General features: G+C 39.3%; 3 protein-coding genes and 2 non-coding genes across 28 annotated transcripts; 1 reads left to right on the forward strand and 4 right to left on the reverse strand.

Moving 5' to 3' along the window:
• The first annotated feature begins 3,612 nt into the window (after positions 1-3,612).
• Positions 3,613-363,862, forward strand: PCCA (propionyl-CoA carboxylase subunit alpha). Of its 11 annotated transcripts, XM_069467605.1 has the most exons (24): positions 3,613-3,745; positions 16,757-16,834; positions 23,782-23,829; positions 23,942-24,010; positions 54,579-54,692; positions 56,504-56,557; positions 102,287-102,418; positions 114,370-114,406; positions 130,480-130,558; positions 134,334-134,436; positions 141,570-141,664; positions 145,670-145,820; positions 169,594-169,737; positions 171,082-171,156; positions 175,401-175,469; positions 177,429-177,504; positions 194,307-194,417; positions 202,438-202,540; positions 235,858-235,960; positions 276,497-276,595; positions 291,646-291,699; positions 349,228-349,368; positions 360,902-360,979; positions 363,502-363,856. In XM_069467605.1, the coding sequence occupies exons 1-24, from the start codon at positions 3,641-3,643 to the stop codon at positions 363,568-363,570; spliced, it is 2,187 nt and encodes a 728-aa protein (XP_069323706.1). In that variant the 5' UTR covers positions 3,613-3,640; the 3' UTR covers positions 363,571-363,856. The 11 variants fall into 11 exon arrangements, with proteins under 11 accessions (XP_069323706.1, XP_069323709.1, XP_069323707.1 ...); XM_069467608.1 differs by lacking the exon at positions 349,228-349,368 and having other exon boundaries at positions 363,502-363,862; XM_069467606.1 differs by lacking the exon at positions 291,646-291,699 and having other exon boundaries at positions 363,502-363,858.
• On the reverse strand, positions 48,139-48,202 carry LOC138383087 (U7 small nuclear RNA). The gene has a single exon (XR_011233535.1). It is a non-coding gene; the product is annotated as a U7 small nuclear RNA (small nuclear RNA).
• On the reverse strand, positions 309,670-309,776 carry LOC138383053 (U6 spliceosomal RNA). The gene has a single exon (XR_011233509.1). It is a non-coding gene; the product is annotated as a U6 spliceosomal RNA (small nuclear RNA).
• A 1,167-nt stretch (positions 363,863-365,029) lies between the features above and the next one.
• On the reverse strand, positions 365,030-408,750 carry GGACT (gamma-glutamylamine cyclotransferase). Of its 10 annotated transcripts, none has more exons than XM_069467616.1 (5): positions 408,690-408,750; positions 405,041-405,199; positions 400,486-400,579; positions 373,477-373,531; positions 365,030-366,070 (listed from the first exon to the last, which is right to left on the reverse strand). In XM_069467616.1, the coding sequence occupies exons 3-5, from the start codon at positions 400,544-400,546 to the stop codon at positions 365,590-365,592; spliced, it is 597 nt and encodes a 198-aa protein (XP_069323717.1). In that variant the 5' UTR covers positions 400,547-400,579; positions 405,041-405,199; positions 408,690-408,750; the 3' UTR covers positions 365,030-365,589. The 10 variants fall into 10 exon arrangements, 9 of the variants coding, with proteins under 9 accessions (XP_069323717.1, XP_069323718.1, XP_069323722.1 ...); XM_069467617.1 differs by having other exon boundaries at positions 405,041-405,196; positions 408,690-408,714; XM_069467621.1 differs by lacking the exon at positions 400,486-400,579.
• Positions 408,751-419,504: 10,754 nt separating this feature from the next.
• TMTC4 (transmembrane O-mannosyltransferase targeting cadherins 4) lies at positions 419,505-478,847 on the reverse strand. Of its 5 annotated transcripts, none has more exons than XM_069467628.1 (19): positions 478,725-478,775; positions 475,172-475,394; positions 472,902-473,117; positions 469,169-469,284; positions 467,552-467,768; positions 462,426-462,513; positions 450,085-450,185; positions 446,401-446,493; positions 446,014-446,172; positions 445,013-445,215; positions 443,518-443,689; positions 443,297-443,428; positions 435,018-435,097; positions 434,729-434,836; positions 434,480-434,621; positions 428,752-428,866; positions 427,344-427,456; positions 422,224-422,293; positions 419,505-421,041 (listed from the first exon to the last, which is right to left on the reverse strand). In XM_069467628.1, the coding sequence occupies exons 2-19, from the start codon at positions 475,277-475,279 to the stop codon at positions 420,893-420,895; spliced, it is 2,382 nt and encodes a 793-aa protein (XP_069323729.1). In that variant the 5' UTR covers positions 475,280-475,394; positions 478,725-478,775; the 3' UTR covers positions 419,505-420,892. The 5 variants fall into 5 exon arrangements, with proteins under 5 accessions (XP_069323729.1, XP_069323728.1, XP_069323733.1 ...); XM_069467627.1 differs by having other exon boundaries at positions 446,008-446,172; XM_069467632.1 differs by lacking the exon at positions 475,172-475,394 and having other exon boundaries at positions 446,008-446,172; positions 478,725-478,847.
• Between the last annotated feature and the right edge of the window lie 97,869 nt (positions 478,848-576,716).

Here is a 576,716-nt window from a genome sequence, read left to right on the forward strand (position 1 = left end):
TTTTTATTTTTTAAGAGGTTAAAATATTAAAAGCTACAGCTGCAGCCACCTAAGTAGAGACGTGATTAGTACAGTGGAGTGTTTGTGCTCTGGGCTCACATTGCCTCGGTCATTGTCCCTGGTCTGTCACTTACTAGCTGTTCACCCTCTGCAAATTGTTTAACTGGTTCATCTGTAAAAAAGATGTGATAAAGCTTCTATTTTATAGAGTTGTGAGGATTAAGAATACATTCAGATTGCTTAGAACAGCCAGTCTCTGGCATAGAGTGAACATTCAATAAATATTAACTATTAGTATTTTATCTACTCCTTCCCTTTCATCTGAGCCAGAAAGTGGCTGTTTGTAGCACTTCTAATCTCTTAGGATATAAACAATCAAGTTTATCATTTTGCTACACCTATTAGAAAGAGTAAACAAGCAAGTTTCCTAAACAACGGTGTTTACAAATATTATTTGTACTCTCAGTGCAGATATGAGTTAGGGAATCTTGGCCTACTTTAAGGACAACAGTCATAAACTCTTTCTGATTTGTTTCTGTGAGGATAAATATTACATACAAGTGCCAGGGGTCTCAAGGATATTCAAGAATTTTCTGAAGATCTTCCATAATAGTTGGGTTCGAATGCTTGGGCCAATAAATTGACACAAAGCACGGCTACTTAAAACTTAAGGAATATCTCCTCTGGTTGCGATGCTGAGAAAAAATTGTAGGGATTGCAGTCATTTCGTGGGCTGTTTAGAAGCAGGCTTACATAGAGTGGTGCACAATTTGATGCTTATTACTTGTTTTCAGGGTGGAACTTTGGATCCAGATAAATTTTAAAATCTTTGAGAAGAGAGATTATACTTTTGTATTTCTGTTACATTAACTGGAAAAAAAAGAATTCAACAAATTCTTATTCATTGAAGACAGCTCTCTGCTATTAGTAATAGTACACATATACTATTTAATTTGAGGTGGTGAATTAATATCATTTGTAGGCATCTGTATCAGCAAACAAAAGAAGAATATAGCTAGTTTAGATAGAAATGGAATCTATTAAAAAATATTAACTCACAAGATTGCCAGGGGCCTACGAACCAACTTGGAGGCTGGGGGAAAAATGTCCAGCCAGTAAAACATGTATCACTCACATTCCACTCAGAAGAGTGAACAGTTTTGGAGAGCCTATCTCTGCCAATACCTTGTTAGGTATTTTCCTTGCAATTTATAACTTTAAATGGAAAAGGCAAAGATAAATATTAGTACTCTGTTAGGATACAGATTTGGCTGCTGTAACAAAGGCAAAACAAAACACAACACAATAAGTTAACAAGCTAGTGTTTTTCTCTCTTATATAAAAATCTGAGCAAAACGTTCCAGGGCTGATATGGTAGCTAAACAGTGTCAAGGACCTAAAGGCACCTTGGATATTGTTTTGCCTCCCTGATCACCCATCTGACTTCCTTCCTATCAAAGCTGTGATGACAACTTTGCCTCCACCATCATATCCACATTTTGGCAAGCTGGAAACAGGAGAAGGGAAAGTGGAAGCCATGCCCCTTCCCTAAGGGCATAACCCCAAAGTTGCCTATGCAATTTCTGCCTATGTACCATTAAAACTTAGTAACGGGCCGGGCGCGGTGGCTCACACCTGTAATCCTAGCACTCTGGGAGGCTGAGGCGGGTGGATCGCTAGAGGTCAGGAGTTCGAGACCAGCCTGAGCAAGAGCGAGACCCCATCTCTACTAAAAATAGAAAGAAATTATATGGACAACTAAAATATATATATACAAAAAATTAGCCGGGCATGGTGGCGCATGCCTGTAGTCCCAGCTACTCGGGAGGCTGAGGCGGTAGGATCACTTAAGCCCAGGAGTTTGAGGTTGCTGTGAGCTAGGCTGACGCCACGGCACTCACTCTAGCCCGGGCAACAGAGTGAGACTCTGTCTCAAAAAAAAAAAACAAAAAAACAAAAAAACAAAACAAAACTTAGTAACGAAACTTAGCCACTTGTGTTGCAATGCAAATTGGGAAATATACATCTTCATTTAGGAAGGAGAGAAGAGGATATGCAGGGCACAGTCCTTACATTCCATAAGCCAGACGGTAGTCATACGGCTACACCTATTGCAGCCCTTCACTGGGCGGCCATGTACCCAGCTGTAGTAAAACTCAGGAGCTCTTTTAAAGGAATGAGTGGGGAATGGATATTAAGAGACAAGTAGTTTTCACTACAAATGTCTTTCATGAAAAGAACTCCTATAAGAAAAACAGATACAACCTAAGGAGAACTAACACAAAGGGTAAAAATAGGGAAAAGAAAAAGAAAGAAAAGGAAAAGCAGAAAAGCAGGTTTGTTGGGTAGGAAATGAGTCCAGCCTCAAGTACATAAGAAATCCTGTGAAACTGATAATCCTTTTCATTTTTTCATAAAAGTTCCTACTTCCATTAAAAAGCCAATGAATGTCACCTTTTTGATATCCCCAAACATTTTGTTTATCTCTTTTGGCATTTATCATACTGTAACGTACTTGAGGTCATTCCTACCTTTGTAACTCTCTGAAGGTGACTCTGCAGGAGAGGCAAATAGTTAAGTGCAGAACCTGATACCGATGTGTTTATAGGTGAGATGACCTGATGTCTGAGATTTGCTTTAAAATACTCCAGCAAAAAATAAAAAGGGGAATAGATGAAAATAGATTGACAAAATGTTGATTTGTTGATGTTGTGTGATGGGTACCTGGGTGATCATAATACTGTTTTATCTCATTCATGTTTAAAAATGTCCATAATAAAACAAAATGAAAGCCCAGTCCCTCAACCCAGCCAACTGGGTTCAAACCGTAGTTTCAGCATTTACTCACTGAGTGACTTTACCTCTTCATAACTTCAGTTTCTCAAAATGGGAATGATATATAAGCCATTAGGGTTCTTGTAAAATTTAAAATAAGACGAAATTTGAGTCATGTGCATAAGATCTGGCCGTTAAGCAGTTAAGGGTTCCTGCTTGCAAGCAACAGAAACTAAACTGACACTGGTTATGGCTAATTCCTCTGACATGCAGATATTAAATGGACTTGATCTCGGATTTCTGATTTCTAGACCTAGAACTTTTTCTGTGTTACCGCGCTCGTCCAAAACTTTCCAAAACTTTTCCTCGGTTTGGCATTTACACTTTCAGACATACAGGCATATGGTTTGAGCATATATCTGGAACTTTGGGCCCTCGAGACCCCAGGTGGCCAAGGGGCGGAGGAGAGTCAGTGACATTAACTGGCATGGCTGCGTGTTGGTTGCTAGGTGGACTCTGGGACGGTACGGGGTTTACCCCGGCAGGCCGACAGACCTCACGCGTGTCTCCCAGCCTCTCTCACTTCCAGGGTCCGTTCCGGCCGGTGGCCTCTCGCTCCGCTTGCGATGGCGTGCTCCGCCCTCCAGCTTCCTCCGGGTCTTAGCGCGCCTTCCCTTCAGTCCATCTCCCGGCTCCGTGCTCCCGCAGCTAGGGCAGACTTCCCCTGCCAACCGCCCCTCCCCGCGCGACAGGGGGCGTGGCTTCTTATCCTTGGCTCGTAATTGGCTGAAGCCCAGTCGCTCCCCTTCCGCGCCCCCTTCGACGGGGTGAGAGGTCAGCGGAGAAGCAGTCTGCAGGGACGACAATGGCGGGGCTCTGGGTAGGGGTAGTATCGCTGGTAGCTGCCGGACGGCGTGGGCGGCGGCCGCCGCAGCAGCTGATACGGAGCGCGGCGCTGTGGACCCTGAAGGTGAGGAGCGACGGGGCTCCTTCGGGCCTGGACTTCGCTGGGCTTCCAGCCTTTACTGCCCCTGGGTGGCCGATACCCGGAGAGTGCTGGCTCGATTCCGTTGCCCCGGCGGTTCCCGGGCTACACCCCCGTGCCTTCTCTCCAGTCACCGCGGCCCGAGGCGCTCTCGTCCTCCCTCCTGGCGTTCGCGCTAGAGCAGGCGAAGGAGGCTCGTTGCAGCCGTTCTTCCCGGGGATCTTGGAAGGCAGAGGGGCCTAAGGAGGCAGGCAGTCGTGTGTTCTCACTCTCTCCGGCCACAGAGCAGTAATGTACCTGCATTGCCCTTGGTCCGATTCCAGTGCCTTGCGGTACTTGCTTCTTTATCTTTCCAGGTTGTGTTTTTAAGAGTCCCTATAGTTTCCTTTTTGAAGGGACACTGAATTGCTGTTCAAGTAGAGTTAGGGTTGTGAGTTTATCTTAACTTTTAAAGTATTAAACGGTACCAGGATTGGTAATAGATTTTACGTTTGACTTGAAACCGTATTTTAATTGTATGACTCTATAGTATACTGTGTATGAAATGCATCCTGTGAATTTATTTTTCTGTTCTATGTAGTGGTTAACCGGATTTTTGTGCTGTTATAAACACATTTCATCACTGTTATGTATTCCCTAGGGTGTCATGGTGGCAGCTTGACTTACAGGTTGGAGTGTTTGTGTGTGCCTCTTAACTCTTTTTCCCTTCAACATTGAGTGTCTTGTTATTTGGGCATGGACTACCTCATTCAATTTAATAATAGGGTTTAACCCACTTGAACGATTCTTTAAAATGAAGGTCCCCTGAAAACCAGCTGGTTCAGTGTGCTTGTTGAACTTTCTTTTTTAAAACAAAAAAAATTTTTAATTGCCACATAGTAACTTGATTTATTGTCATTGAAATTTAGAAATGGAAGACACTTGAGAGATAATCTGCCTCATCCTATTCCTTGTAAAGAGTTGGGAACTGAGGCCCGGGTGGGCAGTGTGAGAGCGAGAGCTGATCATGGGAATGGAAGTAAGCTGGCACCTTTATTTGCTTTGTGTCAACTTCAGAATGCTCACTCTCACTGTTCTTTGTGCTGCCATACAGTTTATTGTTTAATACTTATTGTTCTGTAATCTTTTCATCTGTTGGCCCTGTGCATTGCATTTGTTAAGACTTGTGTATTTACATAGAAAGCAGTATGGTATGGTGGAAAGGTGTGGGCTTTGGAATCATACACATGAGGTTTTATATATTGGATAGGTCACTTTGTTGGGTCTCATTTTCTTCCTTTTAGCTATTTTTTTTTCCCCAACAAATCTTTACTGAATACCTTCTGTGTTCTCGCTCCAGGGGATGAATATGGTTTCTGCTTTCTTAGAAACTTTACTAGGAAGAGATAGGTAAGTGTAAAATGCTGTTAGGGTCCTAGTACTACAAGAAAATTAAATAGAGGGATTTAACCAAGTCAAAAGGATTTTGGGCTCTATGTCCTAGATACTGTTCTGGTGCTTTACTTAAGTTAATTTATTCTATCCTCACAACAGTCATATAATCCCTATTTACAGAAGAGGAAAGCAAGTCACAAAGATTTATGTGACTTGCTTAAAGCTGTAGGAGCTAGTAAATGGCAGACCTAGGAATTAGAACTCCAGAACCTGTGCGCTTAATCATACTATGCTACCAACAGTAAGGAAGTATTTATCTTTGGAAGTGAAAATTGAGACAAGTTTTGAAGGATAAGGTGAACTTTTCTAGCAAAGAGAGAAGACTGAGTGTTCTGTGTGAGAGAGCAGTGTGTGCAAAGGTCCTGTGGCTGGAGGGAATAACAAGTTAGAAGAACTGATAAGAGCCTACTGAGGCTCTGGTGCAGAGACTGAATGGTACTGGAAAGGTAGGCAGCAGTCAGATGATGCTGGGCCTTAAAGATCATGTTATGAGGTTTGGTGTTTGTCTTAGAGCAGTGGGCAGTGGGAAGTCATTGATGTTGGAGGTGGGAGGGATGACATTGACATTGGTTTCTTCCTTTTAATGTATCAGCAGAGACTGCATCTTGTCTGTGTTCTTAGCAGAACGTTTGACACAATAGGTGCTACATTTGTAACAATAGAGTTGCCTTATGTTTGTGCCTGCAAAGAATTCCTCCTTGAGGTGGAATTAGGAGCATCTCTGAAGTTCACTGTCACTCTATGGGAACTTGAGCTGCTGCTTGGCTTCTTTCCGTGCTTCCCTTCTATGAACTTGAAATGTGCTCCACTGAGTCTGTTTGAAGCTGAACCTTTTGAAGATTTTAACCCCTCCCATCCCTCTCTCCAACTCTGCAAACCTTTTGGTTGGAAAGCAGGTAGCTAACTCTAGACTCTAGTCTAGAGAATTCTGACCAGTCTTTTAGCTAATTAACAGAGTTTGTTTATTTTTAGGGTATCTGTAGAGTTCACTTTTAAGTCTTTATTTGTTTTGTATATCAGCTTTTTAAACACATTCTGTTTCAATACCTGTTTTTTTCTTCTGCCTGCATGTTTTCAGTGGCTCTAGGATGTTGGTTTTATGGTAATTGCTGCAGTTTTTATTGAACTTTATATACCTTATATGGTTTTCATATATTATCTTTTATCCATGTTGCAACTAGGTCAAAAATCCCAATTTTGCATGAGAGGAAACAAAGCTCAAAGCAGTTAAGTAACTGCTTAAGGACACAATTGACTAAGGTAGAATTTGAACCTTAAATAAAATGATTCCAAAGCTTTGCTTTTCTAATTACAAATTGTCTCTCATTTGGTCTCATTGTATGGTGCATTCATGAAGTTTGAATGCTTACATTCTATGTTCCTTAAAATCTGTGATTTTCTTTTTAAATCAGTAAGCATGGGAAAGAATATTTAAGCTTATCTGAATCCTTTAGAATTGCCTGGAGGTTAATCTTTTCAACATGCTGATACATTTTTGACAAATCATTTGTGAAAAAAATCTTCTCAGTTTATTATAGAAACCAGTTGATGGTATAATAAAATGTTTACAGACTTTTAGTATTTATACATCTACCTTTTGGATTTCATTCTGTTCTTATGAGGTTCAGAACAGAGGTAATAACTGCTACAGCTCTTTTCTAAATAAGGGGGAAAGATGGTGACATTTTTTGATCAAGAGAGTGAAAAAAAAGGAGTTGTTTAAATTATTCCAAAATTTTCAAAATGTAAGTGGGAGAATCGGGATGAAAAAGGAAATTTGGGAAGGAAATTTTTTTTTTTTTTGGATAGAAATATAGTGTTTCATGTTAAATATCTGGAGTTAGAGGCCTATAAGAGTCATGTTGGGGTTCTGGGAAGACAGAGGAGAATCAACGGCCAGTTTTTGAGTCAGGAACCTGAGGCAAAAATCAGAGTATGTGAACACTGAAGGTTACAGTGAGTTAATATTTAATTGAATAAATACTCCATCTTATATCCCTAAATTAGGACTTAGAAGAAGAAGAGACTATAGGATTTAGAGAAACGGTTTGAGAGGAGCCAATATAGTGTAGTGTGTTACCCAAACCTGGAGAAGAACTTTCAAGAAGTAGTTAACATTGATTGGTTCATTTGTCTAGAGATCTAGCTATCTCTCAATAAGTGTTGGGAGCATCTTCTAAGTTCTAGGCACTATGGCGTGTACAGAAGGAGCCCAAAGAAATTAAAACATTTTCCATCCTCATGTCCCAGGTGCAGAGAGGTTCAGGAATAAAAATAAAGATTGATGAAAGAATTTAAGACCTTTGGTCTTTAATGAGAATAATTTCAATAGCATGGTGAAATGTCATATTTAGAAATATTGTGTTTGTTTTGAAGATACTCTCCAATAGTTGAAGCAAAAATATACTTTTTTGAAAGAAAAGTATTGCATGATTTAAAAAAATTGGATTCTTTATTTTGAGTGCCTGTTGACATTTTAATTTTAAAAAGGACCATAAACTATGATGAAATCAGCATAATCAGATCAAAATAAAAGTTAATTTCAAAAATGTTGGAAGATACAGACGTTTAATTTCATTCAGGAAAATTAATACAGCATCCATGTAACATATTCTCTTTGGTATTCATTACTCAGGGAACCATTGGTTTCCTAGGGCTGTTGTATGAATGACCATAAACCTGGTGGCTTAAAACAAGAGGAATTCATTTTCTCACAGTTCTGGGGTCTAGGAGTCTGATATCAAGGTGTGGCAGGGTCACGTTCCCTCTGAAACCTCTAGGGGAGGATCCTTCCTTGCCTCTTTGAGCTTCTGGTGGCTCCAGGTGTTTTTGGCTTATGGCCACATCACTCCAGGCTCAGCCTCTGTCTTCACATGGCTGGTCTTCTCCTCCTCTCTGTGTGTCTTCCTCTCTTCTTCTTTTATAAGGACACTTGTCATTGGACTTAGGACCATGACAGGATCCAGGATGATCTCACCTCGAGATCCTTAACTTTGTCATATTTGCAAAGACCCTTTTTCATAGGTTCCAGAACATGGACACATTATTTTGGTGGCCACTGGTCAATCCACCTATACCTACTATGTGCCAGAGAGTATTTAGAGCTGGAGATATAATATTGAATGTTTCTGTCCCCATCATGGTTATATTTGAATATAGAGGAGACTGAAGCTGGGCGCAGTGGCTCACGCCTGTAATCCTAGCACTCTGGGAGGCCGAGGCGGGCAGATTGTTTGAGCTCAGGAGTTCGAGACCAGCCTGAGCAAGAGCAAGACCCCGTCTCTACTAAAAATAGAAAGAAATTATATAGACAGCTAAAATATATATAGAAAAATTAGCCTGTAGTCTACATTCCTGTAGACTACATGCCTATAGTCCCAGCTACTCGGGAGGCTGAGGCAGGAGGATTGCTTGAGCCCAGGAGTTTGAGGTTGCTGTGAGCTAGGCTGACGCCATGGCACTCTAGCCCAGGCAACAGAGTGAGACTCTGTCTAAAAAAAAAAAAAAAAAAAAAAAAAAAATAGAGGAGACTGAGAGTGTTCACATAAATAGAGAAGTTCAGAGTGGTAAGTGCTCTGTAAGGAAAAAATTAGGATAATGGGATAGAGAGTGGTAGTGGTGCTGCGGGTAGGGGATGTTACCTACGGATAACAGGGGAGACATTTCTGAGCATATGTCATTTGAACAGAAAACCAAGAGAGCCCACTATGTGCTGATTTAGAGGACTGGCACTCCAGACCAAGGACTGCCAAGGCAAAAGCTCTGAGGTGGGATTGCATTTGACATAATCAAGGGATGTGCCTGTCTGGTTGGAATGAACTGACTGAGGGGGGTGCTAGGAGATGAGATGGGGGAGGTGGGCAGAACAGAGTCATCTAGGGGCTTGTATTTGGAATTTATCTAAGAACAGGAGTCCATTTGGGCAGGATTTTAAGCAAATTGGATTTACAGTTTGGACGACGATTATGGCTACTGTGTGGAGAATCTTAGTAGGGGTGGGAGTGGGCTGTGTCAGGCAGCAGGAGTGGAAGCAGAGAGCCCAGCAGGAGGCTATCGTGGAAGACTGAGCCAGAGCTGATGGTAACTTGTGCTAGGTGGCAGTGCTGGAGTTGGTGAGAACTGGTCAGTTGGGGTATACTTTGGAGCTAAAGCCAGTAGTACTTGCTGTTGGGTTAGAAGGGAGATATAGGCACACCTCATTTAGTGCTTTGCACTTTATTGTGCCTCACAGATATGGCATTTTTTCACAAATTGAAGTTTCATGGCAACCTTCAAACAAGTCTGTCAGTGACATTTTTCCAACAACATGTGCTCATTTTGTGTCTGTCACATTTTGGTAATTCTTGCAGTATTTCAAACTTTTTTTTTTTTTTTTTGTTTTGTTTTGTTTTTGTTTTTGAGACAGAGTCTCACTCTGTTGCCCAGGCTAGAGTGAGTGCCGTGGCGTCAGCCTAGCTCACAGCAACCTCAAACTCCTGAGCTCAAGCGATCCTCCTGTCTCAGCCTCCCGAGTAGCTGGGACTACAGGCATGCGCCACTATGCCCGGCTAATTTTTTCTATATATATTTTTAGCTGTCCATATAATTTCTTTCTATTTTTAGTAGAGGTGGGGTCTCACTCTTGCTCAGGCTGATCTCGAACTCCTGAGCTCAAAGGATCCGCCCACCTCGGCCTCCCAGAGTGCTAGGATTACAGGCGTGAGCCACCGCGCCCGGCCAGTATTTCAAACTTTTTCCTTTATTGTATCCATTAGGTTGATCTGTGATCTCTGATATTAATTGAATAATTGCTTTTGAATAATCAAATTAACAATTCAAATTGTTAATTTGCATATTGTAATTGTTTTGGGGCACCATGAACCTTGCTCTTAATGGATAAATGTTGTGTGTGTTCTGACTGCTTCACCTACTAGCCATTCCTCCATCTCTCTCCCACTCCTCAGGCATCCCTATTCCCTGAGACACAACAGTATGGAAATTAGGCTAATTAACAACCCTACAGTCCAAGTGAAGGGAAGATTCTCACATCTCTTACTTTAAATCAAAAGCTGGAAATGATGAAGCTTACTGAGGAAGGCATGTTGAAAGGTGAGAAAGGCTGAAAGCTGGGCCTCTTGTGCCAAACAGTTAGCCAAGTTGTGAATGCAAAGGAAAAGTCCTTGAAGGAAATTAAAAGTGCTATTCCAGTGAACACATGAATGATAAGAAAGTCAAACAGCCTCATTGCTGGTATGGAGAAAGTTTGAGTGGTCTGGATAGAAGATCAAACCAGCCACAGCCAAATCCAGAGCAAGGCCCTAACTCTCTTCAATTCTGTGAAGGCTAAGAGAGGTGAGTAGGCTGCAGAAAAAAAGTTTGACGCTAGCAGAGGTTGGTTCATGAGGTTTAAGAAGCCATCTCTACAACATCAAAGGGCAAGGGAAGTAGCAAGTGCTAATGTAGAAGCTGCAGCAAGTTATCCAGAAGATTTGAAGGTGGCTACACTAAACAAGCAGATTTTGAATGGAGATAAAACAGCTTTCTGTTGGAAGAAGATGCCATTTAAGCCTTTTATAACTAGAGAGAAGTCAATGCCCGGCATTAAAGCTTCAAAGGACAGCTAGGCATGCTGGTGTCCTCCTGTAATCCCAGCTACTTGGGAGGCTGAGTTGGGAGGATCTCTTGAGCCCAGGAGTTCAAATTTAGCCTGGACAGCATAGCAAGACCCTCATGCCTAATGAAAAAAAAATTTCAGAAGACAGGCTGATCAAAATGCTGTCAAACAGCATCACGTGCCTGAAAGGAAGTTGATGCAGCAAACTTCATTATTGTCTTGTTTTTTAGAAATTGTCACAGCCACCCCAACCTTTAGCAACCACCACCCTGATCAGTCAGCAGCCATCAGTATGGATGTCAGTGACCCTCCACCAGCAAGATTATGACTTGCTGAAGGCTCGTTAGCATTTTTTTTAGCAATAATGAATTATTTAATTAAGGTATATACTTTTTATTTTTATTTTTTTATTTTTTTTGATACAGAGTCTCACTCTGTTGCCCAGGCTAAAGTGCTGTGGCGTCAGCCTAGCTCACAGCAACCTCAAACTCCTGGGCTCAAGCAATCCTCCTGCCTCAGCCTCCCGAGTAGCTGGGACCATAGGCATGCGCCACCATGCCTGGCTAATTTTTTCTGTATATATTTTTAGTTGTTCATATAATTTCTTTCTATTTTTAGTACAGACGGGGTCTCACTCTTGCTCAGGCTGGTCTGGAACTCCTGAGCTCAAAAGATCCGCCCGCCTCGGCCTCCCAGAGTGCTAGGATTACAGGCGTGAGCCACCAGGCCCGGCCTATACTTTTTTTTAGACATAATACCAGTGCGTACTTAATAGACTACAGGATAGTGTAAACATAACTTTTATATGCACTAGGAAAACAAAAAATTCCTGTGATTTTTTTTTTTTTTTGGTGATATTTGCTTTCTTGCAGTGGTCTGGAACTGAGCCTGAAATATCTCCAAGGTAGCCATGTATAAGGAAGGGAGGAATCCAGAATGACTCTTGAAAGGTAGACAGAAAAGGTCACATATTATATGATTCCATTTATATGAAATCTCCAGAATAGGCTGAGCCATAGAGATGGAAAGTAGATCAGTGTTTGCCCAGGGGCTGGGAGGAGAGGAGATGGGAGTGACTGAACAGTTAAGGGGTTTCTTTTTGGAGTGATGAAAAATGTTCTAGAATCCGTAGTGGTAATGGTTCCATGCCTTGTGAACATACTAAAAACCACTGAGTTGTACACTTTAAAAGGTTAAATTTTATTGTATGTGAATTACATCTCCTATCCAAGTACTAAGTAGCAGGCCTGACCCCGCTTAGCTTCTGAGATCAGTGGGGATTGGATGCATTCAATGGCTACAATGGCTGTAGATGATTGTATGTGAGTTACATCTCAAGTTGACTACCTAGCTCCTAGGTATGGTAGTGCTGTGGTCCCCAACCCCTGGGCTGCTGACCGGTAGTGGTCCATGGCCTGTTCAGAATGGGGCCACAGACAGGAGGTGAGCTGTGGGTGAGCAAGCAAAGCTTCATCTGTATTTTTACAGCCTCTCCCCATCACTCACATCACCTCATAACCTCCGTCTCCTATCAGATCATCGGGGCATGAGATTCTCATAGGAGCATGAACCCTACTGTAAACTGTGTGTGTGAGGGATCTAGGCTGTGGGCTCCTTGTGAGAATCTAATGCCCCGATGATCTGAGGTGGAGCTGAGGCGGTGATGCTAGCACTGGGGGGGTGGCTGCAAATACAGATTATCGTTAGCAGAGTGGTTTGACTGCACCATAAATGTGGAAAAATTGTCTTCCATGAAACTGGTCTCTAGTGCCAAAAAGGTTGGGGACAGCTGTGGTACTGTGGTAGAGCTGGGTAAGGCTGAGGCTGGGAGAAAGAGCAAGACAGTAGTTACCTTGAAACACATTATGGTTTTTACAGCTGGAGATTGGCTTTAGTCTTATCCCACCGGGAGGCTCTAGAGCAGTGGTTCTCAAAGTGTGGTGTTTAGCCAGTGGCAACAGAATCACCTGGGAACATGTTAGGAATGCAAATTCTCCAGACCTGCCCAGTCAGAAAATCTGGGGGTGGACCCAACAGCCTGTTTTAACAAGGCTTCCATGTGATTTTGATACACTGTAAAGTTTGAGAACTGCTGCTCTAGATCAGCACTGCCCCAAACAAATATAAGGTGAGCTGCAAATACAATTAAAATATTAAAATATTTAAAGGTGGCTAGTGGCTGCCATATTGGACAGTGCAGCTCTAGGGTACAGATTAAGTGACTGAACTGGTCCCACCCTTAAGTGAGGGGACTGGCCCTTTGGAAGCTGTGTCAGTCAGTCCTTGGCTATATGCTGGTAGGAGGTAGCCCTTAGGCTTGATGGAGAACACCTGGATAGCGGAGGCCCATGGTTGAGACAAGGGAGCAAGTGTGGACCATAAGTCATCAACACAGCAGCTGGGGAGGATCTGGGTGGGCACCAATAAATCTGCTACTGGTGGGCTGGGAAGAATGGCTTGGTTTCGGAGTCGTGGTGGGCTGCTGAAGAGGTAGAGTTAACATAGTTTCCCAGGGCTTGAGCTTAGTATGGAGGCAGGGCCCAGAGAATCTTGAGAGTTGGCCACCTCCCTCAGATATTAGATGTTCAGTTTAGCTTTTGGCAGACTGTGGAGATTGGGATGGTCTCTGAGGTTCTGAAGACCGAATAGTCAATGTCTGTTTGAAACAAAAGCTGCGCTTCCACGAAAAAGCTGGATTTAGCTAAGTGTCTTCGGAGAGGGCATGCCCGCAGAAGGTCACTGTGGGCCTGTTAAAATGCTGAAAAAATATTCAGCCGATGCCTCCAAGCTCTGTGTTATGAAACATGGAAGAGAGAACCTTCACCTGGAAATTTTAGAGATGAAGCAATAACTAATGTTTACTTTCACCTCAGTGAGATCATTTTATGGCTCCATTAACACAGTTTTGAACATAATTTCTTTAAAGCAGAATTCATTCTGATAATGAATTCACCTGCTACCAGAATTGTTTTATTCGCCTGAATGCCACTGTGGATATGTTAGAAACAATAGTAGTTTTGGTTTGGCTGTTTAAATTGTTCTTTAAGGTCATTGCTAGTGGATGTAGCAGTTTTGACTGCCATATAAGGCTGCATCTCGATAATAAAAGTAAATGCTATCTTATAAAACGATATTTGTTTCCCTGTTTGCAGTGGCTGGAAGGCATGCATCCAGTTTGTCTAAAAGCTGTACCATTTACCTTCCTTTTTTGGCTAACAGTTATTGTATGCTGACTGTAATATATATGTAAGACTGTGCTAGGGATTTTATACATTCTCATTTAATCTTTATAGCACCATTATGGCCTAGATAAATACTATTATTATGCCCAGTTTACAAAGGAGGAAATTTCCTATATACCTAACATTCGAAGCTGGTTCTCAATCAGCCTAGACCAGAACTCTTAATGACTACATTCTTCCTTAATGGTAACTCCCTAATGGTTCTGGTATAATTTTAAGAAAGAAGGGGACAGCTGAATACCTGAACATAGTTTTTCTGTAATATTTACATTTTTTTGGCACTTTACTGTTTATAAAGACTCATTTATCCTCTCTAGGAAAGCAGGGAGGTGTTGTCACCTACATTTTATAGATGGAAACTGGGGCCCAGAGAATTGATTTGCTCAATGCCTCTTAGCTACAAATCAGTGGAAGTAGGAGTTGACACAGGTATTGAGGTTCTGAAGGCCATGCCGCTGCCCATGTGCCTCACTGTTAGCTGGTGTTTCTTTCCTAAGTGTGGAAAATATAGGAAATTTGTTCCTGAGGAAGAGAACCAATGACTATATGTTACTGGGAAGTTATTTTGCACACCTTGACCCTTCTCCCTTTGGCTGTGATGGGCTAAGTAGTTTTTATAAATGGCGCTGATTAAAGTTTTTCCTCAAAACCTTTGTTGCTAGGAAGTATTTTAAAAGAATTTTGGACTAGTCATGTGTCCACTTGGTCATGTGCTTAACAAAAGCAACAAACCTTAAAATTCTGTGTAGGGGTTCAAATTAGCAACTTTGTACTTTCTTGTTTCCTGTATTTAGAAAAGAAACTTTATGTTGTAGCTTCACAAAAATTGTCAGAGTTTTGACCTGGATTCTTCATTTTTAGGTCTGCGAGGAGTGAATAGGAACAGAGCCTTTGTGGATCTGACTGTGGTTATAGAGTTCTGTTAGCTTGTACGATTCTAATTCTAGTTATTGGTTAACCAGGGGCATCAATTTTTTTTTTTTTTAAACTTTGGGCCACATTTACAAATTCACATGTGTACAAGCTGTACGGAACAGCAGATCATATCTTTTAGTAGACAATACGGGGTGTCCTGAAAGTTGCTATACATAGGGAAAATGGGAAATAATGAATATTTTGTAAATGAAGTTACATTTAGCTAGAATTTCCCATTTTCTCTATGTATGGCGACTTTTGGGACACTCTGTAGTGTTGGTGTGGGAGGTGCCACTGTTTTTATTAGCTCAAAGTAAGAAAGAAGTTAACAGATCTATGCTTAAATCTTATACCATTACAGCCTTGCCCTGTGACCTTTGAAAAATTTCCCATTCTCAGTTAATTGTTCTTTTGCCTTTTACTTGGTAAAGGCTTTATTTTATAAACTGTATCTTTAATATCTATTACCTTCACTTTTATAGGAGATTACATTTTATAATTGGGGGTTTGCTACTTTAAAAATATAATTATATAAATCTGTGGTCCACTTCACAACCTGTTGGGGACTAGGCTACAGAGCAGAGCTCTGCCGCTGGGCTCCCTGCCCGTCCGTTCGTGGAAAAACTGTCTTCTACGGTCCCTGGTTGCTGGTGCCAAAAAGGTTGAGGACTGCTGGTATAAATCTTTGAGTTCATTTTAAAACGTTGCTGTAAAAACATTTTGTTTCTTATTTGCATTGTTATCCTCTTAGAAAGTTTGAAGAGAATGAATTGCCTTTCACTGATTTTTTTTTTTCCCCCCTTCTCCATTTTTTTCATGTAGTTTTATCGGTGGCTACTGGGTAAATTGTTTGCTTAAACCTTGGCTGTAATTTTTATTAGTCCTTTTTCTTAATGTATTAAAGCATTAAGATATATTTTCTCCACAAACATTTTAATGAATTAGAAGTCAACTTGATTATTAGTATTATTACTTTTTCATATCAGCCAAACCACTGTTGTACCAGAAAATGTAAAATAAGAAATCATGCTCAACACATTAAGAAATAAACAATAACATTTTATTATTTTCTGATCACTGTTAAAATTAAAGGTCCTTGAGGCCAAGGCTCTTTCTTTTTTTTTTTTTTTGGAGACAGAGTCTCACTCTGTTGCTCGGGCTAGAGTGCTGTGGCATCATCAGCCTAGCTCACAGCAACCTCCGACTCCTGGGCTTAAGCAATCCTTCTGTCTCAGCCTCCCGAGTAGCTGGGACTACAGGCATGCGCCACCATTCCTGGCTACTTTTTCTATATATATTTTTAGCTGTCCATATAATTTCTTTCTATTTTTAGTAGAGACGGGGGTCTCGCTCTTGCTCAGGCTGTTCTCGAACTCCTGAGCTCAAACAATCCTCCCGCCTCTGCCTCCCAGAGTGCTAGGATTACAGGCGTGAGCCACCGCGCCTGGCTGAAGGCTCTTTCTTGTTTTGTGTTTTACAAAGTTCTGTGTGGTCTGTGACATTTCTGACCCAGCTCTATCATTCTGCGTGATCAGAAAGACCCTTCTTCAGATTTGTTTGGCCTATTGACGATTCCTGTTATACTTTTCTGGAGATTGCTTTCATGCCTTTGGTTTTTCTTGTGTGCCAAGGGAATGTGTCTGTAGTTATGATTTCCCTTTCATAATTATGGTGTATTGCTTATAATTATATATGGTGATTGGTAAAACATTTTAGCTAGAAATGAACCGGAATAAGTACCCTGAAAAAATATTTTTAAGCCCATTGAAGTATCTGTAGTTTATTTCACTTTTCTTTTGTTTTGTTTTGTAGCATGTTCCACACTATTCAAGACAGCACTTAATGGTGTCCCGTAGTCTTGGTTCAGTGGGATATGATCCTAATGAAAAAGTAAGTATTTAAAAAAATATTCTCAACCAGGTTATAATGGTTTTAGTTTTTTATCTTCACACTATGTTCAGTGGACAGATGAAGTTTTGTTCATGCTGGGCAATTATTGCTCCAGCATCATAGGTTTTATAGGTGTTCAATCTTTGTTCCTTTTTTTCATTGTGAACCACTACCTGAGTCTTTTTAAGTTTGTATTTGTATCTATACCAAAAATGGAATACATTTGCAACATGTTTCCCTTGTTTTCAGCAGAATACTAATACAACATTCTTTCTTAAAGACTGGGCAATTGAGAGATTTTGATTATTGAGTTTTTTTGTTTTTTTACTTAATATTTATGTGATTCATTTGAATTGAAGGCAATTATGCATATTGTAAATTTTGGTACAAGGGAATTCCAACTAAAATTTTGATATGATAATGTTTAAACCTTGTGATAGGAAAGATAAACGGACTACAAGAGGTGATTAGAAATAAAACATGGTTTAGTGGCAGTGAAGGCATCAAAGAGGGCAGGATAAGAGTTTTGGTTAAGAAAAGATTGTTCAAGGTGAATGTCATGAAAGTAGAAATGATATGAATGATATTTGGGAATGACATAACAGAGATATCTTCTGAATCATCTGCTGAAGTGCACAGAACTACTTTCCAGATTTCTTTTGAATCCGGAGGCTTGGAGGATCCGTCCAGTCCAATAGAAATACAGTGTGAAACACAACTGCAGGGCAAATGTAACTTTAAATTTTCTGATAGCCACATTAAAAAGTAAAAAGAGTCAGGTGAAGTTAATTTTAATAATATAATCTCAATATCTAAAATGTTATTTCCATATATATTCAGTATAAAAAATATTAATGGGACACTTTATAGTCCTTTTTTTTTTTGTACTAAGTTTTCTAAATTGGGGACATCTCAGTTTGCTTAGCCACATTTGTAGCCTCATATGGCTGGTGGCTATTGTATCGGACGGTGCAGAGCTGGATCAATTAGCTATGATACACTCCCTGTTATGAAAGCTGTAATTTTAAAATTTCATCATAGATGATATGCTTTGGGGTTCACGTGTATATGTTTGTGCACACGTGTTGCATTCCAATCTAGAGGTAATCAGCTATCCTAATTGGGAACACTCTAGGAGTGGCAAGCTAGCATTTATTGAAGAGGCTACATTTAAGTGGTTTAGCCATCTTTCTCCCTATAGACATTGGTAGCCTTCCTCATTAGTAAAATGGGCGTTAGAAATGAGCTATCACTGAGGAAATTAGAAGTATTCAAGATATGTGTTCTTGCCTATTTTAGAGAAATTCTCTGCCTTTTTATTAACAAAATATAACAATCTAGTTGGCCTTTTATTCTTTACCTTTAAAGATAATACCCAGGCTTGATCTCTAAATGAAATAGTCCTGTGTTCAGCCACTGTTCTAGTGGATTTTGGATGGCTTGAGTCAGACCATATGGTTAGCCAAATCAGATTATTGTTCCTTTGTCTCAGGTGAACCTTTCCAGTAGGCTATTGGAGGAAAGTACAGGAAGTTGGAACTTTACAGAACTTACAGGGCAGGTTTTCAGATTCTTTCAATGTCTGTTAATGTTTGTATGTGTGGCAGGGTTTGGTCAGGGACTTGCTTTTACTGTAACCTCATAGCGGAGTTACAGGAATAGCTAACTCACCTCCCACGTTGGTAACTACTGATAATAACTAAAAATAAATGAATAAATTTGCATAACTATCTTGGTTTAGGACATGAAAGAGATAAGAAAGATAAAGGGACTGGAAGTGGAATCCTCTTGGAATTCATTAAGCATTACGAAATATCTTGTCATAAATATCTGAAATCAAATCTGCTCTCTGCTATTTTTGCCATCTCCTTAATTGTGGAGAAACTGTGGTGCCTTAGTCAGTGATGGATGTTTTTTTTGGCACCCATTGGTAGTACAGGAGCATGTTTAGACCAAGTTGCTGGCCTCACTCCTTACTTGAGGGCTGCATTTAATTGGACCTTTCTCTCTCCAGGGATATTGACCTGGTTTGTTCTTTTTTTTTTTTTTTTTTTTTTTTTGAGACAGAGTCTCTGTTGCCCAGGCTAGAGTGAGTGCCGTGGCGTCAGCCTAGCTCACAGCAACCTCAAACTCCTGAGCTCAAGTGATCCTCCCGTCTCAGCCTCCCGAGTAGCTAGGACTACAGGCATGTGCCACCATGCCCAGCTCATTTTTTCTATATTTTTAGCTGTCCATATAATTTCTTTCTATTTTTAGTAGAGATGGGGTCTCGCTCTTGCTCAGGCTGGTCTCAAACTCCTGAGCTCAAACGATCCGCCCACCTCGGCCTCCCAGAGTGCTAGGATTACAGGCGTGAGCCACCGCGCCCGGCCTTTTTTTTGTTTTTAGAGACAGGGACTTTCACCTGAGCAGGAGTGAAGTGGTGTGATCACAATGTCGGGATTATAGCTCACTGCAACCTTGAACTCCTAGGCTCAAGGGATCCTCCCACCCGAGCCTCCCAAGTAGCTGGGACTACAGGTGCACACCACCATGCCTGGCTAATTTTTAAAAAATTTTTGTAGAGACAGGGTCTCACTATGTTTCCCAGGCTGGTCTTGAACTCCAGTGATCCTCCTGCCTCAGCCTCCCAAAGTGCTAAGATTATAGGCATGAGTCACTGTGCCTGGCTTGACCTGGTTTGTTTATTGTTACCGTCCTAAGTGCAAGTAGGCTTGGTCTTTGGTAGTATATATTTGTTAAATAAATTGATTCTCATGTGAATCTGTTATTGACCCTTTCTTACTCCACATTTTGTCAGTGACTCAGATTAAGTCAAAATTAAACCAGGTGAAATTTAATCACTACTAAAAGTGTCATTTTTTTAACTTGAGTTTTAAAGTAAACTTGTGTCAAGTATGTTTATGAGAGTAAGCAAGATTTAACTTAATTTGCCTGGAAGAAGATCAGGGAGTTTCAGTGGGCCTTAAGTCAATGTGAAGCAGTGCAGTACTCTGGTGTTCCTTCCATAGCAAATGTGATCTTAGCTGGCATTCATAGCGTAGTGTTTAGAGCTTGCATTACATTATACTCTGATCAAGTTAGGCCATGGTGTGACTCTTACATGAATACCTGAATGTGAACTCTGGCTTTAACACTAGTTAACTTTGTAAGTGATTTAGACAAGTGATTTGGCTTCACCAAGCCTCAGTTTTCTCATTTGTAAAATGGAGATGTTATCAGAACTGACTTCATGGGACTATTATGATGACAAATATCCTCATAGCTATTACCTGATAGATAATGCACAGAAAGGATTTGTCACAGTGCCTGGTGCATCGAAAGCATGTTTCCTAAATGTCAGTTACTTAATATTATCCTTAACAACTCAATTTTGCACATTTGGAAATGGAGGGTTAAAACCAGGTAGTAAGTTTAAGCTGGGTGTAAACTCAAGCCTGTCCTCCTCCAGAGCTGGTGGACTTACCCATTGTGCTGTACTCTTTCTCAGATGTGTTGAGCGACTGACTCATTGTCTGGAGTCCTAACATCTTCATTCCAAGGAGTACCCAGTGCAAGGGGCCAGCTCAGCCCTAGTCTTGGTCTCTGAATGGAGCGAAGTGCCATCTGTGGCTGTATAGCCCAGCAGTGAAGATCTAAACCTAGGGAAAGGAAAGGGGGAAGGAGGGGTAGAGAGAGAATGCATTGAAAGAAAAATAACTTTAAAAACAATTCTTAGGAAACTTTTTACTTCAGATGACATCATTAGCACAGTTATATTAGTAGAATAGCTATTGCAAAAGTTATCTCTTCTGGTACCTGAACCACCCCCACTCCCCACCCCCGGGTCTTCAAGGATTCACGTTCCTGATTTATAATCATGTTTGTGGGCTTATTTTTCCCCCCTGAGAGTGTCTTCAGGGTGCCTTATGAGTGGCTGTCCACATGCAGGATAAAGCCCCAGTTCCTTAAATGGTATAAGTCATTTCATCATCGGGCCTTTCTTACCCTAGCTTTATTTGCTACATCTCCCCCAAACATTGTGTGCTTGAGTCATACTAAAAATTCCCTGAAGTTTTTTAGTGCTACCCTCTTCTTCCAGTGTCGCTACCTTTACACTTGCCTTTGTATATGCTGTTCGAGCTGTCCCTTCTCTGTACATAGCATCCTGGACATAGCCTTATTAGAGCACTTAACACACTGTGTTGTGATTGTGCCATATCGTACATCAAAGGTATGAAATGCACTTGATATTTATCTGTAATTGTTGATGAAGAGGGGAAGTTTTAGACTTGGTTTAAATTGATTTGTATTTATATTCTATTATATGCATAACCTATCTGGAAGAATATAAAGGGAGACTGGTAACAGTAGTTGCCTTTGTGGGCAAGGGACCTAGGTGTCTCTTCAGTGTATCCTCTCTTGTACTTTTAGAATTCTGAATCTTATGCATCTATAATTAATTCAAAAGAAAATTTTATGCACGGAAGATTAATTGATTTGGTTAGCCCTATTGAGTTTGTGCACTAATTCGTAATACATTAACAGTACTGAATAGAGAAAATGTGTCAGGCACAAGTAATTCATTTTGTTATAGATTTTCCCAAGTTAGATGGGGGCACACTCCTAGATTCATAACTCTCTCTGGTAAGTGGCCCAAAGGGGTGAAGAACGATAGCTATAGCTTATATGTAGTGAATATATATTACATGCTAGGCACTATTCTAAACACTGGGGGTGTTAATTCATATCATTCTCACAACCTCTTGTGGCAGGTACAGTTTTTACCCTCATTTTGTAAATCAGGAAACGGGAGTCAAGAAGAATGACTTGTCATGGAAGAACACACGGAAGAACATGTGACAGTGTTGGGAGTCCAGCCTGGGCAGTGTGTCCAGACTGACTCTTAATTACTAGTCTGCTGCCTTTACTTTGATTTTTTTTTTTAATTAAGAGGGTCTTGCTCTGTCATCCAGACTCCCAGAATGGAGTTCAGTGGCCTGATCATAGGTCACTAAAACCTTGAATTCCTGGCTTCAGATGATCCTACCTCAGCCTCCCAAAGTGCTGAGATTATAGGCTTAAGCCACTGTGCCCAGCCTATTCTACTTGTTGAACAGAAATTACAATGGGGATTCATACTTAATCATTATACTTTTTTTTTTTTTTTTTGGTGGAGACAGGGTCTTGCGCTGTTGCCTGGGATAGAGTACAGTGGTATCATCATAGCTCACTGCAACCTCAAACCCCTTGGCTCCACCAATCCTCTTGCCTTAGACTCCCAAGTAGTTCGTACTTCAGGCGCACCACCATGCCTGGCTAATTTTTCTACTTTTTGTAGAGAGGGGGGTCTCACTCTTGCTCAGGTTGGTCTCAAACTCCTGACCTCAAGCGATCCTCCCGCCTTCTAAAGTGCTAGGGTTACAGGTATGAGCTACCACGCCCAGCAAATCCTTATAATGTTATCATAATTTGTTATATTTACTGTAACAATTGTTTATTGTGAAACTTACAGCAGTGGTGTTTGTGGTTCCTTTATCAGATGCCTGTTTAACACTTAATATAACTTCACATTTTTGAATGCAGTTCAAGAAAGAATAAACATTGTTTTCTTGGGATATACTTACAGTTTAACAGGGATTTGCCATGACCGTTAGGCTACAGAAAAGTAGATGATTTTACATTCTCAGGCCTGAGGTGAGAGTAGGGTATTTTAAGGGCCCATGTAAGCAAGGGTTTCAATGGCTCAGGGTTTTATCAAATTAGAAGTTTACCAAATTTTAAGGCAGAGCCTTGTCTCAGGTTGGTGGATTAAGGCATGTGTGATATAAAGGTTAAACCAAGACTTTGAAAGCCTTTTCCAATTCTGAGATTCTGGGCTTTTTCCTGTAGGTTAAAATACTGCTCTTTACCTTTTGGGTACAATGTACACTGTTCAGGTGATAGGTACACTAAAAGGCCAGACTTTACCACTATACAGTTCATCCATGTAACCAAAAACCACTTGTACCCTAAATCTACTGAGATTAAAAAAAAAATAATAAACCTTGCTCTAAGTTATATAAGAGTATTTTTGAAAAGATCATATATAACTCTAACTTTTCTTGTAGAACTATAACTAAAACTTTTTTTATAGTTCCATTTAACTTATAACAATTCATTAACCCAGAAATAACTTTATGCTAATATACATTGCATCTAAATTATTTATAATTGTGTTTTTTAAAAAGATTAGCCTATATAATTTTAGAGTAGGAAGAAAACCTTATTGAATCACTTTTCATTGGAGTGCTATCACTTTATATATGTGGAAATCAGCACCTACAGAGATTGATTTGCTTAAAGTCAAATAGGTCAGTAGTGGCAAAGTTGGGCTTGGGATTTAGGTCATGAGATACACACAGGATGGACGTTTTCTTTCTATTATTTGGCCTCAGCTGCTTCAAAATTTTATGGTTATTCAAATAGTATAACCTGCTTAATCTGAAAATTTTTGGATATAAGCACAATTGTTCTGAGTTATTGAAAATATGCCCCAACCCAACAGAGATGGCATATAAATTATACAGTATTGGACTTTCCTTTGAAAAACAATTTATGGCACTTAGAATTTTCCAGAATTTAGAAAATAAATTGTCAAGCAATTTTGACAAAAGTTTTTTAGTGTTCTGAAATATAATTTGAAGATTTTCTCCTGGTAAGAAAATTTATAGACACCCCTTTAGTCTGCTTATGAATAAATTAACCTAGTTGATTGATGCTTTAGCAAAGTAATTATAGGTCCTGAGCCTACCAGAAGAGTTTAGTAGCTCCCTGGTTGTAAATCAACATATTATTTATAGTATCTAATATTACTGTAGGAAATAATGTTTATTAGGATTGTATTCATTATTAATTGTAGAAAAACTTGGTGTTTCCTGGTCCCAAAGTAAGAGTAACAATTTCTAATGTGTTTTTTCTTTCTTCAGACTTTTGATAAAATTCTTGTTGCCAATCGAGGAGAAATTGCATGTAGGGTAAGTAGAAATTTAATTTTATTTTCTATTTTACTCTATGAAATTGATTATTATTAAATCCTTTTAAATATGAAACGCTGTTAATAGATAACATTGATGTATTTTAAAATAGGTTATTAGGACTTGCAAGAAGATGGGCATTAAGACGGTTGCCATCCACAGTGATGTTGATGCTAATTCTGTAAGTATATTTTTGCTTCATTTAAATCAGGACTTAATTTTAGGTCAGGCAGAAAAAAAGTGAAAAATTTTTTTCTTGGCCTTCAAAGAGTATATTCAATTTTTAAAACTATTTAATTGTTCACTGTTGTATTAAGGAAAATGGAAGTGTCACAGTGTCTTCCATATGTGTCTTAACTACTTTTTTCCCCAAAGCTTTAAAAACCTATAATAGACCAAAAAATTGCCATGCTGATTGCTGGTTACCAGCTAGATTTAAGCAAAACATGAGAAAGTGAGATTCAAAGATGAAGGAAATGTTTACAAGAGTGCTGCCTTAGGAGAGCACGCTTCTTCCTGGCGTAACTCCAGTATCACTAAGGGAATGCTGTAATTGTTGAACCTTTCCTAAATGTGTCAGTGTATTCAGCTGAAAATTTGATAAATGGGAGATAGGCTAATGGTAATTGGGCATGAAGAAAAGAAGGTATAGCATAAAGTAGTGAATGATACATAATTTTATTTGGCATTTTTAACATAGCAGGCCTTTTTAGCAGTAATGAATTACGAATGGGTAGAAAGAAAATTCCATGGAAAAAGAATATAAATTATTGGATCTTTGTGGAATGAAATATTAAGTAGTTGTACTGTAATGTAAATTACTATTTTTCATTTTTTCACACTTTCAATAATGAAACACTTTGTATTATCAGCTTTTCTGATACAGTCATGTACTGCTTAACAGTGGGGATGGATACATTCTGAGAAATGTATCAAGTGATTTTGTTGTGTGAACATCACAGAGTATACTTAAACAAAGCTGGATGGTATAGCCTGCTACATACCTAGGTTATATGGAGTGGCCTTTTGTTCCTAGGGTACAAACCTGTATAGCATGTTACTGTACTGCATGCTGTTGGCTGTTGTAACACGATGATAAATATTTGTGTATTTAAACTTTTCTAAAAAAAAGATAGGTTTTTCTATCATAGAAAAAGTATAGTAAAAATACAGTCTAAAAGATAAAAAATGGTAGACTTGCATAGGGTACTTACCACTAGTGGAGCTTGCAGGACCGGAAGTTGCTCTGAGTGACTGGTGAGTGAATGTGAAGGCCTAGGACATTATTGTACACTACTGTAGACTTTATAAACGCTACACACTTTGGCTACATTAAATTTATAGAAAAATATTTTTCTTTCTTCAATAATAAATTAACCTTAGCTTACTCTAACTTTTTTACTCTGTAAACCTTAATTTTTTAAACATTTTTACTCTTGTAATAAAATTTAGCTTAAAATGCAAACACATTGTACATCTGTACAAAAATGTTTTCTTTCTTTGTATCCCTATCCTATAAGCTTTTCCTATTTTTAGAATTTTTGATTTTTTAAAACTTTTTAAGCTTTTCTGTTAAAAACTAAAACCCAAACACACACATTAGCCTAGGCCTACACAGGATCAGGATCATCAAGGCATCGGTAGGCAATAGGAATTTTTCAGCTCCATTATAATCTCACGGGACTACCGTTGTATATGCGATCTGTTGTTGACTGAAACGTTGTCATGGGACACCTGACTGTATTCTGATCTAGATTTAGAACGTCACTTTCCAGCCTTTTTACAAAACTAGTTTCAAAAGAGTTGTTCTAAGTTTTATGTCTTTCTCATTCTTACTTTTCCCAAAGCAGATGTAGTTTTACATTTTGGAGACTTTCAGCTATTTCAGGCTGAAAGTAGTAGCGAGTATACCAGAGATGATAATACACAAGTGAGAATGAAATTTGCCAGGCCCCACAATGGGAGTACTGCATGATCAGTCAAAATGTTCTCTTAATATGACCTACGTTGAGTTAATTTCTGGAAAGAGATGATAATGATGGTTGGAATGTTAAAAGTTTAATTTAAAACTCAACAGTAGGGTCAAATTTGCTATGTGGTCTCTGCTTCAGCCTCAAGGAGGCTGAAAAGGTGAATTCTTCTGACAGTATATTTTGCTTCCTCAACACATGATAGCTAATTGGCTTTATAATATCAGTCATCTGAACAATCCATGCTATTCAGATGTATTAATATTTTCAAGAGGCGAGCATTTTAAAGGTAATTTGGGGGAAAAAAATCTTAATGCTTCGTGTGTTAATTTCATAAGTTGAAATGTAAATATTACTGCAGTAGGAAAATACTGTAACAATTAGTTGTGTAAACTATTAATTTTATGTTACAACTAATTTTTAAGTAGTTAAGCAGGGAAAAAGATTAATACATACTACATATATTAAGTGGGAATAAGTCACACAAAGAAGGAAAGCCAACAAACTTATTAGCAAACAATTGATGTTTAATGGAAAAAAGTTGGCTTTTAGAGATGATAATGCAGTTTACTTCTATTGGTCCCCTGCCTGCAATGTGTTCTTCAAAATTATCTTTGGTATTCTTGGCTCTTTGCTCTTCCATGTGAATTTTAGGATGAGCTTGTCAAATTACCCTCCCCCCCCCAATTTTTAGCTACTATGAACAAAGCTTCTGTAAACATACTTGTACAAGTCTTTTTGTGAACATGTACTTTCATTTCTCGTGAGTAAATACTTAGGAATGGAATCGCTGGATCATAGAGTAGATCAGGGTGGCAACCTTTTTATGTTTGGATAGTGAATATATTTCTGTCTGGATAATAAATATATTTTAGACTTTATAGGCACCTATGGTCTCCATTGCATATTCTTTTTTTTTTTTTTCTTACAACTGTTTAAAAATGTAAAAATTATTCTTAGTTTGAGGGCTATGCAAAAACAGTCCTTGGATTGGATTTGGCCTGTGGGTAGACCGTATTTTGCTGACCTCTAGAACAAATAAATAGATGTTTAACTTTATGATAAACTGCCAAACTGTTCTCTGATGTGCTTGTACCATATTATACTCCCACCAGAAAGTGTCCTTGCCAACGCTTGGTGTAATCAGTCCTTTTCATTTTTGCTATTCTAGTGGTCGTGAAGTTACACTATCTTATTGTGCTTTTCATTTTAGATTTCTCTGATGAATATTCATGTTGAGTACCTTTTCATGTTATTGGCCATTCATTTATATTTTTTCCTGAAGTGTTCAAACATAATGAAAAATTAAAAAAATAGAACAATGAATACCAGTATAACCTTCCTCTAGATTCACCAATTGTTAACATTTTGGCAATGTTCGCCTTATATCTCTATGCATATGCATATTGTGTATGAGTCATTTTTTTTCTTCTTTTTTGTCTAAACAGTCTGAAAGTAAGTTATAGACATTGTGGCATTTCACCACTAAATACTTCAGCATTCATCTTTTAGGAATAAGGATGGCTTTCTACATATCTATGATACCTTATGAAACCTAAGAAAAATTACCAGTTATTCTGTAATATCATCTAACATGCTACTATATTCAGGTTTCTCCAGTTGTCCCTGATTGTCTTTTGTAATATTTTTCTTTGATCCACAGTCCAATCAAGGTCATGAATTACATATTATTATACCTCTTTACTCTCTTAATCTCAAATGGTGTTCTGACCCTCCCTCCTTTTTTTCCATCATGTTGGCTTATAGATGTTCTGGATTTGTCTGATTATTTCCTCATGAAAAGATTCAGGGTCAGTATTTTTAATAAGACTACTTTGTAAGTGATGATATTTCTTATTGTATCATATCAAGAGGTTCATAATGTTGGGTTATTCTTTTGGTTACACTGTTTGATCATTTGATCTTACCAGGTTTATATAGTTTGGATGTTTGTCCCCTCCAAATCTCACATTGAAATTTGATCCCCAATGTTGGAGGTTGGGCCTGCTGGGAGGTGTTCAGATCGTGGGGGTGAATCCTTCATGCATGATACGGTGCCCTCCCACAGTAATAAGTGAATTCTTGCTCTATTAGTTCACGCAAATAGCTGGTGGTTTAAAAGAGCATGCACCTATCTTCCCACCCCCCCCCCCGCCCCTCCTGCCCCTCCTGCCCCTCCTGCCCTTGCTCCTTCTCTCACCATGTGGCACATCTGCTCCTCCTTCACCTTCTGCCTTGATTGGAAGCTCCCTGAAACCCTCATCAGAAGCAGGTGCTGGCACCATCCTGGTATAGCTTGCAGAAGTGTGAACCGAATAAACCTCTTTTCTTTATAAATTACCCAGCCTCAGGTATTTCTTTATAGTAAAACAAAGTGGACTAACACACAGGCCTTTCCATTATAATGGTGCATTTTTTCTTTTTTAATTAAGTACTTTTGGGGATAAATCTTTGAATCCATGTGAATATTTTGTCCCCCAACGACTTCTCATCTAATATTTTGTACCAATAATGAAAATTACCTTACTCAGTTATTTTAATTGCATTTGTCTTCTTTGCTGTCTGTTGAGAAATCTGTTGGTTTGCTGCTCCTTTTTGAATCTACCTGTTTTTTTGTATTTTTTTTTTCTTATATATTGAGTCCTCCTTTCATCTCTTTATTCATTTTTAGTGTATTTATTTTAAAGGCTTTATTATATTGTATTATTTAATGTTTGTTGGGTGTTTTTATTCCTGATTCTTCCTCATGATGTACTGTTTTCTCACATGTTTACATTTTGGCTTCTGACCTCATATTTGGTATCTTTATTGTTGAATTCCAAGATGGTTTGGGTTACAGATATGGCCTGGTAGGCTGGGTGTTACGTTTGTTTCTACCAGCCCCCCCAGAATATCACTGATCTGAAGGTTGCTGAATTATGAAAGCAGTGGGAAGAACAAAATGGATTACATACACATACATCTGTTGAATAGGCCCATGGTTTCTAATTTTTAAAGGAGATGTTTTCCTTAACTTTGACCACACAGATACTGGTAAGGTAATTTTTTCCTTCCTATTCAGTAGGTTGAAATTGCCACCGCCTGTTACTGAGCATGTAATCTTCAAGTGTCCTGGCCTCATGCAGGAGGTTTTCCTTCAAATCTCCAACTCATAAAGAGTCTGATTCCTTTGACAGTTAAAACCCAATCTTCTAGATTGTTGAGAGCCCTACCTTTACTCTCCTAGATTGGCTCTTGTGGATACAGTCTGAGTTTTAGCTTCCTCTTTTTTTTTTTGAGACAGTGTCTTGCTATGTTGCGCAGGCTGGAGTGCAGTTGTGTGATCATAGTGTGCTACAGCCTTGAACTCTTGGGCTCAAGTGATCCTCCTCCCTCAGCCTCCCTAGTAGCTGGGACTGCAGGCATGCACCACCACGCCCTGCTCGCTTCCTCTTTGTTTTTCATCCCTTGTAGTTTCTTGTAAACCAAGCTCTTCATTTAAAGGATGTTTGTTATATTTAATCTAGGATTTTAGGTGTTTCTAGGGGAGGATTTGCAGGTTATCTAGTTGGCTTATTGTTGGCTTGTCTTAAAACAGTATGACATACTATTCTCTGCTGAGGAAATTCTCTTATTTTCTTTGAGAAATAAAGACTGATCTGGAGCAGTCTTAAAGTCAGAATTTCCTCAGGAAAATAGTTAATTTATAATGATGAGATTAGTGCAATTGCATCCAGGGGATGAGGGCAGAGGGAAGCTGTGTAAAGTACTCCAGTGGGAAGTGATCAGGGCAGGAAAAAGCAAAATGGAAGTTAAGCCTCTTTTTAAGTCATGACTTTTATGTTTCATTTTCCAGGCCCTAGGAAAACACACTTATTATTCTTTGGGAAGATTTGTGGATTAATGGTTTATGAAGAGAAGACAGTCCAAATGCAAGAATGTATCCAGCTAGGATTTTGATTGAGATTGTGTTGTGTCTGTAGATCATTTTGGGGAGTATAGCAATTTCAGCATTTTTAAGTCTTTCTATCCATGAACATGTAGTGTCCTTCCATTTATTTAGGTTGCATTGATTTCTTTCAACAATGTTTTATAATTTTTGAGTACAAATTTTGTACTTGCTTTGTTATATTAATTCCTATGTATTTTATTTTTGATGCTATTTAAGTGGAATTATTTTCTTCATTTCAATTTTTCATTGTTTATTGCAAGTGTATAGAAGTACAATTGATTTTCATATAATGATTTTATATCCTGCAACCTTGATGAACTCGTTAATAATAGTTTTTTAGTGGATTCCTTAGGATTCTCTATGTAAGATCATGTCATGTGAATAGAGAGTTTTACTTCTTTCCATCTGAATGCTTTTTATTTCATATTCTTGCCTAATTTCTCTGGTTTTAATAATATTGAATAGATGTGGTGAGAGCAGGCATCCTTGTTTTGTTCTTCATCTTAGAAGGAAAGCATTCAGTATTTCACCCTTAAGTTTGATTTAGGCTCTGGGATTTTCATAGATTTGCATATCAGATGTTGGAAGTTCACTGCTATTCCTAGTTTGTTGAAGAGTTTTATCAGGAATGGGTAATGCAGTTTTTCAAATGCTTTCGCTGTGTCTACTGAGATGATCTTGTGGTTTTTGCCCTTTATTTTATTGATATATTAATTGATTTTTGGATATTTAGCCAACCTTGCATTCCTGGGATGAATCCCAGTTGGTCATGTACACTCCTTTGCGTATGTTGCTGGATTCAGTTTGTTAGTATTTTGTTGGGAATTTTTGTGTCCATATTTATAAGGGATATTGGTCTGTCGTTTTCTTATGATGTCTTTGCTTGGTTTTGGTGTTAGAGTGAATCTGGCCTCATGAGTTGGAAAGTTTCCTCTTCTATTTTTTTTGAAGCATTTGAGAAGACTTGATATTAATTTTTCTTTAAATGTTTGGTACAGTTCTTCAGCAAAGCCATTTGGGTCTGGGTTTCTCTGTGGGTAGTTTTTGGTTACTAAATCTGTCTTTTGTTATAGGCTTATTCAGATATTCTGTTTCTTCTTTAGTTAATGTTTGTAGTTTGTGGTCTTCTAGGAATTTGTCCTTTTCATCTATGTTATCTAGTCTATTGGTATATAGTTGTTTACAGCATTTCCTTGTTATTTTTATTTTTATAAGGTCAGGAGTAATGTCTTTTCTTTCATTCCTGATTTTAGAAATCTGAGTCTTATCTTTTTTTTTAGAGTCTCGCTCTGTTGCCTGGGCTAGGGTGTTGTGGCATCAGCCTAATTCACAGCAACCTCAAATTGCTGGGCTCAAGCGATCTTTCTGCCTCAGCCTCCTGAGTAGCTGGGAATACAGGCATGCACCACCATTCTGGGGTAATTTTTTATCTGTTTTTATTTGCCCAGCTAATTTTTTTTTTTCTATTTTTAGCAGACAGGGGGACATGCTGTAGCTCAGGCTGGTCTTGAACTCCTGACCTCAAACAATCCTCTTGCCTCGGCCTCCCGGAGTGCTAGGATTACAGGCATGAGTCACCATACCTTATCCTTTTTTTTTTTTTTTTTGTCACCATCTTAGTTTATTCAGGCTGCTATAATAGAATACCATAGATTGGGTGGCTTATAAGCCACAGGAATTTATTTCTTACAGTTCTTTAGGCTGGGAAGTTAAGATCAAGGCACTGGCAGATTTGGTCCCTGGTGAGGGTCCCTTCCTGGTTTTTTGACGGAGCCCTCTCGCTGTATCCTCACATAGTGGCAGGAGAAAGATCTTTTTGGGGTCTCTTGTATAAGGGCACTAATCTCATTCATGACGTCTCTGTCATTACTAGTATTTAACAGCATTCTAGAAGTGCTAGGTAACAGAGTTAGGCAAGAGCTATAAAATGGACAGGAAAGGCAAAAATAAGATTTTATTGAGTTTCTAGTTATACAGTGAACTGAATAACTCTTTAGTAACAGGAAGAAAAATCTCTGGTTGGTTAAAAAATAAATATAAAGAAATCTATAAAGTTCATACATATATCAACAATATAGAAAATATAACTTTTAAAAACACAACTGTGGAAGCAATGGAAGTGATAAAGCACTACATGATGTGAATTTTAAATGAAATTTTTAGGACTTATATGAGGACTTCCTGTTTTTGTATACAGAAACTGAATATTTTAAATGCTAGTTATTCCTAAATTACTCTGTTCATTTTTCTATTAAATCTTAATAAATATAACAACATAATTTTTGGGGGGGGGAATTGACAAAAGAATAAATATGGAAGAATGGCCTAGAAAATTCTGAGGAAAATTGACAGTGGGAGTAGCCTAACATATTAAAATACATTATAAAACAGTAAGAAGAGAGAGGTCTATGGAACAAATTTTTTAGATTTTAGGCAGAGGGATGATGTGAGGGTATTTTTGACTTAAAGAGGGCCTTATTAATATTTTGACTTACAAGACTGGAGAGATGCATTCTGGGGTTGTCTGTCTGTCATTTACTGTGATGTTAGGTAGTCCCAGAGAAGATGAGAAATGTAAGGAATGAGAAATGTTTTTCTCCGGCCTCCCCCCCCCCCCATTCCCCCTCTGGCATGTGCCTCTAGGTATAGAAAAATGTTTAATGGCTTTAGGAGTAGGATTTTGTACATGGGGAGGTGCGTCCCACCTGCTTAGTTTGGTGAGTAGTGGGAGCAAAGAATTGGAAGCTTTAGAGATTGTTGGTACTTATATTCCTCAAAATGCTTGTTAGATAACGTTCATTCATTCATTTCTGTTTTAAGTGTAAAGACTAGTATGCTTTCCCACAAAAAATAGTAAAATATATTATTACATTTATATCAAACCATTAAAATTAGGGTTTTGACTTTTTTTTTTTTTTTTAATGAGATCTCATTAGGTAAAATGTGAAAAGGATTGAGAATCTTCCTTTCCAATGAGGAAAATGATTCTGTACTTCAACCTTGGACTATATTTCCTACCTACACTCCTACATTGAACTTACCAATGTGTATTTTGTTGCTTGGTCTGTGTACAGTCACATTGGATTTAAATGAGAAATATCTGATATTTACTGTGTTGAAACAAGCACCTGAAATCAGGAAAGGATTCATTGTGACTCACATCTTACCCAGGCAGCCTGCTGTTTAAAGTATGATTCCTGGTGCGTACTGTAGTCTCAACCTCAGGATTCCATAATGAGATTGAGTGGGGCTTCCTGTGAGCTCTGGGGTGATTGACAGTAAGGTGAGGGCAATCATCACTTTTCATGCCTACCCTTGATAATATTTCCCTGCTGTCTGGGGAAGGACCGAGGACAAATAGGACTTCGTGATGTCTAAGTAATTAGTGTATGTTGGTTCCAGCTGAACAAACTGGAGGGTAATGATCAGGTAAATGGAGATGGAATACATTAATGTAGGCTAAGGTATAAAAGACCTTAGGGAAAAACTTATCAAAATTTTATGGGGTTATTAGAATATATTTTATTGCTTTTTATATTTTTATATATACCTTTGTATATATGTATTTATCTATTTGTATCTTTGTTAGAGTATCTTAAGTTTTGCCCTAGATGTATATAGAGAGGAAAGCAATTTAAATGTGAAAGCCTCAAACATTTATTTATTTTTCTCATTTACATGATTTCAGGATATTTTCAAACTTTTTCTATTTGGAAAGTTGTTCTTAATTAAATTAAAAAAAATTTTACAAAATTTGTTCATGGACTTGTTCACAGCTGCTGGTGTCACTGATCCTCAAATAGGAATAAATGACCATGGTCAGGCTTATAAAACTTTTTTGGGGGGTGTTAACTGAAAAATATCAGGTAAGCTTTTGTGTCTAAGTATGTGGGTGTAGTTGAGATTGTTATTTAAGAAACATTTTCTTGAACTGCATTTACCAGTAAAGGATATTTTAAGATAATGGCTGTCATGGTCCATGTTTCCAAGTTGGTCTTAATTAGGTGAGGAACATTTCCAGACATTTAGATTGCAAGAGAAATCTATAAAATTCTTAATTTATTCTTGCAAAAAATATTTATAGTTGTCATCCTTCAGTATGAAGTTTCCTTATCAACAACATAAAGCCCCATGGCAAAGCCTCTGAATAGTGACTATAAACTCCATTTAATTGGAAGGAAAGAATTGGTTTCAATAATGTGGTTTTGAATCTCAGAGTCTGGTAATTAGGTAATCAAAGGATTTTTAAGTGACATACTTGCTTAAAACTTGCTATTGCTCACTTTTCTCAGAGAGCTTAGACTTCAGTAACCTTTTCAGATTAAGAATACAATGTATTTACCTATGCAAATTTAAAACACTACTTTTCAGTGAAGAACTAATCAGGAGAAGCAAGCATTTAAGATGTTTAGACATTTTCTTTTCTTTGCTTTTATTGTCATTGGAAGAACTTATTTTGCAGAAACAGTATACTATATCAATTTTAAATGTTTTGATTGTCTTTGGCTTGGCTGAATTACTTTCTCTGCATTTTTGGGTAAAATGGAATAGGATAGAATTCCTGGTAGGAATTTGTTCACATTAATATGGCTCATCAGGGACATTATATTTAATTGGAGATCCTGCAGTATAGTAGCAGGAGGCTGAAGAGAATTATTTAGCATTAGCAATGGCTCGTCTGGGAGTTGTGCACTAATCAAGGCGCTGGAGTGTTAGCAGTGGGGATGATGGGAATTATGACGATTATGACATGTAAGCATGTCTGTGTGCGAACTGGACAGGCAATGAGTTAATCAAGAAGTATATTAAATGGCTCCCATGTTGATTCATTATTATCTATCGTAGTGCCTGTCAGGTTGTGTATTTAAAAAATACAATTATTGCTGAATTCAGTATGTGTATGAGATGAATTTAGCCATCATTCTTTGCTTTTGAATAAAGTAACAAGTTACCTCATACATATAAAAATAGAAAATTGTGTCATCTGTGCCAACCATGTGATTTGTGTTTTAAAGAACAATATCTCATTTTTAAAAACACATTAGAGTAAATCTTTGATTTCAGATTCATTTAAAAATTTGTTTGCTTTGCCCTTTCATATACTCATTGTAAATATTCTTTGGCTTATTTTATACTGCATAAAGGATTTGGCTTCAAAAATAAAATTTATGCGACTTTATTTTTTGAGATGAGAAAATAATTCCAGTGTTTCAGAGAGAAATTAATATTTAACATGTGAAGCTACAGACCAATCAAAGCATGAATCTTTCCACCATCAAAATGCTCCAAAATCTGAGGGTGAGGTGGAAATCTCCTTTGCTATAGCAGGTGGTCTTTTTGTGTCAGGTGGAACCATTTTGTGTCCAGAATGGTTAGAGCCATATGTCAGGAAACTCTCAGTTAAAAATTCTAGAAATGTACATATTTTGGGGAAATGTAACTAATAAATTGAATTCCTTCTAGAAAATAACTTGAAATGCAGCATAAATCCATGAGCAAACTAGATTAAATCTGTAGGCAAATTTACAGTTACCATATAGATGAACACAGTTTTTTAAAATTATTGTAAGTACTACCACATTTAATCAAACTTTCTACCAAACTGTGACCTTCATGTATTAACTTAATTAAAACAGTATTATGGGTAATAAAGTGTTAACCTGTGGGTGGTGGTTATTGAAACCCATTATCTGTGGAGTCAGTATTAGTGGTCAGCAGCATCAGAAGTTAACTTGCAACCAAGGACCCTCCCATGGGTGCTGTGAGCTCAGCAGGTTAAATTGTCAAAAACCAGCAAAGCTGCTTAAAAGACTGATAGTTTGAGCCCCCTGGAGTTAAAGGTGATCTAGTCATTCCAGTTAGGAAGGTGTATTACTGACTTTATCAGTCAGGCAAAAGTTATATTTGGACAGGAAAAAAAGGATTTATTATCAGTATCTTCATGCATGAGTTATCTTGTATGTGTTCATGGGTCTTTCTATTTAACTTGAATAAAAACCTTCCAACTTTTTTTAATCTATGGAAAGTGATTTGTGAATGTTTTCCTTTATAAAATAGAAGGGGATGTCCCAAGACCTTCTGAAGTTTTTGTTAGTAAGAACTTTGTCCTTTTACTTACGCTAAAATTTTAAATTAAGAACAAATAGTGGCTGGGCGTCGTGGCTCATGCCTGTAATCCTAGCACTCTGGGAGGCCGAGGTGGGTGGATCATTTGAGCTCAGGAGTTCGAGACCAGCCTGAGCAAGAGCGAGACCCGGTCTCTACTAAAAGTAGAAAGAAATGATTTGGACAACTAAAAATATACATAGAAGGGAGGCTGAGGCAGGAGGATGCTTGAGCCCAGGAGTTTGAGGTTGCCGTGAGCTAGGCTGATGCCACGGCACCCTAGCCTGGGCAACAGAGTGAGACTCTGTCTCAAAAAAAAAAAAAAAAAGGAACAAAGTGAAATATTTTGAACATATATTTGGTTTTGTTTATTTTAAAATTTCTGGTGAATTTAAACAACATATTTTAAAGGGAACTTATGTATTTCAATGTAATTAGTGCCTGGTGGTATAAAGTACCTAATCATGGATTTATTTTTCTCTAAGCATCTATTTAAGAAGGATTGGAAATACTGTCTTACTGAAAAGGCATACATTTAATAAAAGATGTGAAAATACACCTTAACTTTATTCTGATGTTCCAGTGTTTATGAGGCCATGACTTATATCTTTACAGCCACACTCATTTCAACTTCTTTGGAAGGAAAGGACATGATCATTCTAAGTAATATCTATCACTTATTTAGTATCTATGATGTACTAGAAAAGCACATAATTATGTAAGGGGAGTAGTAGCATCACCATTTTAAATTGAGAAAATTGGGGCTCTAAGATATAAAATGGGTTGTCAAAGATCATTTAGTTGGTAAGTAGTGAGCTAAGATTTGAATTATGCGAGACTCCTAAGTTGTATTCTTTCCATTGTGTATAGTACTTTCCATACTAAGTATAAGAAAAAGTTTCCTTCCTCCCCAAAAGAAAGTGAAGTTTGTTACTTTGAAGGCTGTTTTTGTGTCTGTTGTGGGACAGTTACTATGGTAGGTGCTGGAATTAGAAGAGTGACCCGAAGCAATATGATTTCTGCTCTCATGGCACTTAGAGTTCAGTGGTAGAGACAGATAAAAAGTAATAAAACATATAAATCAATAATTACAAATTGTGTTAAGTGTTACAAGGGAAACAAGTTGTTGAGAGATAATCCTGGGAGACTCTTCATTAATAGGGTGGTCAGGGAATTTCTCTCTAAGGGGGTAAAATGTAAGCTGAGATTGATGGATGCGAGGAAGTCAGCTACCAGCTAGGCAGTCAGCTAGGTACACAGGATGACATGTGCAAAGGCCCTGAGCCATTTGTCATCTTCTGTTATCAACAATCTACTAAGAGTTCTTGCTAAGGTTACCAGGAACTTTCTCATGTTAAATCTAATGGACATTTTCCAGTCCTCTTCTATTTGACTTTTTAGCAGTGTTTGACACTGGCTGTTACCCTTCCTCCAATACTCTCATCCTCTGGCTTTGGTGACGTATTAATCTTCTGGTTTTCTTTGTACTTCTGTGGCTTTCTTCTGTGTTCTTGAGGCTTCATTGGTAGGCTGTTTAAAAAAAAATTTTTTTTTTCACTTTCTATCCCCTTTCCCTGAAGGATCTCATTTTCTTTCACTTCTATTTCTGTGGTTGTAATGAACTCTAGACTCCTAAATCTGTTTTCTCTCTCTGACATTTCTACTTGGATGTTTTAAAACTACCTCAAACCCCACATGACACACACTGAATGTTGATCCTCCTGGTTTCCTTATGTCTGAATCCTGTTGCAGAGGAACAGGAATTTATCTTCATCAGTATTCTCTCTCATTTCTCATTTCTAATCCATGAGCAGGACCTTTTCATAACTAACTTTGGGAATCTAGTCACATCTCTTCATGTAGTTATTACTTACGAAGATCTTTTTAAATCCTTTTTCTAGAGAATCTTCTAATCTTTCAGACTGTTTGATAAAATTAATTTCATCTGGAGCAACTTATCTGGCGTGAACTATTATTTCAGTTATTTGTTTTTTGGTTGTTTTCTTAGCATTAGATTTCATAATGTGTTTGGAATCTTGGTCTGTGGGCTCTTTTTTTGGTGAAAGTTTAAAATGTTTGTTCTTGTTTCTGTTCCTCCTTCGTCTTCTCCCTACCTCTGGATTCTCATCCTTTCCCATATGCTTTCTTTCGTGGTTTCTCTTGTATCTCTGCCAACGCACCCCCCCCCCCCCACACACTCTCACTTCTCCCTGACCAGTTTTGTGGTTTCCCACACTTGGCATTTGGATTCCTAACCTATATCCAGGCCTTATGATGATGGTTTGGACACATGAGAGATTAGTCCCAGCAGCTGGTTCAGATTTTGACCCTGAAGCCATGTTTCTGCCTAAGTCCACAGTCCCCAGGAGCTGTAGTCCAGACAATGCTTGGTGGCCTCCTTTTCAGTCCTGAAGCAGCTCCTCCTCAGCTTGGTTTTAACCTGTGACCCTGGCTCTCTTCCCAATCTCCTACAAAACATTCTGTACTTTGCCTTTGGCACTTCCTGCTTTTGGAGGAACCAGGTTGTGGTTAGTATTGTTATGGATCTTTCTTCTGTTTTGAGTTTGTGAAATGTTTACCATTTATTTTTGATTATCTGTCTTTCTGGTTTTCTTTTTTGGATTTTATTGTAATTTCTATGCATTCAAAAGCAGAAAGAGCTTTTGAGGTATGAACTCACTATGCCATCCTTTTTTTGTACTAAATTTATTTAAGTCTACAAAGACCAGAGAAAAATGCCAAATCTCAAAATTATGTTTTTGCTCAATTTCAAGCATCAGTTACCCACTTGATGTCTGACTTGTTTGTTCTGTGGAGATTGGGTCTTGCTCTTTGCCTGAGCTAGAGTGCAGTGGCGTCATCATAGCTCACTACAACCTCAAACTCCTGGGCTCAACTGATCCTCCCACTTTGGCCTCCCAAAGTGCTAGGATTACAGGCATTGAGCCACCTTGCCCAGCTGGAAATACCTTATTTTGTAGATAACTGAGTGTTTAGTTGCTTCCAAGTCTTCCTGTGAATCAGTGACATATTAGTTTAGTTTCCAAGTTTGTACTGTATTCCCCAGATGGATATTAGATATTTTAGTAAAGGGGCCTTTATAATTAAATACAGGAAAGTATCTTCAACGAACTATTCTAATTAAGTGTTTTGGGTCCCTAGACTGCACTGAGGAAACTCAGCTGGGATGTTCTACATGCGGTAGGGGAGTTTAGTTACAAAACTACACAACCTATTTGTGAAAATTTCATGTAATTTTTCTTTTCATTAAATGTTTCTACATGCCAATTTTTTTTTTTTTTTTTTTTTTTTGTTGAGACAGAGTCTCACTTTGTTGCCCAGGCTAGAGTGAGTGCCGTGGCGTCAGCTTAGCTCACAGCAACCTCAAACTCCTGGGCTCAAGCGATCCTACTGCCTCAGCCTCCCGAGTAGCTGGGACTACAGGCATGCGCCACTATGCCCGGCTAATTTTTTCTATATAGATTTTTAGGTGTCCATATAATGTCTTTCTATTTTTAGTAGAGACGGGGTCTCGCTCAGGCTGGTCTCGAACTCCTGACCTTGAGCAATCCACCCGCCTCGGCCTCCCAGAGTGCTAGGATTACAGGCGTGAGCCACCGCGCCCGGCCTACATGCCAATTTTTTTACACTTAAAAAATTTATTTTCAGTTGTGGTAAAATATACATAACATAAAATTTATGATTTTAAACCATTTATTAACGAAAGATCATGAGCTCTGCGGAGGAAAAGGGAGAGCTTTATTTTCTATAAAAACAACAATCTGCAGATTGGGGAGGCACAGCCTTCATTTTGAGTGAAAGGGTACAAAAAAAGGGTTTGGCTCAAGTAGGGAAAATTCACACTTTGGTTCTCAATCATGTCTGTTTATGCAAACAAAGGAGTCAAGCTTGTTCAGTTCTTATTGGTTGATACAGTCGAGCCCTGATTGGGCGGCTTCCCAAGTCCCAAACCAGAAGTACCTCTGTCAGATGTAGAGGGAGAGAGAGAGAGAGAGAGAGAGAGAGAGAGAGAGAGAATATATGTGTGTGTTTGGCTGCAGTTTTTCTTGGCTCAAGGACCTAAAGCAGGATATTTGTGAAGAACTGCCTTTTCTAAGAACAAAGGGCGCGTGACCGCTCTTCTCTGATCCCACCATGGCTCCTTGGATCTGTTATCTAAATTTGGGCATCTCTATTAGCCATGGGAGTCCATCTCCTCTGGAGACCTTGCGGTCTTATTTGCCGTATCATTTCACACATTCTTAAGTGTGCAGTTCAGTGGCATTAAGTACATTCACATTGTTTTGCAAGATGAAAAGTTCTGGAGATGGATGGTGGTGATGGTTCCACATATAAATTTTAAAATGATATGCTTTTTTTTTTTTTTTTGCAGTATTTTAAAGTGTTGGAAAAGACGTATCTGTATTTTATTAGCTTGAGTTGTATGGGGTTGTAGGGAATGACAGATACTCAACTTTAACGAATACAAATAGAGTACTTACTATGTGAAGATGCCCCATGACTTTTGACCTAGGCAAATGTGATTCCTTTACTAGTGTGGCTTCCAGTACAGTGGTAGAAGCAGACATTTTGTAACTATATACAGTTGTGATATGTAGTGCAATGGAAAATTATAGGGGTTTTGTAAGTGTGGAACAGGAGGATCTGAGTCAGTCTGAGGGGATCAGGGAAAGTGTTTTTTTTTTTTTTTTTTTTTGAAATTTCAGAATATTACGGAGGTACAAACGTTTTGGTTACATAAATTGCTTTTGTACCATTTGAGCCAAAGTTATAAGTATGCCCATCACCCAGATAGTGTGCACTGTACCCATTAGGTGTGAATTTACTGATCCCCCCTCCCCCCACCTGCTTTATTTCTGATGAATTTCCATATGTGCACGTAAGTGTTGATCCATTAGGGAAAGCTTTTTTGAGGAAGTAACACTTAAGCAGAGACCTGAAGGGGGACAGGAGTTAGGTGAAGTGTGGGACTGGGAGAAGAAAGTACTAGGGTGGAATAGAGGTTGGTAATTTTGAGAAAATTAGATAGGACCAGTATATCTTTAAACAAGGGGCCCATAGTACTGCTTACAGTGTTCACCTATATGTAGTAGTGTTTGGTTTTTTAATTTAAGAAATTGTCCTACAGTAGAATTGACTTTTTTTTCCTTTTGTATACTTATGTGAATTTTAACACATGTATAGATTGTGTGACTACTATAATAGCACACCTGGGACACAGAGCAAGTTCCATTACCTCTCAGACTTCCTTGTGTATCCCTTTGCAGTCACATCCTCCCTTACCCTGTCCCTGGCAGCCACTGATGTATTTCCCATCACGATAGCATTATCATTTCCACACACTGTATAACTTTTTGATACTGGCTACTTTCACTCAGCATAATGCTTTTGTGATTCATCCAAACTGTTGTGTGTATCAATAGTTTGTTCTTTTTTATTACTGAGTAGTATTGCACTGCATGGTTGTAAAGTTTATTTATCCATTTACCCACGGAAGGAATTTTGAGTTTTTCCTAGCTTTTGACAATTATGAGTAGAAGTGTTCTAAACATTTGTGTAAAGATTTTTGTGTGAATATAAGTTTCTTTTTCTCTAGGGTAAATAATTAGGAGTGGGATTGCTAGGTCATATGGTAAACATGTGTATCCCTTTGCAGCCAGACTTTTCCAGAGTTGCTGTATCATTCTGCATTCCTACTGGAATACATGAGAGTTGTAGTGGTTCTGCATCCACTCCAACAGTTAGTATTGTCAGTATTTTTAACTATTCTAATAATGTAGTGATATTTCATTGTGGCTTTAATTTGCATTTCCCTAATGGATAATGATGTTGACCATCTTCTCATATGCTTATATGCTATTTGCCATCTGATGTATTCTTTTCAGTGAACAAGTTTTGCCTGTTTTTTTTTTTTTTTTGTTAAAGAGACAGGGCTTTGCTTTGTCACTTAGGCTGGAGTGCAGTGCCACAATCATAGCTCACTGTAACCTTGATCTCTTGGACTCAAGTGATCCCCCTGCCTCAGCCTCCTGAGTAGCTGGGACTCTAGGTGTGTGCTACCATGACCAGCTAATTTTTCTTCATTTTTTGGTAGAGACGAGGTCTTGCTGTGTTGCTCATGCTAGTCTCGAACTCCTGGCCTTAAGTGATCCTCCCACCAGCCTCCCAAAGTGCTGGGATTACAGTTTTTCTTTTGGTGAGGCATATGTTTTTCTCTAGTTCTTTCTCTTCAGAGAGCCAGCTGCCACCTCTAATAAGGTAGAGTTTTTCTACCTTGTGCTGTCCAGATGTTCCTTTTAATTTGAATACATTTATTTACTCTTTTACACAAAAGAGGCATGCCTACAGCTGCACCAAGTATTCTTTCCTGAGCCAGCCAGACATTTGGATTTGGAGAAAATTTAGCATTTGAAATAAAAGACAAGCAGCTTGTAAGCCTTTATTAAACCATTTATTTTTTTTCCTTGCCCATTGCTGTTGCCAGGTGTAGGGTGTCTTTTTATCCATCTTTACAGTATATCCTGTCACAAATCTGTTTCCAAAAATTAAAGGACTAATTCATCCTGAAATCTGTGAGATGAAATGAGCCTTGCTAGAGACTAGGGTCTATGTGCCCTGGTCCTTCTATGAAGCCGGTAAGCTTGCTGAAGTCATGCATGCTTGGGCTTTCATCTAATGATCAGCTGATGGCCCGGCATAGTGCATCGGGCTCCCTATAAGGGGAATTGCCAAGGGGCATTGCCACAGGAGATGGGTCATGCTTCAATTTAGCAGGTAATTTGATCTCCCCTGACACATTTATGTGTTTTCCTGCTTTTTGGATTCTCAATTTCCATGTTACATGGGGCTTTAGTTCCAAGGAAGGCAGGAGGTGATATATAGATACCTTTCTTGGTCTCAATCCTGATATCCTTGCTATGTTTATCTGAATGTGGTTCTCGTATATTCTCTAAACTAAGTCCCCAAAGAAGGACTTCTGTTCCTCTGTTCCTAGTAGCTGGATGGTAGGCAGGGAGCAGCAGGTGAATTCAATGAATGGCACAATCACTTTGGATCTTTAACTCTTTAGGTAATTATTTATTAGGCTTGGAATAGGAAGAAATAAATTGTTTTTTGAGCTCCTTCAAAGGACAGCATTTCTTCTGTCTTTGGGTATAGAAGAATTTCGGGGGGTGAGATGGAGAGAAAGAAGGATACTTATTTATGTATTTATTTTTTGAGACAGGATCTTGCTCTGTTCCCTGGACTAGAGTACAGTGGCATCATCATAGCTCACTGCAAACTCCTAGGCTCAAGTAATCCTCTTGCCTCAGCTTCCTGAGTAGCTGAGACCACAGGTGCATGCCACTGTGCCCAGATAATTTTTCTATTTTTAATAGAGATGGAGTCTTGCTCTTCCTCAGGCTGGTCTCAACTCCTGACCTCAAGCAATCCTCCCACCTCTGCCTCCCAGAGTGCTAGGATTACAGGCATGAGCCACTGTGCCCAGCCTATTTTTGAAGAGAACATATAAATACTTTAGATATTTTTGATGTCTGCAAGTTTCACCCCTTTGCTCATTGAGAATGACTGTGATAAGGAAAACTCCTTGAGTTCCTTAACTGCTTTTGGTGACTGTCTTTAAAATCTGGGAGTTAGCTACAGATTCCTGTAGACTAGCAGGAATCTTTAGGAGTGAGGGAGCATTTGGGTGATTGATTTTATTGCTGTTTGTAATATTCGTCAGAAGCTTTTTGGTGAGAAGCTAACCAGCCATAGACTGTAAATCAAGGGTATTGGATAATGTGGGAAATGGAATCTCAGGTTAGAAAGCCAGCTTTTGGAGTTCGTAGCAATGCCGTGGTATCTGGTAGAATGGATAATATGAGAAAGATACTCGTACCATTAAGATGCACGAATAGAGGAATGGCTTAATAATTTAGGAATGGTATGATGACTTTAACATACTCATTTTTATATCATATTAGATGTTCACTAGATTTGTTTTTCATGACAGTCTTAAAAATAAGTTTTTAACTGTTTTAATAGTAATTAAAAATAAGTTTTAACTGTTTCATTTTAGACAACTACATCATTGTTTATAATACTTGACTTTTAAATTAAAATAAATATACACATGCTATGTTTCCTGTGTTAAGGAATGAAAATTTTAAAAAAGTCCTGACTTCTAATTAAGGCTGTTGAGATGAGCCAGACTTCATCTTCCTGCCCCAAATTCCCAGGGAAGAGAAAAAGTTAAAAAGAAAAAATCAAAAGAAAAACAACAAACCATAATTTGAATGGAAAATGGGAAGGTGTACTCTTGGGATCCTGGAAACAGTGAGGAATTGTGAAAGATAGATAGCTGATGGGTTGATTCAGTGGGAAACCCCAGTCTGAAACACAGACAGAAAAGGATGGCTGCAAACAGTGGGAGCAGCTCCAGAGGAGAGGGACTCCTCCACTCTCGAGTCTGTGGGTAAGAGAATGGTTGATACACTGGGAGAGCCACATCTTGGAATTCTTTGGTAGTTAAAAAGAATGAGGTAGATTTTTCTATATTGACGGAGAACATCTCTAAGACATATTAAAGATTAAAAACGAACTTGTAAAATCACACGTATGGCATAATGATACTACTAATGTTTAAAAAAATCCCACCTCATTTTATATTTTTATAGTTACATATGTAAAAGCATAAAGAAGGGGTTCTTGACAGTGGTACTATTGATATTGTACGTTAGATAATTCTTTGTTGTTGCCAGCTGTCCTGTGCATTTATAGGATTTTTAGCAGCATCCCTGGCCCCTTACCCACTAAATACCAGTAGTGTCCCCCAAGCTCCCAGTTGTGACAACCAAAACTGTCTCCAGACATTACCTACTGTGTCCTGGGGGACAAAATATTTCCCAGTTGGAATCCCCTGGCATATACGAAGGTCTAAGAATGCGCACTCACCAGATAAGTGATTATTGGAGAGAGAAATTGTAATAAGGACAAAGGTACAGTAGGTGAGTTGTCAGCTTTATTTTGAATCAGAACAGTGTTTAGGTATTACATATGTTTACATATAACTAAAACAAAACAAAAGATACCTTTGCTTCTTTATAATATATCTGTTCTATTAAATTTAAGAATGGTTAATGCTTGGAAGAAGAATAGCTCACAAACAGGAAAATATGCCCAAACTCATTAATAACTAGGGAAATGCAAATTTAAAAAACATAAAAATTATTTTTCTCCATTAGATTAATAAAGTTAGAAAGATTAACCATGTTCAGAGATGGTGTGGGGAAATTCATCTCTAGTAGGAGTGTAAGTTGACATAAGCTTTTAAATGTGTAATTTGCAATATTTGTACTTTTAAATATTTTTCTTACAGAAATGTACATGTGTATATAGATTGGCATGTTTAGGGAAACTTTTTGCAGCTTGCAATACCTGCCATTTAGAAATCATGTCCAATATTAGGAGAATGGCTAAGGCAGTTACGGTTCATCCAGATTACTAGGAATATTGAGTAGCAGTTAAAAATTATCAGGTAGAACTCTCAAAAAATACTGAGTTTTAAAGCAAGTTGCAAAATAATATGTGGTGTGATTCAGTTTATGCTAAGAAAAATCTTAAATATAAGATAAAACTGCACTTTTATGTCCACGTATTTGTATGAAAATGCTCAGTTAAGTCTGGAAGGACACATGCAAAACTGATAATAGTTGGATAATATTAGGGGTTGGGGAGTAATGGTTATCTGTTATCTGTACTGCTTAAAGTTTTTTTCTTTTTAACCAAACTAGTGTATTTATACATTACTTGGGTAATTAAAATAAAATTTAAAATTTTAAGAATATCTAAATGACTCATTTTTATGCATAACGTCATCAGTTATGACATTGAGCTATGATAGCTGCTGGAGGGGCTATAGTCCTGCTTTGAGATCTCATGACTTTTAGTAGCTATTCATATTTTATTGGAACTGACATTTAGCTATTCATATGGTTTGGAAACACTTTTTAAAAAATACTGATTTCAGTGGACATTATTTCTTGTTTCTATTCCTAGAATTTCACTGTCATTATTTCAGAAATCTGTATTCAGAAATATGATATATCTGTGTGTTAAGTCTTCACTAAAATCTTAAATGCACATCTGATAGCTTTCACTTTAATAAGTGGAAAATGATCTTAATGATTGCAAGCTAAGCTGAGCACACATTCTCATTGGTATTTTCTTGTTTCCTCTTTTCCTTTACCACCCTGTTACGGTTTTTCTTAGGCAGTACTATTTATATGTTTTTTTCCTATATAACTAAGCTCTTTAAATGTATACTTTCACTATTGCTTGTCAATAATTGGCTGGAAATTGTGATGGATCTATATAGGTTTTTTTGTGTGTTTTTTATTATGATAATATATATATATAACATAAAATTTACCATTTTATTCATTTTATTTTATTTTCAAAGCAGGGTCTTGCTATGTTGTTGTAGCTGGACTCGAATTCCTGGGCCTAAGTGATCCTCCCACCTCAGCCTTCTGATTAGCTGGGACTACAGGCACACACCACCACAACCAGCTATTTTATTCATTTTTAAGTATACAATGCAGTGGCATTAAGTACTTTCACGGTGTTATGCAACAATTACTACTATACATTTTCCAGAACTTTTCCCCTGAATCTGTACATATTTTATATTAATAGAATCTTTTTCTGTGTTGTCTTTTGTCTTCATGGCTGTATGTTTGGCTGCTGAGAATGATACTATTTCATGTGAGGGGCTTCTAGTCAGGCTTGTGAACCTGGACACACATGCTCACATCTGTGAAGTATTTCTCTAAGGAGAGATGAGCTCTCTGAAAAGTCTGAAAGTTTTGTTGCAAACCTTGTGTATGTACTGAGTTTTCCCAACAATTATGGAGACAATTAAGTAAAATATCTTTGCATTCTCTAGCATGCTAGTTAAGCTATTTGAAGGGCTAACTTTCCATTTTAATCTTTCTTTTCTCACTTTGCATTCATCTTCAACCCAGGGAAGTCTGGCTTCTGTTTCCAATATTATACTAAGTTGGTCCCCAAGGTGAACCAGAGATCAGATTTGTCAAATCCCGTAGCTACTTTAAATCTCCATCTTATTTGGTCTGTCTTTAGCATGTCAACCTAAAAGAAGACACTAGAGAAAATTATCTCCATATATGTTGATTTTACTCAGAATGAGAAGAAGGATTATAATCTGGATGCACGGAATGGCAAGCTACTAGTGCATTTTGTGAAGGAAGTGTAAAAGGGAAGTTTTTATAAACAGGAAAAAAAAAAAAAAAGGAGAGGTTCACATAAGCTGCTTTGAAACAGAGTTCATTTGTTCCAGAGGCTCAAAGCCAGAGTTGTCAGTTCATTGGTGGAGATGCTATTACTGAGCAAGTGTTCTTTTGAGAGTATCTTACCTGAATTCAATTTCCAGGGAAGCCACTTATCTGCTTGCTGTCTCTAGTTTTGCATTTTCTGGACATTTCAAATAAATGGAATCATATGATATTTGGTGTTTTGTGTTTGGTTTCTTTCACTTAGCATGATGTTTTAGAGGTTGGTTCATTAATATTGTTGCATGTATCAGTAGTACATTGTTTTTGCCAAGTACTATTGTATGAATATTACACATTTTGTTTATCCATTCACCAGTTGATGGGCATTTGTGTTTCTAGTTTATTATCAATAATGCTACTATGATCATTTGCCTACATGTCTTTATATGGCAATAGATTTTCATTTCGCTTGCAAATAAACCTAAGGGTGGAATTTCTGGGTTGTATATTAACTCTGTACTTAACCTTTTAGGTACTGCCACACTGTTTTCCAAAGTAGCTGCACCATTTTACATTCTCATGAGCACTGTAGGAAGATTCAAATTTCCCCACAATTCTTGCCAGCCCTTGTTATTTCTGTCTTTTTATTTTCTTATTTATTTATTTGAGACAGAGTCTTGCTCTGTCACCCAGGCTGGAGTGTGGTGGCCCAGTCATAGCTCACTGTAACCTTGAATTCCTGGGCTAAATGATCCTTTTGCCTCTGCCTCCTCAGTAGCTGGGACTATGGGCGTGCACCACCAATGGCTGGCTGGCTTATTTATTTATTTTTAAAGAAATGGGGTCTTGCTATGTTGCCCAGGCTGGTATCTGTCTTTTGATTATTGCCATCCTAGTGGGTGCGAAGGTGGTATCTCATTGTGGTTAATGGTCTGTTTTTGAGGAGCAAAAGTTCTTAATTTTGATGAACTCTGGTTTCAAGTTTTTTTGGGGGGATGGGGGGAAGGGTGGTTTTCATTGAGGACTGCAAAACCTGCTAGACAAATTCTAAAAGAGCAGTAACACTCAAGGTTTTTTTGTTTTGATTTTTTTAATCGCTCGCTTTCTAGGAGACTGGCATCAGTGGAGTGTATCACTTTAGCTTCCTTGCCCTCTGCCTGTTTGGCTCTTTGGAGACATCAGCAGAAGATCAGAGTGTTTCTCTCCACCTTCCCCTTCCCTGCCTTGCTGCAGTTCTGACACAGGCCATGGTACTGTTGGGTCTCCCACATCCCCCCTTGCTCTAGTTATTCTTCCCACACTGTGTCCGCCCAGGACTAGGGGTGACCGTGGACTCCACTGCTAGTCCCTGGAAGCCTCACCATCCTTTGTTTGTTCCTTTAACCCTGCTTTTTGTTGTTTCTTTAAGTTTGTTTGTTGTTTTCAGTTAAATATCTGTGAATGTGTTACTTGATCCTTGGTAAATCCTGACTGATAAACTAATTTGGACAGAGAAGCATTTCTAAGGCAAGGGTTGTAAATGTTTGTATGAATGGGTGAATTTGGACTGAGATTTGCTTTTATTATACTTTTCAGGCAGGTGGGGTGGGGACATAGCTAACTCTCACACATCTGAAACTTCTTTGGTGTCCACCATCATCTTCCAGAAGAACTTAAGAGTTGTGTGTGACCAAATTGGCTTAAGTTCTTTCACACCAAAGAGAACCATTTGTGAACCTCAACACTACCTGGCATTCTTACTAGATTTCTCGAGTATTTTGCTCTTCCCTGTGCCCAGTGACCTTTTCCAGCTTGTTCCATTCTTCTTCCACTACCACTGTTTCCTCTTTCCTGACTTCTGTCAGAAGGTGATCTTGTCTCTTGCTTCACAAATAAAATAGAAACTGCCAAATTACTGAGCCTTAATTTCCACCAAATGCATTTTTATTTATTCTTGGCATCCCTCTGCTATTTAGAAGGAAAGGAACACAATACCTTCTTATCTTAGGGGGATACATTCCTATAAATACTATATTTTTTCCTATGCACATATACATACACATGATAAAGTTTAATTTATACATTAGGCATAGTACTCTTGTGCTTTGGGGCTAATATTAAATAAAGTAAGGGTGACTTAAACACAAGCAGTGGGATACCTTGACAGTGGATACGATAACCAGTGGCTCCTAAGTGACTAATAGGCAGGCAGTGTCTACAGCGTGGAGAGCCTAGGCAAAGGGATGAGTCACGTCCCAGTTTAGGATGGAGCAGGATGGAATACTGCACTATTGAAAACTTATTTCTGGAATTTTCTACATAATATTTTTGGACTATGGTTGACTGTGGGTAACTGAAACTGGAAAGCAAAACTGTGGATAAGGGTGGACTACTGTATTCCTGATCCTGTCCCTGTTTTTTTCCTCTGTAGTGGTGGCTCTAGAATTTCTGTAGAGGAGAGCTTTCAGGCAGCATAGCGATTTTAGGATAGAGGGTTTGAGGCCTTGTCTTGGAGTGCATAGCAAGCTTGCTTGTTTTCTCTCTTTAAAGCCTGGCTTGTATTTATTATGTATGTTGTGAAAGATCAGTTCTCTGCTCCCCTCTCTGCTGTCCCCGCCCCCGTTCCCCCAATATCTCTTGGCTCTGCCATGGCTTGTCAGAAACCTTTTACTATGAATTATTTCATATCTCACATGTTTTGTAACTCCTTACTTTACACATTTTCCTTCTCAAAGGCATTTGTTCAAGTTTTTCCTAAGCTAACAAATGAAAACAAGCCATTTTTCAGCTATCACTGCCTCTCCCAACCTTTACATCCTGCCATATCAGCAGTCCGTCCTGCTTCCCCCCCCTTTTCTTCCCTGCTTCACTCTGCAGTCCTTTTCACTGTTGTCTGGGCACCCACCAGCTACGTTGACATGGGTTCTGTTTGAATCCTTGGTGTCTTCCTCCCCCTCCTTCCTTCCTTTCTTGATGTGTCTCCCTCCCTTGATGCTTTTACTAAGGGGTCAGTTGTATGAGCATATAGTTCTAGTCCCACTGTTTTTCATTCTTTTGTTGTTTACTGTATCCTCCGAAATGCATCCTTGCAAGAGCAAGACTAAAGGAAGAAAAAAAAAAAAAAACAACCTTTGTTTTGGTTCCAGGATTGATTCATGATCAGTTTCCTTTTGTGGTGTGAAAATAGGATCCTAGCAAATGGACTTGGAGTTTTGCAGCCAGCAAAAACCTAGTCTCTTTTTTCCCTGCAATTTTTAATTTTTAGTTTACCACTTTCAAAATTATGTAAATTATAACTGAAGAAAAATAGTAAAGTCACTAATTCTACCATCTAAAATAATCACGAATAAATATATCTTGGTGCTACACATACAGTTTTACAAAACGGAATCAAAGTGAATATATTATTTACTGCCTTTTTTTTCCTTTCCCCCCCCCCATGGTAACTGCATAGTATATTTACTGCCTTAAAAAAATTATTCTTTGTTTTCTATGGGTCAAATTGCCTTTCTGGAAAGAATGTGCCAGAATGTTAGTCTTTTGAAACTAGTATAAGTATCTTTAGACACGTATAAAATAGGAAGATCTGTTCATCTGATCTTTCTTTCTTTTGAGATAGGGTTTTATCTGTTTGTTTGAAAATGATTTTTTTTTCCCCCGCTCTTCAAATTAAGATTGAGGGAGTTGGCTTTCCTTTCTTTAACTCTTCAGTCTTTAAGGGCAATTTTCATTTGTTAGTAATGTTTGGAGAATTTGGTTAGATTTGATGGATATTGAAGTCTGGCTGGGTTATATGAGGCATTGCTATTTTCAGGCAAGGAGGACACCTTGTCTATTTTATGTCATCCTCAGAGTGTTGTACCTAGTATCTTGCATTGGAAGGGTATCACAAGGAGAAGTATGGTTACGGTAAATAGTGCTCACTTGACGGCAGATCTTGAGTGATAGGTTTGAAAATATCTCTAGGCATGAAGAAACATTTTCCAAGCTGCTTGTTTTCCCTATCTTTCTCAATCGGTACTAGTTTAGAAGATATTGAAAAACTTTCAGACCACTGAGTTTTATCCTAAACATGTTATCTGGCTAGCACTTTTTAACACTAAGATGTAATCTATTTGATAAGGATAGGGATCAAGTGGAATATCTTTTCCAGCATATTTTAGGCATCTGACTGATACAAAATTTTCTGTTACTCCAAAGTTTTCAAATATAGGCGCAATTTTTAACTCATCTATATCCACGCATTTAAATTTATCTTTAAAAAGTTACTAAGATGATTTTTTTTTCAGTCCTGTAAGTTGACACACACACCCTTTGTTCTGCTAGTTCATTATTTAGAAAATAGTAGGTTGATAGAAGTAATAGGCTGATACAAAAATTTTTCCTCTAAAGAATTAAAAAATTAAAAATATAAAACTGTAAATGCCTGAGGAGTAAACTAATCTGTTTGAAAAACCTCTATTGGTTTTCCAAGGATTGAAAAGTTTATGAAGACTGACTGCTTTTCTTAGTAGTAAAGCTTAAAATGTTTTATTTTTCTTTTTGAAACATATAGACAGCAAATCCTGCTTACTTTAATAGTTTATCTCAGTTTAAACTTTCCATAATTGTTATGTATTTCCTTTACCATTAAAATATATAAAAAGGAATTTATATTTTTCAACATGTTGAAATTTTAGAAACATAAATATATCTAATTGGCATATGCAATATTAAGTTCTGCAGAATAGCACTTGCATTGCTTGAATGTAGTTCATTTTATATTATTAAGTCAAAGAAGACACCTCACACATTTAGTACATCAATAACAACAAAATTGAAATTGAGTTTCAAGACTTTGTTAAGCTATTCTTCCCAGGTTGACTCATAAGTGTCTGCTTGAGAACTAAGGCAGCAGAGGATTCTAATTTTTTCTTTCACATGGCTTTGCTCAGCATTTCTGCTAGAATTTGCCCTGGGTTAGACTGTGGGCTTGTTGAGATGTGAATATACGCTGCCCTCCCCTCCCCGCCCCCGAATTAAGATTTGTTTCTGAGAAATAGAAGAAAAGAAACCAACCAATCCTTTAGAAAGGGTTTGTGTTTAGCTCTTCTTTGTAAAGCCCATAAATAGTTTGACCTGCTTTTGATTTATTTGAATGTTTATTAGAACAATATTGATAAACTGATAAAATGTTAGGCTCTGAGCTAGTTCTTGGATGTTTATAAAGAGTTTGTGATAACATGGGAAAAATATCTCTTATGATAGTTAAAAAACAAAAGGATGCAAAATTATATATGTAGTATCATTATGAAAGTATATTTAGAGAGGACTGGAAGTAAAATATCAAAATACTATTAGGATTCTCTCTCGTTTTTACTTTTGATGCATGTTCATTATAGAAATTTTGGACATTAAACACACACATGCTTATGTTTATCTTTTAATTTCTTTCATGCAACCATCAGCTGCTGTATATATTGCTAAAATTAAGAAGATTTTATTTGAGTGTAATTAGTTAGATTTTTTTGCCTCAAAGGCAATGAATGATGTAATGTTGCAACTTTTTTGTACCTCAACAATAATGCCTTTTACATTTAATAATGAAAGTTACTAAATAAACTGCCATCTAAGAGTATCTGTGAGTTAATAAGCTTTTAGCACCTAACACTGGGTTAGGTGAGATTAAAAAAAGGAATTTAAGGCATAGTTTCTGTCCTCCAGAACCCATGATGTTGTGGAGGAGAGTGATAAATTGTAATGGACATAGTCTATAAAGCAGTTAAAATGAGATTGCAGGGTAGGATGTGACTGAATGCCAAAATTTGTACTAAGTACTCTCAGAGTTCAGATTGAAGGATATTCATCCAAAGCTGCAGTACTTGGGGAAGATCCAGTGGTAGAAGTGAAACTTTAAGTGCATCTTTAATAATAGGTAATATCTGAGGGAAATAAAATAGTCAGAATAAGTGTGGATTTAACTTTAAATAAAGACTTTATCCTCACCTGACTAATGTGTTATTTTTAAAGGATTAAGTATTCAATTTCTTTCTAACAGAAAAATACCACAACCACCACAACAAAATTGACAATAACCGGATCTGAAATGGGCAGAGGGCAGTGGAGGGAGGGGGCTTTCTGGCCTGAGGGCAGAAGAACAACTTGAGGTGGGGTATAAGCCAGGCAAAGATATTAATAACTATGAGTAGAGCCTTGCTTTGAATGTAGGAATACTTGGAAACCCTTTGCAAGCAGGGCTGCCTTTCCTTGCAATTGTTGTTATTAAAGGAATTACAGAGGGGTATATATTTGAGTATTTTATCTTAAGATATCACCCTGAAAATCCCTTGGGTCTGGTATATCTTTTACTTTTCAGTGAAAAGTATTAATATAATTTTTTACTGAATTGGAAAATATTGAATTGATAGAGAATTCAGAGCTTTCTAAAAGACTACCTTTTTGGTTTTGTTTTTTAGACCTCATTTAAAACAAAGTATTTAAAAAAATCATAACTGAGAACTATAACTTAGAAATACTCAAAAGTATTTACCACCTTAGACTTTTTTTTAGTGTGGGAGTGGGTCATAAATGTTCAGTTATATGTTTGTGCTCCAGTTTTATATTTCTGCCTTGTAAAAGAATTATAATCTGATTTGGGAGTTCCTTAAACTAGAAAACCATTAGGAAAAGCCATTCCAAAATATACTAATCCCTTTATCATTGTAAAAGAATAGATTCCTTTTAGAACTAAACAACTTACTCTTTTCAATATTGAATGCTTAGCCTCTATTAAGCAAAAATAAATAGATTTAAACATTGTAGAATTAGTAGTCTTAAAAATGGAGCATACATTCCTGAATTTTGAGTAGATTTATAACTTAATATACATATCAGTTCTTTAGGAATAAATGCAAAATGGACAAGGATTGAATGCAATAGTATTTAAATGAATCTCAAGATTTTCTGGTTCATGTGTTGTGATATTGAACTCTTTCGTCCTAGGCTTTAATTTGTGCCTGGGCTGACCTGATGCTGTGCAGGGACACTCACTGCATCCCTCCATTCAGTCCCTCTAATTATCCCAACTTCCTGGGGAGCTTGCTTAGAACTGGGCATGAGTGGTTGTTATTAAAATATTGGGCTACCCTGACTACATGTAACAAGGTAGTTTTTGATATCAGATTTATGTTTAGATGAACAGAATAGGAAGCTAAAGTTGTTTGCTGTGATTTTTACATAAATAGGGGGGATATTATGGAAATTATTTGGTTAGACAATGGATTAGGCTATAATAAATGAAATCATGGGTGATATAGTTCCTGAGCTTATTTGTTGCATTATTGTTTTTTTTTAGTGCAAATTCAAAAAGAGATATGACTTTATACATAAGTGAAACGATCAGATTTGCAATTTTATGTATATTTGCAAATGATGGTAATTCTTTTTGCTGGGTGCATCTGTTAATGCAGAGATTTGTCTCTTCAGGTTCATGTGAAAATGGCGGATGAGGCCGTCTGTGTTGGCCCAGCTCCCACCAGTAAAAGCTACCTCAACATGGATGCCATCATGGAAGCCATTAAGAAAACCAGGGCGCAAGCTGTGAGTCTGAATGAATCTATCTACTGCAGCTGTTTCATATGTAGTGAGCAGAAAGCTAGAGTTTGTATTTAAAAAAAAAAAAAATAAGAAAGAATGATTGAAAATGCTGTTGCAGTTAGTTCATGTCACATGAGTTAAATGTGGCCGAATTCGCTACTGGAAATCAAAGGCTTTGTAGCATCTGGCAGTGTTGGTCGCTGATCCTGCAGGTGGCTGCTGGATTCAGCTTTCACACCAGGGAGCAGTTTCAGTTCATTTCCAAATTTGCTAGGCAAAAAGAAATCCCAATTAGTTTTGAGCATTAACCCTTTCAGTGTAATAAAAGCATTAAAAAAAATTCTGTGTTATAAATAGGATCCAAAAGACCCTGTTTAAATTCAATTTTAACCATTTAAAAATTATATACACCTAGTTACACTTCCAGAAATAAAAACAGTGCACTTGGTAATTATTTTAGTTTAATGACATTAGAATGCCTGTACCTTATATGGATAATTCAATAATTCTCTCCATCCCCGGTTCTATTCAAATAGAATCCATGGAAAAAACTGATTTCTGACATCAAGAATAGTGTGCCCCCCGCTTTTTTTATTATCAGAGAACTAATTGCATACAATGTTCAAAACTATGCAGAGTTATCTCCAGAATTGGATAGAAGCAGCCAACACCAGCAATTAACCTGGAGTGCTTCAATTAGTGCTCACATTTCTTTTGAAAGAAATGTTTTAGTAAGATGCATGTTTAAATAAAAAAACTGAATTCATGAACCCATATTATAGATGTTTACAGTTTATTAGCACAGTTATTGAAGGTAAAACTCTTTTAACCTTTTAACTATAGCTTGTCAGGATACAATCTTTAGTTTAATGTTTATATGAAATGAAATTGTGGAATGAAACTCTTTTCCTGTGATGCAGTAGTTTATATTACTCTGTACCATGTTCATAAAGCTCAGTTCAGCATTTAAAAATCTCTGATAAGTAGCTATTTCTAGATTATCATATTGGTTCCTTCAGAAATTTGACTTTGTTTTTAGCTAAATTGTTTTATTAGGAATATGTTCAACCTGACTGATAGTGGAATAGCCAAATTTATTTTTGACCAGTGTATTAGTCAAAAGTAACATGATTAGAACAGGTAGCATTGAGATAATAGCAATGTGGCTTGTGGGTGAGGATAGCATAAAATAGTTGTAAATGGCTAAATTGGGGGTGAGGAAGAAGAAAAAAAAATTCAGTGTGCAAAGTAAAAGTAGAACCAAACCTCCATTTTAGTTCAATTTGACAGAAAGGGCTCATTGGGTAGTGGCTGAGTATTATTAATGCCATCAGGAATAAATGTGTTAGTTGACTGAGTACTCTGGGTTTTGGAAAGTAGCATTTCCTGGTACTACAAAGAAAGGGGAATTTAGAGTTTTTTATCCATCTTGCCAAAGGTTCCTTTAACATAATTCTTTGACTTGCCAGCCATTATGAAGTTTTCCAAATCTGCAGCCAAAGTTTAGCCTCAGAAAAAGTAGACGGAGTTATGTTGAATAGTGTGGACAAACACAGGTGAGCAGGAAGATATGTAGGTATATGGCTCCAATTATGTTCAGGACAAAGGTAGTATGTGGAAAGTAAATATAAGAGGCAGTTTATTGGAATTTGATTCTGTACTAAGAACTGTGAGTTAGAGCTGATCATTGTGTAAGAGAAGTAAACTTATTTAAGTGCTCTTGAACAATAAACACATGAATGCACTGTACATTTTGCTTATAAAGGTTTTGCAATGTGATAAAATTGAAAGTACTTTTTGCTTTCATTTCTAAGGTACATCCAGGTTATGGATTCCTTTCAGAAAACCAAGAATTTGCCAGATGTTTGGTAAGTTGGTAATGTACCAGAAACTATTAACTTATATTTCAGAAAGCAATGTAGTGGCATGGCTTTTGTAAATGTGGATAGTGATGAATCATAGAATTGTAATTGACCCAACAATTCTCTGAAAATTGTGAAAAGTGAAGAGTTTTTATTCTATAATCCAAGTCTTGATTTGAAGAGTAATTATGAAAATAAGAGTTCTAAAATCACTATTGCTTCTAATGATTGACACCTGATTTATTATTTAGTGCGTGGTCTTTGAATTTTACAATTAAAAATCTCAAATTTTTAACTCTATGTCAAGGAGTTTAGTGAGTTGTGATTTAATTGTTATACCATGAGCATAGTATGTGAAGCCAGAAGTAAGAATTTTATATTTTTCCCTTTTATTGCATATTGTGGCATGTAAGATCAAATCTTATGCCTCTGTTTTGGGAAAAGATTTTTTTTTTTTGAGACAGAGTCTCACTCTGTTGCCAGGGCGGGCTAGAGTGCCGTAGTGTCAGCCACTCACAGCAACCTCAAACTCCTGGGCTCAAGCAATCCTTCTGCCTCAGCCTTCCGAGTAGCTGGGACTACAGGCATGCGCTACCATGCTCGGCTAATTTTTTTTGTGTGTGTGTATTTTTAGTTGTCCAGCTAATTTCTTTCTCTTTTTTTGGTAGAGATGGGGTCTCGCTCTTGCTCAGGCTGGTCTCAAACTCCTGAGCTCAAATGATCTGCTTGCCTTGGCCTCCCAGAGTGCTAGGATTACAGGCGTGAGCCACTGCGCCTGGCCCCGGGAAAATATTTTTTTTTAATGATCTGAATGTCCTCTTCAAATCACCATTCTTGTTAGGTACCTTAATCTGTATTTGTTATATAATTGATTGTCCAGGTATACTTATACCTATGTTAAAGATGGTACTGAAATGTTAATTTTTAGGTACTGAAATATGATTTTGAGTAATGTTTGTAAAGTTTTTTGTTATGAGATTAATTATGCCAAGTATTAAATTATCTTAATTTATTCTGATATGTTATACTGTTTGTTTCTGTGATACATACTCACGTGTCGCCTAACGACAGGATACATTCTGAGAAATACATCCTTAGGCAATTACCATCATATATGTTGTCCCTTGTTGACCGAAATGTTATGTGGACATGACTGTACTTGTATTTTGTTCTTCCATGGATTTGAAATTATTTATGAATGTACTCATCATTTTCTAGATGAAAGTTCCACTTAAAAATGGTTGAACAAAATAAGTTGAACTTGGAACAATTCTTAAAATCATAGAATTCTAGCTTAGAATTATCTGTTTTGACCAACTTACTTTTTGGGTTAAAAACTAAGGCCTAAAAAGGTGTCTGGAGAGGGCAAATTAGGTGGAAGTATCCAAAGGTCCAGATTGACCAGGTTTTATGCAGCATATCCATATTTTCTTGTTTGTGCCTCCTCCTGTTAAATCTTCCTTGGAATTTTGACTGAGGTTCTGTCATTATAAAAGAATGATTTGACTATAATGGTTATACTTAAAAGTGTGCATATAATACGTTAAATTTAAGTTTGTATAGATGAGAGCTTGGCAAACTACAGTCTATGGGACAAATGCAGCCTGCTGCCTGTTTTTGTAAATAAGATTTTATTGAAACACAGCTATGCTCATTAATTTACATGTTGACTATAACTGCTTTTGCTCAATAGCAGACTTGAGTAGTTGTGACAAAGACCATTTCACCTGCCAAGTCTAAAATATTTACTATATTATCCTTTATAGAAAAAGTTTGGGAACTCACGATATAGATGAATATCTGAGCCTCAGGGAAGTTAAGTGATATGGCTAGTATATTCATTCATACATTTATTCAGTCATTAAAAAATGCTTATTTGTGGCCAGGTGCTGTGGCTTGTACCTGTAATCGTAGTTCTCTGGGAGGCCGAGGTGGGAGGATCGTTTGAAGGTCAGGAGTTTGAAACCAGCCTGAGTGAGACACCATCTCTACAAATAGTAGAAAAATTAGTTGGGGGCACTGGCCTGCGCCTGTAGTCCAGCCACTCTGGTAGCTGAGGCAGGAGGGTGGCTTGAGCCCAGGAGATGGAGGGTGCAGTGAGCCACTGCACTCTAGCTGGGGTGACAGAGTGAGACTGTCTCAAAGAAAAAAAAAAATGCTTATTTGTAATCTATGTCCAAGGCATTTGAGAAGGATACAAAAATGAATCAAATCTGGGTCCTGCTCACTAGGAGCTCACAGTCATGTTGTGGAAAATAAGTTAGGTACACAAATGACTTCACAGAAGAAAATACCGGGAGAGGAGGTCACATTCTCTGTAAATAAACATGAGATTATTTCCATCTGGGGTTTGACATTAGAGAAAGAGTGTAGAATGGATGACTACCTTTCTTTCTTTCTAAACTTATTTCCTTCGTTTCCCTTTATCAATGGCATGGCTCCACCGAACCTGACTATGTGCCATACCCAAGTGTGGCTGGCTCTTTTGTGTCCTGTGCTATTTGTCACTATCTTTCTCAGTGGGCACACCTGTCCTCTAGTGCCACGTTTCCACCGGCTATCTATCTTTAAAGGCACAGTTCACATGTTACCTCTACTGGGAAAGTTTTCCATATCCTTCTGGTGAGAAGTAATTTCTTTCCTCTAACTTCTTTTTTTTTTTTTTGGAGGCAGAGTGTCACTCTGTTGCACGGGCTAGAGTGCCGTGGCGTCAGCCTAGTGAACAGCAACTTCAAATTCCTGGGCTCAAGCAATCCTTCTGCCTCAGCCTCCCAAGAAGCTGGGACTACAGACATGTGCCACCATGTCCGGCTAATTTTTTCTATATATTTTTAGTTGTCCACCTAATTTCTTTCTTTCTTTCTTTCTTTCTTTCTTTCTTTTTTTTTTTTTTTAAGTAGAGATGGGGGTCTCGCTCTCGCTCAGGCTGGTCTCGAACTCCTGAGCTCAAACGATCCGCCCACCTCGGCCTCCCAGAGTGGTAGGATTACAGGTGTGAGCCACCGTGCCCTGCCCTCTAACTTCTTTTTTTAAAAGGGCACTTTTAAAGTTAAAAAAATTTCTTATTTGGTATACCACTTTCCATATTATGTTAAAATTGTTTTTGTACTTTAATTTCCTGTTAAGATAAGAGACTTGGTTACATCAGTCTGTTGTTTCCCCTTTGTCAGCAATCCTAATAGTTTCTACATGGTAAATTCAGTATATGCTTATGGAAGGATTAAATATACATTATTAAGTTATGAGTTATTATAAAACATTCAACCTGCAAGAAAACTTTCCCCCATCACAAAAAAGACTGATTTACACTAAAAGGCAGCATTGCTGTGTGTTTTTGTTGGTTATAAAAATATGCAGCTACTGATAGATACTTCCCCCCTCTGCTTTTTTTCTGTGCATCAGGATAAGATTTTTATTTGGAATATAATTTCCCTAGCATTAGAATATTTTCCCATCAGAGCATAGCATATAAGATGTTCCTTTTAGAATATCTGGTCTTCGTTGGTAAGTTCTATAAAAATAACACAATGAAATGAAATTGCTTATAGATTTTTTTTATGCCATATAAATATTGTTTGTGCTGAACTTTGATAGTTTTTGTATTAACCTGGGTATGTTCTTAAAAATCCAGTGATTTCCAATGTCATGGCAGTGGATTGCTACGTTGGTGACAAGTTTTGGTGAAGAAGACTAGCAGCAGATTTAAAATCTTTTTTTTTTTTTTTTTAGTTTGATACTGTGGAGTTCCTTTATTGTAATACTGTATCTTTGGTTTGAAATTTAATCGAATATGGAGATTTTGTTCCCCATTAATTTCTGGTTCTGTTTACTTTATTGTGTGTAAATTTTTGGCTTATAGAAAAACTAATTCTGCTTTATTTGATATGTTCTTAGTATTTATGACTAAAATGATTTCCTGACTTTTTCTGAATAATTGTTACATATTTCATTTAGAAAGTATACAATAAGCCAAATTCGCCAATACTAGCTTTATAAGACTAATAGTTCTTTATGCTCCATTTACATAAAGTGGGACTGGATTACATATGATCCCTGCTGTACATGACTTGGGCAAAATCATGTCTCTTTATTTTTGTTTAAATAATTCAGGGAAAAAAACAAAGCTACAAATAATCTTCATAAAAATAGCAATTTTCAATAATTTTAATGTGCTGAGCAAACAGATTTTATTTCCAAGCTGTTTTCCATTCTGTAATTTCCCTCTGGGCAGCTTTTATTACAAGCAGTAAAGGACCAGCAACTAGAGACTATGAGGACTACTAGGATTAAGGAAAGAAATTTCTAATGGAGTTTATGAAAGAGCTTTGAAACGTAAAACTACCTGCTCCTGGAAAAAAGGGATATTGGTTTAAAGAGATTTCATAGTCTTCCTAGTTCGCTGTCTGTTTTTTCCTTGTTGTTTTTATCATATTATATCATTTCAGTGCAATGTAGCATTATAAGTTACAGTAGTTAGCTTTAGGAGAAATTTATGTGTTAGATTTAATAATTTGTGTTTTGTGTCTGGGTCTTATCTGTGTATAAAAGAGTTCTATCCAGGAATCTCAGCATTGGAGGCAGAGCAGGAAACTGTGGCAAGCAGGTGAGGTTTGATGATTGTGCTGTTTTATCTTCTTTCTTTAGAGAGTTTTTAGGAAGATAAGGAATGTAGCTATTGCAAAAATGGTAATGAGATGTAATTTTTTTTTTAACCCATTGGGTTAAGCAAAAAACTTTAGCTGTGACATCCAGTGTAGGCAAGGGTACAGAGAAATAGTTTTGTTCTTGGGAGTGTAAATTGTTTCAGCCTTTTCTTTCCTCCTCAGAAATTTGCTAGTTATGTATCAAAATTTAAAACACGTATATATTCTTTGACTCAGAAGTTCCACTCTTAAGAATCTCACCTGCAAAGATATATATGAAAAAAATGTTCATTGTAAGGTTTTTCCTAATAGCAAAATTTGGAAATAGCTAAAAAGTTTTTCATCTGTCAAATGAAGAGAATGACAGCTACCCTGCAGGGCCATTGGCCCTTGGTTATAAAGGCTACATGGAATGTTGTAGTTGTAAAGTGTGTTGTAAGCACATTGTAACTAATACTGAAATTCTGAAGTTAGCAAGTTTGCCAATGACTATATTTAATTTTTTTTGTTCATAAAATAGTTTAGAGTGAATTTAAAGTGATCCATGTGACACTCTACTCGTATTTGTTTTTTTGTTTGTTTTTTTGAGTAGGGGAAAAGAGATTTAGACTTTGGAAGCCCAGAGTTGTTTATAAATTTTATTTGATGTATATAGGCTGTAATCTGGGTAGTTTATGGAAATGTGGGTTGTGTGTGATCCTTGTTATTTTTATATGTCACAGCTTAAGAAAGATTGAGAACTGTTTCTACTGTGTATTTTGTAGACATCTACTTTTAAATACATAAATTTTCTTATCATTGAGCTTATTAGATTTTCCATTTTGGACACAGACCTTTGATTTTAGTATATTAAAATTTTTAATTTTTGTGAATGTAAAATGTTAAGAAATTTAAGCGCATGAATACATTGAAAAATGTTTCTTTTCATTTCAAATCTCCAATCCCATCCTCCAGTTTAAATCCCTAGAAGTTACCACTGCTGTTAAATTTATACTGTTTTGAAGAGTGTGTGTGTGTTTGTGTGCGCATGTCTGTTTCTGCTAGAATTTTGCTGTAGATTTGTTACATAAAGTACTCTTATTTGCTGAAGGAGGATTTTATTTGCTTTTAAGAAAAGAAGTGACACAGATCTTTTGTTTTTTAAGAAAGAAGTGGATCTCAAAAAATGTGTATGGAATACCTACCTTTAGATGAATTTGCACCATTTTCATTTAGTCTTTATGACAATTATTATTGTTATTTTGGTTTTATGGAAGAGAGAACAATCTCAGAAAGGTTAAATAAATGCCTTGGCCAGTATCGCATAGCTGGTAAATGAGAGTATGCATGCCATACCTCAGTGTAAGTTCCAAACTGCCTCTAAGATGTGTTGGAACTAGGCTGGGTTGTTAGTAGTGGGGTTTTTTGTTTTTGTTTTTTTAATTGATAGCTTTAGCAGGCACCTGCTATTGCTGTTGGTGGCAGCTTATCTCTCTGCTCCTTTCTTCCCTCTCTCCATTGGTGTATCATCATTGAGGTCTAAAAATAGAATTGTTTCTTTTGTCTTTCTGATCTTGTAATTTTGGATACCAGTGAAAGTAACTCCTCACTTGGATTTGCTGACTTTATAACTGACTGAGCTGATATGGCTACAGGAGAGTTATTGCCCCTTGATATTCTTAGGTAAAACTAATCAAGCCTCCCTGCATTTGGGAAAGAAAGTTCTGTGATTCCTTTCCTTTTGATAATAATTTTCTAATATTTTTCTAATTAACTTGTACATATGTGATGCCAAAAGAATTTATAAGAACTGATGAATGCAACTTTATAAAACCCTTAACATGACAGAATGTCTTTTGAAATGTTTGAGAACATGTTTCTTTTCCTGAATGTGGGCTTAAGTTCAACTTTTAGGATATTTGTTGAAGATTTTGAAGAGGGTATATAGTACTAAATGCTCTAAAGTGAATACCTGAAAAGGAAAAATCTCCCTTTACAGTTAAAAAGTCTTTTAAAGATATAGGCTGGGCGCGGTAGCTCACACCTGTTATAATACTAGCACTCTGGGAGGCTGAGGTGGAAGGATCGCTTTAGGTCAGGAGTTTGAGACCAGCCTGAGCAAGAGTGAGACACCTGTCTCTACAAAAAATAGGAGAAATTAGCTGGGCGTGGTGGGAGGTGCCTCTGGTCCCAGCTACTTGGGAGGCAGAGGTAGGAAGATTGCTTGAGCCTAGGAGTTGGAGGTTGCAATGAGCTATGATGATGCCACTACACTCTAACCAGGGTGACAGAGAGAGACTCTGTCTTAAAAAGAAAAGAAAAAAGAAAAGACAAGAAAAAAAAAAGATGTAGATAAGTCAAATACTTTTAGGTCTGTGGGGTTTGGGGAGGGTAGTTTCAATAAGAAGGTGAAAAATCTGGGATTTGATGAGGCTGGGATTTTCTTCCCTTGCTTGAGGTTAAAACAGGTTGAAATTTTATATTCTAGCTTCCTATTTCTCTGCTTACTGCCCTGGTGCAGTTATGAGCACAGTCTGGAGTCAGAAAGACAGGTAAAATTCTTGCTCTGCCACTTAGTTGCTGTGTGGTCTTGGACAGTTTGCTTAATGTTTGACTCTGAAGACTGAGTTTTATTTCTACTGTTTGTATGATATGTATTTCTCCATCTGTGACTTTATATTGAAATATTTTATATCCCTTGTAGCCAGGATATAGTTGAGTTATGCTTTTTTAAGCATTCTAATAATCTCTATCTTTTAGTTGTAGTGTTTAGTCTAAGTTGTCTTTTTTTCGTTTATCTTAGTTTGTTGTTTAATAACAGCTTTATTGATATTTAATTCATATACCATAATGCTCACCCTTTAAAAGTGTGAATTATACAATTCATTGATTTTTAAAAATATATTCACAGAGTTGTATAACCATCACCACTATACCATTTCGGTACAATCGATTATTATTTAATAAATGATTGATGTGGTTGGATTTGTGTTTACCGTTTTATTTGTTTCTCTTAGTCTCCTCATTTTCCCCCCTCTGTTTTCCTTTCCTGTCTTCTTTGGATTATTTTAATAATTTTTGAAATCTCATTTAAATTTATCTATTGGATTTTTTTTTTTTGCTTTTTTTAGTGGTTTTTCCAGAATTGCAATATCCATCCTTAACTTTTCATGGTCTACTGGGAGATAATATGGTACCATTTTAGGTAAAATGTAGAAATTTTGGAATTGTATAGTCCATTCTCCCTTCTCATCGCCATCCTGTATGTTATAGCTGTCATATGTATTTTATCTGCATATATTATCAATTCTGTTGGAAAATGTCATAATTTTTGCTTAACATATTTGAAGTGAGTTAGGACATTTCCTTCATTAATCTGTCAAAGTCAAAATAAACTGTAGAGATGAATCTCAAATTTAAATATTTTATTTGGGAATCACAGAACTGGAATTTGGGGCATACACAGGGTCTTTGGTATGTCCAATGAGGAAACATCGGATATCATCATCATGATCAGAAACATCGGGAACGGTGTTAGTGTTTAATAGGTACAGTTTCAGTTTGGGGTAATGTAGAAGTTCTAGAGATGGACAGTGGTGATGAGGGTGGGGAGGCGGAGTTTTGTAGCCCAGTTCCTAACAGGCCACTGACCAGTATTGATCTGCTGCTGGAGGTTCGGGACTACAGGGTTGTAGCATATGTCAGAATTTCCTTCCTTTTTAAGACTGAATAATAGTCTACTGTGTGGATGTGGCACATTTTGTTTCTCCATCATCTGTTGATGAACATTTGGGTTGTTTCCACATTTTGGCTATTGTGAATAGTGTTGCTGTGAATATTGGTGCACAATATTAATATTTGTTGGAGTACCTGCTTTAACTTCTTTTGGGTATATAGCTAGGAGTGGAGTTGCTGGATGGTATGGTAATTCGATGTGTAACTTTTTGAGGATCCACCGTACTGTTTTCCATAGTGGCTGTGCCATTTTTCTTTCCCACTGTTTTATTGTTTTTAATAACTACTAAATCATGCCTTTCCTTAATACAAGCTCTGGGTAATTAGTTGACTCATTGGATATTTATAATGCGACTTTACTTTAACTTAAAGTTTAAGAGGTTTAATTTGACAGTATCTTCCTAACTGATGAGACCTATTTTACAGACTTGTGGGAATATTAGGACCATGCGCTGTGGACATTTATTACTATTTTTTCCCCTAACATTTTCTTTTAATAACAAATTTAAGAAATACAGAAAAATTTAAAGAATTGTACTACAAATGCCAGCAGATTCTACAGTTAACATTTTTCTATATTTGCTAACATATTTATTCATTTCTCTTTTCCTCTATTCATCTATCAATCTACCTCATTTGTATTTTGCACATCAACTTAAGTTGTAGATAATAGTACACTTCACTACTATACACTTCATTTCGTTTTTAAAGCGCAGTTCAATATTTGTTTACAGTTCTTTTTTAAAAAGCTTTATTGAAATATAATATTCAATAAAGTACACATACATCAAAAACATATCAATTGTATACTTTATATATATACACTCATGAAGTCAGAATCACTATCAGAATAAATGTATTCTTCAGCTCCGGAGAACTCCTGGTGCCCCTTTGCTGGCCTTCCTTCATGCCCCTTCTTATACCTTCCTCCTCCTGCTCAAGCAACTCCTGATCTGGTTCATGGTACATAGTTTATTTTGCATTTGCTAGAACTTAATATAGATGGAATCATATAGGATGTGCCCTTTTTTGTATGGGCTTTTTTCTAACTCAGCAAAATTATTTTGAAATTGATCCATGTTACTGTATCAGTAGATCATTCCTTTTTATTGCTAAGTAGTTTTCCATTGTATTGATTGACCCCAAATTTTTATATCCATTTATTTGTTGGTAGACATCTGAGTTATTTCCAGTTTTTAGCTACTGCAACTAAAGATGCTATGAACAAGTAATTATGTAGACATATGCTTTCATTTCTCTTTGGTAAATACCTAAGAGTGGAATGGCTAGATCATATTGTATGTTTAATGTTTTTAGAATTTGTAAGCAGTTTGGTACAGCAATTTTACATTTCCGCCAACAGTGTGTGAACATTCTAGTTGCTCCACATTTTTTCCACGCTTTTAGTTTCAGTGCTATACTAAGTATGTAGTGGTGTCTTACTGTGATTTTGATTTGTCTGATGATTGATGATCTTGAGCTTATTTGCCATTGTATATCTTCTTTGTTGTGTCTGTGAAAACTTTTGCCCATTTTTAATTGGGTTGCTTATGCTCTTATATATAAGAGTTTAAGTGTTCTTTATATGTTCTAGCTAAAAGTGTTTTCTTTTCCAGTATTTTGCAAGTATTGCAAATTGTTTTCTCCCTCTGTGGTTCCTTTTACATTTTTTTCAACAATGTCTTTTGAAGAGCAAGAAGTTTTAGTCTTGATGAAGTTCAGTTTACTGATTTTTTTTCTCTTTTACAGTTTGAGCCTTTTGAGTCTTAAAATATACAAGTTTTTGCCAAACACAAGATCATTGAGACTTTCTTCTTTGTGTTTTTGTTTTGTAAATGTTTTGTAGTTTTAGGTCTCTGATCTATTTTGAGTTAATTTTTATATGTGGTGTGAGGTAAGGGTCTAAATTCATTTATTTTGCATATGGCTATTCAGTTTTCCATACCATCTCTTAAAAAGGTAATCTTTTCCTCTTTGAATTGCCTTGGCACCCTTGTAAAAAAAAATAATGGAACATATATGTGTAGGTATTTTTGGGGGCTGTCTATTTTGACGCATTGATGTAGTTGTCTGTCCATATGCCAGTACCACACAGTCTTAAGTACTGTCTTGATTAGTTTTCTAAGTTTGGAAATCAAGAAGTGCCAAGTCCTCTAACTTTCTCGCTCTCTTTCAATGTTGTTTTGGCTATTTTACTTCATTCATGTTGTCCATATAGATTTTAGAATCAGTTTGTTAATTTCTCCAAAAAAAGCCCATTGGAATTTTGATTATGATTGAATTGAATCTAGAGTTAGGAGAGATTGAGTCCAGATGAGTTATAACTGCCTACCAAAGCAAACAAAAATAAATAGTCTTGAGAGGAATATAGTAGAGTTTAGGTCTCAAAATTCAGGGTATCATTCACAATACATGACACACATTCACTAGAAAAGACTACCAATAGGGATGGGCATTAAGACGAATACTGGAATGAGGACACAAAAATTTTTTTCCCTCCTTGGGATTTTCTTGTTTTCCAAGGGGAAAAATATGGCAGAGATTAAGACCCAGTATATCCATTTAGCTTTAGCCCATTGAATGGACTTAATGGCCACTAACAAAACACAGCTGCAGATAATGAACTCTCTTAAAAATACTTTGTCCACACCACTTTCCATTTACTTCAATATATCACTAATCTCACTGATGGCACATTGGTTTGACAGCCTCCTCCCTCACCGCCAACTCCCTCTCTTCTCTCTCAGAACTTCCTTATTTTAACAATCTAGTTTAAACACCTATGCAAGGCTTTCTCAGGAATTGAATCTCAACCTGAGGGAGGACACTAATGTTCAATGCTCCAGTTCCACACACACCAGCCGTGAGTAAGGAAGGCTCATTCCTGCAGAAGGATGGAGTTTGAGGTTGTTTCAGTGACTAACAGTATACATGATGTCAGATATCAGTTTCACAAGGTCTAGGATAAATTAGGCTGTAATCAAGAATATTAATATATCTCAGTGGACGGTTCTGTTCTTGATAATGGTTGAATGGTTCCTAGCAAACCAATCTTTCCATGGATTCCCAACTATATATTCTGGGCAAAATGTAAAAAGGTACTTACTACCTGAAGGTACTAGAGAGAAGCCGCAATTAGGCAGAAGCAGGAAGGGAAGGCACCCTTGAAAGAAGGAAATGGTGTGGGGACAGTTTCTTCTTTTGGCCTTTTTTGTATAATTCATGGACTCGATTCTGAAGTATTCATGATGCGTCACATTCCAAGCAGTGCAGCAAGACTAAAAGAACTGAAGAAAAACACCTGCCATTTCTCATGGTAGCCTTAGGGGAAAATATTCATTTCAAGCTCCACCTAGATGACCTTTGAACCCCTTTTTGGAATGTCACAATGTAGCACACCTTGTTGGTGTGGCCACCTACCTTTTCTGCCCAGTTATCTGTGTCACCTTTGAGATAGGTGACCATCCTTTCCCTGTGAGTCACAGTAGTAAATCCTGACTGTCAAAGTCAATCTTCCTTCCTTACCAATGACTGGTTTAGGGTAGGCATGTGGTCCAGTTTGATTCCTGGCAAGTGAAGGAGCTTGCAGGAAAGTTTCTTTTCATTGTGTGGGATAAAAAATTTTTATTACCTAAACCATTGTGAACTGAGGGTTTTTGTTGTTGTTGGGATTTTTGTTTTATTTTCCTTAATTTATGCAAGAATTGGTCTCTTGTCATTGACTAGAAGATCCAAATAAGATAACTTGTGGTTATTTTTCTTTCTCCTTTAAGTATGTGTGCTGAATATATTTGTCATCTTTACTTTTCACTCGTTAGCATTTCTTATTTGTTTTAGACAATATATGTAGATTTTGATTGTATGCAAGCAGAAGGCTGAAATCATGCTTTTTAATTCTTTTGCATCACTGAAGCTTCTGTATGTGCTTGTTAATTCTGTTCTGTGAGAGACATTGCTGAATTAAAATTTGGAATTCTGGAAATGTAGAAAGGACATTTTGAGACACATCCTTGTATTTTTATGCTGTAATACTATTTTTAACCTATAATAACTTTGGCCTCTTAAATTTTTCCATTGATTTATTTTTATGTGACCCCTAAACTTAGAATTCAGTAGGAAAGATTTTTTGTTGTTGTTCTAGCAAAGGTAATAGTAACATATTGTTTGGGGATTTTGTTGGATTAAATGAACATTATTTATCACTGTTACATATAGTTAATAATTGTTATTGCCCCCAAATTCATTCTAAAATTAAACTTTTAAGTACATGCTTTCTAAAACATGCAAAGAGGCAGAAATAATTAAAAGATTGCCGGAGCTTTGTTTTTTGGACTGAAGCTTATCTAAGGATCTTGTTACAAAGTTTCTGAGGCACCATATTGATACACAGGATGTGATATGCTAATGTTTCAAGTGGAAACTATTCTTTTTTTGTGTGTCACTTTTCCCAGCCTACTTATGCTGTATGCACGTGTGTGTTCCTAGCTTTTTATTCAGTCCTTTACATACTAGTTGCTTGTTGAATGCAGATGTTATGAGAAATAAGAACATATCATTTGATAAAAATGTTGCCTATATTAGCCACAATATTTTATTTATGAGGAAATATTTTGATTAATAATGATGGGCTTTATATATACAGTGTTGCAGATTAGAAAGCCAAAATTTATAGAAAATATATTGGATATAAAAATAGAATTGGTTATTTATTTATATAATATATACATAAACAACAATATATTTCACCAGTGTAGCATATATTAGCTCAGCATTTGATATTATTATTGTTAAGGGCATAATATTTAGAAGGCTAAGTTGGTTACAGTACTGCTGAAATACAAATTTAAATTAGTTTTAATATAATTTTGAAGCTAGATGATGGGTACCTGGGGATTCATTATACTGTTCTATTTCTTATTACACTTGAAAATTTTCATTAAAAAATCTATAAAAGGAAATGCATTAACCCCAGAAGTATGTTCTTATATCTTATAGTGTTCTGAGATGCCAGATTGTCATGGGGTATAGAGGATTTAGCATTAACTTGATTGCCTTAGAGAGTGTATTGAACTTGGAAACATTAGAGCACTCTTTTACATCCAATATCAGGGCATTTCAGCCATTGTCTTTGAAATGTTCACCTGTTATCAAAGATGTCTGCTTTTACTTTCTTCTTCCCTTATATTTTATATTTTTGTGACTAGGAGAAAGATAATTTTTATCTTTATGCTTTAATATTAATATAATAGAAATCCAATTAAGTCAAAGAAAGTATTCTATCTAAAAACATTAACTTCTTCCAGGTCATGTTGGCTTATCACATCTTGACTCAGTCACTGTCACCATAAAAACAATTAGTAAAGAAGTACTCTTGTTGTGTATGTAAACTGGTTATTGGACTACAGGGAAGATATAAAAAGAAACTTCCTCCTGGGTGATGTCTGTTAGCTAACACCTCCTCCCCATTCATTGGTTAAAAGAGCTTAATCTAGAGCAGTAAGGAATAACTTCATAATTCCAGGTATCACATTAAACATTAGAGTACTTAAGCTTTACGTCCCATGATGGTAAGCTACTTCTGCTAAAACTGTTACGTAGGACTACCTCTGTCAAAGAACTTTTAGCATGCTACATTTTTATGATGTGTGCTTAAAGTAGACAAAATTATCTCCAGAGCAGACAAGTTGCTACAAAAATAACCACATTTTGATTGATTTGCATTTTGTTTAGAATAAAAATTTGGGGACTTAAGTTCTTATTTTGGCATGTTACTGTGTTTAGTCTGGTTCTCACAGTGTCGACCTAAGAAAAGACATCAGAGAAAAATAACCCCTAATATAATGAATTTATCTGAGACTAAGCAAAAAAGGATTATCACCGGGATGCACAGCTATGGCAAGCTACAGATGCACCAAAGAGAGGTGGGTAAGGGGACAGTGTTATTGGCAAAAAGGAGAAGTTCACATAAGCTGCTTAGAAAGAGAGTTCGTTAATTTTAGAGGTAAAAACCAGAGTTGGTGTCTGTTCATTGGTGTGGAGATGATAGCTATCAAGTGTCCTTTTGATAGCTACCTGAATTGCTGCAGTCTTAAAGAATGTCTAGTGATAAACCTGGATGTAGAAATATGTGCATACGTGCAAAGCATAGGTTGTGAGAAGTATGAGATGCATGAAGGATGTGAAGGACTTTCTTGTGGGGTTATTTTAGGAAGTCCTGGAGAAAGTTTCCACCTCAGACATCATAAGCATGAGCTCTCCTCCTTCATACTTTCCTGACTCCAATTCATTTGGGTCTGACAAGAGTGATTGCATCCTGGTCCCTACAACTTACACAACAAAATATCCCTGAATACCTGGCACAGTTTGGAAAAGTGATGTTGTATGGTAGGATGAGCAGCTTCCCTTGATGGTATATATATATTTTAATTGCAAGAAACCAAACAGTGAACTTGCTTGAGCTCACTTAGCAAAGGGTAAAAATCTATGTGGATTGCTTTCAGGTGGGTTACAAAAATCAAAGAAGGACCATTATTTCATTTACATTAGCGTTTCACTACTTGCTTTCTGGTGTGAGTGGGTGAGAAGGAGAAATATACCATGCACCAGTGTCAAGCCCTGGGAGGGACTCACTGTGTACTGGTTACCAATCTCAGGGGAGGACTTTAATATATTAGAAATCCAATTAAGTATACCTGCCAGAGTTACAGAGGTTCCCAGATCTGGCAGAAGATTTTACACAAACTGAGCCACTGGGTGTGAGTCTGGTGAGACAGAACATTTGCACAATACATCAGGCAAAACATATTTATTACTCACAGGCAGCAAGGATAGACAGAAGCCTAGGGTCCATGGCAAGTCAGTCTCACAAGGATCAGGAAAGCTGCCCAGGGCAGATGGGATCTTGTCCACACATGCCTTACTCTACACTGTTGCTGAGGTACCGTGAAAATTTTCCACTCTGGGTTTTGTAACCAGGGGGCCACTTGTTTATAGCCAAGGGTGTTCATTAGGCCGAAGCATTGCAGGACATCCTATTCTAGGAGGGACAAGGACAAAGCCTGGGCTGTTCCTGACAGTTCCTCCTTATTTCAAGATGTTGCATTCTTGGTATATTCTGCCCAAGAATTTCAGACAAGGGGAAAAGAGCTGGGTCAAGGTCATTTGGAAACCTGTCCTGCAGTGGGAAGGCATCAGATCCCGTTCTAGATACTAGATATATTCAGTGGTGAACAAGACAAAGTCTGAGTTTTCATGGAGTTATTTTCTAATATGAGAGGTTAATAATAAAGTGAATTAATGAAGTCAGATCATGATGAATGCCATAAAGAAAATAAAAGTGAGTGATGCAATAAAACATTGGTTTCCATTGTGTTCTGGGGCACCTGGGGGCTGTTGAGATTCTTCCAGAGACTCTGAAGTAAACGTTTTCTGTAGTAGTCACCTCACCATTCTCTCAGGCTTGTGCAGTAGAGTTTTCCAGCAGCTATATGGTCAGCTGTATGTTATCACAACAGATTAAATGCAGAAACCAGATTTGAGAATCCAGCTATCTTCTATTAAGCCAGATGTTAAAGAGATTTAGAAAATGTTAAACATTTCCACTCTTACTAATGAATTTGTCAAAAAATATTATTTTAAATTGTTAATATTAAATGAGCTATTCTTTTAAAATAAATTTAAAATATTTCTTAATTTTAATATGGTAAGTATTTTTTTTTTTTTTTTTTTTTTTGAGACAGGGTCTCACTTTGTTGCCCAGGCTAGAGTGAGTGCCGTGGCATCAGCCTAGCTCACAGCAACCTCAAACTCCTGGGCTCAAGCGATCCTCCTGCCTCAGCCTCCCGAGTAGCTGGGACTACAGGCATGCACCAGTATGCCCGGCTAATTTTTTTTCTATATATATATTTTTAATTGTCCATATAATTTTTTTCTATTTTTAGTAGAGATGGGGTCTCGCTCTTGCTCAGGCTGGTCTCGAACTCCTGACCTTGAGCGATCCACCCGCCTTGGCCTCCCAGAGTGCTAGGATTACAGGCGTGAGCCACCGCGCCCGGCCTATGGTAAGTATTGATAGATACAACACACATCAGGCCAAAGCTCTTTGAGATTGTCAATTTTTAAAACTGTAAAGAGATTCTGAGCCTAAAATGTTGGATAAGCACTGTGTGCTGGAAGGTACCTGGGTGGCCTCTTTAGATGATGAGGACAGTCCTATGAGAGGGTGGCCTTTGAGCTGGGATCTACGGGAGGAAAATCATTCTAGAAAGCATGAGCAAGCTTCTTGTGACTACTTTTCCCTACTCCACTTCCACTCTTTTTTGGCCTTAGTATAATTACTTCCATGTTGAGTCAAGCACCGTTACTAAATTCGTCTCTGAAATCCTGTTGCTTACCACTTTACATACAGGTCATTAATAATTCTTTACCTTTCAATGGAATTCCTTATATACATTTCCAAACTTGAGGCATCGGTTGAAGGAGGTTTAATCTCTTTGTTATTCACACCAAACTAATTTGGAATGTATTTTTGTTTAGCTTTTTTAAAACTTAAATATTTGCTAGGATCTATTTCCTATTAATTTCATTTGCATGAAAAAGTCATATATTGGATTTTTATGAATGAATTTTAGTATATGTAATAGGGCTTTGTCTTCCATTCATATTTGTTAGTGATAAATTTGTTTTTGCAATCTTTATGTTCCGGAGCTTTAATTTGGGCCTGTATTAACATAGTGTATAAAGATTGTGATTTTTATTATCATTCCTGCTATGATCACCCATTATCATACCATTTAAATGTAATAGCAATTTTAAAAGTGAACAGTAGAGAAAGACAAAAAGAAAATAATGAGCTTAGATAAAATAAGAATACAAGCAAATCTGGTTGCTTGTGGCCATGATAGGAATGGATGAGACTTAACTTTTTTTGAGTACTTCCTGTGTGCCAGGCACTCTGCATGTACTACTAACTCATTTAGTAGCAGAAGTTGCTCAACATCACACAGTGATTAGTGCCAGGGCAAGGATTTGAACTCAGTCATTGCCCATGTTCATAACTACCTCTGCAGAAGAGATCGTACAACTTGTGGGGCAACACAAAATCTTAAAATGTTTTCAGCTCTGTTTTTTCTCAACCATCCTCATTTTTTCCCTTTAAGACTATAATTTGTTCAGCCTCTTGGTGTTTCTAGCTTATAGAACATTTTAAGGTCCCAAAAGGACTACAGAAAGAGCTGTCTGTAAAAGTTTCACATTCATCTCTAAAGCCTAAAGTGGGAAAAAGAAGTAGAAGAGGTAAGATGACAAGCACAGAGAAGGAGTAGTGGGAAGCAGTACTGACCTGTGGTAGAGTCTGTGGTGTGGTAGTTCTGGTTGAGTTGTTTGCTGATAGGGCTGCCACGTACCAAGAATACACTTGTTGGAGGACTCACTTTTCAGATGCCCTGGTCAGGATAGGTTTAATGATTGGTGTGTAGGGAATGGCAGGAAAAGCATTTGGCGAGATTCAAAAACAGCAGAAGGGGATAATGAGATGCAGATGTTGAAGGATATCAAGTAAGTAATAAGAAGAGGTAGAAGACAAAACAGTTCTCTCTGAGGTGCCCAAAAGTAACCTGTTAATGCAGAAATGCTTGTCCTAGAGAGGGTAGACAAATATTTTTATCCTCTGAGGAAGTTAACCTGGATAGGTGTACATTTTTTTCAAGGTAAAAGAAAGAGCTCTTGAACTCCTGATGTATACTCGGGTATACTTCTGGATAAGAGAAAAAGTGGCGTCAGTTGGGTTTGTGATAGTGAAAGGATGAAGACTCAGGTTCCCAGTGAACTAGTGATTCTCTTGTTTGGGGGATTAAGAAATATAAAAAGTGTATATAAATATATTTATATATACAAATATATAAAAAGTGGTTTCACATGTTCTTTAAAAAAATCTGTAGTAAGTACCTTATGGTATCATTATCTCTAACTTATACATGAAGAAATAATAATATTTAGAGAAATAAAATGATTTTCCTAATTACATACTGGCAGGTCATCAGCAAACTGGGAATAGAGCTCAGCTAGTCAGATTTGAGAAGGCAGCTCTCTTCTATTAAACCAGATGTTTGGAGATTTGCAAAATGTAAAACATTTCCACTTCTAATGAATTTGTCATAAAATGTTATTTTTAATTGTTAATATTAAGTGAGCTATTCTTTTAAAATACATTTAAAAATAATTTTTTGTAGAGATGAGTTCTTGCTAAGCTGCCGCTGCTGATTATGAACTGAGTTCAGTCGATCCTCTCATCTCAGGTTGTTTTGATTGAACTTGTTTTTACAAGCCGTGAAGGTTCTAAAAAGCTAGAGTTTAACTCTATGCCATTATCTGGAAACTTAAATGTAGTCAGAATCCACACAGAGAAAATAACCAGGTTTTTAATATTTTATTATGTAATATTTGTTGTGATTACTCTTTGGGGGGTTTTAAGAATCTATTGTGCTTTTAGGTCATCAGAAAAAGATAAAATTGTGTTCAGATGTGCTAACATTATGAGTGCTTATTTGTATTTATAGTATTCTTTGGAAAAATAACTATCACATGCTGATATATTAGTGATATCTTTATTCTGTTGCCATATTTTTGAAATTTTTGTTGAAATTTAAAAATTTATCTTGATTATGAGAATCATTTAAAGTTAATAAATACTAGATATTTGTTCATATTTCATTTTAGACTTTTCCACTGTAAGTTGCAGATTAGATTATGGTGAATTGACTATAATCTGCTAATATTCTGTGCCCAGTAATTGAGCCCTGCTCATCTGAGTCAGATATTTTGTTTATTTTGATATAGAAATCACTGGTTTTTATAATCTGTAATTTTTTTCTTGACAAGTTTCTAAACTTTTCAGAGTCTTGCCAAGTTTTTGGTGAGTTTTAGATCATTAAGTCCAGAGTTTGTTGACTGAACCAATAGATCAGTACTTTGTTGATTATTTTTTTCACAGCTAGAGAATCCTATTTGCACTCTTAGGAAACTGTTTGAAATAATGGCAACTTTTAGACAAGTTTCACAAATCTTGGCCAAAACTGACCACGTGTACAATAATATTTTGCACAGTATATTTTGTTGATGAAGTGCGACCATTTTATATTTGTCTTAACTTTCCATCTATAAGATATTAAGAGTGGTGACAGGGCTGCTCTGTTACTGTTTTGCAGCTAGTGTCTTTAATTGATGTTGAAGTGTGGCTTTCTGTGCACACAGGGTTAAGTAAAAAGGTTGCAGTCATCTAGTGAGCATTTTCCTTTAATGTGCTCATTAGTGGTGGCAAGTCCAGGTTTCAGCACATGTCAGTAATTTACATTTCATTGCGGAGAGGCTGCCCTTGTTCCAGAGTTGTTTCTAAGCCTGATGAATATATATTGGGAATAAACAGAGTAGAAGAATTGAAAGCCAAATACCCTGCCAGGCCTTTCACTTAGTTCTGAAGCTTCCAGTGGATCTCTGATTAGCAATGCATAAAGCAGGATGAAAATGCAAAGATGAGGTCTACAAAAGTTGTTATAGGTAGGCTTTCCCCTTAAATCCTTTTTTTGTGACTACCTTTCCATTTCATCTTCCCCAAATTCTTTTTTTCATGGCACGCTTTCTGTTCAAATGAAAATACTCTGTATTAGACATAGGAAGTGAACAATACAGGACCAACCTGGTTCCTTTACCCCTGCTAGCTACAAGTGTGCTTCTTTTACACAGTGAGTCTTCAGAAGCAGAGGGTTTAGGCTTCCCATCTCCTAGGATCAGATGAGTTTGATTGAGATCTTTTTGATGATTCCTTCTGGCATTCGTTTTTCCCTCTGTGCCTCATTGGTAGGCACCAGCTTATTCTGGCTTTTGAAAGCTTGCATAGATCAGTAAAGGGTAACTGTGGAGGCTGTGGTCAGTGTTGTTGGGAATAGGGACAGGACTGATACTGAAATTGCTTTTGAAATTGTGGCATTTGGGAAGATCCAGAAGTTTTCCTTTTGTAGAAAAACTTGATATATTATAATGAAGCATTTTTGGAATTGGGGATTTTATTTTAAGCCTCTTCATGCATAGATGGAATAGCATTAGAAAATACTAGCCTAGCTAGCTTTAGCAGAAAATGTTGTTATTCTTTATTCATTTTAATTATTTATATATATATGAAAATTTGGGTTTATTGCAAGAAAGCATTGCCAGTTGTATGTGTTTTTTTGATCCTCTCTTTGTCCATCTATGTATCTATCTACTTTTTAATTTTTGTGGTGTTAGCCAAAGCATTCAATTCAAGAAGTTTTGTTGTGAATTTGTGGTTCAGAAAAGTGAGTGAATTTATGACTAACAATATAGTATTGACAGACACTGAAAAAATGTCAGAAATCAAGTCAGATTATTATGTTATGATAAATCCAGTTAGATGTGATTTAGCACTTGGATCATTTAAATATAAAGGCAGGTAAAGCACAGTTTAGTAAGTATATTAGTTTTTTTTTAATTAAGTAGAGTTTTAACAGAGAAATAACATGGAGCAACTTGGTTTTTGAAAAATTTTTGTATGTATTAAGATAAAAATGTAAATCTTGAGAATATTTAGTAATGTTCTGATCAGTGTTTGTATCCATTGTAAAAATGTTAATTTACCTTCTAGATGACTACTTGAAACTATTCTATTTGGATGCTTGCCAGATAAAAGCCCCGTGGGATTAAGTTCTGGAAAATCACTTGCAAATTTGTGGGGGATATCAGTGACTTTGAATATTTAACTGTCCAAACTGTCATCTACATGCATTCTGTCTCTGCATTGTGTGAAAAAATTAAAAGTTTCCCAACCAGTAAGAATTAAAGGTGACATCTGCTTTTAATTGGTGTTTTATTTTCCTCTAAGTCAGTAAAAATTCAGTAAGACATGAATTATCAAATTTTGCAATGCTAAGCAACTTGTCAAGTGACGGTAAGCACTACTTTGAGCATTTGTACAGACGGGAAGTGTTAAAATGGTGACTAATCTTTGAGAGTTCCGATTATGGTTTTAGAAGGCAAAAGCTTATATAACCATTGCCAGCTTTCTAGTGCCAGAATAGTATTCATTTATTAATTTTGCAGGCTTTTCCCCATTGCTGACAAATTGCCTCTTGTATAGTGAGCATTTAACTAGTTTTAGTGATACTTGGTCTAGTAGACACAGGGTCATATAAGGCAGTGTAGAATTCTTCTGTTTCTCTAGTCTATTATTTAGTAAATATACTAGCTAAATTCTTTCTAGTAGAACACTGAAAAAAGTAAAATAAATCCAAGAGTGAGTTTTAAGTTTTATTCTCTTATACATGTTCATCCTGTGTTGAGAAGGGAATATCTGTTTGAATCTTGGCAAAGGAAGCACATGGGCCCCCTGTTGGAAAAGAAAATTGATTATTTCTGTTTTTACCATTTATAAAACATTTTAAGATATAAAATATAAGGATAAAAAAAATTAGTAGCTTCAAGTAGAGCATGTAAAAATAACTCGACTTCAAACATTCTCAGAACTAAAAATGACCAAAGAAAATATTCGCATCATACTGATTACATTTTAATTTTCTAGTTACTGAAAATTAGAACATGGCACTAAGTAGTCTCTTTATGTAAAGTGTTAAAGTGTGTCTTTAGAATTCAGTTGTGAAAGGGGATCTTTTTTTTGAAAATCATTACTATCAAAGTAGATTTCTCTTTTTCCTATTTGAAAAGTTCTGTATATTAGAGATAGAATTCTGCTTTGAAGGTGGTCAGGATTTGTAGCAACGTTTCTGAGAGTAGTTTTTCAGTATTACCAGACTTCAGTTTACTTCAGGTTTTCTTTTTTGCTTTCCACTTATGAATACCTGATAAATATTTTATGTAGTAATGCATTTTTGCTACAAGAAAATCATTGGGTTAATTTGATTTAGGAAATCTGTCTTGTGTGGATACTTGGATGTCTTGCAGATTTTATTTCAACTTAAATAGAAAAGGTGCTTGGGCAAATGAACTAATGGTTTTATATACAATTGATAAATTGCATCTTAAACCTGAGGGCCAAGTTTAGCAAGTCTTATACATTTTTAGAAAATAGTTGAAAACTAGGAACTTTAGGTCTTTTAGCTAAACCAAACCAAACACTTTTATAGTCATTCTGATGTCTGATAACTTCAGGGTTCATTGCCCCTGTACATTTTTCAAATTATTTGCTTCTCAATACATAAGGCTTTAATTTACCCCCTACTGACAAGTCCCAGTTGGGTTTTTAAGAATTTTGAGAGTGGGACTGCTGTAGTTGTGCTTCAGCACTGGCTTCGATTGCTGACACAGAATCTCTTACGTTGCACCAAATTTAGAAGGATGGGAGGTTCAGGCAGCATTTCTTCTGGCATATGCTATGGTGTGTGGTGGTTTTTTTTTTTTTTTTTTTTTGTGTGTGTGGTTTTCTCTTTTTTGATACAGAATTACTGTTTTCTATCATTTTTATTTTTAAAAATAATTTAGACGTAAGAGATACTTTTTTGGTTAACTTAAATTTATGCTTGTACGAGAATAGCCCTTTTTTATCTTGAATTTTATAAAAGAATAATAAAGTTAAATATTCGTGCCTTGAAGTGCCCTAATGCAATTAATTATTGCTTCTGTAAATAACTTTGATCTTATAAGTAAATATAATTTATATATTGGTGAACAGTATTAACACCAAACCTGTTTTCTGTTAGAGGTGCTCAAAATGACTTTCAGGCCATCCTTCATGTTTGCTGTGTTTTTAAAACATAAGAGAAATAGATGATATCTGCATTTTACTGGAAAGAAGACTAAAACCTACAGCTAGTATTTGAATTGGGGTAATAATCTGTCACTTTTTGCCCCTAATTGCTCTTATGATCTTTTAAGGAATTGAAGTCATGGTAGAATTGGCTTGTTAATCATTTCAGCTTTTCAGCTCAGTTTGGTCATGAATGCTTGACTTGCTGCTTATAGTCTTGATTCCATTTGCCTCTTTGCATGCAGTTCCTGTTGTTTACATTACCATGCTTTCTGTATCATGTCATCCCGTCACTCTCTTGACAATTGATTGGATCAGAGATTAGTGCCCGACCCAAGGTAATCATCTATGGAAGTGTCATTGGCTTGTGGTGTGCATGTGTCTGTGTGTATAGGGGGCATGGTAGATGATGGTTGTGGTGCTGAGGAGGTTGTGACATTTGAACTGATAACTGAAAGGTGAGAGGAGCAGCCAGCACTTGTAGATATGTAGGGTAGGAGCTCTCCAGGCAGAGAGAATAAATAGCAGGTGCAAATGTTCTGAGGCAGGCATGAGCTTAGCTTGTTGGATATAGAGAAAGAAACTTATGTGGCAGGGGAATGAATCGTGATGGGGAGGCCTGTGGTATCAGGTGAGGCTGGAAAGATAGATGGCTCAGGGCAGCTCAGTTAGGGCCCCTGTAAGAAGCTGGGATTTCAATCTGAGTGCGTTAGGGTGCTGTTGGAGTTTTAAGCGTGTAGTGACATGGTGTGATGTACTTCTGTATCACTGTAAGAACAAGGCATATCAGACTGAAGAATTATGTGGTTTAATGCACTTATTATAGGAGTAGAAAAAATTTAAACTATATACTAAATATGAAAAGAAACAGTGCCCTAGAAGAAGTTAAACTCTCATAGGCATCTGCTTGTAGACTTCCTCACTCCTTAATTTTGTTCTACTGTTCTTAGAATTGCATCTCTTTTAAAACAAAGCTATCTTATCATTTATACTTTGCAAATCATCTACTTTTTAGTAAACTCCAACCTTGCCCATCAGGGTTAATCTAATGCCAAGATCCAAGATTCTTTTTCCCCCAATGGTTTATTTCCCTCAGGCTGGATTATTCAGTCTTGAAAATCAACCTGAAAGACAACCCGTGGGAACCTTTGATGCTTCAAGTCGTAAGAACAGTTAGGGGTAGGTGTGGATATAAAGGGAATATGTGGTATTCCAGTTTAAGTTGGTCACTCTCAATTCTGTCTCCTCTAATATCTTTCCCTCAGTGTTAATTGCTGATATGCATCTTTGACTTTCTGTCTGTAGGTGTTGGTTACATCACACAACTGTGCTTAACTGAATGCTTGTACAGGGGCTCTTGTCTGTACATATACACTCACATTCCAGTGAACAGTTTACCTCGCCAACATCTTTTCCACTACAGGTGGTTTGTCTGAAGCTAGTCATGATCATCTTATCTTCCCTGACAATTACTGATTTGGGGATTAATCAAGGCTTAAGCCAGTGTGAGTCAGTGAAACATGATGTGAGGCTTCTTTGGGATTCCTGGGAAAGGAATTTTCTCATTCTTAAGAGAGAGGCATTGGAAGCCAGGTTCTCTCACATTTTCCCCTCCGCCTCCCTTTGTGAACGAGAGGGCTTGGTTGCTGCTGGCAGCCATATTGTGACCATAAGTATAGCTAGCCTAAGGAAAAAGCTGATTTACAGATTAAAGCAAAGCTGAGTGAACACCAAAGAAATCCAGGATTGAGAGATATGTTTTTAGGAAAATTTCTGTCTGACAGTGTTGGTGGGGTAGGTGTTGTGGGGAGAGGAGAGCTGGGATGTTTAATGGATTAACAGCATTTTTTTCTTTATTAGATATTTATGGAATAATTTTCTTATCCCATTGCGCTAGGCACCAAGTTAAAAAATAAAGCAGGACACAGAACTAGTCTTTCTAGGACATTTATGAGTATCGGATTTTGATTTCTTCTGTAACTGTCCCTTATATTGGATTTGGGGACTGAAAGCACACTCAGTTACAGGTATTCAGTTTGAAATTTAAAAAACCCAGTACTTAAAGCATATTAAGCCTTGCTTATTGTAGAACCAATGTTAGGACTGAGAGTTGCCTTTAACAATATTGCTGGGCAATCAGAACTATCTGTATGTTATACGTGGGTGTTTTGAGGAATCCAGGAGTAGGAAGATAGCTAGGCTTGAAGAAAGTACTGGAAACAGACTAGCCAGCTGTCAGGTCTTACGCCTCCCTGTGTTTATGCTTCATTCTTTGAACTTTTTCTGCAAGCCACTCTGCTTCCTAGGCTCACATGGCCCTGTGAAACATGCTGACTCCATAGCTCCTGAGGTTAAGTGCTATAGGACTGAAGAGAGGAAAGCCTCTTTTTCTCTCTGTCCCCATTCCTAGGAAGGGGACTCCAATAGATCTAGTTTGGGTCAGCTGCCTTTTGCTACAGCAGTTTGTGTTCAGGGAGCAAGATTATGCTATCCCAAAGGGCTACAGTCGAGGAAGTCTTTTGTTGTGTTTGGGAAAAGGGCAATTCAGGAAAGTTGTGAGCTGGCTAACTCTTCCACAAAATGTCTCTTATACCACATAATTATGGGGCAGTATGATAATTGCAGCAATCAAAAGATGTTGAGTGTAGGTGTTGCACGAAGGTGGTTGTTAACGCTGGTAGGTTGGGGGTTGGGTACAGCTGAAAGAGAAAATTGTCAAACTTCAAATAAGGGGCACACGTGCATGTGTGTGTATGAAAGGATTAGTGAGGAAGAATGTTTTGTATATGTATAGGTGTTGGCTTCCTCCTTAGGAATTTATTCCTATCATGAAAACTCTGTGCCCCTATGTAGCTAAGTATCATAATTGTGGTATTATCAGAGTTATAAAGTATACAAAAATGAATATATGGAAGAAAATCATGGACTTTTCAGTTACAAAAACCTTAGAACTTATCTAAGTTGTTTGACATACATATCTTTTGATGTGTTAGATTCTGCTGAATACAGAGATCAAGCAGGTTCCTTCCCCTGAAGAAGTTTATAGGGGAAAATGAAATAGGAAGGAGATATTGGGACGAGTTTATCTGACTTGTAGGAGAGTTATAGCTGGCTGTGTGGGCAAGTCATATGATGAAGTGATGGGGGAAAGGTGACTGGAATGGTTTCACGAAGGAGGTGGCATTTGAACTAGGCTTTGAAGATAGGTACTGTTTAGACAGAGGAGATGGTAGAAGAGAAGAAAGGAGACAGGAAGGTGGAGAGGATGTTCCAGGAAGGGACGGCAGTGTGAGCTGGTGGTATAGGTATAGCGAAGGAAGGGGCATTGCCTAGTATATATAGTGAGCTCTGACAGACCTTCAAGTGTGATGTAAAAGTGAATCCAGAGGGTGAAGGGCCCTGAGTATTGGGCTTGAATTAGTGTAAAAACCATTGAAGCTTTTCTCAAAACCTATACGAGCATTAAAATGCTTCAGGGGATCAGTATGTGTGAGACTTGCTTTTCCTGCCATTTTCCTCAATTAAGTAAATGACAAGAAATTTAGTATCATCTTTGTCTACCTGCTTTTGCCATTAGGCCACAATTAATTCATTTGCTTGGCCCTACCTTCAAAGTAAACAGAATCTGACCACTGCTTCCTACTACCAGTACTATCAGTTGTTCCAGTCACCAGTGTCTCTCTCTGCATTGTTGCTTTAGCTTTCTATTTGGTCTCCAAGCTTCTATCTTCATCTCTTTCTAGGGCAGCAGTCCCCAACTTTTTTGGCATCAGGGACCATTTTCATGGCAGATAATTTTTCCACAGACTGGGCAGTGGGGGGGATGGTTTTGGGATGATTCAAGCGCATTACATTTATTGTGCACATTATTTCTATTATTATCACATTGTAATATATAATGAAATAATTATACAACTCACTATAGGTTGGGGACCCCTGCTCTAGGGTATTCTCAAAGCCCAGCCAGAGTGGTATGTCAGCATGTAAGTCTGAGATCATAGCATTTCTCTGCTAAAAACCAAACAACAAAGTACCTGCAATGCTGCAATGGCTTCCCATTGCATTCTGACTAAGACCCACAGTCCTGCAAGGCCTCCCTCACCCCCTTCTCTGACCTACTCTTCTACTGCTTCCCTCTGTGTTAACTGTTTCTCGAGGTCACACATGCTTACAACCTCTGGGCCTTTTCACTTGCTAGTTTCTTTGTCTGGATCACTGTATCTCCAGATACGGACATGGCTCATTCCCTCACCTTCTTTAGGCTGTCATTCAAAGTCATTTCTCAAGGACGGATGCCTACCCTAACTATCCAATTTAAAATTCCAGTTTACCACATTCCTACTACCTCACATTCTCAATTTCTGTATCCTAATTTATTTTTCTCTATAGTAGTTATTGTTGCCTGATATATATTTTATTTATTTTGTTTGTCTTTCTCCCCCACTGGAGTATAACCTGCACAACCACATGAGTTCTTGTCTATTTTGATCATTGCTTTTTTCCTCAGTGCCTAGAACAGTGTCTGGCTCATATATATTTGTTTAGTGAACACATGAATAAGAGGTGGATTATCTAGTTTTACTTCAGGCCATTCATGGACAGATTTAATACCCTAAATTCTCTCTTAAGTAGTAGGCAGACATTTACAAATACAGAAATGACTTCTTAGGTGTCTCTGTAAAATGACTGTTCAGCTGTTGCTTAAGTTATGATGACAGGAATATTAAATCCTTTTATCATATAGGCCAGTGTTTGCCAAACTTTTTCTGTAAAGGGCCAGACAATAAGTATTTTAGGCTTTGTGAGCTGTGCTGTCACAACTATTCAGCTCTGTTCTAACTACTCACCTCTGCAATTATATCGTGACAGCAGTCCTAGACTATAGGTTAATGAATGGGTATGGCTGTGTTTAAAGAAAACTTTATATTTGGGTACTGTCATTGCTGTACTATTATATAAAATTAGAATTTCTTATAATACAATATAACATGTCATGAAATATTATTCTGCTTTTGATTTTTAAGAAACCATTTAAAAATATAAAAACATTTCTTAGCTTATAGACTCCAAAAAAATGTAGTGGGGTAGATTTGGCCTTTGGGCTGTAATTTGTGAATACCTGAAATAGGCCTTTCTGTCTTTAATAGTTAGAAAATTCTTTGTTATATCAACAGGAAAGCTATCTGTTTAGGTTCCATCTATGGTGAAATAGAACTTGTAAACTGAAAAATGCATGTATTATAAATATACAGCTTAACAAATCACTGTAAAGTGAACACTGACATAATATTACCTAGATCAAGAAATAGGACGTATCTCAGCATCCCAGAAGCCCTTGTGTATGCTCCTTTCAAATGACACTCCTCCTCCTCCTCAAGGTAGCTACTATCCTGACTTTTATGGGAATCATTTCCTTGCTTCTCTTTATACTTTTACCTTCTTAGTATGCATACTATCCTTCTATAGTTTAGTTTTGCCTATTTTTTGGACTTTATATAAATAGAGCCATAATATGGTTTTGGTTTTTTTTTCCCTTTTAAGAGACAGTCTCACTGTGTTGCCCAGGCTGGAGTGTGCTCTTTGCTTACGGTAGCCTCGAACCCTTGGGGTCAAGCAATCCTCCTGCCTTGGCATCCCAAAGTACTAAGATTACAGGCACGAGCCACTGTACTGGAGCCATATGCTTTCAAACGATTTTTGGCTTCTTTCACTTAATGTTTGTGGGATTCATTTAAAAATTCATCCACTCATTCACTCATATTTTCCCCACCTCTTCCCTCTCCATTCATCCATTTTCATTGCTCTAATATTCTATTGTGAGGACACACCACAATTGGTTTATCTGGTCTACGTTAGGTTGTTTTCCATTCTGACAATTACATAATCAATGCTTCAGTCAACATATTCTCATGTAAGTCTCTTGGTGTGTATTTGCATACATTTCTATTGGGTATTTGCCAAGGTTTAGTATTGTAGACTTACAATGTATGCAGAAGTTTAACCAGTGGCTTATAAGAGTTCTTATTGCTCTTCATCCTTGCCAATGTTGATATTGTGTCTCTTTTTTAACCATTCTGGTGTGTATGTAGTAGTCAGGATTTGCTGCATCATTTAGGAGACCTAGTACAATATGAAAATGTGGGGTTTCTTGTTCAAAAATTAAGGACTTATAGAAGAGTACAGCAGAGCATGAACCCTAATGCAGGGCTTTGTGTGACTGCACAGGTAGCACATCCGTGAAGTCAGCCTCGTACTAACATCTCAGTATAGTCTTAATTAGCATTTTCCTGATAACTCGTGAAATTGATCCTTTCTCATATGTTTATTGGCAATTTAGCAATCCTCTTTTGTCAAATGTTCTTTCAAATTTCTTGACTGTTTTTTACCGACTTTTTTGTCTTTTTCATATTGACTTGTAAAAGTCTTCATATATTCTACGTATGGGTTCTTTGTTGATTTTTGTCTTAGAAATATCTTTCCCCACCCTGTAGCTTACCTTTCACTCTCATTTTCTTGAACAGAAGTTCTCTATTCAATGTTTTAAAATGTATCTGACTTTTTCATTATGTGACTGCTTTTATATGTCCTATTTAAAATATCTTTTCTTTACCCAAGCCCCATGAAGATATTTTTATGTTATCTTTTTTTTTTTTTTTTGAGATAGTCTTGCTCTGTCGCCTGAGCTAGAGTGCAGTGGCATCATCATAGCTCACTGCACCCTCAAACTCCTCAAATAATTCCCCTGCCTTAGCCTCCTGAGTAGCTGGGACTGTAGGCACACACCACCATACCCGGCTAATTTTTTCTGTTTTTTGTAGCAAAAATTCTACAGGCTAGTCTTGAACTCCTGGCCTCGAGCAGTCCTCCTGCCTTGGCCTCCAAAAGTGCTAGGAGTACAGGTGTGAGCCATTGCGCCGCCCTTTATGTTATCTTTTAAAAAGCATTATTGTTTTCACTTTTACATTCAGGTCACCCTAAACCTATTTTTTTGATATGTTTTTCAGATAAGGATTAAGGTTCATTTTTTTCCCATATGCATATCCAGTTGCTTAGAACCATTTATTAAAAAGACCATCTTTCTTACGTGGTTCTAGAGTGTACTTTTGTTATAGTCCAAGTGTCCATATATGCATGGGTCTATTTCTGTGCTGTCTATCCCATTGGTCTGTTTGTCTGTATGCCAGTATTACATTGTCAAATTTACTAAAGCTTTACATCTCTTTTTCTACTTCAAGATAATTTTGGCCATTCTTGGACCTTTTTATTTCCAAAATAAATTTTGGAACCAGCTTATCAATTTCCGTGAAAAAACCTGTTGACATTTTGATTGGAACCTCATTGAAACTGTAGATAAATTAGGGGAAAAATAACATCATTATGTTATTGAGTATTCCAATCCAAGAACACAGTATATTTCTCCATTGATTTAGGTTTGCTTAAATTTCTTTCAGTAATGTTTTTAGTTTCCTGCTTAGAAGTATTGTACGTTTTTCACTATATTATTGTTAGAGATTTGAGTCTTCAGAATTATTCAGTTTTCTCCTTGACTTTTGTCTTATTCTAACTAGTTCAGGTAGCTTTGAATTAATATTTTGTGTTTCTTTTTCAACTTTGGTGCATCATGGAATTAGGCAATCAATTGTCTTTGTTTAGCTTTATGCAAGTATTTACTAAAAATGTCCATTAGGGGAGTGGTCCCCAACCTTTTTGGCACCAAGGACCAGTTTTATGGAAGACAGTGTTTCCATGGACTGGGGTGGGAGGATGGTTTCAGGATGATTCAAGTGCATTACATTTATTGTGCAGCACTGTCTGGGGAATGGACATGCTTGAAGCTCAGACTCGGGAGGATGGGGGGGGGCATGGGCAATATATATAACCTGAACTTTTGTACCCCCATAATAAGCTGAAATTAAAAAAAAGGGGGGGGGGGAAGTATTTCTGGGATTTGAGAATAAAGAGAAGCTGCTATGTCAAAAAATAAAATAAAATAAATGTTAAAAAAAAAAACAGAAAACCTCTCTGCTAATGATAACCTGTATTTGCTAATGTGTGTTTGCAGCTGCTCCCGATTGCTAGCATCACTGCCTCAGCTCTACCACAGATCATCAGGAATCATTAGATTTTCATAAGAAGCGTGCAACCTAGATCCCTTGCATGCGCAGTTTACAGTAGGGTTCCCGTTCCTATGAGAATCTAATGCCACTGCTGATCTGACAGGAGGTGGAGCTTATGCGGTGATGCATGTGATGGGGAGTGGCTATAAATACAGATGAAGCTTTGCTTGCGCACCCTCCACTGGCCTCCTGCTGTGCGGCTGGATTCCTTACAGGCCATGGACTGGTACCAGGGCCGCAACATTAGGGAATGGCCAAAGGTAGAGGTGGGCTTTTTAGCTGAACAGAAATCGACTATTCAATGGCTTGGATTTGGTGTTTGAAAAGCTGTGCATCTGTACAGATATGTTAACCTTTAATACACATTTCTCTACATTGTCCGTAAGCACACATTTAGTTATAGCTACCAGAAAGAGATTTTGGGTGACCATGTGAATAAAAAAACAAAAACAAAAACACTTGGTACAGTTATTTCTGCTAATGGATGGGGAGTGTATAGTAATATGGAAAATACAAAATAGGATAATACAGAAGAAATCTGAGAATGTGTTCTATAGTTTAAATTTACATAGCCTAGTATTTATATTTAATAATATTGAATTTACATTCTTTTTGGTATATTGAAATTGAGAATGTGGACAATGAATTCAGAAATGTAGAAAAATAGTTTTCAGAATTTAAAATTTTCCATGGATAATTGAGAATTAATTATAATGACAAAATATATGTCTAATACAGTAACTTATGTGAATGTTAGTATTAGATTAAATTTTTGAAATTTCTGGTTTTCCCAAAATATATGAATTATGCTGTAGAAGAAGCAAGGGATTCACTCCCCCTACCCTAAATATAGCTATACTGGTACAGGGGTTGGCAGCCTCATGGATGCAGAGTTGAAGCACAAAGAAGTTTTAAAACAGCCCATTCTATTAAAATGGGTGTTTTATAAATTTGTAGCTGTTGATTTTTAAATTTTGAGTTTGTAGATGAGATATTTTCCTTTGTGATTTAAAAAATCGGAGAGGGTAACCACTGTAAGAAAGAACCAGAATTATAACTTTGTATGTTGAGACTAACATGGAAAGAAGGAATTCCTGGAAATAAAAGTCAGTTGTCATCTTTGATATATTAGGGAAGTTTTTGGGCAGATACAAGAGGAGATGGTGGTATTTTTAGTCTGTTTATTTTCATGAAGCTGACCACAAGGTGGGGATAATATATTGTATATGGTCTCTGGGTGACCTGTGACATCATCCAGAGTTATAATAGAGATTTAAATTATTGTAAAGAACCTTTTTTTTATTTAGAAATTTACAAATGAGTTAGTTTGAAACAGTTATTTTGTTGCTATATCTTGACCATTTAGTTATGTCAACAGTGAATATAATTTTTTATTTTCCCAATACTGTGCATTTTAAATCCATAAAATTACACTTTTTTCAGCCTAAGATCATTTCAGTACTGTCCTCTCACCAAAAACACCCTGAATCAATTTACATGTTGTTAATTTGAAAATTAACTAGGTTGGGCAGCCATATTGTAAAAGAACTAAATCTCTTTAAGGCTTTGTTATTGGTAGCATAGAGGACTGAAGAATGTATTTCAAATCAGTTGCCATCATATGAGGTGTTGCCCTTTATTTCTAACATGAATTGAACGGAGAAATTTTCTGAAGCAAAGGGGAGAGAATTTGTATCTTGGAAAGAATCCTTTTGTCTTTTGTTATTTATACAGTTAATAATTGCAATATTGCCATTTCAGATGTAGAGATATCGTTATAGTAAACTTATGTTGAGTTGGCTAGCAAAGTTTCCATCCATCCTTGCTTTAGTCCAATTGGCATTATTAGTTTCCCAGAGTACTCTATAATTCCTCTACTGTAGTACTCATGCTTTATTTTTATTTTAATTGCTTGTATTTTTGCCTTCTGAGTTAGTCAACTAGGTGAGGTCAGCAGTGCTAGACTCAGCACAGTGTCTGACACAGAATAGGTGCTTTCAAATGAATGAATGACTTTAAGTGTTAAGTAGACACAGAAATATAAAATTGAGATCTGGTTGTTGTAGGACTTAAAAAGAGAGGAGTTCTTTTGGAGGAGCACTGGTTGTGGGTGGCCTCATCATCATTCCCTGAGATCAAAGAAGTGCTTACTGATAAGTGAGAGAGGTGTTTATCTGTATATTTAAACATTTGTTTTCCTATGCTACTTTTCCAAATCCTGGTTGTCTTTTTTCCACTTAAATGCTGCCTCTTTAGTGAAGGCTTCCTTGATTCCTATGCTGGACTCTGGTTGTTGTGTCTGATTTTTACCTCCTTTAGTGCATTGACTACTCTCTACCATGTATGATTTTTACTGTTTGTATGCATGTTATTATTTATTCTACTAGACTATAAACTCCTTGTGTGTGAAAACCATGCCTACCCAAACCAGCCTACTTCTGAGAGTGAAAAGAGACATTAATCAGATATGATGCTGGGATAATAGGTGTGTCCAAGGCTATGCCAGACAAACCTGATGTCTGGTAACTTCCCAGTAACCTGTGACTTGTTAAGTAAGCAGTGGCCACCTGCAGCCTGTTTAAAGCAGGTGAGATGGGTATGAGAAGGTGCGAAGTCACAGATACAAATTCTGATCTCTGCCTTAGTCTTATCTGTGTCACTTTACCAGTCTAGGGACTGTGGGCAAGTTATTTAATCTTGCATGTCTTCATTTTGCTTCTATTGATATGTTAAGTAGAGATTATTTATTTTCTGCTGCTTTCTTAGGCCTTTTGTTTTGGAGGAAGAAATGATATAAAAAGACACCTTTTAAAACTGTAAAGTGTCATAGATATTACTATATAATTCTAGAATAAATTGAAGACTTTCTAACTTTTTTAACAAAACAATCTGATGACTGAAATGTTTATCTTTAAAATGGTTTTTAGGATAAAGTGAGCCTTAATGCAAGGTTTTGTATTAATAAATAGTGCTAAATAAGTAAGTTAATAAATATTGTAGTTATTAGTATTATTATATTCCTTGTTCTTTTACTTTCTTTAAACTTAAAAAAAGTTTCCTACCTATGGAAAAATAAATCTCAACCTGGGTCATTACACTACATCTTATTTTCACTTTTACTTCATTATATCATTGTTATTAACTAGAATAAAGGGTGAACATAGCAGGTTGTAGGATTAGAATGGTGCTGAGTAATGTGAGGAGTTATTCAAGGCAATTAGTTAGAAATCCTGATCTGTGCTATTTTAATATTCCATTCAGTGTTTGAAATAAGCTTTATAATGTAGGCTATACTAGAGCATAGCAATTAAGTGTGTTAATAAAAAATATCCCAACTGTAGGTAGAGCCTGCTTTATTCAAACCATATGACTCTTATTTCTACCAAACAGTGGGATCGAAAACTTGATGTATTACAGAAAACACTTAAGGCACGTGGAAGGATTTTGACTTGTCATAAACTTTAAAAGAAATTTATAAGTATTTTCAAAGGAAACAGAAAAAGTACATAATTGGGAGAATATCCTAGGCCAAATGAAAAGGTTGTAAAATTAAATTTAATATCTGATGTTTGGACTAAACAAAAGATCTCTTGCCTCTCACCAGTTTACCAGCTTCCTGTTCTTATTCACTTTGGCAGTTCAGTAAATATGAATGGCCCATGATGCATGAACAGGGAAGGGGTGGGATTAGGCATTTACAGCAACATCCTTCATGCTGATTGAAGTGTTATCAAGTCCTCATTTTTTTGTTTAAACTATAAAATTGCTAATCTAAATTCATAGTTAATTTGAGTTATATTCCAAAGTTGAGCTGGAAAAATATTATTTTCCAACCAAAAAGGTACCAATTATTTTCAGTATTCATGAAACAATAAAAAGAATTGGATGAGGGAGAAATGAAAACAGCTCATTTTTAATATCCAAATTGTAGATATATAAAATAAAATTATTTTATATGAGATATAAAAGAAATTACAACTTCAAAATTAAATAATTCCTATCATGAGTTTTCCTTAGGAGTGCCTTAGCACAGTGGTCCCCAACCTTCTTTGCACCAGGGACCAGTTTCATGGAAGACAATTATTCTATGAATGGTGCGGGAGGTGGAGCTCAGCTGGTGATATGAGCAATGGGGAGTGGTGAAGCTTGCTCATTGGCCACTCACCTCCTGCTGTGCTGCCCCACCCCCCCGTTTCTAAGTTTCATGGAAGAAAGTTTTTCTACAGATGAGGGTGGGGGGTGGTGGAGCTCTGTGGCAGGTCCCTAACAAGCTGGGGACCAGTATGGTCTGTAGCCTGTGGGTTGGGGACCACAGCCTTAGCAATACGTATTAAATTTAAATGTGAAACTTCTTACCTTCTTACCCCATTTTCTTAAAAGTTACATCTAAAAGAAGAACTTTCAAATTTGAGTTGGTATTTTTACTTAAAGCATTATTGTTAGAGTAAGAGACTAGAAGACAGGGCTGAGACTGGATACAGGGGCTTAAAGATTGGGTGCAGGTGTTAAAGTAAACAGCCTTCAAGCAGAAGCTAACTAGAGGGGCTCATAACCGCAGACAAGAACCAGCTTTGACCAGTTTGTCAGCTATCTCTGCCATCTTACTTGAACTTTGGCTAATTACATCATTTACATTGTAGTTTTAAAATTTCTCTGCGCTTGAACTCACCATGACAGTTCTGAAACAACCATATAAACTATGAATATGGGAGGGAACCCAATTCTAGGAATTAATACCCAAATTCTAATAAAAGCCAACCCTTAGCCTTGGCTATTCCTCCTCTCAATTAGTAAGATCAAAAGACAAAAACCACTTTTTCCCAGTGCAGCTGCTTTCTTTCAAGCCTGCCCTCACCTCCCGCGCTTGCTCCCCTGAGAGTGTACTTTTGTTTTCAGTAAAAAAAGCTGTCACTTGCTTGGCTTACATGGTGCATCCTGAAATTCTTTTCTCCCAACAGTCACCAAGAACAACCTCCTCTCGGAGGCCACAAACATTATCACTATTATAAAGAAAAAAAAAATCTTGAATATACAAGGTAGCAATTTCATCTAAGGGAATTTAGTGTTGTAACTGATTATCAATATTTGGCAGTGTATTTTCTTTAATGTTTTAATATTAAAACTAGAATTTCTTTAAAGGAAGGAGGCTAAAATTCATCCCACTGCCTGATGTTTTTGTTAACTCCAGTTTTCTCAGTGTTATTGCTAAACAAGTTACTGAATTTTCTCTGGATATCCTCTATATTGCTTTTCTTTGATTCTTGCTACTGCAAGCAGTTTAAGATTTTACATGATAAAGGAAATCTGTGAAACTAATCCTAGAAACATCTTTCTATTTTCTCACAGAATACCTCCAGGCATAGAGAAGACAAAATACTTCATTTGAATTCTTAAATGTTAGAAACTTAGAATGGATCTTTCACCTTGAAATGTTATTGCATCTACATTTCTGGAAGAGAAAAAAGGTTAATGACACACTCTGGTTTATGTTAACTTTTCTCTTTTTAGGATCTTGATCTGCACAGAGTATAGAATGTTGAAACTTAACTGCCCAGTCTCTTTCTTCTTTACAATCATCGACACCCTGGAAGTAGATATCAGTGCTGATTACACAGAGATAAAAAGAAATCAGATATGCACAAAAGAAATTGCAAATACTAACAAACTTCACTCTTCTAGGAATGGAAAGAACATTCCCAAAATTAATATGCAATATTGTAATTCATATTTTAAAAAGTATAATATTTTCTCCGTAATTTTGAAAAGCTTACTGAAAAAGTACAAAGATACTCAGAAATTTACAGTTCTGTTTAAATGGTGTTTGTTAAAGTAATAAGTACTAAAAACCTCTTGTTTGCCACAAGTACCTTTGTGAGAAAACCCAAAACATTTAATAAAAATAATTTAAAAACTTTCTGACTTAATATTAGCTAATGGAAGTGGAAATCATCCCACTGCCAAATATTAGTAATAGAAAGTGTTCTATTCCTGTAATGCCTACTCCCCACCTATGCATGAGAAACAAGGCTTTATATTTAACTGTATTCCTGAAAATATACTTAACTAGGAAACTTGACTTCTGCCAATAATTCCAGTGGGGAAAGTTACTGCTCTTCTCTTTCCCTGACTGTATACTGTACATGGCTATCATCTGGAAGTAATAGTATTACTTGAGTGCATTGTGCCAAGTAGATACTTAATACCGAATATACATTAGACTAAATGAAATACAACCCAGTAATATTGAAAGAGAAAGACACAGGTTCCTTTGGTTAAACGAAGTCACAGTATACACAGTATATCATAAATTCAATACAGTTTGTAAGTAGGTCAGTGGATTTCAGTTGAACTTGTAATTAGCATCCCAAACGAATTAAAAAACTGTATTGGTTTATAAGTTTGCATTTAGAATTTTAAAATAATAGAAACTTTGCCCCCTTCCATTACCTATCTTCCATTAATAGTCAAATTCCTTTAGGTGCTTATCCTAATGGACCATATAAATTAGATTCTTAATTTATAGTGAGCTGATAGCAGTTATAGAAAATGACTCCTGTAGATGTCATGGGTTGGAGCTGAGGGCACTTTCTTCCAGGTTTTCTGCTTCGCCCTTCTTTGATGCCCCACAGTCATGTTGGGGAAAATGATTAGCATTCATATTCTAGTTTCCTCTCATCATGTGTTGTCACATTGCCTAGATGCAGGACCTCCAGGACAGTGTTGAACACCAGTGATGCTCATCCTTATCCAGTGGACTGGTGCTTACTCATGATCACAAAGATGACACTAGGAATGTTTCTCACTTCACTGTGTTTAAATGTTCCCCTTACATTTTATTTGCAAACACTAGTAAGATAGAATCCCTGAGTGTGTGGTCTTTCTTGGGCCTAGTTCATATAAAGAGCAAAATTTGAGTGTTTTGGAAGTAGTGATGCTGTGGAGGCTGAGTCCTGTTCTGGCTGTCCAGGTCCAAGCCAATGAAACCAATGTTTTTGTACTTTATAGTTTGCATATTTAACCTTTAGTGGAAGTAAACATTGTTCCATGCTTCACTTTGTACAAAATGTCTGTCTTTACTGAAGCATCCTAGTCAGACATGAGAATGTACTAAAAAAACCAAAGAAAACCCCCAAAACACTATTTTTTAAAGCCAAAAAGTCCCTAAAAGAGGCTGGCAAACAGGCCTGAGAAACCTCTTACTGACCATGGGTGCTGCTGCAGCTGCTCCAGTCCAGGTGTTGATTTCACTCCTATAAGCTGGGTGGCTACTCTGAAATTGTTTTTAAGATTTTTATTATAAAATAAAAGAAAGATACAGAAAACCACATAAAACAAATGTATGGCTTAATAAAGTATTATAGAGCAAACAATCTTTGAATTATTACATAGGCCTAGACACAGACCCTTATCCTAGAAGGCTTGACCATGTGACCCATACCAATCCTAACCTCCGTCCTCTCTCTAAACATATCCATTACTTTGGCTTTTATAGTAATCATTTCCTTGCATTTTAAAATATTTTTTTCCCCAAATGTGCAACCCTAAACACCATGATTTATCTTGTTCATTTATTTTTAAATTTGATTTGTCTTTTAAATATGTCCTTGTCCATTTCCATTGGACCTTCTTTTCCTTACAGTTTATCTGTTGAGGAACTTGGACGGCTGATCTGTAGAGTTTCCCTTCAGTCTTGAACTTGCGGATTGTATAATGATGGTGCAGATCAATGGTTTCCTCCATTCTTGTCATTTCCTACAAATTGGACTTGATTTCAAAGATGGGATCAGACTCAGATTTGATCCCTTTGGCCAAGACTGTAGGAGGCACATAAAGTCATCTTAGTTCTTTTTAAGATATAAGCAGCCATTGATGCTTACCGCCCATATCTAGTAATTCATTGGATTGTGAAATTTGGTATTTTAATTCTAACTTTTTCATTAGTTAATTGGAAAATATTTATAAAGAGACCCTTCCCCTCATTTACTGTTTGGTTACCCAGTGATACAATTCATATAGCAAAAGCAAGATAAATGCTTAATTCTTTACCTTTATTTAGTAGTTTTTGAGGTAATAAATTGGTTCCTTATCCTTCAAAGTTAAACAATTCTTTAAAAAGACATTGCCATGAAGTCATAGACTTAAACTTATTTTATAGGTTTAAATCTGATGACGTTTTAGTGAAACTCACATGGTCCTTTTTTGGCCAGTGTGGCTTAAATTGGCTGATGAGTATTTTTGACTTGACCTCAGGCTCTTGGATAGCCTCCTTGCTGTCTGGTCTGACAAGATATTATATCTAGGCTCATGTTTTACATTTTCTGCTCCAGGCCTTTAATTAACCATCTTTTCAAAATAACTTCAGTTTCTTTTAAAGCTATTTGGAAGCCGGGTGCCCTGGCTCATGCCTATAGTCCCAGCACTTTGGGAGGCCGAGGTGGGAGGATCACTTGAGGCTGGCAGTTCAAGACCAGCCTGAGCAACAAGTGAGACCTTCTCTATACAAAAAAATGGAAAAAATTAGCCAGTGTGGTCATACATGCTTGTAGTCCTAGCTACTTGCGAGGCAGGGCAGAAGGATAGCCTGAGCCCAGGAGTTTGAGGATGCAGTCAGCTATGTATGATTATACCACAGCACTGTAGCCCAGGCAACAGAGCAAGACCTTGTCCCTATTAAAAAAAAAAAAAAAAAAAATTCTTAGCTCATACTTTCTTTCCTTGAGTCTTACTCAAAGAAGTAAGTTATTCCATTTTCTTTTGGCATAAGTATTTGCTGTCAAAGTCTGATGATAATTTAAATTTCTCTTTTGTATAAGTTACATATTCTTTTTTTTCCTTTCCCATATTCTTAAGTAGTATTGCTATAATGTATCTTGATTTGCTGGTCATTCTGAGTTGAATTTCTCAAGTATGTTGCAGTATAGTCTTTTAATACATATTTTAATTCAAGTAAATTTCTTGAGTTATAGTTTTTAGTATTTTTTTTTTTTTTTTTGCCTTGGTTTTCTTCAAGGATTCCTATTATCCGTATGTTGGATGTTCTTTGTCTTCAATATTTGTCATTTTCTCTTGTATTTTTTATTCATTTTTGATATTAAAATTTAAAAATATCTTTTCTTTTTCTCATAAGGCATTATCTATTTTCTTTATTCACTCTTATGTTCCTTCTAGTTTAGTCATCATTTCTGAAATGATTTTCTTTTTCATTTCTAGTAGTATCCTGAGTTCTGTCATCTCATTTCTGAGCTTTTCTAATTCTGATTTATGCTATTTCATGTTTTATATCATTTAAAAATATCTTTTAGCTTGTTTTTAAATAGTAGGCAATAGTTTCAATCTATTGTGTTGGTATGTCTTTCTCTTGTGCTTTTTCCCCCCTGCGTAGGTATTATTCTGGTCTTTTCTTTTCCTTTACAAAAACATTGTATTGATTTGCAGTTGTAATGCCAGCTACCTGGGAGGCCGAGGTGGGAGGATCACTTGAGCTCAGGAGTTTGAGCCTGCACTTAACTATGATTGTACCACTGTATTCCAGCCTGGGTAACAAATGAGACCCCATCTCTAAAACAAACAAACAAACAAACAAAAAAAACAAAACCCTCAAACGTTGTATTGGATTTTTACCTTGATATTTTTATTTTGCTTAGTTTCATGTATAAAATTAGTTTGCCTCTATATTGCTTTTTAAAGAGCCATGTATTTTAAAATCAGTAACACATGTCCAAGAAGTTCAAATACTTGAATAGACAAAGCAGAAAAAGGTTTATTCTGAGGTCTTGAAAAGATGAATTCGCCTTGTCCCCATTATTCTTTTTGATGTTATGTCTATTTGATGTTCATCACTATATTCAGTGGGTACCACTTTCTATCTGCTACTCTATGCTTTTGACATAGCTATATTAATTTTTGAAAGCTTTCTTGCTGACTCAGTTTATCTCATGTACTAATTTCCCTGCACCAATCCTGGAACTGGCCTTTTCTGTCAGAGACTCTTTTTGCTTTTAGCAGGGAATAATATAATATTGAAAACCAGAATCTGGGTCTTTTGGGCAATTCAGCAGTTTTTTCCATGGTTCTCTCTTGTCTGACCCTGGTTTTATAATTATCCAAGTAGCAACTTCTTGGTGAACCTGATGTGTATACATTTTAAAAATATGAATTCATAATATAGCAATATACAATCTTGTGGTATTTCTAAGGATGAAATACGTATTGTACGTTTTAATTTTTACAGGTAACAATTCTTTCACCCTTCATTTCCAACATAAAGCCTGATGTAAATGAAATCTCATTACTTCCCTAACTACTGCTCAAACTCAGCTCTTTCCCCTGTTTTTCTATCAATTTTTTTCCAGAGTTGTAAAATCACAGAACTTAGGAAATGAATGTAATCTTACAGCAGTGATTTCAGCTTTTCATAATTTTTCTTTCTTTTAACAGACAAGGTCTGGCTATATTGCCCAGGTTAGAGTGTACTGGCTATTGGTAGACGGGATCATAGCTTGCTGCAGCCTCAAACTCCTGGACTCAAGCCATCCTCTTGCCTCAGCCTCTGGAATAGCTGGGACTACAGGTGTGCACCACCACACCCAGCTCATAATTTCTTTTTTATGAATCACTATTAAAGTATTTTCCAATAATGATAGAAAAATGCCCACTTTTTTTGTGACCATAAAACATTTATCTGCATTCAGGGATTATATTTATCCTCCATGATGAACTTCAAAGGACCTTAAAAAGCATATTTTTAGAAAGAAGTTTTGTTGCTATGGCATATCAAAAAGATTTATTAGTGATTAAGGGAAACCGATAATTAGATGGGCAATGAAAGATACAGGGTTAATAGAAGAGTATCAAAAGGTAGATAAAATCTGAGCTCACGTTCTAAATCACACAACTGACTCTTGTCAAGAACTCAAAACTTTGGAAACATGCTCCATCACTTTGCTGTTATCATACTGTCTTATCCTTTCCCCATTCTTGCTTTTTGATGACAGAAATCTGGGAGTCAGGAGCCTAGGGTGCTGCTTTTTCTCACTTTGTTTTAGTTACATTTAAAGGCCAACCTAGAGAGTGCTTCCAAAACATATTGATGAAAAGAAAGTTAGCTCATTGACACATTTGTTTGAGTAGTTATCTAGCAGACGACTGGCTATTTTCTTTTATGTTGGATGGAACAAAAAATAGTCACTAAATCCGTGATGTGAGCTTTTTTCCCTGACAATTTTGCATTTTTGGATGAGCAATTTTCTTGAAATTAGAATGCTTGAGAAAAATCTGGTTAATCAGTGGTCCAGGTCGTTGGGCTCCTGTTAATCAGAAGTCTTAGTGTATAATCATAATGTATTTTGGATGTTCTCATTTATGTTATTTCTTCAACTCTTTGTCTGTATGGGTATTCTGATTACTTGATTACATCTGCCTGGCATAGTGCTTTTTAAAACAGCATTTATAATAAAATTCTTCCATCTTAGCAAGTAAAATGAGAATATGGAAAGACAATTGATAGTTGAAGCATGATTGTTTCCTTTTGCCTTTACTTAGTGTTTGGTGGTTGCAGGTTTGGGATAAAGAGAAATGAATATGATTATTGTCCTGGTCCGAAATGATTAGTTTATCAAGCTGGAGAAAGAGTATGTGGAGGTGTAGGCCTACCACTATTATCTCCTCACACAGAGCAGCTCCACTTTCCAAGGGTTTTATGTTTTTGGGGTTTTGCATACAATTTTTGTCATGAAAATAGGTTCTATTAAAACTAGATGCAGACATTTGATAGAGAGATACTTTATGAACCAGTGTTATGGCTGAAGAGGTTTCTTGCCTAGCATTCTGCCTCTTGTAACACTGATAAATTGTAGGTGTTTGGGTTCCTACACAATAAATATTGGGGTCTTGTGGTCCTAATTGTGTTCTTATTCTCATATTCTCTTTTTATTAAGACTTCTGGATAGCAGACAAAAACTAAGAGTTGTAGTTTATGTTATTATTGATTGAGTTCTGTATATGCTACTCCAAAATATGGCACCTTGGCATATTGAATATTTTACGTTTAAGGAATTGGAGAAAACAGCAAAAGTAGGAATGTCTCAGACCTTCCCCTACTATTCTTATCTGAAGCAGGTCATAACACCTAGGAAGGATTTTCTGAATTTCCCGAACAGGAACTAAGGCCTTTCTGTGAGAGGTGCTGTTCCTGTATTGGGAGGAAAGGAGCATCCTTATCTCCAAGACTAAAGGACACAGAGAGGAATGTGAACAACCAGGCCGTACCAAGTTTCCCCCAGTTTACTACACTTACACATACTCCTAGCTCTCTCATTTCTTCATGACTGACCACTCTTCAGCAAACCTATATAAAAAACATTCAAGTTTAACTGTTTCTTTGGGTTTTCATTTCTTTATGCAGGCTCCTATGTCATGTAAAACTTACATTAAATAAATTGGTATGCTTTTCTTTTGTTAATCTGTCTTTTTTAATAGGTGCCCCAGCTATAAACTTACAAGGGTAGAAGGAAAATGTAATTTTCCTCCCCTACATTATTTTACTTAACTTTTCAATCAAACTTGCAAGGCAGCTGTTATCCACATTGTCACTCAAAGAAACAGAAGCTTTAGACTCAGGGTCTAAAATTTCCCTTCTTCTTCTCTTTTTTTCCTATATCTTTATCTTTTTTTTTTTTTTTTTTTCCAACCCTGGGAATTGTCCTAGTATTAAAATTTCCCTTCTGACTTGCTTTTGGGCAGAAGGGAAAGTATACATTTGGATTTAAAGACATTGACTTTACTACACCTTGAATCCCTAACTTTTAATTTCCTTCTATATTGGAAGCCTTTAAATACCTGTATCTCATCCTGAACTTGTCTTACAATGTCTGTCTGCCTCCTGAACATGAGTACTTGACCATTCCACAGGCCTCTCAACTCAGCTTGTGCAAAGTTAAAATCATTCTCTCATCTCTCAAGCATTTATCTCCTCATATATGGCCTTTGCTCATTCTGAGTTCTATTTCCACTTCCTGCTCTGGGTGGGTTTAATCCTCCCAGTCCATAATGGCCAGGAGAGCAGTCCAAGTGACATGCTGCCATAGCTGTTCTGGTCATCAGGAGAACAAAGCTTCTTTCCCAAGCCAAGGTTCTTTGCAGGCAGCAATGCTAATAGGTGGAATAGGTAATGTAAAAATTATATACAGATACATGATTTACTGTTTATACCAACTCTGCCCAAAGGTCGTAGGAGAATCCAGAGTTAGGCACCTTACTATGCTGCTGCCCAGCATACAGTTCTGGCTATTCCTTTATGTTTAACTTCAGATCTTCACGTAATGCCTCATTCTTTATCTCAGCATCCTCCTCCCTTACTTTTCTAGACCATGCCCAGTGGTGGAGCTAACTGCATCATATTTTGTTCTGTCTCTAATTCTTTTTACCTTATTAGTATTTTGTTTATTAGAATGACACAAAACACAGAGAGGGAGATCCATTGTCAGGAAACTAAATGTTTTTTGTACAGAGTAGTTATTTATTTATTTATTTTTGAGACAGAGTCTCACTCTGTTGCCCTGGCTAGAGTGCCATGGCATCAGCCTAGCTCACAGCAACCTCAAACTCCTGGGCTCAAGCGATCCTCCTGCCTCAGCCTCCCGAGTAGCTGGGACTATAGGCATGTGCCACCATGCCTGGCTAATTTTTCTATACATATATTTTTAGTTGTCCATATAATTTTTTTCTAATTTTAATAGAGACGAGGTCTCGCTCTTGCTCAGGCTAGTCTTGAACTCCTGAGCTCAAACAATCTGCCCACCTCAGCCTCCCAGAGTGCTAGGACAGGCGTGAGCCACCACGCCCAGCCCCAGAGTAGTTTTTTCATTGAAGCCATAACTCTACCCGGTCAAATTCCCACTGTATTCTTGGCTCATCTTTTGTAGTCACAGGTTGTAAACACAGTGTACTCTATTTTGTTTATTTCTCTGAGTAATCAGTGATCTGTTTGTGTTCCCTGGAATTCATCGATATCCTGTGGCCTTTATCCATGTTATCACTTACATTTAGCTCAGAGCCTGGCATAGAGTTGGTATCCGGTAAATGTGGATATTTGTGTTATTGGCCACTATGCCACAGGGTATTGAAGATACAAAGATTATAAGATGATTTAAAAGTTGAACTTAACAATTTAGATTGAGTGGTAGGATATTATATATAAATGTGTCATAGAAATTGCTTTTCCAGAGAATACTGTTAATATCAGGCAGTACTCATTACTTTCAGTTGTTTTTCTTTAACTCAATTTTGTTTCTTGTATCTATCCATGCATGTACTAGACGCAGTATAGTATTATATATTTTAATGTGTTGGCCCTAGTGCTTACTTTTAAGTTGTTTTTGCTATATAAATAATTAGTAAATATACATATGGGTTTTTCTTTTTATAAAATTGTGACTCCATATCATGCTCTATAATGTTTTTGTTATAAATTTCAACTTGTTTTTCTCCACAGGCAGCAGAAGATGTCATTTTCATTGGACCTGACAGACATGCTATTCAAGCCATGGGTGACAAGATTGAAAGCAAATTATTAGCTAAGAAAGCAAAGGTTAACACAATCCCTGGTTTTGATGGGGTAGTCAAGGTGAGAAGCTATTTTACTCTAAACTTTATTGTACGTGTTTTCAAGCCACATTTGGTTAAAGGTCCAAAAGTGTCAGTTGTCAGCTTGGACATGGGAAATGTGAGGAGTATTATTGATACCTATTGACGGAGTAGTTTGTTTATTCTGAGAAAGAGCTTGTGTAACAATGGCAGGAATTGAGGTTAATATTGTACCACGTCTACCAATAAAATACTTTTTCTCTTAATACTGAAAATTTTTCTTGTGAGTTGAAGGGCAAAAGGGTAAATGGGTATTTGATTTGTTGTTAGAATGTTGTCTACTATAGTTTCTTTCCCCTTGATTCTCTTGGGTAATATAAAACAATTAGTTTTCATTATTACTTCTGTTTATAATATCTGCAAGCGTCTTTATCGACAGAGAAGTATTTAATTTCTGGAGTGGGAGCATCTATAAATAGTTTTGTCTGTAAGGACATCAGCTTTTTCTGGGTCTTATATTGCTTCTGTTTTCAGGTTCTTTCAAAATGTATAGTATGGATTTGTGTAGCCTGACAATGTGGCTCCTTCCCAGCTAGCTTTTGCTTGTTTATAAAACTTCCTATTTCTGGCTTAAGGCTGCTCACAAAAGAATGAGGAGGGAGCCGGAGTCAACTACTTCAAGGCCTACTACCTGAAGGTAGTAAAGAGCCCATCCTGGAAGTCTCCAATGGGGTTAGCCTTTCTCTGCTACCACAAATGGATTAGAGTTACCAGTTTTCATAGGAAAGATTTTGGTGGGAGCCTCTAAAAGACCTTGTGCAACATTTACAGTTTTTCTAAACCTCCCTGCCTTTCTGTGTGATTTGTGGTCTCAGGTCACTCTCAGGGTCATCCTATTCCTCACTTCTAATAGGTCTTCCTGTTTTCCCCTTCTTCTTCCCTCTTCTAAATTATCCTTGGTGAAATGATGCCATTTAGAAAGATAAAAACATGAATTTGAGTTACAAATTTAATGCATTTAAAGAGCAGAAATCTGACTCAGAGAGACCACAGACTTAGCCTGCGATAAACCCATGAGAATCTCATGATGGCATATTGAATGTGTTGTTTGTGCAACTCATATCTCGGGCTCCCAACCTAATGGTTGGCCATTTCTAATTGCAAATCTGACAGTGTGTAATACCTTGTTGGTTTAAAATTTGGAGAGAAGATCTCTCCTAGACCCAGTCTTCTATGGACAAAACAAGACAGAAGAAAGTACTGAGGGTTCCCAGGTAAATTTTGTCCTGTTTGAATGCTGATTTGATGAAACCTTAAGAATTCACTGGCTTCTGAAGCCAGCATGAAGACATACTGGGCCTATGCCTGTTTTCTTCCATGTGAACTTTGACTTACGAGCTTAGGACAAAAAGTATTGAGGACATTTTGTTAGTAACAAAGGTTTCCTCCAATATTACTGATCGGTTTTCAAATCTGATCAAAAAATAAAGGATTCCTCATTCCTAGGCTTCCTTTAAAGGAAATTGGAGCTCTACCCAATGTGAGACTCATCTTACCATTGTGGTTGGGGAGACTCCTGAGTGGGGGGCTCAGTGGGCATCAGAGGAGCTTACAGGTGCTGAATCTATTAATAGATTCTTCAACTGCAGCTATTAGTGGGTCTTGAACAGATCTCAGTGGAATGTATGAGATTGCCTAAAAGTGGATGGTATCCTTTACCATAGTAGGTAATAAACTTGGTTTTGCTTATTCTGGTTGTCTTCTCCAGGAGGCTGTATTTGAATTTGTAGTCTCTTTTCTATAGTAAATTTGGAAAATATGGAAAAGTAGAAGAAAAGAAATCTGCTTACCTTTTCAGTTTTTCTCCTTGTATGCACTAGATGATTTATAACATTCTATTACACTCTCAAATAATGATTGATTCTCATTGTCTGTGTTAACTTTACCCATGGTACATAGTTCTTAACATCTATTTCTGAATTAATTTGTTAAGCCACAATGGAACCTGTAGGTTATAGTTTTCAGATAAGCAGTTAAAAGTGATTTTTAAGAAATGTCCTTTTATTTCTGTGGGAAATAACTTTTAATACTTGTTTTATTTCTGGTTTGTTTTTATTTCAAGAGGATATACATATTTTTCTTTTAAATTATTAGGTTAGGTTTCTTGTGCAGTAACTCTACATTCATTTGGAACTATATTGCTTTTCACATTTTGTAATTTAGATTTAATGGGTAGAAGATTACTTTTGAAGGTATCTATGCAGATAGAGGTTTGCAGATGAAAATAAATAGTGCAACATTTTGGAATATCTTGTGGTTTTAGCAACTGTATTAATAACAGTTTTGCATTGGGGGAATGCATATGCTAATTATAGTGTAGATAAATCTGGCTTTTTAAAAATCCATAGAGTTCTTTAAAATTAGTTTGTATTTTTAAGTAGTTTTAAGACTAAATTCTTTTCTTGGTGACTATATTCTACTTTCTTTCCTCTTTTCAAACATTCTATATGGTACTTAAGTGGTCTTCTAGAACTACTTTATGTTATTCAGTTCTTGAATCATTCTTTTTTTTTTTTTTTTTTTTTTTTTTTTTTTTGTTGAGACAGAGTCTCACTTTGTTGCCCAGGCTAGAGTGAGTGCCGTGGCGTCTGCTTAGCTCACAGCAACCTCAGACTCCTCGGCTTAAGCGATCCTACTGCCTCAGCCTCCCGAGTAGCTGGGACTACAGGCATGCGCCACTATGCCCGGCTAATTTTTTCTATATAGATTTTTAGTTGTCCATATAATGTCTTTCTATTTTTAGTAGAGACGGGGTCTCGCTCAGGCTGGTCTCGAACTCCTGACCTTGAGCAATCCACCCGCCTCGGCCTCCCAGAGTGCTAGGATTACAGGCGTGAGCCACCGCGCCCGGCCATGAATCATTCTTTTTAATAGAAAGAAACTAATGTTTTAAAATATAGTTCTCAAGTGGTTATCCAGTATCAAGTATTTGTCTTTATCAAGTTTAGTTTTTTTATTTTTTACTTTTTGAGACAGAGTCTCACTCTGTCACCCTGGGTAGAGTACAGTGACGTCATTGTAGCTCTCTGCAACCTCAAACTCCTGGGCCCCAGCAACCCTCTTGCCTCAGCCTCCTAAGTAGCTGGGACTACAGGCATGCCATGACACCTGGCTAATTTTTCTATTTTTAGTAGAGAAGAGGTCTTGCTATTGTTCAGGCTGGTCTCGAACTCCTGAGGTTAAACATTCTTCCTCCCTCAGCCTCCCAGAGTGCTAGAAAGTTTAGTTTTATTCAACATTTTATTACCTTACTCTGAGGACTTGAGAGCAGAGTGAAGAGTGTGTACGTGAAGATGTTGGAAGACAAGAATTAGAATCCCAGCTCAAAGAATAACGTGCCACAGACCCTGAATTCAAAGAGCTTAAATTCCCCCTTGGAGAAACCTATAAATATTCAGGCAACTTAATACATTTTAATAATGCTAAGCTTAGGGTGTATGGGTTCCATACAGGAAGAGCATGTAACCTAGTTTTTAGGGTGATGCTGCAGATTTACCAATGAAAATGATAGCTCAGTGATTCCCAAAGTTGAGTACTTACAAGTTAGCTAAAAAGTGAGAGTGATGACGAGACACAGCTCTATTGTCAGTGAAAACATCTTATTGCAAAAGCTCAGAGCTGAGAGACCATGGGAGCTCTAGAAACTGCAGATGTGCAGTGTGACAGGCCATAGTTGGGAGAGGGAGCTAGAGAGAAAATTAAGATCCAGATATGTATGGCCTTGAATGATGTGCAACCGATTTTGGAGGCTATTCTTGTGGCTTTGGGGGAGTCTCTGATTAGTTTCATGCAGAAGAATTAACGTGACAGAATTGTAGAGTTAGAAAACTCATTTTGGTTTGTTGTGTGGGAAATGGATTGGAGCAGAGCAAAACTCGAGGTTGATAGACAAATTGGGATCCTCTTCCTTTAAGCCAGGCAAGAAATAACAGGGACCTAAATTAAAGTATGCAGCAAAGTAGGTGATTTTGAGAAAGAGAGTGGAAGTGGAATCTATAGGATTTTGTCATCTGTTCAGTGTCAGGTGTGAAGCAGAGGGAGGAATCACCATGATTATATCGCTGCATTTGGTTGTGATACCTGTCAGCATGGTTGAAGCTGACAGGTATCATTGGAAGAATGATACAGCATTGGAAGAAATTCACTTAATGTCTCTGAGTTCTGATTGTTCATTGAGAGGAAATAATAATATCCATTTACACCGTAGAGCAGAGTATGGTCATGTATTTGAATGAGTTTTGTAAATTATGCAGTGTAGATTTAAAGTAGTAATTGTTTTTATCACCTAATTAGCCAGATTTTAAAAACTGTCCTCTCGATTTATAGCAGAAAGAGGCAAATAACAAAAAGGCTAGTGTGAAGGAAATCATTTAAAAAAAAGCATAAAAACAAAAAAATTAGCAACAAGCTGTGTCCTAGCAATTAGGAAGTACAATATTAAATGCCAGTGTTATATATTAAACATTTGTCTCTGCTAAACCAAGAATAATTGATTTTCCTAATGATAGATCCAAAGCTTTATATTTTTTTAAAAAGACTCAATTATATTTACTATGTTGTATTAACAACTATAGAAAAGTATACTAAATTTTAGAAAGATTTGAAAGCATATTAAAACAGTCTTCTTGACTTTGAGTTAACTGGAAAATACAATCAGCTGGAGGCCATTCCTGAGCCCAAGATTGTTGAAAAGTTTTGCTTTACTTTATATATGAATGCAAGATAGTTGAGGATTTACTTTTTTGTTGTAGAGATAGCTCTTACACATAGTGTCTTAAAGTCTTGAAGCAATGATTTTTTTTTTTAAAGTTGCTGATTCCATTTTAAAACTAGCTGAGGAAAGTGAACTCCTTAGCGTCTGTATGAATGAATAGAAGAATTCTCATCCAGACAGTAGAAAATTAAGGGTTGGTAAATAGGCTGTAGAAAGTAAGAAAGGAGAAGTGTAGTCTGAATCATGGATGGTAGAGTCAGTATTTGACATAAAAATACATTGGGTGTTTAGCATCTGGGGAGAATGATATGAATTTGCCTTTCATGTATTTTTTCCTGCCCTTCCCTTCTCTCTTCCTCTGTTCATCAGCAGCAATGGATTCAACAGATCCATCTGATCCAATGTGTTATGAAAAGTGCATGCTTTTTGCAGTATTATAGTGCCAATATTAGTTCTATGTTGTTATAGGTTCAGAGGGTGAGTAATGAATGACACAGGTTATAACACCTAAGGCCAGGCAGGGAGGGAACAAACTTGGTGGCTTGGGGTGGTGGATGGCTCATTTTATCACAGATTATTAACTTTAATTGAGTGCCCACCGTGGGCTAGGTACTGTTCTAGTGTGTTTCAGCCTTAACTTCATCTTCTCAATAATCCTATGAAGTAGATACTGTTGTTATTGTCCGTTTTACAGATGAGGACACTGAATACCAGAGAGGCACCCTAGTAACTAGATCACAATCACAGAGCTGGTATTGGCACCCATGCCTTTCTGGTTCCAGTGCCTGCACTCTTAACTGCTGGGCTCGGTTGCCTCAAAGGTGGATGCTCTAGAGTATTAACAAATAAGGCATCTGATTTCTGTTAACTCTTTTTACATTTTTGTGATCTACGTAGTTGGTTTTGGTAGCATCATTCACCCCCTCCTATCACATTCACAGTAAAATAGCACTTTTTACTGTTGTTATTCTTGGGTCAGATGATAGAGCTTACTTAATGTGTCGTGTCATAACAGAGGAATAAAAGAAACAGGTACTGGTTCCCTTGGCCTTTTTCTTCTTTCTCCATTTCTTGGACTGCTATTTTGGAATTATATATTTAACCCTTTCCTCATCAGTCCTTCCAAGAATCAAATAACTTCAAAACCTGAGTGCCTCCCCTCAGGACAGGCTGGGATTATAGAAAGAATAAACCCCAGGGATTTTTATCACTTAGAAGAAGAAAATAAAATGATATCATTGGACTCTTCTTTTTTTCCTACTTCCTGATTTGAAACCATCAAGAATGTTACTATCTGAGCACTTTTGCTGACAAAAATAACACTTATTTCTGTACTTTTATTTTCTCAATTTTATTACTTTTGATATGAAAGAAAAAATATTCTAAACACTTCAAATGAAAATTGTATAAGGGAATGGGTAGCATCAAATTTGGCTTATTCCTTCTGCAGAAAATTGTTGTATTTGACTTTTTCCTCCATTTTGGGGTGATTATTATCACACCTGTTAGAAATTTTCTTTTAATTTTAAAATATTATGTTGAACAGTACTTTAACAGAATCTGTTTTAAGCCCTTTAGTATTTTCATTTATTATATATCATATAATTGATAAATGTGAGAACTGTCTTAAGAATATTCTAAAGAAAGAATGTTAAGCAGAATCAGCTCTGCTTTGTCTTCAGATATTGCCATGTTGGATTTGTGAAGAGGTAATGATGATTTTTGTTTTTTTTTTTTGAGGCAGAGTCTCACTCTGTCATCCAGGCTAGAGTGCCATGGCATCAGCTTAGCTACAGCAACCTCAAAATTATAAAAATTTATAAAAATTAAAAATAGAGTAGCACTATGTTTTCTTAAATAAGAATAGGCTTTATGAAACCTAAATTTCAAACTTTTGAAGTTGCATAATGTGATGGAAAAAAGTGCTTGATTTAGAAATCAGAGGCAAGGGTAAATATTGGGCTTGCTTTTGCCAGTGTCAACAATATTTCATTGAGTGTACGTTGTTTTAGGCTGAAACAAAACTGAAGCCTGCCTGGTTCTTGAGTCCCTACTTTAACCCCACTCACTGCCTTTGGATGGAACTTTACTCACTTATAAAATTGCTGCTCTGTAGATTAGTAGTACCATTGGCATTTGAGTTTGTGTCTTATCCTAAAAGAGTTATTTTTATGAAAGTTGATGTATAGTTGTTTATTTACTGAACAAATAATGTGTTGATCGTGTCAGTTTGCTAAGCTCTGGGATTCAGTGGAGAGCAGGACAGAGCTGGTCGTTGCCCTCATGGAGATGAGGTGTGACCAGGGCTGTCATAATTGCTGGACACTGTGTGTGTGCTCACATAGCAGTGGCACCTAGCCTGGTGTGGGAGGAGTGGGTAGGCTTCCTAAAGAGAGTGGCATTTAGGTGAAACTGGAAGCATGCCACCCCTGACTGAGAGGAAATGATAATTTTTCTCTCAACTTGACTACTGCTTCCCAGCTGCCTCTCAAGATACTCATTTGTTTGTTGATTTGTTTGTTCCTTCCTTCAACAACTGTTGATTAAATAACACTGTGCCAGGCATTGTTCTAAGCATTTGAAATCTGTCACTGAACCGATTAGACAGAGATTCCTGCCCTTATGGAACTTACATTTTAATGGGGTAGGGAGATACAGAAGGTGGACGGAGGATACACATGATAAATAAGTAAATGATGTGCCAAAATTCTTCAGAATGCAGCTAGAGTAAGGCCCTTTGTTTCCTTGTTGAAGTTCAGTCTCTTCCATGTGGCCTGGGAGGCCCTGCTTGACTCTGTAGCTGCTTTTATTTGTTAGGTCTCTTTTCAGTTCCCATGCCTGAGAAGGTTTCCAGGAATCTGTTTTTGAATGTGAGATCCCCTGTCGTCACATGCCCTTTTCATGACTTCTACATAACATGCATCACCATAGTCATTTCTTAGCTGCTGTGTAGTGATATTTAAGGTTTGTCTTTTCCACTAGCCTGTAAATTACCTGATGGCTAAGATGTACCTTTCTTGTGCCCTCCTGTGTTGTCAGGGCCTGATACATGTACTGTTGTGATAAGAGCTGGTTTGGGGAAGGAAGGTGAAACAGGGGAGTTCCTGGCTGAGCCAGGCTGGGGAGAGTGCCTGGGACTTGGAGTGGAGGGCAAAGTGTGAGGTGGACAGGAAGTGGGGCGAGACTGGTGGCCAAGGCAGGTAGGATCGAGTATTGAAACCAAGTTAGTGAGTTCGAACTTGGTTCTGAGGTAATTGGAAGTCATGAAAAGCTTAAGTGGATTTTGGGGAGTACTAGTTTATTTTGATAATATTAAATGCTCTGGAAATCATTAGACATCTTCAAGCATGACTGATTTAATTTTTAAACTATGGAAGTATAAAGTATAGAATTATGATTCTTATGGTAAAAAAGTTCAGTGTGTACGTAAGGGTACACAGTTGTAACAAAAAGTTCCTGTTTTTCCCCCAGTTTTCAATCCCACTTTTTTTTTTTTTGAGTTGTTGGGGTGGGGGGGGGGTGTCACTGTTTTGCCCAGGCTGGTCTCTAACTATTGGGCTCAAGGGATCCTCCCACCTCAACCTCCCTAGTAGCTGGAATTACAGGCATGAGCCACCAGCTCTTCAGTCCTACTTTTGAGCAGTAACTGGAGTTTTTTTAGAGCTGTCCATGTGTAAACTCATGTGCATTCAGATATATATTTCTGTCTTAATGTAGATAAGGTCGTACTATATGTACTACAACTCTCCCCCAATGTATATTTTGCACATCTTTAAAGTGTAAGAGTTACCCTTTTGAAACTTGATTTATTTCCACCCCCCCCATGCCCACCCCCCCTCCTAGCCAATAGAACCAAGGCATTTGGGGTGCTATACCTGTACCGTATCCCATAAGGCTAGGCCAGAACAGGGCCATGCTCCATGCTTACTGAGTCATCTTGGGCTTTTCTGCCACATCCTTACTGTGTTTCAACTTTAGCCTCATGAACTTTCTTTCATATTAAGTACCTTCCTAATCTAGGGGTTTTGTAAATGTTGTTCCTCTGTCTACAATTCCTTTCTCCTAATCTTTCCGTGGTGGCTAGTTGTTTGTATCCTTAGGCTTAAAATTTTACTCCAAAGGCCCTTTCTAAAACAGGTTCTCCCTTTCATTCCCTGCCTTAGTGCTCTTTGTTTCCATATAACATTTATTTTAATTTTCAATTGATGTTTATTTTCTGTTTCTCTTCTTTGGCTGAAATAAGCTCTGTGAGGGCAGAAACTGTATTTCATATTGCTGGGTAAATACTTACTGAATTAATGTATAAATGGACGATCAGTAAGAACATATGGATCAACCACATTCTTTTTAAAGACTATGTAATATTTAATTTTATGAATGTACCATATGTGGTACTGGTCCCTTATTGAAGGCCTATTAAATTGTTTTTCAGATTTTTTTTCTTATTAAAACACCAACAAATGGAAAATAATAAATTTCTTTATATGTCTCTCTGTGTGCCTGTGAGTATATCTATTGGATAACTTGCCAAGAGGAAAATTGCCGGGTCGAAAGATAACATGTTCTCCACTCTTTATAAATATTGACAATTTCTTTTAAAAAAAGATTGCACCATTTTCTATAACACTGGTAGTGTGAGAAGTGCTTGTTTACTTTTAAGTCACCACTGCTAGCCATTATCAAAATTTAATTTTCTAGATGAAAAGTGGGATCTCATTGTTTTAGATTGTATTTCTGTAATTATGACTAAGGGTGAATGTATTATCCTTTTGGAATTGTTTTTATGTGAACTTATTTAATCTTTTTGCCCATTTTTCTTAGTGATTGTTGGTATTTTTCTAGTTGCTTCAGAGTTTTATGAAAAACTTTTGTACCTATGAAATTATAGGGAATTTTTACAGTGTGATATGTCACTTAGTGCCATTGAATTTGGAGCTATATGGGGCTTTTTATCTTTTCAAAAGTAATTTTATACAGCCTGATAATAAAACTAAATGTGCTAAAAGACCATATTGAAGTTGAGTGTATTTAGTAGTTTATTATTGAAACTGATAATAGGGTTTTTAATGTCTAGGACATAATAGGTGCCCAATAAAATGTTTTGGGATGAATGAGTGACAAGTGAAAAGTTAATTTTTAAGGCAATTTGATTTTACTTGCAAGTTCATTTAGTAGAATTTGATTTTCATGGTAAGAAAACTTAAGCATACTGATTAGTTGAAAGCTAAGATTGTTTTGTGGCTGTTCATAGAAGTGTTGGTTTTGTGACAGTTACAGAATGTTGAGAATTTTTGCTATGTGTATATATACATTTATATCTACATCTGTTACACACAACAGATCTATAGCATGTGTATATATAAGTGATAAAATATGACTAATGAATTCTATGAATTATCCCTTAAAACTTGCCTATTACTTCTCTCAAGATAACTTTTTAGATAGCAGTTTACTTTCTCTCATCGCATTTGAAAGAAATGTTAAAAGTTTCCTTCTAGGCTTATTATAATCCAGTCTTCATCAGCCATCACTCTTCCTGTATTTTGTTCAAGAGGCACTAATTGTTCGCATTTGGCAGGTTTAACACTTCCTGACAGAGAGGCTATTAAGGGGAAGTATTCTCCAATAACTGTCACTGACTGGAACAAAGAACCTTCCAACTCAATGTGTGGAAACCACTAACATTCTTAAATGACCCTTTTCATGGATTTTTATCCCTTTAAGCTAAAATTTGGAGAATGTAGGGTCAGTGAAAACAGCAAGGTGTAATAAAGCAGTAAACCTTGATTTTGGAGGGCTAGGGTGGGAGGTATAGATTTATCTCTGACTTGAAAACAATTGTTATTTGGAAAATCTCATTAGCAGATGTGACTGCTTGGAGGAAAAAAAAAAGACTTAAAACTGATGTCGCTTTCAGGACTGCTTTGAACTTAACAAGCACCTATTTGTGGAGCAGACTGGCTAATGAAAGGAAATTAAATTTTTCTGACAACTTCCCCTGCCAACCTCCTTATTCAGGGGATGTTATTAGGTACTGAAGACTTTTAAGGAAGATTTTTTTTTTATTAGACATAAATGAACCAGTTATAAACATCCCCCTGCCCCTCCCCCTCCACTTTTAGTGGAGAATTCTGACATGGTTCTCTACATTTTAAATGTATTAGCTGAAAAGCTTAAACATTGGGCTGCACTTCAATATTTTTAGTTGTTTTCTAATAATTCAGGTATACTTCCCAGCTTTGGTTTTAAAACAATATTGTCAGTCCTTGTGGTAGTTTGGTTTGTGTCACTGAATTATAAAAAATAATTAAATTTAGAAGGAGGCTTGATTTCAACATTCTCTTTATTGTTATTCTGGGAAATGTATCAGGAGTGTCCTATGTTGAGTGTGTTAGGTGAAAGTTAATGATCAATGAAATGACTTAGATTCAAGGGAAGTTTTTGTCTTTTTAGCTTCTAAGAGGCACATGTGGCATTGGTTGATATTTAGCAGTAACTAATCCTTATGTTGATAAACTCTTATTTCATAGTGTTTAGGAAAGCTTTTTCTCTCCTTGGCTTTCAGGGTTTTTTTCCCCTCTACTAGTTGAGGGAAATTGAAATTAAGATTTTAATTTATATAACAAGATACAATTGTAAAGGTAGAATATGTACCTGGACGAAAAGATGAAATAAAAAATAAAACAGAAAAGGTAATGGAGATTACCAAAAGGATTTTTTTTTAAACAATCGGTAATTCTGTAGATACTGGAAATTTACTTTTTTATTTCTAGAAAATCCACTGAGCTCCTCCCAAACAATAGAGAATCAACTCCCCCTGCTGACAGAATCTAGGAAAACATGACACCTAAATATCAGAAACAAGCTGGCTGCGGACAAGCTTTAATGATCTGATTTATGATTCAGTATTGAATGTAAACATCTAAATTCTGCCATTAAATTCCAGCAACTGCACCAAATCATTGGCAATTCTGGTACTGCTTCCTGCCAGCTCATTTCAAACTGCTTTGAGTTTCTTAATATAATAATGATGAGGTAGAATTTACATTCCACTTATGGTATTAATTTTACATTTCTCTGAATGAAAAGGGTTAGAAGGTTGTAAAATTGAACATTAAATGAATCAGAGGAGACAGTAGTGCAATATATGACTGCCCTAAAGACATTGTGCAATGCCTCATGGGATTAATGTTGAGTCTCATTTCCTGCTTTTACAGGATGCAGATGAAGCTGTCAGAATTGCAAGGGAAATTGGTAAGTCCTTAAATTAACTTTGGTAGGGTTTCTGTGTCTTTCAGCAGATATGGTTGAGTAAACATATAATAAGTAATTCCCAAAGAGCAAATAATATTTTAATAGTTTTAGGTTTTTGATTACTGTTTGTTGCTCTGGAAGAATTTATCAGTTGAATTACCATATTCTATTATTAAAGGAGATTTTAAAGAGTGATTTGGCCATAACTATATATAGCTGTTTTGTAAGATGAAATCACTGGCTAATTAAAAGAAGGAATTGTCTTAAGAATGCTTAAGATTGGGTGTAATGCAAATTTATATGTATGTAGTTTGAATGTGGTTTGTTACAGTTAAGGATATAGGTGATTAAAATGAAGATATCATATTTGAATGGTTCTATCTTTTCCTAAGGTAACTTAGGAACTTAGGATCAACTTAATAATCTTGCTAGGCAGGAAAAAGAAAATAGAACATGGGAAATTAGAACTGACTATTCTATATTAGCGTAAAGGGTAAACTGAAGGACATTTTAATGACTGTTTTAGCTATAAATGTGTTGGGGCCGTGCCTCCCAGTTTTTAAATTTTAAAAATATTCCTGGTGCTCATGAGAGCTATTGTATTTTTGGCATGTACTAATTGAGAAAATGTATAAGGGCATGCTATTTTCATGGTTAGCAATGTTGTTAAATAACTTTACAATTTTATTAATCAAATCAGCAGTTGTATACATTTGAGAGAAATTTGTAGATAGGTGAAAGAAATTAGGCAATGCTTGATAGTCAGGGATTCCCAGCATTTTCTTAGTACTCATATATTCCTCCATCCAAGCTTTTCAGCACCTTACACTAACATTTCTACAGTCCTGTGTTCTCATTAAGATTGAATATTTAGAGTTGTTTTCTACATTTGGAGAGCATTTGGTTTGGCAAAGTTTAGTTTGTAGTTGTGGTACATAGAAATATCTTATTAGTCTGAAAGTGATCATTTATTTGTATTAATAAATATATTCATTAAAAATGGGTTAGGCTAGCTTAGCAGTTCTTTAGTGATCTGAAAAGTGGTTTGGCTTGTAAGAAATCCCTGTTTCTAGTTGGGTCTGACTAAATTATGTGGGTCTTACTCATTATTAAATGCATTTTATTTGTTTTGTAGAAATCTCTCGTATTGATTATAGGTCCTGTGTTTAAAATCAGGCCATAGAAAATCTTATTTTATCTGATTATGACATCTCTTCATTAATTATTTCTTCAGAATTGTCAACATTATTTCAAAGAGCATTTTAGTACTTCACAGGAAGATTTGGTAGTTTGCTAAATACATTGGACCACATGGAACTGATTCTGTGGTTTTTTATTGAGAAAAATCAAAAGTTTCTGTCTGTGGTTTGAAACCACTGGCATTCCTCATTGCTTAAGAGGCATGTAACAAATCTACTGGTTTTTGAGAAGACTTTTCTAAAACAGTTTAGATTTATTCTCCCATATACTTTTAAATTTAAAAAGTACTCTTTCTAGTTTAGATATTATTATCATCTATCTCCTTGGACATAATAGTACTATTATAATAGTATCTACATAAAAAGGACAATATTTGGAGAAATTTAGGGAAATAAAAATGGATTAGAAGAAAATCTACAATTACACTGCTCTGCCACAGTTTCAATTGTGAATCTTCAACTCGTGAGCATTTCCTTTGTATAAGCGGCAGCCTGCAGATTGCTTTGGTAGGTTTCTTCCACCTTTGTTATAACCTATGACCTTTATGATAACCAGTTAATTGTGATGGGCTCTCTCTGACAAGTTCTCATCCCTTTGCTTTCCTCCCTCAATTGTTCAGTGCTGTGCTTTATCACCTTTTCAGGTTTTTCCTACCAAGATTGCTTAATTCAGTCTAAGTCTCTTTCTTTATATTTGGGCGCATCCTTTATGATTTCTTCCTCTTTCCTATATTTCTTCCAATTCTTCCCCAATTACTTTCTCTCATTTGTGAAATAAATGATAGCAATCATGGCTATTAAGTATAAGAGTGCTAGTGTTTTGCTTATACTCAAAGAAAGGGAAGCCATAAAATTTGTGGTAAAATAAAACATAATAAAGAACCAGGGTCATCAGCTTTTATAAAGCTTTTAGAATTTCTCTGAAAACTCCTTCTGAAACACCACAGACACCTCCCATAAAACCTTTTGCTACAAGTGCTAGCTTCTAATATAAATTACATATTATTAAAGTCTCTTGGTTTTCTGTCTTGTTTGGTAATTCAGCATTTTTTCCTACTAATTTTATTGAGATATACCACAATTTAACTGTAGTATGATTTCGATGGGCCTTTGTGAATTTATCTAAGAGGTGAACTGAATATTAAATTCATGGGAAAATATGTTCCTACTTCTAAACAACTGAATTATAATCAAACCTTTGAATTTATCCATTTGTAAGTTGCTGATTACACAAGTGTCATGCTGATGAATAGAGTTTTCTTTTTTGCTTCTTTCTGTGTTACATGGTGAAAATGAAATTGATCCTGTTTTATATGATTCCCATCTCATGTCTTTTCTGCTGGAAACAGGAATCTATGCTGTGCTGAAGTAGGACACTAACTGTATTGAACATTGATGAATTCTGTGCCTTTTACAATAATAGTAGCTCCTGCTTATGGAACATTTTTTCCATGTCCCAGGCACTTTCAAAATGCTATTTCTAATGCTAATTATTGGGTTTAATTATTTTCATTTACATTTAAGGAAACTAAGGATTAGAAATAGTAATTTGCTCAAGTTCACAGAGCTACTGAGTGGTGGGCCCTGGTTTAAATCTAGGTTTATTTGGCTCCAAAGACCATGGATTTTTCATTATACATTGGCTAAACTAATGGGATTAGAGGATAAGGGCTAAAATTTGAGCCACTACTTTGTGTAAAATGCTGTAAGGTACTTTAGCATGTTATACATGGAATTAAAGAAGCAGACATCTCTTATCATTGATGAGGTGAGAGACAGTTAAGACTTAATATGTTACTTCTATGTATGTGTTTTTTGGACTACTTTGTCTCCCTCATTCTTGCTCCTGATGTTTTCCTTTGGTCTATCTAAGTTTAGAGGTGCAGGGCTATTGATCCTCAGTTTATCTTTAACCTTGATGGTAGACAACAGTAATCAGTGAGCCTGATTTCCATTTAAGTTAGGTCTTTTTACTGGACCAAAAGTCCTTAATACAATCAAGTGAAAATTGATTCTTGAAAAGAAATTGTAAATCTAAAACCTGTTCTTTAACAACTTCCTGATTCTTCTCCTTTGCTTTGTCTTTCTCACAGTCACAAATCATGCCCAATTTAAATAAGAAAAAATTTTTAAATTCTCAAGTCCACCATACTACAAACCTGCTTCTCCCACAATTTCTACATCTCAGTAAATGTTGCCCGGTTCAGTCAGGCCAAAGCCCAGGATCTATCCTGGATGTCTCCTTGCCTCCTTATCCTATTGAAATCTATCAGTAGGCACTGTCAGTTCTTCATTCAAAATGTATTCCATATTCACTACTTACTATCTCCTAGCACTCTCCTGCTGCACCATTGGCTTTTGCAGGGATCATGACAATATTTTTCTTACTTCTGTTCTTAAACACTTCAGAGCTATTCTTCACGTAGCTGACAGTGCTTTATTTTAAAACTTTAAAGAACAAGGGCATGCCTCATCATCCCACCCCATCCCTGCTTTAAACCCTCTAATGACTTTCCATTGTGCTTAGATAAAATCGCAATTCTTTACCCAATGTCATTTGGCACCTCCCTTTCTCTCGAATCTCATTTTACACTACTCCCTTCCTTGCCTACTATTCTGTGGTCACATTGGTGTACATGAATGCATTAAATTTTTGGGCTTTAGGATTAGATTACTGGGGGTGCCTGGGGAACAGGGGTGACCTGGAAGACCCTTGCTGATATGTTCACATAGATGGCGCCTTGTGGTCTTTCATAGCTTAGCTTAAATATCATGTCTTCAGGAGAAGATACTCTAATATTGCCACCCAGTCATTTTGTCTTGTAACCATATTCTAAATTTCTGTGTAGTAGTCATGACTTACAGATATTTTTCTTTGTCATTAACTTTTCCCCCAGTATTTTTAGTTTGAAAAATTTCAGTCATACAGCATTTTGAAAGAATTTTACAGTGTATACCTGTATACCTAACACCAGGATTCCATCACTAATGTTTTGCTAGATTTGCTTTATCATTTACCTATCCATATGTTAATCCATCTTATTTTTGTTACATTCCAAAGTAAAATGCACATACCACTACACGTCCCAATAAATATTGCAATACAGAGGTTGTTAACTGAATTCAGTATGTGTATACAGTTTGTTATTTTGTTACAAAATTTGCATACAATGTGAGCAACTCTTAAGTCTGTATTTGTTGATTTTGACATATGTATACATCTGTGTAACTCCAAATCCCACCAGATGTTGAATATACTATCACCCCAGAGAGTTCCCTCATGCTTCTTCCACAATTCTCATGAACCCCCAGCCCTGGAGGTAGCCTGTTCTAAATTTTTATACTAAAGATTAGATTTTAAAAAATTGAGATAAAATTTAACTACTATAAAATTCAGCTTTTTAAAGTATACAATTCAGTGATTTTTGATATATTCATAAGGTTGTTTAACCATAATCACTGTCTAATTCTAAAACATCTTTATTACTCCCAAAGGAAACTCTGTACCCAGTAGTATTTACTCCTTATTCTCCCTCCACCTAGCCCCTGACAACAATTAATATACTTTCTTTCTCTGTAGATTTACCTATTCTGGTGATATTTCATATAAATGAAAGCATACAGTATTTTAACTTTTATGTCTGGTTTCTTTCACTTAGGCTAACCTTTTTAAGGTTCATAAATGTTCTACCATGTACCAATATTTTATTCCTTTTTATGGTTGAATAGTCTTCCATTGTATGTATATACCACATTTTGTTCATTCACCTGTTGATGGACATTTGAGTTGTTTCTACTTCTTGGCTATTGTAAATAATGCTGCTTCGAACATTTGTGTCCATGTATTTGGGTACCCATTTTCAATTTTGGGGGTATATTATACCTAGGAGTGGAATTGCTGAGTTATATGGTAATTCTGTGTTTAACTTTTTGAGGAATTGCCAAATTGGTTTTCATCACTGCTATCCCATTTTACATTTCTAGTTAGGAATGTATGAGGGTTTCTATTTCTTCACGTCCTTGCCAACACTTGTTATTTTCTTTCTTTAAAAAAAATTTTTTTTTTGCCTTCCTAGTATGCGTGAAGTGATACCTTATTGTGGCAGAGGGCAGAATGGATCAAAAGAATATGACCCAATTATGTGCTGTCTATTAAAAATGTCACTTTAGATTCGGAGACAAATGAGTTGAAAGTGAAAGGATGGAAAAAAGTATCCCATGAAAATAATAACCAAAAGAGAGCTGGGGTGACAGTACTAATACCAGTTCTTGTAGACTGTCCTTGTGTTCACCAGGCTGGACTAATGGAAGTTTTTGCGAATCTAAAATTCAAATGTGTGAGAATCTTTTACACTAACCTATGACCATGGCATCTATGTACTTTGAAATGAGGCTCTCTCATTTGTTCTTTTTGTTAGTCTTCTGATTGCCTCTTTCTCTGTCTTTGATTAGTGTATAGGATCTATGGTGATTTGTTCTTCTCTGCCTGGCTATTTTCCTTTGCCTATTCTTCCTATCTTGCTTTTGGCATAGTATCACATAAAAAAAAAAAAGTTGCTTGTGTTGTTTATATGGAAAAACAAATTGTTCATACTTAAGAGAGATAAAAATGCTTGGCTAGGCTTGACAACTTTAATTTCCTCTTTTTATTTCATGTTGCTTAGAAAAATTTTCACATGTCACGTATGACTCTGTGGTTAAGGTTATAGTGAAGAAACCTTTGAAACCGTTTTATATCCTGTTAATTTATTTGCCAATTTGGTTTTCAGTAGGAAATATGTTTAATATCTAAGGAGATTTAATAAAAAAAGTCCTAAGAAAAAGTTATGTTGAAGAAAGTGGTGCTAAAATATCCTTTGTGAAATCCACTAAAGGCTGAGATGCTATTTTGCTGTTTTCCGATTATTGAAGTAATGTGGTCACTGGGGGTTAGAATGATATTCCTTGGGAGATGGGAATGTGTGTTCTGTGGCCTTTTCCTTTATTCTTTTCCACCATCAGTTGGGTGCCTGTATTTTCTTTTATTATTCCAACATACACATTTGGGTTTAAGCATAATTTCACAAGTTCTCTTTCCGTATTCTCTGTCATTCATCTTGTGTTTTATTGTTATTCATTCTTATATATCTTTTCTTTTTCTGTTAGTTGCAAAAGACTGCACAACCTTCAAGCAATAAGGTGGAAACACATTGTAATGTGAAAAAACACTGGTTTTTGTTTGGAAGCTTCCCGTCTGTGAAGCCTTCTGGTCTAATTTATACACTGATTCCTGGAGCAGAGTTGGGGATCTAGTATTTTTTATTTGCCTAAGTAGAAGGAATTAGGCAGATAAGATCAGTTTTGCCTTTCTCTGCCAAATAGTGTTATGTATCAGTTTTTTTTTTACCTTATAACACATCATGATTATATCTTTATGTGTACAATATTGGCTTATTCTTATTTAAGCTAAATATATTTATATTGTTATTTATGTATTTATATATGTGTATGACCAACTGAAGAAAGGCCATATATATATCTATATATCTATATATGTCTGCAGTAGTAGTAGAAATGTGGATCATTCATAGTTGGACTGTAATACGTATGTTTACTAGTTATTGGATGATTATAGGTGCCAAATAGTATTGATGCCAATGTGCTTCACCTCCATCTGAAGTGTGCCAAGCCAAATGGTACACCAAAAATAAATTGGTAATGATAAAACTAAGCTAAATATAACTATTTTGTAATTTAAAGATAGCAATAAAATCAGTAGAAAATTCTGATCAGATAAAGACAGAATGAGTAATGCATTGATAATACAATTTATTTCCCTAATTTGCTTGAATTTAAACCATCTCCTTGTTTGTATCTACAGTCAAAATTTTTCTAAGTAGCCATGTGGTGCATGGAAGCCAAACTTCCCAGCAAATTATGAGTTAGGTTCCTTGAAGGACTCTAGTAATGTGCTAATCTTATTTGTGTCTGTGCAGTTGTCATTAGTTCATCAGAGCTCAAGTATATCACAGTTTTATTCTCTCCCAACCCCCACTATGACTTTAGAAAACAAAGATTTACTTTTTCTTCATTTAGCATGTTTGCTTCGTATTGGTCAGGTTGCTGATTGGGAAGGAATTTTGTTCTGTGCTATCCTTATTCAGTGACCTAGGCTGATGGAGCTTCTACCGTCTATAATATCACAGAGGCAGAACATAAAGAAATCTTAATTTTGATAATCAGCAGTGAGAATTTCTTCATCATGAAGTTATGATTTATTATGTGGTTTTGCAATTTGTAGATCCTTAACATCATCTCCTAAATATTTCTTGAATTTATCCACTTCTTTCCGTTTCTACTACTACTCTCTATTTTGAAGTTAGTGTCATCTCTTGGCTGTATCACTGTAGTAGCCTTCCAAATGTACTCCTCTTATCACAGCTTGGAATTCCCTGGAGGAATTGGAAGGTTATTGGGGGAAATACTTTTGGGACCAACACTTGTGGAGGGATGAAGGATTCTGGAAGAGGGAGAAGTTGAATTGAGATTCTGTCTCAACAAAGGCCTTCACTAATAATTCAGAGAGCTCTGAATATTGGTTGGTTTTTCATAGTTGTCCCAAACTGGAACAATGGGATTGAGCCTCTTTATACCTGTATCAACTAAACACTGGGTGTGGGCTGCTCGTAGGAAGGGACAAGACCTTCAGCAGAAAGCTAAGGACAAGTCAGCTATTGGTTGCGAATACTTTCAGAAATTAAGGGAATGTCCTGAACTGGGGATCTGGGCAGAGAACTGCATATTATAATTTTGATATATATTTTTTATGATTATTGATTTCTAAGTATTTTCAGATTTCTGTTATGATTTTTGACTCATATGTTTTTTTAGTGATGTATTTTAAAATAACTTAGAAAAATACAGCTTTTTGTTTTATTATTGATTTCTAACTTAATTGCTTTGTGGTCAGTGAATATTGTCTTTTTCATTTAGAATCTTTCAGATTTGATGAAAATTGCTTTATGGTTAAGGAATAAGTCATTCTAAATATATATTCCATGTATGCCTGAAAAGAATGTATAATCTCAAATTATTGTATGCCATGTTTTATAAATGACTCAAGAGGTCAAGCCTATTAGGATATTCAACTCTCCTAGTGACATTTTTGGATATTTGGTGGATACATTTTTGAAAAAGTAGATTTCCCAATTTTTTCTTGCTTGCCAGGTTTTGCATCTGTTAAGATAAGTTAATAGGTATATTACAGTGTAACATGTGTCTCCTTGGCTAATTTTCCTTTTACCAAAAGGTTGTGAATAATTTTTTATTTTGCTTTCAAGTTTGATTTTATATGATATTAATATGCCCAAACAAACTTGTTTTGATCTTATCCTTGTATCCTTCTCCATCTTTTCCATCTGCCAGTGAACTGTTGTTTTAAGTGTATCTCTTGTAAGTCCATGGACTGGATTTTTTTTTTTTTTTTTCCTATTCAGATTGGTGATACCTGTCTTTTAACTGGAGAGTTGAGTCCATTTACATTTATTGTATTTACTACTATATTTTGTTTGTTCTATCATTTGGATTCTCTATGTTCTTTCATTTCTGGGCTTCTTTTTGATGATGATGATTTTTAAAAGTCTCTCTTGTTCTTATTCCATTTTCCCTTCCTAGCCCCCTGTACTGTGATGGAAATTTTATACTCTGTTTTTTTTTTTGGTGTTTGCTGTAGAAATTTCACCTTGGAGATAGTCCTTCATCCTCACCAAGATTTAATGTTGTCAGTGTTTTGGATTTTAGAGATATGTAGCTGTATCTCATTTTAATTTGCAATTCCTTGATGACATATGATATTGAGCATCTTTTTGTACTCTTACTTGCTATCTGTGTATCTTCTTTATTGAGGTGTCTGTTCAAATCTTTTGCCCATTTTTTAGTTGGCTTATTTTCTTATTGTTGAGTTTTAAGAGCTTTGTATATTTTAGATATAAGTTTTTTTTTTTTATCAGGTATGTGTTTTGTCAATATTTTCTCCCAGTCTATGACTTGTGTCTTCATTCTCTTAAGAGTGTCTTTTGTAGAGCAGAAATTTTTAATTTTAATAAAGTTAAATTTATCACATATTTTTAATGGATTTTGCTTTTGGTATTACATGTAAAAACTTATCATTAAACCAAGGTCCCCTAGATTTTCTCCTTTTTTCTTCTAGAAATTTTATGTAGTTTTGCATTGTGTATTTAGGTCTAAGATCCATTTTGAGTTATTTTTGTGAAAAGTATAAGGACTGTGTCTAGGTTCTTCTTTTTTTTTTTTTTTTTTTTTTGCACATGAATATCCAATTGTTCCAGTACCATTTGTTGGAAAGACTATCTCCACTGAATTGCATTTACTTCTTTGTCAAAGTTCAGTTGACTGTATTTGTGTGGGTCTATTTCTGGGCTCTCTATTCTGTTGCACTGATTAATTTGTCTGTTTTATATAATACTATGATGTATTGATTACTGTAGCTTTATAGTAAGTTTAGAAGTTGGGTAGTGTCAGTCTTTTGAATTTATTCTTTTCCTTTAATACTGTGTTGGCTATTCTGGGTCTTTTGTATTTCCATATAAACATTTGAATCTGTTTGTTGATAGCCACAAAAATAACTTGCTGGGATTTTGATTTAGATTGTGTTGAATCTATAGGTAAAGTTGGGGAGAATTGATATCTTAACAATACTGAATCTTCCTGTCTGTGAACATGGATTATGTTTCCATTTAGATTTTATTGATTTCTTTCATCAGAGTTTTATAGTTTTCCTGATAGAGATACTGTACATATTTTTTTAGATTTATGACTATTTCATTTTTTTGGTACTAATGTAAATGGTATTATGTTTTAATTTCAAATTGCAGTTGTTCATTGCTGGCATACAGGAATGCAACCAATGTTTACATACTAACTTGTATCCTGAAACCTTGCTATAATTGCTAAATAGTTCTAGGATTTTTGTTGTTGCCAATTCTTTTGAATTTTTTTCACATACAATCACGTTACCTGCTAATGAAGATAGTTTTATTCTTCTTTCCCAGTCTGTTTACCCTTTGTTTCTTTTTCTTGACATACTGCAAAAGTGAGGACCTATAATAGGATGTTTACTAGGAGAGGTAAGAGGGGACATCCTTGCCTCATTCCTCATTTTAGGGGAAAGCATCCAGTTTTTCACCATTGAGTATGATGTTAGCTGTAGGTTTTTTATAGATTTTTTTTTTTTTTTTTTTTGAGACAGAGTCTCACTCTGTTGCCCAGGCTAGAGTGAGTGCCGTGGCATCAGCCTAGCTCACAGCAACCTCAAACTCCTGGGCTCAAGGGATCCTCCTGCCTCAGCCTCCCGAGTAGCTGGGACTACAGGCATGCACCACCATGCCCGGCTAATTTTTTCTATATATATTTTTAGCTGTCCATATAATTTCTTTCTATTTTTAGTAGAGATGGGGTCTCGCTCTTGCTCAGGCTGGTCTCAAACTCCTGAGCTCAAACGATCCGCCCACCTCGGCCTCCCAGAGTGCTAGGATTACAGGCGTGAGCCACCACGCCCGGCCTTTATAGATATTTTTAATCAAGTGCAGGAAGTTTGCTGAACTATGACTAGTTTTCTGAACTCAATGAGTATTGATTTTTGTCAAATGCTTCTTCTGCATCTGTCCATCTAGAGGACTGAGCTACTTCCTTGAAATATCTTTTCTTTTTACTTTGAAACTTTCTTTTAGGAATAAAGATTTTTGCAATTAATTATAGGTGTTTCCTAACTGTTTTTAAAAGAAGATCCCTCCCCCCCAAATTATACCTTCTCTTTGATCCATGAGAGATTTCTGACTAGTACCACTAAATTAAGAATAGGACATTTCCCAATAAATATTTACTTTTCTCTTCTTTGTACTTGTTCTTCTTCTTTAGTTATTCTGTGAAATTTTCCCAGCCTGAGCAAGAGCGAGACCCTGTCTCTACTAAAAAAAATTGAAAGAAATTAGCTGGACAACTAAACATATAGAAAACAAAATTAGCCGGGCATGGTGGCGCATGCCTGTAGTCCCAGGAGTTTGAGGTTGCTGTGAGCTAGGCTGACGCCATGGCACTCTAGCCTGGGCAACAGAGTGAGACTCTGTCTCAAAAAAAAAAAAAAAAAGGAAAAAAAAAAAAAGAAATTTTAATTCAAGAAGCTGTAAGTGAAAAAAAAAAATGACATGAAATTCTTTATTATACAATTTATGACTGTTGCATTATGATGTCATTTTTATCAGCTTTTTTGTTACCAGGATATGCTGCCATACGTGGAGTAGATTTTGCTTAAAGAGTGAGGTTATTTATTGTGTCTTGAGTAGTAGATAAACATGGCATTATCAGTTGGTCAAAAAAGATAGTTCTTTTTGACTTGGAATCCATAACTAAATGGAAAATTTCCTAAGCTCCTAGAATCTTCCTTTATTCCCCTATCTTACACATCCAAACTACCACTGACTCTAGTCTTTTTCTCTCTGTCTCTATTGCTAGCAACCAATTCCAAGTCACAGCCTGTCACCTGAACCACTGCAAAGGTTTCCTAGTCAGTCTGTTTCTACCTTTGCCCTTTGACAAGTCATTCATTGTGCAGCAGCCAAAGTGATCTTAAAAATACATTATTAGGTCACGTCCCTCTCCTATGTAACACTTTCCAGCTTGTTCCTTCCGTGAGGACTCATCTTCCATCATTGATTTCCAGAGGGCTAGCTCTATCTTGTCACTCAGATCTCAGTTTAAATATCAGTTTTCTCGGAGAAGTCTTTTCAAGGAACAGTATCCTTAATCACTCTCAGTCACATCTCTCTGTGTTTTTATTATAGCACTTATCACTATCTCACATTGTACATATAAAACATGTACACATACACTTAGGTACATGTGTACTTATATATTGTTTTCTACTAGATAGCAGACTTTACAAGAGCAGGGAATTTTCCGAACTGTTAGTCTTTGTATGCCCCAGAATCAGATCAGACTTTGGCATATAGTATATATTCAGTAAACATTTTTGAGCTCATGAATGAAAATTTGGTGGTAGTGTTAGAAAGAAGACTGCTTGTTTTGTGGTGGAAAGTAAGACGTGCTCTTTGCTGGGAGGCAAGGAAACCAGAGAGGATGTCTTGTCCTGCAGTTAAACCTGCCCTTGAAAGTTAAGTCCAGAAAAGGAGGAATAGAAACCTTTTAGTACTTTGGTAACTTAAGTTTCTGTGTTGTCTTAATATTTTTTCTCATATAGTATTTAGCAGATTTCTTTTTGAAAGTATTCGTTTCTCTTCTATTGTGCAGAAGGGAAATAAGGATTGGAGACTTTCTCCATGTTGAAGTTGGCGTGTCAGTAGGTGAGTCACGTATATGTCTGAGTAAGGGAGTAGCAGCAGGCATCCAAGGAGAAGACCAGAAAGGTGAGGAAAAACTTGGGAAGAGCATTAGGACCTGCTTTTTTTTTTTTTTTTTTTTTTTTTTTTAGCAATCTCTTCAGACCAGGAAATTTGCCTCCTTTTGTAAGCCTTGTGGAATTTATGTTTTAAGGAAGGTTGTTCTGTTTCAAACATATATCAACTGAAGATTATAAAATTAAATAAATGCATTATAGACAGAAGCTAAAAGGAGTCAGTGTTCCAGTAGATGAGAAAATGTAAGGGAACATTAGTGGAAATTTCATGTCCACAGCTAGGTAAGTGAGGAGTAGCAACAACCATCAACTTGTTGACCATTTCTGATTTTTCCAGGAATGCCAACTCTTGACTGAGTTTTTTATTTTTCCTCCTTCCGGTTCCTGGCACCCCATGACTTACCTTTAGCTAGTGTGGCAGAGACACAACAAGAAAGTAGGATGAGGGACTGGACTGTTTAATATTATTTAACATCATCTGTGTGGAATATTCTTTTCCTTCCTCTTAAATGTCTAGGTTTTGTTTCTCTGTGGTACGGTGACAGCGTGAAAATATGTACTACCCGAAATCTAATGACTTGTTTGACTTAAGAAGTTTAGTAGAAAAGCTTACCTTTTTATTATTTCAGAATATAGTTCAAAGATTAGATTAAGAGTTAGTGTTACTAACTTCTATCAGTTTCTTCCTCCCTTCCTACCTTTTTTTATTTGGCTTTTTAGATTTTTGTTGGGGAACCTTACCTTCCTAGGTTACACGTATTCTCTAATGCTCTGTTTTGGCAGATTGTATTGCCTTATTATGGATTGTCCTTTAATGATAGCTCACTTTTTTGAAAATATGATAATTTCTTGTTGACAACTTATTTTATGTGTTTTGTTTCCCCAGCTTGCTCCTTGTGAACAATGACAGTTTCTCCATCTTATTTTGAAACTCAAAAATCACTGTATAGTCCAGGATCCATAGTAAATGACTAAGATGAGATTAGTATTAGAATCAGAAAAACTTCAAATTTTTTAATCTTCAGAGGAAACTGAATATCGTAGAGATGTGGACTGTGGGTATCACACCTCTTGTGGTTTCCTGTTGCATGGATAAATCATTTTTCGTGGTGAATTGATAACATGTTTTTTTTTTTTTTTTTGAGACAGAGTCTCACTCTGTTGCCCAGGCTAGAGTGAGTGCCGTGGCGTCAGCCTAGCTCACAGCAACCTCAAACTCCTGAGCTCAAGGGATCCTCCTGTCTCAGCCTCCCAAGTAGCTGGGACTACAGGCATGCGCCACCATGCCCGGCTAATTTTTTCTATATATATTTTTAGCTGTCCATATAATTTCTTTCTATTTTTAGTAGAGATGGGGTCTCGCTCTTGCTCAGGCTGGTCTCGAACTCCTGAGCTCAAACGATCCGCCCACCTCGGCCTCCCAGAGTGCGAGGATTACAGGCGTGAGCCACCGCGCCCGGCCTGATAGCATGTTTTTTGAGAGTGGCAGGTATGGATTCATTAAACTGTCATAGACAGGATTTTGTAGGCAAGCCAGTTTTTAATTTTTAGATTGTGTTTCTTCACTCTCCCCAAACAGGCTAATTCTCGTTTACTGATTTCATTCCAATTCCTTTATGTGACATTCATTGCAAGGCTGCAGCAATGAGACAAAATACCATTTTAGTTGTTCTCATGCAGGATCAAAAATCATGCATGATCTCATGCAGGAGGAAGAATCAAAGCATGTATCACCATCAAATTGGTATTAACTGATCAACACTTAAATGCACATATAGTAATAACATTCACTGGGTGTCTGGCAGATGGGAGTGGGGAAGAGGGGATGGGTATGTACACACCTAGTGGGTATGGTGCTCACCAGCTGGGGGATGGACACACTTGAAGCTCTGACTCGGGTGGGACAAAGGCAATATATGTAACCTAAACATTTGTATGCCTGTGATAGGCTGAAATAAAAACAAATTAAAAAATAATGAAAGCATGTAAAGCCTTCTGTACTTTGCCCCCAATCTGTGTTTTCAGTTTTTTTATCCTCTACCGTCTTACATATTAAAATACATTCTATGCTTCAACTGAATTCTTTTAGTCATTTCTTAAACTTGTCCCATGATTCCTCACTTCTGTTTTCTTTCCACTATTCCTGCCTGAAATGTTCAAATTCTGCTCATCCTTCATAGCCTCATTTAAATGACCATTTCTTTAATACACTTTTCTTAATCCCTTTTCTTTCTACCTTCCTATGATTCTTTTTCCTTCTGAATCCCTAATGATAGGATTATTTGGGTCCTTTGCCTCTCTCTTCCTGGATTATAAGGCCCCCAATGTAAGAACAACATATTTATCTTTCTTCTTCTCTGTACTTAGCATTGTTTTAAAAATGCTATCCCACATAAACATAATGAACATTATGTCTTTAGTTGAATTAATTATGGAACATTTAGGAAACAAGTGCCATTTTAACTAAGCTGAAGTTAAGGGTGATGTTTTGTGATTTGGGGGGTCGAAAGGTCTTTGACATTGGTCCTCTCTTCCCCTTTCCTCTAAGGATCCTATGACTTGAGTTTAGTGCTGTTAGAGCATCACAGACTGGGAAGGGTCCTTTAAGTGTTCACTGGCCTCTTCTTCCTTCAGAAAAGATTGTACCCAAATGATCTCAGACATATGAATATCTCCACCTTGTTTTCAGAAAACCTGTATAGGAGAATTATAACTTTTCTTGGTAAATGATTATAGATTACTCTTGTAGTCAAATTTTACTGTACAATAAATAATCATGTAACTAGCAACAATTTTATGATTTTATTTTCTCTTATAAAACTTTAGCTGTAAATGTCCTTTGTTTTGGACCTTACTTTGTATTTTTTGTAGTACCCCATTGAGTGTATGGAACGGTGTAATATAATAGCTTCTCCAGTGATATCAGTGAGCCTGGGATCTTCTGCTCCAGCCCATAATATTAAAGCCATGTTTGATTTTTTCCAATACTATCATGTCAGTTCTTGCTGATAAAAGCTGTAGGGGTTTTCTGTGACTTTTCAGATGAAAATACCTAAAATACCTAAAAATCACTTTTGAAAAAGGAATTTAATTTCTGATGCATTTTTGGGGGGTGTTTCTTGGTTCTATGTAGGTTGCTTCTTAGATCTTTGTTTAGTTAATACTGTATCTATTTCTGTTTTTGGAATCCACTGTCAATTTATTTATATTTCCTTAGCTTTTATTACTGGGGAAAATATTATGTTTATTGATACAAGTAGCCTTTTTTTTCTTTTGGTCACACTCTCGTTTTTAAAATATATACAAGAGCATTACACTGGTGTTATTTTCCTGACTCTAAGGAAAGGAACTTTTAAATAAATTAGTTATTGTCTTCTCTGTTATTGAACATGTGGTCAGTTGTCATGTTCATACATCCAAATGATCAAAGTCTGAACTTCTGTCTAATTCTTCCCTGCTGTTAGGCTACCCTGTCATGATCAAGGCCTCAGCAGGTGGTGGTGGGAAAGGCATGCGCATCGCTTGGGATGATGAAGAGACCAGGTGAGAGGCTGTCCAAAATATACTTTTGATGAAAATTGCAGTTACTGGAGTTTTATTAAACTGACAGGTAAACAGATAGCAAAAGCATAATGGAATAATTACAATAACAATCTAATTTTTACTCTTTTCAATGGGGAAAAATGCAAAATTATGCATAAACCTTCCTTATTTATATTTTGATAATGCTTATCCTATTATAGAATGGTTTTTACTATTTTAAGTGTTAACAAAGGATTTTCTTTTTATAGTATTTTCAAAATTTACAGTCATTCTATTTTCTAGGCAGAAATTGCTAATATTTGGCTGTATAATTCTGAATGTGGTCTAAAGATTGGAACCAACTATATTTAAAAGCAGTCATAATTTCACTGAGAGTTTATGTATTACCTCATATGTACTTGCCTTCCTTTGCTAATCCATAAAAGTAGTGAATTACTTTGATAATTTTATAGTGTGAAATATATTTTTTCTTCTGAGTTCAAAATTACTGTGTCCTTTATATGCAATGCACTCTTGTTGTAAATATAGAATGCTTTTCGTGACTCAGTCTCAGAAGTCACACAGGTTCCCCTCCACTGTCTTCTGCTGATTATCAGTGAGTACAAGCTTCTGCTCAAATTCAGTGGGACGGGAATAGACTTCACTCCTTCATGAGGGAGTGACAGTATTCATAGCAGAGCACATGGAATGGGAGATATTGTGGCCATCTTTGGAAAAGACAATCTGCTAAAGCCTCTTTGTAGGACATAATGGTATAATAAAGATATTGACCATAACTTGGTTTTGTAAGAGATGTGTATTTTATGAACTTTAATTTTTGCCTCATTGTTTTTCCCTTTTGCACAGTACTTATATAGCAATTTCACTGAAGACCTACCATTTATTTTTTATTACTCTTCATGAGATCTCAGATTTCTTTCCCCTTTTCCCTCGTCCCTCTTCTCTCCCCCTCCCCCTCCCCCTACCCCTTCCTCTCCCTCTCCCTCTTCCCTCTTCCCTCTTCCCTCTTCCCTCTTCCCTCTTCCCTCTTCTCTCTTCTCTCTTCTCTTTCTATTTTTTAGAGACAGGGTATTGCTCTCTTGTCCAGGCTGGAGTGCAGTGGCATCGTCATAGCTCACTGTATCCTCAGATTCCTGGGCTCAAGCAATCCTCCAGCCTCAACCTCCCAAGTAGCTAGGACTACAGGCCTGGATAGTTATTCTTTCTTTCTTTTTTTTTTTTCTTTTTGTAGAGACAGGGTCTTGCTATGTTCTCCAGGCTGGTCTCAAACTCCTGTCCTCAGGTGATCATCCCACCTTGGCCTTGCAAAGTGCTGAGATTATAGGCATGAGTCGTTGTACCTGGCCAGATCTCAGATTTCTTAGTCATTTTGCCAGGGGTACTGTCAGTAACATTTTATGGTGGGGATTGTTTATAGTTTCTTGGAAGTGAGGTTTACTATGCTGTTGTTGATCTATGAATTTTAATTTAGAATTTAATATTTTCAGAAATCACTATATCCATTCATATATTGGGCATCCTTTTGTAAATTAACCCTTTATTGGCAAGTAAATAGTACATTGATTCAAAATATGTTCATATAATTAATAAAACTATATAAATAATTTTCTGCATAAAATATTGCTCTCACCTTGATAAATAAGCCCTCTCTGAAGCCTTGCTGACCTTAATAAAGGTGTGACACTATTTGATTTAGTAATGCTCCTGATTTTAAAAAGTTGCTCTATATCCCCTGTTCGTTTGGACAAATCAAAACTACAGAAAAATTGAAAGAGCAGTCCAGCAAGCACCCATGTATTTGTCTTTTAGAGCCACCAACTGTTAGCATCATGCCACAATTCATCCATGCAGTTCTTTCTTTCCTCTCTCCCTTCTTGAAGAAGTAATTTTGTTTTGCATAACCCACAAAAATTTTAGCATTTTTTGAATGCAAGGGAAAATTTAGTAGCCACTAATTGCCTTACTCTTTTATGCTAAGGAGTGTGTCCCTCTTGTAACATCTTTCCTAAGCTATTTCAGGGGAGTAGAATCTAGGACTTGTCTTAGAATCTGTAGAACATCTGAACGATTTTTAAAAAGAATAATGTTTGTAACTACTATATAATAAATTGTGGTGAGAATTATGAAAGTTGTTAAAGGTAGACTTAGATAATCATCTTGGCTTTTTTTTCACTATTCAAATTTAAGTGAAATGTGTAGCATGAATAGAAAATCGATCATTTCTACATTTTTTAATACCCCCACAGACTTTAGGCATTGTGAAGGCAGTTTCTGCTTTATTTTTGTATTCCCAGCACCTAAATTATGTACCAGACATAAAGTTTGGTGATCAGTAAATAGTTATTGAATGAATATATAATTGAATGTAACAAATAATGTTCCTAATATGGTTTTCCATGAGTTCCTAAATATGCTGGTGATAATCAAACTTAATACTTATTTTATTTTGGTGACTTTTATATTTTACTTTTGGTGTTCTTGGTTTAAATGCAAAATGAAAATTCTCAATCATTACAGCAGAGACAAACTATAAAGTGCTATGTTTTTTCTTTGTGATTTATTACATCCCATCCAATAAAAAGTTGGCTATGTGGTATCAAAAACTGATTCATTGTGCTTCTAGTTTCTTTGAAGTTCGTGGTCTCCTGAGATCTAAACTCCGTTCCTTTAAATCAAAGTGGTAATGGAGAGCTAAGAAAATCTAATACCTTTCCTCTGAGACTTCTGAGAAATAGGAGGTTTTTGCAGTGTTTTGAAATTTGTCTTCTAGGTGGTGTTTACCTGAAATGTTGTATGTTTCAAGCACAAAAACAAACATATCAGATGGTTATTTCTAAAATTACCAAATAGACTTTTCAAGTTAAAGGATTGGAAGGATTTAGTTTTAATGTTGTACATTAAATATAGATATTTAATCTAAAGATTAAGAAACTGTTTATTAGATATAGGAGGAATTAAATTTTATATTCTCAATATATCAATGAATGGAAAATAATATACTCAGTTTTAGAATGCAAGTTTGAGTTTTTCATGGACTGGTCAAATGGGCCAATTTTATATGAGATTAATAGGCATATTTTAATAATAATGATTTAAATTATTATAGTTTGGGAATGAAATAAAGCAATGATTAGATCCATATTTTTAGTTTCAAAAATTGTACTTTTCTCTTTTTAATTATTAATTTTAAACAATTTTAAAGAAGATAAAATTGTAATGGCCTGTGTGGGTGTGTGGGATGCGCTTACATTTCAAGGTGTGTATTTAAAATATTAGGAAATGTTCTTGAGAATTCTCCTATTGTATGTTCAGTCTCAATTAGTGTATTTGCCGTTATTCTGCTCCAGTTACCCAGGTGGCCAAACAGTTTACGTTTTTGTTTGCGTCTTCTGACTTCTGAGTCAGTGGATATGCATTTTTATATTTCTTATTAGTGGAATTAGGGTGTATTTATGGTGGAAGAAGTGGAATTAATTTTATATGCTCTGGTTGATTACAATTTTATATTTAACAGTGAGATAAGATTGGTATTGCTATTTCAAAAGAAAATCTAGGATCAGGGAAGCTAAATAACTCACTCTATGTCACAGAGCTAGTGGGTGGAAGAGTTGCAGTTCAACCAAAATGAATTTAGTTATTTGTATATCGAGTGAATTTTTTTTCTGCTATGTTCAGAAGTAAGCCAAAATAAATATTTAATTGATTTTTGTATTCTTTTACAATGACAGCTATTTTTGTTAGTCTGATTGTTCTTCCTTCTTTTTTCCTTTATAAGGGATGGTTTTAGATTTTCATCTCAAGAAGCTGCTTCTAGTTTTGGTGATGATAGACTACTAATAGAAAAATTTATTGATAACCCTCGTCATATAGAAATCCAGGTTAGTATGTTTTAAGATGCTTTTTAATTATTATGACTTTAAAATGATATCATTTAATCCTATTGGAAACACATCCTTTCTTCTATTTAGAATGATCTTGAATTGTTTTGGTATGTTTGAATAAGATCAAAATAAATTGCTTACCAGCCTTTGGAATGTGGTATACTTTTGAATGATCCAAAAATCCACCTCCAAAAAGAAGCAGCACCAAGATATCTGACCAGGCTAAATATATTCTACCTTCAGAATCACTCAGTCTCCTTCCAAGATTGGGCCATTATGGGACATTTTTAAAAGAAAAGTGCCTGACCTGGGCTCTTGTATCATTTGAATTTACCAAATGTCTGTGCTTTGCTGTGACAGGTGTTCTGCTAGGAGCTGGTTTATAGAGATGAACAAAGCATTTCTTCTATTCAGATTAAGATATTAGTTCTTAAAGTGGTTGTCAGGGTGAGGATTTTGGCAAAACAAAATAGTTTTTCCTGAAATAAAATATGGAAGAAGGCAAGTTTATTGACATTTTCATTTGTCAGAAATGCCTTTGTGCTAATTTTACACATTATGACTATGCATTGATATATGACAAGTAAAATGGATAAAAATAAACAGCAAAGTAGAAAGCTTTACATTTTAAGTATATTTTTGTCTTAATTTGGTATAGCTAGAGAACCAGGAGACTAAATAAAATGTTATTTGCTGACCATATCACTTTTGTTCGGGGCATCATACAACAGTCCTAGATTCCGTCAGTTGTTTTTTAAGTTCAGTGATCACTTTACATAGGTATCATTATTTTTAATTTTTGGAGGGGGTTGGGATTTTTTGGGGGTGAGAATGTGGGCATTGATCATACGTATGGGTAGAAAATCTCATGTAGTTTCTCTAATTTTCTAAACTGGGAAAAATATGCAAACTTATGTAGTTAGTTGGAAGTCCACAAATCTTAAGTGTGCAATTTGATAAAATTTTTACTCATATACATATAACTGTGTAACAATCATCTATATTTAGATATGAAATGTTTCCATGACACCAAGAGATTTCTTGGCACCACTTTCCAGTCCCTAACCATGGCCACCAAAAGTAACTGGTGTTCCTACATCTAACGTCATAGATTAGTTCTGTCTATTCTTGAATTTCGTATGAATGGACTCATATATACTTGGTTGGGTCTGGCTTTTTTGCAAATCGTATCTTTGAGATTCTTCTACATGGTTCTATTGTCATTTGCCTCTAAAAATTGTCCTGTGGTATTCCATTGTTTGCCTAACCTGTAATTTATCCATTTTCCTATTGACCTTTGGGTTGTTTCTAGCTTTTTTATTTATGAATAAAACTACTATCTTTTTATGGACATATATATTCTTTTGGATAGATGAGGAGAGACGTGATTGGATTACATAGTGAGATTGTGTTTAGTTTTAGTAGGTACTGTGACTGTACTAACATACATTCCCACCAGTAATATATGAGAGTTTCTCTTGCTGCCATCCTTTCCAACACTTGTTATTCTCAAATTTTTAAATGGTTAGTTATTTTGGTGTCCTTTTGATGGTATCTCTTTGTTTAATTTTCATTTCACTGATGAGTATTGGTGTTGAATACCTTTTTGTAAGTTTATTGACCATTTGGATATCTTATTTTGTGAAGTGATTGCTCAAGACTTTCGTCTTTCCTTCCTTTTTCAAATTAGATTTTTACAATTATTGGGTGGTCTGAGGTCTGTATCTATTTTGCTTATGAGTCCTTCTCCAGATACATGTACGGTGTGTCCTTCTCCCTTCCTGTGGCTTGCCTGTTCGTTTTATTAACAATGTCTTTCATGGAACAGAAGTTCTGAATTTTATTGACGTCCACTTTGCTACCCTAGTTAGGAGCTTGTTTGTTTTAGGTGTAATATTTAGGTCTGTTACCCTTCTTGAATTAAATTTTTTTGTGTAGTGTAAAGTAGGGTCACAGTAAATTTTTTTTCTGTTCTGACACCTAATTTCTTCAGCATCATTTATTACTGTGTGACCATTTATTATAAATTGAGATTTGGCAATTATCTTAATTATTTTGGTTGTATAGTAAGTCAAGAAATCTGGTACTGTAAGCACTTTAAATTTATTATTTTTCTTCAGATAGTTTTGGCTCTTTTTAGGTTCTTTGAAATTCTATGTAAATTTTTAGACTTCACCTATCACTCTGTCTCCCCTGCCTTCCCCATCCCCACCTGATGGGATCTGGATTTGGGTTGTATTGAATCTAGAGATTATTCTGGGGAGAAGTGGTGTCTTAACAATATTGAATTTTTAAATCCGTGAGCTGGAATATCTCTTCATTTATTTAGGTCTTCTTTTATTGCTTTCAGCACTGTTTTGTAGTTTTGAGTGTAGAAATTTTGTGTGTCTTTCATTAGATTTATTCCTAGATATTTGATAATTTTAGATACTATTCCAAATGTTATTTCTAAATTTTATTTACCTATTCGTTGCATGTGTATAGAAATACAGTTGATTTTTATATATGGACCTTGAATCCAATATCTTTGCTAAATTAAGTTGTTTGCATGTTCTGGTTACCTTTTGCTGAGTGATAAACCACCCCAAAATGTGGTAATTTAAAACATTTAAGGATGTATAGCAATGTGAACCTACTTAATGCCACTTAAAAATGGTTAAAATGGTAAATTTTATGTTATTGTATATTTTTCCACAATAAAAAAACTCCACACAACATTTAACTATTTCTCATAATTCTCTGGGTTGATTGGGTTTAGCTGGGACTTCTCTTGCTTCACAGGGTGCCTGTCCTCCAGGGCAGTGGTCATATTGGGGCTGGCCTGGTTTGGAACATCCAATGTTAGGTGCGTTGGAGTGTAAAGACAGCTCAGCTGAGACACTCTCTCTTTCTCTCTGTGAAGTCTTGGGGTTCCATGTGTTATTTCTACAAGGATATCCAGAATTATTAACTTACTAGTCACAGCTACTTGAAATAGTTGTCCTCCTTTTTATGGTTTGGGCTCAGGACTGGCACAGAATGACTTTTGTTGCATTTGCAAGTTCTTTGACCAGCCTAGAATCTTTGGCAGATGGGATTATACATGGGTCGGGATAACAGAATGTGTGTTGTACTGGGGTCATCTTTGGTTACTAGCTACCACAGCCCATTCTTTGTCCCTCAGTGATCTTGTCTTCACATAAAGATCAGGATTTCATCTTTTACTTGGTCCAGATCTGGATGAGACTTCTGTTTATGGTCCCTCACAAGCAGTTCTGGCACAAAGACCTCTGAATTTAAAGCCAGTCTGACATTCACTCCTCCAACATACAACGATGAGAAAAGGGTATGACACCACAATAAGTAACTCCCATTCAATGGAGTTGAAAATGGAGGCACACACAGTAGTCACTGGTTCTTAGCAATTGAAAGCCAGCAGTGGAAGCTGAGAGATCCCTTAGGAGGTTCTTCAGTAGTAATTTTGTGAGAGATGACTGTGGCTTGGGCTCATAATTGGCACTGGAAGTGGTGAGATATGATTGAATTCTGGATATTTTGTGAATGTAGACCAGATATTCAAATAGATGGATGTGATGTATAAGAAAAAAATAAGACATCAAAGATGACTTTCGGGTTTTGGCCTGTGAAATAAGAAGAATGGAACCATCTTTTACTGAGATGGATAGGAAAGACTATGAGAGGTGTATGTTTTGGGGAGGAAATCAGGTTATGAAGTTGGGTAAATCAAGATTGAGATGCACATTAGACATCAAAGTGTAGCTGTTGAGTGGGTAGTTAGATATTTAAATTCGTAATTTAGGGGGGATATTTGGGCTGTTCTTCTTGTAAGGTCCTAAGGGCAAAATATTTTCTTTTACTATATCCCCCATTTGGCACTTGCTCATGCTACTGGAAGGCCACTTACGCTATTTTATTTTTAGTATCTGAGTTTCCCAATAGGCCATGAGGTCCTGGAGGACAGAGAAAATAAGTCTTATCCATTTGCTGTCCCCAGCAACCAAGCCATTGTCTTTCACATTACTAACATGCAATAAATGTTTGTTAATTTGTGTTGAGTAATTACATATCTGTGCCAGCTTTTTAACTTATTTAGCCATGGCATATAGCCTGGGTGATATTTTTAAACATAGGTGAAAATGTCTCCCAGCGCTTAAATAGGCAACACAGATGTTCTCCTATTTGATCTATAGTTGGAAGGTTTTTAAATTTACTTTTCTTTAAGTTTTAGTTTTTTACTTAGGTGATTTGTGCACATGATAAAAGGTATTCAAGGAAATGTAAGCACCCCTCTTACCCTGTGTCTAAGTCCCCTGGTTCTATCCCTGGGTGTAAGCACTGTTACTGTTTCTAGAGTATCCCTATATACATATTCGACGAAGTATATATGTGTATATCACCTATTATTTTTTATGTGAGTTATCACATACTGTATCCTTTTCCATACTGAAACTGCACTGGCAATGTGAATGGCAGCACTCTGTGTGGCTTAAACAAGTGTTTCTCAACCAGGGTACTGCTGGCATTTCCTGGGATGGGTCCAGGGATGCTAAATGGCTTGGATTACAAGACATAGTCTATTACAATGAAGCTTTTTTTTGGTAAGCTATATAGCTTAGAGGTTTTTTCATATTCAGGACATGCAAATGTGTAAAGTTTTAAAAAACTCATGAAGTATTTAAGAATTAACTTTCCTTATAAGCACTACTATTTACTTACAATGTTTTCTGGTTACTTAGCTTCCTCATTTATATAATGGAATAAATCATTGTCAAATCATTTTTGGTGAATGCCTGGTAAATGCATAGAACTTTTAAAAATGAACTCGGTGACTGTACAGAATTTAGAGAAAAACAAACTCTCGTTTCTATATATGAATCTAATATTTTACAATTGGAAATATTTCTGACAATTGTCGGTTATTTTGGCTTCATTTCTTGAATACCGTCTACTTTCACTTCCTTGTAAATTAGAATGCAAAAAGAGGTTGGGGCCTAGCATGGTAGCTCACTCCTGTAATCCCAGCACTTTGGGAGGACTAGATGGGAGGATCAGCCTGGGCACCATATTAAGACCTTTTCTCTACAAAAAGTACAAAAAATTAGCTGGATGTGATGGCACACACCTGTAGTCCCAGCTGCTTGGGAGGCTGAGGCAGAGAGATTGCTTGAGCCCAGGAGTTCAAGGCTGCAGTGAGCTGTAATGACACCACTGCACTCCAGCTTGGGTGACAAAGCAAGACCTTGTCTCCTAAAAAACAAAACAAAACAAATTTAAAAAGAGGTTGAGAGCTATTTTAATGATTTAAAATATTTTTAGATGTACTTCATGCAGCTACCTTTGAATCTGAGTAATAAAATTCCAATTTATTGACAGTTTATTACTGTAGTGTTTTACTTTGTTGCTTAAAATCATTCTTGAGGTTTAAAAAGGTTTTATCCCTAAAAATTAACTTTGCAGTCATATATTAACTCTTCATTTTGTAGCTTACTATACCTTTTATAACTGTGATCTTTTTTGGTTTGATTTTTTTTCCAGCAGCCATATAAAATATTAAGATGATATTATCTGCTTTTTATAATGTGTGAAGAAATAGAATGACTTGTCTGGAGAGGTTGTATGGCTGTTTGGATCTAGAATTACTGCCTAGTCTTTTGGCTTCTAAAATAGGTCTTAACCTCTGTGAACCAAATATATGCATTCAGAAATATACATCTACTCCTTAATCCTGAAAACAGATTACTCCATTTCTGAAAATCAAATATTCTAGGCAAAAACTTTAGTGAAGAGCCTGTTTTGGGGTTTCCAGATTTAGCTGATAAATATATATGTTTTTTTTTTTTTTTTTTTTTTTTTGAGACAGAGTCTCACTCTGTTGCCCGGGCTAGAGTGAGTGCCGTGGCATCAGCCTAGCTCACAGCAACCTCAAACTCCTGGGCTCAAGCGATCCTCCTGTCTCAGCCTCCCAAGTAGCTGGGACTACAGGCATGCACCACCATGCCCGGCTAATTTTTTCGATATATATTTTTAGCTGTCCATATAATTTCTTTCTATTTTTAGTAGAGATGGGGTCTCGCTCTTGCTCAGGCTGGTCTCGAACTCCTGAGCTCAAACGATCCGCCCACCTCGGCCTCCCAGAGTGCTAGGATTACAGGCGTGAGCCACCGCGCCCGGCCAATATATATGTTAAGTTTAAATTTCAGATAAACAATGATTTTTTTTTAAAGTAAAAGTGTGTCCCATGTGGTATTTGGAACACAGTTATTAAAAAATTTTTCATTGTTCATCTGAAATTCAAATTTATCTGGATATCGTGTATTTCATCTGGCCATCCCAGCATATTTTCCACTGCAGGTTGAGTATTTCTTATCTGAAATGCTGGGGACCAAATGTGTTTCGGATATTGAATTACTTTGAATTTTGTAATATTTGGATTTATACTTACTGGTTGAGCATCCCTAATCTGAAAATCTGAAATGCTCCAATGAGCATTTCCTTTGAGCGTGATGTCAAAAAGTGTCAGATTTTGGAGCAGTTCAGATTTTCAGATTGGAGATGCTCAACCTGTATTACAAATGGGAAAAATTATAATGTGTTACATATTAACTCCAGGCATTTTACCAGTTTCTTATAGCAAAAATAAACCGCAGTAAAGACATCCATGTGTAAATAACAGACTACATATTGGATGTAAATGCATAAAATATCATTTCCTGAACAACAGACATTTAATAATGTTAACAACAAACAGATGTTTATAAAAACACTGGTGGCTCTCCTAAGCATGATTGACATCCAGAACTATATTCCCTTTATTGATGCTCTGTGCCCTTCACAAAATTTGTACAACTGATTCTGATGTTTTACTCATGGTAAAACAAATCCTTTGACAAAAGTTTTCAAAGAAAACTTTTTCCTCAAATCTTTTTGATAAAAATGTTTTATTGAGTTTGGGTGTTGTAAATACAAAGTTTTCCTCTATTAATATGAAATGAAAGAATATTTTGAGAGGTATGTATGTCCTATGAATTTTGAGTATTAAAAATTAAGAGATGTTGCATAGGGAAAATATTAACTGGGCACATACTCTGTGGCTGTGGCTATGTGTTTTTCAAACGGTGTTTCTCTTTCAGGTTTTAGGTGACAAACATGGGAATGCTTTGTGGATTAATGAAAGAGAGTGCTCAATTCAGAGAAGAAATCAGAAGGTGGTGGAAGAAGCACCAAGGTAAGAATTCCTTCTAGTGAACATTTATAAAATAGCCTGTTTTTATGTATTTTTTATGTTTCTTTTTCTTATTGGCTAAAATTGCTTTAATATTCACGTACACTCTATTCGTGCATATTTTTACAAGTAAGAATTTGTCACTTGATTTTCCTTAGTACTTTAGTACATAAAAGTGAGGGAATACTTGAAAAAGAAATAGGTTTTTATTACAGGAAAAAGTTGAGTAGACAACTCCTCCAATAAAAGGAGGAGTTGATTTTCCTATATGTTGGTGAAGGTTTCATAAAGTTGGTCCTGGCTGGGCACAGTGGCTCAGGCCTGTAATCCCAGCACTTTGGGAGGCCGAGGTGGGAGGATTGCTTGAGGCCAGGAGTTTGAGGCCAGCCTGGGCAACATAGCCAGACCCTGTCTCTACAAAAAATTTAAAAAATCAGCCAGGTGTGGTGGTGCTTACCTGGAGTCCTAGCTACTGGAGAGGCTGAGGCAAGAGGATCACTTGAGCCCAGGAGTTGGAGGTTACAGTGAGCTATGATCTCGCCACTGTACTCCAACCTTGGCAACGGAACAGACTCCATCTCTTAAAAAAAGAAATAAAGTTGATCCTGAATTTATCCTGCCATGAAAGGGCTTCTGGGGTGTGTTTATTGGAAATTCCTTGATTTATCAGAGTCACTTTGGGTACTTCTTTAGGCCACCTTGTATGTGTTTGGTGTAGCAATTTCATGGAGCTGTATTTCTATTTTGATGCTAGGTTTGTATTATATATATTCCGATATTCTCTTTGTTCTTAAAAATCCTCAGTTGAGTGTACATTGTTATTTTTAATTATCAGGCACTAGTAGATATGGCCAATTGTAGTTTTAATTAGTGTAGCTAACCTGTCTTGATACAATGTGGCTATAGTTTCTTAAAAGAATAGGTGTGAATATGAGTGAATTTTTTAAATTTTATTTTTTATTTTTAATATGAGTACATAAGAGTAAATTTTCAAAGATAGAATAATGGTAAAAATTAAACCTTATTTTTGTTATATTATTTTTAAAAAATATTGTATAATAGTTTTAACACATGGTCCCCAAATCCTTTGACATTTTTCTGATTGAGCAGTGAGGGGAGGGGTCTGTGACCCACTCCCTTTGACTCTGTGCTCTGTGACTGCTTGACCAATAGAATACATAGAAATGCTGTACCAGTTTCCAGCCCAGGCCTTATGAAACTGCCAGCTTCCACTTCCTGTCTCTTGGGATGCTTGCACTTACAAACCAACCAGTGTGCTGTGAAGAACTGCCCACTGTAGCCTACACAGCATGTGAACATGTATCTCATGGCCTGGGATCAGGTTATATGAAGGAAGGAAGAAGAAAAGGCCAAAGGGAATCCTCTCTTTAGTACGACACAGGAAGCTGCCAGTGTTGATTATTTTGCATTGATCTGAAGTTGGGCATTTAGCTAGGGAGGCTTGGAAATGTCTTTTTTCCTTAAGCAACCATGTGCTCAACTAAAATTTTAGTACTGTAGTGTGGAAGAAGGAGAGAAAGGATTCTGATAGAATAGTAGTAGATATTTCTTTTGTAATTTTGTGTTTTCTTGCCTATCTTATCACTTCCAGTTCAACTAACTTTCTCTCTTTATTTAAAATCTACTTAAGTTTTATCTGGAATAGAAATCCTCCACACACTGGAAACTTTGAATCATGATTTTTATTTATTTCTTCTCTCTGTTTAGAAATGTAAGTTTTTCATATCAGTATCTGACCTATTCATTTAGAAGAAAAGAACATTTAAAGCAGTAGGGATCAAAATGAAAAAACTAGAACTGATTATTAATAGTGACTTGATATGTATTTGTGCACTGTGAAATGTTAAAATAAGTAAAATATGTAGTTTTCAGTTCCTAGGGTAAGAATCTACCACTGTGCTTTGAGAGCAGTGCTAGGGTTGCTCATATCTTTGAGTATCATTAGCAGAGTTATGACAAGGGAAAGGACAAGACCAAACTGGGCAAAAATAGAGTTTACCCAACTACACTGAGATTCTCCAAATGTTGTGATAGTAATCTTTAGTTGGGTTTCCTTCTTTTGGTTGCATTAGTTTTGTCAGCCAGTTATTGCTAAAATGTCATCTATGCCTATATATTAGGTTAATGCATGACTATGTTTATAATAGGTAAATAAGATTCATAATATCTAATCCCATCCTGATATCATCCAGAGGGAGACAGTTGGAAATATACTTCCAATCTGTGAGGTGTTCTTGCCCCCACCCCCACTCCAATCCAACATGAATCTGTTCAGGGTTCTAGCTCTAACTAGTAGTTTACACGAAGTAGAAATATGAATGTTAAAAGACACCATGGGGTTGCATGCAGCTAAACCAAGAATGTGAGGAATGAGACACAAAATGACCAGTCTTGCCCCCCCCCCCCCAAAAAATAGTAAGAAGACATTACACATTAGGAGTTTTAAGATGCAAAAACCAATCAAATGTAGTGTTTGGACCTTATAAAGATATTTATGAGATATTTAGGGAAATTTGAATACAGACTGGATAATGAGTGCTCTTAAGGAGTTCTTGTTAATTTTTTAAGCGTGGTTGTGTTACAAAAGAGTATGTATCTCATAGAAACAGATATGGAAGTTTCTACGGGTGAAATGCTATCTAATTTGAGATTTACTTTAAAATAAAAAAAATAGATGGGCCTGATAAAGAAGTGGGCACATAGCATAGATAAATGGACAATGGCTATATATAATATTAATAATTGAGTAACAATTATTGGAGACAGGTACATGCAAGTTTAATAAAAATTTTATAATATATCATCTAAATTTTACTCATCTGAGAATAATTTTAATCTGCAAGCAGAAAAAAAGTTTTGTTTCTCAGAGCCTTTTTTCGCAGAAGCAAAAATCTGTGAAAATGGAACTGTTTTAGTTTAAAATGCCTACTGGAAAGTGATTTTGGTATTTTGAAACAAAAGTTTTAGGATTTATTAGATGTACAGTTGATTCTTGTTATTTGTGGCAGTTATATTCTATAAAGGTGCCATGAACACTAAATTAGTGAATACTGGACAATTGCTCCTAGGGGAAATATAGGGTTAGGTTTCTCTGAACCTCTGCTCATAAAAGTTTTCCCAATGGATTAATACATAACCTTGTTTTATGTGTGTTTCTGTTGAAAGGCACCTTATTTAATATTGTTAATTCATAAATAGTGAACTCACAATTCTGGCCAAGAAGACTGTAACACATGTCTGGGTAAGCTTATCTCACACACGTTTTCCCCATAAGGCATTTCGCAGCCTTCTTGAGCTGGGAACACCAGACAGCACTTAAGCACAAAGCTCAAGGGGCCATTGTAAACAGTGAAATCACACACACACACATGAAGCACAAAAATGTAAAAACGTGGCATTAAATAGACCTTGAAAAGGACACTTGTTCACAGTATGAGCATTGGAATAAGAAGGCAGAGCATCACCTTGTTCAACCTCAGCATGTTGAAATTTTTTGCCTCTCTGCGCTTGTTCATGAATGACCATGAGAGTGCCTTAAGTATTGATTTGGGGGTTACAAATAAATTTCAGCAAGTAGGCAAATTTGCACATATGAAATCCATGGACAATAAGGATTGAATGTATAAGTTAGTTTCTAAGACTTTATTTTTCTCCTAGTTTTTAGCTTAAAGCAATTTTGAATATACATGTTAAATTTTACAAGTTGAAAAATTATTGTATATTCTATAAGTAAATTGAAGTTGCAGTATAATGTGAAAAGTTCAAATGTTAGTTTTATAAAAATCCAAAGTTGATTTAAGAATGTTTTACTTAATAATACAATCAGCATATATTATAAAATGTATGTAAAGCATATAATATGAACTCTAAATTTGATATAGATGATGTGTATCTGAGTAAACTTTAAGAACACTTTTATGTAATGTACACAAATGATAACTTGAGTTTTATCCAAAATATAGACTAATACTCTTTCTGTGTTTATAGCATTTTTTTGGATGCTGAAACTCGAAGAGCAATGGGAGAACAAGCTGTAGCTCTTGCCAAAGCAGTAAACTACTCCTCAGCTGGAACCGTAGAGTTCCTTGTGGATTCAAAGAAGAATTTTTACTTCTTGGAAATGAATACGAGACTCCAGGTAACAAATAGTGGTTTTCATTCCTCTCTATGCCTCTATACTTTACCCTTCCTTACCCACCCCTTTTTGTTTTATAAAAGTTAAAAATCAACTCCATAAACTCTTAAATAAATACTTAGTTTTTATGCTCATGCTAAGATATCTATTGGGAATGAGATCCCACTAACTTAAAGTTCAATGTCTAGACCTTTGCTTTGTCATTGTTCTACTTGGAATGTTGGAAATTCCACTTTGTTTTATTTCTTGAACCTTTCTAGATGAACTATATTTGTGCTGTTAAGAGAAACTACTCTGGATATTATAAATAGAAAAGGATTAAGTAATTACAAAGTCTTTGCGAGAATAGAGGAAGGAAGGGTACCCAGAGTGAACTTCCAGGTGTGACTCCTGCAACTATGCCGCCAACCAAGCTCCCAGAGGAACTGCTGCCTCTGCCACAGTTACGAGGCTGAGAAACCAAGTGGCTGCCCTTGGAACTGTTGACTTTAGGGACAATCCTTCCTTGATGCCAATCAATCTCAAGAAGTTACTGGTGCTATAACTAGTGACTTTATTTCCCTCCTCTTTAAACATACCTAGAGCACAAGTGCATTATTGAACATATTACTATAAATCTATGTGAACATTATCTGGGTCTAGAAGTATAAAAAAGCCAGCTCTTTTTACCCCAAACCCCATTTTCTTCTTCTCAATTACTCCCCTCCATCTTCCCTAGAGCTGTCTCCTGTTCTGATTGAATTGCCAATACCTAGCATTTCCATGTAGTTCTTCCTCTGAATTATGCATACCTAAACAGTATAATTATTTTTGCCTGTTTTTTTAACTTGATTATTAATGGTATCATATAGTATATATTCTTTTGTGCCTCTGGCTTCTTTGCTAAGTGTTATATTTGTGAGATTCATGCTGTTTCATGTAAGTCCGGTATGACACTCCTTTGAAGAAAATGCCACTATTTATTTATCCAATTTCTATAGATACTTTATTTCCAGTTTTATGGAATTTGTATTAGTTTGCCAGGGCCACCATAGCAAATGATCATAAACTGGGTGGCTTTACACATCAGAAATTTATTCTTTTACGCTTCAGGAGGTCCAAGTCTAACCTTAAGGTGTCAGCAGACTTGGTTCCTTCCAGGGAGAATCTGTTCATGCTTCTCTGGTGGTTGCCGTTAGTCCTTGGTGTTCCTTGGCTCGTGGGAGCATAACTTCATTCTCTGCCTCAGTTGTCACATGGCCTTCTCCCATGTATCTCTGTGTCCAAAGTTTCCTCTTTCTATAATGACACTGGTCATACTGGATTTTGGCTCCATCGTATTTCAGTATGACCTCATCATAACTGGATAACATTTGCCACAATCCTATTTTCAAATAAGGTCATATTCACAGGTTCTGGGTGGACATGAATTTTGGGGGGACATTATTCAATCTAATACACCATTCAGAAAACAAATATGGGCTATAGAGATAGAAATTAGTGGTTGTCTTAAGACTGGGGTAGGTGAGCAGGGGGATTGTGGGCTGATAGTACCACGGGAGAGACAGAGGAAAAACATACTCACACCTGAGAATGGGGTCAGCCCTTCTTCCATTAGGTCTTTAGGGGTGAGGAGGTGGGAGGGGGTGTTTGGGTCACTCTAGGCATGAGCTGAGTAGAGCTTAAGTTTTCCTGATGCTATGGTTATCCTTCGTGTACCGCTGGGTTGCCCGAGAGTTTTTCTCCTTCGCTATTTTGTCCTTAGCTTTACGATTTTCCTCTGGTCCTGTGCTTCACAGAAGGTGTGTCTTCATGGTCATGCCTCTTTCCCCGAGGTAGACTCCTTTGGACCCTTGTTAGCCTGCTGATGGGGGCAGGAGTGGTGTTGTCTATTGTCTCTATGCCTTGGTCTTAGTCAGTCCTTGTGTCCTTGGAACTTTGGGGTAGGTTTTCCTCAGTAGTCCTAGCTCTCCCAGTGGTAGGGAATTTAATGGTCTGGGCTTCAGATGGTTCCTCTGCCTTTTCCTGATGGTTATCTTTTACATGGTATATCTTCTTCATCCTTTTACTCTCGACCTATCTGTATTCAGACATTTTACATATGTCTCTATAAGCAGTGTGTAAATTTTTAGCCAAGGTTGATAATCTTCACCCCCCGCTCCCTGTTTTTTTTCTGAGACAGGGTCTTACTCTGTCACCCAGGCTGGAGTACAGCTCACCAACTCCTGGGATCAAGTTACCCTTCTGCCTCAGCCTTCCGAGTAGCTGGGACTACAGGCATGCTCCATGGCTTTGATAATCTTTGTCTTGTATCTTGACCATTTGCTCAGTAGAAAGTTAACGTAAACTCTGAAATATTTGAGTTTAAATTTATAAGTTTTTAAATGCTCTTTGTCCCACCTCTGTTTTTTTTCCTTCTCTTTCTTTCTTTTGCAATATTTATTATTTAATTTTTTTCCTGTACTAGTTTGGGGGTTATATACACTTCTGATCTTTTGGTAGAATTTATAGATTACAACATACATTCTTAACCATCAAATCTAGTATCAATTAGTATCTTTTCACCTGACCCACCAGACTGTACAGGGAGCTTAGAACATTTTAATTCTATTTCTCATCTCCTGATTTATGTGCAATTATCCTTCACAGACTATTTCTCTTATTATTTTACATAGTCACAATTCATTTCATCGTACCCACATATCAATGTTTTCTTTTCTCTTAATTTTTTTCTAAAAGTTTATTTTAGAGATTCGCTTGTTACAGACTCCTTTTGTTGACAAGTCAGTGACTTTATTTTGCCTTCATTCATGAAAGGCAGTTTTATTCTTACAGAGTCTTAGTTTGGCCAGTATTGTTTTCAACTCATTGAAAATATTATTTTCCTATTTCTGGCTATTTCTGGTAAAATTTCCACTCTATCTTCTGCTTATTTGGATATAATTACTTTTTCTTTTGGTAGAATTTATAAATTTCTATTTTTCTTAGATTTTCTTCAGGTTTTCTCTGATTTGTATACATAGATACTTGAAATTTGTGGAATTTTTTGTCTGTGGATTAATGTCTTTCAATATTTTTTTTGAAAATTCTCTACCACTAACACTTCTGACACAATCTCTTCACTGTCCTTGTGGATTTTAAGTTTAAAAAAATACACGTATATATATATATATATAAGTAGACATAACTTGAATTTTAGACCTTCTTAATATATCTCCTGTGTTTCTTACCTGCTCTTTGATATTTTTCACCATTTTGTATAATTTCTTCTGACCTGTCTTCCATACTTTCTCTTGACCTGATTTAATTAATTAATCACCCATCAAATTCCTAATTTCATTTGTTTATATTTCAGTTCTGGAATTTCTATTTGGTTCCTTTAAAACTGATTCAGATCAGGCGAGGTGGCTCATGCCTGTAATCTTAGCACTTTGGGAGGTTGAGGTGGGAGGATTGCTTGAGGCCAGGAGTTCAAGACCAGCCTGAACAACATAGTGAGACCTTCTCTATTAAAAAAAAAAATTAGGCCGGGCGCGGTGGCTCACGCCTGTAATCCTAGCACTCTGGGAGGCCGAGGTGGGCGGATCGTTTGAGCTCAGGAGTTCGAGACCAGCCTGAGCAAGAGCGAGACCCCATCTCTACTAAAAATAGAAAGAAATTATATGGACAGCTAAAATATATATAGAAAAAATTAGCCGGGCATGGTGGCACATGCCTGTAGTCCCAGCTACTCGGGAGGCTGAGGCAGGAGGATTGCTTAAGCCCAGGAGTTTGAGGTTGCTGTGAGCTAGGCTGACGCCACGGCACTCACTCTAGCCAGGGCAACAGAGCGAGACTCTGTCTCAAAAAAAAAAAAAAAAAATTAGCTGGGCATGGTGGCACATGTCTGTAGTCCCAGATACTCGGAAGGCTGAGGCAGGAGGATCGCTTGAGCCCAGGAGTTGGAAGTTGCAGTGAGCTATGATGACACCACTGTACCCTAGCCTGGGTGACAGAATGAGATCCTGTCTCAAAAAAAAAAAAAAAAAAAAAAAATTCAATGCTTTTTACCCTTTTTCTTCTCCTATTCCATTTTTAATTTTAGCTTTTATTTCTTTGAACATAATTACCTTAGTTGTTTTATAGTGTGTGTCTGATACTTTTGATATCTGAAGTCTTGTGACTATTTGTATTATCTGTTTTTTATGCTGTTTCTTGGTTGTGATGTATAGTTCCTTGTGTACCTTGTTACCATTTACTGCATACTGTCATATACAGTTATTTTAGAGATTGGTTATTTTAAATTTTATTTTACTAATAAATTGAAACCTAGGACGATGGATTCTTTCTTATAGAGATTTTTAATTTTTTTCTGCCACGTGCCGGTAGACAGTAGTATTTTGTGACTACGGCAATCCAAGCTGAAAGTGTGAGGTTCCTTGGATTTTCAAAGGGGTGCATGACCTGACTGCAGTTCTAGAGAAGGTTGGTTTTATTCCAGTTCACTCTTACCTTGAGGTTGCCAACAGTCCTTTATGGCCTCCAATTAAAGTGGGGATGGTTTATCAATGTTCTTTCTTCTGGTGGCCTCTTCTCTCTGGTTGTACTTTTAATTGATGCCACCAAAAATATAGTTTAGATTTATAGTTGTTTTTTTTCCTGGAATGGAAAATGCCTTTAGGACAAAAATGGTGTTGAATGTTGGGTTTACATCTCTGTGTTTTCATCTTTTGGATTTTGGCTGATAATTCCTTCCTATGTTCTTACTCTTTGATATTTTTAATAAGATCTCCTCCTACTCTGACCTACCCAGCTGTTACCTAGTCCCCCACTAACTGGGAGCATAAGTTCCCATCTGATGGCCATCGAGGTATATTATGCCTATAGATTAAATAGAGCTGTGCTCTGACTCTCAACACCCCCCTCGCAAAGCTGTTAAGGAGGTAGTGGAATGATGGTGTGTGCCTCACTGCCACCTCACTTTTTCCTTCCAAATCTCGTGCATTGGATCGACACGTCCGAAACCTCACCCAGTCACATGGAGAACTTCAGCTGCAAGGGATTCTGGGATAGGTTTTTTAAAACATCTGTATTCTGCAGTTTAAGAGAACACCCTAGGAGTTTGAAGGGAAGGTCAAGTACCAGTCCACCATATTCACATGAATAAATTTTTTTTTTTTTTTTTTTTTTTTTTTTTTTTTTGAGACAGAGTCTCACTCTGTTGCCCAGGCTAGAGTGAGTGCCGTGGCGTCAGCCTAGCTCACAGCAACCTCAAACTCCTGAGCTCAAGCGATCCTCCTGTCTCAGCCTCCCGAGTAGCTGGGACTACAGGCATGCACCACCATGCCCGACTAATTTTTTTCTATATATATTTTTAGCTGTCCATATAATTTCTTTCTATTTTTAGTAGAGATGGGGTCTCGCTCTTGCTCAGGCTGGTCTCGAACTCCTGAGCTCAAACGATCCGCCCACCTCGGCCTCCCAGAGTGCTAGGATTACAGGCGTGAGCCACCGCGCCCGGCCTTTTTTTTTTTTTTTTTGAGACAGAGTCTCACTCTGTTGCCCGGGCTAGAGTGAGTGCCGTGGCATCAGCCTAGCTCACAGCAACCTCAAACTCCTGGGCTCAAGCGATCCTGCTGCCTCAGCCTCCCGAGTAGCTAGGACTACAGGCATGTGCCACCATGCCCGGCTAATTTTTCTATATATATATTTTAGTTGGCCAGATAATTTCTTTCTATTTTTAGTAGAGACGGGGTCTCGCTCTTGCTCAGACTGGTCTCGAACTCCTGACCCCGAGCGATCCACCCGCCTCGGCCTCCCAGAGTGCTAGGATTACAGGCGTGAGCTACCGCACCCAGCCACACATGAATAAATTTCTAATATATTTTAATCTAAATTATATACAAAGAGTTAAAAACATTCATGTATTGTAATGGTAAAGTATAACTATCAAATAATGGGGTTGATTTTCATTTAGTATGGTGGAAATGATGTGTTTAGATACATTTTTAGAACAATATCATAAATATTTATAGTGTTTATATAGATATTAACTCAGTTGCTGGAAACTTATGATGATTTCTTTGAAATAACCTTTTTAGTCTGTATTCTACCTTGTGAATATCTTTAGAAGTGACAGAACTTTGCCTTTGGGAGAGTAATTTGATTTTGATTAAAAATATGTTTTTATAACTTAGTATATCTAATTAGATAATTAGCTGGGAAATGTTCTTTTATTAAAGTGGAGACTTTATTATGTCATGATGAAAATAGTATCTTATAATATTCTGAAGACAATTTGAAGTGACTGTAAAACATTTATATTTAATTCCAGACCCAAGAGATATATGATTGTTTAATTGAGGCATCAGTATTTATATAGAATTAACAGTATCTTTTTTAGTGTGTTCTTTTACTGTGTTCTTGTATTACTTTTTCCATTTGTTTCTGACTTAGCCCTCAAGTTCACTGACGTTTGTCCCATGGTCGTTTTAGGTATAAGACCTAATAGTTGATATTTATATCAAATAATTCTGTTGGTCAAAATCATCTGAGTACCTATGTTTTGTATGTTGGATAGCTTACTAAGAAATTATATTCTATGCTCTCAAAAATGCTTACAAATGAGTTTCAGGAGAACGAAATCAAATTGACAAAGATTTCATCATACTAGATCTGACGGTGCCTAATTCCTTGCGATTTACTGTCACACTTTGATACATTTGCCTCCAATTTAGTGTTTAATGTTTCTTTTCTCTCTTGCATTTACTTCCAGTGGCTGTGATCCTGTTACCAGAAGAAATTAATTTTGATTTTTTAGAATGTATCTGTGTGATAGGGGATATAACTGAATGGGAGCATGAACAAAGAATCTTGGACTTCATGAGAATTCAGAAAGCCATTCTTACATATTTCAAAGATTTCTTTCTTTTTTTTTATTTCAGCTTATTATGGGGGTACAAAAGTTCAGGTTATATATATTGCCCATGCCCCCCCCATCCCCCCGAGTCTGAGCTTCAAGCATGTCCATTCCCCAGACAGTGCGCATCTCACTCATCATGTAGGTATATACCCATCCCCTCCCCCCACCCCCATCCCTCTGAGTCAGAACTTAAAGCGTGTCCAAAGATTTTTCTGATAATGCTTAAGCAATCCAAATATTCTTTTAATAGTAGATTTCTTCTTTCAAATTTCTTTTTTAAAAATAATTTTTATTTCAAATGTATTATAATTGTAAGAGGGTACAAGTGTTCTCATTACATGGATGAATTGTATAATGCTGAAGTCAGGGCTTTTAGTGTACCCATCACCAGAATAATGTACATTGTACCCAACAGGTAATTTTATCCCTTCCCCCTTCTTAGTTTCCAATGTCCTTTACTCCACTTTATGACCATGTGTACCAATTGTTTAGCTCCCACTTAAGTGAGAACATGTAGCTTTGTTTTTCCATTCCTGAGATACTTCACTTAGGTTAATGTTCTCCAGTTCCATACAAGTTCCTGCACAAATTTCTTTACTAACCTTAAATTATAATACTTAAGGCACATTTGCCAAATTCTTTATCTCCTAAGATATATGTTGTGTCTAATTAGTGTTTCAGTTTGAGCCTGGAGAGCTATAATTTTCTTTGTTCTTTTTTTTTTTTCCCCCTCCCTTGAAATTTCCTGATTGAACTGTCACTTTTTTTGGCTTCAGAACTTGTATGGGTTTTTTTTTTTGGTAACAGAAATATGAATAGCATCTTCACTTGCTATATTTCCTTAAGTGTGAAATTTGACATAACAATACAGTTTCCCCATAAAGAGCGATAACACTAAGAAAGTCACCAAGTTTGGTGCATAAATACTTGGTTCACTTGACTGGTTTTGTTCTCAGTCTGGTCAGATATGTACCGGAGTTATCTGTGCTATCCCCATATATTATTGCTTTATTTTTTTTAAGTCACTGGTTTTCTTTTGCTTAAAGATAAAATTCCAATGCTTTTGCCTCACAATACAAGGTTTTTTTGTGTCCCTAATCTCCCCTCAGAGTCTGTTTCTTGCCAGTGCCAGTCTCTACCCTGTGACTTAGGTGGGACTCCTTTCTTTTCCCTGAGGTGCCTTTCAGTTTGACCTCTGTGTGCCTCCTGTCACATCACTCCCATTTCTTGGGATGGTCTCTGTTCTCTTTTGTGGTAGACACTCACCTGCCTACCTACCCGCCCACACACGTCTGTCTTCCCTCTCTGATCATTGCTCTCACTGCCTTACCTTCTCTCCACACTTGAAAGGTGGCTAGCTAGAAATGGTCTATAAAAAATATGATTTTATTAAAATGCTATTTTAATGAAGTGTATTACAGTAGTCCCCTGTTATCCATGGTTTTGCTTTCTGTGGTTTCAGTTGCCTGCAGTCAACCTCAGTCCAAAAATATTAAATGGGAAATTCCAGAAATAAATAACTCACATGTTTTAAATTGCTCACAGTTCTGAGTAGCGTGATGAAATCTCACACCAATCCACTTTATGTAGCCTGGGATGTGAGTCCTCCATTTGCCCAGCAGGTCCCTGTTGTAGGTGCTCTGGCCGATGGGTCACTTAGTAGCCTTTTTGGTTATCAGAAGTTATCAGATCAACTGTTGCTATATTGCAGCACTTGTGTTCAAGGAATCCTTATTTTACTTAGTAGTAGCCCCGAAGTGCAAGAGTAGTGATGCCGGCAATTCACATACGCTAAGACAAGCCATAAAATGCTTCCTTTAAGTGAAAAGGTGAAAGTTCTCAATAAGGAAAGCAAAAGGGTCATGTGCTTAGAGGTTGCTAAGTTCTACGGTAAAAACAAATCTTCTGTCTGGAAAATTGGGAAGAAGGAAAAATAAATTCCTGCTAGTTTTGCTGTTGCACTCAGACTGCAAAAATACGGCCACAGTTTGTGATAAGTACTTATTTAAGATGGAAAAGACATTAAATTTGTGGTTGGAAGACATTAACAGAAACGTATCCCAGTTGATGGCAATACATATCCCCCTGCAGATAAGTGGGGACTGCTATATATGTAATTTGCTTGAATAATTTTAGTTTCTTATTTGATTGAATGGTGATACTCAGAATTGAGTAATACTTGGAGATGGGGTCACTTTAGGAAATTAGCCCTGTGTGATACTGTCAGGAAGCAATGGCTTTGTGAATATTTTCACATTTCTGTGGGGCAGGGACTTTCTGAGCAAAGACCCTGGCACCTGGATTAAGGGCTAGCAACCCTAAAGGTAGAATGCTCTGGAGAGAACGTCTTATCTTTGACAATCCAGGTTGGTAAAATAGAGACCTTCTCCTACTGTCCCCGAGAGGATTTGTTTACATTACAAAGCAAAGTTTGCATTGCACTTTCTAGTTCCCTGGTCATCTCCCTCTCTCTGTCTCCCTCTATCCCCTTCCACTGGCTCCCTCTTTCTTTCCTTCCCTCTCTCCCTCCAGAGTTGAGGTGGGGCAGATACACCAGCAACTTTCATTTAAGCTTTGCGTTGAATAGTCTGTGTATTCTCCTGTGGTACATACCACTCTGTGTGTGTAACCACATCGCCCCATGGGGAATTGGGGTGTGGGGAGTGAGGCTGAGATGCTCTGTGAGTAGCAGTTGCTCTGTTCTTTGATCTAGAAACCATTTTTTTTCCTGGCAGGATCAACAAATAAACACAGATATAAAAAGAAAACAGATATGATTTATAGATATTTTCTCTTATCTGTTATCTGTCATTTTGACTTTGTACACAGTTTTTCCCTTCTTATGCAGAAAGTTATTATTGGTGTGCAGTTTAATTTTTATATCTTATATTTTATGATTTCTAGTGGTGTGACATAGTTAGGCTTTCCCTGCTCCATGATGGATCAAACATTTTTCTTTTGTTTTCTTCCAGTACCTATTTCATCTTTCGTAGTAGAATCTTTACTTCATTTGGAATCCATTTTATTTTATTTACTTTTAAATGACTGTTCCAACAATTATTGAATAATCAGTTTTTTTGTGCAATAATTAGAAATGTCACCTTCATATATACTTAATTTTTGTATGTATGCAGATCTGTTACTTGACTATTTTTTTAAAAATCTTTCTGCTTATTCATGTGCTAGTACCACCCTGTTTTAGGTATTACATCTATATATTATAGTATGGTATCCAGTAGAAGTATTCCTTTCTCCTTACTCTTATTTTTCCATATGAAAAATTGGCTTTTTGGATTAGTTTATTTATATTTAACAGAAGAAAAAGAAATTAGAATGATGGAATTGCTGAACTACTAGATAAATAGTTGTAATTTTCTACAGATACATTCTTAAAACATGTCCTTTAGAAAAAAATGATTACAAAGAACGCATTTTTGCCATAATTTTTCTTCATATTCCAATTTGAAAGACTATATTCTTTCCTTTTTACAAAAAGTAATGGAAATTGGCATATTTACATTTAATCCTGTTCTTCGTTTTTACAATTTTATTAGTTTTACATGATTGTAACATTTACTTTCTTTTCCGTAGGCATGGCCCTCCCAGGGGTTTCATTTTACTTTTGTATTTAATCTTGTTTTCATGGTCACTATCAGCATCTTACCATAGCTTCATGATTAGTGAGTTCTTTATTTTGATTCATTTTATGGGTAGGTTCTCTTTTTTAATCAAGAATTTATTTTTTAAAGGTACCCATGGTACTCTATTCTTTGAATTCTTAGATAAGTGGTGAGGTTATTCTTATATGTGAAGTCCATTTCACCTGGTTATAAAGTTATGGGATTTCAAAATAGAGCTGAGTTAACTTGTTATCGTTGATCCAGTATTAACCCTTGAGTAACTACCAAAACCGATGAAAGAAAGGAGAGGAGAGAGGGCTGGGAGAGCCAAAGCTCTTTGAACTGATGTATGTGGGGTGAGTGGGGAACTGCAGCTTTGGGCAGGGAACTCAGTCAGTACTGCTAAGGGAGGAAAAAAATCTGATTTCTTCTGAAATTCTGAGTATAGAATTCTGGATTAGACATAATTTTTTCTTGAGCATTCTGAAGACCTTGTGTTGCTTGCTTTTAGTTTCTACTATTGATATTGAGATGTATTCTGATTCTCAATTCTTTGTTTAAAATTTCTCTTTCCTTGAAAAGATCTCTTCTTTGTCACTACGTGTGGCCAAAACTGCTAGTTGTCTACCAACTACTGCTGATAAGGAAAAATGACTTTTATCTTATCTTTTAATTTATCAACATTATAGACCCTTTTGGTACATTTTCTTTTTGTTCATGGAATAAATATTTAATTAGGGATAGTGATTTTTCCTTTTGATGTTTTGCTGGATTTTGTGTGCTAATATTTCACATTGAATTTTTATTTCATTTTAAAAATACTGTCTTTACCAGATTTAGTAATAGTTGTATGTATTTTTTGAAACTAATTATGGGAGTATCATTTCTTTTCCTAGGGTCTAGTTAAATTAATAATGAGCATTATCAGTTCTTTAAAATTAGAACTCAGATGTGAATCATTTGATACTAGTATCTTTTACAATTGTAGTACTTAAAATAACTTTTTATGGTAGACCTTCAGTATTTTATGAGGGAATGCTATCTATTAAAAAGTCAAGATTATTAATTGTTTTATTCCCCTGTATTTTTTCTTTTCCCTTTCTTTTTAAAAATCAAATCTATTTTGTTAAGAGAGAAAAATGAAGTTTGTCATCATAATTTAATTTTTAAAATTAACTTTGTTTTTTATGGTAGTATTGGTTTTACAAAAAAATGAGTGGTAAGTACAGAGAGTTCCCTATACTTCCTTACACATCCCCCACCCCCATGCCTTGTTTTCCTACTTAACATTGTATTAGTGTGGTTTATTTGTTACAGTTGATAAGCCAATATTGATACATAGTTTTTCACTAAAGTCTGTAGTTTACACTGGGGTTCCTTCTTTGTGTTATACATTCTATGAATTTTGACAAATGTATCCACCATTACAGGATTATACAGAGTATTTTCACTGCCCTAAAAATATTTACATCTAAGACATCTTGGCATTTCTTTCCTTATTTCTTTTTGGTTCTTTCCATCTTTGTGCTTTTTCCTTTCCTTTCCTTTTCCTTTTTCTTTTCTTCTTTTCTTTGCCTCCCTCCTTTCTTCTTTTCCTCCCTCCTCCATGTGCCTGTGTCACTTTCTTTTCCTCATGGCAATTTTCATACATACAAAAGTATTTAAGAATAGCAAGAGTAGTATGGCAAAGTCCTGTGAATGTGTAACCTAGCTTCATATTTACTTTCCCACGTATGCCTTCTTTTCTTCATTTTTTCCTCTCTTGTCTGGAGTATTTTAACATAGATACCAGACATTATATAATTTCACATTACTCTAAGTTTTCCTTGCATTTCTAATATTAATGTATATTTTTGCATATTTATCTATAATATAATTTGGTATGTGTAGGTTTGTGACTATTCTACATGAATTACGTGCCTTTTATCTTTATATAATATCTTTATCTTGTTTAACTGTTTTCATCTTAAACCCCACATTGACTCATAGACTCATATCATGTTATGTCACCTTCTTTTTGTTTTTGTCTGTTCCTTTATTTTAAAGTGGCTTTATCACTTATTTTATTTTTTTAGTTTAGAAACAATTTTTGAAAAACCGAATCTGACACTTTTTCTTTTAGTGTGAAAATTCAGTCCTTCCCTTTTAAAGATGTGATTTTGTTTATTTCATCATACGTTTTAAAAGATTTTTTCTGTTGTTTTCCATTTTTTTTTTGCTTTTTCTTTCCTTTCCGTTTGTTACTTGAATTAAATTGCTAATTATTCCTGTTGTTCTCCATTGATAAATTGGAAATTCTGTCTTTTAAAATTTTATTTATTTTTCTATTCAAACATTTTCTCTATTTGTAAAGATGATATAACTAGTTCCCTCAACTTTCCAACATTAAAAATTTACTAAGATATTTTAGTACTTTTAAGCTGTTTTTTACTTTCTCTTGTAGTTTACCTCTTCTCTTTCCAAAGTCCTTTTTTTTAGCTATGTTATAACCCAGACACATCTCTCATTATTTGCTATATTTTCTTCATTTTTCTTCTTCTTTGAGATTTGTGCTCTAGTTCATTTGTTTGTTCAGAGCATTATCTCATGAAATTTCCTCAGCTGGAATATGTGGAATATATGATCTGAAATGCCACATTCTCAAATGTGTTTCTTTAGTCCTGAAAGGGGAGTGATATTTTGATTAAGATTTTTGGATTTCAGTTCTTGTCTTTCAGGAGTTTATGAATTTCTACTGTGTTCTAGCTTCTACTGTTAAGTCTGATGTCATTCTGATTTCTTCTCCATTGTAGGTAATGTATTCTTGCTGTCTGAAAGCTGGCCCAATTTTCTTTTAATCATTGGAATTTGGGGATTTTTTTTTCCAACCAGCATATGCCTATGTGTTTGTATCCATCAGCTCCACCTTTTTCTCCATGTCCTCTTTCAGTGTGCAGAGTTAAGTATTTCTTCGTTTCAGAGGAAGTTTCTTCTGTTATTTAACTATTTCCTTCCCTCATCAATTAGTTTTCTCCTTCTAGAACTCCTGTTTTTTGCAGGTTAGGTATATGGGATACATTTCTTTCATGATAGCTCTCATTTTATATTTAGGTCCTATTTCTTGATATTATTTAGGTTGATCTTCCAGGTTACTAATTTGGGTTGCAACAGTGATCATCCTCTCTTTTAAGTAATTGACTGAATTGTGTAATTGAGAAATCACATTATTTTTTTTTTTTTTTTTTTTTTTTTTTTGAGACAGAGTCTCACTCTGTTGCCCAGGCTAGAGTGAGTGCCGTGGCGTTAGCCTAGCTCACAGCAACCTCAAACTCCTGAGCTCAAGCGATCCTCCTGTCTCAGCCTCCCGAGTAGCTGGGACTACAGGCATGCGCCACCATGCCCGGCTAATTTTTTTCTATATATATTTTTAGCTGTCCATATAATTTCTTTCTATTTTTAGTAGAGATGGGGTCTCGCTCTTGCTCAGGCTGGTCTCGAACTCCTGAGCTCAAACGATCCGCCCACCTCGGCCTCCCAGAGTGCTAGGATTACAGGCGTGAGCCACCGCGCCCGGCCAAGAAATCACATTATTTTATCTCAGAAAATCTGATCATGTTCAGCCAGCCCTCTGTATCTGGGGGTTCTACATCTGCAGATTCAATCAATTGCAGATTGAAAATATTTAGAAAACAATAAAAAATGAAAATTCACCTGGGCATGATGCCATGTGCCTGTAGTCCCAACTACTCAGAAGGTTGAGATGGGAGGATCACTTCAACCCAGGAGTTCAAGTCCAGCCAGGGCAACATAGCAGGACCTCATCTCTTAAAAAAAAAAAATTTAGTACTAAAAAATAATACAGATTAAAAAACAGCTATTTACGTAGCATGTACATTGTATTAAGAAGTCTAAGTAATCTAGAGGTGATTAAAGTATGTGCATAGGTTATATGTAAATAGTATGTCATTTTATATCAGGAACTTGAGCATCCTTGGGGGTTCTGGAACCAATCTTCTGGGGATACCGAGGGACAACTGTGGGGGTGTGTATGTTTGTGCTTGCATACATGCATGTTCATTGCTACTCTTAAGTTTTTTAAGTCCCTCCCCCCCCCTTTTTTTTTTTTGGATAAAATTGGTTTTTCTCCCCTGCTTTTCAGCGGCTCTGTTTCACTTGGCCTATATAATCATTGTTCTGAATGCTTGTTCTTTGGTTGGCTGGTAAACTCCCTACTATGGTTGTCCTGTGATTGATTTGGGGTTATCAGTACTGAGTTCTGCTTGTTGTAATATTCTAAGTGGCAGTAGTCCTTCAAGTGGTTGAAGATACAACTGTATCTACTCTGGAGGCCTGGAAGAGCATATCTCCTGGCATTTTCATCATATCAAGGACAGAATTCAGCTAACTTTTACTGACTACTTAGATTCCTTGGCAAAGAGACCATGGACCCTTCTGGAGACTTCATTGGCTTTCTCCTCAAGGTCCCTAGATCTTTGCAAGCCCAACTGTCTCCTTTCACATTCAGTTCCTTTCCCATTCTTCCCTAGAGTTCTCTGATGCTAGTTTCCAAGTTCAGTCAGCAAGGGAGAGGAGTCCATTCTCAGTTCTTGGCCTCATCTTCCCTCAGATCTTGGTGTTTTCTGTGTCCTTAGCTGCTCAGCAGCTTTGGGAAGATAAAGAGCATAGAGTTTGGAGTGGAGCGGTCATGAGCGAGGCTGGTTTTGATAGCGTACCAGAGCAGGAATAGCTAACCTGGGCTATCTGGATCTCTCTAGTGATCTTTAGGGGAGTCTGTGGATGCACTGAAATTGGATGCATGGTTTTCTAGGGAGTAATTCAGCTTCTGAACCCTAAAATGGTTTAGAACAACTATAGGTGACTGATAGGGAACTTACTTAATCATTGTTTTTGTTAATTGCAAACACCCACTATTTTCACTTAGTGCAAGTAAATCCTGGTTCCATTCCTTCCTCATTGTATGACTTTAAGCAAGTTCCTTAACTTCAGTTTCCTCGTTTGTAAAATGACAGTAATTATAGCACTTGCCTTATAGGATTGTGAGTGTTAAATGAGTTGATATATTTAAAATGCTCAAAATAGTACCTGGTTTATACTAAGCACTCATTTCTTCCTCTAACTGTAAGAATATTTTTGCATATTATGTTTGTTAAACTTGGTTAACATTTTTACTATTATTAGTGTTATTACTAATAAAGCCTGTCAGTAGTCAAAGATGGCATTACTTACAAGTTAAGTAATAACTTTCTCCTCTAAGGATGTTTATATAAGAGTCTGGGAAGAACATGGAGATGGAAATCTTCTAAAAATGAAACTGATAGATAAAAGTGTTTGCTACATTGATAAGCTATTTCTGCTTAGACTTTTGTGCTAAGATTAATTTTAGGACCCTGACTACACCTTTCCAAATTCTAGCCTGTGTGTCTGTGTGTAATTATTAATTTCCAAATTCTAGGTTATTTTTAGATGTTAGGTTTTTGGAAAAGCAACTTATATATGGTCGTCAAAGACTACGAGAGTTAGAAAATTCTCAAATAAAATCTTGAAAAGTAAATAATTAAATGCCCAACCATGGTCAGTTGGCTATCCATGTCTTTGAGAACAGAAAGATGAATTGTTCCAGTTTTGTTAGACCTTAGTTAGTTGCTTATATTGTGAAGGAGGAATCTACTTTTGCTGTGGAAAGAAAAGTACAGTGGAATTGTTGTTATGAAGGCCAGCCACTCTTTAATCTCATCAGAGACAATTCTGTATCATGTGGAACCTTTATATTTCAGAAGCATTTTAGAAAGTCGTAGCAACTTGATTTTTGCCCTTTGCTCTTTCATTAATTTAATAATTAAGAACAAGCCAGGTGAAGTGGCACGTACCTGTAGTCCCAGCTACTTGGGAGGCTGAGGCAGGAGTATCGCTTGAGCCCAAGAGCTTGAGACTGCAGTCAGCTATGATTGTACCACTGCCCTCCAGCCTAGACAACAGAGCGAGACACCATCTTGTAAAAAATAAATAAATAAATAAATAATTTAAGAATTTTTGCAACCCAACATCTGGTCTGTAACAATTGACTGTAATTGAACAAATACAATGTTCTAATTTCAGTGCAGTTTTATTTTTTTATTTTTTAAATGTTTTATTTTTAATTATGGATACATAATAGTTATACATATTTATGGGGTTCATGTGAAATTTTAATACAGGCATACAATGTGTAATGATCAAATCAGGGTAATCACCCCAAACATTTATCATTTCTTTGTGTTAATCACATTCTAATTCCACTCTTTGAGTTATTTTGTAATATATAATAAATTATTGTAAGCTGAAGTTTCCCTATTGTGCAACCAAACACTAGATCTTATTCCTTCTAAATGTATTTTTGTACTCATTAAGCATCCGTTTTTTAACGCCCCCTACCCCCCAACTATCTTTCCTCGCCTGTGGAAACCATCATTCTACTCTCTATCTCCATGAGTTCAATTATTTTTTTAGCTCCCATATATGAGTGAGAATATGCGGTATTTATCTTTCTTTGCCTGGTTTATTTTACTTAACATAATGTCTTCCAGTTTCATCTATGTTGTTGCAAATGACAGGATTTCATTTTTTTGGTTGAATAATATTCCATTGTGTATACATACCGCATTTAACCTATCAGACACTTAACCTATCAGAGCAGTTTTTGATTTAAAAAATATTCCTGGACTTTTTAGACTAAAAGATTTTGGTGTTTTATGGAGTTGGAGTATTTGACCAAAAGAATGAAGAGAAATTAGTGGGAAATGGATTTGTAATTAATTTGTAAAATTTCATTCTTGTCCAAAGGGACTTTTTGGATTTGGGCAAAAGACCTTTTTGATTTAAAGTTATGGAAGGCAGGGTTCTCAGGCTGGCTGGAGTAAGCCAGAACTGGGAGTCAGTCTGTCTCCTCGGAAAACAAGGACAGCATGCCGGGCATGTCATGCCTTCCCTTATTGTTTCCTGAATCTTATTAGAAAGCTGAGGGAAAGAAGTTTTTGGTATACAGATATACACAGGTAAGCTTGTCAGGCACTTATAATTAGAGTTTTGTTTTAAAGCATGTTATAAACTGTTTTGCTCTCTGAGTTCTGGACTCTTTTATCTACATTTTAATTTTTAAATTGATCTTGTATTAGTATCCTAGGGTTGCCATAACCAAGTGCCACAGACTGGGTGGCTTAAGCAACAAAAAATTATTTTCTCACAGTTCTCAAGGCTGGGTCCAAAATCAAGGTGTCAGTGGGGTTGGTATCTTTTGTTAGGCATCTGTCGTTGGCTTGTAGATGGCCATCTTCTCCCTGTGCCTTTCCTCTGTCCTGTGGGCTATCTGTGTCCTAATCTTCTTTTTCTGTAAGGACATTAGTCATATCTGTTTAGAGCCTGCTCTAAGTGATCTCATTTTAACTTAATCACCTCCTTAAAGACCTTGTCTCCAAATAGAGTCATTTTCTGATGTACTGGGGGTTAGGACTTCAACATATGAATTTTGGGGAGGACAAAATTCATCCTGTGAGAGTTCCCGTATCCTTTCTTCATCTGGTTATTCTTGTTGGGGCTAACAGGGGAGCTCTATAATAGAACCTGTTCCATTTTCATGACCACTCTTAAATACAGCCATTATTTTCAAGGTGAGTTTACAGGAATGGTGTGTTGGGGCCTATTTCCCAACAAGCTTTTTATCTTTGAGTCCTATGGATCAAAATCTATTTTGAAATCCTATATTCTCAGGAGGGAGAGCTTCAGAATTTTAATAGGTACATGCTAGATCTGTTCTCGACAAAGCATCTCTCTGAATGGAAAAAGCAGAACCAAAAATAATGGCATCAGCTATCCTTTCAGGCTGGGATAACAACAAACTAAAAAGAGGCCTATTATGCCAAACACCATTATGAAACGGAATTTTATATAACAGGACAATTTCCTCATATTTCAACAGGTATCACACCTAAACTGCTTTGCTGACTTGGGTCCAACAAATTCTGCTTACAAAAGATAGCTTTCACAAACCAGTTTAGACAGTTTAGACTTGATGTATTTCAGTAAGATGTTACTTAAAATTATGTTAATTTAAAGTAACATTATTTGGATATGAAAAATTCTTACTCTTCTCTCACCATGTACATCTTGTGAGTATCTCATGTGCCTTCTCTTTAATGACATTGGAGTATTGAACAAGTTTGTGCATGAGGAGAGATTTTGTAAATTAGAAAGTGCCATGCTGATGTTAGTTATTATGAATGGTGGATCTTGTACTTTTGAGGGCAGCTTCTACTTTGACACCACTCACCAGCTGCCAAACAATTACAGCCCCAAACATCTCTCCATTCAAAGAATTTTGAATACTTCTCATCAGCCTGCTTGTTCACGGTGGCCAAGTTAACACACATTGCATCCTACTTCTTTTCACACTTTGTGATGTTTTCCTCTTTTAGACTTCTCTGAGTGTTAATTTTCATTCAAAGTTAACTCAGGTATATAATTAAAATTTGCCTGAATCTTCCTGCCCTTGGGGAAGACTTGCCTATTATTTAGTTACCTATTCTTAAAGTTTTAGGAATTATTAAATAAATATCACGTTGAAATATTTAAAAGTTTAGGTCAGAGAAAACATATTGAACAAATTATCTGCTGTCGGATAACTATTTTTATTTAACACAGTGGGAGGATTCTGACTGAAGAGAAAAGAATGTTGATCAAGTCAGATATCTTTAATAATGTTTTATAATATGAAAAACAAGTCTTTCTAGTGACATTGCTTTTATTTTTATTAACTTTTATTTTGAAATGATTTCAGACTTACAGAAAAGTTGTAAAAATACTACAAGGAATGTCTTGAACACCCTTCACTAACATTTACCACATTTGCTTTGTATTTCTATCTGTATCTATATTTTCTTGACCTGAAATGTTTGAGAGTAAATTGCACGGCTAGTGCACCTTTACCCCTAAATATTTGTGTATTTCCTAAAAACAAGGAAATTCTTTTACATAATCACAGTACCATTATCAAAATCAGGATTTTAACATTAAAATATTACTATCATCAAATCTACAGACTATATACAAATTTTTATCTTTGGAAATTATTTCACTAATGCCTTTTGTAGTGAAAGAAAAAAAAAATTCTTGTTCAGAGTCTTACATTGCATTTAGTTGTTACATCCCTTTATTTTTTTTCCAACCTGGAACAATTCCTTGGCCTTTTTTTTTTTTTTTGTCAGTTATGATCTTGACCTTCTTAAGGAGCACAGGCCATTTATTTTATAGAATGTCTCTTGTTTTAGGCTTGTCTGTTTTCTCATGACTAGATTCAGTCTTTGTATTTTGGGCAGGAATATTACAGAAATGATGTAGTCCTCTGAGCACCACACGGGGGAAAAATGTTTATTTTTCCCATTATTGGTGATGTTGGCTTGGTTAAGGTGGTGTCTCTGGTGTTTCTCCACTGTAGATTACTTTTCATTAATAAAGTATCTTACAGGGAGATAACTTTGAGACTGTAAACATCCCATCCTATGTTCACTCACTAGTTTTAGCATACTTCCTAGTTTATACTCAATGAGGAATAGGCTAAAGATGACAATGGCAGTGTCAGAATTTATGATTATAATTTTTAGAATCGTGAAGATACATAATGACTACATAGTGCCAGAAATATTTAGTTCTAAGTTTATTACTATTGAAATTTGATAAGTTAAGCACTCAGAGATGAAGCAAAACCTAATTTACCTCACAGTTGCATTTGACGTGCTTAGTTATTTTTTGGGAGATAAATTTGAAGCAACAGATTAGTAAGAGGGAGTGGTGAGAGGTCTAGACAAAATGATAATAATGACAGCTTGGTGGTGACCAAGAAGACAAAACTAAATTAAAGCAGCAAATAGATTTGTAAAAAGCTAACCATTTGTGACCATGTAATGTAGGCATATTTACATACTCATTCTAGTCCCCAAGCATGATTATGTCCCATAGTATGGCATTTCATGATTGTAGTTTACTGTACCTGTTTGAACAAAAGATTTATGGTGAGATAAGGGTATTATTGCCAATAGAAATAGATCTATCAACTACTACTAGACCCTACAGTGTGGCACGACCTTGACGAATATATCCTGATCAGAAATTTGTGTTTGAAGATTCAGAAATTATAACTTGGTTGGGCTTACTCCTGTTTTGTGTGTGTGAGTTTTTTTTTGTTGTTGTTAAGGCTTTCTCTTGCTGACTAAATCACAAGATTTATATATTTGAATGCTAATGAATTCATCTACAATACAAAATAATTCTATCTGGTGGGTGGATCCCCGATTCATGTGTTTCTTGAAACAAGCACATTTCTTTTGGCTAGGAAAAGCATGTAAAGCCAGGTTCTCAAAAATTTGCCTAGTGAGGATGGAGTTACAATAAGGGAATTCCATTTTGTATTTGGAATGTTTAAGGCATTGTTTCAAAAAATGTGTTCCATGGACTTCTCAACTCTTAAAGATACTCTCTGCAAAAGGAGGAAGAAGCGCTCAAGATCCTCCTCTTGGGCAGTAACAAGGCATATGGACGTATTAATGACTTGAGGAGTCTTTCTTTAAAAAAAACTTGTTTAATTTAAATTAACCCAGTGTTTCCCAAGTAGAAGTGACACAACTCCGCCCGCCCCCCACAATAGTGCTCAGAACAGATGTTTATTAGCATCAGTAATAGTTATTTACATTTTTCTTCTAAGTGGAACAAGGTGAACTTGTTCGTTTACCAGACAACAATTTTTCATTCTTATTTTCTTTTTATGACTTTTTGATCCTAGTTAACCATCTTCACCTCCCTCCCTTCCTCTTGAATGGTATTTTGGCCTGGGAGTCATTTTGTTCCTTTGTAAATTTCTGTTCTGACCTCTTAAGTATTGAGGTTAACTTGTTGGGGGGAAACCATTGCAATGTTCTTGGGAGTGGGGGAGATATGTGATTATTTAGACAATGTTATGCTTATAAGATTCCTGATAATAATACAGGGCATAAAGGAAATATTTCACGTGTCCTGTGGAATAGCTTTGGAATTCTGTGTATTTAGAAAGATTTTTTAAAAAAATGTTTAAAATTGTAAGTTTTACTTTAAATAAGATATGTGTCTCTTCCCTGATAAATTCAAACAAATTAGACTATTTTGTTGACTTTGACAATACTTGTCAGTAAGTGGATATTTTAAAAAAATTCTATTAGTAATTATTTTACCTTTAACAGCTGGTTATTTTAGTTATTCACTTAGTTACTTTTATTTTTAATTACTTGTAGCTCACTAATTTAGATTGTAAAGTGGTTTGTTCCTGTTATGTAACTCTAAGTTTGAAACAAAGTGGGTTCGTTTTTGGATCCCATTCCAAGTGGGTCTAATGTACATATTTTTCTACCCAGTTATAGAGATATCTTCAAAGGTGAAACAGAGCCTCATAATGAATTTGGTTCTTTAAACCTTCATGGTAATATGTTTTAGAAAAGACAAGTGTACATAATTGTATAGCCATTTCTGTTTACTACGTGCTTTCATGTACGTTTTTCCATGAGGAAGAACAGGAAGATAATGTCATCTCTGTAATGACATAAATTCCAGCCCCTTCTCTACCACTTACTATAGGTGTGACTCTGGATTTGCTGTTCATTCATTCATGCATTCATTCAATATATATTTGTTTGCCTTGTATATAATATGTACTTATTTGGGCACTGGTTATGGAAAGAGGAAATTGAATTATTAACTTTTAAAATTATTTTCTCACCTAATGGGTGTATTGGTATTAATATATAGTAAAGCACCTGGCGCATAGTAGGTTCACCTCTTGAATAGTTATAGTGCTGAGATGCTTTCTCATATGAAATTGGTTTCTAGCAATATTAGAGGGGCTTTATAGCTTTATTATTAATATATTTATCATATAGAGTTTTGTTTCTTGCAAAACCATAATTTATTTTCAAATACATATATTTTTAACTATCTAATAAGATCTTTATTTAGTGTCACATTTATTTTACAAAGGGTGGATGGTTATTTTAATGATGATTTGTCATTAAAATTATGTCAAAATGTCTTAAAATGTTGTCGAAACTGTAAACAAACTCATAACACACACAGAGCTAATTATGGATACCATCTGTTTATTTTTACAAAGCTTTTTTTTTTTAAGACCATGGCATTGTCTGCTTATGATAAGCTTCAAGATTATTATAATGACTAAGTCCTGTCCTTCAATTAGTGTAGTTGAAGATGGGAGGATAATTCATTTGTTCACTGACCTTTTCCTGTGTCAGAGTGTATGAAATATGACATGTCATGATAAAGAAACTATTGTGAAGTACATTTAGAACATACTTAATTTTTACAAAGAAAAAAAATTATCAAAGCAGCAGATGTGGCCACGGTTTTATTTGTTTTTTTAAAACTTATTCAAGATTTTAGATGAAAGACAGATTATCTGCTCTTTTCCAGTGCTGTGAGTGATTTTACTTTAACTCAAGTTTAAGAATTTGTAAATGGTTGATCAAATTTATAATGACATGTATCCCTGTTCATGTACTTATATGTCAGTGCATGTTTTTGTACACATGTATCCCATGTGTTAGTGTGGAAAGCCAGGTATTCCCATGACAGCATCAGACAAAGTAGTTATCAGCAGTTTGCTGAGAGAGCAGAGTGATTTCACTAGCTCAGTTTTGCTATTGTGCATGCTAAGCACTCCCCAAGTCAGTCTGGAGGGAAAGCAACCTGAAGGATCCATCTGCTCCTTTCTGCTACACTGCATTGATGCAAGATTACGCTAATCTGGCTGCTTGTCAGGACAGGTTAGTGAAAGCATGCAAGTGGGTGAGACAGGGTAGACCAGCGCTTTGGAAAATCATGAGCTGCCCTTCTAGATGCCATGTTAAGTGTAGCAGAATAGGTTAATTATCAGCTACGTTGAGGATTGCAGAGAAGTAAATGTGGTTTTCAGTTAAGAATTAGTTTCAGAATTAAGATTGTTAGACATTATTGAACCACATAAATCAAAACTGGGAAAAGTAAAACAGTTTAAAAATACTTTTTAGGCACTAGTTTTTTGTATCATGATTTGTGTACTGTATTGTGTTTATTTTTTCATTTTATTCTCCTAGCTAGATTTTCAGTCAAGTATGATTAAATGTTAAATAAAATTAATCTCATTCTACCCAAAAACTTTTGGAATTTTTCTTGTTTATTTGCGTTACCTTTTTCTACACCTATTGACTGGCAGATCTTGGCCTTGCAGGTTGAGCATCCTGTCACAGAATGCATTACTGGCCTGGACCTAGTCCAAGAAATGATCCGTGTTGCTAAGGGTTACCCTCTCAGGCACAAACAAGCTGATATTCCCATCAACGGCTGGGCAGTTGAATGTCGGGTTTATGCGGAGGTAAAATGAATGATGCTGGGAGGAAGGATGGTTGTTGTGTCCATAGTCATGAGAGGTGGTTTAGCTAAACCACAAGGTAAAGTTAGGGTTTTATAACTTGTGTCAAGTATTTAATTATGTAATCCATAATTAAACCAGAAAAAAAATAGATAATTTTGACATAATTCAAAATAGCTTTAGAGAATTGGGTTTAATTAATTCTCATATGTTTCTGGATAGGGAAATAGCTATTAATCTGTTAAGAGGCAGCAAAGCATTAAATATTCTTGAGCTTGAATGGATTGGTTTTTGTTTTGTTTGCTTTCAAACCACATTAGCAAGAAATAGCATTTATTAATATTTCTGTGGGGTTTTTTTAAGCACCTGGCTTGGGTACGTGTTAGCTGTTGATTTGACATTTACTTAAACTTTTTTCCAACAGTTAAAACAATAATTTTGTCCTTTATGATTATATGAAAGTAACAAAATTTAAATTATAAAGCTTTTGGTAAAACATGTATTCAATTCATAATCTTTATTATGGGCTTTACTCATAAACTCTCAGGCCAATACTTTTATATTATTTTATAACTATAAAAATCAGATAATAGAGCAGTCAACATCTGAAAATCCCCTTTTCAAATGATTAAAGCAAAAATGCAAGGTAACATTTGTGCCATCTTTTACTTTTAGACATCAAAGATATCTGTCAAAATAAAAAAATCAGTATCTATGTTTATAGATACTAAAAGTTGTTCTAAATCTTTTTTAAGGAGCTTAAATACATATTTTGGCATGATTATATTGCTCTTGTTTTTTTATCATATTTTAAGTGGTATTCCTTTCTTACTATGATACTGAACTCATCTATTCTGATTATCTAAGATATTTACAAATGAAGGGCATATCTACTAGCACGTGCAAAGTTTCTTTTCAGGTCTTTATTTGAAGAACACAGATTCTCAAGTTTTACCATATGTGAGCTGTTTTGAGAAGTAAGAAAAACAAATATCTTTAGTGCACCACATTTGTTGTTCTGAACTTGAGTATGTTTTGATGTAGGGTCTAGGTTATTTTATTTTTGCCCAAGGCATTCTAAGAAGCTTTATAAAAAGTTGGAATTTTACCAATTTCAATAGAGTATGATCAAGGTCAGGCTAAATTCTGCTTACAATTCTGTTTCATTTTTAAGTGCACTTCTAAGTTGCCTAGAGTATAAGACAATAATATTCTGAAATCTGTGATTTGGTAAATATCGTATGTTGAAAATAAACCTATAAATGCTCATTCATTGTATAAATATTTAACCTTACTTGTGCTGATTTATATTTCAAAGACTGTACTTCCTTTCCTTTGAACTTCCAGGACCCCTACAAGTCTTTTGGTTTACCGTCTATTGGGAGATTGTCTCAGTACCAAGAACCATTACATCTACCTGGTGTAAGTCATTAAGCTGTAATACCAACTGAGGGGTTAAAATCTTGATTTATGTTATACTTTTATGTTAAAGCATGTCAACACCAAAGGGTGTAAATTGCAGGACAAGTGAAATTCATGGGGAATCAGTTTTGTGTTTAAAACAATTTTTTTTTTTTTTTTTGGTATTTTATAGTGTTCAGGAATGTCAGAATTCACTTGACAGGGGAAGTCTGTAGATATCTGATGATACTAATGATAGTTTAGAATGTTCCCAATTCTTTCAAAAATTATAATCAAAAAGATCATGAATCTTAAGAATGGGAAATGACTTCTTTGTGTTACAATTTAATCTTTTCAATAAATCTAATCCAGCTCCCCTGTATGGTCACATGTCAAGAGATTCAAGCACAAGATCAGCTCGTTAATTGAAAAGGACTAAGGAAAACAAAGTGTACCTCATTCTGTTAAGTGTCTCAGACTTTAGGAAGTATATATTATTTATATCAGTTAAAAGTAATCACTGTCCACTTCATTGCATAGTTCTGTATTTAATAGCTGTTCTTTAAATAGTTTTTGTTGTATAAAAAGAACAAGGACATACCCTTTCTCTTAATCAAGGTAATAAGTGCATATCTATATGACATTATGTTAGCTATGTTAGCTAGTGGATGACAAGGCTGTACCATCTGTGAATATGATTATTCAGTTTGATTACTGGCATGAAGATGGTGAAAGATTACAGGAAGAATTCTAAATTTGAAGATGTTATTAGATATATGATTTATTTCACTTTTTAAATTGTTTTTGCCCATGTGCTTTCTAAAGGGACTTGACCCTTTCTAGGCTTGGAGACTCCATGCTGTGTTCAAAGCCTGAAGGCAGAAAAAAAATTGTAAAGATTTAACAGGCATTATGTGACATTAAATAGCAGATGAGAAAACAAGTATCACAGGGACATATCTAAACACTTTTTTAATCAAAGAAAAAAGTATTAAATAAGAATTCATAATGATTACTCTAGTTGTTAGAAGTTTTCACCATGTTGTAAATAGCTAACAGGATGTCAAACATTTTGCCCTCGCAAGTTTTTGCAATTTGCAATTTTCAAACGTGAGACCTGTTGAAAGTACAAGTGATAATGGACAAACTATACCCCCTACAGTCTTTGTCCCACCAAATCTTTCTTCAATTAATGCTGCAGCAGGAGTTTTATGTAATAACATTTGCAGTTGTGAGCCATCCATAGAAAGAAAAAACAATTAAAATGCCTTAAATGTTCTGCTTACTGCTGTTATTTGCTTGTGTGAATGTTGCATGTCAGCTAAATGGACCAAGGAATAGATAAAGTGATTGGGTGCAGGAGAGTGCACACTAAGCTTTGTCTATCATTATTGCTGGGAGCGATCAAATTGATGTCAGCAGGACAGTAGATGCGTTGACAGCTGTAATTATGTATCTCCATGGTGATCACTTTTGGCCTGTCATGGAGGCCCACAAGTCCCCTCCCTTGGAAGCATTTAATCAGATTGGGCTGTCACTTGTCAGGTAGACATGGCGGGCTGGGAGTTGTGCTTAGGGGGAGAGGTGAATTGAGAATGAAGGGTGGGAGACGCCTGATAGTTTCACAGGGTCCGCTGTGGTACTGAAGAAGGAAATTTTAATTGTGCTAGAGGTTTCTGAGCAGTGGTTTGAGAATCTCATACAGAGTTGCTTGGGTGTTTTTGTTATGGTTTTTATTTTTTGTTTTTCCTTCTTGCCTTATTAAAACTCGATCAGTCAGTTTGACTTAGGAAACCACTTTTGGCTCTTACCTTTTTTTGATCACAGGAATACATACTTAAGAGTTAACTTGTGGTTTGTGCTTTTCATGTGCTTCATTATACCTGAAATTTATTTATATGGCAAAGATGAAGCTTTTCTTTTTGATCTTTGATCACCATAGTTTGTAAATTTGTTGTTTTCAGACCACAATTTTGTTCTCAGACATTTGGTTCCACCTCCATTTGACTTTATTCTTAAGGCTTTTAATGCAAATGTTTATAGCCTTTGTTTCCATGGAGGAATGGATACTTGATTTGACTTTTAATTTGTTGTTAAATATTACAATATGGCTGATTATTTTTTGGAAAAAGCTATGTAAACAGTAAATAATCAGAGTTTTAAACTGTCACACGCTCTGTGACAATTTTAACTTGGTGATGTTAATTTGCTTATACAAAGAGATATGGTGATTATATATATCTTGATTTTACCCTATGTTTTTAAATTAAAATGACATACCTTCTGTCACCATAATTTTAGTAAATAACAAAGACATATTTAGAAGCCATAGGCAACTTGACTTTTAGGATAGTATTATTCAAGGTAAATGAAATTTTAAGTTAAGAACTTTAGGAGAAAGTAATACTGTTATTGTCTGTTATTTTATTAACGTGTTCAACATCAAAGTTCCTCACTAGCTTTGTAGCAGTTTATGTAGCAAATGATAGGATATTTTTAAAGTCAAAAGTTTTAGAACTTGTACCAATCTTAGTTTTAAACATAGCTTTAGCAAGCATGCTATGGTTTTAAAAATGACATGGTGGTAAAATTCACTCTTTATGTGGTACTAAAATTAAGAAAATGAAAGCTCACAGGTTATGTAACCTGATTGCCAATTACTGTTTTGGGGCTGTTTAAATGTGGGGAAAAGGTAGATTGTGGTTTTACTGCTTTTAAAGCTTCTCTATTAATTTTTTCTAATTTTTATCAACACTGTGCATTCCATAGAACTTAAGTTTATGTCCTGAAATACGTTTTAAATCAACATAAAGCCAAGATAATTTGTAAGTGTGCTGAATGACTTTCATTTAAAATTAAGATTTTTGTATATAAATAGGAATACAAATACAAATATCCATTTTTTTGTGCTTACAAATACAGAAATAAAAGCCCTCCAGGTATGTTAATAATGTTACCTTTTACAACGTTACAAAGAGAATAATAGTAGTGTAATTTTTTTTTTTAAGAGAATGAAACTATGGCCCATCTTCTCATGTCACCATATAATAAAGCCATCATCATACCCTCATGTGGGTATCCTAGACAAGAGGTTCTACATGTGGTCCCTTGATAATTGCCCAAATTAAAATATTAAAGGCCTAACAGCCTCTGTGTTGACCTTTTTCTGCCTTGCTGCAGACAGATGAGCTGCTGTTTATTAGGAAGGCTTCTTCCCACAGGTGGAGAGCTACGTGAGCTTCCCCTCTTTTCTTCCCACCCCTTTACAATGTTGGGCATCAAAGTCCTGCTGTTCTCTCAGTTTCGATTCAATTCCTCTATCCTCAAGACCCCTAGGATATGCCTGGCAGTCTTAAGTATTTTGATTAGCTTTTAAATACTTCAGATTCCAAAACTTCATGATAATTTAATAAATATTCTGTCCTCAGCAACTGCTCATTTGAAAAGTTTTACATGGCTAACCTCTGTGCCTTACTGCTGGTATCAAACTGGGAGATGAAAACAAGAATCAGCGATGTACTAACTAACTTGTTGGCTGGTTAACAGCAATCAGGCTCTTCAAAAGAATATTTTGAACTCGTGCTATTTTTCCCCCCATGAAAATCGCAAAATCAGAACTCTAATTGGGGCTGTGTCCTTATAAAGCAAAGCGGTGGGAAAAGCTGTGTAAACATTAAAGCCTCAGGGGACTAACAGTAACAGAAAATAGTGTTTTACAGTTGAGAGAGTGAGGCAAAAAAGGAAAGTGTTGCAGACATGAAAGGCCCAGGCTTGAGTTCCTATGGAGGGAGGAGCAGGCTTGACCAGGGATTCATTCACTTGCGCTCTCAGAAGAGTGCAGGTGGGGAGTGCGGTTAGCAGGGGCGTCATCCATGCTTTGCAGCAGCTGGAAGACACCATCAGAGAGCCAAAAACGCATCCTGGGCATCCTGGCATAGTGATGCAGAAAGTTGTTTTTGTTTTGTTTTGGTTTTTGCTGTTTCTTAGTTTCTTCATTTAGTGGCAGTACAAAAAATACGTGTTGTATTATTGCATAGTAATAGATCAAGATCATTTGGTCTTTATGTATTTTTTAGGTTTTTTTTTTGTTTTCTAGAAGCTGAAATGTTATTTGAGATTGAAATTCTCATGAATGAATGAAATTGAATGAATGAATTCATGAATGAAATTGAAAATTCCATTTTCTCCATGGAAATTAAATTTGTGGTTAAAAAAAATATCTGCACAATATGAGTTACTTTCATTTTTTTCTTTCTTTCTCCTAGGTCCGGGTTGACAGTGGCATCCAACCAGGAAGTGATATTAGCATTTATTATGATCCTATGATTTCAAAAGTTAGTTTGATTTCTTAATGGATTCTTTCAGATTTCTTCTGAAAAAACAATGTACATATTTGAAAAGTCTGAAATTGGGCCTTAATCTAAGTCATGTACTGTATTAATTAATTATGTACTGATATAAATGTGAAAGCAGAGCACATTTTTTTCTTAAGAAAGAGAAAATCCAGCATCGTGTTAGTTTGTAATATTCCCTCCTCCCCAATCAAATCATACCACCACGCACACACACAATGATAATAATGATAAACATTTAACCAATGGTGCCAACCCAACTCATTGCAGTGAGAAGGAATTAAGTTGCCTTTTTGGCCATTTTGAAAATTGCCTGAGATGAAAGTATGAATGACAGGTAATATCAAGAAGTTGGGCTGATAGGCAGTGTTTGTTAGAGTACTTTTGACCTTTTCTCTTCAATTTTTATCAATTACTAATTAAGTAGATTTGACATAACTTTTATGTAAGAGTAAAAGATGTTTTGCCCACCTGTCTTTTCGAAGTTTGACTTCCAAAATAAATTAACAATTCTACTTAAATTTTCAGATCTTTAAAATCTTTAAAGTCTTACGACCTTATAAAATGTAAAATACTGTAGTAGTTAAAACTATAGGTTTTATTTAGGAAATCCTGTGTTCTCTAAAATGTTAGACATGTTTTGAGGAATGATTTCTTTATTAAACCCTATTTCTCATGATGGTGGTTTTTCCCCAACTGTACTTTTTCATGTAGTTGCAGTAAACAAACCATGTTTTATCTTTCTTTTTCACTTAAGTTTTTGCTCTAATATTGTTCAAATGAACTTTGGGTCTTTTGTTTATTAGGGAAACATGATTTAATTTAAAAATTAAAATACATAAAAACATAGATTGATTTTTAAATACATATGATTCCATTTTTAGATTAATATATTTCTGTTCATAAAAATGGCCCACAAATTAATTTTCAAACTGGCTTGGTATTGAAGAACTAACAAAGCATACTAAAATAATTCCAATCTACAAATTGACTGATGTAACCACTGGAAAAATTTTTAATGAATAGTGTTATTTTATTTCTAAGTTATATGAGATACATATAAATAGGCACTAAATCATATAGAGTAGTAAGATCTTTCTGTTTTTCTAATACAAGTACCCTTTGTTTCTAGGCTATATTGTGTATAAAACTGTGAATGATTCTTAAGATAGTCTTTTTTTTTTTTTTTACTACTTTGGTATTTAAAATTTTACTCTTTTTGCTATGAAAGTGTTAACTATTTAGGGTATCAAACTTGGAAAACACAGAAAAATAGGAAAATTTAAAAAAATTGAATCCTACCACTACTTTAGATGTTCATATCCTCTCCCAAATATTCACTTTTTTTTTTTGAGTTAAAGTCTCACTCTGTTGCCCTGAGCTAGAGTGCAATGGCCTCATCATCACTCAACGTCAAACTCCTGGCCCCAAACTATCTTCCTACCTCAGCCTCCCGAGTAGCTGGGACTACAGGCACACACCACCACACCCTGCTAATTTGAAAAAATTGCTTTTTGTAGAAACGAGATCTCACTATTGCCCAGGCTGGTCGTGAACTCCTGGGCTCAAGCCATCCTCCCGCCTCGGCCTCCCAAAGTGCTAGGATTACAGGCATGAGCCACAGTGCCTGGCCTTACATTATGATACATTTCCTTTTAAACTTTTTCTATTTTTATTTTTGTTACATTATTTGTTTTTGTCAAATTGCTCTTTACAATGATAATGGAATGTAGAAGAAAAGCCTAAAATTGCTTGATTCTAATATTTATATACTTAAAAATTTAATTGACGTATTTTTTTTGTTAAAAACTGAACAAAAGATGCAATTTCAAAAGATATTTTGGGAAATCTGTTATAAAATATTTTAATTTTTACTAGAATGAATCACTTAACATATAGATAGACATAAATATATGTATATATTTGTTTGCTTTCTTTTAGCTAATCACATATGGCTCTGATAGAACTGAAGCACTGAAGAGAATGGAAGATGCACTGGATAACTATGTTATTCGAGGTAAAAGCAAACATTTTCAGTCCTGATCCATATTATATATGGCATCCAGTACTAGGAAACAACTCAAGATTTACTAATTAGAGAATTCCATGGAACATTTGCTTATTATGTGTTTAAATAGAAATAAGAAAAGCTTGAATTAATTAAACTGACATACTAAGTATAGGTGTTTCATTTTCCTTAGCAGTCCTTTACATATACATCTTAAGTTATTTAGTTAAACTTGTGATTTATGATCTTTCCTAGATGAACATCTAGTATTTTGTAGCTCTATATTGTATGTGAAATGAGAGCCTTCAGAATAAAGAAACATTGGCCATTATAATTTCATAGTAATTTTGCTATATTATTGTTGATGGTTTGTTTTGTATGTTTGTTTTTTTGAAGTAGAAAACTTGAAAATTATGGTGATAAAAAGCATAGCAACCTACATTTCATTAGTTGGGGGTTGAAGGAAAAACTGTTTGTTTCTAGTATAGACTATTTTCTAGGAAATGCAATTTTATTACTTCATGTACAAATATAATTCTATTTTTAAGTTTTTTTTATGGTTTTATTTTTTATTAAGCCAGTTAAATTTAGCAGTGGGGGGGGGATATAATTCTAATGACTAACAAAATGTTATTCTATAAGCCTTTAGAGTGTATAGTGAAAACTGAATTAGGAGCAGCCATGACAAATAATTAAAGCAAAGTTACACTTATCCCCTTTAAGGAGTAAATCATATTCTAAATTTTATTAGCAACTTTCCATTAGTAATAGAAAGATTACTTTACCCAAAATAAATTGTCATAAAATAGTGGACTTTAATATCAAATTTAAAGTGTAAAATATAAGTTCCCTTTGAATTATGAGTAAACAGCATGGGTGTGAGAACATTCCATAGGAAAGACTGGCTACTGCACTGGCTACTGGTTTTGTTCTTTCCTCATGGCTCGAGGGGTGGAACAGTGGGGCTGGGAGGTTAGATTTGGAGGCTGAAGAGGTAGAACAGTGGTGGAACATGACTGCACAGCCCTCTTAAGACCAAATGGAGCTTTTATGCAAATTTCAAAAGGCCTCTCTTCGAGTGGACACAACTTAGGTCCTTGGCAGATGGACTGGAGCTTTGTGTGAAATAGAATAAGTGCTCTGTTCTCAGGGCACATCCTGCTCCGAGGCAGGAAGCCCAATTTAGCCATGGAGCTTGTCAAGCCTTTGCTTTGCCCCTTTGGCCAGATGCCTTTGTGTGGCGAAGAGTCTGTACTACTGTACTGTAGCACTCAGGGTCATTTAGTGGGTGTTTTTGCACATCTACCTTTCCCTGCTTATTTTCATCTAGTAACAAATTGTGTAATCCACACTTTTCTTCATCTTTTCTCACCCAATTTTTCCCTTGTTAGATCAGGAGAAATTTTTTTCCTTTCCTTCCCTTTTAGCATCACCCTCTTTTCTTCCCTTTTGTTAACTAACAAGTGATGGTGATTCTATCTAATCTCATGTGCTAGTGACTCATCCCAGTCCACTAAAGGGGAAAATATGAATAACAAGTTTTTAAGTGATTCTAGGTATAATTTTTTAAAAAAATCAACAAATCAATATCCAGAGCATCTAAAAATTTGAAATATTCCCTTCATGTTCTTTCTAGTTTATTTTCTATTTCCTTTTTTAGCCTTGATTATGGAGTATTTACTGGCATTATAACTTTTCTGTTTCTGATGTTTTAAGTAACATACCAATTTTCTCTATACATTGGTTATACAGGCCTTGAAGGGTCTATTTTCTTACAGAAATATTACTACTCCAAAGGTCACTTTAGTGAATGTTTGGGACACATGTCTAGTTTGGATGTTTGTCTATCTATGTGCGATTAACTATACATACATAGACATAAATAAGTTCCTTGGGAAGATTATTCCTGGAGGACTTTAAAGTATTTGTAAGCATATTCTATGGGTGTTTTCTCCTTTTTATCTTTGATTTTTTTTCTTGTGGTTGTTGAATTATTAGACTTTTGTTTAATTTAGGTGTTACTATAATAAGCTTGAAAAATAAATTCATGAGTTTGAGACTGAGGAAGAATATTTTGTCAAATCACATCTCTGTTAAACTTTGATATAAGACAACATAGCAGCATGGCATCTTGACAGTTTGTCAAAATATTAGATTAGTATTGGTCCCAACTAGAACTCTTGCTTCTGAAAGGAATATCCTATCATATTTACAGAGCACACTTTCAAGTATTATACTTAAATGAGCATGTTTTCCACTAATTTAGTTACCATATATGTAGGCTCATCAGTTACTATATTTTTTAATTGACTTAAATACTCAGTTGGCTTGCCATTGTTCTCCTAACTTTATATGAATCACATGTAAAAAAAAAATTTCATTGTGCAGATAGATTTTTTTCCAGGCTTAGTCTGAAATTCTGGTTTTGAATTATTGTGTTATAGGAGGAAGAAACCAGACAGACCTGGGTTCATATCCTGTCCTGACATCATTTAGTAATTATGTGATTTTTGTGAAATTACCTCTTTCTCGCTGAATCTCATATTCCACATTTTAACAATGGAATGATAGTTTCCGCCTTATAAATTAGTGGTGAGGATTAAATGAGATTAGGTATGTAAAGGGTATGGCACTATGCTGGCTTATATTGTTCAATAACTTTAGGTCCCATCATCTTTTCTCTCTCGTCATAATTATAAAACCACATATTTAATAATCATATTTCATAAATCACACCATCAATTAGTGATGCAAAATTTATTAAGCCATACATAAATAATATTGAAAGCCCATTTAAAGCCATTTCCAGTACTGTGCTTTCATTGCTCCCTGCTCCAGGAATTCTCTAGAGTATTTACCACCAGTGCAATAAAGTATTAATTGTGTAATTAACTTTAAATGTTGGATTATCATATAAGAATATTAGTTACATGGCATGGGGGCACCGATGATGGCCTTTATCTCATTTGCATGTATATATATTCCTAATGTTTAGCCTGTCTGACACATGGTAGGTGATTAATAAATGTTTGTTGAGTGAGTGAATGATTTCCTATCCCTGATTTCAAGGAGTTTTTAGTGTACTTGGTATGAGAAACACATGAACAAAGAAGCGTAATATCACTTTGTAGTTGCCGTAATAGTGAGGTGAAAAAATATAGTGGGAGTTGAAGGAGGCGGGTATAGTATATCTTTCTTTTCTCTCCTCTCCCTTTTGGTCCTTTGAAAGGAGTATGAGTACTGACTTAGGACTCACAGGTGACTTTTAAGAGTATCTCACTTTGTGCTGCCTTCAAATGACCTGCAGAGTGACAGCATTTTTTAAAAGACTGGTGACTTACCGTGCAGGTGAAATAAAGGGGATGGGCATCTTTAGACTGTGACTTGCTATGGTCTTTTGGGAAAATAATCTGGCATTAGATGTTAAAATAAAAGTATATACCTTTCGACCCAGCTGTTAATCTTTTGGTAATCTTTTCCTATAGAGTTAAAAGGCTGAATTGTGAGTTGATGTCCACCAGGACATCTACAACAGCATTGTTTGTAGCAGCCAAAATGCTGACCAACCACAGTGTCCACTAAATGCATGAATGATTAGATAAATTACAGTGCATTTTTTACTATAAAATACTATGTAGCTGTGATGTGGAGGCATGTCCCTGTATGTATTGTTAAAGTAGAAAAGCATCATGCAGAGTAATCTGCAGTACATTCTCATATTACTTAAACCCCCTCTCTATCCTAAAATACTTTTAATTATGTTTGGGTGAGCACAGAGAAAGGTGTGAATGTATACACATCAGATTTGTTTTTTTTTAATCTTAGAGGGTTCATCAAATAGGGGTTTTTCTTGATACATTTCCCCTAGACTTTTTGTTTTTGGTACTTTCAAACCTAGAGAAAAGTTGAATGAATAGTGTGGTGCATGCCTGTATACTCTTCACCTAGATTAATTAATGGTTAAACTTTTCAACATTTGTTTTGTTTCCCCATTTCTCCCTTTTCTTCCTTCTTTCTCCTTCTCACACTTCCTCTTCCTCTTCCTTTTCCTCCCTCCATTCTCTTCTCTCTGTTTTTTTTCTTTATCTGAAAGAAAGTTGCAAACATCATGACACACCCCTCCTAAATACTTCACCATGCATCTTAATCAAAAGATCATGTTCCCATAAAACCACAATACTATTACCACACCAAAGAAAATCAATAGCAATCTAATGTATTGTTGTATTCAAGTCTCCCCAGTTGTCCTTTAAAGTGTCTTTTTTACACCATTAGTTGTCTAAAGTTTACACAATGTCTTTGGCTATGTCTCTTTAGTGTCTTGCTCTCTTTTGTGTTTCATTTCATTAATTTTTAGAAGAGTGTGGGCAGTTGATTTGTAGAATGTCTGCATTCTAGATTGCAGGTGTCTGTGTTGGTCCAGTTGAAGGCACTTGGGAAGTAACTTGAAGGATGGGGGTTGTGGTTGGAATGCAGTATTGTCTGAATTGGTAATTTTGAGTGTGGTGTGGTTATTGAAGATTAGAAGATTTCAGGATATGAGAATGGGACTAGATTATTTGAGATGAGAGCCAAAGAATTGAGAGCTGAGCATGTTGCATGGTCCACCCACACAGGGGACAACATGAGTTAGGATTGGAAGAAAGATTGTGGGTTAGGTAACAAATTTGTTAATGAATATTGGGTTGTGGCACACATGTCAATCAATGACAAGGAATTGAAGAAGATTTTATAGCTGGGTAAAATGAGCCTCAAGGTTAGCAGAAATTTCTCCAAGGATTAGAAGAGGTAATGTTTTAGAATTGGCAGTGGATTGCAAAAAAGTGTCTGAGGGCTGCTGGAGAAGTCTTGAGGTCCTTGAGGGCATTGAGGTTTTTAGGTGAGGTGAGGAGGTGGATGGCATGTTGCATGACAATACCAACCTGACTAATCATGGAGGAGCAATCTCAGCAGATTGTGTAGAATGGCTTGGAAAAGAGGGAAGAGGTATTTCAGGGAGGTGAGGGTAGCAGTGGAGGTTTCAAGGATAAGGGGTAACCAGAAAAGCTTGTACTTCTGGTGATGGATGCAGAATTCCTGAAGTATCTTGTGGAAAAGTGGTCTCAAAGGCATTCTGAAGGGCCTGTTTCTGTCCACTTCATCTAAATAAGGTGAACTAATTATCATAAATGGAAAACACTTTTTTCTCTTGACTCTCAACCCTTCTGAGACCAACTGTGTGGAGTCCCCCTCAGTCCCCCACAAGCAGTTCTCTGCAGACATGCACAAGGTATCCTATAATTCAGGTCAGTTCAGTTCTGACACTGTCTACCTGGAGTAGTGTCAGACCCACAGATTGAGGGCTCAGTCCCATATGACTGCCCCCACTTCAGATGCCAATTGCAAGTCCCAGGTTGCTGCTTCCACTTCTGACTGGCTATAAATTGTTGGTTCCCACATCCCCTGCCTCAGGTTTGACAGTTCGCAATAATGGCACGCAGAACTCAGGGAAACAGTTTGCTTTCTATTACTGGTTTATTATGAACAGCTAAGTGGAAGAGAAGCACAGGGCAAGGTGTGGGGGAGGGGTGCTGATCTTCCATGCCCTCTCCAGGTGTGCCCCCCTCTCAACACCTCCATGGACACACCACCCCAGAAGTTCTCTGAACCCTGCTGTTTAGGTTTTTTATGGAGGCCTCATTAGGCAGGCATGACTGATTCTATCATGGGCCATTGTGATTTAGTCTTCCTCAGCCCCTCTCTGCTTCCAAGGTGTGGGGGGTAGGGCTAAAGTTGAAGCCTTCCAATCACCTGGTTGGTTCCTCTGGCAGCTAGCCGGCATCCTCCAAGAGTCATCTAATTAGCATAACTTCAGGTTTGTCTGAAAGGAGCTTATTGAGATGAACAAAAGACTCCTGTCATTCCTCTCAATCAGGAAACTTCAAGGGTTTTAGGAGCTCTTTGCCAGGAACTGGGGACAAAGACCAAATATGTATTTCTTATTATGTCACAATATCATGCTCCCCTTCTCATTGCCTTCACATGGCCTGCAAAATCCAGCATGAGTCCCTCTGGGGACTCACGTATACCCCTTTCTTTCATTCCTTCTTTTCCCTACTTCATTGTTGTTTTCATTGCTCTAAGGCACCATCATCTGCTCACCTGCAGACCCTCATGAGCAGGCTTTGGTCTGTGTCTGTGTTGGAAGTGATTGGGGGAGAGGAACAAGGTAAATGGGGATGAAGGGGTAAGACTTCTTTGATTATATATTTTTGTATGATTCTTTTAGATCCATGTTAATATTTATAAGTAAACAAAATTGTCAGCATTTTAGGAGGGGAAACTCAAAATACAAACAGAAACAAATGGACAGGACTGTTGTATATTGCAGATGAATAATATAATTATGCTGAAGGGAGAGGAAAAAAATAAAACTAATCGAAATAACTTTAACAGTATCTTTACTGTGTACCCTCAGTCCCAAGACAAAATATATAGAAACAAAAATTAAACTCTAGTAGGTTTGGTTTTCATAGTTTATGAGTTAGCAGTTCTGAAACCAGTTTATATATATTCTGGGATTGAGGAAATACATACATATATTGTGCATAATAATGGCCAAGTTTCTCATTGTTAGAGAAGGCAGTTATAGACGTGGGAATGGATAAGGGTAGAATGAACCTTGTGGTGCTGGATTGAGATTGGGTTCGTTAGTGTGAATTCATGAATTCTAACTTAGACCGATAAGTATGTAAGTACATGTTTGTGTCTGTGCGTGTATACACGATATCTCTAGCTAAGGGTTTCTCAACTTTGGCCCTATGGGCATTTTGAGGCAGATAGTTCTTTGTTGTTGGGGGTGCTGTGCTGTGCATTGTAGGATGTTTATCAACATCAACATCTTTGTCCTCTACCCACTAAATGACAGTAGTGTCTAATTGTGACAACCAAGTATCTCCAGCCATTGCTATACATCCCCTATGGGACAAATTTCCCTTGATTGAGACTGCTACCCTGCTGAGAGGTCATACTAGCATTGATGCCCATAGTTTGAGCACACCAAGCACCTAGATCTTGTTTTCTAAATACCATTGTCCTGTAAATGGAACCAAGGCTCTGCGATAAAATGGCCCATTTCGGCAAGAGCACAAGATGAGCCTTGAATGCAAGATGTTTAAGTGAGAAAATACTAAAAAAAAAAATGATTCGTCAAAAAGACACAGCCAGCTTAAAGGAGCTCCCACTGGCCAAATTTGGGAAACCATCAGCAAGAAAATAAATCACACTTTTAATGGATTATAATGCATGGAATAAAATAAGAGTTCATGAGTTAATACTGACATAGACTGGTGAGATAAATGGGGGATTTTAACTAATAAATGTAGAAAATCACCATTTGTCAAGCACCAAGTTGTTCAGGTAAGAATCATCAATGGATGCAAAAATTAGTGGGTGAAAATATGTGAAACAGGTACTGGCGTAGTTTCCTAATATGTCCACCCAAGATGCTTACTCATTACAATGGGAAAATGGGTGCTGTTACAACAGAGAAGACTGGCAACTTACCCAAGTGATCAAAATTAACCCCACTGGTAATGGGACAAATCAGCACCAGGTCCCCCTTAATAGAATGTTGTGAGAAGAACACAACATCAGTTCTGTGATATTCTTGCCCAAAATGTATAGCCTGAATATAATCATGAGGAAACATCAGACAAACCAAATTGAAAGACAGTCTACAAAATAAATGGCTTTTACTCTTCAAACGTGTCAAGGTCAAGAAACAACAAAAGTTGAACAACTTCTCTAGATCAAAGGAAACTAAAGACACATGACAACTAAATGCAATGTGTGATCTTGTGTTAGATCCTGGAACCGAAAAAAATGTTTTTCTTTTGTAGTAAAGGTCATAAGTGAGACAATTGGTGAAACTTGAATAAGATCTGTAGATTAGATAATGGTAATGTTATCAATGTTATACTTTCTAATTTTTATCCTTGTACTGTGATTACAGAAGAAACTTACCTTGCCTTTAGGAAACATACACTGAAGTATTTAGAGGTAGAATGGCATCTTGCGTGCAGTTTACCCTCAAATGTTTAAGAAAGAAAATTATGTGTGAGAGAAAATCAGTGATAAAGCAAATAAATGTGGTAAGATGTTATCATTTGGAGAATATGGGTAAAGGATATACTGTAACTCTCTGTACTATTTAAAAATGTTTCTGAAATCATTCCAAAATAAAACGTTTAAAATAAAGGGAAGAAGAACACCTGCCCCCCAGCCCCAAACATTTGAGGAATAAAAACAGAGCAGCCCTTGAGATTTTTCCTTGTGTATTATTCGACTGGCTAGTTCTAAAGGGTAGGTAGATTAAAAACTTGCTTTATGAAGAGCAGGAAAGGAATGACAACTTACTGTCTTAATGTGGTAACTGCTTAAGTGTTTAAATGTGAGTATTTTTTTCCTGAGCTGATTGTGAGCTTTCGTTAAGACAGAGAAACTTTAGAGCAAAAATGTAGTTTGAGTCAAGTTAATTTCTAAGTCCTCATGAAATAAGCAGTGCTTTCTGTCCCCTGTTTGATCCTGGCAGCATGTGCAGCTAATGTCTGGGCAGTGTTTTGGAACCAGCAGGTAGTCAGGAGAAGGCTGCTCCTAGGGGCCTCTCTTCTGTGGCCTGGTCATGATTTCCCATACAGATGGGACCTGGTGAACTTTGGCAGAGGTCATCTTCAATTCCCAATCTAAAGCTCCCAGTCATAATTTTTATGAGTATGTGATTAATAATATCCTTGAAGTTGTAAACTAACTCTCAAAGAATACCTCCACTGTCCACTTACTATTTAAACAAGGATCTTTTCAAATGGCATTGTCTTTCCTGGGATATGGAAAGAAATAAACTAAATACAAAATGGTAACTTTCAAATATATACAACTCTTTTTAATAGTTCAATGATTTTTCCCATTTTTCTGATCTTTTGTGCTTTTAGGTATAAAACAATTTTCTGATTATTCCAATTTTGGCTTTGGAATTAATATACAGTAGTTTTTGGAGCAGTCAGTTGAGGCACCTAGATATTAGTTGTCTATCATGAACCATTATTTCACTATATAGTTCTTAGGAAGGAAAAACAGGTAATGATTTGATTTTGCATAGTAATATGTAATCTTTTATTCAGAGAATATTAAAGAGAAAATGTTTCTGTGTTTTAATTTTATTTTTGAAACATTTAGTGAGATAAAAGTCTATATTTTCATGCTCTACTTATTATTCAAGTAGAAAGATTTTTAAAGTCTATGCTTCGTTTGTGTGCTTGAATGGCTCTGTTTTTTGATATTTAAATGTAAATGAATATTTGCTTATAGTTCCTTTGAGTTACATTTCCTAAAATCAATACTTCTTTTCCAACTTTGAATATGGAGTGAAAATACAGCATATCATCCTGTAAAACTGCATGCATTTTAATTTTTTAGATGTTATCAGTCATGAATTGATCACTGAGCATCAGAAAATCTTATTTTTGTCCAAATTATCATTAACTATTTCTGAAAGCTATATTGTAGTTTACTGAAAACAGGGTTTCATTCCAACTGATTTGACATTGGCCACACAGAGAGCTAGAAAATTTATACCAGTACCAGGCTGTGACAGGAGAGCCCGTAAAGTTATTTAATAAATATGAAATATTAAGGATACAAGTGAACAGTATTATTTTTATTTAACTGGGGGAGGGAAGAGACTGTCTTGCTATCTTATTTACTATTTGCAAAAAAACTTGTAAGTTGAAATATTCTGAATTGTTAGTTTGTACATAATGACAACTTTTTTTGGGAAATTACTGCTGCACCTTGGTCTTCTAACTTTCATCCTTTCCAGTCTCTCCCTTAGGATCTTACTTTTTCTAAAACTCCAGTTATAATAGTATATGAATAAATTGCATATTGCTGGTTTTATTTTGCATTTCCCCATTCTCACTCTGTTGTGAGTTCCTTTGCATGGATGTCCATCCCTATAGCCAGAACACGTCTGGATTCTGATGTGTACCTTCTAATCTGCCTGCTCTTCTCAACTCTAATCATTCAGACATCATCTCACAGGCATCTCAAATTTAACTTGCCCATGAACCAGATGTTTTCCTCTCAACACCTTTCTTCTCTGCAAATGGCACCCTCTCTCGTGTTGCAGAGCGAGAAATTTAGGTGCTGTGCTCATCTCCCCATCCTTGACATCAGCCCGTCTGCCTCCTGAATATCTCCAAAGTCCAGCTGCTTTTCCCATCTGTATTATCAACACCCTAGCTGTGAACCCCCACCTTGCTGTTTTCAGCATATCTGTGCAGTTGTCAGCCAACGAATTCCCCCATCTTTCCTCTTGCCCCTCTCTAATCTCTTTTGCATGTATCAGCCTGAGTGATTCTTGGATTGCATAATTCTAGCCATATCTGCCCTCCTTCAGCCATTCTAGTTGCTCTCAAGGGACAGTAAAACCTTTATATGTCCTGTCAGACCCTGAATGCAGTGTTGGTCTTTCTGCTGCATCTAGCACCCCTCTCCTGTGCTCCAACCGTTAAGCCATGGTGTCCTTTTAGTCCTCTCCACAGAAGGACCTGGTGGTGACCATATGCTCTTTAAAATGGTGAAAATTGTTAAGCACTTTAAGGAACTTTAAGTTCCTCCCTAATATTGCCCAAATCTCAACTACTCATCTCTGGATCCTTTTGTGTTTTTCTCTGTTTTCTTTCCCAGCCAGGAAAATCCATGTAAGTCATAAATGCTTTCCTCTTCCTGAAACACCACAGCTGCCGTTTCCTATGCCTGTGCACCTCTCTGGCAAACCATATCCCTTTTCTTCTTCTAAAGTGCTTTAGTTTGGTCTATTTGTGAAACATATGATCAAGGGATTAATTTCCCTTTTGTAGCCTGACCTGTTTCAAGGATCCTTTAAAATTTTTGCCTACCTTATTTGTCTTTCTAAGCATCCTAGCATATTGCCTTCAGTTGTTCTTTATTTTTATCTGTCCACATGCCACCTATAATATGGGTAAATGCCATTTTTTTCAATGATTCCTTAGGTATATTGGTGTCTTCAGATGTTTCTTACACCTTCCAGTACTTTCTGCATAAAAAAATACTTATTTATAAAAAGCCCTTAGAAACATTAGTTATTCGATATGGGCTAACTCGTTACCCATAGAACAAGCTCAAGATAGTTGTTCATTTCTCATGGGCATGTGCTATAAAAGGGTGTGTGTATGAAATAATCTATATGATATGTATGTAATGGTCTATTATGATGTAATATATGTGATAACTTCTTCCATGGAATATTTGTATAGCTAAAGGAATATCATTAATGTTTGAATTTGGAAGTTTCTCTAAATGATCTGAAGTAGTGTGGATAGATTGAGAAGTGGCTTTTATAAAATTTAGATACATAGTATCTTCTGAATCAGGAATAGAGATGCTCAGAATTTTTCATACAGTTGCAAATGTGGTCTAATATAAAGAGATGCATAGAAAAAGTCCTGTAAGGATGTACATATTAAGCTGTAAACATTGGTTAGCTAAGAGATGAAAAGTCATATTGAAACAGTATGCCCTTCTGCCCCATACTCACACATTAGGGTACAGGTTTGCCTGCTATAACAAAGATTTCTGAGTACGGTGGTATAAATAAGTTAGAAATTTACTGCTCATGTAGCAGTCATGGTTCATGCTCATGGAGGCCAAGTGAGCTTCATGAGGTCATTCAAAGACACCTCCCCCCCCACACACACACTTCATTTGCGTTGCTAAAGCTGAGTTCCTGCCACATCAGAAAACCTATAGTGAGAGGGAAAGAAAGGAAGTCCAAGCAAGGGACTTGTTTAATAAGTTAGTGACTCGGAAGTTGGGTACATCACTTTAACTTATGTTTCATTGTCTCAGAATGAGTTCGTCATGTCTAGCTATAAGCTAGATGAGAAAATGGAGTCTGTGTCTGGGTGGTCTTTTGCTCATCTAAAACTCTGTTACTGTGGAAAAATGAAAAGCAGGTTTTAGGAGAAACTAGCAATCTATCACAATAAATCTCTGTATTTTAAAAATTGTTTATATATGTAACTTCTGTGATATATAATGTATTGAATTTTAGGTAAGTTACTCAGTCTCTCTGGATCCCAGTTTTCTTATTTTTATAGTCCCTTTGTTCTTTGTAGTTTTCTTGTTTTATAACTGGTTACTCAAAGTTTCTCAAAAGCAGATAGCATATTGTGTGTTCTCATTTTCCTTCCCATGATATCTAATTGCTGCACGAGTAATAGGTGTAGAAACAATGTTGATATAGACAGATTAACTTGCTCAGATTAAAGGGCTAGCTGGTAAATGTTTTAGACTCTGTGGGCCATATGGTTTCTGTCACAACTACTCTACTTTACTGTTGTAGCAGGAAAACAGCTGTATGCAAACAATGAGGCTGGCTGTGTTCTAATAAAACTTTATTTACAGAATAGGTAGTAGACCAGGTTTGGCTGACCCCTGCCTCATAAGAGAGTTGTACCCTCTAAATAGAAATAGTATAAACCTAGATTTAGGAAGTTCCATTCTTAACAGAGCATGAACCGGGAAGTAAGGTAGGTCAGTGCTGAAGCTTAGGATGCAGTACAACTTCTGTCTCATGTTTTATTAATAACATTTTTGTCTTATGCTCTGTGTTTCTTCCCATGTAAAGGGATAGTACTGTACCTTTTTGAGTGCCTGGAATTGTATTAAGCATTATCTCATTTATCCTGATGACAGTCATGCAAAATAGGTTCCTATTATTGCTAACAGTTTGCTAATGAGGAAACTAAAGGTTTGAGAGTTTAAATACCTTACCTAAGGTAAGAGGTAGACCCCGTACTTGAACTTGAGTATCTGAGTCTCTGCTTACTTTATATAGTTATTGTTGTAAAAGTGGGGATTCCATGCCACTTGAATGACAAAATCAGATTTTGTAGGTTTGTTATGCAGCATAGTGGTACAGACTAGACCCATACAAAAGTGGACTAAAGAAATTGGAAGGAATGAACAAACTTCTATTAATATTTATTTCCTCTTCAGTTCTTTTATGCCTGATGCAATTCCCGCCTGGTGGTTGCATGCTTCCTCACATTTCCTTTCATTCCCATTTAACTTTGTAATTCAGATGACCAAGATTAAATACTGCATTCCTCATAAAGCCTTTCTGTATCACAGAACTTTCTCAACATTATGAGTATCCCTCTTGTGGGAGTTACCTATTTTGACTTTACAGTTGACCCTTGAACAACACGGGTTTAAACTGTACTGGTCCACTTATCATGGATTTTTTTCAATAAATGAAAATTTATTTGGAGATTTGTGACAGTTTGAAAAAACTTGCAGACAAACCATGTAGCCTAGAAATATCAAAAAAATTAAGAAAAGGGTATGGCATGAATGAATAAAATATATGTAGATACTAGTCTATTTCATCATTTACTACCATAAAATACATACAAATCTATCATAAAAACTTAATATTTATCAAAACTTAGATACAGAGACCATACATTGCACCATTCACATGAGAAATGTAAACAGATGTAAAGATGCAGTATTAAATAATAAATGCATAAAATTACTTGTTTACATACTATACTACTGTAATAATTTTGTAGCCACCTCCTATTGCTGTTGCAGTGAGCTCAAGTGTTGCAAGTATCTGCTCAAAACACCATGTGATGCTGATTATCTGTGTGAGCAGTTCATCCCTACAGTAAATTGTGTATCTCAGTCAAAAGTGATCTGTCTTGGTTCTTGAGTACTTTTCATTATGTTTATAGTGCAATACCAAAGACCTTGGATAACACTACTGGACCCATATGAAATGCCACTAGTGATCCTGGAAGTGCTCCCAAGAAGTAGAGAAAAGTCATGACATTATAAGAAAAAGTTGAATTGCTTGATACGTACTATAGATTGAGGTCTGTAACTGCAGTTGCCCATCATTTCAAGATAAATGAATCCAGTGTAAGGACCAGGGTAAAAAAGAAAAAAAAAAAAAAAAGAAGAAATTTGTGACGCAGTTGCTGCAGTCATGCCAGAAGGCATGAAAACCTTGTACTTTTTGCAAAATACCTTTGTATGTTGTATTTAAAATGAAGCTTTTATGTGGGTGCAGTACTGACATAAGAAAGGCATAGCTATAGACTCTAATATGATTTGAAAGAAAGTGAAGTCATTATATGACATCTTAAAGCAAAAGGAAGGTGAAGGATTTAAAGCTGGAGAATTTAATGCCAACAAAGTATGGAAGAGAACCCTGATAGAGAGAACATAAAAGTCTGAAAGGATTACACCATTGAAGATGCCATTGTTGTTGTAGAAAAAGCTATGAAAGCCATCAAGTCCAAAACAACAAATTCCTGCTGGAGAAAACTGTGTCCAGATGTTGTGCATGAATCCACAGGATTGACGACAGAGCCAGTCAAGGAAATCATGAAAGAGATTGTGGATATGGCAAAAAAGGTGGTGGTGGGGGGGTGAAGGGTTTCAAGGTAAGGATCTTGGAGAAATTCAAGAGCTAATAGACACCACTCCAAAGGAATTAACAGAAGATGTCTTGGTGGAGATGAGTGCTTCTGAACCGGTGCCGGATGATGAGGAAAAAGACATAGACAAAGCAGTGCCAGAAAACAGATTGACATTAGACAGTCTGGCAGAAGGGTTCCAATTATTAAAGACTGCTTTTGACTTCTTTTATGACATGGATCCTTGTATAATATGGGCCCAATTAAAGCAAATGGTGGAAGGAGGATTGGTACTGTATAGAAACATTTTTAGAGAAAGGAAAAAGCAAAAGAGTCAGATGAATTACAATTACAATGTATTTCCATAAAGTTACACTGAGTGAGCCTGCCTCCCCGTCTCTCCTTCCACCTCCTATACCTCTGCCACCCCTGAGACAGCAAGACCAACCCCTCCTCTTCCTACTGCTCACTCTACTTAGTGTGAAGATGAAGATGAAGACCTTTATGTTGATCCACTTCCACTTAATGAATAGTAAATATATTTTCCTTATGATTTTCTTAATAATTTCTTTTCTCTAGCTTACATTATTTTAAGAATACAGTATATAATACAACATACAAAATAAGTGTAAATTTATTGTTACTGGTAAGGCTTCCAGTAAACAGTAGTATTTAAGTTTTGGAGGAGTCAGAGTTATTTGTGGATTTCTGACTATGAGGGAGTTGGTACCCCTAACCCCCATGTTATTCAGTGGTCCTGTACTTTGAAATAGCTGTTATGTACTAGGCTCAATTTTTTTCTACTAGATTGCATGTCTGTCTTTCTCTCTCTCTCTCTTCTTTTCTTTTTTCTTCTTTCTTTCCCATTTACTAAGGTATATTTGACATATAGTAAACTTCTAATATTTAACATATTCAATTTGATGAATTTTGACACCTGTGAAACTATCACCACAATCAAGATACTGAACATTTCTGTCACCTCCAGAAGTTTCCTCATGGCCTTTGCCCCCCCCACCCCCACCCCATTCCTATGTAACCATATGGTCTGCTTTCTGTCACTACAGGTTGGTTTGCATTTTCTAAAATTTTATGTTAATGGACTCATACAGTATGTTGTATTATGAGAGTCATCCTTGTTATTTCATGTATTAGTGACTCATTTCTTTTTTTTTTCCTGAATAGAATTCCATTGTACGGACAAACTTGATTTTGTTAATCCATTAACCTATTGATGGACATTTAAATTGCTTAAATGTTTTGATTATTGTAAATAAAGCTGCCATTAATCTTTGTGGATAAGTCTTTTATAGATCTATGTTTTTATTTAACTTGAGTAAATAATTAGGAGTGAATTATCTAAATCATATGATGAGTATGTGTTTAGCTTTTTCAGAAACTGCCAAATTGTTTCAAAATGTGTGTATCATTTTATATTGCAAACACAGGGTGTGACAGTTCCATTTGTTCTGCATCCCCACCAGCACTTGGTATTATCTGTCTTGTAACTTTTTACCATGTAAATTGGTGTGTGTGGGGGGTATGTTATTTTTTTTTTCCCCTGAAGATAATGGTGTTGAACATCTTTTCCTGTGCTTACTGGACATTTTGTAAAATGTCTATTTAGATCTTTTGCCCATTTTTTTTTTTTTTACTTTGTTTGTTTGTCACATTGTAATTGTGTTGTGTATGTTCTTTATACATTCCAGATACTAGTACCTTGTCTAATATATGTATTGTAAATATTTTTTCTCCATCTGTGGCTTGCCAATTCATTTTCTTAACTGTATCTTCTGAAGAGCGGACTTTCAAATTTTGATGAAGTACAATTTGTTGATATCTTTATGGTTCATGGTTTTTGTGTACTATTTGAAAATCTGTTCCCTACTTCAATGTAACAGAAATTTTTTCCCGCTATATTTTCTTCTATAAGTCTTAAAATAGTTTTAGGTTTTACATTTCGGTGTGTGATCCATTTTGAGTTAACTTTTTGTCTATGTGGTGAGTTAGGGTTGAAGTTCATTTTCTTTTTTGCTCAAAATAGATAGCTGGTTGTTCTTTTACCATTTATTGAAAAGACATTTAGATCCCCATTGAATTGACTTGACAATAAGAAGCTACTTAAGTTTATACTTATTGCTTTATTTAAGATCTTAAGTTCAGATATTCTTTGTTGTTACTTGAAGTCAAGGAGGATAAGTAATCTTACATAGTTTGTGCTAGGTCATAGGACACTGATGATAGATTTCTCTAGATTATATGAATTCAATTTTTCACTGACTCATTGTTCTCCAACTCAATCTGGTATCATTTTATTTTTAGGTGTTACACATAATATTGCATTACTTCGAGAGGTGATAATCAACTCACGCTTTGTAAAAGGAGACATCAGCACTAAATTTCTCTCTGATGAGTATCCTGATGGCTTTAAAGGTTTGTATACATTAAAATATTTTAGTGTATTAAAGTTGTTCTTTTTATACTTTATACTGTGATACATAATTTTTTCTATTTTGAAATTAAGGTCTTTTGGCTAATATTCTTGATTTATTGGAATTTTTAGAGTATCCAAGATTTATTGATATTCATGATTTTGAGTGTTCATGGGTGATTCATGAGTGTGGTAATCTGCAACTTTGTGAAGTGAGGAATTCAACTATGTGGAATGTTCTGTGAGTCTAGCGCTTTGAAGCAAAACATAGGCAGATCATTTTCTGGTTTCTGAAAGTCAAGTCAGATTCGTATTTTTTACAAATCTGGGTATACACAGGAACTCTTCTTTAGTGATTTAAAAAAAGTTATCTTTATGAAAAGTAGCACTGAAAATTTCAAAAAACTGGATGCTAGTGCTGTTAATGAAAATGAAGATATCTAAGAAGATAATGGTTTTTATTCTGAAAAATGAAGTTTTGAATAAAGTAATGAGCAGAATGTGAAATTTAACACCTCAAAGTTTTCAGCAAATGTTTCTATGTAATAGAAAAATTGCTCATCAAGTGAGAGACAGAGAAAACCCTGAGCATTGAAAACATGGTTAACGCGTGATATTAAGAAACCAAGACTTAGCTGAGACTTAATAGAAATGTTAATATAAATGTCAGGTGAGAGCCAGAGCCTCTACATTCATTTCTAATGAACATAGGGAATATGAAGGGGTTAGATATTCTCTCACAAATTTCAACTGTTCTTTTTATCCGTTTAAAGTGTTTTAGTACATAAAATGACTCACATAGTCATGGCTACTCTTTCCCATTCTTCTTCTTGAGATTACTCTATTTCTCCTTTCCTATTTGTCCCCCAGATCAGATCTTAGATATATTAAACTGTATCATGTTTGACTGTTTGATATATGTGTCCAAAAGAGACAGCAGGAAGTGGTAACTGAAGTTAATCCTGGATCTTCTCCATATGTTGGAGGCCAGGTCATTTTGCCCCTTTGGGGTTACCCATCTGTTTCCCATCTGTCCAGCTATGCTAGGCACTATTCACAGGCAAGTGTCTATTTTTATGATTGCCTTAAAATTTTTTATTGTATGTGTTATCTCCAATTTGTTTGTAGATTAGGAAGGTTTTACTAAAGATTCTTGGACTTAAACTTTAAAATGATTGTGTCTAAAATTTTAAAAATTGGATACACAAGTAATTATTCTTTTGAAGTTTTTAGATTCTGATGTTGAAAAGCTGTTTTCCTTTGATTCTGAAAAATAAATGGAAAATGAAGATATTTTTATTCTGAAATAAATGGAATATGAGGAAGAAGATATTTTAAGAACTATAATTTCAGTTGGCCTATAATGAATATTTTGGACTTATTTCTGTGATACCTTGCTGTACTTCAACCTCAAGCCCCCCCATCAAAATAAATTGTCAGGCCAGGTGCAGTGGCTCATGCCTGTAAGCCTGGCACTTTGGGAGGCCAGGAGTTTGAGGTTGCAGTGAGCTATGATGATGCCACTGCACTCTAACCTGGGCAACAGAGTAAGACCCTTTCTCAAAAAAAAAAAAAAAAAAAAAAAAAAGAAAAGAAGAAGAAAAAGAAAAAAAAGAAGTTGTCAGAATGATTTCTTCTGAAAAGTTATAGATTTTTGGTAAATATTTGATTCAGCACAAAATGTGCACAATGAAACTTCTCTTTTTCCACTGAATTTAATTAAGTATTTCTCTGCCTTTAAAAGTAGTGGTATGGGAGAGAGAGGGAGGATGGGAAAGAAATACAAATGAAATGAAAAAATAAAAGTAGTACTATTATATTTGTACTGAATTCAGTCATTAAAGTCATTCAACAAGTAATTGATAAAGGCTGTAGAAGGAAATCAAAGATGAGTAGTATATTTTTCCTGCCCTTAAGAAGCTAACATCATGAGAGAAATAAACATGTAAAGAACTAACTGTACTACGGGACAGAATAAAATAAGTGCTAAGTAATGATATAAGCAAAGTATCATGAGAGCAGAGAAAAAAACAATTCCAATTTAGAGAATCAATAATGGCTTCAAGGATGAGGTGGTGTTTTAGACTATTGCAGCACCTCTCCAAGGACTCTATCCATGGGTGCTGGGGGGGCCATACAGGCTTATGAGAGCCATGTGTGCACATCTTCATAAACCATCCTCTTTGATGTAATGTTGATGTTTGAAATTAGCCATTGGGAAAGAATTTTCTGTAAGGAAATTGGCAAATGCTACACATTGGGGCATTTCTTCTTCCCTACACCCCAGTTGGTTGTGAAGCATTTACCAGCAAACCACTGCCCAACACTTTGACCTGCGTACTGACAGCAAACAGAGCCACTAATGTAAAAAGGAAAAGCGTTACCAATTTAGGGAGGAAGACCTAGAAGAATTCCTCAGAAGAGGTGATGCTCAGTTTTAGAACTGCTGCTATGGGAGGCAGATGACTGTGCTTACTGAAGCATAAGAAGAACACTTAAGGATATTAAATCAGGGGAGAAAGACTTAATGAACTAAACACTGTGATTTTGAGAAATACAACATTTCAGCAAAGTAGAAGAGAGGATGGTCACTACTAGGAACCAAATTAGTGACCCAAAGGAATAAATGGAAGAAGTATCTCAAATGTGTAGTAAAAAGATAATGAGAATGAAATCATGAAGGAAAGGATAAGATATGGAGGGAAGATCTAAAAGATTTTACATGTAAATGAATAATAGGAGTTTCATGAAAAGAAAAATGGATGGGCCTGGCACAGTGGCTCACGCCTGTAATCCTAGCACTCTGGGAGGCTGAGGCGGGCGGATCGTTTGAGCTCAGGAGTTCGAGACCAGCCTGAGCAAGAGCGAGACCCTGTCTCTACTAAAATTAGAAAGAAATTAGCTGGACAACTAAAAGTATATAGAAAAAATTAGCCGGGCATGGTGGTGCATGCCTGTAGCCCCAGCTACTCGGGAGGCTGAGGCAGTGGGGTTGCCTGAGCCCAGGAGTTTGAAGTTGCTGTGAGCTAGGCTTATGCCATGGCACTCTAGCCCGGGCAACAGAGTGAGACTCTGTTTGTTTGTTTGTTTGTTTGTTTTTGACACAAAGAAAAGAAAAATGGACAAATGAAGGATAATTTTGAAAGAAATAACGGGGAAGTTTTATTTATTTATTTTTTTATTCTTAAGAAAGCCTTGAGTTATAGAAAAGACTTGCTGAGTTTCAGACAGGATTAATGGAAAAAAAGTAACTACTCTAGGCATATCAAGAACAAATAATTTAAAGCATCTAGAAGAAAAAACAAGTTATAAACAAGGAGTATATTGTGGGATGATCTTCATACTTTATAAACTGGAACTTAGAAAACCTTAAAATATCTGCTGTACAGGAAAGAACTCGACTCAAAAGTACTATACTCAACTAAGGTATCTTTTCATTTGTTAAGATAACAAAAGTTTTTTGTTAAAGAGGGGTTCAGAAATCACCCTTTTTGAGGAAATTCCTGAAGAAAGTACTTTACCGAGTTTTGAGGTAAAGATGGAAGCTTAAATATACACATTTTTTCCTATCCCCAAACCCACTAACTTGAATTTTTTAAGAACACAAGCCCACAAGGAAAAAGATAGGAGATAGCATATTGGAAAATGAAAAGCTGAAAGATGATTGTTAACTGACTTAGTAAGCTAAGAAAGTTGAATCCTAAGCTAACAATGGGAAACACTGAGAAGTATTAATAGCTCATTGTCACTGCAGAACTCTTCAGAAGCGTCAATATTTATTAGCTTTACGTACCTTGGGAAATTCCTAAAGCTAGGACCAGTGGCCTAAAATCTCTGTAAAGTTTTCTCTGTATCTTCTCTCTCACTCTCCTTCCCCGACCCTGGCAAAAGCTTTGAAATTCTCTGTAGAAAACCAGGAGACACCAGGCATAGTTGGACAGCGTTGAGGGACATGGACCTACTGAATATGGTGATGCCCTTCCCCCAGCCGTTGTTCCCTAGTTGGTTCCCAGAATGCTGAACAAGCAGACAGGTGCACTTAGGCACAGTAGTAGAATGTCTTTTTCTGAGAGATCTAACCAGCCTACCGAGATTCCCCCACAAAATGATCCAGCCAGATGATCCTACATAGGAAGCCAATGGTCAGGAGAGCCAGAGCCCTTAAAGAGAGAAAATGTAGGGCTCAGAATCAGGACCCCTCCCAGCATTCTTTAGTACAACTTTGCCTGTAAAGGAAACCACCACATGAACGTTGAAAATAAATGCTATAACTAAAACCACTTGGGAAGAACACAGATCAGGCTTCTTAAAAATTGGATCATGCAAATGAGGGTGGCTTGCTGCATGAGGTTATAGTGGCATATCACAAAGCTTGCAGGTACTGCTGCATGGTTTTGACCTCTGGTAATTACTGGTTTAATGAGCAAGGAGGGGAGATAATAAACAGTGTTTAGGGTTTGGGGCCTTTGTTTGAAATTGTTCCCCCAAAAGCTTAAGAAGGTAAGGGTTAATTGCAAGGAGGAAGTTGAAAAACTTTAAGTCATATACAGAGCCTGTTGAGTCAAAGGTAGTGAGTGATCTTGGTTCTGGGGGTACAGAGGCCAAACTATGTCAAAAAGCCTATGTAAGGCTCCTTAAATCAAGAGCTGCCACCTTCTCCAGCCATTTCTTCACTGACATCACAGTAGAGGTTTTAAGACTTCATGCCGGGAAGGTTCCAAGAGCTGGATTTGAGAAAGCCTTAGAACTCCACCTAGGCTGAGGCTATACTTGTAATAAGTAGGAGCAACTTGCTCCTATTGAAGAGTGCTGGAGCTGTGTGTGTCCTATGTGCCAGGCAGGAGGCTCTCAATCTTACTGCCATGTCACTGTTTGTATGCCCCATGTACCCAGAATTGTGCTTCTCAGTCTTAATCAGGATTGGGAGAGAGATGAAAACAAGTGTCAGATTGCAGTGCTCTGTTAGTTTACATTTGCACTTGCAAAAAGGGATAGGAAAAATCAGAGCATTTAAGTCCATACTGTGCCCCCCGAGTTCATCAGTAAACAGAAGAATTTGCTGCCCTCATGGGACTTGCATTCCGGTGAGTCAGCAGTCAGCATGCATTCGCAACTCCCCTCATGGGGAGGGCTTTATGGATGAGAACCTGCTCAGACAAATGAATGAAGTACATTTGCCTTAGTTTACTAGCCTGGAGCTGAGAATGAATGCAGGTGTGTCTGACTGTACACCAAGCTAGCACACTGCCACCAAAGGACAAACAGTGAAGAACTTTCAAAGGGGGTCCAAGGTCAGAGCCAGGGCAGACACACTGTACTGGGTATCAGGCCACTGGGGAACATGCAGAAGTGAAGGACACTCTTGCCTGTGACCAGGAGTAGCATAGGCTAGAACCATTATCGTAAGAATAGGTCATTTATGATCAAATTTCTTATACAGGGCCTGTTGGATACCCCCTTTTTGAAGTGGGATATCAATAAAAGGGTTAAAGTTGATATGCATCATATCCATTTGCCTGTGAGAGAGAATGATGGTCGATTTTATTTGGGAGCCTGCTGTCTTGCTGTTGCCTGAGTTGGTGCGCTAGCGATTGATTAAACCAAATGAAATACTGATTGAGCATCTTGCAGTCAACGTGTTACTTTTTCCCTTGCTGATGGTAAATACTGTGCATACGTGTCCAAAGAAGTGAATTGTAAAGTATTTTGATTGTAAATCACCATAAGAAATACATTTTGCATCCTTAGTATGCACACAACACTCAAACACACCCAACATTTTCGTGAAAAATACGATGTTCAAAGTGCTCTGATAATTTATCTTGCTGGGCATGACCTGCTAAACTGGTTTCATGAGCTATGAAATGATTTCTTTACACAGCTTGATAAACATGAGGCTAAAAGTTCTATTCAAGGTGAGATGTGATGAGCTGCAGTATCAGCATCGCCCTGGAGGTTGTTAGAAATGTAGCTTCCATCTCCTTTTCCTTCTCCCATTCCATCTCTGCAGGTGGAACTCGGGGATGGGGCTTTAGACCAGGTGATTCTGATGCCCAGTGAAGTTTGGGAAGCACTGGTCCTCTTTATACTCCAAAGTGCTTTTGTGATTATATCTATTGATATTTTTACCACATTATAAATTAAACTGAGGAACTTTAAAATATTTATTTGTTAATTCATTTTAAAAGTAATGATAATCCATTATGTGTTGACATGAAAGCAATGAGGTCATCACACGTCATGTGTCCCTTGGATCTGGGAACCTCTACAGTATACTCCTGAGCAGATGAGAGTTAAAAAACCCCAAATCTTAGCATTAATAAGAAAGCCATTTTGATCTTTTGGATCCCCAAAGGGCTCCTAGGGTCTCCTGTATGCCTCAAAACTATATGTTTGAGAAGACTAGACCAAATTTCTGTAATACTTCTCATATAGGGTAATTATGGACTCATACAGGATGTTTTTATCACTGCTTATATGTCAGGGTAAAATCAGGAACTTTGCAAAGCCTGCAAGAGTGTGGTTTATGGGGATCTATTACTGAATGCCCAGAAGCAGTTTATAGATCCCATGTTTGTATTATGATTTATGTAGCTTCTAGGTTTGTCTCAGAGAGGAATGGATTACTTGTGCTCTCCCTACCCTTCGGTTTCATGAAGCACCTCCCCATAGAAAAATGTGCTGCAGATCTTGAAAGTGTTTATATTTTAATTTAGAATATTTTTAGTTTTATTTCTGTTTTGAGTGATTTTTAGATGGACTGTTCTTACTTAAAAATTATTTCTTTTAAGTAAGTTTAGATAACTGCTTATGTTTTGTTTTGTTTGAATCGTATAGTTGTCCCTCAGTATCCATGAGGGATTGGTTCCAGACCCCTCTTGGATACCAAAATCCACAATAGCTCAGGTCCCTGATAAAAAACAGAGTAGTATTTGCATATAACCGACACACATCCTCCTGTATATTTTAAATCATCTGTAGATTACTTATGTAAATGTTATGTAAATTGTTATACTGCATTGTTTTGGGAATAACGACAAGGAAAAAAGTCTGTACATGTTCAGTACGGACACAATCACCCTTTTTTCCTCCCCTCAAATATTTTGACCTGCGGTTGGTTGAATCTGTGGATGCAGAACCCACAGATACAGAAGGGCGACTGTATAGGTAGCATCTTACTGCCGATGACCAAACACTCAAGTTGCTCATACTGTACCATTTAATGACCTGCTGTCTGTAGATAGTACTGTGGCAAATAAACAGTGTTAGAAACTGTGATGAGATTACAGAACCGTCGAGGGATGTTTTAACCTGCAGACTCTGGAGTGTCCGAATCCTACTTTAACTCACACCCCTCTTGTTGAGGAATTTTGAAAGAGCAGCTTTCCCTGCTACACAGCACTCAGACAAGAGGTCTTCCACAGGCCTTCATGGGCTGGCCCACTGCCCCCAGGTCCAGCTGTGTGATGTTGGGAAGAGAAGGTGAATGGGAGAAGGATTTGTTGACTGATTGATTGATTGATTGATTGGGATTCAAGCACTGACCACATACATAGAAGCAAGAGAATCGCACCTTTCTTTCTTTGAGTCCTTTGCACTAGAGAACATGGCCTATCCACATCCTTGACCAGCAGCTCTCCTCTTCTTTGGAGCTTGAAGCTTCCACCCCTTTTTCCTCGCTTTCCTTAGGAGTAAAGTTGGGCAGGGGAGTGAGAAAGAGAAGCAGATTTGAGGAAACTTAAGCTTTTCCTAGAGATCCATGTGCAGATAGTTTCCTTAATTGTTTTGTGCATCTATTTAATATCTTGTTTCCCAAATTAGACTTTAAAACTTCCCGTGAGCAGGATTTTTTTATCTTATTTTAAATCCTGCTCCCTCAACCCTGCACACCCCAGTGCCTAGTCTAACTCCAGACAGATACCTGATAAAAATACCTGTTTGAGTGACTAGTAATTCCATAAGATAGAAGCACAGATGTTAACATTTATATGATTGATTGATTGGACAATTTTTTCTCCTCAGGACACACATTAACCAAGAGTGAGAGAAACGAGTTATTGGCAATAGCGTCATCATTGTTCGTGGCATCCCAATTAAGAGCACAGCGTTTCCAGGAACAGTCAAGGTATGATAGACCATTCAAAACAGAATAAATGAGCAGAAAAATATTGACAATCTAATCGGCACAGGAAAGAGCTATTAAAAGATCTGGCTGGTCTCAGTTCTAGATCTTATGGGTATTTGGAGAAATATAATATAGTCACTTTGTTTAAATATAGTATTGCATATATTTTGTTCAGTCAAATTTTTAAAATTCAGCAAGGAAAAAAGGATCTTGGCCTCTTTAATTTGGACATACTAGAGGTAAGAAGATACTCTGAAATCTGAGGGGAGATCTGTTCAAGTAATTTGTATTTATTAATTTTAAAATTTGGGGGGAAGTATGTATAAATATTTAGGAATGAATCTGGGCAGCTAAAAAATAATATCAGAAACTAGTTTATAAGATACAAGAGGAAATTAACACTAGGTTGAATTAGTTATTTGTGAGCCCTAAGTATACCTTTTAGCTTCCTAGTGACCCAGGTGAAAGGAGAAACATGCTTTATATCAGGGTAAGTAAAATCTAAACCTCAGACATTGATGCTTCTAAGAGAGAGGACTATTTATTATGAATGTGTGTGTACTTGCTAGAGGAATCCTTTTAAAGGAGTCATGCTGTTGATAAATTATGTTACTTCAATTTCTTCTTTCTTTTTGCTTTTCCACAAGAGGAAGAACAAAAATTTTTTTTTTTTTTTTTTTTTTGAGACAGAGTCTCACTCTGTTGCCCAGGCTAGAGTGAGTGCCGTGGCGTCAGCCTAGCTCACAGCAACCTCAAACTCCTGAGCTCAAGCGATCCTCCTGTCTCAGCCTCCCGAGTAGCTGGGACTACAGGCATGCGCCACCATGCCCGGCTAATTTTTTCTATATATATTTTTAGCTGTCCATATAATTTCTTTCTATTTTTAGTAGAGGTAGGGTCTTGCTCTTGCTCAGGCTGGTCTCAAACTCCTGAGCTCAAACGATCCGCCCACCTCGGCCTCCCAGAGTGCTAGGATTACAGGCGTGAGCCACCGCGCCCGGCCAGAACAAAAATTAAATGACAGAAAAAAGATCAGAGGTGACTAAGTAGCTCTAAAAAGCACAAATTAGAAACTCAAATTAACCCTGAAGAATTGGACAGAAGGGGAACTAAATTGGGTTTAGGCTGTATCTTAATGGTTAATTTGGTTTTACTCAGAAAATCTTAGAGTAACTAATACTCTTCATTTGTTCCATTGCCCAAGAGAAAGAATAGGAAGCTTAATGTACAATCTTTTTGTAAGTTATGATTTGGTAGCTATCTGGGGAGAGATGGGAAGGTATAGAATTATCAGTAAATTACTGAATGACTGGAAAGAGGAGGAAAATTCATAGAACCATGAATCTGGTTGTTGTTTGGTTGTTTTTTACCCCCCTACAGTTATTGCTCTTCAGTGTGGTAGTTACTAGCTACATGTGGCTATTAAAATTAAATTGGAAAATCCGTTTGTCCATCATGTCGGCTCATACTTCAAGGCTACTGAGCCTCTAGTTAGTGGCTACTGTTTTGGGCAACTCAAAGAGCCTTTCCACCATGGCAGTTCTAGTTCCACCAAATTCTGTTGGGCAGTGCTTGTCTAGAGGGAAGTGTGTGCAGGAGAGATCCTAGATTTTTGTTTTAAAACCTGAATCTCAGACTTGGTATTATTTTTTTCTTATTCTTTGGACAAATGCAATCAATGTTCACATCTTCATTTCTTGCCCTTCAGATGTTATTTGGACTTTGATTATTTCAGAAGTCCTGAATGTAGCTAAAGATGAACTAGTTTGATTTTTAAGAAATGTATGCAAATTATTTTCAGAGAGTGCTAGCTTACTATGTGGAAGAATCTGAAAAGGGCTTAAAAAGGTAAATAGTAAAAATTACCTGTAATCCCACGATTCTTCAATAATCACTTTTAACATTTTGATATATTCTCTTCAACATATATATATATGTATATATTTATATACATATATGGAACACATATACTTTATATAATTACAGTCATACTAGGAATATTTTGGGTTTTTTAAACTTAATATTATGTTGTGAGTATTTCTTCTATTAAGTAGTCTTCGGAAGCATTTTTCTATTTTAGTTTTTATTACAGAGAATTTTAAACATGTGCAAAATAAACAGAATAGTGTAATGAACCCCCCCCCCATGAAACAGCCATCAAAAAATCTGCTTTCCTGTTTCCTCTTTACCTCTACCTACTCCCCACTTTCCCCACTTGTTAATTTTTAAGGTAAAATTTACATACAGAAATGTACAAATCTTACCTGTACAGACATAACAAATGTATGGGTCTGTGTAACTCACACTGCTATATACAGGTTTGAATATTTCCATCATTCCAGAAAGTGTCCTCTGCAACTCCCTTTTGCTTTTCGTGCTACCTTCAGTGTGATTTTTTCAGATTATTTTCTACTTCAGAATTTGGCAAACTTTTTCTTAAAGGATTGGATCATAAATACTTTAGACAAAGTTCATGTGAGCTTTGTCATTACTACTCTGCTGTTGTAATGAAAAAGTAGCCATAGGTAATTGTAAGGGAATGAATGTGGCTATGCACCAGTGAAACTTTATTTAAAAATAGTGATAACTTGTGGGCCATAGTTTTGCAGCTCCTTGTTCTAGGTCATTAATGTTCTCTTTAGCTGTGTTTAATATAATGGTTAATCTGTCCATTTTGCTTATTTCAATTATGTTTTTTATTTTTAATATTTCTACTGTGATTTTTTTTCTGTCTGTTTTGAGTTTATTGTTATAGCCTTCTGTTCCTTTAAAAAACATTTTAGTTCTGTCTTTTCTTTCTTTAAATGTATTAAATGTTATTTTAAATTCTGTATCTGACAATTCCAATATCCAAGCCTTTGTCAGTATGATTCTACAGTTTGTTTTTCTACTGACTTTTACTCAGAAATGAAGTCCATGTTATAATGATAAAAGGGTTAATACATGAGGAAACTATAACAATTATAAATTCATATGAACATAACAGAATGCCAAAACATGAAGCAAAAACAGCTCATTAAAAGGAGAAATATACAATTCACTTATTGTTGTGGATTTTAATATTCCTTTTACAGTAATCGGTAGAAACCTAATCAGAAAAACAGACAAATAGCCTGTTAGTGTCCTTTAGGCGATCACTTGAACTAATTGACATTTACAAAATGCTCTACCCAACAAGAGTAGAGTACTTACATATTCTTTTCATGTGGATGTGAGACATTTATTAAGATAGACCAAATTATGGGTCGTAGAACAAGTTTCATTGAGCTTAAAGGGGTTGAAATCATGTAAGAGTTTTTTCCAACTACAAGATAATTAAAGTGTAAATCAACAACAGAAAGAAATCTAGGAAATCCTAAAATATTTGAAAATTAAACTACTTTTTTTTAAAGTAAAACATGAATCAGACAAGAAATCATGTGAATAATTAAAAAAATATCTTAAACTGCCCAGGCACGGTGGCTCACGCCTGAAATTCATGTACTTTGGGACGCTGAGGTGGGAGGATCACTTGAGCCTAAGAGTTTAAGACCAGTCTAGACAATGTAGCAACACCCTGTCTTTACCAAAAAAATTAAAAAATTAGCTGGGTGTAGTGGCAGGTGCCTGTAGTCCCAGCTACTCAGGAGGGTGAGGTGGGAGGATTGCTTGAGCTGCAGTGATCTATGATCATGCTACAGTATTCCAGCCTGTGTGACGGAGTGAGGTCCTGTTTCTAAAAAATAAGTAAATCTTGAAGTGAATAAAAATGAGAACACAGCATATCAAAATTTGTGGTGTAGGTAAAACACTATTTACAGGAAAAATTCTAATTGCTTATATTAAAATGAGGAAATGTCTAAAATCAATAACCTAAGCTTCTACCTTAATAAGCTAGAAAAAGACCAAATTAAACATAAAATAGGTAGAAGGAAAGTAGTAATAAAGATGAGAGCAGAAAGAAATAAAACAGGAAGAAGAAAATCAATTTTGAAAAGCAAGAAAGAAGGAACAAATTATAATACCAAAATAAGAAACAAAGGAGGGAACTTTACTATAGATGCTACAGGAATTAAAAGGATTCTAGGAGAATATTGTGAACAAATTCATGCCAACAAAATTGGCAATGTAGATGAAATAGGCAAATTCCTGAATAACACAAATTATCAGGACTAATTTAGAAAATCTTTCAAAAAATACGTAATGCAACACTTTCATTTTATTAATATGAAGCCAGTGTTATCTTGATAACAAAGTCAGTTTAAAACATCAGGATGAATCCCAGCTATTCAGGAGGCTGAGGCAGGAGGATTGCATGAGCCCAGGAGGTTGAGACCAGCTTGGGCAATATAGCAAGACCCCGTCTCTAAAAAAATAAATAAATAAATAAAAAAAACCAATTAATTAATTAAAAAACCCATCACAGTGAAAGAAAGCTACATACTTGTATTCTACATGGAGTCACAAAATTCCTTAATAAAATATTAGCAAATGAAAATTTAGCAACATATAAAAGTGATTTAATATAAAAAAGTAGAGTTTATCTGATAAATGCAAGGTTAACATCTGAAAATTAATTGTTATGTCATATTTACAAGGGACAAAGACCATTTGACCATATAAATAGATACAGGAAAAGCATTTGAAAAAATTCCAACTCCAGCTTATTTTTTAGGGGAAAAAAAGCACTTTTAAGGAAATTAGTTCCTTAATCTGCCAAGTAATATCTACAGAAATATACAGCTAACATCGTATTTAGGTGAAACTATTTTTCTTTGGATTGTATTCAGAAAATCTTAAGGAATCACCAAAAAAACTGCTAGAATTAATAAGGAGACTTGGCAAAGTTGCAGTATGCAACAGCAGTATACAAAAGTCTATTGTATTTCTGTATACTAGCAATAATCTGAAGGGAAATTATAAAAAAGGATCAAAATGAATCAAATACTTAGGAATACATTTAATAGAAGAAGTACAAGACTTGTACATTAAAAACTACAAAATATTGCTAAGAGAAATTTAAGAAGACCTAAATAAATCACAATATACACAATATTAAATTGCTGGAAGAGTCAATATTGTTAAAATGACAATTCTCCCCAGATTGACCTATGAATATAATACAATCCCCATGAAATCCTAGGAGGCTTCTTTGTTGAGATAGATAAGCCATTGTTAAAATTTATGTGGCAATGCCCAGAACTTAGAATAGCCTAAACAATTTTGGAAAAGAAGAAAAGAGTTGAGGAATTTACACTACCTGATTTCAAGATTTAACATAAATTTCTATTTATTAAGTCATCGTGATATTGATGTAAGCATAGACATATAGATCAGTGCAATAGAATGGAGAGTCCAGAAATAGACCTTCACATGTATGGCTCATACATTTTGGATGAAGGTGCCTACATAATTAACTAAGCAAAGGATAATGGTACCAGCAAATGTTGGAATAATGGCAATCTGTATGCAAAAAAACCAAACCAAAACAAAACATTGACCCTTCCCTCATACCATTCACAAAAATTAGCTCAAAATATATCATAGACTTAAATTTAAGAGTTAAACTCTAAAAATTCTAAAAGAAAATGAGAGAAAATCTTTGCAGTATGACACACAAATCATGAACAAATAAAAAATAAATTTGATAAATTGGACTTTGTCAAATTTAAAAACTTTTGTTCTTCAAAAGACACCATCAAAAAATTTAAAAACAATATAAGGAAAATGGCAGAATATATTTGGAGGCATGTATCTGATAAGGGACTTGTGTCTAGAGTGTGTAATTAATTCATACAACTAAAAAATAAATCAAACGACCCCCCCAAAAAATGCGCAGGATTTGATATAGACTCTTTATCAAAGATTTATGAATAGCAAATAAGTGTATGATAAGATGTTCAACATCATCAATCATTAGAGAAACACAAAATCACAAGTTTATACCACTACACACCCACGGGAATGATGTACATCAAGTAGTAAATGGATAAATGGTATATACATACAATGAGCTTATTCAGCAGTAACAAGGAATAAACCACTACATGTACCAATATGTATAAATCTCAAAAATAACATGAAGAGACAGAAACCAGATAAAGAAGTCTATATAACATATTATTTCATTTATTTAAGATTTCTAGGAAAGGCAAAAAGTATAAAGAGAAGAAAGATCAGTGGTTGCCTAGGTCTAGGTGTGGGCGCAGCATTTACTGCAGATGAGTTTTAGTCTTCTGAGCCTGGGTTGTGGTGATGTGGTGATGGTTGTGCAACTGTATAAATTTATTAAAAACACATCAGACTACACTTAACTGTATGGATATTATGCACATAAGTTATATCTTAATACAACTTTTATTAAAAAGAGTCTAAAAATACGTACCAGCAAATGGCTTAAAAGAGGTGGGAGTATTAGGAGAAGTGTTAGGAAGGTGGAAGATCCATGTAAAAAAAAATTGTATTTGAAACTTCAGAGGTCTATTAAGGAGTCAGGTTAATGGCTCAGAAGACTGGGTGAATGGTGGTACCATCACTGATAGTGCAAATGCAAGAGCAGCTTTGAAAGGAAAAGATGAGAAATTGCATTTTGGAAGCTGAGTTTGAGATCCTTAGGAGCCATCATTTTATCCCCTAAGGGCTTAGCAATATGATAAATTTTGTCTTTTTGACTGTTTCTTCTTTAATAATATATATGACCTTTTGACAATCTGTTAGGGAATACTTGGAGACACTCTACTAGTCATTAATAACGTATTTTTTTTCTAATAGTCAAAGGCACAATTCTAGACTTCAACTCTGTTCCTTATCGTGTGCTTTGTAGAGCAATGGTTTCTGGGAGGATATTAAAATGTATTACTTAAGAAAATACTTCTGCATTTAAATAAATGTGGAAAGTCCCTTGTTAAAGTTATAAACCTCTTAGAGACTTTAATACAGGCATACCTCATTTTATTGTACTTTATTGTACTCCTCATATGTTGTGTTTTTTACAAATTGAAGGTTTATGGCAAACCTGTGTCACGCAAGTTTTTTGGTACCATTTTTCCAGCAGCATGTGTTTGTTAAGTGTCTCTCTGTCACATTTTGGTAATTCTCTCAATATTTCAAACGTTTTCATTATTATTGTATTATCCTTTAGGGTGATCTGTGATGAGTGATCTTTGCTGTTACTGTTGTAATTGTTTTGGGGAGTCACAAGACATACCCATGTAAGATGGTGAACTTAATTGAAAACTGTGTGTGTTCTGACTGCTCCACTGACCAGCCCTTCCCTAGTTCTCCCTCCTTCTCTCCAGGCCTCCCTATTCCCTCAGAAACAATATTGAAATTAGGCTAATTAATAACCCTACAGTGGAACCCTTCAAAGTGTTCAAGTGAAAGAAAGAGTCTCATGTCTCTTATTTTAAATCAAAAGTTGGAGATGATGCAGCTTACTAAGAAAGGCATGTCAAAAGATGAGACAGGCCAAAAGGTAGGCCTCCTGTGTCAAACAGTTAGCCAAGTTGTGAATGCAAAGGAAAAGTTCTTGAAGGAAATTAAAATTCACTCCAGTGAACATACCTACGATAAGAAAGTAAAATAGCCTTAGTGCTGGTGTGGAGAAAGTTTGAGTGGTCTGGATAGAAGATCAAACCAGCCACAATGTTCCTTTAAGCTAATGCCTGATTTAAAGCAACACCCTAACTCTCTTCAATTCTGTGAGGGCTGAGAGAGATAAGCAAGCTACAGAAGAAAATTTTGAAGTTAGAAGAGGTTGGTTCATAAGGTTTAAGGAAAGAAGCCATCTCCATAACATAAAAGGGCAAGGTGAAGCAGCAAGTGCTGATGGAGAAACTGCAGCAAGTTATCCAGAAGATCTAGCTGAGGTCACTGATGAAGGTGGCTATGCTAGACAGATTGTCAATGTACATGAAACAGCCTTTTATTAGAAGATGCCATCTAGGGCCTTCATAGCTAGAAAGAAGTCAATGTCTGGCTTTAAAGCTTTGAACAGGCTGACTCTCTTGCTAGGGGCTAATGCAGGTAGTGACTTGAAGTTCAAGCCAATATTCATTTACCATTCAGAAAATCCTAGGGCCCTTAAGAAGTATCCCACATCTACTCTACCTGTGCTGTAAAAATGGAAAAACAAAGCCCCGATGACAACACATTTGTTTATAGCATTTTTATTGACTGTTTTAAGCCTGCTGTTGAGACCTCCTGCTCACAGAAAAATATTCCTTTCAAAATATTGCCACTCATTGACAATGTACCTGATCACCCCAGAGCTCTTAAGGAGATGAATGTTATTGATATTTTCATGCCTCCTAACACAGAATCCACCCTGCAGCCCATGGATCAAGGAGTCATTTCACCTTTCATGTCTTATTGTTTCGGAAATACATTTCATAAGGCTATGATAGGAATTCCTCTGATGGATCTGGGCAAAGTAAATTGAAAAGTTTCTGGAAAGAAGTCACCATTCTAGATACCATTAAGAACATTCATGCTTCATGGGAGGAGGTCAATATATCAATATGAGGAGGAGTTTGGAAGAACTGGATTTCAACCCTCATGGATGACTTTGAGGGGTTCAAGACATCAGTGGAGAAAGTAACTGTAAATAGTTTGGAAATAGCAAGAGAACCAGAATTAGAAGTGGAGCCTGAAGATATGACTGAATTGCTGAAATTTCATGATAAAACATGCATAGATGAGTTGCTTCTTGTGGATGAGCAAAGAAAGTGGTTTCTTGAGATGGACTCCTGGTGAGGATGCTGTGGACATTGTTGAAATGACAACAGGATTTAGAATATTCCATAAACTTAATTGAAAGCAGGGGCAGGGTTTAAGAGAATTGACTCCAGTTTTGAAAGAAGTTCTGTGGATAAAATGCTATGTCTTCCTTTCATGAAATATTTCCTTGATACAGAGAAATCTTTCATGAAAGGAAGAGAAAATCAATGTGGCAAACTTCATTGTCTTATTTTAAGAAATTATCAGAGTCACCCCAACCTTTAGCAACCCTGATCAGTCAGCAGGTGTCAATATGGAGGGAAGACCCTCCACCAGCCAAAAGATTATGATTTGCTGAAGACTCAGATGATTGTTAGCATTTTTTAGCAATAAAGTATTTTTAATGGTGTACATTGTTTTTTAGATGTAATGCTATTGAACATTTAGTAGACTACAGTGTAGTGTAAACATAACTTTTATATGCACTTGGAAACTAAAACATTTGCATGACTTGCTTTATTGCAATATTTGCTTTATTGCAGTGGTCTTGAACTGAACCCACAATATCTCCAAGATATGTCTGTATTCTGATGTGCATTCTTAATCTCTAAGAGCAGGATGTAGTTTCACTCTTAACTAAACTGTTTTTTTTTCTTCTTGTGAAAACCTTTCTTCTAAAAGCTCTTTGAAAAAATTAGTATTCCAATGAATGCTTTGTGGGAAACACAGTAGAGTACTTTATTTTATGATGAATAGTGTTATGGATAGTATAAACACTAACATTCCATAGAGATTGGTGAAATATTTAGGGCAATTGCTTTGTAAAGGGAAAGTTAAGAAGCAATCTTCTTTTATGTTTGTTTTCTGCTTAATTTCTACCTAAAATTATAAATTTTGATTATTTCTACATTTAAAAAATCTTATCCTGAACTTATCTTTTATGTATTGGAAAAAATATATTAATGAACTATGTAGGGCAAATGTTCAGTTAACCAGGTTATTGCACATGTATTTCCAATACAACAAACAATTGCTCATATCTGGTGAGTTTATTTTTCTGTTGAATTAATCATTTATTTAGTAGGCCAGTTTATTGTAAAATTGGTGCAATGTGTAACAGCAAAGACCTATAATGTCTAGCAAAATATACTGTTCTTGACAAAGCATAATCTTGTTTAGCTAACATGCATGTATGTTTTCTTGCTTGTTTGCTGTAGAAATCCCTGACATCTATATCATTAAAGTGCTGTAGGGGGTTTGAACCTTCACATTTTGGCTTCAGAGTCATGTTTTCCTGATTGGCGTGGGTTGGGTTGGGGTCTAGGAGTCACCTGCAGGTGTGGCCCCATAGTGCTGTCATGGGTGTGCTCGTGCAGTGTTTTTCCTCCCAGACCAGTAGCCAGCAGCCCTTCCTGTGTGTTGCTTGTTCTGGCTGCTGATCTTATTTTCCCAATTTCTCTATGGGCTTCACTCTTTCATCATTTCTGACTTGGAAAAAGACATTAATAATACATACCCATAGTATTTGGATAGTAAAATGATAGTGGTACATTTAAGAAGAAAAGAAAAGTTAATGTCAGAGACAATAGCAATTTTTCTTGGGATGACTATAAAATATTAATATATTTGATGAATGCATTTTTTTGCATAAATACATGCTGACTTACCATGAAGTTCTTTTTCTTTATAACTTTTATTGACAGAAATGCATCATTAAAAGTTGTATTAAATAATCACTTTGTATTATTTGAAGCTAAAATGATTTTATTGACATGTGGTTTGGTATAGTAATTTGTTTTACCATCTCATAATGATTGGAGGAAAAAATAGTAAAGGTAACATGTAGTCCCTTCTAGTAGTCTTTATTTTTGCTCAAAATCTCTGTTTTCCATAGATCCAAATACTGTTCTTGGATCTGGATTCTGCTTTTTGAGAATCAGGGTAACTGACTCTCTTTCGAGTCCTGCTCTGCCATCCCAGCCATCTCACTAGATACTAGTGAAGATGCCATTCTACCCTCACTAAATTTCTTTACTTCTTCCTTTCCCTGTTGTTATTTCTGTATCCATCCCTTTCTTTTGTTAGGTTTTGTAGCTCAGCAAATTGTCCTTCATCCTTTCTTATGCTCCATCACTCAGCCTTAAAATTTCATAATTATTATCTTTCTGCTGAATTATCTACTTTATCATTGTAATAATCATTTTTCGGGTTGGGCAGGCTAACTTCCCTGGTAATGGAATATCTGGTGACTAAATTGCTCCCCAGTTACTTTGCATGTGTTAAGAATTAGACGGGGAGTGGCTCAGAGTAAGCCATTGACCTTCTGTTAAAGGTCAGTCCCCTGGCTGAGCCAGGCTGAGGCGGGTGTGGGCAGTGTTATCTGTTTTCATATATTAAATATATTTTAAGATGTTTTAAAATAAATGTTGACTGTATAAGTTTTATGAAATCATCTTTTATTGTAGATACATAGTAAATTCATTAAATTTTGTTGGCCTTTTTTTTTTTTCTGCTTGCTTCCTTTCTTCCTTTACCCTATTTTGCCATTCTCCATAAGTTGAGAATTATAAACACTTATTTTATAAGCAAAGAATTAGAAAAACCGGCAACATTTACCTTGTTAAACCATTTGGAATTCACTTACGTATCAAATGGGTTTTTTCTTGTTGATTTGGAAGCTTGCTGTACTTGTAAAATATTCCAACCTACTCCCCAAATTAGTATCTGTTTATAACTCCAAGGTTGGCAAGACAGAAATATACGTGAGTGTATGTATTCTGTCTCCTTCCTTCCCTCCCTAACCTCTCGCCACCCCCACTCACATGGGTGCACTTCACACACAAATACCCCCTCATATATAAGTAGGTATGTAGATATTACATACACTTTGTGATATAGTGGAAAAAATTAGAATTTAGAATTAGAAGTGTAGATTTTAGTCGTAACTCTACTGTGAATTAGTAATGTGACCTTACTAATAGATATTATTTTAACTTAAGTTTAAGCTTACCAGTAAAATGAGAATAATATACATTTTATTTTGTTTCATAGTCTTTGAGACTCATTGTTTTACTGAATAATTATGTTTCGATATCTAAATTCTTTACCTTATTTGTTATAAAGAAATAAAAAGTGAATCTTACATTGTAGTATAAAACCAAGTAAATGTGTTATGAAAAAACAAAATGAAAACCATCATAAATAAGAATGGCATCCTTCTTTATACCAATAGCTATATATAAATATGACACGAAAGAAGAAATTGAAATCTAGTTATCTTCAGTGAAGTAAATAATGAGATATTTTATAATATAGCAAATGGACATTTAAGTGTGTTTTTGATGCTCCTTAATCATATCAATTTTTTTCTTTGTGGTTTTTTAAATTTTTTAAATTTCTTAAAAAGACCTTACCTATTAAGATTAAAATATTTACTTATATTTTATTTCTTTTCTTTTAGAGCTTTCCTTTATTACGCTGGCATTTATTTCAAATTTATTTTGCACGATGATATGAGGTTGAGATCTAATTTTTTTTGCCATATGGTTAACCAGTAGAATCAGTTCCATTTATTGACTTGTGTATTCCTTCCTTATTGCTTTTTTTTTTTTTAATTTGAGACAGAATCTTGCTGTATTGCCCAGGCTGGAGTGCGGTGGCTATTCACAGGTGTGATCATAGCGCACGACAGCCTTGAACTCGTGGGCTCAAGCCATCCTTCCACCTCAGCCTCCCAAAGTAGCTAGGACTACAGACGGGCACCACCGCACCCGGTTCTTAGTGATTTTTGAATGTCACGTTCATCTTCTACAAATTCTTAAATATATTATGATCTGACTTTTCTGTTCAGTTCTACTAGTATCTCTTTCCTTACTTCCATTAACTTATTTTTTCCTTCTAGAATTTATTGATCATTCTTCTAGACGAACTTTGGAGACACTTTTATATTGGAATTTCCTTAAAGTTATAGTAAATTGGGAAGGAATAGACACCTATACAATGTTGAGGCTTTTCAAAAAACCTGATTTAACTCTACATTTATTGAGGTCTCTTTTTGTTTCTGTCATTAAAGCTTTATAATTTTCTCTCATTGTAAGCATACATTTCTTATTTATTCTTGGTAGTTTATATTTTTATATTATTCCTAGGTAGTTTATATATTATATTATTATGGATAGGATCTTTCTCTCATTTTCTAAATGATTGATTTGATAAAGAGATACTAATGATATATTTTTTACTTTGGTAAAAGTATTTTTACTTTTTACCAAAGTAAAAAATATATAACATAAAATTTACATCTTACCTATTTTTAAGTATACAGTACAGTAGTGTTAACTATATGTGCATTGTTGTGCAGCCCATCTCTAGAACTTTTCCGTCCTGTAGAACTGAATCTCTATACCCACTGAACAACAAACCCCTGTTTTCCCCTCTCCCCCAGCCCCTGGTAACCACCATTATACTTTCTGTTTTCTATGAGTTTGAGTACTTTAGTATTTGTATTTCTTTCATAATAATTCTTCTTCTTAAACTTTAAAAATCCATTATAATAACTTTTCACTTGGTTTCTAGAAGGGCAATCATACAACCTCCTGGGTCACTTGGGATGCTTTGGGTGTGGGTAACAGAAACCCTGATTCAAACTGATAGTTTTCATCTTACATTGAACAAGAGGTTCAGAGGCTAGGAAGGGCAAAGCTCAAGTATGTTAGATTGCTAATGCCGCTTCTCTTACCTTTGCTTTCTTCTGTGTGTGGTCCTCATCGTAAGGGTGATAGCAAGATTGCTGAAGAAGTTCGAGCTGCAGAATTTTCTAGATAAGGTATGGTTCAGAGGATTGTGTGTCTCTAAGAAGTGAGGAAACCTTTCTCAGAGGTTAGCCAGGCACCTACTTCTCAATTCTCATTGACTAGAATTAAATTACTTGCCCATTCTTAAACCAATCACTGCAAAAGGAATTGAAATATCATTATCCTGAACTGATTTTTCAATAGTAAGAGTGGAAGCTGGGTTGAGTAATCAGAGTGGTCAGTATATCTTCTAATGATAACTCTATTCCTTCCTTCCTATGAGGTATAATACTTATTTTTCTTGTCATGTAATACTAGCTAGAACTCTTTATAAAGTTATATTTAACTTTATGTTTAAGAGCACAGGCTTTTGTGCAAGAGACTTGGATTGCTCCCCGGTTCTGCCAATCCTTAGGTATTAGGATAAATTATTTAACACCTTTTGGATTCAGTTTCCTCATCTGTAATATGGAGATAGTAGTTCTTAAAGAGTTTTTGTCAATGTAAATGAGATCTATTAATAAAATACTTAACACAATGGGCTTGCTTTGGCAGCACATATACTAAAAATATACTTAACACAGTGTTCATTAAATTTTAGGTGCCCCTCACCAATTTTCTTTATTGCTATTAAGAAACATTCTTTTTGAAAGACATTGGTAATGATGTATACTCTTTTCAATCCTAACTGGAATGTCTTGAGTGCTTCAACATCAATGTGCATATTAACTATTTGTTTGAAATATTCCTTGTTATATTAAGGATGTATCCTTCCATTCCTTATTGAATAAGAGAAACAGATATGGACATTAAATATAATCACATGGTTTTTAAAGGAATCTATTGATCCTTTTAAGAGTTTGAGTTAAAAAAATTTAGAGGATTTATCGAGAAACAAAATGATTAAAAAAAAAAAACGAACAACCAAACTCCTAACCCATGGAGCTTACATTCAAGTGGAGGGTAGATAAGCAAAATGGATCAGTAAAATATGTAGTATGTCAAATGATGATAAATGTTGTGGTTATTTTGTTATGGAAAAACAGAATATTGGGCATTCTGGAATAGTTGTGATTTTAACTTAGATGGCAGGTAATGTCTCACTGAGAAGATTAATATTAGGGCAAAGGCCTAAAAGAGGAAGGGAGTGAGTCTGTGGATATCAGAGGGAAGACCCTTCGGGTCAGAGGAAACAGCAAGTGCAAAGGACCTGAGATTGAAGTAGGCCCAACATTTTTGAAAAACAGTAAGGAAGCCAATGCAATTTGAAAGGAGTAAGCAAGCTGTAGAGCAGTGGGAGGTAGAGTTGTGTTAGAAAGACTATCATAAAGACAGGGTTTTACTCTGAGTGAAAGGGGAGCCATTGTAAGGTTTTGTGTAAAGAAGAGCTTGATGCAAAGTGTGTTAACAAGATCTTCCTGGCTGCAGTGCTATAATTGATTGTAAAGGGTTAAGAGTGGAAGCTGGGAGACCAGTGAGTAGAGGACGTAGGCCTTGAGCCCTGAGACACTCCAACATTAATAAGTCTGAAAGATGAGGAGGTTCCAGCAAAGGAAACTGAGAGGAACAGCAGAGGATATAGGTGGAAAACCAGGCATGGGTGGAGTTCAGGGAGCCAAGCGAAGAAAGGGTAGCAATGAAGAAGGAGTGTTCAGGTACAATATATCGAATACTGTAGACCTTTGAATGGAACAGTGTGGAGGTCACAGGGGATCTTCCTAGAGCAGTTTTAGAGGATGGCACAGGAGAAGTGATGTATAAAGTCAGATTGATAGGAGTTCAAGAAAGAATGGGAAGAGAGAAATTAGTGACTGCAAACATGGGCATCTCTTTTGATGCCTTTTTCTGTGTGTATACATGTAGTCTTATGTCTTATTTTGATTTTTACAGAAAATGGGCCATGCTACTTAAAAGGATGTCTTTTTTAAAAACACATCATTATGCTGTAAACATTTTCCCATATTAAATATTCTTAGAAAAAGTGGTTTTGAAAGAGCGTACAACATTAGTACTTTTAAAAAAATTAACATATGGTAGAAAATCTTGCTCTGGTAGAATCTTGCTCTCTAAATCCAAAGAATTAATTTGCATTAGGAAATGTTATATTACTGGTCACTGGCATTGCAGAGGGAGATGTGTATTTCACATTCTCTTAGATACTGAAAATGCATACCCTGAATTCTGTATAGCTTATTTTATATATGGCATTTCCTCTGTTCAGTGATTAGGCTAGGAAAATTAGAGTCATCTTCGGTTCTTTTGACTCCTTCATGTAGCACCAAATTGTCAGAGCAGCGGGCATGGTGCAGTGAATGGAACCAGCACTGAGTGTTGGGAGTTAGGATTTGGTACCAGCTCCACTGCCGTGTTGCCAGGTGGTACAGGCTTTGTGCAAAGTGCTTTAACTTTTGACTTCAGTTTTCTCCTCTGAAAAATGGCAGTGTTGGATTGCATGAATACTGATGCCTTTTCAGCTCTGATACTATTTAAATTGTATGAGGTCACAGCTTTGTACTTTCTGGTTTCTACTTTATTTCTCTTTTGACATTTGTGCTGAGGTTAAAGACTCAGACAAAGAAACACCTTCACTATGGCCTATGATAATATTGATGAAAATACTTCAGCCTGAAAGATTCAAATAAAGCATTTACTCCTGTGGAGGATTGCTTTGGCTGTATGGAGTCAGTGTGTAACCAGCACTTTGTGCTCAGACTTAGTAGAACTTACTAGCTGTCTTGACTGGCTGCACAGCCTGTTGTCAGTTTAATTCTTTCAGCCACAGTAGCATAATGAGAAATTACTTGCATATTCTCTATGTGCAGTTGTTGTGTTTACATTTGTATTTTATTTTCTTTCCTCATCTGGATTTCTGATAAATTAGAGAATCAATTTTTTTAGTGATTTCTACCTGACAGATACAATTATCTGGGTTTTTTTCTTGCTATTAAAAAATAGTGGCCATTCCTGATTTCAGATATATAATTTATTCACCTGTTGTTAAGTTTTCAATTAGATGATAAAAGTTAAGGTTTTGAAATGTGATCTTAACCACTGAAAGATAAGCGGGGAAACAGAAAAAAAGTAGCCATGTGAAAATAATTCCTAAGGAAAAGCAGGTATTGTTGTACAGTTGCATATTGGTTCTTTTACTGAAGTGTCTTGTGAATTTAAAAGAATATGTCAAATTATAACATTTATACATCAGTGAAAATAAAACACAACTTTTATATCATACTTGTTTCATATATATTCTTAGATAAGCCAACTTAATGACAATGAAGTTGATGTTCTGATAACTGACTACATAATAAAAAAATAGTACTTTGGGTATATATTTACAAACATACGTAGCCATACCATATCTTTGGAAATATTTACTTCCATTTGAACAAATAAATCCCCTAAAAGTAGCATGAGTGGAGTAAACATTAACTCAATCATTGTCCTTTAAACTTGCCTTATGTTTTACTGTCTCTGTTGTGATATTTTCAGTTATTTAATATGACTGTGTCTTGGATGATTTAGAAATGTGTGTGTGACTAGGCACAAAATAGTGGATAAGATGGCATATTTATATATTTTTTGTTAAATATTACATTTTAAAATATTTTTTCTTTTATTTGATCCTACTATAAGGGCTGACTAGAAGACAGAATAGCCTCATTATTGTAGGAGACTTTCTCTGTTCCCTGCAATAATTCCAAAAGCTCTTGCACACTTCATCAGTATTATTGTAATTCTTTGGCTGCAGGATATTTGGCAGCTGTTGCACCCCACTGGCAAATCCTATTCATACTTCTTTCCCATTCACCATTGCCATTGGAGAATTGATTTCTCTCTCCTCTACTCTAACCTTTCCCAATTCATTTTGGATTGTTCAATGTGAAACATTTTAATTTCATATCATACAGCTATTCAGCTCACAATCCCTTTTTTAACCTGTCACCAGGGTAACAGCATAGCATGCTTTCTTTAGGCAATCAAGTTTTTATTTCACATGCTTAATGTTGCATTAAATGTTTGCATTTTGTTTAACCCCCCTTAAATACTTTGAACTCTGGATATGTTTTATAGGGTAATGAAATCCTTGATTTTTGAATTGAAACTAAATCAACACCATCAGTGCATTTATAATAAAATGTCAAAAGATTAATTTACATAATACAAAGATTATTATTAAAAATCCAAGTTAGCTGATCTGTGTAAGGCAATTTTGTGTAGGTAATGGAGGAATATTTGTATATATTTATATTCAGCCTTAGTTCCAAAAAAGGATTTAAAAATGGTTTAGAGAGATTTGTCAGTGAGATAAGTAAAAAGTTTAAGAGGAATAGAATTGGTACAGATGGGAAAAGATATTTTTTGAAGCCATTGCTTGATTTCTCAGCTTAATGCTTTCTTCTCTATTTGTATATATAAAGACCATAACAATTTAGGTATCTGATGATGGATCAAGTAATGGTATTTACTAGAGTGACATTAAAGGTCCCTTCTGGGAGATCGATTTGGGCATTGTGTGCTTTAACATCTGTTCATGAGTTTATTTTAATAATACCTTTTCCTTAAAATAATTTAATAATGGATTAGTAAAGATGAAAATGCATATGTTTAGATCTTGATTCTTTGACTTTAATAGACCTAAATTCCCCTTTATAGAGCTACCTCGTCATCTTTTCAGCCTTATCCCAAATAATACTTTCAGTGAAAGTTGTTCTGTGAATAAATCCTATGAAATTTGGAAAATAATAGTAAGTATAAAGAAATGGGTAAGAAAAGAAAGAGATGAGTAAACCATGTTGTTTGAAAGCATTGTTGTTTTAAAAGGTATTATTAGCATCATAGCTGTTTAAGTGTCCATATATTCCATTATACAATCACTAAAGCTTTCACATTAATCCATAGGATAAACTCTGAATTAAGCTGCCCTTGTTTTTTTTTCTTTTAAGCTATCTTTTTTTTTAAAGGATTTTTGTTTTACCCTAAGTGTATATATTTTTATTAATTCTCTTATCCTTGATTTGATTCTCTTTGGAAATTCTGGTTTCTCATCGTGTATTAGACTAATTTGATGTCATGAGTGCTCATGTATAAACTAATGGCCTTAAATATAAATAACATTGGTCTAGATGACCAGTGTTCTGACCATCCACTTCACAAAGGCCACCTTCTTTCAGTAAATTCCTCAGTATATATTTTAATGATGATAAGCATTTACCTTCAGAGTTAGTTATGAGATCATTCCAAAAATAACAAATAGTATTCCATGTGATAACATGGAGTTTCTGCCCTTTAGGAACCTTAAAATTGAATGGGGACAAATAGATAGTTAACAATTCTGAAGAGTGCCAAAGAGGAAAGTTCAGGTTGTTGTCTTGGGGAGGGAAAGGAATCTAGTTTCCAGGTTTGACACATTATTTTATCTAAAATATCCAATTTTCACCAAAAAGTTACAAGACAGGCAAAGAAACATGAATGTGTGGCTTGTACACAGGATAAAAAGAAGTCAACAGAAACCATTCAGGAGGGAGTCTAAATGATGGACTTACTACACAGTGACATTAAATAACCTATTGTAAATATGTTCAAGAACTAAAAGAAATATGAAAAATTAAAGGACAGTATGTCAACCATGTATCACTAAAGAGAAAATATCAATATAGAGATAGAAATGATAAAATAGCAAATAAAAATTTTGGAGATGAAAAGTACAATGCCTCAAAAAGTACATTAGATGCACTCAACAGTAGATTTGAGCTGGCAGAAAAAACAATCTTAGAAGGTATATCAACTAAGATTATACAGTGTGAGGAGCAGAAATAAAAAAAACAAAAACAAACAAACAAAAAAAACAACAGCCTCAGAGACCTAGGGGAAACAATCAAAGGTATCAACATGCATGTGCTGGGAGTCCTAGAAGAAAAGGAGAAAAAAGTATTTAAAGAAATCGTGGTGAGAAATTCTCCAAACTTGATGAAAAACATTAATCTGCCCATTCAAGAAGCTTGGTAAACTCCAAGTAGGATAAATTCAAATAGATCCACACCTACACATGTCGTAGTCAAACTGTCAGAAAACCAAAAAGAATCTTAAAAACAGCAAGATAAAAATGATTCATCATGGAAAAGGAATCCTCAGTAAGATTAGGAGCTCACTTGTCATCAGATATCATGAAGGCCAGAAGAAAAAGGGATTGCATATGTAAAGTACTAGAAAAAAAATTCTGACCAAAAATTTATATCTAGCAAAACTGTCCTTTGAAAGTGAAGGTGACATTAAAATGTTCCCAGGTAAACATTATCTGAAAGAATTTGTTGCTGGCAGACCTGCCTTATGAGAAATATGAAAGGAAGTTCTTCAGGCTGGAATGAAAAGACAATAAATAGTAACTTAAATACACATGAAGATATCAAGAGCACTGGGAGAGAGGACCATATTGGTAAATATAAAAGACAGTATAAGTTTATTTTTTTTTACTTCATTAAGACCCCCTTTTCTCTTTTTTCCTGAAATAAACTACATAATGCAATTATTAATATTATAAATCTAACTTTATGGGCACACAGTGTACATAGGTGTAATTTATATGACAATAAGAGGACAAAGGGTGTAGCAAACAAAGTTACATTGGTGCAAAATTTCTATACACTATTGCAATTAAGATAGTACCAACCCAAACTATAATGTTTAAAGGTAAGGTGCTAATTGTAATCTCCAGGGTAATCACTAATAAAATAATTTAAAAAAAACAGTAAAAGAAAAATCAAGGGCATTAAAATGGGACACTAGAGTATGTCTATTTAAAACAAAAAAGGCAGTAATGGAAGAACAGAGGAAGAATTAAGACAAAATTGTTATTAGAGACAAAGATATTTTATAATGATAAAAGGGTTAATCCATTAGAAAGCTGTAACAACTATGAATATGTGTGTACCTCATAACACAGTTCCCAAATATGTGAAGCAAAAATGAGACAATTAAAGGGAGAAATAGACAATAACACAAAAATAATCGGGGACTTTAATACCTCACTATCAACAATGGATAGAACAATTGGAAGATCAACAGGAAGTAGAAGTCTTGGACAAGACTACAAACCAAATAGACATGTCTAGAATAATCCATCCAACAACAGCAGAATGTATCAAGTACACGTGTAACAGTCTCCAGGATATATGTATTTACTATACTATTATATATCATATGCTAGGCTATAAAACAAGCCTCAATAAATTTAATAGAATTTAAATTATACAAAATATGTTCTCTGACCACAATTGAGAGAAATTAGAAATCAAGAACAAAGGAAATTGGGGAAATTCATGAATGTATGTAATCAAACAATGTACTCCTAAGTAAATAATAGATTAAAAAAGAAATTATGGGGGCTAGAAAATATTTTGTGATGAATGTAAACAGCACAACATCTAAAAACCTGGGATGTTCATAAAGCAATACTTAGAGAGAAACTGAGAGCTATAAACACACATATTTAAAAAAGAAAAAATATCTCAAAATCAATCACCTTATCTTCTACTTGAAGAAACTAGAAAAAGTAGAGCAAACTAAACCCAATACAAGCAAAGGAAATAAAATATTAAAGATTAGAGTGGAAATAAATGAAATAGAGAACAGAAAAACAATAGAGGAAATCAATAAAAGCAGAATTTGGTTTTGGAAAGATTAACAGAAATGGTAAACCTTTTAGATACCTGATCAAGAGAAAACGAAGACTCAAATTGCAAAAATCAGGAATAAAAGAGGGAGGATACCTACTGACCTTACAGAAAAAAAGAATACTGTGAACAAGTGTATGCCAACAAATTAGATAATGTGGATAAAATGGAAAATTCCTAGAATGATGCAAGCTACTGCTACTGAAGAGGAAGTAGAAAATCTGAATAGTCTTACCATAAGTAAAGAGATTGAATATGTCATTACAAAACTTCCAATAAGGAAGAGCTCAGCACCAGATGGCTTAGCTTGTGAATTCACTGAAACATTTAAAGGAAAATTACTTTATACTAATCCTTCACAGGCTGTTCTAAAATATAAAAGGAATGAAATAATCTCAACTTACTCTATAAGGCCAGTATTACCACAATACCAAAACCAGATAAAGACGTCATAAGAATAAAACTAAAGACCAATATCCTTCATAAATACTGACACACAAATTCTCAACAGAATACGAGCAAATTGAATCCAAGAATATATACAATGGTTACACACAATAATCAAATGGGATTTTCCCTATGGATACAAGGTTGGTTTAACATCCATTGTGATACACTGTATTAGTAGAATAAAAGACAAAAACTACAGGATTATCTCAACTTCAGAAAAATGCTTGACAAAATCCAACAGCCCTTCATGATAAAAAAAACACTCAGGCAATTAGGAATCGAAGGCAATTTCCTCAGATTGATGAAGACCATCTATAATAAGCCCACAGCTAAAAATAAAAGGGATCTAGATTGAGAAGAAGTAAACCTATCTCTGTTTGCAGTTGACGTAATCTTGTACATAGAAAATCTTAAGGAATTCACCAAAAAATCTATAGAACTAATGAGTTCTGTGAGGGTACAGGATATAAGAATGATACGCAAATATCAATTTTTATTTTTATATAGTAGCAATGTATAAACCATAAATCAAATTAACAAAACCATTAAATTTACAATAGCACCAAAAGGTATACAATACTTAAATATAAGTTTTTTAAAAGAAGTGCAAAACTTGAAAGCTAAGAACTATGAAACTTTGTTAAAGATGACCTAAACAAATGAAAAATATCTTATGTTCATGGATCAGAAGACCTAATATTGTTAAGATGACAATACTCACCAAACTGATCTACAGATTCAGCACAATCCTTATCAAAATCTCAGCTGTATATATATATATATTTTTTTTTTTTGCAAAAATGACATCTGATTCCAAAATTCATATGAAAATGCAAGGGACCAGAATAGCAAAAACAGTCCTGAAATAGAGGGATAAAGTTGCGAGACACATACTTCCTGATTTCAAAATGTATTACAGAGCCACAGTAATCAAGACAAAGGGGCACTGGCATTAGGATAGGCATGTTAATCAGTGGAATAGAATTGAGAATCCAGAAATAAATTGTTACACTTATGGTCAATTGATTTCAACAAGGGTGTGAAGACAGTTCAGTGAATAAGATTAATCTTTTCAATAAATGCTGCTTGGGCAACCGGATATGCATGTGCAAAAGAATGAAGTTGATCTTCCTCACACCATACACAAAAATAAACTCTAAAAATCATGGACTTAAATGTAAGAGCTAAAACTACAAAATTCTTAGAGAAAAATGGGAGTTAATTGTTACCTTTGCTTTGGCAATGATTTCTTATGTAAGACGCCAAAGGCACAAGCAAAAAAAGAAAACAAATAGATAAATTGGACTTCATCAAAATTTAAAACTTGTGCTTTAAAGGAAAAAAGTGAAAAGATATCTCTCAAAATGGGAGAAAATATTTGCAAATCATATATTTGATAGGGTCTTTTGTTTAGAATATATAAGGAACTCTTACAACTCAATAATAAAAAGACGACCCAATTAAAAATTGGCAAAGGACATGAATAGAAATTTTCCCAAAGAAGATATACAAATGGCCAGTAAGCCCATGAAAAGATGCTAAGCATAATTAGTTATTAGAAAAATGCAAATCACAACCACAATGAGATACCACTTTATGCCCACTAGAATGTCTATAACCTAAATGACAATAAGAAAATGTTGAGGAAGATGTGGAGAAATTGGAACTTTTATAAGTTCCTAGTGGGAATTTATGAATATAATGGTACAAACTTTGAAATAGTTTGGCAGTTTCTCAAAATGTTAGACATGACCACGACCCAGCTGTTTCACTGCTAAGTATATACCTACGGGAAATGCCTTACACAAATGTTTATAGTGGCATTTTTGATAATAGCCAAACTGTGGAAACAGTCCTAATGTCTATTAAATGATGGATGGACATATAATATTTAATGTGGTATATTCATAGAATGAAATATTTTTTAGCAATAAAACTAAATGAGGTATTGATATCTTCTACAATATGAATGAATTTTGCAAAAAATACTAAATGAAGTAATGTAGTCATAGTAGGCCATAAACTTTATGATTCCATATGAAATGCTTAGAATAAGCAGAGCTATAGAAATAGAAAGTACATTAATAGTTGCTTAGTACTGAGGAGGTTGCGGGGGAATGTGGAGTGACTGCTCATGCATCTAATGTTTCTTTTAGGGGACAATGAAAATGTCTTAAAATTGCTTGTGGTGATGGGTGTACAACTCTGTGAATATACGAAAAGCCATCGAATTGTATACTTCAGATGGGTTAAATTTGTGGTGTATAAATTTTATCTCAATAAAACTTTAAAATTTTTCTAGTTTGCTATGTATTTTATATTTAAGAGTTTGTTTTTCTAATGGTATAATAGAAATTCAAATAGTAGGAATTAAATGAAACATTTTTTTCCTAGATTGATGGAGTTTAAGAATTTTTTTTTTTTCTTTAAAGTGACAAGGTCTCGCTCGGTTGCCCAGGCATGAAGGCAGTGGCATGATCATAGCTCACTGCACTCCAGCCCAGGCGACAGAGTGAGACCCTGTCTCTTAAGAAAAAAAATGAGACAACAGATAGGGAATATTAGCACAGAAATGGAAACTATAACACATTACTAAGTGGAAATTCCAGATCTAAAATGTATTATACCTGCAATTGCTAATTTGCTGGAGAGGCTGAAAAGCATATTGGTAATGGCAGAAGTAAGAATAAGTAACCTTGAATATAGAAGAATAGAGACTATAAAATTTGAAAAAAACAAAACAACAACAACAAAAAAAACCCAAAAATATATTTTAAAAAATTGAAGAGACACAGGGAAACTTTTGGAGGTAATAGATACACCTATTTCCTTGATTGTGGTTATGGTTATCGTGGGTGTATGCATATGTCCAAACTCATAAAATTGTATGCATGAAACCCATGTGCTGGGTTTTTTTTTTTTTTTTGGTTGATTATACCTCAGTAAAACTGTTTAAAATAATTGAAGAGACCTTCAGTGACTCACTGAAGGCACTGTAAGTTATCAGGAAGTGTAACTAGCATGTATTGGGAGCCGCAAAAGGAAAGGGTAAAAGGGCCAAGAAATATTGGAAAAAATAATGTTGTCATCTTAAGATTTTGAAGAAGACAAAGTTGTCTGTTTTTTATCACTTTTATTCAATATTATCCTAAAGATTATAGCCAATACAATAGGAAAGAAAAAGAAGTAAAAGGCTAGAAATCAAAAAGAAAGAAGTAAAGTTGTCATTTCTGTTTACATGATCATTTGCATAGAAAACCTTAAGGAGTCTGCAAAACAATTGCTATAACTAATAAATTTAGCAAACTTGCAGTATAAAAAGTCAGTTAAATATAAATTGTATTTCAATAAATTAGCACTGAGAAAATGAAAATTAAAGTTCCATTTAATAATAGCATGAAAATATTAAGGCAAATACTGTAACAAAATAAATTCAACATTGTCACTAGTTAAAGAGTACAAAGAAATGAAAAAAGTAATAAAGCGTAAGGATTAAAAAGGAATCTTTCCAGGACAAGTTAATTGGTTACAAGAAAAAAAAAAAAACAAACAACTCTAAAGAATCTCATACAACTAAAAGAACTAAAGCAAAAATAGACTTAAAGAAATTCAAGACTGCCACAGTTTATTGAGAGAAATTCAGACTCTAAATAAAAACTATGTCCTGTTCATGGGCTGGAGGAGAAAACATTAAGATGTCACGTCTCCCTAAATTAATGTATAGATTCAATGCAGGCCCAATCATCATCCTTGTATTTGGGAGGTGGCGGGGGAGGGGAAGAAAATGGCGCATTGTTTTTAAAATTTCTGTGGCGATTCAAAGGGACCTAGAATAGCCAATCCAGTTGGTCTGTGGGCTGTGGGTTACTGTTAAGCTGATTAACATTGTCTCCCCCCACAACCATACTTGATAGCTAAAATAAAAAGCAAATAGGATAGCAAATATAGTCTTATAGATGAATGAAGTTGTAGGACTTGGTCTACAAATTCCTAAAATGGCGTCTACCCCATCTCCTACTACCACATGAGAATATTAGAGATGAATCATAGGTCTACATGTAAAAACTTCTAAAACAAAACATATGAGTATGTCTTCTGACCCTTGGATTAGTCAAAAAACTTATTAGTAAGGACACTAAAGCACTAAGAATAAAAGGAAAAAATAATGAATTGCATTTTATTAATGTTAAAAATTTCCATTAAAACAGCAAAAAGGTACCCTTACATACCTATTAGAATGTCTAAAATCCAGAACACTGACAATGCCAAATTCTACCAAGGATGTGGAGCAGCAGGAACTCTCATGCGTTGTTAGTGGGAATGTAAAATGGTACAACCATTTTAGAAGACAGTTTGGCAGTTTCTTATAAAACTAAACATAATCTTACTATATCATCAAGCAGTTGCGTTCCTTGATATTTATCAAAATGAGTTAAAAACATATGTGATGTTTACAGCAGCTTTATTCATAATTGCCAAAACTGAGAGGCAACCAAGATGTCCTTGAATGGATGAAACATTCCTTGTTCAAATGTTCCTTGATGGAACATTATTTGGCAATAAAAAGAAATGGGTTATCGTGGCACAAAAAGGCAAGGTGGAGTCTTAAATACATATTGCTAAGGGAAAGAAGCTAATCTAAAGAAGCTGCATTCTGTATGATTCTAGCCATATGACATTCTAAAAAAGGCAGAACTACAGATAAGGTAAAGATCAGTGATTGCCAGGCATTCATGGGAAGGAAGAATAAATAGGTGGAACTCAGGGGATGTTTAGGGCAGTGAAACTACCCTGTATGATACTTGTGGTGCATATATGTATGTTTTTCAAAACCTATGGAATGTGTAATACAAAGAGTGAACCTTAAAGTAATGTATGGACTTTAATAATGTATCCATGTTCGCTCATCAATTGTAACAAATGTACCATACTAATGCAAAATGTTAATAATAGTAGAAATTGTGTGGGGGACAGGGTCGTTACGGGTATATGTGGAAACTCTGTACTTCCTGCTCGGGTTTTCTACAAACCTAAAACTGCTCCAAAAAATAAGGTCTATTAATTTTTAAAAAATCTTCTGCTAAAGGGAAGACATTGTTTTTTGTTTGTTTGTTTTGTTTATTTCAGAATATTATGGGGGTACAGACATTTTGGTTACATAAATTGCTTTTGTACTGTTTGAGTTAAAGTGTGCCCATCCCCCAGATAGTGTGCATTTAGGTGTGAATTTACCCATCCCTTCCTACCCCCTCCCACCTGCTTGATTTCCGAAGGAAAGACATTGTTAAGAAAAATAATAAGCCGCAGAGGAGAATACTTGCACTACATAAATCGGACACAGGCCTTGTGTCCAAAATAAAGAACTTTCACAAATCAATAAAAAATAAGGCCAATGACCTAATGAAAATGGGCCAGTAAGCACCATAAGGTCCTCGACATTTAGTCATAGGGGAAATGTATGTTAATCTATAATAAGATGTGGTTTCACAGCCGCTAGTCTGGCTAGAATTGGAAAGAATGACAACGTGAGGGCAAGGCTGTGGAGAAACTCCATTGCTGTGGCAGCACAGAAATGTTATATTTTGGAAAACACTTTGGTAGTTTATATAAAATGAAACATACATTTACCCTAGTATTTTCACTCCTAGATTTTTTTCTCCCACAAAAAAGAAAAGCATACATCCTCAAAAAAACCTGTACAAAAATATGTTGATAGCAGCTTTGTAATAGCCCCAAACTGGAAACAACCCAAATGTCCATCAACAGAAGGATGAATTAATTTGAGTATATTTGTACAATAAAATAATTACTCGGCAATAAAAATAAGAACTATCAATGACGTTAACCTCAAAAACATAATATTGAGCAAAAAAGCCACAAATGATAGTATGTATTTTTGGAGTCTGTTTCTGTGAAACTTTAGAACAGGCAGGCGTAACCTATGGTTGACTGTTACGGAGCTCGCAGAGCAGATTTACTGAAAAGGTGAACGACGGAACTTAAGATCTTCGAATTTCACTGTATGTAGATTTATATTGACAAAATTTCTAAAAAGTAACAGTTGCTGAAACAATAGATGGGGGTTTCAGATATTTCTTCACCAAATTATGATAACGATGATAACTAAGTCTAATTTATCATTTATGTGCCAAGCACTAGTCTAAGCATCTTACACCTATTTTCTCATTTAAGCAGCATACGGGTTAGGTATTCTTACTATCTTTGTTTTGCTGATGAGAAAACTGAGGCACGAGGAAGCTACATTATGGAAGTCACATAGGTTTTGTAGATTTGCACTTGGCCACACAGACACACAGGGGCCTGCCAGGGTGACAGCTGTACTATGTTGCCTTCCCGACTAATTGTGCCTGAAGTCTAAATTGTGAACCTTAAGCCCTTATTGGTGGAAGAAGGAAAGGGAGTATGCATAATATTAAAATATATAAGATTACAAGTAACGTTGTGTATTCAAGTCTAGATTCAGATGTCATTTGTGTAGTTATTTATAATGTTAATAACACCAAACTCGGGGATGTTCCCTATTTCTCATCATGATTGTGTGATACAGACTCTGTTACACAGTCTCATGTGTTTGAATGTATACATTTTGTATTGTATATAGGCAGAATTCTAATCCTCCTCTATGCCAATTCCTAGCTTTGAAGAGGTTCTCTGAAAATGCTGCTTTTATCTTTCTTCTGCAGTGATGAACTGTAATGTTGGAGTGTTGTAAGTTCTCACATAATAAGGCTGAGATTTTTGTTTGGTTTGGCAGTAGACTTCTGTTTAAAATTCTTTTAATCTGTTCATTCCATGCTTTTTATATTCATTTTAATAGCTGATGGCTCTGTGCAGAATTTCATATGAATTTATTGCACTAAAAACTACTAAAACTTGTATTTGTGACTCTTCCTTCATCTCAACTTGCTAAAAGTGAGTTTTTCAGCAAATTGCTGAATTTTTTTTGTCTTCTTTGCAGTTGTTTTTTCTTGCGCCGCCCCCCCCAGGGGAAAATAAGAAACAATTCATATACTAGATCTAAAGTTTCATTAAAATTGCTTCAGCCCTGTCTCAGGCATTTTAAGTGGGCCATCTGTCTAAACATCTCCCTCTCTCTTTTTTTTTTCTGATCATTTCCTCGACTTATTCATGAGCCATGGGAGGGCTCCTTTGTAGTCTCCATGTAGCTGGTTCTGTCTACCCCCACTGAATACATCTATGTGCTTGCATAACATATCTTTTCACCATGCTAGAAATTCTCTGAACTTGGTTCAGATGAATGGCCCACTTTCTGAAGGCCTTTTTCTTCCCGCAAAGATTTGTATGCAGAAACTGACCTCAGCGGCTATGGAATGCAGCATATTATTCCTGATCATTTTACAGACCACCCACTGTGAAAGTTATGATGAAGCATTTCTTAATGATTGATTCTTTGACTATTAGCATTGTTTTAACTCAGTATTTCACTCCTAAAGAGGTGATGGCACAATTGAAAACCAGCTTTTCTGAGTGTCTGATAATATGGTTTTGAAATGCTTATCACTCATGCCAGCTGAAGATGCTGATAGTTTTTATGTTTATACAAAATCTACTTTGAAAAAGAACATGTAAAAGAAATGTATTTAAGTTAGTATTTCTTGTGCCTTTTTGAGTAAAATATTCTAATATGTTAAATGTATTAGTTTTAACATTAGTGGCAAGCAGCTAACAGTTTTTCACCATAAAATACAGAAAAATTTAGTTTTATTGAGCATATCCATTCTGACTGGCTGATGATAATCAAAGTGGACAGGCCTGGGTAAAGACTATTATTTGATTTGCTTTGTGAATGGCTATTTATGTGAATTCCTTTTTACTGGGTTTTTTGTTTTTTGAAGTGGTAGCTTAATTGATATCAGCTTTGCAGGTGACTAATAAGTTGCACAGATTAAATTTTTGATCAGATGGCAGCCTCTTGCACTAGAAATATACTTCATTAAAGGAAACTCTTTTCTGTGTATCATTACGATGGTGAGTTGAATGAAGCTCCAAGACCTTTTCCCTCTCTTTTCAGAGAGTTGTTCATTAAAATCTTCTTTGAGACTATTTTTAATGGATATGTGTAATTCTTTTCTAAAATTTAAAATATAACTTTAGGGAATTGTTACCATTTTAAACATCTTTGTGCTTACTGAATTGAAATCAGTGTTTACACCAAATATTAATGTACTTTCAATGATTTTGCAGAAATAGAGCATAAGGACCTTCAGGTTTATATTATTTTTTTATTTATGGTTTATTGTAGTTTATTTCTACTGCAAAGCATATTTTTATTTGCTAATTGACTTGCATATATGCCCAACTCATCCATTTTATTTAAAATCCAAACAAAACTACTCTCAAACTTATGTAAAGCCAGAAAGAATCTTAGCAAATTTTGTTTATAGAAGAACGAACTGAAAGAGATTCCACACTTGAGTTTTTTTGGTATCTAGAGATTGTGCTTTCCACAGTGAGGCCTCTTTCCTGTATCCTGTTAACATAGCACCTTAAAAGAAATTGTTAGAAAAGTGCCACTTCAGGAATTAAGTGCACAGAAGAAGCAACAGCTTCCCATCACCTGTCCAATTCTGCTCTGATCGACTTTTACAGGTGTGGAAACTTTTTCAGATGGATTGAATGAGTTCTCAGGTACATTACTAGTAAGAGAAGGGGCTAAGATTTAAACCTCAATGTTTAACTCCAAAGGCTGTGCTCTTTCCAGAAGGTCCCTCCTGGGGCAAGTTATAACATATATGAAACAGATGTGGATCAAAATGAAACAATGGAAAAATAAATAGTAGTTAGGTTCTGGAGAGTGGCAGTTATATCTTGCCACCATCTGTAAGATCACTTTCTGTGAGAAAATGCATTCTGGGTTGGAACAGGATGTCAAGATTGACAACTTCCCAACTCCTCTGGAAGCAGAGGCTCTTCCAACATGACTGAAAGGAGCCTCAACATTTACTTGAAAGAGTTGCCTCTGGTGGGCCACTGCATTTTGAAAAATACTACAGCATATAGAATGGGTTAAGTGGAAGGGAGGTCACTGAATTTATACTATAATTAAGGAAGAAATTACAAGGGAAGCAATATTCTCCTTGAAGAATGTGTTAGTTTAAGAATCAGAGGAGATAGAATCAGAAGTTTCCTTAAAGGAGGAGGTTGCAGTTCTGGAGGGAAATAAGAATATAGACGTAGAGCTGGGACCATCATGATGATAAAAGTTAACATTTACATGCCTTATTTAATTTAATCCTCAGTACATCCCTATCAATGCAGATACTATTATTATCTTAATTTGTTGCATGAGGAAACTGAGACTTCCACAATTTGCTCAAGAGTTTGTACCAACCTCTGGGTCACCAGGGCCTGAGTTCATAGCCGCTGTGCCTTGCTCTCTGCCTCCTGTTAGCTTGTCTTAAGAGTTTGGCCCAATCAGGCAGATAAGTCAGAGAATAAACAGAAACAAAATTGGATGCAAAGAGTGGGGCCTTCCTTTTAAGGGCTGCAAACACTAGTTAGGTTAATTAAGATTTAACTTGGTGTAAAGTAGCAGAGGAGGCTCACGCCAGGCTGCACGGTAGGCTGGGTGCTAGGCTCCTTCTGTGATCACAATACCCCTGCGAGTTTGGGGCATCGACTCCATGTGCAGATAAGCAAAGGGAAGTGTAGTGAGTGAGGGATGCTCTTCACCCACACCAGGGAGTGTCTGGGGCTCCTGCTCCTACTCTGTCATCTATCAGCTCCTGCTCTCTCCCCTGGCTGGGTGGTTCAGCTATGCTGCTGTGCTCCACAGAGGACAGCGGCTCCTCACATTCTTTTCTCTTTGGCCCTCACCTCTTTCTCCCCAACCTGTGCTATGAGCTGGGGATACAAAAATAAGGAATGATCTTGGTCTTGTAGGAGCTCATAGGCCAAAAAGGAGACAAACACATGAATGCCCTGTGGAATAGGGGTTCTACAAGAGAGGAAGAGTCGGCACGGAAGCACTCTTCCCTGCCTCCTTTCTGCTCATACCTCTTCCTCCTTGTCCCCTTGTCTTCCTCTCCCTCCTGGTCTTGTTCCCTTCACTGCACCGCCCCCCCCGCCCCCCCCCCCCCCGCCACCTTTAAACTCTCCTGTGTGAAGCTCTGTCCTCTGAAACTCTCTTCACATTGCCAAAAGAGAATCTTCTAGGCCTTTGTGCACAGTGTGCTTTTCTATTGATGCATTTTTTACTTTGCTTTATTTTTGCTTATATAGTATTCAAAACATGTCCTCATTTTCAGAAAACAGATCAAGAAGATGTGAGCCGAATACAAATATTCACCCAGATTTTCAATCATCATCCATTAGACATTGTAATTAGAAGTGATTTGATTAGAATAATAGTTTTTATGACCATGCCTATTTTTTTTTTCAGTGAATACAGAGAGAATTCTTTTGAAATTTGGTGGCTTTAAATGAAAACATAACTTGTAACATTTTTTCAGAATTGTGACTTAAGCCAGAGCCCGTATACTACAAAATACTAATGGTTAGTGGTCACTAAATATTACTTCACAAGTATAAACTATGTAAGCATGCCATACTAGGTTAATTCTGAAATCATTAAATTTTGTTACTTTAAAAAATTGTAAGAAACATACTTGTATTCTAAAAATTTTTTTCTGTAGCCGCTTGACCTAGTTTTTCTGAACCATGTAATACTGATCGCTTGCAAGAAAACACCTGTATAAGACTAGCATCATTCAGAGATATGGAATCCCTTTTTTGAATTTAGGTAATGGGAAAACCATGGTTAGAAAAGACATAGTAAGTTCCCAAGATGAGAATCATGTCTTATTTCTCTTTGGTGCCCCAAAACTTAGCACCAAGCACTTAGTATTTGTTAGACTCATAAGTCGTTTAGGGGTGTGTGTGTGTGTGTGTGTGTGTGTGTGTGTGGCTGTGCTTTGTTTTTAACAAACTTATGATATTGTTGTCCTATTATATGAGAATATATTAAGTGGGTCTATGAGTAATTTTTAAATCAGTTTTTAAAAGTTTGTAAATTTTTAGTAATAGCAAATAAAACAAGTATAGCTTTTTACCAAAAAAAGTTATATCCTATAAAACTACTAAGATAGTTTTTTTTCTAATTGACATTATGAAGAACATTCTATAATATTTTACAAATATAATAATGCATGGAGGTCCATTCTTTAATATATTTTTAGTCTTTTAAACTGTGAGGAACAAAATAAAACCAAAATAATTCTCTAGGCCAAATCATACTGACTCAGTAATCCATTTTATGTCTCTGAAGTTTAAGGCATGGCATAGTTTACTTTATTGTCATTTTTTAAAGAAAACATTTTGAATAGTAACCAAATATTGAAAAAAAAAATTAATATTGCTTAAGGAAGTTTAATTTGTGAAGGATTGTCACAATTAAGCAACTCAAATTCATAGAATAGATGATAGTACACAATTAGGCCAGAATGACTGCTGTTGTCTTTGGTGTATATGTTTTTAAAAACCTCTCTGGTTTAAATCTGAAAGCTTTTTTCCAAGGATGGAACCTTTTAAAATAAGATGTTCTGAAATACATTTTTGTAGTTTTACCCTGCATACTTTAATATCAAAAGAAAATTAGTTTTTTTGAGAAAGTAGTATACAATTATTAAAATGATTAACTCTTTTTCTTTTCTTTCTACTTCAGAGTGCCCATTATTAAACCAGACATGGCTAACTGGGAGCTCTCAATAAAATTGCACGATGAAGTTCATACTGCCGTAGCATCAAACAGTGGGTCAACGTTCTCTGTGAGTTTTATGTCTTTATTTTCTTGGTAATCTTGAAATTATCTATGAATATTTAAAACTATTTTTAACCTGTTCAGTGACTCTTATCTTTTGAATTTATAGCATCGCCACATATTTGTTTCTTTAGAAACCTGAATGTAAATGAGAATTTTTGTCCTCTTATGCTATTAGACAATACATTTCTAGATTTAGTCACATTCTAAATTCACTTCCTGATACCTGATTCCTTTTTCTTTTATGTTATTGAGAAGTAATACTTTTGCCTTTGTTACAGAGAAGAGCATCTTTAATTATAATTCCAAACATACGATAACTGTGGTAGATAACCATTCTTTAAAACAAGTAATCTGAAGCTTCATATAACATAATCTTCAGATTTCGTGTTTTGAGACATTCTTGAGGCTAAGTTTACCTTATGGTGACATTCTTTTTGTTCTGAAGAACTTAAACCCGTTGGACAGTATCCATGACAGAGCTTCCTTAGTTTGAAGTCTGGTCCACAGTGAACAATGTTACAATAAGATTTCAGTATTTATACTGTAGTATGAATGATATGTTTAAAATCTGTGATTTGAGATTCCCAGAAAAATACCATTAAAAGTTGCTATTTTAACTTGCGTGCTTTTTTATTTTTAGCCTGAACCCAAGGAAGCTGCTTTATAGTTAGTATAATGAATACTATGTTTACATTTATTTTACATTTCTCTCCTCATGGCTAAGTTGCATTGAAATGTCATTTTATTGTGGGGAAACAAATGAATTTTTATCAGAAGATTGAAACAGAGTATGAAAATCAAAATAATTTCAGTATTTTTATTTAAAAACTGGTGAGGGCTAAGGAGTAGGATATGGTAATTTCTTGATTTCAGTGAGAAAATACTCATAAGAACTCATAAGAATTAATTTGTTCGGTAAATACCTATTGCATGCCTGCTATGCGCCAGATAAGTGCTGAGCTGTTGCCCTGGAGAAGCTGACATTCTTGTGTGGTAGTCAGACTCACAAATAAATTATATTAATTCATGAATTAAGGGTAGTCTCCTTGGTTTTCTTTACATTTTGTGACTCACGTATATGCCAAAATTGCTAAAACTTGTCTTAAATGAAAGCTAAGATGGTGTTAAACCATTGTCTTATGATATATTTTGTGGTAATCTTTTGTGATTTTCTACAATCCTATCTAATTATCATTTAAAAAATAGCTTTGTAAGTAAACACTTAACTATACATCAGGTTGAGTAGCAAATTATATGAATTGAGTAGTAAAGAGTATTGCTATTATAATATAGCACTTTCCTGAGGGAAGGTTAACTTTACAGAAATGTAGACTTTAGCATAATTTTCAGTTCTGTATTGAGTCACCACTAAAGCCTTACTGTAAACTGATATTCTGATACAATGTTTTTCTAAGCAATGCCTTGCCTTAAGAAGAAAACTTCTTAAGGCATATTACTTAAGGCCCATATTACTTCTTAGAATTGTTACTTCTTTATGCTTGTTTTAGATTCTATATTGGAAAACTAGAGACCCCTGACCTGACTGCATATGTGGTGTCTTTTAAATTTTTTTTCTGTAAAATTATCTCTAGCTTCAGTTTTCAGCTTATGAGGAAAACAGGGCTGCTTAAAAACACATCAAAATTAGTACATTAAAAACTTCCCTGCAAAATATCCACCTTAATATATAATACAAAACACTACCTCCCATATTTATTGACTTAGCTATTATCAGAAACATCAATAGTCTAATGAAAAGTATATTTTCATGATAGTGTTGCCCTTTTTCCGAGGCATATTTGAATTGACCTACTTTCATTTGACATCAGTATTATGAAAGGAGGCAGGTTGAACAGTGTGGGGTAAGTAAAGGCTCATTGGTATTAATATTTCAATAGTGTGACACTATTATCTGCTTTTAGGGTCATAGAGTGGAGAACTATGATTGATTGTTTGGTTTCTGAGATCACCCATTGCCACCTCCAGAAAAAATTAGCCCAAAGGCAACAGTCTAGGTCTGGGTTAATTACTCCAGAGATAGTACAAGCAAAGATAATGAAGAACTAAATTCAGATTGAAGGTAATTCACTTCAAAGAAAAATGTCAGAGTAGTTCTCATGTGTAAGAAAATTAGCTTACAAATTTGGCCTTCCCAGTGATGAAAAAGTGAGCATCGTATATGCACTTAAAAAAAAAAAAAGTTTTGCCTGATGTTTCATGTTAACTAATAAACTAGCAAGCAGTTATATATGTTGCTAGATATTAATTATATATCTGTTGTTGCAGTGAACCAGTGATAGAAATTTTTGTAAAGACTTTGTAAACTACTACTTAAGAATAACCAGAATCCTTAGACTTTTGAATTTTGGTATACCGATGTAAGCTTTATTTTAGTAAAAAAGGAAAATCTAAGTGAAGAAAAATAACATTTAGTATAGTCAACAAACATAATTTTTTCAGTTTTTAAGGCTATTTTTATTTTATTCTAAAAGAGATTTATTTATTTTTTTTTGCTTCTTATAGAAAGATAAAAACCTTTTTGATTAGCATAAAACATTGCGGCAGTTCAAATTAGAATCAGATGCTTTTCATTCTCCCAATTTCAAGTAAGTTGTATATTGATAAAATTTATATTAAAAGTTAAATGGCAGAGATCCATTCCAGAATGGCAATGCAAGGAGATCTGTGGACCTACTCCCCAGCAAACCAACCATAATTAGTGAGAATTGTACAAATCTCTATCTTCAGATGACAAGCTGTTATATATAGGAAATCCTGAGGAGTCAATTAAGAAACTATTAACTAATAAATGAGTTCAGCAAGGGTGCAGGATACAGTATAAGTATGCAAAAATCAATTGTATTTCTATTCACTTGCAATGAACGATCCCAAAATCAAATTGAAAAAACAATTCCATTAACACAGAATTAAAAGAATAAAATACTTAGAAATAAATTTAACTAAAGAAGTGTAAAATTTATATTGTGAAAACTACAAACCTTTGAAAAAAGAAATTAAGGAAAATAAAAAAAAAAATGGAAAGCTTCTCCTATAGTATTTGTGAATTAAAAGACTTAATATTGGCCGGGCGCGGTGGCTCACGCCTGTAATCCTAGCTCTCTGGGAGGCCGAGGTGGGCGGATCGTTTGAGCTCAGGAGTTCGAGACCAGCCTGAGCAAGAGCGAGACCCCATCTCTACTAAAAATAGAAAGAAATTATATGGACAGCTAAAAATATATACAGAAAAAATTAGCCGGGCATGGTGGTGCATGCCTGTAGTCCCAGCTACTCGGGAGGCTGAGACAGGAGGATCGCTTGAGCCCAGGAGTTTGAGGTTGCTGTGAGCTAGGCTGACGCCATGGCACTCACTCTAGCCCGGGCAACAGAGTGAGACTCTGTCTCAAAAAAAAAAAAATAAATAAAAAAAAATAAAAGACTTAATATTGAGATGGCACTACTTCCTAAATTAGTCTAAGATTCAACTCATTTCTTACCAGAGTTTAAACTGTAGTTTTGTCAGAAATTGACAAGCTGATCCTAAAATTTATATGGAAATTTAAGGGACCTAGAATAACCAAAACAATCTTGAAAGAAAAGAGGACACCTCACATTTCCAGCTTTCAAAACTTACTATAAAACTGTACTCAAAGATTACAGTTATCTTGTAATCAAAAATAGTGTAGTACTTGTAAAAAGGTAGCCATGTATATCAATAGAAAAGAGTTGAGAATCTAGAAACAAACCCAGCAATATATGACAAATTGATTTTTGACAAAGGTGCCAAAACAATTCAACAAGGGAAAGAATAGTCTATTCAAAAAATGGTGTTTGAACACCTGGGTATCCATATGTAAAAGAATGAAGTTGGACCTCTACCTCATATTGTGTTAATATTAAAAAATTAACCTAAAATGCATCAAAAACCTCAATGTAACAGCTGAAATGTCTTTGTGACCTTGCATGTGGGAATGGTTTCTTCGATGTAACACCAAAAACACAAGCAACAAGAGTAAAACTAGATAAATTGGCCTTCATCAAAATGAAAATGTTTGCTTCAAAGGACACTGATAAGAAATTGAAGACAAAACACAGAACAGGAAAAAATATTTGCAAATGATATATCCAGCAAAGCATTTGTGTTTAAAATGCATAAAGAATACTTACAATTTAACATAAAAAGACAACCCACTTTTAAAATGAGTAAAGAATCTGAATAGACGTTTCTTCAAAGAATAATATACAGTAGCCAATAAGCACATGCAGAGATGCTCTGCATCATAAGGCATCAGGGAAATGCAAATCAAAACTACAATAAGATAGTCCTTTACGCCCACTAGGATGGCTATAATAAAAACATTAGGTAAGAACAAGTGTTGACAAAGACATGGAGAAGTTGGAACCCTCATAGGCTGTTGGTTGGAATGTAAAATGGTGCAGTCACTTGGAAAACAGTCTGGCATTTCCTCAAAAGGAAAACATCTTGGTTATCCAGAACCCTGGCTCAATTGTATCATTAGTATTTAATCTTGAATATTTAAATAAGTGTTTATGTATATCCTTTTTACTGTGGTAGATATATTTTACCTTTCAAATAATATAAAATAATTCTTCTAAATAATAGTTGCTGGCCTAGATGTCAGCAAATCAAAGATGAATTAAATGAAAATATGTATGTTTAATATTTCTGCAAAGTAATTTGATAACATTCATTAGAGACCTTTAAAAACATTCATATTCTTTAGTCTACTATTTCTAGTTCTAGAACTATATATCCTAAGGAAGCAATGACAAATTGCTAATATAAACATGATATTTTGTTGGGAGGAAAAGACGAATTAAAGGCAGTTGGTGTTGGAGATATCCATGTAGACAATCTGTATTCGTGGTGGTAAACAGGAAGGCAGAGTTGGAAGTAATTAAAATACAGTAATAAATGCCTTAATAGAGGTGCCTCCGACCAGTTACATCCATGAGAAAGAAAGAAGAAAGCACTCAGCTGCCTAGGGGAAGGAAAAGAGCTGGGGGAAGATGAAAGAGGTTCCATTCTGGAGAGATGACTAATGACAACTTAGAACATGTTTTTTTACTGCATATAAGTGCGACTTGCCTCAAATTATCATACAAATAGATGAGGAAAAACATTAACAATGTGGTAGCTTGGGGGAGAGCAGAGTTTGTTAAAAACTCAGAGACATCTCCCATATTATTATATAACTTTATAATTTCTTTTCTTGAACTCCTGACCTCAAGCGGTCCTCCTGCCTCAGCCTCCCAGAGTGCTAGGATTACAGGCATGAGCCACCGTATCTGGCCATAATTTCTTACTTTTCAAATAATATGCTTGCTTAGTTTTACTATTACTCATTTTCTACAAACAATAGAGTGAATGTTTCTCTGTCTCTCTATTTGCATTACTGCTTTTGATAGTTATTTTAGCCTATTGAAAGGTATTTTGATGATGCAACTGATGACATAGGTCTGCATTTACTGAAATTTTGCCTTGTCCCAGGCACTGAGGTAAGCACTTCACAGACATCATCTCATTTAGTCTTTGTAGTAACACTTACAGGTAGATGTCATTTGTTCTGGTTCACAGATGAGTTTGAGAACTGAGGTTCAGTGAAATGGCAGCACAGTCATGGAACTTTAGCTAGACTGTGGATAAATCATTGTTAAAATAAGGAAACATAGATTTATTTCTAACCAGACTAGTTTTGTCACAAGATAAAAAGAATATTCTTTGTGATGTGCTGAAAGTAACGGCTCAAGTCAGACCATTGATAGGAATCTTTGGAAGCATCACAAGAACATGAATAAATCACAAAATGTACATAATATTTCTCCTCCAAATAGAGATCCTCCTTAGAGTAGCTGTTTAGAAAGCATTTTTAGAATCTTATTACCTGAATATATGTTTCAAATTGGTGTTAACATTCAAAACAATGACTTTTAGTAATGATTTTTACAGTTTTATTCAAGTAGGTAGAAATTTTTCAGAGTAATGTGAAATTTAAATAGGTAAGATTTTGTGTCTAAAAGAGTTTGTGTTTTCATTTTTTTTTTTTTTTTTTTTTTTTTTGAGACAGAGTCTTGCTCTGTTGCCCAGGCTAGAGTGCCGTGGTGTCAGCCTAGCTCACAGCAACCTCAGACTCCTGGGCTCAAGCAATCCTCCTGCCTCAGCCTCCCGAGTAGCTGGACTACAGGCATGCACCACCATGCCCGGCTAATATTTTCTATATATTTTTAGTTGTCCAGCTAATTTCTTTTCTATTTTTAGTAGAGACGGGGGTCTCGCTCTTGTTCAGGCTTATCTTGAACTCCTGACATTGAGCAATCCTCCCACCTCGGCCTCCCAGAGTGCTAGGATTACAGGCGTGAGCAACCACGCCCGGCCTCATTTTGTTTTCTTAATAATGTTCTTGTAGGTTGATGCAAAATTGTCTCATCTGTAGATGCCTGTGGTGGAGGGAGGGAAATGTTTTCTAGTATTCATATCATTGAAATTACCACCCTATATTTTTCTTCTCAAAGAAAGACTATGGTGATGGATATAAGAATAAAAAATAATAATTACGTATGGATGCATAATAAGAAATAATTATATATATATTGTTTGAAGTTTTCTTTCTCTGACATAACCAATCCTTTCCCCTTTGTTCTACTACCATATATTTTGTTCTAAATTTCTTGACTAAGAAAACATTGCAGCACAGTTTCTTTTGATATTTAAAGAGCACTTTGAAGATTTGATTTTAAGTAAAGCTGTTTGTATATTTTTGTGTGACATTTTCATAAAAATGAGGAATTGAATAAACTTACAATATATACCAATAAATAATCTTGCGCACAAAGTAACAGTTTTTTTTATGTTCTTAAATATTAATATAAAGAATCTTGGCTGGGTGCAGTGGCCCACGCCTGTAATCATAGCACTTTGGGAGGCCAAGGCAGGAGGATCACTTGAGGCCAGGAGTTTGAGACCAGCTTGGGCAACATAAACAGACCCTGTCTTTATAAAAAGTGGAAAAAAAAAAAATTAGCCAGATGTGGTGGCACACACCTGTAGTACCAGCTATTTGGGAGGCTGAGGCAGGAAGACTGCTTCAGCCCAGCAGTTTGAGACCCCAGCCTGGACAACATAGCCAGACTGCTTCTCTAAAAAAAATTTAAAAATTTGCTGGACACAGTGGCGTGTGCCTGTAATCCCAGTGCTTTGGGAGGCTGAGGCAGGAGAATCACTTGAGGCCAGGAGTTCAAAACCAGCCTGGGCAACATAGAGACCCCATCTCTTTAAAAAACAAAACAAAACACAAAAATCAGCTGGGGATGGTGACGTACTTTTGTAGTCCCAGCTATGTAGGAGGCTGAGGTGAGAGGATTACTTAAGCCCAGGAGTTTGAGGCTGTAGTGAGCTATGATTTTGCTACTGCACTCTAGCCTGGAAGACAGAGTGAGAATATATAAATTAAAAAAAAAAAAAAAGAAAAAAAGAAAAAAAAAAGAATCTTAAATGTGTCTTCAATAAGAGTTTACACTTGCATTATACATTATAATCTCTGTTCCTTTTATCCCACTTAAAGAGTAGAAAGTAATAATAAACCATACAGTTACTAGATTTTTTATAGGGATGTGATAAGAATCATGGTTGTTCTTTTAAAGAATTAATTTTCAAACACCTTCCTAGAAGAAATAGATTATTATTATATCCATACTTTTGCCTCTATTGTCAGTTTTTAGAGTAGGCTTTTATTCTTGAACATGAAAATGACACCAGCAAACAAGATAAGTTAACTATTACATTTGTACTTACTATAGGCTTTTTGTTAAAAAATTATCTGTGGCTTAAGTGCACGGGAAGGAGGCAGATAGAAAAAGAAAAGAACATTTTTATAGTATTTTATAAAGAATACTACAGTATCATTAGGAGTTTATAATAAAGGACTGTAATCCTATTTATAAAATTTACTTATAATACATGACAAATGATAGAAAATTGAGGTAAGTTTTTTGAAACTATATGATATTTTATATTTAAAGCTTTTTCCATTTTTTTTCTTTTGACAGAAATTAAATGTTATGATCATATAAGTTACTTCTCTTATTAGGTAACTTTTTCACTTAGATTTTTTCCTTCTAGCTGTAAGAGGTATACTAAACAAAGCAGCAAAAAAAAAATTTATTCAAGGAAAATATATTATTTTTTGTTAATGGATTTTTTTAAAAGAAAAACATACTATTGCATAAACATGAAATTCTCTCACTTAGGCAAGAACATTTGTTTTCTTGATAAAATTATTTTTCCATTTGAGAAAAAAATTACTAGGAAAATACGTCAAAGTAATGCTGAAAAAAATGTGAAATTTTACTGCAAAGAATATAAAACTATCATAAGTAAAGCCAACAAACCAGAAGAAAATTTGCAACTCATTTTAGTCCCAAAAGGGGAATGTCTTTCATATATAAAGAACTCTTGTAAAAATCAGTATGAGAATGACCAACAATCCAGGTGGAAAATGTTCAGACAGTTTATAGTAAAGGAAATATACATGGCTCCTGCACATATTTTAAAAAGTGCTGTGCTATACAGAGAAATTCAAGCTAAAATTATGAGATAACATTTTCTATGTACATTTTGGCAAAGATGAAAAATTTGATAATTTTCTGATTTTATAGGATTAATGAAAAATAAGCTCATTATTGGTGGGAATATAAATTGATACAACCTCCATAGAGAGCAATTTGACAAAATGAATTTATACTATAGATTATGTCCACATGTAGGAGATATACAAGAATGTTTATGGGGCTTGGTGCAGTGGCTCACGCTTTGTCATCCTAGCAGTTTGGGAGGCCAAGGTGGATCACTTGAAGCCAGGAGTTTGAGATCAGCCTGAGCAACATCGCAAGTCCCATCTCTATAAAACAAAATTTTTTTTTTTTTTAATTAGCTAGGCAGTGTGGCATGTTCCTGTAGGCCCAGCTACTCAGGAGGGTAAGGCAGGAGGATCGCTTGAGCCCAGGAGTTTGAGGGTACAGTGAGCTCTGATGATGTCACTTGCACTCTAGCCCAGGCAAAAGAGACCCTGTCTCAAAAAAAAAAAAAAAAAAAAAAAAAAAATTCATGGCAGTATTGTTTGTAATAGCAGAAGACTAGAGACAACCAACATTTTTATTGAACTGGGATAGCTAAAGAAAAATGGTACATCCATAACACTGAAATACTGTGCAGCCATTCGAAAGGTTGTGAGCATTTTCTGTGTGCTGCTTTATTAGGTGACAAAAGCAAAGTACATTCTTTGGTGTAAAAAAGAACATTATATGCATAGATTATGTTTGGAAGGAGCCACAAGAAACTGGGAATCATGGTTGCCTTTGAGTTGGGGAGCTGGATGGCTGATTCCATGACAAGTGAGAAAGATACATACCTTATACCGTATCTCTTTAGTATTTTTTGAATTTTGAACCCTATATGTGTATTACCTTTTTTTTTTTTTTAAAGTTTCAAAATTCTGCAGTGGAAAGGTCTAGAAAATGTAGGACTATTGAAATAATGGAGTTTTAATTACCTGCCAAGGATCTTCTGCAGTGACTTGGCCATCCAGGGAAGCAATCAGACGAGCAGCTGGCTCATTAAATAGAAAGCTCTGGTTCTACAGGTGTAAATACACAAAATGCAATTACTGAAACTTCTTTGGCTAGCACTTCCAACTTGTACATGGTTGCTGGAGATCACTTAATAGACTATTTTAGAGGTTTATCTAATGTGAATTAAGAAACTGGAAAAAAACAAAGAAGGATGTAACACGGGTCAGAGTAAGAAAGTTGAATCAGAGCAGGTTTTGATGGTTCCTCCAGCAGCCTCCTGTTCTTCTTTCTGTAGGTGCATAAACTACCCAGAGAGATTACTATGTGTATAGAAGAGTTAGAGAGGTGTTTTGGTAATAGTAAAAGATAGTGAGAGCTCATTCCAGAAGTTTTGCTTAGGGTCCCAGAATTCATTGGCTCTAAAACATCACTGGGCTGTTGTAGAGAATGGGATGATTCTCTCTACTTTTGGTTTAGGGAAGAAGATCCAAAAGTAACTTGCTGTACCAATGTGACTTGCTTACCCCAAGCAAAGAATATCCTTTCAAGGCAAACTCATCCAAATCAGCTTGACACCTGATGGGAGGGGGGTCAGAGAAACAAGGCTGTAGAAAAATCAAGTCTGAAGAGTAACCTTGCACAGCTTGATCTGTTTACTTTTGAAATGCAGCCTTGTTCAGCAGGTATCAAACTCTACTTTTGAACCATAGGACTGAATTTTCACAAAAATGTGAGGATCCTGCCCATGTAATCTGGAAAATTGCTTGTCTAATTGGGTGCATAGCTGCACCTGTACCCTCTTGACTGAGTCATGTTGTGCTAGAGTCAAGTAACTTGTTATGACACTAAGAGCAAAAATAAGTTATAAAATTGAGTTCCTTTGGAAATGAAAAGCACTAAATGGTATTCCTTATATTAGAGTTGGCCAATACTGTAATTAAGACTTCAAGGGATTTTGTTTTAGTATTATCTCCTGGATTCAGTCACTTTCTGAAGAATTTTTTTTAGAATAAAACTTTCAATGCTGACACCAGATATTCAGCTTTAGTTCAATTCGATTTTATAACTTTTATTAAACATCTATAGTAGTCTAGTAGCTTGCTACGGACACTGGACAAATTTCTACAAGAAAAGTATTAAAAGAATTAAAATTCATTTTGGTATGAGATTATGACCCTTCAAACTTTCATATAAATAAAATGAGCAATGAAGCCATCTGTTAAAATGCCTTTGCTGAGGGACTCAGCCATTAGAAGAGTTTTGATATATCTATAGCACTATGCATTGATCATTTAGTTGTTTATTGAGCACCTCCTAAGATTCAGTTCATGGAGAACCAAGAGTAATCAAGAGCGATGATAAATCTGACTCCTCAGATGTCATCTGTTGAGGTTGAGAAGGACAAACGCTATGTCAGTAAAGGAGGACAAGTGCATGGTGACAGGGAGAGAGGGTGGCGTGGCAAACACTTGGGGGAGCCCTGGACCTGGCTGTGGAGGTGATTGGGGAGGCTTAGGAAGGGAATACTGGCTGAGCTGAGATCTAAATGGGGCTGGGGGGAAGGACTCGGTGTTTTGAAGGCATATATGAAAAGCAGGGTGTGATGTGTCTAAAGCATTGAGAGAATTGGATATGACTGGAGCATGGAAAGCTTGAAGTGGGGGACCTGGTGGCAGACAGGGAGGGGGTCAGGAGAGGTGAGCCATGCAGGAGTGACCACAGTGGAACAAGCAGAATCCTGAGTGTGTGTTTCGGCAGTGTGAACACAGTCTAGTGTGTCTGGAGGGCAGTGAAGAGGGTCTTCCTGCAGGAAATCGACGGAGTTGCCTGGTCGCAAGAGTGCTCTGTCTACACGGTGGAGAATAGGTGGGGAGAGGCAACAGTGGACGGAGGGGACCTGCTAGAAGGCTGCTGGGGCAGTTGTGCAGGTGGGAGCAGAAAGCCTCAGCCGTGGATATTTAGGCAACAGAAAAAAATGGATCAATATGAGAGATTTAAGATTTAAGATCAGCTAGACATGGAGATTGCTGATAAAACCAGCATTTATTGAGCTGGTTAGTAGTAATACTAGCTAATATTGCACATTTAGTATGTGTCAAGCACTGTGCTAAGTGATCACATGCGATGTGTTATTTAATAACAATTATAGCCAACATGTATGGTCTACTTTAATCTCTGCGCCAATCATAGAAGGCATAAGTACTGTTACTAGTCCCCTTTGAAGTATAAGGAAACTGAAGCTCAGAGAGTTTAACTACTTTTCCTAAAGCCACACAGCTAATGGCAGAGCAGTGATTCAGACCCAGGAATCCACTTCCAGTTCCTGAGCTCACACATCCACACTATAAGCTGTCTCATAACAACCTTATGATTTAAGATGAGGATGGAGGAAAAAGAAGTTAAGGATATGTCTACTTGGGCAGCTGATTAGATGATGGTGCCATCTGCTGAAATGTGGTGTCCAGAGGAAATTAGGAAATAGGATAATTTCAGACACATTGTTGAAGGGATCTCTGAGATATACAAGTGGAGATGTTTACTGAGTCATTGCACGTGAGGTTCTGTGGCCTAGGGAGAGTCTGGGTAGAGATTTGTTCTCCAGTGGTTGTAAATGGCAGTTGAGTGAGGGGCTGAGTTGAGGAGAAAGTGGAGGAGAGAAGAGAACCAAGAACGATGAAACCCTGAGGTGTACTGAAGATTTAAGGGATGGGCAGAGGAGGAAGAATCAGCAAAGGATACTGAAAAGGAGCAATGAAAGAGATTGCTTCAAAAAACCCAGAGATTTGTGTTATCTCGTTATTTAAAGCAAGAGACTGTTTTAAGATGAAGAGGTCAGTCATGCCAGCGAATGTTGAGGTCACATTTTTAAAAAACAAGAACACTAAGATTCGTCCCCATTGGATTTAGCAAAAATAACTGAGCAATTCCAGATATAATGGGGCTAGAAATGAACTTGTAGTGAGTTGAGATTTTGAGATATGTGCAGAAGTAGAGCAAATGACTTCTAAGAAAGGCAAGGAAGTGGGCATGGTGGTCTCAGGAGGCCACAGTATTGAGTGGGAATTGGTTTTTTTTTTTTTTTGGAGATGAGGTCTGGCTATGTTGCCCAGGCTGGTCTCAAACCCCTGGCCTCAAGTGGTCCTCTCACCTTGGCCTCTGAAAGTGCTGGGATTACAGGCATGAACCACCATGCCTAGCCTGGGATTGACTTTTTACAGGTGCAATAAATTTAAGCATTCTTAAATGTTAATAGTAGGTGCCAAAAGAAGGGAATATTTGAAGAGATTAAGGGGTGAGAAAAAAAAGCAGAACTAGAAGGGTCTCTGTTCCATTTTTATCTGAAGGGAAGAAGGAGAAGATCCTGCTATGCTGGCATGCAGGCTGCTGGGTTTTCTGTGGGGTAGGAGGGGAGGTGAGACTGAGAGGGAATAGGTTGTGGCACATGGAATAGATTTGAAATGGTGGTTGTTGATGTTGGGAAGGAGGATTGACTTAAACACAGGAGAAGAGCCAGGCTAACTGAACATCCGTTTGAAGTTGTAGATCAGGAGTTGATAGTGCACGAATCCATGTGGTTAGGTGGCACAGAGTAGCTCTGTGTGCCTGGAGGAGGACACAGGGAGAAGAGGTGGGGAGTTACCAGTGATGGAGGTAGGTGGCAGGTCCTGGAGGGTCTTGTAAGCCATGGGTTTTGATTTTATTCTATTTTATTTATAGTGTGTTCTAGAGCTATGGTCCCTAATCCCTGGGCCGTGGAGAGGGGACTGGTCTGTGGCCTGGTAGGAACCAGGCTGCACAGCAGGAGGTGAGTGGTGATTGAGCAAAGCTTCATCTGTATTTACAGCCGCTCCCCATTGCTCGCATCACCACCTGAGCTCTGCCTCCTGTCAGATCAGTCACTGTCTCCCATCACCCCCAGATGGGACTGTCTAGTTGCAGGAAAATAAGCTCAGGGCTCCCAGTGATTCTGCATTACTGTGAGTTGTATAATTATTTCATTATCTATTACAATATGATAGTAATAGAAATAAAGTGCACAATAAATGTAATGCACTTGATTCATTCTGAAACCATCCTGCCCATCTCATGTCTGTGGAAAAATTGTCTTCCATGAAACCAGTCCCTGGTGCCAAAAAGGTTGGGGACCCCTGTTCTAGAGAATACTATTGATTGACAGATTTTTTTAAAAATCTAAATTGTATTCAAATTGGTATTTTGTGAGAATTAATAGAATATGTACTTTGATCATTGTCATGAATTAGTAAACTTAATATTTGATATCTAATCAAATTGTTTTAGTCACTTATTCTGATAATTTAAAAGGTTTTTTGAGTTGTAGGCATTGTTCTGTTTTGTCTTCATTGTTTTCATATAGGGAAGCAGGATCAGCTTTTAGACTTTTAAGTGACCCTTTAGTCAGTTGCTCTCATTTCACAGTGTTTATTTCCATCATTGGGCTTATCATACACTTGCTTCTCTTGTTTATTTCTTTGTCCACTTGTTTAATTTCAGTCTCTTCACACTAAAATATAAGCTTTGTAAGGGTAAGGATCTAGTCTTGTTCCCTATCACACCCCTTGTACTTCTCAAGAAATAGTTGTTGAAAGGTGAAAGGAAGGAAGAGGAGGAGGAAGGGAAGGGAGGAAGGGATTCAAAAACCACTTACTAGTGGTCATGAAAAGTCTTAATTTAGAATGTTGCCTCCAAAAAATGCAGGGTAATCTGCATTGGCAGTTGCCGTTTATATACGCTTAAGTAGTTGCATAATGAGATATCAAAATTAAGCCAATATGTGTGCCAGTGTAATTTATTATGATTAAAGAAAATAATGATTTTAGTTATCATAAATTTAGCACCTGGGAAATGTAATTCCAAATATCAAATTGTAAGCCTTCTCCATTCATTGCCAAATTGAAAGGTCATGCAAATAGAATTTACATGTGAATATATGAGCATAATTAAAACTGTGCAATCATTGTAAGAATCATTAAAAGGAAAATTCTTGCTTTTTATTCATTAATACAACAAACTGAAATTTAAAACTTAAATTTTTAATTGCCATCAGATACATTGTTCTGGATACTAGATCAGAACTTAATGTTTTCTGGCTTTTCTTGTAGTAGATAATAGGGCAAACATGTAGTTCAGCCTGTAAGCTTTTCAAGTCACTTCCTCTGCAGTTCCACTGGAGAAGCAGGACGTGTGACTGTGTCCCACCTCCAGGAGGCGGGAGGTGTAATCCTACCCCATGTCCTCGTGGAGGAGAACAGCTCTAACCGTCATCTTGAAAGATGCCAATGGGGATGAAAAACACTCATTTCTACTGAAAAGAAAGTTCTTTACTGTGCTAGTTGTGTGCTTTTGAGGAAACAAAACATTTTTACGAGTAGATTAGGGGCAGGATAAATATACATTGCATATTTTGGTTGAAAGTTTTGAAAATCTTTACATTGAAAGTGTATTTTTTATTTCATTAAATTTTCGATGAAGTTATTAGTAAAGTTTTGTTGAACTTGAGTGGTTAGGTTCTGATAAATGTTGTATTCTAACTATCAGTGTGAAGTGCATTTTTATAGAATTATTTAATCATTTTTGAGTACAACTTGAAAAATGTTTAAATTTATAAAATATTTACTTGCTAAAATTATTTTAGGATACAAAAAGGGTTTGATTAATATACACTTACAGTATTTTAGATTTCCTCACACTCTGTAAAAGGAAAAGACAGAAAACACAACAGAATGTTAATATAAAGGGTTTTTTTAAAGCAACAACAAAAGAAATTTAAGAGACATTTGCTGTCCACCAAGAACAATGTGATTTCAACCTCTTAAAAGGCAAATTTAGGCAGCATTATATTCAAGCTGATTTGTTTCAATTATCTGATTAGAAAAAGAGAACTATTAAAGCAAACTCAAATTAATATTATATTTGGACATAGATAAAAATCAGCACTTTGAAAGATACCAAGATATTAATCAACAGTAGAAACTGCAGAGCACAAGTGTAATGACTTCATATGAGAAAGATGGAATAGCATTAATATGGCATATTTTTGCAACAGGAGAGCAACTGGCCCATTCAAATACATTGCCTGTGTAAATTTTTTTCTGTAGCCTATTGTAAGTGAAGAGAAATATCTTTTCCTTCTACCCTTTGAAGTTCTCAGCTGAGGCCCCTGGAACCAAAGGCAAATTAACAAGAGGAAAACATACAAGTTTATTTAATATAAGTTTTACCTAACATGAGAGCCTTCATAAGGAAATGAAGACCCAAAGAAGTGGTCAAACCTGAGTGGTTTATATGCTAGATTTGATGAAGAGCGGAGAGTCAGAAAAGTATGATAGGACAAAAAGTGGGGGGCTGTGAGATTAGAGTAATAAGTTGGGGGAAAGTTAGCAAGGCCTGTTCATTCAGATTCCTCTGGGGATTCCCCCCATCTTTGGAGATAAGGACACTCCTTTCCTCAAGGTATAGGAAGGGCGCCTCTCACATGAAGGTCTTATGACCTGCTTCAGGGTGAGGTCAGGGTCCTTTTTGCATCTGCATGTCTCAAGTTTCTTTGACTTAAAATATTCTGTATGCCAAGGTGCACATTTTGGGGTAGCTTGTCCTATACCCCATCACTATAGAGTGCTCTTCTCAAGCTTCTAATAGCTTTTACAACTGACCTTTTTTATATATGTTACATATTAATTTAGTTACAAATGATTAATAACATTGATATTGAATGTATTTTAAAACCATGCAATCCAGATATGTTAGTAGATTATATCAGGCTTTATTGTTTTGAATCTATTAATAGTAAGGCATCTTAAATTTGATTTTCATTCAGCTACTCTAATTTTTATACTTTCTTAATATATCTAGTACTATAATTGGTACCCATATGAATTGAATGTATACTTTTTCTGCAACTGGCACTTTTTATTAATAATACAGAGATCAGCCCCATTTGTGAGTAATTCCATTACTGAATATGAATTCTTGAGTGTACAGTTCCAGACAATATTTTAAAATAGTTAATAATGTCAGTATTTAGAGAAAAAAATCTGTTACTCCTTATCACAGTTTTTTTCTCTGTCAGTAATATAGCAGTGTGTATTTGTTGCCAGAAATTTATTCTCTGCTACAGAATTTCCTCTGAACTGAAATCTTTTGAGTTGGAATTAATTTACCAAACTGTCATGAAATGCGCGAAATTTTCCTGGGGAAGAGGAGATAGCAGAGAAGTGACAGGTTAACAGGTTTCCATCATGTGAGTGACTGATAAGTTGGATTCCAAACAGGATCTTTTTAGTGTGTTTTCACGAATTCACATTTGAAGAAAAGAGTCACAGATTTTAAAAGTTAGAGAAATTGGGCTCCCCAAGCCAACTCCTCATTTAACAGGAGAGAACACATTTCAATGGATTGGAAGGCTGAGTGACACACCCAGAAAAGCCAGCATCCTGGGCTCTGCTGATGGCTCTAAATGTCAGCAACTGGGCAGGTGGCATTAGTTTGATCTCTGTATATTTTGAAAAAAAATGTTGAAGTGTTGAATTTCTCTTATTTAAGGAGCCTCTCTCCTACTGTCACATCTAATAGTGTTCTTTAAGCAAAAATTATGATTGCCCAATGTGATTATATGAGCTCACCATCACCAATTACAGAAAGTTAGAAAGACTTAGGAGGATAGACACTAATATAATTTTATTTTGTTGGGATAATATTCCAGATTCTGAATATAACTTTCTTCTACCACTTCATAGTCCAAATAATGGCTGTTAAATGGAATATTTCTGTCAAACCAAGTTTTTAAAGTTTTCAGCTCCTGCTGGCTTTTATTAACTCCTGAAGAGTCTTAACTGAACATCAAAATCCTGGTTTTATGTATCAGAAAAAAGTTAACAGTGCAACCATGACTAATTCTTTTATTAATTTTTTAACCACTTCTACTCAACAAATACATGAAACACTTTAAATATTGATGCATCTGTTTTTGTTTCTGAGGTCTTGTAGAGTTGGGGGTTAGAAAGAAATTTCAAATGATGATAATTAAAAATGTGCGTTAACTCTGAATTTAAATTAAATTGCAATAGTGTAAACTCTACTTTCATGGAGCTTTGTAGTCCATAAAAATAACATTGTTGTAGAGCCTCGATGTGCGTCAGCTGTGACAGAATGTTTTGATGTCTTCGCAGAAAGCAGTTGAGTGCTTTCCTTTGAAATGTGTGAGGCAGTTTGAGATGCAGCTTCTCAGATGGATTTAATTAGTCCTTCATAGGACTGGATGTCCGTTTGTTGCAGCTGAATTCTCATTTCATTCACCCATAACTAGAAACACCTCGCTTCAAACGAGTTTCTTCAAAGAAAGAGGGGTTTAGGGTTCTATGTTTTACTGCTTTTTGATGTTGGTTTCCCTTTAACTGAGAAGACCTTATGTTTATACAACTGTTATTATTAAGAAAACATAGCTTTCTTCACCAAGGTTCCTTTTGTATCGGTGCTGGTTATTGGTGGCAGTCAGAGATCTGTAGAATAGATCTCTGTCAGACTATTACAGCAGCTGTGTGTTTGCATATTTTGCTTAAGTGAAGCATGAGCCAAAACATGGCATAAACTTGTGAAGTAATTTCCTAAACCTAAAATGTGAATGCCAATATAAGATAAAAACCAGTAACTGAATATGATAATGGGGTAGTTGTTTCAGAAGCTTTTATTAACCACAAAAACAAAGTGAATCAACTCCCAAGGGTTGCCATAACTCAAATAGTAATTGTGTTTTGATTCACTTTGCCTACAGTGCATGAGTCATGGTATGCTTTTCAACAAATATGTTGAAAGAAAGAAAATATATTCTTCATTGTAAAATTATGTTTTTAAAAAATTTGCCCTACTAATATTTTTTAAATTACCCCTAAATCTTCACATTTCATTAGAATAACTACTTGAATTTACCCTAAAAATAATGCTTTCTTCTCTTTCCAGTTAGTGTGCCTAGGGTCTGGCATGCTCCATCATCAAGGCAGCTTTTATCTTCTGTGCCCACAATTCTAATTACATTTCAGGGGGTTGTGATCTCTCCCAGAATCCTGTTCATGCATTGTGTGTAGGCTGAAATGCTTCAGGGGTTTTGGGGGCTGTTCACTCATGGGCACGGGTTTGCATATCTAAAAATTTCTTGGCTCTTAACATCCTGATTTGTATAAAAATCTTAAAAGCAAATTTTAAACTTCTCATTATTCTGTGCCTTTAAGGAAAGGCAAAGTTAGTTTAGACTATTCAAGCTTAAAATTATTCCAAAGCCACAGATCACACTGAAAAAGACTAGTAAGTATTATAGTATATCCCACAAATTCTTTTGGTGTCTTGTTTCAATACCCGAGAGTCTGTAGAATCTCAGGCTTATATTTCTGCCTTCTTAGCCATAACTGATTTTTTCCATCCTCTTCACCAGACTCAGCACTACATAACTGTGATAGTTTCTAAAACTTTGTTGGTCAGAGGTATACCACCATTGAAGATATTAAAAATGATCAACAAAGTCTGAAAAAATTTTTTAAAAAATATTTTGATATTTCAGACCTAATGATAGCAATAGGTCTGAAAGAGTTCATTAAAGGGGCCAATATATAGTTGGGTATCAATCTCTGTGTTCTTGATTATGTGGATATTTTTACGACTTGTGGATATTTTGTGGAATTCTTGGTATTAGGAGAATTATGGACATGGCTCAGGAATATTTTATTACATTTATATAAATTAAATAATTTAAAAAATATGGGTATGATTTATTTAAGGTATTCTTTTAGTGGTTCTGCCTTTAGTACAGAGTTATATGATTTCACAGTGTTTTTATTTCTTGTAAATGCTCTAAAAATCTTGGCAGAAATATAAAATCTCGAAGGACAGAATAGTTGGGAATTATATTTTATATTCATTGGCAAGACAACTTGTTAGGGAACCCTATTTCTAGTAGTTGAAGTTAATAAAATATCACAGTGATCACATTTTCTTTTATGCAAACTTGGACAGTCTTCTAAAAAAGAAACATCAACCATTTTGGATATAGGGAAAGAAGCAATCATATTCTTCTTTCATTATCTTCAGTTTATAAAAATCAACCTACCTATGGTCAGCATTTACCTACAAGATTTAGTTTGGGGTTAGTTAAGGAGGTGGTAGAAAAACAATAACGTAACATAGTACTGAAAGCAACAGTCTTTGAAGACTGAGAAACCACTTTTACTTGTCAGTGTGTACATTCGAAAAAGTTACTTAACCTCTCTGAGCCACTGTAGCAGTAGTGTTTATATAAACGGTGACATAGAGGAAATCATAAGAGCCATGAGGCAGATGGACTTGAGTTTAAATACCAATCCTGAAACTGCTGGTTATGGAATCCAGTAGTAGTTAGTTATCTTTTCTGAGCCTTAGTTTTCCTCATCTATAAAATAGATGTGGAGTATTCTGTGGAGTTTTTGTAAAAATCAAATGAGAATGTATATAACATTAGTACAGTGGCTCTAGTACAGTGCCTGGCATGTAGTAGGCACTCCAGAAACTATTTCGTTTCCTCATTAAATATAGACATTTTGCTTTTTAAAAGAATCTAAAGTAGCTTTTACTTTGTAAGCAGTTCTTTTCCATTGTATGAAAAATTCGTGGAAAGTTTTAAAAATACGACTAAAAAGAAAAAATGCACAAACATACATTGGCAAGACTTGTCAGTACTGATTAATATTTTAAGATTCTAATATTCTTTGTTAGAATGGTATTTATTTTATGAAGCCCTTTTGAAGCTACAACAGAATATCTGTAAAGTAGTTATAGTTGTAATCTTCGTATCCTGGTGATTGACTTTAGGAAATTTTGTCCAGCGAGGCTGGTGAACCCATCACAGAAGTCCCCTCCTCCTCCCCTTTTCTGTGGCCAGCACCCTGCTGTGGTTGCAAAGCCTGAATGATCCTGCAGTTCCTCCTTCCTCCACTATAGGGCGCACCTATACTGTTAAGGTGCATGGCTGACTTTACCCTGCTCTTTGGGAGATTTGTCACTTCTCCATTTAGAGTCTCTTATCGATGGACACTCTATTGAGCATCTGTTATAAACTCCAGACATCATGGATTTACCACATTGATTATTAGAGTGACCATTCTTTGCAGTAAAATATTGACCCTTGATGTTGTGTTTTCCCTCTGGATGAACTAACAAATATTAATATCTAAATTGCCTGGGTTGAGGTGTAATCAGATCAGCCTGGGTTTGGATGTGCTGCTTTGCTAGCTGTGGAACCTTGAGCAATTTCTCTGAGGCTCTGATTTGTCATCTATAAAATGTGGTTAAGAACATCTCCGTCCTAGGATTGTTCCGAGAATTCAATGAATGTAATATGTATTAAAATACCTGATTGATATTAAGCCCTCAGTGTGTGTTCCCTTTCTTTGATGTAGACTTACTTCTCTAAACAAGAAACAAAATGTTGACAGCTGGAAAAAAGCCAAAGAGCATTCATAATCTGGAGATTACCACTATTAAAATTTGTTTTGATTCAGTGCTTTTTAAGGTATTTTTATTTCTAAGGGGGGAAATAACATAAAATATGATGTTTTCTAACTGCTTAAACCTTTAAAAAATAGACATTGCTTGAAATTTTAAAATATACAAATTTGGTGCAAATGACTTTGGCCATAGCTCTGTGTGGCTGTATTTGCTTTTGGCTATATTTATCATGGCAACATGGTGATGAGTTTGTATTGATATTGCCTCATTTCATCACTTGGTTTTTTTTTATAAAAGCTGCTGACCATGTTTCTTTGTGTGATGTCTGGCTATCATGCGGAAAAAGAGGAAGGAAACCAAATGAAGATTAAACATAGTACAAACCTGTGTTGTAAATAACCACAGACAAATTTATGAGTAGCTACCAAATTCACCCAATTGGACAAAAAGCTCTTAAGTTAGTATTGAAAATCTAGTGTTGATGACTTGAGAACTGTCTTAAATGTATCTCTCTAATTGTTCAGGTTCAGTGTGATTAATGGAAGAGTTATTCTAATTGTTTTTGTGATCAGATTTGAAATAAGGCTTAGAAGAATTTGATTTCATTTGTAGCCAGATACTTAAAAACACCAAGTGTGAGAGTAGGTAGTACAATAATTGGTGAGGTTTCTGATAGTGGATGTTGTTTCCATTAGTTTAACTTATCAAAGACTGAAGAAAGGTTTGTTCCGTTTCATTCCATACCACACCACTGGTTTAGGTGCATTAATTGATGTTTTAACCAAAAGTTTAAAGTTTTAGATTTAACTTATTCCATTGGATTTTAAATGATCATATATGCATACCACACCACACACTGAGAATTATACCTCAATGAGGAGGTATTTCATTCTTGGTTGAGTATTACATTCCAGCTTATAATTAAGCTGCAATACAGGAAAAAAAAATACTCTAACTTACTAGGAGGATATTGTTGCTAGCATTCTGTATATATCATTTGCTTATTCAAGCATGTAAAACTTCAACAAGAGGAGGTAATTTTGCTTAGATTTCTTGATTTGAATTGTTCTACTATTTGGCACTGGGTGGAAAAGAGAAAAAATCATATTGAAAGCATTGTTCTGTTAATGAAGTTGCTCGTCCTTTTTTGTGCCAAATTTGGCAGGTAAAATTACCATTTATTCTACTTGCTAGAGCTGGAGAATGGATTGTTGAGGAAAAGTAGCAATTTAAGCAATGACACTGGATAGAATGTGCTACATTATGTACATCTCCCATACTTTTAGATATTGACATGCAATTTTTATTTCTCTTTAGTATGCCTATCTTTAACCACCATATTACTTCCAATAGCTTTCATCAGAGATATGCAATTTGCTTCAGTTATGAAATTTTTAAAAATACTGTTAGTATTAATTATAATAAACCAAATGAAGCATTTTGGTCTGAGAATAAATTAAAAATTGTTGTATTTTGTTCTGGATATTTCAAAGTATTGTATGCTTTTTAATTGTGAACAATTATTTAGAATAAAAAAAGATGAAATACACTTTAATAACATGAAGCTATGTAATCAAATTTCAGGTGTTTGTGATTTCTTCCATGTCAAACATACTTTGCTTATTTATATGTGCTTTCATATGCAAATTATAAAAGAGAAATTTTAGTTAAAAATCCTGTTCTAAAATGGGAAAACATCTCAAAATATAAACTAGTGGTTTTTTAGATTAGTCATGTGTTTAAATAAAATGTATAACTTAGCATTTGCTAAATTTTAAATATTTTATTTCAATTTATTTATTATATTTTTGAACTAAATATACAATTCACTAAATTTCTTATAGATTAGATTTTTCTTAGTTATAAAACCTTGGGTTAAAAAAATTACTTTTTTTTTTTAGTTAACAATATAATGATTAAACTTATCCCTCACTTCCTTCCAAAGAGAAGAAATAAGAATTAATTTTCAAAAATATATTTTTTGAAAAAGCCAATTGGCAAATTTGTAGACTTACAAATGTTAACTCAGAAACGGGTGAGTATTTCTGGAACTTGTAACCATCAGTCACTTCTTTCTGCCCACTAAACTAACTGGTAGGCAGGTGCAGATGTTACAAAATCTAACATCGCAATTGACACTAATTGGCATAGTTGTTGGCAGTCTTATCAGAAAGCAAAGGGCTGAATGGTTGAATGGGTTTAGAGAACTTGAATGGTAATAAGCATTTTTATATGCATCTTGAATTACTTTTGTGACCCAGACTAACAGGAACACTTTATTCTGACCTCATCCTTCAATGAATAGAAGTTGTAGAAAGCATAATATGCAGTGTATGTGATTACTGATTGTTTTTCAGGTAACCTTTCACAGCTCTCTGCTCTATTGCCTACTCCCCTCATCTCCCACCCCCAACCCCCAGTGCTCAAAGAAAGCAAAGTACTGTATATATGTGGAACAAAATGGAGACAACTATTATTACTGAATATTGAATTTATTTGAGTAGTTTGCTGCCACAAGCTTCATGTATGTCATAGGAGTTTAAGCTAAACTTAATAAAAGTATTCATAGAATTTATGGATGAAACAAAAAGAAGTCAGGGACTTGCTTCTTAATTGTCTTGGAGCAAGTGGGTGAATCAGTGGGGTAAAGATGAAACAAAGGTTTGAGTGGATAAGTTTTGAACTTAAAGGATAGATATATAGGGGTTCATTAAGCTATTCTTTCTGTTTGTGTGTATCTTTGCAATTTTCCAGAACAGAAAGGTTGTTTGTTTAATATGCCTTAGTGACTTACCCCCTGCTGTTGTAAGGTTTTCTGCACTTGTCAGTTCTTTCCTAAGATCTGCTTTCCCCACCCCACCTCAGTCCCTTTTATCAAAAGTTACCCATCTAAAGTGAGAACTGCATAACTGATAAACTAATCTATGTGCTCATGTACAAATGAGTTAATGTCTAGGCAGTGTGGATTTTAATAGCTTTGTAAAAACTCTGCCTTAATTGAAAGGAATGACTCTTAGATTGGAAATTGTAGTCACTGGGATGGGTATTTGTTCTGTTCTGACTATATGCAGACCACGTTTCACCCTCACAGAAGTGTTAAGTAATAATTTTGGGTATTATGCAGTGATTGATCTCAGGTCTTTTTGCTAGAGGTAGTGATGTATTTTTCTTCTATAGAAGTACTTTGCAAAAAGAAAGTGCTTTTCTCTAGGTGAGTTAGAAGAGGTTTAACCTATGTTTCCTTATGTAAGTATTTCTATGTATTTTTTATTCTTTCACCCGCTTGTGGAAGAATAATTTAGGATTGCCTGTGTTAAAAAAAAAAATAAAGTTGAGACTGGGCACAGTGGCTTATACCTGTAATCACAGCACTTAGGGAGGCCAAGGCCGGAGGATCGCTTGAGGCCAGGAATTCAAGACCAGCCTGGGCAACATAGCAAAACCAACTCTCTACAAAAAACAGAAAAATTAGCCAGGAATGGTGGTGTGCACCTGTAGTCACAGCTACTCAGGAGGCTGAGGCAGGAGGATTGCTTGAGCCCAGGGGTTTGAGGCTGCAGTGAGCTATGATGATGCCATTGTTCCCTTCAGTTAAAGTTTTGTGTTTGCAAAGAGGTAACTCAGGAGAGATGCTTGCTGGAGACTTCAGCTTGAAAGTTAAGGGTTGAAAACAGTTTCTGGAACCTGTTTTTTTCTGTCTACTGGTTATTATCTAGATGAGTAGTTAATGTACATTTTATACACTGCTGTTGATCCAAGTTCCACTTAAGTTTTATTACAATCAAATAATACTAAACTTTTTAGAATGTGTTCAAAATGTTGACTTTTGGTTAATGAGTGGTAGAAAAATGAAGAGAATTTTTCAGACTATTGCTTCTTTTTCCATGGTTTTTGCCTATCCCGAGAATTGATTTGAGTTGATCCTTATTTCAAAGTGGCATTGATTAAAATGTTTTAGATTTCTCATAGCTTTCTAAGGAATTAAACTATAAAAATGATTCCATTTTTTTTTTTTAAAAATTGTATCTCAGGATGTCTTTAAAAATGAATACAGTTTGCTCATTAATTTCTTGAACTATTCCCAGTCATTTTCCATTCATTCCTTTGCTTGTTAGCTATCACTTTGGCCATGCTCTGTGTATTATTTCTGGTAACTGCTACCAAAACAAACATATATTAGCCACACTGTTTTTCAAGACTCCTAGCAAAGTGCCAGGCTTATTTTCCTTTCAGTTTGGGAGCACAGTTTTATAAATAATATAATAGTCTTAGTTTGTTCACAGAATCAGAGGGGTTTATCTGATAACTTGACTAGATTATTTTTGTGGACATGAAAGTGAAACCCTAGAAACGGTATAGAATTTTAAGTCACATTTTTAAATTTGTTTTAGAATTCTTTTTTTATTGCCTGTGTTTCTTTAAATGAACTATGTTAAGTATGCTTGGATGTATACGTGTGGGTGGGTGATGGGATGTATATCTCTCTGTAGATCCTATGTAGATTTTGTATTTTAAATGGGCTTAATAGAGTCCTTTATGTAGTTGGACTAACTATAATCTACTATCGTAAGCATGTATGGATTTTTAAATACAAGTATTGACGACACTTTACAGGATATTACAAATAAAAATATTTTGACTTAAAAGTTACTTTATCAGTGTTCCAAAAGCTATCTTGGGGAATTTCAAAATAGAACCATGTTGTCAGTAGATCTAAGGTAAAAAACACTTAATCTGAAAAACATCCATTGAATATGAAAGTGAGTCACTATGCTTGTGTCAATTTTATGTTATGACATTGTAGTTTAAAACATAGTTTTTGTAGCTTTTCAGTAATCCTATAATCATTAAGATAAAAGATTTTTGATCTAACTTGATTAGATAATTTTTATTCTAATACAGTCCATATTTATCAAGATCAGAGCACTGTGCTAAACTCTTCATGAGGATCATGAAGGAACAATGCTAGCCCACGCTCATGACCTTCCAGTTTAGTTGGGAGATGTTGAGATTAGTATTGTAATGATGGTAATATAAAGCATAATTTGAGAATTATGTAGAGAAACAAAATGTTACAGAAATTTAAGGTGAGGAAAGACCTCATTCCATTTAGCAGAGAACAGGGGTGTTACTGGTAGGTTCGGGGAGGTTGAAGCAGAAAGGTTAAGAGTAAACTTAATGAAATAAAAAGCATGTGTAGGCCGGGCATGGTGGCTCATGCCTGTAATCCTAGCACTCTGGGAGGCTGAGGTGGGAGGATTGCTCCAGGTCAGGAGTTCGAGACCAGCCTGAGCAAGAGCAAGACCCTGTCTCTACTAAAAAAAATAGAAAGAAATTATCTGGACAACTAAAAATACATAGAAAAAATTAGCTGGGCATGGTGGCACATGCCTGTAGTCCCAGCTACTTGGGAGGCTGAGGCAGAGGGATTGCTTGAGCCCAGGAGTTTGAGGTTACTGTGAGCTAGGCTGATGCCATGGCACTCTAGCCTGAGCAACAGAGCTAGACTCTGTCTCTAAAAAAAAAAAAAAAAGCATGTGTAGCAGGTAATAAAGGATGGATGGTGGAATTCTATTAGGCTGAATTGGCTAGTGTAAGGTTAGGAAACAGTAGGAATAAAGTTCAGGATAGAGTGCCTGTGCACATTTGCTGAATGTAAGAGAAAGAGGGAAGAAAAATCAAAATGATAAATTGCTAGATTGAGACCATTAGTACAGAAGACCTTGAGGACCATGTGGGGAAGTTAAATTTTTATTTATTAAGCAACCAGAAGCCAAGGAGGATTTTGAACTGAGAAAACCTGTAAGATGCATTAAAGTCACACTTTTAACTGGTCGATGGAAGTGAATAGAACTATAGCAGATTGTCGATAGGGCTTTGGGAAGGTTTTCTAGTTAGATGGGGTTTCCAGTAGAAAAATAAATTGGAAGGAAAAGAGTTTGTATTTGGCATAGTAGTTGATAACAGAATTTGAGGAGATAGACTAATGGGATGTCAACAATAGCAGAGGGATTGGGGCCAAGCAAACAACACTTGGTGAATGGCGCGTATCTTTTAGTTTCAGTCATTTTCATCGTTCCTACTTGTGATATGACTCAATAAACCCATTTCTCCCTATGGCCAAATTGGCTTGCTAAATAACTTACAATATGAACTGGAATTTTTTGGTACCAAACATGACTCTCCAAATCATTGACCCATTGACCTAACCTAATGATTTATTTGCTTTAACCTTTTAACATGGAAATTTTAACAGTATATACAAAATTGAGAGACTAGGATGATGAGCACTGTGTTGTTCTTATATACCTCCCTTTGCTCACCACTTTTTTTCTGGAATATTTTATAGCAGATACTGCAAACCTGTAATTTGATGCTCTTTTTTTTTTTTTTTTTTTACATTTGTTGAGTTGCAGAAGTTCTGTCAATTCCCATACCTATGTTTACTTATTATCTACTACACTGTTCTTTTTTCCCCCCCGAAGAGAACCCTGTTTCTTTTTAGATTTTGCATCAGTGTCAAATCCGTTGACCTTTTTTTGTTAAATCATTGTCATATTCTTTTTCTGTAATGTATACTTTTTGACTTTCTGTGAAATATATTTAAGGTAGGAGATGTATGTGTATGTCAGACAAATTGAGAAAGAAAAAAGTAGCAAACTTGTTAGTTAACTGGATAATAGGAAAGAGTTTCTCACTGTTTTTGAAGGAAGTTGCAAATATAGAATGGGAAAAGGCTAAAATAAACCTTGTGGTGTTGGATTGGTTGGAATCAGGGGTATATGTGAAGTTACAGTTTTTTATGAGTAAATGGAACAGGTTTAGATGTATTAGTATTTGCTTAGGGCTTAACATTACAATGGACAAACTTGGCAGAAACCATCTCAATGACAAAGTAACCTCACTGGTAATGGGACAGATTGACATTGTGTGTCTTCTGATTTGATGCTGAAGAAAACACATCACTTCTGGGGTATTCCTGCTAGAAGTGTGTAAATCATGAGGAAACATTCCCAAATTGAGGGACACTCTACAAATTAACTGGTCTATCATCTTCAAAACTAGCAAAATATCCTAGTCAATGTGAGCAACTATAACAAATATGCCATAGACTGAGTGGCTTAAACAGTTATTTATTTCTCTAGTCTTGTAGGCTGGGAAGTCCAAGATTGAGGTGCTGGCAGATCTGGTGTCTGATGAGGCCTCACTTCCTGGTTTGTAGATGGCCATCTTTCTTGCTATGTTTGGTGTGGCAGAGAACAGAGAGATTGGAAGCAACTCTTGTGTCTTTTCTTGTAAGGGCACTAATACAATCAAGGGCGCTCCACCCTCTTGCAGGAACACCCCAGGATGTTCATGAGAATAATAGGGACTATGTCGTTTTTCCATTTCCTGTTAGGAGCTATAAAAAGATATACCGGTAACACTGTTAACCTTACTAACCAGTGAGGTTATAGAGCTGCTAAGCTGCCCTATATACTCTTGGCAAGTGCATGATTAATTAGGTTCGTTTTTTTTTTTTTTTAATGAGGGTCTTCCTTGAGATGCAATGGAGACAGAGCAAATGGCTCATTGTTAGCTGATTCACTGGGTAGATGATGAGTAGGTCTGGGGCATCAGTTTCTGCATTTCTCCTTTGTCGAAAAAAATTGGGGTAAACCATGATAGCAAAGAAAAAGGGGGAAAAAAAAGGAGTTTTATTGTTCATGCTTATAAAGCATTCTGTTATTAGATTTGTAATTCGTGAAAAGTTTTAAGGACATAAAATATATACTAATTCTTTGGGGAGTAAATTTGCTCCTAAAATTTTAAGATGCAAACATAAAATCATCAAATATGTTATTGGTATTATAATATAAAAATATATAATCATAAATATTTTATTATACATGTTAAGAATAATGTCACTGATGGCTACAGAGGCTGAGAAAAGAATACAGACCTGCTAGAAAATCCTTGGTAGATAGGAGCATAGAAAACAGAATAGTAAATATATTTATTGTTGGCCAGGAGAAATGGATTATTAGGGGAAACTGTGAGTGTCTAAGGATATGATTTAGAATGCTAAACAGCCACATGTAGGTTATATAAAGGAGGATTTGTAGGAATTAGCATATCACGATGTATGGGAAATTGCAATGTGTGGGAATTTAGGAAGAAGGAAGACTTAGATAATTTTGTGCAAGTCCTATAGCCCACTTAGACAATGGATGTGTTCTGTGGTGGTGAACCACCAGCTAAGGTAATGGGATTTTATTGGGGGCCATCTGTGGTAGTGAAATACGTATGAAAAGCAAAAGAGATACTAATAGGAATCAATTTAAAGGATAAATAATGGAGGAGGTATTAACAGAAGAACAAGAAAAATGGAAGAGCAGCAAAAATAGGTATGTTGAAAAAGGTGAAAAATAGATTTAGAATAATCATTATTGTGGGAGGAATACATAGTGTCAGTAAGTTGAACTACCAAGAATTACTAGCATTCATAGAGGGCTTATTATGTACTAGGCTCTGTTCTAAGGGCTTGACTATATTCCTCATAACTACTCTATGTTCCTCACAACCATTCAACGTATCTCGTAGATGAAGAAAAGGAGACAAGAACCGTTAGGTAACTTGTCAAAGTAAGGTTCAAACATGAGCATTCTTAAAAAAAAAAAAATTTTGTTTACTTGCCAAATAATCGTATATATTCATGGGATACATACTAAGGTTTGGATACGTATAATGTATAGTGATGAGAACAGGGTAAGTAGCATATCCATCATCTCAAGCATTTATCATTTCTTTGTGTTGGGAATGTTCAATATCTTCCTTCTAGCTATTTGAAATTATGTAATACATTATTGCTAACTATAGTATTCTACAGTGCTATAGAACACTAGAACTTATTCCTCTTATCTAGCTATAATTTTGTATCTTTTAACAAATCTCTCCCAGCCCTCTCTTCCCCTACCATTCCCAGCCTGTACTGAACTCTGTCCTACTTTTTACTTCTATGAGATCAACTTTTTTTTAGCTTCCACAAATAACAAATGCGCAGTGTTAAATTTTCTGGTTCATGGCTTATTTCACTTAACATAATGTCCTCCAGTTCTATCCATGTTGCTCCAAATGATAGGATTTCATTCTTTTTATGCCTGAATAGTATTATATTGTATATATATGCCTCATGTTTAAAAATCCATTATTCATCTGTTGTTGGACATGTAGGTTGATTCTATATCTTGGCTATTGTGAATAGTGCTGCGATAAACATGGGGGCGCAGAAATCTTGATACAACGATTTCTTTTCTTTTCTTTCTTTCTTTTTTTTTTTTGAGACAAAGTCTCACTTTGTTGCCCGGGCTAGAGTGAGTGCCGTGGACGTCAGCCTAGCTCACAGCAACCTCAAACTCCTGGGCTTAAGCGGTCCTTCTGCCTCAGCCTCCCAAGTAGCTGGGACTACAGGCATGCACCACCATGCCCGGCTAATTTTTTTCTGTATATATTTTTAGTTGGCCAGATAATTTCTTTCTATTTTTAGTAGAGATGGGGGTCTCGCTCTTGCTCAGGCTGGTCTCGAACTCCTGACCTCTAGCAATCCACCCACCTCGGCCTCCCAGAGTGCTAGGATTACAGGAGTGAGCTACCGCGCCCGGCCTGATTTCTTTTCTTTTGGATAAATTCCCAGTATTAGGATTGCTGGATCATACAGTAGTTCTGTTTGTAGTTTTTTGAGGAACCTCCATAATACTGTTCTTCAGAGTGGCTGTACTAGTTTACACCCCCACCAACGGGGTATAAGAGTTCTCTTTTTTCCACATCCTCACCAGCATGTGTTATTTTTTGTCTTTTTGTAATAGCTTTCCTCACTGGGGTGAGATGATACCTCATTGTGGTTTTAATCTCATTTCTCTCATGATTAGTGATGGTAAGCATTTTTTATTGGTCATTTGTCTTCTTTTGAGAAATGTCTGTATAGATCCTTTGCCTATTTTTAAATCAGTTTTTTGGGGGTTTTTTGTTTGGCTTTTTTTTTTTTTTTTTTTTTTTTTTGCTGTTGAGACATTTCAGTTCCTTGTGTAGTCTGGATATTAATACAGTGTCATATGGATAGTTTGGAAATATTTTTTCCCATTCTGTAGGTTTTCTTTTTGCTCTGTTGATTGTTTCCTTTGCTGTGCAGAAGCTTTTTAGTTTGATATAATCTCATTTGTTTAATTTTGCTTTTGTTGCCTATGCTTTTGAGCTTATTCATAAATTTTTTTCCCAGACCCATGTCCTGAAGTGTTTCACCTATGTTTTCTTCTAGTACTTTTATCATTTGGGGTCTTACATTTAGGTCTCTGATCCATTTTGAGTTAATTTTCGTATAGGGTGAGAAATGGGAGTCTAGTTTCGTTCTTCTGCATGTGGATATCCAGTTTTTCCCTGCACCATTTATTGAAGAGACTGTCCTTTCCCCATTGAGTGTTCTTGGCACCTTTCAAACACAAGCATTCTGACTGTTGAGGACAATACTGCGTTAGAAACACAGGGTTCCACCACGGTCTGCCAGGGGAGGAAAAGGCAGCTTCAGTTGCTCTTTATGTTAATCTCATCTACCTGGAGTTATTCATTAAGCTGATATAATTTACAGTGTGATCTGCAGAGAATGACCTTATCACACCAATCCAAAAAAAAAACTACTACTATAATTAAACTGTGGGCAAAATAATATAGGATATTTTTTAAACCGTAAAACTGAAATTAAAGTTGTTACTGATCAATTAATGAGGCGATAATTAAACAGAAACTAGTCAACCCGGCTGATTGTAGATCAGTACCTAAAATTTGTTTTTGCAATTCACATCTTTTGAGATGTATTTAATTACATTTATGACACATGCATATTAAATATAATTTTTTGTGACAGATTGACAGATCTTCGCCATCATTCTAATTCTTGATGGTTTGTCATGATTACATATATATTTTGGAGAGAAAAGGCTATTTCCAAGGTGATAGTGATAAAGAGCAAACTTACGAAAAATAATTCTCTTTTTCTTTTCATAAAACAACCATCTCATTTCCCTCTGGAAAGTCAATAGAGGTATCATAACTATATTTTGAAATATTTTAGTAATCAGAAGTGGAAGATAAAGTGAACCTACCGTTTTTGTGTTATATTATGATATAAAACTATTATAGTTCATACCGAAATATTAAGAATTGTTAATTATTATAGTAGCATTAACATGTTGGAGTTTTGTTATGTTTTACCCAGAAATAAGTGTTGAAATAAGCAGCTTGGCAAATTTATTAGATCTATTAAATGATAGAAAAATTATATGCTGCTTATTGTCAACATCTCAGCTTTTAGAATTTTAAAGTATATTTGTGTTTTACATCTTCAGTAGCAGTAATTTAGTGAACTATAATAATGTTAGATGGTAGTAATATCCCAATTTAATTAACTGCATGGCATACAAATTCCTTGATTAATGGGAAGTGTGGATATACCTCATCTATTTGATAAATAATTTAATAATATTTTTGTTAGTAGTAGTTAAGAGATAAGAATTAAGAAAAGCCAGTAAACATCTCTATCTCTAGAACAGTCTTCTTTCAAGGTACAAATATGCATTGAATATCTACTGTATACAAGTACTATATTTTAGTATTTAGATTATTAATACATTTGCTACTTTTAGCATGTGGATTTAAGTAAAATACTCTGAGGAGTATTTCAAGGTAATTGTTCCTATAAATTACAGAATTTTTATAGTTCTTTGATTTTCTTATATGTAAAATGGGAGGAAGAGAGGGTTGAGTTGGAGTATATTATTTCTAGGATCCTTGCTGGCCTAAGAGTCAAATCAGAAAACTGCAGATCTTTTTCCACATTTTGTGCAGTATGATCATTTTAAATATATACCATGAAAGCCTATAGTGTATATTTAAAATGATCATAGTATATCTTTGTGTTATTGAACTAGTTATTACTTTCTGAGAATTAGTTATAGCTTGATCAACAAATCTGTTTTTCATCCTTCATATTGTTTTCAGAAATGCAAGGAAGATATATAATCAAAGTCTTTTTTTAAAATAGTGGAATACCTGGATTTTTATTTTAGATTTAATTCTGCACAGTGCTAATCTCCTTATCATTTGATGACAAAGAATTTAAAATTTGTGTATGACGAAGAAGATGGCTGATATGGTGAGTCAAAAACATTTCTTGTAGCCTGTATCTTCCCAAAGTTTTATTATTTTTGGAAATGATTTTTTGGCAAATGTTTTGTTTTGTAAGTTTTACATTTCTAATGTTGAATAAATTTTAAAAATGTTTAGCAGGTGCCTACTGCAATAGAAGCTATAATATTTTAACTGTGTCATGAGGTATCTCTGAGGAAGTGGGGTTTTTTTTGGTTTTAATGGTAAAGGATGTAAGTAATCTCTCTCAAATGTCAAATTAATTTAGGGTGTGTACTTTCTTTTTCCCTTATGATGACGTAGATAGGAAAATCAAATGTTCCAAACAACTCATGGAAACTATTCCACATCAACATTATTTGTACTACAAATGCAGTTAAATACATTTAATGGATTACAAAGTTACAGGTAGATTATTAAATGTGGGAGAAAATGCCTTTTTGAAATAGAGATACCATGTTTTTGAATCATATATTTTCTTTTTATGAATAATTTTCGATCAAACTGATCTCTTCAATTAAGCCGGGGGAAAGTTTTCAGAAAATAGAGTATGTTGAGATGAATTTCACCCACCATATCCTTGTCCTGATTAATTCAAATTTATAATGCCGTTACTGCAAATTAGCCTATAGTCTTCAAATGATTGGGGAATGGGGGCACTCTGATGTGCTTAGACTAAAGACTGTCTGCTCCTTGTCTGTTTTAGAGTTTAGTCTTCTCAAAGGCAGCAGCACGTCCCTGTGCTGTTTCCCACGTTGCCTCTATTTGCCCTTGAACTCTGTTTTTGTAAATGATTAATTTCATGTTTACACAGATTATTCTGGCTATCATGAGGAGAACCAATTGGAGATACAGAAGAATCTGTGTGGGGAGACAGGCGAATTGTGGTAGGCTGGGTGGGAGATGCAGTGGCCCAGGTTTGGGCTATGGTGGAGATGGAAAGAAGTTGGAGTATTTGAGAGCTTCCCCAATCCTCTCTTATTTCTAAATCTATTTCCTCTACTCTTCTATGTCATCTTTCTACCTCCTCCCATCCCTTTCCACTGTGCCCTCTGAATCTCTTTTATGACCAGCAGACTCCCCTGTATCAGCTTTTTCTTGAATGTTCCACTACTTAACTTTCCCTTAATTGAAACTTTGCAGTAGTTTTTTTCTCATACCACATGCACCTCGAAGAAGGAAGGTGGGATTGTTTTTTTCCCAGTGTCATTCTAGACTACTGTCCAACCCTCTCTTGTAAACCCCTTCTTTCAAACTCACATCATCATCTTCATCACTACCTCACCTTCCTCTTGGCAACCTTTAGGCTTCCTCCCCTGCATCCCTCTCCCTGCACGTGAAGATCAGCAGCCAGTCCATGGTCTGTCTCTTTACTTTCATGCAGCATCAATCCCGGTATTTTCTCTCTGTCCATAGATGCCACTCCTGTTTTTATATCCTTTATCCAGCTTAGATTCCCTGGCCTGTAATTGTAGTCACTCACTTATGAATGGCCTTCACTACTTCAACTCTTCGTTCTTCTATCAGTCCCAAACTTAGATGAATTCAGCCTCCCACTTCCTCTAAGCCTATGTCCAAGCACCTGAGCGTTGCTGGCAAACATCACACACCACGGGGAGATTCTCATCGTAACACACGCATGCTGCCAGCGTGAGCTAAGCACCCAGCACTAAGGAGCAGTTTTGTTGTTTCTCTGATAAACTTCCTCTTCCCCCTTCTCCTCAGTGACTCTTTCATGTCTCCACCGCAGGATTCATACTTCCCACTTTCCTTCCCAGTGGATATGACTTCTGAATGTCCCTCTTCTCTAGACCTGACCATCATTATTTTTATTTTTGGTTCATCTAATTCGTTCTCCAAGCTGTAGCCAGAATGATCTTTTAAAAATATAAACAGGATGATGTCACTCTCCAGTTGGCACTGTTAGTGTTTCCCATGGCTCTCCGTGTTCTTTGGGTGCAATTCTTCCCTTTGTTTTCTCTGTTCCAGGCACACTGGTTTCGAACCAGCGAAGCTCTTTCTTGTCTCGGGAATTTTTTTTATATGATATTATTTCCGGAATATTCCCACTAACTCACTACTAGGACACTTAACTAATTCCTACTTACCCTTCTCATCTTAGCTCAAGGATAACCTCCTCAGAGAGGCCTGCCTGCTGAGAAGTAAAGAATAATGGAAATTAAGAAGGAAATATAAAAGTTGCTGAAGATTTGTGACCTTTCAGAATGCGATTTTAGTAGCTAGATTGTAGAAGGTTATGGGGAAAGTTATGTGGTAGGAAAACAGGTACAGAGCACTTGTTCCAGAACCTACCAGAGAAGAGGAGAGACGTAAGTAGCTAGAGTGTACTCTAAATGCTTGGAAGCAGAAGGGAAGTAGCCAGTATAGACTGAAAGGTGGAAAATACTGAAGTGAAAGGGATTAATAAAGAAGCAGAGAAGGCAGGAGATGTAAGTAAAGGAAAGATCACAAATTGCTTGTCAGCCTTTTGGCTAAGATCAAGTGTAGAAAAGACCATGGTTGATGATAGAAGAAAATAAGAGGACTTATGTCTGTGGCTTTGATTTTGGTAAAGAAAGAGAGGAGGTCATCTGCCAAGAGTGTGGGGAGTGTTAATATTATAATTAATGGAAATTTGGTACGCTTGAGTCCTAGGTGTATTTAAGTGCAGAATATAAAATCTTTGTTTAGGTCAGTTGTTTCTAAATGCCTCTAGCATTGTATCTTTGGATTGTTTTAAAAATATAGAATTTTTACATAATTTAAAATATGCTAGTGCTTTGAGGCTGCAAAGACACTTTGATAATATTGTCTGCCTAGAAAGGTGTGAGATTTTACTTGAGTCCCAGCGCATCAGTTATTTGTCACTTCACTTTTGGTCTATTTTTGTTTTTATCCCCACATTGAATTTGACTTAATTTATTAGTTTTTATTGCCCGTTAGAGGAAAGAACTTAAAAACTTCTAACCCCTGAGGCACTTGAGCAAAACAAAAATCTCTGCATAATATTGGAAACTGTCATATCAGAAATTAACCATCGAGGCCGGGCACGGCGGCTCACGCCTGTAATCCTAGCACTCTGGGAGGCCGAGGCGGGAGGATCGCTCAAGGTCAGGAGTTCGAGACAAGCCTGAGCAAGAGCGAGACCCCATCTCTACTAAAAATGGAAAGAGATTAGCTGGACAAACTAAAAATATATAGAAAAAATTAGGCGGGCATGGTGGCGCATGCTTGTAGTCCCAGCTACTTGGGAGGCTGAGGCAGGAGGATCACTTGAGCCCAGGAGTTTGAGGTTGCTGTGAGCTAGGCTGACGCCACAGCACTCTAGCCGGGGCAAAAGAGGGAGACTATGTCTCAAAAAAAAAAAAAAAAAAAAAAAAAGAAATCAACCATCTAAATACACCTAAAATAAAAGGGCTTTATAGCCACAAAACCCATAGAATTTTAGACCTATTAGAGATCTTTGGCATTGTGGGTTCAGGTCCCTCTTTTTTGGTTGAGGAAGAGAGATTGTCTGAAATACTTTGTAAAATTGGGTGTTGTAGATGAAGTCAGTAAATCTGCATCCGGAGAATCTGAAATGAGTACCGACCTCTTAACCAAAATGCAGTTTTAAAAAAACAGCCACTATTTATTGTGTGCCTGCTAGCGACAGATCTGAAGTAGCTATTGATTGTATATTATAATAACAGGAAATTAGCACACTTATACTTCACTCCACTGAAAAAAATTTTTTAATATGTAATACATGTATACAGGACAAAATTCAAAAAGTCTAAGTGGATTTACAGTGAAAAGTAAGCCTCCCTTCCATCCCTGTTCCTCAGCCACTCTGTTCCTTGTATGCATTTGTCCAGAGATATTTTATGCATTTTAAAACACACAAGTATGGTTGTTTTTTTCCCTTAATAAATGATAGCATATGGTGTACACTATTCTGTATTTTCTTGGGGATGGTTTCGTATCAGTACATATAGAGCTGTCTCATTTTTAAAGAAGGAGCACTAAGTTCTTACATGCTACAGAATATATATTTATATGATACATTTTAAGGAAACTTTGGCTGGGTATAAAATTGGGGGGGGCTACGTTTCCTTTTTATAGTACTTAGACCATGTTATTCTGTGGTCTTCTGTATCAGTGTTGCTCTTGGGAAATTAGACTGACAAGTTTTTTCCTTTCTTGTACATTATTTCTGTCTAATACCCCCATAATGTATTCTTTAGCCTTAAAGTTCCATAAATACCATCAATCTACAAATTAAAGGTTTTATTTATTTTGAAAAGTTTTATCCTATTATGTCTTCACAAGTACATTTATTTTTGCTTTATGAGCCTTTTTGAAGAAGATAGTTGTATTCTTTGTATCCCCTTTTCTTCCACTGTATCTATTGTCTGCCCTTTAAATTGGTCTTATCTATTTTGTTTTATATGATTTCTCCACGTCCTTGTCTTTCTTTTTAGACACATTATTCTATTTTTGGTTTCTTCTTAATGTGGCTTTTATCTCAATAATGTTATTTTTCTCTTCATTTTTTTCTGAGTTCTACCAGCTTGATTTTCATTTCCTTCTGTTGTTGTATAATCTCTTCTTTGAACCTTTGTTTTTATTCTTTGAGCTCACTTTTTTTTTAAAGAGGGGTCACATTTCCTATGGTTGCTTTTGAGACTTTGGAGAATTATTTATCTGAGCTCTTCCTGTGTTTCTTTGAGGAGTTGTTGTGTTATATGCTCTTAATTTACCTTTTTCTCTTTATGAATTTTTTTCTGAATTGTATGCAGAGATCCCCTGTATTGGTTATGTTGTAATGGGGAGCGGGGTGCAGCCCGCAGCTTGTCCTTGGGCTTGTTACCTCTCACCAAATCTGTGTTATTTCCTTTGCCCTCAGGCTCATTTCCCATTAGTTGTTGGCATTGTAGTAGTTCTTCATGTCAGGTTCTCAGTGTCATTTAATGAAATGTTACCTCCACTCTACATCTGCTTTTTCAGTCTCCCTGGCTAAATAATATAGGTGTAAACAATGAGTATGGCACAGTAACAAGAATTCTTCAATTCAGTCTGCCTTGCCTCCCTACTGTGTTAAACTGTGGTTCAAAGAGACATTCTCTGCTTCTCCTATGGCTTGTACTTGCATCGAGATTTTACTCATCTAATGATAGCATCAATAGAATCATTCCATCTTTTGTTCAGAATTATGTATCTTGAAGAAATCTGTTTACTCCTGATGGAGGCCTGAGAAGGCATGAGATGGCTGTGAGCACATTCCCTACCCTCGTTTAGTATTTGCAGCTGTATTTCATAGCTTATGATTTGAAGTCATGGTAGCTTCTTTGCTTCATTATATAATGAAGTTGCAAATTTATACTCATTACTCATCAGATGTACAAGGGAATGTATCTTCTTTTTTTTAATCACATTTAATAATCTCTCTCATAAGCCCTCTACCTGTAGTAGGGGATGGTGGGAAGAAAAACTTGTCTCTAAACAGGATCTTGGCCTCTTTTGCTTTGGACAGTCTCTTTTGGATAGTGTAGTGTGTCAGTTTTCTTCCCCTGTTCCCTGAGGTGGCATCTGGGTGTGTGTGAGAGGGACCTTTTGGGGTCGGTGGTCAGTCTGCCTCATGACGATAGTGATGGGGAGTAGAACTCAGACTCACGTGCTGTCCTTGTAAATCTTTGCTGCAAGGGTCTAGACTGGTAACCGATGAGTGATAAGTCATACTCTCTGGGCTCCAAAGGTATTGAGGAGGCTTTTGCCATCCACGGTCCCTGCTGCAGTTGGCCCTTCATATTCCCAGGTTCTGCATCATGGATTCACCCAACTGTAGATAAAAAATACTTGGAAAAATTTTGTGTCTATAATGAACAATTATTACATTGTATTAGGTATTATAAGTAATTTCAGATGATTTAAGATATACATGAGGATATGGACAAATACTGTTCTATTTTATATCAGGGACTTGAGCGTCCACAGATTTTGGTATCCACAGAGGATCCTGGACCAATCCCCCATGGGTACATGTTTGCCTGCAATCATGGAGTCCCCTGTACCATGTCCTCTTCATCCAGGCCTAGACCTTCACTAGTCACTCACTGGGATACATAGAAACTTCTGGATTCCCACCGTGATATACTCAGGCCATGTATCCAGGCTCTTCATCAGTGCTGTGCTGTTGCTCCCACAGCATATTCAGAATGCTGTGAAACTGAGTCCTGGGCTTTACCAGAAGCCTCAGCCTCCCCTAGACTAAGTCCCAGAGCAGACCTCTAGCCTGGATATTGTTAGGGTACCTGATGCTTGTCAGAATGTTTTTTACCAATCTTTCCCCATTGCCTGTCCCCAAGGGTCCAGCAGAAAAGGAAATAGTGAGGACTCTGATATCCGATTTTAATGAGTGTCTTTTAAGAGAATTAAGTGATAGTGGAGAAATTGTTAGGGATCATATATCTTGGCTCTGGTTCAGGTTTATTTTGAAACTTGAGCAAACTTAAGTATCCCTCTGTTAGATTGTCTGCTATAGACTTTAATAGTATCTGTAAGCCTCTCATATTAAAGAGTTAGGGAATAATCATCAGTGAGTGAAAAGGAAGAAAACTAGTAGTTTTTTATTTTAAATTAACTATGATTTCTTTATTTCAATTACTTTTATATTATTTACTTGGAAATCAAATTGTTCTCTTAATATCTCTGTTTTGAAAGAGTATGAGTCTTTGCTTGTATCTTCATGAATGATGACTTGACAAAATTAGTCATTTATGATTGACAAAAATATGACAGAACTTTCCAAAGTTTGAATGGACTTTTGATATTCAACACCAAACAATGTTGCCTAATTAAAGCTTCTGTTTAATTAAGATAACAATGCACAGTCCTTCATTAAAATTAACCCAGAAAAAGTTCTTCCTTGGTCCTTGGAGAGGATATTATATGCAAGCCCTGATGTGTGGGTTGCAAAATGTCACTGGAATTTATATGCATTGCTTGTCTAATTGCAGTAAATGTAGCATGTCCAGATAGGTTTGGAGTTAGAAGGCTGTTTGTTACTTACTGGAAATCACTTGAAACCTCAGTACCCAGAGGCAGCTGTTCACAGGTCCCTCACCTCTCCCCAGAGATGACGAGGGAGACTCTGTTGTTGGACCCTGTCTTTCATGGCTGGAGCAGTAAACATGACAGGTTGTTTGGGAGCCATCTGTTTAAAATGGCTGCTGCTTTGTATGCAGCAATGAACTTGAGATCAGTTTTTTGTCTTTCTTCATGGTAACAGTCTTATTTGGTGTTACAACAGGTGGAAGTTGATGGGTCGAAACTAGATGTGACCAGCACGTGGAACCTGGCTTTGCCCTTATTGTCTGTCAACGTTGATGGCACTCAGAGGACTGTCCAGGTAAGTGTTCTGATGATTTACTTAGCAGGCCTCCTCAAGTTCGAAATCCTTGTCAGTACCTGTGTGCTTAATTACAGATACAGAAGGGAAAAGCTGGATTTTATTCATCTTACACTTTTTATAGTTGAAAACATTTTTTTCTTATTTTAGAGGATCTTGAATTAAGTCTTAATCTGAGGAATCAATGTTTTCTTTTTTCAGGCAATCCAAGAAGATTAGTGTATTATACTTTGTTGTAAATAACGAATCCTGCATACTCTTCTAAAAATATTAGAAGATTAGCAGTTTTCTTTGCCTTTGTGTGTTTTTAGTTGTAAAATGTGACACACTTGGTTACCTTCCTTTTCTATGCAGTTGAAATCATGTAGTGTTAGGTTATCAGAAACATGTGCTATTCAGGATGACTTTCCATAGCACACTGATGCCCTTTAAAAATTTGCTTCATTCTGGGCAACATAGTAAGACCCTATCTCTACAAAAAAATAAAAAAAATAAAAAAATTAGCCAAGCATAGTGGCTGGTCCCTGTAGTCTCAGCTACTAGGAAGGCTGAGGTGGGAGGATCGCTTGAGCCTGGGAATTCATGAGCTATGATTATGCCACAGCACTCCAGCTTAGGGTGACAGACTGAGACCCTGTCTCAGGGAAAAAAAAAAGATTTTCTTGCATTTGTTTATGGTCAATAGAATTTTCTCTTCACTGAATGCGTTGTGGCTCAGGTATTCATGTGTTTTGGTCAGAGGGACACAGTATCACCTCTCGGTAGTGAGAAGAAAGACATAACGAACTCCTACTTCTGAATTTTTGTGTCATGATACTCTCATCATCCTTCTCAATAACTGTACAGATAGTTGTCTTGATGGTACCTTTTCATGTAGAATTTATAGCTAAATTGATACTGAATATATATATTAGAATAATCATCAAAACATATTTTCTCTAATGTAGGGATCATATTCAGTAAATCTCTTTTCAATTTTCTAAGTTCTTTGCTACAAAAAGCATTAATGTATCTGAAATAAGTGACCCTTTAAACGCAGATCCCTTGACTCTGGAAGAGGTCATTTCATCAAGTTAAGTACTCTAATTGGAAGGAAATAAGCTCAGAAAGGTAAAAGGCATATTGGAAAAAAAGTCATTTGCCTAAAAAAGGGTGAAGACATTTTTTCCTCATGAGAGGGAATGGATTTTATTTACTTTCTACAGGCATTAGCATTCAGTGTTGACTCTTCCCAAAATCTCTAATATAGTCCCTGTGAAATTAATAACAATTATTAATATTAATAAATAACACATAGTACTTACTGTGCATCAGGTACAATTTTAAGCACCATACATATATTAACTCCTTTAATCTTCACAACAGCTGTATGAAGTAGGTGCTATTATTTATTCTTTTTTAAATGAGGCCGCTGAGGCTCGAAGAAAGTGAGTGACTTAGTGAAGGTCACATAGCTAATAAGAGGCAGAGCCGTGATTTAAATCCAAGCAGTCTTGCTGTAGGATCCATGCGATTAAGTATTACACTACACTGAGGTGAGCTGAGTAATTTTCCTGTGATTACAAAGCTGGGAAGAAGCTGAGCAGAAACATGCACCGTGGCAGTCTGACCTGGAGTGTGTGGTTCTCTCCACTATGCAATAGTACTTTTTGATTTTCCCCATCAGAGTTCTTCAAATAATAATTACCTCTCATTCATGCTTTAAACCAATGATGCCCAAACTTTAACATGCTTCAGAATCAACTAGAAGACTTGTAAAACTCATATTGTTGGACCCACCCACAGAGTTTACTCTGCTTTAGTAGGTCTGGGATAAGTGTGCATTTCTAGTAAGTTCCCAGATAACACTGATGCTGCTGGTCCAGGGGCCATAGTTCAAGAACCTCTGCTTAAACCTCTGCGGTCAGAGAGTAAGCTGGGGCATGGTGAGCCAAAGTGAGGCAGATGAGAGCCAAGTCACATGAGCCTCAATAGGGACATGGTGTGGACCCTACTTTATTCTCAGGCCAATGGGAACCATGACAGAGTTTTCAGTAAGGAAGTGATGACATGAACAGAACTGTAGTTACACGGGGCTTTTGGTTTTTTGGTGCATTGTGGAGAGTAGTTTAAGGAGGGATGTGTTGAGATTGGAGGCAGAGAGGTCAGCAGGTCATAGATGGAGACAGAGGTGAGACGTTAGCAGGACAATGAGGATAAAGAGCCTATGGCAGGAAGGGGGCTGACAGTGACAGGAGAAGAGAATTGGTGGCTTTATAGTCATCTTTGCTGATGTCTCTCCTGCCTGTCCTTCCCATGGGCAGACTCAAAGGTCTGTCCTAACTCTTGCTTCCCTCTGATGCTCCTTCATGGGCTGTGCTGCTCCAAGAGTGTCAGCTCAACACCTCTAAGCAAATAGCTATGAAAATGCTATTACTGGTGTGTGTGTATTTCTCTTTGTACTTGTTTATGGTAAATTCTGAGAACTATGGAATGAATACTACCTCAGGCATTTTTCAAGTGATTTTTATAACTGCTGTTCTTTTTTCCCCCTGGATTTTTGTGCATACACATCGACTTATTAAGTATTATATATTATTAAATTTTTATTATTAAACATTAATTTATCATTAATGCTCATCAAATTTTGTTAAATATTAGCAAATATAAAATATATATTATATCTGCATAAAAGCTAAAGAATAGCACAGTGAAAAGCTGTTTACTCACCATCTAGATTAAAAAAGGAAACATTGCCAATGCTGCTGGTAACGATACTGCTCCCTGTTTATTAAGTCTTCCTTCCTGGGGGCCCTAAAGGGAACTGCCATCGTGATTTTTAAATTTATCACTCCCTTGCTTTTCTTTAGGGATATTTACATATACACTAAACCTGTGAACAATACCTTGTTTAGCTTTCCGTGGTTTTGGACTTAATGTAATTGGCCCATTCTCTATATTCTTCCAGGAGTTGCTTTTCTCATCCAGTATTAAGTTTGTCAGACTGGCCCATGTTGCTGCCTGTAGTTTCAGTTAATTGGCTTCCATGTTATATGTTATTATATCATATTAATATACCACAATTTATTTAGTCTCCTCTAAATAGACATTTGTGCTATTTTCATTATTTTGTTGTCATAAACTGTGCTTCTGTGAGCATTCTGCTACATGTTTCCCCTTGAAATAGGGTTTCTCCAGGGCAGATGCCAATAGAATGGCTGTGCTGTAGGGACTCTACATCCTTGTCCTGCATGATGAGGCCACGTGGTTTTCCCTATGTGGCTGTACCAGTTTATGCCCACCAATAGTGATGATGAGGATAATGATGATATTAATACGAATAATAAGCTAACCTTATTCTATGCTTACTGTGTTAGGCACTGGCTATTCTAAGCACTTCATCTGTATTAATTTGTTTAATCCTCACAGCGATCCAATAAAGTGGTTACTAGTGTTACCCTGAGGCTTGTAAAGGCTAAATTGCTTGCTCAAGGCAATCTGCTAGTAAATGGAAGTGCCAGAATTTGAACCCAAGAATCTGTGCCCTTATTAGTTTTGCTTCAATCCTAGTGAACCTTTGGTACTCCCAGATAACTTAGGTTTTTCCTGACTGATGGGTTTAAATGGTATCTCTTTGTGTTTTGATGTACATTTCTCTGATTAGTAATAACAATGAACATTTAAAAAATATATGTATTGGCAGTCCTATTTTTCTTCTGTAAATTCCTGCTTACTGCTTTTGCCCACTTTTTTCAATTGGATTGTTTGTTTTTTTCTTATTGACTCATGAAGTTCTTCATATGTTTTAGATCCTAATCCATTATCAGTTATATGTTACAAATAACTTCTAGTTTGTAGCTTATGTTTTTATCTTTTTAAGTTATCCAACTAAAGTTTTAAATCAGAGATTTAATGTCAGAATTTTCAATCTTTTCCTTTATGGTTTGTGTATTTTGTATTTGACCAAACAATCCTTTTCTCCCAAGCTCATAAAGATACTTGCCAATATTCTCTTTTAAACCTTTTTAAATTGTACTTTTTCACATTTAAATCCTTAATCTGCATGGGATTGACTTTTGTATATGGTGTGAGCTAGAGATCCAATTTTACTTTTAAAATATGGATAACCAGTTGTACCTGCAGTGTTTCTCTCCCCTCTACTAGCTTGCCACACTCTCACCTTTCCAACCCCAAAATTCTTAAAAGATTTAGTGTTTCTATGAAGTGTCTCTCAATTAATTGTAAACAAAAAGATGACTCTCCCCTTAATATTAAACTCTGGTCACTGTATTTGCTTCTCACCTTCAGAATCCTTCATGCCTGCTGTGTCTTCTCCAGTTGCCCTCAGCCTCCGGAGCAGCCCTGGGTTGACTCCAGATGTTCTTGTTGGGCGGGGTCCCTCATGACCCAGCCTGGTTCTCTTCTGCACAAGCCACATGTGGGCCACAAGAAATATTTAATAATTATAAATCCGTGCCTCACCAAACTAACAAAGTATAAGCTTCTTTTCTTGCTTCATCATCAACTAAGGACTCTAATGAATAAATGTTTCTCTGAAGTCCCTTTCACTTAAGGTGTTCAACCTCAAGTTCTTAGCTTAAGAATTCAACCTCTTGGCCAGGCGCAGTGGCTCACGCCTGTAATCCTAGCACTCTGGGAGGCCGAGGCGGGTGGATTGTTTGAGCTCAGGAGTTTGAGACCAGCCTGAGCAAGAGCGAGACCCCGTCTCTACTAAAAATAGAAAGAAATTATCTGGCCAACTAAAATATAAATATAGAAAAAATTAGCCGGGCATGGTGGCACATGCCTGTAGTCCCAGCTACTTGGGAGGCTGAGGCAGTAGGATCATTTAAGCCCAGGAGTTTGAGGTTGCTGTGAGCTAGGCTGACGCCACGGCACTCACTCTAACCCAGGCAACAAAGCGAGACTCTGTCTAAAAAAAAAAAGAATTCAACCTCTTCTAATTTTTAACTTCTCTTTTAACTTCTCTTGAGGTAGGAGATGGACAGTTGCTGGTTTAATAGTTTCTTAGCATGTTCTTCTAGGTAGCCTAATCTAGCATCTTACTTAAAGATGTGTGGGTACTCAGCATCTATGTCATTTTATGGCTGAATCCCTGTGACTCCATGAAAAGTAGCATTTGACTTCTTTATCTGATTAAATGATGGAATAGATGGGGAGGCAGCATTCCTTTGCTTTAGGAATTAGCTCTCTCGATTCATCCAATCAAATCACGTTGCCTATTCACTTTCCTAAACCTCTTGAGCTTTATATTACCCATTCATTCCTTTAAAAACAAATTGTATTTTGGCATGTGCTATCGTTGGGATAATAAATTTCATAGGTTACTAAGGTCTTTGAATTAATCTAAATCACCTGTTTCCTTTTAGATTTGACTTTGATTTCCCACTGCCTTGCTAAGTTCCTGGTATGTTTAAAAGCTCAATAATTGTATGAATAGGTAAGTGGGTGAATGAATAAGTGGATAGTCATCTCGCATTTTGGAATTTCAGAAATAAATATGCCTTATCTATACTTTCATTTTAAGATTGAGATTTTATTTTTTCTAAGCCTTCATCAAATTAAACCATGTTCATAAGATAGTCTTCTTAACTGTTTTATCAATCCTCTTTAATTTCTGACCTTCCAACATTTGCAGAATCCATACTCTGTTAGACAGTGTGGTTGCTGGATCTCTTTAGATACACAATCGCCATAGTTTCTATAAGAGGAAAGAGAAACAGGAGGGCTCCTCAGCACCTGCCCACAGAGGTGCCTCACTCATCAAGCATGTTTCTTTCCAGTCAAATAAATGTCTTTCCTATTTACCTCCAGTTGCCCTGGCTAGCCTCTAAGCTATTTTAGGCCCACACTACCACCTATTGATAGATATAGGTAGGTATCGATAGGTGTAGAAAAGGATTCGCCTCCAGCTTTTCCTGATTTCCTCTTTCTCAGAGGTTTGTGCATATGTCATTCGTGTTCTTTCTCACCTGGTGTCAATGCACTATTCGTTGTTCAGTGAGGTCTGCTGGACACAGTCTGTTTCTGATATATCCACTTAGCTGCTTTAAGTACGCTTCTCTTCTGACTTCAAGAAAATCATATTCTTGGACACAATTCTAATCCTTCTTGATAACTTTGACTATAGAGCTAGTGATACATCTGCCTGAAACTAGGAGGAAATCATATATTTTAAAGTGAAATAATTTATAATAAAGAACCAGGGACATAAACATTGAAAACTCTTAAAAACAATTAAAAGTTCTCTTTAGAATTAAAAAAATTTTTTTTCTATTTCTTTAATAATTTAGCCAACTTTTCCTCAAATATCGTTATATAGGGAAAATAAAATGATAGTATTTCACATTTGTTTGCTTTTTTATGTTATATATTTACCAGTGTTTTCTTACTATTTTCACTGCAGAAGTAGAGTCAGTCAGTAGTGATGTTTATTATATAGGTCTTAATGGTATAATCTGAGAACCTAACAATCATGTCTCATATTTCTTTTGTGGAAAGATATATCCTGATTTCCAAATTACCAATTTAAAAAGTTGTGGAATAGAATGGCCTTATCCAATAGAAATCTCATACAAGCCATATATGTATTTTAAAATTTCTTAGTAGGGATGTTAAAAAAATAAGAAAACAAGTGAAATTACTTTTACTAATACATTTTATTTAACCCTGTGTACCCAAAATGTTATCCTTTCAACATGAAACAATATAAAAAATTATTAATGTGATACCAGAAACAGCAATGACATCTGGCATGTGTACAGTACAACAGTATCTTAAACTGTGGAATGGTTAGAGTGGAATGTAGTCCCAGCAAAACAATAAAGTTGTGTTTAATAGAAAAATGTTACATTGCCTCAATTTTTAAATTAAAATAAAAATTAAATATAATTGAAAGTTTAACTCTTCAATCATAACAGTCATATTCAGATTCTCAGTAGCCACGTGTTGCTAGTGGTTACTGGTTTAGATAACTCACAGGCAAAATTTTTTATAAATCAGAGAGTGTTTATAGATGAAAACAAAACCCCACATAATGGTTTTTAAATGTCCCTTCCATGTGTCAACCACAGTTTTGGTTTTTATCATTTAAAACTAGGAATAGATGAGTTGAATTTATTTTTAAACAGAAGATGAATTTATCATCTAGTTGACAAACTTTCTAAATTTTAATTTAGAAATCTTAAAAAATTAGAACTATATTTAAAAAATGGAATGATGTCCTGCCTATGGCATATAATTAAAGTGATGAAACAAAACAAAAGATTGGCTGGGTCCTGGCTATGTTGAGCTCACTCTCTGTTGTCTTCATACACCCTAGAACCTTTGTAGTGGGGAACATGCTGGATGAATAGAACTTTTTTTTCTTTCTTTCTTTTTTTTTTTTTTTTTTTACTATGTCTATACTCTATTCCTGTGAAGTAATTTTTTTTTTAACCTTGAAAGAGTTCAATTTTACTTTGAACTACGCAACAAATAGCTTTCCATTTCTTACAATGTAATTTATCTACTGGGATTTAATATATTGTCTCTTGTTAGCATTTTACATACCGGATTTTTGTTTTGCATAGTCAAGTTGTTTGAACATTTGCAAGCAGAGCCAGCTAACTGCTATTGGCCTGTTTCTTTGTGTGGCATGATTTCTTCTATCCACCTGCTCACAGCAGGTTGTCTTCAGGCCTGAAGAGTAGCTAAATACTTTTGAAAATATCTTGAGATACTGCTAAGGTCTAACAATTTCTGCATTTGTGTGATGTGAAGCTATTCATGGTGTACCTTTGAAGGCTTTTTTCTTTTATTTCTCATATTCTTGCTCAAATATTTTTAAGAGAAGATAAATTTATTATAAATAACAGTGCAAAGCTGACTGCAGCACTATTGCATCTATATTGAATAGGTTATTGATACTCAACTAAGTGGAACTAATTTTCTATGTTAAAGCAGACAAATTTGGAGTAGCGTCACATGAATCTGTTATGTACTGAAGAATACCAGGTTAAATGGATTACTTGTGAATTGATTGGAGTATTATTAATAAATAGGTTATATAACATGATAACTTAAAATGCTTGGAGGGTCTGTGTACTATGCAATATTACATAAGCACGTGAATATTACAGAAGAGATGGTATTGTGTTTGCAGATTGTATACCTATCTGTGATATATATCTGTGATACATTTGCGTGTCCACATAGAATTTGAATAGATTTAAAATTTTAACCTTAACTTTCTGTTTCTGAAGAAAATAAATTATTGATTTTCATATCCACATAAAGAGAGGAAGCTAAAAATAAATTACTTTCTTTTAAGTTTTTTAGATTAAAATAGCTGCCACAACTTTTAAGAACAACCCTTAATTTTAATCCTAATAGATATTTATAGATGGTAAAATTAATATTTTAATTAAAAAATTAAAGGGGCTTACATTTTTGCCTGTTTTTTGCCAGCACAAAAATAAAAGTGGATTTGGAAGTAATCGACTTATGTTTTTAGTCCTAAAATAAATGTTTTACATGTTTTTAAAATGTTTCTTCCCACCCCAACCTCTTGGAAGTAATTAGCTATTATTTTGTACTATATGCATGTGATTACTCTAGAATCATTAAATGTAATATGAAACCATCTATTTAGGATGTATAGGATATATACATATATAACTTAAGTAGAGGTTGGCATTTTTTTTTCTAAAGAAGTAGGAAATGAAAGAGTAATTATTAACCATCTCCTTTTCACGTTCCTGAAAACATCAATTACAGTTACACATCTTAGAAACAAGCTCCCCAGTAAAACAGAAATAACTCCTTTCACTATGCTTCAAAAAATTTAATCACAATTTAACAGCTGGTATTTACAACTGTAATGTAAAATATTAATTTAGAGGCAAGGCTACCTGCTTTTGTAATGTAGTCCTAGAAGCTTAGCAGTTTTCTTGGTCTCTAGCAGCATACATTTTATGATTTGGGGTTGCTGTTTAAATTTAAGATAATAGGAAAATGTCTTTCAGAAATTCTCCCCTCCCCCGACAAACACACTTTTTCTCCTCTACTATCAGTTAACTAGAAAATTGTATTTTAGTGGCTGCCAGAGGAAGAGAATTTTGAATAATATAAACACTGATTGTAGTAAATGTGGAAAATAATACAAACAGCTGCACTGGAGACCGATAAGACAAATCCCACAGTAATGGCCTTTAAAACATATTATCAAGTTGGAAATCAGTGAGAGGAAAAAGAAAACTATTACTATTTCTTCCTCTTACTGTTCAGTGACATTACTTTTAAGGTAAAATTGCCTCTGATTTTATTATCCTAGGAAGATATTTTTGAAACATTTGATACATTGTTTTGTGAATGTTTTTGCTTTTGTGAGTAACCTTGCTAATTTGGTATGAATTTGGTTCTAACAAATGTTGAAATCATTTTGTTAACAAAATCTTACTTCTAAAGTATTCTTTTCTTTAAAGAAATAAAAAGGAGTCTTTTATAAATGTTGGAGCAGACTATCAGAATAAGAAAAGAAAAATTTTTATCTGGCTATGAAGTGCCATTTAAAATAGGAAAAGGAATAAAATATTTGGAGAAAATATTTTAATAAGAGTAGATATGTTTCACCAAGTAAAAGTCTTAATTTTTATAAAGACTTTTGGCTATTAGCTTATCCAAGTGTTGTGTTCATATTTGTATTTTCATGTGTTAGACTCATTTTAGGCTTTGAATACTTCGGTTTTTGTCATTTCTAAAAGCTAATTTTCTTAATCCTGGATGGTGGGAAACTTGTATGTTCCTCTTGGGAAAGATAGAAGTAAATTCCAGTTTTGAGTGAAATTTCATTTCCCTATTTTACATTGCATCAGTCTTTATTGCTGATCTATGTCAGGTTTTAGCCCTTTCCTCTCTCTGTCCCGCTGTCCTTCCTTCCTTCTATATAGATTATGGAAGTGTGGGGAAAAGAAAAAGGTTGTAATCATTATGCATGTCATTGTGACCTGCTTTAAATTGAATGCAAAGTTAAGGGCAACTTAATGGTACTTACACGTATGGGTACACATTCGTTGATACAATTTAATTGTTTTCAGTGTGAAAATCTACGTTTTTAAACCTAGTTCCATTATTGCAGAATTACTTCTATTTGCCTGAGAATGAGTCTAACCCTTGTAGGGTAAGGAAAGGGAATGACGATGTTGCTTTAGTGTCTCCTACATAGAAGGGAAGGCCCAGTGTGGCCTAGGCTGTGTTACAGACTCTGCAGATAGAGCAGGGAATGAGACTTATATTCCAGCAGGGGATGCAGATACTAAACATATAAGGACATAAATAAGATCATTTTAGTACTAAGAAGTTAGATGAAGACTATAAATTGACAGGAGGCAACTAACTTTTAGCTAGGGTGTTAGCAAGTCCTCTCTGAACAGCTGGCTTTGAGTTGAGACCTGTGGGAAAAAGCGGGCAGCCATGCAGAAGCCTGGGGGCCAGAAGCCCAGGTGGCAGGAATGGCAAGTACAAAGGCTCTGGGACGCAACAAGTTTGTTTTGTGGGAAGGCCAGAAGGAGAGTAGGACAAGGTAGGCAGTGACCATCATCTAGGGGCCAAAGATTTTGGGTTTTATTCGACTTATGTTGCAGAGCATTTGGCGGATTTTGAATAGGAGAACAATGTGATGTGATTTAAAATCACTGTGGACCCAGTGGTGGAGATGAAAAATCATTTATTTGACTGTTGCAGTCCTCAGGTGAGAAGTACTGGTGGCTGAGACCAGGAGGCAGCCAGACCCAGCCTACTGTCTGTTTCTGTAGGGCTCACAAGTTGAATGGTTTATTACATTTTTAAATGGCTGAAAGAAAATAAATGAATAATGTTTCATGACACACGAAAAGTATGTGAGATTCAAATTTCATTATTTATGTTATAAATACAGTTTTACTAGAGCACAGCCACATTCATTTGTTTTTGCCTTGTTGGTCTAAGGCTGCCTTTCCAATTTTTGTTATACGCAGCTAAATGCCCAGACTTTTGTACACATAGCAGTTCAGTGGCTTAGCTTATTGTGATTTATTTATTTATTTATTTATTTTTAGCTCAGGACCAAGATTAAAATTTTTCTTGGAGAGTTACAGTGTAGGAAATTACTTTTTCTATTCCTGTGCCTTAGTTTCCTCATCTCTAAGATAAAATTAAGATTGTCTTTCAGGTCTGTTTGCTCTCTAAATTCTAAGGTCCTATGAATGAATCAGACTTAGTTGTACTGTTGTGTTTGGTTGGCCAGTTGGGATGATTGTAGTGGCATGTTACTTGGCCTCCTAGCCGGGTCCCTCCCCATTCCCGTATATCTTCAGCCTGACATCAGACGATGGTCTTTCTAAAACATAAACACGTCACACCCCAGTTCTTAAGTATACGCACTTTGTCAAGTATGAGCCCTCTCTGTACAAGACATGACCTGGCTTTATAATTCCTTCCCAGTTTCTCTTCTCACCACTTCTGTCCTTTAACCAACCCAATCTCTGGCCAAGCTGAACTACACACACAATCCTTAAGCTCACCAGGATTTCTCTTAACACATTAACTGCTGTGTAAGTTCTATTTAACTCACACTAGTTTTGATCAAAGCCTGAGGCCTCATGAAACAAAACCCTGTAGTTTGTTCGTGAAAATCTTACTTGTTGATGTTCTTATTATTACAATTAATAATAACAATTTAATTCTAAAAACATGGATTGTGTTGCATATAATTCATGCACAGAAAATAATAAAGTAACAAATTAGATCATTTTGTTTTAATAAAATACCATGGCCCCAGGGAAACATTTTTTTTTTTTTTTCCCAGTGTGGCAGTCAGTGTGTTAATCTGAAATTTGCATAAGCTGTCCCCTCAGACCACAAGTTTCTCTTTCACTTTTCTTTTGGAGAATTACTGCTCATTTTTTAAAAAATTTATTTTTAATTGACAAATTAAAATTTATTATGTTGTCTTAATCCATTTTGTGTGGCTATAAAGGAATACCTGAGAACGGGGCACTTTATAAAGAAAAAAAGTTATTTGGTTCACGATTCTGATGTCTGGAAAAGTTCAAGATTGGGCCTCTGTTGAAGGCCTCAGACTGCTTCCTCTTAGGAGGGAAGGCAAAGGAAGCCAGTGTGTGCAGAGATCACGTGGCGAGAGAGGAAGCAAGGGAGATGGAAGGGAGGTGTCAGGTCTTTTAATAGCCGCTTCATCTATTCAGGAAGCATCTGCCCCCATGGCCCAAACACCTGCCAGTAGGCTCCACCTTCAAACTGAGGGATCAGATTTCAACCTGAGGTTTAGAGGTGACAAAGCAGACCATATGTATAACATGTTGTTTTGAAATATGTGTACATTGTGGGATGGCTAAATTGAGCTAATTAACATATGTATTACCTCACACATTTATCCTTTTTTGTGGTGAGAGTATGTTAAATCCACCCTCAGCAATTTTCAAGAATATAATACACTGTCATTAGTTATAGTCACCATGTTGTACAATAGATCTCTTGAATTGATTCCTTCTGTCTAACTGAAATTTTGTGTCCTTTGACCCCAAAGACAAAGCCCAAGCCCCCACCCCCCAGCCCCTGGTAACCACCATTCTACTTTCTACTTCTGTGAATTTAACTTTTTTAGATTCCAAACATAAATAAAATCATATGCTTTTTGTCTTTCTATGCCTGGTTTATTTCACTTAATATAACGTCCTCCAGGTTCATCCATGTTGTCACAGATGATAAGATTGTCTCCTTTTTTTTAAGGCTGAATAGTATTCCATTGTGTATATATACCACATTTTCTTTATCCATTTGTCCATTGATGGACACTTAGAGTGGTTATATGTCTTGGCTATTGTGAATGGTGCTACAGTAAAAATTGGAGTGCAAATATATCTTTAACACACAGATTTCATTCTTTAATATATACTCAAGAGTGGGATTGCTGGGTCATGTGGTAGTTCTATTTTTCATTTTTGGAGGAACCTTTATACTGTTTTCCATAATGGCTGAATCCTGTTCAATTTTTAATATCTAGCTTTAGTATTTATCTGCAAGTCTTCCCTAACCTTTTGGTTAATAAAACCTTTCGGGTGTTTACTAATAGTTGGTCTGTCCTCTTATTCCATAATGTTTTGTACTATGGATTTATCATATTGAATTATAGTTATTTCATAATTTTGCTCTCTTTCCCTTAGTCTCCTGGCAGGTGAGTATTAATTCAGCTAGCAGTGCTCAACACGTAGTCAAGAGTTGAATAACTGACATAGAAGCGTCACTGTCAGGATCTAGGAGTCACCCTTCAGTTCGTAATTGTGTCTCCCTTAAGACACTAAGGAAAGAGATCTATTTTATTTCATTTTGTTTTCCTTCTATCTCTTTTTGCGTTTATTAAGTTAAACATGTCCATATAAAAGAATAGGACAACAGATAAGGAAAAAAGGTCAACTGAGATTTTTCACCTAGAAATAACAGCAGTTTTATGTGCATTATTTATTCTAGAATTTTTCATAACATACAGAATTTTTTATGAGACTTATTCCAATCATACTGTTTTGTTCTTTTTGCACTTAGAAATATACTATCAACATTTTTCATGTCTCTAAAGTTTTTAATATACTGTAAACATTTTTCATGTCTCTAAAGTTTTTAAATGACTGCCTGGATGAATACTATAATTTATTTAACCAACTTCTTTGCTGATCATTTAGATTGCTCGACATTGTTCAATTCTATAATGATGCTGTGCTGACATTTTTATAGCTTTATTTTTCTGCCTTCCCATAATTTTTTTCCTTAGGATAAATTTTTAGAAGTGAAATGAATGGGTCAAAATGGTAACATACAGATTTTGAATTTTCTACTCAATACCACTTTGCCTTGAGTATGCTAGTGAGATTACTGTTGTGTCACATCACTTGGCAATATTTACAGGTAGGGAAAACGTTGTACATTAAACCACTTTTTTTATTATTGATCTAACTTTCCTCAATCAAGGAACCAGGGACTCAGCTCGAATTCTAGAGGTCCACTCTGGGTGCTATTACTATAGTGATCACAGAGATTGGAGTTGTAAAACTGTTACTTCTGTAAAAAGAATAAAATTGGTGTGTATCTGTGGTAGTTTGTGGCATGCAGTTGAGTGAAAACCAGTAATACTCCCTCCAGGACTATCTCTGGGAACTTTAAAAAAAAATATATGCTGCTTGGGTAGAACTGCGTTATTTGAGTGTGTAGTTTTGGAAGCTACTAGACCCTCTCTGATTAGCACAGAATGTGAAAATTTGGGGGAAATAGATTAGGATTAAATAGAGCAATTTTATAGGTGAGAATGATCTGGAAAAAAAGTATAATTTACTTCCAGTGTATATTTAGTCATCCATTTTTAGTACTATTATTTACATTTAACCAAAAATCAAATAAGATATATATATAAATAATAATGTTATATTTACTTTAAGCATACTTTATATGTGAATACATAACAGGTTGTTTCTTTTTTCACTACTTTCTGGACATAGAAGAATTGTATTGTTCTCATTATTCCTTTAAACAAAGGCTAATCCTTTTTTCTTATTAATTTATTGAGATATAATTTACATACCATATGATTCACCCATTTGAAGTTATGATTCAGTGGTTTTTAGTCTATTCATAGAGTTGCACAACCATCACCATGCTCAATTTTAGAATTTTCACACCCTTAAAAACAAACCCCACATCAGTTAGCAGTCATGCTTCATTTCCTCCCAACCCTCCTCTTGGAAGCAATTACCTATTTACTTTCTATCTGTATAGATTTAACTATTCTGGCAATTTCCAATTATATGGAATCAAATACTGTGTGATCCTTTGTGACCGACTTCTGTTGTAGCATGTATCAGCACTTCATTCCTTTTTCTGACCAAATAAAATTGCACTGTATGGATATATTTTGTTTATTCATCCATCAGTTGGTGGACATTTGGGTTTTTTGGCTATTGTGAATATTTCATGTACAAGTTTTTGGGTGCATGCAAATTCATTATCTCTCTCTCTTTTTTTCTTAGTGTCTTTCTCGAGATGCAGGTGGAAACATGAGCATTCAGTTTCTTGGCACAGTGGTAAGTATGAAAGAATTATTACTTTTTGTATTCTCTTAATTTATAGAGAATAAAAATGTTTAACCAGATTTAGCCCATTTGTTTGAACCTAGCTTCATTATGGTGGTTTTTTTTTTTTTTTTTGACAGAGTCTTGTTCTGTTGCCCAGGCTAGAGTGCAGTGGCATCACCCTAGCTTACAGCTTCCTCAAACTCCTGGGTTCAAATAATCGTCCTGCCTCAGCTTCCCAAGTAGCTAGGACTACAGGTGTACAATACTATGCTGGTTAATTTTTTATATTTTTGGTAGAGACAGAGTCTCACTCTTGCTCAGGCTGGTCTTGAGCTCCTGAGTTTAAGTAACCCTCCCACCTCACCTTGGCCTCCCAGAATGCCAGAATTAACAGGTGACCCACGTTGGGCCCATTATGATTTTGTTGTTACTTTGTGCAGGAAATGGGTTCCTTAAAAAAAAAAAAAAAAAAAGAAATGGGTTGTTTAATATGTTAGAGAAGTTTCCATGATAGTATTATTTTAGTGCCTTCTTACTAGAGGGAAAATAGTTTTAAAAATTATTTTCAGTTTGTTGAATATTTTAAGTACTTTTTTTGTATTGAATATTTTTTCCATGTTCTCATAATAAAAATGAGAGCATTTTATATAAAGCTGTTTTTGAAAATAATGACCTTGACCTTTTTTTCAGCTTTCTATCTAGCTTTCTCTATTAGGTCCTTTCAAATACACATTTTTAAAGAAATTGAATCATAATTTTGTATCTTGATTTTTTTCACATAAGATCCTATTATGTTTCATGTTGTTATTAATGGAGTTATATTTAACATTCTGATGAATGGAGGTCACATATTTTACTTATCTTTAAATCCCAAATGTTAAGTATTGAAATTACCTCTACTTTTTTGCCATTACAAATGGTATTCTAAACTTCATGTGTTTTCCTTTTTTGATGTTTGGAATTATTTTCTTACATGAATAAGATTTTTTTTTTTAAGGTGTATTTTCTCCTAAATAGGATAAAAGCTGTGAATAATTTTATGGTTTATTACACATGTTGCCAATCATTTTATATCTCTTTAGGATACCACCCATCATAGAATATCTCTTTGGACTCTCACTAGTATTAGTTATAATTTTCAAAATTAATGAACTTTATCTGCCAAAAAAAGGTTTACTTTATTATTGCTATTTTTACTTATAAGTTTATAATTAACAGTATTAGCTATTATAATTTTCAAAATATTTTGTTTTAAAAGGTACCTTATTTTAATTTTTATTCCTCTGTTTATGACTAATGTATTTGAATTTTCTCCATTTATTCATTTACTAAGTATCATTTATAATCTGTGAAATGTCTGGTCATGTCTTTTGGATTCCTCATTTGGGATTTAGAGTCATGTTGGGTATTTCAGAAAGCTCTCTGAATTTATTGAGAATATCAGAGAGGCCTGTGGTTTGGATCAAAAAAGTAGTGATTTTATAGCCATTGATATAGGAAGGATATTAATAACAATGTATGTTTACTCTGTGCTTTATTGTTTATATTTGTTTAGAGATGCATGTATAGTTTATGTATGTGAAGTATAATAGTATATATATATATATGTATATATATATATATGTACTTTGTCAACATAACCTAAATTTTAAATATTGGAACTAAGACCTGTGGTTATTCTTTTTGTTCTGATTCATAAAGTAATACATGCTTATTTTTTTAAAAAATTTAAATAGTATTAAATATATGTCATAAGAAGTTATATTAGGGTTCCCCAGAGAAACAGAACCAACAGAAGGGTGTGTGTATAGAGAATGAGAGAGTGATTATTTTAAGGAATTGGCTTATGCAATTGTGGAGGCTTGGCAAGTCCAAATTCTGCAGGGTAGGCCAGCAGGGAGACAGAAGAGGTGCAGTTCAAGTCCAAAGGCAGTCTGGTGGCTGAATTCCTCCTTGCTTGGAAATTTTTCTCTTAAGGCCTTCAACTGATTGGATGAGGCCTACCCATATTATGGAGGGAGATCTTTACTCAGAGTCTACGGATTTAAATGTCACTCTCATCTAAAAAATAACTTCACATGAATTTGAGGTTACCGTGAGCTATGACTACCCCACTGCACTCCAGGCTGGGCGACAGAGCGAGACCCTGTCTCTAATTAATTAATAAATAAATGACAATACAAAAAATGCCTTCATAGAGACATCTAAATGTTTGACTGAATATCTAGATATCCTGGCCTCACCTATTTGACACAAAATTACCCATCACAGAAGTAGATATACTGTCCCGTAGAGGTATTTAAGTTATTAACAATAGATACATTCTTCCAGAAATAGAATTACACATCTTTTCATGCAATAATAAATCTTGGACGTCTTTCTGTGTCAGTACATAAAGAACTCATTCTTTCTAAGGGCTACACAGAACTGCATTGTGCGGATGTGTAGAACTGCTTTTTGCCCCTCAGTGCTCATGCTAGGAAGGCCATTCATGTCATCTCTGCTATTGACATCTCTACTGGGATTCTAATAGATTTCTCAAACTTCATAAAATGAAAACTGAGCCCTTGATATCCATAATCCCACCCTCCAATAAAAACAAAACAAACAAAAAATTTCTCTTTCAGTTTTTCCTATCTATCTCAGAAAATGGCAACTTGAGCTAAACCTTGGCATTACCCTTGATTCCCCCTTTCTTTGCCACTCTCACCTCACTCCTGGCCAGGCTCTTGCCATCTCTTGTCTGAAAGAGCAGTAGCGAGGGTCTGCCACCCCACCCTGCTCCCTAGTCTGTTAGTGACATGGCAATAAAGGTGGTAAAATAGCTTTTCTTACACGTGGGGCACGTGCTGCAGGTCTCCTCACTTGTTTTTCTTCTGCCGAGAACATCTCTCCCCAGATGTCTACACAGGGGCTTCCCTCACTCTCTTCCTGCCTTTACTCAATAGCCACCTTTTCTGGGGGGCTTCCCTGGTCATACCATTTGGAATTTCGGTCACCCTTTCCCACCTTTTATTTCTCACTTTCCCACCTTTTATTTCCCCCTTTCCTGGCTTTATTCTTCTTTCTTTAGCAGTTACCACTATTTGACATACTATATATTTCGCTTTTTTGACATATTTGTTGTCTGTCTTCCGCACTTGAAAGTGACAAGCTCCTTGAGCGTAAGGCTCCTCGTCCATTTTGTTCAGCATTCTTTACCCAATGCCCTGAACAAGGCCTGGCATGTAAGCGGCAGTTAGTAAATACTGGGTGAATGAGTGGGTGAACTTGGCCAGTGTGAAGTGTTGGTCTTGAAAAAGAAAAGTGAGGAAAGCAAATATAGAAACAAACGGAGAAAAAGAAAGTGCAGGGGGCTGTTTGGGATCAAAGAGCTGAACTAAGCTGTCTTCCTCAGAGAAGGAAACTATGCATCAGAAAAGATCACTTGACTTTCTCAAGGTTTCACATCTAGTTGGTAGGTAGAATAAGGAAAGGTAGCAGATTTCTCAGCTCACTCCAGTGCCCATTCCATCAGCAAGTGCCTTTTAATTTTACTCTTTCATGCACTTCCTGCACCCAAAACTTATTAGCAAAACTCCCTTCCTGCCTCCTGTCCTCCCTCCTCTCACCCTCTCTCCATCTTTTCCTCTCTCTTCCCTCCCTTCTCCCTTCCCTCTCCCACCCCTTCCCTCTCTTTTTCTCCCCCCTTCCTCTCTCCTTCCCCCCTCCCTCTCTCTTTCTCCCTCTTTCTCCCTCTCTCCTCCCTCTTTCCCCTACCTAAACAGCCAACAAAAAGTCATCTGAAAGAAGAAAAGAGAATTGCGTGTAGCTGACACTTCCCTCCGCCCCAGTAAATGATAGATGACTTGCTAATGAATTCCAAAGAGGCTGTGTGTCCACTCTGTTTATACTGTTTACACTGAGTAGGAATGTCAATTTCTAGCACAATTTCTAGAGTAATTTCTAATTACTCTAAAATTCAACAGCATAGCAGTTTGGATGGCCAATGTAGTTTGCTCTGTTGAATTTTTCTATGTGTATTATTAGCAATAATAGATCTGTATGGAAGAGGGAAAGAAATGGTTTGAAGGTAGTGAGACTGTTACAGCAGATGCAGATTGATTTCCAGCTAGCATGTGTGCTTTAATCGAAGATGTCTAAAGCAAATATCTTTTCCAAGACATGCAGGTCAGGAACAACAGTAGCATGTTACGTGGTAAAGGTGATGCTTCACAAGTATATATTTGTCTTTGTGAGTAATCCTTATAGAATTTTCTATACAAGTTGGTTTTTGTGAATGTTGATAAACATGACCTTCAGTGTTCAAAGAAGAGTTTTAGGCTAAGAGAAGTACTTTTGTTTTTAACAATAAGGTTTAAAAATGTTAGTATTTCAACTTAGAGAAAGTACAAACTTAAAAATAATTCATTTCATTCACTTTTTACTCACTCTGAACTTAAGAAAACTCAGTTTGTGATTTTCATTTCCAATAAAACAAATCTCATTACTTTTAAAAAACTTGGTTTTGTTAGATGTTATATAAATATAAAATATTATACAAAATATTATAAATATACTTTATATATTTATAAAAATGTATAAAAGAGCATTTATAAGACATATATAAGTTATAAAGAATAATAATACATCAAAGACCTGGGTACCCAGCAGGAAGTTTTCTAAAACATAACCATTAGTTCCAAAGGTGTCTGTGTGCACATTCTCATCCTATCACCCTTTTTCCCTTGCAAAGAGAGCCGCATCCTGATTTGTATTTATCATATCTTGCTTTTCTTTATAATTTTTCCCACATATTTACATATATAAATAATATATAGTTTAGTGTTACCTGCCTTTAAACTTGATGACATAGAATTAGATTCTGGAATTGTCTGTGACTTGGTTATTTTGCTGTATGTTGTTTGTGAGACTCACTTGTGTTACATGTAGGGGTAATTCATTTATGCTGAGCTGTGTAGGATGCTGTTGTGTTGATAAAAAGGTCTGCTATTGACAGACAGTTGGGTGTTTTTGCTGTAATTGCTTCCCTAAGCATTTCTATGTGTGGGTGCATGTGTGCTGATGACACATGTGCAACAATTTCTTTAGGGTTTGTGTGCATTGAGTATGTTCACTTTGTTCCACATCTTCACTAGCACCTGATATTATCAGACTCCGTAATTTTTGCCAGTGCGAATAGTGTCTTCATTGTGGTTTTGATTTGCTTATCCTGCTTATTAATGAGGTAGAACATCTTTTTTTATATTTATTGGCCATTTCTGTTTATCTACCATTGACTTTCTGCCTCTGTGAAGTACCACTTCAACCCTTTTGTCCATTTCTCTATGATGTGGGACTGCATAAGTATATGAATTTAGTCTATTTATGTCATGTGGATTCTTAATAATGAAGCAAGAAGGGTTAGGTTGGGATCATATGATTAGTTCTGACTAACAGCTGTGAGTGGAAGTGAATGTCAAGAACTATGAAGGCTATGAAATTTACCCTACCTGCAAGCTGACAAATTAGCCTGCTACTGTGTCATGGATGCTAGTAGAAGACATGAGACTCTGGGGTCAGAGATGAAGGACGATTTATTACAGCACTAGTAGTGATCAAAGTATCATTGTTTTTGTACTATTTCCCTGATCCCAAATTCCCCCAGGGCAATCCAAAGATGGCAAGATGACACCACATACAATGGGTTGCATTATAGAAGAGGAGCCCTGAGTTTAGGGAACCTGAATCTTTTATAATGGGCAGTAATCATACTTGCCACTTGTTCTGGAGGGAGACACTGTCTGTCTTCTGAGGCTGTTCACCACACAAACATCCTTAAAAAGATGGTCCAGAACAAAGGACAGTTAGTATCTTGCTGCCAAGAAGTGGAAAAATGCAAAAGACCCAGGGAAAATTGTCTCCTTGTAGTAATATATGTCGCTTCTGGTCAGAGATAGCTAAGAGCAGGCGTGAGCCCTCTGTGCCTCCCTTGTAAACTGAGTATGATGTTGATGTTCCTCTGTTAGCATGGGTCCCTAGTGGAGAGTGGTGATGAGCAGTGCCAACCCCAACCTCCAGTGGCCTGAGATCTCAGTATTGACTTATTGCTGAAATATAGCCCAGCTTATCCTAAAACACAACCTGGGAACATAAGGGATCATCTTCTGTTTATAGAACTTATATATGTAAAAGTTAAGGATTTATTGAATAGATTTATTTATTTCAGTAGATTTATTCTGTCCACCTTAAAACCTTTGGCTCATCAACTTTCAATCCAAGTGTAAGGAATCCTTTCTGTTATGCTGTTTGAACTTGATTTAAAAATTGTTAGGTAGTGTTTTTGTATAATGAAGGCAAAGACTTCTGAGTTAATAGAATGGGGCATTCAGAGATGAAATTTGTGCCTTTATGACCCAGAGGAACTCATTTAACCTGGGTGTACGTACATGTGCTCAGGGAATCCACATTTTAACCTTCAGTATCTATCAATTTCATTACTAATCCCCAAATGTACTATCCAGGACTCCGTATTTGTTTCCTAGGGCTGTTGCCACAAATTACCACAAGCTGGGCAGTGAAACAACAGAAATTTATTCTGTCACAGTTCTAGAAGCCAGAAATCTAAAGCCAAAATGTGGGCAGGGTGGGTTCCTTCTTACAGGCTCTGGTGAGGATCTGTTTCATGCCTCTCTCCTCCCTGCTGGTGGTTGCTGGCAGTCCTTGGTGTTCTTGGCTTTTAGCTATATCATTCTAATCTCTTCTTCTGTCATCACGTGGCCTTCATCCCTGTGACTGTGTAAACATGAATCCAATGACACCAGTCATCAAATTTAGGGCTCACCTAATCCAGTAAAACCTCATCTTAACTAATTACATATGCAAAGACCCTATTTCCAAATAAGGTCACATTCTGAGGTTCTGGGTAGACGTGAATTTTTGGAAAGCGCTATTCAACCCAGTATACTATAATATATTGACATGAAATCATATTTGACACATATGAAAAGCTAAAAAGTAACTCAGGCAACTTCCCTAAAAAGATATTTTATAAACAGAGCATTACTTCTTAGGTCTATTCCTTAATAATATCCCACTTAAATACTACCATTTATTTTCCCTAGTATTTTCATACCTATTGTCATCACCCATATGACTGGAGTTACCTATCCTATGTGCAAACATGATGAAACACTGATGATTGATATGCCTAATTTTCAGAAGACAGAAGTGAGCAGAGAGGAATAAATAACTATACTATGGTAATAACTGGTAGAACCAGGATGCAAAACCAAGTCTAACTTTAAAGTCAAGCTGTTAACCATTTGAGTACCTTTATAACAAATTGCTTGGCTGTGTAATCCAGGAAGCTCCTTGCAGTAACTGCTAAGTACAACTGCCGTGGTCTGCTCGGGCTGCCGAAACAAAATGCCATAGACTGGATGGCTTAAGCAACAGACGTTAATTTTTCACAGTTCTGGAAACTGGGAAGTCCAAGATCAAACTGCCAGCAGATTCAGTTTCTGGTAAGAGCCCTCTTCCTGGCTTGCAGGCAGCTTCCTTCTTGCTGTGTTCTTACTTGGCAGAGAGAGAGGAAGAGCGAGCGGATGAGTGAGTACATGCAAGGGCAAGCCATGCTCTGATCTCTCTTCCTCTTCTGAGAAGGGTGCTGATGCCATCATGGAGCCCCCCCATGTAGCCCCATCTAACTCTAATTACCCTCCAAAGGCCTCACCTCCAAATACCATCACATTGGAGATTAGGGCTTCAACATATGAACTTGGGGGGACACAAATTTTCAGATCATAACATATACTTAATTAGTAAGCTACATAGCCCAGAATTTTCCCAGGATACTTGTGCCTGTTTCAAATTGTATGTTGTCTGGGTTTTGTTTGTTTTGTTTGCATGTTTTTGGTAAAGCTCTGAATTTGTGTACTTCAAACAGTATAAGCTCACAGAGAAATGAAAGCGATAGTGTTTAACTTAACCAGAATTCTTTACTTGAACTATGCTTCACAGTAAGGATGAATTCCGTTACCATTTTATCCCAAATTTTTGTATTGTAATTACTACTTATTTATTTTTATAATGTTTTATATATTATTATAAAATATATATTATATTATTGCATATATATTGTTTTTGTAATATTAAGGCAAGCATATCTCAGTGAGACTGAATTTTTTTTCTTGTAAAAACAATCCTATTGCCTGAAGGGAAAATGAGCTTACACTGCAATGGAGAGCATCTTCATGGCTGTGGTGTTGGTGTTCACCCAAGGACTCTTGAGAAACTATCAGATTCTATGTCTTTGAAGCTTAGCCAGAGATCTAATGAAACCAAATAATGGTAAAGTTCTTAAAGCTAATTTAAATCTCAAATTGTACATTTTAAATTAAGTTTTTATTGATAATAAATATACTTTATTTCTTATTAGCTTTGAAAGCTTGAGTGATAATATTAGTAGAATAAACATGTTTTACAAAGATTTACCATTAAGAATGCTATTAATATGACCCTTGATACACCAGCACAATTAGATTTCAAAGTAAGCATTTACGAAGTAACAGCGATTAATGACAACCATCGAAAACAATTTTGAACTCCATCAGTTTAACTCAGGAGGGTAAACTTAATATGATAATTCATCTAGTTGAATTGTATCAGCTTAGCAGGAAAGTATGTAAATATGTGACCCTTACCTAGCTTCTAAATGGATGCTGTGCTGATAGATTTATCAGTTCCATTAAAGAACTTTGGGGAACTTTGGAATTTCAGCAATTGTTCCCTTGGAGGCTAAAAACCCAACCTGATCTCATACTGGGACCATTCTGGTCTGCATATTTCCATAATTTGCCTTTGCTACTAATATGACAGCAAGACACAAATAACTGTTTCTAATAATATCAGATGGAGTTGTGCAGGACAGCATTTTAATGTAGTAAAAGACCTCCCCGTGGGGTTGTTATTGCTACTATAGAACAGCAGCTACACAGTTGCAACTGTAGTCTCTTAATTGATTCGTTTAATTAGCAAGAGCTGAAGCTTGGGCTGTATCTTGTTATCTGATATTGTAGGACCCAAAATTTGCATCATTCGTATTTATAGATATATAAGCATCATCAAAAAGTTCTGCTTCTTCTGAAAATTCACTTATGGATATTGAATTTTAATAGAGCAAACTCCCATTAGTTTGGAAGATGAAAATAACGAGTTTTGTTATCACTGTTTTTCTTTATCTGTACTCTTTTGAGAAGTAAATGATGTCATGCATTTTTGGTTGTGTATTATCTTCCAGAATTAAACTTCCAGAGAACTTCATCAGTTTTCTATACCTTATAAATCAATAAGTCCCTCAAGTTTCAAGTCTAACTTAAATTGATCTCTTATCTCTATCCCATCCCTTTGTCTGTATAGTGAGGTTTCAGGAATGACATGATGCCTTATTGGAATTTCTTACACACTGTGCTGTAACTTTCCACCTGTCCCAGCCTGCTTTGCAGCTACCCTAAGTCCTTCTGGCTTAGGCTTTCTGATCTTGCTCTTCCCTTGGCAGGTCATCTGGCTGAATTGCCCCTTGGGACTTGCCCACCTGACCCATGCTGCATTGGTCCCTTCTTTCCTTGGATGGGGAAAAGAGAGGGGGATGGGAAGTGTCTGCCATAGAATCCAGAGCCTTCATCAGACTTCCTGCACCCTCCCCCACCCCCAACTCCATCCCTGCTAGATCATGGTGTCCTTATTCCTGACCCCTTACCCATCCAACAATAGAAAGCAGGTCATGGCCACAGACTGAACATTTTCTAGAGGCTTGATGAAGTTTTCTGATGTTTAGATACATTTTACAGTGCTAAGAAAAAGGTAAATCTATAGCATTTCTTTCTGTATTTTCCCCTAAATATACAAAATTTTAGGCAAAATATGAGTAGAATAAGATTTTATTAAATGGGCTATGAACGCAATCTTAATCTTGAACATTGTTTTTGTGGTAATGTGTGTTCTGTGTACCGGTACATATTACCAAGCTAAGAATGAACTTTTGGAATATAACTAAGTTTAGTTTCTATTCTTTTGAAATTGGCATGCTCTATATAATATAAAAGTTTGATTATTAATATCCCAGTGTGATATGTTCTGAGCAAAAATTTAAAAGAAATCATTGACTGCCTGCTATACTATGTGCTAGGAAGTGGGCCAGGTGAATGTAACTTGGTCTCTACCCTCAGGTAGCACTCTGGCTGTGGGTGAAGACAGACAAACCGACACCATGATCCATGGTAGTAAGTGCTGAGATGGGTTATACATAGGCTAATGTAGTAGCAGAGAAAATTGTAGATACATTAGCTTTCCTTTTTTCTTTTACTGATACAAAACCTGTTATAAAAGTAAAGATCATAGGGTATAGCTCTCTGATTAAAAATCTGCATTTCATTTGTCAGATATACCTCAGTAAACATGGCAAAAAGGAGAATTTGCATTTCATATCTTGTTAGACTTTACATTTTGATAATAAGCATAAAGCATAGCATTTTATGGTAGTCACGGTAGTCATCTTACTTTGATTGACAATCTGGTATATGACAGACGTTGAATTCTGGCAATTCAAAGGCAACGATATCCCTGCCATCAGTGAGCCCATTGCCACCTAAGGATATATAAATGTAAACAACTGATTACAGTATACTGTGAGAAAAACGATAATAGCGATGTGATGAAGTAGAGATATTGTAGGATCTAAGCTAAAGAAAGTGGAGGACTCGAGCAGTTTTCCAGTGGACATCTATAGCTCATGCTGTGACTTTCAGGATGAATCGAGTTTGCAAACAGGGGAAGGCATTTCAGATAGAGGGAAACAGCATCTGCCAAGGCCTGGAGACAGCAGGTTCAGAAACTGCACTCTGTGCTGATGGTAGAGAAAGAGAAGGAAGTAAGATAAATGAAGGCACAGAGGCATGAAGGTGCCCCAGGTGTTTAAAGAAGAGCAGGTTGGCTAATGACAGGTGACAGGTAGGGTGATAAAGGTCTATTTGAGAGGTGAAATTAGAATGGCAGGGGCTAGATGGTGCAGGACTATGCCAAGGAGATTGGGCAGTATTCTCTAGACTTTTGAAGTTGATTAAAGGATTTGAAAGAGGAGTCACAATACCACTGGGGGTGGTTGGTTTTTTTTTTTTTTTTTTTTTTTTTCCCCCAGAAATGTGTGGTGGTAGGCAAATAAAGATGAGGGTACATTTGAGAACAGCTTCTTTAGGATCTAGTGTACAATTATTTAAATTGTATTTAAACTGTATTAAATATTAGGCAAAATTGAAGATGATTCTGAGGTTTCTAGAAGTGATAACTGATGCAATTAACTGAGGGAGAAAAAAGTAGGAAGAAGAGAATTAACACCAGAGAAAAGATGAAGTAGATAAGAAGTTGGGTTTTGACTATTTTAAGTTTGAAATGCCCGAGAGACATCTATGATTTAAGGGAAATTTCTGGTCTGGAGATCAGGAAAAAGATTAAGGGTGACCATGTAAGTTGGTGCTTCACCAGCAGTAAAGGTGGGATCTGAAGCTATGCAGATGAGGTTGCCCCAGGGGACGATGAAGAAGCAGAGGACAGGCCCAGATGGAACTCTGCAAATACCCACAGCTAAACGGGAGGCTCCTAGAGTCAGTTACAAAATTATGACATTATCTATTGTCCAAAACATTTATATATGTGGCTTTTGGAAGCCAATTTAGTGTAACCTCAATCATGATTTCACAGTATCCTACGGTGTCACTAATTATTTTGTAATATCTCAAAATCCTGTTGCCATCTGCCAAAGATCCTCAAAATATAATAAAATTCATTTTAACGAATAACTTAGTGCCTTACATTTGTATGATGCTTTGGGGTTTTAGAATATTTATACATATGTTATCTCACTTAATTCCATTCAATTTCTTAGATGAATAAACTATAGAGCACCTTACCCTTTAGTATGTTGTCAACTCGAAATATTTGGGATTATGAGTTACACCTTCACAGGAAATTTCCATGAACCAGGATGTTAGTGAATATTGGAGCAGGCAGGGGTGGGGAGAGGAATAATAAGTAAAGCTTGTCTTCTTGCAGTTGAATCTCAGATCTCCCATCTACCAACTTGGTGAACTTAAATAGATTAACTTCTCTGGTCCTCAATTTTCTCATCAGCAAAATAGGCATTATCTACTTTTACAGAGATGGCAAGTGTTGAATAAGAAAATGTTTGTAAAATGCCTGAAAATAGCAGGCACTTGGTATATAATAGCTCAATTTTTATTATAGCCGCTTGCTTCATTTTGCCTAGTATTTTTTCCACCTTTTTCTTGCTTGCTTGGAGACATGTTATCATCTGAAATTGTGATCTCCGTTGAGTCTACAATTTGGTGCTTAGGCCACAGAAAAGTTCAGAAGGAAAAATCTTTGTCTTATATTTGAAAAGCCAAATTTTTGTTCATCCTGTGCTTATGACCTCTTAACACAATTAATGTATTATTTGTCATTAAATGCTAAATACAAAGCACATATTTAAATGTGTACCTTGTGGCAGCAGGATGCTAAGGACATCTATTTCCTTGAAGAATAATGAAGATCACCAATAACAAACCTTAGCCAGGGAAGAATTTGGTGCCTTGTGTTTAAACATTGCTACTTAAAATATATTCATGTGGAAAGGCAAAATACTTCTGATATGGAACATTTTATGACAGTGCTTGTGAGATTTTTTTTCTTATTCCAGCCTCATTTTAAAAGGGTATTATTTTAGGTAGGCCATTTCCGGCCACTGTGGTATATTACTACATATTGTTGATCTTTCATACCTAAGAATTATTTGATTGTTGCTCTTTAACTTAAGTGAGAATGAAATGGAAATGGCTGCTCTTTTCTTATAAAAGCAAAGCCTAAGTCAATGGTTCTCAAACTTTATCATGCATAAGAATCACCTGGAAAACTTGCAGAAAATACAAATACCCAGAGAAACTGTCCCCCAAGGTCTGATGGGAGGCCTAGGAGTCTGCATTTGTAGAAATTAGCTTAAAATATACCAGGACTAGGATATGGAATATATTTTGAAAATTAACGTAGAATTGCTATCCAGTTTAGGAAATTGGTACCAAAAACACATTATATTACTTGTATCATAAGCCAAGCATAGAAACAATGTTCTGAATGTTTCTTATAATAAGAAGATAGGACAAATATTTGATTATTTTAACTAATGTAATTAATGTGTACTTTCATAATACATAATTTTTTAAAATCAAAGAACAACATGGTAGGACCTAAAATATAATTAGACCCATAGTGTCATCAACTGTATTTATTAAGTTTATTTATCTTCTACACAATTCTTTAGATTTGGTCCAAGTTATTTGAAGTCTTATACCCATAGACAGTGGTAATTTTTATTTTTGGCCTATAGCAGGGTTTTCAGTTTTAGCAGTACTATTAATATTAACATTTTGGACCAAATCATTTTTCGTTGTAGGGGACAGCCCTGTGCATAATAGGATGTTTAGCAGCATCCTTGGCATCCACCAAATGGATGGACATGCCAGAGCATGTCTCCAGATATAACAACCAAAATTGTCTCCAGACATTGCCAAGGATTCAGCTGGGGGGCAGTGGGGGTCGGGGGAGGTATGGCAGCAACATTGTTCCCAGTTGAGAACTGCTGGCCTAGGGTATATTTAATAGTTGGAGTCTTAGAGTTTCTTTTCCATTTTACTCATAAGTGTAATGTTTTCTACAACTGTGGTCCCCAACCCCCAGGACTGTGGCCTCCAACCCCCAGGACTGTGGCCCCATACCAGTCTGTGGCCTGTTAGGAACCCCAGGCCGTGCATCACCACCTAAACTCTGTGCAAACATACACACACACACACACACACCCCTCCCTCCCACCCCTGGAAAACTTGTCTTCCGTGAAACTTAGGAACTGGCCACACAATAGGGGGTGAGCAGCAGTCTTCATCTGTCCATGGCAGACCTGGTTTATGATCTAATATGAGGAAGATTAGTTAAAATAATTAACATTAGTTAAAATAATCAAATATTTGTCGTATCTTCTTCTTATAAAAAACATTTAGGACATTGTTCCTATGCTTGGCTTATAACACAAGTAATATAATGTTTTTGGTACCAATTTCCTAAACTGGATAGCAATTCTACATTAATTTCCAAAATATATTCCATATCCTAGTCCTGGTGTGTTTTATCCTCTGTATTTACAGCTGCTACAGCTGCTCCCTATTGCCACCCTAGCTCCGCCTCCACCCCCACCCCCACCCCTGTGGAAAAATTGTCTCCCATGAAACCAGTCCCTGGTGCCACAAAGATAGAACAAATGTGAAACTTAGCGGCCTGACGCTTACAAAGTATCACGTATGTCATCATCCACTTGAACAACTTCTACAAAGAAAATGTCAAACTTTACCTGGCCTGGTGTTTGATTTGCTTGAGGAATGTGTTTAGCTATTAGCTATTTGGAAGTGTGTAAAGGATACTTTTTCTTAGTCTTCCTCATATTGGATCATAAAGCAGGTCTGCCATGGACAGCCATCATGGAATTTAGGGGAAATTCTAGTGTGTGTAATTGCATTGTGTTAATGTGGATCCCTTCTACCATTTGAATAGAAGTGCTGTTACTGTTCACCAGAGACACTCATACTTGGGTAAACAGTGAGAGTGTATGGTTATATACCTTCTTCTAAAAGCTGTTGCTTTTCATTTGGCCTCAGTTTTGTAAAAGGCCTGTATCTTCCCAGTGAGATGTATTAAATAGTTTATGTTATAAACATCACCTCATAATGGCATCTGTGAAGAAGTGCTTTTCTGTTCTTTTGGAGCTACCATTTAATTGCTTGGCTATTTAATATGTTGGGGCATCCCCCTTTGTGTGAAGAAGTATACGGCAGGATGTGTGACAAGGCTTGTGAGAAGTCATACAGTAGTAGGTATCTCCAGAATGTGTTCCTGAGAGCTAGCTTTCCCAAGCCAGCATATGTTTTGTGTGGTGTAAATTCTCAAGATTGTGGGAGGAACAGCTAAGGAAATTCCTAAGGTATCAGTGTTAATCACCTAAGGTAATTACCAAGCATGGGGCGGGGTACGACACAATGACATGCGAAGTGCCCTTGTTTGAAACAGAATCCCTACCTAATTTCGGGGTTAGGGAAATAATTAGTGTATAAGTTCTAACAATTACCCTTATAGTTCACCACAAACAAGAGATCATACCACCCCTTTCCTTTCTCAGCCGCCCAATAAATCAACTCTTAAAATAGGGGGGTGGCCTGGGGGACGATTGTTGAGTGCCTGTAGTGTGCCGAAACTGTATGTTTGCCGTCTGGTTGAATTCTTACTATTGAGGTCACCAGGAGAACCCCCAGGTTACAGATGAGGTAACAGCTCCATTGTAAACTGACAGTAAGTGATTTGCTCAGGGTTTTCATACAGTATGGGCAGCTGTAGGACCAAACCCAGACCCAGTGACAAACCATGGCTCCCTTCACATAAGCATCTGGGGGGTGGGGAGTTAGGTCTTTCAGTGGCCTTTTGTCCTCCCTTCTTTTCCCCGACTGACAGGTGGAGTGCATCTTGAGTGGGATGAAACCAGCACTTCTGTGTCTGAGCTTAGAGACCAGCTGCTTAGTGGGCCACAAAACTGAGGTCCAGCTTCCTCTGCTTCCCAAGTCAGTTCCTCTTGTACTGGGGGGCTGACAGGGGTCTTTTTTGCAAAAGGTAACAATATGTACCCAAGTCATTGTCCTAGATATTAAAATTAAAATTGCAGTTTGATATATTTGATTTGAAGCCTTTCTTCTCCATTACAATATAAGAAAACCTTAGCTGGCATTTAAGGTGATTGGGGTGTGACACACATCCTTAAGTGTATGCTGAGCAATTAACTGTTCTTATTTGAGTATTTCACCCATCTCTTCCTGCCCTCTCCTAGTTTATTCTACCAAACTTTGAGCCTTCTTGAAGGATTTTAGGAATAACACAGGAAATTTTTGAAACATAAGTGGCTTGCAGTACGAGATCTGTCCAGGAAGTATCCAGCCATTGTTAATATAACGAGAACGGTTTGTGTGACATCGATATAACCTGGCAGCCCAGGAGAGCAGACTAGGATGCACATGCATGAACAATGGCGACGTCACTGTACTCAGTGGGGTGTTAGACGCTGTTCAGTGAGCACGTGTGCTGTGTGGCCATTGCATTCAAAATGACTGAGCGAGCAGAGCAATGATTTTGCATTAAATTTTGTGTTAAGCTTGAATGTTCCTTTGCAAAAACTACTCGGATGATTCAGAAGGCTTTAGGGGATAATGCAAGGAGTACAGTGCAAATATTGATAAAAGTGTGGCACAAACGCTTCACAGATGGTCAAGAGTCTATTGAAAGTAATCCATGTTCTGGAAGGCCTGCAACAAGCGGAACACCTGAGAATGTTGAACAGTGTACGGGTGAGGTTAAGAGATGCTGGGAGAACTATGTGAGGTCCTAAGGTGCCTACTTTGAAGAGGATAGAGGCATCATTGTCCTATGCATAATGTATCTTGTATCTTCTTCCATAAATGTCTCTGTTTTTCATATTATATGGCTGGATACTTTCCAGGCAGACCTTGTATGTTGCAGTATTACACATCTAGGCCAGTGGTTCTCAAGCAGGGGAGGTTTTGCTCCCCAGGGGACATTTGGCAATGTCTGGAGACATTTTGATTGTTACAAGTGGTGGGCTACTTCTGGGATCTAGTGAGTAGAGGGCAGGGATGCTGCTGAACATCCTATAATAGGATAGCCTGCACGGAAGAATCAGCCAACATAAAATGTCAACAGTGCCAAGGCCGAGACTCCGTGGTCTAGATAATAATTATGTAAGGGCATATAAATATCTGTGACCATTTCCCCAGCCCTTCATGAAGCTACATAAGACTGAAAACTTACTCTTACTTGTCCCTGGATCAATAGTCCACAGCCTTAATTTGTAAATTGAAAGAACTACAGGCATCTTGATCAGTTTAAATAACCAGCCCCTGTGAATATATATATCACATATATTGTTTTACTATTTTTTCCTAATATTGATGACTATGTGTGTGCCTTTATGTCTGCACAGAATTATGAGTAACATATCATTCCTATAAATGAGGTTTATCTCTTTACCATGATCTGAAGTGATGATCCAAAGGTATACACTGGAAGTATTGTGAGTTTGGTTCCAGACCACTGCAATAAAGCAATATTGAAATAAAGGGAATCACATGAGTTTTGGTTTCCCAGTGCATATAAAAGTTATGTTCACATTATAGTGTAGTCTATTAAGTGTGTAATTAAAAAATACTTCATTGCTAAAAGATGCTAATGATCATCTAAGTATTCAGTGAGTCATAATCTTTTCCTGGTGAAATGTTGCTGAAGGTTTCTTAAAATAAGACAATGAGGTTTGTCACGTCAATTAACTCTTCCTTTCATGAAAGATTTCCCTGTAGCATGCGATGTCATTGGACAGCATTTTACCCACAATAGAACTTCTTTCAAAATCGGAGTGAGTACTTTCAAACCCTGCCACTACTTTATCAACTAAGTTGATGTAATATTCTAAATCCTTTGTTGCCATTTCAACAATGTTCATACCATCTTCACTAGGAGTAGATTTCATCTTAACAAACCACTTTCTTTGCTCATCCGTAAGAAACAATTTCTTATCTGTTCAAGTTTTATCATGAGATTGCAGCAATTCAGTCACATCTTTAGGCTCCACTTCTTTTTTTTTTTTTTTTTGAGATAGAGTCTCACTCTGTTGCCCAGGCTAGAGTGAGTGCTGTGGCGTCAGCCTAGCTCACAGCAACCTCAAACTCCTGAGCTCAAGCGATCCTCCTGTCTCAGCCTCCCGAGTAGCTGGGACTACAGGCATGCACCACCATGCCTGGCTAATTTTTTTCTATATATATATTTTAGCTGTCCATATAATTTCTTAAAAATATGGAACGCTTCACGAATTTGCGTGTCATCCTTGCGCAGGGGCCATGCTAATCTTCTCTGTATCGTTCCAATTTTAGTATATGTGCTGCCGAAGCGAGCACTAGGCTCCACTTCTAATTTTAGTTCTTTTCTTTTTTTTTTTTTTTTTTTGAGACAGAGTCTCACTCTGTTGCCCAGGCTAGAGTGAGTGCCGTGGCGTCAGCCTAGTTCACAGCAACCTCAAACTCCCGAGCTCAAGCGATCCTCCTGTCTCAGCCTCCCGAGTAGCTGGGACTACAGGCATGCGCCACCATGCCCGGCTAATTTTTTCTATATATATTTTTAGCTGTCCATATAATTTCTTTCTATTTTTAGTAGAGGTGGGGTCTCGCTCTTGCTCAGGCTGGTCTCGAACTCCTGAGCTCAAACGATCCGCCCACCTCGGCCTCCCAGAGTGCTAGGATTACAGGCGTGAGCCACCGCGCCCGGCCCTAATTTTAGTTCTTTTGCTGTTTCCATTACATCTGTATTGACTTCCTCCACTGATGTCTTGAACCGCTTAAAGTCCATCCATGAGGGTTGGAATCCAGTTCTTCCAAGTTTTTGTTCATGTTGATATTTTGACCTCCTTCCATAAAGCACAAATGTTCTTAATGGCATCTGGGAGAGTGAATCCTTCCCAGAAGGTTTTCAATTTACTTTGCCCAGATCCATCAGAGGAATCGCTCTCTATAGCCTTATGAAATGTTTCTGACACAGTAGGACTTGAAAGTCAAAATGACCCCTTGATCCATGGACTGCAAAATGGGTGCTGTGTTAGCAGGCATGAAAACAACATTCATCTCCTGTACATCTCCATCAGAGCTCTTGGGTGACCAGGTACATTGTCAATGAATGGTAATATTTTGAAAGGAATCTTTTTTTTCTGAACAATAGATCTCAACAGTGGGCTTAAAATAATTCAATAAAAATACTATAAACAGATGTGCTGTCATCCAGGCTTTGTTGTTTCATTTCTAGAGCACAGGCAGGGTAGATTTAGTGTAATTCTTCAGGGCCCCACCATTGATTGATGGTAAGTGAACAATGCCTTCAACTTAAGTCCCTGGCTGCATTACACCTAGCAAGAGAGTCAGCCTGTCCTAGGAAGCTTTGAAACCAGGCTTTGACTTTTCCTCTCTAGCTATAAAAGTCCTAGATGACATCTTCTTCCAACAGAAGGTTGTTTCTTCTACATTGAAAATCTGTTGTTTAGTGTGGCCCTCTTCATTAGTGATCTCAACTAGATCTTCTGGATAACTTGCAGCTTCTCCATCAGCACTTGCTGCTTCGCCTTGTACTTACGTTATGGAGATGGCTTCTTTCCTTGTCTCATGAGCCAGCCTCCGCTAGCTTCAAACTTTTCTTCAGCTGCTTCCTTACCTCTCTTAGCCTTCATAGAATTGAAGAGTTAGGGCCTTGCTCTGCATTAGGCTTTGGCTTAAGGGAATGTTGTCTTCTGTCCAGACCACTCAAACTTTTTCATATCAGCAATAAGGCTGCTTGACTTTCTTATCATTCCCATGTTCACTGGAGTAAGACTTTTAATTTTCTTCAAGAACTTTTCCTTTGCATTCACAACTTGCCTAACTCTTCAGCACAAGAAGCCAAGCTTTCAGCCTATCCCAACTTGACGTGCCTTCCCTAGTAAGTTTAATCATTCCTAGCTTTTGATATAAAGTAAGAGTCACATGACTCTTCACTTGAGCACTAAGAGGCCATTGTGGAGTTATTAATTGGCTTAATTTCAGTATTTTTGTGTCTCAGGGAGAGAGATGAGGGAATAGCCAGCCAGCGGAGTAGCCAGAACATACATAACATTTATGTTAACATAACATCGAGTTCACCTTCTTATATGGGTGCAGTTCATGGTGCCCCAAAATAATTTCAATAGTAACATCAAAGATCACTGATCACAGATCACCATAAGAGATGATGAAAATAGTTTTCATAATAATGTAAAAGTTTGAAGTATTGCAAGAATTACCAAAATGTGACACCAGGACATTGAAGTAAGCACATACTATTGGAAAAATGGTGCCTGCCACAAACCTTTAATTTGTAAAGAGCACATTATCTGCAAATTGCAATAAAGTGAAGCACAATAAAGCAAAGCACAGTAGAATGAAGTGTGCCTGTATTTTTTATATTCTTGAGTATATCTAAATTTCTTTTCAAAGACAAATCTTTTACAGTTTAAGCTTGCCCATCAGTAGAGTTTTCTTGTTGTATCTTCGGTTAATGCCACAGAAAGATTGATTGGATATTGTATCAATTTATCAACTTGTTGAAGATAAAACTAAGCAAATACATGCTGTGTGTGTTCCATGTGCAGGCACAGCTCAGATGAGCTTTCCAGAAAGCCTGGGTCTTCCAAATGGCAACTCTTGTAGCTTGAAGCCTGGGTTGTAGGAGGTGAGTGTGGGGCCTAGGCAGGAGCTCTGTGGACCTTTTAGCTCAGTGACTCCGGCTGTCTAGTCTGCAGTCTGGCTCTCAGTGGTTGTGCAGCTCTGGTGTTGACTTTGCAGGGTGTTCAGGAATGTACCAGCGAATTTTAACTTATGGAGGTGACTGAGTCCCCACAGGGAGAGGTTATAACACCCTTGAAAGAAGAATTTGCTACTTACATTTCCAAGAGAAGGAGGCATGCCATGCCATGAAGGGCCACAGGGAGAGACCCAGTGTGGGTCAGGGGACAGAAAGGAATGAGGAGAGATCGTGGGCAGGATCCTTTATTAGGACCTTCTTGGGAAAGGCAGGGCAGGATTGGCTGGTTTGAATAATGTTGATGGGTTTGGGGATGGTCTTTAATTGCCTAACTGGCTCTGGGGTGATTTAGGGCAGGAGAAATGTTGACTTGGTGTATGAGAGTTAGATAAAAGGGGTGGTTGTCTTGCTCCCAAGTTCTTTACTATCTTTAGAAATTAGCTAGCCCTGGGAGGGGCAGGCTTTCTGGATCTGTAAGTCCCACCAAGATGTTAAAACATAAAAAGATACAGAAAAATTTTTAAAAACATGATCAATAAGCAGAGAACCTAGAAGTAACTAGAACCAAGGAAACTGGTCTGTAGTAACTAAACTCACAAAGTCTGCTTTAAATCAGAATATGCATTTATTAGCTGGAGATGAGGAATGTTTCTTCCAGTGATCAGATCTTTAAGTCTGCACTCCAGAACATTGACTGAATTATCCTGCCCTGCAGAATAATTAGAAAGCTCATTAGCAAAATTTCAGACTAGTCTGATTTACGTGGTAATCAGAGCGAAGGGTGACTTAGTGTACCTATGCCATGCAGAAACCTGGTGAATCACGTCTTACCAGAACACCTTTCAGTGGCCACCTCCATGCCTCTCCTTTTCTGCGCCTTAGCACTGCTGTTCATCATCTTCTGCAGAAGCCCATGCAATCGTTTAGGCTTCAGCTGCCTAAACAATAGCCACAGACCTAAACTGTATAGGACTATAGCTCTTCTTCCCTTAGGCTGACACTCAGGCTACTTTGATCGGAATTTTGAGCATCCCCAAACTTTGGTCATGCACTTTCACAGATGGTGAATTACAGCACTTCTATGTGGAGTTTTACCAGTGTAGCTCTCAGAAGTTCCTAAGAACTCTCCATTTCTTAGGTTATACACTCTGTAGTGTATATACCCAGGCAGAAAAAATATTTCATGAAAAGAGCCCTGAAAGATCTCATTTCTAGACCCAGGAATGCTTTAAACTGGTGGTCTGACCTTCCTAAACCTTAGTTTTCTTTGTTGTAAAATGAAAGGTTGGGGTCGGTGACCTCTAGAGTCTCTCCCACCCCCATCCTGCTCTGAGAATGATTGCATTTGGCACAATGTGCAGTGTGCTTCGCAATAGTAGCAAACATCACACATGCAACTTATTATCATCATTGTCTATCTTGTGATTTCCCTGAGTTTTTCAGTCTCATTAAAGGAGACAACTCTGGCTTATCACACAATGACATTGTGTCTTGTAACTTAATTTCTGGGGACAACACATTGTGCTGCTACAGGCTTGGTGCTAATAATCAAGATTATATGTTCTGCTTACTGTGACTTTTTTGTGGTTTCTGGGGAAAAAATGCAGATGCTTTTCAATTATTCTAAGGGAATTTTGATTAACCCCCTGGGTAGAGTTCTCTGTACCACCTGCCATGGAGAAGCAAGTTTTATTGAACAGAAGGTATAGAATTGAATTGCTCATATTTGTTTTCTTCCTGATGCCTATAGCATTATTTCAAGCTAAAACATTTTAATAAATATTTAATAAATATCTGTCTAAAATAGGTCAAAACTGTTATAAACTAAGCCTCTTTTCTTCAATTTTAAATGCAAATGAGTTAATTTGACTTTTCAGTGGAATTTCCAAGTTGAAGATTCAGGTTTTTTCTTTATGTACAAAGTAGTTATTTTTGACTGGTACAGTCAATGTCCTGCTTATTACATATTCTGATTATTAGCCCTTGGAAGCAAATTTCATGAATTTATTGCAACATTGTTTTTGTTGTCATTGTTGTAGATAATTTTGCATGTTTACTATGTTTGTTTTTACCTTTTGCCTGTGGCCAGAATACTTTGAGTGCTTGATTTATAGAGAATTTTCAAATGTCTGCTTCTAAGGACTTTCGTAACAGTTTTATTGAGATACAATTCACATACCATGTAATTTACCCACTTAACATGTATAAGTCGGTAGTTTTTTGTTTATTCACAGAGCTGTGCAACCATCACCATAACGTTTTAGAACATTTTCATCACCCTAAAAAGAAGCCCCATGCCCATTAGCAGTCACTCCCCATTTCCCCCAACCCTTCTTGCCCCTGGCAGCCACTAGTCTGTATTCTGTTTGTATATATTTGCTTATTCTGGGTATTTCATAGAAATGGAATCATATAGTACGTGTCTTATCCGTTCTTCAATTGATGGGCATTTGAGTTGTTTTGTTTCTTTCTTTTTGGCTACTATGAATAATGGCTATGGACTTTCAGGTGCAAGTTTTTGTGTGGACATAGGTTTTCATTTTTCTTTGGTATATACCTAGGAGTGGAATTTCTGGATCATATGGTAACTCTATAGTTAATTTTATGAGGGACTGTTGAACTGTTTTCCAAAGTGGCTGCTCCATTTTACATTCCCGCCAGCAATGTAGGAGTGATCATTTCCTTCATATCCTCAACAACACTTATTATTGTCTGTCTTTTTTATTATAACCACCTTAGTGGGTGTGAAGACAGAGCTTCTTTTTAAGTATTCTCCATGTAGAGCTTCTTCTTGTTCCCTAGAAGTCATAATTAATGCAAAAGTAGTCCAAATTGTTGGGTATTTTTGTTTTTTAAAACAAACTTAACCTCACAAAATAAAGCACATGCATTTAATACAAATTAATATATACAAATTAAATACAAAATACATACAAATTAATATATATTTTCTATACGTTATCTCTTCCTTTCTCAAGTAGAATGATTTTGATATTAAGCAAGCAGTTCCTTTCATTTCCTTAGGCACTATTTTTTTTCTTTGTTTAATGGTAGCACATACTATGCAGGAAGGTCATTATATAAAAAGAGGAAAAAATAATCAGAAGAGAAAGTTAATGCTTTCATATAATTTTTTAAATAGGAATCCTGTAACATTTTTAGATTTAAGCCAACTAATAATATTTTTTGTACATTTCTGGACAATTTCCTCTTATTGCCTGTGAACTGATATTTTGGCTTAGAAAGTCAGATAGTGAAAATATTTGTCAAAGCTTCAAATACTGGTGTTTTAATTCCTTAGTCATTTAGGTATTAATCCTGTTCTGTAGACCACCTACATGTATTTGTAAGGGATATAATAACTGACACTGTATTTAATTAGCACTAATACTGTGAAAAAGGAAAAGCATAATAAGTATTCCTTTTGAGTCATTAGTTCAAAATTAACAGAAGTGGGGAAGAAGAAAAAGTCCTGTCTATCCACCACTGTTATTTTGCAAAATCATGGAAATTTTTGATCCATTTACTCGTTCATTCATTCATTCATTCAGGTATTTATTGGGTCCATGCTACGTGTTAAGTAATGTTCTAGGTGCTGGGGAAATGGACAAATTGCAATAGGACAGAAATATGAATCACAAATAGGTATCCAGTGGCAACTAGCTAGTGTATACAGTGTAGCTAAATACAAATTCATATGTATACAAAATCACGTTTCTTAGTTCTTCATAGCAAAACTAGAGGATTCAGGGCCAATCATCAGAGTACTTGGTTGAGGGGTGGGGCAGGGAATTTGAATAAGGAAATTGGAATGAATACAGACTTTGGATTCTGAAGTTTGTTACTTTTTTGGTTTTGTGGTCTTAAATCTCTTTACATAAATATAAATATCTTGCTTCCTTTCTTGAATCACTTTTTGAATGTTATGGTTATTACCTCAATCATGTATATCCCATCTGTTTGTATGCAGAAAGTAATTTACAGAGTAATGATTGAGGGCACCTGCTTTAAAGTCAGGCGGCTACTAATGTATTGGCTGTTTGATTGGCCTCATTTCCTCTCTCTCAGCACAGTTTCCTGGTCCATAAAATGAGAGTAATGATACCGTCTACCTTGTTGGATGTAGTGGGAATTAAATGAGTCAGTGCATGCATAAAAATATAGGTCTTGGCACAATGTAATCATTCAATAACTCTAACTAACATTATGGAAATTATATTTCACATCCAAGAATTAAGTTTTATTTACCTTTATGAGATAGGATCCTGAGAACTTTCTGATTGGTATAGCTGTTTCCTAAGGGCAACTAGATCTCACATTTCTAATTCCTGTTGGAAATTCAGTGAACAAGAAAATACTAAAAGTTGTATTATTTCCTACATGTTTATGATTTGATATGTATTATACAACTTCCAGTTCTCAGTGATAAGTGTAATTGCTGCAGCATTTGAAACTGAATGTTAAAAATCCATAGCCTATTTATCTGAGTGACATAATCCCAGGAATATTTTAGGTACACGTGTATAGGGGACATGGGGAGTTCTGACATTTAAAGGAGGATGAGATATGTCCTGTTTGAGTCAGTAGTTTTTCTAGTAGGTCTCACTCCAGAACAACTTTGGGCCACGTTGCTCTGGGACAGTTTACATGAATACAGAAACGCATAGCCATGGTCTTTATCCTTGGTGAAGAATGAAAACTACTCTGATAGCAAAAAGCAGTCCCCGGTGGAATTAGGATTATCGCCATGCTTCATCTGAAGTGTCTTGTAAACCAAAAACCTATTCCATTTCTCTTTTCAGCTGGAACATGGGTGTGCCACCCCTTCTTATTTACCAAATTTGGGTACAGATGGGGACCCCTAAGTAAGGCCCATTCAGGTTTCCATTTTCCACTTCCTCTACAATCTGCCTGAAGTCAGGGAAGAGAAGACACTGTCCTATTCCCCACTCAATTTCCAGGTTCAGTTCTCAGACTTCAGAAATTTCTGGAGTGCCTCATGGCTCTAGGTCATGGTCATCCTCATATTCTCCCCTCAGTCTGCCTCTCCAACTACCAGCCCACAAGCACTCGTATCATATGTACCTTAAAATGGGAACCCAAGCCAGAGCTCAGAGCAGAGATGAGAAGATTCCGTGTCTCTCTAGGAGTTGCTGGGCAGCACCGGTTCCTGACTTGGCACTCTTGCCCACAAGTCATTTCTAGTCCCCTCTTGCTGTCGTTTTAGTGGCCAGAGAGGCTGCACAGCAGATGGCTGCAAGTGAGAAGTTTGGAGCCCAACTGCCTGGGTTCAGAAATCTTAGTGCTGCCTCTTACTGAGTGTGTAACCTCAGGGAGGTTACTTATCTCTGACCCCCTTTGATGACTAAATGGCTTAACATGTGTAAAGCTCCTACAGCAGAATATGACACATCATCATTACTGATTACTAATAATTGATAATGATCACTCTTGTTATTGCCCACCTTGGGTCTGAGCCACAGACCTGTCCCTTTGTTTCAAGTCCTATCACTGCTTCTAGCAGGGCAGGGGTCCCCAAGTGCTCCCTCTGACGAAGCCTGTTCCTCTGTGTGCACTGTTCATCCGTTTGTTTATTCATTACATGTTTGTTGTGTCCTGTGTGCCAGGCAATACCTTGGTGCTGGTGATACAATAGTACACTTAGGTGAGCTCCTTGGTGTACCTTGTTCTGACAGGTAAGAAAGACTTAATCAAATAATCACACAAATAGAGGAACAGTGAGAGCTGGGACAGGGCTGTGAGAGCCTTTGGGTGATGGGGGGAGGCTCTGGAAGATTACCCAGCAGGGGGTGGGGGTCAGGGAATGCACCCCAGGAAGTGTGCCTATGCTGAGATCTGAATGGGTGAGGAGGAGCTATTTAGATGAAGAAGGAAGGGAAGAACCTACAACAGCATGTGCAAAGGCCCTGAGGCAGGAGGGGGTGGTTCTTTAGAGCACTGCTTCTCATACTTTACCCTGTACCACTTAGGGGGCATGTGTAAAACTGATTGGCTCCATCCTCAGAGTTGATAATTCAAGGGAAACCCAATCAGGAGTTTCAGGCAAGGGAGACGGGGTAAATGATGGGAGAATTACAGCATAATAAGGTTTGTGTTAAGAGAAGATCGCTCTAGCTCGAGAATGAGTTGGAGGAAACCTGGCCAGGAGGAAATGTGAGGAGCCCGGCCAGGAGGCCACTGGGGCAGTGTAGGTGGAAGAAGGGGGGTTTGCAGCATGGTGACAATTGTGCAGGTAAAGGAAAACGAACTGTTAGCAAATGATTTTTAAAATCATCCAGAGAGTTTTGCAGCAAGGACTGTCCCTAAAACAACATTCTTTTTTGAATAACAAGTTTGAACAATGCAACTTAGGGAAATCTCATGAATGTTACAAACAAAACAAAAACCAGAGACAGATGACTGAGAGAGCCCTGTGAAGTGCAGAGACCCCGGGAGCAGTCTTCAGCCGTGTGGTCATCCTTCACCCTCCAGTCCTGGTGACTTCTCTCAGCCTTTTCGTCTGACAGTGTTTTCTTCCCTTACCCTCGGTGCCTGGGAAAGAAGGGGAGCTTCTGCCCTCCCCTGACTAAATGCAGCCTGTCTTGTCCTATAAAGAGCAGAAGGAGCAGTTCTGCACTCATACGTGACAAAGCAAGCTGTAGGTGGAGTGGCCAGCTGTGCAGCCAAGGCCTCTCGAGGTCCTTGTCAGCTGGAAGTGGTGAGTTAGAGGTTATCAGTGCTTTAAGGCTTTTGCTTCTTAGCAAATTATCGACTGTGAACTGGCCACAGGCTAACTTATCTTTATTATCTCAGAAGCCTACAATTCATTCTGAAGAAGAATGGCAGGTCTGAGGGCTCATATTTATTTCCCTGTGGATTTTTTTCTTTGACCCAGGAAATTGTTTGGCTTCAACTGCCTAGTCTGTCTTGTCCTCCAGAGAAGTTCTGAAATCTCTGAGGAGCAGTCCATCGCAGCTCTAGCCTGTGGGTGGGAGGACCAGGAGCACAAACAGCTGTCCCCATTCCTGGGCTGAAAGGGACACCAGAGAACTTTGGGGATCTGGCTCAGCCTGCTCTGGAGAAGATCTGTTCCCTCCCACCCTGGGAACTGTGGCTTCTCAACAAACTTCTTATCTGTGCACAGGTATCTGGGAGGGCTGTGGCCCATCCCTGTCAGCAAGGCAGCTCTGGGGGAGTCCCTGCCTGGGGGACGGGAAGACCTGTGTCCCCTGCCCCAGCATAGTCAGGCCTCTGACTTAGTTCTCGTAGGAGGTGGGGACAGCTCCCTTGAGCTGCTACCCTTACACTTGCCACCTTCATTGGGAATAAATTGCCTGGGTCAGGAGGCCTCGCCAGCCTCTTCATAGCCGTGCGCATGGTGGTGGGCCTCACGAGCAGTCACCTTGGATACGCCTCCTCAGTCAGCCCTGTGGGCATAAACACTCTGGAAGTTCTACTAGGCTGACATAAGAGGATTGCTTGTGATGCCTAGAATGCCTTCTCTGGACAAGCCTACTATAAAAAGGGAAGAAGAGGAGCCTTCATGTTATAGTAGCAGAATTCATAGAACTAGAACTGGTCGGCCCCCAAAGTTGAAGCTAGCTGACTTTCCTCTTTGTCCAGGGTTCAGAAGGATGGAAAAACACACATACACTCTGACCCTGCATGTACCAGAGCCTTCTCCCTCAGGGTAAGGCATAGCCACACTTTCTGGGACATTACCTAAAAGCAGGTGATAATCCCACTTATGCCCTGGCAGAAAATTATCATTCACAGCCCCAGTACCCACTTTTGTTAAATATCTGGGCCCGTTTAGGTAGAGCCCTTTATATGCTGGGTGTGGGGGAAGGGCCATGTTATCCTTTCCCCAAATCCCGGATAAACTCTCACTGGTCACTCAAAGATAAAACCAGAATGAAAAGCCCACTCACCTCAGGGACATCTAATCTTGTAGTCAAGGAATCACTACAAGTGTGTCACAGGGAAAAATTCTGAGATATTCTTATGGGGTACACGTTTGCTGACTGAGATCCTAAATACAGCTGACCCTTGAACAACGGGTGGGTTAGGGGCACCAACCCCCTCCCCCATGCAGTCAAAAAATCCATGTATAGCTTTTGGCTAGTAGCCTCTTTTTGACTGGAAGCCTTACTTATAACATAAACAGTCGATTAACACATATTTTTGTTTGTTACAGGTATATACTGTACTCTTACAAATAAAATAAGCTAGAGAAAAGAAAGTTATTAAGAAAATCATAAGGAGGAGAAAATACATTCACTATTCATTAGGTGGAAGTAGATCATCATAAAGTTCTTCATCATTTTTACACTGAGTTGGGCTGAGGAGGATGATGAAGAGGAGGGGTTGGTCTTGCTGTCTCAGCGTGGCAGAGGCAGAGGAAAATCTGTGTGTAAGTGGACCCACACTGTGCAAACCCGTGTTGTTCAAGGATCACCTGTGCACCACACTGAAAAATGACTCTATTTTCAGTAAGAAATAAACTACTCAGTTCTAATGCTTCCCTTTGCACTTGATGTTGAGGATCTTTAACTGTATCAGTGGAGGTGGTTTGGCTGCCCTGAAGGAGGTCCCTTGTTTAATCTGCCAGACCACCTTTATTAGCCAAGAAGGTAAAAGGAACCTTCCCTGACCCCCTTGCCACCTGTCCCCATCTTCATAGGTCTTGATTTCTAGCTCGGTAGAAACCTGTTACAGAAAGTCCCTTGGTCTAGGTATATTTTTATTCAACCAAAAAATATATAGGTTATTGTTGGTTAGCCTTGGTTCTAACAAATTATAGGTTAGCCTTGGTTCTAACCAATTAACAAGCCAAGGGTTTCTTCTATAATAGGAGGGTCTCTTGACTCCTTGACATTTGGTTCTTGAACCAGACCAGATGAGGTAGAGGTTCAGCATAGATTTTAACAGTGTCTTCATCTGCAATTCTTCATCTGCAAATGCTCTTCACTAAGCTCCATATTAGAACTGAAAATTAACCCAACAAAGTTGTAACTTCTACTCACCCAATAAGGAATTTCTGTTCCTAATTGGGTACTGTATTTGCTAAAAAGATCTCAAGACAACTTCCTGCCAAGATCTTCACCACCAGACCCCTCATGATAACAGGTACCTGGTTGTTAGGCTGAGGGGCACACACAGGGATTGCATTCACACACAGAGAGCTTCGTGTCTTAAAACCCTGTGTGACCCGTGTAATCAAAGCATTACACTTAGCAAAGGTCGACAGTGGGATAGCAGCACACAAGTGCTGCAATCCTGTTGACACTTGATCCGATAATGAAGATGGCTGCTAAGTGACCACTGGGCATGGGAGGGTTCACGGACAGAGGGAGGGTTCACGACCCAGGTAGGATGGAGTGGGATGGCATGAGATGTCATCACACTATGCAGAGTAGCACACAATTTAAAACTTATGAATTGTTTATTTCTGGAATTTCCCATTTAATATTTTTGGACTGCGGGTGATTGAAACCTTGGAAAACGAAGCCTTGGATAAATGGAGAATATTGTAATATAAATTTTACAATTTCTAAGGTGAAAGCTCAGGCAAACCCTATCTATAAATTATTACAATATACTATTGATTTTACACTTTTAGAAACATAGTTACTTTTATTCTTAAAACACTGAAGATACATAATAATTTATGCTTTATCTTGGAAGTACCTTTTCATATGTCTTGTTCTCTGTTTCTTCTTTCTAATATGAACAATCATGTAATAGTCTTTCGCCTGAAACATCTAACATGTGAATGCCCAGATGGGTTGTCAGTTAGGGAGAATGGTGGGGCCACAGCCACTGCGGGGTGGGTTTGGTCACGAGTGTATGGCAGCAGCCACCAGAGCAGAGGACTGTTTGGAGAATACGATGGTAGCAGTGGTCGGAAGGCAGTGACCACAGGGATGCAGGGTCAAGGGGGAATGTGTTTATTGGAATGACCCAAGCTGGTTTTCAGGCTGAAGAGGAGCCAACAGAGAACAAAAAAGAAGTACAGTTGATGACGGAGCGTTCTAGGGCAGGTGGGAAGATCAAGACCAAGGGTTCAGGTAGACTTCTGAGAATGGACAAGAAGAGCTACCTCTCTAGGCGGGAGGGCGGGAACCAAGGAGGGGCCTGATCTGGGAAAGCTGGTAGAGGTGGGCTGCTGAGGAAGCCTGGTGGACGCTCTTCTTCGTGAAAGTGTTAATCTACTTGGAAATAGTTATTCTATTCGCATAACAAGCTCTTCTGTTTCAAAAGTCCAGTCATGAGAACAAGTTTATTTTACACTCATGATAGTGAAGATGGATACTAGTTTTAAAGCTATATCTCACAGATACTATTATATATTATCTAATGTTTCTAATAATGGAATTAACAAAAAATGACTACATCATCCAAATTTGACTTTGTACTAATATCATACTTGGCTTACTCCACATCCCTGAAGGTTAGCAAGAGATATATTTGGCCTAGACAGGTCTTTTTCTGAATTCATCACTTAAAAAAGAAAAAAAGAAAAAAAAAGAATGGGGAGGAAAAGCCATCTTTTGCTTTTATAATTTTTAATCCATCATTAAAAGTACAACTTGCTTTATGATCTGAAGAAATACCATCTAAGTCTTTATATTAGGAACAAAAGTGAGCCTTTCAGGAAAAAAAAGAAGCAGGGCTTAATCTGCATTAGCCCTTTGATGTATTTCTAGATTTTAAAAAGCTTCCCGCCGTTCGCAGCCACATTGAAACAGACCCAGCGATGTGTCCGGCGCTGTCCTTTTCTCCTCTCAGCACACACGTAGCCGGAGACACCTTTCGGCGAGTGGGCCAGGATTCTCCCCTCGCATCTTTGACACGTTACCACGTGTGCTGGCTCGTTACTCCTTCCCCAGGCAGGCTCTCGGGTTAATAATTGGTTTGGAAGAATAAACTGTATTTGCCCTTTTGGTCTTCTTTTGAACATTTCTTTAAGATGAGACTAGTGTATCTCGGGTACTTGATTAATTGTGAAATAGAAAAATGCTCACTGAAACAAGGCATGTTAGTTAGACTAGAGTTATGAAGTAGGAGATGCAAGAGATAGATTTTGCTTTTAAATAAAAATTGAAACCCTCTTTGAATTCTTGCCAGTTTTAGCCATTTTATTTCATCATTTCTTTTAGCCTAGTTTTCTGTTTCAGAGAAGTTGCTGGCCTTGATTTACTGAGCACTATTTGATATACACGTTTTCTTGTGTTGTGGCATTGAGGTGATGGGTTGGTGTGCGTTCCAATGCTCTTTCGCTAATGGACGTTATTCCCAGAAGCAGTGCTTCGTGCCGGCTTGTGTAATACAGGAAAACAATCTGCGTTTCAGTCTTAAAAATGAAAAAGCAAAACCTAAGAGGAAAAGGAAGTAATTCGTTAGCAATGGCCACTGTGTAGAGAAGGATAACCCATCTTCAAAGATTTTTGTTTCACGCACCGTAATATAATGTTTAATAAATAGTTTACTTCAAAGAACCTCACTACAAGAAGATCAGCCGCTTTCCTGCTATTCTTGTTCGCTGGTTCAGTATTACTATAAGTAGCTCGTATCCGGTCCTCTGTGGTCTCAGGTGGTCGTTTGTGTTTATGATCCTAAAGCTAAAACTGTGTCCCTATTTTAAGTCACTAGCAAATCCACAGTGTTCTGCAGGAATTGATTGAGGCTCTGCTGTAACCCTTGACATTTTGACCCGTCTTAAGGAAAATGCTTAGATGCTATAAGCGGTAGGCATAGGAATTATGTCCTCCAAAAATAGAAAACTAAATTTACTAAGCAGGGAATAGGAAAACTCATCAGAATGCACTTAAAGTTTTTGATGTATTGTGATCACTTCTGCACTCCATTCTGAACTTCTAAACAATGTGTTCAGTATCTTTGAGATAAAAGCCAGACTGAAATTACAAAGAGAGCATTGGAGACATTTGATTTTTTTTTTTTCCTGTAGAATTTGAGAGCCCACTATTGATAGCAGTTTCTTCCAGATATTACCAGATACCACACAGACAGCTAGAGCTCAGAAGAGGCTACTGGAACTCAGAAAGAAACCATTGTTTTTTCCACTATAAACCTTAGCCAGCGGTGCACGGGGGTCTGGGTGGAGCCTGGCCGTGTCCGTTTGCGGTGGCTCCCCGGTAATTCTGGTGGGCACCTCTGTGAGAACCACTACTGTAAACCCTCTTGTGATGTACAGTGCTGTTTTGTTTGTTTTTTATTACTCCCTGTTTGGTACACCCATAGGACCTGGGGCTGTTCTGCGTGTACAGCCTCGAGACAATTTCGGTTCCACACTGGCTCTCTCCCCTTCCAGTGCTGCATTCCTCCCTCCCGTGCCTCCCTCCCTCCCTTGTCAGTTTAAAACCAAAGGGAAAGGATTGCTTTAATATCTGGGAGTCTAAGCAGAGGAGGAAAAGACTGAAGAGGAGGAAGGGGAGTGGATGAGAATACAGAAGGGAGAAACTCTGCCATCCATTGCTTTAATGCTATTGGAAAGGGTGTGTGGATGGGCCCGTGTTTCTGTATTAGTGTTCTACATACCTGAATACAGTGTTCTGCATTCACTGGCTAGTGAAGCCATCTCTTGCTCTTCCATATTTTGCCTCCTTGAGCATTTGCCCAGAACCAATTTGCTTGTGGCAGCCCTGCTAGTGAGATAAGGTGCTCTGTGAGTATCTAGGTAAGGCCCATATTCAACTTGAACACAGATAACACAACCAAATTATAACAGCCGCTTACAGGCCAGTCAGTACATGTGTATTGAGCATTTCTAGAGTTCAGGCATTACATGAGTCAATTGCTTTGGAGCAATTAATCCACACCAACACCCAGTGTGGGAGGCCTGTGTTAGGAGTTTCTCCTCTTTGACCTGGCAATCCCAACTTGAGGAATTTATCCTAAGGAATTGTTTTAGTTAGGTTCTTTTGCTTGCAAGAGATTCATTCAAGTTGCCTAAACTTATTACCAGGATATGTATGCAGAGGCCTTTAGGGAAGACCAATTGTCTAAGCCCTAGGGAATATATTATCTGGCAGTTGTCTGGATCCAAGGTGGCTCAGGTAATCATAATAATACTGTAATTGGGCCAGGTGCAGTGGGTGGTAATCTCAGGCCTATAATCCCAGAGATTCAGGAAGCTGGGGCAGGAGGATCACTTGAGGCCAGGAGTTTGAGACCAGCCTGGGCAACATAGTGAGACCCTATCTCAATTAAAAAAAAAAAAAAAAAAAAAAAAAGCCAGGTGTGGTGGCATATGCCTGTAGTCCTAGCTATTCAGAAGACTGAGGCAGGAGGATCACTGGAGCCCAGGAGTTGAAGGTTACAGTGATCTATGATTGTACCACTGCACTCCAGCCTGGGTGACAGAGCAAGACCCTATCTCCTCAACACCAAAAAAAAAAATATATTTCTGGTAAATGTTTTTAAGAAACACAATAATTCTCTGAGTCGAGGTTTTGAAAAATATTGCAAGGGTATTTCTTGGAAATCCACAGTGCACATTAGCATTTTAAAGTTATTGGAAAGTGTTGCAGTAAAGAAACCTGTTTCCCGATTTTCCCCAAATCTGTTTTACCATGGGCCACTTCCTTATTCTCCCTCCCCCGTTTTTCTTTTTTCACATTATGTATTAACATGCCCTGACAGTAGTGTTCCTTGGCATTTCCTTGGGAAACACTGCTCTAGATCAGGTCTGCAAACTACAGCCCACCACTTGTTTTTATAAATAAAATTTTATTGAAACACAGACATGCCCATTCATTTGTATTGTCAGTGTCTGCTCTCCCACTACTAAGGCAGAGCTGAGTTGCAACAAAGACAGTACGATGTGTAAAACATAAAATATTTACTATCTAGCCCTTTATAGAAAAAATTTGTCCACTTCTGTCTTAGAAGATCAATAGGTAGTTGTATGTGCAAATTAATTGTAATTTCTTGTTATACTCTAGCACTAATACATGGAATTAAAGTGCTAATATGGGGAGATGCATGTATATATTTTAAAATACTGTAAAATGTCAAATATTTCAGATAACATTGTTAAGTAAAAGTAGATAGAATGGCCAGCCAAACTTATTCATTATATTTATTGTGTCAAGAACAAAATGCACCAGATGATTATGGAGACAATTTTGTTCGGACTATTTCAATAGGGAGAATATTTATTAAGGAGGAACATTGCAGAGGAAAGGAAGCACTAGGGTTTTACAGAGGCAGGACAGCAAGGGAGTCAGCCAAGAGTTATGGGTTCGTGGGGAAGAGTGAAAATCCACCAGGAGGTGGCTCTCTGTCTTTAGCCATTTCCTGGGACGCAAAAGTGTAGTAGGATTCTGCAACCATTTCTGTTTTCCACGGGGCTCAAGGAAAGTTCAGTATTGTCAACTGTCAACAAAATTATTAAATACCAGCATATTGGGGCCAGATGTGGTGGCTCATGCCTATAATCCCAGCACTTTGGGAGATCAAGGTGGGATGATCACTTGAGCTGAGGAGTTTGAGACCAGTCTGGGAAAAAAAATTAGCCAGGTCTGGTGGCATGCACCTGTAGTCCTAGCTACTCGGGGGTTGAGCCAGGAGGATAGTTTGAGCCTGGAAGTTGAAGGTTGCAGTGAGCTGTGATCATGCCACTGCACTCCAGTCTGGGTGACAGAGCGAGACCCTGTCTCACAATCGATCAATGCAAATATACACATCCAACATTTTTTTAAAAGGAAAGTGGTGTCTGTGGAGTAGTATCACTGGATTGGTTGTGTTTCAGTTTGCCATTGACATATTACTATACTCTAAGGAATATCATTTTTCCATCTGTAAAATCTTTATTATAAGAGTGGTTGCCATGGGCCTAATTTACTTTTGGATCAGTAACAGGTCACAGCATAGATTCCATTCTTGTCATCAGGGCAGAACAAGACCTGTGTCACATGTTGGAGGGAGATTATTTCCTTTTAGGACAAAAAGAGCCAACATCTGATTGCTATGAGCTGGGCACTTTTCTAAACATTTTACATATTTCTTAAAACAGGTTTATTGAAGTATACTTCACAGGAAATAACATTTGCCCCTTATAAGTTACAATTTAATGAGTTTTGGTAAATTTACAAAGTTGCGCAGCCATCACTACATTCCAGTTTTAGAGCATTTCCATCTCCCCAAAAGTTCCTTTCTGCCTGTTTGCAGCCAATCCCTGCTCCCGCCGCCAGCCACGGGCACTGTGAATATTTCATATGTGTCTGCTAAGGGGCTCCTCAAAACAGTCCTGTGAGGTGGGTTACTACATTATCTCAGTTTTACAAGATGCAGAAAGGAAGGCACTGAGAGCGATCAGGGAGTGGTTTCAAATGACCAAGCCCAGGCGTTCAGGGTCCAGAGCCCTCCTGCCCACTGCAGACTTGAGTGGGTCAGAATCCCCTGCAGAGCTAGTTAGGCCAGACTGCCCGCTCCCACCCTCAGAACTCCTGACTCCCTAGGTCTGGGATGGGGCCTGACAATCTGCATTTCCAGCATGTTCTGCTGCTGCTGGGTGGGGGGACTCTGCTTTGAGAACCGCTGGTCTACGCAATTTCAAGCTTTATGAGAAATAAGCACTCTTGTAATTGGTTTATTTTGTATGCTTGGTGTAGATTGTACAAGGATTTTTTTTTTTTTTTTTTTTTTTTTTGAGACACAGTCTTGCTCTGTCACCAGGGGCTAGAGTGCCGTGGCGCCACCCTAGCTCACAGCCACCTCAAAGTCCTGGGCTCCAGCGATCCTCCTGCTTCAGCCTCCTGAGTAGCTGGGACTACAGGCACGTGCCACCAGGCCCGGCTAATTTTTTCTATTTTTAGTTGTTTGGCTAATTTCCATTTTTTTTTTTTTAGTAGAGATGAGGTCGAACTCCTGAGCTCAAGCAATCTTCCTGCCTGGGCCTCCCAGAGTGCTAGGATTATAGGCGTGAGCCACCACGCCCGGCCTGTACGAGGATTTTTGAAAAGCAAATATTGCAAATTGTAAGGGAAGGGAAATGTGTGTTATGACACCAAATTATAAACATAACCACTTACTACCATGTGAAAGGCGTTGTTTTCAATGGTGGGAAGTGGCATTGCTGCTTATTGTGTGCCTTATCTTTGTATCACTGTGTAACTAATTTGAAAGAACACATGACTCTGCTATTTTCATTTCTGTCTTTTAAAAAAGCAGGTCCAAACTGTTCTTATGCCTCTAGTCACAGGCAAAAATGTAAAGGGTAATTTACCAAAAAAGAAGAAAATAGAAAAAAAGGAAAGGAATGAAAAGAAAGTACTGACTCACTGCAAACAGCTGCAAAATGTTGCCCTTGGGATAAGGGTTAACTCAATTGTGAAATAATGGCCAAAGCTCACACTCTTAATAACTTTTCTGAGCCCTCGAGAAAGCGCCTCCATTTAATGTGAGATGCTTGGCAGAAGGTGCTGCAGTTTAGTGGCTGGCTCTGCAGGAGGCCCCAGATTGAAAGCTCTCGGTTTGTACAAACTCATTTGCATTTGTAACGCTTTTATTTTAAATCTCCTCTTAATGTAAATATTTTGGTCTTTTTTCCTCTATTTTTTAAAATGAAAATATTTTAGTGAGTATGAGTCTAAATAAAGGAGACTCAAGTGGCTTCTTGAGCCTCCCTGAACGATGAAGGGGAAACATTAGGTGACTGTAAAGAATGATGCCAAATTCTGATCCAAAAAGAGCCTGGGCAGAGGTCAGTTGGAGGTCCCATCTCAGAAGTTCTCTGGAACATAGGGGAAGAATTACTTAGAAAACGTTCATTTACTTGGAGAGGAGGTGGTTCTATGCGTGTCTTAGAAAAAGCCAGCAGTTTCCTGCTCCTCGGTAGCTACTTCATTGGACTGTCATTTATTTCTCTAAGCAGCGAAAGACAGTGGTGTCGCCGCAGGGCATTCGCAGTCTCGTGCAGTTGAGTGAAGGCACCAATCAGCCCCGGGACGGCCCCTTCACCTCTGACCACAGCTGAGGACTGCTTGGCATTCTTTGACCCTCAGAGGCCTCTTGGGTGGACATAGGGGTGGGAGCTGCCCACCTGTTGCCTCACCAGCCGGTGCCTGACCAGGGGAAGGCATCTAGGAGAAAATCCCTATTACAGCCTCCACGATTCCATCACATCCTCTTAACGGTGAGGCTTTCTGAGTACATCTGAGCTCCACACCAAGAAGAGAGCCAGCGTGCTCGGAGGCAGCTCAGTTCTTAGGGCTAACTCGAATTTTCATCAAACTGCCTCTCACTGAGGCCACAACCCCAGTTCTCCCAAATGCCCATGGAGATCTGAGAAATCCCTCTTGTGGTCCAAACTGGGATAATACAGACTCAAACAAAATAAAGATTGAAGTACTAGTCATCCACACACTTCCAGAGGCCTGTGAGTGCTGGCGTGAATATAGCAGAGCAGTGACGTTCTACCATCTTGCATAAAACGGTGAGCGCTGTTCTCTTCTCACCCCTCTCCCCACCCTCCCAACTTGCCTTCTTTCACTTCTCTTTAAAGTACACTTTAAAATTAGAGTCAGATCTGTGTCATTCAGATGGAGAGAGCAGTGGCATATAAGAAAGCAAACATTTTAAAAGTCCTCATCTCTTAAGCCAGTGGTTTTTGGTAAATGGAATACTAGATACTCTGGAGCACGTTCTCACATCCCAGCACCCCATCGTTTTCACAGAACATAGTCTCTTGCAGCACTACACTTAGCATCAACTTTTCTGTGATGTGGATAGGTCAAGATGGCAACATAAGCAATCTTGACTTTAGATTAGAAATTACTTTAGCGTGTTACAACATTACAAATACTTCTAGCCTTATTTGCCGCTTCCTTGTGATCCTGTTACAGTCTGTTTTTTCCTATCTTCCCCTCAGTGTTTCCTCTACCCTTATTTAGATTTATTTTATCCCAAGACTTAACTCCTACATCCTCCATAAATCCTCCTCTGACTGCCTTGGGCTCTCCCTCTGAAATTCTATAGTGTAGTTGACCCTTGAACAACGTGAGTTTGAACTGGGCAGGTCCACTTACATGTGGATTTTCTTCCACCTCTGCCCCACAAGACAGCAAGACCAACCTGCCCTCCCCCTCCTCCACAAGAAGACAATGAAGATGAAGACCTTTATGATGATCCATTTCCACTTAATGAATAGGAAATATATTTTTTCTTATTAGTAACATTTTCTTTTCCCTAGCTTACTTTACGTAACCTAACATATAACATACAAAATATGTGTTAATCCACTGTTTATGTTATTGGTAAGGCTTCTGGTTAACAGTAGGCTATTAGTAGTTAAGTTTTTTGGGGGGATCAAAAGTTATACACTGATTTTCAACTATGTGAGGGATTGGTGCCCCTATCCCCCACATTGTTCAAGGATCATTTCATTTTCTCAAACATAGACTCAAAAATTTGCTGTTAGTAGGGACCTTAAGGTAGTGATTCTCAGCTGGGGGAAATTTTGGCCCCCCAGGGAATATTTGGCAATGTCTGGAGACATTTTTGGTTGTCACAACTGGGAAGGGGGGGTGCTGTGGTATCTAGTGGGTAGAAGCCAGGAGTGCTGCTAACCATCCTACCGTGCACAGATGGCCCCCAAAACAAAGATTTATTTGGTCTTTGTGCTGCTGTTAAGAAACCTGTCCATGGTTGCACCATTGAGACACCTGGCCTTAGAGGTTTCTAGATCAAATCTTAGATTCTGATAGTACTTGAAAAGTTATCTTGGTTATACTTGAATGTGTCTAGGGTGAGAGGCTCACTGCTTCACAAGGCCACCTATCCTATTGTTGGAGTGCTCTATTAGAAATCGTCTGCCAAGTTGGATTGAGAGCTGCACTCCTGTACATGTCTTCTCTGGCTGGGCATGAGGAATCAATTTCTTTTCCCACGTGGAGGCCCGTCAGGTGTTCATACAGAGCAGCTCCCTGTCATTCCTTGTAATTCTCACAGTAGACTCCACATACCTGGTTCCACAGTTTATCTCTTCATGTGCATATTCCCAAATAATTGTACATTTCCTGATTGCAGAGACAAATTCTTACTTGTCTCATAGCATCTATAGCTGGTACAGTTAATTTATTCTTGTCGTAGAAAATGCCAACTCTCAGAAATGGCCAGTGCCATGGAGACGATGCCACTGCTGGCAGCATCAGTGGACTACAAATTGTTATATTGGTACTGCATCACATCCTTACGTTTTTGTTAACTTGTAGGCATTTGTAGAGTGATTGCAGAGATGGGTTTTCTTTAGTTTGTAAAGCCTGTGAGAAAAATCTTTATTGTAAAGCTGGTAGATAGCTCAGCATTTTTGACCACTCAACAGAGAAAATACCTTTTACCGCTCTGCTGTCCAGTTTGTTGGGTTAATTTGGGAGATAGTGTCAGTGACCTGGAATTGTGCCAACTTCCAATTAGCACTCTGTGTTACCACTGATTTCATTTTAAAAGTAATTACTGCAGATTTTCTCAGCTACCCTGAACATAGTAGCATACATGTGTTTAATCCCACACTTTTCTCATCTAAAAGGAAAACTCTTTTTTTAGGCTTTTATACTTTGTAAATTTCAAAACTTATTTTGAAATAACTTCAAGACTTAACAAAAAGTTGCAAAAAAGTAGTACAAAGAATGTCCATATAAGTTCACCCAGATTCCCCAAATGTTAACATTTTATCATGGCTGATTTACTGTGTTTCTCTCTCTTCCCCAGCCCCCAATCCCCCCAAGTCTATGTGTATAATTGTTTTCTTCTGAACCATTTCAGCAAGTTGCTAACAAAATACTTAAGTGTGTATTTCCTCAATACAAGATAACATTCTGTTATATAACCACGGCACAGTATAGTTATCAAAATTAGGAAATTGACTTTCACATGGTACTGTTGTCTAATCTACAAAACTTTCAAATTTTGCCAGTTTTCCCACTTTTCAAATTTTTTTCAAATTTTGTCAGTTTTCATACTATAAAAATACTGGCTATTATAGCAAAAGAAAAAAAATACTATTTTCTGGTCCAGAATCCATTCATAATCAGACATTGTATTATTTCATGTCCTTTCAGTCTCTTTAATGTAGATCAGTTCCTCAGTTGTTTGTCTTTCGTGATCTTGACATTTTTGAAGACAGACCATTTATTTTGTCAAGTGGCCCTCAGTTTGGGTTTGTCTGCTGTTTCCCCATACTCAGATTATCATATAATTTTGGCAGGAATGCAACAGCAGTGATTTGTGTCCTCCTCATTGCAGGAGGTTCATGTTTCTATTTGTCCCATCACTAATGACATTAATTTGATTATTTGGTTAAGGTGGTGTTTGTTAGGTTTGTCCGCTATAAAGTTACTACTTTTTCCATTTGTTTGGTAAAGGAAATAGACACTTAAACTGATAATTGCCATATATAATAATATGGTGCGTGTTAAACAGAGAGCCTGGGAGCCAGTAGATGGATGTCACCCAACCCAGGAGCTCAGGGAAGGCTTCCAGAGTTGATGACACCTCAGCTGTGACTTAAGGAATTATTACGAGTCAGCCACATGAAGGAAAATGGGGAGGGTGTTTAGGATGGTAAGGCAGTACAGCCTTTCCATCCTCTTTCACATCCAGCCAATTTAATTATTTTTATTTTAGTGGCAACAAGTACTGACCTATCAAGGCCTGGGGTAGCAGATACAATCAGAGCTGCCTGGGCTTTTCCAGGCTTGTGTCAAGAACTACTGTAATTCTCCAAGAATCTTCAAGTTACTTTCATAGTAAGTCATTTCCTCTGTTCTTCTACAAATGAGGTCATCTTTGCCGGTGACCATTGTTGATACTGTCAGCAAGAAAAGAACTATGAACCTAGGTCTAAATTTCAGTGATGTCTAGGAAAAAATACATTTTCAAAAGAATTTAGTGAGGTTTCCAAGACCTGGTAAATTTCTCCCTAAGAGAAATTGCCAGATTTGTAGACTTTTATTAATAATTCTAGCCTGTGGAATCACATTCTTTAGCATTATAAGTCTTCATAGTTATCTGCCAGTTGCCTCATTTTGCTTTGGAGGAGATATGTAGGTTGACCAAAAAAAAAAAAATTTTTTTTTTCTTTTTTCATTCACAAATATTGAGTGTCTTCTATGTACCAGACACCATAATCCCTACTCTCATGTACTGTCTAATGGAGAAGATACAGAGGCACCACAAATCAAAAATTGGAAACATACATATTAGAGACCAAAGAACCTTAAAATGAAAGCTTTACAACATTCATACAGCCAAATGTATCCCTTTTTTTGTTTGAGTTAAAATTCACCTAACATACAATTAACCATTAAAACATACAATTCGGGGGCGTGGGGAGGGGAGAGATATATACCTACATGATGGGTGCAACGTGCACTGTCTGGGGAACGGACACGCCTGGAGCTCTGACTTGGGGGGACAGGCGGTACATGGGCAACGTATGTAACCTGAAATTCTGTATCCCCCATAATAATAAGATGAAATTAAAAAAAAAAAACATACAATTCAGTGGCATTTAGTATATTCACAATGTTTTGCAACAATCATCTCTGTCCAGTTCCAAGACATTTTCATCACTTTAAAAGGAAATCCCATCCTAGTTAAGCAGTTACTCACCATTCCTCCCCTCCCCAGCCTCTGACAACCGTCTAGTCTGCTTTCTGTCTCTGGGTTTCCTATTCTAGATGTTTTGTATAAATGGATTTTTTGTGTGTCTGTCATCTTTCACTTAGCATAATACTTTTGAGTTCCATCCACCTTATAGCATGTTTTTATGGCTGAATAGTATTCCACAACCAACCATATTCTAGTATGCTTAAGAATTAACCCCTCCCTATTGAACTGTTTTGGAGTGATATTTCCTGGGTGGGGGTAGGTTAGTGATTCATCTCTGTTGTGTTAGCGTACTTCTTTATAGTAGAGAAAAAAATTTGTATTCTGCCGCCATGCTGTGTCAGAACCTTTTAACAAGGCATTGCCTCAGTTCTCTGGTTTTGAGAACTTGGCAATGACCACAGACAAGACTTTCACCAGCATTGTGGGCAAAATCATTGATGTCAATTCATGTCTTCGTGGAAAACCATGAGTTGTGGTGACAAGTGGAGGTTTTTCACCAAGCCACAAAATTATAGGTGTGCAGTTGCACAGAATTCTTTCACTAGTTTTTAAATGTCCACAGCCTTTGCTGTTCCCAAAAGAGGCTTAGAAAATGAGATTTCTCCTTTGTCAGCATCAGTGTTCACATAACTGGTGAAGCTAGGAGATGGTTTTGTGTCCTGGGAGATAGTGGGCATTCCATTTGGGTGTTGGCCAGAGAGATTGGCCTGTCTGCTCATTCCCGGGGTGTACGAGATTAGTGAACTATTTGTAATTCTGATGTCCACAACTTCTAATGTTTGACAGAGAAACTCTTCCAATTATCTTCTTCTGGTTCAGGCCTCATTCTTTCTAGGCCACATGGCTCTCGTCGGCCTCTTTCATTTGGCAGGGTGATAGGCAAGCCTGTGAGATGCCTCAAGACAGACTCTTACGTTAGAACCAGTAATATCTTAGTAAACTTAGTTCCAGCCTTTCACACCATGCGTCCTCATGAGAAAGTGTGTTTCCCGTGTCTCCAAGACAGACTGGTGCATGTTGCATCCACGCTTCATTGCCAGGCACTTTGCCATAGAGAAACACATTTCTCCTACTATGTCTAGTGACAAAAATAAGACCAACACCTTTGTGAACTTTGTCATACACCATAATGTAAACAAATCTTAACTATATTTGTTATTTTAAAAAGGTTTTTTTTTTCTTTCACAGAAGACAGTTTTCAAAACGACATAGAAGAAGCAAAAGAAAAAAATATTTCATGTGTTTCTGATTCACAGATTGCTTGAGACTTTTTCTGGAGGTGCTAGGATTTTATTGTCCCCAGGTTAAGAGTCTCTAATATAGAGTTTCCAAGGAAAATGTGATTAAATTATGCTTCTGCCATTTGGGGAGAAGGAATAACAGATTAATTTTTTTTTAAGATAAGAGAGACAATATTTGCTATCTATCTTTAGATTCCTCTACCCGTGAGTTTAATTGAAAAAAGAAATTGGGCGAGAATGGAAGCTTACTATGCAGGGAGGGAGCTAAACAATTCTGGTTCAATCCACTTTTCCCTGAAACCTTCTTCAGGTTGAGATGATTAGTTTTAAAATGGATGGAGTTACCAGACTCACCAGTATTCTAGTGAGATTATAGTAAGATTGAAAGTCAAGTGAAAGTTAAACTTTTTCAGTGTTCAATTTCCTCTTGCAGACACCAGGCCAAGGGCAATAGTGATCTAGTGCTTACATTTTATCATTTGTGGAGACCATGACTCTCCTTTAGCATACATTTATAATTTTTTCAATATTAAAGTTTTTTTTCCCAAGGAATCTATACTTAATAAGTTTGTATAATAACATGTGTATTTCATTTGAAGTTACCGTGCCAAATTTTTAGGACTTTTTAGCTTCCCCATAGTTTTTAATAAACCAGGAGATCAAAGGAACAGTCTCTCAGTTGCCCAAATATTAGGCAGTTTTGCTGGTTTCAGCGCATCTAAAATCTGTAAATATTTAAAGAGAATGTCTCTCCCAGAAGACACTTTGAGCACAGTGGTAATCTCCAACCTCAGAAGGTTAAGGTTACTTATTCACTGGAGAGACATTCAGTCTATATTAACAGGTTCTTTTCCCTAATGTCACCTTTCTAATAATGTATATGATCTCACTTAGGGACAGCATCACTGAAGTCAAAGAAAAATTAATGGGGTAGTAACTATAGACAAACACTCCAAAAACCTTAAGACATCAAATAAGCAAGACTGAATGTATGTAAAATATATGTTAAAGATGTTCCTTTGTGAACAGGGCTGGTTGTCTTTATCACCTCAGGCTACCATAACAAAATACCTCAGACTGGGTAGCTTAAACTATAGAAATGAATTTTCTCACAGTTCTGGAGGCTGGAAGTCCAAGACGAGCGTGCTGGGAGGGTAAGGTTTCTCCTGGCTTCTCTCCTTGGCTTGCAGATGGCTGCCTTCTCTTTGTGTCCTCACATGGCTTTTTCTCCTGTGTGTGCACTCCTGGTGTCTTTTCCTCTCCTTATAAGGACACCGGTCATTTTGGATTGGGCCCTACCCTTATGTCCTCGTTAAACCTTAATTACTTCCTTATAGACCCTTTCTCCAAATATAGTCGCATAGGGGTTAGCATTTTGTGCATTTTGTGGGGGGGGGGGGACGCAATTCAATCCATAACAAGAGCCATGGTAACAGCTGCCATTTACAGTGCACTTGTGTGCTGGGCATTGTGCCAGGCAGTGTACATGTATTATCTCATTCAAATCTTAAAGTAGTTCTACATCCAGGTTTTTGTCCATATTTTTTTTTTTTTTTTGAGATAGGAGCTCACTCTGTCACCCCAGCTATACAGTGCAGTGGCATCATCATAGCTCACTGCAGCCTCCAACTCCTGTGCTCAAGCGATCCTCCTGCCTCAGCCTCCTGAGTAGCTGGGACTACAGGCATGCACCGTGATGCCCGCTAATTTTTCTATTTTTTGTAGAGATGGGGTCTTGCTCTTGGTCGATCTGGTGTTGAACTCCCGGCCTCAAGCAATCCTCCTGCCTTGGTCTCCCAGAGTGCTAGGGTTACAGGCGTGAGCCATCCCAGTTGGCCTTTATCCACAATTTTAAAAAATTTAAAAAGATCTACAAGACAAGCAGTATTCTCCCCCATTTAATAGATGACAGAACTGAGGCTTAGAAAGTGAAGTAACGTACTATAGCCCACACATAGTCAAGATCTGAACCCCAGTTTTATAGAGAACCAGACTTATACTCATAACTTCTTAGTTTTATCAGTGATTATCATATATTAATAAAAAATGTGTCACTTGGAGATTTTTCTAGCTAGAACAAGAGCCAAAGAAGCATTTTTAACAGTGTCTTGTCAGCCGAGTCTAAGGAGAGAATGGCTTCTCCATGGGTCTGAGCTAAATCCCCGTGGGAAAGGCTGTTCCACTAGTGGAGAGGCCCTATGTCTACTCACAGTGTGGTCCCCAGACCAGCTGCGCCGGCATCTCCTGGGAACTTGTTAGAAATGCAGACCCCAACCCAGACCTCAATCAGAAACTCCAGAGGGGGGCCCAGCAGTCTGTGTTTTAACAAGCCCTCCAGGTGACTTTCAGTGCACCTTGTTTTAAGAACTGCTGCTATGCTGTCTTAGTGGAAAGACTTCTTTAGATCAGCTGATGCCTCTTCTGCTGATTCCATATTTATCAAACAACCATTGACTGTAACTTATGTGCCCATACTACAGTTAGGGGATATTCCAGCTCCCTATACAAATCTATATATGATTGTATATTCATAGGATGGTTTACATATCTGTATCTTGAGAACTTGACAAGAGCAAATCCATGTAGCTGGGTTGGTCCTCTCTGAGTGTATAGAGGAAGTCTAATTTCTAAGTCTCTGAGAAAGAGGCCCAGCCCCTGATCCAGGGTGAATTCACTAAGGCAGATGTCACAGTGGATATTCCCTATCGTCCCCACCTTGCCTGGGTTCTGCCTACCGTGTGCTTTCAACCCAGAGGAAAGGCGTTTGGGACAGCACAGAATGGCTGGTATTTAGTACTCCTAGTCTCTGGATTTAGATGCAAGGGAATGTCCTTTAGTCATACCTTATGTAGCATTTTTTAATCGTAATGGTAAAAGGGTTAGATAGGCATTTTTCATTTTGATTAAACAGCTATCACTTACAAATTAGTCCATAGAGAATCGACCCTAACTTCTGTGACTAAAGCTTTTGGCATCTCTGTCCCTCAAATCACCAAGTGGTTGCAATCGACAAAGGAAAGACAGCTTTCTGTTGATTGGTATGAATATTAGGATACGAGATACGCACTCTCCTGAGGGTAAAGGACAAGGGTTTAGGGGAAATTCTAGTGGTGTCTTTGCAGCTGGGCAGAGTTAGCTGTTGTATGCAGATAACAAGTCGTGCTGCTGAGGATAATTAGGAAAAAAGGAAACAAAGTTGGGAAGAGAGGGAGATAGAGCAGATGGCAGGGCACATGAATTTGCGTTGCAGCCTTGGGAAGGGCAGTGGAAGCTGAGGCCAAGCTGACCCAGGGCCTTAAAGCTGTATTTACAACTGGACCTTGTAATTCTTGGGGAGGAGGGAGCTGGATCTTGGGTAAGAGGCTCAGGGCCAGTTGAGGCCACTGTGCCAGGTTCCAGAGTTGTTGTGGGCAGAGGCTGTGTAGGAGGCTGGGACTTCCCCTCTGCTTACAGCAAGCTCAGCATGTATAAAGAAAAATAATTTACTCAAAGTTCTTTCTGTCTTAATCCATCCCACTGTTTAAAAGTTTATAGTGAGTCAAGGATATTGAATGGCAAAATATCATCGATTTCTCCAAAGCTGTCTTCATTGTTTTATTTTACCCAGTGTAAAAGTATTTGTAGGAATAGATATGTATTTTTATGTTTGGATAGATTTGTGTGAGTAAAAGATATATGATAAAAATTGTTCACATTACTGTAGAGGAGTGGGATTGGACGAGGGGGGCCAGAGATTAGTAACTTGTTTTATATACCTCTTTACTGTAGGGCTTGTTACTACAAGCCTATAACTATTTTTAACTCCATAAAATACATTTTAAATTTTATAAGAGCTTTCAAGGCTCACTGGCAAACTGAGTCCCCCAATTTTCTTTTTCTCATAAAAGCTCAAGTTCTTCAAATATGAATTCTCCTGCTATGAGAAATTAGAAACATAGTCTTAAAGTCTGGGGAAAGATTATTATAGTCAGATCAGCATAGACAGGGCAAAGTTCCCAGTCAGGAGAATGTTCATATGAGAATTGGGTAGAAAGCCAAAGCATTAGGCTAAAAATATTATCAGAGGAGATTCCAAATGAAGAGAATGAGCAGGAAGGGTTAAGGTATGTGTCTGCGTGTACTTGAGAGCGAGGGAGCGATTGAGGTCCTTGGGTTTTGATGGATTCTAGACCTACCCCGAGCAGCCTGCATTGTCTTCTCAGGGACTATGTCCAAGAATTCTAGTGTCCAAATTTCCCCTCTATCTGTAGGCATATATTAATAACAACAACAAAACAGTGGTAATGATGACTATTAAATATTTACATGGCATCCCTGTGTTCTGAGAGTCCTTCATATAAGAATCCACTTACTTCTCACAGAGCCTTTTGAAGTAGGTGCTATTGTGATCCACAGTTTGTAAGTAAGGAATCTGGAACATAGAAATCTTAGGTAACTTTCCCAAACTTCTACGGGTGGAGTTAGAAGGCAAGCCTAAGGAGTCTGACTCCAGATCCTAAAGGTTAAATTGCTGCTTTCTACTGCCCCCGACCTGGAGGTTTTCTTTAAAAAGAGGCTAAAATAAAAAAGCCTACCCCATATTGGTCACATTCTTAGTAGTACTCATATATATTGATACTGTATCATTCATGAATGTCTTTTCTTTCTGGCCAGTTTATGGTATTTGAGGTCAGAAGTCATTTTTTTCTATTTATTTTGTATTCTTATATTACCCAGATACTCTTCATAAATGGTTTTTGAACAAATGAACTAAGCCGTTTCTCTAATTCCCTATGTGCTTCTGTAAGTGTCTAAGGAAGAGACAACCATAGGTCTCTCACTGCCTGATCTAGAAGCTCTCTTAATATTAGAACCAATTTCCTTTCTTTGTTCTTAAAGCCAGATGTGGTGCTTGAAGAATTTAATCTATTTGCTCTCGAATGTGGAGCCTTAGAGCTAGAACTATAACTATTAGAAGTTGTTAACCCAAAATGTCCTACACTATGCAATTTTAAAAAAATCCACAGTCAGAGATGTTTGGAAAGGAGACAGAAATAATATTTGGTGAGTAGTTACAAATCTTTGTAAATGTAGTCCCCAAAATGATCATTCAACACATGTATTGTCTTGATTTTAGAGATGAAATTTGTTCTGAGGAGAAGTTACTTGGCCATATGTGACATCTTGTTGGGATGTCAAACTCGGGTTGGTTGGTTTCAAAGACTTGGGTTTTTACGCTCTGCTGCCTCCAGTATGGGGCCACATCTCCTTCCTCCAGATTGATCATGTGCTTTCCAGATCTTGTCCCCCATCAGCATCACATGTTCTGTTCTGGATGCCAACAGTCCATCTTGTGGCTCAGGTTAAATGTCTCAGATATGTCAGAATTGTAAACTAAAATTCCCCAGAGATCCCTTACTAGAGATCATTCCTACTACTTTGAACGAATATGTGAAGAGTTGTTGGGTTGTTTTCTACTTTGATTTTCTTGGCCAACACAGTGTCATAGCCATTTCTAGTTTTGTTTACTTTGTCTTTATGTATTTCAGTTTATGAATTTCTGTCCAGTACAAGCCAACATTTTGGCATATTCAATTTTGAGTTTCTTCAGTGAATTCATAATAGTAAAAATATTTTCTTATTTAAAAAACCCAGAAAGGCAAGAACATTGTTGAAGGCCCTAGCATTTGGCACACTTCCCAAGCCTCTGGTGTTCCATCTCCAGGGGGACTGAGGAACTTATAAGGGAAGGCCAAGCTCCCCATCCTTTTTCCCCAAAGTTCATTTGTTCTGCACCCTGTGATAGCATGACTTCAACTTGAGATGAGCAAAGAACAATTCAAATAGAAGAGGAAGAAAAAAGAGGGGTGGTGACCATAGCAAAATGGTACACTTCCTTACCTCGGTGCTTATTTACATAATTGTGTTTTTATAACATTTCCTGTACTTTTCTGTAAGCTGATGCTGCCCTAATTATAGATTTTCAAGAGAACACTTCATTGTACCCCAAATTATATAGTGCTTTAAAAAGGTACTTTCTTACTGGTTTACCAAATACCTTATAAACTTGTAATTACATAAAACAATTCAGGATGCAGAATAGAAACAGCCTGTACTGTTAACAGATGTTGGTATTGTTACATAATTGAGTACAAGGCTTTCAAAGATCTATAATATTTTTCTTGTGTGAAAAGAAAAAAATGACTCATTATAGTCATAATGTGTCACGGAGACTCCTGATCAAACAGAACACACATGTTCTATTTTGTGAGTTCTGTACAGTTCATTGTAAGCGAACTTGCCTTTGTGGATGTGAAAGTGCCACTTATCCCCGCAAATTGCCTTTGCGGCATATGCACCTACTTGTTAGACAGCTTGTGGGCACCTGGGCTAAGCGGAGGCTGGGCCCCCTTTGTCATGGTGCACCTGCACACGGTGGCACCGCAGCGCTGAGCTCCCGTGAGGCCACCGGCATTAACAGACGTGCTCCTTGGGAACGTGCTGTGGACTTGCCAGTGTCCTCCTGCCCAGCAGAGATGGCCTCGTGAGCCGTAGGGGACTAGGAATGGGGCTGGCCTCCTGTACTGTAGCTCTTTTTCTTCTCCATCACTTTTGGGTCTGTCTCAAGATTCAAATTACAAGGAAAGTAACGTCAGTGGAGCACAATGGAGGAAATCAATTCTCTGTTACTGAGTGCTGAGTCTAATGTTTAATTTTCGATTTCATTTTTGGCACTATTGTTCAAAAAAAGTTGCTTATCTTATGACAGTCAAACTGGAAGGAGCTGTGTTTCTGATTACAAAAGCAAAAACAGTAAAAAAGACTAGGTTAGATTTTTGTCTTATTGACAGACATCCCGGGTTTTTCTCTTCAGAGGAGCTTGTCATTTTGGAACAAGCCAGAGATATGTTAAACTGATTAACTCACCCATTCCTTCAATGTTTTTCATATTAGCCTTGATACAAGCTTTGATATAAGCTCTTTTCTCTAAGGAAACCTTCCCTTTTTTTTAGCAAGAAGTTTGAAAAATGAGTTGCTGAATAGCCTTCATGTTTTTTTTTTTTTTGTTGTTGTTGTTCTTTTGTTTTTTTGGAATTTTCTTCCCACCTCTGTTTGTGTAATTCTTCCCTCAAAAAAAAAAAAAAAAGAAAAGAAAAAACAAATGAGATCTTTGCTCACAGCCCAACATTGTGGCTCCTTGTGGCACATTGATTAGTTTAGCAAAAGACCTAAGTTCAAAAACCAACTTAACCAGTAACAAAATAAAGCCTTGAGTATAGATTGATGCATAAGTGTCATTGGACGAGTGTTGAAAGTGATACATTATGTCACTGCAGTGTATGGACGTTATCAGTTGTACGGCACTAAACAGCCAGGCTCTCTGAATGATTTACTTTGTGTTTAACTGCCTTTTCCAATTGCAGCAAATGCTGAGGAACTAGACGCAATATCAGAAACCATATATTTTCTCCTGTTAACACCGGCATCGCTGACGCGTGTTGGCGCTGACTACCGGCTGTCAGGCTCTAGTTTAAATGGTCTGAACAAGTGATTAATGATGGGAGCAGGCTCTTACACTGCTTCCAGATCTTTCCTTCAGTGCATTTCCATTTATGTCACCTTGCTGTATGCTTGGGAGGGGTCCTTTCAGGGTAGTTCATGCTATTTATTTTGCCAACCTTGGTTTCCATTTCAAGGGCCCCTGATGTTTCTTTGTGTGTGTGTGTGTGTGTGTGTGTGTGTGTGTGTGTGTGTTTTGTTTTGTTAATATTTAGCATAAATGATCCAAACCTTAAACTGTGGAACTTGAAGTTGACATACAGGTGTCCCTCAGTTCAGCAGTCAGATATGTAAAGACCACTCTGTATGGTGAAAGGTAACAACTGTGGCCCCCCAACGAAGAAGCTTTGGACTTTTTCTCCAAGTTTCATTGGTGATAACTTGAACCAGACACCCTAGATTTTTGGAACATTGTTTTGTTTTCTTGCAAGTTACTGAGGCATTCATATTTTACAAGGCTAAGCTATACATAGTATTTCTCAAACGTGTACTTGCAAATAGATGGATATGTTATCTGTTACTGTGAAGTTGAGAATTTGAACTGTTAACTGACCTACTGCATTTGTTCTCTGTGTAAAATTTTATTATAACAGTGCTAATTACTAAGCAGCTGAATTTGTGAAAAAGTGCACAGCAATAATTTGCACCTCAGTGTTGCCTTGCTATTAAAAAATTGTGAACACATACCCAGAACACATGCACTTGATTTATGAACTTCCCAAGGGCATGTTTATCTGTGGATCACTAATGGTTTGACTTGTGGGTATAACATTTGGTTTCTATATTTGTGCTTTTGAGACACTCATTTTTACCCTAATAAAAGCTGTTGAGTGCAGAATAGGACATTTTAAAAAGAAGAGTAGCATTTGGAGATAAAAAAAAAAAAAAAAAAAAAACAAAAAACTGAAGCTTTTACATTACTACATGCTTTTGTTTAGTTTTTGCTAGTTTTAGAAAAACAGCAAATCTCCTTTCTAGTTCCTTCCTTCCTATTGATAGGAAATCATCAACTGGGAGAGTGAGATTTTAGTGTTTTAGTGATGGTGTTAAAATCACCATTGTTTCAATGGCAGATGCAAATGACTCTGTCCTGTTGGATTCACATCCTGAATAAATGTTTCTACATAATTAGAGTCTATAACAAATCTAAACCAGAATGGTGTTTTTTTTAAAGTCTGAAAGAACAATTTCAAGTCTTGGGAAAGAATTTACTTTTGCCCTGTGGATGGGTCAGAAACATCTGCTTCAGGTAGTTTACAAGTGTTACTTATTAACCCATGAGCCAAAAACCCAGATAAGGAGTTCTGACTATTTGAAAACTACACATTCTGTGTTTTTATAAATGTATATTCAGATTAATTCCATATACCTATTCTTTGGATTTCTGGCAGCCAGAACTTTTAAAAGGAACTTGTGTTTTTAAAAAGAAATGTAAAAAATTAAATTTTTTCCCCTAGTACCAGAGTTGTGCTGTGCTTGAAGAGATCCTGCTCTTGGGCAGAAAGCAAAGGTTTCAAAGGAACCTCATCTCCATATGGTTTCACTCGATAATCCTTTATCCACCATCTTCAGCCCTCATTCCTTTGCTTTCTTGCCTGTGGCTACATTTCTATCTCTGCATCAATTAGCACAGTGATTTATACAACAAGCAAGCAGTTTAGAGGTAATGGTACACAATTAACATCTCATTCCACCATAAAGGGTATGCTAAATACCCCAGTCATTGCTTTCTCTGCCTGGAATTGAAATAAGTGTTTGTCCTAATTCATATGCTATCTGATGTGAAGTGGGCCGGCTTTGTACAGCACTACACCATTAATCTAATTATAGATAGCTGCAAATGAAGTGCTGTCTGAGCTGGGAGATTGAAGAAAATAGCCTTTTGTCATTTAGCATGACTCTGTGAAGCAAGATCACACTTTACAGGGCAATACTGCAAAATGGAAATCTCAATAATATTGCTGCCTGTTGCGTCTTTTCTAATTACAACAACATTGTAAACACAACTGGGCGCTGATATAAATAGAGCTGTAGATATGCTGTCATGTGGGTTGTAGGAGAAAGTCCTCCGAGTGCTGTTGGATTAAATGATGCATCCTGATTGACAGCTACCTTGAGACTGCGCTGATGGAGTTGTCACAGCGTTACGGGAACCGGCTGCTCCAGCCACTGCAGCTGCGTGAGGCTATAGCTCGCCCAGTGCTTTCACTGCTGCCTGTTCATTGTCACCTTCTTCGCCTGGGTTGTACCTCAAGGAGGAGGACATCCATAGGCTCCAATTCTGTGGTTTTAGTATTGTTTCTTGAGGATATTTGGTTGTCATTTTTGGGGTATTGGGCCATTAGGCCCTGTGTGGGACTTGAGGGTAATGTATTTTACATGGCTTTGAACCTTGCTGTCTTTTTTCTCAAGCGATAACTGTGTATCCCACAAAGAATTTAGGAAAGGAAAACATGGTTGAATTACAATTCCCGATGTACCTAAGCGTTCTCATTTGTATTTCATTTTTCTCTGCTTTTCTGACATGCTGATGTTTTTAAAGATATATTGTTTGTGCGGCTGATCATTTCTGTCACTTTAAAAACCTTGACGATGTAGGAAGGGAGACCTGTAGGAGAATATTTGAGTGTTAACTCTCACTGCCACACTGTAGAAATGAAGACACAGCTTAATGTTCAAGACCTTTGGGGCCAGAGGGTGTAAAACCTGGAATAGGAAGAGCCTTATCTTTGAAGAAATGTGTCTGCCGCCTCATTCACTGAGGGTGGATGTACGGTATTTGGCCAGTGCTTCAGGATGTGGAGATAACTGATGTAAAATGATTTACAATCAAAGATCAGCCTTTGCTTTGACTCAGAAGGCCAACAGTTGACATGGAGAAACATTCACAGTTGGTCAACTGTATGTATCCTAATTGTTATTGGAGGAAAGACTTAGAGATGGAAACTGGAGCTCAGCCCACTTGAAGAGGAACCACACTAGAGGCTCTGAAATCACAAGTGAACCACTCTGGAAGGCAAACTGGAAGTCCTCACCCAGTACATAGACCTCAGAATCACACCAGCACGTTAGCACGTGTGGTCTGGAAAATGGCTGGTATGACTAGAGGCCTTGGAAGGACCTACATGGATTTAAACTCCATAAGGAGGTGCATGTATTAAATGAATATAGAAACCAGCAGGGTGGTGTTTTGTGTACCCACCCAAGAGGAGTGTGTCTCATAGTGGATGATTCTTCACCGTCTGTGGGGCACCAAGGTGTGCTGTAGGCGTGCCCATTTGCAGGGTGCCTTTGTTGGCTAAGTCCAGTTAAAAAGCACCCATCCCTCCCAAACCATGACTGGCCTCCCCTTCTCCCCCAACACTGGCATTTGCCCCCCATCAAGTTCCATGTGAGACGGTGTGTTTATTTTAAAAACAATCCCACTGGTGATCCTTATAGTTGTCCCTCTCTTGCGGCTTTCTTCCTGATCCTTTCATGTCTGCTGCAATTCCTTTTCTTTCTTTCTTTTAAACTTTTGGGAGAAATTTTCTTGTTAGACATGGTTTCATATTGTAGGTACCATAACATTAAATTTGCTTAGAGACCCGGGCTGGGGTCACTTTCCCGTAATTGGGTCATTGGATAACACCTCGTTCTCTCCCATTATTGATTGTCGTGTGTGGGTTGAGGAGCCCGACCAGGCCAAACCTGGAGAGCACCTGTTCTCTCTTCTAACTTACACAGGGTGGGGGGGTGTTTTTTTAAGAATCTTTTATTCATTTGACTGTTGTTTGGTGAACACCCTAAATCCAGCAGAGTGAAGTTCCATGTACTGACCAACCCAGAGCTAATCAACTTCCAGCTCTGTGGCAGCCCAGCCTCACCAACAAGCAGCTTCTCATCACTCAAGCCAACGTCTCCTGACCCACCTAAGCAGGGCAAAAACAAAAACAAACAAACAAAAAAAAAACACCTTCTGGCTGCTTCTGGGATCATGCTACTCTGTCCTGTCAACTAGACTTTAAAATCTTGGACTCCCACCCCAAGAACATCAACTTCATGGTTTATCTGCTTGAAAACAACAACACTTACAATCAGAATTCTCCAGGGGAGTTTGCACAATCCATGAGGAATATTGAAATGCTCGTCATAAAACCGAACTTGGACCGTAAGATCCTGGTAGGGGTGCTTTTCTGAAATCTCTCAAATAGTTGGCTGCCCTGTGCCCCGAAGAATTCAGAGAAGCCAATAAATAGCAGTTTTGATCATAAGCTCTGAAAGCCCTGGTGTACATTCTTAAATGACTTCTTTTCTGGGGCATCAAAAAGCTTTTACGGTTCTCACCAGGCAATTCATTCTGATGGGCCCATATGCTGCACCCTGCTTGGGCCACATCCCGGCACGCGCCCCCGTGCGCCGCAGCACGGGCAAGCCAAGAGGTTGTTTTAAGAAGGCGTGTTTGTGTGGTATGCTGACGGGGTCAGGACAACATCAAAGGTAATCTTAAAAAGAGAACCTCTCTCTGCCTCCTCTTTTTATTTCAGAAAGGTCATTTCTAAGCCAACTATTTGCAACAAGGCCTCTCCAGAGGAGTTTACTCTGTTGTTATTTTTTACTTGCAATTACAATAAGTCGCTTATCCCCCAAACAGATTTAAGAACAATAAACAAATACAAAAGGAAAAGGAACATCTCATCAATAACAAAGACTGCATCTAAAGGCATTGAGTTTTTGACTCTTTTACATCTCTTTCCAAGCAAAGCAGGAGTCCTACAGAGAAAGGAATCAAAAGATATGAAAATTATAAAAATAGTAAAAGGATCCAGTTTTAGTCAGGATCTTGTAATTTCTGGGGAGAAATGGAGCTAAGTACAATCTTAGCACTTAGGCTCACATTTTGAAGTGAAATTGTGGAAAACATAAGAAAATAATGGATCTGTATGCTATTCTGAAAACAGAACAAGTGGGCACAATGCTGATCAGTCACGTAGAAGGAACAGCCCAGGGTGATGCCAACTAGGAAAGTAACTTTTTGTTGACTCTGATGATTCAAGTGATGTTGGATTTCCTTGTCCAAGGCAGACAGAGCATAGATACTAAAACTGTGCAATTTGGTCCAATTATATTCTCCCCTGTCCCCTCCATCTCCCCCCACCCCATTGATTTAATGAAGGACTTTGAGGTACAATTCATCGTTGATAAATAGTCCTCTGCCCAGAACGTTTATTAGACTGACAGCAGCATGCACTCTCCTCGCTTTTTTCTGTCGCCACTTATGACTCAGATGAATTTTAATAGAAGCAAAAAGCTTTTATTTGCACTGTAATTTCACTTAAGGATCATATCCTTCAGAAACTGGCAGACGCTTGTATGTCTTGATTGCAAAACACTCAGGAGTAAAGAAACATGCAAAAGATGTTATTATTCAGCCTGTCACAGTGTCGCAAATCCACTTGGAACCCAGGCCATCAAAGCTCTTCCTTGGGGCCCTCCCCCGCCCCTTTTCAATAGGCCCCGTGAAGAGCGCACTTACGGATTTCTACCATCCCCGCGGAATTAAAGGGTGAATTATGTTTTGTTTGTGCCTCCCTGCCACTATGATGCCCACAGGAGGCTTTGAGTTTCAGCAGCTTTTCCCCAGACAAAATGGAGCTGCCTCGATGCTGCTGCTTTCTCATCCATGAGAAATCGGACCTGGTAGGGGTGCAGAAATCTTCAGGTAGCGGTTCCAGCCTCACCCAGCCGTGCTTCCTCAAACCATTTTATCTTGTTTCTATTTGGATAGACCAAATTGTGCCTCACAGATTCGCTCACAGAGATGACAGAAATTCTGTTTATTAGAAATGTTGTTTCACTGAACTGCCTCAAATGTGCCCCTAATTGTTTGAGAGCCACCCACGGAAGGTGCCACGAAAATACCTGGCTGTGGATATCATTTTCTCTCAATGTTTTTAAAGTCGTGATGTTATTGTCTCTCAGTGCAGAAGGTATTCTCATTATATTTCATCTTTATCTATCCTCACCATCTTGCTACTTCAGACTGCATAATGTGCCTAAAAAGAAAAGCTCACTTTTTCTACCATGAATACAATATTGTATGTCACTGAAAAAAAAAATTAAATTTTGTGTATTGTTTTGCCTAAAATGAACACTGAACCCCTTTGTCTTAACTTATTGATACGTAGTACAGCAGCTCTCTGGAGGGGTGTGGGAAGTCTGCGACAGCAATCTGCTGCCATCTACTGGCGAGTGTTCAAGGTGTCACCGCCTCAATCCCTCTGGCTGACCAGCTCACGGGATTTGCCTGCACTGGGATAAGTTTGTTAGCGGTAAAGGGAATACAAGTAAAATTCTTCATAAAGTTCTGAGATGATTTTCATAAAGATACAGGATGGTTATTATTTATCCTTAATTAATAACTGAAATAGTTCTTATTTCAAGAAATTTCTTAAATAACTATCTCACGACATATGCCAGAAATAAATATATTTTGATGTTGTATACAATAATTAAAAACCATATGATCTTTAAGGATGTTATTGTAATTTCAATTTAAAAGCTAAAAACTGATTTTGAATGAATGCTGCTTTTGAGGAAAAGTTCATCATTTATAATCATTTATGATTTTGTTTTGTTTTTTCCCCCTAAGTATAACGTGCGTGTCTTAACCAAACTTGCCGCAGAATTGAATGAATTTATGCTGGAGAAAGTGGCTGAGGACACAAGCAGCATTCTGCGTTCCCCGATGCCCGGAGTGGTGGTGGCAGTGTCTGTCAAGCCTGGAGACGTGGTAAGGGCTGTGTCTGTCTCAGTAGGACATGCTGGTCTCACACTTCCCCTTCCAGAACGATGGCTAACAGCACGATCACACTCTTTGCAGTTCTCTCTTCACCCATATGACTCCCACAAAACAGCAAAATCTATTTGGTGCATTCTTTGGCTACCCGCTTCACATTTGAATTAGGTTAGTGCCAATACTTCTGTGCACCTCCCCTCCCAAATGATCTGGGACAAAAACAGAAGTAAGGCCAGATTCATTCTGTTATTTTGCAAATTCAGTGTTTCAGGAAGTATTTCACTTAAAATTGCTATTTACTTTCTAGTACTCTGTGCTTGAAGCATCCTTAGAGAACTAATGCCAAGAAATAGTCCTCCAATAATGAACCTTTTGCACTATTTCTGTAATAAATGTCTAATTAATTGGGAAGGAGAGTTAAGGAAACGGTAATTCTGTAATCTCTGCAGTACTAGAGCACTTCCTTAACTTAGTAAATAAAATTTAGGATCACAGTTTGAAGTTTTTCATCTTGATCTTGTGACATTAAAGCACAAATCAAAGCTATGTTAATATTTCCCTGTATGTTCAGTCTCAAGATAACTTGTGGCTGAATTGGTAGGATGCATAAATTTTCTTAGAACATGGATAGAAATCTCTATTGATAAGCAGCAAAAGTGAAAAGAAAACAGTTTAAGATGCAATCAGAAGGTTTCTAAGGGCACTTAAGTACTTGCATTTTTATTTATGTACGGGAAAATAGCAGCCATACACGATAGTCTTTCATGGATGAGATTCCATTTTGTATCTCAGTTAAGTCATGAGGGTTTACATATTTCCCTGTAAAGATTATATTAAAAATGCTTCCTAATTTCTTTAATAAAGGTAAAATATCCTCTTAACATTGAGAAAAAATCATGTAGTTGGCATTGGCTTCCAGAAGAGTATTTATAATAAATGAATAAGAAAACATAATCAGTTTTAGTTGTTTAAACAATTAGTCCTGAAATTGATCTGTGAATTTGGAAAACTGACTTAACAATTGCTTCACCTGATGATATAGAAATAGAACTACCAGCTTTTCTGGAAAAGCATAAAAGTGGTTAAGAAGCTATCAATTGTTATGTTGATTTTGAAAGCATTGATATTCCTGGAAGAAAGCACTCATTAAAACTGTCTAATACCTGAGTGTTAAGGATTTGGGAGAAGTAATACATAAAAATTATATGTGTGTGTCTGTTGAATATAGGGGAGGGATTTGCCTTATACATCTTCCTTCTACAGGATTAGGCCATAAGAGGATAGATAGCTCCTTGGCCTTGACATTAAGAATCACACACTGACACAGGACATGATCAGTCAGTGGAATCTCCTGGTGACTAGATGTGTACGTTGGTAAAAAATGTGAGGGGCTTGTTTTGTTTTTTTCATTTTCTTTCTTAATCTTTTTCTGGAAGCCATATAGTCTGTATACTGCTAGCCAGAGCTTGTCAGTCCTAATTGTGTGGCTTTAATTATAAAATCACATTTGTGGGTTTTATTTTTTTTGAATAAATGTTTTCCTTAAACCCTTACTTTCTAACACCTGAGTCCAAACCTAAGTGGAGGGAGGAGCCCAGGGAGGAGGCTGAGATTGCAGTGGGGCCCCACATGCCCAGCGCCCTCACCGGAGGCTGCTGGAGGCCAGATCCGCTCGGCCTTGTTTCTTCCCAGCTGCTGTCTCCCGGGTCTGGGTCTCGCTTTTCCACATACCGAAAGGGTTTGGCCTTTGTACTTTGCATTTCCTGGTTAATAATTTAACGTGGGAAAGCAAGGCATTTAGTAAAGGGGAACAATGTGATTTTAGTCCTTGGTTCATTGCGAGAGCTCAGATATTGAAAACACCCACCAATAATTAAATGCGGGTACTCAAGAATGGTTTAATTTGAGAACTAGCTGTTAAAAATGTGTTACTGCAGAGCCATGGGGCCTATATTTTACGTATTCCTTTAAAGTCAGAGTACACGGTGGGGGCACGCCCAGCGGATTGGCACATCACCTCGCTGTCCTGCATCTTACTTACAAACGCTGTCTGCACGCGGTGCCCAGGCTGCGCAGGTGGGGCGTGTGCTTTCTTTTATTCCTCTCTTTTGGTCCTTGCAGAACTTCCTTTCATATTCTGTGCCATTGTGTTTTGATAAAAGTGTTTTCTCTTGAATTACTACTTTCGGAAAAATGTCCCAAACCACTAATACTGAAACCAAGTGCAGGGTGAGAAGTTTCATCGTCGGCTCTTAACAATAACTGCTGTAGTTAAATCCTGCCTCGTGTAATTAAAACACGAGAAACTTTCCTTGGACCAAAGGCACAGCATTCACTTCAGGCCATTATAAGAAAATACTACTTGTCATTTTTAAGTTTTGTGGTTTTAAATTATTTTAACACTGCAGGGTATGTTGTGTTTTTCTCAGCAATAACAATAGCTGAGAGGAGGTTCCACTTTTATCAGTAGAAAGATAATGGAATCAGTCATCTGTGTGTATTTTCATGGAAAACAAGGACCAAAAAACAACTAAGAGCTTTACAAGTATTCTGTTTTTCTTTGAAATGTTATTTTTTTTTATAGTTTAAATTTCAGTGATCTGTAATTTTTATGTTTAGCTTAAGTAAAACTTGACAAATCTTAGAATGGTGGGCATGGCAATAGTAAGTTTCACCAAAGTATCACATAAATCATAAAATATCAATTTTGTGATGTAGACAATTTGTATAGAGTTTAAAAACCTCAGAAAGAAGAGATTTGGGGTGGCTGTTTAGAAGTAATAAATCCACTCATGGAGCTTAGCGTGTCAAGGTCTGTGAACTGATTCATTTGAAACACTTTCTTTTCGCTAAGCGTGGAAGCTGTGTTTTATTCTACGTACTTTTTTAGAGTTCACGTGGCAAAAGTTCCTAATACTTTTTCAATGTCTGTTACATGCTATTTAACATTAAATGTGGCAGTAAAATCATTTTTAAATGATAGTATAATAGTTTTTTTTTTTTAACAGGTGGAGAGGGGATGTTAGTTTATAAGCAGTAAAATGCACTAGCAAACAAATCAGTAAGAAAGAAAGAGTAGATTACTGAAGAACCACAAATTTAATTCAGAAAACAACTGATAGGATGAATTGTATATGTCTTTTCTACATGCCCTTTTTATATGCCTTCTGAAAATGTTTTGCAGTACCTGTTTTTCTATATATAAAACACTGTCATAAACTGGGAACACTTCTACAAAGTTAGCATTTTTATGACTTGTTTTAATGTTTTTAAACTTCTGTCTTTATGATATTCTCAAACAGAAATATTAAAAATATATATTGTTTCAGAATAATGGTGGAATATATTTTTCCACATATTAACATTGGACTTACAGCTGCTAAATTTATCACACAATTTTCATTTTGGCTTTAAAATATAAAATAAAGTCATCATGAGCACATTTGTTAGACTTTTGATACCAGGAACAAAACAAAATCAGCCAACCCAAGGAAATATTTTTGTATTGCATTTAATTAAGATTCTTTCAAGTTATGTTTGGATTCTGCAGTCATCTCAGATTTGCATCAAAAATATTCATCTTATTTAATACATTAAAAAATTAAGTGAGACACGAACTATAAGCAGGCTGTATACCTATTTACATTTCTTTCTTAATTGTTAGTGAAACCAGGTAAAATAATAGATTGACATTAAGTACCTGTTGCTGCTGCTTCTTGCCACTTAGACCATTCAATGTTAGTAGGACAGAATTTGGGCTGTTTTCGTGGGGCCAAGATGAGGAAGATCCACTTTGTAAAGGAACGGACCTCTAGCAGGGCAATGAGGTGTTTGGGATTGTTGCTCCCGTGAACAATGCTTTAAGGCAAAAAAGGGTCTAGATGGTGGACCAATAAAAACAGAACATCTGTAAGCATTGGTGGCAGCACACCCAGACCTCTCCCTGATTTTTTTCCCTCCTTGTGTGCTCCTTTGGGGGGAGGGCTCCTAAGCAGGTGGGTGACAGCAGGCCATGGAACACAGGTACCCCATTGCAGAGCATGACATTCACACGTCCCCTTTGTCTCAAACCTCGTGTGTAACTGAGCTTATAGCTGATCCTGGGGAAATGGCCAACTTGGCGAGTGACCTTTATTTTTCATTTCTTGAAGAAACAAGATTTGAAATCTCCTTAAACTCTGAGGATTGTAGATGAGCAGGGGTGGGTCGTGCTCTCCTGCTGTGTGTGTTCCTCTGGCTTTGTGCTTATGTGCCTCCGTGCAGTCCAGTGACAGTAATTGTGGCTTCCCCTGGCAAAGGAGCTCACTTGGCTGTTTGATAGATTTTCTAGTTTCTGGATACCTTGATTCACAATCATAAAATAACTGTAATAATTAAATTTACATATTTTATAACAGTGGTTATTCAAGCAGTTTGATATGATGCCAGTTTTTCACCCAAACCTCAGATTGTATTCCATAGCATGTATACACAGATTCATGCATTCATTAACATTTTTAAAGTTTTAAATCATGAAATATTACAAACATACAGAAGGTTATAGAGAGTGATGCAACAAGCACTCCTATGTTCTCTGTTCACGTTTACCATGTGTCTCAGGTTTCACTTAACAATAAAACATGACATATACCATGAACTCGCCCTGTGTCTTCTCCCCAGTCTAATTCCTGTCCTGTCTTCTCCTGAATTTGGCCTTTTAATCTTTTCCAGATAACATTTATTTTTAAATTGTAGGGTTAATTTTTTGGAGGTAACAATCTGGGAATTTTTATAATTTAACTTAATGATAATTATCAATATAAGATAAAATATTTTTATGGATCAATTAAGTAAATATTATAGGAGAGTCTTATGCAAACTTGGTCTTTGATTTGATTTTTCAAGAATGATCTGCCTGGAATTAGAGGGGATATAATCTTTGTTTTAAACATTTTTGAAGATGACCATTCTCAACCTTGCCAAGATTCAAAATATCTTCTCTTTTGCTAAAAATAAATAAATAAATATATAAAGGTTTTTTAAAATCATCATTTCACTGAGTCCTTTAAAACAGCACATTTCATTATTCCAGTTGTAGGTTAGCAACAGAACTAAAACTGATTGGATACTAAATTTTAAAATGGGCAAATTTATTTAAATCTTATTTCCAAACTGATTATTGGGCATATAAATTTTTGAAGTGTTGTAATAAAGCATTTTTTCTGAATAAAACAAACAAAAAAAACTAAACAAAAAGCCCTGAGCACATTTCACAAAGGTAGAGAGAATGCAGACTGATTTCTAAAGTTACTGTAAATGGCATCAGTTTTGACTGGTTTTCTTTGTAACTATGGGCCTTGGCTCTGGTTTTGAGCTAACTTAGAAGGCTGTAGGGAGTAATATTTTTCTTTATTTTAAGGAATTTTAAGAAAAACTGGACTTGTTTTATATTAGCCACAACTCTGCATTCTTACCCTGAGCCTGTGCGCTCCCCGAGCCCCTGTCCAGGGATCGGTGCAGGGCCGGAGCCATGTGTGTGCCCTGGGAGCCTCTGCTGTGCTTGGCCTGGAGAGGCCTTCAGTGGTCGCCTCCCGACTCTGTGATCTGGTGACAGTTGCAGCCTCCCTCTGCTTTACACGAAGATGTGGGGATGTGAATGCACGTTTTTCCTTCAGGAAATACCTGGCAATATGTACCAGCCTATCTCACCAGCTCAGAGAGGGACGTGGTTACAGTCAGATGCTAGCAGTGCCTTTTCACCAAGTCTGAGGGGCCTTTCTCCTCCCTCGTGGCTGTGAACTGCACCTTTCTTCAGATCTAAGGGCCTTAAAATGAATCGGTTCAGGCACCTGCGTTCTACGGAGAACAGTCTTTAACAACGTAATTGAAGGACTTTCACTTTTGTGGTGTAGCCAGCAGGGCCGATATTGATCCGTGTTTTTCGGGTGGCCCAGCACCGCAGAAGGGGACTGCAGGGCCGATCAGCCCTCCGAGCCTTCTGTCTAATTTGGCAGAAAAACACAGAATGTAGGACAACAAAAGAAGGCTCTCCTTTTTCCATAAAAATTCTCCCTCCCACCCACTCCTCTTCCCCAAAAAGGGGACTTAATTTTTCAGCTGCACGCAGTGATTTGGTGCTCACTCTTGCATTGAAACAGTTGCTGTCTGAACAGGCAGGAAACAGTTTTCTTTTAATTGCCGAAATCATTCGGAAGTGCTTGGTGCCCTGCTTCTGTACAGCAGATGCTGTGCATTAATTGGCCTGCGTAGAAGTGACCCAGGGTTCCTTGCAGCGGGCCCAATTTTAGGCAGAGGGTTTAAATAGCTTATTTATTATTTTGTATAATCTGGCGTACATTGTGTGCTCCTGCACGTGTCGTATTTCATGGTCTGCAATTTCTAATGTCATGTGGGTTTCAAAACCTGTGTTTCTCTGGTAATGTACTAGCAGCAGGTAAGCTCAAAATACCATCCATCAGGAGCTAATTTTTTATCCAGATACTCCAATGACTGATGAACCTGTCTTTTGTATGAATGTTTAGCACAGTAGAAAGCCATATGCCACTGGCACGGTTTCCTCGGCATTCTTTACAGTTGCTAGAGAGTGGGCTTACGGGGCGGGGTGGGGGGACTCAATGCCATTTATGTCCTCTGGCCTATATTTCAATGATAAGGCCTTTGAAACAGCCCTGGGTTTGGACGACAAAAGAGGGTAGGGTCTGTCTTGAAGGAAACCCGACTCCCATCATTTTCTTTATCAGAAATATGACTGCACGCTCTTAATAGGGAACCTTGTTTTGTTACTACCCTTCTGTTCAAAACAGACCTCAGCCCATTAGAAGGGCCTCCCTTGTGTGGGAAGACCACAGCTGTTACTGTAAATCTCATCCAGTCACTGTATCACCCCCATTTTGTGGCTCTGAAGGATGAAATTGAGAAATGGAATACTGTGCAGTCATCCTTTACATCTCCAATTTTAGGCCTTTGCCATCATTTTCATGCTTTTATTCCAAATCAAATAACATTAGTGAGCTACACCACCTTCTGATGAGTATCTGGTATTGAGCACAGCTTTCAAGTCTATACTTTTGGGGGCTTCCTTTTATGTTGGGTGATCTTTTTCCCCTTTCTCTTCTCTTTTTCTTTGGGCACTTTCTTTGAGCTTTCTTAGTGGCGATGGCAGTTTGCAGTTTGAAGGATACATGTTGCCAAATGTATCCCATCTTAAAATGTTTTCCAGCTGGGGCGCATGTGCAGGAGAAGGTTCTATGTCTTTTAATCTTTGTGGAAGGAATGAAGAGAACTTGGTAGGAGGATATTGGGGGCTTTAATCAGAAATAAGAAGTGGTTTAAATCATTAGCACAACAAAGCATACTATAAGCTTGAAGATAAAAGTCTCTGGGGAAAGAGTCCTCTGAAAATAAATGGAACTTGATAGATTTCCATATCATTTATAACTTCCCTTAATTACACTTGGAAGACTCGCCAGTAAAACTGGAAAATTGGCAGCCTATATCCATTAGAGTCATTTTGCCGACCATGGCAAGCAGCTGGCTTTGCTGGATTTTATTTCCCATCACTCACAATTAATCATCAGCTGGAGATGTCTGAAACCCTTCAGCACAGAGCAATGCTGGGTGACATTCAGGCCACGAAACATGCGAAAATCTGCTGAGTAAATGGGCCGAGTTTTTTCTCAAGCTTACTCATTTTGGGACAAGGCCGACTCCCGCTTAATGAGTGCCGCTCTGGTAATCAGATGCGAATGTGAACCTTGACCTCGTGTCAAAGGAGAGGACGCAATAAGCCGGATGAAAGATACGGGATTCAGGCCTACAAACTTTACACCAATTAGACAGGGAGCGGGGAAGTACATCAGTACATCAGGCCGACTAGGTTTATCAAAAAGACTTGCGAGGCTTGTGACCATTTTGTAAGCCCAGCGTAGGAGACATCCTGTCACAATCATTAAGTCTTTATCAGGTGATTCACAAAGTGTCAGAGGAGCGTGGGCTCACATCCTGCGGGAGCGGGAGCGGGGCCTCACATGGGAGCTGACTAGTGAAGGATGAATGTTGGAGCGCCCTCTCCGCGCACCCAATTAATGCCTGGCCTCCTGAGCACTCGGGCCATCCCGAAGGTGTCGCCTCCGCTGGGCCCGCTGCCCAGCCCCCTCACTCGCCCTGGGGTGTGCACCACGTTCTGTGAGAGCCCACACTGCTGGGCAGCCAGGCTCCCAAGTCTGAAGGCGAGAGCCGAGTGGTGCCATCCCGGTGCCCACCCCATCCATGGAGCACACCCTCGAGTGACAGCTGCTCTCCGGAGACTGGGCAGACATAGTTTGTGTTTCCACTGCATTCTTTGATATATGGTTTGTACCATATTTGGTTCTCCAACTTGATTTTTAAGGCATGAAATAAGTTGAAATTAGATCAAGCCCGCATGTGTATCCGTGTTTGTGTGTGTCTGTGTAGAACATGATCCTGTTGAGCAAAGATCTCTGTCATGTTCCTTGTAGGGCACTGAGGAACAATTTCCAAGGGCTGTCTCTTAGGGATGGATGAGTGAAAGCAATCTACAAAACAGACTGCCCCTGGTGAAGAGAGAGAGTAGATGACTCAGCTTTGCCCTTCATAGCTAAATCAGTAGACACAGTGAGAGGAGCTAGAGAGGAAAAACAAGGAGCGAAAAGGCAGATGGAGGGGCAAGGATCTAATTCTAAGATCCAGTGCCATGCTGTGGATTGGGTGGAAGACAGGATCGCTTTGGATCTGGATGCACTTTTTCTTTCTTTCTTTCTTTTTTTTGTGAGACAGAGTCTCCCTCTGTTGCCCGGGTAAGAGTGCAGTGGTATCATCATAGCTCACTACAACCTCAAACTCCTGGGCTCAAGCAATCCTCCTGCCTCAGCCTCCCGAGTAGCTGAGACCACAGCCACACATCACCATGCCAGCTAATGTTTTCTATTTTTAGTAGAGACGGGGTCTCGCTCTAGCTCAGGCTGGTCTTGAACTCTTGATCTCAAGCGATCCTCCCACCCTCGCCTCCCAGAGCGCTAAGATTACAGGCATGAGCCACTATGCCTGGCCAGGACACACTTTCTTTAAAGTCCTTTTAATTAAATTGCCAGAGTCTCTCAACCAGAGAAAGGGACTGTTTTAACTTTGGGACTTCCCACTTCTCCTGATTGTCTCTGGTTAAAGCAGAGGTTTTGTTCTGATTAATGTTTGGGGACCCAGCCCTTATGGTTACCTGCATGTCTCCTCTATGCAAATTTCCCACCTAACAAGCACACAGAGCCAGGCCAGGAAGGATGGCCGTGGGCAGTGACAGCGGAGCCCCATAAACTCCTTGTCAACCTCCTGCTGCTCCCAGGCTCGGGTGGAGCTTGGGGCAGAGCTGTCACCTGGCCCAGCCTCCCTCCGGCGCCTCTCCTATGGGCACCATGGTCAGGCTGGACTTTGCCCTGTTGGCGTGACCACTGGAAATCTCCAGGCCTTGTTTCTTCTTCATATTTGCACTTTAACAGCTGATTCACTTACTTGAAGACCCGGGTAAAGCAGCTGTCTGTCTGACCAGCAGATTCTGAGCAGTGGCTGTCAGGATGAGCAGAAGGGGGTGCACCTGCTGGCAGAGGGTGCCAGCCACAAGAAGCTGCTCAGCCAGCCCTGGGCCCCCAGACGCTACAGAGGAACTAGGCGGACTAGGTGGGGACGTGGGAGGCCAGCACGTGGGGACCCGTGGCAGGTGCCTGTCTGCCTGTGAGGGGAATAGTGACCAGAGCCCAGAGGTGGAGAGTTAGTTCCTAATTTTCGGATGGGATTTCCATTCTATCCTGTTGAGTCTCCAATCCATTTCCTAGAAAGTGCCCTGGTGCCTGGGTGCCTAGTCCTTGGGTCAGGTCCATCTCAGTGAGTCCAAATTCTGACTAGGAGGCCCCTCCCGGGCTTGCCCGCGTGGAGCTAGGTGGCAGGTGTGCTGCACTGGAACTTGCCCTCCCTGTCTCTCTGGTCCCTGCCTGCCTTTGAAGAGAGAAAAAAGGCTCTAAAATGCTGAAGTGAGGGAGTGACTGCTCTGACCCCCTGACTGGGGCGTCTGCATTGTCTCTGCGCTGTCCTCTCCTCCGTCCCCCTGCGTTGTGAAGAATAGCCCTCGCGAGCTGATTCTTCACGCTCCACGGATGCAGGTGCCAGGTGAAAGTGAATCAAAGAGGGCAGCGGGGACAGCGATTCCAAGCCCGGCTCTTCCGCAGTGTCTCTCCTCCGTGCCAGCAGCCAGGCCTGGCATCCCCTCTCTTCCTATATTTCTGTGCCAGGAAAAGACAGCCCACCACCTGAACAGCAGAGGAAAAGAATACACAGGGCTCAGGCACTCCAGATTGCCAGCAAGACAGCTTGCGCCACACGGGGGGCCTGGAGGGGGACTTGGAGATCATCTGGGGATTTCAGGAAAGAACATTCTCCAGGCACTTCTGTGGCATCAGACAGGCATAGCCACAGTGTGAACGGCCGGAGCCCCACACCAGTGCGCCCCCCCCCACGCCCCCCAGAGCTGTTGCCCGAGGAAACAGGACTCTCCCGTTTGAAAAGCTGGGAGGCCCTTTTTCACAAAGGTAAGAGAAAAATCTGGCCCAGCTCATTGGTGCTTACCCATCAAGGGCAAAGAAAAGTGAATAGGGCGGCTGTTAGTCACAGCTGACTCCTGCATGGAAGCCCGGGTTTGGCCTGTACCCGGCCCGGCCGGGCTCCCCCGTGATGAAAGGGAAACGGCGCGAAGCCTGAGCGAGTGCCCGGGGGCTCCCGGCCTCCTTGCAGGGAATGGGCAGAGCTCGAGAAATCATGCCCTGGGTAGGAAGGCGCTTTCTGGGAGTGGCCTCCTCGTCAGCATTTGGTGCGTTTGTGGAGATTGGGACTGTGGTCCTCGGGCCCTGACGCTGAGCTGTTGTTCCCAGCTCCCCAGGGGTACAGACAGAAATGTCCCACCTTTTCGGTAACAGCTTTACTGAGATGAAAATGACATGTGAGACAGTTCACCCCTTTAAAGTATACATTTCAGTGGTTTTAGTCTATTCACAGAGCTGTGCAGCCATCACTGCGATCAATTTCAGACCATTTTCACCACCCCCAAAAAGAAACCCTGTACCCATCAGCCGTCACCTTTCCCCCTCAGCCCCAGGCAGCCTCACATACTTCCGCCTGTAGAGATCTGCCTTTCCGGGAATCCTGGACATTTCAGGTAAGTGGAACACATTCTGATTTCGCAGCACCTCTGTCAATGGCAAAGGCAGACTCGGAGATCCCCAGGGAGGCCCCAATCCTCCAGTGTCAGGATTTTTTCTAACAAGGACTTGATGATGGAGGGAGTGGCCTTTATCTGCTGTCCCTAGAGATGAACTTGGAATACGAAACATTAGAGATCGTTGCTACTGTTTATAGGCAAAACTTTCAATGCATTTGACAAAGAATTTCTTAATGGCTTTGTTCTTAAGCATTATTACAAAATGAGAATGCTTTGAAGACTTATGTCCATTTTTTATTCATTTTCCAGGTAGCAGAAGGTCAGGAAATTTGTGTGATTGAAGCCATGAAAATGCAGAACAGTATGACAGCTGGGAAAACTGGCAAGGTATGTCCCCAAGTTCCCGCCAGCCCATGCCGGCCTTGCGATGGAAGCAGAACTTCCACCTTTGAGTCATGGACAGTTTGGCCTGAAAGGGACCATGGGGGTGATCTCTTCTAGACCCCCCTTTTACAGAGGACATTAAGATTGGGGGGCTCTTCTCACTGTCACTGATGTGTCCCTGCCTTGTGGAAAATGGGCCTCCAAAAAAGTCTGTGTATTATGTTCAGGTAGTCAAAGAACAACTGTTCTTCACTTTAATGTCTTTCAAATTAAGGAGTCTTTAATTTTTAATGTTTACATCTGTCTTGGAGGCAGTTAGTTATCTGAGACTTCTGTGACACAGCAGGAAACGGTTTTACAGATTGCAAAAATTAATGCAACTCTTCAAGATAATTTCTCCACAAAGAGGACAATTCAATCTCAGATCAGGGGCTGAGCCCATGCACATGTGCACAACTGAATGATTCAGGGAGGAAAAAAGGAGAGATCTGTCAGTTCTGAAATTTGTTAAGGGCAAAACTTGCTTAAATGCATTTTTTCTTTGAAAAAAATATAGAAAAGTCCTTTTAAGCAATAACTTCATTATTCTACCAGCGACTAAAAAGATGCCATTAGTGAGTAAATGATCCTTTTGTGAGGGATGTTTTGGTTTGGAAGTATCTGCATGGTGGAGTCTGACTGGGGGTGGGGCTGGGGACAGCAGCAAAGGCCGGCTGTGTCCTGCATGTGTTGCATCTTGGGGATGTCAGGTGCAGAGAGAGAGCCGTCCACTCTCACCAAGTTTGCTTCAGAGAGCCATAGCCTCTGTCTGTCACCCCAGAGGGCAGTGAAACTGATTGTCAGAGAAGGGCCCAGGGGGCGCCCTGCTTGGTCCCAGCTGGGCAAGCAGAGGTCTAGGCCCATGCTCAGGTGGGCCCTGAGCCAGCAGCTGCATGACTCTATTGGGTTTTAGAGGGTAGAATGGCATAATTTGCAGCTTTTTAGGGATTCTTTCTAAATTTAATCACTTTTTAAAATGAACAAGAAAACACTGGTTTCTATGAAGGTGAAAATGTTTTTCTTTGTTCATTGGGATTATTTAAAGTTTATGCTGCACTAGCATCGTGACATTTCCATCCCTGAGGAGAACTCGGCCTGGTCGTGGGGGACAGAGATGTGTGTCCGATGCATGCCAAGGCCCCCATGCTGCTGGACAAAGGTGCTAACGTTAGTGCCCTGACGGAGTGTGGGTCACATCTGTCAGCGTGTTTTATTTCCTCATGGCCTGGGTCTCTCTCACCCTCAGCAGCCCAAAGCTGCTTTACAGGGTGTCAATAGGCACCCGGTGAACTCTGTCTCTTGGCCTGACCCTGTAAACTGAAGTCCTTCCTGTCCATTCCGTACCCTTGTCACCATCCCCAGGCCTCCTGAATCCAACCCAGCAGGGCCCAGGAGGAGCGGCTCGAAGCCCCAGCGCAGAGTAGCAGGCCCTGGTTCTTGCCTGGGAGGGCCACTTTTCCTCCCAGAGAAGAGGCTCACAAAGGAACCAGATCCTTTACTCTAATAATCGTAGCATCATTAAAAATACATCATAGGCAAACATCTGAGGCGGCCTCTTCAGTGCAGTAGCATCTGCGAGCCAGGCCTTGGAAGTATCCACTGCATAGGTTCACATCGTTCTTAAAGACCCTGGGCTTGAGTTTAAGGAAAAAAGGGGCAGCGACGCAGGCCAGTCCACCACCCCAGACGTCGCTGGCATCGTTCATGTTTGCCAACTGCCCGTGCAGCCGATCAGTTCCAACCCATTGTCCATCTTCACGTCCACACAAGAACCTCTAAGAAGTCAAATGACTGTCTCATCCCTACTCCAACCACCTCCCTTCTAATTTTAAATGTAAACACAAATTTGGGAAAGCAAAACTTGATAAAAATCAAGAGAAATTGGTAGAAGGCACAGTTCCACATTCCCACACGGTGCCACAAAGGGCAACCCATCCAGCCACACAGCTCCTGAATATTTCGTTTCCTTCAAAAGGAAGGTGATGATCAGCTAGGGAGGTCCTCCTCTTAATCAGTACCTGTTTTAACTGTTGTGTAATTTTGTCCTTTTTTTTGTCTTTCACACTAGGTATCCCATTAGCTCTCCGAGAATATTTCTACAACCTAAAACCGTGGAAAGACGGGGAGGCGGGGTATTTGGGACGCCCCTGGCATGAACCCTTTAGACTTTTCAGATGCTGCCTGGGCCCGAGCGAGCCAGTGCAAGGGCCAGCGAGCCAGCTACGGCTCAGACTCCCAGAGGGCACCCCTCGGCCTGGCTGACGAGGGCTGGAGGGATGGGAGCGGGGAAGGTGCAGTCACAGCCACCACGGCAGGGACACACGTTTGTCAGGCTCCCCTCGCACGGGTTGGAGCGGAGCGGCTCGTACCTGTGCTCCCGAGCCTGCGAGGCTGCTCGCTTCCAGCAACCAAGTAAGAGATTGCTCCCTCCTTGTTCTGGTTGATAATTCTTACCCTCCTCCCCCATTTTTGTTTTTTAATTCAAGGTAAAATCCGTGCATTGTAAAGCTGGAGACACAGTTGGAGAAGGAGATCTGCTCGTGGAACTGGAATGAAGCATTTATAGCCTTTCAGTCATCACCCGATTTAATTAGCCATTTGTATTGTCCTCTCACACTCAGTTTATTCCAGCATTTGCAGGGACGCTCCTGTGCAGCAGGTTTTACGTCGTCGTGTTTATTCCACATAAGTCAAACCAACATTCTGCCAAAATAGCACCAATGGAAATTTTTTTGATATAAATACTTGTACATATGATTTGTACTTCTGCTGTGAGATTTCCTAGTGTCAAAATTAAATCAATAAAACCAAGCATTTGTCTAAATATTAGTTTGCCCTTTTTTTGAATGAAGACAATGTACACATCGGCTACAGGCTGTGCCAGTAGACTGTAAATACTAGCATATCTTTGTGATCCTTTTAAAAAAATTATATGGATTCCAGTTCTCTGCCTTCAGTTTTTATCAAATTAGCACTTGCCATTTTATAATCTGATTACCTTATTCTGCAACTGAGGACCTGACTCCTGTTGCTGATTAGTCGTAACTTCGAAAGACCAGAGAGCCCAGATGCTGATTTCGCCCAGCCCCTTCCTGCTGTGGCTCTACGTGGGTGGAGCACTGATGGCTGTCCCCTCAGGAGGCCACCTCAGGGCTTGCTGGCTGACACGGGTCCGTCCACTCTTCTGAGGCAAAGCAGGCTGCCGTTCTGTCCCCACTGCCACAGGCCTCGGGGCTGCCTCCCTCACAACCGTAGTGGGTGCGGCTGCCACAGGCTCATCAGCTGGTGTTAGCCTCGCCTTTCTGTGTTTTTGTGAAGCAAGTTTCCAGTTAAGAAAAAGAGGCTAAAAATAATGATCATGTTTTTGTGCCAGATGCAGTTAGCGATCACAGTCTACCATTAAGTTGAAGCGTAAGTGAGATCTCCCAATGGAGAATGAGGTTGCTAAGGATCAGCAGCTGCATTTCCAGTGGGTTCTGAAATTCTTGGAATACATTTCATACTTTACTGGTGAGCAGAAGCAGAGTCGTGCGCCGATTTGAGTCTATGCTGACAAATTATCAGATGGAGGTGGGTAGTAATTGGTACTTCGTGCCTTGCTAAAATTATTTTAAGTGCTGTTTGTATTCGGAAGCTAAGCTTCTGTCAGGCCTGAAGAACAAATTACTAATGTGTTGGTTCTTCTCTGAAAGGCCACCCCCAAAATGCTGCTCCCTCAGGAGGCCGTGACGGGCCTGGCTGCTGAGATCTGGACTCGGATAAACCTCCATTTGAAGTCCGGGGTGCTCAGCTGTGTCTGCCAGCAAGTGGGTGTTCGTTATTTTTCTAGATTAAAATAAAAAGAACCTTCTACCAAGTAAGTATACCAAAAAAACAAAAGGGGCCAAACATACCACCACCATTTTTATATTTTGTTTCCCAGAACATCTAGTTTAATTTTAAATGATCATCTTCAATAGTTTCTGTGTAAGCTTGATCTAAAAATTAAGAAGAACGATGCTATATGTGCCCCCAAACAGCATGTTTTTCTTGAGGATCTTTATTATGTTGATGTTGAGCAACCTAAAATCAGCTTTTATTTAAAAATTTTTTTTTCCTAGGTGCTACGGAACAGAATCAATAGAGTAGGGCTGCTAAATCCAGCCACCACACAAAGTCTATGTTCATTTTAAACATTATCTTCAGATAGATTAAAGCAAAGCAAAAAAGGAGGAGAGGAGGGGAAGAAGAAGAAGAAAGAAGAGTATGATAATACAAGTTCTCCAAATGCCATTTAGGGGAATCAAAATCCTAAATTTTTCTTATCCAGTACATTCAAGCCCATGATGCTCTTTAAGCAGCAAGCAACTAAGTAGTATTGGAAAGAAAGATTTGCGAGGACAATTTCAAGTATGTCAAAATTATTTGTGAAATCAGCTGCCATTGAAAGAGATCGTTTGCTTTTCCCACAGATTGTTCACAAAGACTCTGCTGAAAGGCACCGCTACGCTCTTGCGCTGAGTGCGTACGGGCTGCGCTGCGCTAAACTCACACCCCAGGGCCGCCCCCTGGCGGCAGCGCAGTCCCTGCCCTCCTCATCTGTCCTCCCGGGGAGTGTAGCGCAGCCCGTGCTGCCCCTCGGAGTCGTAGCTGTCGTGGTACGGGAGGTGGACCCACTCGGGCGGGTGGGTGGCCGTGCTGTACACGAAGCACTCCACCGTGGTGTCAGCCGCCAGCGTGTCCTTGGGACTGTCCTCACCCGGGTCCTTGAGCACCCGCACCGTCACCGTCGTGCGCTGGTACATGGCCGGGCAGCCTTCGAAGTCGTCAAGAAAGCGCAGCATCTGCTCATCCACCGTGTAGATCTCGCCGTCCACGCAGCGGCCCGTGCCAGGCAGGTTCAGCAGCCGAGGGATGTTGTACTGACCAGCGATGACCAGCGGGTAGGGCTGCAGCGTGCGGCCACGTGCGCGGAAGGCGGCGGAGCCGTGGGCGCCATCCAGCATGACCTTGTGGTTGGGCTGGCCTCGCTTCAGGGTGCCGTACAGGAAGACGTGGGCCATTCGGACGGAGCGGCTACAAAGGAGAAAGGAAGCAGACGTGTCAGCCAGTGGCAGCAGCGGGTCGCAGGCTTTGCCTGCACAGGGTCAGGGAGGAGATGCTGGGAGGTCTGTCGGCTGCGTCCCTCCCAGCGCCTGGCGCTCTGCTGGCCGTAGACCGGATGAGAATGAATGGGTGTGGCTGTGCTCCATATGGCCTTATTCATGGACACAGAAACTAGAATGTCACTCAGTTTTCATGTCATGAAATGTTTTGAGTTTTTTCTGCCACTTAAAAATGTAAAAGCCATTCTTAGTTTGTGGGCTGTTCAAAAACAGACACCAGGCCAGATGTGACCCGCGGGCTGCAGTTTGCCAATCCCTGGTCTAGGGAAAGGGGCACACGCTTGTGACTTCGTTGACATGTCTGTAATAGACAAGGCACCCGTCTTCTGCAGCAGGAAGACGGGGCTCACCAGCCTACTCCTGTCCCTGGATGGACTGAAGCAGAACTTTCCCCTTCACATGGCTGCCCTGGCTCTCACAGGGACCACCACGTGCAGCCCATGCTGCATGACAGCCCCTTGGTGTCCCCCGCACGGAAGCCACAGCAGAGGCTGAGTGTCCTCCCAGCTCTGCGATGGCCTTCGTCACCTGACCACTGAGTAAGGATGGCCTCTGGTCTCACACAGGCCTGGCCTCTTGACCGCCTCAGCCTCCCGCAAGCCCTTAGGGTCACCATTCTCAGCCCTGGCCCCCTGCCCCAGTGGTAACAGCTCAAGGCCCAAGGACACCCTGGCCAGGCCACAGCAGTGACCTCCCAGACCCACCCTGTCTGGGCAAGCAGCTGCTCCTCTCCTGAGCCCCCAGCGCAGCCCAGAGAACCCACTGCTCTTGGCCACTGTGTGCTGAGGCTCCCAGAAACGCCAATCACCATCTATAGCTGCGATCCGGGAAAAGGCACTCATCTCAGCTGTTTGTCAGATGGGGACAGCCTGTCCTGTGGTCAAGGCCTGCAGAATGGTCATTTTCTTTCTTTTCTCCCTTCCCTTCCACGTACCCTCCCTCCCTGCCTCCCTCCCTTTATCCATCTATCCATCCATCCGAGACAGAGTCTTGCTCTGTCTCCCAGGCTGGAGTACAGTGGCGTTGTCATAGCTTGCTGCAACCTCAAACTCTTGGGCTCCAGTGATCCTCCTGCCTCAGCCTCCTGCATAGCTGGGACTACAGGTATGTGCCATGACAACTGGCTAATTTTTCTATTTTTTGTAGAGATGGGATCTTGCTCCTGCTCAGGCTGGTCTTAAACTCCTGGCCTCAAGCAATCCTCCCACCTCAGCCTCCCAAAGTGCTAGGATTATAGGAGTGAGCCGCCACACCTAGCCTGCCATTTTCTTGAGCAGTTTTCAATCCTTCAAAAAGGATTTTGAAAATTGCACAATAAATTTATAGAAAAATCAGAAATAACAAGCACATATATATGTGTATTTTTTATAACCACCTGTAGTCCAGCTACAAGAAAGAATTTGAGTTTCAGTACTTAAATTTACATTGCAGTCCTGGCAATATGACCCGGCAAAACTTTAGCAATCACACCTTTCAGCGTTTCCTTTTTCAAGGTCTTCGAGGGTAATGATGCCTCACGGTGACTCACTGTGACTCACTGGAGCGACTTTGGCTCCAGTGTGAAGGTAAATGTTTACCACTCGCCTGGGTCTGTGCCACAAACTGTTACAGAAGGACAGAAGTGATCTGTGTAAAAGTGACTCAAACGCAAATGGAAATGAAGGCTGGAAGGGGAGGGGCTGCTCTTGCCAGCCGCATTTCGCAGCCCCGTCTACCCCGCAAGGCTTAATGACAGCCTGTGGCAGGCGTCTGGGAGCTGGGGCTGCAGGTGCAAGAAAACAAAAGATGCATCCACCAACCAGCCAGCAAGGTCTGGGGGGGTGACACCCCCGGACATGGACAAGTGGCCCAGAATCCCTTGGATTCTGAAATTTTATGATGTAACTGGTGGATCTGTGCTGGGATTTCAACATGAATACTGATTACTCTGGGTCCCGGGGGAATGTTCTTCCCTCTCCTTCCTCTTTGTTCCCTTTCTGGGTCTCCCAGTATTCAGGTGGTAGATATCCTGGTTTAATCCGCCAGTGTTCTTATCTTTTCTCCTTTTTTCGGGTCTTTTTCTTTATATTCTACTTTACCTTCCAATTCTTCTGTTATTTTAAAAAATGTTGTGGCCAGGCACAGTGGCTCACGCCTGTAGTCCTAACACTTTGGGAGGCTGAGCCGGGAGGATCATTTGAGGCCAGGAGTTCGAGACCAGCTTGGGCAACATGGTAAGACCCCGTCTCTACAAAAATATTAAAAAATTAGCTGGGTGTGGTGGCCATGTGCCTATAGTCCCAGCTACTCAGGAGGCTGAGGCGGGAGGATCCCTTGAGCCCAGGAGTTCAAGGCTGCAGTGAGCTATGATCGCGCTACTGCACGCCAGCCTGGGTGATAGAGCAAGACTGTCTGGAAAAACAAATTGCCATCGTATTTCCACAATCTTTTTCTTGTTCTCTGTTTTTCTTAGCTTCGTGTCCTTCACAGACACAATACTTTTTTTAAGTTTTCTTTTCCTCTATTTCTCCTAAATTCCTCGTTTCTCTGTTTTGCTATCTGCGTTTTTTTAACAGGTTTTCTGCAAATGTCAGTAATCTTTGGCCTTTTGTAGGGAAACTGAGACGCTCTTTAGAAGTGAGGCAGAGACGGCCCAACAGTTGGAGGTCTCGTGTGGGGACTCTGGGGACAGGTTTGGGGGCCCCCAACAATCTCCATGGCTGGGGACTTTCCCTTCACCCCCATTTTCAGGCTGCCACCTCAAGCGGGACCTGCTGTTCCCAATACCAAGGCGTTCCAGACAACTCTCTAGAAGGGAACCCACTGTCCTCTGCTGGGTTTGAGGGGAGACTATGAGGTCTCTCTGCTCCTTGTACAGACTTGCAGCCTCTCCTGTTTCTGGCCCTGCCCTCGCCTTCCACACTTGTGGCCTACAGTTCTGGAGCTTTCTGGCGTTGCGGGTACTGGTCAGCTAACTTCTCGCTGGCTCGCTCCTCACCACCGCAGGAACTCGGGTTTCTGGCGTCTCTATGCTGCTAACTCAGCTACCGCCCGCTTCCGTCTGTCTTCCAGAATGTTGTTGCGCTTTCCGCCTTTGTCTTTATGGGCTGAGTGGCGCTTAGGGAGGACGCAGGGACCAAGGAGCCTGTTCCTCCCACCGTCCTCTCCTTCCGCTGCACCACCAGCCCTTCGACAGGGCACACAGCCCTTGTATTTGCGAGCCTTGGTGTGAACCAGAAAGGAAACCATGGGACAGGAGCTGCCTGCTTAGAAGGCTGGTGGGAAGGTTTTATTCAGATACGGTTAACCAGAGTGTGTTTCAGGTCCCCAAGAAGACATCAGTAAGGCAGCAACTGTGGGCAGCAAAGGGCTGGCCCCGGGCGGGGGGTCTTGCGCTGCCTGCTGCCGAGACAAGAGGGAAAGGGGCAGACAGAGCAGCGACCGCAGGAGAAGGAAAGCCCTGGCATCGCAGGGAGTGGCGCTGGCACGCACGACCAGCCAGACCGCATGAGGCTGAGTGTCGTGGAGGGGAGACGGGGCACTTAGCAGGAGAGCGCTCACTGCCCTCCCTCAGAAGCCGCTCCGTCAACAGGAGGTGACGTCGTCATCTGCTCAGGAGGGGAGGCTGCTACCAGGGCTGGGAACTTGCACAAAGCAGAGAGGTTAGAACGGCCGCATTAGAAACAGCATGGACTTCGGAATAAGAGTGGTAAGATGCCAGGACAGAGCAGGTACTCGGCACACGATGGGCTTGGGTCTTGGTACCCTAGGGATTCAGCTGCAACAGAAGAAACGAAACGTTTCATCCAAGAGTGGACAAGCAGGCTCAGGAGAGAGGTAGGAGGACAAGAGCTTTGTGGACGGCGTTTCTGAGGAGGGCCAGGTTCACTGGGCGGTCCTCTCTGGGCCTTGCTCACGGCACGGCTGAGTGTCACCTGGGTGCACTGGGCCCTGCACTAAGTAGTTTATGTGTCATCTCGGTTTATTTCATCCTTTCAACTCTGTAAGGTAGGTGGTATTATCTTCACTTAATAGATAAGGAAACTAGGTCAGGCAGCTTATGGGGAGGCCGGCAGCGGGAACGAACCCAGGCCTGCTGGACTCCGCCAGCCTCCGTGGTTCCTGGTTCCGCCACTCGCACTGACCCCGTGGCCCTGTCGAGTGCAGCTGAGGGAAGGACCCTACGTCCCTATACGCTTTTCCCCCCACTTGTTTTGAATGAACTTTATTTGATAAACCAAATCCTTCTCTGTATTTCTCTTTATTTTGGAGTTTTAAAAAAAATGTGATAAAATACACATAAAATTTACTGTCTTAATCATTTTTAAGTATTCAGTTCAGTAGTGTTAAGTAATTTGTGTTGTTGTGAGAACAGAGCTCTAGAACTTTTTTATCCTGTAAAAGTGAAACTCTGTACCCATGTTAACCAAAACTGCAGGGAAGGGGAGACTACTGTGCTGTTTTGATTACTGTGGCTTTGCAGTAAGTTTTGAAATCAGGAAGGATGAGACCTGCAATATTGTTGTTCTTTTTCAAATTTACTTTGCCTATTTGGGGTCCTTTGAAATTCCATATAAATTTTAGAATGGATTTTCCTATTTCTGCAAAAAAATGCCCAGGCAATTTGATAAGAATTGCATTAAATATGCAGATTGGTTTAGGTAATATTAACATCTTAATATTGTCTTTCAATCATTGAATGTGGATCTCTTTCCATTTATTTGTGTTTTAATTTCTTTCAGCATGTTTTGTAATTTTTAGCACATAGGTCTTTTGCCCTCTTAGTCAAGTTTATTCCTAAGCATTCTTTTGGATGCTATTGTATATGGCATCGTTTTCTTAAATTTCCTTTTCACACTGTTCATTGTTAGTGTGTAAGACTGCCACTAATTTTTGCGTGTTAATTTTGTATCCTACAACTTTGCTGAATTCCTTGTTTATTAGTTCTAACAGTTTTTTGGTGGAATTTTTAGGTTTCATATACAAGATGATGTTGTCCACAGAGTTAATTTTACTTCATACTTTCAATTTGGATGCTTTTTATCTCTTTTTCTTGCCCAATTGCTTTAGCCAGGATTCCTAGCACTATGTTGAGTAGAAGTGGGGAAATCAGGCATCCTTGTTTTTGTTCCTGGTCTTAGAGGAAAAGCTTTTATTCTGTTAATACTGAGTATTATGTTAGCTGTGGGCTTTTCATATATGGCCTTTATTATGTTGAGTTAATTTCCTTCTGTTCCTAATTTGCTGAGTGTTTTTACCATGAAATAGTGTTGAATCCTGTCAAATGATTTTTCTGTATCAGTTGAGATGATCCCATGTTTTTTTTCCTTCATTCTGTTAGTGTATTTTATTATATTGATTGATTTTCCTTTGTTGAACCATCCCTGCATTCCAGGAATAAATCCCACTTGATCAGGGCATATAGTCCTTTTAACGTGTTGTTGAATTCTGTTTGCTAGTATTTGTCATCAAAGACATTAGTCTGTAGTTTTGTTTCTTGCAGCGTCCTTGTCTGGCTTTGGTATCAGAGTGCTACTGGCCTCACAAAATGAGTTTGGAAGTATTCCTCTTCAATTTTTTAGAAGCATTTCAGGAGGATTGGTGTTAATTCTTTAAATGGTGAATTCACCAGTGAAGCCATCCATCTGGTCCTGGGGCTTTTCTTTTTTGGGAGATTTTTGACTATGCTTCAATCTCTTTACTAATTACTAGTTATAGCTCTGTTGAGAGTTTCTATTTTGTTGTGATTCAGTCTTGATAGGTTATGTATTTCTAGGAATTTGTCTATTTCATCTAGGTTAGCCAGTTTGTTGGCATACAATTGTTCATAGTATTCTCTTATAGTCCTTTTTATTTCTGTAAAATGGGTTATGATGTCCCCTTCTGGTTTCAGTTATTTAGGTCTCCTCTGTCTCTCAATCTTTTTTTTTTTTTTTAAAGGTTTGTCAAATTTGTTGATCTTTTCAAACAACCAACTCTTGGTTTCACTCATTTTCTCTATTGTTTTTCTACTCTCTAATCTTTATTATTCCTTTCCTTCTGCTAGTTTTGGGTTCCTTATTTCCCTGTACTTTAGTTCCTCATCTGTCATATTCAGCCCATTTCTAAGGCTGCTGGGAGGATCAGAGCCAACAGGACACATGAAAAGTCTTTATTCACACTGGCCAGATGCCTCTCAGAACCACAGTCAGGAGTAACTCAGAACGTGCCTCTTACTCATTCTGGCCATGAGAGCGTTAGGCCCTCTGAGAGTCATATGTTACTGTGTCTTCAACCTCGCTCCCTGCTAGCATGCCGTGACACTGGGTTAAGGTCAGAGTCTTACATAAAATGTAAGACTATTACTAAATAATAGATAGAAACAGCTACAGGTGAGCCATTTGGCTTTTCCAGAGCAAAACAAAGATGGCGCTTTGTCTCTGCTTTAATGTGAGGTAGATGTGCCCAGGTAGGTCTGAACCACGACCCTGAAGGCCAGGCCTGCGGGATCAGACATAGTGTGGGCCCAGCCCTCAAAGGGAACTACATTAGGCAGAATGGACTTAGAGTTCTGTAGATGGACATTTAGGGACACAGTCATGGCAAGTGTGAAAAAAGGCACCGTGGCATGACAGGTCCAAATCAAATTCCCATTTCCACCACTTAGCACCTGTAGGTCTTTGGGAATGTTATTTCAAGTTTCTGAGCTTCTATTTCCTCCTCTTTAAAACTGGGTTCATCACACTTCCCCCCAAGAGCTAATCGCCACTGCCCGCCGACTGCGTGCCAGGCATAAGCCTCTGACGAATGTGAATTCCCCTGCCCCCTCCTTTATCAGGATCTGCTAACTATATTCTTCCCAACAAAGCCCCTTAAGAATAAAAATGAATACATTATAAGTGGGAGAGGGAATCAAGGCATATGAAGTAGTGGCTGTGGCCTTAACAATTTCTTACAACCAGAGGAATATTTGGAAAGGTGGCAGTACATAGAAATGATGGTAATTAGGCCATAGAATGATAACTCCAGCTCTGTGGAAAATCAGCTCAGTAACTTCCTTCTTTTTCTTCTTCTTCTTTTTTTTTTTTTTTTAACTAATCCCATGACAGATTAAGCTCAGTAACTTGCTTGTGCAGAAGATGACAGAATATTTCCATAAAAGAAAACTAGGCAATGAAAGTTAACCTTCTCTTCTAGGAACTAATTTAGGAATGACCAACTTATTTTCTACATTTTACCTACTGAATTCAGTAAACATATCTTTATAATATTAAATTAGTTTGAAAATACTATTTATGCAATAAAAAGAAAATTAATATTCTGCGTTTCTGGCTTCTTTCATAAGAAAAACATCATTACCTTTCTGATTGTGTTTTGAACCACACACACAGATCCTGCAGGAAGAAACTTGTCCCTGTGGGGATTGAGAAAGGATCAGAGTTAAGCACTGAAACAAGCAATTAATTCCCATTAGAGGATTAAGACACTCATGTTCACTTTGAATCAGAAAAGCAAATTGTGAATAAAATGGTGTACGAGCAAGAGGTTATTTGTCCGAGTTAATAAATTAGAGAATTGAAGGGCAACCCCAGCGGCCACACGGCCCGCTCATGAGGAAGGGGGAGGGTTTTGTGTTCATGGGACAAGATGGCTCTTCTCGTCACGATGCTGTGGAAATCTGGGGGGAGTAGGGTTTGTGCCATATGACACAGGCCATACTCCGACAGACAGAGCACGAGAAACTATGCCTAAAAGCGTTTTCCAGCCTGTCACGTCACCATCCCTCATGCATGGATCTCCTTATAGCATCTTACCATCGATACCAGAATCATTCAGTTTGGAGAATTTTACTTGGGGGTTCCAGAGATGACTCTAAGGGAATCTCTGCAGACGGCGTGGCCCGTGCATTAAGGATGGGAGAGGCCTGCCGCTGTGCTCAGCACCCAAGCCACACCTCTGTCCCAAACCCACTGGCCAGGGAGGATGTGGACATCCCGGGGTCAGCATGGAGGTGGAACAGGCTCAGAGAGTCTCCAAAAGCTTTAGTTCAGCAAAATCTGGTTAGTTTAACATTGTCAATATTTAAGAAAACAAACACACTTATGAGATGCCCATCTGGCCTGGTGCTGCTTGAAATGCCTCTGTCACTTAACTCAGCAGTTTTCTTTCTTGAAACACAGTCTGTCTATAGTTTCATATTTCATCACAAAAGCAGAAATTGAAAGTGATTATGAGTCCTTTGCATAACTGTTGGATTTTTCTTTCTTATTTTTTTTTCTTAGCCACCTGGTGGCAAGAGTGTAAAAGGCAGCATTTAAAAGTTTATTGGGATACTTTATAAATTACAACTACCGTGTACTCTGGGTCCACATTTAGAAACACACATACACATACCAGGTGAACCAAACAAGGAAAGGGCTAATATTTAACTCTGCTTAAGCTAATCTGCAAAAGGATTTTAAATGAATACCAGCTTCTAACATAAAAACCACCTTTTAAAAAAAGATTCCTCAATAAAATATTCATCCTGTATGTATTAAAAATTAATGACAGGAGGAAATGTTAGTAAAATCTATATGTCATCACTTCAAAGTGTCTGTTTCCTCCATGTGATAAACCATCAGGCCACTAACGATGCGTAATGCCAGTTGTCAAGACTGGGTTAGAAAAAACAAAAGTAAAATGACTGGATTTGGGTGGCCTGAAGGACGGGTCCCTGCCAGAGCAGGCTCTGCCACTCGCCACGGGCTGGGGAGAAATCGTTTCGGAACTAGAAATGCCAGGTCCAGAGACCCGCCTGGCAGAGAGCATCACTCGTCTTTACGTGTGCTCCGTTAATTAGCTTTCGTCATTCACTGTGTCATCATTGGCTCCAGCAGAACCTTGGCCTGCCGGCTCCATGAAGGGCATGGAGACCACAGTACAGGCCACCCCGTCACACTGTACGCTGGTTTCAAGGCTGCCAGTGGCGCCCTGGTCCTTATGTGACCACCAGTAGCCACACACTGGGTGCTGGCCTCAAGCAAATGCGTATGTCCCCAGTGTGGTGGAAATGTGGTGAGGAGCATGTGTGATTTTGGGCACGTTTACCCAGAGAGGATTTCTCTTATTTTATAGAAACCTTCCTGCATCTCAGTTGAGTGGCCGCTTCCCCTCCCTCCCCCACTGTAACATTATTTTCCCTGGAGAAAATGCCGAGTGTCTGATATAGTTACACATTAATTCTTCAAAAGTTTCTTAGAACTGTAGGAAACAGGTGAAAAAACAAAATGCCTTGAACTTTCAACCCGAGCCTGGCCTGGGAGCAAGGAACGAGCTCCAGGTCACTCTTCCCCGCGTGGCTCTTGGGGGCGACGTGCCAGGGAGGGCTCCGGGCCGCATCCTGTTGGCGCTTTGATGCTTTCATTTTGTTGCCTGCTAGCTTCTTTATAGCAAAGACAGGGGCTTCCTGCTCAAGCAGACCCCTCGCCAGCCCCGCTGAATGCCCCGGAAAAGTGTGTGGCCAAACACCTTTCTTACATTAACCGCACAGGCCCCGGTGAAACACCGGCCCTTTGAAATCAGAGGCCGGGGTCTCCTCTCCACAGTTGTTTGCTCAAAACTATGAACTTTCACAGGTCTGTGAAAACAAACGGGCGCTGTATGGTCCCCGATGCCATCTCGGGCCCTCTGAATGCTGCCATAGCAACCACTGTTGGCCATGCCAAATATTAACGATTTTTTTCATGCCACATCACTTTAAAGGCCATTTGTGTCACCACCTTTAAAACACACAGTGGCCAACAACATGGACATGACCTTCTGTCACACCCCCGTGCCCTGTTTGAGAGTAAGGAAAGGCATCGCTGGAAAATCCCAGGACGCCGTGCTGGGAAGGAGCTCTGTGCAGGCAGGCGGGACGGAGCCCGGCGGCCGCCTGGTGTGCAGCCTGGCTTGCCAGGGCCTCGGCCCCACATTCCGGGCGCGGCCAGGCGTGGAGGTGCTGCCAGCCCCGCGGCACCCGGCAGGGCGGCTCAGGAGGCGCAGCAGAGGCCTGGCAGCGGGAGCCAGAGCCACGAGCTCGTGCCGGGGCGGGCGGCCAGCAGGCCTGCCACCAGAGAGAAGGTGCCAGGCAGCCTCGTACTCAGAGCCCCTCTGCCCTGCGGGACCCCAGCACCACCTGCCTGTCCCACCTGGAGCTCCGAAGTGACCCAGAACAACACTGTCACCCCAGCCTCACACTGTACACGTCGCTAACAGTCTCAAATTAGTGCTCAAAACAACAAATGAGATCTTCTCGGCCCCCAGCGGCTCCCCTGTTTACAGATGAGGAGGCGGAGACACAGATGAAGTGACTATACAAGGTGACCAGGTAAGGTGGCAGAGCCTTCACACCCCTCCTGACCTCCACGTCCCTGAAGGAGGGCAGCCCTCACTGCCTCCGGCCACGCCAGGGCCCCAGGCAGCCAGTGGCCTGGGCCACCCCCACAGGAGGCTCCTACCATGTCCCCCCACGACCGGGGCCCTCGGGGACACTGACGCACACCCTGCGCTGCTGCCTGGCTTGCGCTGCTTACTCAGCACTCAGAAGCCACTGTCCTGAAATTCTCAGTTTTACCTTAGAACTTGTGTTTGTAAGTGAAGTCTGCTAGGACAGTGCAGCACTCTCAGCAGAGGAGACCCCGGTGGACCTGGGTGCGAGGCCTGGGTGCGCCACCGTCCCGCTGCGCTGCCGGCTGCAGGCGAACCTGCTCGCCCGTGGAGCGAAGCAAGGGCGCCCCCAGGACATAAGCGAGGAAGGACCTTATCAGGGCCTCTCCTACATGCCCGGAAAACCACGACACAAAAGGCCAGGGCACCCATCGGGCGGCCCAGCGTTCCTCGCCCTCTGCACCTTCCTCCACCACCAGCACTGGGGGCGGACGGTGCTGGGAGAACTGGCGCATGTGAAGGAGTGAGATGAAAACAGCCGAGTTAGTCTTCCGGTAGGAATAAAATACACGCGCCCGTATGCACGCACAAATTATGAACGACTGTGTTATTTCTGTAGTTTCACATACAAGTTAAATGCTCTAGTATAGGCATTTAAACTTAAAACCAACATTGTACAATATAAAGTGAGTGATAAACACCGTGCTGAGATTTCAGCTTCCTATTTTGGTCCCTGGAACTGCGCCCCTCCCCCGAGCTTCTCATTCTCCTTGTGCGCTGCCTCTCCCCGCACCGAGGGGTGCGCTGTCCCCGAGCGTCCCTGAGCCACAGCTCCTCCAGGCTGGGGGTCACATCTTCCCTTCATTTCATACCCTCTGTGTCAAATAGCACAGATCAGTGCATGCAGTAGGCACTTCATAAATACTTGCTGCAGGAGACCGCGTGGTCATCCCCATTCAGTCCAGACTCCCAGAGAGAAGGCACCGCAGGCTTTCTGTTTGGAGTCTCTCACGCTCTCTGGGTCACAAGGTGACACACAAGTTCAAACATAGCCCCAGGTGCAAATCTGCAGGTGTTGCATTCGGTGCCCAGGGCTCTGCCACCACTTCCTTTTCACCTTGGGCCAAGTGCTGCAGACCCTTAGACCTGGACCGCCCCTTACAGACACTGCAACAAGGAAACGCCACCGAGAACCCACAGCACTCAGAGCACAGGGGGTGAGGAGGGGCCCTCGCTGCAGAGGTTCCCTGGTGGGGGGGGGGGGATACATTTGTCAGAATCATCGACCTGTGCACTTAATCTGTGATTTTGGTGTAAGCTACACCTCAAGGAAAGTTGACTAAAAAAAAGACTACAGGAGCTCCTGGAGGGAAGGCAACGTGCAGCCTGCAATTATTGTTGCCAGCGACTGTTCTTATCCAAGTTCAACAAGCCTCACGGGCCCGAATCAAAAGCAGGAGCTCCTCATCTTTTCTTTAGGGTTTCCACAAGCATCCCAGCCTATCCAGAGTATTTCGAAAAATGAATTGTGGTAGCTTTCTGGAACCCAACATTCAGTAATACAAAATGAGAACGAGAGACTTCCCTGCCCTTGGACCTGGGCCCAGGAAAGGGACAGCAGAGTGAAGGTCTCGCAGCCAGAGACGGGGTCGAGGGGTGCACGCCACCCCCGCGGGCTTGGGCACCGGGGCTTTCTCTCCCCGCCCAGGGCCGGGTCCACACTGGCTGCTGGCTGAGCAGCGGTGTCCTATAGCCGGCGACTGGGAAACACGGCAAAGGATCTGCCTTTTAGAATAATTTTCTAGGCCTGCTGGCAGAGCGGCAGCTGCTCACGGTACCGTTTGTTCTGTGTGGAGCAGCAACACCCCTCCCCGGTCAAGGAGGAAGAGCCAAGAATCTGCACCTTGTCCCAGCCCGCCCTGCCCTTCACTGGTTAAATAGGACACCCCGGTCTGGCTGAAGGAGGCAACGTGTACCCTACCTTGTGTGTTCCCAAAGTCTTCACTGTTTCAGCTTGTGACTCGTCAGGCAGAAAGTAATCACGGGCCGAGAAAGCCACCCGTGTGTGCCCTTTCTGACATTCCTTTTTCTGGAGCATGGTTTCTTTTCACTTGGAATCTTTGGGTTAGGAATACCTTGACTAACTGGGCTCGAAACAGGACTGAACACACATTAGTGTACTATTTAAAAGGATTTGTTTGGTTTTTCAGAAACATTTTAAGGTTATATTAACTAAATATAGTTTTTATGTGACTGTTTTGCTTTCTTGGGTGAGAAACAGAGACTCCAACTTTAAGTTAGAAGCACAGAACTATTACAGTATCACCCAAAGCCATTCTCGTCTCCTCTGGGGCTTTGCTAACAGAATATTCTAGAAAGATGAGAGCATATACCCATTTAAATAACTCTTAGTCATTTTAGAAGTCAGACCTCAAAAGTGAAGAAATAAAAATACAGGTGAGGTCCTGGCTGGGCTCGGGCCGATATACTCTGTATTTTGTAGCTTAACCATCTGGTTGCTTTGGGAGCAATGATTCTTCTAGAACGAGCACCAGACAGGTAGCAGAGAGGTTGAGGTCAAAGCCAGCCGTCTCGGGGGAGGCCCACCTCACCCAGGCCAAGCACAGCGAGGCCACACAAGGTATTGGGAGACAGTGGCACGTCCTAGCCCAGCCTGGGGGCACGGGATCCAAGGAGAACCAGCCATGGGGCCTCCACCCAACAGCACCGAGTGGGATAAGTTACTCAGCATGAATTAAAGTATTCCAGAGAATACTTTGGAAGATGACCACTAAATACAACTGCAAGATGTCAAACTTAAACCCCCCAGGAGTGCTACCTACGCTGCAGAAGGAACCCTGAGCATGACACAGAAACCGCCACCCCACGTGGCCCCCCCTGCCGGTCTGCTGGTGCAAACCGTCGAGCGCCGTCCCAGGCCCTGCCGTCCTAGGCCAGGGCACTGACAGCTCAGACCCCACGTCCCACTGCCCAGAAACATAAAATCAGGAGCTAAAGAGACCTGAAAACCCAACTGGCCACCGGCAACTAGGGAGCAAGCTGTGCTGTGGTCACCCGGCCTCTTGTGCCAACTGCAGCAAGCTGAGTTGGGGACAATCCAAACTCTCCTTCCAGTGGGCTTGGAAATCAGAATTCGATTCTTTGGTAGCAATAATAGGTTTACCTTTGGAACTACCCTTCACTAAGAATATTACTAAAACCAGGTTAAATCTTCTGAAAAATGCAGACTAGCTGGAGGTAATCAGGTAAGCAGGAGGCAGCAGATAAAAGAGAGGAATGTAAACCTAGAAAAGTTAATTGCCTACGTTAGCGCACCAAAAGAAATGAGATATCCTCAACGCAGGCACGTGCACACAAATTCCATTTTTAAACATTAAAAATAACAAGCCTTTTTGAAAATAAAAGCACAGAACTCGAAATTAAGCCTGATGGTTTTTTTTTTTTTTTTGACTAATTACTTGCTCCCAAAGCATTCTAATCCTTTCAGTGCTTGTATAATTACCCCAAGTTAAATTTAATTAAAACAACTGAGAGATGTTACAACTGTGAATGACAAGTAGGAAGGGGAGTAGGGGAGAAAATTAAGGGCATATTTATTAAATATGCTTTTAAATATTTTATATAAAGTGGATCCATTTGCTCACATTCCTACAAGTCCTGAACACACAGCTGGTCACTGTTCGCTGATGGCAGCCTGAATTCTGGGTCCAAAACTTGCAGAGAAAGGCACTGTGCTGGGGTGACTGGCACGTCTAAGGAAACTGCATGCCCTGCCCTAATGGAATCTGACCCTGTTGTGCACTGTACCCCCACCAAAAAATCCCACTTTTAAAAGCTTCATTATGGCTGAGATCCGCTGACAAAAGCCAGGGCCAGGACTGAGAGGCTGAAGCCAAACACACCAGTCTTGCCTTTGGGTTTATTTACAACTCTTTGGCCTCTCCAGTGTTGGGAGTGCATCCCAGGACCCTAAATATTATTAAAAAGCACATTTTGGTATATACTCTGCTTTTAAAAAGCACTTAAAAGGCAACGCATGGTCTACTCTTGGGATAACAAAATCCCTCGTGAAAATGTGAAAATCCCTTGTTACCGCTTTATGGCCATTGCAGGACAGATGCAGGCTACCTTCAGCTGAAGCACTTTCAAATCAACTTGTTTCAAAAACAACAGAACAGCAGCTTTGTGTTTCATTATGGAGGTTTTTTTTTTTTTTTTTTTTTTTTAAGTGTTCAGTGTTCTTTTAGTCTTGATAAAGAGAACAACTCATTGAAGTTAAAATTATGTTTATTCATCCACTTTCTTAACTGAATAGCTCAAGCATGTTAGGCATTTAACTTATTTAACTTTTTCTGGGGGGATATTTATAGGAGCTTTCTTACTTCCCTCACTCAAAACTACTTTCTTTTTTCTTTTGAGACAGAGTGTCACTCTGTCACCTGGGCTAGAGTACAATGGCGTCATCATAGCTCACTGCAGCCTCAAACTCCTGGGCTCAAGCCATCCTCCTGCCTCAGCCTCCTGAGTAGCTGGGACTACAGAGTAGCGAGAACTATAGAGTAGCTGGGACTACAGAGTAGCGAGAACTATAGAGTAGCTGGGACTACAGGTGCGTGCCACCACGCCCAGCTATTCTTTTCTATTTTCTGTAGAGACTGGGTCTCGCTCTTGCTCAGGCTGCTCTCAAATGATCCTCCCGCCTCGGCCTCCCAGAGTGCTAGGATTATAGGTGTGAGCCACGGCACCTGGTCCCAAAACTACTTTCTTAAGTAAAAAACAAACAAAAAGCCCTAAGATGTATATATAAACAGGAAGAAAAAAAAAAGGCCTCTCTCCTCTCTGCCTTCCAAGCCAAGAAACCTCTTTCCCCATCCTGGGACCGACCCACGAGGAAGATGCACAGAGGGGCCCCTCCCCCGGATACGCTGGCCCTGTAGCACCAGCACCCCAGAGCCCGGCCCTCCCCTCCCCCAGGTGCAGGGCAGACCTTGAATGCAGCCCAGCCCGGGTCTCTCAGGAAGACAGAGAGAGCCCGGCGGAAACCTGCTTGGGCCCAGGCTGCAAATTCCTCCTCACGTCCCCAGGAGAGAGACCTTGTACGGGGCTGTCAGTGGCTCTCCAGGAACTGATTCGTTCTCTCCAATCCTCCAACAGCCTTGCCAGGCAGGTGTTACTGTCCCATTCCACACACGGGAAACAGGCTCAGAGGAGTTATTTAACTAAAACATCACAGCTTACACGGAATGGCCTGGATTTAAGTCAGGGCTTGATCCAAAATCCACACACGTCTCCCCCAACACACCCTGTGGTCAACTAAGAGAAAAACGCAGAGGATCTCAGTTGAAGAAATGCTGGTTCTCGCCTGCACACGCCACCACTGTTTTGAAATGTAAACTACGACCACGCAATGAACCCTCTATCCGTCCCCACCGCCACTCCGTGCGAAGGGCTGTAGTTTGAGCCCTTCTCTTTTCAACTTTAAAACCACGCTTGTAGCTCTAGCTTGGACAAAGCAAAGGCATTGTATGTAACCAACATGTTTGTACCTCCATAATATTCTGAAATTTAAAAAAAAACCACAAAAAAAAAAACAAACCCATAACTAGATTTAATGTTTTCCTAAAGCAAGGAGTGTATCGCTAGCCGCCATTCTGTTCCGATCGTCTGCCAAGTGTTCAGGACCCCGGGCGGGCTGAGGGCGTTCGCTGGCTCATTATGTATTCAGGCATCTGAAATAAGACCACGACCCTTGTTCTTAAAAAGCTGTGGCCTAATGCGGGCGGCAGATACCCTGAAAGCAGATTGTGAGGCACTCCGTGGTGTGGACAAGCAGAGCTGCATGTGGAGAACCAGGGCGTCAGTGTCCTGCAGGAGTGGACAGCTGAGCAAGCCCAGAGTCTCGGGACACACAGGACACGGGAGGACCGAGGGGCTGGCCAGGGGAGCAGGGCGGGCAGGGGCAGGGGCGAGGCAGGGCCCAGCCCCCAGGCCCTCCCCAGGCACCTCATGGAGTCTGGGTTCCAGCTCTACACAGTGTGAGTCATTCAAGGCTACTGACCCTGGGAGGTGACACGGTAAGACGTGGCCTTAAAGAAATCATGCCCAGTGGAAGAGTGCTGGGCGGTTCTATGAAAGCTGAACCTGTGCTCACCCAAGGACCAGCAGCTCCGCTCCCAGGCAGATGCACGACAAATGTGAGCGCAGGTTCACCAAAGAGGCGTGGATAGGACTATTCCGGTCAGCACCATTTGTAACAGCCCCAGTGTACACAGTACCCACATGTCCACTGACGGTCAAACGGGTCAGTCAACTGTGGCATATTCTGGAATATTCCACAGCAATGAGAACGAGCAGTGCCATGTGACATAGGTCAGACAGACACGGGGACTGTGCACTCTGCATGATGTATTTCTCTGAAGGCAAATGCGTGACAGCCAAGGGGATCCCCTGCTTCTGGACTCCAGGGCAGCGGGTGCCACCGGGAGGGAAGGCGAGAGGCCTGTGCGCCGGGTGCCAGCTACACGTGTGCCCGCGTCGGGGAACCGTCAGGGAAACCCAGGCGGCCACAGGGATTCTACCCTGTTCTGAGGCACTTTCATAAAACGCACAGAGAATCTTAAATACACATATCGTAACAGAGCAGAGGACAGACTTTCGAGGACAAGAGTCGCACACAGGAAACCACAGTGAAGAAGACAAAGATACGTAACTCAGTGCTCTGCATAACTGAGTGGAACTCGGAGGTGAGAGGAGTCAAAGGCTTCATGGAAGTGGCCTGGCCTGCGCTGGACAGAGAAGCCGGACATTTCCCGGGCCTTGAAGCAGACAGTTTCCCACCCTTCTTCCTGCCTCCCTGGGGGTGGGGGGAGAGCCACGGTGGATTGCTCAGGGGGACAGAGGCTCCAAGTCACAATTCAGTCATTCTCAGACTGAGGCAGCTCCTGTTTAGAAGAGTTAAATGGTACCAACTGGAAACAGACAAATACAGAATGCAGAGCTTTCTGGGGAGAAATGGCTGTTTTCTGCATTGAAAAAGCAGGGTGCTTTGCCCTAGATTAAAAACTTAAGACACATGACAGCTATAGGTAACATACAGACCTTGTCTGGACTCTGATTTGAATATGCCAACTGTAAAATGACATTTCTGAGACAACTTGGAAAATCATATAGGTGTATCTAGGTAAAAGATGATACCAAGGAATCATGGTTAATTTTTTTTAGGTATGATAATGGAATTATGGTTCCATAAGAAAATATTATTTTTTAGAGATGCATATGGAAGTACCTAGGGTTTGTGAAATGTCATAATGTCTGGAATTTAAAATACTTCAGCAAATCAAGGAAAAGAGGGAACTGATGAAGCATGTATGGCAACATCTTGATAATTATTGAATCTGGGTGATGGATATATGAGAACCATTGCACTGTTCTATCTTTATAGAGAGCACGCGTGAGCTCATGCGTGCATAAGAAATCAAGGAGGGGACTTCACTGTATGTATTACGAACATTAAAAGGATAATAAGGGAATATAATGAACAACTTTATGCCAAGAAGTTCTACAACTTAGATGAAATGAAAAAATTCCTCGAAAGGCACAAAGTACCAAAGATTGATCAAGAGAAACAGATAACCCGAACAGCCCTGTGTCTATTTAACAGCTTTTAAAACCTTTACACAGAGGCAGATGGCTTCCTTGGTGAATTCTACCAAACACTTAAGGAAGAAATAAAACCAACATTAAATAAACTTCCAAAAAATAGAATAGGAAGGAGCACTTCTCAGCTCCTTTTATGAGGCCAATATCACCCTGATAACAAGACCAAATAAAGACACTGATAGAAAGAAAAACTACAGGCCACTGTCTATCATAAACATAAATGCGAAAGTCCAGAACAAATACTAGCAAATCAAATCCAGCAATATACAAAAGGATAATACATCATTACCAAGGCATGTTTCATCCTGGGAATGCAAGGTAGTTTAGTATTTAAAAACAAATGAATCACCATAGAAACAGATTAAAATAGAAAAACCATATGATGATCTCAATAGATGCAGAACAGACATTTGACAAAAGTTGACAAACTCATGATAATAATTCTTAGGAAACTAGGACTAGAAGAGGCTTCCTCAATCAGATAAAGGGCACGCATGGAAAACCTACAGCTAATGTCCTTTTTAACGGTGAATCATCAAATGCCTTCCCCTCAGACTGGATGCAGGGCAAGGACGTCTACTCTTCCCACTTCATTCAACACTGGATGCTGGAGATTCCCGGCAGGGTAATAAAGGAAGAAAAAGAAATAAAAGGCACACAGTTTAGAAATAAATTTTGGGCCGGGCGCGGTGGCTCACGCCTGTAATCCTAGCTCTCTGGGAGGCCGAGGTGGGCGGATCGTTTGAGCTCAGGAGTTCGAGACCAGCCTGAGCAAGAGCGAGACCCCATCTCTACTAAAAATAGAAAGAAATTATATGGACAGCTAAAAATATATACAGAAAAAATTAGCCGGGCATGGTGGTGCATGCCTGTAGTCCCAGCTACTCGGGAGGCTGAGACAGGAGGATCGCTTGAGCCCAGGAGTTTGAGGTTGCTGTGAGCTAGGCTGACGCCAAGGCACTCAATCTAGCCTGGGCAACAGAGTGAGACTCTGTCTCAAAAAAAAAAAAAAAAAAAAAAAAAAGGAAATAAATTTTGAAAAACTATCTTTTCTTTTGCAGTTGACATCACTGTATAGAAAATCCAAAGGAAATCTGCAAAAAAGTTACTAGAACTAAAGAGTTTAGCAAGACCTTAAGAGACAAGATAATATACAAAAATCAATTGTATTTTTATGTACTACAAGAGAAAAACTGGAACTTGAAATTTAAAAATCCAATATAATTTAAAATAGCACAACAAATTTGAAATACTTAGGGTCAAATTTAACAAAATATGTGCAAGATCTATGCACTGAAAATTCAAAACACCATTGACAGAAATTCAGTATCTAAATGGAGAGATATACCATGTTTTTGTGGATCATTTTCATTGTTAAAATACTAATTATCCCCAAACCAAGTTACAGATCCAACACAATCTTAATGAAAATCCCAGTTTTTTCTTTTTGTAGGGACTGATGAGTTGATTCTAAAATGTACATAAATGTTTAAAAGATATAGAATAGCCATGACAATATTGAAAACGCTGAACAAAGTTTGTATTTCAATAATCACTACAAAGTTACAATTAACAAGACAGTATGAATTAGAGAAAAGATAGACATTAAGATCAATGGAACATTCTTTCTGGGATAATGAAAATGAGGTGGAATTAGTGGTGACAGTTGTGCAACCTTGTGAATATACTAAAAACCACTCACTTGTACACTCCAAAATGGTGAATTTTATGGCATCTGAGTTATATCTGAATTAAAAAAAACACAACTTAAGAAAATCAATGGGACGGAACAAAGAGTCTAGAAGTAGGCCCACACTTGTACGGGCAACTGTTTTCAGTAAAGGTGCCAAGGTAATTCAGTGGAAATGGACAGTCTTTCGACTAAATGATGTGGGAACTACATATCCATATGCAAAAAAGTAGATTACAAAAGCCCCTCTAATCTCACTCCATATACCTAAATTAACTCAAAATGTATCCAAATGTAAGAGCTAAACCTTCTAGAAAAGAAATCCTTTGCTAGGACACAAAAGCACAAATAATAACAAGAAAACAGGAGTAAGTTTTGACTTCATCAAAATTTAAAGCATCTGCTCTCAAATGACCCAGGTAAGTAAATGAAAAGACAAATGAAGACTGGGAGAAAATACCTGCAAAACATTTATGTGATAAAGGACTTGTATCCAGAATATAAAAAGAACTCTTATAACTAAAGAAGAGAAGACACAACCCAATTAAAAATGCGCAAAATATAGCTAGAAAGTGGTGGTATGCGACTGTGGTCCCGGCTACTTGAGAGGCTGAGGTGGGAGGATCTCTTGAGCCCAGGTGTTCCAGACCAGCCTGAGCAACATAGAAATACACTGTCTCAAAAAACAAACAAACAAACAAACAAAAAAGAAATGGGCAAAGATTTAAACACTTAAGATTAAACACAAAACGATTAAACACTTAATCAGAGATACATGAACCTCAGGTAAGCACATAAAAAGATGTTCACTATCATTAGCCATTAGGGAAATGCAAATAAAAACCACAATGGGATACCATCATACACCCACTAGAATGGCCAAAATTGAAAAGACTATCAAGTGTCAGCAAAGACGTAGAGCAACTGAACTCTCATACATTGCTTCTGGGAATTCAAAATAGTACTGCAACTCTAGAAAATAGTTTTGACGGTGTCTTATAATAAACACACATTTATCACACAACCCAGCAATCTCAATCTTGGGAATATACCCAAGATTAAGGGAACCCATTTACCCACATTATGACCTGTCCATGACTGGAGAACATTGTGTTAAGAGAAATAAGCCAGGTATAGAAAGACAAATAGCACCGGTTCTTACACTTGTCCACAAGTGTCCACATAGGCAAACACAGGAACAAAACCAGGACCAGTGATTGTGCGAGGCCGGGGGTGGGTGGGGTGAGGAGAGAAACAGGGGATAGCTGATGACTGATGGTTCTGGAGTTTCTTTACCAGACGATGAAATGTTCTGAAACTGACTGGGGTGATGGCTGCACAGCTCGGGAATATACTAAAAGCCACTGGATTGTACATTTTAAATGGGTCAGTTGTATGATATGTGAATTATACCCCAATAAAGCTGTTAAAATACTGCAATTCTCTACAGAGTTCGTTGTGAATATAAAAACAACATTAGAACTATTTCTATCATAAATGTAATTGTTCATGGGTGATTGTGAAAGCCTTAAAAAAGCAATCTAGCTGTCAAAAAGATGTTGTAGTACATATAATTCAGTTATGTATCCCAGTTAAAAAAAAATAAAGAACCATGATTCCTAAAATAAAAAATAAAATAAAAACCTGCACAAGAATGTTTACAGCAGTTCTATTCATAACAGCCAATAACTGGAAAGAACCCAAACCCCCGTCAAGTGGAGAATGCACAAACAGGCCGAGGTGTGCCGACACCGCGACACGGATAAACCTCCCTGCACCTGCTGGGTGGAAGGGGCCAGACGCAAGACCACACACTGCACCTGCCCACACATCCTGGAAACGGCAAGGCCTGGGGACAGCGCCGCTGGGGGCCTCGCAGGGAGGGAGACTGCCTGCAGAGGGGCCCGAGGGCAGGTTTCGGGTGATGGACAGTCCCGTATTGTGATTTTGGTGGTACATACGTAACCACAGACATTTGTCACAAAATTCATGGAACCTTCAAAAAACATTCATTTAACTTTAAATAGTAAATGGGTGGATTTTATTGCACGTAAACCAATAAAGCTAATTTATTTTAAAAAGTAAAAGCGTTTGAACAAATCCTTTTATCCCCCACACCTTTACTTGTATTGTAATTTGTTAGTGCTCCACTTGGCTCATGCATTCCTCTCTCCCCCACTTGGAACGCAGAGGCTGAGAAGTCTCTCCGGGGTCTCCTTTCTCAGCCTTTGGCCCAGGGGAGCTTAACTCCACTTCCAGAGACAAAGGGGAACGGACAGCCCCACCCCGCCACCACCTCCTCAGCCAGGCCCCGAGGGGGCCTAACAGGGATCACAGCCAGGGACAAACATTTGCTTCCATTGTTTTCACCTGCCGGCCCCTCCCAGCTAAGGACTCTTACGTCTCTGCCATCTCTTGACCCTGTGAGATCGCTTTATCTCAACTGGGGTTTTGTTGTAGACAATTCCATTTCTTCACATAATCTACCTTTGTTTTCCTAGACTCTTGGCCAAGGTTGTTTGGGTAAGTGTGTCCCCGGGACACAGTGTCCTAAAGTACAATGGAGTGATTTTCTAAAGAACTGGGACATGAGATCTAACAAGCCTGATGTACGTGGGGGGAAAATGGGCCAGAATCTTTGAAATCCCAGTGACTCCGACAGCCTGGGCTGCACTCCCCACCATCTCCCCCAGGGCTCAGGACAGTGGGGTGTCACTTTATCCCTCCCAGACCATCCGAACAGCCCCAGGCGCACTCACCTCTTCTTCCCCAAGCTGACTCTGCACTGGGAGTGAGCTCCTGGCTACACTCACCTATGTCTCATTAAACATTAATATTCCTGGCACATTCAGTTTTTGTATTTCCAGTTATATTGCTCCTCATACTTTGCCATTAATTATTCACACAACTTCCCTGGACTTTGTTTTATATTTCCTCTTGGTTATCATTTTCTGGGATAAGCAAGATTTCCACGTTGGTCAAGAATGGCCCCAGAGAGCCGCCTACTCCTGACCGCTGTTAGTGCCAGTGTCCACGTGAGTCCTGTCTCTTCTGACCCACCTTGGCGCTGTGTCTGGCTGTGGAGGCTCTTCTGAGACATGGGGGCTTACCTTGCCTGGCGCTATGAACACGGAGAGGAAATGAGATTCTGGAATGTGCAGTGCAGGCCAAACACCATGCAAGGAGTCGTGGTCCCGGCACATCAAGTGCATGCCGTCCTCAGAAGGAAGGCACTTCTGTGCAGCAGAGTCTCCTACTTAGAAGAACCTGGGACACCTCCACCTGGGGCCCTTGGGGACAGAGGTACTGCTCAGTGGGGGGCCCCGGGCTCATGCCCTTGGCTTCTGAGCCTCAGTTTCTCTGTCCAGTGAGACAGCACCTCCCAGAGGAGGATGGGCACCCCTGAGAGAGCACCCCTAGCATGGGTGGGTCCAACAAATGGTGGTTGTTTTGAATGAAATAAACAACAAAGACAAAAACATTAATTCTGCTTAAAGGTCACGTCCCAGCACCTCCCCGCCCTGAGGGGGGATGGGAGACCAAGCCTCAGTGCTGGGACTGCAGCAAGGTGAGGACAGCAGTGGGGTGCAAAAGGACGGGGCTTAGGGACCCAAGGGACCTCGCTCAACCTCACTGGGGCTTAGGTGATGCTTAAATGGGGACAGAAATTCTCATCAGGCCTATCTCATAAGTGCCACACGAAGGCTCAAATGACTGGCAGTACGCAGACGTCACTGTGGAATTTTATTCCTCTATAAAATGGCAAGCCCCTGCCCACTGCCTGTGTGGACTTGACAGAAACTACCCGGGATATTCTGTACAACTGAGGCCAGTGGAGGCCTGGGTCTTGACTTCCATTTTCATAAATACACTTCAGTTTTGCGCAGGAAAAAAAAATTGTGCTGCATGTGACGCCTCAACATTTATGTTCCAGGCCCCTCCCCAAGAGAGTTTGATTTAGTAATTTGGGAGTTAGGGGTCAGGAACCTGTATTTAAAATGAAATACAGTATTTTAAAAAGTTCTCCAGGTGATTCTGGCAATTAACCTTTTGGGAAACTATTAATTGTGGGAGGGGTCTTTCACTTTTACGGTAATGGTCTTGAATTACTAACTTTTAGGTTAAGGAGGATTCTTCTTGCTCTATATACTATAAACACAGACAAGATACACTAATTCATTTTCACGGGATGTTTTAAGAAAGATTTCTGCTTAACCTTCATCTACATGGAAAGTTCAGTTAACCAAAAAAGCAAATTTCTCATATTCAAGATTTAACATTTGGACATATATTTTTTAAAAATGCTCTAAGTGTCCAAGTTATACAAAAGGAAAACAAAATACATAAAAATGACAATAACACAAAAAACCTTAGGATAACCAAAAGGTCACCCTTCCAAGTTTAGTACGTATTAGCCCTTTAAATATCCCCACCATTTAATGTAACTATGAGACTGTTATTTAAATAGTAACACTGAGTACAAATTTTCTAAGAGCGTTATGTTTTAGTCTCCTATGATTCAAAGTCAACCGAAGTATGAATAGTAAGCAACAAGAATGACCGTCTGAAAAGTGTGGAATAAATTACATTTTTTACTTTCAACACCTGGTGTCACCAGCATAACACAGTACACAGCTCTGAGTGCTCTGCGCTGGGTGTGCCCTGGCAAGGTGGCAGCCACCGTCACAGGGGAGCGGAGCCCCAGGCCCAGGTCACCCTTCCCGAAGCAGGATTTTAACCACACCCCAGATGGCTGCTATTTCTGGGGAATGTACAGGTTTAAAAGACGGTTGTTATATTTGTTTTTCATTTCCAGCACAATGATGCAAGGAAAAGACCAGAGCGACCTAGACCTGAAACAGCTTCTCTACGACATTTCTCAAGCCAAGGCCCGTCCTCCTCCTCCTCCTCCTCCCCAACTCCTGACTCTGCTGCCCACTGCAAGCGCAGTTCTACTCCCAAAATTCACAGATAATCTTGTTCTGATGGGCTTGGTGATGACGAGCCTAAAATGAAAAATCCAAAATCTCTGGAAAAACTTCATTCTTTAAAGTCATTTGCGTTCAGGGCAGACTTCAAAGAAAGGGGAGATTTCAAAAGGAGAGACCCAAGCCCTTACCGGGCAGGACTGCAGATGGGAGTGCTGTCCTGCATCAGGGATCGGTCAGAATGGTAAAGCCTGGCCCAGTTAACCACCTGACAACGTTAACAGCTTTCATTTGCACATTTAACTACTGACAGCCAAGGAAGCTCCGTGCTTATAAGATATAACTGAAAAAATAACAGCCCTGATATTTCACAACTTGAAAATGTGTTTTGAAACGAGGTCACTTGCCACGTAGCTCTCACAGCAAAGGGATCCTGCAAAACTCTCGCTGCAGAAACTGGTTTCTGCCCACTCAGGGTCTTGACCCTCTGCCCTCCCTGGCTGTGTGCAGTTTTTGACACTGGTAACGATGTCTCCTCCTGCTTCCCCACGTAAGTCCATCCTGGATGACCACCTCCGAAATGGCTTCACTGCCACTCCGCACCAAAGCTGGGGTGACCTCTCCAAGACACGTGCCAGGCTGTGCCTGGCTGTGTGGCCACGCGGGCTCTGGCGGGGAGCCTCTCACACAGCCCCCACTGAGCCTGCCCCGGCACCCCTGTCCCTGTGTGATTCCTGCCCCTGGACACAGGCCAGGTTTAGCGACCCACTTCCAACAGACAGAACACAGAGGAGGTGGGGGATGTTACTTCCAAGGTTAGGTTATGAAAAGACTGCGGCTTCCACCTCGGGAGCTTCCTCTGTTCTCTCCCAGGAAAGCCACTGCCACGCTGTGAGCCTCTCTACGGAGGTGCCACGTGGACAGGCACTGAGGCCTGCCAACTGTCACGTGAGCAGGCTGAGCTGCCCACAGCACGGCCACCACCCTGGCTGCAGCCTGTGAGAGACCCCAGGCCAGAATCACACAGCCAAGCAGCCCTCAAATCCTGCCCCGCACAAACAATGGGGTAAGATTTGTTCTCAGCCACTAATGTTGGGGGTGATTTGTTCCTCAGCAATAGCTAAATTCCAGAGGGCTGAGTCTAAATTTCTTTGCATGGCTCACAAAGGCCAGGTCCCGCCGGCCCTGGCTCACCTGCGCTGTGGTAGGGCCTGGTTTCTGTCTGCTCACAAGGCTGCTACTACCTTAAGGCCCCCTAACTCTTCTTTCCTCAACATCCTGCCTGGCAAAATCCTACTGGTCCTTCAAAGCTTCCAGGTCACTTCAAACGTCACCCCCTGTGAAATTCCCCTGGACCCTGAGCCCTGGGGGCACAACTGATCCTGGAACACTTGCCTCGCACCTGCTGGGGTCCCCGTCTCCCTGGACTGCTGAGAGGGCCCAGGCACCAGTGTGACTTGTGCTTCCCGACTCTCGACCCTGGTTCTGGGGTGTGGTGATGGTTTAGTGGACGTCTGCGCAGAGAGTAAACCATTGGTTAGTTGCCAACCTGATGTCCCTTCATCCCTGAACATGTTAACGTCTGTTTTCTACCGGGACATCTCTCATCTAACCACACGCAATCCTCACCATCAGGCAACACCCACGACTAGGATGACCACCTTCTCTCAGGCCCTTTTGAGCTTTTTCAATTGTCCTAAAAACATGCTTTATAGCAAAAGGACCCAGCACAGAATCCCAATTGCATTCAATAATCCTGTCCTAAAATTTAACTCTGACAGTTTAAATCTGGAACAATCCCTCAGTCTTTCTTTGACTTTTATGATCTTTTAAAGACTTTGGGCTACTGAATTTGTGGACTGTCTCTCAATTTGGGTTTGTCTGATGTTGCCTCCTGATCAGCTCCAGGTCACACACCTGCAGCAGGAATCTCGACATGATGCCGTGTTCTCGCCGCCCATCAGGCGGCACATGATTTCAATTTGTCTCATTATTGAAGACATTCACTCTGATCCCTCCACTAAGGTGGGGACTGCCAGGCTTCTCCATGGTGAAGTTACTCGTGTGCCCTCTATAGCTGGTAAGTATCTTGTGAGCAGGGACTTTGTGCAGAGACCTCATTCACCATCAAACTTGCCACTCGTGCATTTATGTCGGTCTGTATGGATTTATGGTTTCCTATTACATCCAGGGCTACCATTATTTCTTTTGAAGCTCAAATTGTCCCTAATTGGACAGATGGAGATAATTCCAGAAGGCTTCCCTGTCCCCTGGACCCATCCTCATCATTTTTGGAGCACATTTCCCTTGTTTTCTGTCTCAAGATATTCCAGGCTCATCTTGTACTTTCCCTGAACCAGCCCTGGAATCAGAAATTCTCCAAGGAGCCCTTATTCCTCTTAGCGAAAAATGGTACTTGGAAGCCAAGATCTGGGTGTGACGTTTGCTTATTGCTACTGGGGTACGTCTGCCACCAGCTCCCTCAGAGGAATACGTTCCCGTATCTACACACACACACACACACACACACACACACATTGACTTCTACAACAGCTATATTTATTGAAAACCACACCAATACGCTCAACCCAATCCACACCACAGGATTCATTCCAATTTTCTGCATTTCTATATTTATAACTCTTCTCTGACACTGGGAAACCTGTCTCCCATTAGCTTTGGTGCAGTAACTTATCCTTCCGTATGTAACTGATTTCCAATCTCAGCCACCCCCATCTCCCCTGCTCGGGCTCTGACCTTGCATCAGGACGACCCCCCTCAAGGTCTGCCTACTCACCCGACTCAGGCTCAGACTCTCCACACCAGGTTCCAGGGCTGGAGACAGACTTCATCTCTTCATGGGGGGAGCCGCAAAGCCACGCTGCACGGGCACGTGCGAAGGGCGTGGGAAGGCTCTGCAGCCAGGGGTGCAATCGGCGCACCAGGCCCTCTGTCTCACTGCGAGCCTGTAGCTTCCATTCTCCAGCTCCCCTCATGAGAGAAAACGGCTGGTGGAGCTCCAGCCACAGCACTGCATGCAAAGGAGCAGGAATGAGGAAGGCAGGTGGGGCACCAGGGCCCTACTTCCAAATGAACCAGGTTCCTTTGCAAAAACCTCCCTGGAAATCCCACACATTTCTGCTTGCCTCTCGTTCACCATAACTTAGGCACACGAGTCAGTCTGGCTAAAACAGGATCAGGAACCAAGAAAGGAGAGAATGGATACTTAGTGGCAACTAGCAATTTCTGCCATTCTCACTTTTCATATTTACTGGCCAACAGCCTGCTGTCAGGATTACTGAAGACCTCAAATGAACCTCTGGAAGCAGTCTGAGTCCTTATGCATCTCTAGGTTTACACAGTCCCAAGGAATGTCCCCCTGCATGCACAGAAAATCTCAGAGATGCTTAAATGGCGGCTTGGATGTTGTATCAGTACTTCTTTGTTCATCTAAAAATCCCATATGTGAGAAAATGTTGCAATTGCCCTCCCCAAGGGTTTGCTGAGTCTCCAAGAAAACGACCCCCTATGAGGACAGTTTATAGCCCTTTAGCTGTGTGAAAACACGGTGCCAGAGCAGATCAAAGCGCCAGCCCCAAATACTGCGGCATTAAAGAGACAGGGGAGCAAAGAGCGATGACAACAGTCCTAACTCTCTGCCAATCAAAGGAAAGGAAGAAAGGAAAACAGGGGAGAATAATAATGCAGTGGAGGACACCCTCAGGAACATGGCAATCGGCACATAAGAACCACCCTTTTGGAAGCAGGGAGATTTATTTTGCAAAATGCCCCAGGAGGCAAGCCTTGGCAACACATTTCAGATAAACTCATCTGAATCGATGCCGTGTCTCTGCAAGGAAAATTGAAAGGGCTGTCATTTAAGCAAAGATGTTACAGAAGTTTTTCTCATTATAAACATCGGTGCTATTTTTTGATATTGTTCTTATATCGTTCAGGTCGTAGATGTGTAGTGTGACTCCCTGCAGCAGGAGAAAGCGTGGGGTGGGCAGAGCACACACTTTTGAACTAGATGTACTTCACTTCAAAGTCAGGTAGAAGCCTGCCATCTTTTAGCTGTGTGACCTTGTTCAGGGTATTTCATCTCTCCGAGCCTCAGCCCATCACCCAACAAATGGGATGATAATGCCCACGTTAAGGATTGATGTATGGAGATAACACACATAGACACAGATTCTGGCCCACGGGTGATTTTTACAACTATTAGCCCCCTTCTGAGAGAACAGTATATTACAGAATTACCATAAGGACTAAATAATGGAACGTATCACAGATATAATAGTGCCTGGCATATAGCTTGTGTCCAATAAATATGTAGCTTACTCGTCCATACAGAAAGCCATATATTAGTTATCTAGTATGGTTAACTCATGTTCTTTATAATGAAATTTAACCTTTTATGCACACAAAAAAATTGTACAAATGCTTCTCTGCATTAAACATAGCGCACGACAAATGACGCAGCACACGCATGTTCCTAGCAGCACTATTCACAATAGCCACGAGGCAGAAGCAACCCACTGCCCGTGGACAGAGGAATGGATAAACAAAGCGTGGCGCATACACCCACACGATGGAATATCATTTAGCCTTAAAAAGGAAGGAAATTCTGACACACACTCCAACATGGATGAGCCTGGAGGACATTATGCTAAGCAAAATAAGACAAATGCTGTAGGATTCCATTTATGTGGGGTACCTGGAGTAGTCAGATTCATAGAGACAGAAAGTAGAACAGTGGGTGCCACAGTTGCGGAGAGGGAGAGAATGGGGGGTTGTTTAATGGATATAGAGTTTCAGTTTTGCAGGATGAAAAAGTTCTGGAGATTGGCTGCACAAAAATGTGAATATACTCACTACTATTAAAGTATACACTTAAAAATGGTTGAGATGGTAAAATTTATGTGTTTTTTCTATAACTAAAATAAAAATATAAATGATTTAAGTTTGCCATAAGAATACAGGGTCATCATGCTGATTAATTATGGGCTGTGCTACAGATTTATGCAGTTGCTGTCCAGCACGGAATCCACATCAAGCCTCTGAATGTACTCCAGAACCTGCTTTCTTGAATAGATACCTGGGATTTATTAGGACATAGGTGCCAAAGGAAAAAGTGGAACTTGACATCTTTTGCTCTATAATATTTGCTAATACCATCGGAGAATCATAGGATGTTAAAAGCTGGAAGAAACTTTAGAAATTACATTTTAAAGTTGAAGAAAGTGAAACCTACACTTTAATCAAACTAAATGATTTGCCTAAGATCATACAGGCAGTAATCACAAGAAGAGTAGGGAAAAAAGAGAAACTGTATCTCCCTGCTCCCTCTACAATCCTCTGGACAGGGCAGAACAATGGACGCCACTCTCCAAAGTCCTTACCTTTGAACTGCACTGTTTAGCATGCTGCCACCAGGGGGCAGCAGGTGTATAGTCTGGTATTCTAAAGCCCCGGGACTACAGGCCCCAACGCATTTCCATTAACCCCTCCGCCCAACCCCCAGGATACATACATGCACATATATGTCACTTTATTAACACAATTCCAATAAACCTCAAGTTTAAAGGAGATCCACAAATAACTTTTTAAACAAAAGAAAGACTTGGGTCCAATTGAGGTAATATCCTTACTAAAACTACACTATTTCTGATTTATTGCAGTCCTAATTGGTGTAAAGGTCAATTAATATGCTAATTTTAAACCAAAAATTACTTGACTGCAGAAATCCACCCTTTTTTTTTTTTTTTTTTTAACACTTTGAACCAAACTTTCCTGGTACTTGGCCTCTGAGGCTTTGAACCACAATCACCTTAAGACGCCCATCTGGCAATCTGTCCTCAGTATCCTTTGTCAGCTCAGTTTTTTCTTTCCGATGTCCCTACATTAGAAAGGAAGGTCTGTCAATAGGTCCAACCCTCCAGCAACTTTTCAGAAACAAAAATAGGGAGATTCAAGTCACAAAATAAAACCTACATGTCACCGTGCTTCCAAGTAGATGACAGAAACCTGTTTTTTAAATACTACCACCCACTGGAAGCCCAACCTCAGCAACTCATGGAAGAGGCCTGAGTTTACAGACAGGGCTTCTCTGAGCAATGACCTTGTGTACCTGGGGACTTTTACAGTTTCACCTGGAGGAGCAAGAGATGACAAACAACATTAACAATGGCATTCTGGTAAGCAATCCAGGAGTCAACTCTATACTGTCAAGCAACAGCCACCAGTGATCACGGTTCCTAAATCATCTAAAGGAAGAGATGCATGATCTTTAGTTCACAAACAGAAATTTGGAGCAGCCCATTTAAAAAACAACTGTGGCACTATAGTTAAAGTGCATTCAAAGAAATTACTCTCTGCTTATGTCCAATTTGCTTTCATATAATTAACTATTCATGCATGGCAAAAGCAAATATGGCGCTCTTGGTTACTGAGGGTAAAATAAGAATGAGACATTCACAAGCTGCGTATAACAAAGTGTTGCAAAATGCATCATGTATTCAGATATTATTCTGTAATCTTTTGATTACAGAGCTCTCAACTGGTGAGATTTAAGAATGATTCCTTTCTATATAATATTCTGGTTTTAATTTATTTTCAGTATAGACTAGTTACCATATTTAAATGTGGAAAATCATCAGTAAACCAAAAATGTTTATTTTTATAACAGATATATAAAATAAATTCAGTAATTTGTTCAAGAATTATTTAGAACAATTTTTTAAGGCTGGGTGTGGTGGCTCACACATTGTAATCCTGGCACTCTGGGAGGTCAAGGCTGGAGGATCCCTTGAGTTCAGGAGGTCGAGACCTGCCTGAATAAGAGCATGACCCTGTCTCTACCAAAAATAGAAAAAATTAGCCGGGTGTGGTGGTGCACACCTATAGTCCCAGCTACTGGGGAGGCTGAGGCAGAAGGATTGCTTGAGCCCAGGAGTTTGAGGTGGCTGTGAGCTATGATGACACCACTGCACTCTACCCAGGGCTACAGAGTGAGACTCTGTCTCAAAAAGAAAAAAAAAGAATAATCTCAAAAAACCTAAAATCAGATAATTAAAAATGGAAACAACTATTAGGATGGCTCAAATAAAAAACAAACTGATAATATGAAGTGCTGACTAGGGTGTGGAGCAACTGGAACTCTCACGCATTGCTGGTGGGGATGCAAAGTGGTACAGATACCCCGGAGAGTTTCTTCTAAAATTAAACATACAATTTCCATATGATCCAGCAATTGCACTCCTAGGAATCTACCCTAGAAATATGAAAACTTTTCTTCATATAAAAACCTATATACAAACGTTTATAGCAGCTCTACTCATAATCACCAAAAACTATAAATAATCTAAATAGTGCTTTAACAAACGGACAGACATGCTGTGTATGTCCAGACAATGGCAATAAGAAAGGATACACACACAGATGAATCTCAAAGGCATTGCATGGGTGAAAGAAGTCAGTCTCAAAGGTTAATACTATATAATTCCATTTATATGACATTCTGGAAAAGGCAAAACGTATAAAGACTGAGAACAGATCAAGGACATCAGGGATGGGAGAGGGGGAGAGTTTGACTACAAAGGGGCAGAATGAGGGAGGGTTTGTTTTGTTTCCTGGTTTTCTTGGTGGTGGAACCACTCTGTATCAGGATTGTGATGATGGTCACAAGAATTTACACATTTTAAAACTCAGAGAATTGTACCAAAAAGTCAGTTTTACTGTATATAAATTTAAGTAATAATAATGAATGAAAGCATGAGAGCATGCAACTATTCTAAAATGGTTAAAAATGACAGGTAAAGGAATAAGAGTACTCTGCATGAAATCAAATTAGTGCCTGGCAAACATTAACTGTTATTAAAGAGACTTGAGAGATGTAAAAACCAAATACAATGAATGGGCTTTTTTATTCTGACCTGAAAAAACCAACTGCACAGACCTTTTTTTAGAAAACTGGGGAAATCTGAACACAGTAGTAGATGATATTAAGGAATTTTTGTTCATTGTTAGGCAGAATTGTAGTTATGCAAGAAAAAAACAACTTTTAAATAAAATTCATACTAAAATATTTGGGGGTGAAATGACATGATTTCTGGCATTCGCTTCAAAATCCTCCAGAAGCACGAGAACAAACGAGACTCCAAAACACAAAGGAAGAGGGCAAACGGAACAAGGGTGGCAAAGCCAGCAGTGCACACGCCTCTGATGCCAGGTGGCTGGCAGGTGAGGGCTGTTAGCTCCACTTCTGAGCATGCCTGGAAACATTCATAGTACAGCACTGAAAAACTGGGAGAAAGGAGGGAGAGGAGGAGGGAGGGAGAGGAGGAGGGAGGGAGGGAGGGAGAGGAGGAGGGAGGGAGGGAGGGAGAGGAGGAGGAGGGAGGGAGGGAGGGAGGGAGAGGAGGAGGGAGGGAGGGAGGGAGGGAGGGAGGGAGACAGGGTTCATCTACTTGGAAGTGTCCCTATCTCTGCAGGAGCCAAGCTAGAGCCAGTTTGTACCTAATTGTTATGCAGAAAGGGCAGGATGATGTTTCCACTTGCCTTTCTTCATCAGGGGTTTGCTATTTACTCAGGCACAACTAAAAGACCAGAAGAAAAAGACAGGAAAGGGAAATAGATGTTTTCTAACTGAGGCCTGGATCACAAGGTCGACTTCGAAAACCATTCATTTGATAAGGAGATACTGACACCTCCAAGTCACAGAGAAATCTGAGCACCAAGAGTGCTCTTTGCTTTCCATGATAGACAGCCACTGCCTTCGCCTCTGCAGCTTAATCCCAAACACTGCCAGTGTTACCGACGGTGGCTTTGTGACAGTCCTTCTGCCAAAGCAACACTATAAAACACCTACACCCGCCACCTCTACACTGAAACCTGGGCCACTGGAGTTCAGAATGTGTTCCATTTGCCTAACACACTTGCAGGTTAGCACAGATGGAAAGTGACCACAGAGACTAGAGAAACCTAGTAAGCGGCAGCAAGGAACCAAGCTTCTGGAAAGTTCTTGCAGCTGGTATATTCAGTGTATCACACTGGATCTCAAGCACTGGGACGCTGGTACACCTGGTTTATCTGTAAATCCACCTGACATCCATTGTAAAAGATCTTGCTGTTCACAATTCTTCATCTGATTGTCACATTAACAGTGACTTAGACTTTGTAAATATTTCCAGGAATGCCATCCAATCATTCTTTATTCATTTATAAGATACACTGATTTCCTCTCATAAGCTTTTACTAGGCTTTCATAATCTGTATCCAACTTTGCAGAAAACCATATCAAACGAGAAAGAGTAATTCAAAGCAGGCGGTGGTGATTATTCTCAAAAATAATGGCTCAAAAAAAAAACACATTTCCAATCTCAATGCTCATAAGTTAGTGAAACCATCATGAGATGTAGAAATATTAATAACTTTCATTAACTTATCTGCCGCATATACCTAAGTGCAGATGACAAAAGCAGGGAAAGGAACTTAACACTCCAAAGCATAATCTGAACAGATAGGCATGAGCACAGCATCATATGAGAAGTTCTCTCTCATCTACGCTTCCACACTCTAATTTATTTACTCCGGCATGACTCAAAACATCAGAGTTCCATGAAAATACTCTCGACTAACTGGAAATGAATTCTTTCTTACCAGGTGCCACGACGCGGAAGGCACTGTGGCGGAACCGAAACGAGGACAGCGTGGTTCCCATCCAGTCAGAGCTCACAGTCCAGCAGTGTTCAGGCTCGTATGAAGAACAATTAATTACACAAGACAAAATAACATGAAATTTAAATAAGTACAATAGCGCCTGCAGCAAAACATTAACAGTGCAAAGGGGCAGGAGTTCCCCAGCTGTGGGGTGGATGGGGCTCAAAAAACGTGGTACCCCAAAGTGAAGGCCTCGGAAGCAAAGTTTCTCTCTGCCTTATCTCACCCTCCTGTCTCTGGCCCCTCATTCTCCCCCGAGGCTAGCCAGAGAAACCATAATCCCTCTTCCCTAAGGCGGATCTTAGAAGCCGGACCTCTTCCAAAGCCAGCCAGGAAACCTAAAAATAGGACTCCAATCTTCCCCCTGCCTTTCTGTGTAACAGGGGATCATAGAGAAATTATGGAATGAGACTCTCATTCCAGAGGGGTCCTGCCCCATGCCTGGAAAGATGAAATGCTACAATACAGAGGCCAAGAAGAATCCAAACAGACAGGCCTGGCTGGGTTTCCCCACTCGGTCTATTTCCATGAGCTCATACCCTTTTTGTCTAACCGCATTTTTTACATGGCTGTCCTGCTTCACTGAACCTCAGCATAAATATGGACAGCCACCCTGTGTCTTTGAGTTTTCATTCTGAGAGCTCCCGTGCCATATAAAACTATGATTAAATAAACATGTTTGTTATGCTTTTCTATTGTTAACCTGTCTTTGTCATAGGGTGTCGGCCATGATCCTTATGATGGGGAGAAGAGGGAATCAAAGAAGGCTTCTGATCACAGTTCAGTTGAGCTCTGAAGAAAGGATTTCACATGCGGAACCCAAGTCTCCTTTCATCCAAAAGCCCCTCCTTTCAATGCTGAGGAAGGAGAGACCTGAAGGGTAAGAACAGGACGGGCGTGGAAGAGTAGCCTGAACACACCTGGAGGATTATTGGCACCTGGTCTTAAAGTACCTGCCACAAAAAGCCTGAAGAGCTGCTCAGATCCTGTGGTGACTATTGTATTGCAAAGTGAGGTAGACTGAATAAAGGCCCCCACAAAGTCGTCCATGTCCTAATCCCCAGAACCTTCAAATATGTTACCTAACATGGCAAAGGGACTTTGCAGGTGTGATTAAGTTAGAGATCATCCTGGATTATCCAGGGGGGCCTACGTCCAGTGGTAAATGTCCTCAGAGGAGACAGAAGAGCAGACAGACACAGAAGAGGGGCCGAGTGAAGACGGAGGCAGAGACTGGAGTTACGTAGCCACCAGCCAAGGCAGGCCAGGAGCCACCAGAAGTCGGAAGAGATAAGGAAGGGTTTTCCGTAGATCCTTTGGAGGGAGTGCGGTCCTGCCCACACCTTAATTTCTGATTTTGGATTTCTGTAAACTGTGAGAGAATAAATTTCTATTGTTTTAAACCTCCCTGTTTGTGGTAATTTGTTATGGAAGCCCTAGAAGACTAATACAGTTACTAAATAACTCTTCTATCAAGTCAGGATAGCAAAGGCTGACCTGGCTTCACGTGCTCAGTGCGCTACAACAGCCAGGGTGCCTACGTGACAGAAGAACTGCTGTGGGAAGCCACAGAGTCTCCCTGCTATAGATATGACAGGTAAGATATTCTCAAGGTAGTACGGCCTCATTTCAATCAGCCCAGAGAAAGTAACTGGCCCAGTCCACAGTTTCAGGACTAAAGGTAAAAGGAACTGTACATAAACACTGGACTGTCGTTGGTCCAGTTGGTTGGTCTAAGTTGGTTCCCACAGGGTTGCGAGCTAGCAGTTCTGACATTGCTGTACACGGACATGAGCACCGAACAAGTAAGCGGATGGCCGATGGAGAGAGCCGGGTTTCCCACTGCTGGAGCGGGAGGTCACAGACAGGCCCATGCTCCGTGTGGTAAAGGATGACAGCTGGAGACACCAGTGTGAACGCAAGTCTAGCTTACTACAGACACAGATGGCTACACACAGAAGCATTTATACATATGTGCATATACACAGGTTAGTGTACTTACATGGTTCTTTGTTCCGTCAGCTGAGGGGACCCAAAAGTGATGACACTGCAGTCGAAATGAGCACACCTAGCACCCAGCTCTTGGTTTCTAATACCATTTCCAATAGACGGGACTGAGGCTCCTTGGAGAAACGGCCGATTCTAAGACTGGTGCAGGGAATATATAAGCTGAATTTGGAACATCTAGTAGGGCCAGAAAGCAAGGAAGTGCTCAAAAATAAATAAATAACCAGCCAACGCACAATGATGGGAGTTATGTCAGAGGGACACAGATGCCAAAAGAGAGAGCTCCCAGTGGGCAAAGCAGGAACAATTTGAGGAACAAAATAAGCAGTATTGGATTATAACTTAAAGTATAAAATAAATATCCATGAGTCCATAATGATATAAATGACTGTATAGATAAATGTGAGAAAATAGAGAAATCTGTGCAGAAAAAATTCCAAATACTTTATATAGATACTTCACCCTCAAGGAGGTGAAACATAATTCCTAACTCCTCCCTTCTTAGGTGCAGGGTGCTCACAGTGACTTTCCTTGAAAGGGTACAGTATGAAAAGAGGGGAAAAGTGTAACTTTACAGCGGACAAACCTGACAAACACTACATCAGCCAGGTCATCAAGGTCAACAGCAAAAGGGATAAGTCACGTTGACAGTATGTAGCCTCAATACGATGTGATGAAACAGCACTTTACCTCTTGGTCTTCCTCCCCGAACCCACACCCCTGGCAGCAGCGATTCTTTGTCTGGTGAAGGATAAAGCAAATGACCAATTTATGCTAGTGTTGTTGGGAACTGAGATTTTTGGAGTGGAAGAAAGAGGTATGCATATAAGATCTATGATGTTAAAAAGAAAAACCCTGTAGTCCAGAAACAGACTTGGAAGTTATCAGCATGAACTCATGAAATATTTTATCCCAAACAATGTTTTCTTCTCTCTCTATCCATGGAAATGGCTTAACAACAACTGCCAACCCAACAGCAATGAGCACTCCATGGTCCGGATCGTGGTCTCTAAATACCATTTTTCAATTTAAAACAGCTAACCAGGGTGCCTTGGACAAAGGGCTGATTCCAGGTTTGGGGCAGTAAATCTGACCATGACTTCCTCTTGCTGTTGAGATAAACTTCAAAACTCAGTATGACCCATAAGACTGTCTCTGCCTCGCTCCCTTTTCCACCCCATCCCCTCCCTGCCAATGCTTCAGCCACACTCACCTCCTTCCATCTCTTCAAATCTGTGACTGGCAGCCCCTCCCCCAACAAAGGTGTTCACATCCTCATCCCTGGAACCTGTGAATGTATCATCTTATATGGCAAAAGGGACTTCACAGATGTGGTTAAAGTTAAGGATCTTGAGATGCAGAGATTAATCTGGTTGGGCCCAACCTAATCACATCCATCCCTAAAAGTGGAAAACTCCTCCTGGCCCAGATCCAAGAAAGAGAGATGTGATGATGAAAGCAGGGTCAGAGAAGGGCAACACTGTTGGCTTTGAAGATGGAGGGAAGGGCCAATAAGCCAAGGAGTGTGGGCAGCCTCTAGAAGCTGGGGAAGGAAACAAAACAGATTCCCCCTAGAGCCTCCAGAAGGCTATTATCCCCATTTTTCAAACGAAAAAGTTCAAAATTGCCGAGCTAGTCAGTGGCAGTGCCAGGATCAGAAGCCAGGCAGTCAGACACAGGAGTTAGTGCCCTTAACCATGACACTAATATTTGTCTCCCAGGTAAGAAACATAAGTTCTAAGACCTTGTGCATTTATTAACACAACACCCACAGTGTTCAGAATGGCTTAATAAATAGCTGCTGAATATGAACAAATGAGACAAAGATGCATTTTTCCCACTACTGTTTTTTTAAAGAAAACATTTTACTATGAAAAGTCAAATATATACAAAACTAGGGGTAATGATATAACGATTCCTTAAATACCCATCTCCCGTCTTTGTCATTTATCCACACACGGCCAATCTTAATGCCCACATTTAATCAGCTTGGTATTACATTATCTGGTGGAAACAGCCCCCCTTGAAGAGCATCTTGTTCAGAATCACAGGTTCCTAGTGTTCACTACCTGTTTGTTTATCTGTGTTAACGTGGATTTTAAAAAGAAATCTTAAAATGGGCAAGTCTTTCTAGGCAAAACACAAAACAAAGAAACTGTAAAGGGGAGGTTGACACTTTTCACTATATAAAATTAAAATTTTCTGCAGAGCATATTGTATACAAAGTATAAAAAGCGATAGGGAAATATTAATAGTTGTAATATATCTGACAAAAATTAGTATTCTCAACGTATAAATAATTCTAATAAATAAGACCACAACCTAATATAAAAATGGATAAAGGAATGAACGTACGGTTTCCCCCTATTATTCTTAAATGACAAAAAGACAAGAGCTTCCAGCTGGCATTATTTGTCAGCACACTTCCTCTGGTGTTGTAGAACTTAGGAACAATGAACATTCTAGAATTGAGGATAACAGTTCTCACCTGTAAGCCTGTATCTTCAAAAATGTGTTGCCTTGGAATCCAGCACCACAGTGAGTCTCAGAAGCTTCAGAATCTTTCCATAAGACACAGGGAAAAGCGTGCCAACTCACACAGGGACCAGAAAGTCTATGTGGCCCAAATATCCAGTTCTTAGACCTGCTGGGAGGTGAGATAAGAGGAAGTCAACAGAAGAAAATTGAGTGTTTAAGAGATAAGGAGTTTAAAAGCAAAAACAGATGAGTCAATTCTCCATTAGAAGGCAATCTCAGGCACAAGGAAGGAAAGTATCTCCACTCAGTGGGAAAACATGGCCCACACACTCAAGGGGCCAAGGAATGCCTTGAATAAAGTTTCCAATGACCTAGAGAAGGGGTTCAAAGTTCTCAACCTCCTTCAGAAATAACAGCTATATCCTCTCCTACAAGTAAGGAAAATAAGAAGAGAAAGAAAAAGTATGTTCTCAGCCATCAGGCAAAGCCTATTTTAGTAATGTTGAGCTTCCTTGATGAGGGTTTCCAAGTCTTTTAAAGTCTGATAAATTTAGATTTAAAAGAATTCAAACCACTTCTGAAGTACACTTGCCAAAAACGGTGAACATGAACCTAATTAAGCCTTCGGATCTAACTTTCAGTTTACAGGAAATAGACGGGAGAGACGAGCAAGCTAAACCATACTATTCAAAAGGCAGCGAAATAAATCCTGAATGTACATCATGCTATAGGCAATCAACCGAGTGACATCAATAAATCATTGGCATTAAAGAAACCCACCAGGACTGCTCTAGACCAGGGTCAGCAAACTATGACCTGTGGATAAGTACAGCCTTCGAGTGAGTTTTAAAACAAAAACCTTTGAAAATTAAATATTATTGGAACACAGCCATGCTCATTCATTTCCATACAACCTATGGCTACTTTTGCATGACAATGGCAAAGCGGAGCAGTTATGACACAGACCACGTGGCCTGCAAAGCCTAAAAAAGCTGTACCTGGTCCTTCCCAGAAAAAATTTGCCAAACCCCTGCCGTAGGTTGAAAGAGACAGCAGATATTCAACAAAATACCATGTGTGGTTCTTGATTTGGATTTGGATTCACACAAACCAACAGTAAAAATAAGCGTGTTTTTGAAGCAATCAGGAAAATCTGATCATGGACTAGGTTTTAGAAAACTCAAAGAATTATTGTCAGTTTCACTGGGTGGTGATAATGGCATTATGGTTTTACCAGAAAACGCCCTTTCTTTGGAGGTGAACACTGAACTATTTAGGGGTGAAATGTTATGTTGTCTGGAATGAACTGCTTTAAACTTCAACCACAACCAAAAAAAAAAAAAAAAAAGATAAAGCAGATATGGTCAAACAAGAATTGTGAAATCTATTCGATAGATATCAGGAAATTCATTATAAACTTCCCTGTGCTTTTATGTTTCCTTAAAATTTTCCGAATAAAAAGGAAAAAAAAAATCAGAAAACCTTGATCAAAAAGTAGAGTTTATCACCAGAGAGCCTTTCTTTCCAGGCACCCCTCTGGCTGCACCCCTCCCCACACAGAGTCTAGCCCCACTCAGCACAACAGCTGTTCGCTTTTCTCTGAACAGTTTCATTTTAAGCTTTTTACCTTTGCTCAGGGTGTCTACCACCAGGAACACCCCATTCCACTCCTCTGCTTATAAAAATTCACTTTCTGCTTAAAGTCTGTTCCAAATGGGGCCTTCTCCACGGCCTTTGCTGTGTAATCACCTCTGGGTTCCAAGGGCACATTGCCTCTGGTTTCACTCTTCTTAGCATTTCAGCTGTTTACCACGTCTACTATCTCACAATGCCATACAAACCCAAGACTTCCAATAGCCGGATCTTTTCTGTAAATCCACTGGAGGCGGTATCATAACACATTACCAGGAGCAAGCTCGGCCTATATGGCTCAGACGTCCAGGGCAGATCCTCTCAGCCAAAACAAGGCTATCTTGCCCTGGGCAGTTTAATGACGACAGAGACCTTCAACTGAGTAACAAATTCCTGTTCAGCAAGATGCTGAGCTGTCATGTTTAACTGAGGCTCTCTTCGTAAAATCCCTACTATCTAAGGTTTGCCCAGATGGAGAATGTTCTAGAGAGGACTGCTAGGATTGCTGATTTTGTCCTTATTGTCACCTTTCCTTGAGCCCAGTCCCTCCTCAATCACTGCTGCACTACAGCTCCATGCCAGCCTGCGAGGTGTCCTGACCCCCAGGAAAGGTCCTGGCTGGCAGTGGGTACAAAGCCTTCCGTGACTCCACTTCAAGGGCAGACATGAATTGGAGCTTTCAAGAGATCTCACTCACTATGTCAAAGAAAGAGTAAAATGAACAGACAATTTAACAAGTTAAATACACAGGTTTCTATCACACTTCTATTCTACTTATTGCTACCCACTATCCAAGCCCACCAGGAATAACCACCCTCTCCAGGACTAGTATTAATAGTTATGGCCCTGGTTATTAAGGTCAACAACTAGTCCATACAAAAATCTACCAATTAGAAATTAACTTAATTTTGCAAACTCGGCTTTTAAAATACAAACGCTCTCTGCTAGGGTAGAGTGGTCTGCCTGTTCAGGAAAATTGGGCTTCTCCTGGCAGTAGTTTCAGGAAAGTAAGGTTTTGGGGGAAAATGAGGGCAAACTGCATTTCCCTCACTAACTCCCTATTAGTATTTCAATAAATTGAATGGGGCCAGGGAAAAGTCTTCCTTTACAGGTAAATGTACGTAAGGATGTGTGTGTGTGTGTGTGTGTGTCTCTGTGTGTGTGTACATGCACTCGCTGCAAGACCTACGCTTTATATATGTCAATCCAGCTGATTTAGAGATATCCTTTAGTTTTTAATTCATGATTTTTCCCTGTGACACTAAGCAAAACGAATAACCTGGTTTTGTTTGTTTGTTTGTTTGTTTGTTTTTAAAGGCTCCAAGGCTAGTGCATTTTCTTGACACTTCGGTACTAATCACTTAAGCTTGGTGTCAAGAAGCTGTGTTCAAAAAACACCTATGTTGGATTTCGAGTGAGATTGTGGCTACCCTTGGCCAACAAAGTAAAGCAGCAATGATAGCCATACATAGTAATCAAGGCAGCAAGAGAAAGGTCTCCAAAGAATCCAGGTGTTTCACTAATGACTCCAAAGAAACCTAAGATAATAAATTCGCAAATGTCATTAGTTTTTAGATTTTTTTTTTTTAATGCAGCTTCTGGTCTCCTCACAAACAGGTGTCTCTAAAATTAAAAACAGAATTTCCGAAAAGTGTTAGCCCCATTCAGCTCAAAGGTCCCTTTCTGACCACCTTCTGAATAGTCATCACTTTTCCTTCACTAGGAACGAGCAGCGCCTAGGCTTGCAGCCAGTTCCCAGCTTCTTCTGCCCTTCACCCAATTTCGCAATCGCGTCCCCCTGCCTCCTGTGGAGCAACTGGGCCAACTGGTCACGCGTCCCCTCCCTCCCGGAGGGCCTCGCAGGCCGCGCCCCAGGCCTCGCTCCCCACCGCGCCCGGAGGGGACGCCGGTGCCGGGGCTCGGCCCAGACGCCGTGCTGGGAGCGACACCCCGCGGTGCCCGGGACACGCCGCGCGGGGGGCGGGGCCACCCTGTCCCCCGGTCCCCACCCGCACTCAGGGCCTCACCTGCCGCCCAGCCGGGACCATCGGTCAGAGCCCGCCGGGGCCGCCGAGCGGAAATGCAGGGCGGGGCGGGCGCGCGGCACCCAGGCCGCCCCGGGCGGCGCCCCCTGCAGGCGGGACGGGGGCTCGGCCGCTCGGCCGTCTCCTCCTACCCCGCAGCGCCCGGCTCACGGGGACGCCTCGCCGCAAACAGAGTAGCCAACTCCACACACCTGGGGACACCAGTCCCGCACACCCTAACACACCTGGGCTCGCGGCTCAGCCGTTGAGTCCATGTTGGACCCAGACTCACCTGGCCCACACCACATCAAACACACAGACTCACAAACGACTCCATAAACTTGGGGACACACCACATCAGATAGATGCACCTGGGGATGCATCCTGTAGGACAGGGTACACACCTCACCAAGGCCTCACACCTGAGCATGCACACTCAGCACCGGGACCACACCGGGCACAGGTAATCACACAGTCTCACTGCCCGCTTATTAACCAGTTCTCCTCTGAATAGAACTGTGGTCGTAGGAAACAATGGAAAGGATGACTTATCACCTGGTTCCTGGCCCCAGGACTAATTTGAGCCCCAGGAGAGAAGAGTGAGAACTAAATGCTGAAGGGGAATTTTTCTCTAGATAAGTTGTTCATTTTGGGTGTACACAATGCCACTTGGGGGCCCAGGTGACAAGCATGCATGGGAGTTCCCTCATAGGGACAAAAAAGTCTCAAAGTGTCTCAGGCAATGGATTGGTCGGTCTAGGCAAGTGCTGGGCTTCTCAGGTTAGGGTCGGTCCGTGACCCAGGACGCCTTGGCAAGCAACTGCTCAGGTGGTTTTAGGAAATGGGTTGACTTGCCAAGTCAGTTTGGTACAGTTGAGTCATTCATGCCAAGGGTTCAGCTCGCCCTGTGTGAGAATGCCTGAGAAAAATGTTCTGGCAGTTTTCTGCTTATTCTGGTCGGTTTGCTTTGCCTTTTTCAATCTCCCACACCCTCCAGTCTAGGGCCACACAGCCAGCAAACTGCTAAGCGCGTGCTCAAAGCTCAGCAAACATTTCCTTTACCAACTCCAAGGATTTGACAAATTGTCTTTAATCCTAATTTATCTGGTCACCTCTTGAAATTATACTAATAGTTATAATGTGAATTAAACAACAGAAAGGAGAGGCTATATAGAGATCTTGAAGTCCAACTGAACAACACTATAAAAGGTACTGACATATTCTAGAAATTATTAAAAAGTGGTCTTTGGCCCTCAATAGCCTGTAGCCTAAATCCAACCCACCACCTGGCTTTGTACAACCCTTGAACCAGGAATGAGTTTTACATTTCTAAATGCTTGGGAAAAAGTCAAAAGAAAAATAATAGTTTTTGAAATTCACATTTCAGTGTCTGTAAATAAAGTTTTACTGGAACCCAGTCACTCTCCTTTGTTTACATATTGTCCATGACTGCTTTTTCGGGACAGTGGCAGAATTGAATAGCTGCCACTAAGATCATATGGCCTGAAAAAACTAAAATATTTACTAATTTCTCTTTTACAGTAAAACTTTGCCCACCCCGCAAACTTTGTCTCTTGCTCCAGCCTCTGTTTCAACACCTTCCTCTCCTTTCTGTCACAGTTGATTTATGTGACTCTACTGGACTGAGTTTCATGAGCCCAGGCCTAAATCCTTTGTGTGTATGTTTTGAGCATCTCACACCATGGCACACAGAGGTCTTCAATTATTTCAATTATTTAATTGAGTTTACTTTGGTTTTTTTTGGAAGTGGAGTCCTGCTCTGTCACCCAGCTGGGGTATAGTGGTGGGATCGTGGCTTACTGCAGCCTCAAACTCCTGAGCTCAAGTGATCCTCCTACCTCAGCTACCCTAGGAGCTGGGACTACAGGTGCAACCCACCAAGCCTGGCTGAAGTTTCTTTTTGATCATTTCCCTATGTAAATCAATATGAACTTAACAAAAAGACTCTGCAGTTTCAACATAGGATCCATTAATTAGGCTAATTAGAAAATCTGTCTTCAAAAAATAGAAAATAGTATATACTCTGCAAATCATTGGATTTCTTACTTCCAAGAACCTTACCTGGTTTTAAAATTTTTTGTTTAATTTGAAAGCGGCAGGATTATTATTTATTTTCATTTTGTGAAGTTATTTTAGTTGGTACAACAGGTCTCACTGCTAAACAATTTCCATAGCAAAGAAGTTAAGGAGTGGAGAAAAGCAACCTCATCAAGCTACGTTCAGTCACATTAAATTCTTCTTTTTTTTGAGACAGAGAGTCTCACTCTGTTACCCAGGCTTAAGTCCCGTGGCGTCAGCCTAGCTCACAGCAGCCTCAAACTCCTGGGCTGAAGTGATCCTCCTGCCTCAGCCCCCCAAGTAGCTGGGACTACAGCACACACCACCACACCTGGCTAATTTTTTATTTCTATTTTTAGTTGGCCAGCTATTTTTTTCTATTTTTAGTAGAGACAGGGTCTCACTCTTGGTCAGGCTGATCTTGAACTCCTGCCCTCAAGTGATCCTCCTGCCTCGGCCTCCCAGGGTGCTAGGATTACAGGCGTGAGCCACCACGCCCAACCACTCACATTAAATTCAATCCTGGTATTTCTGGAATTAATGTTTTAAAGATGATGTGGGTTACTGTCAGCTTTCTTGGAATAAGTCATTGACCTTTTCTCCACAAAAGATAAGCAGTATCTTTTCTAAATAGTATATGCAATTAAGATTTTCTAAGCAATTTTCTAAGCAATTGCAGTTGTGATGGTTTATGCTATTCTTGCCTGTCTTCTGTAATTTCCAGAATAATAAGCAAAGACTAAAAGCACTCTATGAGATTATTTCATTAGTTCTGGTGAGTAAATCCCTAATCATGAATAGGAGGATAATGGGTAGAATTCTCAGAAGTAACTAGATCAGCCAAATATGCCATCCACTATGATTGAAGCCAATTACATCGCAAAGAGCCATAGCCAAGCCACAACCTATCTCTAACCCTGTCATATTGCTGCCATTGTTCTCGAAACTGGAATCCAAGTTATTGGACCCTGCTATCCAAACAGAAACTTTTTAAAGGGAATAATGCCAACCTGGTATTGTAAGGTAGAAATTACAAAATGAAGTGTAGCTTGACTCCCTTGGGTGGTCGGTAGGGAATGAACACATGTTGACTGCTTCCCGGGCCAGGCACAGTAGGGCTGTTCTCATTTCATCCTGTGAACAATAGCATGAGCCAGATATCGTCATTCCCATTCTACCTGTGAAATGGCTCTCTGAGAGGCAAAGCAACTCACTCAAAGCCACACTGCCAATCAACAAGATGGCAAAGACTCAAACTCACATCCAGCTGAGTTGAAATCACTCTTTCACATGAGGGCTAAATCAGGGAAGCTGGATATTGTACCACCAAATGTGGATTATCAGGACTAATCATTTCTTTTATACTTGAACCTCTTTGTTAGAAGTACAAGTTCTAATAAATAATCCTATATATGCAGTTCTTTCAATGAGGAGCTTTCATATACATGATCAGTTTGATCTTTGCTCATGCACCGTATAGTAAAGGCCAGGGAGAATTTCTTCTGCTTTTACAGATGAAGTTATGCAGTTAGATGACTTGACCAAGGTTTTTCGATTGGCAAGTGACCCGTCAAAGACCACCAGGAACAAAACTGTAGCTGGACAAAGTCAGATTTATTGGCTCCCTGCACGGAGGGGAGACTCAGACCTGAGGAACCCTGGGATGCCTCAGGAAACAAACATGAAGTCTGGAAATTTGGGGGAGGGGTCAAGTTTAGGTGAACTTTAAAGGAAACAGTGTTTTGACAGGTTTAAGGCAAACAGGGCTGGGCCCAAAAGGTCAACATCAGGTCTGGACCGCAGAGTGGGCCTAGGGTCCTACGTCCTGGGAGATTACAGATTACAGTGCATCCAGAAACCCTTTCAGCGGAGCTCTGCACCTGGGTTGGAAATGGAGGCTGCTCATTGGCTTCAAAGCATCCTGGATCCACTAGGCAAGCGTGGGATGGATGTTTCACTCTTACTGATGGTTTCAAACAGCAGCGTTTCTGATAGTCAATGATTTTCCAGAAGGAGAATTGTCTTGGTGAGTTAGAAAGCAACAATCACCCAAAGAAGAGGGTTATTTGACCTGTGACAACATCATTGTGTCCTTGGAAGACATGTTTCCTGCTCACTTGGCAGCTGTCGTCATCGGTGCTAGCTCGGCCTGATGGATGGCAGGGGCAGAATTTGACCTTTTCAGGTATTACCTTCTCAGGCCATCTCAGGACTAGAAACCTTTAAAATATTTTATTTGCACAAGGGTGTTAGAATTTCAAACATTCTTACATTTCACAACAGATTTTTATGAGGATTTATATAAGCATGCAAAGCAGCTCACTTTTATGATTTCTTTTTCAGTGGACATCTCCGTAAGATTTCATTTTTTCTTGAACCTAGAGGTCATGTTTGAAGGCCACTGGTTTAGTCCAACCTTCTTATTTCATAGATGAGAAATTAACCAAAGCAGGAACCACCATCATTATTTTTATTAGAAGCAACTGAGATGTGGAGTAATTTAGTGACTCCTCCCAGGGTCCAGGTAACTAACCTCAGGGTTGGAATTGTTTGTATCTAATTGAATTGTTGGAGCTTAAAAAAAAGACATGCCAGTCAAAGTGACCCTAGGATAGCTCTCCCACACCTGCTCCCGTGTTCTTCCCACCCCATCTCCTTGTTGTATGAGGTCTACAGTTTTCTAGGCCAGTACTGTAAAAGCTGTCATCTATATACTTTATCAGAAAGTTCTAGAAATGAGCAGTTTTGCTGTTCCTCAAGACAAATCTCACGTCTAGCCATCAAAATGAATACTATTGAAATTTAACTGCTGAGACAAAATTGTTTTTAAAAGATGGATAAAAGTGCAATTTAGATCAAGAGGGAAAACATTTTCTCAAACACTTATCATAAGTAGGAAAAAGAAAGTTTTATTTATCCTTGAGAAATGCCACATATTTAAAAATAAATGATTAGAAATGTAGGATACTCAAGGCAGTTTTGATAAACAATGCAACAAATTAAAAACACTTGAACTAATAAGACTTAGAAAATAAGAGATCAAAATATAAATCTGAGATTGTTTCTGGGTCATTGAATTACAGGATAAAAACATGAAAAGTGAGGGGTTCCCCCTTCAATTATTTATCAAATATTTTTATATTCCAAGCACCAGCCCAGAGCTTTATATAACTTTTCTCATTTAAACTTCCCAATAATTCCATGAAAATGGTAGTAGTATTCCCCATTTCATAGCTGAGGTGCTGGAAGATTAAGTTACTTGTCCTATTAGTTTCCCAGGGCTACCATAAAGAGGTACCACAAACTGGCTTAAAACAACAGAAATGTGTTCTCCCACCGTTCTGGAGGCCAGAAGTCTGAAATCAAGGGGTCAGCAGGGCCACGCTCCCTTGGAAAGTTCTGAAGCAGAATCCTTCCTTGTCTCTTTCAGCTTGACCTCTAGGTTCAAGAAACATGAGCATGAACATGACCTCTAGGTTCAAGAAAAAATGAAATCTTATAGAGATGTCCACTGAAAAAGAAATTATAAAAGTGAGCTACTTTGCATGCTTATATAAATCCTGGTGTTCCTTGGCTTGTAGCAGCATCACTCGAATCTCTGCCTCTGGTGACACCACCCCAAAATGTGGTAGGATGTGACTCAAGATGAACTTTGACTTTGAAAAGCAATACCTGGTTTAAAGAAAGAGATCTCTGAGGAAGGCACACTAATGAAAAGAGAGACATCTTTTTTTTTTTTTTTTTTTTTTTTTTTTTGAGACAGAGTCTCACTCTGTTGCCCAGGCTAGAGTGAGTGCCGTGGCGTCAGCCAAGCTCACAGCAACCTCAAACTCCTGAGCTCAAGCGATCCTCCTGTCTCAGCCTCCCGAGTAGCTGGGACTACAGGCATGCGCCACCATGCCCGGCTAATTTTTTCTATATATATTTTTAGCTGTCCATATAATTTCTTTCTATTTTTAGTAGAGGTGGGGTCTCGCTCTTGCTCAGGCTGGTCTCGAACTCCTGAGCTCAAACGATCCGCCCACCTCGGCCTCCCAGAGTGCTAGGATTACAGGCGTGAGCCACCGCGCCCGGCCGAAAAGAGAGACATCTATGTAGAAACTTATGATACTAGAGGCGGAAGCTAACCCAAGGAGGTTGGAAAGAGAAATGGCGATCTGAGATATTACTGCAGCAGTTCACTACTGTCTGCTTGTTTGGGTGGGGGAAACGAATGATGTGTCTCAAAACATAAATCCCAAAATTGGCACCAATGCAACAGAGTGGAGGGATGCTCTGGTGACGTGAATACCTGCTGGATGTTGTATTTGGCAGAGCCTCTGTCAAGATTCTGCCTTGTCTTACTGACAATTTCAATTCCCAAAGACTAGCCTAGAAATAGGAGGTAAACACTACTGTAGACCTACCTGGGAAATTATATTTCCAAGATGGCCATAACAAAATTTTCCATTCCATGTGCTTTTTTTACAATGTGATGTTGACATACCTCCCAGAGAAGTGAGGTCTATGTTCCTTTCCTTAAATCTGAATGGACCCGTGACTATGGCAGGAGATACTTTGTGACTGCCAAAGCTAGGTCAGAAAAGGCAATATACCTTCTGCTTGACCTTCTTGGAACCCAGCCGCCATGCTGTGAGGAAGCCTAAGCATCCACACGGAGAGGCTAGGTGTCATAGTCCAGGTCTCAGTCTCTGATGAGGTCATGGCCAATAGACAACATCAACTGCCACACGTGTGAGAGAGCAAGACTTCAGAGGACCGCAGGCCCCAGCCTTTGTGCCACCCTAGTTTATGCAGGAGGATGCAAGAGGAGCTATTGGGACCAATCCAGCTCAACTTGCAGATGCATGTGTATCAGTCAGAGTAATGATGTTTAACCAAATATATGGGCACCCTATGGCCTGGCCAAGTTGACACATGAAATAAACCAAACATCACAGTGAACAGAATAAATTATTGTTATTTTAAGCCACTAAGTTTTGGAGCAATAGATAAGAGGAATAACCTATTTCTAATCAACAAATGGAAGTCAGTTAGTAAAGTGAAAATAATAGCAACTGTGGGATAAAGTGGCTATATAGTGAGTGTGTGGAAGCCAACATAGGAATGGCTGTGCAGGAGCAGTTAGACTCAGATCAAAAGCTTTAGGAAGGCAGGTTTCCAGAAGTTAAGTAAATAGCTCAAGAGGATAGGGAGGCTCTCAGCTCTCAAAAATGCAATTTGGATTGTGACTCCAGGGAGAGAAAAGATGGGGATAAGGGGGCACCTAAAACATGCAATAACACCAGGGAGTTCACTGTTAAATAAAGATATTTAAAAGATGGACCCAAAAGACAAAAATACGACTTACCCGAGGACAATATGAAAGGGGTTATTAATAGTTCATTGGGAACCAAAAAAAAAAAAAGGGGGATAATTTCTTAATTCTCATTCTTTTAACACTTATTAGCTCTAATTAGTTTATGAAGAAGATTCTCTTTCATCAGCTATGGCTATTTGCTAATCATGTAACCTCGACAGGCATGCTGAATCCAGTTTTCCAAAGGGCATCTGACTGCTCCGTCTAGGAAAGCCTTAGGGACAAAGATGAGAAATGTAGACCTTGTTGGAATACAATAATTTTAAAAATTTAATAAGATTGCAATAATTAGATGCAATAAATGTTCTTTTTAAAAAATGAATTAGGTTGCTAGGTAGGGACCATATCCTCAGCTCCTACTATGCTCTAGATGAATGCTGTCCATTAGAAATATAAAGTGAGGTACAAATGCAAACCACAGATGTAATTTTAAATTTAGTAGCCACACTAAAAAGTAAAAAAAGAAAACAACAACAAAAAAAAAAAACAAAAGGAGACAGTAATTCTAATGTTTTATTTAATCTATCTAAAATATCTCAACATATAATCAACATAAAAATTGAGATATCTCACATTAATTTTTCATACAAAGTCTTCAAAATCTAGCATGTATTTTATGCTTATAGCTCATCTCAGCTTGGCCTGGCCACATTTCAAGTGCTCAATTCAAGTGCAGCTGTAGACATTTTATTATATTAACTTTAATCTTCACAGCAACCTTGCAAGTTAAACATTACCTGCTTTTTTCATATGAGGCTTGGAATGGTTGACATTCTTGTAATATGACCAATATGAATTCTGCAACTGGGGTTTGGCGATTGCGCAAATGTGTTACCAAAAGTTTGGTACTTCTCCCCGAAGTTGGACAAAAAATGAGGACAAGCGGTTTGAGGAAAAGAAAATTTTATTAATTTGCTGGCAATTGTGGAGGATGGCAGACTCTCATCTTAAAGAACCATCGTCCTGCTCGTAAGTAGAAATATGGAGCTTTTGAAAGGGGTTTTCAGCTTCAGGCTATTCCTGTTTATGGTTGGTGGTCCTGGCTGGCCTTATCTCCAGTGAATAATATCTCATGCCCTTTGCCCAGACAATTCCATTGAGCCATCTCCTGTGGTTTAGAACAAAGAACACTCCTCTGCCCCTCTGATTACTGGTCCCAGTCTCTTAGCATACAGGAGCTTTATTTCCTGTTTGGTAGGGAAGATGATCAGATTTCCATCTGATTTGGGGCCCCATCCCATTCTTTCTTCTCAAGAACCTTCTCTCTCTGGTTCAAGGTCAGCTTCTCCCTCCCAACAGCTTCTATCTGTGCTGAACTGCATGGGGTTCTCAGCACCTCTCATTCCCTCACCACCCACCTCCTATCCATCACCAGTTGACTCCTAAACATTTCTTCAACCCCACTGCCACTTGGCTACACTGAGCCACCTTTATCTCAATGCTGGACACCTGCAATGGTCTCTCTCCAATTCCTTCTCCACCAGCAGCCAAAGCGATCTTGTTAAAACATGAATATGATCATGTCACTTCTTTGCTTTGAATCCTCCCACAGTTTAAGATAAGCACCACTGGGTCTTTGAACCTTTGCACAAGTGGGCTCTAGTCACCTTTGCCAGCCCTGTCAAGTGCCCCTCCCCTGCTCCTTGGACTTCAGCTTTCTCACCACAGGGCTTTTGTATATGCTGTTTCTTCTGCATGGGCCAGGTTTTCTCAGCTATGATACTGCTGTTGTTTTAATCTAGATAATTCTTTTTTGTAGGGGGTTGTCTTATGCATTGTAGGATGTATAGCAGCATCCCCCTCACCTCTCCTCCCTCCAATCAGTTCTAACAACCAAAAATATCTCCAGGCCTTGCCAAATATCCACTGGAGAGCAAGATCTCCCCTAATTGAGAACTGGCTGTGAGTAATCTTCTCTACCGAATCTCGGTCTATAATCCACCTTCTCAGGGAGCCCCTTCCTGATTCTTCAGGCTAAATCAGGCCTACGTCTTCAGTTATTAATCATATCACCATTTGAGAACTATTGTCTCTCACTGGACTATCCACTGCTCAGGGCAAGGGACCATGTTCACTTACACTCATCTTTGTACTCCTGGTGCCTTCAATAGTATCTGGCACATAGCAGGCACTTAATATTTATTGAGAGAATGGGGGAATAAATGTATTTAAAGCCAGTTTTGTCTGCTCCAAACATAGACCCTCTTTCAAAAACCCAACCTGTCATTTATTGAGGGTCTACCAGGCCGAGATCTTTGTCCTTACCACTCAGAGGGAGGTCTTATGGTCCCCACTTTACAGATGGGAACCGGGCGTCAGCGATGCCAGAAGACTTTCCTGTGATGCCACAGTGGGAGAGCCAAGGCCCAAATCTTGGTTTTTTTCACCCCAAAGTCCAAGCTGGTTGGGTGTAAATATGGACACAGTTGTCCAGTGCTTTGGTGTGGGACTCAGTCTTCTGTTCCGTACGATATTTTAAGTCAGTCATTTGAAATAGAATGTAAAAAACCTGCTTTAGAAATGTGACAGAATCCGAACCCCAAGGGGCCCTGTCCAGGCCTGGTAGGCTCTCTCTGACAGCATGAAACTTGTAAGAAACAAATGGAAGCCTCCATCTAAATTGAAAAGTCTGAGCAAGGAAAGACGAGGGAGGAAGTGTGGCAGTCACACCTGTGACACCAACAAACCCAACCACCAGCCCTAGCTCTGTCCAGAGTGGACGCTGCTGCCCATCGGGGAGCTGAAGGATGACGATGAGATTTCCCAACCTTGTGACTTCCCCAGGTTTGTTTTGACACTGGCTTCTCAACTGTCATCAGTAATGAAAACATTAAAAAGCACCAAATAAGAGAGGAACCAGGAGACAGGCTTCCACTTCAGCCTTGTTCAGAAGGAAACCCGGGAAACAAAGAGGGTGGCTGCTTTAAGACAGATAAAGTAGAAGAGAGAACCGGCATGGTGCACTTCCAAATTCTGCAGAGATAAAAGACTTCCTGAAATATCCATCAAATTAATGACTGTTTTCTCTGGAAAGAAAACAGCTGCAATGGAAATCCCGAGAGCTAAGCAGTGAAAGCTAAGGGAATTCGTTCTATAGGCAGGGGTTGGTCCAGATTTGCACGTCTTGATTTGCAGTATCAATAGGAAAAAAAAATGGATCCTGAAGGGGCTTTTACAAGAAACATCATTTTTTCTTCACTCTCGAAAGACAAGGACTGGTTCAGAAAAAGAAATTTGCTTTAAAACAATCAACAAAGCACATAGTGCATCTATTATACACCAAGCTAAGCACTATAGGAACATAAATAATAAGATAGCCTCTGCCCCTAAGAGAGCTATAAATTATTACTGTTGTTTTGGGACCATTTAAGAAATGTTCAAAACACAGCACTTCCTTTTCTGATATAGCTCAACCATCATTAGATACAATTACTGATTTACAACTCTATACAGATCTACCCCCCAAAAAGTGAGTGTGGAGAATCAAATTCAGCTTAATATGAGTCTATTCACCCTGTTCTCTGAACTTGGATAACTCTATTGCAATTCTATGAAATGCTCCCCTAAAACAAACAGAAGCCACAGGCTAGAAAAGATGATCTGGTCATTTGTGATTTCATTTTAAGGGAAAGGAGGACACAACATTCACTAACTTGAAAATCATCTATTAAGAAGGCAATATGACATTTTCATACTAGTTTGTATAATAATTTTACTGCATAAGAAATTACAGAGATTGCATAAATCATTAAGCCAATAGCAAATAGAGAAGAACAAAGCAAAACAAATAAGCATGACAATCAGACCAAATAACACAGGAAAAATAATTCTTAAAAATGCCACAAACTCCCCAAATGTGGCTCCTTTTGTGAGAAAATTTTGCATTTTTCTGGATGTCTGTAGTTCCATTAAGCAAAATGGAAGGTTGCTTTACAATTAAAAACATAAAAAAGCAATTTACATAGATGTGTTGCCTCTGAACCCTGTATACAACAAAAATAAAGGTGTCAGGCTGCCTGCTCTTGCCAAAACAGGGCTTGAATTTTCTACTGATAGTGGCAGTTTATGTAGATTAGTACATAATCTATGTATCGAAACTGCACAAGTTGGAGAATCCAAAAAAATATTGCAGGAGTCAATTTCTTCCTATGGAGGAAAAGCAGATACCTATACTAGATGTTAACATTTTCAGTCCTCACTCAATTATTTGCCCTCTTCAAAACATAAAAATACAAATAAATATTTCCTTATAAATGAAGTTCATAATATATTGTTTTAAAAAATGAGATTAAAAAACCAAGAATCTTAATTTGCTTTCTTGTCATTAAATAAAAATGCTAATATACAGACACATTTGATATTTATATAAATTGTAGGAGTCAGTCTGTCCTTTCTCGGCCACAATCGAAGTTTAACAGTGCTAGTTCATACACAGTGAGGCTCATATCCCAAATGCAGGTTTAACTCTACTAAAAGTTGTTCAAGATAATTTTTTCTCTTTTTCTGTTTAATTAAAAAAGATTATTTTTGGAATTTTAGAATTACATTTGAGTTGTCTGAAAAAATACAATTTCAATGCAAAAATCATATCAAGCATTCAAGAGTATATTGCTGGTGCTGTAATCTTTTTGCATGTCTTTGTTTTCATAGAAAAAAACAATAAAAATAAACAACATGTTTAAGACTTAAGTGGTTAAACTTAACCGCATAGTATCAATGATATGCCTCATGCACACACACTGGAACTCAAAAAATGAAGGAAAAAGGATCAAACGTCTCTCTTTTGCATTTGCTCTAGCTTTCTTCTCAGAAGACCATAATTCTCCTTCGTTCCTGATGCTGTGGGGTCAAGCTGCAAGGAGATTTCATAGTGTTTCTTGGCCAAGTCTAGATGTCCCCAGCGATGATAGAGCACAGCTGAAATAGCAGGAGGTGAATTTCATTGGAAATGCTTCTGAATAGCTTGCAGTATTCCTCACCACGTGTGCAAAGAAATATTACAGAACCTTTGCAAATAGTTCTCAAAATCATTGTGTTGAAAAAATATTGTCTGTACTGAAAACTGTTTATTGTAATCCCACTCCCTGGTGATTGTCGATTTAACCACCGCCAGCTATGTCTAGGGCCCTTCAATGGGATACATCTGCCTGTTGCAACACTATTACATAAAGAAGTTAAAAAAAAAAGAAAAGTACACTAAATGTCATTGAGACTGTCATGAAATTTCCAGGAAGCCAGGCCGGGTAGGGCGTGGCCAGGGACTGCTTAGAGCCCTGTCGGTGCAGAAATCCAGCTACTCACTTTAAATAAAGATTTCCCTTTCTCTTCTGGTGAGGCAGCAGCTTATTTGTTGTCACCTGGAAATACGGCCTCTACCATCAAGATCTGACCCTTAAATGGCAGTTCCAATAAGCCTAATTATTAGGATGATAAGCCTCTGATTGTTATAGTGCTTCTGTTACTAAAACCAACCTTCTACTCGGGCATCCGTGGATACTTTGTGACTTCTGCGACAAGAAGCACAAAGCAAATCTGGTAGAGAACAGAGCTGGCGCAAAACATTCTCATGACCGAGCATTCAAAACACCAACAGGCTGTGCTCTAAACATCTTAACTATGGAGACGTAAAAATGGAAGGAATGAATTCTAGGGCATAAATGATTATAAATAAATGCATTTTTAGCCACAGCATAAGGGGATGTGGGAAAGCAGAGGAGACCAGGCTGGAAGGAGAAGGTCTACTATGAAAGAAGGAAGGAAAAGGAGGTACGTTAGAGGCAAACTTCCAAAGTACTTCTCAGCTTAACGTTCCAGGATCCTTCACATAAAGAAGGAACATCTGAGTCTTAATCATTAGAAGACGATAAACTGAGTGGGCCATTTTGGGGATCGTTCTGGTCATGCAATAAGATTTGCAAATGTGACTATCACTTTGCTACCCTTTTAATGTAATAATAAAACCACATTTTAAAACTAGATTAAGAAGGATAATACTGCCTTAGCTTTGAAAAAAACCTCTCCCAACACTGATTTTATAGAAATGCAGCCATTTCATTAAAATTACATAGAATTTCAATTCAAGTTGAAAATTTTTCTTACCCAAATTACCATGGTAACTTGCAGCATTTGGATTTGCTTTAATTGCCTTGAGGAATAAAGCTTCAGATTCCTAAAAATGAAAGACATAACAGAGAAGAAAAGGTATTTACTGTACACGAAGCAAAAGCAATTCTTAGTTTTATCTCCTATGGTTTTCAAACTTTTAACATGCTCTTGGTGTACCACTGAATTCTTCCAGAAAGGGTCGCGAGGCCGAGCAGGGCCACACTCTGCTGAAGGGAGCTCCCAGGAGCTAGAAGGGAGCAAAAGTGACTGGGCCACCACGAGGGAGACGGTGCCAACCGCAGAGAGGGGATGGTTGTGCTCCCGGGTTCTGCCACTCGCCTCCCTGCAGCGGCTGGAATTCTGCAACTTGAAGGATGTCACTGGGGTCAGGGTGCCACAGAGGATGAGAGAAGGTCAAGAGAACAGGAGAGACCAGGCTGCTGAATGTACCCCTGCAAGTGCCATTTTCAGCCAGCACCAAGGAATGCATTTCCAGGGCTCTCAAGGCAGGAGTTGGGACCTAACTCATCTCCCTCAAGAACCAGCAACACCCAGAAGCTGCCCATTCAGCTGGAAAGAATGAGCAGAGAGAATGAGGAAGGAACGGCCACCTGTCACCTAAGCTGTCACAGTATTGGACATGACCATGACCAAACGCCCCTGATGGGCGTGAATTGATTCTTGCACAAACTTGTTTTTCCTCCAAATAGTGCTCCCTTCCAATCCGGTCCCTAAGCAGCGGGCAAAGCATCTTCCTCCCTGATCACTGCTGCACCACTGCAGGCTGGACAGTCTCCTTCTTCCGCTGTGCTGAGAAATAAAGACGTCTCATCTGTCCTCACTGATGTGTGCCCGGGGGCGCTGTTCACACTACCCTACATTCTCATTCCTAAAAGGCCATGTACGCTTTAATCAGTATCAAATGCTGAGCTTAACCAAAGCTGTTGGTTTGGGGATAGTTTTTGCATCTTCTGTCTGTGCCATATGTGAGTTTTTCTAGGTGGGCTTCCCACATCTAAGATCGTGCATTTTTAAAGTACAACACAAGCAGCCCCTTTGCCCTGTTATGGCCTGTGGGACTCCAGAGGAATCGTCTGGGATTGTGAGTGAACATCTCTGAAACCACTACCTTTTAGACAGAGCTGGAAGAGGGAAAAATTTATGTTTTAGAACTGTCATCCAAGAGGGACCAAATAAAGACATCAGGATAACATACAGAATGTCAGTTCAAAGTCAGTGTCTACATTCCAAGTTTCAGTAGCTGAAACTCCTTCAAAGAGATTTAAGATGTTCCTACCACATCAGGTAGCTGCAAAAAAAAAACAAAAACAAAAATCAAATAATCAAATGAATTGTATAGTTTTGCAGTGGTTTCTAAGTAGCTGTGCTGTTTCTGATGATTTTCAAACATTTCCATTTAAAATCTAAAACTTGAGAAATAGGAAGGAACTAAATCTACTTAAAAATGTTCCTTCCCCTAACTGTAGTGTTACCTAGAGAACTGGTTTAGAGATAGTACTTGGGAGGCTGAAGCAGGAAGATCCCCTGAGCCCAGAAGTTTGAGTCCAGCCTGGGCAACATAGCAAGACCCCATCTCATAAAAAAAAAGCAAGTTAGGAGTTTTCTATGACATGCTAGATTCATTTCTGTAATCATTCCCCTAACTTCTCAAATGCCCATGAGGATCACTTAGAATGATAAGGAGTGGGCAGGTTTGGGGGACACAGTGGTGTTGAAGACAGGGAGGGCTTGGTGTTGACACCTCGCCAGGGTGCTGCTGTCTCTGCAAGGCAGGGCCCAGACTCTGCAGGGTGCTGAGAATGGCTGTGAGGAAGAACAGGCAGAAAGAACCGGCCTGGGGAGACAACAGGGGAGGAAAAATAGAAACACAATGGCACATGGACAAAAAAAGGGCATCAGGAGGAAGAGCTGGGCTGGGGAGAGGTGAGCGTGGGTCACACACATTCCATCTCAGGTAACTGGGGCAGCCCCTGGGCCTGTACCTGGGTGTCAAGTGTGGAGGCCACATTACAACACAAATGTCCGTGGGTATTCAAAGCCCATGAAATACTCATCTATTAAATCGGGCTTTTTAATGGCCCTGTTCAGAAAAGCAGTGAACTGTTTATAAACTGATCTTCTGTGGAGGTGTCTGGATGCTTAAAGACCTAGGCAATGAGCCAATTTAGGCCAATGAACCGATAACTCACATTTAAACTTGGGATGCTTTTTTCATGAACCAAAAGAAAAAAATAATGCAATATTTTATCAAGCATATTAGACAAAATATATCAACAGAGGCTTAGCACCGAGAAAGGCCTTGCAAACTGTGTCTCTACGAAGGAACAAGTGCCGGTCTTCAAGTCTGGGCGGGCGGAGGGCAGCAGCACCTGCAGGTTACTCCATTTTCAGTTACTTTATATGTATAGTGATGATGTTACTATTCTAAATGTATTTATTTACATTAAAAATCTATTTAAAGAAAAATCTCAAGAAAATAAGTCAGGTAATATCTAGATTTGGCCAAAAAAAAAAAGAGAGAAATCATAAAGGTGTGGTATAAATGCCTGAAGTTTGGGAAATTGCTCTAACAACATAACCTGCTCTTAAACTACAGGGCCAGTTGAATCAGCAACACAGAAAGAGAAATCAGCACAGGAAAACATGCTTTAAGCACTGAAGAACAGTACTTTTGTATTTCTGTTTTATCACATTAGCCCCAAATTGGAAATTACATGGCAAGAAGTAACAAAAATTCTAATACATTTTATCCTTAGAGATTTATTTAATGATCACTAAAATCATTATTATGTATTTACCATTTAATAGTTACAAATTACATTCTTGTACATTTTTTCATATTGCCCTGTCAGTAGGTTGGGCAGATCACTGTCTCCATTTTACAGATGAACAAACTGAGGCCAGGAGTGGTTAGGCAACTGCTGTTGAGTTTTAAAAAGGGCTGCCTGGATAGGATGAAAAGGTGCCCTAGAACATGGATATTATGGGAATATGCTCACTCTGCACATCGAAGTCTCAAGACAGGTTCCCAGAGCCTGAACATTCCAGGGTCAAATGAGAGATGCATTCAGTCATTTCACGCTTACTAACTGCCCATCAGCAGGCTGGACAGGGAAGGAGACATAAAAATAGGACTGAAGACTCGGTCCCAACCTCAAGAAGCCTCCAGGTGCTCTAAGGAGATTTACCAAGTGAATGGCAACATAAAACAGCAAGCGCCTAGGTGCAAAGTGAGTTGTCCAGACAGCAGAGGCCTGTCCTGGGGAAGGATGGCTGTGCTGGAGGGTCTGTGGGCACAGACCCCCTCTTCCCCAGAGCACCCCGCCCAGTGCTCTGCAAGGAAACAGGCCCTTTGCACTACGTCCTGAAACACACAGTATCGGGGACGCAGCCAACCAAGAGAAACAGGTATCATAGTTACATTAAAAGAGAAAAACCTGAACAGTTGTTTAAAATTCCAAATTCTTAATTTAAAAAATACATTAAATGCTCGCTTGGTGGCTGACACCATTGCTTGGGGAGTCCCATCATGTTCCCCGCTTGGTAGCTCCTGAAGAGCTCATAGTGAGCTCCTGATTTCAGATTCCACCTTCTGTTTCCTTATCTTAGGCTCAGTGCCCTGACCTCAACAATTAGGATGCAAAATGTGTAGAGAAATGGGAAACTGATTTCTCCATTCTGCTTTATCGAGTATTCTCTACTTTAGTTGGGGGGGGAAAAAAAAAAAAAAAGAACAAAAGAACATGAACTAGAAGCCAAATGAATCCTGGGTTCTGTCCCCTTAATAGATATTCTAGTTTATAAACCGTGAGAAGATAGAAAAATCAATACAATGATTATATAAGCCGCATCTTGAAGATGACTCACTGTATGTAGCTGGGTCACCGGAGGAGAACTGAGATTCTGGACCCGCCCCAGGCTGACAGATGGCTGGAAAGGTCACTTAGAAGGGAAACCTGCAAACCTCACCTCCTTCCCCTGCTACGCAAGTAAATCCATCAAAGATAAAACTAAACTCCTCCAAAAGCTATCTCTGGAGCACAATCTAGAAATGCTAACCACGTATACTAAAGCTATTAAATTCCCTGACTTTCAAAAATGAGAGAAATATCTTACTATTTTATAGAAAACTATACTGACAATGACCTCTAATGAACAGGAAAGGAGAAGTAACACCGGACAAGTATTAGTTAGTCCCTACCTCTAGTCCTACTGTCTTATCCACAGCCTCAGAGTGATCAAAAGACGATAGAGCCCCTGATTCTGAAATGAAATATTTCTCTCACGAAAGGAGGCAGGCACCGCGCCTGTAACGTCTGTGCCAGACACCCAGGATGCCAGTTAAGCATGCGTTTGCCCTGACCTGCCCCAGCCCCCGGAGACGGTCTCTCGTGGGGAGGAATGTGGGCATGTATGTTGCCACAAGCTCCCTGGTGATTCTGTCGACACACAGAATTAAAGTCTGAGATCCCTGCTATTAGGGATATCAAGTCTCCTTCCACACACAGGGATTTACGCAGAGCCTACTCCTGACCAAGCCTGGGAGCCCGGCCAGCGCACAGACTTAGTATCTTGCGGCTTTTGTTGGTCAGAAACCTCTGAGCCTTGCTAATGGCCCATAACTTAGATGAAGAAAAACTTGGAGGCACAAGAACCAGTCGTGCACACTCCATGGGCCAGTTACTCTTGTGCACTCGCAAATAAAACCCAGAGCTCCAGACAGAATCAAACCCCCTCACGCCAGGGTGGGGCTGGGGCATCTCCTGGGATGAGCCATTGCTGTCCTGAGTCCTCCTTCTCCACCAGCCGCACAGCAAGTGAGGCCAACTGGGCAGCAGCTCCCTGCCTGTTCCCGCCCCTCCCCACGTGGAACCACGGCAGTTAATTCTCATGACAAAGGACACGGAGTTTTACCCTGCGCGTTCATCTTCTTTTTGGGCAACTTCTCCAGGAAGCAAACTGACCAAGCCACACAGTGCACCGCTGCCACTGTTCTGGCCCGATTCCGAATTTAACTGGGCAGAAGTAACACTTATGGCTTCTGTCAGATGCTGGCATTAACTGCAAGAAATCATGGCCTGCAGTTTACACACCTTGTATTTCTGGGATTTCCCCAGCACATTTGCCAAGGAGAACATAAGAGAGTGATCATTAGGTATTAATTCCAGTGCCTCTCTTCCAACTGCTTCCGCTTGGGCTAAATTACCTGGGAGTAAAAAATGGAAAAATAAAAAAACATGTTAATGTTGTACTTGGGTTTTATTCTCTATAATTAACAGGGCTTATGCACATAGTACACAGCGAGTATGAATAAACAACTTAAGAAAATCCGTGTAGAACACGTAACTCACACACCTACACACAATCCCATCCGTGGCAAAGCCACTATAATCCAGCACAATCCTGACGTGGTACATAAACAGCTTTTGATTAAAGTCTGTAGAAGCATATAAAATCTACTTTTATTTTTTCCCCAGATACCAGTTATACCCAATCAGAGAAAACAAGTCTGTAAAATACGAGTATCATAGTAACACTTTCATATTCATCATATTGAAGTACATGTTCTATATTTTTCCTAGAAATAAGCATATATCAAAATAACTTTTTTATTGAGACATAATAATTGTATATATTTATGGGATACATGTGATATTTGATACAGGCATACAATGTGTAATGATCAAATCAAGGTGTTTAGGATATTCATCACTTCAAACATTTATCATTTCTTTGTGTTGGGAATATATCAAATCATCTAGCTATTTTGAAATATATAATACATTGTTAACCATAGTCACTCTACTGTGCTATATCAAACACTAGAACATATCCGTGTTTGTATTCATAAACCAAACTCTTTGCATCTCCCCCTACCCTACGCAGCCTCTGGTAACTATCATTCCATTCTACTCTCCACCTCCATAAGATCCGCTTTAGCTCCATAGAGGAGTGAGAACAGGCGATATTTGTCTGTGCCCAACACCATCATCTCTTAAGGAATGTTTGGATTTTTAAAGTGAACTGGGCAGAGTAACTTCTAATTGACTGAAGCTGGTCTGCTATGGGCTAAGACACCAGATCATTAAGTCTATTAGCACTCTATCAAAAATAAGAATCCATGGCTGGGAGTATTGACCGAGGGCATCTCCTTTGAGTAAAGTCCATGAACTTGAAGCACAGACCTAGCATCATCCATTTCTTAAGGCCATCTTCTTCAGAAGAAAAGAGATATGATCACAACTCTTCCCCATTACTCAGCACCAGTTCTAAGTGAAGTGGGAAAATGAAGTGAAGTATCATTTTCCCAAACATTCATATTCCAATATGTCACAGGAAATTCTATTTCCTAAAAGAATAGACATTTTTATAATATAAAATATTTTATCCCATATTGATTAATTTTTAAACTAGGGGGGGAAAAAGCACAATGATCTCTATTTCCTAATTATTCAATGGTCGTGTACTATGGAGCAATTTGTTTAATTCACCTTTCTGTACCTGTATTATCAAGGAGTATAATCATGTTGTTCCAAGCCAGACTGTGTTCTGGTTTCAACACAGTAGCATTTCTCCATGCATTCAACGCATCTACATGACGATTTAGATCTGCATACTGAAAATAAAGCACAAGCCAAGAAGACAATATTACAAGTTAAGTTTTCTGCTTTCTCTCTCCAAGGTATTATCAAAAAAAAAAAAAAAAAAAGGCAAAACAACAAAAAAGAAAGAAAACCCCCAAACAAACAAAACAAACTTTTATTTATGGAGCTTCTAATTTTTTCAATCAACTCATTTAGTCTTCAAAACAATCCCAGTGAAGTAGGTATTATTATTATCCCCATTTTACAGATAAAGCAACTAAGGCACAGGGAAATTAACTAACTTTCCCAAAGTTACCCTAATCATTAGTCTTTTTCCAAAAAGACTTTGTAAGTCCATCTTCAATAAAGTATTATTTAAAATAGTAACAAAATATTTCACATGACCAAAAGCTGTATGTGTCCAATTCACCTTGTGAATTATGATCTAGAAGTCTCTTCCTGCCTACACCTAAACTTAATATGAAAATATGAGGACATCAGACATACTGTGTAAACTCCTTGGAAAAGTCACTTATGGTAATGTAAAACCCGTTGGCAATTTGGAGCCTATCTGCCTCATTTAGGAAGGAGAGAATTATCTGTTGCTTTTTTTTTTTTTTTTTTTTTTTTGAGACAGAGTCTCACTCTGTTGCCCAGGCTAGAGTGAGTGCCGTGGCGTCAGCCTAGCTCACAGCAACCTCAAACTCCTGAGCTCAAGCGATCCTCCTGTCTCAGCCTCCCGAGTAGCTGGGACTACAGGCATGTGCCACCATGCCCGGCTAATTTTTTCTGTATATATTTTTAGCTGTCCATATAATTTCTTTCTATTTTTAGTAGAGATGGGGTCTCGCTCTTGCTCAGGCTGGTCTTGAACTCCTGAGCTCAAACGATCCGCCCACCTCGGCCTCCCAGAGTGCTAGGATTTGTTGCTTTCTTTTGAGAGGGATTTTGTTTAACATTGATAACAGAATACAAAATGGCTAGCTCTCAATTTGCATTGTTAATAAAAGCCCACGGGGAGAAAGTGATGGATTTTTTAGCAGGTGACCCTCTTGTACTCTTTCACTCGGCTGAAATGCGTATTTCATCTGAATGTACTTGATCCCTTTAACTGTGGAAAAAGCACAACTGATCACAATTTATCTGAGTTTAAGGCTGGTCCTTACTGCCAAGTCTGCCTCTTCTTTAGACAATAGAAACATTCTGCTTTGTCCTATGACCCACACGGCAAATAGATAACACATTATGCAAGAAAAAGAAAGGTTTAATGAATTATGGAAACCTTTACAAATAACCATTTGTTAAAGATGTTATCAGAAATTTCCCACAAGACTCAGAAACTCAAGTTACAATATTTTATCCCTTAAATGAGGAAATGATATGAAAGTTCAAAAAATTAAAACAACTGGGGATGATTAATCATACCAACATTTAATTGTCTCTGTTTTATGTCCCAGTGATTTCTCACGTCAATTCTCTCCAGCAAATGACACACATTTGAGTCACTTGGACAAAACCCATAGAGACATTCAAAAACACCCAGGACAACCAACATAACTTCATTTATATAATACAGCAAAATTCTTCACTTATTTTAATATTATTATTTATTGAAGAATAACAACAGACTGAGTCAGGTAAAATTTGCTTTCATTTTATCTTGACCTCTACTCTTCTTACAGCATCTTTACAAAGGGAACAAACACTTTAAGGGAAGCAGAGAAAAAGGGTGATTTAGCAAGAACCACCTGTCCGGAAAGCAGGTGGGTAACACGTACATTATTCACCTGTCAGCCCTGTGCCTGTCTGTACCTTGCTCTGGGCGGCTGGGGCTGGGAGTCTGCAAACCACATTTCCCACTCTCACCCCCTCCTTCCTACCACTGGCAGTGTCTCTGAAGCGGCTGTGTCCCCTCCTCCAGAGTCCCAGAGCTGGAAGCAGTGGTCTTTCCTCCATGAGCTCAGCTCACCGTAGTAGCCCCTGACATGGTAGCTCCTTCTGAGTTCCTAAATTCTGGTAGCACCACTTCCTCCTGTCTGTTCCCCTAAACCTATGGCATTTCCTTTATTCACTAATTTCTGAGTTAGTATTACCTTTCCATTTTTTGCTCTTCCAGCCTCCCAATGACTGTCTAACCAATTCCCTGCACTAAATTTTCTCCATCTAAAATGCTTGGCGTGGCTTATGTTCTCCTGAACGCATCCTAAGTGCTACAATCAGTCCTTGCATTGTGAGTTGTCTCCAGCAGCAGCTCCAGCCGCCCCTCACTCTCCAAGATCCGTAGTATGTCCCAAGTAACCCAGCTCTTCCTAAGTCCCCATTCCACAAGAGAACTGCATTATATTCTCTTCTTATCAGGTCTAGAAATCAAAACAAATTTCTGTCTTCCATTACTAAAGAGTGATTTCTAAAAAAGAAACTTTTAAGTTATTAAGTTCCTCTTATTTGGCAATATATAAATGGGTTAGATGAGTTGTTAAAGATAAAGCTCTTAATGCTTTTAAGCTGTCAAGCAGGCAAAAGCTGGATAATTGAACCACAATGGAGAGCAAAAGCCTTAAATAAGCAGGAACAGTTGGCGTAAGGGAACATGGGAAGACCATTTCATGGTAGCATAATTAGTAAACAATATAAACAAAGAGCAGTACCAGGTCTTGGTCTGTTCAGTGCTATAGATGATCCTCTAAGTGAAAGTGTAATGAATCCCAACGACTAGAGTACATGATAAAGCTGGTATTTTACATTTAACGTTCCTTCCTTTGGATGTAGCTCTGACAGAAGCTGCATTTGGCATAAACTCTTTATTTTCCAAGTCCTAAGGAACTGCAATGACTGGCAGCTGCTAGGGGAGGGAGAAAGACTGAAGAGTAGAGCTATAAAGGAGGCTGCAGGCAGACTCACTCACTTTGCAAGCAATAACCCAGAGAACAGCGACCTCCAGAAAACAAAAAAAGAATGAAAGAAGAATTCACGAATGGATATCAAGTCTAATACGTCACTGAGTACTAGTTTAACAGACACAGTAAATAGAAACAGCGATCCCTGCTCGATATATTCATAACCATCCCCTGCATGTATTTAGATAATACCCCTTTTGCTTCTCCCCACCCCAGCCTCCTTCTCACTTCATTAACTTTGTGAGGACCGACCCTGCCTTGCATGTGATTGAATTTGGGGGTCGCTACTTGTACCATTACAGTGAGGCTTTACTGTCCCTTCCCTAACAGCTTATCACTCTAATAGCTTCAGTTTTCTCCAAATCTTCAGGTTTCACAGAGAAAGCTGTTTCAGCATCAAAGCATGTAACTAGATCATAAGGCACAGCATTTTAAAGCATAAAATAAAACAGAAATGCACACAAGGTCCAGTGGTACTAGAGAAAGTTAATGTGGGACAACAGGAATGTCTTGCTATCCACATTCCTTGTCCAAACATCATCTTGCTGTCCCATGGATTCAGCACATTCCTGCCACCCTCCTCTCTGTGCCCAGGAAGAAATAATTTCTCTTTTCCGCACTGGAGGAAGCACATAGAGATGGTATCTTCCTATGGCATGTCGTAACTAAAGCATGTTCACTTTAAAATTTATCACGCGAGCATTATTCGCCCATCTAAAGCGACTTCTGCAGGGTGGGAGAGGTCAGGTTGTTACCATTAGTCAGCCATACGTTCCTGCCATCTTGTTTCCTCCATTCAGAAAATCCTATCTCCACAACTCACAAAAGCATGGCTCCCCGGTCCAGAAACAAAGACATTAAGACCAAAAACATTCACATCATGGTAAAAACTGATGCCTGGTTTCCAATCAATTTAAAGCAGTTAATGTTTTCTAGGTTGCTCTCCTCAAAAGGTCCCTTCTGCTCATGCTCCGTCTGTCAGGTCAAAGTTCAGACAGAGCTGCTTCCCAGATGCAGGACCAAGTACAGGGTATCGGAATCACTTGGGGGAGTTTATTATAGTTATTTTTCAATACAGATTCCCTATGGAGCTGGTGATTCCCTATCTCTGAGACGGGGTGGGATGATGTGGATGTACAAACCAGTTTTGGGAACTACTGGTTTTGATAACACAAGGACTCCTTAAAACCAAGACGCTTCAGGCCTCTCTTTAGAACACCAGGACACTATCCCACTTATGAGGCTAAGCAGGATAAAGTCTAGAAGTCTACACATAAACGTCTTTTAAAAGTCACATCACTATACATGAATTCCAGTTTGGCTAAAATGAACAAATGGTTTTTCCTTAAAATTTTATCTATTCGGCCAGGTGCGGTGGCTCACGCCTGTAATCCTAGCACTCTGGGAGGTGGAGGCAGAAGGATCGCTTGAGCTCAGGAGTTCGAGACCAGCCTGAGAAAGAGCGAGACCTCATCTCTACTAAAAATAGAAAGAAAAAAACCCAGCCGGGGCGTTGCCGGTACAGGGTTGTAGTCCCAGCTACTCGGGAGGCTGAGGCAGAAGGATCTCTTTGAGCCCAGGAGCTGGAGGTTGCAGTGAGCTACAAGGACACCATTGCACTCTACCCAGGGTGACAGAGTGAGACTCTGTCTCAACAGAAACAAACAAGGCAACTGAACACCCCTCCTCACAGCCTCCCACTCCAAAAAATATAAAAAATAAAAAACTTTGATCTATTACATAATAATAAATCTAACTATATTACAAACACGTATATTTGGTTTCTTGAAACCAAATTAAATGGTTGATTGTGGGGAGAATATAATCATTCTTGTTTAAATAATTTTGTTATTTCCGTGTGTCTCATTTTTGGTTTTTGTCAAGAAAATCAAAAGCAATCAGATCTTCATAAATATTCTGTCAATAACCAAAAATATAAAGCTACTATGGAACACATTATTTTCTATTTCTATCCCACTAAATCGCATTTGGGGAAAATGCCTCCTGCAGATGAAGCGATCTGTTCCCTTGAGGAAGCAGAACAAGGGAGCTCAGAAATCATGCTACCGTTTTTTTTTTTTTTTTATCTTAATGTTTATTCAATTCTTGTTTTAAAAACAGAGAAACTGATGTTTATCAGGAAGTTGCCCCTTGGAGCATTGTTTTACAGGACAGGAGGGATTCAAAAAATTTTAATTTATTCCTAGTTTAACCTTTTGCTTTGGTGATCTCTTAAATTTCAATAACTCAACTTGAATTGCTCTCTAATGAGAGCTTTAAAAAATTACGCATAAGGAAATCAAATAGCTGCTCTCAAATGAGATAAACATATGTAAAAGAACTTTATAAAAGGTAGGCCAAGTGCAGTGGCTCATGCCTGTAATCCCAGCCACTCTGGAGGCTGAGGCAGGGGCATCACTTGATGCCAGGAGTTCAATACCAGCCTGGGCAACATAATGAGACCCTGTCTCCACAAAAATAAGAAAAAATTAGCCAGGTGTGGTGGTGCGTTCCTGTGGTCTCAGCTACTTGGGAGGCAGAGGCAGGAGGATCATTTGAGCCCAGGAGTTTGAGGTTGCAATGAATTATGATCACACCACCGCACTCTAGCCTGGGTGACAGAGTGAGACCCTGTCCATAACAAACAAACAAATTAAAAAAAACTGTAGAGTGCTAGGTGGGCATCACCCTATCATTTTACCATACGTCAATCTTTCCTTCCGCAGGCACAGGGCACGCTGAGCTTACCAGACGCCCGAGGTTGTAGTAACAATCTGGGTATTTCCTTCTGTGTTTAATTGCTGTCCGGTAACTTTGCTCTGCTGCTTCGAACCTTTTCAGGCTGTTCTGCACTATGCCTAAATTCATCCACGCAGCAGCGAAGTCTGGCCTAGAAGAGCATTTTTTAAAAAGATAAACAAGAAAAAGAGAGGCTTAGACGCTGGAATGCAGGAGCTTGCTTCTCTGTCCCAGCATAATTATGAAAACAATGCTTACTGTATTTGTACAGCCAAAGACAGCAGCTCCTCAGCTTCCTGTAACTCATTCCTTTCTTTTAAGATATTTCCAAGATTATTCATGGCATGAACATACTTGGGATTTAATCTGGAAGTTGAGAGAGAAACCAAGCCGACTGTTAATGCACAGCAGTTTTCACTTAAACGCTCAGGAATTGGTAACGACATCTTAAAGTTGGGTCTTTAAGGGGATAGGTTTTTAATCCCAGAAAGCAAGAACAATGCGTGTGCATAAATGTTATTTCTTCCATGGGACATGCTTGCCGTACCTTACGGCTTCCCGGTAATATCTGATGGCTGCTGTTTGGTTGCCTTTATCAGCCAGGTTTTTGCCAATGTTGTAGTGAACCTGAAAACACAGATAACAATTTGGTCATCAGCAGATAGACTTCTTTGTTCAGAGCCTGGAACCCTATCATGTCCTCTAACTGAAGATAAAAGGTAAAGGGTTTGAGAACAATCACCCACCAGAACTTTAGCTAAAACCCTGCAGCGGGAAGGGGCTGCCTGAGCTTCAACCCCCAACCCTGTAAGAAAAGATGAGAAGGAAGGAAGGTACGAGCAAATGGCATCGCTAAAGCAAGACAGATGGGAAATAACTAAAGAACTCACCAGGGAAAACTGGAAAACTACGAAGCTGGGCTGCTTTTTATTTATTATTTCTTTTTTTGTGACAAGGTCTTGCTATATTTTGTAGGTCGGCCTCAAACTCCTGGGCTGAAGCGACCCTCCTGCCTCAGCTTCCCGAGTAGCTGGCACTACAGGCGTGAGCCATGATGCCCAGTTTGTTTTTATTACCAAATCCTCAAATCCCTCTCATCTCACACCCCATTGGAGTTGAGATAACAAAGTCCAATCCCATGTGGAGATGGGAGGAAGAAACCGTGATGCTGTGCACCCATTCTGACAAACATAGCATGACACCTTTCTTCTGTAGCAGCACAAGCATTTTACTTTATGCCTGTTCCAGGCAGAATGACGTCCCCAAACTCACAGGTTGAAATGCTAACCTCCATGTGATGGTGTTAGCGGGGGTGGGGGTGGGGGGTGGGGGGTGGGGGGATCCCTCAGGAATAGATCAGTGCCCTTATAAGCGAGACCACCGAGAGCGCCCTTCCCCTCTTTCCCCCATGTGAGGACACAGGGAGAAGGCGGCCATCTGTGACCGGGAAGCTGGCCCTCACTAGACACCAATCTGCCGGCACTGTGAGCTTGGACTTTTCAGCCTCCAGAACTGTAAGAAATCAACGTTCACTGTTTAAGCCACCCAGTCTCTGGGATTGTTATGGTAGCCTGGACTAAGACAACACCTGATAGAACCTACCCTCCCTCTTTTCTTTAGGTAATGATGACGCGGACTGTGCCAGGCACTGTGCCAGCACTGGGAGATGCCAGAGTGGGCAAACCCATCGATCTCTGCCTCACGGGGCCCCTGGCTAAGGAGTCACACAACCACGTGAGCACACCTGTCACTGCAAAGAGCTCTGAGGGCCCTGGAGGACAGCTGAGTCCTGGGAAAGGTGGTCCCGTGGCAGGCCTACTGGCTGGGATCTGAGGTGCTAAGGCAGGGGGGGTTTTGTGGAGTGAGGGTGCCCAGGCGGAGGAGGCAAGGTGGGTAGGGCTCCAGGGCTGGGAGACAGCCTGGTCTGAACAAGAGCCCCAGTGTCGCCGGAGCTAGGAGGGCAAGGGGCACAGGCGGGAGGCCTGCCAGCAGCAGCGCGCACACAGGGAACCCCGAGCAAGGGCAGATTTGGTTTAGCTGTTGCCCTCAGAGCAACGGAAGGCCACGGAAGGCCGGAGTAGCATTGCACGTGTGTGAGTGCCCTGGGGCTGCGGCAGCAAAGCACACAAACTGGGGGGCCTAACACAATGCAGTTCTTCTCTCAAAGTCCTGGAGGCCAAGATCAAGGTGTCAGCAGGGCTGGTTCCTACCAGAGGCTCTCAGGGAGAGACTGTCCATGCTTCTCTTCCCGCTTCTGGTGTTGCTGGTGATCCCTGGCTTGCAGCTGATCGCTGCCTCTGTCCTCACAGGGCCTTCTCCCTCTTTGCCTCTGTGTCTCTCTTCCTCTTACATGGACACCAGTCATACTGGATTAAGGGCCCCTCCTCCCGTACGAGCTCCGCTCAACTTACATTTTAATTACACAGGCAACAACCCCATTCCCAAATAAGGTTATATACGCAGTCCCGGGTTAGGAATTGAACACATCTTTTGGGAAGCACAATTCAACCCACAACCAGGAAGCCAGGGGTGGGAGGGTGGCAGAGTGTCCTACTCAGATCTGTGTTCCCATGGAACAAATCAGAGATACGAGAGGGGAGAAGCAGACGTTGGGGTCCAGGGAGAGGCTGTGGCTGCAGTCCTGGGGACAGAGGACAGCAGAATGAACTAGGGTGATGGTGAAGCGCTGGAGGGATTTTAGGAACATCAGGGAAGTGAAAAGCACAGAAGTTGGTGACGTACTGACAGGAGAGGGGGAAGGGAGGCAAGAACGAGTGCCAGGTTTCCAACATTCAGAACAGAATGGATGAGAAGCAATGAGTGACCGGGCTTGTTGGGGGACAGGAATCAGGCCACTCTGAAGTCCACTGCCACCATCCATCTCCGGGACTCTTCTCATTTTGCAAAACTGCCACTCTGTACCCATTAAACAACATATCCCATCTTCCCCTCCCCTACCTCCTGGCAACGACCAATCCACGTTCTATCTCTACGAATCTGACTCCCCTAGGGACCTCTCATAAGTGAAATTGTACAGTATTTGTCCATTTGTGTCACATGTGTCAGAATTTCCTTCTTTTTTACAGATGCGTAATATCCCCTTTCATGGATACACCACACTCTGTTCGTCCGTCCATCTCCAGATGGACACTTGGGATGCTTCTACTTTTTAGCTATTGGGAATAATGCTGCTATGAACATGGGTGTGTTCAAATTATCTCTTTGAGTCTGTTTTCAATTCTTTTGCGTATACACCCAGAAATGGAATTGTTGGATCACATGACAATTCTGTTTTGAATTTTCTGATGAACTAAAATGGTTAATTTTATGTTATGCGGATTTCACCTCCACTAAAAGGAGGAAGAGAGAGAGAATGAGGAGAGAGAGCATTTTCAATGACTGCAGAGGGTGGTAAAGCAGGCGAAGGGAACAGGGCTCCCAGCCGCAGACCTGCTAGGACTTCTCAGGTCACTTGGAACAAGGGCACCAGGAGGCTAACGTACGGCATTTTCTCAACTATACACAGCTTAGAATAAATTACAAGGAAAGGAGTGGAGGCCCGAACTAAGCCCAGGGCAGCAAGACTGCACAGACTCATGAAGATTATTGTCAAAAGTAGTTATGATGCCCAAAAGCTCCTTTGGGGACCATGCACTATAAGGGCCAGTAGCAATCCCGGAGATGACGCTACATAAATGTATTCAATCAGGAGTACGAAGTGTGACTACTACTAACAATAGTGACGTCAGCAGCCGGCACATGCCGAGTGCTGCCCATAAGCTGGGCTGGCACCGTGTGCGTATAGTCTCTTCTCCTCACCACAGCCCTGCGAGGTGGCTGCTTTGACTCTCCCTTGTGAGTTGATAAACTGCTCCCGTGTCGTTAAAGCATCTTTTTTTTTTTTTGTTGAGACAGAGTCTCACTTTGTTGCCCAGGCTAGAGTGAGTGCCGTGGCGTCAGCTTAGCTCACAGCAACCTCAGACTCCTCGGCTTAAGCGATCCTACTGCCTCAGCCTCCCGAGTAGCTGGGACTACAGGCATGCGCCACTATGCCCGGCTAATTTTTTCTATATAGATTTTTAGTTGTCCATATAATGTCTTTCTATTTTTAGTAGAGACGGGGTCTCGCTCTTGCTCAGGCTGGTCTCGAACTCCTGACCTTGAGCGATCCACCCGCCTCGGCCTCCCAGAGTGCTAGGATTACAGGCGTGAGCCACCGCGCCCGGCTCGTTAAAGCATCTTATTCAAGGCTGTGATGCTGGATCGGAACCTGGGGTCCAGCACCTGTGTTTCTTCTTACTAGATCACACCCATCAGTTACGCTGGGTGAAGATGGCGCCGACTGCTCGAGGCAATTTTTAGAACCACTCATTTGTACCATCAGCTTTTTTTCTTAAATTAATGCTTCCTGTTCTGTGTTATTGTCCCCCAAAGTTCATATGTGAAAGCCCCGGTATCCCAGAATATGTATGTATTCAGTGACAGGGTCTTTAAACAGGTAAAATGAGGCATATGGGTGGGCCCCAACCCGGCCTGACTGGTGTCCTTACACACAGGGGAGATTTGGACACACAGGGAGAAACCGGGGATGCCAACACATGGGGGAAGGCCACGTGAGGACACAGGGAGAAGTGGCCGTCCGCAAGCCAAGGAGCGAGGCCACAGAAGAAACCAACCCTGCCGTTACCTTGATCTTAGTCTTCCAGCTTTCAGAACTGTGAGGAAATAAACTGTGGTTTAAGCCACCCAGTCTGTGGCACGTTTTTTTTGTGGCAGCCCGAGCAGACTAATAAATCTTGAAATACAATAACGGTTTAAACACATGCAAGTAACATTATGCCTGAACACTGCTTCAAAACTACCTCCGACAATTGAACCACATCCTGCCTTAACAATCTTAACCTACAGTTACAGCATTTCCTCAAAAATACTTGTATTTCTGGAAGGGTATGGAGCAGTGTGACATTCGTTAAGCACATATGTAACAGAGATTTTTTTAAACTGCCAATTGAACAGTATACACATTTATGTTTACCTACTCCGATGAAAGGAATCACAAGCAGAGAAATCGCAGGTGATGTAAATGCGTACTATTGCACACCACACAGTATAATTTAAACTTCCTGAACCAAATTATTGTCCATTCATAGGTACTTTCAGCCTTAAATTATAGCTTGGAGGAGGCTCAGTTAAGGCTACCTCCAGAGCGCACGTCGAGAAAAAGTGTGCTCTGAAATGGTTAGAATTTGCGCCTCCCCCAACCCAGCGCGGAAGTGTGACTTCACCTCCCGTCCCATGCACAAAAGAACCCGACACTGGAGAATCCAACCTGCCAGTGATGTCCTTGTGGTCCCCAGAATACAAATACAGCTTCTACTCTGACTTCAACATGACTCCTGTCTCTTCCACCCCACGCTCCTGCTGCTTTCCTTTGTTCCGGGCAAATTCTGCTTTCTCAATAAAAAAGCCCAGACAAAGAGTTCAACTGCCCTCTGCAGTAGAGACAGTGTTCTGTTAGACGCTCAGAATGCCAGAGACCAGAAGATCAAGGGAGAAGGATGGGGGACTCTGGAAATTCAGACTGCAGCTACTTAAATGGAACTAGTTAAAAATCTGATACTACCCTAGAAGGCAGCCCATAATTAAGAACTGGTAAACGGGTTTACCCAGAGGCCAGCTTTATCCTAGCGGTTATATGGAGGGAATTCTTTGAATAGAAAAATAGCTGCCAAGATTGTAAAACAGAACAAAAACCTCACAAACAGGTCACTTAAAATAGTGTTTACAGACTAAGTGATTTTTGTTTCCTTGGAATATAAAAGATTGAAAAAGCCTGTTTATTCTTCAACTCTCCCTCCAGCATTTGTGATTCATATGCTGAGGCAATGAACTAGCACAGGAGAAGCCAAAGATAAAAGCATCCATTGCAACCTAGTAATATGTAAATGCAAATGAAATAAGAGCATCCGTAATGAAAGGCACTTTTAAAACCAGTGCTAAACCAATTTGTTACAAATATCCTGCCAACATTTGATGTTAAATTTAAAGTGTTTTAAATACATAAAAATCCTACAACTCATCCTGGGTCTTCCCTTAAGAAATTACCTCATTGCGGTGTATGATCTTTTTTATTATTAAAAGAATTTAGAGTTGTATCACAGAGTTGGTATTAAGGGCAATATACTTCTAAGCCTGGAAGACTAAAAATGACTGTGTACATAATTAGATACCTGGTATCTCATCCACAGTAGGCTCAGTGAATCCAATTTCCGTTTGGCTCAATGCAATAACTAATAGTGAGTGCCTACCATATGCAAGGCACCGTGGGTAATTTAAATGCAGACCAGGCACCAACATTACCTATGTAGATACTGCAATCTTTCAAAAAAAAAAAAGAAATAAGTCTTAGTTTATAAATCTGGCCCTAAACTAGAGTCAGTTGCCAATTGCTCCCTTACTTTTCCATGAACATCAAGTGAAACCAGTATAGAAAACGTATTCCCTGTAAGAAGTTGAAGAAAATCAGCAACTTCCTAAATGAGATCTCGTCCCTGAAATCAACCTAGCTTTTTTCAAAAAAAAAAAAAGTAAAGACAATTTTATGAAACCTCAATTTATAACAGAAAAAAAAAAAAAAAACCCTATACCTTGCTTATCACTGAAAAAAGTTCTTGGATCATTACCACTGTGTCTGATTTGAAGATGAGGTCATATATGTATTCCTTAAAAAGAGAAAATCACACAGACATACTCTCTAGTGACTGTGTGCATGCCCACACGTGCAAGCCTATAATGTATGAAATCACTTTTTGTGCAGATTTTTGGGCTCAGATGTCATGTATTTCCCATCCTCCTTCATTTACTAGAGTAACCTGGGCACAGTACCATACCAGCTATCCAGCCACCTACATTACTAACCTAGAGAATGCCAGTTTAATCTTTCTATGCCTCAGTTTCTCCCATCTGGAAAAATAAAAAAAATAATACCCTCTCTCTCTAAAACCTTAGTGAGAGGATAATAGAGATTAATTATAGAGCCTCTACAAAGGAATCTGAGTTCCTTGTGGTGAGGAACTATATAAATAGAAGCGGTAATTATCGCTATTCAAACAGTAAAGTAAAAATAAAGCAAATCTATTAATGTTTATGAAATTAAATCACAGGCAATTTATTTTTGGTAGCATAAAATAAATTGATAAGTCAGGAAATCAAATTAAAGATAAAAGCTCAAAGTAATTTGCTCTTATTACCTAAGTCTCTTAACTGTAAAATATTAACAAGATGTCTTAATCCAAGAAAAAGACAAACAAGGAATCAGCACCTTTTATACAGTATTCACCACTTCGGGGTCACAATAAACTGTCTACTATTATTTAGTGTTATTTACATAATTTTTCCTGAAATCATTGCTTTCCCTTAAATACAGAATGTAGAAAATGAGCCAGAATCCAGAGAGCCCCACCCACCCACCTACCCAGGAGGATTACATTTAAGCATCCTAGGCAGCTCCAATTCTGATGCTATAAGAGAGAATAAATCATTATTTAATGATTATCTATACTAACAGAAAATTCTTCTAACCTAACCGAGGCCCCCCGCATCTTGAGCAAACAGCATTCCCATCTCGTCATTTAATGCAAAACCAAAACTAAAATGAGCCTACAAAAGCTAACATTTCTTGAGCACCTACTATGTGCATTTTAGTTCATTCAGCCCTAACAGCAAACCCAGCAGATGGGTATTATTCCCTTATCATAGAAATGGGCACTGAAAGTTCAAAAATGTTTACTTTCACCCAAAGAACCACAGCTGGGTTAGATAAAGAGCTTGGATTCATCAAGAATACAAGCGAAATAATTTCCTATCAGACTGCTTTAACAAAAAACATTGCCAATTTTAAAGTACAGTCACGTGTCACTTAACAATGACAGGGATATGTTCTGAGAAATGTGTCCTTAGGCAATTTCATCCTTGTGCAAACATTACAGAGTGCACTTACCCAAACCTAGGCGGTACGGCTACTACACACCTAGGCTGTATGGGATGGCCTATTGCTCCTAGGCTACAAACCTATACAACATATACCTGTCCTCAATACTGTAGGCAACTGCAACACAATGGTAAGTATTTGCCTGTCTAAACACATCTAAACACAGAAAGATACAGTAAAAAGATGGCATGGTAATCTTACAGGACCACTATTGTGTATCGTCTGTTGGTGAACGACACATTGTTATGAGGTACACGACTATATATACATTTATGTTTACCTAATCTGACAAAAGGAATCACAAGCAGAGAATTCAAAACTGCTATAAACATGTACTACTGTGCAGAACCCAGCATAATTTTAACTTCCTGAACCAAATTATTGCCCATTTGTAGGTATTGCCACCTTCAAATTACAGCTTCGAGGAGGCTAGTTAATGCTACTGCCGGAGGATGCGTTTTGAAAAGTGTGCTCTAAATATCAGAATCTGTGCCTTGCCAAACCCAGCCTGGAAACATGACATTGCCTTCCCTGACACCACTTCAAAGGGTGAGATTAGGTCACCTGGAAGATGAGTAAGACCTCGCTTAGGTCATCTGTTTCACTGATATTATCTGCTTTTAGCGATTTCTTTTACATTATTTTGGCTAAGTAGAATTTCAATGAATCTTATCAAAATGGTTAAAAAAAAAAAAACCCGCAAAAAAGAAAAACCCAAGTATTTGGTCATGATCTCACACTAGATTCTCTATGACGATAAACGTTCTTATTCAGCTGAAGAACTTAAAACATTTCCCAGTAAAGTCTTTTAAAAGGAAACCTGGCAGCCAAGGTACCTTAGCATTGAGGGGACACACAGACAGGGCACTTCTAAAAAGCTGGTCCTCGCTCCGCCACTCGCCACTGCGAATCACGCATCTCAGCACGTTTACGAGTAAAATCCCCAGCACGACAGCAGCAATCAGTTTCTTAAGAATAGAGAGACACGGTAAATATCATTAGTGAGATGTATCCAGTCGTTTTGGTCACAGGTGGCACCACCGCTCTTGGCTGCTACCTTTTTCCTGGTATGTTTGCTTAGGGCTCCGAATCCAAAAGTCAGCAGCACGCAGTAGCCTACGCTGGGGAGGTAGAGGACTCGCTCTGCAACCACGAAGCCCACTCGGAAGAACAGGTTACTCGCAGGAAGAAACGGGATGATGAGAAATCCCAGGCCCAGTGTAAGGATCCTGGGAAATGAGAAAACTATTTCAATAACTGGCTATTTTCAGATTTCTCAAAAATGTCCCACTCAACATTAGTGATAAAGATTTTATTTTTTCATGACGTCAATTGAGAAAAGGTATCACTGTCAGTAAAAAATGTCATCAGTAGAGAGGGTTTAGCCTGGGAGTATGGGGATAAGACATAAAAAAGTATCACTCAGGCACTTATCATCAAGCCTAAGCAAGGGTTAAACTTACACATCACACAACTCCTATGGATAAAGTTAGAAACATTTGTGAGACCTTATTAATTCACCCACTCCTAACTATGTCTCACGCCATTTGGACATTGAATAGTTCAGTGGACACTGGTCTCAACTAGATTTTCATGGAAAAACTACTCAATGCAGTTTTTGTGGGGGAAAAAAATTCTCCCTACGCTTAACAGGAATAACACTTAAGTAGTTTAAACTTTATACAAACTGAAACAATCTAGTATCATTTTTGGTTGCTATAGCTCCACAAATTCCAGTCAAGCAGAAAAAAAGCTGAGCGCCGAAACACTTCCCGAACTAGCCGGTCATTTCCAATGTCCCATGTGACGCAAGAGAGTGAATTAATAAGAAGCTAGGTCATATTCAGTGGCCTCTTCCTGGACCCTGTGCCTACAGTCTTAAAAAATAAAAATCCTATTTCACACGTATAAGTGAACTGGGACTAAAGTTTGTTGCTCTTTAGAATTACCGACCAATTTAAGACATAGGTAATCTTAAAATTGAATTTATTTTGAGAAATTACTAACTTAATTCCATGAACACTTATGTTTAAAGGAAATCATCTTAAACAGTTTTCTTTTTCATGAAACACATTTGTTTTTCCCAATTATTTTCTCAATAACTTTTTTCTTTCTGTCGAGAAAGAATAGTCTCTTTGGGGCAGCGGTTTATTCTGTACCCAACAACAGAAGGCCTCACCATAGCATCCACCGGGGTTTTCTGAAGGAGAATTGTGGAATAATGGGCACAACACACATCAATTACACTCTCCGTTCTGACCATAAATTACTCTTTACCACCTACGGCGAAAAGGATCTCAAAATGCTACTTCACGGGGACGGAGGCGGGGACAAAGCAGTCATCCGTACCCCCTCTTCCAACTTCACTCCCTGTTCCTGGAAGCTGGCGGTGGGTTCCGAATGGATGGAACTCATCCCAGCCTTAAATATGCATTCGAAACAAATGTCCTTAGACGTTACTTCCACAAAAGCATTAAAAGCATCCGTGCTGGATTTTCAAAATGCTTCTGACTCAACCCGTGTGGGAGTTAGAATTCAGCGCTGCCTCTTACCTTCTCTTGTGGCCGTCCTCAGAGCACAGGGCCTGGCAGATTAGGCCAATTAGGCAGAGCCAGAGAGCTGCGAGTGCAATTACCCTGCAGTCGCTGACGGACTTAATGAGGGGGATACAGCCCATTGACCAATCAAAGCACAGCCACCAGGGACACAGCAGCAGCCAGGCATTCAATGAATAGTAGTAATTATAGTTTATGGCCTGTCAGTCAAAGGAAAACAAACATTTATTTGATACTGAACTTGAAAAACATATATACATATATCTCCTAACTTCATTTTTGAGGCATTCATATGCTTCTAAGCAGTTGTATAAAATAGAATATTACCAATTTGTATATTGGGCACGGGACTAGAGTCTGTAATTTATTGAAAGCATTTGGATTTTAATACATAAACATAAAGCAAAGCCATCAGACTAGGCAATGCATTTGTTATCCTTCTGGCCAAACTAGGACCCAATTCTTTAGTGCTGCCTGAAGCCCATGACCCAGGAAATCTAAGGCCCAGGGGTCACCTATGTGCCTATGACATAGAACAGGTTTCTATGGTTCTTCTCTTGATTTTGGTCTCTATGAAATGCACAGCTAAGAATTTGCAGCTTGACACCCTTGCCTTTAGCAAAAAGGTAAACAGAAAAGAATAAAGGGGTCTTGGCACTGTTAGAGTTCTAAAGATACCAGCAAGACTGTTATGTTTGGTCTCAACCCAGCCACAGGGTCAGGAAGCATGTTAGCAAGACTGGCAAGGGCTTGGATGTTAGGAGGAACCACCGCTTTAGGAAGGAGACGTGAGGAGCTTACGTGCACCCTCCCAATCACGAATTCTGCTTTCATCCTAGAATATCCTTAGGGATAGCAAACGAACGTGAGGCACCCCATTTACTAGGGACTTTGTGGGTGTGGTGAGCGGTAAGAGGAGGAGGAGAGATGAAGGATCTGAGAATCTCGTGGTGCAAGAAAACAATCCAAAGGGGAAGAGGCCCAGGACTCACCCTGACCCACACGCTGTCGGCAAAGGAGGCCGGGTTGTCCACCTCGGTGAAGGCTGGTGGGCCCGTGCCCATGATTTTCCAGCGCACGTAGAGCATCCCAGCCCCTCCGGCGGTGAGGAGGGTCATTCGGAGGAGGAGGCCCCCATTCCTGAGCAGGCCAACATTCTGCAAGGACAGCCCAAAGCCACTGATGGTGCAGACATTCAAATAAAAGTGTGGCCAAGCCAGGTACAAATGTGCTGCGATTCTGCCTGAACTACTTTGACACCGTGCTTTGGAAGGCTGGCGATTTTAGCATTCAAAATCACAAGAAGTACTTTGAAAATGGCATTTTAAGTCAGCTGGTCCTTGACATTTTTCATGTCTGGGCTGGAGACAAAAGTAAATACTCACCTCTAATGACTTGTCCTTATGTAGTACCTTCTGGACAATTTCCAGAACATTGAATTTGCCTATCACCAAGATGTCAAATACCGCATTCAAACCCTAAGGAGGCAAAGCAAGACAATCGATGATGGCAGAGCCTAACTCTGATTAAGAAGCAATCACACTCTACAATTTTATTACCAAATCTAGACAAGGAATGCAATGCATTAGATAATCACAGACCTCTTCAGCTCTCAGAAAAAAAACAAAACAAAACAACCCTATGTTTCTATGAAATCAGCTCATGGTAATATATCACATTAATTATCTAGTAAGTCTCTGACAGTAATGATTCATAGAGTCTGCACATAAGAGTACTATAAGATTCAGGATTGCTAGAAATTTTGGGCTCCCAGGAAGAGTCCCCCAGAGGTCCCTCTTCCCCCCACCCCCCCCCGCCTTGTTTTTGTAATTATAAAACAGTCCTTCAGTTCATATAACAGAGTGGTTGCCTGGGCAGTAATTATGCTGGAAGATAAAGAGGCCATCACCCTGGAGCGCCCAGCCACATGAGTAAACCTCAAATGCTGACTGATTTGGGCATGTTTAGCACAAGGAGGTGTAGAACATCATAATCTGATGGAACTCTGGAGGTCTCTTGGGCACAGAGTCTTAGTTGTCCAGTAGTTTTCTCTTCCTGCTGGGCACACAGCTAGACCACATCTCCCAGCATCCCCTGCAGCGGAGTGAGGTCACATGGCTGAGTTCTGGCCTACGGTATGTGAAGGAGAAGTGACATGCACCGTTTGGGAGGTTTGCCTGTAAATCCTGGGCACGGCCCACCACTTGGTTTCCCCTTCCAGCTGGCTGGGATGCAAACTACACACTGACAGTAGCAAGGCCCCAGACAGCCTGGGCCTGCCGCGTGGAGGACAGTCACCTCCACCATGAGAGTGTCTTTCTAGCAGGTAAGGGCTGCTTTTGCCGCTATTACACCTATCGTTACAGGCTGAAGGAAAGACAAGCCTTGGATTCTATTCTCTACCCTACAAATGTTGCTGCTACAGGCAATGTCACCTAGCAGAACTCCCTACCCAATCTGGAAAAAGGGGTCTTAATATACTCGGTGTATACGGTTAAAGCTGTCCCTAAATGACTTGGGTCTTTAATATGATCTTCTTTGCGGTAAAAAAGATCATAAACCATCAGAAGTCAGCAGTAATTATGGTTTTCAGAGCAAGGATGACATCCCTACTTAACCCTCTCCCATAAATGCTGGGAGCCACTAATTATCCAACACACGGGCCAGTGCTGGGTTAATCATTTCAAAGAATCCTGATTTTATTCACCCATGTGATACGTGATCTTAGTGGGTCACAGAAGACCGTTTCTGTCTGGTTGAAAGCCATTTTCTACAAGGCAGAAGCTCCCTGTTTAGCTACAGCTGTCTTCTCACACTGTTTGTTTTCTATGAGCTGTAGGACAGACATCAAGGGGTGACAGAGTCATCTGGTCACGAGAACCGAGCCAAACGCAAGACCGGCACTCCCTCTCCCTTTCCATTTAAACGCATCATCAAAATGTCCACATTTTAATCACACTTTTGAAAAGCGGCATCTCACCATTGCCTGTATTCATGTAAATTCCACCTAATTCTTTTGTGCTTCCAAAACGTGAATGTGTATAGGAGTCACCCAAGGGCCCTGTTACTGGGGATTCTGACTCAGCAGGCCTGGGGCAGGGGGGGCGGGTCTGAGAACCTGAATTCCCAACAGGTCCCAGATGATGCTGAGGCTGCAGGTCTCCAAGCCACACTTCCCATCAGGGTAAGGTTTCAGACCAGTGGTGCTCAACAGGCTGATTTTGTCCCCCAGGGGATGTCTGGCAATGTCTGAAGACATTTTCAGTTGTCACAACTAAAGGGATGGTTACTGACATGTAGTACATAGGGGCCAGGGATGCTGGTGAACATCCTACAATGCATAGAACAGCCCCCCACAAGAAAGAATTATCTGATCTAACATGTAAGTAGTGCCAAGATTGAGAAACACTGGTTTAGAGCAAACTTTTAAAAAGTAACTCATGAAATTCAAGTATCTCTCCATAGTAACTCTTCCTACACCATCTCCTTGCTAGCTTAATCTTAATAGGTAAGAGCCTAATAAAACCACTAATCTTTGCCTTGACTTGTGTCAACGCCCAAATAGCTTCGACTGCTTTCTCTTTCCCAAGGTATTCCTATACAGTTTTCCAAATCCCATACCTTTGCTTTCGATTTCTCTATATCTGCTCACGTGCCTAATTTCTAAAATTTCTTTTAATAACGTAAAGCAGAAAACTGGCTAGAATGGAGAAAAAGGAAAGTGGATTTCAACACTTCTCCCTTGCAGGGAAGTTGAGACTGAGAGGATTCTGTACAAACAGATCTTGTCAAAATAATTCTTACCTTCCTTTAGCTTCCCCACAGACTTTACTTTTCTATAATTGCATCTTTGTTCAACCTAAGATAAAAGCATGTAGGTTTTGCCACGTCGTTGGGTCTTCATTTCCTCATGAGGGCTCCCACGTCGTGTAAAACTTATATTAAACACATTTGGATGCTTTTCTCCTGTCAGTATGTCTTATGTCAGTTTAGTTTTCAAGCCCAGCCAAAAAAACCCCTGTGAGGGTAAAATGTTGCTTCCCCCACAATGTCTTGATTGGAGCAATGGTTACACAGGTGTGTGCATTTGGCCAAATTCAAACCATACCTTTACACTGGGAGCATTTTCTTGTATGCAAAATAATATCTCAATAAAATAATAGTAAAAAAAAATGTCGGGAAGCTTGGTTTTAAAGCCTGAAATAGAATTTAAAATATAAACTAGACTGAATTTTTCTTCTGAAGCTGGACATCTGGGTGGGTCTTTAACATTTTCTAAGCAAAATGGACTCTAAAACACATCTGAATATAACCAAGATAGTATGATGCATACACTATATTATATATAAAGAGATTTCAAGGCTCAGAGTTAAAATACATGGTTATAAGGCATATCAGGCTTAAGAAGAGCCGTTTGAAAACAAGGCCCACTTGAAACATTAGCATTATTATATATTCTTCTTTACATACTAGACTAGTAATCTTTTAATTTCATGTCAAACATCTGTGAACATGAAACACTTTGGTACTAGTGCTGGTTGAATTCTCACTTGAGTGGTAAATAACTGTGATCATATATAAGTTTGAGGGATGAGGGAATGGCAAGAAGAGAAAAGGGTTATGTGTGCACACGAGGCTTCGAGTGGGGGCAGACCTACTGTTCCTTCATGTCTGGACTACCCACCGCCCTTTCCAAATCCAGGATCAACAACAGTGATGAGGTTAGTCCTCTGCTACACCTAGGACTGCTGAAATATGTGAGACCATCCCAGAAAACTCAAACCATTCTTTTCTCTTTAGCTATAGAGCCTCTTGAGCGGACTATCACAGCTCCATAAGTAATTCTAATTCACCACTTCCCACCAGTTGCTAATGATCGTCAAGGAAGACAGTCCATTCTCCATCTGAAACGCCAGAATTGTGACAGTCAAGGTCATTTGTCCAGAAAGGTCTATGATCTCAGGCCGAGAAGTAGAGGGGGTCACAGAGGCAGGGCTAGCCCAGGATGCCCTAGCAGAGGGGGAAGGACGCACACAAAGAGTGGGCCCTGCCCTCGCCCTGGCTCTCACCAGCACGGTGATCCCTTGCTCTTTGCACAGCATGGCCACCGCTCCCAGGAGGATACTCAGCAGCACCCAGAAGGTGGAAGAATGCGCTCCCTCCTTGTTACCTGCCGATTAAGAGAAATGATAAGTCCAAAGTCATGCGATGTAGCTCAGTCTCATTAGCATCAGGAACTAAAACTCTACACACGTACCTTAAATTACCGCAATTTAAAAACAGGGTTTGGTTTTCAGACAGCACTTTGTGTAAGAGAGTATGCATTTCTGCTTTGTGGTTAGATGACACCTTCTAAATGGTACAGATGTCCCCTCTCCAGGCTCTCCTGAGCAGGTGCCCAGAGCCTTTGGGAGGCATTGTCATGGAGCTTCGGCCACAAAGACACCTCTGGCCAGAGTCCCCATGGGGCAAGTGCCTTCTTCCCAACCTGCCAATCACCTACTAGATCATTCTGACAAGTCATGCTGAGAACTCCCACTGAGACTGCGAACAATCCATCTGGTTTCAAGATGACCCCAACAGTCGCTGCTGCTGTCATCATGGGAGGAGCTGGGAGTGCCTGGGCAGCTCCGAGCATCTCTACCATGCCTGGGACGAGAGTGCAGGCTCTTGGAACGCCATGTGGCTTAGGATGGGTCTGCTCTGCTCCCAGGGCGGAACAGCTCCGACCTCTACCAAAGAATGCACCCAGCGCTGGCACCTACCCAGCACCTGGGACAGGTAAAGGCTGAGCTGCCAATCTGCATGGGGGCCTGAGCATTAACAGGAAGCCAAAGCATCACCAGACATGTGAACACCATAAGAAGCTCGGGTGGGCGGGAGCTCAAGTAACCACCACCTGTCCCTAAGCAGCCTTCTGAGGAGGCAGGGTCTGGCTATACACCGTTGTGGCGGATGGTGTCTGCAATCTGGGTGCCAGAGCTGAACTTCCAGGGAGGAGAGAGAAGGCCACAAGGACTACTCAGCTCTTCCTCCTTTGTGAAGCCCTCACCCCTCATCTAAATAAATGTACAATTTTAAAAGACATCAATTTGATTGGGGCAAATGTGAACCTGCTTAGGGGGTCCAATCATTAGCTTGCCAGAAACCCTGGTCTGAATTCCAGCTCTGCCACTTGCTGTGTGACACTGAACAATTACTCACAGTCTCAGTGACCTCATCTATAACATGGGGGCAACATTACCTACTTCAGGATATATTTGAGAGGAAAAAATTATATAGGAATACTTGGCCATTTGTATTAAAAAAACATGTAAACAGGCAAAACATATCTCTGGAAAATATACAAGAAACTGACTACAGTAGTTTTGGAGAGTTCAAAGAAGAAAAATTGGGGTAGAGTAGGCAGGAAGTCTTACTTTTCACTACATTACCTTTGGTACCTTTTAAATTTTCTTAACCATGTACATGTATTAAAAACCACACTAAAAAACAAACATTTAGGCCAGGCACAGTGGCTCATGCCTGTAATCCCAGCAATTTGGGAGGCCAAGGCAGGAGGATTGCTTGAGGCCAGGAGTTTAAGAGCAGCCTGGGCAACATAGAAAGACCCTGTCTCTAAAAAAAAAAAATTTAAAAAGGAAAACCCCTAAGCACTGGTATAGTGCCTGGGCCACAGCAGACATTCAATAAATGTTTGTTGCAATGAATCAGGCAAACTCCGTTAGCTTAGAGGGAGACGGAATTTGCAATGGGGCTTTGGTGCAGTAGTCAAGGTGGTGGCTGACCTTGTCACACAATGTGCCACACACATTATGTAGTGTAAAAGATATACCTTGGTTCTCATTAACTGCTTGCTCAGGAAACCAACAAGCGTGTGGGGATGTGGGTGAGTACGTGTGCTTCAGGCAGACCCTGAATGAAAGTCTCGTGAACACTGAAGAACGAATCAGCAAAGCACCAGGAGGGAGGCCTTCGAGTCCTGCCAACAGCCAGCCGGTTGGCCTGCGGGTGGGAGGTGCTCTTAACCTCCCATATTCTATGTTCAGGTTGAGACTCTTGTCACGATGATGCAGGCCTGTCCCCAGCCGAGACCCTCTCAACCACAGGCAAGACTGACTCCTGATGTACCTGGCTGGGACTGCCTGCAGGACCGGGCTGCAGGCTGGGTGGGGGTCTGGGGGTGGGGGGCCTGGCAGGTAAGCCTCTGCATTCACAAACAGGCTCCATAGCAGGACACATTTGGAACTCAGGTAGCAAGGACAGCCAGGCTGACATTTCCTAACCTTTCCAGCTTTTGGGAGGAACCTCTGCATATCAAATCTCCAGATTTAAGTACAAAGCAGCAGAATAGGTACTCTACAAAAAGTTTATTTGGCTATTATAGTGGAGGCATTTTAGGGCTTTTCGCAACTGGTCAGCAGTAAAAAGCCTCATTAACTGGGATCCCATTGTCTCATAAAACACAATGAACATTCCTGTTTTAAGGTCTTTCAAATCCTTCCTTCTGCTTTCTGGTAACAGTGGCTTTCAAACAGTGGCTTTAAAGGCCTCTCTAAATCGGCCAGTGGCATCTGTCTATACTGCATTCCAGCCCCCCTCCCCAACTCTATTCCCTTAGGCAAGAATGCCCCTGGCAAAATCCTACCCAATCAATAAGGCTGACCCCGCCCTCCCACACTGCCCACCTAGGGCTGGTTACTTGTTTGGTGGAGAAGAGGGACTGCCCTGTGCATCTCAGGATGTTTAGCAGCACACCTAGCCTCTCCCCTTGCCCCCTGCCCTAAGTTGTGACAACCAAAAATGTCACAGACATTGCCTAACATCCCTGGAGGTTGGGGCGGGGGTGGGTGGCTGGAGGGTGGAAATCACTCCCACTTGAGACCCACTGACTGAAACCAGTGCTACTCAGCGTGTGGTCCATGGACCTGCACCCAGGTCTTTTTAGAAACACAGACTCAGGCCCCGACCTGATCTGCCGAATCAGAAATTGAGGCTGGGAACCAGCAATCAGCCTTTAACAAGCTTTCCTGGGGACTCCGCTGCTCCCTAAAGGTTGTGAGCATTACCCCCGGCAGTCAGCCTGCTCACAGCTATATCTTGGGCACCACGCCTGGCTTGTGGGAGCCACTAAAAATGTGACTGACTGCATCAGCAGCACCGACTGATCGGAAAGGCAACACGTGTTCCATGAATGAAGTGACTATCTAGCATCTACCAAGAGGGGCGTAAGGAGCTGTGAGCTGCTGAGTAACCGCAGAACCACAGGTATTAATAGTGCTTCTTGGAGGTTGTGCATCGAATCTCCCTTGCAGAGGTGGAAATGCTGGAATCCTTTCCAAGATGCTTCCAGCAGGGGGCCACCTGGCCTTGACTTGAGTAACTTCAGTGATGGGGATTAACTGCTCAAAGCACAGTCCATTTCGTTTTTAAACTTGGGGCTGTTAGAATATTCCTCCTTAAGCCGAGCCCAAGCCTGCCTCCCTATGCTTCAGGTTTAGCTCTGCCCGAGGGCAGCGCCGCTGCTCCAAACTGCTCAGGCCCAGGGAGCCTGGAAGTCAAGTTCTCGATACTGAAAACCATTACATAGTACTGTAATTAGATCCACCGTGCAAACTATGGATCGTGTTACTTGCAGAAATTAATAATTTTATATGTATGTAACACCAAAAGATCATAATTACGAGCCACCACAAAACCTTGTTCAAATTGAGCATAATTCCAACTGGAGCATTTACATGTTTATTGGAACTTATTATTTAATTTGGCCATTTGCTGGCCCTCATGTGCAGACAAGTATTTAGTAGGCACCAAAACTTTAAAAAAACTATGGCCAAAAATAACCCTAAAACTAACATAATGATTAATTCCCCTTAGGAAAAGGCCCCACCAGTTTTAGCAGGGGCACACAGGGGCCCAGCTCGTAAAACCGAGGTGATCTCAGCTCATGTCACAAGCCAGGGCATCGGAGGGGTCCAGGCCTCCTGCCACATAACAGAAAGAGGAATGGCTGGGCCCACTCGGTCTCAGGGACAGTGCGTGTAGCCCCTCCTCCCATAACACATTTTCCTGAGTTGGGGTCAAACCACCTTCAGGATTTTCTCCTATTACCAGTTTATACATAAACACAAGCCTTTAATTATAAATGACCCCATAATTACCACAGGGTCTCAGCCACAGATAAAAGGGTAAAAGACAGTCACCCTTGCCCCACCGGCTCCCGGCCCCTCCAGGCCCAGCTCAAGGAGACGGTGCCTGGTCAGGCCCCAATGCTGTTTCTATGCTGACTAAGAATTCGGTTCGGCAGTTCACTAGAAACCAAACGGCTCCGGCCTGGAACCCCACCTCACCAACCTACTACTGGAATTTGACTTTTTTAAGCTTCTCTTACTCCCAAAATTTGTGTTTGTACTTCTCAAATAATATGATTTCCCAATGTAAAGTTCCCCGTTCTTAATTTCAAAAGTCCTAGAAAAACCGAATTAGCTTGTATTTTTACTTGACTGTAACATGCACTAATTTTCCCCCCATGGGCCAGGGGCCTGTGATAAGAAAAAAATTCCTAGTTCCTCCATGAAAACGCCCAGAGGACTGCTCTTGAAAGCACTCCGTTAACACAAAGTTAAATTACTGCGCAGACGTGAAAATGACGGGCTCATGTTCCACTTATCTGGAATTTAAAATGGCTTTCTCCTTAGATGGCTAAATCAGAGACATAATTGAAAACAGAACAGGAACATACAGCAGCCAGCCTTTGGATTTATCGATAGTCTTCTCCCTAGTCTCACCCATGATTTCACCTTTCAAACCCTTAACTCTCCCCACCGCTTAAAATCCATTCCTGCAATTCTTATGGAAGAGTCCTACTCTTGAATTTTCCCTTAAACTTCCGCTTTTGCTTCGAACACACCCAGGATGAAAATATACGAAAGATGGAGGCAATGTTTCTTTGCTGAAGAAGTTTCTTCAGTCTCAGTGATTATTTAATATTAAGTGTCACTTCTCAGAACGGTGGCAATTTCAGAGTAACAACAAAATTTCAATGGTCAGAGTCATAAACCTAGTGACAGCTTCACGGTCAGAGCATCGCATTCTAGACCTGCCACTGTCCAACCGAGTAGTCGTTATAGCAAAAGAACATCTGACGTGTATCTAGTCCCAATTAAGATGTGCTGCAAGTGTGAAATACATTCCCAATTTTGAAGACTTAATATGGAAAAAAAAATGTAAATGATTTCATATTTTTACATTGATTACATGTCGAAATTATATTTTTGATATATTGAGATAAATAAAATATGTTATTAAAATTCATCTCACGTGTTTCTTTTTATAATGTGGCTAATACAAAATTTAAAATTACATGCATGGCTCCTGTTGTATTTCTATTGTATGGCGGTGTCTACTCTAGACCATATGATCAAAGACCCAGTTCACAGATGAAATGATTTGCACATTGCTATGTTTGTATTCTAACTCTGTCTTTGAAAACTCAGAAAACAGGAAATGAGTTTGCCTATTGAAATCTAACTCTATCATTCCCAATCCCTACCAGATTAGCCATTCAATATTTTATCAGTAGTAACAGGACTAAGCATGTATACATACTTTGAGTCTTCCAGAATCCAAATTGGGGAGCTTAATTTAACTAATATTTTTAAACCATTTCATATAAATCAAAGAGGTCCTCCTTACAAATGTTTCCAGTCCTACGGGTGAATAAAAAAGGCCTCATACAAATTAGACTGGGAAACCAATTCTGACTGTTCAGGTAGCCCAGGCTAGTGGACTTCTGGTAACATGATCTGCTCTAATATAGTTTTACTCATGGAATCCCCCAAATTAAGATGTACTTTGAATCTTGGTTTGTCAAGGTGAGTAATGCTCATAATTATCAATAGATAGCATAATCTAGATGAATTTGTGTTTTTGTGGCTATGTTCTTATATAGTAACAAATGCAAGCCATTCTCTTATTTCCAAGTTTGAGCAATTTAATAAGACAACTAAGATAACCTTGCATATAGTGGGTACTCAAGAAATATTTGCTGAATCAATAAACAGTTTCATTTATTTCCACATTCATCAGAAGTCTTATTATATTACCATATTTCTTTTGCAATTATGAGATATAATTTAATACCCAAAAGTTAAAGATTTGCTTAGTGTGAACAAATACAGCCAGAAGTCAAGTCTTTTCACATTTAATTTAATCTTCAAACCCCCTCATACTGGAAGAATCTCCAGCACGTAAGAGACTCCTTAAAAAAAAATTAATTAAAAAATTACATAAGGAATATAAAAAAAGTATGGGGAAAATGGATTATTTTCATTTTAAATTTAGAAGTAACTGTTAAAAACAGTAAAAATAAATCCTGAGAGACAGATGTCGCCTCCAGTGCAGTTGCTTTATAAATATCTTTATTCAGAAAAATCTTCCCAAGATAGGGAATTCTAACTTGTGCACGGCTCTATGTAAGCATCTCAGGATGTCACTTTTACCCGGAGTTCTCCATCTCATCTTCATCCTAATTGCTAAATTTTAAGCACCAGAGAGCCAGGAGAGGATGGAAAAAACCATTTTGACACCACGCTGCATCTCTTATCTCTTAAGAAGACAACTTGCTCTAGGATAATTATGCAGCATTAGCATACATCAGCAGTTAGAGATTTGCCTAGACAATGTTTTTCTTGTTTCAGTACATGTCTCTATTATCGAAGATAATTCAATCACTTAGGTAAATGGAGGCAAAGGCCAACAGAGGGAAGGGAGCATAGAAAAAAAATGCAGTAACAGAAAGACACTTGTCAGTGCTAACACCCACAAGTGCCAACAGATGTGATCAATTTAATGAAGCATGTGCCTCGGACTTGGCACTCTTTTCCAGTGGGAAGATCTCCTTTCAGAAAAAGCATCACATTGTACAAGCTACCCCTCTTCACCACTCTATGCCTGGCATCTCCGCCGCTTGAAACTGGCACGTCATGTTGTGTGTGGGAACCACGCCACCCTGACAGGTGGCCGCGACTCTCTATCTGCCAGAGCAATACAATGAGCATCAGATTCACGTTCCAAAAGTTGGAACCAACCAAGCCGTGCTTCCACGCGCAGAATGAAAGAAGTCAGACTTCCCGTTCTAAAATATGGGTCCATTTTGGGAAAATCAAGCAATGGAGGAGGCAAAGAAATGTGAAGGTAGGGAAAAGAGAATACACATGAATAATGAATACCACGGCCAGAATTCAGTCAGCAACAGCCCCAAATCTAAAAACAAGTGTCCTCTACAACATGAGTTAGGCAATTGCCCTATTTTTTAAATTGCATGATTCTAAGAAGAAGAAAAAAAAAAAAAAACCCAACAAAAAAACAAAACAATACAAATGTTTTAAATCAGAATGAAAATATGAAGGAATGGTATCCCAAGAGTAAAAGTTAACCTATATTAGTGCCTGAACTATGATAAAGACAGCAATACAGCAAATAAGGTTTAAGAATTTAAAAACAACTGAGATTTGAGATCTTATCTTTGATATTATGAATAATATGATAGTTTAGAACTTAAAATATTGTTCTAGGCATATAGCAAATCCATCCCCCTCTGGAAAGACTCTCTCCTCTCCACTAAAAATGAGACTAAGTTTATCTTCTTAGTTCTGATGCCCGTAAAACAAGTATTTCAAAGTATCAGTTTAGAAACAAAATAGTTTTTGCTATTCTAGCAAGTTTATAGTGCAGAGATGATCCATTTCCAATGTGAAATACCAGGCTTTAAGAGAGACGTAAATATTGACAAGATGCCTCACCTTAAGAATAATACTTTTTGTTTTGGGCATTCAGAAATAATAACCAGTGTACCACTGACTTCATCTGACTTAGTAATTTTCTTTTTAAAGAAAAAGTATGCTTCCTTTATAAGGACATTTACTTTTTAAAAAAGCATTCTGTTGCAAAGATCTTGCTTGGAAATATTCTATTTAAGCACCACCTGCCTCCTCCCACCCCCCCAAAAGGAGAGCAAAGCCCCAGAAATGTTAACATAAGTAGATTTTTTTACTTTCTGAAAATACCAGGATTCCAGAGGTTAGGACAGAATTGCTAGTTAATAAACTCAGGCAGTTAAAAATCATCCAGAGTTTTATAATACAGACTTTGCATCTATAAAGAAAGCTAATGCAGTTACCAAAAAGGAAATGTATCCTCTGAAAGAGAATTTTAACTAGTTGAGTCATTAATTTCAGAGTACTCAATTTTTTTGTTCCCTTAATATTAAACTGTTCCTCTGTAAAAGACTTTCTTGAACTTCAAATTTATGTGTAACTGGTGCTAGGCCTTTCTTTGAATTTATGTTCAGATCCAAAAAGTACAAAGACCAGGTCACTTTCAACATTAAATAGCATTATTATTTCTATCCCCATAAATAATGGACTTAACTTCTACCACAAAAGAGTTTTGATTCTCTGTTGAACATTTATAAACACAGGCAACTGGAACAAGAAATCATTACTGCAATGACAGTAAATACACTTTCAGCTTTTTGTATCATCTGTACTGACTAGATAGAAGAAAATAAAAACATGTGATTATTTCTTAAAATAATCTCAAACTCCAAATGAAAATATATACACCAGAATGTCCACTAGGATCAAGGTCTCTGCTCTGTTAAATGGAAGGAAATTTAGTAGAAGGAAAAAGAAAGAAACCAGAAGTACAAAGGCCACAGCCACTCATTCTCATTAAGCACAGCATGAAAAGAAGGTGACACTCACTGAACGCCTGCTGTGAGGGGTACAGGAGGGAAAAAGACAACAGGGAAGTGTGAAGAAGTAGAACATTGAGCTCCTTGGGCACTCTGAAAAATGGAAGCTTTATTTTATCAAAATACATTGCACTGTACATCCCTTGAGGACATGGACTTTGTCCTTCTAGTCTCTGTGTCCCCAGCACCAGACACAGGGCCTGGTACAAGAAACAGCCTTAGGCCGGGTGCAGTGGCTCACACCTGTAATCCCAGCACTTTGGGAGGCCAAGGTGGATGATCACTTGAGGCCAGGAGTTTGAGACCAGCCTGGGCAACACAGTGAGACCCTATCTCTAAAAAATAAAATAAACAATTAGCCAGGCATGGTGGCATACACCTGTAGTCCTAGCTATAATACTTGGGAGGCTGAGGCAGGAAGATCATCTGAACCCAGGAGTCTGCGGCTGCAGTGAGCTATGGTCGTGCCACTGCACTCCAGCCTGGGCAACAGAGTGAGACACTATCTTTGAAACAAAAAGAAAAGAAAAAAAAGAAAAAACACCCTTAAAGTTTAACTAATTATTGGTGATGAAATGAACGACAAAAATCAATAAGCCTCTATGCTATTTTAGAACAGAATCAAAGACAGTGGTGTTTCATGAATACCTTAACCAGAATTACTTTTGCATACAGGGCTCCTACTGCTTTCTCTCTGTGAAGATACTATTAGTTTATGGAAAGTCTGCTGTCCTTAAAAAATACTCTCAGGCACCCTCTGTATGAAGTGGAACATTAACATGACATTTAAGGATTATTCCAAAGAGTTGTCAATGAACAAAGCAGCATATTCTATTCTTAACATGTTTACAAAGGAGCAGGGAAAATCAGAAACACAGAAAAGTTGCTGAAAACAGTGCCTCTGTCAAGAGATTAGGAAAGGCTCTCCCAGACTTTATCGTGCCAGTTTTGGGGGTGATTAGACAACGTGGGTTTGGGAGTTGTGAGGAGGGGGCAGAGCAGTTGGCAGAGTGAGGGGAGCAAGGTGGATGGGGCTGGGCTTCCCATCCCAAGGTCCTGAGGTGACAGCCTGTGGGGCTCAGGGCACAGCACCCTGCTAGGAGGGGCCCCGAGAAATGCTCACATGCGGGCTCAGGGGACTCTCCTAAGAAAGCTGACAGTGAGCCTGGGGCCCTCTCTCAAGAATCCAGGTTGCTCTGTGCCACCGGGCTGCGAGGGAATTGGGAGGCAGGATCCGATCACTCTGTCCGTGGTCTGTGATGGGAAACCACGACTGGGAACGGAAGACAGCAGTGAAAGCCGATTCAAAACGATGGTGATGCGGCTTGAGGGATGAGTGTTTTAAACCACCCACTTGAACCCCTCCCCCCCAAAACTGTGATGATCTCTAACTCAAAGCCTGCCTAGGAATGTGGACACTGTTAGGGGACAGAAAGGGCACCAAATCCATGGCCAATAATAACTTTCAGGGTCAAGACCCTGAGCCCTGGAAGAGGGTGAGATGCAAACTACTATAGCTTTGTATTTCCAAAGACTAAACAAGCTGTCGGTGACTGCAAAGGACCAGAGACCAGCCTGGAGGCAACGCCAGAGGCTCCATTTTAACCTACTGTTTCCTTTTCCCAAAGAGGGTCCAAGTTAACAAGAGAACAGATCCCAGGAAGATGGAGTGGCCCGTAGACAAGAGGGCAACAAAAAACTTTCTTCAAAGGCTTCCTACTCCATCCATTTGTCTTCTGTTCCAAGTAACTTCAACCAAATGAAAAACTATTAACACATAGTCTTAGAAGAGTTTCCACAGAAGCCTCATCTACCGCTGCTATTGGTTTGCAATGTTAAATATTTCCAGGTTAACTTTCTCAAAAACATTTACAAACTTAACATTAAAGGCCTGATAATTTCTTTCCAATTCTAAAATAAACATATTATAAACGCTAAAAGAATGTAACTAGACCAAAAAAGAAAGGTCACATTGTTATCTACAGGTAATATGTTTATGTCAATATTAAAATATATTTTTCCTATTTCTCATGAATCACAGTATTAATTAATTGAACACATTTAAGCTTCTTTATCTTTGGTATTAGTTTCCAGAAACTTTATGAAAAATTTATCTTTTGTATGGATGGCTCTTGGAAATAATTTTATAATTTACAAATGAATTAAAAACCAGATACATATGTAATATATAAATATTAATATACAAATTTGTGAATTAGAACAGAGAAAAAGTTAGTAAAAGGATCCAGAAAAAGCATATAAAATGTCTTTAGCTTTTCACCATTCGGTGAGAATACTCCACTAAAGGAGGCTGATAAACGTATTAGTTCACTTGATAGAAAAATTTTCAGTCTGATAGTTTTTCCATTATTTCACAAGAGCAATCTTTAGAAGTAGTGAGAACTCCTATTATATCCCCTAAATGATGTAACCCACATGTTAAATCTATCAACATTTAGTACTCTCTTCAAAAATCACTTCTGATGGCTTTGAAATCCATTCAGAATTGGGAGTAGTTACTTTAAAGGAGGATATGTTAAAATTAATAAAATGAAACTTTATGACACTTTAGAGCTCTCTTTGAGAAAAGCCACAAATCTTAATTTTTAATTCCCTTCAGGAAAAATATGACCGCTGATAAATTGTTATCCTATGTATCTGTAAATTCAGATTTAATTGCCGACTTTAGAACACGAAGTCTCGTTACGTGCAGTGACCACCACAGAGTGGCAGGAGGGACCACCCCCCATCCCCCCACTCCCCTCAGCGACTCACGATCTCATGGAATAGCCACATGGAAGAGTTCACACAGTGCCACACTCACTACCGGGCCATGCGGGTACAACCTCCCCAGATCCCGGGGGGCCGCATTGTCTCTTGGGAGTTTTACATTCATCAGAGGTGGCGCGACCCCTATCCCGGGCAGGGATGAAGTGTATTATTGCTAAGTTAACTTTCAGTCTCAGGAAGAAAAGCTACCAGCGCTACTCTTGGTACTTGAATCTATTCTATTCAATTGTCCCCAAACTCTCAGACATAATAGAAAACGAATGTGTCACAGGAAGAAGTGGTGGTTTTATCTTGGTATGATGAAATAATAACAATAGAAGAGGTGGGGTTCAGTGTCACCACACCCTGAGTCACATTCTGAGGCCATAGGGGTCACCCTTCTGCTGTGCCTTAGAGGAGTCAAAGGTTTGAGAGAACAGATGCTCCAGGGCACACCCTGAGCAGGAGGGGATGGAGGAGTGACAGTGAGTGACAAGTCTCCAAGGCCCTTTCCCATCCACCCCTGGAAACTACGGAGGGATGGCTGGGCTATAAATCCACCGAACATCAAAACAGCACAGCTTGTCCTAGAATAGTTTGCAATCCTACAATTCTGTTCTAAATACAATAGCAAAAATAATCACAGCTGCGTTAGTACTTCTGCTACTGCTTTTGCTTTCACCCCCCAACAGGACAGGCCTGTGTGGACACTGATATCAGAACTTTGCATCATGGAAAAAGCAATGGTGTTTATGCACCTTCTCACCTACATCCCCGCAAAGTGATAAACTCACACAGACGATCATTTCCCATCTGTTAAGACATTGCTCCACAGGACAAAACATGACAAAGGTGGAAAATTAAGAAGACGAACATAATGCTTACTTTCTCTGAATGCTTTACAGTAGCCAAGGAAAGACAGCAAGAAGAACAGAGCACACAGGAGGTCTGCGCGGCCCACAACACCAGCAACCTTAGAAGAAGAGGAAGAAAAAAAAGAATTACATAAAAACATTTAAGCACATCCTAAACTTCAGAAATACAAAACATTTTTTAGACATATAAAACAAGAAACTTCCTGGACCCTGCCACCTATTACAATAATCTGTGTAGCTGTGCAACAACCCTGAGGTGTTATAATTGGTCCTCTCTTCCCTTTTTTGGTCTAGGACTTAACTGTTTCCAGGAGAAAGCTGGATTGATTTGGACCTACTGATAGCCATTCTGTGAGCTGGACACGGACAGGGACACACGTGTGCAGGAAAAGCTGTGCTATTTAACACGCGGTACCCAAGAGCTCCAGAGACTGGCTTCTGATGTCCCCAGAGTGGATTTTCAAATGGAAAATGTTATCAGCTCAAAGGGCATGATATTTAAAAAATAAAATTTGATTGGAAACATGACGGACATAAAAGTAGGAAAGAGGTGTTAAAAGCCATCTTGCGGATAGAAAAAGACACAGGAATAATCCTTCAAAGCTGCCTCTGCCATCTTTTCCTCCCTTCAGACCAAAATTGATTAAGTGGGTTAGCCTGAAAAGCCGATGCTTCCAAAGTGATTAAGCACTAGGATGAAAAGAGAATAACATTTTTACCATTTCTTTCCCCCCATTTTCCACAGGACTCTGCCCACCCCTTCTTTTCCTTAGTGAGAATGAAGCAGCATGAATTTTGTGTTTCTTCCTTGTGGGCTGATTGCTCCAGTAATTGCTCTCCAAATGTTTCACAGTGATGAAAGACACAGAATTGCACGCACGAGGACAGGTCTAGTGTAGGTGGGATCCTTTACTAACCAGCGCCTGAATGTTGACATACATCAAAGCTTTTGCTGTGATTCTCTAGGTAGTGCGGTAAAGGTTGGTAGGTTAATCCTTTCTCAAAGGACAGATATGTGAGCTGCAGAATAAACGACTATTTTATAAATCTTGATAAGAAAATATACAATAAGTATAAAATTATTCTATTTACATATGCTTCCCAAGTGCATGTACAACCAATAGCTGAGAAAGCATGCCTTTTTAGGAGCCATTTCCCCCTACATTACACTGGTTATAGTGAAATGCCAAGGCCTATTATCCACCGTAATCGTGACCTCCTGATGGAGGGCACGTGGAGGCCCATGGTGTCACACAATGACTAGGAACGCTGAATAAGCTAATAAATCCAACCTGTGGATACCACACACATAAGAAACCTACCAGGAAGGAACCTAAGGACAAAACAAAGGCTTAACAGATCTGGAACAAGTATGCCAGCTTGCTGGAGGGTTAAACAATCCAATTACTTTAGGAGTGAAATGAATATGCAATGAGAGTTCTGGAATACTCAGGGCTGTAAACTCAATCAGGGACACAGTAAAACAATCAGAGGTGCAGCTACACAGAACAGAGCGTGGCACACGGTGGGTGCGGCTCACTGTTACCTCCCCTGGTGAATCCCTTGGAGTGCTTCTAGAAACAGGAGCAGCAGAAAGGAAAAGGACAAAGGACACAAAAGCTCAGGGGAGGCGAGGTGTCGTCTCTGTGGCAGGGCAGAAAGTGAGGCAGCGGCCAGGATGGGAGGGGAGTGAGGGGCATCACATAGTTGTGCCTACCTACAGTGCCTGGGGAAGGACCAGAATCCGAGCCCCCCAGGAGAAGAGAAAGTAACAAAAGTAACAACCCGGAGAAGCCTGTCCAAAGGGGACCTCAGAGCAATGGGGTCCAAGGAAGCCTGGGGAGGGAGGGTCAGAGACCAGGGAAACGGGGTGAGCGAAGGGGAAGGAAACAGTTTGGAGAGGACCAGTCCATCTAAGCCACTTGTTACCTGGGTAGCTGAGCCCCGTGTAAAGAACCGCATGAAAAACAACTTTAAACATCATAAACTTATTTTTAAAGAAATGTTTTTCTTTTTGTTAACTGTTGAAACCAGTCCCTGGACTGTTAAGCAATGTACTTTATACCATCTGATATTAAAAAAAAAAACAAAACAAATTTTTTAAAGTATGGTAAATGTTTTAAAGCAAAAAAGTATTTTGTATAAATAAAAATTCACTTACAATGAAGTTTTGGCATAGTAATTAGAGATTTCACAGGAAAAAAATGTTAAAAGACTATCCAAAAAGGGACTGTATCCAATCATTGTCTGAGAATGAACATAAGCAAGAAGAGGTTTTATTTTCTTTTTCTGATATTTGCATAACATGTATTTTCAGGCAAACTTCTCTACAGACGCTATTTTTTTCTTAACAAATAACATGAAGTACTCCTATCAGGGATTTCTGAAGAAATAACTGCAATCCCCCTGAATCCACAAAGCAGGTGGCACTGCTGTTTCCCCACTGGGAACAACCTGCACAGGGGCCGTAAGAAGGCATGGGCAGGCTTCCCCATCTGATTCCTCCTGGATTAAAGTCTGTGTTTGCTGGATGGGCAGAACTCGGAAGGAGGTCTGAGTTTCTCTCTGATACTGGAATCCTGGCAGCTTGAAATCTTCCCCAAGGTTTTGAGGAAAACAAACGGTAAAACCCACATAGGGGCACCCCGTCCTCAGACCAGGGGCTGCGCAGCCCTCCCTCCAACAGTAACTGGTGTGTCAGAGGCCTTGTGTGTCCACAAACAGATCTGGGGTGGCACATCTGAAAAAGAGAGACTCTCAAATCAGTTGGGGAGCAAATAACACCGACTGTAACTGCTGCACTACCAGTCGGAGACCAGGGGTGGCAAGTCTTTAGGGTGACTGAGTCATCCCCGCTTGCCCAGGCTGTCCCGGTTTTAAAACAGAAGGTCCCGGGAATACTGGATGGCTGGTCACCCTAGAAGACTGGAAGATTTAGGTGCTTATTTGCAGTGGGCAATATCAGTTTCAGTGTCAATGCTGAGGAGCAGTAGCAAAGACACAGAATACGTAAGTGTTAATATAAAGAAATTCGTGTCACTAAAACCTGCAGGGGCCTACACTGCCACTACTTTCTCTTAATAAATGTAAACAGAAGCAGACTTACTACCCAAGCCCCCACTGTTGTCATCCCACAAGGGATCAACACGCAGTGTGCAGACGCCGTGCCCAGGTGGTCACTCAGGCCTCTGGCTCAGCCCCCCAGAGAGCTGGGCTGCCTCTTCGGTGCTGGCCAGGACATCTGTTTGCCTCGGTACCCCACTCTCTGCACATTTTTAAAGCTGGAATTTTTAAATGCAGAATGGGAGATAACAGGGGAATGCAGCTAAGAGGAAACTGAATACTATTTGACAAAACAATGAAAGATAAACATATAAAATACCCATCTTAGAATGCTATTTTTAAATTATTCATAACTCTTTTTTAAAAACCTGAGTTTGAATGGCTGTCATGGAATGGAGAGGGAAAGATGAAGAGATTTTTCAAATATTTCCTTCTCTCTCACAGCTAGACCTGCCTCAGTTTCCTTTTAAACATCTGGAACGTGGACTTTGAAGATTAACATGTTCTCAGATTGCACTTATCTGGAGTGTGCGTGTGTGTGTGTGTGTGTGTGTGTGTCAGCACATCCAGTTATACTTGTTGGCACTTAAAACTTTTTTATATATCAAGTTCTCACTACTTAAAATGAGAATTTTAGAAAACTTCCTTTGCCTAAAAATTCAAATATTTCATTTTGCTTTGAAGATCATGCTAAATTAGACAAGAAGCAAAACAGTGGATTAGTACTTTCCCAGGGAAATCAGTATACTCCAGTCCCTTATTTATGATCAACGCATATACTATGTCTGGGTCCCAACAAACATTTAGACCACAGAGAACTCAGACGCAACCAAATTCTAATTTGGTTAAAGTTATGTATACATAAAATTTTACAACAGCTGTCCCAGCATATCAAGCCTCAAGTCCTCTGAATTTGCTTTAGTAAAAAATAAAATATTAGGAGAAGGCTGTGATAGCAGCTTCACAATACTCTTGATACCAAAGAACAGTTTAATAAAATCAGATGCTAAAAACAGGAATTCTGCTCAACATTTTGGAACTTACTTCAAGAAGCTCAATACAATCGGTTAAATGTAGGTATATAAATCCATATTAAATGCAGAAGTCAACTGTGAGAGAAGGGTTAATAACACAGTATATGCAGTATTTTATACCAGGAACTTCATGCTCGCAGAATGAATGATTCAAATCAAATCTGTTACCTCAGCAAACATGCTGACTTACATTTTCAAAGGGTTCATGGAGGGGAGGTGAGTTAGTTCCTGAAAACCTCACCAATATCTTGCTAAATCCCAGCACGGTCTGTACCAAATGCACGCAGCAGCAGCTCAATGGAAGGGAGACAGGTGAGGAACCTGTTAGGAGCTGCCCAATCACCTGGGCCACATCTGTCCAGGGGAAAAGGATGACACAGGGCAAGAGGAGGAGGGAGGTGGGGAGACTTCAGGAGCAGCTCCCCAGGAGGGGCCCGGGGAGCCCAGAGTGTGAGTCCTATTCTACATTCACTTGCTACTCACCCTGGAGAAATCCTTCATTTATCCTCCTGGGCCATTTCCTCGTCGGTAAGTGGAAATTGTCATACTAGCCCAATTGATATCACAGCCGTTTTTATGACAATCATATTAAGTATAAGAACGTATTCTGTAAATCAATAAGCTGTGAACCAAGAGAAAAATGGCATTCGACCCTTCCCTGAAGAATGGTTCGCAGTCCCTGGCCTTTAGACTTCAAGGCCAGACAAGAAATGCTCAACACTCACATGTTCCCGGCCAGTGTTAGTCACAGAAGCTGAACAGAAGGTATGACCAGAGATCACACCACACCTTATCATGAAGACTCCAGCAATACGGCACTCCACATTTTTTCACAAGAGATGTCTCTGACCCAGACATAATCGTTTCAAATGTCTGGGGGGACGTTTACGCAGCGTACTTTCTATTTATAGAGTATGCTGCAGAGCAGGTTTTCTCCAGCTCTAGAAACAAGATGAGCACATAAAGGGCGCCTGTTTTAGGAAAGGAGACGACATAGGGATGTCTTGTCACTTCTCATGTGCCCGCAGTCAATACTTACGCACTCGGTGTGCACGGGATGGACAGCAAAGAGCAGTGAGGCCAGCAGGGACGCCCTGGGGGCCAGGTGCACCCTCCGGCCTCTGCTGGTGTACTGCAGGCCGCCGAACAGCACCGAGAAGACATCCACCATGAGGACAGAGATGCCGCCGTGCAGAAGGATGTTGACCACGTGAAAACCCACGGGGTGGAAGCCTCCCGACAGGTAGTAGTTAATCCTGCAGCAAACACAGGGTGTTCAGGCTGGATGCGCAGTGGCATGTGGAGGCAAACAGCAACGATCTGAAGGAAAAGGCTTGTGCGTGAAAATATTAAAAGGAGAAGAGGAAGATGTTGTGCCAGATTGGTAAAAATAGCACCAAGATAAATAATGCCTGTCAAGCTAAGAAGGTTGAAGAAAAGGTGGAAACATAATTAACCACAGAGGGACAAATGGACAAAACGGACATGGCCAAGGGGAGTGGCAAGGAGAACGCTTGCAGAAAAAGAAAAGCTAGTCAAAATTTTAAGTACAATAAGGGCAAGACTACATTCCAAGAAGATACAATATACCGCACATTACTCCTGGCTACCCCGTAGGGACCTGGATTTAAGAGTCATGTAACTTGCTTATCCACCCAAAAAAGCCCTCCTTAGTGGCACACCCACCGCCTTCCACCCAACAGATGCCTTCTCCTAGATTCTTATTCTGTTTCTCCATTGCCGGTGGTTCCCATACATCACTTCCACGCGCACATGGGAGGTCTGTGCACAAGTATTTAAACGCACCAGATAAACAGGTATGAATGAAAACCTTTGTGAGGTGAATAAAGCAATTTAATACAAACAGTTCCCTAATTAATGGAGGGGGAGATTTTGTTTTTGTTTTTGTTTTTGAGACAGAGTCTCTTTCTGTTGCCCAGGCTAGAGTGCTGTGGTGTCATCACGGCTCACTGCAACTTCAAACTCCTGGGCTCAAGGTGATTCTCTTGCCTCAGCCTCCCTAGTAGCTGGGACTACAGGCATGTGCCACCATGCCTAGCTAAATTTTTTCATTTTCTTTTCTTTTTTTTTTTCTCAAAGATTAAGTTGCAATTTTTTCATTTTATTAAGAGCCCAGGTTGGTCTTGAACTCCTGGCCTTAAGTGATCCTCTTGCCTTGGCCTCTCAAAGTGCTGAGATTATACGCATGAGCCACCAAGCCTGGCCTCAGGGAAATTGTCTTTAGGCTTCATTTTGTTTTTGCATATTGACTTGGTATTAATAGGAAGATTTATATATTATTTGCTTTTTTGTAGTGAAAAAAAAAAAAAACACAGTTTCATTAGATGTCACATGCTTCTTTGATTCATACCATTCCCTGGGTGTTAACCAGCAAACGGTCGAACCTCTGAGAACTGAGAAAAATACAGAATGCATCATCCTTGTGACAGGACCATGATGGGTGGTTCCTCAGGCACAGTCTTGATCCTCCTGTAACCTCCCTCCTAGTAGCTGGAATTAGCTGCACTCCCTAGAGATCCACGTCTGTGAGTGGCTCGTACCTCCCCACGAGCCACTGATGGGACTCCCCACCCCTCAGGACCCAGTGGCACACAACCATGGCCAACATCCCATGCCCTCTGTGGTCACACCTCACCTGAAAGTCAGGACGGTGAGAGGCCGGTAGGACTTGTGGCTAGTGTTGCTGCTTAGTCTGCTGCCCCAGAAGTCATGGCGCCACAGGTCCCCAAGGGGCGTTTCTGCTTGAAGGTCCTGCAGGGACACACCAGGGGACACTCTGGACAAGGGAGTCACGACTCCTCCCTCAGCCCTGTACCGACGCCCTCACTGAGCCCTCTTCTTGAGAGTTCCTCAGCGCCCTTGAATCTGCCTTCTCTCTCTACCTCTCCCACCAGCGTGGGCCAACCTCCGCCATCATTCCCCCAGGAGAGGGCACGGGGTCACCGGGCCCTCTTACATGGTCTCTGCGTTGACTGTTTCAAACTGCACATTGGCTCACGCCACCCTCCCGTGACAGAGCCCACACCTGATGGGGCTGCCACAGCCCAGGGTGCTCTGGCTCCCACCAAACTCGACACTGTGTCCTGCTGTGGCTTCTGTGAGCTCCCATCCCAAAGGCTCTGCAGGTCTCCCCTGAACAGTCACCCTCAACTCTTCACAACTCAATTCCTCCCACTGTTCATAAGTCAGCCATTGAGCTCTACCCTTTATGAGCTGATCCTGTCCCCCTTCTGTGAGTCTGGGGCATTGTGCCCCTGTCCCCACAGTGCGTGGCACACTGGGACTTACAATCACATGACCACTATCTGTCTACATCACTAGACTGGGGCTCTACGAGGCCTGGACCCCATCTGAGTTTGCTGGGAGTATAAGGAAGATGCTTAATACATGTTGAATGAATGAATGGGCCATGTAGCTAAATAAGATTACTTACCTCTCATATCCAATAAATAAGGTAATTTACCAAAAATGTCCCCATTAAAACATAAATATGGATAAACCTATAGATTTAAAGTTTTCCATTTTTGATCATGGGCTGAGCAGACTGTGAAATTCAGGAAAAAAAACTTCCACATAATTTTTAAAGAGAAAAATAATCACTAAATATGAAAAAACTGTACCTATCTTACTGCTCAGGTAATTTAATTTGGTACTATACTACAGATGCTTTAAAATGCATCTTTTTTTGTTACATTTACACTATGAAACTAGATGGCTTAAACCATGGCTAACAAGAAAAAAGGCAAACAAAGCACTATAGAGTAAGTAACAAAACTGATGATTAATTTTCTCTTTAAAGCATAATTAAACAGGGATGTTTTAGGGACTAGAAATTATCATGTGCTGATCATTGCCTGGTGTATCAGTCGAGATTCTTTATTGCAGTAACCAAATTCTGATTCATTTAAGCAAAAAAAGAAATGATTTAAGGGGGAGGCTCACAGAATCACCATGTGGGCTGGAAAACCAGAAAAGGGGTGTACAGCCACAACCACGAGTCATGCCCTTGATCACCTTGCCAAGACTAGCCAGCTGTGTCCTGACCCTACTTCTTTGTATGACTAGCCCCTGAATCCAACAGGTGGGCGCATCTGAAAGGAGAGCCCATGTCTGTGCCAGCTTCCTAATCAAATGGTCTTCGAGCAATAAGAACACCCCAAACAGAAGAAGTGGGTCAAATGATGGGGGTCCCCAAAGAACAAGAAACGTCCACAGTACAACATGGAGTTCAGTATTTGCTACTGAAGTGCTTGCCGACTCAAAGGAAGGGCTTGAGCAGAGGTGACAGATGCAAAGCTGGTCACCTGATTCCCACAGTAAGAGGAATTTCCATTAGTGATCAGCTGCAGAGGTCTTGAGTGCACTGACCACCCTATCCCCACAAGAGCCGGTTATTTTGTGAGTGTCATGCAATGCACCTGCTAACTTAGTTGATGCAGTGACAAAACAGGAAGTCTAACTTCTTCTGCATTGTCACACGAGTACTCATTCAGTGGTGAAAGGGTTGGGCAGAGGCTCTTTCCCTCCTTTTGAAAAGGAAATGAACACCAACGAAGCTCTAAATATTTGATTAGGTGTAGCCTACACACAGCAGGGTGTGCTACAGAAAGAAAGGTCAATTTTTCCTCATAATGATTTATGGAAAAGATGTATTGTGTCTGAAATTCCTCCTCACTCCACTGTCTCAAAGAGGACCATCATCTCAAGGAACAAAAAAGGCAACTCAACACTACCAGGAAGCATCTGGAAAACGGTCTTTAACATCACTAAAATCCAGTAACAGCCTGTTTCACATTACTGTAGGCATGGTGCCAGTGAACGGAGGAGGGCCTTTCATTAGACAGGAACGGAAAAAGGGAGGGCTAGCGAGTTAACAAAAGGGGCACAGTGTGATGCTCCAGAAAACACTGCCAAGGCAGTGCTCAGCTGAGCCACAAGCGGCTTCATCTGCCTCACCTCACACACAAGGACCGAGATCACACCCATACACCAGGGCCCCCACACAACAAGGCTCATGCTTTTGTTCTGCCTGGCTGACCAATGTTTTTCAACACAGGTTCTGAATTAACACTTTAGATCTATCTTCCACTTTATAAAAGTCAAGAAACTCTCACCAAAATGAATAACAGGATTTAAAAAATAAAGTTGTACCCTGTGAGAAAGGCAATTCTGTGGCTATGAAGTCACCAATTTGACAGAGTTGCTTTAGAGCTACTTAGTTCTTTTAAACATGGTTAAAAAAAGAAGCAAAATGGAATCATCTGCAGTAAATGCTGGGTGAACTTGAAGAAAATTACAAATGACAAACTCAAATTAAAATAAACATTAACAACGTTCTACTTTGTGCCATCAAAATGGAGATCAAGTGCAATATTATGTCACAAATGAAATGTCTGCAGATCAGTCATTTTTTTCTTCCCCACACAATACATGCTTGTCAGAGAGTTTTTCCTTATTTAGTGGAATCTGTGACTTCAACAGTGTTACAAAGAGTTGCTACAATTACCTCTACTAGACAGCTAGATTAGTATCTTCTCCCAAGTCCTCTTCATTGGTTAAGGAACACACACAAAATAGCTGGTGAGTAATTAGAATCTCAGCAGAGTAACTGGATTACTAATTACTAGTAACCAGTCATCCTTTTATTAAAAGGATTTGCTCCATAAAATTTGGATTCAGTCAAAAGGCTGCCCTTAAGGACCTAGAAGGCCCTAACTCTCGATAGTGAGTGAAAAGGAACACCATTTGTGCTGCACCAATATACAGCAGCCACTGGTGAGCAAAACTGACTGGGATTTTGCAAGTTCAGCAAATTTGGATCTCCAAACATGAACTGAGCAGGAGCTGCAGCATCCACGGGCAGCATATTCCTCCGGCCCCAGCTGCTGTCAGCAGGCTGTCCTGATCCTCTCAGTGAAGGACAAGGCAGCAGCCAGCTTGCTGCATGCTGCTGAGAATGCAGGTGATCAGACCTGCCCATCACTGCAGCAAATGCATGATCTCTCTTTTTTTTTTAACAACTCTGGAAAAATGTTCACAAAACCTGAAATACTTAGTCTGCAATGCCCTGCAATACCCTTGCCTTGCAATCTTAGCATACCGGCCTCTCTGGGACATGTGTAGACTGGGGCCTCAAGAAGGTAAAGCAGGAGTATAGGCACAGGCTGGAGACCTTGCTGCCAGCAATAAGAGAGGCACTAAATTAAAGCTACAGTATCAAAAAGGTGGAAAATCTAGAGGACAACTGGGGCCCAGGCAAATGCTTGACCTAAGTTTCACAGAAAAGAATGCGGCACAAACTTAGATGATTACAGAGACACAGGCAAGTGATTAACAGAAGTTTACTAGAAAAGCGTAAAGATACAAACCTTATTGTTCACAATAGCTTCAGAGTCATCAAAGACAAAATCTCCATCGTAGCTCCGTGCAAAACACACGAGGGAAACAAATCCCACGACTAACTTAGCCCAGAAAGGAGGAAGAACAGAAGATGGAAGGATGTGAACCAAATCGGCATCCAGCTCGGCCATTCTGAGAACTGCAGGCGGGCAGCCTCCTGCTCTGGCATCATGCTGGTTAGAGACCTGCAGGAACAACGTCACATCAACATTTATCGACGTGTTGGCAGGAATGTTTCTGTAGTGGACATATTTACCGTAAGTAAATCAGAGCGAGACAGCCAGTGCCTCGATTTTATAGGATGTGATCGTTAAAAACTTTTAAGTTGCGGTTTCCAAACTCCAGTGGGCAGAAAAGTCACCTGGGACACACGCAGATGCCTGGGCCCCACCACATGAACTATATTGAATCGGATACTCTCACCTTGTCCAGAAGATGCTGGACAACACTTTAGAAACACTGACTTAATGGAATCCTATATTTATCAACCCCATAAGGCAAAATCATTTTTAATTGTCCTTGAACTGGTTTACAAAGCTTAAAAAAAAAGAAGCTACCATCTTACCTCATCCAGCCAAGAAAAAACAATAAATATTCATTGTTGGGTTTTAGTGCACTGTGTGTGTGTGTGTGTGTGTGTGCGCGCATTTTGGGGAAGGAGATGTATAAAACACAAACCTAATTCTGAAAGAGCTCATCGTCTATTTGTAGAACTCAGGTGCACAGGCCAATTAGATGAAATTCCGGGCGACAGAAGAGACTGACAGAGCAGAGCACATGATTAAATGACTGATGGCCAGGTTAGGGGTTTACACACAGAGGACAGATAGAAAAATGACTGTTTGGGGACAGTATCTTGTCCCAGAAAGGGGTTAGCTGCATCCCAAACAAGAGAGGAGGCTATTCTACATGAGGACATGACCTTCAAGACTGGTGAAAGAATCAGAATCAAATATACACTTATTTTGAACTTTTCCTTCAAAGGTGCAAAATGTTAACGCCGGGAATGTCTGTGTCTCAGCCTTGCCACGTGTTAGCTCTGTGGTCATGTGTGTGTCCCATCCTCTCTGAGCCCACTTCCTGCGGCACTCTGCAAAGCATAAGAACTGTCCAGTAGTGAGAGTTGCCTAACAGCTTCCTGCCTTGGAATTTGCCCCAACAAATAACAAACTGCCACCCAAATCACATTTTAATCTGTCCCTATTCCTACCACACCTCCATTAGGTGCTTTCTTTGGATGTACCAGGATCATGTTTGGGTCAGGCTACTTAGTTCCAATCTTTTTTTTTTTTTTTTTTTTTGAGACAGAGTCTCACTCTGTTGCCCGGGCTAGAGTGAGTGCCGTGGCTTCAGCCTAGCTCACAGCAACCTCAAACTCCTGGGCTCAAGCGATCCTCCTGCCTCAGCCTCCCGAGTAGCTGGGACTACAGGCATGCGCCACCATGCCCGGCTAATTTTTTGTGTATATATATTTTAGTTGTCCATATAATTTCTATTTTTAGTAGAGACGGGGTCTCGCTCTTGCTCAGGCTGGTCTCGAACTCCTGACCTCGAGCGATCCACCCGCCTCGGCCTCCCAGAGTGCTAGGATTACAGGCGTGAGCCACCACGCCCGGCCTTAGTTCCAATCTTGCGTAACTCTAGACCTCTGTGTAACTCTTAACCTCTCTGTGCCTGTTTCCTTACCAGTAAAATGCGGATGAAACAGTGTCTACCTTATAGAGTTGTCACAAGGGTCAAATAGGATTCCCAGCACTGTCAGGCTTTAATGAATGCTCAGTGGAGGTTAGCTATTATCACTAGTACTTTCCTCCAGGAGGCTGAAACACAGGCACAGAATGATTTTCTTTAGAAAATCCCCTTTAGTACGGTAAGTCCTCAATTAATATCACCAATAGGTTCTTGGAACATGGGACTTTATTTGAAACAACTTATAGCAGGTCCTCAAATAAGGCTGTTTCATTAAACATCATTTTGTTTACAGGTGAAGTTTCCAAGAACCTACCGACGCTGACATTCAATGAGGTATTACTGTATTTGGTTTATTGGTATTGAGACTCTTGTTTCTCTACTAAGGAACCTGGCCCCCAATCCTTTCTGCTGAGATAGAAGCAAATGCCAGCTCCCTTGATTATAATCAATAAGAAGTCAGCCAAAGAGGCCATCTGAGGTCACAGGCATCTTTTCCACCAGGTTCTGAGTGAAAGTGGAGACAGATCCAACAGGCAACAGGACACACCATTCCATGGTAATGCTGTCCCTTTCCAGGGCCTACAAGGTGGTTCAGATTTACCATCCAGAGATGAAGATTCTGCAACTCTTTCACTGCTTGTCCCTTGAGCCTCATTGCCTGATGTAAGGCATGCTCTCGGCAAGTGCTGGGGGAATGTTCCAGCTACTATCTGTTGCCTTCTTTTCTTTTCCGATGAGAGAATAAACCATTGCTCAAATCCAAATTACTGCTGCAAACACAACGCGGGTCACCACGCAGGCCCCGACCACTGTGCCACTATGTGTACATTTCAGCTAAAGAAATTACTCCTCCTACTTTAAAAAATATATACAAATCAAAAGACTGAATAGTTAGGTAGATATGATGACTTAACATGGAGAGAATAAGTGTTCTTTGATTTAGAAAATTAATGTGAAAGAAAACAAATAATTTACAGCAATTTTAAATGTATATAGAGAGTTGTGAGCTGACCAAAGGTCACATAACTGGTTTTGATGTTATCTGCTTTATCCCCAAATATTTGAATATTATTTCACAAAAGTTGGTCATGAGGTCCAAATGGCCTTACAGGTAGAATACTGCAATGGGAAATACTTTGTGCTCCTAAATTAGCTACCATATCTCAGATTGCTTATAACAGATGAATCATTTTGGTACTCAAGCAACAGCCCACATATTCGTAAGATGGGCTGTGGACCCGACATCTGAGTTGCCCTCCTAGGCCAGGCCAGGCTCTTGGGAAGTCAAAAGGATGGCTGAGTCAACCTCAGAATGATCTCCTCCCCCTCTCCTCCTGCAGGGATATCAGGGAATCCACAGTCTGCCCCCATCCTCTCCTGCCACCCTCCCCACATTATCTCAGTTCTGGCTGGCTCTCTCCTCCTCACGTAACTCCCCTGCTCCTCTATCTCAGGGGCTCCTCCTTCTTTAGTCTCCAAGATTCCTGCTTTTTTGTTGTCACCGAAAATACTCATAAATGCCCTTTTCATTTAAGGGATTTACTGTTAACACATATAGCAGAATAGTTCAGAAAATGCCTTTCACTTGCAAATACAAAAAAAAGCTATAGTGTTTTAGAAATGCATGCAAAGTTCTCAGAGTCAAGACAAATCTGGACTTGTTGGCTGCATGACCTTGAGCTACTTAGTCTTTCTAAGGTTCAATTTCCTCACCGGCACAATAGGGTACCACTACTTTCTTCAGGAGGTTGTGGTAAGGATTAAACGAGGTAACGTATGCAAACAATTAGTTCCCACTACTATCATATTTTGGAGAAAGTAGCTCCTGGTGCCTAGTCCCTGACTGCCTGTCCTGGGAACACCCATATTGCCATCATCTGTTCCTACAGCTGGGTTTACCAGCCAAGCCCATAAGGGGACCTATTGCAATTGAGAAACAGGCACCCTTCTTTCAGGCAGACCCAGGACACAGGGTTTCCTTGGCCCGGCATGTCTGTGTTGCATAAACTGCATAACCATACACAGCAACCTTGCTCTCAACTCCCCTTCCTCCAATAATAAATGAACTTTGTTCTGCAATGATCTGAGACAGGCCTGGCACTCAGGTAAAAGAGCCCTGACTACATGAGGTGGTAGACATGGGGGACCAGCCCCTCCACCCTTATTTATACCCAAGCCATGACATACTAAGAGAATTCCATTTTTGTCTTGATGGGCACTAGGCGGTACCATCTTATCCTTCTCCTCCACGTGATACCCTGCCTGGGATCCCCAGCTCCTCCGCCATGGCTGGAAGGTAAGTTCACCTTGGGGAGTGAGAAGGGAATCCCACCGGGGCCTCAGTCCAAGCAAAGTGCATCAGCTGGTGGTAATGAAGGCCAGCTTCTGATTGCTGTCTGACTCTGGGTCAGAACCAACTGGCCCCTCAAGAGTAGCTGAATTTGGAAAAAAGCAGAGGTTCCCTTACCCCCAATTTCTCAAACTTCTAACATCAAGCCTCTGTTTTCAGGGGGTTAAAACAAATTAGTCATCAGTGCAAAGGTCAAAAATGCTTCAAACAGGGACCCTCCAGAAACAAATGTATTGAGCTGTGAACCATGAGGACCCAATGACAGCTGACACAGCAGCCTGGACTGCAGTAAACAGAATGGTGAGACCAAAATTAAATGATTCACCCTGGAAAAATTAGCAGCAGCCACCTACTGAAGAATATTCTTCCACATGTATGGAAGGGCCTGCTGGCCTCTGCCCAGCCTTTCTACCTCATCAATAGCAATCCATCCACACAGCCAGCCAGCTGCCCTCTGCCACGCTGAGATGTGACAATGCCTCTGGAAATCAGACTAAACAGCATGATCGTTTCTGACCCAGTATCTATGGGCCTGGCAGTAGCCTGGAGACCCTGAGCTGGCAGGGGAGCAGGCCATCTCCACCGCCCTCTCCTGTGCAGCTGAGCCAAATGCTAGTGAAGGCATCGTCCTGTTGTGACCTGCTTCCCATTTTTAAATTCAGTAAGGCACGAGGGGCATGACTGACTATAGCAAAAACGTGTGTGCTTCGACATTCACAATTCCACTGTCCCAAAAAGTTTCCAGCTTGCTAGCTTGTGGTCATTTTCCCATCTCGGTCCGCAGGCAGTCACTTTACCCCTCCTCCAGCTGGTACGTGCCAGGCACGGACGGGACTGCAGGGAAAGGGACAGGCAGGGGACCTAGTCTGTACTACAATTGTTTCCCAAGAAATTCTTCCCATCCATTTGCTCTCTTAGAGAAAGAGCAAAGTGTGGGATGACTCATAGTGGCTAGATCGTTTCTTTAACTCCTCCCTTCTTTTGTGTGTGGTTAAAAAAAAAAGAAAACACACACACAGCCCACAGTCACAACATCAACAAGACCAGAAGCCCCGCAGAGTTCACAGGAGGTGAGGCGGTGGTTGCGCCACCTGCTCGGTTTCCCCGAACTCCGAGCCCACGCCGGGAAGTGGCGGCTGGGTGGCCCCGGGCGCCCGGGCCGGTGGCCCCCGCACTCGCACAGCTCCGCTCGGCAGCCGGGCGTGTAGTAGCAGGCACTCGCGGCGCTGCGGGGGATCCGCCTCGTAACCCAGGGCAGGCGGCCAAGCGGCCCGGCTGTGCCCAGCCATCGCCTGCGCCGCGGCCAGCTGGCGGCCAGGCGCGGGGCCCCGCGGCCAGGTGGCCGCTCCCGGGACGCGCCGCAGGCGCCCGGTGTGCCGCGGGCCGAGGGAGCGCCCGCGCGGCTGGAGCGGGCAGGGGCTAGGGTGGTGACCTCCACCCAGGCGGAGGGAGCGCAGGGGCCAGAGCGACGGGCACGGGCAGGCGGGCGCGCAGCCTCCACGCCGCGCCCTTTGTCCCGTGTGCTGTTTACACCGGGGCGCTAGGGGCCCGCGTCCCCAGTGACCCCGGCCCCGGCCGTAGCCCGGGTCCAGGAGCCAACTCCGCCAGCAGCGTGGCCCCCGGGCCCAGGCAGCCGCGCGGGGCTTGGGGCTCGGGGCTCGGCGGCAGCGAGGAGCCCGCGCCCGTTCGAAGCCCAACTCCGCTAGCCCCACGGCGCGCTCGGCCCTGCAGGGACCGCCCCGCGCGTTACCTGCAAGGAGCCCGAGCCGCGGCCGCATCTCCCTCCCGGGCGCGGAAACTCCGGCGGCTCCCGGCGCCAGCCCGCAGCCGGCAGGGGAGGGGCCGCTCGCGCACCGCGCACCGCCCCCCGCCGCGCCCCCGCCCCACGCGCCGCCGGCCCGCAGCTCCCCACGCGCGGGGCGCTCCCCTCACACCCCGCCTCGGCCCGCCCCTCCTCCCGACCATTGGCTGCTTCTCCTGTCACTTTCTGGCCTCGGTCCGGTCCCTCTTCAGCTCATTGGCGGACGCGCCGGTGACGTCAGGCCAGAGGGCGCTTGTCGGCGGCGAGGAGGCGCAAGGACAGACGGACTCGGCGGGAGAGGAGGAAGCGGCTTCTGGGCGTGGAGCCGAGGCGGGGCCGGGGTCGGGGCTGGGAAGGGGCGGACTCAGTCTGGCCCCGCGGGGTTGGCTGCGGGAGCCGGAGCGGGCCCTCCCTCCCCAGCCGTGATCCGTGAGCACGGGACCCAGTTTCTGGCCCGCCTGAACCCCTCTCCCGCGCTGTGGCGCTCCAGGGAGGGACTGCAGCGTCCCTGCAGCACAGCCAGAACTCCAGACTTCTTCCTGTCTGGGAGAGTTGATTAAAATTTGTGTCTCCACTTTCTGCCTCTCGGACTGGAACTGCGTTCTTCTTCCGAGGGCCTGCTGCCCCCCGCACCCTGCTGCGGCCAGAGCCACCAAACGTGGGTCCATTCACCCCTCGGTCCTAAACCTCCACTCCTGACTGGATTGCCACTCTACTCCCCAGACTCCCATTCGCAGTAGATGACTTTGCCGCCTGCTTTATGAGGGAAAGAAACTTCTTCCACGTTCCACTGCCAAACCTACACTTCTACTCCCATTACCGCCACTCCCTCCGCCCCCCTTTTCCAATGTCCTGGAATCCGATCAGTCCATCAGTCTCTCCCTCTGGGCTGGGATCTGTATCCTCAGCATTTGATGATTTTGAAGGCTTCCTCTACTCCATGTACCCTTACAGCTGCCACCCGGTCTCTTTCCTGCTCTCATTTGCTGAGGTGGTTGAAAGAGCTGCCTGCCCCTACTTTTATGACCTCCCAACTCCATTCGGTTCTTGGTCTCCACACTCAGTGAAACTGCCTTTGCTATAGTCAGCAGCAACATCCACATCATTATATGCAAAGGACGCTTTCCTTCCTCATGTTACCTGATCTCTCAGCAAAATTCCTTCTTCCTCCTTAAAACATGCTCTTCTTGTGACTGGGTGGCACTCCACTTCCGTGTTTTTCCCCAGTCTTCTTGGCTTGCTTATCTGCTCTGGATCATCACCAAATAGCAGAGTTTTCAAGGTCTTAGACCTTTTTCTCTTATTCCACAATTTTTCCCTGCATGATATAATCCCCTGTCAACGTTTCAATCAATATGTCCCAAATTTACAACTCTAGTCCTTGCTTCTCTGGGCTCTGAACTCATATATCTAGCTTCCTATTCAGCTTCTCAACTTGGATGTCACAAGCACTTCAAATGGAACACATCGAAAAATTGAATGCATGCTTTTCACTGCTTGCATTAAATCCAGGCCTCCCTGTGACAGTGAAGGCACCACCATCCCTCCAGTATTTCAAAAACTCTGCCTTCACCCGAGCATCTAACAAATTGCCAAGAATCTACTTCCTAAATATCTCTCAAGTCTGTCCACTTCTTTCCATTGCCGCTGTTAACATAAAATGATATGCTACCGTGCATGTGTCTTTCCAGCCCACACTTAGTGATGTCACCTTGGTAGATTGCAGTTGGCCAAGGTGGGAGTATTTACATCATGGAAATTGGCAAACACTATGAATCAGGACGTGGTTTGTTGTTTTGTTGTCTCTATACTTAAAAAAGTGATGGGCAAAATGTTAATAATGCAGATTATACTTAAAAATGTGTTATACTTGGTGCTGAAACTAAGAAGATTGCAGTTTTAGTTTGTGCAAGGGTAAGTAGTTTAACAAATCACGTAATCAGATTTAATGGCAATAAATTCATTGAAAACAAGTAGATTGGGATGCAATTCCATTTGTCAATTCGTGGTTGATTTGCAAGCGTTGGTTGGATTCAGATACAAGCCTTTGGCAAAAATGAACCAAAGCATTCTGTTATAGTCAGTGAAGTATATAGAACTTACAGTGAAGAGTATCTGCATATTTTATTATTATTTGTATATTTTTCCTACACATCCTTTATATTGGGAACATTTATAATACACATATGTCTGTATATATACATACATTTCTATTTCCCCCAGAGAACTAGTTATTAAATATTTACCAGCATACTACTGACTGACATAGTTAAAATCACCAGTGCATGGTGAAAATAAAAAGCAGACGAAGTTTTAGTCAGTTTTATTGTTGCCTTTTAATACTCTGTAGACAATACACCCCTTATTTTGTGTCCTCAAGATGGTTTGCTCCCACTGTGGCCCTTCTTGGTGGGCCACTGCTTCCCATTACTCTTAGACTGAAGGCCTAACCCTTCAGGATCTGGCCCCTTGCCTACTGCTCCTGAATCATCTCATACCCCTCTTGCCTTCATTTCCTGAGCTCCAGCCATGTTGGCCTTCTTGGAGTGCTACAGTGTGCTTCTGTGCTCCTTTCTATCTTGGGCTGTTCACATACACCTGCAGCACTCCTTCCTACTCTTCTCCACACCTGGCCACCTCTAATTCACCCTTCAGGTCTCTGCCCAAATGTCACCTCCTCTGAAAGCCCTTCCCTGAATTATCTCCCCAAACAACCTTAGGTCCATGCATATATATTCTCATAGTTCTTATTACAATTGTAATTAACTAACCATGTGATCACTTGTATAAAGTCTGTTTCCATCACTAGACTGTGAGTTCCATGCAGGTAAGGACCATTTCTGTGCTGTTCACTCCTGTAGCCCTGCAGCTGCCATGCCTGCTGCACAGCAGGCATTCAACAGTGTCTCTCCTAGAGAAGTACAACTCTGAAAGTCATTCTGCATGTTATTGGCAATACTGGAGTTAGAATTGGAGTCTCCTGACTTAATCCAGTGCGCTCTTGTTCTGCAAATTGCCGAGGCAGCCATGATCAAAATGATACAAGCACAGGGGCAGGCTCTGTGGAGAACATAAAGATGAGCATGACACTGATTCTGCCTCTTACAATCTTATGGTTTAATAAGAAGTTTAAGACAGGAAAATTCCCTGCTGCTCATCTTATACGCTGACCCCAGCCCCTTGGACAGGAACTCTGGGGTTGCTGGCACACTCAGAAGGCAGGATGGTTGACCATTTGAGTGTGTGCCAGGCACCGTGCTTGTGTTATTTAACTCTCAACAAAAGTTCTACCAAGTCAGTGTCATTATCCTTGTCCTATAGATGAGGAAAGAAGCACAGAGGTCCAGGGTCAAACAGCTAGTGTATTAGTCAGTGAAGCCAAGATTATGTGTACAACTGAGAGTTGTAGCCAGAGAGTTAAGGAACCCCCTAAATGCCTAAATAAGGTCATTTTGGACTGGCAATAACTAGAACAGAGAAGATAGCAAATATCGTCTTGTCTCCTCATACCTTCTGCCTTCTCCCTTCCTAAGAGCAGATGTCAAAGTTGTTGGAAGGGCATGAACCATTTGAGCCTCTGGGGGCATAACCACTTTAATTCAGCTGCTTTGGTTGCAGATCTGGAGATTGGCTGAAATGTTTTGGGATCTGGAAAGTCTTGGGCTCTGAAATGTGTACACACAAGGTGCATTGCAATTTGTGTGAATACAGCCCTCCGCAGTTGTGCAGGACACAGCTCTCCCAAGTGTACACGCCTTCCCTGGGCTTGGAGGACTCTTTTAATGAGATCCCCTTGACCCTGGGAGAGTGTAAGGGGACTCCCAAGTTTTTTTCTTGCTTTCCACTCCCGTTCACCAGATAGATGTTCCATCAAGGAACAGTGTGTGCATTGTACAGCAGCAGCAACCCCCGCAGAATACCAGTCAGAGACTGAAGTGTGGCAGCTATGTGAGGAGCCCCTCAACACTGTCCTCAAACAATTTGCTGTCCAGAGAGAAAGATAGAGCACATAAACAACCCATATGCCATAAGGTAAATGGAATTAAATGATAAGTACTGTCAACGGAGTGCTAGAGAAAAAGTGCAGATGGTCGTTTTCTACAGAGGTGTTGCAGGAAGATGTAAAATTTGAGCAAAGTTTCAAATTGAGGGATGGTGTACTATTAGAGTAGGTTAACTGCTATTATGAATAAGGCTAACTCTTGGCAACTTAGTCCAATAAAGCTTTTGTTCTCATGTCACAGCCATGCAGTCAGCTCCACGTCGTCATTCAGGGACCCAGGCTCCACTTATGCTGTGGTTCCAGTCTATCATTGCAGTTGTGGCTTCACAGTTGCTTGGTATTATCCAGTGGGGGAAGGGGAGAAGAGAGTGAGTACATGGAGAAGACACATGTGCAGTTAACTGCCTTGGCCTGGAAGTTACACACATTACTTCCACTCCCTTTCTATTGGAGAAAAGCAGCCATGCTGCCTAGGTGCAAGGGGCTGGAAAATGTAGTTTAGTTGTATGCCCAGAAAGAGGAAATGAGTTTAGTTTCAGACGCGTGTGATTTCAGTAGGAGAGGATTGGTGGGGGACAGCATTCCAGCAAAGAAATGGCACGAGATTTTGGAAAGCTCTGGTCATATTTGGAGAAAGCCAGACAGCCTAGACACAGAGTCCATGTGGAGGAGTCAGGCTGGAAACGTTGGAAGTTTCCAGACTGAAGAGGGTATGGAATGTCATGATAAGGAATTTGGATTTTGTTCTACAGGCAATGGGAGGCCCTTGACGTTTTTCATGGGGTAATAAATTAACGAAGCCAAGTTAAAGGAGATTGATCAGCAGAGATTGTACAGAATGAGATAGGATAAGGCCAGGGCTGGAGCATTCGTAATTTTCCCTCATGAGCCGGGTGTTTGCTGGGAAAACCAAGAATAAGTCAGATGTTTAGAAAGACCTGGTGCTCAGAGAACATGCAGCACTGGATGCCAAAGGAGGTACCTTGAGTCCAAAGTCTCAGTTTGTGAGGGCTTCTCCATCTTCCTGCCCCATGATTCTGGGAGATACCCTCATTTCTTTCCAATATACTCCTCCTTTTTTCCTTAAGCTACCTTGAATAGCTTTTCTTCATCTTAAACAAAGGAGCCTTGACTAAGATAAAGCTTGTTGGGGAAAAGATTTGAATACTTACCAGTGCCAAGGAAGGAAAAACATCTGTGGGTGAATTTAACCTCCACCCTCCACCCTTTGCCCGGTCTGCATCCAGTCTTAGCTGTCTGAGGAGAATCAGAGAGAGAAAGTGGTTGGAGTGGCCCAGGCTTGAGAATGGACACTTTGGTCTCTGCCTTGACTCGTGGGTCATGGGGTTGATGGCACAGGAGAGCAGAGAGGATCCCAGGGCCTAGAAGGTCACATGGAGGGGAAATGTGCACATAAGGTAGAAGATTCTAAGAGCTTGAGATTAAAATGCAATGAAGAGGTTCCTCAAAAAGTTAAACATAGATTTACCATGTGATCCAGCAGTTTCATTCCTAGGTATAGACTGGAAAGAACCGAAAATAGCTATTCAAACGGATACTTGCACATGAATGTTCATAGCAGCACTGTTCACAACAGCCAAAAGGTGGACACAACTCATGTGTCCATCAACTGATGAATGGATAAACAAAAGGTGGTCTGTCCATACAACAGAATATTATGGCATCATAAAAGGTGATGAAATACTGATACACACTACAACATGGATGAACCTTAAAAACATTATGTTAAGAGAAAGAAGCAAGAGACAAAAGGGAACATATCGCCTGATTTCATGTATATGAAATATCCAGAATAGAAAAAACATAGAACCAGAAAGCAGATTAGTGGCTGCCAGGGACTGGGGGAGGAAGAAGTGGGGAATGACTGCTCAGTGGGCAAGGGGTTTCCTTTTGTAGTGATGAAAATATTTTGGAACTAGATAGAGGTAGAGGTTGCACAACGTTGTGAATATCCTGATTGCTACTGAATTGTTTACTTTAAAATGGTTAAAATGCTGAATTTCATGTTATGTACATTCTACCTCAATTTTTTTACAAATGTAATAGTTGAGTGGTAGTTTAATAACTGTTCTATTTTTAAATTAACTACCTATTTTCGATCATTTCTTCTAAATTTTCCTTTTTCCCAGAGCCGCATAGTCACCTCTATTTTTTAGAATCTGCAAATTTCACAAGAGTTGGTGAGAGCTTTTCTAGGTCAATCAATATTTACCAAGTTTAGATATTTTTTCTGCTATAAATATTAAAAATGCTTTGGAGAGAAACACTGAATGGTTTTCTTTATTTGCCTACCTTTAAAGCATCATATTTTTACATAGTATTTCCATAAATTTTCATGTTTAGTGTGTGTTTTCAACATTAGGTATGTAATAATTAATTAAGCAAACCAGCTTGTGTAGCCTCTGTAGTTATATTTGAATCTAAACTTTAAGTCCTGAAATAACTGTAGAAGACAGTGTGATGTCAGAAGAGGAAAGGAAAAAGTAACACTTACATAGTTCTTACCCATTATAATGTTCTATTTTGTAATATATTTTAAAACTAATATATTATTTTGTATTAATATACAAAAACCGTTCTAATCATGTGCGGTATATTACTTTATTTGATCAATAAACAACTTTGTAAGGTAGATCTGCTATTATTATCCCCCCTGTTTATAGATGTGGACACTGGGGCTCAGTGGAACAGCCAGTACGTTGCAGAGCTGCGATTTGAGACCAGGTAGCCTGGCTGGGGAAGGGGGAGAGGGTGATCATGCCTTTCATCTGTTCACTCTGTTGCTTCTGCACACAGCCCGGGGTGTACCACGTCAACCAAGAACTATAGCGACTCCTCAAAACCTGCATCTTTATCTCCTCAGTATTTTCTTCTTCCTCAATCTTCCTTTGCCTTCCTCCCAGGGTCTTGTTCTCTTCTCCACATCCCTGCTTTCTCATTCTGAATTGCTATTTAAAATGAGTATTATTAGAATCTAATGATAATAGTTATTCTTCACCGGTATCTTAGCATCTGTCAGGCATGAGATACATACTTTCATGGATTATGTTATATGAACCTAATAACTCCTTGCAGTTTGCTATCATGACCCATTTTACAGATGGGGAAGTTGAGTCTTAGAGATATTAAGTAGCTTGCTCAAGGTCATGCAGAAAGTAAGAGTCAGAGCTGAGATTTGCACTGGGCAGCATGACACCAGATCCCATTTCAAAATCATTACACAAAGTGCCTCCCATTTGATTATTATTTCTTTAGATTTTTCCTTTTCTCCTCTAAAATACCCAAATCTCCCCAGTATGCTGCCTTTTCCTTGAATTGAGCTGAGTAAACATGGACACATTCTCACTCCTTAGCTCAAGTTTTATAGTCTTTGTGCAGACCACCACCCTCCTGCCTATATTTTTAGGAACAGGCTATATTTCCATAATCATCATTTTCCCCACTACATAATTTATATTTTTGTAGTTCTCATGCAATTTGCAGGGTGCTCTGGTACCTTGCGAATATTTGAGAATTTTCTCCTGGCTTTTCTTGTTCATACTTCTTTCTGCCTTTGTCTGGGGAGCCCCTCACACCTTGACCTCCTGGAGACTTCCCACTTGCCTTCAGGACCTAGTTCAAGGAGCACCTTCTTTGTGACACCAGCTTTTCTCCGACGCTTGCATAGAATTAATCATCTCCTCCCTCAGATCCTCCGTGGATCCCGTCAAGCTGTCAGAGTCTTTCCAATCTGTTAATTGTTCTTGCAGAGATCTGTTTAAAAGTTAGTGTTTTCTGTGCGATCCAGATGATATCTGATTCCCTTTCTATTTCCATAGCACTGAATACAGTAGTAGAAGCTCAAAAAAGTGGGGAGAGGTTGAATTTAATTCAGCTGCCAAATTCCACAGGACCACAAAACATATGAGGAACACTCTAGTGCTAACAGGGATCTGAAGATATTTAGCCTGGGGAGAAAATGCCAAGGGGGTTATGATATCAAATGTCCTTAGGGTTCAGATTCTGTGCTGCTTCAGAAAGCACAGTTCAATTTAATAGGCAAGAATTGGAAGGAGATTTTGGCTGAGTCTGAGAAATAACTTTCTAATAATAAATATCTCACAACAGAACAGGTTACCTTAAAAACATTCGTGGTTCCTCATCAAGTAAAGTCTTCAAGCACAGGCCGAAAAAGTCTATACATAAATACACCAAGGAAAAAATTCTTTCCTCCATTCAGAGGGGCACGGGATCAGACCACCTCATAAGGCTGCCCAGACCTTGATGATTCTGGTTGTCATCAAAGTATAATTTTCAAAAAGTTAAATACATGACTCCCATACATATATAGAATGAAGAAGTGTCAAAGATTTTATTTAACTTTTGAATGAGGCAATAGTAAGATGGTAAAACCAATTCAAATGAAAATTAGAAGAATCGGAATTATCTCCACCAGAAAAGACATTTTGATATGTTTGCTGAATTTGAAATAAAACTGATTAATGTCCTACAGGGTATTAAAATTGTAACCTTTAGAGTTATCTTTTTTACCAGATAGAAATTATTTGCATATAAATTAACATGTATCTTTACAGAGCCTGAACCCTTACCTAAAATATTAAGTAGAAAAAACAAATAAAGTTACAGTCCCCTGAAAATATTCAACAGTACTTGGGTGAGCCTGTTAAACGATACCCCAGTGTATCAGTTTCCTAGAGCTATGGTGGCAAATGACCACAAACTGAATGGCTTCAAACGATAGAAATTTATTCCTCAAGAGGCTAGAAGTCAGAAATCAAGGTGTCAGTAAGGTTGAATCTTTCTGGAGCTCTCAGGGAGAGCCTGTCCCATGCCTCTCTCCCAGCTTCTGGGGGTTGTTGCCTACCCTTAGTGTTCCTTAGCCTGTGGACACATCTCTTTAATCTCTGCCTCTGTCATCACATGTTGTTCTGCCTGTGTGTCTGTTTCTGTGTCTCTCCACTCCTTGTAAGAACACCAGTCATACTGTATGTAGGGCCCACTCCACTAGAGCATGACCTCATCCCAGCTAATTGCATCTGCAAAACCCCTGCTTCCAAATAAAGTCACACTCTCTGAGGTTCTGGGAAGGATATGAACTTTGAGGGGACACTATTCAACCTAGTATACCCGGTAAGACAGAAAAAGGGACATGACACTAACTCTTTTGTCTTATTTCCAAGTTTTAAATACTTTTTCGTACTAGAGGCAGTTGCTTGCTCTCTCTTCCCACTGACATCTCATGCATGTCTACAATTGTCATTCAGCTGGAGCTAGCTCTATATTACACTACAAAGGAAAGACAAAACACATGTTTCTAATAAAAAAATGTAAAGAATGGATCAAATAAGAATGCTTGGATGTAATGATGCAAAAGACTTAATTTCCTGTGCAGTCTCTAGTTGCTTGGTTGCTATTTTGGGGGAAGTCATTTCCATGCCCTGTTGTGGTGCGTAACATGTCTCTGGAATTATTAAGGTCTTGGCACACATTAAGAAAACAGTAGGGAATTTTAAGTTATACATGCAGCTCCTCCTCCCTCCCACTTTTTTTGTTTAAATAAAAGCTTTTTCATAAGATAGTCAGTTGGGCGAAATTTAGGTTTTTTTAACAGAGAAGTTACCGGCACTTATCTAGGTTTGCCTCTGCAGAAAATCTTTTCAGAGCAGATTCGGGGGACGGGGGTGGAGGGGCTTCTTAATAACACAAATGTTAGATGAGTAGAGACCCGTTACCCTACTCCATTCCCTACATAAGGAAGATTCTATCTTACTTTAATAGGAGCTTTATCAGCTAGACTTTGTTCCAAAAACTATGGTTGGCAGAGATGGTTGCCAAACTCAGAGGCGGGTAAATTAGAGAGGAAAGGGAATGACAAGGAATGACACTCATCTCCCACATTTTCACTATTGAGATCCCATCTTATCAGGCTCTTTCTGATGAAGTAAGATGGTCCCAACCCAGATGAAGGGCACACCTGTCTCGAGACCAGGAAGGCATAACTGCCAACTGGACATCACCAGGCATGGTGGCCCCGCGTGGCGGTGCAGGGCTTGATCTGCACAACTCGGGTTCCTCTCTGCCTGCTCCTTTGAGGCTAAGCAATCGAGCTTTGAATCTTTGGCACTGAGATGGCAGGTAGAAAGAAGCTCTCCAGAAGGAGAGAATGAAATTTCTGACAAATAGGGCAGGTAGGGCTCAAGCTAGAAATTAGAAAAGTGATATGACCTCAATTGTCTCCAGGCTGATCATATGGCTCAACTGGCTACAAGGCATCCAGCAACATTTACAAGTCACCCCAGAGGTAAGTGAATCTTCCTTTTTCTTCTCTTGATACAAAAACTCTGGCTTTCTGCCTAGAATTGTGTTGTTCTGATTTCTGGAAAAACATTTAAGAAAATTGGGTAGAATGATCTCATTCAGAAGAAGATGATGCCGCAAATTCAGTCTGTTTTCTTTTGGCATTTGCTAAAATACACTTTGTATTATTCTTTATGGTATTTGTTGTATAAACCACAGAGATACTGTCATCTTTTTTGAGTAGTTGATATACAAAAAGCCTCCGGTTAATCTTGAGTTGTTGCAAATACTGTTATTGTTGCTGTTTCAGTACTTCTTTTTAAAATTGGCTTTATATTTTAAAATGCTACCTATTGTAAAATATTTAAATAAGCAGAAAAATAAAGAGAGAAAACACAAGAAATTCTACCTCACACTGATGACAATGTTGGTACATATAGGCGCATTAAGTGTATATGTACAATTTTATATAAATGTATGCTATATACATTCTGCAATCAGCATCATTAGTCAATAATCTGTCATGAACATCTTTTCATTCTGAGAAAATGAAATCACTTATGATGGTTGGAGATTATCACATTGTCTGTACCATAATTTACTTCGTTAGATCCCTGTCAAAGGCCATTTAGGCAGCATGTGATTTTTCATCATTATAAATAATGCTAAACATCTTTGCACCTACAGTTCCCACATTTTTGTAATTATCATCTTAAGGTAAATTCCCTGAAGTGGGATTGCTAAGTAAGAATATGCAAACATTTCACAAAACATTTCTAGAAAGGTTATATCCATTTATATTTCCTTCAGCAATACAAAAGGCTCATTTCTCAATACCTTGCCCAAAGAGGTTTTATCACTATGTATAATCTTTCTTGATAGCCAAGAAATGTTTAATTTTGTTTTCAAAAATATTTCAAATAAAACCTTTAAAATGTTTAAATGCATATGTCTTCTGTACCAACTGGACATCTTAGGGTGTTCTATTCCTAAGATCCCTATATAAAATATTTTTATTGATAATAATTATTTCCATACATTAAGATACTACTATTATATTTTTATTTATTTCATTTATCAATGTTAGAGGACAATTTGACTTTCATTGGATTACCAAGGACTTGCATTCTTAAAGTCTTCTCTGCCTGTTTTTCTGCATCTGCTGTTTTTATTATATCCACATTAACCCAGAAGTGAAAGTCAATATTTGTTTGGATTTAAAAAAAAGAAAAATCCCACCCATGCAAAGCTTTTGTCAACAATGTATACCCCTGGAGAAGACTGAAGAGAAGTTTATATTGAAGCAAAGCAAACAGTCACAGAAGACATTCCCGTTATTAAAAGCTCCATCAGCTATCTGCAGTTAATTAAAGATGGCAGCAAATTCTTTGTCATTCTCCTCATTAGAAGGTGGAGTTTATTTCCGCTTTTCTGGACTCTGGGCTTGCCTCATGCTACTTAACCAATAGAATGAGGTGGAAATTGATCTGTCTTAGTTTCTCTGAGGACTGGCAGCTTCAGCTTCCTCTCTCCCAGAATGCTTGTCCTTGGGATGCTTCCTCTTAAAATCCTAGCTCCAAGATGGAGGAGCTGTAGATGACATGTATCCGCCCAAATTCCCAGCCAATTGCTGGTTGCCACTGCCAGCCATGTGAGTGAGCCACCGCGGACATCCAGTCTAGCTGAGTACCCAGATGCCTTTTGCTCCCTACACTCTCTCCTTGTATTAGTTTGCTAAGGTTGCTGTAACAAAGTAGCATAGATGGTAAGTCTTGAAACAATAGAAACTTATCTTCTCTCAGTCCTGGGGGCCAGAAGTCGGGGCAGGGCCGTTCTCCATCTGAGCCTCTAGGGGAGGATCCTTCTTTGCCTTCTTTGGCCCCCAGTGTTCCTTGGCTTATGGCAGCATCACTCCAACCTCTGCTTCCATCTTCACGTGCTCTTCCCTCTGTGTCTGTCTGTGTCCAATTTTTCCTCTTCTTGTAAGTCCACCAGTCATACTGTATCAGGGCTGACCGTGATCCAGCATGGCCTCATTTTAACTTGATTCCATGTGCAAAGACCCTATCTCCAAGTAAGGGCACATTCATAGGTTCTGGGAGTTAAGACTTCAACGTGTTTTTGAAGGGACACAATTCAACCCCTAACTCTCTCTTTCCCCCTTCTCTTCCCCTCTGATGGAACTTCTCTTCTTCTCTACTCCCCGTTTTCTGTCCTCTTTTCTCTCCACAGCTGCAGGCTCTATCCTCACTCACCTCCACCCAGACCAGCCTCTTCTTCCTTCCCAGTTGCATATAAAACCCCAATTGTCTCCCAGTGGTGATGTTGGCTCCCTTGGAGGTAGGGCACAGGAGCCCAGGGTGACAAAGGAGGGCAAGGAGTGCAGATGAATGTCTTTAGAGTGACAAAAGTCTCAGCAAGTGCTTTCTCTCTGCCATGTGCTCAGTGTCCTGCAATCTTGAATATACCAGCCGGGGGAAACATGCTAAATGGAGAGAGCTGAGAGGAGAGAAAGGAGCTAAGGATGAAGCAGTTCTGCAGCTAATTATAGTAGGCAATTCATCTAATTAAGCAAATATCATCATTCAACTACTTTCATAATGTAACCTTCCAGAATGTTATAAGATTTGCTAAAGTGCAGCAGTATATTGCTAAACAAGCAGAAAAGCATTATAGCTCTTAACTTTGGCAATAAAAATTTGAATAAATCCACTGACTCTATCTCACAATGGGGTTTGTGATTGGCCGTACATCACTGGTGCCTGTGGAATACTTGCGGGATCCTGATTAGATCTATTCTAAGACTAAGGAAGGGACTTTACAGAGCTAAGCCAGTTTCTGATATCCAAGAGTCACAACTGCTGGCATCTTTTCTCTTCCCTCATTCACTCAAAGGTGAGAGACTACGGGCAGATCTTCACTGACACAACTGTATCATCTCAGTGGCGGAGGAGCCAATCTCCAGTTTCTCCCTCCCACAAACCCACTATTTGTCCATAAAGGAACATTAGTGGGCCTCGCGGCCCTGATTTCTGGCTTCCTAGAAGGGAAAATGAAGAGAGCTGTATCATGGTGACACATTTCAAATGAACTCCTGCAGGCTATGAGCCAACTCTGAGGCAGGTAAGAAGAGCTGGTTTATTAGCTTGTTAAGGCTGCCGTAGCAAAACAGCACTGACAGGGCGGCTTAAACTACTAAAACTTACTCTTTCATAGCCTAGAGGCTGGAAGTCCAAGATGGAGGTGTCAGCAGGTACGATGTCTTCTGAGGTCTCTCTGCTTGGCTTGCAGATGGCCACCTCACTGTGTCCTCACATGGTCTTTTCTCTGTGTACACACACCCCTGCTGTCTCTCTTTGTGTCCAAATTTCCTGTTCTTATAAGGACACCAGTCAGATTGGGTTAAGGTCCACCCTAAGGGTTTCATTTTAAGTCGATCACTTCTTTAAAGGCCTTGTCTCCATATAGAATCACATTCTGAGGTGCTGAGGTACTCAACACACAAATTTTGGAGGAGACACACTTCAGCCTATCACAGCTGGTTTGCCAAGACTGATTGTTTTGGAAGGAGCATAGGACTATTTCCTTCTTCCTACCTTACCATCCAGAGACTTGATTGGGTACTTGTAGCTAATACCTCTGGAGACTATATTAAAACTAAAGTCTCTCTAGGATACGATTTTCCAGACAACAACTCCATAGCTCATAGAATACTTGCTAAAATGTGTATTCTTGGGCCACCTGAAATGCTATAAATATGAATCTCTTAGGGTTGTAGCCTGGGAACCTGCACTTTCTTAAGGATTACCTCCCTGGCTAATTCTAAGTGACACTAAACTTTGATGGTGTGTCAATATCAGTTGGAGATAATTGACTTTACAAAACTAACAATTGATCTCTAATTTTTAAAATATGCTGACATGTTTTTTGGATGAAAGTTGCAGAGAGAACAAACTCCTGTGGGTGAATTGTGCATAACCCACACTATTTTGTTGATGTTGTGACCAGTAGGAACAGACTATTACTGAAGCATTAGCAAATAGTTGTGGTGATTATACATTATTGTAGGCTAAATGCAGGAAATCCCATGAGTGTGTGTTGAACATGAGAATGTTACACATCATGCAATTCTTCACAGGAAGATCAAAGAGCATACTTGCTCTAGACATCCTTTCTAAAATCAGTAAGATTGTGTATATTTATATAGATGCTCCTCTACTTCAATGGGGTTACATCCTGATAAACCTTTGTAGGTTGAAAATATTGTTAAGTTGAAATGCACTTAATACACCTAAACTACCAAACATCATACTTAGCCTAGCTTACTTTAAAGAAGCTCAAAACACTTACATTAGCCTACAGTTGGGCAAATCATCTAATACAAAGCCTATTTTATAATAAAGTGTTGAATGTGATTTATCAAATATTATACTGAAAGTGAAAAACAGAATGATTATATGGGTACTTGAAGTACAGTGTCCATTGACAGCATATTGCTTATTTATTTATTTTAGAGACAGGCTCTCACTCTGTCCCCCAGGCTGGAGTGCAGTGGCACAATCATAGCTCACCATGGCCTTGAACTCCTGGGTTCAAGGGATCCTCCTGTCTCAGCCTCCTGAGTAGCTGGTGCACACTACCATACCTGGCTAATTTTTTTTCTTTAATTTTTGTAGAAATGGGGGTCTTGGCACTATATTGCTCAGGCTGGTTTTGAACTCCTGGCCTCAAGCAATCCTCCTGCCTTGGCCTCCCAAAGTGCTGGGATTACAGGGGTGAGCCACTGCACCTGGCCCTCTGTTCTTTCATTATATCCTTACCCATAGCTCTTTGTACTTTTAAAGTTTTAAAATTTATTTATTTTTTTACTTTTCAAACTTTTTTGTTAAAAAGTAAGACACATTATTAGAAGTACCTTTTTTTAAAAAGTTCTTGTTGCATTTCTTTCTCTCTCTCTCTCTGTGTGTGTGTGTGTGTGTGTGTGTGTGTGTGGTAAAATATACACATAGCATAAAATTGACCATTTTTACCATTTTTAGGTGAACAATTCAGTGGCATTAAGTATAATATAATCACCCTGATGTATGACCACCTGTACTATCCATTTCCAGAACTTTTTCATCATCCTAAACTGAAAGTCTGTACTCATTAAAGAATAATTCCCATACTGCCTCCTTCCAGCCCCTGGTAACCTCTATCTGCCTGTCTGTCTTTATGAATTTGCCTACTCTAGCTGGCTCAGATAAGGGAATCATACGTTTGTCTTTTGTGTCTTGCTTATTTTACTTAACCTGATGTTCCCACAGTTCATCCACTATCAGAACATCATTCCTTTTTAAAATTGAATAATATTCACTATATGTCTAGATCACATTTTGCTTAATCTCGTCATTAGTTGATGAACATTTGGATGGTTCCCACCTTTTGGCTGTTGTGAATAATGCTGCTGTGAGCATGAGCGGTCAAATATCTGTTTTCAATTCTTTTGGGGCATATTCCCAGAAGTGGAACAACTGGATCATATGGTGATTCTATGTTTAACTCTTGTTGCACTTTTTTAAATCAAACATGGTACGGTGCACATTTGCCCCAGACTGGGAGTCAGAAAGCCTGGGTCCTAATCTTGGCTCAGTTGCTTATGGGCAAGTAACCTAACCCTCTGCACCTTCTTTCTTCTTCTATTAAGGGATCCTGAACCAAGATCCCTTCCAGTTCTAAGACTCATGAAATGGATATTGAATCCTACTACACAAAGCCACATTATATTAATACCTTATTTCAAAAACACCTGAGTTACTGAAAGCACAATCTTCATTTGTTTATCTGTCTCCAAAGTTATCACCTGTCAACATACTATCTTTTGTGTAGAAAAATGTAGCTACTAATATTTGGCATTGTAGCAATAATTCTGATAGTCTTAATTTATCCAGGTGTCCATCCATTTTTAAATTTTAGGCATTGGAGATATAAAGATGAATCATACAAATTCTATTCTCAAGAATCTTTTAATCCAGTGGCAGGAGCAGAATTAGATCAATTCTTTTCCTCTCTTCCTTTTCTTTGCCTCTCAGTTTGGGCAGGGGCAGCATTTTGGCCCAGGCCTCGCATCCATGAAGAACTGTAAATGTTAGACTTCTTGTGTTGAAGTTAAAGACATAGTGACAGAAATCATTGACAGGATGGAAAGAAAATGATACCATATAAATTTAACCTCGTTTCTCAGTACTATACCACACCTCTGTAGCATTATCAATTAACATTTTACATAAATGCTGTGATTATCTTATGATTAATAATACTAGTGGCATGAATGTTAAAAGCATTAATTTTCTACATGTAAATATTTGAACTACACCACAATGTCTCTTTATCCTGGGTTTCAGATAGAATTGTGCTTGGCTGAGAGTAACAAGGCTACCTAACAAACAATATCTTAAAAAAGGAAGACGTATATCTTCCCTGTGGTCTTTTATAACCAGAGGCCAGAGAGAGGCAGTTTAGGGTTCGTGTGGCTGCAGGAGAATGTTGTGGCAGATGCCAAATCCTTTTCCCTTCCTCCTGGCTGGACTACATTTCCCAGACTTCTTTGTGGTGAGTATGGCCAGAAGATTGAATTCTGGCCAAAGGAAAGTGAAATATACTGTTTTTAGTTCTGGTTCGGAAAACTTCACTGTGGGAGTGGTCCATTCCCTCTTTTCCTCTCTCTGCTGGCTGGATGTTCACACCCAGAGTGATCTGAGAAACCACATGTTGAAGACAGCAGAGCCTCTCTTAGCCTGGGTCCCTGAATGACGACATGGAGCAGAGCACCCCCTTCCATCCCCCACCATTTGGACTTTACACACATAATAAATAAACCATTGCTGTGTGAGGTTTCAGTGTTTGCCTGTTACAGCAGCTATTGCTACCTTAACTTTCAAAGATTACATGAGGAGACCAATCTCTTTCTATCTTCTTTGTCTACCTTTCATCTTTGTGGTCATAAGATGGCTACTGAGTCACCAGCCATCAAAATCTGCATCCAAGCCAGAACAAAAGGGGAAGAAGGAAGAGTAGAGAGAAGCTCTTTCCAAGGACTTTTACCTATTTTTCAGTAGCCAGGTGTGTAGCATGTGACCACCTCTAGGTGCAGAGGAGGCTGGAAATTTGAATATTTTGTACTCCAACCTCTGCTGAAGAGGGACATAATGTTGAAAATTAGTAAGTAGGTACTTATCTCTTTTTTGGCATTTCATCTCAAGAACTTTAAAAGCAACCTCTTTGGTCACTGAAAGGCCCTGTTTGAGTTTAAGCATCTTTGTTCTCCTGCCTGTGCATGGAGGTCAGTGTGGGCCACCTGCTCGGCCAGGCTCACCTGCACTGTGCTACCTTGCTTGGTCCTGGTCACCTCCCATGTTGCAGCTTTATTCTTCCTGTCCTTCCCTCTCCTGTTGGTCCCAGTTCATAGCATTTTACTTCTGTTTTTGGTTTCTATTCATGATTTTATTTCTGCCTCCTGTAGCTACACTGCCCTCCAGGAAGACTGGCTGGGCATCCCGCCACCCAGGAAGAGACCTGCATCCTGTTCACTCACCCACAGTGCTCCCAGGGGAGCACAGTGTTGCCTGCTGGGCTGCCTACTCTTCCTTCTCCTCAGATGCCCACCATCTTCCAGGGCTGCACCTCAGAATGCTCTGTGCCTTGTGCATGTGGGCCTTGTGCATTCAGCTATCGCACCATTGTTGGCTGGGCCCACTTCCGTTCCTGTGTGTGTGTGTGTGTGGCGGCGGCGGCAGCGGTTAGGGAAGGTTTGCTGGAGCTTCTGAGCTGGTCTGTGCAAGATGATCTAGATTTGGGCCAGTGGTGATGAAGGGGTGACCTTTCCTAGGGTCACAGCTAAGACACTAGGTAGGAAGCAGGTATGGCAGACACTGTCCAGACCCCACCCAAAGCCTCTCCTTCCCTTTTCCATTTCTATTCTTCCTCACCCACCCATCCCCCAACAAAAACTTTGGCATGTTTTGCTTCCAGCAGCTCAGCAGCTGCAGCTGCGGGGGCTCCTGGAGCCACACCAAGGCCCAGGAGTGCCTGAGTGCAGAGCTCATCTTCCCTGCCCACCCCACCCCTGCGGGAGCCTGAAGCAATAGCCTCCGTCAGCACAAATTTCAGAGCTCCCTTCTGCTCCCTCTGCAGCCTGTGTCTGGAATCACACCCTTTCTAGGCTTTCCCTGTCCCCTGTCCAGCTTCCTCAGCAAGCAAGTCACCTGCACATGAACCCTTCTCTCCGGGCCTCTCAGGAACCCCACCTGAGATAGTAGGAATGTGTTCAGGGAACAGGAATGGTTCTTTTAAGTGTAGGGAAGAAAGGTCAGTCGGCCACGCCATGGAAGGCTTTGATGCCAGGCAAGGCTAGCTAGTGCTCTCTTCTGCAGGGGAGGGATGGCATTAGCAGCTTTTGAACTGTGAATCAGCCCACATACGAGGGAATTAATCTGTAAATTAGAGTAGGGGAATGTGGAGGCCGTAAGTCGGCTAGCAGGCTATTTTAATAATCCTGAGTTCCCGAAGGCTTGAAATCGATCGGTCCAGAGGGTGTGGTAGCAGGAGGCTGAGGGGTGCAGGTGCAGGGAGGAGGGCTTTGGAGACCACTGAAGGCAGGAGAGAAGAAGGCGCCAACGCCGACGCCCTCGGGGTCAAGGGCAGGCCTAGAAGGAAGAGGGTGGATTCCGTCTCTGATCCACATCTGCCACTCTGAAATCACGCACTCCCACCCTGCATTAACATTCCTTCCCCTTGCATTCTTCTTGATTTATCTTCCAGGAGCAGATCATCCCTTCCAAGACTTCATCTCACATAATTATTAGATCATCATGGCTTAATTGCTGTTTGATCATTTTTAGCCTCGGCTGTACAACATCAAGGGAGAATTTATAGGGAAAAGAAAGAGATCTCACTGCGATGACACCAAGTTTCACAGAGCTGTGTGCTAAGTCCTGTTTTACAGCCTTTTGAATGGCATGGCATTGCATTTAGATAACACCTAATGCCAACAAAGCAGTGAGCTGTGAGGATTGAGCTGTGAAATGGTAGCATTTAACAGTAGGGCTGAGTTTATTGTACGTTTTAAAAATTAACTCTGTCCTTCATGGTCCTAAGATATACTAATCGTTCTGCAGGAGCAGGATGAATGAACTTTCAGGCCTAGAAATTCTGAACAATAAAGACACAGTATAGCCCATGAGTCACTCAGTTCATTTTTCTTCCAAACACAATACTTAGCTTTATTTGTCAATGTTATCTGAGATTGTAGTTTGCTTTAGATAATGAGCTTCGCTACCAAGAATGGAGAAATGCTCAAAGGCGCTCACTTTTAATTTAAACACAAGTTAAATGTACCATCCCAGAGTGGAGATTGCTATCATTGTTAGTGCATCCGGGGTTTATTGCTTTCCAAATTTACATGTTCTTTGTGTTAGATAATGGTGCTGTACCTATGAACAGCTCTCTGTGGGGATCCCAGTGAAAAGTATGTTCTTCTTAAACAAGGACCAAACTGCTAAAGGAATGATGCCTTCATTAGTTTAATCATTCGTGAATTGATTTAGACCCACCAACATTTTTTAACACCTACTATGTGCTAGGAATAGTGCTAACTGCTAACCACTGGGGACACACAGATGAGCCTATAAAGAATGGCCCCTGCCGTAGAGAGACTTGCACGCTAGTTGGGGTCACAGATGTTGGAAACAGATCATTAAAGTGCAGTGTGGCAAGGGACACAGAGGTCTCAGCAGGCTGCAGAGAGGAGGGGGCACCCTGGAGGTTATGGGAAGCCCATTCCAGTTCTCCCCAGCCCACCTGCATGTTTCAATTGGCTCGAGCACTCCTTACATAGGGCACTTTAGAAAGAGAGAAGATTCCTCAAAAAGTTAAACATAGAATTGCTATACGACCCTGCAATTCCACTCCTAGGTATACATCCAAGAGAACTGAAAACATATGTCTACATAAAAACCTGCACACCCATGTACACAGCAGCACTATTCACAACAGCCAGTAGGTGGAAACCACCCAAATGTCCATCAATAGAAGAGTGAATAAACAAAATATGGTATAGCCACAGGATGGAATATTATTTAGCCACAAATGGAATAAAGTACTGATGCATGTTACAACATGGATGAACCTTGAAAACATTATGTGAAGTAAAATAAGCCAGACACAAAAGGTCACATACCATATGAAATACCCAGAACAGGGAAATACATAGAGACAGAAAACGGATCAGTTGTTATCAGGGGCTGGGGGGAGACTGGAATGGGAAGGGTCTGCTTAATGGCTTGGAGTTTCCTTTTGGAGTGGTGAAAATGTATTGGAATTAGATAGAAGTGATTGTTGTAGAACATTGTATATGTACTAAATGCCACTGAATTGTACACTTCAAAATGGTTCATTTCACATATGTGAATTTTACCTCAATTAGAGAGGAGGGGATTACTTATTTACATGTTCAGACTAAGGCTACAGAGATACTGATTATACATTCTTAATTTTCTTATCTGGGAGAGAAGGCCTTCTTCAAATCTCTTTAGATTGTTGTCTGTTTTTGGCCAGAATATACTGGGAAACTATTGGTTCAATACAAATGTATCTTGTTTTTAAGCCAACTTTGGAAAGGTAGACACAGCTCAATTTCTTAGCAACAATAAAAAATACTGGTTGACAAACCTAGTCAGGTGATATTCAGCATCTCATGGTTTAGACAGAAACCACTCAAGGGAAGATGCAAGAAGATGGTGCAAGGATAGAGACATAATTGAAGGCAAGTCGGTCACGTGTGGATTTTGAAGAGTTGTTGGAGTGTGGGGCAAGCCTTGCTTTCAATGGAAGACAGTACAGTACTGTCTGTGTAGTATTTTGTGCTAAAGAGAAAAATTAACTCAATGACTGTACTAGGGAAAATAAAATGTATTCAATTTACCTCCACAAACATGTATGTGAAATTGATTCAGTTCAATTTTCAAAATATGTTTGTCTTAGACCCTTTGCATTGGAAATACAAATATAAAGATCTGATTCCTGTCCTCGAGGATCTTATAGCCACAGATATAAATAGCCAACTGTAACAGATCAGAGACTGAATATATAAATGGACAATGGCCAGATCATATATAAAAATAGAACTCGGACCCACAATCTGCAGCAGCCAGCCCAGAAAACCAACCCATTATTTACAGTCGTCAGCCTAGAAAGCCAACCTCCTGTCTATAGGTCAGACTTGCAGAAGTCAGACCACTATCTCTAGCAACTGGTCCCGGAAGCCAAGCAACATCCCTTCTACCAAGAGGCCCCAAATGGCCATGACTTGATTTATAACGGACAGTTTCCCTAATTTTTGTCCCCCAGGCCAACAGCCTCCAATCAGGGCGCACCTGAAGCCATCCCTTTTGTCCACTGTGAAGCTCTCCCACTCCCCTGCCTGCCTTTGAGTCTGCCAAGCACAAGTGATGGTGGCTGACCCCCTTGCTACAGCAAGCTCTGAATAAATAGCCTTTGCCTTTCTCATGTGGGTGGTCTTCATTTATTTCTACATAGACAAGGCAGAATAAAGGAAGAGCTATAAATACCTACAAATTTCACACTGTGTGGGAACAAAGGGAAGAGTAATTCATTCTGTCCTAGAAGGTTGGGAACTGGGAATGAAACCTTGCAGGGACTGGCTGAAAAAACACCATGCTATACCCCTAAATAATTCCTCTTTTACAATCTTATACATGAATGCTAAAATAATTTGTGGACTGTTTTTCAGCAGGGAGAGTTGCTCTCCCACCTCCAAAGAGTAGTCCTCCCGGTCAGCCAGAGAGAAGGCCGCCAGTGGCACAGGTTAGCCTTTGCCCCGGCTCAGGATTCTAAGAGACTCGCATCACTGAGACTGGCAGGGCTCGTCTAGACTTCGGGATTTCTCTGCTGGACATGAACATAAACCGAGTTTTGAGTGAGAAAGGCTATGCATTTTCATTACTATTGGCTAACTAGGCTTTTGAGATATTTGTGGTTATTCAGCTCTATTTTCTCCCTAAATATCCCCCTCATTCAAGCAGACAGACCCTGGGATTCACTGTCCAGGGAAGGCTAGAGGCTGCCAGCCGGGAGGAGATGAGGCTGTAGATCAAGCAAGACAAGGTGTTCTGCTGGGAGAACTGACACTGTGGAGAAACAGCAAGGAGAGGAGTGGGAGCCTCCCGCTGTCCATGCGAGGGTCCCAGCATGGGCTCCAGTTTAAGCGAGAAAAGCAGGGAGTCTGAGTGTCTCAGAGGAGAGGCGTCTTGGTTATGGTTTCCTGGAAGCACCTGGAGATGCTCAAAGACCCAAGAACCCAAGGGCCCCCCAGGTCACTGAAGGGGACAGCAGTAGCAGAGCCCTGCTGGGGCCAGGTGGGGAGAAGAGGATGTCTCAGCAGTGAGCAAACTGATGCTTGTCCAGAGGGCCTGTCATAGACCCGTGGCAGCAGGCAAGCCTCCGTCACCCTGCCATAGCTCCAGGGAGCCCTCTGGAAACTCTGAAAGTCATTGAGGTTAAATTTTCTACCAGCCTGGTGTTATTGGCATTGGGATCTGAAATCAAATTGACTTAGGTAAATAAAGAGATGTGATGTCTCTTGCACCCAAGTTTGTGGACTGTGAATTATATATGAACTTGATACTTACATGAAGTTAAGAAAAATAGAAGGAATCGATCATGGAATCGATAGGTACAAATGAGCTCACAGGGCGTGTGTGCACGATTCCAGGGTGGACTGTGTGTCTGGAAGCCCTCGTGCCTTCGGGGGATGGAAGACCAAGGAAGGAGGCTTGAGAGATCAGTTGTCTGGCGACCCACTAGATGGTGTTATTTCACATTTGTGGCAGATTTCTTTGCCCTTCCTGTCCTTTTTCCTTATTAGAGATTTTGCGGCTATTCTTTGTGTCAGGATTCTACGTTTCTGCATCAGAGAAGAACTTCGACTCTCTCAGGGAAACGCATTGAGTAGGAGTTGAAAGCAGAGTAGAAATGATGAGGAGGTTGGGAAATATTAAATCCGTGTTATATAAATTCTTGGTACTGTTTATGCTTCTGGCCTCAGAGAAAAGAGAGCTAGAGCATATTTATTTTCAGGGAGAAATGTTTCAAATCAAGCAAGATTTGGGAGAACACATCACCGACATCTACAAATTACAAAATGTGATTTGATTAGAAATATTTACTGTGTTTCCAACAGAAAACTAACTGGTCCTGATTTATGGCTTAAGGAGGCCACCTGCAATTTTGCAGCCCCTTGTGGTTCCTGCTCTTCAGCAAAGCCAGTGTCTTTGGTGGCAGTGGTGGGGAGAGAATGGAGGTGGACGGATGATTCCTGCAATTGCTGGTACTGGATTCTGGGGGGGGGGTATACAGAGGCCAGTCCTCTCGGACAGAGGATGTTGGAGGGTGCCGGTCAGTTCCTGGAGTGCTGTACAATTGCAGGGCCACACCAGCCGGGGGGCAAGCTCCTGGGGAAGAAGCCAGCAGATTTTCTCCTGGTCCAAAGCCAGCTTCTCACATGGGTGCTCAGGTGAGAAGGAGACCTGAGGCCCTGGCAGGACAATGGTTCACAGAAAGGAATTAAGGCTGTGCCAGATGGTAGTTGTCTGTTCTCTGTTCTTGGTGTGCTCTTGACTGAAGAATGACAAGACACACAAAAGTAAGGCAAGTACAAAGTGAAGGTTATTGAGTAAAGTAAGGGACATTCGCCACAGACAACTAATGGACCATTTGTCATAACAGGAGGGCCCCGATTATGATCTGGGTCCTGTTTTATATTGCCTAGGCTGGGCCCTCCTTGTGGTTCAAACGTCACCATCCAACCACTTTGATGGACAGCCGGGAGTTATATTACCTGAGTCTTACTGCACATGCGGATTTCCCATGAGCCTCTCTGAAAGCCCATGGCGGGGTGGTGAACCACAATGTAGATTTAATCTAATGACATGATAATTTGCCTTAGGTTGTTCCAGGTCACCTTCCAGACCCTGTTGTGCCTGTGCTGCTTGGCCCACTGGCGAGGGAATCCTCTGCATCCTTTCCCAGTTGGCACACTAAGTTCTGATGGGCAGCTTGGTAGGGACTTCACTCCTCCCCCAGGGGTGACAATTGCTCAGGCTCCTGCCTGTCTTTGTCCCCTGGAGGGCCGGAGGTTCCTCATGTCTACCTAACAGCTGGAGGCTAATTCCATGGCTTAGTCCAGCGTGGAGGGCATACCTGGCACAGAGGACTTGCCTCAGCCCAGGCACCATAGATTATGGGTCTGCTTGGCAACAAGGGAAACTGGAGGGGAGGGGAGTAGACAGAATTGACCCCCAACGATGTCTACATGCCAATGCTTGGAGCCTGTGAATATGTCTTATTACATGCAAAAGAGATTTTACAGATATGATTAGGATTACTAGCAATAATCAGTTGACATGAAGAAAGGGCGATTGTTCTGAATCATAAGGAATGGGGTGGGTGGGGAGAGGGATACCAATGTGGTCACATGAGCCCTCAAAGCCCTTGCAGTGGAAGCAGTTGTCACAGGAGTATGAGAAAGACGCCACTTGCCATTTTTAGTTTAAAGACAGGGAAACATGCCAAAGAATGAAGGTGGCCCTTGCCAGCTGAGAGCGGTTCCTGGAAATGGGGACCCAACCTCACTCCTACAGCTGGGAGGAACTGAACTCTTCCCACAATCTCAGTGAGCTGGGAAGTGATTTCTCCCCAAAATCTCCAGAGAAGAGCCCAGGCAGGCAGACATCTTGATATGGACCCCCTGGGACCCAGAGCAGAGAAATCACTGAGCCCACTCAGAGTTCTGACCTACAGCACTGAGCTAATACCCTTGTGATTTAAGCTGCTGACTTTGTAGTGAGTTGTTACAGCAGCAGCAGGAGAGGAATACAGGGTAGAGGGGACGGGATGGACCCAGGGCCTGGATTCCAGGTCTCCCTTGATGGTGAAGGTGAGGGTGGGTGATGGGCGGGGGAGGGACTGAATCTGTGGGTAGGGCTGTCAGTGCACCCAGTGCTGGAAGGTGGAGACACCACCAGAAGCAGGAAAGGACAGTCACTCAGGATGGTGCAGTTCTTTCCCAGCTCAGAGCTTGCTTTCACTCTGCTGCCTTCATCCTGGTGGTTGCAGGATCACAATGTTATTGGCACTTTATGGAAATAGCATTTGTCCTGGATGGCAAAGCAATCAGTTCTACTTTTGGTCACTTCTCATTCTCAAGCCTAATCGTCCAATGTGTCTAATTCTCTTATAATTAGTTAACACGCTTCTAGGAGACCAGTCGGTGAAACAAAACGTCAGGTTGAGCAGGGAAGGCTTCGTTCGGCCATCATCTTACTTTCCTTGATACAGCCTTTTAGAAAATAGGAGATGTCTTTTCTACATCCCATGTGAAACTGTGCTGGAGAATTGTCAGAAAAAACAATTTGCCTAAGGACAGAAGCAATAAAGTTCGTATTGTTTTTATCTAAAAGAAAATTGTGATTTAAAAATAAGATAAAGCCTAAAATTGCATGTATTTCTTTAGATGTCACTTTGAAATGTTTAAGATTCAAAGGTTCTGTGTGTTTTTGTAGTGGCTGCTTGATGGAAAACCAATTAAAGCGTGTTAAGGATGGCTGGTGGATGCAATATACTAAATGCTTTACACTAAATACAGAGCTAAATACAGCCTCTCCGTTTTCCCAGTGATTGTTTACAACGCAGCTGGGATTGCAGCTTCTTCTGTCTCAAAGGTTGAATAAGTGACTGTGTTGCAGCTTTTCTTCAGCCACACCTGCACAGAATGAACGCTGTGAACTCCCAAGAGCTAATCTATTAATAAGAACAGGAAATTGCTGTGGGGTCGCCAGCAGGGGCTGTCTTTAGAATATCTTCTGAGAATTCTCAGTTTCCAGGAGGAACAATTCTTTGCAAATTTGAACCATCTTTAGGACCTGAGCTGCCATGTTCAAGGTTTTCTGGGTGTTGTTCAATCTACGTGGATTCAGGGATAGGGTGGAGGAAGGACAGTTGTTTGTAATATTTGAAATTTCTATGCACAGGGTGGTCACTCCCCTGAGATGATTCTGCCATGCATCAAGACCTTACCTGCCTGAAAATGTCACCTTTGACAATCTTCAGCTTATCTTGAAAATTCTACACTTTAAGTTGTATTTGATTTGTTTGTATATGTATGTATTTATATTCTGAACCCTATCTACTTCCAGAAATGATGTGAGGAGGCTATATACATTCAAACCATTTAAACAAAAGCCAAAACCCAAAAGCCTTATGGTAGAAGAACAAAGATTTTTTTTTTTAATCAGAAAATTTAGGCTGAGCAAAAATATGAAAACCAAGAACAAAACTCAGAGTTTTCTGGAGGCAAAGGAAAAAAAATTCAAAACAAAACAAAAGAAACGAGATGGATTACAGACTTCTAATGAGCAACAAGAGAGTACCAATTCATCGCAGAAGGACAAAAATTTCCACCAACAGATTCCCTGAAGAAGGTTGCTGTGGCCCCTCCTGGGCACCTCTGCCTAGTTATGCTTGCTGGGGGAGTGAGAAGAGGCCTGGCCACAGGGAGGGCGGTCTCAGTGGAGAGACACAGCAGGCGTGGCAGCTGGGGCTCATCATGGGGACACTGAGGGGAACCCCCAGGTCACATGGGAAGTGTAGGAAATGTTCTGTTTCTCTTTCTTTCCCCCTACTTTGATGTCCTCTTTAATTCAAGAGCTATTTAGGTATGTGTTTTTAAAGCTCCAGGCAAAAATGTTTTGGGGCTAAAAAATTATATTGTGGGCAGTGAATGGAGACAGTATGGTATCAATTGTTTGGGAAATGTATTGAGCTTTGTGTGGCCTGTTTATAGAGTTTATTTTTCAAAATATGAAGTGGGTGTTTGAAAAAAATATGCTTATCTTCTGCTTTGAGGATACATACAAAACTTTAGTTGTTCAGTTTTAATTGTGAAAATCAAATCCCATGTATTTTTGTTTGCTTATTTATTTATTTTAGTTCTGCTTGAAGAATATATTTCAAAAGAGGTATATGAAGAGTACTATCTTCAAAGTTTTTTTGCTCTCAAAGAATTTTTCAAAAATTACCCCCTCACCATTGCACATTTTAGGTTGGCATTTAAAACTATCCACAGTAAATTTAAATAGTTCCATAGAATGTAATTTCTGGCTGATAGTTAATATATTTCAGTTCCCAAGTTTTGGATGCTCAGTAGTAAGAGTTCAGATATTGTGAGATTTATCCAAACTCTGAATGTATTTGGTTGCTGAGTTCAGATGGTATGAATTTGGATGGGGGGTTATCCATATTGAAATTAAAAAAAAAATGAACAGGGGTTTATTTTCTTCAAAAGAAAGGTGCAGATAGATGGTTGGTTACATCATTTCAGTTGCTCAAGCATGTCATGAAGGCTGCTGGTTCTAATATGTGGAGTTTTGTTAGATACTGCCAAACTACCTCTCAGCAATTCTCTACCAATTTATTCCACCCACCAAAAGTTTGAGAGTGCCTCTTTCCCCACACCATTGGCAACAACATGTTATAAACCTCTAGAAAAGTTTCTACCATGGTGAGCAAAAGATTTATATGTTGTATTCATTTGCATTTCCCTAGGTAGTAGTGAAACTGCATATTTTTTCATGTTTGTTGCATATTTAATGTATGATGCCCTCTGTGAATTGCCTGCTTGTAAATTTTGTCCAGTTTTCTATAAAGCAGTTAAAGCACAAGTGACAGAAAAGAATATTTGAAAGATAAATAAAAACGTACCAATATCCATAATGCATAAAGGCTACATTGACACTTGTAATAATGATCTTATTATACTACAGCTCACATATAGAAGAGTAAATAAAGCATAAGTGTACAGTTCTTGAATTTGACAAAGTGAACACATCTGTGTAATCAGTATAACCAGACTCCCAGGAGCCTCCTGTCTCTTTCCCACCCACCCCTCACTCCAACCCAAGCATAACCACCATCCTGGTTTCTAACACCATTGGATAGTTTGCTTATTTTTTGAACTTTAGATTTTGAAATAAGTTCATCGTGCACTGGTCACCAACTTGCCTGACTCTAGTGAGACAGAACACCCCTGCACACACGGTACGTGGAGCAGGTTGGGAAATCTAGGAGTCATGGTGAGCTGGCCCCTCTAAGGCTCAGGAAAGCTTTCCAGGGTGGACAGAGTCTCAACTGTGTGCGCCTCACTTGAACCATAGCTGAGGGACCCTGAAAAGCAGCCTGCCCTGGGTGTTATACCCAGGAACCACTTGCTGCGCTAACGTGTTGAGGGATATCCTGTTTCTAGGGAAGGACTGGAATAGAGCCCGGGCTGTCTGGCCAACTTCCCCATCTCAGGATGTTGCATTCTCAGCTCATTCTACAGTTATTCTTGAGAACTGTGAGAAAACGGAAAGAACTGCGTTTGTCCAAGGCCACCTGGAAAACTGTTCTGCGTATATAAGTGAATCATATAGTCTGGCTTCGTTTGGGCAACATTAGTTGGTAAGATTCAATTATATCAACACTTCAAAGTAAACTTAATTATGCTTTTAAATTTATCCAGTGGAACCTAAATATACAATGATTTGATACACACTATCAAATGTATACACAAACAAACCTTAAACATTGGGAAAATTTACATTTTGTCTTTCTCCTTGACTTAAATTGCCATTTCACTTCTACCATAGAATTTTATCCTAGAAATACGATATAATTTTATGCTTGAAAGTCTTAGTTACTTACACTGTTATATTTGTTTGTAATATAATGGTGTCTACTGATTGAAAATCTTGCTTTGTTTCCAATGAATATCAGGCTCTTAGTGACAAGAAGTTTATTCTATATTTAGTTATAACTTAAATTAGAACATAATTGATCAAAGTAACAATATATTATAAATGTTGATAAATAATTGTTAAATTTAAAACTATATTTTATTGGAATTGTTTCTTAAGAGTTGTGATAGGCAAAATACTGGCGACCGAAAGATGTGCAAGTCTTAATATCTGGAGTCTGTGAATACGTTATGTTATATGGCAAAGGGAAATCCAGTTTCAGAAGGAATTAAAGTTGCTGATCGGCTGACTTTGAGATGGAGAGAGTATTCTGGGTTATCCAGGCGAGTCCTATGTAATCACAAGGGTCCTGACAAGTGGAAGAGGGTGGCAGAAGAGCGAACCAGAGAGATGGTGGCATGAGAAGAACTCAGCCAGATGTCACTGGCTTTGAAGATGAGCCAAGGAATTTGGGCAGCCCCTAGAAGGTGACCAAGGCAAGAGAACAGATTCTCCCCTGGAGCTTCCCAAAGGAAGATTTTAGCCCAGTAGGACCCATTTCAGACTTCTGACTTCCAAAAATGCAAGATGATGAATTTGCATTGTTTTCAGCCACTCTGTTTGTAGCAATTTGGTATAGCAGCAATAGGAAGCTAATATGATAGTTGAATATGGTCTATGGCTTATTTGATGAAATAATTTTGTAACTTCCTGATCTGCAAGAAATCATGTAGAAGTTTTATCTATGGGTTTTGTCAGAAATATCTTGAAAAATGTAGTATTTCCAGAAAAATTCTAGTTATATTAAAAAACACCACATCACTAACTCTTACAGATTTTACTATTTGAATGTTTTTCTTTGTAGCTTTAAAATAGCCTAGGCATGAGTATTGAACAGCTGAAAAGAATTGCTTATGTTTAAAAATATGAAAAAAAGCAGCTTTTTGCATTCAATATTTCTTTAAAAAGCTATCTTTGCTCTCTTGAACTCTTCTTCTTCAAGATTGGTGCATCCTTTGACGGTGGTTCAGAATGATTGCGGCAATGGAGATAAAAGAAAACTTTTTTACTCCCACCATTCCACTCCACTCTAGAGCTTAAATCAGAACATCCCAACATAGCTCAAAATTCCTATTTCTTACAATATACTAGTTAATAAAAGTGTGTAATACAGGAAAATCACGTATGGGGGTGCCCTATGACATGATTAATCATTAATGACCGAGTCTCTTTTTTTGCCACCTGGAGGGGTTTTTAATTGAAGAACCACCCAGGTGAAGCAGCTGCAATCAGCAATTCTCCAGAGAAGGGAGGCAGCCTGTGAGACTTTAAGAACCAGCACCCACAGCAGCTGGGAGTGGATTCATCAGGCTGAAAACGGGTCTGTGTGGGGTCCCCAAAGTGTCTACTATAGTCTGTCCCTTGTAAATTGGATATACAGAAGTTGATTTTATGTGTGTGTTGTGTGTGCATGTGTTATAATTGAATATTTCTTTTCACATGCTGTTGGGGAGGAAAAATTTTTCCTCTACCCTCTTAGGGTTAATGATGGGAGCCTGTGAATTAAACTAACAAAAGACAGATTAATAAGAGAAAAGGCATACAATTCTTATTAATATTTATATACATGACTTCACAGAAAAGAAGTGAAACTCAAAGAAGTGGTTAAACTCTGGGGCCTGTGTATAATTTTAATGAAGAAAAAGGGGTTTGGGCTTTAAGGAACGACAGACTATGGGGAAGTGACAAGGAAATGTATGGGGGAAACTAATGGAAGAGACAGGTTATTTTGGTAAGGTGCATTTATGCAGACTGTTGTTGGTGCCAACTCTGTCCCAGGTGACAGGAGTTGCTCTCCTCTTCCTGGTGCAGGAGAGGGGGACACCTTCACAAAGGGAAGCTGATGCCCTATTTTTAGGTGGATAGGGGAGGGCAGAGAACTCTTCCTGTATCTGCTGATTCTCAACTGCTTTCAGCTCAAAATAACTTTTATGCCAAAGTGACATGTTTTGGAGTGGCATATCCTGATCCCCTTCACCAGTTTAACCTGTCTCCTCCCCCACCTCTCATGAAATTTACTATCCAGTGATCCTCCTTGAAGAATCGCTATGAGAATTGTGGGAGAGTGGGAGAGGAGGGGAGGTTCCAGGAGGAAGAAGTGAGATGTATAAAGCAACGAGTTACAAACACAGGAATAAGCCTTATTTATACATTAAGTATTAATTATTTAAGTTTTAAATTTAAAAAAACCCATACAGTGTTAAATCCCATGGAGGCAGGTGGAAATTGTGAGTGGGAGAACTAAAAGGGTAATAAAGTTCTTATCTTCTCAGTGGGACCGAGGAAGGCAGAGGATAAAGATAACTCCAAACAAAGCTTATGAATTCTAGATTATTTCTAGATAATTATTCATGCTAGACAATGGTAAGTATTTAAGTATTAGATGTAAAATGTATACATTTCCAAACTTATAGACGGTAGAAATGGTAATATGTCTTCTCCCACTCTCCCTTGAATCTCATAGTGAAGAATCTCATAGTGATTCTTCAAGGAGGATCATTGGATAATAAATTTTATGAGATTTTACATATCTGTAAATGTTTTTATTTTAAAGTGAGCATCAGCAAACTTTTTTTAAATGGTCCAAATAGTATTTTAGGCTTCTGGCCAAATAGTCTCAGTTGCAACTATTCACCTTTGCTAAGGTAGTGCAAAAGCAGCCACAGACAGTACATATTTAATAATACATGGGTGTGATTGCATTCCAATTAAATTTTATTTGTAAAAAAAGGAGCCTGGTCCATTGGCTATAGTTTGTTGATCTCAGTTTTTAAAGGATAGTTTGTCCAGGTATAAAATTTTAGGCTTAAACTTACTTTCTTTTAGATATTGAAGATAATTGTTCCAAGGTCTTCCTATGTCCACTGTTGTCATCAAGAAGGCTGAGCGCAATCTGATTTTTTTTCCTTTGTAGATAAGTATTTTATTCCTCTCCAGAAGATTTTTAAGATTTTACACTTGATCTTAGCCAAAAGGCTGAGAAACGATTTTTTTTTAAGATTTTCTTTTTATTTTAATGAAGTTTCTTCACGGATTCTCAACTGCCAACACCCCTAAATGTCCATCAAAAATAACCTGTTGATAAAGCAAAGCTAATTTTATTAAACTTACTGTAGTAAGGGAAATCATCTCTGAGAGGATCTTAGCAATGTCTCAGAAGGCAAAAGGCAGGAGAGGATATTGATAGAGTCTTGGGATCATGGCTCATAGGATTTAAGGCAGATCTTTCCAGGAGGGGGATTGATTGGGATTGGGTGAAGATTGTAACTAATAGTTTAGAATTGGTGGACACAGTGGAGCTAGGGCTCAAAGCAAACATTGATAAGGAAATTCTTTTATAAATGAGCTCTTTACCCAGATGCAAACACTATTGTCCTGCGAGGAAAACTGTTTGCTCAGATGCACAAACTGTTTGCCCAGACAAATTGGTTTGCAGGAATTTCCTGAACTATAATAAATAGCAGTTATTTATTGGTTACAGCCTTATCTTTCTGGGCAAGGATTTCCTGGAGCAAATAATTAAGTCATGTTGAAACAGGTGGTCTTTGTCTTTGGCCCTAATAGTTAAGCCATGTGGTCATAAATGTTCTCTATTCTCAGCTGTGTCTGAATAATTGAAAATAATTTTATTCTGCTGGAAAATGATGGATTCTTTCAGAGACCTTGTGTCTTACTTTAGTTCTATACATTTCTAATCAATTATTTCTTTAAATTTTATTTACTTTTCTTTTTTTTTCTCAGCTCTTTTGTAACTCCTTTCACATGGATGCTGGAACTAGATTTATTATTCTACATGTCTCTTAATTTTGTGTCATTTTGAGCAAATTCCACGGCTTCATTTTCCAATGAATTTGCTCCTCAGCTGAGCTCATTCTGTTTTCCACCCACATACTAAGTTTTCAATTTCAACAATTACAATTTTAATGCCCAGTGATTTTGACTGGATCTTTGTCTATTCTTATGATTGCCCACATTATGTCCTTCAGTCTTTAAAGATATTTATTATGTGCGTTTTTTTTTTTTTTAAATCCCTTCTATGCACCAATCTGCTTCTTGAGTTAAAGTTTCTCCTTTTTCACTTAATTTTTTTTTCCTGTCTTATGGTGCTGGCTCTCCTCAAATATTTGATTCTGATTGTGTGCCTTCATGCCAAGATTCCCTGCTGCAAGATCTGCTACGGCAGTTCATGCAGACAATTGAAACGGAGGTGGGGAACGGTGGTTGTCGTGGGTGCTTCACGCAGGCTTTAGTGCGTGTGGTGGGGGTTCCTGTGATGTGTCAGGACATGGCATCTCACAGCAGGTCTTTATGGCACCCCCAGGACACCGCCCGGCATCCCTTGTTCCCAGTGCTCCTGTACTCACTGCACTTGCATCCATAGGCATCGCCCTGTCCAGGGAGGGCCGAGGCTGTGGCAGCTCTTCTACAGCATTGTCAAGGGGTGGCTTCAGCAGGGGAGCTCTCTGCCTGCCACGTAAATCATCACCTTCCTCCGGAAACCTACCAAGATAAACAAGTGGGCCTTTCTGCACATAGCAGCTTCAAGACAAAGCCTCTCTTCTCCATCAGAAGCCCCAGAAAGGCCCCTAAATGAACCCACAATCTGGTCAAAACCAGCATGCTTGCTATGTAAGTGTGGCGTCAAGACGCAGGTCTGGTTCTTCCTTTCAGCCACCTGTTCCTCCTGGGTAGACATTCTGGAGTGGCCGCGGCACAGCAGTGAGAGCAAACCCAACTTCCTATCTCGATACATTATTTTGCCATACAATTTATGCTGGAAGCAAAAACGTTAATTCGGATATCTGTGGGTGATGAGATTATTAGTAAATTTTTTTGTTTTATTTCTTCTAATGTTCTGAACATTCTAAATTTTGAGTTTCCTTCAATAAGCAGCATAGAAGACCACATCCAGACAGTCTCCATGTCAGACACCATGGGTTGCTGCTCCAGTATCCTCCTTCTTTCTCTTCTTTTTCTTCCTTACCCATTTCTGCTCTCCTCTGGGGACTTACCCTGCCCACTGCATTCTCCTGCCCTCTGGGTGTTGGTGGGTTTGGCCAGTGGGAGGAACTGGCAGAAGATGAGTGGACAGAGGGACAGAGCAGTGGGGTATTCGTTTGCCTGTTGCTTCCATGTCGTGGTTCTGGTGGTGACCACAACCCCTAACGTCCTGCTCCTACTGGGCAACTGCCCCCCTGGCTCTAGCTTTCACTGGGTTCAAATATACCATTTCCTCTCTTTCCCCCTTTAGGAGAAGGGTGGTTAACTGCTTCTCACTGTTGCTCTTCCTATCCCTTGCCAGTTCCCTTACTAAGGCTCCCAACCTCTGTAAATGATTCCTACATTAAATTCTCTCCATAGCGTTGGCTGCGTTTCCTGCTGAGCCCCTGGCTGGTTTGCCACTGAAGAGCAGTGAGGAAAACTGTTTGCACAAGCCCCTCACCTCTTAAGCTACCATTTTTCTATTTGTAAAATGATAGATTTAGGGCCTGGCGCAGTGGCTCACGCCTGTAATCCTAGCACTCTGGGAGGCCGAGGCGAGAGGATCGTTCAAGGTCAGGAGTTCGAGACCAGCCTGAGCAAGTGTGAGACTCCGTTTCTACTAAAAAATAGAAAGAAATTATCTGGACAGCTAAAAAAAAAAAAAAATATATATATATATATATATATATAAAAATTAGCCGGGCATGGTGGCGCATGCCTGTAGTCCCAGCTACTTGGGAGGCTGAGGCAGGAGGACTGCTTGAGCCCAGGAGTTTGAGGTTGCTGTGAGCTAGGCTGAGGCCATGGCACTCTAGCCCGGGCAACAGAGTGAGACTCTGTCTCAAAAAAAAAAAAAGATAGATTTAGACTAAACTGGTGTTTCTTAAACTTTATTCCATGTTAATAAGTGTTCTTTAAAAAAGTTCCACCCTGTGCACCACTGGTAGGAATGTAAAACAATATGGTGATTCCTCAAAAATTTAAAAACAGAATTACCATAAGATCCAGAACTTCCACTTCTGGGTATATGTAATATATCCAAAAGAATTGAAAACAGAATCTTGAGGAGATAATTATGCATCTATGTTCTAGCAACATTATCCACAATAAACAAGTGGAAGCAACTCACATATCTATCAGTGGATGAATGGATAAATAAAATGTGGTCCATCCATGCAATGGAATATTATTCAGCCTTAAAAAGTAAGGAAATTCTGACACATGCAACAACGTGGATGAACCTTGAGGACATTATGCTAAAGGAAATAAGCCAGTCACAAAAAGACAAATACTGTAAGATTCCACTTATATGGAGTGCCTAGAGTAGTCAAATTAATAGAAACAGAAAGTAGAATGGTAGTTGCCAGGGGAGAGGGGGAGAACTGGGGAGTTTTTGTTTAATAGGTACAGAGTTTCAGTTTGCAAGATGAAAACGTTCTGGAGATTGGTTGCACAACAGTGTGAATACACTTAACACTGCTGAACTGTACACTTAAAAATGGTTAAGATGGTAAGTGTAATATGTATTTTACCACGATTAGAAACAAAAAATAAATTTAGTATGTTCCATTTAATAAGGGGGGCATGTTTGGCTAGGCACAGTGGCCCATGCCTGTAATCCCAGCACTTTGGGAGGCTGAGGTGGGAGGATTGCTTGAGGCCAGGAGTTCAAGACCAGCCTGGGCAACATAGTGAGACCCTGTCTCTATAAAAAATTTAAAAACAAAAATTAGCTGGACCTGATGGTATGTGCCCGTGGTCCCAGCTACTCAGCAGGAGGCTGAGGCAGGAAGATTGCTTGAGCCCAGGAGTTTGAAGTTGTAGTGTGCTGTGATGACACCATTGCACTCCAGCCTGGGCAACAGAGTGGGACCCTGTCTTAAAAATAAATAAATGAATAAAAATAATAAAAAGGAGGGGGTTCTATAGTTGCATCAGGTTTGGAAAAGGTAGCTATAATTTTTTTATTTTTAAAGGTTCATAGTGGCTGGGCACAGTGGCTCACGCCTGTAATCCTAGCACTCTGGGAGACCAAGGGGGGAGAATCACTCGAGCTTAGGAGTTTGAGACCAGCCTGAGCAAGAGCGAGACCCTGTCTCTACTAAAAATAGAAAAAATTAGTCTGGTGTGGTGGCATGACCCTGTAGTCCCAGCTACTAGGGAGGGTGAGGCAGGAGGATCACTGGAGCCCAGGAGTTTGAGGTTGCTGTGAGCTAGGCTGACACCACTGCACTCTAGCCCAGGCAGCAGAATGAGACTCTGTTTCCAATGCCTCTGAAGGGTCCTGAGTAAAAAAACCTAATTTCCTCTGTATAAAACCATTTCCTAGAAAGAGCTGACCATGGAGAACACAGTTTTGGATGCAAATGTAGAAGATAATCTCTAGGGTCTGTTGTGGTTCTAAGTCTATGATCCTAAGTCTGAAAAGAGTCCGTCCCAGCCATTATTATTTCTGACATTTATTTGCTGCCTCTTCCTGAACTGGGGCGTTCTCTCTGCCACAGATGTGTCCAGATGGTGACAGATGGGAAGCAATCTTCCTCAGTGACCAGAATTCACGCGGACAGCCTAGGGAGCCCAAAGTAGGCTGCCTTTATTTCCTTGGCCTCTCCCTAAGTGTTAAGTAGAAGGCAGCTTGTCAAAATATTTGAAGGTTGCTTGAGTGCAAACATTTTGTGTGTGAATGGCTTTCAATTGTTCTCTTTGTCAATAATAACATTTATGAGAATATAAACCCAGGCAAATAGCTCCTAGGTGCTGTTCAAATTCTCTGTGGTATTGTATTTTATTTAACCGTTTTATGGACTAGGGAATTTTTACAAGGGATTTTAAAAAATGTAATTTATATTTATCATATTAGGCACCTGATTACAATAATCTGATATAGGACTCATTCAGTCAAGTTCTACACAAACAGTCTTTCTACATGTCCTTCTAAGGGTAATCGTTTAGCAATTAGAAAGAGTTATTGTAGATTTTATTTACAATAAGATCAATGAGTACGGAAAATTCCAGAATAGTGATTATGCCTTGGTCAGAAAAAGACACTTGAACCACCATAAGTATTTGTACTACTTGATGCCTGGCATTGAATTGGCCTGGCGGGAAACCAGGCAAATTATTTGACTGCTTTAGGGACAACCAACCTCCTTTTCCTCTGCCCATCTCCCACTGCAGGGTCTGGAAAAGAGGGCTGTGGTTGCTCGTTTTCCCAGCCTCTTTGCAGAGGATCCTGTTCTAGCTACGTGAGAACCAGAAAAGTGTGTAAGGAGACATCTCTCATTAACCTGGTTATCCCTTTTTCCTTTCTTAGACATTGTGCTGTGAGAGCTGATGTTTGAGGTGATGGCTGTCACCTTGCAGCTAAATGGAAAAGGCTGAGAACCTGACAGAGTGGATGACCCAGTGTCCTGGATGGATCGGCTCTGGAACCACCTGTATCTAGACTTTTCACTGTGTGTGATAACTAAATGACTCTATTTCAATAAATAATAACTTCAATCCAACAGATGTTTATTGAGTACCTATAATCTCTTAGTCACTGTTCTAAATCCTTTAAAAATGCTGCTGAACAAAGATCTTGCCTTTGCAGATCTATATTCTAGTCACTTTTAGTCACATACCCTGTTATCTGCAGTTTAAAACATTCCCAAATGTCCATAACAGAACCTCACTGTCTGTGGGTTGAGCGCAGTGGTGTGCTGGAGCTGGCTCCTACCAGCTTGCATGAAATGATTGCCAAATTTTCAGGAATTTTTAGAACCTGTTGTTAAACACAGCAGGTTTATTAAATTAAATTAAATGTATAATTAAATTATATTAAAAATACAGTACTCAAACTCAGCACTTCCTGCTAATTTTATCATCTAACCTTTTGAAGTTATTTACATTTACTGTATTTACCTGATGGAGATAGTACACAGTGGAGCACTACTGTGCGTCTCTTCCCAAGTCCACGTTCAATGACGTGACTTTGATCTTGAAGTTGGCCATGGAGGGAATATTTATGCCCTGGATATTTACAACTGCTATAAATCAAGGCTTGATTTATTGTCCAAAAGACCATCTAGATATAATAACGAGAGTAAGAAAATGTTAATAATACAGATTAAATTTAAAAGATTGTCCTGTCTGTAGCCAATACATTGTGAATAGCACAAAAAATCGAGGAAATATTCTTTCAGCATTGGAAAACTATTATCTGAATCAGCAAAGAATTTTCTCACTTCATTAATGATTAAGTGATGTTACGACATATGTCTTCATTGTTTCATCTTCACCTTACTCATTAATGTAAACAAAAATATGAACCAACGGTCTAGGAACCAACAAACTACACTCGTATATTGGTTGCAACCATAAGTTGGCTATAGACACAAGAGCTTAAGAAAAATCAAGGAAAGCATTCTGTGAGAATCAATTGGCTATATGGCATTTACAATGAAGATTATTGTATCCTTTATTATCTGTTGTAAATTGTGTGATACATACCTTTTATATCAATAAAACCCATAATAAACTTATATGTGCACATATTTACATGCATTGTTTGGAGAGCTGGTTGTTGAACTTTTACCAGCACAACACTGGTTGGGTGGGATTGAGAGGGAAGCAAAGGGCATTGCCTGACTGCTCAACCCAAACCGTTTTGTAGGATTACTCTATAATCCCTATTCTTAGAAGCCCACACATGAAGCCAGGCTTTGAAGCTAGCCCTATAAGGAAGTGTTCAAGCTGGTCAGAGATGTTAATCTAACCCCACTGGTTACTGAGTCCACTCAGTAGTCCTCCACCAGAAGAACTATAGAAAGTACAAACCAGATGATTTTGATACAGCGCATGTGATTTGGGCTATAAAACTGTCCACAGAGTACATGAGCCCAGTCATTCAGGTGCTCAGAGTGTAATGTGTCTTCATAACACACCATGTGCTAGAGCTGGCTTGTGCCGTATGGAGCAGCAAGTGTGTTGAGAACAAAAAGTAAAACTCACACGGAAAACACATATAGGTATAAAAAGGTGTCCTGGGACGCCCTTGGTCCGATTGCCCTTTATGAAGCAAGGACTTCACTGATAGGTTCTATACATGTGATTATTTTCTTTCCCTTGGGAAAAAAGATGGAATGTACAAAAGCTGATTATTAAATGAGTTACCACATAGTTGTATATGTCCTTCTTCAAAAGATAAATATCTTAGCAAGGAAAGAATATGTAATATTTGCAAAATTCCTGAGAATTTTTTAGAATTTCTTCTTTGTCCAGAAATTTGGGGGACTGATGGTTAATGTTAAACTTTATTAAATGAGGTAAGAGAGACATGCTTGGATTCATTGTGACCCAGGATTCTACAGCGGGAGAAATAAAGGAGTCAGACACCTTCTTCTGGGAAGCAGATGTCCGATAGTGTCTGATAGCTGGCTGTGATTTTCCTGCAAAATTTCTTTGTCCATTACCAAGAAGAGCCTAGGACTATTTGGATGTTTGCAAAAAGAGAAATTCATCTCACCAGCAGAGGGCTGAAGCCAGTGTATATAATTTGTGAATGTTGCTATCACTTGTCTTGGATTGAGAATTAACAAAAGAGTAGAACAACCGCTGAGTGTTTTCAATTTCTTGGTGTACTGAAACTTAGATTTCATTCCCCTTTATCTCCCGTCCTATAGGTTTTTTTTTTTTTTTTGAATCCTGTCTTTATTACTATTACCATGAATGGCACACACTGCCCGAGCTTGAGTTCTTGTCTATGAATGTCATATCTATTTAATTCATATTTACATGAGAAATTAAAACACGTTACTCTTTTTTGATTGACATTGGAAACCTTTGTTCAGACAATGACTTAATGTATGTTATTAATCCTAAAAGGATTCTCATTAGTGAATGCATTAAAATGATGCCATATGGAGAGATTTGCCCTGATTACACAGTTGTTTTTCCTGCCACTGAAGACAGTAGACTGTTTTTTTTTTTCTTTTTTTTTTTAACACATTGCATGACTTCATTCAGGACTCATCACTTTTTTAAGCTTTTGGTAGGCAAGGCTTAAGCTGCCAGAGATGTGATCTCCCTTGATTTTAGCAAGGTCTAAAATAAAAAAGTTAAAGAGTAAGGGAAAGGAAGAGAAATCTTTTATGGAGACAGACAATGAACAATACCTTCTAAGTGGTAAACATGTTCCTGTTGGAGATGAGCTCAGCTCGCTTAGTGATCTCTGGGAATGAATGTCCCTCCGTACTGGTGGAGCACATGTATCTTTTCCACATTTATGGAGAAAGGAATCATAGCATAGTGGGAAGAAGATTTGGACAGATCCAAGTCCACATTGTCCTTCTGCTGCTTGCTGTATCAACTTGGGCAAGTCCCTGACCCCTCTGGGCCCCTATTTCCCTCATCTGTGGAATGGGGGTTACTACACCTGCCAGATGGGTTGTTGTGTTTATCACATGAGAAAATGTTTACATGGCCTGGGGCGTAGCCTAACTCAAAGTTGAATAAGAAATGATGTTGGCCCTCAAGTATTCTATAGTCTAGCAGACATTTGAAAACCGATCTACTATGGTTTAGGAATAATATAGTGATTTCTTGTTTACTTCTGTTGACTATTATTGCACGATTCGGGCATTTTAGTGGAAGACAGTATGATTGGGTTTCTGTTGGGAGAAGAATGGAGATATTTCCTTGGGGACAGTGACTGTGCTTAGACCTGATCACATGAAACATTTCAAGATTGCAAACCCAGAAACAACCTTCCTCTTTCTTATTCTACCTGCACCTTCACCCCTCCAAAATGAAGAATAAAACCACACACTCAATATCAAAAGTTGTAGTGATTATAACCCAATTTAAAAAATGCACAAAGAACATGAATTGACATTGGTTATGGGCTGAATGTACCCCCTAAAATTCATATTTTGAAATCCTAACCCCTCCCTGTAGCTCAGAATGTGACTATATTTTGAGATGAGGTCTTTAAAGAGGTGGTAAAGGTTAACTGAGGTCATTGGGGTGGGCTTTAATCCAGCATGACTTGTGTCCTTATAAGAAGAGAAGATTAGGACACAGACAATTGCAGAAGAAAGACAATGTGAAGACACAGGCAGAAGACAGCCATTTACAAGCCACAGGGAGAGGCCTCTGAAGAAATCAATCCTACTGACACCTTAATCTGGGACTTCTAGCTTCCAGATCTGTGAGAAAATAAATATCTGTTATTTAAGCCTAGTTTGTGATGTTTTGTTGTGGCAAACTAATACAGCATTTCTCCAAAGAAGATATACGCATGGCCAATAAGCACATGAAAAGATGCTCAACATCATCCTAAGGGAAATGCAATCAAAACCACGATGAGATACCACTTCACGCCTGCAAACCTACTAGGATGGCTACAGAAAAGCAAAATGGAAGTAAGAGGTATTGCTGAGGATGTAGAGTAAATGGAACCCTCATACAAAATGCAGTAGTGGTTGTGGACAGTTTCACGGTTCCTAAAAAACCTAAACATAGAACTGGCATACAATCCAGTAATTCCACCCCTGTGTATACATCCAAAAGAATTGAAAAGAGGGGCTCAGACAGATATAATAGTTGTAGGCCAAAGTTCATGGCATTATTCACAAGCGCCAAAAGGTGTAAACAACTCCAGTGTCTATCAACAGATGAACGGATAAACACAATGTGGAATACACATACAATGGAATACTATTCAGCCATAAAAAGGAATGAAATTCTAATATATGCTACAACATGGATGGATCTTGAACATATTATGCTAAGTGAAATAAATCACATAAAATGCAAATACATAATTCCACCTGTATGAACTATCTAGAATAGACAAATTCCTAGAGACAGAAAGTAGATTAGATGATGTTATTAGGGGTTGGGGGGAGAAGGGGAGAATGGGGAGTTATTATTTGATGGGTAGAGATTTTATGTTTGGGGTGACGGGAAAATTCTAGAGGTGGATGACAGAGACGGCTGCACTATGTGAATGTACTTAATGCACAGAACTGCACACTTAAACCTGGTTAAAATGGTAAAATGTGCCATGTATATTTTGCAACAATTTAAAACAATTGATAATGGAATATACCCCAAACCATTGAATTATACATGTAAAGTGGGCAAACTGTATGGTAGATAAATTATATCTCTACGGCTGTTGGAAAAAAACCAAAAAGACCGTAGTGGTTGGGAAACGCGGGCAGTGGTGACCGACAGGCTAAATTGAGGAGCCCGCTGGGATTTCCCCACTGTCCCTTCTTCTAACCCATCGATGAGGCTCTGTTACCAGGAGATGAGCGAAACCATTAAACAGGCTTTGCTTCTACCGCAGCCCCGAGTCCGAGCAATTCTGAGATTAGAGGCCAGAACGCGGCCGCCTGTTCTCAGTCAGCCTCCCGGATGGTCAGGTGGCACCTGCTTCCTGTCTCCGCAGCCTGCGCTCCTCCTAGACTCTGTAAATATGGATTGAACATAAACAAAAAGCCCAGCTTCGGGGCCTCTGAGCGGGATTGTTATTTACTGTTATGTAGTATGATTCTGCACCCCCAGGGCCGCAGGCTGGTATTTGCTTTGGGGGCCCAATCGAAAGGTATTTCTTCATGATCATAAAAACAAGTCAAAATCATCTCCCATGATCCAGCCTGCTGCTACCAGCTGCAGTCTATGCTTTTACATTATGCATGATTCTCGACTGCTCGTAGCGGAGGAAAAAGACACACAATTCCATTAGTGATCCCCAGTGTTATGCTAAGCGTTTCAGGCTACTGCTGCTAATTAATGCTAATATAGAACTGCTTACATATTTATGACTGAGTCCATGTATCAGGAAGATGGCACAGTGCTCCTCTTATTAGGACTGATCAAGCCAGTTTAAAACTGGTCTGGAAGCATGAGGTATGGCTTGGAGTGAGTGGCTTTGGCAATGCAGCTTCGTGTTATTAAATGAGAGGGTCTTCGAGGTGCCTTCCCTGCCAGGGGTGCTGCACACTCACACGGGCACCCAGGTGGTTTTGTACTCTCTCTCTTCTCTGCCTCTCCTGCTGTACTTACGGCATTTGCTAACCAGGGTGGGTCTGGAACCTACACTGCTTTGTTCTGCCGTGACCCATCTGGGGCACAAGCCCAGCCCCAAACTGCACAGGTGACCGCAGCAGACAACAGCCTCTCTTCCAAGGCACCTTCCTTCTTTGCCTTTCCTCTGCTTATCTTTCTGCTGAGAATGTGGCTGTCTTCATTCTGTCTGCCTGAATGGACTTATTTTCCAAAGCCTAAGGAGTATAAGTGAGGGGCCAGGGAGAGGAAGAGATGGAAGGAGGAAAAGCCAGAAGCAGGGAGGGTTACGGGACTGTCACTGCTGTGGGCAACGGGCTCAGCCCCACCTGCCCTTGTGTCCACCCAGGGGTGGTCCTGCAGAGGTATCTGTCCAGGGTTACCCCAGGGGGCAGTAACTTCTCCTGAAACTCCCAAGCAATGCACGGAGGTGTGCTGAGTGGGCTCCTTCCCAGGTCTCCTGCCGTAGGATCAGAGAGGTGTGGGGAAGGCAAAGGCACCGGCAGACTGCGCTGTGAGAGTAAGTGACACGGAGTTGCTGTCCACAGCTGCAGCAGACGCCTGAGGGCAGGCGGGCACAAGAAGCGCCTGCTAAACCACCTGATATACTCCCCATCACAGCCTTCCCTAGAGGCCCCGCCCCCCCAGGACACCCGGGTGGCTAGGTGTGGCCTTGTGCCTGCTCTCCCTCCACACCTTTTCTCACTTCTGCCCTCAACCTCTGCCTGAGGTTTTCCCCTTCAGTGCTGAACGCCACTCTAGTCATGGCTCTTCATTCATTCATTCATTCCAGTCCTCACCAAGTGCTTACAGTGGACCAGACTCTTTGCTGACTCTGGGGATAAAAAGAAAAAAGGGAAGGGCCTGTGTCTCAGAACCAAGACATGAGGACCCAGTCCCTGAACAGACTGCAACAGGAGGCGGGGGCTGTAAGGTACTGATGACTTGTGTGGCCTCATTCACTTGTTTCACAAATACTTACTGAGCACTCACTGGGGGCCAGGCAATCTCTCAGACACTAGGGATTCAGTGTGTACAACCCACACGGTCCTTGAGTGTCTGGGCTCAGAAGAGGGGAGGCCAATAGCCTCAGGAGTGTTACGGGATCAGGAGTGTTACGATAATTTACAGAAGTGGAGGATCACGCAGACTGCAGTGATTCAGAGAAGGCTTTCTTGGAAGAGCAGCGTTTGAAGCTGGACAAAACTGACCAGAGTGGCACGAGCAGAGACTAAGTCCACTCCCTTCTCTTGGCTTTTTGACACCAGGTGTGCAGGTCTGATGCGCCACTTGTCCACGCTTGTTGAATGGCTGAATATCCTTCTCAACGTCTCATCTCCACCACGGGAGCCTCCAGAGGTTTTAGAGAAGCACCATTTTTTGTTAGGGCAGCAAATTTCATGGGTCTCGGGGAAGCCAGAGAGAAAAGTGGGTCCCGAACTGACTCCCAGGAAGGATTTTGACTCATGGTAAGAACAGGTGACATGCAGGATTTCAAAGCAAAAGGGAAACCCTGTATTGACTTCCCCAATGCCTAGATTTCCCAGAGTGAACATAAGCCAGGCACTTTTTTGGTTGGGAAATTTGCATGGGAGATAGTGTATTCTTACTTGGGATGGGGCGAAGAGTGCCAGATGTTTTTAAAATTCCATGCTCAAATCTTCAAGGGGGCCAAATGGAAGCCCCTAGGATATTACTGTCAAGGATCAGAGTTTTATAGCAGTTGGGACCTTGCAAACTGTATCTTCCGTGCAATGTCTTCACTGTTCAGATGAGGAAACTGAGGCCAGGGGAAAGGAAGGGACGTGCCCAGGTTCCATGTCTGGTAAGCAGTAGATCGGCAGCAGAGCCGTGAGGCCCTAACCAAACACGGCTGAGGGTGGGGAAGGACAAGGTTCAGCCCAGCAGCCTACAGGCAGCCCGTGCTGCTGGTGTTGGGGTGACAGTGGGGACTCAGAGCTCTCCAGCCCAGGGTCATGAGGCACACACCCTGGGTGAACATCAGAATCACCGGGAGAGTTGTTAATGCCAAATAAGAGATTCCCAGATCCCATTTACAGACTAAATTGTGTTCTACCAATTCACAGAAGCCCTAACCCCCAATGGGGCTGTATTTGGAGGTGGGGCCATAACGAGGTGTGATTTTGTGATAGAATAAGATCGTTGACAGAGACATACATTAGCCTGTGTGGTTCCCGGAGCCTTTTTACGCTTGCCGTTCTCGACACCGTCCTGTTGGGGGCTGGATAGGTTGGGGTGGGGGCCAAGGGGAGCAGCAGCGCTCTCAGGTCATGTGGAATTCCAGGGACTGGGGAGCAAGCTGCAGGCATTTCCCAAGTATGCAAGCAAGAAAACTCCCCAACGTGGAGCACAGATTCTCTCCGTCCGTCACAAGGAATATTGGAAAATGATCTTATTTAGCACAAATAACATCCTGCCCCCATTTCCCTCCAGTCTCCTGCCAGTGCACATAGCACGTGGGCAACCGCACACCCGCATGCACAAGCACACACGCACATCTCACACGCTCGTCCACGCATTCTCACTCCCTGCCTCTGCCCTTTTGCTTTGAACGGAGATTTAGAAAACCTCTTAAAAACTCAAAGGAAATTTCTTTCTTCTGCTACTTTTTCCTTTATGAATGGAAACGTCCCTCCTGGGTTTTGATTTAGAGAAGCAAGTCCACAGCCTTCCATGAGCCTCTTGGCCGCTACCCAGCTGGACTTGGGTGAAAATAAATAGCAGTAATCATATTTTCTTGTTCTCCCTTGGTTCCCCGTAATCCTATGTGTGCCCAACCCTTCTCTGACATGGAAAGAAACTCGTCTGTAGCCTGTGTGAAGGTCTAGAATGGTGAGCGCTCTGTCCGGCCAGCCTGATGGCAGCTTCTGTCTTCTCCCCTCACTCACTTCCCGGCCCCCCCATCTGTCACACTCACCCTCGTACCTTCCTGCACCCCCCACCCCTGCACCCCACTCCTCATCCATGAGGGTCGGGGGCTGCAAGGAGAGAAAGACTTCGATGAAATTCTGAAGCACACAGAGCACATTTGGGTTCTGCTAGAGCTTCCTCGGAAGGCCGAAAGCCTGGAGCTTCTCCAAGACATCGGGGGAAGGGCTGGCTAAGGTCAGGGAAACATTGTTTCTCATTTTCTCCGGCAGGGCTCTCCTCCACGCTGTGCCCTTTGCCTTCTCGCCAGGTGTTTCTCTCTTAGCTGCTGTTGCTGGTGGCCTCCAGCTGTAGAGGTCTCCAAACCTTTCCCTGGGGGTGGGGCAGCCAGACCTGCTGCCCACTGCCACCGCGGGCTGCCAGGGCATCCAGATTGTTCCCGTGATTGGGCAGCAGCTGTTCAGAAAGCCAGGCAGGGCCATGTAAGGTGAGAATACATGTGTTCCTGTGCCCTGAAGACGTAAGGAACCCCAAAGGTTGTCTGGCTTCTTCATTTGGCAGGATGACATGCCCTGAAGTGAAAGCTGAGTGTCTGCAGAATCCCATCATCCAAGACCCTGCGGAGAGGACAGCCCTGGCAAAGACCCCTCCACAGACGTGTCCACACACCAGCCGGCGCTGGGGCGAATGGCAAGTCCCCAAAGCTGGGGGCATGTGGGACATGCATTACTCCAAGAACCAAAAGCTATTGGAGCATCTGTGACGGCTGCTGGCTGATTTCCAGGTCTCCAGGGCTCCCTGCAGGGGCGGACGAGATAGTAATGGAGAACTTGGAGTTGATTGGTATGGAAAGAAAACCACCTTTACATGGCCCATACACTTGAAGCTTTAGTTAATTCACACATTGCCAACTGGATGGCATCAATGGAGCCCAAATACAGTAGAGAATTGAGGAAATTATCCTCCTTATTTAACTCACAGAAAACAGTTTTGCCCAATCAGCAGGATATTTCTTTCTAGTGTGAATAATTGGAAACCTTGAATTATATGGTACCGTGGACTCAAATTGTGTCTCCCCAGAATTCCTGTGTTGAAGCCTCAACCCCCAGTGTGGCTATATTTGGAATAAGGAAGTAATTGAGGTTAAATGAGATCATAGTTTGGAGCCCCAGTTTGGTAGGTTGGTGTCTTTAGGAGAAGAGACACTGGCCACCTCGTGCTCCCTCCCTGTGCCATACATGAGGATGTAGTGAAGGTGGCCGTCTGCAAGCCAGGAAGAGCCTTCACCAGGAACCGAACCAGCTGGCACCTTGATCTTGGATCTCCCAGTCCCCAGAACTGCAAGAAATAGATTTCTGTTGTTTAAGCCACCCAGTCTATGGCTTTTTGTTATGGCAACCTGAGATAACTAAGACCTATGACTATTTGACTCAGTTTATCTGGCATTTGGAGACATGGCCCATATTCCCAGGAAAAAAAAAAGTTTCCAGAGGCATTTCCCCTAAAACATGTGGCTTTAGCTTGTCCCCTATTGTGTCCGGTTCATTTATACTTCTAGGTTCCAGTGTTTCATGTGCTAGAAATATGGATACATGCAAGGTGCTTGTGTTCTATCAAGAATTAAATGGCACTTCCCACTTGTTCTCTCTCAGTGTGTGTGAATTGTGAAAGTAAAGGCTTACTGCTGGCCTTTGGTATTGGGTGGTGGACAATGTAAGCATCTCTTTAGTAGATAAAGAATTTTTTCTAAATAGAGCCGGATGATTGGTTTGGAAATGGAGTTACTTTAAATCTACTGTCACACACGAGAGTGAAAGAGTCAAAACTGTTGCCAGCTCCTCCCCGTCCCCTGGGGATGACAGCAGCAATCGGAGATTTTCTCTCCATCTCCCCGGCAGCCCTGAGGACAGGATGGCAGTCCCCACGCCACCGGGCAGGTTCTCAAACCATCTGCCTTTTGTGTGTGTGCGTCACATCCACCATAAGAACCAGAAATCTGTTTCCGTGGCTAGCTCACACGAGTAATTCTCAGAGTGCTCTGGCAGAAGGGCAGTTCCCTCTGTGGTGATGTACCAGGGACACCGCACCCCTTCAGTAGGTGTGTCAGATTGGACCGAGCACAACACACACCTTGGGCACTTACATTTGCAGTGCATTCATTTTCCAAGTCTGCTTTTGTCTGTAGCACCTTTGACCAGCATGATCAGAGTCTGTCCTTCCAAGAATGAAAGAATTCATCTAGTGGAACTGATGGATTGTACTGTAAAAGCCACTAACCTTGAGAATTCATGGGAGAGTAGAAAATTCCTTCCATGCAGGAGGGCAGTCTTGTGCCCATCTCTCCAAAGGACAAAGGATGAGTTTAATAATTGCGGAGCAGCTCATTTTACCTGTTATACCTGGAAGTGACTAGAATACGTCACCCCACCATCAATTTGTAATCACCCAGAAAAGCGAAAGGGCATGCAGAACAGTCAGGTTGGTATTGTGTGGAGAGGAACATATCAGAGCAGATGAATTTTCTTCTGCGAGAGAGAGGAGCTGAACAATGCAGGTGTGCATAACGTATATCCGGGCTTCTGGAGCCTTTCTACATGCCATTTTCGTCATTAGGCTGGGAAGATTTGGGCTGAGCCATATTGCTGTTAGGTACAGGGTGAGTTATGAATAATTCTGTGCCAGCCTGGAGAGGGGCACATTTGATTGGGACCTCACAGAGGTCAGCCCTACAGGTTGATTTTGCACTGCATCACAATCATTACTGGGAGACAAGTCAAATCTAGGGACAAATTTCACCTCCAGACACATTCTCACATAGTCGCCCTGTACTGGAATATTCTTGGAATCACTGAATCTGTGGTCCTGGCAGCCAGGGCGTTTACCTACATCTCTAAAAACAGTGGGAAGGGGCAGTTAACCAGATATTTTTTCTCTTCACAAGCATGAGGGTGATTCTTAGATTCTGTATAACTGAAAACAGACCTACTCTGTTTAATGGCGACCCTCCTTCCTAGGTCCCATTTAGACCTCGTGGGGGAAAAAAATCCAATTTTGTCTTCAGATCTTTGTGACACTGTTTGAAAATTTGCAAATTACTATGAAACATTACAAAGCCTGCAAACCACTTGAAACTTACAGGATACGAATTGCGGGATACAACTCACAGAGAAGCCGGGGCGACATACATTCACTTCTCATTGCTACAAAAACCATATTGGGGGAAGGAGGAAATCCTAAATCTGAGAGCCAGAGTTTCTTCACCACCATAAGCATGTCAGGCGCTTTACATGTGCTGTGTTAATAAATCATCATAGTGCCATTCTGAAGACAAGTCGCTGAGGCTTCCAGAGGTTAAATAAGATGGCCAGGGTCACCCAAGAAGTAGAAGCCTGAGCTGGGGTGCAAATTTGGGTTTGGTTGACCTCAAAAGCCCATTTTTAAACCTCCAGCTCTCTCAGTTTTCATCCTCTTGAAATAAACAACGTTAGTAACCTGGTTATAACCTTCCACAACTTTCTTAGTGCTTGAAACAACATATATGCACATATATAAAGTTTACAATTTTAGTCCACTTTTATGAAAACACTTGCATAGTTATCTGAAACTCATATTAAGATTATATTAAGGGTGTTTTTCATCTTTTTCGAAGGTTTAGGGAAGGCTAAGGACATAAGAATTTTCTCATATTCAAAAGCTTGAGAGGAACAGTGGAACGAAATGGACCAAGTGCCTTTTTAAATAGCAGCTCTTTAATAGTTCAATCTCACCTCTCCTTATTGTTCTTTTTAGGTGTTCTTCTTGCATTGATTTTTATAACACTCATTTGCTTTTAGATATTCAAATTTATTACTATAAAGTGCCCCTAACATTTTTCTGATATTTTAATCTACTTCATACCTACAGTAAAATCTATGCATTAATTCCTAAAAATTTGATATTAGCTTCTCTCTTTTTTGGTAATTATGCTTTTAAGAGTTTTCTATTTTAGGGTTTTTTTTTAAATAAGTTTCAGTTTTTATCATTCTTCCCATGATTTTTATCTTTTCTATTTAATAAGTTTCAGCTTTTATCTTTTTAAATTGATCTTCCTACCTTGTTTTGGATAATTTTTATTCTAACTTCCTAATTTGAAAAGCTCAGGGATAATCTAATATACTAATTAAGTTCATGGACTCTGAACACTAACTACTTTGGGTCAAAGCCTTGTTTTTTCCACTTACAAGCTGTGTGACCTTGGGCAAGTTACTTAGACTCCCTGTGCCTAAATTTCCTCACCTGTAAAATGGGTTGTTGTGAAGATTAAATAAATTAATATATGTAAGCTCTTACAACAGTGCCTGGCACATAGTATCTGCTTGATAAAAAATTTTAGCAAGAAAACAAACTCCTGGCCAGGCGCGATGGCTCACGCCTGTAATCCTAGCACTCTGGGAGGCCGAGGTGGGCGGATCGTTTGAGCTCAGGAGTTCGAGACCAGCCTGAGGAAGAGCGAGACCCCATCTCTACTAAAAAAATAGAAAGAAATTATATGGACAGCTAAAAAATATATATAGAAAAAATTAGCCGGGCATGGTGGTGCATGCCTGTAGTCCCAGCTACTCGGGAGGCTGAGACAGGAGGATCCCTTGAGCTCAGGAGTTTGAGGTTGCTGTGAGCTAGGCTAACGCCATGGCACTCACTCTAGCCTAGGCAACAGAGTGAGACTCTGTCTCAAAAAAAAAAAAAAAAAAAGACAAACTCCTGCATATAATAAGAGCTAAGTCTAGAAGATTAATTTTGAATATATTTTTATTAATGGTTTTGGCATAAAACCTTCCTTTCAGTAGTTTCTAGATGATTATTTATTTCAGTTTTCAATATATTTCTTTCAATATTTTATTATAAAAAAATTTTCAAACATACAGAAAAGATGAAAGAATCAGTGAACATCACCACTAAATTCTATAAAGAACATTTTACTGTATTTACTGGCTCACCTATACATCCAACTATCCATCCCTCTGTCCATTCATTACTCCAGCTGAGTTTTTGGATAGATTTCCAGGTAAGTTGCCAACAAGATTTGAAATATATTGTTTTAAATTATTTATTTATGTACTTATTTATTTTTTTGAGACAGGACCTCTCTCTATTACCCTGGCTGGTCTTGAATTCTTAGGGTCAAGCAATTCTCTCACTTCAGCCTCGTGAATAGCTGAGATTATAGGCACTTGGTGTTATATTTTTAATAAAGGAGTCAATTAGGGGGGTGTTTCTTAATTCTAATAATGTAAGTTTTGGAATTATCTTTTCATTGATTATTTCATTTTATAAGAATATGAACCGAGAATATGGCTTCTAAGATTTCTACTTTGGGGAAGTTTTCTTTGTGGCCAAGCATATAATCAATTTTTGTAGCATGAATACAAAAGAAAAGTTGTATTTTTGGCTTGTAGGAAATATAATTTTCCATGCTTATTAAATTGTTCTTATTGATTATATCATTCAATACTCTATATCATTATTGATTTTTCTCCTCTTGATTTGTCAAATTCTGAAAGATATATATTAAAATCTCTTTTTATAATTTTTTAAAAAAGTTTTTCTTGCAATTCCATTAAGTATATTTCTTCTATTTGAAATATTCTTCTCCACTATTCATATTATAGATTCCCTGATCATTACCGTTGTCCATCTGGTACAGCCATAGGTTGAAAGACTCATTGCCTTCTCTCTTTTTTTTTTTTTCTTTTTTGTTGTTGAGACAGAGTCTCACTCTGTTGCCCGGGCCAGAGTGAGTGCCGTGGTGTCAGCCTAGCTCACAGCAACCTCAAACTCCTGGGCTCAAGCGATCCAACTGCCTCAGCCTCCCGAGGAGCTGGGACTACAGGCATGTGCTACCATGCCCGGCTAATTTTTTCTATATATATATTTTAGTTGGCCAGATAATTTCTTTCTATTTTTAGTAGAGATGGGGTCTTGCTCTTGCTCAGGCTTGTCTCGAACTCCTGACCTCAAGTGATCCACCCGCCTGGGTCTCCCAGAGTGCTAGGATTACAGGCATGAGCCACCGTGCCCGGCCCGCCTTCTCTCTTGAGGTATCTAGTCTGAGTCAATTGGCATTTGGTTCAGCATTTTCCATTTACCTTGGCTAGGAGCATTGATGGTATATGTCCTGAACCCTTCCAAGTATGCTGAGAGCTGAGGGAGATCATGGCCTGACTGTTCCTCTAAATCTCTTATCTTTGCCCTTAGGATTTTGATCTCATTGTGTTTTTGCTTTGGGTTATGAGCTCTTGGTCTTTTGGGTCATTAATTTGATTCTCAGCCATGACCATCTTATTTTTCAATTCACATTGAATATCTTGGTCAACTTGGGCTACCATAACAAAATACCATAGACCGTGGCTTAAACAAAAGAAATTTATTTTCTCACAGTACTGGAGGCTGGAAGTCCAATACCAAGGTACCAGCATAGTCAGTTTCTGATGAGGACCCTCTTCTCTGGAAAGAGAGAGAACAAGCTCTTTGGTGTCTCTTCTTATAAGGGCATCAATCCCATCACGAGGACTTCATCTAAATCTAATTATCTCCAAAGGTCCCATCACATTGGGGATTAGGATTTCAACATCCATATTCAGTCTATAGCATCAAGGTTTTGTTTTCATTTTCTCTTAAACCTCTAGAATGTGTTTTGGGTGTACTACTTAAAACTTCTTGGCGATTCTCATTCATCCTCTGTTCAAAGTTATCTTCTGGGTCTTTCTCAAGTTTCCCTTTAACTACAGCCTCCCTATTCATATGTTCCATGACCTGGTCATCCTCCCTGCCTTTCTCTCCCTTTCCCAAGACACTGAGTGCTCTTAAATAGTTATAAGTTTATATGTTTTTAATCTGCTCACTCATTTGTTTCCTGGAGGCCTTCTGAGCAGTAGCAGGCCGATGAGCCTGCAGTGAATATTGCGAAGTCGCTCTGAGTGTGAAGGGATTCATAGCGGCCTCCAGCCACGGAACTGGCATAATTTAACTCAGCTCTCCTGGGATCAACAGGAATGGGCAGACCCTTCCAGAGCCACTTGTGCTGCAGGTGGGGAGAGGAAGAACTTCCCTGAAAACAATCACAGGCTCTGATACTTGAGGTCCTCAGCAAACCAGGTATTCCCAGACCTCAAGTGGCTGCACAACCTTGAATTTAGCCACAGACTCCTTAGCTCTCCCCAGACACCAAGGGGAAGAGAGTCTATATCTGCTGTCTCTTTCAGAGGTGCTGGGGAAACACATGGCTTCAAACGCACCCTCCAGACTCCTCCAGCTTGAATGGTGTTGGGTTGCTGCAGAGAGTTAAGTCAGAGAGAGGATCTGAGACATGTGCTCCAACCACCTTCTCTCAGTTTTCGAAAGCCTGTGCTCATAGCATCAAGAGCACTGTGTTGCAAATAGGTTGACTCTGTGTGAGTGCATTTTGTGTTACATTTCTGTAAGGTTTGGAGATGGAGTGCTCTACCTTCCATCAGTAGAGTTAGGAGAAGCATAGCATTAGGGCAAGGAAGACATCCTACAAGCTGCATAAAGAATCAAGGTCACCTGCATTATTAAACCTCAAGGCATTTTGGAGAGGAGAGGTTCCCTGAACTGCGAGTAGAAGAATATTGAGGAGAACGCTGAGAATACTTGTAGGAATCAACCAAGATGGCTTTTAGAGAATACTTGGGACACCAGGGATATTTTTGGACCAAGGAGGAAAGGGGTGTGGCAGCCATGGCAGCGTCAGGGATTGGGTCAGCCAAAGTGGGCATGGGTAGGACTCACTGTCAGATAGCACCAGTCCCTGGAGACATGGGAGGTGCAGGAAACGGCTACTTCCAGGGGAGGTGGGACCAGGTCTGGGCCAGTAGGTGACATTGGGGGGTACCAGCATTCCACCCAATGCGGTGTGCTCAGGGGACATGCTCAAAGGGACCTGGTAGAGGGGGCAGGTGGGGGCTTAAATCCTGAGAAAGGAGTGGCTTTTTTAATTTGTTCACTCAGAGGGTGCCATTTTGTAATTGTTGTAAATGTGACATAGCGCTGGCAGTGACCCACTGCAGCAGTCTTGGGTAGAAAGAGAAAATACAAGTAAAGGTTATTTTGTGGCATCAGCTATAGTACTTAGGCAAAGTTATATAATGAGATTTATTACCTGTTGTGCGGTCTTCGGCAAAGAAAATGGTGATAGACTTAAGTAACTCGATACTTCTGTGCCATGCACATAAGACTTCACTAACACATCCAGTCCTGGTTTGTGTACGATGACAGTGGGTGATCAGTAAAGACTTCTTGAATGAATCCCTGCACAAAGGAGTGCTAGAACAACCCTGAGCTCTTTGTGTTTGGGCTGTTCCATGTGCCCATGCCTCTGTCACTCTGCTCATCTAATCTCAATGCCAAAGTAAAATTCTAGTCTCCCTTTCCCCAGTGTGGGACAAGGGTCCCCATAGTAGGTGGCTGAGTAGTCTGGAAGGCAAAAGCTTTAGCAAGAGAGCTGTGTTACAGCCATGCCCAACATGATTTTCAATGTTGAGGGCATTTTATAGACGGAAAGGGAAAAGGTTAAATTTTCACTTTTGGTTAGAAATTTATATCCCAAATAGCTAAAAAAAAAGATAAATTGTGATTCAAATAATGCCTTGCATATCTCTGCAGTTTCCAAATGTGTCATAATTGAATCGGAGGAATTACTGAGAACAGATGCTAACCAATACACTGCACATACCCTACAGTGAGAAAAATGACAGACTTCGCTCTATTTGCCCAAAATCCATTTAAATTTTAACTTGCCTTAATTGTTGCATATTTTTTATGCGAAGTGATGGAAGTTTACAGAAAGATCCAATGGAAAACAGTAGGTTGTGCAAAGGGCTGCAGGGTTTTAGTGTGTGCTACACAGTAGCCATACCTATTGCCAGAGACCATCCAACAGGGATGTGCTTTTCATTGCCTTTCTTTTAATAGAAAAATGTTATCACCTACATATCTCATCATTATTTACATTCTAATCACCCTCCAGTGATGAATTCAGAGTGGAAGCATTTTTCATTAGACGGTTTGCCATGGCAACTCGAGGAGGGGAAGGCCCCGCTGCTGGCGCTGCCACTGGGCCTGGGAGCCGGGCCTCTTTCTTCCTTAGCTATCATTGACCTCCTGCTAGGAGATTCATCTTCTGATGTGCACTTGGTGGCAAATGGGACTAGAAAACCCCCACAAATTCTCATTTGGAAAGAAGAAAAGATAGTTTGTCTCCGATCATTGGAAGTACAATTAGATGTTGATAGACACATCCATGGCTGGAGGAGCAGGGCGTTAATACAAAGCTGTAAAATCTTGTTTCATCCAGTCCAAGAAAGCTAAATGGAATATATCACTGTTGACCCCGACTGAGCTCCCATTAGCAAGGCAATTCTTAAATTGCCACATCTTTTGATCTTTTGAAAAGGGTCCTAGATTTTCAACCAGTTGTCAGGAAATGACTGAAATTGTTGGTAAGAAAATCTGGCGTTGGTAACGTCGTTGGCAGCTGGAGACAAAGAGAAGGAGGTTTTCGGGAATTCACGGGACCAGTATATTAATACATTTTGTGTATGTTTCAGAGAAAATATACAACTGCTGAGGAACGAATGAATATTGAAGCAGGTTTTACATCAGTCCAAGAGCTAATGTGATTCATTCATTACTAAACTCACTCTTCACTTAATTATTCAACAAAGAGTGTCTAGCAAGAGATGAATTTGGGGAATAATAGTAAAATAGGTGTCCATGTGTTTTGGTTGTGGACAGTCTTGACTATTACCTGATATAAAACTTGCCTTAATCTTCAGGAGATTTTTAATATAAGGGAGAAGACAGGGCCACCACAAGAGGGGAAAAAAGGAAGGAACACATGTAAGTACACATATATACCTATGAACAGTGGTGACAAACATTATAGAAGGCATGGGAGTGAGCAGAGTTTAAAAGGAGTAATCTGCTAAAATGTTGCAGAGAATTTGGTCTTAGAATAATTGTTCTTTATTTTAATGATTACAAATGTATACATTAATACAAAGTTTAAATATCACAAATAGATAAAAGATAAAAGTGAAAGTCTTCCATATATCTTCTCCTTACAATAGTATTGTGCAGAGTCCTGTACCTTTTTAATATATATCTGATTACATATATTTTCCAATTTTCTTAAAATAAAAATGGGATCATACTACACATACTGCTCTGCAACCTGCTTTTCAGTAAACAAAAATAGTACTGTATGTCTATAGCAGGGGGACCCCGTCAGTCATTTGGAAGGTAGAGATGTGATCAAATGGGTGAGGTGAAGGCAGGCTGGGGGAGAGGTCCCAGCCATGGGCTCAGGGCTGAGCTTGCCAGGAGAAAGACCTGGGAACCGGGCAAGGCTCCATGCTCATTAATATGACCCTGTTTGTTAAGAAGAAATTTGACTGGATTTACACTTTAATTTGAAAAGGACAGCGGGAAGTAGTGTAGTCTAGGAGACAAGTAATGCTTGAGGAAGGTGATTCTGTTTAGGCTGAAGTGCAGGGGAAGGAACCAGAGGGCAGAGAACCCGGGAGACTATCGTAGGATGGACTCACTATTCCAGGGTGAGCATGAAAAAAGGAAGAAATACCTTGTGTAAGGGAATTGAAATCCAGTGAATTCCTTTTTTTTTTTTTTTTTTTAAAAATATGGACTATTTGTTCTTAGCCGTTTCTTCTCTCTCTCTCTCTCTCTCTCTCTCTTTAGTCTAATTGGTGTGTCCTTCCGAATTCAGCTAGGATGACCCATGACACAGAAACATGGTTCATCTCCCTCTGGCCTCTTCTATTTCCTCTTCACTTCTGACACAAGCTTTGGGAGAAGCAGGGCCTTCATTCAGAGTTGGTGCACGAAATGACAACACCGGTTCATGTGTCCTTTGGAAAGAATTCTTGATTTTTGCTTTGAATGTTTTCTGTTGGATTTGTAGTATGGAAATGGCATGAGAAAAATGTTCTTGTGATTGTTCCCAGCAGTGCAGAAATCTTCCTGTTTTGTTCTTAGAGCCTGATTCCTGATTCAGTTTTCTATTTATTTTGATTGCAAACAGAAACATACAGTCTATATGTAATCAGAGGATTCTGCTAAACAGTTGTCAGCAAAACAACAAAAATCCCACTTGCTTTTGATTTTGTTACACGAGCTTTGTAATTGAGTTAGTGGGAGATGGATTTATTGAGTGCATCTAGAGTAAAATAGGCATTTGTGGTGGCCTAAGGAGACATAATGTAAAATACAATTTGTACCAATTATCGTTGGGACACGTGACTGAATGTTCCCTGTTATAGATATTCTGTTTATTGTATTTAGTACAAGATTGATTTAAGGTTTTTATGCTTTCAAAATGAAAGCTGCATTATACAAAATGCACACACCGGATTTCCATTTCATAAGCAAACAAAACCTGCTTGCATGTTTACATTTATGTTTTTAAAAAATCTAATGAAACTATAATAGTAAAATATTGCGAAAAGCAATCTTCCATCATATTATGCATCCTGGGAGAACCTGGGGGGAAATTTACTTTTACCTCCGTCAAAAGGTTTGTTTGATTATATATAACTCATCAATTGAACAGTTGCTCTGTGTCAGCTGCTGAGCTAAGGAGATCACTGCACGTTATCTCCCCTAGTCTTGACCTCAAACCCTCCGGGACTGATACTATTCTGATTCCCATTTTACAGCTTTTTTAATGTGAACCCAATGGCCTCCCCCAAAGAGGGGGGCCATGGAGAATTGAAAAGTTTTATAGTCAGTTTGGTTTCTCAAGGAGCCTTCTGTTTTCTCCCTGCACAAACCTCTGCCCTCCACCATGGTTTCCTTGAAAACAGGGATTTTGTCCTGTGGTCTCGGCTAGTCTCGCCCTCGCTCACTGCCCAGACAGCTTATTCAGGTGGATGGTTTCAGTTATGCTCTAGGTAGAGAATATTGCTAATTTATAGCTAGCTCATACCTCTTCTCTGAGTGCCAAACACACATAGCCAACAGCCCCTCAGCTTCTCCATAGAGGCCTAATGGGCGCTGCCAGCCAACTGAACATTCTCCGAGTTGAACTTGTGACAGACCCTCCCGAATCTGCCTTTCTAGTGCTCCCAGCATCAGTAAACACATGCGTTCTACCAAATTCCTCAAGCAGAAACATAATCTTAATTTCTCCTTCTTCGTAACTTTCATAATAACTCTTCCTTCTTCCACTGTCATTCCGTTACCAAGTTCTATTAATATCAACTCTGCCTCTGAAATATTAATAGTTACAGGTGGTGAGGTGATGGTTATCCCAATTACCTAGATTTGATCATGATACATTGTATGCTTGTGTCCAAATATCACATGTATCCCATAAATATGTACAACTATTATGTATTCATAACAATTTTAAAAACAAAACAAAAATAAATTCCTTTATAAAAGAAAAAAATTTCTTTTTAAATTAGGTGCTCAGTCATCCTTGATCTAACCCTCTGAAACGGCCTTCAAGGATTCCCTCCTAGGCAAGGGGTGGTGGCTCACGCCTGTAATCCTAGCATTTTAGGAGGCCGAGGTGGGAGGATCGCTTGAGGCCAGGAGTTTGGGACCAGCCTGAGCAAGAGTGAGACCCCCGTCTCTACAAAAATTAGCCAGGTGTGGTGGTGCACACCTGTAACCCGAGATACTTGGGAGGCTGAGGCAGGGGCTTGAGGCTCCAGTGAGTACTATGATGACACCACTGTATTCTACCCTGGGTGACAGAGAAAGACCTGTCTTAAAAAAAAGAATCCACTTCTATCTCATTCTTGGGTACTATTCTATTAATATAAAGGTCACTTGAGGATGATGATGAATGGGATCTTTACAGAAAATTAATTGTATCATTTGCCTGCCTTAAATCTTTTAAAAGTTTCCTAGTGCCCTTTGAAATAAGTCCAAAATTCTTAACACCGTCTGCAAAAACACAGATGACTATGGCCTCTTCTTACCTCATCTAGTCCTATATGCCACCCCAAACTCTCCACCTAACCTGAATTATCTTAATTTCTAAAATATGGCCAGATGTAGTGACTTACACTTGTGATCCTAGTCCTTTGGGAAGTCAAAGCGGGAGGATTGCTTGAGGCCAGGAGTTTGAGGCTGCCTTGAGCTGTGATTGCATCACTTAGCTCTAGCCTGGGCAACAAAGCAAGACTCAGTTTCTGAAAACATTTTTTTTTTCCTAAAATATGTCACTATTACTGCCACACGAGTTAACAATGTTTCAACAATGTTTCAGCAGCCTAGAAAAGTCTTCCTTTTTTTTTTTTTTTTTTAACCTAACTAAAATCTCAGCTTAAACATCTTTTATTTCGGGAAGCTTTGCCAGATTCTCCACGCTGAGTCAGGTCTCCTTTAATTGCAATCACCTGTTTAACTCTTGCACTTATTTGACAAGGTCTATCTTCCTTGCTTCACTGCAGACTTTAAGACTACAAGGGAACAAAATTGACATGACGTTTTTTTTTTCTGGCACATGGAAGGCTTATATAAATGTGGTTGACTAACTTAATTGTATATATATTTCCACTTTTGTGATTGACTGGCTGACTGAATTGTATTCAGGGCTTCAGAAGAACTTTCTGTGATGGTGGAAATGTTCTGTATCTGTGCTGTCCAATATGGTAGTCAATAACCACATGGGGCTATTGAACTCTTGAAATATGGCTAGTGCAATTGAAGAACTGAATTTTAAGTTTTACTAGTTTTAATGAATTTACATTTAATTGGCTAGAGGCTACCATATTAGAACACATAGGACAGATAGTTCCGTGTTCTAATTAATATTAGACATTTCTAAGTTGGTATAGTGTTAGGAGATAGTTCTCCATGGGTCTCTTGTGTTTCTGCACATCCTGCGAGCAAAGGCAGTGAGTGCTCTTCATTTCAGATTATCTTTTCAAGGATGCTTGTATAGTGAATAGTCTTGGAAAATAGAGTAGTGTCTCCCTGTGGAACAAAAGGCAGGTATATTTATTGCTCATTTAAAAACATTAAGGTCCCCTAAGCTATGGGTTCCTCTCAAGTGACACAACCCTTACATGTGCAGGTGTCACCTGGCCCTCTTCACATCACCCTGTTGGAACTGGGGTTTGGGGAGCTGGTTTAAAATGCCAATACTCTGACTCCTGCTACTGTTGTGAACAATAAACTCTGCTTTGTCTCTGAGAAATTTTGTATCTTATAGCAGCCTCCATGAAATTGTGACAGGCTAATTTGTTAGCTTCTAAATAGGGTAAAATCTCACACCCTTCACAAATCTTGACACATAGACAAAACTTAAGCTCTTAAGTATCTTGTTTAGGTTAGTTTTCAAGTTTATTTGTTTCCTGAATGTTCTTTTTCTCCCTTTCCTTCAACTACCAAGGAACATTTTGCTTCTGTTAATGTTCTAAACTCAACCTTTCCTATTTATAAAGAGAGAATGACTAGTTAAGAAAACTCCGTTCTAAAGTAACAGGATAACTTTAAAGTGTATCTAATGAGTGGGTGATGTATTCTTCAAAATATCTCCAATTCTCACATAGGCACCTGACTAGCAAATCATCGGAATGCTTATTGAAAAATCTTGTGTTTTGCCCTTTTATCTTTACCAACATAAACAAGTTCTTGGATATATTTTTTAAAAAACAATATGTATCATGATACTTGGTAAATCACAGTGATTAAGGTGGCTTCCCAAGGAAGAAAGGGAGATTTTCCTTTTTAATACTTCATCATGCCCGAAAGAAATATTTTTCCCAAACACAAGATTTTCAACTTGAATGGATTCAGCAAATATTTACAGAGGGCTTTACTGATCATTGCTTTGTAATAGAACATCTAAGGGAATGACTACTCTTTTGAAACAATATAGTCAGTAGAAGTTTTACTAAGACAAGGCTGTGGAAAGTTATAAAATCTTGTCATTGTGGTTATTGGTCTTGACATTTTGCTCTTTTGGATTTTGGAATCAATTTACCTGTTGTATTTGTCAAATAAGTCAGATTTCCTTCATTTGGCTTTATTGCAAGGTGTGGCAGATCGTATTTTTCAAAAGTGGCCATCGTGCTATTTCTGGGCCCACGTGCTCTTTTAGAGTCTTGCCATTCCCACTGAGAGTTGCATCCTCTTTCCCCTTGCCTTGAAGCTGGGCAGGCTTTGCAATGGCCTCAACAGATAGACTGTGTTGCAAATGACGGTGGACAGGGTCAGCATTGGGGTGAGATGAGTGAGGCATTCACCTTGTGTGCAACACATAAGGGTATATTAGAAATCACGGCAGTAGGGATAAATAATATTTTAATAAATCAAAGTTACTGCAAAAAGGCTATGATAAACAAAATATGAAAATTTTAAATACAGACAGGCTCTGTTACTGCGTGACTTCTGAGTTTAGTTATAAAGGGCCAATATGGCATGACATGTACGTAGTTTGTCCTCTCCGTATCTCTCTTTCTCTCTCCCTGCATGCTTACCCTTGGAACCCAGTCACCACTCATGAGGAAGCGTAGGCCACATGGAGGAGCAATGTGTTGTTCCTGCTGGCAGTCTCAGCAAAGATCTTGCCCAGTGTCATCTCCAAGACCTGTAAGTGAATAAGCCTTCGCATAATTTCACCCCCAGACTTTGAGTCTTTTGCTAAAGCCCCAGGAATTATGAGCAAAGATAAACCTCCCCATCCTGACTGTCCAAATTCAAGACCACAGAATCTGCGGTATAATAGTGGTTATTTTATAGAATGAAGTTTTGGGATCATTTGTTACATAGGTCATAGCAACTGAACACAAGAATACACAAAGTTGGGATAGCATGTAAGTTGCCTTATCTTCCTCTTGGATGAACTCGTCCTAGTTCTTCAAATACTGGAATGTACCCTGGGTTAGAGAAACCTGGAAATATTCAGCATGGCTCAGGAAAACAACCTGGGCACAGGTGGTCTACCTTCTCTGTGCTCGCCTACCACTTCCACTGCTCTTAAGAGAATGTTTGATTATAGATTTGTTGCAGCCATGTATGTACCCTTGTTGTGGGTTGATTTGTCCTCCCACAAAGATATATTGAAGTAGAGTGTTGGAATTTTAAGCCAGCTCCCCAGTACCTTAGAATGTGACCTTATTTGAAAATAGGGTAGTTGCAGATGTAATTAGTTAAGATGAGGTCACAGTGGAGTAGGGTAGGTCCCTAACCATCAATGAAAGAAGCTGGATCACCATTTCTTGAGGGCTTATCCTATGTCAGACAATATGACTAGTGTCCTTTTGGAAGACGGCCCTGTCAAGACAGACATGCACAGGGAATATGATGTGACACACAGGGAGAAGATGGCCATGTGCTTGGTGTGGCATCTACAAGACAAGGAACGCCAAGGATTGCTGGCAAACACCAGAAGCTGGAACAGGCAAGGAAAGCTTCCTCCTAGAGCTGTCAAAGAGAGCAGGACCTGCTCACACCTTGATTTCCGACTTCTAGGCTCTAGAACTGTGAGATAATACCTTCTATTGTTTTGAGTCACCTAGTTAGCGGTACTTTGTTACGGCACCCTAGGAAATGAATACAACTCTATGAGAGGAGTTCGCCCCAAGCTACTTCAGAAGCAGCTGGTCTCTCTCGTGTCTCTTACGGATAAGATCACTTTTGCCTCATGTATGGTGACCAGTTTGACTTCACCAGACGTGCTGGCCGTGTGTGCGATGAACACTTGAGGCTTCTTAGATTCCGTCTGCCGCTTGGCCGTTTCAGAAAAGCAAAACTGCTCTTCTCTTCTGCTTTCTTCTCTTTTTTTACTTGAAATTCCCTGATAACCGTGTCTGACATAAGGTCAGCCCTCAATAAACAGTAACTCGCTCATCCATTCAGCCATCCTTCATTTCCTTCATCCTCCTCCTCTCACGGACGGTTTGGGAACTCCACCTTCTTGGCTTCCAGACACACTTGGTTTTCATCTTTAAAAACAACCTTTGCTTTATTTTCTCTCCTCACTCCTGCCCACTTTCTTCCCCTGCTAACGTTGGCTCTCGCTTTACTCTGCGAAGTGCCGGCAACCCCTGATTGCCCTGCAACTGTCCTCATCTCCCTCCTGGGCTCTGTTTGCGTCCTCCGCCCCCTTCTCTTTATAATGTGTGTCTCCTTAAGCCTTAGCTATTTTCTTTCTTTTGTTTTTAATAAACCTTTTTCTGAAGAATAACATACCTGCCAAAAAGTGCACAAATTATAAGTGTACAGCTTGGGGAAGTGTCACAGAGCACACATACCACCCAAAACAGGACACAGAACCTTTGGAGCACACTAGAAGCCCCCTTCTAGTTTACCCCCACCTTCCACTCTAAAAGTAACCAAAAGCCTAATTCCAACACCACAAATTAGTTTTGTTTGTTTTTGAACTTCCAATAAATGAAATCATATATTAGTTATGTTATTTGTTTGTTTTTTGCTTAAGATTATGTTTATGAGATTTAGTTGTGTTGTATATGGTTCATTCATTTTCATAGCTGTATACTATTCCATTGAATGAAAAAACCATGTATACTAAAATGTATTTCCTTGTTCTACTATTGGCAGACACTTCGATAGTTTTCAATTTTTGGCTCTTATGAGTAGTCCTGAAGTGAACATTCTTGTGTATGTTTTTTTGTAGTTCTTATGTACATATTTCTATGGGACAGATAGAAGTGGAATTGTTGTATCACATGTAGAGGTTCACCATTGGTGGACATTAAGTAACAGTTTTCCAAAGTCATTGTACCAATTTACACTCTTACTAGCAATATATGAGTGTTCAAGCAGCTCTATGTCTTGCCAACTTTAAATATTGTGATTCTATTAAATTTAGGATTTTATAGTAGGTATGCAACAATTAATAAAGTTAAACATAACCTTTTAGTATGTTTATTGGCTGTTTGAATATCCTCTTGTGAAGAGCCTATTCAACTCTTTTGAGATTTGTCTTTTACAATATCTGTCTTTTTATTAATCTTTTATTTGAAGGTTAGAATATTTTGTGTCCTGTTTAAGAAAAGTTTTCCTACCTCAAGGCAATAAATATATTCTTCCATGTTACCTTTTACAAATGTATTGGTTTACTTCTCACATTTAGATCCACTTGTGAAAGATTTTTCTATAACATGAGGAAGGGGAAGAAATTTACTCTTTTCTCATATTGTCAGCCACTGACCATATACCATTTATTGTTGTTGTTGCTCTGCAGTGTTGAAATTGTCATAAAGTAAATGTCATTATATGTTGGAACCTCAAAACTTTTGAATGGCGGTACTATTGAAGCGTCACCCATTAATTATCCTAAAAAGTAAACAGACAAACAACACCAAACCAGTAAGTCTCTCCTCTGGGTCAGCTAGGTGATATTCTAACAACGAAACTTCCAAACCAAAGGGATGTGGAGGGAAGAGCATGGACTTTGGACTTAGGCCATTGGTCCCAATCTTAGCTCATTCTCTTATCAATAACTCAGTTACTTATCCCCAGTTTTTTTTAATCTATGAAACACTACGAATAATAGCTATCTCATCCCGTTGTTATGAGGATTAGACGTAGTATAGCTTAGAAGGCTTGGCACAGAGCTGGCTGCCACAAAGGTCTATTGGTTATTAATACAGTGAAAGGTTCAGGAAGGAAGGACTCGAGAATTCATCTCAGTTTCAGAAAGATGCTAGTTATCTTTGGAATAAGGAAGCTTCTTTCATCTGTTAGCTCTGTTTGGATAGTTTAGGGTGGCTGAGTACATGCCAGCAAAAACATGTTTGGCTCCTGACTGCCTTTGGCTTGAGAAACCTAATAGAGACTCAAAGATAGTATCAGTGTGAGGAAACATAGGAAAACCTTCATTGCTATCCTCGCTGCCTTTCATGCCAACACCAAAGACCTATTGTTTTGTGTTTCGTAGGATTTTTTTTTTCCTGGAGGGACTCAAAGCATATTTAGAGAATATTTCTGTAATCAATTACTTATTTACTATTGGTTTTCAATTTCCCCCCAGAGAAAGGAAAGAATTCATCTAAAAAGAAAAGTAAACTAATATTTAAAAAGACCTTTCCTTGGGGGAGGTAGGGAAGGTTGAGGCAGGAGAATGGAGGATCTCTTGAGCCCAGGAGTTCAAGTCCAGCCTAGGAAACATAGTGAGATCCCATCTCTAAAAAAGAAAAATAAAAGCCCCAAGATGAGGACATTTTTCCGATGGAACTTTAGCCTCCAGATTCCTATGTCTCTGTTTTTATAGTTCTCAATAGCTGACTAAGAAGACCTAGGACATACCATAGTGTTCGTATTTAAGAAAAAGAAACAGAATGTTTCTTTAAAAAAAAAAAAATGCCTACCGTCAGCATTATTGATATTGTATTAATCTTTATGTTAGAAATCTCCTTGGAAACTGAGAAGAAAAAAACATTCTTTACAATGGGATAGAAAAACTTTAGGTATATTAGGTTTCACAACCATCTTTGCTTTGGGCTCACCCACTGAGTATAAGTTAGTAGTAAGGAGTATAAACCTGGGGCTTTTTGGACTTAATATATTGTAAACTCTGACTAAAATGAGCCAAACAGAGACAATTAAAAGGTGTCAGTTGGGTTTCTAACAATCATCTTTATTAATTTTATCCTAAATGCGCATATGAGATGTTCTGGATCAGAGACAAGATTTCTTATCTTGTTCAGTAATCTCTTATTTCTTAGTACAACTCAGTAAATGCCAGCCCCTGGCCTCATGCTTGCCCTGGACAACTCGAGAGGGCCGATGGGGATTTGCCCTACACAAGCAGCAGCCACTCCATAGGTGAGGGGAAGGGAGAGTTATTTCACTCCGCTTGTAAAAGGGAAGGAGGTAGCTGCCCCTCTTCCCTTCTGAAAGGCTCTCCTGGGAAACATAAAGGAAAGGAATCCCAATTCCATTCCTTTGCTATGTAAATAAAATGCGCCCCCTCTGGGTGCCTGGTAGTCCCAAGTGACTCAGCTGTTAGGCCTGGAAAGGTAAATTTACATTCTCCCAGGCACCTTTGGAGCTAAGGTAGGTGTCTGTATGTGTCTATCAGGGATGCAATCTTTGGGCCTTTGGGGACAGGAGAGTTTTACTTTCCTTTCAGATCAGAGCAATTAAGCAGACAAATGGCTGCAGGTGACTGGTGTGTGGAGCATCTCAGGAGATGAGGACTTTTACTAGTGCACCGGAATCGTTCATCTGGGACACTTGCTTGCAGAAAAGGAAACAGTCAGGTGACAATGGGCTGTTTTCTCTAGTGACCATAAGATCACTACTACTAGGATGAGGGAGGAATATACGATGGTGGTTTTTGGGGTGGGGTGGTGGGAGTTGCTTCTCCCTCTGCAACAGTGAGAAAGCATCTTTTTATGTGCAATTTACCAGCTGCTCACATAGCAAGTAGGGTGTGTAGCTAATGGCTACTACACATGCCTATCTCCTACTAGTCCTTCCATCTCCTCTGTTTAGATTAGTTGCTTCTATTTTTCTCTTTGCAAATAAATGTCAGTGGCATCAACGTTATCTAGAGCAGAGGGAATTTTAGTTACATCTTTATTCCATGACACTAGAGGTCAGGGGTTGGAAATTTTTTCTGTTAAGGGCCAGATAGCAAATATTTTAGGCTTTGCTGCCCCACATATAGTCTCTGTAGCACCTTCTTCTTTGGTTTATAATAGTTAAAAATGTCAAAACCATTCTTAGCTTGCAAGCTGCACAAAAATAGGCTGCAGGCAGGATTGGGCCCTCTGAGTTGTGCTTTTTTGACAACTGCTCTGGTTACATTTTCCTACTCTGTATTTCCCATGCTCTGTGGGGATGTTGAAATCATCATAATCTGTTTTATTCCTCAGTTTTCAGATCATAAAGGAGAGGCCAACTATAATGTCTGATACCTCACCTTTGTCATACCCCCACCAATATCAAGTTACCCATTCCACGCAGCTCGATACAAACCTTAATTGTTTATATTTCATGCCCGTCAGATGGAATTTGGAAAGATATAAATATTCACAAAGATTCTATCACTTTGGTGATCCAATAACAAGGGAGGAATGTATCCACTTTCTGTCTTCTGAGAATTACATCATTGTAAGCCGGGATGGAATGACATAAAATATGCATTGAAATCACATGCTCCAAAAAACATCTCATTGCAACACTTCCTTTAAACATGATCACCCAGCCAGAATGAGAAAAGGTTTTACACAAAGTTAATAATCAGTATTCAGTTAAGAGTACCCCAAAAGTTACATCTCCCAGGCACTTGTTTTTGGGTCTGTTCTTGCTTCGAGACTGGTCAGCAACTTTGAGAGACTGTTCCCTGATGAAGAAAGTCACGAGCAAATCCACACGATATCTAACTCAACCAAAGAGCTCAGTGTTGCTGCGTGAACTCCTCACTTCCTTACCTCCCCAAACTGCCCAGTCCCTCTCTTCTCCTGTCCTCCTGGAGGGGGTTGCCTAAAGGCTTTTAAAATGGAGGTGTGTGCTGTGGCAAGCCAAATATTGAAAGCAGAAGAGGAAATGATGAATAGGCAGTGAGTGTGATCCGCTCATCAGAAGTCCAACACCCACACCTGCATAGCCTGCACGTTTTCTGTTTTGTGTGAAGGAGAACAAAAACAAATCAGATACATCTTTCTATTGTTGAGTTGTAAGAGTTATTTAGATATTTGGGATATAAATTTTTATCAGACGTATGATTTGCAAATATTTTCTCCTACTCCATGGGTTGAATTTTCACTTTCTTGATGGAAACTTTTGAAACATAAAAGTTTTAAATCTTGATCAAGTCCAATTTACTTATTTTTTCTTTTGTCACTTGTGCATTTGGTGTCATAGCTAAGAAACCATTGCCTGATCCAAGTTCGTGAAGATTTATGCCTATATTTTCTTTTAAGGGTTTTATAGTTTTAGCTCTTACATTTGGGTCTATGATACATTGGGCATCCTCTTATAACCACTGTATGGTTATCAACTTGAGGGAATTTAATATTGATGTATTTTGTCTAATTTTCCATTTGTATTTCAGTTTTCTCAATTGACCCAGTAAATTGTATAGAATTTTCTTGTTTCCTTCAGTATGGGCCAGTTCAGAATTATGGATGACATGTAGGTATCATGACTCCTTAATCTTCCTAAATCTGGAAAAGTTCTTCAGCCTTAATTTATCTCTCATGATATTGATATTTTTGAAGAACACAGGGTCCTCTCCCCCTTTTAAAGATTGGCTGTTTCTCGTTTTGTGTGTGTTTGATGTTTCCTCATGATTAGATTCAGATTATACTCCCTTGGTCAGTCCATAAGTAATGTTGTAGCATTTTGCATTTGTTTTTTAAGCAAACAATTCTTTTACAGAGTGAATAAATAGACCACTAAATTTTTTTTAAATAGATATTCAAATATCTGGCTTGGTTATATCTAGGCATGATTCTGATTTGCTTCTGAGTACCTGAGGTTATTAAGCATAGAAATAAATAGCAGTTTGGGGTCTTATGGTAGCTGTTCTGCTTTCTTGGCTGAATCCTCATGCCTGGACCTGAAGCAGAAGTCTCTTTCCTCTTCTTTGTGCTATTCTCTGTAGAACAGCTGTGTTTTTTTCCTTTCTAATTAGTGGTTTTCTCTTGTTCCCACCTGATTTGAGGTTTTGGTGATTGAACAACATGAATTTGGATTAGTTACTCTGAGAGTGGGTTGTTATAAAGTCAGGCTGCGCCTCATGTTTGGCCCTTTCTTGTCCACACCGGATTCCCCTTCTGCATCTCTGCCATATTATGATGCAACATGAGGCCCTCACCAGATGCTGACCAGACACAGCTGCCTGGTCTTGGACTTCCCAGCCTTCAGATTTGTGAGCCCAAATAAACCTCTTTCTTTATAAATTACCTAGTCTCAGGTATTCTGTTATAGCAACAGAAAATGGACTAAGACAAAGTCCTAATCCTCCTTCAGAATGCGACCCTATCTGGAGATAGGGTCTTTACAGAAATAATTAAGTTAAAATGAGGTCATTAATGCAGACCTTAATCCAGTATGACTGATGTCTTTATAAAAACAGGAAATTTGGACACAGACACATGTAGAGGAAAGGTGATGAGAAGACACAGGGGGAAGATGACCTATAAGCCAAGGAGAGAAGCCAGAACAGATCCTTTCCTAATGATCTTCACAAGGAACCAACTCTGCTGATATCTTATCTCAGACTTCTAGCTTCCAGAACTGTGAGAAAAACATTTCTATTTATAAAGCTGCCTGGTCTGTGGTACTTTGTTATGACAGCCCTAGCAGACTAGTAACAAAAACCATGGGCTGATACCCACCTGGCAGGAGAGGGGAGTAGCTAGAAGAGCCCAAAGCTGTGCCCTCTAGGACTATTCTGGTGAAATCGCATTCAGTAGATGGAAGAGGGAAGGACCTACAGGTGAACTGGGTGGGTCCCATGCCACCTGTATTCTCTTTGAATGGTCCAGCCTATCTCAGCTTGGAGAAGGTGACCAAAGCAAGCTGACCCAGCCGTTGTGGAGGAGCAGACCCCTGGGGAGCAGCATATGCTCCTGTTCGTGGCTGCGGTGATGAAGGAAGAGGAATCAGGGTTTAGTTTCAATCCCATGGGTCACTTACCCCTCCCCCTAGTGAGTTTTAATTGTTTTTCTAAATGCTAACTTTGAAGGTTTGGCTTTTATTTTAATGTCTTCTTCCATTAGGAGAGTAGAGAGGAAAAATTATGATTCTCTAGGAATCCTCGTAAGGGAGAAAGGAAGAACTTAAAACTTTTCTCTCCTCATGGGTTTGTGCACATGCAGGGCTGTCTCTTCTGTCCAGCGCTGCTTCAAGTTCTGCTCATTCCACCACAGGCGGCTGTTTTCCATGCATTGGCCTCCTTTCTAACCCTACTCTCAAAGACCATCTCTCTTGGCTTTTGTTCAGATTCTTCTAGTAAACACAACCTCCTATGTGGTCTCCTCTTTCATTCCATTTATGGGCAGAAGCATTTCTCAGTCATGACTCTAGACCAACAACGAGGAGACAGCTGCACTGAGGAGGGTGGAGCATGGGAGAAAGGGCCAGGCTTTGGTCCTCTAAAGACATCGAAGGTCCCTGAGTCCCTCTGGAAGATCCACAAAGGTCTCCACGTCCCCACCCCCACCACCTCAACCCTGCCTTGTTACCCCTCAAGTCCTGGCAGTCAGGATAATTCAAGAATGGTTTCCTTTTCCATTTTATTTGTTTTTTTGTTTGTTTGATGACTGAAATGGTCACATGAGCTTTTGGGTTTTTTAAAATTCTAAACATATGTGTAAATATCTACAAATGTAATAATTGAACGTCTTTTATAAGGAATCTGGGCACCCTATTTGCCAAGTGTCTGCCCATTCCTCTGTTGACAGTAAGTCCTTTGTCTCTTAAGTCAGAGTCCTCTCTGTCCAGACAGCTCTGAAGTTGGAAGGTGCCTCTGTTCTATTTACTTTCATGTGTTGGTTTATATTAAATTCTGACAAAGAATTTCAAACAACTGACTCTCAAAGTTTGAGAACTCGATCCATTTAAGTTTGCGATTGTCTACAGCTTTAACATGTCTACTGCTATGGTTTAAAGAATATATGCTGGAAATCAGAAATTGTTGTAATTAAAGAAAAATGCCTCTCAAATAAGTGTGTAGGAGAGAGAAATCTACATTTGCTCTGAATAGAGCCTGTCCTCAGCCTGAGATCTCAGCAAGGCGCGGCTGCCAGAGCAGGAGGCAGAATGGTGTGATTGTCAGTGCTCTGGCAAGTGATTAGAAATGGGAAACACATACACAAACTCCTCCCTCTCCCGAGCCCACAACAACCAATCCCTTTGATCTGGGAACAATGTCAGATCTATCGTTGTACACCAGCTGGGGCAGGATGATGTGGAGAGGACACATTCTCCTTCCAGAAGGTGAAGGAAAAAGGAATGAATTGCTCTTGAGTGTTTCTGGCTGTCTGCCAAAAAGTGGCCTCTCTGTTCCTTGGTTCCCAGGCGATGGCCGTGTGGTCTGTCCAGGCAGGAGAGCGCGAACTCAGTAATATTGCCTGCTACAAGTGAAGCATGCAGCCCTAGGACAAACCCCTTGAGAACAGGAAGGAAGAAAAATCTAGGGACTACTCCTAGTATCAAGGTACCCAGAGGAGAAAATCAGCCACCAGAGAGTTGCTTGCTGAGTACAGACTCAGTATGAGCTGCAGTGGAGAGTTCTGCTGGCTGCTTGAGGTTTTCTTTATTAATAGAGTCACTTACCTAATGACCGTCGGGCACAGAGTTTTCCTCCCTGGGACCGTGCATCACAAATGCTGACAAATTCTAAGCCCCAACACTCCTTTTTGTGATAACATTGACTTAGAGAAACCTACCATTTTAGCACCTCTCAATTCCTATGTGTCATAGTTATAGTGACAGCTTAATTTACTTTAGTTACATTTTATGTTGGCTACTTCTGGGCACCCAAGTCATCCGTAAATTTTCCCCCCATCACACTGTGACATGGCTTGTTTCTGGGAAGGTTCCTGGAAATGGCTAATTCTAGCCATCACTTGCTGCTTCTAGTAATTTCTCCCTCCATTCTGGGAGAACAATTTAGCTTCCCAGCTTGTAGCATCTCACAATGGCTTACAGATTTTTTTATTTTGACTTGTGTGTGGGGTGCGTTTATGTGCGCATTTGTTAAGGAGAGAAGAAACATGGCCAGACTCTTATTTATAAGACATTTATCATCTTTATTTCTCTATGTTGATTGTAATGATTGAAAATACTTTTAATTTTAATGTTAATTTTTTGTACATGGTATTTTATGTCTTTAATATAAAATGTGTTTATTATCGTATGCAAGTGACTTAAATATTAAGTCTTTCAAAATAAGATATTTCTTCCATTTTTATCATTTAAAAAATATGCTCTTTCTGGAGAATGATTTCTATTATCAATATGGTTCATTTTAATTGTGGTGATAAACCATGCCTACAGTATAGACCTCTGAGAGTAACAGTAACAGCTAATTTATTTTTAGCTGTTATTTGCAGAGAAGTGTAGTTTATAATTCACGCATGATCTTATTTGATGTTCACAAAAACCTTATGAGGCAGGATGCATTCATTCCTTTATTCTTTTATTCCTTCAACAGATTCACACTAATTGCTAGTGGTGTGCTGGGCACGTTGAGAGGTGCTGTTGATACAGTGGTGAACAAGGTGGATTTGGTCCCCGCCCCATCGAGTTTAGTCAGGTAGGAGCGGGTACCATTAACGTTTCTGTTTATCGGTCCAACCAGAGTTCAGATTGCTTTGTACCTCTCTGTGACCCAGGATCTCTGAGACCTCATTGACATATTGCTGCCGGATTTTGTTCAGTCAGGATAACTTGGGAGGAGGCCTAACTCCAGGATGCTTCCACGGGGCATTTTGTGCAACTAGAAAGAAACTTGGAAAGTGCTAGAAGATGAGTGAAGGCAATTGGGGAACAATCCCTTCTGAATGGGGGATTATTTTTGGAAGGGCCTCAGGGGTCAGACTTTATAATTCTGATTTTGTTGCTTCCGGGTGTTGTCCTTCTCTGGGTGCAGGACTTTCAAGATCCAGAGTTGAGATTTTGTGTCTGTATAAACCACAAATCTAATCTCTTACCAGCCAGTGCCTGCACAGAGGTTTGTACTTAGTGCACTTGGATGCGGGGAGGTGCACTCAGTTTCACTGTGTTGAACCAAGGGGGTCCTGAGACAACTGAGAGACTGCTGGCGTTTACTGGGATAGAGGTCAGCCTCCTCCCGGGGCAGGGAAGGATGCAGGCACCTCTCCAAGGAGCTCCCAGTGGTGTCGGTGGTGAAACAGGCGGCCAGCCATGAGGACAAGCACACACGATTTTTATGTGCCCCTCATGCATGTAGAAGTCACAGTGGCTGACACCACATGGCCAGGGCATCCTCTGGCTGGCTGCATAATCCTCTGTAAGGTGGACTTGGCAGGGAATGGTTCTTTACCTCCCTGCTCTCTCCCTGGGGAGGTTCATCAAAAAGGCAGGTAGGTGTGTTAAGTTTCTCCTGGCTCCACCTTCCCGTGATGGTTCTGGAGTGTTCTAGGGCAGCTTAGTAGACAACTGGGGGAGAGAAAGAGCAGCCAAAGCCTACTGAGTTTAAGATTTAAAAGGACAGTGAAATTAATTGTATGACATCAGCTATGAAAGGACTTTGTGAGGTTAAGTGGGGTGGGAGGTGGATTTATAGATTATACTCCTCCCCATCCGTATTCGCTAATTCACACCCAAAACATGTGCTGAACATGACATGGAGAGTGAGGTTAAAGAAAAGGTCCAGCTCTCTCACATTACATCAAGATATCATATTTCTGATAGTTTCTCTTTCAGGTAACAAGAGTCTACACGGATTTTACCAGCCGTGTGACTCTGGGAAAACTGCTCGTGTTAACCTTAAATAATGAGATTCAGAAAATATGATTAAGTACAGAGTTTATTAAGTGCAAATCTTGAGGATAGCCACCCAGGTAACACAGACTGCAAAAGAACGGGATCAGTGCTCCAAAGTGGGGAAGTTAAGGTTTTACTTATGTGGGCACAGATAGAGAAATTCAACAGAGTTGCAGCATTGCCCACATAAAGCCAATACATACATTACAGAGATTTGATTGGCTGCAGTTTGCTCTGTTCCAAGGAGGATCGCTTTAACATTCCATAAGGAGAGGAAATGGACTTCAGGGAGGTCTTATCCCCAGTGCCTTTCAGCCTTTCTTAATCATCTACAGTACAAGAATAGGGAAGGGAGTTAATCCATAACTGGAGAAGCAGAAGATGCAGCTGCCTGACACAAGCCACATAGCCACATTTCTCTCAAGGCTCAAAATAATTTAAAGTTCCAACAGTTTTAAGGTCAAACTATTTAATTTCACCCTTAAATGTCCAGTATCTGCTTTCCCTCTGCAAGACAGGGGCAAATAATAGCACCTTCTTGATGGGGATTTTAACCCAGGGTTTGCCACGGGGTAAGCCCTGACCAGGAGGTCACAGCTGCTCATTTCTCACCCTCTGCTTTGCCTTGACCACATTTAATGGGCCTCTGTTTTTCCCACGAGCCCCTGAGCTCTGCTTACCCCCAAACCTGAGCAAACACAAAACAGTGGTCTGTGTCCCCCATCAGTTTCCCTCGGGAATCAGCTGAACACGCTGCGCTCAGCTTTTCCCACGAGTCATTCCTGTTGCTTGTCCAGGTTCCCCCCAAAGATTCTGCTTACCTCCTCCTTTACCCTATCAAAGAAAACTCCTTTTCTGTTTGATTTTGGGACACTTATGGTCAGAGCATTCTTTCTATTGCAATAGTCCTTTTCCCTCCCTTGTAGGAATTCTTTTGAATAAAAATCTCTCCTTACTAAGTCCTGGTCTGTTTCTTTTTTGCTACAAGTAGGCTTAATAAATATTAGTTAGTAACCACCAGTAGCCAGTTTTACCCAGTATCCAGGTTCAGTGGGAGAAAGCCAGGCAGCCTGGGGCTGAGCAGCTTCTATATGAAAGCATCTGGTGCACTCAGAAATTGCTAGACATTAAGTCTTTAGGTCTGAGTACCTTTCCAAAATGCCTTGCCTTCAGTTGCTACCTTTTGTTTTTCACACAACAGAAAAAGAGATGGTCTACAGTGCATTACTCCTTTATGTCTGCACATGCAGGTCTCCGTTGGGTTCAGGAAGAAAATGAGTTTCTCTCAAGAGTTCTCATTTTGGAGCATGCACGGCACCCACTGCCCAGGCTGCAGTGATGGTGTTTCTGCAGGGCAGAGAATGACCAGTCGCTGCAGGGCAGAGGCGGGACGAGCCACACAGCGGGGCTAGCCCTGAGGGAGGTCACAACTGGGATGGATGGAGGAGGCAGGATGCCAGTCTATGTTTTGGGCCTCCTGCGCTGTTCTTTCCCCCATGGAATTGTTTTGCCCAAGCTTGCAGAGGGGAATTCTGCTTTGAAAACTGCCCCGCAGAAGGCAGTGTTTCTGGATTACGTGTCCCCTGGGATCAGTTTTAATATCAGAGAAAGTGAGCGAGTGGTGGAGTGGCCCAGTCCTGCTGACAGCTGAGCGTTCTCCTTGCTGGACCCCCCTGCTCCCCTTGTGGTTTCTTTTCTTTCTTTCCTGTTCTTGGTTCTCCTTGACTGGTAAATATCGCCTTCCCTTGACTGAGCCTACCTGTCTACACTCCAGAACTCCAGGGAGGCACCGACAATTACAGACTTCTTTACGACCTTTCTTGTTGCAGGCGACAGAAGTCCCCAAGTGTGAGAGATTTTGTTGTCAGGTTGCCGGCCCAGCGTGGTGCCTGCTGACTCTGCTTGACCAAACTCTAGATTTGCTGCTCTGAGCCCTTATTGACTCGGCCCCTTCTCTGGGCTTCATCCTCAAGAGCCTACTTGTAGCAAGAATCCTGCTAAGTTAAGAGTTGGATATCTGATCGCTGGAGAGCTGCTCACGTTCCCCATCCCCCCCGCCCCAGGTGGCATCTGGTCACCCTGGCCTGCCTTTGCAGGGGTGCTGTTAGGTCTGTCGAACTGGAATTCTCCCCCTCAGCCATATGGTCCCCCTTCGTCATTTTCCACCCACTGACCCCCACCCTGCACTTTCGCTGTAAATCCCCCCTTGCCAATGCTGCACTTGGAAGGGAGCCCAGTTCTATACTCAGGTCTCTTTTCCCCCATTGTATTAGTTCCTGAATAAAATCTGTTTCTACCACTTTAACTACTATGCAGCTCTGGTTTTCCTCAACACTACAATAAAAGCTTTACAAACCATTCTTTTAATTGGTTTTATTCCTTCCAAGTCAATTTTTATTGTTTCTTTTTAAAAGAAATCTATTCTCCCCAAATAAAAAACCCACTCAGATAATTTTCCATCTCCTCCTCGAGGTTTGTTTGCCTAAAGCAAGATTTCAGAGCAACTGGGCTCCAGAATAGTGAGAGAGCTCTGTATTTATAGCTCCAATTACTACATAGCAGTTGACAGTTCTGTTTTGATTTAAAGTCTTGTCTCTGATAATAGGAAACAGGATCACAGCTTATCTCTGGCTGTTCGGCTTTAGAATGGCCTGTAACTCAAGGCTTATCTCCGGCAACGCATGGCTTTTAAAAATGTAAATCTTTTCTGGGCTCTGGTACTTGCCGTCTTTTTGTGTCAAAATGGGCTAAGCTAAGGATGAGAATGTCAGTTTTATTTTTTTCAGGTTGTCTTATGAGCCAATTCTCCTCTGAAGGCATAAATTTGACCAAGTATATCTGTTCTAGATTTTCTGATTTAGTATAATTAACTTGATGTTTAATTTGGTTGGTTATATTTACATAGGCACAAAAAGAAGTGATGGTTATTACCCAAAGACCTCCTTGTCGCATGCTTGGCCATGAGATATTAAGGTTAAGGAGTGAACTTGTAACTGTGACTCCTTTACGAAGCCCCTGGAATCATATTTTTGATCACTTTCATTATGCCAGAAATATTCTCTCTTGTCTTTATTAGTTCATCTATGTCTAGTCTAGGAACCAAGAACATGTACGAGGTTTGCCCTTGCAGTGCCTATAACTGTAAAGTTTAGCTTCTTTCTCCGAGACCCTCACGTTTGCTTGTTCTGGCCAGCCAAGGGGTGCAAGTCTTGACTTCCTGGAAGGCTGGAACTCCGTAAGCCACAGGCCGGGCTTTAGAGTAGTTTTCTGGGAGGATTTCGGAGGCATCATTTCCACACTTGAAGTATGTAGTCCTTGTTCTTTAATAATGAACTGGTCAAATCTAATGAAATGGGATTTAAACGAGACATTTTTGGAAAGGTTACACATTTGATTTACCCAATTATATCATCACAAAGACAGATTCTTATTGAACCTACGGAAATAACTACATTGCCATGAAAAGTAAAGGAACTTGGCAAAAGCACCGTGATTGTTTGGATCAGTTTTGCAGACAAAGCCAATCGATAGCCAGTGTTTGCTACATGTCCATCATCCTTTAGTTCCTTTGTTGATTCATTAGCTTGTAACTTTTACCAAGATCTTCCAGAGGGTATTTCTCCTGAACTCCGAAGAGAGATTTGGAGCAACATACCATCCAATGAGTGTTTTCTTGCAGTACAAGATTAGCCTGCTAAATTTTAGAAAGGAAAGATAGATGGAGATGAAAGGACAGGTTTTTCCTATGCCTCCTGTAAGAGAAAGGACACTAACCACCATTAAGTTACCCTTTTCAGCTCCCTTTAGTCCTACACAATTAATTCCTCCTGTGCTGGAGCTCAGGGCAGTAGGTGGCTGTTACAAGTCGTCTGCTTCTGGGCTACGGGAGCCCCGGGATTCTCCCTCAGTCCTCTGGCCCCGTCTGGCAGGGGCTGATGTCACCTCACCGTGGGAATCGTGAATACCTGGAACAGTGCTCTATGGAGGCTATCAATCATTTTTTTTTGATATTTCTTCTGGAAGGCTAAATTCCTGATCTGTAGCTTGTAGCAGGAGCATTGAGGCAAGTTTAAGGGGAAAAGGGCGAGACACCTTTTGGTGGTAAGACTAAACGATTTTGGTTATTTTAGTATAGTAATGTTGAAGAAAAATAGCACTAGACACTTGTTAAATGTGGCAAGGCAGGTTTTATTCAGTCTGCCGCAGTAGGGGAGAGACTCCAGTATCAACTGTGCTGGACTCCAACTAAAACAAAGGGGACTGAGGTTTTGAAAGGGAGAACAGAGAGGGAACAAAAGGGGGTTGTGGGGAAATAAGAGGGGAACAAAAATGGGACTAGGAGAAATGGACAATTTCAGAAGGGGGTGAGTGGAGAATTACTGCAAATGGTTTGGCAACGTGGATTGGGACAATGCACATTTTGCCGTTTGGCAGCATTGCATTTTCTTGAGCAAAAAAACTCATCAGGGGAGCTGAGGTCACCTTTAGGAGCACAACTTAGTACAGGTGAAAGAAAGCCAGGCTAAAATTTGGCGAGATCTCTTAGCACAGTGTTCTGCCAAGTTCCCTGGGCCACAGAGGAGTTGACGGTAACCAGCAATAATGGAATAGAAGTGAGTGAAATCCCTGTGGAAGCACAGGAATAGTGTGTGACTCTTTCCTCATGATTGATTATCCTGAGGGTAAAGACATTTATGTCATCCAGGACACTGCCAATTCTCCAGGGCTTTCTAATCCAACCAGTAAAGACTATTTTAAAAACAAAGGTATTTAAAATAGAGGAACCAAAAATCTTAAAAATCAACCCCTTAATTGTTAATGAGCCAATCTTTACAGTCATTGTGTGATTGCTCTGATCTGTCCTGGTAGGCCCGGGGTAGTGAAAACATTCATGTTAATAACATTTCACCTCTGCTAAGTGATATAGGGGATGGAGCGTCTCTCTTTGACTTGATAGTTCTCAGGTGATTGCCTTAGTAAACAGGTCAGCTGTCACGACAGTTATTTAAACATTTGGAGGTTGGCAACCCTTATCTTTTTTTTCCCATTCTTTCTTATCTCTAAGGGTGCTGGGATGGGTCCTGTCTCCCAGGCCTGGACACCCACCAGATCCCTGCCCTGCTCTGCACACCTTTCCTCAGTCCCCGGTTCTGGCTCTTACTCGTCCCGGGAGAGTGCTCAGGACGAGGCTGAAGTATTTAGTTCCCAAAGATTTAGGACTTCCTCCCTTCCCGACTTGCTTCTCACCCCTCCCCTGAGGGTCCCGCCCCTCTATTTCCAGGTTGGCCAACCAAGCAGTTTATTGCTGCGGGCCCATCAGGACGGGCTTAGATATTTGTATTAAGCAGATCTTTTTATTTTCTGTATTTTTGATGTTTTGACATCTTGGGGCTTTGCTAACCTTGGAGGGAGTGCCCATCCTAGGGTTAGCCAGTTCCTAGAGATAATAAATGACCCCCCCGTGGGGTTGGGGTTAGGGCATGCTTTCCATACACAAACCAACCAATCCAGCACCTACACCCACCTCCTCCTTTAGTGAGCTCTCATACTCCAGGCCCCCTTTCCCCGCCCTAATCACCCAGGGCACGTACTGGACAGCTGGGGACAGCCCCTATGTCCCACAGTCCACTGAAAATGACTCAGTCTAGCCAACCCTAAGCCTGTTTACCCTGCCTTGCTTGTTTCTTCCTGAAGAAACCACAATAAAGGCTCTTGCCCACGTTTTCAAATAATCTTTTCAATGGTAATCATCTTTCCTAATCTGTTGGCCTCACCAATCTGAATAATAATAAAGCTTACATTGAAACACACACACACACACACACACACACACACATGAAACAAGGTGTTACTACTTCCCCTGAGTATGCACACCCCAGCCCCAAGGAAACATAATGCTTCTCACTCCTTCCTCTGGAGCTACCGCACTCCCATCCCTCCAGTGATCCAAGGGAGGTGTGGAGGGACTTCCTGTTACAGCAAGGAAGTTCTAGAAGTTTTGTCCCGCCAGGGATAAAGCTTGCTGGTCTATCCCAATGCATTTCTATTTTTAAATCCTCTTCTTGTTTATTAAGAAGAACATTGAACTTGCAGTTGGGGGCTGCCCTACTGTGCCACCTGGCTCTGTGAACTCTTGAGACCCAGCTCCTCAGGAACTTGTCTTCTGTCTCCATTATATAAGAATTTTGGATTGTATTGTCCAATTCCGTTGATTCTATTTCTCTAGGTTTTAAAATTTTATCAAAATCTTGTGCTTTGAGGGACGTGGCAATGTTTTGCTCGGGAACAGAAACCAAGCACATGCAATATTTATTTATCTTTGCAGATAGAAAGCAACTGCCAATGGCGCTCCAGTTTGAATTCCAGAGCATTCTTAACTCAAGTGCTTGCTCTTGCCAATTTCTAGTTGAATCCATATTAAAGCAGAGCTTTTCCTTAATGATTTAATGGGAAGAAATCCTCTTAGTCAACAAGTCATCTATTTTCACTGCCCATAACCACCCTGGCTCAGAGCCGGGGGCCTCTTATCTCATACTAGAAGTACCAAACACAAAAGCCTGCAAATTAATTTATCTGCTTTCAGCCTCTCTAGGTCACCCTGCGTGTTAGTTTTCTACAGCTGCTGGAGCAAAGCACCACAAACTTGGTGGCTTAAAACAACAAACATTCCCCGTGTCCGGTTCTGGAGGTTAGAAGTATGAAATTGAGGTGTCAGCAGGGCCACACTTCCCCTGAAACCTGTAGGGGAGGATCCCTCCTGGCCTCTTCCAGCTTCTGGTGGCTCTAGACATTTTTTGGCTGGTGGCAGCATCACTCCAATCTCTGTCCCTGTCTTCTCGTGATCATCTACTTCCCATGTGTCCCTGCCTTCATGCGGCATTCTCTTCTTACAAGGACGCAGTGATTTTGGATTGAGGGCCCCCCATTCCAGTATGACCCTGTTAGGTAGATAGTGAGGGACTCCGGGTCTCCTGGGGACGAAAGTGGGTGCTGCTGTGATTCACCCCCCTCCAAATGGGCTTTCAGAGAGGATTATGGGAGATCCACGTGCACAGTAAGACTGAGGTCATGCAACTCCCAACTGTCCAATCCAAGTGGTTCCATGGTGACCTCTGAACCACGAGGGAGGTCCCAGTCTGGGCACTATAAAACAAGACGCAGACCATAACCCAGCCCCCTTTTGCATGCTTCCTTTTGTTCTCCCTTTACTGCGATGGTGGGTCTAGTTGTCATCGGTGGCATATGTATCACACTCCGTAAGCCTATATCTTGCTCTTGCTCTATACTCCTTTCTTTCTCTCCTCAATAAACCTCATTTTTGCGCTTGCCTTACTTTGATGTTTCTGGTCATTCTTTGGCCATGGGTGCACTAAGAACCGGCATTTCAGACTGAAACCTGACAACCCCATCCTAACTAATTACACATGTAATGACCCTATTTCCAAATAAGCTCACAGTTACCCTGGGGGTTGGAATGCCAACACATCTTTTGGGGGACCCATTCAACCTGTAATAGCCTGCTTACCACAATCTTTCTGCTTGCTGTTGTTTTTCTCCATGTCACTATTACAAAAAACACAGGGAAGTAACCTTGAGGTATTTATAGCCAAGAACTTGCAAAAAGAGGTGGGGGAGTGTCCTCTGATGGCTGAAATATACATAATGGGTTAGTGAAGAGAGGTGGAAAGTCAGTTTAAGCGACAAAGCAGATCCTAATCCAAGACCCGATGGCAACCTGCTTCACACTGTGTTACTCTGCACGTATGTGTGTAAGCGTGTGCATGTGTCCGTGCACGTGTGTGTGTGATGGAGGACTAGTCTGCTGTGAAAGCTGAGACAAGGGAGAGCAGAGAGGCCAGTGTAGGGCACATCTGTTACACATCCACAGGGTGCAGGTCCCAGACCTGGTGACCCGGGAAGCTGGCTCATGGAGTGATTAAGATCCAGATAATCCTGGGTTCATGTCCTTACTCCCTTTGTAGTGTGTGACTTTGGACAACTTACTTAACTTCTTTAAGCCTCAGATTCCTTCTGGGCATGGTCAGACCTCCCTTTGGTTGGTTGTACATCTAAAGCACTTAGTAGAGTGCCCGGTACATACCGAGCGCTAGTAGATGGCGATTGTTGTGATGGTGGCCATGCAGCAAGTATGTGTTAGGACTATTGGGTGCAAGTGGTACAACCAGCTCGGTCAAAAGGCAGAACATTACTGAGGGACCATAATATGGGCAGGGGGCCAGCTAGAATCTGGGTCTTGAATGTCACTGGGACTCTGTGCTTCTGTGGGGTATTTGGCACCTTATTTATAAAATTCTGTTGCCTGGTTCGGTGAAACTAGGTACTCTCCAAATCTTTCTTTTCAGTCTTGGGCAGAGTCAAAGAGCTTTTATCCTTCTCTCTACATCCAACTACCTGCTCCTGCAAGAAAAAAAGGAAGAGGAGAGAATGAATATTACTCTCTTCACAAAAAATGGTTACAGTAAAGAGAACTTTAATCATTGGGAAGAAGCTAAAGTAAAATGGTCTCATGAAGCACTGCTTTTCTCAACACCACACAACAATAGTCTCTTTGTTTATTTACATGATTCTCATTCGCTATTTGCCATGTTTTACTCTCGGTAGCCAATTTATCCCTGTATTTCAGTTGTGTCTCGTTTGCTATTCTCATGGGCTCTGAAAATGGAACCCAGTGGTCTTCCTCCCTTTCTTTCTCAGCTTCTTTTACCACACAGGGCTTTGTTTGGATTATTAAACTGGCGTGTGTGGTAGAACATTTCTACTGGAAATATGAGAAAAGAGAAACTACACCAAGACTTATCTGTTTCCAATTTTGCTGTGACCTATTTTGTCTTTGCTCAATATCATTTCTTGCTCTTGGTGAGAAATGGAGCGCCTAATAAATACAGTCTTGTGGGGAAATGACACAACATTATGAAACCCAGACCACTGTGTGAAAACATTCTTAGCTTTGGTTTCCATTCTCTTTTGGCTTCTCGTTTGGCTGTTTCTGGAGGAGATAGACTACTCCATTCTTATTAGTAGGCTGAGAAAAATATGTGACTAATATTATTATTTCTTGAAAATTTTTTATGTATATTTGTGAAATAGGTAAAAATATAATAAACATAAACATAATTTATAAATGTAAACCTGTTCATGAAGGCAGACATGAATGCAAGTTTAGTAACTAACACTGTCATAGGTGGACCTAAGTCCATCTTTACGAAAAATGATAGCTTTTGTCACTGTCATTGTTCCCCAGATACTTCGGAGCTTTGCCATATTAATATACAAAGCCCCCCTGTGTCTACTATCCCTCCGACCCTTCAGGATTCATTATTGCCCTGACAGGAGTCGCCGAGGGGCCGGGCACATTCACTCCTCTCGAAGTCTTTGTTCGGACCGGACCCACGCCAGTTGTGAGTGGAGACAGACTGGCTTGGGTGTAATTAGTTGGTCACTGTGTTTTCACACCAACAAAATGATAAGCTTTTCACTCTGATAGTAGCTAAAAAAATAGCCAGTTGTCCGTACTCATTTCCAGGAGCCTCAGTTCACTCTGGGATTGAGTTCTTAATTCACATGGTGTGTAATGAGATGTCTTTGCGTAGATGTTGATAATGCTTAGAGCAGCAGCACTTAGACACCACCGATTGTCGACAGTGTCACATAAAAAACAATCTATACTTTGGAAGGAGAGACTTTATTCAAAAGGATTACTGCAGGAGGGAAGGGGGAGGGACTGGCGGAACAAGGAGAGTGCTCTGGCCATAGGCCTGCAGGGGGTCTCAAGAGTTAGTCAAAACAGGGTTTTCTCCTACAGGGAGTCTGTCCTCAGGAGCTGCTGTGTGTGGCTCAGGGAAGGAACAGCCCGATGTTCTGGTAGCTGGGGGCAGGAGAGCAGCTTGACCCAACCTTGGTTACAAAACATTTTGTTCCGAGGGATACTTGGGGACAAGCAGTTCAGCTAATCCTTTGTGAGGCCAAAAATGTGTCTTGGTGAGTCTGGGTCTGGTCTTGTCCTCAGAAAACAGGGGGAGTACCTGTGAGTCTTGTCCAAGTCCTGGGGGTAGTTCTTTGCAGGCAGCTGTTTTCTGGAACACAAGACATCCGGGGGATTTTTAACCATCACTATTTTGTGGGATCACTGGGCTCAGGTAAAGTGCAGCATTGTCATGAGTATGCTTAGAAGTCCTGGAGCTAAATAACAAACAGAGTGGCTCTCTAAAGAACAGATGTTTCTTGGGGAACAGAGCATTGTAATGGGAATATATATGCCATAGTAAACTATGTGCGTTTTTAGGGAGATAAAGGAGACAAAGTTTTTAAAGGAAAAAATGAGGATGACATAATTGTTTTGAAATAATTATTTTCAGCTACAAGGATCAAGAATAAGTGTGACGTCAGTCAGAAGTTGGACAGGCAGTTGCTGGGCAGATGTCCCTGTAGAAGTATTTTTTGTGCAAGATTTCAGTGGTCTTTCTGTAAGGTTGTGATTTTGTAGTCTTTTTCATTATCAGACATACAATCTTGAGAACCCTCTCTTCACAGCCTTCCTTGGCTCTATTTGTCAGAGTTTTCTTAACGTTAGTGACTCCATTTTGATTCTGACAGCTTTCACAAAGTGAGTTGGTGTTTTTATAAATGTCAGAGTGCCAAGTCATGCTGCAACTTACTGGGAGAAGGTGGGTTCCCATCAGCTGAGGCAGAATGACACCACCATGTCTCAGAGACACCAAGAGAGAGGAGAGAGGCTGTTTCCCAAGCAGGAACCACAGTGGGTGATCACACTCGGAAAGGAGTTTATTTAGGGAGAAAGATTGCTTTGAAAAGAGAAAAACTCTCTCTCCTGAAACCTAGGGAAGGAGCAGACCAGAACCTTCTGTTCTTTGCTAAATAAGAGCAAAGTTGCACCTAATAAGGCAATTTTAACAGAGAAGTATCAGCAGGACTTAAATGGAGAGTGGGTGGGGATTCCAAAGCTGAGAATAGGTATCATGGAAGACAGGTTTTATTTGCATTTTAATTTGATCTTTGTTTTGTATTGTTTATTTATGATGTTCATTTCAGGTCTGCATTTGCTTGAGCACTTGTAAATAAATAAACACTCTTTCACATGTACTATGGCGGTTCTGTGTGTTTTCTTAGTTGTTCAAACTTGCCCTGCCCTGGCTTTGTTATATCATCAAACCCAGCAAGAATTCATCTTGCTGCTAATAAAATCAAAGGATAGCCCAGACGAAGAAGACAATCCCTCTTTGGGTTTGCACGGTCTCTAACCAGTCACAGAAATAGCAAACCCAGTTTAGGTCACCTATCATCTCTCTTAGGATTTGTGCTTCCAACATCGTAAATTAAAGCCATATATAACAATTATAAAGAAAACCTGACACAGTCCTTTCAATATATGTGTATGTATAGCCTCTATGTTTATGCAATTAGATATTTATTTTATAAGGAAGATTTTAAAATTCTAGTGTATATATTGATTACTATGCTTTGACTATGTGTACTTGAAAATAAACTTAACAAAAATTTGAATCCATCTTTTATATTTATGTACATTATAGAATGATTTTTATATAAAAGATTTTGGTAAAATTGGATGGGACCTTTATTCTGAAGTCTGTGTGGCTATAAAAGACATTTTCTCTTCTTTTCCTTTCTTTTCTTTATCTTTCTCTCTTTCTTTTTTTTTGTTTGCCTGGTATGTTGAATCTTTCATAACCGTTAGCTTCAGTATACATGAATTGATGATTGAATAAATTAAGGATAAGCATACTGTTCTGTTCCTCTAAAACCTGTATTTATTGCTGTAATTTATCTGACAATTTACATAAAGTGCTAGTTAGTACAGCTAAAATTATTAATTCTTCAGAGAATGAGATGTTCAACTGTTTCCACAGCTCCAGGCAATTTTTCCACATTGATATGCAGGAATTACACAGACCACAACTTGTTTTTTGAATTAAAATGCATCATTGATGCTAATTTTAAGGAAGTCTCTATATTGTACTCCTATTTAACCAAACATCACATTTCCTCATTAAAATATCAGCATCCATAATGAAGTACTTTGCATTATAATTTAAAATGTCCCACTATGTTGAATGCACATTTGAACATTTAAATGTAATTCCGCTAATGTACTGATTAATTTATGTTATTCTCTTCCACTCACGTGGCAGATTTTAATTGCAATTAGTTAGCTGCTGTCGGGTCTCAGCACGCCGAAGGCTGGGAGAAGTCCTGATCGGGCGGAACAATTACCAGGACTTTGGAGCAGGGCTGGTATTACAGAGAGCGAGGACCCATCAAAGTTGTGAATCTTAATTCTCCCGGTAATAGCTGTGCTTGGGGGGCCAGCATTTGCTCTGAGGAAAAAGCCAAATAAATGGGAATTATCAGAGCACTATAATACAATTAAGCTGTCACAACAACTTTGGGGACTGATCTTTTGTACTCTTTCCACGTCCGTCCCGGCTGCTTGGGGGCTGATGTAGCAGGGAACGTGCTCGCTCCGGCGTCCTGGGCTTTTGATGTGCGCGATGTACAGCTGGAACAAGGCATGGGGTACAACACCCGCCTTTCACTCAATGTTGTTGAGCTACAAATTCATGTAATTAATTTTAAAAAGCCATTACTTTGATCTTCATAAATATGCCGGGGATTCAAATGGAAAACCTCGAGGGGCATTTTCTCAGAAGGATGGTGATAGGGCCAAAATGCAATTTCATTAGGGTCTACTACTTGTCCATAAATGAGGTCCCCCTCCCAGCTTTTATTTCAGCCGCTGCCATTACCAGCTGCACTGCTATATTATGCAGAAAATCTGCTTGCTTACTCTGCAAACAAACTGCCTTGGTTCAATGAGCTATTTGTAATGTTATGCTAAGCTTTGCAATATATTGCTATAATTTGGTTTAAAGCACTTTGAGTTCTTACGCTGGTTATATTATCTTAACTATAGGGCACTGGTGTTTAGAAATGAGATGAAAACACAATCCCGGCAGTATTCACTATTAGGGAGGCACAGAGGAGGGGGCTCTGGGCCCCTTGAACTTGGGTTCTAGTCTGAGTTATGTCACTTCATGGTCTGTCTGGATCCCCATGTTCTCAAATCTTGGATGGGGACGGAAGAAACAATTCCCAGCTCAGGGTTTTGTATTTTCTTTCCTTTGTGGGTCACATTACAAACATAGGTAAAAGAGATTTGTAAACATTAGAATGCAATGTGCACTTAAGGCTTGATGTTACAGTAGTGTTTTCTTTTTTTTCTATTGCTGGAGTGATTTAAAATTCTGACCAAAAAATGCTGTTGAAAAAAATGGAACCCCAAACTGCTTCTTTAATAAGTTATTTTTCATAATCCTAACAAAGAGTAGAGTTAAACACTGAGAGTTTTACCTGTGGTTAAACAGTATAGAGTTTTCAGAAAAGATTATGGAAACTAACACTCCAGTTCAACATAACGCTATCAAGATTTGGGGCAATCCCCAAATTTCAGTGGCTTAACACAACAAAAAATGACTTTAACCTCATGCTGCATGTCCAAGCGGCTTTGCTGATTGTGGTCACACAGAGACCCAGGTTAACGGGGGCCTTATCTTTTTTTTTTTTTTAAATTGAGATAACACATATGTGTTTCCCAGGCCACTGAGGTGAGGAAAGGGGTAGGGGGACACAGGCTTTTAAATGCTTCCTCCTGGAAAGGAGGCAGGAAACCTCTGCTCATGCTTCATTCACCCAAGTGAGTCACATGGTCACACCTGGCTTCAAAGGGGGCTGGGAGTGCCGGCCTCCAGGTCCCTGGAAAGGGAGGAGAATTATGCCTCCTTTGATGAATTTTTAAAAACTCTGTCATCAGCCTTGGGGAAACTGACTAGCTCCCAGAGCCTGGGAGGGGCCCTAGAGCGGTGCAGAGCTAGAGGGAATGAGCCCGGGGAGTCCTGGCTCTCAGAATGACTGAACTTGGACAGGCCTCAGATTCCTCCTCCACAAGGGCTTGGTAGGAATAGCACTTCCCTCCCAGGATGGCTGTGAAGGTGGGAGCACTTACACAGTGCCTCCGTGAGCCGGACTCCTTCCCTTGAGTGGCTGCGGTGCTGCACTCTGTGGAGGCCAGAGCCTGGCATTCACTGAGAAGCCACTTGTATTTTCCTCTGCCTTTCTGCAGGCCACCAGCTACTCAAGCTTCTGAGCGGGTTGGGTGGGTGCACGGAGAGTAGATGCTGCCTGCATACTCCTTCCCCCAGGGCTGTGGTTTTCAGGAGGACGGAGCTGCTGGTGGGAAATGTGCTGTAGGGAGGAGGAACCAGGTGACATAGCGGGTGATTCCCCCCAGGTGGGAGTCTGTGGACCCCTTGCTTTCTGGGCACTGTGTGGGCTTAGGCAGTGGTCCTTCCATGGCCTCCACAAATGCTTCATTCTATTCAGGACCCCAAGGCTCAGGGGATGAGGGAGAGGGAGCCCTCATCACAACCAGGGTGAATTCACTATCAGCCCAGTAGAAAGAGGGCTCAGAGCCAGTCTTCGCTTTCATTTAAAGAAAATAAAAGCAGCATCACGCTTCACATACATTGGATTTGTGCAGTGAGAGAGAGTCAAACCCACTTTGCTAGCCAGTGACATGCGCTCTTCACTTTGGAATCCATTGTTCACTAGCAGGTGTGGGTGGCCACACAGGTTGATTCCTGGTGGGGGAAAGAGAGTGTCCTGAGCCAACAGCATGCATTTCCTCCAGGAGTTTGTAGGTTGCATATGATTTGTATATGACAGCTTGTTCCTCAGCCCTCCATTTCTTGCTTGTGCATTTTACAGTCTTCCTTTAGTTGTCTTTTGACCATGATCTCAAGCCTTGGTCTACTTCATTTCATTATGGTCACTTCTTCCTTATGATCTCAGAAGTGGAAAGGATATTCTTATTTTGGACCCCAGCTTGGCTTCACAGTCTCACATCCTAAGATATATCACTCTTGGCTCAGGCCCTCAGGATGCTGGGGTCTCAGTGGTCACCCGTGAGAAGGGGTCATGCATTCTAATCTATTTTGGACTCTGCACTATTTTTATAAGCTCTGCTTTTCAGACTTGATGCTCCCTGAGAGCATTCTGTTCTCTCATGCCTCTGTGCCTGGCACCTGCTCCTCCCTGTCTGGAATTCTTCCCACCAGGCAAATTCTTATTTATTCTTCAAGGCACAGCACAGGTGTCCCCTCCCTCCTCTGTGAATCTGTCCCTGACCTTCTCCGCCTTGTCCCTTCATAGAAATAATAAACATTTCCTTCTCTCTGCTCCTAACACATTCACACAGGTCTGTAGGGGAGGAAAAACTTTTCCTTTACCATCTCAGATTCAGCAACTCGGGGCCTGTGAATTAAACTGACAAAAGACAGGTTAAAGAAGAAAAGGCATATGTTTCTTTACTGATGTTAATCTTTTTATGTGCACAGGGGCTTCAGAGGAAAGAAGTGAAAACCCAAGGAAGTAGTTAAATCAGAAGCTTATATACCATTTTAACAAAGGGCAATAAATTGTGGAGTTATGACTAGACAAACGAAATTGGGGTTTAGGCCTCTGGGGGCAATAAATTGTAGGAAGGTAAATATATGGGGAAACTAATGGAAGATAAGGGTTATTTTAGTAAGGCTTGTTTCTGCAGACTCATCTTGGTGCCAACTTTTCATCTTCTCCATGGCTGCAAAACTCCTCCGAAGACAGGATTTATGACAGTCCTCATTTCTCTGAAGTTTCTGCTTTTAGTCAGATAAGGAAATCTCTGAGAAGGCTTCTTTCTGCATCTGATGTTTCTCAATCGTCTTCAGCTCAAGATAATACATATGCCAAAGTGGGATATTTTGGGGTGGCATGTACTGACCCACTTCAGCTCTTTGGTATGGCCCATGTCACCTTTTTCTGGCAGTCTGCTTATCTGTTTCCTCTCATGGTCTGTGAGCTCATCCGGGACAAAGATCGAGAATTACATATCTTTGCATCCAAATTCTGACGCTTGGGTCTCGCACCGCAGGTTCCGAGGTGATTGATCTGGGGTGGTGCCTGGGCACTGGAATATTTACAGACTCCCCAAGTGATTCCAACATGCAGGCAGGGCTGAGAACATCTGTCTCTGACCAGTGTTTTAGATCCTAGCATTCTCCCAAACTCTTGGGGAACTTTCTCTCAAGGGCTGTGTGTCGGTGGCAGAGGAGACGCTGCGGAAACCAGCTTCTGGCTTTGGCTTTGCTGTAAAGGCAGAGTAGGTGTGGAGGAGAAGGTGGGCATGCTAGGAAGAGACCTAAGAGTGTGGGGAGTGGGGGCGGGGCAAGTTGGGACCACTGTTACATTTTAGGCCTTATAGAATCAATTTTAAGGTGTTCTCCCTCAGACTTCTGTTTTGGCAGTGTGGGGCTGGCATTCTCTAGGGGGAGTCCTGGATTCTAAATAAATGGCATCTTTTGATGAATTGCCTATCTTGAAGAATGGAGGGGATTTTCCCTCCTATCCCTCCCAAAAGTAGCAAATTATGAGCTGACCCTGAGCAGTAAGCTAGCAGAAGGAAAGGGCTATCCTGGGGGCAGATGCCAATAGTAGCATCATGATCTGTGAGTGGGCATTAAACTGAGGATCAGCAGCAGGAGGGCAGCTGGCCTGGAGATGGGGCATTAACTCGTGGAGGCAGTGTTCATTAGGTATTATGCACAGACTTAGGGTAGTACAGAGGCAGACATCAGAATCCATAGGGAGGACCCTGGCCTTGGGCTGTGTTGGGAAGGTATCCCAACAGCAATGCGATGTGGCAGAACTTTGGCTCCAGCGCTGGTCTGCCAACTCAGTGTTCATGGATGAGGAGGTGCAGCCCATCCCCAGGCATGGCCAGAGGGCCAGAGGCCAAGCTTTGAGGCTGACTAGGATTGATTGCCCTCAGCATCGAGCTGTGGCTGGTTTCCATGGAGCTTTGTAGGAGGCCAAGTCCTGTTCTAGGAGGTCAACCTTCAGGGTGTCCGTCTTGGACAAGTGAACCCTTTCCACTCCTAGAGGAGGGACTCATTGAGATGGGCAGGCAATAGGGAGACATCAGGACAACCAAAAAAAAAAAAAAAAAAGAAAAAAGAAAAGAACAAAATAGAACTTCTGAAATGAAAGCTATAATTCTTCAAATAATAAAAAATCCTCAATGCGGTAAAGAAACAGTGAATTAGACACACCTAAACAGAGAAGATACAGTTGAAGAAATTACCCAGAGTGCACGTAGAGAAGAGAGATGAAAAAAAGCAGCACATTTAAGAGGGAGCAGAGAATGAAAAGGTAGACCAAAAATCTAAGGGATTCTAGAAGGAGAGGAGAGAGTAACTCAAGCAAGGTGACATCTGTAGAGATAATTGCTGAGAATTTTTCTGGATGGTTGGAAGAGATGAGCATGTAGATTCCATACCTAGGTACAGCACAATGGAACTTCATAGTACCAAAGCCAAAGGGAAGATTTTAAAATTGTCAGAGGAAAAGATAGATCACCTATGAAGGCTGACAATTAGAGAGTGGACTTCTCCATAGCCATGTGGAAGACAGGAGACAAAATAATATCTTCATGAGAGAAAAAACATGTCATCTTAGAATTCTGTTGCTAAAAAAATAATCTTTTAAAAGTGAGACAGAAACAAAGACAAAAACTGTATAGGATCTACCACCACCAAATTGGCATTAAACAACCAACCCTCTAAAGTGTGTACTTCAGGAAGAAGAAAAAAAATGATCACAAAAGGAAGGTGTGTCAGGCAGAAAGGAACGGTGGTCCAATACAATGGTGGATACACATGTATTGAAACAAAGAGTTTCTAGGTTAGCAAATAATGATTAATTTTTATCTTTAAAAAAGACCCAGAATGGAAGCACTTGTCAACTGTTAGCTTGTCAATTGTAGCAGGGAAAGGATGGAGGTCTTGTGAAAGCACGCTGAAGTCCTTGTATTTTTGGTAAAGAGGTTAAGATATAATTTAATACTAGACTTTGTTAAGTCAAACACACATAGTATAGTTTTAAAGTTATGAAAAGATCAGATTTAGTTGCTTTAATTTCCAAGCCAGTAAAGGGAATAAATGGGAAAATACTATGAAAACAAACAAAAATTCGCAGGTGAAAAAGAGGCATTGCAGAGTAAGAAAGGGGGAATAAAAGAGGGAGGCATAGGAAAGGAGAGACAAATAAAAATTTAAAAGCAAGATAGCAGAAGCAAGTTCAACTATTTCATTTATCTCAGAAACAATAAATAAACTGAATTTACTACTTAAAACAGATTGTCAAAAAAACCCAGTCGGATTTTGGGGGGAAAACTCCAAAGAGATCGAGTGCTATGACATTTCCAAGAAATAGTCTTACAAGAACAGAATGGTGGAAAGAGGATGGGAAAATACATACCTGTCAAATACAGTTGAAAAGAAAGTTGGGAGAACCATATTAGTATCAAACAAAAGTAGACATTAAGACAAAAAGCATTTTTGGGGAATAAGAGAGTCACTTCTTAATGACAAAGATTCAATTTCCTGGGAAGATTTAATATTTCAAATGTGTACACACCTAATAAAATATCTTCAAATCTGTAAAGCAAAAGTTGATAGGTCTAAATTGAAGAATTAGTTGACAAATTCACCATCCTAGTGGGAGATTTCAACACCTCTCTCAATTATTCTCTCTATTATTGATATATGAAACAGACTGAAAAATGGTAAAGAAGATGTGCATAACACAATTACCATGCTTGATTTATTGAACACATGTAGAATTCTGCTCCAACGTGCATTCTTCACAAGCACACATGGAACATTTATTAAAATTGATCATATCGTAGGCCATAGGCAAGTATCAACCACTTTCAAAGAACTGGTAATATTCAGATCACATTCTCCCACCACAGTGCAATTAAGTTAGAAATCAATGGCAAGAAGATTAAATTGAAAAAACTCCCCATATATTTAGAAATTAAACTACATGTCTAAATGGCCCAATGGATCAAAGATGAAATCATGATGGAAATGAAAAAGATGATCCACTGGCCGGGTGCGGTGGCTCACCCCTGTAATCCTAGCACTCTGGAAGGCCAAGGCGAGTGGATCGCTCGAGGTCAGGAGTTCGAGACCAGCCTGAGCAAGAGTGAGACCCCGTCTCTACTAAAAATAGAAAGAAATTATCTGGCCAACTAAAAAATATATATACAAAAAATTAGCCGGGCATAGTGGCGCATGCCTGTAGTCCCAGCTACTCAGGAGGCTGAGGCAGTAGGATCGCTTAAGCCCAGGAGTTTGAGGTTGCTGTGAGCTAGGCTGACGCCATGGCACTCACTCTAGCCCAGGCAACAAAGCAAGACTCTGTCTCAAAAAAAAAAGATGATCCATAGATGGGAACCATCCAATCCAGTGTTGTATGCCCTTGACCCAGGGGCCCAGGTGGGAAGGGTGATGGTGAGGGCCTGAGGATGGCTCTGGGAAGCTCCAGAGAAGGATTGATCCTGAAGCAATTGAGGCAAAAGCAACCAAATCCCTGACCTGTGGAGATTTCATTTCTCTTTATTGATCGGTCAAATGGTTTAAATTCTCTTGCTCGAGTTGCTTCTTCTCTAACTAAGGATAAAAACATTCCTATGTTGCACTGCATAGTGCCAGGAAAATACTGCCTTGAGCAGACTTTTGCAGATGTTGACAGATGCCCTCAGCTGCTTTCACAGATGCCTCCTGGGGTATAATTCCTAAGCAGGCACCCAAAGTTTGGTACATGGCTACTAACAGGTAGGCAGGGCCATGGGCATCACAGGGAAAGACATTTGACACTGAAAGCAGTGGGCTTATTTAATTGTCAGGTGGTTTTCTCAGCCGTACACTGAAGTGTGGGGACTGACATCTGGAATGCCTTTTAATTGGAGTGTCAAAGGAAGAGACTGTGCCCTGGGCTTCTCTTAACTCCCTTTCTAAACTCCACTTTCATTCCTCCACTTTCAGCCCACATTTGTTTTCCTGCCTTAACGATGGATTTCATGAAATAAGGGATGTGTCTGTGCCAATCACTGTGAAAATCTCCAAGTCCAGTGAGCACCTGTCATGTTCAACCCTAACTTTTTAGCACATTGGCCTAGAAAAACTCCATGCTGCTTTCTGCATTCTAAGGCCCCTAATGTCAAGGTAGGACCTGTCAATCCAAATTCTTTTCCAACTTTATTAAAATTAGAACCTAAGTCTGTGAATGTAAGATAATCTTTCATCTATTCCCAGTTCACTGAATCTAATTCCTTCCTCCTAATTAATATCATTATGAACTGATTAATCCTGATAGAAACAAAGTCAAACCTCCCACCTCCCCAAATGCACATGATTAAATGCAGCATACTTCTCTGCATGAGCCAAAATGCAGATTATTTCAGTCTTTTGTGGATAGTATACCAATATGAACTTTTTAAACCGGGAATTGAACCTGTTCACAATGTCATAACTAAAAAGCCCTGCCTGGCTTTTTTTATCTTCATTTTGAAGTACAAATAAATTTCCTACAAATTTAAACTGCATCGTGTGCTTTTGTCAAGTGGTTACAAGCTGGTATTTACTCCTCAATATGGAATAAATATATGAACAAACAAATTACATCTATAACCAAATCTTGCAACCAAATTAAGGTGAATATGCTTTTCCTATACATTTTATAGAGAGCTTAAATAGGCAGAGAAAAGACTCATCTTTCTTCTTTTAAGAGGCAATTTTCAAAAATGAATTGACTTGAATAATAATGCTTCTGAACAATTATATCAACAAAAGAACAGCTACAGCACATCTCATGAGCAAATGGAGACATAAGGTTACCGTGTCTTACTCAAGCAATATTTAGGTTCTAGAATAGGGAGGGGGGAAAAGACAGATGCATTACTCAAGGCAAGAAAATTAGCCAAACGGTGACTATTCTTTCCTACCCCTGACGAAATTGGTATTATTTTCCTGTCTATTTTCTCACTTGCTCCTGGCCAATTCCGTAATTAAAAGGCCTCCCTCCAAGTAGCTCAAAGCGCTTTAGAGACAGGGTCTGATGAATCCTCCTTAGATCCTGGTGACGTCTGCAAGCCCCAGGGCACCTGGCGGCCCCACCCAGGTGCGTGAGGCCCCCCCGTCCTGTGACGCTTATGGGAAGTGACAGCAGCTGTCTAAACCAGCCTCTCTTTTCCAGAAGCTGTGACGACAGCCTCTCTTCGGTGCCAGGGCCCGCGATCGTCAGCTGAAGGGCCAAAAAGCCATCAGTCAGCGCTGATGTGCATAATCTGCATTCATTCTTCCGCATCGTGCTCTGTTGCCTTTGAGCCAGTATCTTCCTAAATGAATCTTTTTTGGTCTTAGGTGTTGCCCTTCTCTGCTTCTTTTCCAGGTTTATCTTTCGTGAGGTGGACACACCGTTTCTGCGTTGGCTGTAGTGCTGATTATTATGGTTCTGTTTTCTGGGGATCACCGATTCAGATGGTATAAAATGTTATTTTGGCCATTTCAATCCTTACAACTTGTAGGGCTAACGGCTTTCAGCAGCACGGTCTCCTGAGACTGCAGGTTCGCTTTCTGTACTGGGGAGCTGGAGGCCGCCTTAGAGCCCCAGGCCCTGTCTGTAAGTACCAAGTAAGTGGATTTGGGTGAATCTCGTAGATGGCATTTATTTCTCCTATAGGTACTCTTTATTTTCCCATCTGCCACTTTCTCCTCACCCATATGATAGAGATCTGTGGAGGTGATAAAACATGCTTCTACTGAAGTGTTGCAAAGCCAGGGCTTCTAAAAATCCCTAAGAGCATTTTAAATTTTATTATTTATTATACCATCTAATAGCAAGAGATTGTATTTGTAAAATAGCAATGCGTTTTGCAGCGAAAAATGTTTATTGCTAGGCAGCCTAATAAGAAGAAAGGAAATAGGCTCAAATCTGTGTCCCCACACTAGCCTTGCACCCTTAGAGTTCAGGGAGACCTTTTGAGGGTGGGGTTTCTGGCTGGACAGAGATTGGCTGAAAGTAAAGGGGGTTTGGAAAGTCCCCTGGGCAAACGCTGTTGCCCCTACATGCTGCTTCAGGGGCCGCATGTTCAGAAAATGGCCGTGTTGGCATGATCTGAGGGCGCAGTTTCAGGCCATCTGACGTCAAAAGGTCACTCATTGGGTAGCAAGTCTATTTTGCACAGACTCCAGCCAGCCATTTTGGTTTCAGCCTGTCAGCCAATATTGTTGCAAACAAAAGGAATTGTAACAAACTGTCTTCTTTCCCCACTATTCTGCAGGACAAGCTCAAGACATTGTACTAGTTACCAAATTCTCTTAATCCTGAGGGGCATGATTTCAACGGTTGATGCAGTGCTGCGTGACTGAAGCTGTAATCAGATGGTAGGTACAGGTGGAGGGAATTCTAGGGCAGAGAAGGGAAGAGTATATGCAAAGACACAGAAATATAAACCCAGATGCAGTGTCTCTGAGCCTCTAAGTAGTTCAGTTTGCTAGGGGTGGGCTGGGAAGCAACAGAGAGAAAGGTGGACAGACCATCAGGGACCACATCCTAGAAGGTCTTGTATTCCAGGGAGTTTGGACTTTGGTCCTAAAGGCCATGGAAAGTAACTGAAATCTGGTGTGCAGGGAAGTCACATGATTAGATCTGCTGATTTTATCAAGCTTCCTCCGTGTCTTCTTTGAATCTATCAAATTGGCAAAGATGGAGGAAGATGAATATGCTTCTTGGAGAGAGTGCACTGATGTGGAAATTCTCACAGAGTGTTAGCAAAAACATGAAGTGATGTATGCTTGCTGGAAGGAACTTTGGCAATATGTGTTAAGAGCCTTGAAAATATTCATTCTATTTGACTCAGTTATGCTGCAGCAAATATATTTCAGGGAACTGATCTCAAATAAAATGAATATTGTGGGGCAAAGTTATTGTTTGGGTGACCTTATTGATAAGATTTTAGAAATAAACTAAAATGTCCAACAATGAGGTAATAGTTATGAATACAATATACTCATTTGTTTATAATGAAGCTGATGAAAAGTTTTAAATACAATGATGTAATAGACAATTGCACAATGTTTTTTCTGCCCAAGATGCATGTACACTTATTCTGATGAAAGAGCTTTGGTAGATCCTGGGTTGACCCAGATTAAACAATCTACTCTGCTCTCAGGGACTGGTTCATGTGACACAATCCAGTCGAATCATGGTGAATCTTAAGGATTATTCTGGAAACGCCAGAAAAACGATGCACTCATTTTCCTGCTAACTATAGACAACTTTGTGGTAATTTGTCATATTAACAAAATAAATCTAACAGGAATAGAAAGGTTAACCAGACCCTAGGAAGGTTTATTATCAAGTTAATCAAAACACATTTTGGGGGATGTGATGAGACTTCAGGTTATTTCTTTAACATTATTTTTCTTTTGAAGGAATATCAACTGAGCACTTGATTTATGAATTAAATGAGTAAATAGAGAAAAGATTATATATTTTGGAAAATCCTCTTCCTATCTTAAAAAAAAATAGCTGTACTATGTAATATACAGCATTGGGATGCTGGAACAAAATAGTAAAGAAGTCTCTGAAGATTCAAAGTTAATCCTCCTGTCACACTCCAGAGTAACCTTTGTTAATTGAAATGGAAAAAGTCATTTTCCCTCTAGACTTGCTGAGCTTCAGTGACCAAAGCCTCAGGATTGTAGAATATGAATTAGGTAGCAAAAAGGGGCCTCAGAGTCTGAATTTGCTGATTTGACTTATGTGACTCTCAGCAAAGTCTCTCAAAGTTACGTCTCCTAAAAGCACAGGTTGATTTCCAAATCTGAATCACGGTAGACTTAGAGCGAAGAACTGACAAATCTGACATGATACGAAGTAAATATCGTAGAACAATTTTTTCCCTGGGTGTGCATTTTGGCCTCTATTTGCCTGAGGAATATTTCAAGACACATTTGGCCATTTGAGGATATTAAGGTTGAAGGTGACTGGTGCTCCTCAAGGTCAGTGCTGTTCTCTGCAAACCACAGTGAAAGCTTGTGGGAGGCTGAGGGATGTATGAGAAAATTAAGTATTGATTGAGGAGTAGATATGATGTTGTGCAATGTAGTTATTAGACTCAATTCAGTGCTGTTAATTTGAGGTCTCACACTTTCTCAGAAGATTACGCCGGTTAACAATACATTATTGAAGTCTGGAGAGCTTTCCTACTCCGCCTCATGCTCACTGCATCCTTTTTTGTCAGCTGCGGAAGACTACTTTGCCCGATCGATATGCTTTTATTGAACACAGGTTCATACAACCACTCAGCTCAAATACGATCACTTTCAGGAGTTTGTGACA

This window comes from Eulemur rufifrons, chromosome 4 (assembly GCF_041146395.1).
Source record: "Eulemur rufifrons isolate Redbay chromosome 4, OSU_ERuf_1, whole genome shotgun sequence".
NCBI classification, from domain to species: domain Eukaryota; kingdom Metazoa; phylum Chordata; class Mammalia; order Primates; family Lemuridae; genus Eulemur; species Eulemur rufifrons.

What these genes read in the sequence shown, in the direction of transcription:
- GGACT (XM_069467616.1), bottom strand. Translation starts at nt 400,546, where the DNA reads ATGGGAACCACGCTGTCCTCGTTTCGGTTCCGCCACAGTGCCTTCCGC. An exon ending in CTTCCGCGTCGTGGCACCTG is followed by an intron (nt 373,532 to 400,485) that starts GTAAGAAAGAAT and finishes CAATCCCCACAG; the next exon opens with GGACAAGTTTCTTCCTGCAG. An exon ending in TTCAAAACACAATCAGAAAG is followed by an intron (nt 366,071 to 373,476) that starts GTAATGATGTTT and finishes TCTCCTTTGTAG; the next exon opens with CCGCTCCGTCCGAATGGCCC.
- PCCA (XM_069467605.1), top strand. Translation starts at nt 3,641, where the DNA reads ATGGCGGGGCTCTGGGTAGGGGTAGTATCGCTGGTAGCTGCCGGACGG. An exon ending in CAGAATTGCAAGGGAAATTG is followed by an intron (nt 114,407 to 130,479) that starts GTAAGTCCTTAA and finishes CCCTGCTGTTAG; the next exon opens with GCTACCCTGTCATGATCAAG. An exon ending in CTCGTCATATAGAAATCCAG is followed by an intron (nt 134,437 to 141,569) that starts GTTAGTATGTTT and finishes TTTCTCTTTCAG; the next exon opens with GTTTTAGGTGACAAACATGG.
- TMTC4 (XM_069467627.1), bottom strand. Translation starts at nt 475,279, where the DNA reads ATGAGGCTCAAGGGACAAGCAGTGAAAGAGTTGCAGAATCTTCATCTC. An exon ending in ATAAGGACAAGTCATTAGAG is followed by an intron (nt 446,173 to 446,400) that starts GTGAGTATTTAC and finishes CTGTCCTTGCAG; the next exon opens with AATGTTGGCCTGCTCAGGAA. An exon ending in TCTTTGGCTGTACAAATACA is followed by an intron (nt 434,622 to 434,728) that starts GTAAGCATTGTT and finishes ATGCTCTTCTAG; the next exon opens with GCCAGACTTCGCTGCTGCGT.